The sequence below is a fragment of the Mesoplodon bidens genome (assembly GCF_964165515.1).
Source record: "Mesoplodon bidens genome assembly, chromosome: 15".
NCBI classification, from domain to species: Eukaryota; Metazoa; Chordata; class Mammalia; order Artiodactyla; family Ziphiidae; genus Mesoplodon; species Mesoplodon bidens.
Genome location: NC_138171.1, coordinates 48,783,679 through 49,321,857, shown reverse-complemented (window position 1 = coordinate 49,321,857; position 538,179 = coordinate 48,783,679). Strand labels below are relative to the sequence as shown.

Below are 538,179 nucleotides of genomic sequence, written 5' to 3'. Positions count from 1 at the left end.
AATTAGGGCACCTTAGCACCTCCTTAGCACCACCACACAGCGGGGGCAAACTATGGTTCACCACACCCCTTTGAACTTTGCCCCCTCCCCTAGCCCAGTACCACCTAGTTGTCACTCCCACCTTTTCCCACCAACATGTAGCTGAAATCCAAAATGTAGTTGCTATAGTTCAGCAGTAATTGGAGGCTGGTTTCCTTGGTCACCAGAGTCCAGTAAAATACAGTTCTCTCTGATGTTACTCACGTGGGAGTGTCCTCCAATCACTGCTTCTAGTCCAGCATTATGGAATGTCTTGTTCTTCCCCCATACCCTCATGCAATTTGATCCAGACCCATGGGCCTTTGCTCAAGATGTATTCTGTATGCCAAACACCTTTCCCTGGGCCTCTTCATTTACACAAGTGCTCCCCATCCTTAGAGTCTTACCTTAGGTGTCACCTGCTCTAGGAGGTGTCCCTTCCGCAGGCTCTCTTGGCACCTCTCAGTCATGACACTAATTTTACCATATTGGAAGTCAGCTTACAATCTGTCACTTGCCCTAAGGTATAGACTTCAACCCAACAGAGTCTCCTCTTACCCATTACTGGATAATTAGTAAGGTAGCCATTGTATAGCATATTGATTATTTGGCGGCAGTATATCTAAACAACATCTGAACTCCTTAATGAGACATATGAACCCTCTTCCAAATCTGGCCCCTTTTACCATTCCACTCCAGGCTTATTGGTCCCCAAAGGGCTCCAAAGCCATCCTATCCCAGCTTGACCAGAATAGGCTTGGAAAAGAATTCCTAGTTGGAGCAGTCAGATGGTCCTTCTTTAAGACCCACCCCAAACAACATTCTATAGTAAATCTTCCACTCTCTATACCCACCCCTTACCCCCAAACTAGGGAAACAACAAATTAGAAACAACAGTGCAGTGAGTAGTGTTGTGATCTAAATTTGGTCCATCCCTGCAACTATCTACTTAAGCTGACACCTTGGGCCAAAGGGTATGCAAATTTCATATTTTGACACCTATTATGTCAAGCTCACCTCCAGAAAGGTTTTATCCTGTCAACAATGAATGAGGTGTGCACATTACCCAAACCCTAGACAGTACTGAGTTTTTCAGTCTTTTTCACATTGGCAAATTCAATGAAAAAAATGATGGCGTATTAATGTACTTTTATCTGTAGGAGTGAAGTTGAACAACATGTTCTGGTCTTCTACCATCCAACATCTAAACAGACTTCCTTTTTGAAGAGGATACCAAATTAGGCAGAACAATTCAAACTCCATTATGAAAACTGAGCAGGGGATGGGGAGAAAGTATTTGCCTTCCCACCCCTGGAAGCTAGAGCCCAGGAAGGTCACCTAAGAAAGACCAGTCAGGTGCTCCCACCTGAACCTTGGCTCTGGATGTATAGATACAAGCTTAGTTGGAGATAATTAGTGAATCTAGTGGCTCTATATTCAGCAGAAGGTCCAGTGGTGGCAGTGCCAATGATGGAGGCAGTGAGTGTCCAGCTGGCTGCTCTAGTGGCAAGTTCTTACTGGTGTCTGCCTACCTACGTTTCTGTCCAAGCCTGTTTCTCCAGCTCTGTTTATTCTACGAGCTAACCTAATAGGCTTCCTATACATTGCTTTATTGCTGAAACTAACTAGTGTCAGTTTCCATTGTTTGCAATCAAGAAAATGACTAATAATGCCTTTTAGTTAGCAATTTGTATTTTTGCTGCTGTGATTTACCTGTACACATCATTTGCCTATTTTTTCTTTGGTGTGTTCCTTTTATAAATGTTGATCAGTAAAAGTACTTTGTATATGAGTTATTCCTTGGTCTATGCAATTTCATTTGGTTATTTACCTTTCACCATATTTGCAGTATCTTTATATCAAATAGAGAATTTAAATTATTTTATATAGTCAGATTGATCAATTTTTTTCTATAAAGATTTCTTTCTTTCTTTCTTTTTTTTAACATGCTTAGGAACTCCAAGATCATAAGAATACTCATCTGGGCTTCCCTGGTGGCGCAGTGGTTAAGAATCTGCCTGCCAATTCAGGGGACATGGGTTCGAGCCCTGGTCAGGGAAGATCGCACATACCGTGGAGCAACTAAGCCTGTGAGACACAACTACTGAGCCTGCACTCTAGAGCCCAGGAGCCACAACTACTGAGCCCACATGCCACAACTACTGAAGCCTGCGCACCTAGAGCCTGTGCTCTGCAACAAGAGAAGCCACCGCAATGAGAAGCACGTGCACCGCAGTGAAGAGTAGCCCCCGCTCGCCGCAACTAGAGAAAGCCCGCATGCAGCAACAAAGACCCAACTCAGCCAATACATAAATAAATAAATGTGTATATATATATATATATATATATATATATATATAAAAGAATACTCATCTCTGTTTTCATTTAGTGCTGTTATGGTTTCTATTTTTTTTCTTTTTCTTACTGTTAATGTTGGTTCCACCTGGAATTTATTTTTGTGAAGGAAATGAGGTAAGGATCTTGCCTTTTTCCCCACTCACGTGGCTAGCCAGTTGTCCCAGCACCTTTTTTTTTTCTAATCTAACCTTTTTCCACTGCTTCAAAATACCACTTTTTATCACATACTAAACTCCACATACATTTAGCGTTTTTAAAAATTCTCTTCTCATTGATGTGTCTTTATATTCCATGAGAATATATAGAATATATTGAAATGTTTGGTAGGGCAATACCTCCTAGTATTTTATTGGCTGTTCACTTATTCTCTCAGATGAATTTAATTATTGGGGGGATTATTTATATAGATTAAGGAAAATTGACATCATCATAATATTTATCTTCTTACCTGAGAATAAAGTATATCTTTTAAAAATTAGACAAGGGCTCTCCACGTCCCTCAGAGTACTACAGTTTCCTTCCATAGGTTTGTGTAACATTAATAAGTTTGTTCCTGTTTTTTGCTATTATGAATGGGATATTTTTGTGCCATTATATTTTCTGTTGTTTATCTCTAGGACAAAATTATTTTTGTAACCAACCACCTTGATGTACTTTAGTTGTTTCTCATAATTTTCAGTTAATTCTCTTGTGTTTTTCAGGAATTAGTATCAATGCATGAAATAGTAACCTGGCCTCTTCCTTTAAAATATTTGTACCTCATTTTTTCCTTTCTCTTGTCTAATTGCCCTTCTAGAACGCTGTTAAGTAATAGCAGTGAGAGTGGGAAAGCCTGCACTGTTCCTGACATTATGCTTCACCATTAAGCATGGTGCTTACTTTTGGTTTGAGATATATATTATTTATTGCATTAAAGTAGTATCCATTTGTTTCTACTTCAGAAAGTGTTATTATCAGAAATGGATCTTGAATCTTATCAAATGCCTCTGGGCACCAACAGAAATGAGCATATGCTTTTATATCCTTTGACCTGTATACTCATCACAAGTTCTTGGTAGCAAACAATATAAACTACTTTCAGCTAGCTTAAACAGAAAGGGAGTTTATTGGAAGGATGGATATCAAACAGCTCACAGAACTGTCAGAAGAGCTTCAGAATCAGACTTGGGAAACCAAGGAAGACAGTACATAGTTTCTTGTAAGAGCTCTTCCTTAAAAACCACTTACACATGAGTTCTCATCTTGGGGTCTGGTTCTGGGGAATTGGTCTAAAGCAAAGATGATTTAACTTAGTCCCTGCCCTCAAAGGCTGACATACCATCTAATGAATTACACTGTAACACCTGGACATTGCCATAGAAATACAAATGAAATCCTGTGACAGTACAGAGAGGAAGTTAATAACTCAATTGGGAGGAGATAGTGAACACTGCATTTAGAAAGTGTTAGTCAATCTGGGTTTTTAAGGATGAATAGGAGTGGACCGGATAGGAAATGTAGTATGGAGATGAAGTGCTATAGGCAGAGATAAAATGACCAAAAACTTACAATTACAAATAACATGTGGTTCCTATGAATTTAGGAATTCAAAATGTAGTGAGTGAAGTTGGGAAGCCGAATGGCTCTCAGAGAAATTATAATGCAAGGGTTAATTAAGGGCTAGAATAAACAAGATGCTGTTCTTGCCTCAGAGAGTGAAGCTGGGTTTGGAAGAAAGAAAATAAGTTTTCTATGCAAAGAAAGGAGTAAAGGAAATTTAAGAAGAGAAAATCACATGTGTAATGACACAGGACATGAAAAGGCTTCATATGTCAAGGAAACGCAAGTTCAGGGTAGCTATATAGACACATTCATACATTATAAGCAAAGTATGTTCCTGTCATTCATTTCCTTTTGAAAGGAAAAGTCTCAGTGTGGTGCTAGTATGTTTTGTAAACCTCTCCACCGCTTGTTAATCTCTTTCTTTCTCTCCTTTTTTAAACAAGTTCAGAGCCTTCAGCAGGCAGGAGTAATGGTGTAGTTTGTAGTTCTTACTCCACATGCTCTTTGAGGACCTTGCTACTCCCCATCAAGCCCATCAAAAGTAGAATCTATATCCCCTCCCTTTTGAAACTTGGGCAGCTTCTGTGACTGCCTTGACTAATAGAATTCAGCAAAAGTGAAACTATGTGACTCCTGAGGCCATATCATAAAAGGTATATACCTTCCATTTGTCTCTCTCTCAGAATGTTCATCCTGGGAACCCAGCCACCATGCTGTGAGGAAGCCCAAGCCACACTGAGAGGGTCACATTGAAAGGGATCAAGCCTGAAGCTCTGGGCCCTGGGCCCTGACTGAGCTCCAGTTGACAAACAGCACCAACTTGCCAGCCATGCAAGTGAGTAGTCTTGGAAGAGGGTCCCCCAGACTTCAGTCGATCCACCCCAATGATGTCCATGGAGCAAGGACAAGACTTCCCTGACAAGCCCTGCCCAGACTGCAGATTCACAGGCAAAATAAATTGTTGTGGAGTTTTAACCCATTAAGTTGTGGGTAATTTGTTATGATTGGATAACTGAACAAGTATCTAGATAGATTTTAATTATATTGTTTTGTTTCCCTCTATTCATTTTTACATTCACCCTCTATTTATAGCAACGCTGATTTTCTACTTGCTGCAATGATAGGAGGTTTTATTTTTAAATACATTTATCCCTTGAGTGTGGGCTAGACTTCATGACTTGCTTCCAAAGAACAAAGTGTGGGAAAGGGGAAATAGTAAATTTGTGATGGAGCAGACACTACCTAAACCAAGTGATGATGAAGGCTGACATCACTCATAGATAAGTCATGTTGATATCAAGTGATATCACTAACACTAACGCTTTGTGTTAGTCAGAGTTCTACAGAGAAACAGATCCAGTAGGTAGGATGTGTGTGTGTGTGTGTGTGTGTGTGTGTGAGAGAGAGAGAGAGAGAGAGAGAGAGAGAGAGAGAGAGAAAATAAATAAAAAAGATATAAATCTACAAAAGAGAGATTAAGAAAGGAGAATACAGTCAATGAAAGATTATGTAAATCAAAGTTCTATCAAAACAGAAGCCACTCTGTGTGTTTTGATTAGGAAGGGGAAATGTAAGGCTTACCCCACCAATGTAAAGCTGGGGAATGCAGGGCAGGCAAGCCACTGTCACCAGTCTCACCCTGCAGCACCAAAGCGAGAGAATCTCAGGAGCAACCTGGCAGCTCTGTACCTACCAAGAGCAGAGCCAGGTATAGGTTGAGACTAGTGAGGCAGTCACCTTCGATACAGACTTTAAGAGGATACCAAAACACTCATGTGCTAGGGGGTCTCCAGAGAAACAGAACTAACAGAGTAGATATGTATATATGTATTATAGGACTTGCCTCACATGGTTGTGAAGGCTGAGAAGTCCTGCAATCTGCTGTCTGTGAGCCAGAGAACCAGAAAGGCTGGTGGTATAATTCATTCTGACTCCGAAGACCTGAGAATGGGGCCAATGGTGTAACTCCCAGTCTGAGTCTGAAGGCCCAAGAACTAGGGTGATGATGTCCAAGGGCAGGAGAAGATGAATGGCCCAGCTCCAGCAAAAAAATCAAATTTACCCTTCCTCCGCCTTTTTGTTCTATTCAGGTCTTCAGTGGAGTGGGTGATGCCCAGCTGCACTTGTGAGGGTGGATCTTCTGCACTCAGTCTACTCATTCAAATGTTAATCTCCTCCAGAAACACCCTCACAGACACACCTAGAAATCATGTTTTACGAGCTATCTGGGCATCTCTTAGCCCAGTCAAGTTGACACTTAAAATTAACCATCACAACTCACTTATCAAAATAAAGAATATTTTAATACAATATTTTTTAAAAAGCAAACAATGCAAAAAAATCCATGGTGAAAAAAATGTCAGAATTTTAAAACAGAATTTTTTAATTAAAAAAGAATTTAATTTAAAAATTTTAAACAGAAAACAGTCTGATCGTGCATTTGCACGACACCCCCCTGCTCACCTCACCCTAATCCCAGCCCTGCTCAGTAGCTCTGGGAGAACCTATGGTCTTCCCAGCTAACAGAATTAAAAGGAGTGATTTATAGTCCTTGACTGGGAGATACTGAGAACTTCAAGTTTACTGTCTGCTCACCCATCTGCCCACAATAGCTGCCAGAGAATAACAATTTCTCTTTTATCTTCTGAATTCTTTGTGGGTACCTCTCATTAGCAAACACTAAGAAAGAGATTCTTGGAAATGTACTTCTAGGCTTCTTCCCTGTGACACAGAGGGAACTATAAAAGAGAGGTAATGCTGTCAAGTTAATAACAGGTAATCCAACAGAGAGATGTCAAGACTGTTTCAAAAGCTGGAAATCAGGTAAAGATATTACCAGAACTGAGAAATATGAATATCAAATAGTCACAGAGAGGAAGAAAACAACAAGCAAACTAAGTTGTTGAATCTCTAAAAGCTCAGTGTTATGGGTTGAGTTGTATCCTGCCCCTCCCCTCAAATTCCTATGGTGAAGTCCTAACCCCAGTACTTCAGAGTGTGACTGTATTTGGAGATAGGATCTTAAAAAAGGTAATTAAGTTCAAACGAGGTCATTAGGGGGGCCCTAGTCCAATACAGCTGATATCCTTGTAAGAAGAGGAGATTAGGACAGAGACACACACAAAGGGAAGACCATGTGAAGACACAGAGAGAAAACAGCCATCTACCAAGGAGAGAGGCCTCAGAAGAAAACAACACTGCCAACATCTTGATCTCAGACTTCCAGCATCCAGAAATGTGAGAAAATAAAAGCCTGTTGTTCAAGCCTTCCAATCTGTGGTAGTTTTTTATCCCAACCCTAGCAAACTAATATAGTCAGGAATTAGAAGCATCAGATGCAGTAAAAGATGGGGTAAAGCATGGGGCTTAAAATAGGGAGCCTGGTTGAAAGTCTATATATTTAGATGCTTAGGTACCCTCACTTATCACACACATCCAAGGCAAAGATGCTTCTAGCTCCAACATCCAACATGAAGTATATTTGACAAAGATATTAAACTAGAGAGTTTCCAACTTCGGAGTGTTTCCAAATTTAAAGCCCTGGTAAAGGACAGGCGAGAGGAGCTATTCTGAAAAGTAGGGAACCAAGTAAGAGACTACCACCTAAAGATTGCGAAACCATCCCTGACCCAACCCACTTTTGCCATTTGGTCCCAGACTGGTACAGAGGACCATCAGCAGGAAATTGGCATTCTTTTCTAGACAAAAAGGGCTCTGAAAAAGGTCTGCACACAGTGGCATTTGGGAGTCTGACACAAATGGCTGGATCCCTTCTGAACATTGAGGCCCTCTGAGTTGAAAAGTCACACCTAGTGAAGTAAGTCAGAAAGAGAAAAACAAATATTGTATATTAACGCATATATGTGGAATCTAGAAAAATGGTACAGATGAACCTATTTGCAAAGCAAAAACAGAGACACAGGTGTAGAGAACAAATGTATGGACACCGAAGGGGGAAGGGGGGGGGATGAATTGGGAGATTGAGATTGACATATATACAACACTACGTATAAAACTGTTAACTAATGAGAACCTGCTGTATAGCACAGGGAACTCTACTTAGTGCTCTGTGGTGACCTAAATGGGAAGGAAATCCAAAAACAAGGGGATATATGTATACGTTTTACTGATTCACTTCGCTGTACAGCAGAAACCAACACAACATTGTAAAGCAACTATACCCCATTTAAAAAAAAAGAAAAGTCACACCTCATATCCACAGCTTTTTTAATACTCACTGTTAAAGATAAATAGCTCAGGATCATCAGACATTTAAGTAAGACATTTTCCTTCCTTTGGAGGAAATTGAGACAAAGCAGAGAGCTAAAGAAAAGTTTTTAAAAATTGTACTTAACATGTTCAAAGAGATAAGAAAACATATTTCATCTATAAAACAATAACATGATTTTTTAAAAATAAGAATATAAATGACTTTTGGGAATTAAAGTTTTGATAGAAGAAATTTAAAATTGAACAAAAGAGTTGGAAGATAAAGTTGCAGAAATCTCCTAGAAAGTAGAACTGTAACCAAGCAAGACCCTATGGGGCCTTCCCGGGACACACCCCTCTCCCATATCCTCTACTTTAGCTCCTCTCTGAAGTACCTAGATAATAGTATCTGATGCACATTTCCAGAGTCGTTTTACAGATGCTAAAACCCCCACCAAATGGAAGATGTTAACTGCTTGATGACCATGAACACATAGCCTCCTGGAGTCTAAGGACTGATAATGTTAACCCTTGTGACACCACCCTGTTATCTCACCATCAGAGAATTGTGCACGAGCTGATCACAGACCCTGGGATGACTTTCCTTCACCTGTCCTTTAAAATGCTTGCTGAAACCCTTTGGGGAGTTTGGGGTTTGGGGGGGCATGAGCCACCCATTCTCCTTGCATGGCCCTGCAATAAACCTTTCTCTGCTCCAAACTCTGACGTTTCATTATTGTTTGACCTCACTGTGAGTTGGGCACAGAAGCTTGCATTCGGTAACAGAATTAAAAAGAAAACAGATGGGAAAGAAGAAAGAAAAGATAATGAGAAATAATTCATTGAATTTCAGTACTCAACTGACAGTAATTCTACCAAGAGAGCAGTAATTTCCAGCAGGCAATAATAGAAGAAAATGTCCAGGACTGAAGAACATGAGCATCTAGATTAAAAGTATACAGCACATTGTATTTGAAAAAGATCCCCACCAAGGCATGTAATTGGGAAATTTAGAATCCCAAGAAGAAAAATATCATAAAAACTTTCATAGTGAAAAAATAGGACACAGTCACAAAAAGAAAAAGGGAAAAAAAAGTGGAAATCAGAATCTCATCAGACTTGCAAAAGCAAAATGAGAAGCTAAACACAATGAAGTAATGCCTTCAAAATAATGAGGGATTATTTGTAATCTATAATTCTATTCCCAGACAAACTATACTTGAATCAAGTGTGAGGATGGAACAAAGGTAATGCCTTAGAAAATATACTTCCCATGACTTTTTTGTCAGGGCTATTGGAAAATATAGTCAACAAGAATGAGGGGTTAAACCATTAAGACCGACAGAAAACCCAACACAAGGAGAGGCTAAAGAAAATTCCAGAATGCTAGTGAACAACCAGTTCAGAAGGAGTAAGATTACAGAAGACTCCAGGAAAAATGTGGAAAAAAGGGAAACTTGATGTGTCTGACTACATAAAAAAAATTTTTCAAGTGAAATTTTGCAATTCTGTTGGAGAGTTTAGAAAGAGTTAGAGACAGTGACATAGAAAACTAAGCAAACAAAAACAAGAAGCCATAACTCCAAGGAAAACACAAAAGTTGACCAAGGGAGGAAATTAGTCAGAATACATGACACAGATCAGTATGGAGTAATATTTACATAAGTCAAATAACATGAAACACTGAATTAAATAAAAACCGTCCCTTAGCCATATTGAGAGGTTGGTAAGGGTACATGGTGCTATGAAGGTGCTAAATCCTTTTCTGCACTGTGGCTGTGCTAGTTGCCCAACTAATATCTATTCTCCCCTTATGATTTAACAATAGAACTCTGATTTTTGTTTTGGGCAGCAATGAACCCGGTTTAAAAATTCCATTTTTACCTCCCCTGCATCTAGGAGTAGCCAGACAGAGTTCTAGTGCCTGACATCTCTGTAGAGATTTCTTGGAAAGTTTTTCTTTCCCAGTCTAGGTGCTAACCCTTCCATCTTGTCACTTGCTTCTTCCTCCCAGGAAAGATATTCCAAACCAAGGGATGAAGAGGTCAGCTTGTGACCCTGAGATGCAAAGGACGGTGGAGTGAAAGAAAACAGGAGACTGGACCTTGACATCCTTGAGCAGCTGCATTAACTTCTAGCAGCTGGTAACACAAGCAGAAAATGAAATTAAAAATGAAATCATTTATGACAACGCCAAAACCCGTTGAATATCTGGGAATAAATCTGACAAAAACATAAGGCCTCTACACTAAAAACTATGAAATATTGCTGAAAGAAATTAGGCAAACCCAAATAAATGAAAGGATATACCATATTCATGGTTAGAAGACTCAGTATTGTAAAGACAATATTGTAATGCCAATTCTCATAAAATTGGTCTATAGATTCAATACATTCCCTGTCAAAATCACAGTAAGATTTTTGGTAGAATCTGACAAGCTAATTCTAAACTATATAAGAACATGCAAAAGACCTAGAATAACCAACATAATCTTGAAGAATGAGGACTTACACTACCAGAGATCAAGACTATATAATTAACTGATCTGTATTACTTTGTTGTTATCTGCTCTTATCATTTCCTTCCTTCTACTTTCTTTGGGTTTTATTTTGCTGTTCTTGTTCTAGCTTCTTGAGATGGTAGATTAGAGGGTCGATTTTCAAATATTCTTTAAAATTTATTTAACTTTTTATTTTGAAATAATAATACAGGACTCACAAGGAATTGCAAAACTAGTACATAAAGTTCCTTGAACCCTTCAGACAACTTCTACCTATGATGATGTCTTATATAACTGATGTGCAATATCAAACCCAGGGAACTGACATTAGTACAACATCGTTGAATGACTACAATTATTTAGTTTTCACCAGTTTCAAATGTACTCATTTGTATATGTGAGAGAATGGAATTCTGTGCAGTTTAGTCCCATGGATAGATTTATGTGACCACACTACAGTCAAGATACAGAATTGGTCTATCACCACAAAGCAACTCCCTCCTGCTACCCCTCTATATTCCCACTCACCCTCTCTTACCCTCATCCCTGTCCCTTAGCAACCATCAATCTGTCCTTCATCTCCATAGTTTTGTCAATTTGAGAAGTTATATAAATGGAATCCTCTAGAGTATGACCTTTTGAAATTAGCTATTCGCACTTTACATAATGCCCTTGCGATCCATCCATGTTGTTACATTTATCCACATTCATTCTTTTTATTGCTGAGTGGTATTCCACTGCATGAATGTATCAGTTTGTTTAACCATTCACTTACTGAAGAACTTCTGAGTTATTCCCAGTTTTTGACTATTACAAATAAAGCTGTTATGAACATTCACATAAAGATATTTGCCTGAACATAAGTTTTCATGTCTGGAGAAAATGCCCAAGGATATGATTTGATTGCTAAGTTTTATAGTAAGTGCATGTTTGGTTTTTTGTTTTGGTTTGGGTTGGGTTGGGTTGGGGTTTTTTTCGGGTTTGGTCTTATAAGGAACTGCCAAACTGTTTTCCAGAGTACCAGTTTACATTCCCACCAGCAACGTATGAGAGATCCAGTTTCTCTGCATCCTTGCCAAGAAATATTCTTTTAAAATATGTGCATTCAAGTTATAAATTTCCATCTGAGCACTGCTTTAGTTGCGTTCTCTAGACTCATTGTTTAAGCCACTGTTAATCAGGGCTTCTAATACTTGGAGCAGAATGAAATCTTAATCAGTTGTGTCCTTTACAACTCCAGAGGGTCACTATTAACATCATGGTCTAGAGTTCTGTGAAACAAAATTGAAAGCTTCTATTAGGTATCTTGAATTCAGTTAGGGGGAATAAACCTAATTTAAATAGAGTGGTCATGAAAGACTTGTTGGAAAGGTGACTTTTGGGAAAGGATCTGGAGGAGATCTTGAGCTAAGCAAAAATTAGGAAGAAGGGCATTCCAGGCAGAGGGTAGCCCAAAAACCTGGGTTGGGACTTCCCCGGTGGTCCAGTGGTTAAGACTCCACACTCCCAATGCAGGGAGGCCGGTTATGATCCCTGGTCAGGGAACTAGATCCCACATGCCACAACGAAGACCAGTGCAGCCAAATAAATAAATAAATACTTTTTTAAAAACCAAAAAACATGCCTGGGTTGTTTGAGAAAAAGCGATGAGGCCAGTGTGGAGGTGAGTAAATGATGGGCAAGTAGTAGGATATGAGGTTAGTGTGGTAACTGGTTTAATGGCACTAAATCATGTAGGGCTCCAGGAGAAACTGTATGATAGGCCATAAAGCAGGCCTCAGTAAATTTAAAAGGATTGAAATCATACATCATATGTTCTCCGACCACAACTGAGTGAAATTAGAAATCAGTAACAGAAAGAAATGTGGGAAATTCACAAATATGTGGAAATGAATCAAGATACTTCTAAATAACCAACGGTCAAACAAGAAAGCACAAGGGAAATTAGAAAATATTTTGACATGAGTGAAAATGAAGACACAACGTCGCAAAATTTATGGGATGTAGCTCAAGCAGTTCTTAGAAGGAAATTTATAGCCTTAGATACCTATATTAAAAGAGAAGAAAGATATCAAATCAATAACCTAACCTTCCACCCTAACACACAGAAAACCAAGAGCAAATTAACATGGAGGGCCATATGGGATTTGGGTTCTATAACTTCTGAGTACCTTTTGTATCCTGTTAATTTTACATGTCAGGTTGACTGGGCTAAGGGATGCCCACATAGCTGGTAAAACGTTATTTCTGAGTGCTTCTGTGAAGATTTCTGAGAGATTAGCATTTGAAACACTACTGAGTAAAGAAGATCATCCTCACTAGTGTAGGCAGGCATCATCTAATCTTTCCAAATAGAAGGAAAAGTTAGAGGAGGAGCAAATTTTCTCTCTCTCTTCTTGAGCTGGGATGTCCATCTTCTCTGCCTTTTCATTTGAGCTCTCATGCTATATTTTTACAGCCTATTTAGTGCCATTCTCTCATTTTTTTGTGCCTTTTTTTGGTGATTTTGCTGTTTAAAATGGCCCTCAATTGTAGTGCTTATGTGCTGTCCAGTGTTCCCATGCACAAGAAGGCTGTGATGTGCCTTTCAGAGAAAATATGTGCATTAGGTAAGCTTCATTAGTGAATGAGCCATAATGCCATTGGTCATTCAGTACTGATGAACCAACAGTAAGGTATTTTTAAACAGAAACACACATTCTAAAAGTTATGTATTTATCAGTTGATGAATACATTGTGACCAGAGGCTCGCAGGAAACTAACTCTCCATTTCTCCTAAGAGAAATGATTCAGTATTTGCTAATTCCGTGTTTGCGTGACTTCATAGAACATAACTACTGCAAGAGTAAATATCAGGAATCGACTGTACATTTTTAGTTCTAAAGGCAATCTGAGTGTGACATCTCTTATCTGTCATCTGTGCTGATTGAACAACCTGGCTGGAGGAGGTCACTTTCACCATTTCATCCTTCTTGCAGTATCCATCTCAAATCTGCAAGTGGCATTTTGTGGGAGAGGAACATACCATTAGAGACCTCCTGCGAAATGGGAGAACCCACAATGGCATCCATGGCTGCTGTCCATGGTGCTGATCATCTAAAGAGACCTTCCTGCAAGAGAAGAAGCATCAGAAAAATCATGAAATTCACACAAGTGAAACTTAGGATCCTGTTCCCTGTTCCCCAGTGATTAAAGACAGTAGGTTTCCAAAACTGGTTAGTGAGCACGCATGAAGAGAGAGTCTTGATCTCATCCTTGTAACATCAAGTTAACATCCACAAGAACAGAGGGACATTATTCTAGAGCCACAGGAATCCTGGAAAGAGCCATACTTGGGAACAAGCTTACTTATTACCACTGGGTTCCCACACTTAGCCAATCCTGTGCCACTGAGGCCTAAGCCCTACTATCAGTTTAACCAAACCTTTTAAACCCCTTTAGATCTCCTCTGACTCTCCAGAAGATTTAAGATTTCCTGGTATTGATATTTCTCATGACTGACTTCCTGAGTCCCTGAACCTTGATCCTCTAAAACCCAGAGTCTCTACAGACTCCATGTTACAAAAAGTTTCAAAAAGCAGAAATAAATTTTAGATAAATTGATACAACATAGAAGCCAAGAGAAAACAGTGTTTCACTGAGACAACTATCAATTGCAAGTGCCAAAGAAGGCAAAATTGGGGAAATTATGGAAATTAGCTGTTTTGCAACCAGAATTCACTTGGATTTTGCTTTAGGGGAAACGACCCTTTTCTCACTCTCAGATCATGTGTTTTGGGTAAAGGTGATTCCAAACCTAAGCATGTGATCCAAACCTAAGCCAATCAGCACATTCTTTATTTTAATCACAGCTTTCAGTTAGAGGTTAGGACATGCTTCAAGCAAGGTAATGAAGCCTGCTTAGGATCATTCAGAACTAATCGTACAATCTGTGCTGGAGCCACCAGTCCTGCTGGACTCAGTTTTGTACATTTAGGGGCTGGAGCTAATGCAGCCATCTTATGATTGCACTGGACAGAGAATGGCATGAACACTGAGAAAGTAGAGTCAAGACTTAAAGGCAGAGAAAACAAGTCCTGGTGACATCTTTTGAATCCAGGTTTATGCTAAGCTGAAACCAAACTCCTCAGTACATGAGATAATTTGTTCCATTTTAAAACCTAAACTAGTTCAGAGTTGTTTGTTTAAGATACTTGCAAAATACAGAGCTCTACTTGGATTACAAATAATACTAGAAGTGGAGTGTTTTAGATGATGCATGCTAAAATGTGGAATTGACAAAGGCCTAATGGGTTGGATATAGGGCAGTGAAAACCCTTCTGACATAGCTAGGAGGTTGAGAAGACTTTTCACATGTTGGCAAAAATGCTGGTAAATTCTCCTTAAGGGAAGGTTTTTATCAGCTGGCTTGGGAAGCATGCCCTTCCTGAACCAATGATGGCCAGAGAGAATATGTTATGATTGGTGTCGAAGCGGGGGTTCCTACCAGAATCACATGGCCATAAGGTAGGGGACGAGGATTTCCCAAAGGAAAACATAGGCTCTGTTGCCAGTAGAAAGTGGAATGGATTCCATGTAGGCAGGAGAAACAGATTCCATCAAGAACTCTCCTGTGATAGTTGTCTTGTGTGCTTTCAATAAGTCCCCATCGGGGCTTCCCTGGTGGCGCAGTGGTTGAGAGTCTGCCTGCCGATGCAGGGGACACGGGTTCGTGCCCTGGTCCGGGAAGATCCCACATGCCGCGGAGTGGCTGGGCCCGTGAGCCATGGCCTCTGAGCTTGCACGTCTGGAGCCTGTGCTCCACAACGGGAGAGGCCACAACAGTGAGAGGTCCGCGTACCGCAAAAAAAAAAAATAAATAAATAATAATAATAAGTCCCCATCATCATAGGTAATCTGTGCATGTCTCTTGAACCTTAAAAAAGTCGATTAATAAAAGAATGTTTCTTACACTAGATAATGATGCTAACCTTTGTTAGAAGCATGTGTGCCTCTTGGAGAAAAAAGTGTCCTAGAAGATGAATGTAACCAAATTTACATTTCTTTAATATTACAACAATTAATGTTATTGCTCTAAGCTAAGTCTATATGCAGAAATAGTATCCAGATCATTGGGAGCTAGGGTCAGATTAAGAAATAAGAATGATCTTCTATCATGCCACCACCTCTCATGAGCCTAGCAAGTTGTGAAAGATGGCCCTCACTGGTGTCATCTGGCATAGAAAAATGTTCCCCAGAAAGTTTGTAGATCCTGAGTCTGGGACTGGATATGGAATACATATCCTTTAAGGAGTGGAAGATGACATCACCCTCTCCAAGCAGATTGTTGGTTGGGGCTTTTTTGATTTCTAGTGAGAGAAACTGAACTCAGAATGTCTTAAGCACAATAGCAAATGTATTGGCTCACATGACTGGAAAACCCAGGAGGTATACCCAGCTTCAGGTAGTGCTGGGTCCAGAGACTCACATTTTATCATCAGGGCTGGAACACTCTCCATCTCTCAGCTCTCCTTTTCTTCCAGGTCCCATGTGATTCTCCCAACAGTTCTTAGATTACACAATTCTTACTGCTCTTAGCGCCAACGGTAAAAGAAGTTCTCCTTTTCAATCTTTCAGAAAATGTCCTGGGTGGGCCTGACTCTCATTGGATTGAATTGGGGCCCCTGCCCACTCCTGAGCAAAACACTGTGACCTGAATGATAAGATAAGCGGATTGGCTAGACCTAGAGCCAGAGATGTGATCAACCCAGCTTGAACCACAGTTCAAGTACTAGGAAAGGAGGATGACTTGGTCTCCAAAGGATATTCAGGATGTCTCCAGAATAAGAGGAAATAGGTGTTGATAACAAAAGAAAGAAAGAAAGAAAACAGATGACTGCTATACCAGTGTTTCGGGCAAGCAAATCTATAAAATTTGTGCATTTAGGGGACAGTGTAAATCTTATCTAATATTCTCTTTTCCTAAATGGCCTAGAAGTAGTACTATTAACACAAAAGGATGTGTTGGTTCACTTCATTTTAAGGTTTCTTCTTCACTCATTGCCACATTCTCTGAGAATTGCCTATCCACCCATAGTGGTGGACATGCACTGCCATGTTTAATCCTACCCTCGTGGTGCTAGCTGATTGGACCAGGCATGAAGACAACAGATCCCAAAAATCTAGCTCATCTGCATACTAGTGGCTAATCAAATTCTTCATGGCCTCCGCTGAGACTGAGAAGGAGTTTGAGAACTCAAGAAAGCCCACAAAATCCTCCTCCTGAGAGATCTAGAACGTTCCTGGTTCCCACTCTCCTGAGACCTTATTTGTGTTTCTTCAGATCCTGTTAAAAAGACTTCTGCCTGCATCCATTTAATAATTTTTTGGTTTTGCTTATGCTAATTTGAGTCTATTTCTGTTAACTGAAACCAAATGACTTTACCAAGACTAATTCCAGTCACAAGCTTCCAGTAGCATTGAGGAAGGAATAGCTGATTTTGAGTGTGATTTTAATGTTCTCTGAACTTGGCCCCTGTGGTTGCATTTCCCAGGCTCTAAGCTCTTGCTGCTAAGCCTGTCACTAGTCCCAGTAGTCCTGAAATGTTTGGGCCTTTCAAAGCTCCTGTTTGAGTGAAGTAGTACCAGTTATCAATTGCCATAGCAATGTTGCATGACTGGTACACCTGGAATCAGCTGTGGGGTAAGCATGGCAATCCTCCTGATCTTGACTGGGCCTGCCATACAAGAAAATAATATAGGAAGGCAGGTAGGAGGCATTTGGAATGATAGGAAATATTGTGATTTTATTTTATTTTTTAAAAGTCTTTATTGAATTTGTTACAATATTGCTTCTGTTTTTATGTTTTGGTTTTTTGGCCCCGAGGCATGGGGGACCTTAGCTCCCCGACCAGGGATTGAACCCGCACCCACTGCATTGGAAGGCAGATTCTTTACCACTGGACCACTAGGGAAGTCCAAACATTGTGATTTTAAATAGAGTAACCAGGGAAGTTCTAACTGATAGAAAAACAAAAGACCTGAAGGAGGCAAGGGGATAATCCATGGAATTATCTAAGTGACTGTGTGTGTGTGTGTGTGTGTGTGTGTGTGTGTGGAGAGAGAGAGAGCAGTTCAGACAGCAAACCCTGAAGCAGGAGTGTGTCGGTCTTATACAAGAAACAACATGGAGTTCAATGAGGAGGAAGCAGAATGAGCCAGAGTAAGGGTGGTAGAAGATAAGGGAAGGGTGATAACAGGGGTCAGGTCATGGAGGACCTTGTAGGTGACATGAAGGCTTTGGCTTTTACTCTGAATGAAGTCAAAAACCATTAAATGGGTTTAAACAGAAGGGTGACATGATCTGACTAATTGAACAGCATCCCTTTGGGTAGTGAATTGACAACAGGCTGTAGAGGATAGACTCAGTGAGACTAGTTAGGAGGCTATGGCAATGGTCCAGGTGAGAGAAATGAAGGATTGGAGCACAGTGGTGGCCCCAGAGGTAATGAGAAGTAGATTGTAGATATATTTCATAAATATGGACATGATGCTTCCAAACGGAAAAGAAGTTGCCTATGGTCTAATGATGACAGAGATGGTTCAGAGACAACACCACTCTGTACCAAAGACGGTTTTTACAACTTTGATCAACTATGCCTTATGCAAGCACCTTGATAGAAGGCTTGCTGTCCCATGGCCTAGGAAGTGAGGGGCTTCTCTGCATCTCAGCCATTCCAAGCAAGGACTTTTCGTCATTCTTCATGTGGGGCCTGGGAGGATGAGGGTTGGTCCCACTCACAGCAAGATTCTCATGCAGCTTTGTGGATAAGTGTGTAGGCTTTGTATTCTACAGAGAAGACTTGGATGCACATCTTGGCTCTACCACTTACTTACAAATGGTAAACTTCAGCTTTCTGAGTCTCAGTCCCGTCATCTGTAAAACTGGGGTAATAATAACTCAGTAAGCAGAAGCAGTGATGGCATAGTGGAAAAACAAAAGCCAGAACTGAATTCATGAAAGAAAACCAGACACAAAAGAGTACATACTATGTGACTCCATTTGCATGAAATTTAAGAACCAAAAAAATTAATCTATTATTGCCATAGGAAACACTGGTTGCCTATGTAGGAAGTGAGTAAAAAGGAGCTGAGGGAACTTTCTGGGGTAATGATCTATATATTGATTAGGGTGATGGTACATAGTGTATACCTTTATCAAAACTCATTGAACCTGTAAAATCTGCACATTTCACTGCATATAAATTTTAATTGGATTTTTAAAAAGAAGCCAATCCAGCCTAAAGTCATTATATCCTATGGTGATATAGAGCTGATTTTAAGTCTTATCCCTGACTTCAACTAGCTCCCATCTTGTAAAACCATTCTTATTTTTATGGCACAGGTGATATATATATATATGTATATATATATATATACATATATATATATATCACAAGTAAAATTTGTGATATATATAACACAAGAAAACACAAATAAGTAAAATTCAATTGTAAGCCTACCCCAAGAGATAACCTCTTTGTAAATATTTTGATATATATTCTATTATTCTATATATTGTTTTGTAGCCTGCCCTTTTCTCTTAACTGTTCTTTTTGTTGTACCAATTAAACTTGGTAAGTACATTGACAGAAAAAAAAAAAATACACCAGTAGAAATTTATCCCAAGGAAATAGTCAGAGATGTACATGATACTTTACAGAATAATTTCTATTCGTGAAAAATTAGAGGAAATCTTAAACTATATCAATAGATCGATTAAATAAGCTATGTGAAAGGAATACTTGGGTAAATGTAGTTATTGGCAAGGAAAGTTACACATAATATATCATGAAGTGAAAAAGCTGGCTTTATTTTACAATGAGAATCTAACTGTGCAGTGTATTGTCATTAAAACCAAGTTAAATTAAAGAACAGTATGTACATCATTATATATACATACTGGTAACTATGTTACCAGTATTTAGTGGGGTCGCAGATTATGGAAAGACGTCCATTTTCTCTTTATCTTTTGAGTTCTTAACTATGAGGATGTATTGTCAGAAAAAAAAACAGTTGAGATTTTAAAAGATGATTTTCTTTAAATTGCCCTCCCCAAATACTGAACCACTCACTTGGGCAAGTGCCCCTTGCTAACTCAAAGTGTGGTCCTTGGACCAGCAACATTGAAGCATCACCTGAGAAATCCAAATTCCAAAGCCCCATCCCACCCCTAGTGAATTAGAATCTGCACGTGAACGCGATTAGCATGTGAAAGTCTGAGCAGCTCTGAGCAAGAGCGGACCGCTTCCCCTGTCTGTGTGCTTCCCTACTCAAGGGGCCTGTGACAGGGGTGTCCCTATGGTCCCTCCCAGTTGTAATTTTCTAAGCTCATGTCTTGTTTCCAGCGTGAATGCCTATAAAAAGACAGCTGAAGAGACTAAAGGATAAGCGGCCTGCCTGAACAGCCCTGCTGCCCAGGTGGGCACTGAAGTAGCCTCAGGCTCCATCCAGGTCAGGAGGAAGCCAGGGGCAGGAGGCTGCTTGGGATTTCTTTTGATGGTGGGGGCGGGAGGGCGCCCAACTGGACCAGAATGGAAGGCGCTGGGCAGTAACAGGGCGGCAGGAGGCGCTGCGAGGTGCTTGAGGAAGGTGCCGCACAGACCCAGCTGGAATGCAGGGTGCAGGGTGGCCTCAGGGCGGCAGCAGGTGCTGCGCGATACCACCTAGAAACACAGCGCAGGATGGGCTGGGGCGCAGTGCGGCCTCAGGATGACAGGGGGCGCAGCAGAATCGTGGCCCGCTGTGGGTTGCGGCAAGTCCTCGGCCGCTGGGGAAATACACCTGGCCAGGCGGGGGCGGGGTCCGAGGGGCGGGGCTCCAGGGGGCGGGGCTCCAGGAGGCGGGGCCCAACCAACAGGAGCCTTGGACGCTGGGGCTGCGGGATGCTCTCGCTCTACGAGGAGCAGAGCAGAGCGTACCCGGATCGTGCACACGCTAGCCGCGGACCCTTCGGAACTGAGTGAGGTGAGCCCAGCCGGGTCGGGTCGCACCAGCTCGGGGGTTTCAGGCACCGGAGTGGCCTCGGGGTCCCTGGGCTTCCCGGACACTGTCCTCCCGGTCGGCGGCGGAGCGGGCATCAGCCCGGGGCTGCCTCCCGGTACCTGGGATGCTGGGACACCTTCCCAAGTCCATTCGGTCCAGCTTTCTGCTGTCTGCCTTCGCCGTGGCCCGGGACGCAGAGCTGGGGCGGGAGACGTTTCTGAGTTACTCAGAAACCGGGTCTGGGGTGTCCGGGGCCGCGCCCCGCCTCGTCTCTCCACCCAGCACCCGCTCATTCCCTTCCTGGCCTTGGTGAGACGCGTGGACCTGACCGCGATCGTTCCTTTTCCCCTCTGGAATGTTTTCTCTGTGGTGACTAGGGTTGCAGAATGTAGCAAACACTTGAAGCGGGTTGGTTGGGTTCTCTCCGGCGGCCTCAGCGCGGCTGCCCTGGGGCAGACGTGGCTCCGGTCTCTCGGCGCGGGGAGGGCAGGGGCTGCAGAGTCGCCCCCCGGGAGGAGCGCGGGTCTGGCGCCCAGAGCCCAATGCTTGGGTCCCATCACTGAGGTCTAGGGGATAGTTGAGGTCGGGAATGGGCGAGAGGGGTGCAGTAGAGAATCATGAGGGACCCCGGAACTCCAGAGAATTCTTTTAATCCTTCCTCCCGGTGTGGCATTGGACAAGTTGCCTAAACTCTGCACTTCAGTCTTCTCCTCTGTGCCTCATATAATAATAATGGGGATTAAATAAGGCAATGTGTGGAAAGAGTAGGAGGAGGAAGTCTGGGGGTAGAGTAAGGGGTCAATACATGATAGCTGCTATTATTTCTGTTGTTCGTGCTGTTGCTGTTGTTGTTACTGTTATTATTATTATTATTATTTGAGAAGCAGTTTGTAGTTAAAGACATGGTTTCAAATCCCAACTCAGCCACTTTCTAGGGTGACCTTGGGCAAGCTACTTAACCTCTCAGTGTCTCAATTTCATGTGTATAATGGGGAAAATTATGGTGCCTATCTCAGAAGATATTTGTGGAAATTAAATGAGTTAATACCTGGAAAGTGCTTAGAAGAGTGAGTGCTGGGTGTCAGCTACTAATTCTTCCACAAGGGCATCATGTTTAATCAAGCAGTATAACCTAAAGGTAGCTACAACCTTGCTTTGTTTATAAGTTGAAATATTATTTGTGTGAACATGTGTATGTTTTATGCTGTGCAAGATGGGTTCCCTTCTTTCACCTGTGGTTTCACTAACATTGGTGGCTGATCCACTGGGGTCAACGTAGTCCTGGGGAAGGGGCTGACGGGGCAGAGGGACCCCAAGAGTTATCTTCAGTGAGAAAATGGAGGGTTTGATGACAGAAGCTTCCAGAATCACAGTTTCTGTTGAACATTCACAGAGGAGAAAATCCTCCCTGGGTTGCAGTGTTGTTTGACAGGAAATTGTACCTGGATCTAGGTTTCTTAAAACAAACTCTTGCTAATTTTTGCTTTTGGATTGTAGTGAGAGAGGAGATGAGGATGGGCAATATTTTAAATGATAAAACACAGTGAATCACATTCTTCTTGCCAAGAGGCTTCTTGCATAATTTTGAGGGTCAGAGATCACAGCAAGATCATATACGTCTGTGGAGGGTTCGAGTGGTCTGGCTGTCTTTGGATGTCTCACCTTCCTCCCACACCACTCTACATCCTTGCCATCATAAACCTGAAACCCACTAACATCATTCACTTGAAAGCCTCCCACCTTTGCCCCAGCTCCCGATTTTGGATAATATCCCATGGGTTCAGGGTGGAGAAAAAGTATTTCCTCAATGCCAGAATCCTGCCTGAAGAATGTGATGGGGCAAACTATAGTCTTTGTCCCAGACCCAGGCCTTCTGGGGGGCATGGGGACTACCCTGTATATCCTACTCCAAATTCGAGTATATCCTAATTTGCCTCTGTCACCTACGGTAGGCATAGGAAACAGAGTTTCCATATTCCCCCTCCCCAGTACCAGTGCTCACCAATACTAGTGTTAGGAAGTGGCCACACTACTTACCCAGAGTTTAGAAATTAAATAGCTCAGGATTCCATCTCTTTCCACCCCCCACTTTAGTCCCACGGACTGTTAATTAACTGTCTTGGGGAGGGGGCAGCACCCAGCACAATACCAGGCCCCTCAAGATTCCAATCCAGCGCCTCCACTTACTAGCTGTGTAATTTTGCACAAGCTACTCCTCCTCTCTGAGCTCATTTTCCTCCCCTGTAATCTGGAAGTAATAATAGTATGCCTACCTTATGGCTTTGTTGAAACATGAACTGAAATATATAGAGAGATTATATATATTTGGAGAGAGATTGATTATATATATGATATATGGAGAGAGAGACTGTATGCATTTGTGAGGCTAATGAGACTATATATTATTTTAGTTCGTTTTTTAAAAGATTATTATTTCACATTGTAAAGTTTCTGTAATTCAGGTGCAGCATGTATATTGATAAACGCCGTCATTTGCTTTCCAACACTCTTCCCCAGACAAAGTTGTTATTAAATCAAAGTGTATTCTCCAAATTCTCTTAGAATCAAGGAAATATGGCATGGTGCCTGGCAAATATTAAGTGGTCAATATTTGTAGGCTATTATTATATCAGGTGCTCTAGAAACACTAAGGGCTTGACTGTAAAGAGAAGTGAAACAGAAATGAAACAGAAACACTCCACTTGCAGTAAAGCAGCTGAGAAAAGGCTGGGAAGATAATGGCTGGGCTGGGAAGGGACTGGACATGGTCTAGGGTGGCTGCCCGGAAATTCCCTTGGCAGATTTTATCTGTTAGAATCGATTTGCAAGGTGCTTGCTCTGTGCCAGACGCTGAGCTGGGCACCAGAAGGCAGGGCAAGGCAGGAATGATGCCCTAAGGAAGGCAAGCTAATGGAGACACTAAAATCAGGCCCCTCTATGCTCTAATCATGATGGAGCTTGATAAGAGGGGTGTGGAGGCTGGTTGGGATGGGGTTGCCCTGAGGGTTCCTGCTCCAAGCGCCCAGGGGGAAGGTCCTGCAAACCGTGTGGTGGTTTCACAGGTTACACCTCACCCAGCCTCCACACAGCTTGGCCTGGGGGCCACAAGAGAAGGAGGCAGCTCTCTGGCAGCTGTGGTGGCCCAAAAGCAAATATCCTGGAGCAAGGGCCAAGGCCTCAAAGCAGACTGTCCAGGCCAGAGGGAAAGAGGAAGGCAGCCTCTGAGGACATGAGGGCTGGTGTTTCCCAGTGCCCAGCCTCCTGTGGTGGCCCAAAAGCAAATATCCTGGAGCAAGGGCCAAGGCCTCAAAGCAGACTGTCCAGGCCAGAGGGAAAGAGGAAGCCAGCCTCTGAGGACATGAGGGCTGGTGTTTCCCAGTGCCCAGCCTCCGGTCTGTGCCCACTCACCTGCTTTTTTTTTTCTCTGCCCCTCCAGCTTGTCTGCCCCACCAAGTCCCATCTTCACCATGGCTGCTGGAGAGAAGATCAAAGCCAAAATCAAGGAGAATCTGCCCGTGAGGGGACCTCAGGCACCTACCATCAAGGAGTTGATGCGGTGGTACTGTCTGAACACCAACACCCACGGCTGTCGCCGCATCGTGGTGTCCCGCGGCCGCCTCCGGCGCCTGCTCTGGATCCTGTTCACGCTGACAGCCGTGGCCCTCATTTTCTGGCAGTGTGCCCTCCTCATCTCATCCTTCTACACCGTCTCTGTCTCCATCAAAGTCCACTTCCAGAAGCTGGATTTTCCTGCTGTCACCATCTGCAACATCAATCCTTACAGGTAAGAGGCAGGGACAGGGAGGGGGGTCACGCCCCCTGCAGGTGCCAATGCCCCTCCCAAAGGTGACACACTCCAGCCTGCAATCATGCTTTTTAGAAATTTGAATTCATTGCCAGTGTTGGGAAACTGCCCTCTCCCAGGTTTGAAATCTGTACCAAGGTTTCAGTCCATCAGCTACTTCTGAGGATGGGCTAGCTCAAGGAAGGCAAGAGAGGGAGGCTGCAAGAATCACTTTTGCTTGGTGGTTGGGCCTGGAATGAACTAGCATTCCTCCTACCCTGGAGATACACACACACACACACACACACACACACACAGAGTTCAGCTTAGCCATTTCCCCTGAGCTCTCCAAGCTCACACCCTCACTCTCCCCTGAATGTGAGCTGGAGGCTGACTCAGACGTGACACCTAGGTGACTTCCAGAAGCATCTCAGCTCATCTGAACGAACCCAGCCCCACTAATTGAGATCACTGAGCTCTGGGCAGGATCAGCCCTTGGTACTGCCCAATTGTCTGCTGCAGGACCTGTTCTAAATGAGTCATTGGAATCCTCAGGATTATTGAAAACTGATCTGTGAGGCACATCAGAATCTGGCAGAATTTGTCAGAGCAGGTGTGAGGGTGGGGAGAAGAGAAGAGCAGGGGAGGAAGACCATCAAAGGGAACTAACTTGTCCAGAGTCATCAATGGGTTGATGGCAAAGCTCAAAATCAAAATCAGGTCTAAACTCATCCTCCACCTCAAAGTCTGTCTTTCTTTCTTTCTCCCTTCCTTCCTTCCTTCCTCCCTCCCTCCCTTTACCTCACCCTCCCTCCTTCCCACCCCCCTCCTTTCTTCCTTTCATCCATTGTTCCATAATCTTTTACTCAGCATCTACAAATTGTCATTCGCTGTGCTAGATTCTAGGGCATGGAAGTGAATGACCCAAACACAGTCTTTGTCCTAGTGCAGCTGATGTTGTAGTAGAGGATTGAAATATTAACAAATATAATTACACTAATAAAATTAATAACAGTGACCATTTAATAGCATATATGTGTGTATATATATATATATGTATATACATACATACATACACACAGAGATACATGGATGGATGGATGGATAGATAGATAGAATAAACTCATTGACTCTTGCCAATAACCCCATTTTACAGGTGGGGAAACTGAGACACAGAAAGGCTAAATGGCTTGTCCAGGGTCACACATCCAGAACCAGAATGGGGAACTGGAGCCCAGGTAGTTTGGCTCTGGAGTTTATACGCTCAGTCACTATGCTGTGTGGCCTATGCCCCTAGCAAGGGAGAGAGAGAGTGGGGAGAGTTAAGAGGGAGGCCAGGACCATTTGGTATTGTGAAAATTAAAAGATGGTGTTGTTATTCTTCATGTAGTCAACTCCCAGATCACGCTTCTGTGTTCTTGGGGGCTTTCAAAGTAACAGTTATACCTCTTCCCTCCCAGCATTGATTCGAGGAGAACCCATGGGCAGGGGCAAGTATGCTGGGTAGAGACAGAGCCTGCCCCCTGGGGAGACTCCTGGTTAGCAGTTATTTACTTGTCTTCACTGTGGCTGGTTTATGGGAGGCACCTGACAGTCACCACTCCAGAAATGCTGGTTGGGGCAAACTCATCAACACACCCTGAGAGCAAGCAGACAGTGGTGGCAAAGGTGAAACCACAGGAAGTCACACAAGGGTCATATGGGAGCCTGCCCCATTTACTTGAGCCAGTGGTCACATTGGAGGGGGCAAATTATAAAAGGCCTGGTTTTCTTGGCCAAGGGCTCTGAGGTGATGGGCACAGGCTGACGCACATTGATGGAAAGCAGCATGGGGAAGTGCCAGCTTTCTGCCAGAGGGGTTTCCCATCCCTGACTCCCCCTTCCCACCTTGACAGGTACAGTGCCGTGCGGGACCTTCTAGCCGATTTGGAACAGGAGACCAGAGGGACCTTGAAGACCCTGTATGGCTTTTCAGAGATTATATCTCGGAAACGCCGAGAGGCAGAGTCCTGGAGTTCGGCCAGGGAGGGCACAGGGTCGAAATTCCTCAACCTGATCCCACTGCTGGCCTTCGATAAGGGTGAGACAAGCAAGGCAAGGGACTTCCGCACAGGACGGAAGCGGAAAGTCAGGGGCAGAATCATTCACAAGGCATCAGACGTCATGCATGTCCATGACTCCAAGGAGGTGGTGGGATTCCAGCTGGTAAGATGCACATCCTCCCGGTTTCGGGGAATGGGATGGGATAGTGGGTCCAGGGAGGTTTCTCCTTTGCCATTAGCCCTATAGTCCCACAGGAAGAAACACACTCAGTTAGGGTGAATCGGCTGTAAGCAACTGAAACTGATCCAGGCAATCTTAAGATAAAAATGTCTTAGAAGGTAACCAGTAGCTCATGGAGGCCTCTTAAAGGACAGAAATTAGGGAAGATCCAGGGATCCCGGTGGCAAGAAATGATGAAAAGTCATTTCAGATACTGCTACTGGATTAAATAAGCTTCAACTGTTTTCAGTCGTTTTGTTAATCCAACCATAAAGATGGATTCAGATCCCATTTGGGGACTATCTGATTGGCCAAGTTTGGGTCACCTGATGGCTCACAGAGGGTAGGACATCTTGATGGACAGTCTCAGCTGACTGTATCCAAAGGGTGGAAGGAAATTCTACCAAAGCAAAATTGGAGTGCAGATACCAGAAGGAAGAAAACAGATAATGAGCAGCAGAAACACAGTGTTCCCAGCAGCACTTGCCTTCATGGGGTGCTAAAGATTGACTTCTCATCTCTCCTTCTTGGTCCCATCTGAGGGACTCTGAAGAAGCAGCCATTCACCAAAAATGAATTCCATTGCCTTCCTGGCCAAACTCAACCATCACCCTCCTCTCTGTGCCCCAGCCACCTCTGCAAGATGAGAACTACCTCCACTTTATAGTCTTGGTTGCTGATTGTGAGACCTCATGGCTCCAGTTGCAAATCCTGGGGGAAAATGGCCCTTTCTCTAAATCACTGAGCCTTTTTGAAATCTTCCTGGGTCCTTATATAAGATAAAGTTCTCCTTGATACCAAAATCCATCCTTTGGTGTCCATCTTTTAGGAGAGTTTTCAGGCCCTGTGTGATGAGAACATCTGGAATATACCACAATTTCCCTATAAAACTCTCATTATTATGTATTTTAAATGCTGGTCCTCCCAACTACCATGTGAGGTGGGGAAAGATGGTATTTTGGTCAACATTTTGTAGGTGAAATAATGGATAGGTAATGCCTTGCCCAAGATTCTGCAGAGAGGTCGTAGCAGAGTCTGGGCTAGAATCTCGATTTCTGGACTGTTGACCCAATAAGAAATGGTGGGAGTTGGGTGGGAACTCAGTAGCCATAATCAGTCAAAGCCTGGATGTCTGGGGACCCTGAAGAAGCTGATTTTGCTTCTCGCTTGGTAGGGAGTCACGAGAGTGAGGCTCTGTGTCCTTCCTTACTCAGCCCCTTCTTGGTCCTTGAGGCTTGAGGATGATGTGTCCCAGGCCCCAGAAGTGAGAAGAAGCCCATTCTTGCCCCAGATATCCCTCCTGTTCCCCTGAGTGTTTGATCTAGAGTTTCAGTTCCTGACAGTCCTTCTGAAGGCCGCTGGTAGGGCTGATAGTTTCATCCTGGTGTCTCCTCCTATTCACAGTGTCCAAATGACACATCCAGCTGTACAGTCTACACCTTCAACTCGGGGGTTAACGCCATCCGGGAGTGGTACAAGCTGCACTACATGAACATCATGGCACGGGTGTCTCCGGAGAAGAAAATCAACATGAGCTACTCTGCTGAGGAGCTGCTGGTCACCTGCTTCTTTGATGGGGAGTCCTGTGATGCCAGGTCAGTAGGGGAAGGCTGCTCTCTCAGCTCCAAGGACCAGCGGCTCTGAGTGCTGGGCTCCTTGCATGCACCTGAAACTCAACTAGAGGTCTTGGGAGCGATAGGTGCTCTCCTCACTGACCCTGAGTTTTGGAAAATGACTTATACAGGAGCTCAGCTGTAGAGTCAGTGAGGAAGGTGGAGATGGTGTAGAGTCAAAATATCCTTAAATTCATTAAATTACTCACAGAAACAGAGTAGTTGATGGTGGACATATAACCTTGTATACTACCATCACACATACCAGTGAGAACCACTGATCTAGTACAGGAAGGAAAGAAGAAAGGGAGGAAGGAGGGAGGGAAAGAAGACGGAGGGAAGAAAGGTCTATGTACAGATGTGTGAACTTTCAGAACTTTCCACCCTTAAGATAACACTCATATTCCTGGTAGAGATTGGGCAGTCATGGGACATTCTAAAGTGTTCCTGCTTATCTAAAGGGCTTTCTTCATTCTTTTGAAATACTAAGCCTTTCTATATGTTAGTTGATATACTGACCCTTGTGAAAACTGATTGATTGGAATCGTGTCTCCCTGAAGGTTGGGTTCTAAAGTCAGTATAAGGACACATATGATGTGATTCCTTTTCTGAGGATCATTTGCTAGGAATTGGAATGGAAAAAAGTCAAGTGTTGGCTGAGAAATTCAAGAGTAGAGGAAATGGGGGGCAGATATATTGGCACAAAGAATGCCAAGTCAGGATGGAGATGGAGGTGAGAAGATTAAGAGGGAGAACAGAAAGCAGAGAGCGGTTCTACATCAACATGTGTCAATTGGACAAGGGGCCTTGTTCATCATCTATCAGAGGAAAGATGGGGGAAGTAAGTCATGCCTATCATCCATTGTCCACAAAAGAGAGCTGGCCCATTAGCACTGCCCATTTGGACTTCAGCTCAGGTGCATGAAGGGAGTTCCCAGCATGGCCCTTTTCTGACCTGTATTCTCCCCCAAATAGGAACTTCACACGTTTCCACCATCCAATGTATGGGAATTGCTACACATTCAACAATGGACAAAATGAGACTATGCTCAGCACCTCCATGGGAGGCAGTGACTATGGTAAGGAAATCTGCACCAAGGAGATCCTGGGGTGCTCTAATGGCAAGCATGCTGGCAGCAGGACAATTGGGGATGCTTTAGGCCTTCCAGAGATGCAGGCTTTCCCCACCTGGCCAGAAACTTGGGGCACAACTTTTCTTCTTGCAGTGTTTCCATCAACATCCATATCAGTTCTTTCCTTCTTCATCAGAGTCTGTTTTCCTTTTTGACATCTCCTCTTTGCTTTTGAGAGAGCAACAGGGACAACCCTGGGGTTTCTTCTCCCAGGGAAACCACTCGGGTTTAAGCTTATAACTGGAGTGAGTAATGCTGGGCAGGCAGCTTCTAGATGGACTTAAATCCAGACATGCTGAACAGGAGATTAGGGAAGGAAACACACCTTTATCTTGGTTAAGATGACAGATTCTGGAGCCAAAACCCAGCTCTGCCACTCACTGTGTGACCCTGTGCAAGTTACACCCCTTCATCTATAATGAGGGAATAATAATAGTATCGATGATACAAGGTAATTGAGAAGACAAAATATAAAAAGCACTTAGAATAAGACCTGATACACACTGTATTAGTTTGGTTGGGCTGCCATAGCAAAATATTACAGATGGGTGACTTAAACAACAGAAATTTATTTTCTCACAGTTCTGGAGATTGGAAATCCATGATCAAGTTGCTGGCAAATTCCGTTTCTGTTGAGGAGTCTCTTGCTGGCTTGCAGTTGGCCACCTTCTCTCTGTGTCCACACATGGCCTGTCTTCTGTGGAGAGAGAGAGCTTTGTTGTCTCTTCCTCTTCTTATGAGAACACTAATCCTATGGGATTAGGGCCCACCCTTATGACCTCATTTAACCTTAATTACCTGCCTAAAGTCTGAATCTCCAAATACAATCACATTGGGGATTAAGACTTCAACATATGAATAGGGTGGAGGGGGCAACCTGCGGACAGACACAAAATTCAGTCCATAACACATACTATACACACAATAAATGCTAGATGTGGTTGTCATTACTACTATTACTACCATTACTACCATTGCTGCTGCTACTACTATCACCACCAATAATTACTACCTCCAGTATTAGTTTTACTACTACTCTACTACTGTGACTTTTGTAGAGAAGGCAGGAACTCAACAGACTGGACTGGTTTCCTGTCATGGAGGAAAACCCACTTGGACTCCTCATCTTTGTTACTGTATTCTCTGTGTTCTTACCAAATCTGCAAGAAATCATAATTCAGGGCACACACATCAGTGGGAAGAAGTAGTCTGGGAACTGTTGCACAATCCTGGCTCTGCTGCATGTGGGCTGTGTGACCTTGAGCAAATCGCTTCCCCACTCTGGGCTTTGTTTCCTTTACTTACAAATAGAAGAAGTCAGAATAACTCTCAAAGTTCTCTTCTTTCAACTCATATAGGCCCTACTCTCATTTGTTTACCAAATGTTTATTGAGTGTCTTCTGTATGCCAGGCCCTCTTCCAAGTCTTAGGGACACAGTGGTGAATAAGACAGATGCCATCTCTGCTTTCAGGGAGCTTGCATTTTGTTGCAGAGAGACAGATAAATGAGTGAACAAGCACATAGATATTATCTGGTTATCAATCCTAGTGAGCGCTATGAGGAAAACGTGCAAGGGTAGAGAGAGTGGCTGGGGCTGAGATGGGGGGTTTATTTCAGATAAGGAGGTCCAGAAAGGCCTCTGGGAGGAGGGTTATTTAAAGATGGAAAATACGCATTAAGGTCCATGGAAGAGCATTTTGGGCACTAGCAAGTCCAAGGACCCCAAGAAGGAAATGGATTTGGTAGCTCCAGAAACAGAAAGAAGACCAGCGTGCTTGGAGCTTCTTGATGGAAGGGGAGAGTGGAATGAGGAGGGAGGCATCATCATCTGCCTGAGAACCACAGTCAGGTTTCTGGACTTTATGCTATGGCATCCCCATGTATGCAATGAAATGCCACTAAAGAGTTTCAGGCAAGGGAGTGACCTGATCTGATTCCTGATTTTAAAAGGTCCCTCTGGCTGCTGGGCTCAGATTAGACTGCAGGCGCAAGAAAAAAAAGAAAGAGTGGGAGCAGGGAGAGGAGTTAGGCCAGTGATCGGATTCACCACTGGTGTCTCTCCCCGAGGGTTTAAGCAGCCACAGCTCTGTGTGTCCCTTTGGGTGCCCAGCAGAACTCCCCATCTCAAAGAACCACATGGAGATTCGTGTCTTAGGCAGGGTAGTAGTTTTGCTTATACTTAGCAAATCTGCAGTAGTGACACTGTTTCTGAGCCCTATTTTGTGCTAAGCCCTGGCGACAGAGCAGTGAACAAGTCAGGCTGGAGTTTCCAGTCTCAGCCTTGTCTACCTTTCACTTGTGGGGAATGCCTGGGTCTTGGTTTTGAGACTCCCAGAGCAGTGGGAGAGGTAGGCTACGACCAGGGAATGTTCTCCTGGCTTTTGACCACAGCAGGCTGCCTTATCCTCCCAGGGCTGCAGGTCATCTTGTACATAGACGAAGAGGAGTACAACCCCTTCCTGGTGTCCTCCACTGGGGCTAAGGTGATTGTCCATCGGCAGGATGAGTACCCCTTCATCGAGGATGTGGGAACAGAGATTGAGACGGCCATGGCCACCTCCATAGGGATGCACCTGGTAAGAGAATATTCTGAATCCCGTCGGCTTCATGAGGAGGACAGATTTTGTTGAAGGATAACAACCAGTGAGGGGCAGCTTATGGAAAAGAGTGTTGGTTTCAAAAGGAAGCATGGTCTAATATTTTCCAGTGGTTACCCCAGTGGTCATTCTAGTAGTTATACTAAAGGCTGTCTTTGTATGTTTTGTATGGATGAACAAGGACAGGATGCCATTTTGGATAAGAATTTAAGGAACCTTCCTTGTTCCAGAGACAAATGTCAGCATTTATGGAACCTGTGCTGGTCAGGCACTAACTATGTATTTGTCACTAATATACATAGAGCAGATTAACACCTTTCTGGGACACCTAGAGGCCACTGGGGCATGTAAACCACTATTGGAAAGTCATTGGGCCATCAAAGGTCTATTTGGACCATCCTACTTCCATCAGTTTCACCTCATTTACCGAGAGCCTCTCCCCTCAAGTCTTTGACCTTTTCTGACCTCACTAGGTGCTGAGAACACTCATACCTGTCAACGAAAGCACATCTGGGCTGCAGACTCTAATCCCTGAGTCAGTCATGCCCAATGGAAGCAGAAGGGCAAGGCGAGGAGTGTGCTCAGACGCCCCTGGCCACGCTTGTACAGTCTCTTGTTTGCAGGCCTGGGGTCTTTTTATGCCAGTCTCTGTCTCACTCTGTCTCACTCTCTCACTCTCTGTCTCTGTCTCTTGCTCTATCTAATAGAATAACTATTAAGTACTTATTTAAGGGGAGTATATGCACAAAGTAAAAATCCCAAACAATACAAGGAGCCTACCATGCAGATGTATTTCCCTTCTATCCCTGACCTCTGGTTCCCTCCTTCCTCTGCACAGAGACGATTGCTGCTGCTTCTATGTTTCAATTTCTCCTTTTATGCAAATACAAAATACTGTTCTGCCCCATTTTTCACTTGATACTATGGCTTGGAAATAGTTCCATATGAATACACATATAGAGTCTGCCTCATTCTTCTTAAAGACCCATAATAGTCCATTGTGTGGATAAGTTATTGAAGCAATTCCCTGTTGATAGACTTGAGATTGTTTCCAGGTACAACTAAAAGCAATGGTGCAATGTGATGTGTAGTCATCGACTGCTTCCTAGAAGTATATCAATCAGTATGCATATTAGCCAAATTGTCCTCCAATAACGTTGTACCCACACGGGTATTAACCAATTTTTAATCTTTGCTAATCTGTCAAGAAAAAAATGGTATCTATTATAATTTTTGACAGTCATTCTTAGTGGCATTTTTTCACCTATTTATGGAGGAAAAAAATTTCCTTGTGGACTCTTTTGTTCATGCCTTTGTTTATATCCAACCTCAGTGTCCCAAATTAAACATATTAGCCTTCATCTCTCACAAATTTTTCCTCCAGAGCAGTCGTTTCCAAACTTGTTGATCAGTAGATTCAGATCTACTGAATCAATGTCTCTGAGAGATGAGCCCAAGGATCTGTATTTTTACCAAACTCCAGTGGTCATTTCAAGAGGCCACAGACTCAGGAACCTCAGCTTTAGAAACCTGAGTAGTTCAGAATGAAAGAAGAAAAGTGTGTCTTCCTAGGAGAAAGTAAAGCTAGGATGACACCAACGCTTTAGCACAGCCATAGATGATGGCTTCAGAGTGAGTTATAAAGTGATATAGTGGGCATTGGGGCTTGTATATTCCTCCATCATCTATTCATTCAACAAGCATTTTCTGAGCACATCCTGTGTGCTAGATGCTGGGGCTACACCAGTGCCCCAGGACTGTCGCTGTCCTTTTAGAACTGAGGGTCTAGCAGAGAGAATCAATAACAAAAAATTGCACAGGTGATTAACTCTAATCATCATAGGTGCTAAGAAGGAGAAATACAGGATGCATGAGAGCATATCACAGAGATGCCTGATTTAGGGCTTTTTAATAGGGAGAAGAGGGGAGTTCAAGGGGTGCTTTCCTGAGGAAGTGCTATTTAAGTTGAGACAGCAGAGAAGATAAACTGGCATCTGTGGCTTCAGTGCCTCACCATGTCCCATCAAAGGACAACCCTGGACAAGAGAAAACATCAGGATGGCACATCTGTGAAGCCGTGTCATTTAGTGGCTTTGTTCAATGTGGGAAATTTGTTCCAACATGAGAAGTATTGTGTACCAACTTGGGCTGTGTGAATGCTGATTGCCCAAGGAAAAATCTTGAGCCCCAACCTGCTCGAACTGTGATTTGAAAAGACTTTAAGTTACTACCTTTTTTTTTTTTTTGGCCGCACCGTGTGGCGTGCGGGATCTTAGTTCCCCAAACAGGGACCAAACCCATGCCCCCTGAATTGGGAGCATGGAGACAACCACTGGACCACCAGGGAAGTCCCTTTAGCTTACTACTTAAGGAGCCAGGTCTCTGATGCCTCTGTTCACTGGCAGATTACAAAACTCCCAGATCAGAATAGTGAACATTTTGATCCAACGTTTCTCAGGCAGTTTTATACCATGAAGAAGCACCTGGGCTTTGCAGCACATTCTTACCTTCTGCCTCTCACAGTGTCTGCACACTTAGAGCTTGGGAAAGTACAAGAACTAAGGAATTGGCCTCTGGTTTTCTTCCCTGAGCTTAGAAAAATATTCATCACACTGTTAAGCAAATGCTCTCTTTAGCGATGATGGTAAACAAAGACATGGGTCGGTTTTCTGCTACACTTAATTTGAGATATACAAAATCAAAGCCACAGAGCAGGGCCAGGAAGCTCTAGTTCTGATTTATGAGCATTTAAAACAAAACAAAACAAAAAAACTAGGGATTACTGAGAAGTCACCAGAGAGTCACTAGAATAAGTCCGAACAAACTAGACTTCCTTCCTTTCTTATTTATTTTTTATTTAGTTATTTATCTACTTTCGATAGGCATGTTAAACTGGTAGACTCAGTTTGTTAGGCAGTTGGTTAACTAATCTTCCTTCATTCACGGAGGCATGTGTGTCCAAAGCACTGGATATTCAGAGATGGATACAACAGAGCACCTACCTTCAAAGATTCACCTTTAAGAGAAGATAACATACATTTGCAACGCAGGTCCAAGCTCTGTGAGAACAGGGACCTTCTCTATCTTGCTCCCAGGCTCAGTTCTTAGAACGTAGTAGATCCTCAGTAAATATTGTTGGATAGATGGATGGATGGTTGGGAGCCAGGACAGAAGCTTTTGGTGAAGGCTTTCTAGGTGATGGATTCTTAAAGGACAATCATCAGGCAAATAGTATCAGGAAAGGCTAGTCCAGACAAAGGGCATAGCAATTACAAAGGGGTCGCAGAAAGGATTTGAAGCCATGTAGTGAGTCATTCTGAAAAACCACTTTGGCTGAAGTGCAATCAAGATACTGGAGACAGCGCAGTATTTACAGTAACACTAGAAAGAAATGATGAGGCCCTAGCTGAGGCAGTGGCTGTGGGGATGAGCAAAAGTGAATGGATGTGAGAGATATTACAAGCAACAGGGTTTGACAACTGAGGTCACTGAGGAAAGGCCTGGGGGATTTAGATTGATAGTTAGGTTCTGGCTTGGGTAGTGGGGTGGATGGAAGTGCCCGGTTCTAAATTAGGGAATACAAGAAGGGTAGGTTTGGGGGAGAAGATAACCACTTCAGTTTGGGACATACCCAAGTTGTTGTGCCTTTGGGAAATCAAGGTGAAAACGTTCTGCCCATAGACGCTGTGAACCTGGAGCTCAGGAGAAAAATCCGGGGGCCATGGCGGGGTTGAGGGGAGGGTTACCTCTAGCATAATTCTAGACTTGGAAAGAAATGCCATCACCCAAGACCTGAGACAGGATGCAAATGTTTAAGGGCTGAGCAGAAAGAAAATGGAGAAATAGAGGGACCAAAGTAGCAGCAGAAGCTGGAAAGGGTTGGTGTCAGAGAAACGAAGAGGGTTTCCAAGAAGGTATTAGCTAGGGTGCCAAAAGCAGTTGAGAGGTCAAGCAAGGTAAAGGGCAAAAGCTGTTGGGTTGGGCGACCAAGAGGTCACTGGTTCTCTGCCAGAGCAGTTTTCAGTGGAAGGAGTGGAACAGAGACCAAAGTACAATAGGTTGGATGATGAATGAGAGATGAGGAAGTGGGCAAGGGCAAATTCACCCAGGGGAGTGTGGAGCCAGGCCCCGGAGAGGGGCGAGACTTCACTGTCATTGCAAATCTTACTGTACATTTTTTTTTTAAAGATTTATTTATTTATTTTTGGCTGCATTGGGTCTTCGTTGCTGAGCGCGGCTCTCTCTAGTTGCGGCGAGCAGGGGCTACTCTTCGTTGAGGTGCACGGGCCTCTCACAGCAGTGGCTTCTCTTGTTGCAGAGCATGGGCTCTAGGTGCGTGGGCTTCAGTAGTTGTGGCACGCGGGCTCAGCAGTTGTGACTCGCAGGCCCTAGAGCGCAGGCTCAGTAGTTGTGGTGCACGGGCTTAGTTGCTCTGCGGCATGTGGGATCTTCCTGGACCAGGGTTCGAACCCGGGTCCCCTGCATTGGCAGGAGGATTCTTAACCACTGCACCACCAGGGAAATTTTTATCTTAAAGCATGCACACACACTTCTCTTCATAAGCATATGTATAACAGGGATTAAGGTTTCAGACTTTGAAGCCAGACAACTGTGGTCCAAACCCCAGCTTTGCATTTTGATTGTGTGATCTCTGTGTCTCAGTTACCTCATCTGTAAAATGGGGATGATAATAATGTTACTTCATAGTCTGGTGAGAATTCAATGAGTTGGTTCATGTGAAAATTGAAAACAGTGCTTGGCATGTATTGGGTGCTCCAAAAATATTGGCTATTACTGTACATTTTTTTAAGAAAAGAAATGTGAAGGGAAAGGAAAATATTTGAACCAAAAAGAGGGGGTAGGGAAGATTTTTCTTGTCCTCATGACACCCTTCTGAGTGAGATATTGAGTAAGATATTGATCTGTTCCATATAGTATATAGAAAGTACTAATTATTTGCCATATGTGTTGCAAATATCTTTCCCAGTGTGTGCTTTTATTTTAGTTTTCATTATGCTACTCTTTCACATGCAAAAACATCAGATGTTTACATAGTCAAAACCTTTGTTTTCTTCTTTAGTCACTATGTTTATTGAGGATTTTCCCTCCTTGAGATCAGATACTGAGCTGATTTTCCTTCCGGTTATTTTATTATTTCATTTAATAGTTTAACCCACTAGAATTTTATTTCTGCAGAATGTGAAATGCAGAATTCCTCCAAATTCTTAACAAGTAGTCCTAACTTCATATGTTGCATAATTCTTTTTTCCTCCATTGATTAGAAACGTAAAAATAACTTTTACAATTATTTATATCTATAAATTATTTTATAACATTACAAATAACTTTTATAATTTATTACAATTTACAAACAGAACAAAAGAAAAGTGAGTTAAAACACCCATAATTCCACCTAGAGCCTCCTGCTGCCACCTGGGCTTTTCCCTGGCACAGTTCATACTTTTAAAGAGGTGAGCTAAGGACTCTGTGCAGCTGCCCCCCAACCCCCGCCCAGGATTCTCAGAAGGAAGCAGATAGGACCTCATTTTGATAAATGATTCCTGCTCCCCCATACACCCACATACAACACATGTGCACACAGACGCCTAATCACACCTACACATACCTGTGCATGCTACACACATATCTATCTATCTATCTACCTATCCATCTATCCATCTAAACTTGCACACACTCTCACACACACATACATATATACCCATTCTCATTTTGGGGTCCCTAGGGGTCAGGACAGAAGCCAAAATGTTTCCCCACGCTGCCCAGATCAGCATTTCTGGTAAACTGACAGTGAAGTGGGGGAGTGAAAGGCGGCGGGGGAGAGAGAGTGAGAGCAAGCCAGGGCTCTGTCCAAGTTCATCTAGCTGTGGCTTTGAGAAGCTAAAGACCTCTCTTCCCCTCTCAAAAGGCCGTTGGCCCCATCTGCCCCAGCCCCAGGTGTTTCAGAAAGTAACCTGAATAACCCAGGAACTCTGAGTTTGATAAGCATCGTTGCAAAGTAAAGGGCCATCGAGTACTCAAAAAGCATAAAAATCACAATATGACTTCTCACATCGGTTTTCTGGAAGTGGTCCATGGCCTGGTTCTCAAAGTAGAAGGAGCCTCAGCCACCTTTGCCAGCTGCACAGGGCTTACCTGTGTGGACGGACCTTCTCCCCTAGATGCCAGGCTGTTGAACTCTCCCCACAGGCAGGTAGAGCCCTGTACCTAGTAGCTGACGCTCTAGGCTCTGTGGACATCCTGGGCCTGGGGGCTCCAAGGGACATCCGATCAGGGAGACTGCTGCTTGGAGAAGCTTAGAGGGTAGCATTGAATGGAGGTGCCCTCGAGGGAAGCCATTGCTTGGCATCTTCGTGCCCAGATCCCAGCCCAGCCCTGGCATGCACTAGAGGCTCTAAATCAGTTTGCTACCCAGCTAGTAGAGGAATGAAGTAAGTCTGTTTATTCTGTACTGACGTGGAAAGACACTCACTCTTTATTATTAGTGAGAAGAGGACATTGCAGGGCAAAGGGAACGTGTGATGTGTGTCTGGATCTCAGGATCAAGATCTGACCTGTTGGAGTGGGTACCCGGGGGAAGAGAGGAAACCAGACGGCTACTTTCCTCTCTGCTTCTTCTGTTTAAACGTTTTAAAATGAGCACTGTCTTTTGCCCCGGAGGGCAAATTAATTTGCAATTAATTGAAGGAGACTAATGGGTCAACAGATGAATTATAATACAAACAGAAAGAGATTATAGCCACTTGAGATGTCTGTAGTTTCTACCTGTGCCAAACTTCTTGATTCCTTCCCCCCACCCAATCACCTTTCTCTCTGTGCATCCACTCTTCAAAGGAAAAAGAATTTTCTTCCCTCCCATAAATCTGCCATCCATTTGCCCTTTACCCACCCCATTTCATAAAAGACAAAACAAAACTCTTTGTACACACACACACACACACCAAATCCTAGCTATGATATGGTCACAGTATATTCAGTTGTTATTCCCCCTTGGGAGACATTACCCTTTTTTTTTTTTTTTCTTAATTGGCTTGTCTGGATTGTTCCTTTGCAGTGACAAATATTAAGCTAGAACCAAACGTAGTAAGCCATAATAAAATATAATTTAATAAGGCTTTCGAACAGTGAGTTACCATGCTCTTACCTCCTCTGATCAGGGTATCATTCTGCTCTGCTGGGTATTCTTTGGTCCTCTCTAAGAAAGTCCATTTTTTCAAGTCAACTTCTGGGACCAGAAGACAAGAGGGTAGGAAATGAGTCCTTCACTGAGACAAGGACCCTGTGCAGCACAGTCATTGCTTATCTTTCTAATCCCTCCAGCCCCTCCCCGTGGGTTCTCCAGTGGCTCACTACATTCTGAAAACCAAATCCAAACCCAAATTTCTCAGCACAGCATAGGAGGCCGCCATGATTTGGCCTTGGCATCCCTCTCTGACCTCGCCTCCAGCGACGGCTCTCCCTTTTAGCACGTTCCGGCCACCCTGGCCCTCTCCCGCCTCCAGCCTTGCCGCTTTCTTTGCCTAATCCTCTTCCTACCTTTCTTGGCAAGTCCAGCTCTTTGTTGCCATTCCATGTCGAGCCAACATGTCTTTTTCTCAGAGACGTCTTCCCTAATCACTTTTGGAAAGACTGCCCCCTCCTCCCAACCCCTCTAGTCTCTCTACCCAGTTTCATTGATCACTATCAAAAAAGATCCAAAATGATTTATTTGCTTTTTGACCATCTGTCTACCCCACTAGAATGTGAGCTCCACAAGTACATGGAACTTGTCTGTTTTAATCACTGTGGATTCCATAATGCCTAGAATAGCATCAAGCTCCTAGTAGGTGCTCAATAAATATTTGTTAAATGAATGACTGGGTAGCTGCTCAGCTCCTCGAAGCTGCTAGAAATGCCCCTTGTCTGGGTCCTGGGGGAGATCAGGACTGAATGTGTGCTGTTGTGATTACAGACGGAGTCCTTCAAGCTGAGTGATCCCTACAGCCGGTGCACGGAGGACTGGAGTGACGTGCTGATCACGAACATCTACAATGCTACGTATTCCCTCCGGGTACAGACTGGAGGCAGCACCCAGCCCCGGGTTGTGGCCTGGACCCAGGGAACAAAGTTATATATAGGCTGGGGTGTGTCTGGGACTGGGAACTGTGGTTAGAATCCTGGGGTTCATCCAAGGACCTCAAGAGCAAATGATGCCAGCTGGTTCCGGTCCTCTTCAATCCATCTGTAACCAGAGCTTAATTGATTCATTGAGGTTTGCATGGAACAGAATGTACAGCTGAGATCCACTTCCTAAATGGGCCTTGGCGAGTGAGGGACAGGAGGAGGAAGCAGTCTGGGAGAGGCACTGGGTGAAGGGTGCCCTTCACCCACTGATGGCTTTGGGCAAGTTGTGTGCTCCTCAGCAGTCACCAGGGGAGTTTGGATTGGATCAGGGGCTGCTAAGTGGCAGATCCCAGGTCCCTTCCACCCTGCTCACCTGGTTTTTCTGGATGGTGTTTAAAAGTCAGGGAATTTCACAAGAAAACCCAGATTTCTAGCTTCTCTTGAAAAACAAGATCTGGGAACATTGGACCCATATTCCTACAGGATAAACAGTGGGTGGAGTGGCCTTATCAAACGAGATATGTTCTCTGGTTCCCCATGGTCTCCACCACCCGCTAGTGTATTACCTATGTCAACCCTTGAGTGAGATCACCTGTTACCCTGCCTCCTGTTCAGGCAGTCTGCCCTTTGCCTCCCACCAGGACACTAAGAGAGCCAATGAGAATCATCCCAGCAGAACGAAAGGACCAGGCGCCCTGAGTGCACTGAGTCCACTAGCTTCCACCAGAGCTGAGCTGAGGGGTGGTGGAGACAGTGAGTGAAAAGAGACCTGTAGTCAGACAATGTCTGCTTGTAGGAAATAGAAACACATTCACACTGACTTCAAGACCAGAAAAAAAAAGGGGGGGGGGGCGGTCAGCTCGTTGGAAAGATACTCTGGATAATATCTAGTGAGAGGCTACCATTTAAAAACACTTCACATCTTTCAGTTCATAGTCACAACAACTTCATGAAGTAGGCCTTGTTATACTTATTTCAAAAATGAAGAAACCAAAGCATCAGAGAGATTAAGTAACTTGCCTGAGGTCACACAGCTGGGAGGTAGCACAGCTGGTATTTGAACTCAAGCAGCCTGCCTTCCGAGCCCACACCGTTAGCTTTTATGCTATAAGCTTCATGGATATTATGGTCCCCAGGGATCCAGCCTGAAGGGCTTGGACCTGAGAATCGGAAAGTTGGGGGCTGGGTTTGTTTCTCTCTGTTTCTTAGCACCTGCTCCGAGTTTCCCACTTATATCTGGGTCAGCACTTACATGATGGAAAATGACCACGGCAGCTCTAGCTCAACCTGGCCTCCACGTCTGTTTACATTCCCAATAAATTTTCTAGCATTGTCCCTGTGGCCCTATCGGCTGTGACATGAGGGGTACATGTATGTTGTCTGCCAAGGCTGTGGAAAGCTGACCCGCTCCGACTGAGGGATGTAGGGAAGGGGTCTCTGGCATCCACGTGCAAGGAGGTTAAGGGAATTCCTGGGTCTTGTCTTTCAGATCTGCCTTCACTCGTGCTTCCAGGCAAAGATGGTGGAGAAATGTGGGTGTGCCCAGTTCAGCCAGCCTCTACCTCAGGGAGCCAACTACTGCAACTACCAGCAGCACCCCAACTGGAGTGAGTGAGACCCACCCCCACCTCACACACCCCAGGAGCGGGGTCAGCCCAGACCTGGCAATAGCTAAGGCGCTCCTGGGACCCTGCCCCATGGCCTTTGGCCTGAGGGAGATATTGATAGAGAGACACGACCAGTTTCACTCCTGTCGTGAAGCCTGGCTTGAATTCTACTTTCTGATTAAGGATCAAATGCTACACCCCAGCTTGTGCTAAAACCTTGACCACCTCTGTCAACTCCAGGAGGTAGGAACTATTCATAGTATCCTCTGACAGAACAGGTAACTGAGGCTCAGAAAGGTTAAGCAACTTGCCCAAGGTCACACAGCCAGGGAGCAACAAAGCTAGACCCAAAGCAAGGGCTGCTAACCTGCCCCCGACCCCAACTCATGTTCTTAGCTGTGGCAGTATTCTGTCTCTCAAAATCACAAGCCAGAAATTGTTTCCCGAGAACTAGTGTTTGTAGAAAGTGGAAGGTGAAATCATTAAAAGGAGACTATGGGGGCACCACTGGAAAACCCTAGGAAGGGTCCTGTGACCCCAAAGCTCATGCCACCCTGCACTCTGTCCGTCAGTGTACTGCTACTACGAACTGCACAAGGACTTTGTCCGGGGAGAGCTGGGCTGCCAGTCAGTGTGCAAGGAAGCCTGCAGGTGAGTGGACCCAAAGCAGTGGGATGAGCAGGGCTGGGCTGGGCCAGGCCACCCACCCTCACTCCATGCCCTTCTCCACGTAGCTTTAAGGAGTGGACGCTGACCACCAGTCTGGCACAGTGGCCATCTGAGGTTTCCGAGGTGAGTTCTCTGTCCGCTCTTCCCCCTGGAGCCCTCAGCCTGGAGCCTCATGTCCTGATTGTGTCCTCTGGCCTCAGGGGTGATCCACAGGGGAGGCCTGGGTCAGGGGCTGGGGCTGAGAGGGGAGGGCAGACAGGCTGGCTCTGGTCTCTCCAGGCATCCCCAGGCCACTTCTTTCTCCACCACAGAAATGGTTGCTGTCCGTTCTCACTTGGGACCAAGGCCAAATAAAGAAAAAACTCAACAAGTAAGTTGACCTCCGCCCTGCTTCCTCTGCTTCTGCCAGCCCCCATCCCAGCCTGCTCACTTGATTCCTCAGTGCCAATCTCCTTTTCATTCATTCATTCATTCATTATTTCTTTATGCAACAAATATTTACTGAGTTCTTATCATAAGCCAGGCCCTGCTCGAGGCCTGGGGCTCTCAAACTTTTTGACCATGACCCACAGTATGAAAATACTTTTTCCATTGTGTCCCATTGAATACATAACTGAAATAAAATTGTCATGAAACAGTACTCCCTTATGATGTACAAAGCATTCGGGCTGCTTCTCAAATGTTGCATACTCGGGTACCAAACCAATTGTTTACATCCATCCCGATTGGTCACAGCACAATTCTGAATGATTAGTGCCCGTATCGGTTGATAAAAATTTCGAATCTCTCTGTGGATGCAATCTGATCTTTTCTATTTCATTTTGTAAAAGGTAATGGTCATAACCCAGTAAGTTTATTTCATGGCTTCCTGATGTATCTTGACCCACTTGGAAAAATACTCCTTTGAGCCATGCAGCTTCTAATTCCACTTGAATTTTCCACATGGAAATTCACTTCCAAGGGACCTTTAGCAAAAATCAGCCAGGGCAGAGTTCAGGGACCTCAGCAGGTGGAGACAAAGATGGGAGAGGGTGGGGGGATTGCCGTGTGAACCTACATCTCTCTGGGCCACTACTGTCTCCACAGTGCCCAGCCCTGGGCCAGATCCTTCTAGGTTTGAATACCAGCTCTGCCAATCATGAGCTGTGTAGTCTTAGGCAAGTTACTTATCCGATCTGTGTCTCAGTTGCCATATCAGTAAAATGGGTATGATTAAAACATACCTGCCTCATAGGGTTGTTGTGAGAATTAAATAAGTTGACTCACATAAGGTTCTTGGAACACATAAAGTTCTTCCAGTGCTTGGCAACGCAGGAAGTGGTCAGTAAATGCTAGCTGTTATTATGGTTGTTATAATTATGACCTTATACCCAGCCTGCCTCGCTCAGTTACATCACTTGCCTGTCTCCCGTACATGTTTTAGACTGCAATCAAACAACTACAATGTCAAGGTTTAATGAAGAACACTGTTCTGTGGGAATGCAGCTGAGGGAACTTAGTCTACAGGTGGGGAAATGGTTTTTGAGTGAATGAATGAACCAGCCCCAGGCCAGAGGTGTTCTCTGTGGTGCAGAAGGAAACCCATAAACCAGGTTCTAAGACCCTGTGGAGCTCAGAGCCTGGTCTGTGCTGGGGGCTGGGCAGGAGAGAGAGAGCCATGCTGAGAGGCTGTCCATCTGGTAGAGTGCAAAGGCCTCCAACTCACCTTGGCCCTGCCTATTGGAATCTTTACAGAACAGACTTGGCCAAACTCTTGATATTCTACAAAGACCTGAACCAGAGATCCATCGTGGAGAGCCCTGCCAACAGCGTGAGTGGCTTCCTTCTGGGACCTGTCCCGGGTCTGCGAGTGTACGCATCTGCCTGGCCTTGGGGAGCAGAGTCAGATTGTGGGGATCCAGCCTGAGCTCGTAGGGCCACCAAAGGCCAACCAAGCCTCAGATAAGGCAGAGTAAGAGGGGACAGGAAGGCTGCCCCCATTTTCCCCCAAACCTGTTCGGGGCCAGGGCTAGCCAGTGACTCCCTTGGGAATTGGGGTCTTTGCATGAAGCCAACTTGGTGGGGGTCCCTCCTGATAGTCTGGCTTGGCCTCCCTTGCAGATCGAGATGCTTCTGTCCAACATCGGTGGCCAGCTGGGCCTGTGGCTGAGCTGCTCCATCGTCTGCGTCATTGAGATCATTGAGGTCTTCTTCATCGACTCCCTGTCCATCGTCGCACGCCACCAGTGGCACAAAGCCAAGGAGTGGTGGGCCCGGAGGCAGGCGTCCCCCCACCCCGAGGCTCCCCCCAGCCCTCAGGGTCAGGACAACCTGGGCCTCCATATAGACGATGACCTGCCCACTTTCACCTCTGCCTTGTGCCTACCTCCAGCCCCAGCAGCCCAGGTGCCGGGCACGCCGCCCCCCAGATACAACACCTTGCGCTTGGAGAGGGCCTTCTCCAGACAGCTCACAGGCACTGAGGTGCCAGCTGAGTCCTGAGGCAGGCTGGGGAAGAGAGACCGAGCCAGGACCACCAGCCATGGTCTGAGAACTTAGACCCTGTCTCCTGCACCCGCTCTGGGCTTCTCAGAGACATTGACTATAAGTCTACTTTGAACAAGGTGGGGCCTGGGCATGCGCAGGGGACTGTTGGACCCCACCCAGCAATGCTAGCAGCCGCCCAGGATGAGATAGTTCCTGCAGCCCAAACCCTTAGGATATCTGCTACCGAGACAGATGGGGCCGAGGAAACACGGCCGGCCTGGACAAAGGCCAGGAGTGAAGCCTGACAGAGTTCTTCGCCAGATCTTCAGAGACAAAGACTCCTCCAAAGCCCCGAGCTGTGGGTTTCAGCCACTCCCCCAGCCTGGGCTGGGACCCAAGGATGTGACCTTAGGTGTTGAGGCCTGACAATCACTGCCTGGTGCCAAAGATAGGAAGGAGGAGGCTTCAGGCCTGGAGCTGGAGCCGTTTGTGAATAAACTGCTTAGTCACTGACATTGGGGCGAGGTCTGCTCTGTGCCCTGAGGCAGGAGCTGGCCCAAAGTGCTCGGAGTGTGTGGAGGGGAAGGGTGCATTGGAGGGAGGCCTGGGGGGTGTGACAGGAGGTCCACACTCCAGGGTGGGTGTGGGACATATTCTGGGCAGCTAAGCCAATGCTCTGGGCCCTTTCCCCAAGCAGAGAAGGGCCAGGGAAAGGACATTGGTGGACACTGCTGTCCAGTGGTAGCACGAGCCATAACGGATTATCTCCTGATAACCCTCTCAGCTGCTCCCCCTCCAAGGCAGACCCCGTACCCCCACCAATGGCCTGCACCTCACCAACAAGCCAGCCACGGGGACAGCCGCCTCCTGGCGTATTCACACCTTCCAGGAAGATAATAGCTAACGTGTATTAAGCGCATAGTAGGTGCTCAACATCAGCTCAAGGGCAGTGTTCTGGCTGCCGTGCTAAGCACTCACAGAGATTAGCATAGGAGACTGCAAACGACAACACACAGGCCAAATCCTAGTTTTGCTTGTGACCTAAGAGTGAGTTGGATGGTTTTTGGTGGGGTTTTTTTTAATATTATTTTTTTTTTTTTTTTTTTTTTTTTTTTCTTTTTGCGGTATGCGGGCCTCTCACTGTTGTGGCCTCTCCCGTTGCGGAGCACAGGCTCCGGACGCGCAGGCCCAGAGGCCATGGCTCACGGGCCCAGCCGCTCCGCGGCATATGGGATCCTCCCAGACCGGGGCACGAACCCGTATCCCCTGCATCGGCAGGCGGACTCTCAACCACTGCGCCACCAGGGAGGCCCTAATATTATTAAAAATATCAAAAGAAGGACAGTTTGTGACCTGAAAATTATATGCAATTCAAATATCAGTGTCCGTAATAAACTTTTATTGGAACACTGTCACGCCCATTCGTTCACTAATTGTCTATGGCTGTGTTTGTGCTACCATAGCTGGTAGAGGTGAGTAGCTGCAACAGAAACTCTACAGCCCCCAAAATCAAAAGTATTTATTCTCTGGCCCTTTACAGAAAAAAATACCTGCCAACCCCTGGACTAGCACAGTAAGTAGGTATCCCACTGTATGGATGAAGAAACTGAGGCATAGAAATGTTGAGTTACTCGCTCAGGGTGACAACTAGGAAGTTGCAGAGCTGGGATTCTAACCCAGGCACTGTGACTCCAGGCCACGCCCCCAACCCTCTGCATTTTATCACTCCATCATTTTGCATCCAATCAGTGTCTGTGCCTTTTATGTGTGAGGCTCATGTCAGTTCGGGTGGGAAGAGGGGTAGGCTCCCCACCCACATCCGTGGGTGTGGAGAGGCCCTCATTCAGGTCTGCTTCCTGCTCAAGCAGAGGCAGAAGTCTTGGTGAAAGAGCAGGGATTGGGGGACCCTGCCTGGTCCAACCCAACCTCAGACCTGTGGCTGCCAGAGCCATCTCTGCCCCCTGCAGTGGTTCCTCTGGCCCTCACGGGTGGGGCGCTGCTAGGAGGCATGGCAGCCAGCAGGGAGACGGTCACCATGAACCCTGGCTCCCCTGAGGAGTGGGCTCAGAAGCCAGGGCTGATGCAGGCAAGCATCAGGTTGCCAAAGGCAAGAGCCTGGCTCCTGTCCATGCTGGGCTGGGGTGGCCGCAGCCAGTGCCGACAGGGAACTTGCAATGGATGCCTGCCTGGGCATTGCCCAGAGAGAGATTCCTCCTCCTCCCCAAAGCACGAGGGGTGGGGGCCAGGCCCTCAGATTCATGGAATTGACCCGCCTCAGCATGACATCACAGGCAGGAACACTTTCAGCGAGGCTCAGCTTTTGCCGGCTTTGTCAAAGCTGAGGCCAAAGGCCTCTGGAGGCAACAGTCTCCCGTATCTCCCCCAGCATACAGCGCACACCCCACGGCTCAGCCGTCTCCTTCCTGCCCAGCACCGAACCTTGTGCGCCTGTAATGCCAAATACTGCCCTCTCTCTGCCTCCACTCATCCTTCCAGGTACAGATATCACCACCTCTGTAAAGTCTTCCCATACTTTCTCTTACCCCAAGAAGTTGGAGCTTTCTCTCTTACAGAATTTCCATCCCCTAATACAATTTCTTATCCATTTATCTGTCTCATTAAACAGTGAATGCTTTGAGGGCAGGAATTGTGTCTTACCTCTCTGTCTCCAAACTGGGATAGGACTGCATACAGTGATGGTATTTTGGGAAAGTTTATGGAGCTAATCAAAACAATAACAATCGTAACAATGGCTCATATTTGATTGAGCACTTATTGTTGGCCAGGGAATCTGCTGAGCACGCCACACACATCAGTTTGTGGAATTCTCACGCGCAGGTATTCGTACAAATAAGGAAATGGAGGCACAGGGCACCATCCCTATGGGTCCCATTCTCATTGCCCCAATCACTAGTAACTGGTGGACACAGGCCTGCCCCAGGGCTCGTGCGCTTAACCACTGTGCAAACTGCCTTTCAGATGGAAGCTTTTCCCCAGAGGCCGAGTCCACGTGCCCCTGAAGAGGTCCCCTCTGGCGTTCTCTGGCTTCAGGTGTTCTTGTGCTGGGACAGAGGCGGGGGCAGGGGGGACTGCTTCATTCCCAGAGCCCTGGGTAAGTAGCCACATGGCCAGGAGTCCCTGACTCTAAGAGATAATGGCTCCACATGCAGGTTGTGGAAACGTTGGTTCTTGATACGTCCTTGTTCTTCTCAAACTGAGCTCCCAACCTCACTGCTCTTCTGATCTCCCTTCTGGGCCCCTGAGTCCCAGTCCCAAGCATTCCACAGCCCATAGAAAGTCTCCCTGATGATAGAGGTGTCTCAAACTCAACATGTCCCTGCTGAGCCTGCACCCCAAGGGGTGATATCAGATAGACCCCAACCTCTCCTGGGGCTGAAGCCTCAGGAGAGAGGTCTGGGCCAGAGAGAGGCATGAGGGGGTCAGCAAGGGTGGGTTGAGGTCACATGGAAGAAAAGAAGAAGAGAGAGTTGATGATGGGACCCTGAGACCTCTACATTTAAGACGCAGCTGGAGCACAAGATGGAGCCGAGACAAAAGGTAAAAGCTGCACAAGGCTCCATCCTCAAGAATCTCCCAGTCTCCCAGCTCTCCTCCCTCCCATCCCAACTCCAGGCTTTCCCCGGGGGATGTCTCCACGAGGAACGCCCATCACAGACGTCCCTCTGAGATGCCTCTGGCGGCCACCCCCCCATCACCTCAGTCACATTTGTCAAGTCACAGGATCTACCCTACAGTGGTGACTTTAGTTGGCCCACAAACTTAATTACAATGCCAAACTCTGATCTCTCTCTTTCTCCACTAACCCTCCAAGACCAGGTACAGATGTCACCATCTCTGTGAAGTCTGCCTTGACCCCCTCGCCTGCCCCAGCAAATTGGAGCTTTAAGTACCATTGACTGACAGAACAAGAACGCCATTCCATTCTTCAACGTGCAAAGACATCAGTTCCCAGCGTGGGGCTCATAGGTCTCTAACAGTCTCTAACGGGTGCTCAGCTCTCTTTTCTAACAAAGAGAGAGCCGCGGGCTTCCCTGGTGGCGCAGTGGTTGAGAGTCCACCTGCCGGTGCAGGGGACGCGGGTTCGTGCCCCGGTCTGGGAAGATCCCACATGCCGCGGAGCAGCTGGGCCCGTGAGCCATGGCCGTTGAGCCTGCGCGTCCGGAGCCTGTGCCCCACAATGGGGAGAGGCCACAACAGTGAGGCCCGCGTACCGCGAAAAAAAACAAAAAACAAAAACAAAGAGAGAGCTGCCTCAGAGGCCATAGATTTCTAGCTATCAAGCCAAATTTAATTGCACCACTATGTTTACACTGCCTATGTTTTCTCAGTTACTTTCTGCTTATTGTAAGCAGTAACGGTGTTTCCCTTAGTCACTGGTTGGACAGTGTTTATTCCTTTAACAGCTGTTTATTGAGCACTGCGTTAGTTTCCTGCGGATACTGTACCAAATTACCACAAAGTGAGTGGCTTAGAACCACAGAAATTTATTCCCTTACAGTTCTGGAGGCCAGAGTTGTGAAAGGAGTCTTGTGGAGCTAAAATCAAGGTGTCGGCAGGGCTGTGCTCGCTCCAGAGGCTCTAGGTGAGAATCCGTCTTCTTGCCTTTTCTGGCTTCTAAACTGCATTCCTCTTCAGGGCCAGCAGAGTAGCATCCTGCTTCAATTGTCACATTGACTTCTGCTGCAACCAAACCTCCCTCTGCCTTTTTTTTTTTTTTTTAAATAAGGATACTTGTGATTATATTTAGGGCCACCCAGAGAACCCAAGATAGTCTCCCCATCTCAAGATTCCTAACTTAATCATGTCTGCAAAGGCTCTGTGTGCCACAGAGGGTAACATTCACAGTTTCCAGGGATTAGGACGTGCACATATTGGGGGTCCATTATTCAGCCTCCCACAACTGCTTACTCGGGCCAAACACTGTTGTAGCAGCTGGGGATGCACGTGTGGGGCAAGCAGACAAAGCTCCCTGCCCTTGTGGAACTCATATCCTCCTAGGGGGAGAGACAGACACAGAAGCAATCTGCACAAGAAGTGAGTACCTTGGATAGCATGTCAGAGGGTGAGAAGTGCTATGGAAAGAAGAAAAATGTAGAGCAGGGTAGAGAGGGTCTGGGAGTCTGGGGGCAGACAGAGGGGCCAGTCTCAGTGTTATGTGGTCAGGGGAGACCTTTGTGCAAGGGTATTATCTGAACAGCTTGAGGGAGTCATTCATGCAGACGTATCTGGGAAAATAACTTTCCGGGTGGAGGGAAAAGTCAGGGATAATGAAACAGTTTCCTTTTAAAAGAAATTTATTTGCAACGGAATAGTAGTCAGCCATAAAAAGGAATGAAGCACTGATACATCTACAACACAGATGAACCTCAAAACCACTATGTTCAGTGAAAGAGGCCAGCCACAAAGGCCACGCATTGTGTGATTCCATTTCTATGAAATACTCAGTATAAGTAAATCCACGGAGGCAAAGTAGGTTAGTAGTTGCTGGGAGGAGGGGGAGGGAAGAGTGGGGAGTGACTGCTCAGTGGGTACAGGGTTCCCTTTGGGGGTAATGAAAGTTTTGGAACTGTACTGAGTGCCACTGAACTGTACACTTTACAATTTTAAGTTATGTGAATTTTACCTCAATAAAAAAAGTCAAAAAAATCATTTGAATTAAAAGAGTGAGGTGGGCTTCCCTGGTGGCGCAGTGGTTAAGAATCTACCTGCCAATGTAGGGGACACGGGTTCAAGCCCTGGCCAGGGAAGATCCCACATGCCACGGAGCAACTAAGCCCGTGCACCACAACTACTGAGCCTGCGCTCTAGAGCCCACAAGCCACAACTACTGAGCCCACGCGCCACAGCTACTGAAGTCCGCGCGCCTAGAGCCCGTGTTCCGCAACAAGAGAAGCCACCGCAATGAGAAGCCCATGCACCGCAACGAAGAGTAGCCCCCGCTTACAACTAGAGAAAGCCCGCGTGCAGCAATGAAGACCCAACGCAGCCAAAAATTAGAAAAACAAACAAATAAATTTATAAAAAATTAAAAATGAAAAATAAATAAATAAAATAAAAGAGTGAGTTGACTTAAAGAAAAATGGTAAGTGAAACTAGAAAGAAAAGCAGGATGCACTGACCACAGAAGTCAGGATGATGGAAATTTCTGGAGGGGTCGCGGGAGCGCAGGTGATCAGAGGTCTCCACGTGGAGAACTGGCTGTCAGTGATCTCCTCTTCATCGGGAGTACAAACATGGGTGTTTGCTCTCCTGTTTTTTATTTTTTATTTTTATTTTTTATTTTTTTATTATTATTATTATTATTTTTTGCGGTATGCGGGCCTCTCACTGTTGTGGCCTCTCCCATTACAGAGCACAGGCTCCGGACACGCAGGCTCAGCGGCCATGGCTCACGGGCCCAGCCCCTCCATGGCATGTGGGATCCTCCCAGACCGGGGCACGAACCCGTGTCTCCTGCATCGGCAGGCGGACTCTCAACCACTGCGCCACCAGGGAAGCCCTGCTCTCCTGTTTTTTAAAACCACATACACGTTCTATGCACACCTCTATAGTGCATGATTTTACAGAATTTTTTTAAACTCAGAAAACAAAGAGAATGATGAGTAGTCAGTAACATAGGTATTGCACGGATGTTAATAACTTCCTAAAAGCTACGCGGTGCTCCAGCAAATGCCTCCAAGGGGCAAATATCTCTGTGGCTCTGTCGCCTCCCTCCTCCCCTGAGGCAGCCCCGGAGATGGCCAGCAAGGTATCCCCCAGGGTGGGTGCCCTGGGAAGGTCCCCACCAGGCCCAGCTCTGGCCTAGGCAGCCACAGCCACCTCCCAGCAAGCCAGAACTGTTCCAGCTCCTTCCTTCCAGAGGCAGGACCAGCCCCATGCATCAGCAAGATTCCTGAGACACATGCTCTAACTGCAGGCTGAGGGCTGAAGACACCTCATTCATTGTGCCCAGCTGGAGCTGGGAGGAGCCAGGGGAGGAGGTGGAATGAGCTGACTGTTCACAGCTCCTTCCCCGCCTCCAGGAGCACTTCTGGAGCAACCTTCCCAGCCATGTCTGCTCACATCTCGGGCCAGATCTGCAGGCGTTTGTTCGACAAATTCTATTTAACAGCTCTGCTTGTTGACTAACTACATGTACTCAGGAATCTGACAGTTGTCTTTTGTTTTTTTTAAATAACATTATCAAAAATAAAAATTTGTATTTGTACAAAAGTAATAAATCTTTTGTTAGGAATCTTGTCGCAAGTACCAAAAACCTAACTCACATTGGATTAAGAAAATTTTGGCTCATATAATTGGAAATGCGTCTCTAGCTTCAGGTATGGTTGGATCCAGAAACTCGAATGATAAGATCAGAACTCTCACTTCCTGCCTTCCTCTGTGCTCTCCTTCATGTTAGCTCTATTCTCAGACACACTCCTCCCTACAGAGTGGAAGCCCCAGACATGTGTCCCATCTTTCACACCCCCAAAAGGAAGAGAGCTTCTCTCTTACAACTATTCCAAAAAACAAAATTATTTAATGGCTTTGCATTGGACATACTTGAGACTTTTTCTTGAACCAGTCGCTGCAGCCAAAGAGATGAAACACTGTGATTGTCCGGGCCTGGACTGTGTACTTCTTTCTTTCTTTATTTTTTATTCCCCACTCTGCGCAGCTCATGGGATCTCAGTTCCCCAACCAAGGATTGAACCCAGGCCATGGCAGTGTAAGCCCGGAATCCTAAACACTAGGCCACCAGGGAACTCCCTGTGTACTTATTTCTGTATTAAGGGAGCATCCTCCTCCCAGAAACTACACTGAAAGAGAGTGGGGTAAGGGGTGGTTGCTCAAGAGCCACTAGGGTGCTGCAATCACAAGAAGGAAGAATGGTTCAGCACAAGCCATAGGAACCCACTACACATGGTAGAAAATTAGAAAGTTTCAGAAAAGCACAGAGAAAATAGAGACCAGCCATTATCCCACCATAACCGTCTTTCTCCGTAGATGCTCTGGGTTACTCTTTCATGTGTGAGGGAACTCAGTCAAGCTCAGAGGATGCCCCAACCCAGCAACATGACAGTGATACAAGTAAGAACACGAGAACAAGAAGAAAAACAAAGGGTAAGCTGTGACAAAGTGAGAGAGTGGCATGGACATATATACACTACCAAACATAAGGTAGATAGCTAGTGGGAAGCAGCCGCATAGCACAGGGAGATCAGCTCGGTGCTTTGTGACCACCTAGAGGGGTGGGGTAGGGAGGGTGGGAGGGAGGGAGACGCAAGAGGGAAGAGATATGGGATCATATGTATATGTATAACTGATTCACTTTGTTATAAAGCAGAAACTAACTCACCATTGTAAAGCAATTATACTCCAATAAAGATGTCAACAAACAAACAAACAAACAACAACAACAACAACAAAAGGCAGCTTTGGCGAGACAATGAGGCTGGCTATCCACGGTTCCCTGCCAGCCTCCCACTGCCAGTCTGTCCCCAGGTCCCCACCAAGCTCAGAACAAATTTCTGCCTCCTCTGATACCTCCACTCACCCATCCATCCATCATCAATTCATTCATCCATGTATCCATCTATTCACATATCCATCCATCCAACCTATCAACCACTTATCCACTAATTATCTTTCAAGCTCTTAAGTCAGAATGGGCACCTGAGAAATCACCACGCTGGACCTCCATTTAGATGCAGCTCTGGAGCCCCTGCCCTTCATATCCTTGATGGACAGTTTATGGAGACGCACAGGCTTACAGAACACAACGGGAGCCAAGGTGATGTCTTCATCACTTTTCCCCCCGGGGCAGAGATGTTAGGAAAGAGAGGATGACTGGGGAGAAGCCACTAGCTGGTTCTCCAGATGGAAAATTGGATTTGGATTTCTGAGTCAAGGATTGAGATCTTGGAATAATGTTCCAGGCCCTCCTGAGTGATGGGTATAGCTCATGGAACAAGGGGAGACTATGGTTGCCCTGAGCCAGCTTGCTCCAGAGTTTTTACACTGAGTTCGAGAAAAAGGTAAAAGAACAGGATCAGGGCATGGAGTTAACCCATGGCCACAGGAGGGTCCAGCCCACAGTCAGGGTCAGGAGTCAGTCTGTGGTCAGGATCCAGTTAGGGCCAGGCCCAGTCCATGACTAGGTCTCTGGTCCTGCTGACCCCACTTTGTTCTCAGGCTTTTGGTGGAGGCCACTTCCTTGTCTGCAGGCATTTCTCAAGGTGGGCTCACCTTCCCCCAGACCCTCTCTGCCACTTCCATGCCCCTCCTTCCAGCCTTCTTCCTGTGAAGCTCTTGCACCTGATACACACAATCACCCACTATCATCCAGAGCCCTGTTCACATCCCCCGGGAGACTTCAGCCCCTGATGCCCTGTTTTCTTCTTGAATTTGTGCTTTTTCACTTGTGGCAGATACCCCAGCTCACACTGGCTTCTGCAAAGGGTGGGGTTGGAGACTATTTTGACTTATTTATTTATTTGGTCACGCTGCGGGGCACGTGGGATCTTAGTTCCCCAACCAGGGATCGAACCTGCACCCCCTGCATTGGGAACGTAGAGTCTTAACCACTGGACCGCCAGGGAAGTCCCTATTTTGACTCATTTAAATGAAACATGTAGATGCATCTAGCTTTGGGCGTGGATGGACGCAGCTCTTCAGTCAGTCACTGGGGCTTCATCCACCCCTCTCCCCCACTTCCCTGATCAACTTGCCACTTCTCAAGACCACTTCTTTCCATACAGTGGGAAGATGGCCTCTGACCCCCACCCCCACTATCCCAAGCCTATATTGCTTGGACAGCTCATTGATGTCAAAGAAAATGAGATCCTCCTTCCCCAGCATACATATATCAAACTCACTAACAGACTCTGACTGGTCCTGCCTGGGCCACATGCCCAGCTCTACTAATCACTGTGGCTGTAGGATGGTGCACTCCAGTTGGCCATGTCTGTGTCACATACCCACCCCTGATAAGGGTGAGTTCCATCCAAATCACACGGATCCCCAAAGAATGATGGCTGAGCAAACTAGCATAGATCGTCACCTTGAGCAAACTGAACTTGAATTGTGAATGATCCACTCAACCGGAAGACCTCACAATTCCTTGAGTTCCCTCACTCAGATAGCTTCATCTCCATTCCTCTGTAGCCACCCACTCCCAAGGCTACACCTTGGATATAAACATACCCCTCATCCCTCCACCTTTCCTACTCTGTACTCCCTCCACCCCTGCTTCTTGATCTAATCCGGTTCTCCAGACTCCCTCAGCCTTCCCTAGCCACTCAGCTCACCAGCCCTCTTCCTTGTCTTCCTTGCATCCTAGACCCCATGTTCAAACATTGCAACCACCCCTTCACCACCATCTTCATCTTCCAGCCTCAGTACCCTGGTCAGTCCAAATGGGAGGTTCTCTCTTCCTACTAGTGGGCTCTCCAGTGGGGACAGCCATAATTTTATGCCAATTGTATATATTTATGGTAACAGTGGTTACTTAGCATAACGCTTCTCAAATTTTGATGTGCATATGATTCACTTGGAGATCAAACTTAAAATGCAGAAGCTGATTTCTTAGGTGTGAAGTAAGGTGTGCTGTTCGAACCAGCTCCCAGGTGAGGCCGATGCTACCAGTCCTCAGAGCACACTTTGAGCAGCCAGACCTTAGCAATACTTCAGTGTTCCTCCTACTTCGCTCCAGGGAAGAACCACCTGGGGGCACTTGTTAAATATAAAGGTTTTCAAGTCTCTTCCCTGGTTTGGGTTGGAGGCACAAAAGAGACCCTGTGATGCTAACACATTCCAAGTGACTCTTATCTCCTGGTACACTTGGGAAATACTGCAGTCTCACGGTCATTTGGTTGTATGACGAATTTTGGCTTCCAGACCTCCTCTATCACCCACAAGCTCCACGCTTTCCCTATCACCCCCACCTTCAGCAGGTAAGCTGGCCCCTATCTCCCAGAGAAACCCACCTCCCCAGGTGGGCTGACATAAACTCTCCTGCCAATAAACTTTAGTTATATCCTCTCGTCTTTTTTCTTTTCCCTTCAGTCTTTGAGAAAGAGGCACCTCCTCCGAAGGTCCCACCTGCCTTCCTCAGCCACCTTGTTCAATTACAGCTCCCCTTCATGCTCACCTTCAGCCTCTGCCAGTCTCCTGGGCCCTCCTCTGCCTGTGAAATCTCTCCTGTCCTAAAATCCCACTCTCCTAATACCCTACCTTCCTCTTCCTTTCACGACCAAGCTTTGTGTTTGGTCATGTCTAACTACATTCTACAACGCTATCATGGTAGAAAAAGTGATATTTTTAGGTCAGTAAACTTGTTTTTAAAACATTTTAAAAGCTTTTTTATTTTGAAATTATTTTAGGTTTACAAGTGAACCACAAAAATTGTACAGAGTTCCCGTATACCCTTCCTCCAACTTCCCCTCAAGTGAACATCTTAGAGAACTGCGGCATGTTGGTCAAAACTAGGAAACTGATGTTGGCACCATACTATGACCTAAACTACAGACTTTCTGATTTCACCAGTTTTCCCACTAATGTCCAAAAAGTGTGTATTTTTAATTATACAAGGCCTACAATTAATCATTCTTTTAATAATTAGAAAATATAAATGTAAAAAGAGAAAAAATTCATGGTCACCAAAAACCACCATCCAGACACAACTACAGCTAACATTTTGTTGTTCCTCCTGCAATGCTTTACCCATATAAATCAATTTTTTTACAAAAATATGCTCACCCTGCCCTGCAATGTGCTTTTCCCACTAAACACTATATGGTAAATGTCCTTCCATGTTTAGTAATTATAACTCCATATATAATTCTTATTGTATTAAAATTTTTATTTTAACTTTTTCGTAGGCAATAGATTCACATGGTCCCAAATTCAAAAGGTAGGAAAGGGTATTTAGCAAAAATATAAATCTCCCTGCCATCCCCATTTCCTCCTCATCCAATTCCTTTCTCTCCCAAATTATTATGTACATCAAAAAAGGTCAAAGGCTGAAAGCAAATTCTGGGATGAATAAACCATTGTTTTACTCAGTCAACCCCTTATTACTGGATACTTAGGTTGTTTCCACTGCTTTACATTATAAAGGACACTTTGATTTAACAACTGTATGCCTCCTCCCTTGTCCAGCTGTCCAGTTATTTCCTTAAGATAAATTGCTAGTGGAGTGGTCAGGTCAAAGTCTTGACATTTGTGGGGAGAGGGGGCAGGGTTTTTTATTTCAAATTACTTTTTCCAAAGATTATACACCACTTCCTACACCCAGGCCCACGCAGGCTATCAGACTATACCAATCAGATGGGCCATAGTGATATTGTTTTAATCTGTATTTCTTTCGTAACCAGAAAGGTTGAGTCATGTTTATTTGGTATCTATGTGCAGATGAATTTCTTGGAAGATGTCCTCAGATGACTACCTCCACCTCTTCCCTCCCCATTGACTCCTGACAATCTGGGGTCCAACTTCATCCCTCCCCAACCAAGACGCTCCAGCAAAGCCTGGCACATAAGTAGCCATTCAAACGATCCCTTCGCATTCTCATCCTATTTAATTTCTCTCTGTCACTGAAGATTACAGACGAGTTCATCCTTTAAAAAAAAAAATGTGGTTGTTAGACTGAGTCTTTTTTTTTAATCCAACTTTGTTTATAGAATTCACAATCTTATGTATTTGAGTTTTGACAAGCATACAGTCATGTAACCACCACCACAATCATAACATAGACTATTTCCATCACTCCAAAAAGTTCCCTTGTGCCTCTTTGTAGTCAGTTCCTCCCCAGCCCCCATCCCTGGCAACCACTAATCTGCTTTTCATTACTATAGTTTTGCCTTCTCTTGAATTTTATATAAGTGGAATCATACAGTATTCGGGTTTTTGTTTCTGGATTTTTTTAAGATTCATCAGTGTTGCTGCAAGTATTAGCTCATTCCTTTTTACTCCATTGTATGGATATGCCACATTTTGTTTACCCATTCCCAAGCTGATGGACTTTTGGGGTGTTTCCAGTTTGGGACTATTTTGAATAAAGCGGTTAAGAACATTCAAGTCAAGTCTTCCTGTGAACATAAAATTTCGTATTTCTTTGGTAAATCCCTAAGAGTGGAATTCTGAGTTACTGTGTAGATGTTATGTTTAACTTTGTAAGAAAATGCCCATCTGTTTCCCAAAGTGGCTGTACCATTTCACATTCCCACCAGCAGCCTATGAAAGTTTCAACTGCTACACATCTTCGCCAACACCTTAAGGTGATTCACAGCCCCACAGTGATTGGTTCAGAGCTGGACATGTGACCCAGGCAGGACCAATCATAATGAACCCCTTGGTGAGTTGTACACTGGGAAAGGAGGATCACATTTTCTTTGATGTGAATGAGCTGTCAAAGCAACATAGGTTTGGGGTGGTGCGCTTGGTATTGCTGGTCTTTATAATTCTAGCCATATGAATAGACTTGTAGTGGTGTCTCACTGTGGTTTAAAGTGCATTCTCCTAATGACTAATGAATTTAGAATCTTTTCCACATGCTTATTTGCTACTCATATACCTTCTTTGTTTAAAATTTTTAATTAAATGAAAATTAGGGTTACACATACCCATGGTTTAAAAATAATTCAGGGACTTCCCTGGTGGTCCAGCAGTTAAGACTGCACTTCCATTGCAGGGGGAGTGGGTTCAGTCCCTGGTCGGGGAACTAAGATCCTGCATGCCGTACGGCACGTCCAAAAAAAAAAATTCAAAAAGTACAAAAGGGAAAAGTAAATCTTCACATCTCTGATAACCCTGTGAAGGTGACTGCTGAGGAAACTGAAGCACAGGTAGCTTTTCCCCCAATTACATAGCTAGACAGCGGTGGGGCTGGGAATTAAACCAAGGCAGTCTGGCTCCAAAGCCAGCCTTATCCATTTTTACATAAATGATAGCACACCCTGTTCTATTCTCCTTCTGATGTTTTTCACTTCAGATATCTTAGATATTGTTCCAAATTAGTACTTATTGATCTCCCTTGTTTGTTTTAATAACTCCATATATTCCACTGAAATGATGTCATTATTAATTTGGCAAGTCCTCTACTGATGGACGTTTAGGTTGTTTCCAACCCTTTGCTACAACAAATAATGCTGCAGTGAATATCCTTGTACAAACCTCTCCGTACCCACGCATAAGCATATCCATCCAGTGGATTCGTAGAAAAGGAATTACTAAGCCAAAAAGTGTATATCTTTACTATTTTAAAGCATCTATTTCCCCACATCCTCTCAAACACTGTGTTAAACTTTTCCATTCTTGCCAGTCTGGTAGATTTTTTTTAAAATGCTACCTCTTCATTGTTTTATTGTACATGTCTTCATTATGAGTGAGGTTGAGTATGTTTTCATGCCTTTAAAATTCAATTTCAGCTCTTTGCCGCATCTACTGCAAGAATGAAGACCATTCTCAGCAGTCAGACTGTCGACATTCCAGAAAATGTCGACAGTGCTCTGAAGGGACCCACGGTTATTGTGAAGGGCCCCAGAGGCCCCCTGCGGGAGGACTGCAATCACACCAATGTAGAACTCAGTCTCCTTGGGAAGAAAAAGCAGAGGCTCCGGGTTGACACATGGTGGGGGAATAGAAAGGAACTGGCCACTGTTCGCACTCTCTGTAGTCATGCACAGAACATGATCAAGGGTGTTAGTTACACTGGGCTTCCGTTATAAGATGAGGTCTGTGTATGCTCACTTCCCCATCAACGTTGTTATTCAGGAGAAGGGTTCTCTTGTTGAAATCCGAAATTTTGGGGGTGAAAAATACATCCGCAGGGTTCAGGTGAGGTCAGGTGTTGCTTGTCCAGTAGTATCTCAAGCCCAGAAAGATGAGTTGATTCTTGAAGGAAATGATATTGAACTTGTGTCAAATTCAGCTGCTTCGATTCAGCAAGGCACAACAGTTAAAAACAAGGATATCAGAGGGCTTCCCTGGTGGCGCAGTGGTTGAGGGTCCACCTGCCGATGCAGGGGACATGAGTTCGTGCCCTGGTCCGAGAGGATCCCACATGCCGCGGAGCGGCTGGGCCTGTGAGCCATGGCCGCTGAGCCTGTGCTCCGCAACGGGAGAGGCCACAAAAGTGAGAGGCCTGCGCACTGCAAAACAAACAAACAAACAAACAAACAAAAAAAAAAAACAAGGATATCAGAAAATTTTTGGATGGTATCTATGTTTCTGAAAAAGGAACAGTTCAGCAGGCTGATGAATAAGATCTGAGTGATCCAGTTACAGACACCACAAGAGGCCAGGCTCATGTGTGATATTTTAAAAATGAATAAAGCTCTTTTGACTTGGGGAAAAAAAATTCAATTTCATTTCCTGTGAATCAGAATCCTCCTTAAGATGTCTGGTGGTCTCACAGTTAGGCCATAGTTTTGCTCTTTTTTTTGGGGGGGGGGTTCGCAGGCCTCTCACTGTTGTGGCCTCTCCCGTTGCAGAGCACAGGCTCAGCGGCCATGGCTCACGGGCCCAGCCGCTCCGCGGCATGTGGGATCTTCCCGGACCGGGGCATGAACCCGTGTCCCCTGCATCGGCAGGCAGACTCTCAAACACTGCGCCACCAGGGAAGCCCTTGCTCTTACTTCTCTAATTTTTTTTTCCTTCTCCATCTTCTCTGCTGGCTTTCCTTCCTCCATTTTTCCTCTCCAAATGGCAATTCTCTATGGTTTTCTCCTTAGTCATCTTCTCACTCTACTTTATACCCTGGGCTGTATTGTTCTTGCCCACAGTGGACATTGTCCCCTTCTTATTTACAATTCTCATTCTCCATCTTTTTTTTTTTTTTTTGGCCACGTGGCACAGCTTGTGGGATCTAGTTCCCTGACCAGGGATCAAACTTGGGCCCTTGGCAGTGAGAGCGTGGAGTCCTAACCACTGGATTCCCAGGGAATTCCCTCATCCTCCATGTTTATATAACTTTCTGTGAGCTCCAGATCCACATTTTCAATTGCCTTCTAAACATACCTACCTCGGTACCCTTCAAACACCTCAAAAGTCTCTATATTCAAAACTGGACTTGGTCTCTTCCCTCTCCAAATCTGTTCATCTTCTCCAAATGTCAACTAATGGTGCCTCTATCTACACAGTTAGTCAGGCAAAAAGTTGGAAGTCCTTCTGCCTTCACTGTCAATCCAGCCAGCCCTAGATGCTGGGCAGGCTTAAAAAGAGAGTTGACACCTGAAACTAACACAACATTGTAAATCAACTATACTTCAATAGAAATTTTTAAAGTTAAAAAAAAAAAAAAGACAGAGTTGCTCCAATGCATTGGGTCAGAGCCATAATTTAAACATCTACATTTTGCAACACAGGACTTCATCTATGGCTCTTTGAAACCTCCTTTGGCCTACATTCTTCTCCACTTGATCTCATGATAACCCTTTTATTGCTAAATCTAGCTTTTTTGATGATATCCAAGTAACTCCTTTTATCCTCAGATTTTTTACTGTGATTAGGTGTGGTTAGTGAGTGCTGAGACTTTTCACCTTCTTGAGGTGGCCTTAGGCCTCATTTACAGATGCAGCATGTTGGGGAAGGCCCAGATGTTCTGTGCTATGTCCCAGCCAAAGGGAAGTCTGGGAAGGCACAGGTCCAAGCAGGGAGCTTTCATTTGCTATTGGCTGCTATATACATGGGGCTCTTAGAGATAGCTAAAGATATACCTCCAAACTGGGGCAAAAGTTTTGCTCCCCTTATCTCCCCCAGACATACTGCAAATTTAAAAAGCAAGCCTAGATAACAATAATTGTTAACATTGATAAAACTTTTACTATATGCCAGATACCAGCCTGATATGTCATATACATAATCTCATTCCATCCTTGCAATGGCCTACAAAATGGGTACGAGTCTTATCCCCATTTTACAGAAAAGGAAACTGAGGCTCTGAGAACTTAAATAACTTTCTTTGACTGCAAAAACCCTAGGCTTAGACATTTCACTACACTCCGGCATAGTGGTTCATTGGCGCGGAACCCTAGCCAAGGAGAAATTAGCCACAGACACAACATCGAAGGGTCTGCCCAATTCCCAGCCCCGGCTGGCTCCTTGCCTGAGCCCTGTAGAACAAATTCCTGTTGGCTGCTATCAGGTGGTTCCCAGTGCAGGCTGACCTCAAGGCACCAACCCGGTTAGGAGAGCTCAGTTCCCTCTACCCTAGGACTTATCTTGCTCCCTGGAGCTGTGACAAGGCTCCACCCACCAGTGTTCCAACATTCTTTCTGATCGCCAGCCACCATCTCAGGCCTGGTTCCTTCAAGCTGGCCATTAATTCTTTCAGTGAATATTCGCTATATAATTTGTGGCAGGCACTGAGCAGGAGACAAAAATAGTGCCTAGGGCTTCCCAAGTGGCGCAGTGGTTGAGAGTCCGCCTGCCGATGCAGGGGACACGGGTTCGTGCCCCAGTCCGGGAAGATCCCACATGCCGCGGAGTGGCTGGACCCGTGAGCCATGGCTGCTGAGCCTGCGCATCCAGAGCCTGTACTCCGCAACGGGAGAGGCAACAACAGTGAGAGGCCCGCGTACCGCAAAAAAAAAATAGTGCCTAGCACTGTGCCATACATATACTTGGCTCTCCATAAATAATTTTTTTTAATTTTTTAAAATTTTTACTGGAGTATAGTTGATTTACAATGTTGTGTTAGTTTCCATAAATGATTTTTAAATGAATGAATAGGCACTGCTCAGTGTAGAGGTAGAATTCCAGGTGTGAGTTCTATGTCAGGCAGAATATGAGCATTTCTAAGAGTACAGTATAGGGTATCTACTTGAGGGAACTTCCCAGAACACTTCCTAGAGGAAGTGGGCTTAAGCTGAAGCCTGAGGCATGGCTTGGTTAGCCAAGTGAAGGAGGATGAGGCAAGGGAGAATAAGAATAAGAGGAAAAAGTCTAGCCACAGAAGGAAAATAGGGAAGGGTGCCACTTATAGCAAGCTAGAAACATTAAGGAATTTTTGCAAGATACACTGGGCTTAAACCAGGTTGAGGTTGGGGACTGCCAAGTCTTGATTCATTCCAGGCAAGAGAAAAGTCCATTCAAGGGGGAGGTGGAAGAGACGAAAGATCCCCATGTTCCCTGCTAGCTCTGAGCACACCAGCTGGGGACAACAGTGGGGCACAGGTGCAGTGGGTGGTGGAGGGGGAGGAAAACTTTATTCTGCTGAGGGGTCCACCAGTGTCTCCCAAACCAGGAGATATGCTAGATTAAAAAGAGTCACCCCCTGGGACTTCCCTGGTGGTCCAGTGGTTAAGACTCCACGCTCCCAGTGCAGGGGGCCCAGGTTCCATCCCTGGTCAGGGAACTAGATCCTGCATGCGGCAACTAAGAGCCCACATGCAGCAACTAAAGGATCCTGTGTGCCACAACTAAAGATCCTGCACTTGGCAACAAAGATCCTGAGTGCTGCAGCTAAGACTCGGTGCAGCCCAATAAATAAATAAAATTAGAATAAATATTTTTTAAAAAAGGGTCACCCCCAAGCAAAGGTAAAATCCCCTAGTGCACCTGCTCTGAGCTGAAGCTCCCTCCCTATCTCCACAGATTGCTGACTCCTTAATAGGACAAAGTAAAGATACAGTAAATATAAACTTTTCCCTCCTCTCTTTGTCTGGACCAAAAATATTTAAACAGACTGTTTAATTCATCTTAACACCCAGTGTTGAACAAACACAGGCCCCCTTCTGTAAGGATGAGCAAATAGAGAATAATGACTGGACATATACAAAGATCTAGCATGTCAAAAGGATACTGAGATGCGGAATTAGAGCAAATGTCCCTGGATAAATCACTATTATGGCCCAAAGGGAAAAATGTAAGGGAAAAATTTGCTAATTTGTAGACTTACCAACATTAGAGGCTATTGAATTTCTAAAACAATTCTTCTTAAGAAAATAATCCTAGAACATAAATCTGTTCTAGACATGAAAATCGTATGTGTTGAGTTTTAAAAAGCCACAGAGGCAGTTAACAGAAGATTGTATGCTGCATCAGATCCAGTCAGTGAATCTGAAGAATAGATTAAAAGGTTCTAAAACTCAGAGAGAAAGGGTGGGGTGGGGGTGAGGGAAGATAAGCAGACTGGAGAAGAGATTCAAGGAATAAATGTGGATATAATTGGATCCCCAGAAGAATAGAACAAAGACAAAAGATTAAAAGGAATAACAGAAGAAATTGTCACTAAACAGAGGAAATATTTGAATTCACAAAGTAAAACAATTCCCTGATAATCTGGCAAAAATTAACATAAAAACTCCAAAATACGGATATAGCCTAGTGAAACTTTTTAAAATGTCAAACATACAGAAAAAGTCCTACAAGAACCCAGACAGAAAAACTAGGTTATGTACAAGTTAGATTGCTAGCAGATTTCTAAGATTTAGACATCACAGTAACACTAGAGAAACATGTAAGATTTTTAGTGGGAAAGACTGTGATCCATTTACATGCAAGTGAAACAAAAAAAGTCTGGCATGCAAGAGTTCAGAAAAGATACCACGCATGTACTTTTCCAAAACAAAGTTCATAAAGAATTTCTCTAGCCTAAGAAACAATTCCAAGTAAAGATCCCAGGGACAGGAATGACAAGAAATAAAAACCCTAGTAAAAGAGAGGTAAGCAATCTGGATCTAAGCATCACAGATCATTTTGATAATACCAACAATGATTCTAAGCTTTATTAATTATCTACTGCCGCTTAACAAATTACCCCAAAACTAGTGGCTTGGTATCATTTGAATCAGTAGACTGAGTAAAGGAGATTGCCATCCCCAGTGTGAGTGGGCCTCAGCTAATCTGGTGAGGGCCTGAATAGAACAAAAAGGTGGAAGAAGGGAGAATTTGCTCTCTCTGCTTGACTGAGCTGAGACATTGGTCTTCTGCTCTTGGACTGGGAAATACATCGTTGGCTCTCTGGTCCTTAGGCCTTTGGACTTGAACTAGTACCTACATTATCAGTTCTCCCTAGTTCTCAGGCCTTTGAACTCAAATGGGAACTACCTTACTGGTTTTCCTAGGTCACCAGCTTGCAGACAGCAGATGGTGGGACATCTCAGCCTCCAAAATCACATGAGCTGATTCTCATAGGAAAAAAAAAAAAAAATATATATATATATATATATATATATATATATATATTCATATATTCTGTTTCTCTGGAGAACCCTGACTAGTACAGAAACGCCATAACTACTATATTCATCAAAGTGTTGTGGTGGCAAGGAATGGAAACCCAATTCAAGCCAGTATAAGCTAAAGGGGGGAATTTATTGGTTTACATAACTGAAAGTTCCAGAGATAATCATACAGGCTTCAGGCATGTCTTGATCCAGGAGCTCAAGTGATCTCATTTGGACTGTATCTCTTTCTCTCTCTCTCTCTCACACACACTCACACAGTTCTTTAGAAAGACTTTCTCAAGACTCTCTCAATTCAGACAAAATGGGATCAAGCAGTCCAAGATTCATATCCTAAAAGCTTAGCAACTGCAGAAGAAAGAGAGATCTCTAGTACTGAAGTACTGGGGAGAATTCTAATTGGCCTAAGTTGTGTCACATATCTATCCATGAAGCAATCACCATAGCCAGGATGGTAGGGAGCTCCGATTGGCCAAGCCTATGTGTGTAATATATCACTTGTAAACTAAATGATATCAAATCATACATAAGCTAGTTTTAAAATATGTCCAAAAATTCTTTGACACTCCTTCCTTTGAAAGGTGGAGCCTAATTCTTCTTCCCTTAAATGTGGACCAAATTTAGTGACTTATTCCTAATGAATAGAATACACTAGAAGAGATGTCATGTGACTGCCAAGGCTAGATTATGAAAGACATTGCTGCTTCCACCTTGCACTCTCTTGGATTGCTTGCTCTGGAGGTAGACAGCTGCCATGCTGTAAGGATACTCAAGCAGCCCTGTGGAGAGTGCTACATGGGGAGGACCTCAGCACTCTCACAAGCAAGCAGCAGGATTTGACCGCCATATGAGTAAGTCATCTTAGAAATGAATCCTGGGGGAATCCCCTGGCAGTCCAGGGGTTAAAAGTCTGCACTTCCACAGCAGCGGGCACGGGTTCGATCCCTGGTTGGGAAACTAAGATCCCGTATCCCGCATGCCACACGGCATGGCTGAATAAAAAAAGAAAGAAAGAAAGAAAGAAAGAAAGAAATGAATTCTCCAACCCTAATCAAGTCTTCAGATGACTGTACCCCCAGCTGACATCTTAACCATTAACATCATGAGAAACCCTGAACCAGAACCGTCCAGCTAAGCCACACTTGAATTCATGACTCACACAAATTATGAAGGTAATAAGTATGTATTGTTGTTTAAAGCCAGTAAGTTAGGGAATAATTTGTTATATGACACTAGAGAGCTAGTACACATATCGTCAGGCAGCATGTGTTCACTCAGTATTACGTTTAGCTCTAGCCACATTCATACATGGAGGTAAGATTATTTATTTTAATGCTGTCACTCTGAAAAGGGAAAAGAATCTCATTGTTCTAAGTTTCATTTCCCTGATAACTAGGGACCATGCCCACTCAGACCCTCCCACTCTCTGGCCACCCTCTCCCGGGACTCAGGAAGCATACTTGGGGCCAAGTCCTCAGCAACATGACACACTGCTCGTCAGAATACTCCTGGGGACATTCATCTCCCAAGGGATTTCCCTTGAGCCTCTGTCCCCTGGGTAAATTCTGTTCTCTGTCACTGGCCTGATGAAATACCTAAGAACACCTCAGTAGGCCAGCCATTTCTAGGAAGGATACAAGCTTCAGACTGTAGTCTGGACTCACCCAGTTCCAGGCCTGGGGGCCGGCTCTACCCGCTACCTTCCCCTCAGGAAAGGTGGCAGCCTACGGTAATAGGCAGAAGCCAGCCAGGCCCTGAGCCAGGGTACAGAGTCTTCCAAAAAGCACCCAAGAATTCTGCCCTCTGGAGGGTGGCCCAATGGGACAAAGGGGAAAAGGGAGGGAGGAGACATCAACAAGCTTCCAGCGTGAGCTTCAGGCACCTGACTGAGCCCACACAGCCCTGCTTATGCCCTGAGGACCTGGCCTGTGGGAACACAGGAACCGGGTCATGGCCTAGGACTTGGCTCAGAGTTGGGCTGTTCTCACAGGCCCTGAGGACCAGCCCAGGCCTCAAGCAGAGTCTGTCTGCCCTCAGCCTGAATCACCCTCCTCTAGCTACCAGGACGGCCATTCCTCCGTGCTGAGTTGCTTTCCCCAGCTTCAGGGACACTGCCTGATGTCTGTAGGATGGCGCACTGTTTATCGGGATTCAGTCAATTGCAAAACACCATCACAATTTTCGTCATACATACATGCCACTGAACGATTATTTAACACCTACCTACTATTTTCAGTTTAAACACATTAATTGTAAATGGAAACTTTATATCCCTAACTGGCATCAGTTGTCAAAAAGAGAAGTCAACTACAGAATATAATAAAAATAAACAATGTTAGTTGGGCTTCCCTGGTGGCGCAGTGGTTGAGAGTCCACCTGCCGATGCAGGGGACACGGGTTCATGCCCCGGTCCGGGAAGATCCCACATGCCGCAGAGCGGCTGGGCCCGTGAGCCATGGCCGCTGAGCCTGCGCGTCCGGAGCCTGTGCTCCGCAACGGGAGAGGCCACAACAGTGAGAGGCTCACGTAACCCCCCCCCAAAAAAAAGAAGCTAAAGTGCTTTCCAACGTGACTGTACCAGTTTTCACTCCTACCAATAGAATATGAGAGTTCCAGTTGCTCCACATCCTCATCAGCACTTGTTAATTTCTATCTTTTATTTTAGTCATCCTGGTGGATGTAAAATGGTAACTCGTTGTGGTTCTAACGTATATTCCCTTGATGACTGATGATGGTAAGTACATTTTTAAATGTTTATAGACCATTTGGATACTCTCTTTTGTGAAGTTACTGTTTTTCTATTGCCTTTTTCTTCTCTAATGGGTTATCTGCCTTTTATATATTTTAAATGTATATTCTGCATTTATTTCCTTTTCAGCATTTTTCCCAAAAAGTGCTGTTTGCCTTTTCACTCTCTTTATGGAGTTATTTGGTGAACAAACAGAAGTTCTTAGTTTTAATATAGTCCAATTTATCTTTTGTGTGTGTGAGTGTGTGTGTGTGTGTGTGTGTGTGTGTGGTACATTTGTGTTCTGGCAGACACTTTCATTTGTCTGTAAATATTGATTCCCTATTTTTTCCTTTGAAATGTGCCTAGCTGAATAATTTGCCTTCCCAGCCTCCCTTGCAGATAGGATGGCCATATTGAGACTGTGCCCCATAGGGTTAACAGAAGCTGGTGCCTTAACAGAAATCCTTGAATGCGTCTTATAGAACAGCAGATAAGGAAACAACTTGTTAGAAACCCCTCTGTTTGTAACCTTCCTTTACTGATTAAGCCTGCTTTAGTTGTTCTTTTTTCCCCCTTTCTCTAATTGCATACCCTCCCCCCTCCAAGCTTCACGTAGCCTAGATAATATATCACCAGACTTCTTAACCACCCCTATAGATAATGCTTCTGACATATGGGTCACTAGAGTAACAGGGGCTTAAGTTGTTTTACAGAAATTTGGAGTAGGCTTCTGCCCAATTCAGGCTGGCTAAGTCTAGTGGGGACCACCGACACTAAAACTAAGCCTGCACAGAGCACCGATTACCTCACTTTTTCCCTACTTCCAATCACCTTTCCCCACACCTTACAACCACCTTGCTTCTTTATCCCATAAATATCTCAAGGCTCTTGCCTTTTGGGAGGCGGACCTGAGATTTGCTCTCCTGTCTCCTCACTTGGCTCCCTCGTGAATAAACCCTTTCTCTGCTAAAGACCTCAGTGTCTCAGGGTTTAGCTTGTTGCATGTCAGGCAAACAAACCTGGTTCAGTAACAACATGACACAGCTCTGGCCAATGAGATATAAACAGAACTCCGCTGGGAGGTGGAAAGTTCTGGAGAGTTTTTGCTTTCCTAATAAAATGAGTCAGCTGTGACTCTACCTCCCCTCCCCTCCATCTTGTGCCTGGAATGCAAATACTATGTATGGAGCTGCAGCAGCCATCTTGCAACTATGAGGGAAAGGCCAAGACAACCACAGTGACATCAGCCCAATATGAGCAGCTAAACCAAAATACATAATAAACACACAAAAACACACATACATATATTTATTTGTATATATTTTTCCTTTGCTCTTCTGGGCATTTTGTATATGATATAAATGAACCTCTATTCATTGCTTTCTGTGACTTGTAGCCAAATTGTTTCTAACTGATAACAAAACAGTCCTCCATCTCCCCCTCTCATTCTTCTCATTGCCTTTGCCAGGTTAATCTTCCTAAAATTCAGCTGTTTGCACGTCCTCCCTCTCATCAGATGCCTTCAGTGCCCTGTATCCTGGCTTTCAAGGGCCTCCAAGATCACAGCCTCCATCTTCAATGCTGTCTTCCATTCATTTCTGATTCACACACTTCACTCCCTCTGTTCCTCATTCTCCTTACTCAGTCCCCCTTTCTCTTTCTCCACCTGGGATGTTAAGGGCAACGTCAACAGAGTGCTGAGTTCCGTATCCAGTTGGGATGTTGTTCATGTGTAAAGAGAACCTAAAGACATTCTCAGATATGGAAGAACTCAAATATTAGAGCACTATTTATTCATTCTGGAAAAACTGACTTGAGGATACAATGCAGCCAACTAGAAGATGAACCAAGGTGAAAAACAAATGCATGGAGAAGGTCTAGTGTGAAAGCACTGGTGGTGAGTACTACACCCCAATGATCAAAGCACTCAATCTAGAGAGAATTAAGGTAAGGACCTCATAACTATAGGTACAAAAAATAAAGTGCAATAATTGTTATGAATATTGAAAGAAACATCCTCGTGATAATTTTTTAAATTACATTCAACTGGGACTGTCACTTACAGGGTATGTCAAACAAAATAGATAAGGATGTCTGTATCCAAAGAGTTTCTACAAATCAATGAGAAAAGTGTAAACGAATGATGCCATTCCAGAAGAAATAAGAATGACTGAAAAGTATACCAAAGATGCTCTCTTTGAGAAGATAAACAAAATTGACAAACCATTAGCCAGACTCATCAAGAAAAAAAGGGAGAAGACTCAAATCAATAGAATTAGAAATGAAAAAGGAGAAGTAACAACTGACACTGCAGAAATACAAAAGATTATGAGAGATTACTATAAGCAACTCTATTCCAATAAAATGGACAACCTGGAAGAAATGGACACATTCTTAGAAATGCACAACCTGCCAAGACTGACTCAGGAAGAAATAGAAAATATGAATAGACCAATCACAAGCACTGAAATTGAAACTGTGATTAAAAATCTTCCATCAAACAAAAGCCCAGGACCAGATGGCTTCACAGGTGAATTCTATCAAACATTTAGAGAAGAGCTAACACCTATCCTTCTCAAACTCTTCCAAAATATAGCAGAGGGAGGAACACTCCCAAACTCATTCTACGAGGCCGACATCACCTTGATACCAAAACCAGGCAAGGATGTCACAAAGAAAGAAAACTACAGGCCAATACCACTGATGAACATAGATGCAAAAATCCTCAACAAAATACTAGCAAACAGAATCCAAGAGCACATTAAAAGGATCATACACCATGATCAAGTGGGGTTTATCCCAGGAATGCAAGGATTCTTCAATATACGCAAATCAATCAATGTAATACACCATATTAACAAGTTGAAGGAGAAAAACCATATGATCATCTCAATAGATGCAGAGAAAGCTTTCGACAAAATTCAACACCCATTTATGGTAAAAACCCTGCAGAAAGTAGGTATAGAGGGATCTTTCCTCAACATAATAAAGGCCATATATGACAAACCCACAGCCAACATTGTCCTCAATGGTGAAAAACTGAAACCATTTCCACTAAGATCAGGAACAAGACAAGGCTGCCCACTCTCACCACTCTTATTCAACATAGTTTTGGAAGTTTTAGCCACAGCAATCAGAGAAGAAAAGGAAATAAAAGGAATCCAAATTGGAAAAGAAGAAGTAAAGCTGTCACTGTTTGCAGATGACATGATACTATACATAGAGAATCCTAAAGATGCTACCGAAAAACTACTAGAGCTAATCAATGAATTTGGTAAAGTAGCAGGATATAAAATTAATGTACAGAAATCTCTGGCATTCCTGTACACTAATGATGAAAAATCTGAAAATGAAATCAAGAAAACACTCCCATTTACCATCACAACAAAAAGAATAAAATATCTAGGAATAAACCTACCTAAGGAGACAAAAGACCTGTATGCAGAAAACTATAAGACACTGATGAAAGAAATTAAAGATGATACAAATAGATGGAGAGATATACCATGCTCCTGGATTGGAAGAATCAATATTGTGAAAATGACTCTACTACCCAAAGCAATCTACAGATTCAATGCAATCCCTATCAAACTACCAATGGCATTTTTCACAGAACTAGAACAAAAAATTTCAAAATTTGTTTGGAAAAACAAAAGGCCCCGAATAGCTAAAGCAATCTTGAGAACGAAAAACGGAGCTGGAGGAATCAGGCTCCCTGACTTCAGACTATACTACAAAGCTACAGTAATTAAGACAGTCTGGTACTGGCATAAAAACAGAAAGATAGATCAGTGGATCAGGATAGAAAGCCCAGAGATAAACCCACGCACATATGGCCAACTTATCTTTGATAAAGGAGGCAGGAATGTACAGTGGAGAAAGGACAGCCTCTTCAATAAGTGGTGCTGGGAAAACTGGACAGGGACATGTAAAAGTTTGAGATTAGATCATTCCCTAGCACCATACACAAAAATAAGCTCAAAATGGATTAAAGACTTAAATGTAAGGCCAGAAACTATCAAACTCTTAGAGGAAAACATAGGTAGAACACTCTATGACATAAATCACAGCAAGATCCTTTTGGACCCACCTCCTAGAGAAATGGAAATAAAAACAAAGATAAACAAATGAGACCTAATGAAACTTCAAAGCTTTTGCACAGCAAAGGAAACCATAAAGAAGACCAAAAGACAACCCTCAGAATGGGAGAAAATATTTGCAAATGAAGCAACTGACAAAGGATTAATCTCCAAAATTTATAAACAGCTCATGCAGCTCAATAGCAAAAAAACAGACAACCCAATCCAAAAATGGGCAGAAGACTTAAATAGGCATTTCTCCAAAGAAGATATACAGACTGCCAACAAACACATGAAAGAATGCTCAACATCATTAATCATTAGAGAAATGCAAATCAAAACTACAATGAGATATCATCTCACACCAGTCAGAATGGCCATCATCAAGAAATCTAGAAACAATAAATGCTGGAGAGGGTGTGGAGAAAAGGGAACACTCTTGCACTGCTGGTGGGAATGTGAATTGGTACAGCCACTATGGAGAACGGTATGGAGGTTCCTTAAAAAACTACAAATAGAACTACCATATGACCCAGCAATCCCACTACTGGGCATATACCCTGAGAAAACCATAATTCAAAAAGAGACATGTACCAAAATGTTCATTGCAGCTCTATTCACAATAACCCGGAGCTGGAAACAACCTAAGTGTCCATCATCGGATGAATGGATAAAGAAGATGTGGCACATATATACAATGGAATATTACTCAGCCATAAAAAGAAACGAAACTGAGCTATTTGTAATGAGGTAGATAGACCTAGAGTCTGTCATACAGAGTGAAGTTAGTCAGAAAGAGAAAGACAAATACCGTATGCTAACACATATATACGGAATTAAAAAAAAAAATGTCATGAAGAACCTAGGGGCAAAACGGGAATGAAGACGCAGACCTACTTGAGAATGGACTTGAGGATATGGGGAGGGGGAAGGGTGGGCTGTGACAAGGCGAAAGAGAGGCATGGACGTGTATACACTACCAAACGTCAGGTAGATAGATAGTGGGAAGCAGCCGCAGAGCACAGGGAGATCAGCTCGGTGCTTTGTGACCGCCTGGAGGGGTGGGATGGGGAGGGTGGGAGGGAGGGAGATGCATGAGGGAAGGGATGTGGGAACAGATGTATATGTATGACTGATTCACTTTGTTATAAAGCAGAAACTAATTAAAAAAAAAAAAAAAAGAAATCTAGAAACAATAAATGCTGGAGAGGGTGTGGAGAAAAGGGAACACTCTTGCACTGCTGGTGGGAATGTGAATTGGTACAGCCACTATGGAGAACGGTATGGAGGTTCCTTAAAAAACTACAAATAGAACTACCATATGACCCAGCAATCCCACTACTGGGCATATACCCTGAGAAAACCATAATTCAAAAAGAGACATGTACCAAAATGTTCATTGCAGCTCTATTCACAATAGCCCGGAGCTGGAAACAACCTAAGTGTCCATCATCGGATGAATGGATAAAGAAGATGTGGCACATATATACAATGGAATATTACTCAGCCATAAAAAGAAACGAAACTGAGCTATTTGTAATGAGGTGGATAGACCTAGAGTCTGTCATACAGAGTGAAGTTAGTCAGAAAGAGAAAGACAAATACCGTATGCTAACACATATATACGGAATTTAAAAAAAAAATGTCATGAAGAACCTAGGGGCAAAACGGGAATGAAGACGCAGACCTACTTGAGAATGGACTTGAGGATATGGGGAGGGGGAAGGGTGGGCTGTGACAAGGCGAAAGAGAGGCATGGACGTGTATACACTACCAAACGTCAGGTAGATAGATAGTGGGAAGCAGCCGCAGAGCACAGGGAGATCAGCTCGGTGCTTTGTGACCGCCTGGAGGGGTGGGATGGGGAGGGTGGGAGGGAGGGAGATGCATGAGGGAAGGGATGTGGGAACAGATGTATATGTATGACTGATTCACTTTGTTATAAAGCAGAAACTAATTAAAAAAATAAATAAATAAACTTAAAAAAAAAAAAAAAAAAAGATGCTCAACCTTACTAATGATTAAATATATGCAAGTTGAAACAAACAATAATTTTTGTTCAATTTTACCTAATCGGCTGTCCAAGAATAAAATTTGGTAATACCAGTGTTTGAGAGGATGAAAGGAACAGGCACTCTGATTGTGTATTTGTGGTTCTATAAATAGGCATAATCTTTGTGGATGGCTCCTCACGGTCTCTATTAAAATATAAAATACACGCAGTAAGAAGCTCCCCAGATACCACCAGTCCATGCCTACGAAATAAGGTTGCATTTTTAAAATGTTCATCATATGATGACTACAACCCCCAACTTTCCCGGATAACAGAAAGTGCAGGCTTCCCCACCCCCATTCTTGGCTTTTCAAGGAATGCTTAGAAGTTCCATTCCCACGTCACTTCCACCAGCTCAACTTGCTTTGAACTGCTGCCACTCAGGACTTTGCAGTTCATGTAGAACCCTCTGTTTTGTGGTCCCCATACCATTCTCATCACAGAAACTTTTTTTTGCGGTACGCGGGCCTCTCACTGTTGTGGCCTCTCCTGTTGCGGAGCACAGGCTCCGGACGCGCAGGCTCAGTGGCCATGGCTCACGGGCCCAGCCGCTCCACGGCATGTGGGATCTTCCCGGACCGGGGCACGAACCCGTGTCCCCTGCATCGGCAGGCAGACTCTCAACCACTGCGCCACCAGGGAAGCCGGCGTCATTAACCCTGACCTTAACCTCCCTTCCTGATGAGGGTGTTGAGCCAAACTTAACTGAATGCTTGAGTAAAATCAGAACCTGCCTGATGCTGCTGCTCCAAGTAACTGTTCCTGGGAACCACAAGCCCAACTGACCCCTGGGGACTTTCTACTTCCCTACAGCCCAATCCCCATTCAAGAAGATTTCCAAGCCTCTCTGCTGAATAGAAGACATTTCTTTTCCTACCATGCATAATTCTCCAAATGTTTGAATTTTTATGAGGATAACGTTTCACTTTATAATCAGAAAAACATATATACACATGATAAAACTACGTAAGAAAAAAAATCTATCCGGGAATTATAGGTGCATCCAAATAACACATATAGTCAAGATTATGGTGGCCGGAACAGGCAGTTCAGTTAAGGAACTCCCCTCCTAGAGTACACCTCGCTCCTGTCTGGGTGTGCCACACGTTACAGGCACTCAATAAATGTTTGTTGAATTAATAAATTAATGTTGACCCCCCCCCAATTACCTTATGAGATAAAGTTCAAACTCATTTGAATGGATTCCAAGTCTTCACATCCTGGCCTTAAAGTTTCATAATTTTACTCCAATCACACTGCTGTATTCACTGGGCTTTTGCCTGCTCTATCTCATCCTCACTTCAAAGTTCAGTTCTGCCTTCAAAGTCTGACCAGCCTCTGACATCTCTGTGTTCATATTCATCCCTCCTTTCTTGAGCTTTAAACTTCAGTACTCTTCATCACATTTCATTTCATGTATTCGTTCTTTTTCTACACGTGTAAACCTTGTCTCCTTAAGAAGATACATCCCAGGGCTTCCCTGGTGGCGCAGTGGTTGAGAGTCCGCCTGCCGATGCAGGGGACACGGGTTCGTGCCCCGGTCCGGGAAGATCCCACGTGCCGCGGAGCGGCTGGGCCCGTGAGCCATGGCCGCTGAGCCTGTGCGTCCGGAGCCTGTGCTCCGCAGCGGGAGAGGCCACAACAGTGAGAGGCCCTCATACCGCAAAAAAAAAAAAAAAGAAGATACATCCCAGAAGGAGGGTCCTCTCCTTCTCCTGTTTCTTCTCTGCAATTAGTGACCAATAAATAGTTGTTGATTTCTGAATTCATTATTCTTCTCCTTCTGTTCATTGAATCATCAACTCTGTCTTAGACTGGGTTCCCCAGAAGCAGATCTGAGGACCTGAGACCAGGATTTGTGAGAAAGTGACTTATTAGGAAGTGTTCCAGGAAAACGGGTAGGAGAGTCAGGGAGTAGGGTGGGGAGGGGAAGGAGGTCAAGCAAGGATGGGTTATCAAGTCAAGTCACATAGAGAGTAATGGTGGCCCAACCCCCCAGAGAGCTTTGGGGGCAGTGAAGGTCACACCTAGAGTAGTCCCATTAGGACAAAGGAATGGGAGCATTCACCCCTCCCCCACACTGTTAGCCATTGATTAGGGCTGTCCCCAAGGCACGAAAACTTTTAGGCATTTCTGGCTCTATAGCATAGGGTAGGGTGGAGCAGGGGTAGAAGCAGGTTCTGGCAGGAAGGTACCGGCTGCTGGACTGAAAATCCGCAGGAGGTTATAGTACACAAAAATGGTCAAATAATCAGCTTGTGGGTAGCTGAGCCTGCCTGCACATTCTTTAAACAGACATTTACTGAATATCTACTACACTGCAGACACTGCAGGGAAATTGTTGAGGCATAGCCTCAGCTCTAAGGGTCCAGTCCTGACGTCTTAAAGGGGCGACAGTCCCACAGGATTCAATCCTGTCCAGGTCCAGGATGAGCAGAGTGAGAGAAGAGGTAGTTGGGAGCCCAGGGAGGAGATGGACAAACTGCCCAAGTGATTTCCAGACATGACTTAGGCTCTTAAAGAATGAATAAGAGAAGAGGGAATTTCTAGCAAAAGGAACAGCCTGTACAAAGGCAGAGAAACAAAAGTACGCTTTTGTTTGGAAATGGGGAATAGTTTGTTGTGGCTGGAACACAGGGTGTGGGAGAAAGGAAGCGAGCTGAGAGCTGTAAAGAGAGCAAGTTGAGGTGGGGAATTTTTCCACCTGCTAAGGAAACCGTAAAATTTTAAGACAAGTCTGGCCTTGATTAGAGAGGTGTTTTAGGAAGAGGGCAGCCATATAAACCATATATTGGACACCAGGTGTTCTGTCAACCCAGCATCTATGATCCCGACCAGAGCATCTGTTTCTCTAGCCACAGTGATTGGTCAGGGAGAGGCTCATGGCCAAGCACATGAGTGAGTCTGGTCTGGAGCTGCACATGGGATGGAGGGAGGCCTGGGGCAGCGGGAGACCAACACACAGAAAAGAGCCAGGAGATGGAGACAGGGAGGAGGGTTTCTGAGGACATTGGCTCGGCACCTGATCCAGCAGGACGTGTGAATACCAATATTCTCTATGAATGTGAATATTAATTAATTTCCAGAAATTCCCTTTTTCTAGCCAGTTTGAATCAGGTTTTTGTCACATTAAAAGGCCACCCCCCCAAAAAAAAGAGGCCCCATATTAATACAGAATGTGTTTCAAAACTAAAACCCTGGGGCTTCCCTGGTGGCGCAGTGGTTGAGAATCTGCCTGCCAATGCAAGAGACAATGGTTCGAGCCCTGGTCCAGGAAGATCCCACGTGCTGCGGAGCAACTAAGCCTGTGTGCCACAACTTCTGAGCCAGCGTGCCTAGAGCCTGCGAGCTGCAACTACTGAAGCCCATGCGCCTAGAGCCCGTGCTCTGCAACAAGAGAAGCCACCGCTATGAGAAGCCCACGCACCTCAACGAAGAGTAGCCCCCACTCGCCACAACTAGAGAAAGCCCGCGCGCAGCAGTGAAGACCCAATGCAGCCAAAAAAAAAAGTGAAAGATGGTAAATTTCCACAATTTTTTAAATGGGTCCTAAATTGTTAACTATTGTAGATAGGAATAGGTATTTGGGAGGTCATAATACCATTATACTATTTTTGTATAGTTTGACATTTTTCATAATAAAACGTTTTTGCTTTTCTAAAAAATGGTGTTTCAAAGCAGGGAGACTTTTTTTTTTTTTTTTTTTTTTTTTGCGCTACGTGGGCCTCTCACTGTTGTGGCCTCTCCCGTTGCGGAGTACAGGCTCCGGATGCGCAGGCTCAGCGGTCATGGCTCACAGGCTCAGCCGCTCCACGGCATGTGGGATCTTCCCGGACTGGGGCACGAATCCGTGTCCCCTATATCGGCAGGCGGACTCTCAACCACTGCGCCACCAGGGAAGCACTTACTTGTACTTTAAAACATCAGTTAGACTTACATTTTTGTGTAAGAAAAATAAAAACATGAAAGTACTAGAGGAAAGTCAGGAGGGTGAGCTTACAACCTCAGAGGGAGGAAAGCCTTGCGAAACCTCAAAGGAAACCCAGACAGCATAAAGGAGGAAAAAGAGTGATGGATTTGGCGACATAAAAATTCAAACTTAGGTGTGGTAAAAAATAAAAAAAGGGTAAAAAAAATAAGTCAAACCAAACTAAAAACCATAAAGTTATTAAACGTTAAACTGTAAACTGGGAAAAATGATTTGTCACAAACCTCCCCCCACCCCACCCCACCCCAGGCCCTATCACGCAATTAAAGAAGCTACCTGGCCCTGGAGGCCTTTGAGTTTGCTTCCTGTGGTATAAGTCATCCTTTCAAGTCTTTATCTTTGCATTTCAAGCTTCCAATTTAAGAGATAGGAGAGTTCATGATAACTAGGGTTGAAAAAACCCAGATGTAGTTTATGGCTCTCAGAGATACCCTTCTGCCTGTTCATGACATTGGGCTTGTATCCAAAAAGACCAAAATGTACATAAACTCGGGCTCTCCCACTCAACCTCCCTGAGCCCCAATTTCTCCATCTGTTAGTGGGGTTAATGATGGAACCTTCCCATTAGAGGTTTTATTCTGGTGGCATGGTAAGAACTAGGGAAATGTTAGCTATTCATTATGATGGGTGACAGGTTTATGGATGGTCTGGGTGGGAGTTTATTTTCTTCTGTGTACACTTCTGTTTCCCAAGTACTAGACACTGATTAGGTGTTACTATTATAATCAAGAAGAGGTTATGTACATTTTGTCTTTTTTTTTTTTTTTTAAAGAGGTGACTCGGAGGTTTAACTAATCTCTGGAGGAGAGATCAAGGAAAACATTAGGACGCCTAGGCTAGTCCTTATTAGTCCTTAATCTTTGGGAGTGATGTTCCCTTCCCAAATTCTTATCCCAAGTGGATGCAAGGATGACTCTGACACCAGCTCTACTTGTGAGTGGCTCTACATGGTGTTAAGGACAGAGGGGCTGGAGGTTTAATACAGCACAGGGTGATCAAAGTCAGGATGCAAGAGAGTACAGAAAGTTACGGTAGATGCAAATTATGACCTGAGTAGCTAGAGGTGACCTTTGAGTGTAATCTTAAAGAGTGAGGAGGTATTCACCAAGCATTGGGGTTGAGAGTCCTGGAAGAGGGAACACATCTGAAGATGCATACAGGCACAGAAGGGCATGACAAGCTGAGGTGAAGCAAGAAGTCCAAATGATTTTTCCATGAGTAGGGAAGCCAGCAAGGCTGGAATGGTGGGCTGAGGGTTGTAAAGGTCTTGAAGGAGCTTGGAGTCATCCTACAGCCAAAGGGAGACGATTAGAGGCAGATGGGCAGAGAGATGATGAGATCAGATCCTCAGTTTAGAAAGATAACACTGAAACAGAGCAGGGATGGACTGGAGCAAAGTGACCTTTCATTCATTCAATTTCGTAAATATGTTTTGAGAGCACCAGTATTTATTTTCTATTGCTCCTGTAACAAACTATCACAAACTTAGTGGCTTAAAACGATACAGATTTATTATTGTACAGTTCTGGATGTCAGAAATTTGAAAGAGGTCACAAATGGGTCTGAAATGGCTAAAATCAAGATGTGGGTAGGGTGTGTTCTTTCTGGAGGTGTTTGAGGAGAATCCATTTCCTTGCCTTTCCAGCTTCTAGAGACCCCCCGCCACTCCTGGCCCCTTCATCTTCAAAGCCAGCATCATCAAGCTGAGTTCTTCTCTTTGATCCCCTCTCTCTCTGTCTCTCTCTCCCCCAATCAAGGACATTTGTGATCACATCATGTCCATCCAGATAATCCAGAACAATCTCCCCAACTCAAGATCAACTGATTGGTAAACTTAATTCCATCTGCAACTTTAATTCCCCTTTGCCTTGTAACGTAACATAGTCACAGGTTCTGGGGGTTGGGATGTGGACGTCTTTGGGAGGTCATTATTCTGCCAACTACACCCTCTATATATTAGGGGTGTGTTAGCTTTGGGGGATACAGACAAGGAAGGTTCCTGACCTCATGGATGTTATGTTTTACTGAAGAAAACAGACAATTTACAAATAAACAAGTAAATGGTTTTTTTCTTTAAAGACAATTTCAGAGTGTGTTACATGCTCTGTGTGAAATAAAACAGCAATATGAAACAGGATGATCAGAGAAGGCCTCTCTAGGTGACATTTAATCTGAGACCTGATGAGACGGTGCCAACTATGGGAAGATCCAGTTGGACTGTTCCCAGCAGTGGGAACAGCAGGTACAATGGTCTTGAGGCGTGAGAGGACCATTGCAATAGTTCAAGAGTAGGAGCACAGCTGGAGTGATCACTAGGAAGTAGAGTCTGTAGAACTTAGCGCCTGATGAAACATGTTATGTAAAGTTACCAGAAAAGTATGGAATGACCCTGTATTAGTTATCCAGTCTTACATAACAAATACCCCAAACCTTAGTGGCTGAGAACAACAGGATTTATTTCTCACGTTTTATGAGGGGGAATCCAGGAATCCAGGAGCAGCTTAGCTAGATGGCTCTGGCTCAGCGTCTCTCATGAAGGTTGCAGTCAAACTGCTGGCCAGGGCTGTGGTCTCTGAAGGCTCAACTGGGGCTGCAGGGGCTGCTTCTCAGCTCATTCACATGGCAGTTGGCAGGAGGCTTCAGTTCCTTGCAATGTGGTCCTCTCTGTAGGTCTGTTCGCAGCATGGCCTCCCTCAGAGCAAATAATTAGAGAAAGGGAGTGAGAGAGAGAGAAGGAGAGCTCAAAACGGAAGCCTCAGTCCTTTAAACGTGTCTCAGAAATGATGCCATATGAAATTAGCCACGTGACTGTGTTAGGTTCCTATTGCTGCTGTAACAAATTGCAACAGACTTAATGGCTTTAAACAACACAGATTTATTAGCTTACAGTTCTCGAGGTCAGAAGTCTGAAATGGGTCTTGCTGGGCTACAGTTCAAGATGCATCATGAGGACAGGGTTCCCTCCGGAGGCCCTAGGGGAGAATCCATTTTCCTGCCTTTCCCAGCTTCTAGAGGCACCTGCAACCCTTGGCTTGTGCCCCCTTCCATCTTCGAATCCAGCAGTGCCTGGCTGAGTCTTTCTAATGAAGCCATCTCTCCGGTTCTGACTCTTCTGCATTCTTCTTCCCCAGTTCAGGACACTTGTGATTACGTTGGGCTCACCCAGATAATCCAGGATAATCTCCCCATCTCTGGGTCAATTAATTAACAATGTTAATTCCATTTACAACCTTAATTTCCCCTTTTCCATGTAACCTAACATATTCACAGGTTCCAGGGATTAGGACATGGAATCTTTGGAGGCCATTATTCTGACAACCACTCAGACCCATCACGGTAAATGTGGGAGGGCAACTACCCAAGGACAGCAATACCAGGAGGCGTGGATAACTAGGGGCTTTCCACAATCCCCCCCCCACCCACCGTGGATTTCCATCTTGAGCACATTGGCCGAGGAGGAGATGAGAAACGCTGTAGCCTGGCCTCAGACACCACTGGAAATTAAAGCTCAGTTTGGTTTTCTAGTCATTTGTATGGGCAGGTCACAGTGATCTGTCCCCATCTTCTTGGTCAGCAGCTGGGCCAATGTTGCCTTCAAAGGAAGATTCTCATGGTGCCTAGAGCAGAGGTGGGGAAATTCCAGTTTTGTCAGATTACACCACCACCATCTGGTCCTCGCATTACACCTGACTTTGTAAAGCCAAGGACAACTGGGAAAGCCCTAATGTGACATTGCTCTTCCCATCCCCTCTTAATCCGCCCCCCCACCCCACACCAGAGTGGTTAAATCCACCCTTTGTTCCACACAGTGGACAAAACAAAATATGACACAGAAAGCAGGTGGGCATTTAAGGAGCATCCGATGTTTGGACAACCAAGGTGTGAGGGTTAAGGGTTCCCATTTCAAGGTGACGGACTCTGGGTGTCTGATTTCTCAACTTCATACCATCCCTGTTCTAGTTATGAGATCTGCCCTTGTGCTGAGAGCCCAAAACAATGTTTTCCATGGTTACCCTCCATTTACACTGTATCTTCCAGCTGTATTTTCAACAGGAGGTTTCTGATTATGCAATAAGCATCCTAGGGTATGAAAACAGGTCAGGCAGCAGACGAGGTCATCTTTTTTTTTTTTTTTAATTTATTTAGTGGCACTAGGTCTTAGTTATGGCAGTCAGGCTCCTTAGTTGCAGCACGTGGGCTCCTTAATTGTGGCATGCAAACTGTTAGTTGTGGCATGCATGTGAGATCTAGTTCCTTGACCTAACTCGGGATCTAACTCGGGCCCCCTGCATTAGGAACGTGGAGCCTCACCCACTGTGCCACTAGCGAAGTCCCAGGCAAGGTCATTCTCATAGTCCAACTTGTTGCAGGCAACTTCTGGGCTGTTTGGTCCATTCTGGGGCCCCAGTTATCTCCCCTCCCCAACACATAAAAAAGAGGTTTTTAAAATAAATCCAGGATTCCTGGAGTAGGGATGGCTTTGATACTCTCTTTTCAATACCCTCCGAATGATCCTACATCAATAACCAAGACCTGTTGCTTTAGTTCCCTGAACAACCCTAGAGTCTGTCTTCTCTCCACCCTCACTGTTACCACTCTCTCCCAGATGCCACCATCTGGCACCTGGACTCCAGCAAGATCTTCCAAGCTAGTGGCTCCACATCCTCTTTGCCCCTTTTCTCATCACAGGCTAAAGATCTTTTTTTTTATTCTCTCTTTTTTTAATTAAAGTACAGTTGATTTACAATGTTGTGTTAATTTCTGCTGTACAGCAAAGTGACTCAGTTATACACATATAGAGATTCTTTTTTATATTCTTTTCCATTATGGTTTGTCTCAGGATATTGAATGTAGTTCCCTGTGCTATACAGTAGGACCTTGTTGTTTATCCATCCTATATATAATAGTTTGCATCTGCTAATCCCAAACTCCCATTCCATCCCTCCCCACCCTCCTCCCCCTTGGCAACCACAAGTCTGTTCTCTATGTCTATGAGTCTGTTTCTGTTTTGTAGATAGGTTCATTTATGCCATATTTTTCCATAAATAAAGCTTTATTAGAATACAACAATGCCTATTTGCTTATGCATTGTTTGTGACTGCTTTCACACTACAATGGCAGAGTGGAGTAGTTGTGACAGATACCATATGACCCAAAACCTAAAATATTTATTATTTGGTGGTTTATAGAAAAAAGTTTGCTGACACTTTCACAGACTGTAATCTCTGTTGGAATCAACTTCATATTTGTACATAGTGGCTGTATCTGTGAGATTCAAGACCATGTCTGTCTTGTTCACCATGGTCTTTCTAGTTCTGGACACAGAATTCATAGTCAGTACTGCTGAGTTCATTGTAACCCAGATATCCTTGTATTCGCCATCTTCCATTAATCATTACATTTGTTTGAGCTCTTCTCCTAATTGATCCACTGGAGTTGCAGTCTTGTATCAGGCTGCCCTTCCCAGGTATTTCAGGGGGTCCCTGTGGAATGCTTCCATGTTCTCCATATCTGTTCTAAGGGTCTCCCCCTGGGCTCCTACTCTTAAGTTCTCTATTGGGCAGCTCTCATCACCTTAGCCCTACAGCATTTACTGGATGCCTGGAGGCGTCACAGGAATTCTGCCCCAGGGGTGGTTAGTCTCTGATTCAGAACTCCGGAACATTTTTTTCCCTTTGTGCTGAGTCTGGTTTCACTTCCTCATAGGAGGCCACGATCAGAGACCTTGCTCCCGGCACTTCAGACTGGACGTCCTAGTGCGAAATGGCTGTATCAGCACCTCAGCTCAGCAGCTCCCATTTGTGCCATATTTTAGATTCCACATATAAGTGATGTAATATGGTGTTTGTCTTTCTCTTTCTGACTTACTTCACTTAATATGATAATCTCTAGTTGCACCCATGTTGCTGTAAATAGCATTATTTCATTCTTTCTTATGGCTGAGTAATATTCTATTGTACATATGTACCACAACTTCTTTATACATTCATCTGTTGATAGACACTTAGGTTGTTTCCATGTCTTGGCTATTGTGAATAGTACTGCTATAAACATAGTGGTGCAGGTATCTTTTTGAATTACAGTTTGCCTGGATATATGCCCAGGAGTGGGATGGCTGAACTGTATAGTAATTCTATTTTTAGTTTTCTGAGGAACCTCCATAGTTTTCCACAGTGGCTGCTTACATTCCCACCAACAGTGTAGGAGGGTTCCCTTTTATCCACACCCTCTCCAGCATTTGTTATTTGTAGACTTTTTATTTTTATTTTTTTAATTTTTTGTTTATTTATTTTTGGCTGTGTTGGGTCTTTGTTTCTGTGCGTGGGCTTTCTCTAGTTGCGGCGAGCGGGGTCCACTCTTCATCGCGGTGCAAGGGCCTCTCACTGTCGCAGCCTCTCTTGCTGTGGAGCACAAGCTCCAGACGTGCAGGCTCGTGGCTCACGGGCCTAGCTGCTCCGCGGCATGTGGGATCTTCCCAGACCAGGGCTCGAACCCGTGTCCCTTGCATTGGCAGGCAGATTCTCAACCACTGCGCCACCAGGGAAGCCCCTGTAGACTTTTTAATGATGGCCATTCTGACAGGTGTCAGGTGATACCTCATTGTAGTTCTGACTTGCATTTCTCTAATAACTGGTGATGTTGAGCATCTTTTCATGTGCCTGTTGGCCATCTGTATTTCTTCTTTGGAGAAATGTCTTTTTAGGTCTTTTGCCCATTTTTTGATTGTGCTGTTTTTTGTTTGTTTGTTTGTTTGTTTGCGGTATGCAGGCCTCTCACTGTTGTGGTCTCTCCCGTTGCGGAGCACAGGCTCCGGACATGCAGGCTCAGCAGGCCCAGCCACTCCACGGCATGTGGGATCTTCCCGGACCGGGGCACAAACCCGTGTCCCCTGCAACGGCAGGCGGACTCTCAACCACTGCACCACCAGGGAAGCCCGCTGTTTGTTTTGTTGTTGTTGAGTTGCCTGAGCTGTTTGTATGTTTTGAAGATTAAGCCCTTGTTGGTCGCATCATTTGCACATATTTTCTCCCATTCCATAGGTTTCTTTTCATTTTTTTTTTGTATGGTTTCCTTTGCTGTGCAAAAGCTTGTATTAAGTTTGATTAAGTCCCATTTGTTTATTTTTGTTTTTATTTCTATTGCCTTCGGAGACTGACCTAAGAAAACACTGGTACAATTTATGTCAGAGAATATTTTGTCTGTGTTCTCTTCTATGAGTTTTATGGTGTTATGTCTTATAAGTCTTTAAGCCATTTTGAGTTTATTTTTGTGTATGGTGTGAGGGTGTGTTCTAACTTCATTGATTTACATGCAGCTGTCCAACTTTCCCAACATCACTTGCTAAAGAGACTGTCATTTTCCCATTTTATATCCTTGCCTCCTTTGTTGAAGCGGGGTGGGTGGGTGGGCGGTAAGGAGAGGCATAACGACCAGATTTGTGTTTTTAAAAGGTCTTTAATTGACTGTAGGTGTATGGGTTTATTTGGGGCTCTCTATTCTGTTCCACTGATCTATATGGAACAGAATCAATGGAAAGACCTTTGAAAACACAAATCCGGTCACTATGCCTCTCCTTATCCCCCCACCCCGCAAACATAATGCCTTTCCATTGTTCTTGATTTAAAGCCTTAAATCCTCACATGGCCTACAGGAGTCTTTGTGGCCCAGCCCCTTTCTACTTTGCTCTCGGCACTTGATTCCCAGGGGCCTTCTGTAGTGGACATTCCACCCTTCCCCTCCTCCAAACCACCTCAGGGCTCTGTTTTGCCTGAGCAGGTCCACTGGTCTCTGGAAATCCTTGCCTACCTGCCTCCCCACCCAGCTCCCCACCTCCCCCCTGCAGCAGCTGTCAGACAGTGGCTGATGAGAATCGGAGTGTAAATACCCAATATCCCTCACCTGGGTGGATGATTCTGATGTGTCTCTGGTGTGTCCGCTGTCTCCCAGTATGCCCCAGCAGGATTAAACCCATTGTCCACAGGAGTCATTGGCTTGAGCGTTGTGATGGTTAATTTTCTGTGTCCACTTGGCTAGGCGATAGTACCAGGTATTCCATCAAATACTGATCAGAATGTGGCTATGAAGGTATTTGGTAGGTGTGGTTAACATCTATAGTCAATTGACTTTAAGTAAAGGAGATTATACTCAATAATACGGATGGGCTTCAATAAGATCAAGGCCAAGATCGAAATCTTTCTCAAAGGAGAAATTCTGCCTTAAGATTGCATCAACTCCTGCCTGAGTTTCCAGTCTGCCAGGCTACTCTACAGATTTCAGACTTGCCAGCCCTCATGTTCATGTGGGTTAATTCCTTAATACAAATATCTCTATATATCTACGTATGTATGTATCCATCCATCCATCCATTTGACAATCTATCCATCCATATCTATCTCTCCATTTATCTATTTAGCCATCCATCCATATCTATCTGTCTATGTATCTATCTGTCTACCTGCCTACCTGTCTCCTACAGGTTCTATTTCTCTGGAGACCCCTCAGTGGAGCAAGACTGTCCCCTTTATTGGCTGCCTTCTCTTCCCTGTCTCATTTCCCCACTTCCCTCCTCTTCCACCTCCCAAATAAACTCCTTGCACGTGACTCCTTTTCTCAGGGCCTGCTTCCAAGGATACTCACTCTAAGAACCTTCTTCAATTTCTTGAAGATGCCATACAGGGTGACCGACTCCTCCTAGTTTGCCCAGAACTTTCCCAGCGCTAGCACTGAAAATCCAGTATCCCAGGAACCCCCCAGTCCCTGGGGAACTAGGACAGTTTACCCAAGACTGTTGCAGTTTTAAAACTGAAAATATGGTACCCAGAACCTACACTAGCCCTAACCCTAACTCAGTCTCGGGCAAGGAGGGATGGCTGGTCATCCTGCACGCAGGCTCCAGTGGTGAGGCCTCTGACGTGTTGGTCCCTCTGCCTGGAAAACGTTCCTCCACTTCTCTGGTTAATTTCTACTGATCACCCTTTCAGATCTCACCCACGTGTCATTTCCTCAAGGACACCTCCTCTGACCCCCCATCCCCACCCCAAGCCTGGGTCACATCTCCCTGTTAAAATGCTCTGAGCACCATGGACTTCTTCCTCATGGTTATAGTTTTACACTCACAGGTATAATATTAATGTCCGTCTCATACACTAGAGTATGCACTCCGGTGGAGGAAGCTTCTTCTAGGTTCTCTTATGTGATGGCCAGTCAGGTATGGCCACAAGAGGGAACACAGGAGAGGCTCAGGAAAATACAGTTTATTCTATAACAGGTCCTAGAAACAGGGCAATGTGGGGAAAGCCCAGTGTGGTCAGCAGGCAGAAAGCAGGAGTGAGGAGAATGCATGGCTATAGGATGGGTTAGTCTGAATAATTTCAGCAGGTTCTTACCTATAGGAGTGGTCCCTAGTTACCTGACTCTGGGTTGATTAAGGCCAGGGATATCGCTTCCTGTGGTATGGGGACCAGATAAAGCAAGATGTGGCTCTGGATGTGTCCTTTTGTAAATCAAAGGCTGAGTCCCTTGTTGTCTCTAATCGGCTCGCCCCAGGAAAGGCAGTCTCTCCCCAGCCAGACTCTTTCTAAGATGTCAAAACATCATAATACACAGAAAATAAAAAATATAGGCAATGAAAGCTGCATTGGAGGTAACTCTCCATTGATTCCAGGCCCCCAGTAGGCACGTCAAAGAGATTTATTGAATGAGTGGATTTCCAGGACAGTGAAGGTCTGTCCCATGTACCTTCCTTCCCTTGGTTGTTCTGTGGAGGATGTTTATGACGTGGATGGAGAAATGCAGCCAGAAGAGAAAACATAGGAAATACCTCAGCAGGCAGAAAGGAGCAAGCTCAGATACACTAAAGGAGGAATCGATGTTTTTCACTAATTTTTGTTGTTATACAGGAAATATGTTCAGATGAACAAAAGAGAGGATATTAAAATTGCCTGTAATTTAAAAACTGGTGAAATCTGAATAATGCCTGTACCTGAGTTAATAGTATTATACTAGTAGGCAAGATATTATTATGGGGGAAGCTGGGTGAAGGTTACATGGATCTCCCTATGTGAGTCTTAAACTATTTCAAAATAAAAAGTTATAATTAAAAATTTCTTATGATCCTACCACCCAAAGATAACTACTGTTAACATTTTGTCATTTTTCCTTCCGGATGCTTTTTATGCATATGTATTTGTGTTTTGTAAATTATATTTTATAATGCTGTTTCCCCCTCCCCCTACTCCTTAATCACAGTGATTCTTTTTTTTTAATTAATTAATTTATTTATTTATTTATTGGCTGCGTTGGGTCTTCCTTGCTGTGTGCGGGCTTTCTCCAGTTGCGGCGTGCCGGGGCTACTCTTCATTGTGGTGTGTGAGCTTCTCATTGTGGTGGCTTCTCTTTGTTGCGGAGCACAGGCTCTAGGCACGTGGGCTTCAGTAGTTGTGGCTCAGGGGCTCTAGAACGCAGGCTCAGTAGTTGTGGCGTGCAGGCTTAGTTGCTCTGCGGCATGTGGGATCTTCCCAGACCAGGGCTTGAACCCGTGTCCCCTGCATTGGCATGCGGATTCTTAACCACTGCGTCACCAGGGAAGTCTAATCACAGTTATTCTTAACTCTGGCTCCACATTACAATCACCAGGTAAACCTCAAAAAGATACTGGTGATTTACTTTCAGAAAGATAGAGTGAAGTCCTTTTCTCTAGTCCTCCCACTAAGTATAATTTTAAACTCTGGACATTATATATAACACCAACATCAGAAGACTGCCAGGTGGAGAGAAGAAAGCAGACAGATTAGGGACATCGGGACCAGGGGACACACAGTGTTGAGCTCCTTGGGTTTCTTTTTGTCTCATATATCCCAAACTTGAAGCTAAGGATTCTGGAACCTGAAAATGTGAACAGGCACAGACCAAAAACAGCACCAAAAGCCAGTAGAGGAACATCTTAATGTCTGTCTGTTTCTCTCTCTTTCCCACCATGCCCCTCCCTCCCCCACCCTGCTTCCAACATCACATCTTCTCCTCTAATTCTGATCCTCCAGCCTCCCTCTTATAAGGAATGACTCTTGTGATTACATTAAACCCACCCAGATAATCCAGAATAATCACCCCATGTCAAGGTCCTTAACTTAATCACATCTGCAAAATCTCTTTTGCTATGTAAGGCAACATATTCACAGGTTCTGAGAGTTAGAATATGAACATCTTTGCTGGGGAAGGGGAAGGAAGCCATTATTCAGCCTACCACACAGTACAATTGAGTAAAAGATAAGTCCCCCTCCACGACAAGTCCCAGGACTCTACTCTTACCCTACCTCCACGCTGCTCTGTTTCCAATTTCTGATGTGCTCTTCTAAAAATGTTTTTAGGGAAACTCCAATGTATCTATATCTTTTTGATTTTTTCACAAATTATTGTACACTATATACCCTGTTTCCTACCCCTACTTTTTGCTAACAACATAGCTTGGTGATTGCCCCATTGCCAGAGCCTCAGCTTGTCACCAGGAAAGTTCCAGAACTTGAGAGGAAATCCAGTCCAGCAGATGCAAATGTGACATCCAGAAAGCAGACAGCAGGCATGAGAAAATTTAGCAGTGTCAGGGATCCTGACAGGTCGGTGGAGACCAGGCTTGGGAACCGTGTCAATATAAGGAAATTGGGGTCGGGGGGGCAGTCAGCTTGAGGAACTGTGTCATCAGGTAGTCCCAGCTAGCTACTGGACTGGGTCAAGGGCAGGTCCTGAGTGTTGGGAGAGGACTGGGGAGGTGCAGGAGGGATCCCAGTCCTGGGCCAGTTACCAAAATAGGCACCCAGGAACAGAGAATCCAACAACCACAAAACGATTCCACAACTATTTATTTAGTAGTTGTGACAATCCAGGTGCTGAGCTGGATGCCCATTTATACCTAGGATGAGACAGGCATGATCCATCCCTATCCTCCCACAGCTGAAGAGGCAGGTGAGAGGCTGTTGCTATTTAATATGGTAAGTGCTCTGGTGGGAGGTAAAAAATTATATGGGAGAATGGGGTGGGGTGGGGGAGGGAAGATCAATTAATTCAAATGTATTTATCAGGGTAGGCTAACTGCTGTTTAACAGACAACCAATTCTCAGTGACTTAATACAGCAACGTTTATTTCTCCTGTTACAATCCCATGCTGGTTGGGGAGAGGGCAGGGGGACTCCACTCCATGCAGTCATTCAGGGATCCAGGATCATTCTATCTAATGGCTCCACTGCCCTCCCCCAGGGTGTCAGAGTTCTCCATGGGGTCCCCTGCATCCACCTGGTGGAGGAGGGAAATAGAGACTGTGGAGGATGACATGGGAGGTTTTCATGGTGGGTTTTAAGCCTTGAATACATGTTCCTCTTTCTTTGAGGAACTTACCACTGGTCAGAACTCAGCCACATGACTCCATCCATCTGCATGGGAGCCTGGGAAATGTAGTCCAACTGTGAGCCCAAGATGAAAAAGAACCAGAGTTTAGTGAACACATAGCAGTCTATGCTGCCCCAGACTTGGGAAAATGGGGAAAGCTTCCTGGAGGGGTGGTTTCTAAGCTGATACCTGAGGGATACATTACAAGTTACAGGATGAAGAGAGGCAGGAGAGAATGGGAAGGGCAGTACTGCAGACAAACATCAATGTAAGCAAAAATGACAGGCATGGTATGTTGAGGAGAATTAGTTCTGTTTGTCTAGAGGGCAGAAGGCAAGCTTGGTGGTGGAGCAGTCACAGGGTCCAGATCAGGCATGGTATTATAAGCTGGGTTAAGGAACTTATCCCAAGAGTAATCAAAGCCGTGGCAGGTTTAGCAATTGAGGATCACGTTTGTATTCCATAAAAGTCTCTCTGGCTTCTGCATTGGATAATAAATTGGAAGGGGACCACAGAAGATGCCGGAAGACCAACTGTCTGAGAAAAGGTGACAATCTGAACTATGGGAGGGGAAGAGAGAAGTAGACAGTTCCAGATATCAGGAAGTGGGATTTATAGATTTGTGATGGATTAGAAGTGCAACTAAGCAAAAAAAAAAAAAAAAAAATGAATCAAGGTTAGGGCTGGGTTTCTATGTTGGACAACTGAATGGCTGGGGATTCCATTTGGCAAGAACAACCTGGCTGTTTGGAGGGTTGTTTCACTTTGGACTTGTGAATTTGTAGTGCCTCAGGGCTGTTTAGAGAGAGAGATACCCTGCAGGCAATTACTATGAGTCTAGATTAAGAAAAGGATTTAGGCTGATGGTGTATTCATGAGCTCACTCCAGGGAGAGAAAGGAGAGAAGAGGACTTGCATGAAACTCTGTGAAATGCCAACATTTAAGGGGTGCACAGAAGAAGTGGAGTTCATACAGGCATCTGAGAGGAAACCACCAGGTACAAAGGGAAAAAAGAAAATGAGGACATGGCATCATGAAATGCAAGAACAGAAACTATTTCATGAAGGAGTGAGTGGTCAACAGGGTAAAACTCACAGAGAAGTAAAGAAAATTAAGGGCCGAAAACCACAGTCGAATGTTCCAGAAAGAGCCTGAGTACAAAGGGCCTGAGGTAGGAGAGAGATGGTCCTGTGTGTTGAGAGCAAGGATTCTGGCCCAAGTGGCCAGACAACACTGAGCAACAGGATGATGGCAGAGGGGAGTCAGAGAAGTGACAGGAGGCTGGAAGACGTCAGGACTTCAGCTTTGACCGTGAATGAGATGAGGGCAGGGGAGCTGGAGAGTTTTGATCAGAGAAGGGACATGATGTGACTTAGGTTTTAACCGAATCACTCTGGATTCTCTGTGGAGAAAAGATTGGAGCAGAAAGAGTGGGGACGGGGTGTATGAAGGCCAGGAATAAGGAAATGCAGTAATCCAGGTGAGAGGTGATGGTGGGGACTGGGAGGTACAGTAGAGACAGCGAGCAGTGAATCCATTCTAGAAATATTTTGGGGAATTCCCTGGCAGTCCAGTTTTGTTAGGACTCTGTGTTTCCATTGCATGGGGCACAGGCTTGGAGAACTAAGATCCTGCAAGCCAAGTTGTGTGGCATGGCCAAAAAAAAAGAAAGAAAGAAAGAAAAGAAATATTTTGAAAGTAGACAACCGGATTACTTAGTTGATTGGTTGTGGAGTGTAAGACAGAGGCATCAAGACTGTCTCCAGAATATTCTTCAGCCATAAAAGGGAATGAAGTACTGGTACATACTACAACATGCATGAACCTCAAAAACAGTTTGTTAGTGAAAAAAGCCAGACACAGGGACTTGCCTGGTGGTCCAGTGGCTAAGACTCCATGCTCCAATGCAGGGGGCCTGGGTTTCTATCCCTGGTCAGGGAACTAGATCCCACATGCCGCAACTAAGAGTTCACACGCCACAATGAAGATCCCGCGTGCCGCAACGAAGACCTCGCACAGCCAAATAAATAAATAAATGAATAAATAAATGTTAAAAAAAAAAGCCAGACACAGAAGGCCACATATTACATGATTTCATTTATACAAAATACTCAGAATAGGTAAATCCACAGAGACAAAAAGTAGATTAGTAGTTGCCAGGGGTTAGGGAAAGATGGAGAAAGGGGAGTGACTACTTAATGGGTATGGGTTTTCTTATATGTTGATAAAAATATTTTGGAATTAGATAGAAGTAGTGGTTCCTTGATATTGTGAATGAATTATATGCCACTGAATTGTTCACTCGAAAATGGTTAATTTTATGTTATGTGAATTTCACTGCAATAAAAAAAATTTTTTTTTAAATGACTCTGATGTCTTTGGTCTGAAAACTTGAAGAATGGGGTTGCCATCACTGAGATGCAGAAGACTGTAGGAGGAGCGAGGTTGGGGAGAAAATGTCAGTGTTCAGTTTTGACTGGTTATTAATTTGGAGATGCCTATTGAACAAGTGAGATTGTCAAGTAGACAGATAGATGTGTGCTTGGATTTCAGGAAAGATGCAGGAGATATTTGCGAATCTTCAGCATATAGCTCACCTTTAGACTTGGAATTGGCTACTACTAAGTTTCTATTTCCTGGAAGAAGAAGCCAGAAATAGGAATGACATGGTTACAGTAAACGATGTTATGTGTCACAGATCCAGGTTTGTGGAGTGAAATTCATACCTTCTGCATTAGAAGGGGTTATAGCTCTTTTTCTTTTTTCACATCTTTATTGGAGTATAAATGCTTTACAGTGTTGTGTTAGTTTCTGCTGTACAACAAAGTGAATCAGCTATATGTATACACATATCCGCATATCCCCTCCCTCTTTCGTCTCCCTCCCACCCTCCCTATCCCATCCCTCTAGGTTGTCACAAAGCATCGAGTTGATCTCCCTGTGCTATGCAGCAGCTTCCCACTAGCCATCCATTTTACGTTTGGTAGTGTATATATGTACATGTCACTATCTCACTTCATCCCAGCTTACCCTTCCCCCACCAACCCCCACCCCGCACCACGCCCTCAAGTCCGTTCTCTACGTCTGCGTCTTTATTCCTGCCCTGCCACTAGGTTCATCAGTACTGCTTTTAAAAATTCCATATATATGCGTTAGCATACAGTATTTGTTTTTGTCTTTCTGACTTACTTCACTCTGTATGGCTCTTTAAACCCATCCAGGCATGACTGAGCTGGAGCCAGGCAGGGCTGGGCTCTCTGGCAGGGTGGAGGAAGGCTGCAGAACTTAAAGCTCTCTTCACTGCTTCTATGCAACACCTGGAAAACAACAGCCGACTTTCTGTCTTTGCTAATGATTTGTCTGTCATGCCTACTAGCATTGTTCTCATCCTGCTGAGACTTGTCAGTTGAAAAGCCAGAAGGAATGCATCTGGTGTTAGACCAGCAAAACTTTGCCAAACTAAGGGATGTAGTATTTAGAGCAACAGTCTTCCATTGTTGGTGGTTATGGGCAATTAACAACCATTATCAACAAATAGTAGTAACAACTGATAATTAAGCCCTTCTTGTGTGCCCAGCACTCAGCTAAGACCTTTGCATTTATCATCTCTTTGTGCCTTAACACTAAGCATGCGAGGTATCATTATTATCATTACTAGCCCCAGTTTTACATGTATAAACAAGCACAGAGAAGTTAAGTAATCTGCATGAGGTCACACAGCAAGTAAATCAAGAAGCACGAGGAAAACTCAAATATGTCTGACTCTAAAGTGCTGTGCTTTGGAGGAATAAAAAAAGGAAATGTCAGCAGAAACTAACACTGCACTGTAAAGCAATTATACTCCAATAAAATGTTATAAATAAATAAATAAAGGAAATGTCAGAAGCCTCCCATTTTACCACTCTGCACTCAGCAGCTAGAGAAGGTGTGGAAGTCTGGGTCCTCCAAACCACCCTGAGCCTCCTCACCAGCCTTTAGCACAGACTGGTACATAATTGATGCCCAGAATTTGCTGAATGAGTGAATGACTGAATGAACAAGCACACAAAGAATGATTAGCATGTATCACACTGCATTGTGCCTAGTGATGAATGAACCTGTCTCTCCAGCTGGGCTGTGAGCTATCTGAGGGGAGAGACGCTTTCTTACCTGCTGTAACAATGGAGTGCAGCATATTGAGGAAGTTTACAGGGCAGGTTAAAGGCATGGGCTCCAGAGGCAGCCCACACAGGTTCACATCATGCCTCCTCTTCTATGAGAACTTGAGCAAGTTATTCAACCTCTCTGTGCTTTGATTTCCTCATCTGGAAAATGAGGAGAAGAGTAATACCTACACTTTAGAGATATTTATCAAGAGTAAATAAGTTAAGACTTTGGAAATAGTAGGTGCTCAATAAACACTAGCTGCATGTCTATGGAGCCACAGAGGAAGAAGTCCATGGCTGTCTCCTGGTGGGGGCAGGAACAGTTTGTACCATGCAGCCTGGAATAATAGGTAGCATTTTTTAACATTTAATATTAGGTTCCAGAGACTGAGCTAACCACTTTATATGCATCATTGCATTTAATTCTCACAACAATAATATGAGGGGAGTACCACTATTACCCTATTTTCCTGATAGGAAGACCGAACAAAGCTAAGGGAGATTGAGTAATTTGCCAAGAGTCACAAAGCAAGTAAACGCAGATAAAGAAAAAGAACCAGTATATGTTCCATGAGGTCACGGGCCAGGCCTGTTGTATGAGAAAAACACAAACCATTCCAGTTATTTCAAACAGAGGGAACTTCATACAAGGAATTGATTACACAAATGAGCCAACAGCTGAGAAGCCAAATAGGAGATGGTGAAGCCACCCTGGGCTGAGCGACAGCAGGAAGTTGCTGTCACTGCTGGGGCACACAGAGGGGTTGGTGTCCCTCTCTGGGGCCATCCAGGAGGAACTACAGTAACAGCAGGGGATACCCAGTGATGAGCTAAACCATGGAGGAGATGCAGCCTCTGCTGGAAAACACTCTCTGAAGTTGGGAAGAGGCCCTAGCTCCTCCCTTTATCCCACCATCCAATCTCCTGCCAGTGCCTCTTTTTGGCTCAGTTTAGCTGGAAACCAGCCAGCCAGTGAGTGGCAGTGGCTCCTGGGAAATGTAGTTTGCAGGAGAAGGTCAAGGAGTGGCTCTAAGATCACCCAAGCCAATGACCTGCATATTTGTCTCATCTGCCTTTAGAACCCCAGCATCTCACATCGTGCTTGGCACGCAGAAGCCATTCATAAATAGGAAAGATGGGAGGGAGGAGGAAGGGCAGGCAGACACCAAAGTCTGTGTTCTTAACTCAGAGGGAGCAGCTCACATGCTGCAGAAGCCAGGCGGCTTGCATAACGGCATGGCCAGAACCGGTCCTGGGGGGTGGGGAGGCTTGTGTCAAGCTTGGGTGTGCACGCCCTGTCTAAACGGGGTGGCCCTACTAAGCTGCAGCCAGTTTCTGCCAAGCGGGAATGCGAGTTCACTGTTGCCAGATCTGCTGACTTTGGGGGGAGCACTGAAAATCCTAACTTTCATGTTAAACCTACCACTTTTTAAATGTTGGGAAAGAAGTCAGATCCATCTGAGCTTGGGACATCTTGCTGGGCCAGAAAGCAGCTTAACAAAGACTAGCTGGGGCCATAGTCATGTCAAGGGGACATGGATCCAGCCTCAACAGGCTCCTATTTACTTATATTGGGTCACTTTTAAGCATCAAAAAGAAAGAATGGATGAGTGATCCTAGACTGAATCCTGAAACAGAAAAGGGACATTCATGGAAAAACTAGTAAAATCTAAATAAAGTCTGGAGTTTAGTTAATAGTAATGTACCAATGTTGGTTTCTCAGTTTTGTCAAAGGAATCAGGGAAATGTAAGGTGTTATTATTACATTGCATTATATTATAGGGAAACTGGATGTGTGAACTCTCTGTACGATCTTTGCAACTTTTCTGTAAATCTATAGCTAGTCTAAAATAAAAAGTTTTTTAAATTAGTGAATGCATTTGAATGAAACACTTAACTCTATTTTTAATAATTAATTATTTATTTATTTTGGCTGCACCAGGCCTTAGTTGAGGCACATGGGATCTTCGTTGCGGTACGTGGACTTCTTAGTTGCAGCATGCAGACTTTTAGTTGCAGCATGCATGCAGGATCTAGTTCCTCGACCAGGGATCAAACCCAGGCCCCCTGCATTGGGAGCATGGAGTCTTTAGCCAGTGGACCACCAGGGAAGTCCCTAACTCTATTTTTAAAGGTCAATGAGTTTATAATGACAAACAAACAAACAAACAAAAACAAAGAGAGAGAGAAAAAGTAGAATAGAAAGAACTAATTTGTCACCATTGGAGGCAGCTATTGCATCAAATCGTTACCCTAAAAAAGTTGTAATTAGAGGGAAATAATTTATTCTGCCCTAGTCAATGAGGGAAAGAAGCTCTTCTTTACAGAAGAATGCCAGCTCATAATGTTGAAGGAAGGACTGCATTAGATTTTGCAGCCCTGAAGGAAATAATTGACTCAGGCAATGATTAGCAATGGATGCTGAGACTACGGGGTGAAAGGTTCAAGGAAGACTGGATATTCACAAGGTGCCAAATCATCAACCCATAGAGCTGATTATAGCAGAAGAAACAACTTCACAACAGAGAGATCAGGTTGTCACCACCTAAACCCATTGATCAATCTTAGCTTTACTCTTGAGACACCCAGTCATGAGCCTTCTGGTGTCATTCAGCAGAGGATGCTCACAGCACCACCTGGGAAGAATTATTGCCAAAAATATTTAGCTAAAATCTGATCAAGCCTTTAGATCTGGCTTCTACTTTACAGGAAATTGAGGGACTAGTTAAATACATCATGAGGAAGCAATCAGAAAAAGCCAAGAAGGTAGGGTGTTGCATCAATAAGACAATGGACCTGGTTTTTTCAGTGACCTGGAAAAAAGGGAGGAGACATGAGAGGAGAGGTGGTTCTAGACTTAGAGATTCTGAGACGTGATCATATGCAATTTGAAGATCTTGACTGGGTCCTGGTTTGAAGGCATTTTGGAGGCGATTGGGGAAATGTGGATATGGAGGAATTTGATGGTACTATGGATTTGGGGTTTATTTTGCTAGATGTTATAATGGTATTGTGGCAAAGTAAAGAAGTGTCTCATTTTTTAAAAGATGCATACTGAAGTATTTAGCGATGAAATGTCATGTTGACTATAAATACTTTAAAATACTTCAGCCAAAAAAGGAAAAGGAGATGAAGCAAACATGGCAAATGTTCGCAAGTATTATATCTAGGAGATGTTTATTATATGTGATTCTCTCTACTTTTCTGTACATTTGAAATTACTCATAATAAATAACAAAAGACAAGTGGAGGTTAAACAAGCATTCATTAATTCCACAAATAGTAATATGCCAAGCACTGATCTAGGCATTGGTGCTATAGTCATTGATTTTTTTTTTTAAGTCCTCGCCTTCCTGGAATTACATCCCGTTGGAGAAAGAAGACAATCAAGGACCCAAACAAGTAAAGTGTAACGTATGTCAAGTGCCACGGAGAAAAATAGGGCAAGAAAATACGGACAAGAATATCTATATGCTATTTTATGTGGGATAATCAAGGAAGACCTCCCCTAGGGTTGACATTTAAGCAGTGACCTAAGAGAAGTGAGAAAAACAGGCCCTGGGATACCTGATAGAGGAGCAAGACAGAATGGCAAGTGCAAAGGCCCTGAGGTAGGAGCAGGCTGGGGGTATTCAAGAAGCAATAAGGAGGCTAGTGAGGGTCACATGGAAGAAAAAAGGGGAGAAGGGTAGGAGATGAGCTCAGAGAAAATAGCAAAGGGGATGGAGGGTTGCAGGTGATGGGGAAACTTACAGGCTATTTCAGCTCTTATTCTGAGATGGAAAACACTAGATTTTACTTAGATTTTCTGAAAATTATTATTATGGAAATTTCTAAACATACAAAAAGTAGAGAGAATAGTATAATGAACACACAAGTACTCACCATGCAGTTTCACCATTATCAATTCATGATCAGTCTTATTTCATTTATATCTCCCACACCACCCAAATGGATTATGTTGAAGCAAATCCCAGACATCTTATCATTTCACCTCAAAATATTTTTGTATACAAGCATACCTTGGAAATATTGCAAGGTTTGGTCCCAGATCACTGCGAATATAAAGCAAATATCACAATAAAGCGAGTCACAAATCCTTTAGTTTCTCACTGCATATAAAAGTTATGTTTATACTTTACTATAGTCTATTAAGTATGCAATAGCATTATGTATAATAAAACAAGGTACATAGCTTAATTAAAAAATACTTTATCGCTAAAAAATGCTAACCATCGTTTGAGCCTTCATCGAGTTGTAGTAGTAACATCAAAGATCACTGATCGTAGATCACCATAATAATATAATAATAATATAATAAAATATGATAATAAAGTTTGAAATATTGCAAGAATTACCAAAATATGACTCAGAGACACAAAGTGAGCATATGCTGTTGGAAAAATGGTGCCGATACACTTGCTTGATGCAGGGTTGCCACAAACCTTCAACTTATCAAAGCTGCAATATCTGCAAAGTGCAATAAAGTGAAATGCAATAAAATGAGGTCTACCTTTATATCTTTAAATACAAGGTCTCTTTTAGAAAACAACAAAACCATTGTCATACCTAAAAAGTTAACAATAACTCCAAAATACCACAAATTATTTAGTGTTTGAATGCCTCAACTGTCTTATCAATCATTTTCATAGAGTTTGTATGAATCAGCATCCAAGTAAGATTCCTGAATTATAATTGTTTAAATAGCTCTCAAGTCTCTTCTGATCTCTAGGGTTCTCCTCAATCTCTATTTGTTTCTTTCAATCTGCTGAAACTGGGTCATTTGTCCTATAGAGTTTCCCACCATCTGAAATTCACTGGTTACATCCCCATGGTGTTATTTAACAAGTTCCTCTGTTCCCTGGATTTCTTTTAAATTGGTAGTTATATAGAGAGACCTAATCAGACTAAAGGTCCTTTTTTTTCTGGCAAGAATACTTCATAGATGATTTTGGGTACTTTCATCAAGAGGTGTATACTGTTTGATTGTCCTTCATCTCACGATATAAGCAGCCATAAATAACTTTTGCCTAGGTCCACTAATTCATTGGAAGTTTCTCATTTTTTTAAACATTTATTTATTTATTTATTTATTTATTTTTGGCTACATTGGGTCTTCGTTGCTGCGCGTGGGCTTTCTCTAGTTGCAGCGAGCAGAGGCTACTTTTCGTTGTGGTGCGTGGGCTTCTCATAGTGGTGGCTTCTCTTGTTGCAGAGCACGGGCTCTAGGCGTGCAGGCTTCAGTATTTGTGGTGCACGGGCTTCAGTAGTTGTGGCTCACAGGCTCTAGAGTGCAGGCTCAGTAGCTGTGGCGCACAGGCTTAGTTGCTCCGCAGCATGTGGGATCTTCCCGGACCAGGGATTGAACCCGTGTACCCTGCATTGGCAGGTGGATTCTTAACCCCTGCGCCACCAGGGAAATCCCTCATTAGAAGTTTCAAAGGGCTGACATTTTATTTTTTCTTTCTTTAGTTAGCTGGAATATATATATGAAAACTTCCTCACATCACCTATTTGGTTACCGTGTATAGGGCAGGCAGAATACATGCTTGACTCTTTTCCTTTATTTATATGCTTTCAAAATAATGAATTACCTCTCTAGCCTATTAGTTTTCTAGTGCCACAAAACAAATGACCACATTTAGTGGCTTAAAACAACACAGATTTATTATCTCACAGTTTCTGTGGGTCAGGAATTCCAGCATGGCTTAGCTGGGTCCTCTGTTGCAGGGTCTCTCATGAGGCTACCATCAAGGTGCTGGTTGGGCTGTGGTCTCACTGGAAGGCTCAGCTGGGGAGAGATTTGATTCTGATATCACTTACGTGGCTGGGGAGGGGATTACACAAGGGAGTTAACATTAGGAGAGGAAACTTGGGGGCCATCTCAGAGTCATCCTGCCACATCCAGCATCTTCCAACGTGACTGCTAAGTTTCATTTTTTTGTTTGTTTAATATGATGTGGATTATTAAAGGATAAAAGGATTATTCTGTCAGTTGTGTGGAGACTATGTGCCAATATGAAAGGGAAGCAAGAATGAAACTGACCTGCTGTAGGCATCTCCACAGCTTCATTTTTTGTTACATCAGTACTAAGCCTTTCAATATGATCCAAACCTCATAAGTGAAGTAAAAAGGCAAGAAGCAGGCAAGGAAGAAACAGGAGATGAATCTGATCTCCAGAATGTGCAACCAGTGGAAATATGTGTGCCTCCATTTCCCCCTTGTAAAATGAGGGTAATAGTAATATCTACCTCTCTGGGCTATTGTGCGTTAGTACATATAAAATGTTTAGAGCAGTGGCGGGCACTGCAAGTGCTACATAAGTATAAGCGGTTGTTGCTGCTATTTTATGTTGTTGAAATGATTATTGTTACTTACGTGATTACACTTTAATTTTTGCTGACTTCTCTAAGGCTGCTTGGCCGGTCCTGGGCTGTGGGCCCATGCTAGTTAGAAAGGTTTTCACTTACAGTAGACTGAGCCAAATGAAAGTCTCCTATTTTCCTTCCCAGCATGAAACAGTGATTCAGGCTACGTCAGTAGCAATTAAATAGCTTCAAAAGTGAATATGACTCAGTAGAGCCACAGATATAGAGAACAAATGTATGGATACCGATTGGGAAAGGGGTGGAGTGGGAGGAATTGGGAGACTGGGATTGACACATATACACTATTAACACTATGTATAAAATAGACAACTGATGGGAACGTACTGTATAGCACAGGGAACTCTACCTAATGTACTGTGGTAAGCTAAATGGGAGGGAAGTCCAAATGGGAGGAGATATCTGTATGTTTAGGGTTGATTCATTTTGTTGTTCAGTGGAGGCTAACACAACATTGTAAAGCAACCATACTTTACAATTAATTAATAAAAATTAATTTTAAAAAAGTGAATCTGATTCATTCAACACCCAGTTGGCTGGGAGAACTTGGTCCTAAATTAAACCAAACCCCTTCTATTCTTTTTAAAGTGTAAACACTATTTATTAGGGTTTTAAAGTTTTTAATTACACAAGTGTTATATGAATAACACTTTTTTTATTTTAAAAAAGGAACACAGCTAAAGATGAGATTCTCCTTGACCCCCCGCACCTCTGCTTCCTCTCTTTCATTCTAGAGGTAACCACGGTTAACAACATGATATGTATCCTTCTAGAGCTCTGTCTCTGCATTTACATAAACTTACATGTGCTCATTAAAATGTATCCTATTATTTTATACAGTTTTTATGTAAATAATGTTATTTGGCAGGCATTATTCTGTAACTTGCTTAAATAGCTTCAAAAGTGAAGATACTCATTAAGTACTGGGTTGTCTGGGAAGACTTGGTCCTAAATTCTCTCACACCCCACACCTGATCCCCTAGAAAATTATGTCTGCTATCCCTGAAAAATATATCCAGAATCTAACTGCTTCTCACCCCCTCCACAGCTCTCACCCTGGTCCCTGCTTCAGCCATTGCCACCCTTCTTATAAAGTGAGTCTTTTCAACTTTCGGTCAGATATACCCAAATGAATTGAAAGCAGGGAGTTGAACAGATATTTGTACACCCATGTTCATTGCAACAGTATTTACAATAGCCAAAAGGCAGAAATAACGCAAATGTCCATCAGTGGATGGATGGATAAACAAATGTACACACTTACACTGGAATATTATTCAGCCTTAAAAAGGAAGGAAATTCTGTCACATGCTACAACATGAAAGAGTCTTGAGGACATGAAATAAGCCAGACTCAAGAAGGCACACACTGTATGATTTCACTTAAATGAAGTACCTAGAATAGTCAAACTCATACAGACAGAGAGTAGAATATTGAGTACCAGGGGCTGGGAGGAGAGGAGGCTGGTTAGTTATTATTCAATGGGTACAGAATTTCAGTTTGGGAAGATGAGAAAAAGTTCTGGAGATGGGTGGTGGTAATGGTTGAACAACAATGTGTATGTACTTAATGCTACTGAACTGTAAACTTTAAAATGGTTAAAATGATAAATATTGTTATGTGTATTTTATCACAATAAAAAATACATTAAAGTTTTTTTGATCAGGTTACATCACCCCAAATGCTCTAAAGGCCCTCACCTCGGTGCTTCAAGACCAAAGTCCCTACACTGGCCCACAAGGCCCTGCCCTGTGTTCTGTTTCCACACCCCATGTGAACTTTCTGAATCTCCGTCTTACTGTCTTCCTGTTCACATCCACTACAGACACACTGGCACCCTTACTGCTCTTCAAACACGACAGGCACGCTCTGCCTCAGGGCCTTTGCACTTGCTGTTCCTCTGCCTGGTACATTTTTCTCCCAGGTACCAGCAGGGCTGGCTTCCTCACCTCCTTTAGGCTTGAGGATCTTAGTTCCCCGACCAGGGATCAACTCATGCCCCCTGCAGTAGAATCACGGAGTCCTAACCACTGAACTGCCAGGGAATTCCCAAGCTGACCATACTTTTTAAAATTCAACTTTCACCCCATCCCCTTTGGCCTGCGTTCTTTTTCTCCACAGCAGTTATACCATCTAAAAGCTTCTTTGTCTTGTTTATTGTCTGTCTTCCCTGACGAGATTGTTAAAAGAGTATTCGAGTGTTTTAAAGTCACCAAGCTGCAGCCTGACCTTTCTCAAGCTTCCTGGATGCAACTGAAAACCTCAATAGCAGAGTTGCAACGTTTGTTCCCAGATCTTCCTTTTCCTCAGGTCAAAACCCCAGAAGCTGATTAAATTTTTCATCTAGGCCAGGAGAGAGAGAAAAGTGGAAAGGTATGTGCTCCAAATGACCAGGTGAGCCCTGAGCGCCAGCCTGGCTGTGCCCTGTGTGATCTGGCCTCTGTGGTTGGATTTCTGGGAACAAAGTGGAAAGTGCCAAGCTTGGCAGGGGCTGGAGGCTTTTGTGGCGACTGGCCGGGGAGCGGGGAAGACCAAGCTAAAGAGGCCTGGTGGTGCTGGGAGCAGAGGCTGCACACTCAAATGTCCGCGGGGCATCAACGTGCAGGCAGGCTGGGTGTGGGGACTCTGGGCACTGCAGGAGTGGGGAGTCACAGGTCCATTCAGCTGCCACCCAGCTCCAGGTCACTTAGACCAAGCAGGAATGGAAGCCCTGTTGTCCCCAGACCTCCTGACTGCTTATTTTCTAGAGAATCAGGAAGCTGATTTTTATGAGCTATTCTCTGACTTTTAAACATTGGTTCAAAAATTTTTTAAACACGTGATCTTACAAAACATGTTTGAAAACTGGATTTCCTCCATTCCCCCTCCCCCCCACACACCCTACTGTTTACAAATCTGCAGTTTAAAAAAATGCTTAAGAACATGGACTTTGGTAACAGAGAGACCTGGCTTTGCTGCTATTTGGGCAAAGATCCTTGACATCTGCAAGTCTGTTTCTTTATCTGTAAAATGGGAACAAAAATAGAACCTACCTCCTAAGATTGTTTGGGAGGATAGAGACTTAGCAAGGTGCCTGGCAAATAGTACCACAGTTCAGTATTAGTAGTAGTAATGGGGGGGAAGGGGAAGCCAAGGGGGACTATCCCAGGGAGAGAAAGTGGAATAACAGAAAGGACAGGCATGGTGTAAGCTGGCATGCTGCGGTCAGAGAAGAGGAACACCCAAGCTTGCTGTGGCCTGGGGGAATGAAACTGAAGATCCAGGGACCCACCTTGATCAATGGACCCAGATAAGGATTTTGCCAACAAAGCCAGAGACCCAGCACCCAGGGCCTCCAGACCTGCAGGTGGTACTGCATCTCTAAGAGGCTCTATGTCTCAGGGGGTGGCACAGGTCCCAAGCCATGGCTTCCCATTCTGTACTTAAGCACAGAATTTGTCTGATTGAGCCTAACTGCAGGACTTTACATCTGTGCTTGTTGTAGTTTATCTTCTTAGTTTGGAACCTGACATTCCAGATGTCAAGATTCTGTAACTGTCCCTCCTGACTTCCTTCTTTTGTAGTTTGGATAAAATTTTCACCAGAATCACTTAGGAGTCTTCAGTTGCAAGCAACAGACACCCCAACCCAAGACAGCTTAGCAAAAAGGAAATGTATAGCCTCATGTACCTGAAATGTCCAGGGGTAGGACAGGTATGGCTTGCTGTGGGTCAGACGATGAAACTGGGACCTAGTTCCTCTCTGTCGTCCCTCTGGATGGGATTCATTCTCATGCAGCCTCTTCCCAGATGCAGCTCCATATCTGAACAACTTGGAAGCAGGTGGGACTCCCTAAGAGTTCAAAGGGAAAGTCCCTGTGTAGAGTTTCATTGACATGGTTAACTTTGAGTTGTGTCTCATTCCCTCCTTTGAACCAATCAATATCCTAAGAGGAATACAATGTGTTATTTCTAGGCTGGGGTAGTATCAACCCTGAATGGGGTGGTGATACATGAAATAAGCATCACCAGGATCAAAATATGGAGTAGAAGTAAGGAAGGGGTGGTGACCCACTTCCTTAGGGGGAAATAAAAAGAATAGTTGCCTTATATTTTACACAATGTCTTGTTTAAATAGTGGTTATAACGGACAGCATTTAACACCCCACTGATCCCCAGGGCTGGCTTGGCTGATCTTGGATCCCTTTTCATATCTCATCATCTCCTAGAATTGCACTAACTTGATTACAGAAAGCAGGACTATTCTTCCACAATAGAATATAAATATTCAATAGAACATTTTGGGGTCACTTACCTCCCAAACCACTCACGAATCTATCCAGACGTGAATTCATCCAACTGTGCCATAACTCAGCCCACATGTCTTTGTCTAGAAAAAGGTTTTTGGTTTTGTTTTTTGTTTTTTTTTGCCAAATGATCCATAGTTCTAAACACCTGACAAAAGTCCACGTGGACTTTCTGACGTCCTTCAGCCAACTCTGAGAACACTCCTCTCCATGTTCACAACTGCTTAAAATACATACTTTAAAATATGTCAGCCTGACATCAACCAGTTCGTAGTTCCTATACACCCCCCAAACTCCAGCTCCCCCGCATTGGAAATCATGACATAAAGAAAGACATATCATTTGTACAAAGCCGCCCACAGCAACACAGTCCCAGAGGAGATGCACCCAGTGATGTTCAACAACAGGGCCTGGCCAGGGAAGCAGGGTGTGAACCAAAAGGAAAACCCTCCAAAATAACATGCATTGGGTGGAACGATATGATATTGCCATTTTTGTAGGTCAATAATAGTCTAATATCAACAATTTCAATGGTCACAATTGGATATACTAGGTTTATCAAAGCTAGTGGTTTTTATACTAATGGTTTTCAAAGTGTGGTTTACAGACTTCTGGTGGAGGGGTTGTGGGGGGGAGTGGGAGTGTGTCCCAAAGATCCTTTCAAGAAAAACATGAAGTCAAAATTATTGTCATAATAATACTAAGATGTTACTTGCCTGGTCACCATGTTGACATTTGCACTGAGGAAAGCAATGGTTGACAAAAGCAATCGTGGGTAAAATTACATGAGGCTGGATTTCCTTTATTTATTTCCACTAAACAACATAATGCAACAGACTGAATTTAGAAGCAGATATATGAATCCACCTATCTTTTTTTTAAACTGAAGTATAGTTGATTTATGATATGGTGTTAGTTTCAGGTACACAGCAAAGTGATTTGGAGATATATATAGTTTTATGTGCTCTAAAAATTTAACTTGAAATAATTCATACTGTACAAATTAATCTGCAGCAGTGAAGTGCACAGGCTCTGGATTAAGACTGACTCTGGGTTCAAATCCCGACTCTGATGCTACCTAGTTGTGTGACCTTGGGCAAGTTACTCAACCTCCTGTGCCATAGTTTCCTCATCTGTATTACCCCAGGGGATTGCTGTGAGTTTTAATATAAGTGCCTAGAAACACCATCTGCCACAGAGTAAGCACTATAAACGTGTTTGCTCTCATTGTTATTTCAAGTCTCCTGCTTTTTTCATTCATGATTTTGAAGTCTTTGAACATTCATATGCATAGGTGGAATATGTTCTTGTTCAGTGCTGTATAGTATTCGATCACATAAACATTCCATTATTTTTCTAAATACTGACAGTGATGGGGTCTTTCTGCTTGTAGAGGTTCATAAATTTATAGTGGCAAAAAGCCTCTCGGATGGCTAATTTTCTCCAGCAGGGCTCAGCCTCTGTGATAGACAGAATAACAGCCAAAGATGTCTAAGTCCTCATTCCTATAACCTGTTAATATGTTAATATGTTAAATTACAGGGCAAAGGGGAAGTAAGACTGCAGTTAGAATTAAGATTGGTGATCAGTTGACCTAGAAATGGAGAGACTATCCTGGATTATCCATCCAGGTAGAACAAATGTAATTACAAGAGTCCTTATAAGTGGAAGAGAGAAGCAGAAGAGAGAGAACCAGAGATGTGGTGTATACAAAAGACTTGGCCTGACATTGCTGGCCAAGAAATGCAGGCAGTATTTAGAAGCTGGAAAAGGCAAGGAAATAGATTCTCCCCTAGAGCCTTCAGAAGGAGGACAGTCGTACCACTTCTTGATTTTAGTGGTGTCATACTTCTGACCTCCAGAACTGTAAGATAATAAATACATTTATGTGTATTAAGCTAGTTACATTTGTGGTCGCTTGTTACAGCCACAAGGGAAAAGGAATAGTCTCTAAATGGCAAGACAAAGACAGGCTGACATTTGGGGTTTGCCATGCACATGTGAAGTGAAGATACTGAAATGATAGTCCTTGGAACTGATGAGAAGAGGGAAGGAAATGAAGATTAGAGAAGGGGGCCTGGCAGCATGCTGAGGCTGAAGCACAGGTGTAGTGGGTGTCACTGGGAGGAAGCCAAAGGTCCAAACAGATGGGGCCTTCAGGGGCTGACGAGGATCTGGGAGTGACCTTGGAGGATGTGGCTGAGGCCAAGGAAGGAGAAGGTCACTGAGAAAGCAAAGGTGAGGGTGAGGGAATGCAGAGGTAGGGTGAGGGAATGCAGAGGTCGGGTGAGGGGCAGGGAAATCAGCTGCAGAAGCCTATTCCTATGCAAACTCCTTGAAGTTCTCACCTTGCCCAGAGGACAATCTGTGCCTGCGGGGGTGTGGATGTGATGGGCGTGGTCGTACAGGTGTGCGCGATGTGTCCATGTACACCGCGGGGCAGGATGGAGTGTTGCACGGGGCACGTATGTGCTGGGGGGGCGGGGTAGGGGACTGTGGGTACAGTGGTCTGTCTGGGGAACACGAGGATGACGGGGTCTGTGCGTACATATTGGTGCCACAGGTCCGGATGTGTAGAAGGAGAATGCGGGGTGTGTGCGCGAGGGGTCCCGGTGGGTGTGCCGGGCAGACGTGGATGCGGAAGCGGGCACGAGGGAGCGTGCGCGGCAGGAGCTTGTTTCGGGGGAGAGTGAGAAAGAGGGGCGGCGAGGAGCCGGGCGGGCGCGGTGGCCCGGGCCGTCGGCGCCGCCAAGCCCCGCCCGCCGCGCTTCCGGACTTTCCCGCCCCGCCGCCCGCTCCCTCCCAGTCCCTGTCCGCGCGCTCGCGGCGCCACCTTGACAGCTGCCCAGCCGCCGCCGCCGCCGCCGCCGCCGCCACCCGCGCGCATCCCAAGCCGCCGCGGGAAGCAGGTACGACAGCGACGCCGGGCTCCGCGCCTTCCCCCGCCGCCCACCCCGCCATTTCCCACCTGAGGGCGCTCGGCGGCGGCGCCGGCGGCGCTGCGGGCACCCGGCCTCGGGCGCAGGGGGACCACCGCAGAGGATTGTGGGGAGTGGGGAAGCCCCCGGATGCGAGCCGAGGGACCGGGAGAGGGTGATGAGTGTCTGTCAGGGGCAGCAGAGAGGGCGGCAGCGTCCTCGGCCCCGAGGGCGGGCTGAGGTGTCGTTCGGGAGGGCGACAGCAGCGACACCTGAGAGTGCGGGCTAGGCGCCGGGACGCACGCCTTTTCTGGAATTAGGTCCTTCTTGGTGTCCCCATTTTACAGAGGAGAAAACTGAGGGTCAGAGGCTGGAGACGCCTCCCCGGGTTCCAGGGACAAGTTGCTGAGCCCAGATTTGAACCCAGGGAATCTGACCCCAGAGCCCACCCTAGCCTCCCCTGCCAGCCCGCCTCTGGGCAACGGGGGTTCATTCCCTGAGTTGTCCCCCTTGGGGCCACACTGGGAGGAGGCCAGATCCGGAGGCCCTGCTGTCTATCCCCCAGAGGGGCATATGTCGGAGATTTGGGGGTGCTAGGCAGGGGGTGGGGGCGGACAGCTGGGGCAGGACCTCTCCCTCCAGTGTGGAGGGAGAAACTGAGTCAGGGGGAGGTTTCCGGAGGAAGCAGCAGAGCTCCTCCATCCACAAGAGGCAGGACAGCTCCCACACCCCATCTCCACCAGGGAGTGAGGGCAGAACAGCCAAAGCGGCGGTTTGTCCCTGACAGCGGAGCCCTCAGAGAGTCCATGGGGGTCCTGTGTGAATTGTTCCCCAGGCTTAAGCCTCCCTGCGGCCTCCACGTGACATCCACCAGTGGCCCAACGTACCTGCCCACTGAACTGTGTGATGCCGTGAGGAGTACACAGATCCATTCTCCTTTGTCTGTAAAATTTCAACTCCTGACCTCCATGCCCCCGCAAAGGTAACTGCCTTCATAATTTGGTGAGTTCCTTCTAGGCCTTTCCTACACCCAGGCAGTCGTATACATGCGTACCCATAGGAGGTATGTAAACTGCAGAGTAATGTTGTGGGTGGATGTTTAATAGAAACGGTATAATCCATCCACATCATTCTGAAACTTGCCACCCCCCTCCACCCAGTTATCATTTCTTTGAAAGTTATCCAAGTTGCTGCATATAAATCTAGCTTATTTATTTTAACTGCTGCCTTGTTTTCCACCATGGATATGCCTACTGATGGGCAGTTAAGTTGTAAAAATTAGGGGACTGTTTCATATTTCAACCTCTGCTGTAAATTGACATCTCTGGGTTAAGATTTCTTTGTACTTTGTCCTAAACTAACTTCACAGGATCTGAATTTGGGGGACAAGGTCCCCTGTTCTCCACTGCACATGCATGTGCATGCACACATACACAAGGCATACACACATGCACAGGTGCACATACGCACATCTCTATGCTTCTGTCTGTGGACAAGTACAAACACTACACCCCACTATCTGCAGTTGCTGCTGAGCCCAAAGGCCTGGGGTTGAGCCAGGCCACAAGTTCTGCCTGTCCAGACCCCAGTGGGGAGAATTCCCATAAGGGACCATGTCCAGGAGTTCCCTCTAGACACTCTCAATGCCGTCCCTGCCATCTAGTAGGACACAGAAGGAGTTAGAAACCATGCCTGACAGACTGGATGTCCAGGGTCCTATCTGCGTACCACAAACTTTCCAGGTCTGGGCTGTACCGTGGGAGTGTGCTTGCCCTAGAACGTGGGCCAGAACCATCAAAAGTTTGGTGGAAGGCCTGATGACAGCTGGTTGAGGAAAAGCTAGAATCAGAGCTGTGTGCATCACAGTCCCAGCTCCACCTCTTCCTAGCTTGGGCAATAATTCCCTTCCACTCTCTGAGCCACAGTTTCGCATCTGTAACCCGGGGATGATGAAGATGGCAGCCTCCCAGAACTGTTGAGTGGATCAGTGGGATGACGGAACAAAACACTTAACTCACTGTCAGCACTTGGAAAGCAGGAAGTCTTATCTTGGACACAGGAGACCCGGAGATGGCCCCAAGGTTGGGGTGGTGCTCAGGGCCACCATTCGGGACCTCGTCCACTTCCCAAGTGCAGGTCAGAGAATCTCAGTGCTGAGTGGGACTGGGATGAGAGCTCAGCTTGTGAGAGCCACGCCCACCTCACAGTGAGGTCCAGAAGTGTCATGGCACCTACAAAAGACCTACTGTGCGCCTAGCCCTGAGCTAAGATGCAGAAACAAACTGAGATGAGGTTCCCGCAAAGCAGACCTGTGTGCAGCTTTTGTGAGGTCCACACTCCTTTTTCAATTTTAGCTGACTCCCAAGATTTTAAAAGGTGGGATATGTCACATAAAACTTGATATTTCTGGATCCTCTTGAGAAAAGAGGATCAGAAAGGCTGACAGCTCCAGCCCTAGCATTCGGCTGCCCCCTGGGATGGGGCAGGCGCCCTCCAGGGTAGCACAGTCCCCACCTGGCCCACCCCTCATTCATAAAGAGCAGCATAATATAAATGTTAATAACACAGACTCCACAGCCAGCTTCTGCATCCCAGCTCTGGCATGGATTAGTTGTATGGTCTAAAGCAAATTATTTAGCATTTTTGTGATTCGATTTCCTCATATGGAAAATAGGGATAATAAGTAGCACTTGCCTCAGAGGGCTATTTTAGGCATTAAATGAATCAACAAACCTCAGCCTCTTACAGCAGTGCCTGGTGCATGGAAAACACCAAGTGCTGATGAAGCTGGTGATTGCTGGTGGTGGTATAAGTTGCCTGGTCCCTGTAACAGTGCAATTTGTATTCCAAATTGTACTCCATATAAGATGTTATGGGAACACAAGTGAAAGAGGAAAATGTTGTCCTCTTCCTGCTTTTCCAAGGGCAGGAAGAGGACAACAGTTCAGGGAAAGTGACAAAAAGGAGGGGACTTCTAAGGTGGGTTTTGAAGGATGAATAGGAGTTTCTCTGGAGCAATAGCGTGAGGAAGGCATTTCCACACAGAGGAAACAGCCTTTCCAAAGGCCTGGGAGCATGACCAGGTGAAGCAGGTTTAGGAAGTGACAGTAGTGCAGTGTGACTTCGGGTAAAGGTAGCTCAGAGCACAGGGAGAGGGAAGATGGATCTGGAGAGACAGAAAAGGACCTGGAGATCCTGATGGGGCTTGCGGCAAGAAAGGAGATGTACATTTCTTGTGCCTTACAGATGCCCTTATAATCATCAGCCCTGTCATCCTCATAATGCCCCAAGAATCAGGTTTCTGGTCCCCACTTACTGATGAGTTAGAGGCTCAGGGATGGTAAGTCACTTGCTCAAGAGCTCACATGATGGGTCAGTGGCTGAGCTGGAATCAGACTCCAGATCTGTCTGATTCTAAAGCCCATGCCCCCTCTCTGAGCCTCAGTTTTTCCACTGTAAAGTGGAGTTAATACTAGTAAAACCTACTGTGTGGGCTTGGTGTGAGGATGAGATGAGAATGAATGCACAGCCCATAGCACAGCCCCTGGCACAGAGCAGTTGCTGTTGTTATTTTGATTGAATGAAGCCTGTGTTCTTCCAGGCCTCTCACCCTAACTCATACCACTGCCCAGCCTGAGATAGGGGTCCCCAGGGAGTGGATGTCCTGGGCCATTGGGTCTCAAGTTGTGGTCCCTGGACCAGAAGCCTCAGCATCACCTGGAGATTTTTTCAAAATGCAGATTCTCAGACCCAGTCTAGACCTACTAAGTCAGAGACTCTGGGGGTGGGCCCAGCAACCTGTAATTTAACAAGACCTCCAGGTGGCTCTCATGAAAGCTAGAATTTCAGAATCACTGGTCTGGAGGAAACCTTCAAATGAGATCCTCTTTGGCCACCTGCACCCACCTCCCTCTAGAAGAGAGGGTTGGTGGTGAGAATTCTGCCCTCGCAAAGACCAAACCTGGAGGGGATGCCCTAAGACAAAGGCACATCCCCTCCAGCATGGGAGGCTGGAAAGAACCACTTCTTTACAGATAGGAAAGTTGCCAAGGGGCCTAGTGGGGGTTTTATTCTCTAGAACTTGCTCTCCTTTCTAGTCTCACAGCCACCAGTGGGCCCACCTTGAGGGCCTGGGGCAAGATTTGACTTTCAGAGGAGTTATTTTCTAGCGCGGGATCAGGGAGCTGAGGACCTGTCCCCCTCGCAGTAAAAGCTCGCGATTAGAGTCTCTCTGTGAACAGTCTCTTCTCCCTTGGCACCTTGAGAACACGTGTCCAGGCCCAAGTCTAGGTTGGGGACAATAATATTTTGCCGAGGACCTCCAATCAAGAAGCAGGCCCACTCCACGTGTCTTCTTCAAAGCGCTGATCGGAGTGGGGAGGCAGTACAGCCTAATGGGTAGAAGAACGGGCCTTGCCTTAAAGATAGAAGTTGCTGAGTCTGGCTACATAAAAATTAATTTTTTCTGCATGACCAAAACAAACAAACAAAAATCCATAAGCCCAGGCATGCCAAACTAGTAAAAGTATTTGTCACTTTTATGACAGAGTTAATTTCATAGAGAGCTCTTATAAATGAAAGACGAATCACGTGATCCAAAAGCGGGGGCCGGGTGGGGGAAGGAATAGAGGATATGATTCTACTGTTTACATAAAAAGAAATACAATTGAATTCAAACAGATGAAAAGATGCTGAACTCTGAAAACAGAAATGCACAACAAAAACACACTGATTCTGTTTTCCACCTGCAAGTTTGCTGGGTAACACTCTGTGCTGGTGTGGCAACCGGGATTCTGACTCTGCTGGTGGGAGCACAAATTGGGGCAACCTGAGGCGGGGGTAAGAAAACTGTCAGTATTGAAGATGCTCATACCCTCTGTCTCTGCCACTTCACCTCTTGGAATTTATCCAGTGGATATCCTTGCACTGGGCACATCATGTTAGGACAAAGATAGTCTGTGTGTGAGAGCAATTGATTGGAAATGAGCTAAACATCCACCAGAGGGGAACTAAGTACTGTACATGTCAGGACAGCCATGCAAGAGAATATGATGCAGCCATTCAAAAGAAAGCAGTAGCTCGCATGAATAAATGTGAAACCATCTCCCAGGTGTATTGTTTTTTTTTTTTACATCTTTATTGGAGTATAATTGCTTAACAATGGTGTGTTAGTTTCTGCTTTATAACAAAATAAGTCAGTTATACATATACATATGTTCCCATATCCCCTCCCTCTTGCGTCTCCCCCCCACCCTCCCTATCCCACCCCAGGTGTATTGTTAAAAGAAAAATGCAAGGTATGGAACAGTGTATAGTGTTCTACCACGTGTGTGTGTGTGTGTGTGTGTGTTTTAAAAAGGGATTCAATGTTATATGTGTATATATTTGTATATGCACATTAGAATCTGGAGGACACACTAGAAGCTGGTTAACTTTGAGGAGGGAAACTGATAGATGAGGAGACTTACCTTTCATTGCATACAATTTGGTACTCATTAGATGTTTTTTCCCTCATACAGTTGTTATATTATAGTTATAAAATCTAGCCACATGTATCTTCTTTCTCCTTATTTAAAACAAGCATAAAAAAAAAAAACAAGCATAACACTAGAGATAAGGTTAACTCCCCCTTTGGCTATGACCCAAATTATATAATATGTTTTCAAATAAAAAATGAATTATGGTTTTAAGTAGGGCCTTTATCACAAAAGAACAAATATTGTATGATTCCACTTATATGAGGCGTCTAGAAGAGGCAAATTCAGAGAAAGTAGAAGAGAGGTTACCAGGGGCTGAGGGGGAGGGGTGGATGGGGAGTTAGTGTCTAATGGGTACAGAGTTCCATTCTGGTTGGGTTGATGAAATTTTTCTGAAGATGGATAAGTGGTGATGGTTGCACAACAATGTGAATGCGTAACGCCACTGAAATGTACACTTAAACATGGTTGAAATGGCGACCCTTTTGTTCATGTCTATTATGAATAAATTTTCACTGACAGCGTATTAGCAAGTTAGTTTTAAAACAATTAGCTGGGTGGGAAAAGTGAAAGTGTAATTGCTGGTAAGCCAAGGCTACTTTAATTTTGTGGAACAGATTTAACTCCTTTGATGTAAGACACAGGCAGGAAAGGCTGGGAGGGGGGCTGGTGTGGCATCTTGCAACTCCAATTATGACATTTCAATTCACAATCTTTGTAAGACAATTATGTTTCAACCTGCATCTTGACATTAAAGTATATCTTTACCAAAAAAAGGGTTAAAATGGTAAATTTTACGTTGTATATTTTGCCACAGTGAAAATATTTAGGGATGACAAAGAAACAAGTAGGGGCTTTGATATCAGATTGCTTGGGTTCTAGTCCTTGATTCCACCACTTCTTAGCTGTGTATGCTTGATCAAGTGTGTGTACTTCTTTAAAGCCCCAGTTTTCCCACCTACAAAATGGGGTTGTCAGAGAGTACCTGCAAGGAATCCTGCAAGAACTAGATGACTTTATCTATACAGAGTGCTTGCTCTGCATCTCTGGAACAACTGTAGGAGGTCAGGTTTAAGAGGATAGGGAGGCTAGAATCAGCTACTGGACCAAATATTAAGACCAGCAGATTCAGGTGGAGTGAGTTTATATACAGGGAGTTTATAAAAGAACCATCTATATTTATATATCACTTTGTATTTGCAAAAAAAAATTTTTTTAATGCATTTCCATAGTGTAAACTCACAGAATGTCGAGTCAGACAAAATTATCTTGGCTGGTGGGAATCCACCAAAGATGCAGCAATTCTAAACCTGTGGCCTCCTAACCTACAGAGATCCGAATCCTGACTCTGTCACTTATTAGCTGTGTCACCTTAGGCAAGTTACTTAACCTCTCTGTGTTTCACTTTTCTCTTCTGCAAACTGGAGGTGATAATAATTCTCACCCCATTAGGGATGTTACGAGGATCAAAGGTGTCAAGTGCTTAGGGTGTTGCCTGGCCCACAGTAAGTCCTAAGTAATTGTTAAGAAAAAAAATAAACTTGAAATAAGCCTGAAAGTCTTAGCATTTTTGTTTTTAAAAGAGGAATTTATTTTTTACACTAAGGAAACAATATCCTAGCAAAGATACAGTCAGGGGGCTGAGATGAATCTGCAGGACTTCCCTGGGATGGGTTGGGGAGGCCAAGATAAGGTAAGAGGGGGCCAGCTGATGAGGGATGAGGCGGTAAGAGGCTCCGAGGGCTTCAGGGATTTTCCCAAGAGGCCTCACAGTGATAACAGCAGAGCCCAGATTCAGCCCCAACTTTCTCCTTCTCCCCAGTGTCTTGAAGATCAGGGGCCCTTTCCATGCAGACATTTGGGACAATACAGGTAGCTTTGCTTCCTCTTGACGTGCCGGGGAACTCACTCCCAAGCTGAGGCCTGGAAGGAGGGCTAAGACCTGGGAAGCCTGGCACACCCTCCTTCAGGAGCCGCACCTGCATGCCTGTTCCTTCAAGGACCTTAAGTGGGGGCTAGATTGCAACCTCCCCAAACAAGCTGATTCCTGAAATTCCACTCTCACCTGTCTGTGTGTGGAGTTTGTTGATTTTCCTGGTTGAGAGGCACCGCCTCCCACCACCCCAGGAGGATCACCTTTGTCCTTTCTCAGCAGCTTGCACCACAGTGAGAAGGAGTTTGGCTGGTAAGCGAGAGACCTTCGGGGTCTGAGGCTGAAGGTCGGGGTGGACCGGAAGGCAGCCTTTGAAGGGCTGTTTTAGAGATTGGGGGGGGCAATGTAAAATGTTTAGACGTGTGCTTGGCACGGGCTGGGTGCTCCCAAGGGGAAGGAGGGGCGTTTACTGGGCCTGGGGGGCCTGGTTTACTGCAGACTGCCTGGGGAGACCGCTCCTGTCCTCAGAGCATTGCTGCCACGCCTTGAGTGTTGAAATCCCCCAGACGCCTAAATTGTCTTCTTTGGACAGTCAGTTGATGTAACGGTTAAGGGTTGGGAGTTAAACAGGGTGGAGTTGGAGCTTAGCTCTGTGTGACCTTGCGCGAGACACTTAACCTCTGAGCCCCAACCCTGGCCTGTGGATTGTAGACAATAGGACCTCCTGCAGGGTCGTAAGTAAGCAAGCACAGCACAGCACCTTAGCAGCTGGTAATTGACCCCCATTCACTGGCCCCACCCTTCTTACTGCTCTGATTAACTCCAGAAATGCTGTTCTAACCCTGCTTCAAGAAGGGATGCGGGTGGGGCAGTGGGAGGAGAGTCCTGGGCTGAAAAGACCGAGACACCTGCAGAATTCAGGGAAAGTTGAAAGATCAGAATCGGCCTGGGCGTGTGTGTCCCAGGAGGGGTGACACTCAAGCGCAGGGTGGACCGGCTGATTGCAGCTTGCTGGCTGGTGGAGCAGGACCCGGTCTGGGCCTCACCCTCCCTGACCCCTCTGACACCAGATGGCAGTGGGTGGCAGCCTGGCCATGGGATGACCCACCCATTGGGCAGATCTCCCTGCATAGAAGAAAGAACCTGGCAGAGCAAGGCGGGGGGAGGGGGGGCATCAGACACATTTCCCGGCCTTTGGGAATATTCAGGGAGTGTTTCCTGAAGGCTACAACACTAGTTCGCAGGGATCTAAACTTCTAGGGGCCAGATTTTGTCTATTTTGTTCATTGCTTCACTGCTGCAGCCCCAGCTCCCAGTAGACACTCAATGAATATTGGTTGAGTGAATGAATGACAGATGGCTGGATGATTGCCAGTGATGGCCTAGGCCCTGGAGATACAGGGTAGAGCAAGTCACACGCCTCAGCCCCCAGGAGACCCTGACACCCTCACCCGAGACCCCCTCTGCATCCTCACTCCCACTCTTGAACTCCCACTGTGGCCCACCAGTGGCTGGGCCTGAGGTGGGTGGAGCCGTGTACCTGTGGGATCTTAGGATCTAATTGGCTAAAAACTCCTCCCTGCAGCCAGACAGCTCCAAAACTCATCTCAGTCACTGCAGACGGTGCGGCCACTCTGTCTGGGAACCATGTTATTTTGCTTGCCTTGTGCACAGGGATGAACTGACTTCAGTTTATCTCAACACAAGATATAGTTCGTCAGAGAAATGCGGGCCCATGTGGCTTTCTCCTCTGTAATAATAATAGGCAGCATTTTAAAAGTATACACTACAGGCCGGGCACAAACGTTACATCATAGAATTTGTTCAGCGACCATAAAGGTACAGACGCTCTCCCTCACTTGACCTTTGGAGAGACTTGTGGGGTCTCATCATATTATTCCAACAGTCCAGTGAAACGGGTGATGTAATTGTCTGCATTTTGCAGATAAGAAAGCAGGCTCAGAGAGGTTAAGTAGCTTGCCCAAGGTCACACGGAGCTAGCAAATGGTGGGGCTGGGATTCGAACTCAAGCAGTCTGACCACAGAGCTCACCCTGCCTCTCCTCAGCTTCCAGATGAGTGTGGAGGAGGAATGGAAATTTTTACTCTGTGACAATGGCTCTCAAAGCCCTTGGTTTACCAGCAGCGGAGTATAAGGTTTCAGCTGTTCACCCCCCTAGGACCTACCCCGGGTCGCTGTGTGGATGAAGATCCTAATCTCCCCCAACAGAGAAGGGCAGGAGCCCAGCTTGAAAATGACTGTGATTCTTGGGGCAGCAGCCCCTTGCTGGGCACCAGATTCTCAGCCTCCAAATCTCCCTGGAGGCCTGGGTGAAGGCCACCTGGGGCCCAGGAAACCCTCCGAGGCCAGGCCTCCCTCCCAGGGACTTAGTTCCAAGGCCAAGCTGGATTTCAGAGGTTGGCAGGAAATGGAGACTTAGCAGGAAGTAGGAGGGACCAACAGAGAAAAACGTTACTCTTTTTTCCCTTTCTTGTCTCTGATTCATGCCTTTCACCTAGTGTCTGAGGAGGAACGTGTTTATTGAACACACTCCAGTGCAGTGGAATCCACTCTGGAGGTCTAGGGCACAGAGACCTCAACTGACCCAGCACTTGTAGAGTGCTAACTATAGAACAGGCATGGTGAGCAGTGTTTTACCTGAGTTACCTCATGTAGTCTGCACAGTAACTGTATCGGGTAGGTACATCATGGTCACTGCCACCACCATCATCATCATCATTATCACCACCTGCATCATTATCATCCCCATCCTCTCATCACTACTCTCATCGTCATCACCTTTATCTTCATCATCATCAGCACCTTCTCCTCCTCATCACCATCATCCCCATTATTAGCATCATCTCCTTCATCACCATCATCACCTGCAGCAACATCATAGTCACCCACATGGCTTCCCAGACCCAAGACCCAATCTGCAGATAGGGAAACAGACCTAGAGGACATGACACATTCATCCCCTAGAAAGATAAGCATTGGGCTCTAAAGTCTAAAAGACCCAAACCTGATTCCTGACTCTGGCACTGTTTAACTGTGTGACTTTGGGCAAGCAACCTAACCTCTCTGAACCTCTCCAAGCCATTGTCTGTAAAATGGGGATAAGCATAGTTCCTGCCTCATTGGGTTGTGATGAAGGTCACATGAACTGGTGCATGTAAAGTGCTGGCCCAGGGCCTGGCTCAAATCATAAAAGCAAAACAAACAGGAAAACACACAGGCGAGGACAGCAGTAGTTAAGGGGAGAGCTGGGAGCGTTTGGCTGGGAGTTCCCAGCAGCCCTGCATGGCCAGGGGCAGGTGTTGCCCAGCGTGAGAACGAACAGTACAGGGCTAGCGTGGGGCAGCTTGGGGGCAGGATTGGAGAGAACACTTGAGAGCCCTTCTTTCTTTCCAAGGAGGTAGGGTGGGGAGGGATGGGAAGGGGACCTCTCACCTGGAGCAGGGCCAAGAGTTCAGAGTTGGGAGCTGCGGTCAGTCTAGTCTGAGACAGAGCGGGGGGGCAGGATCTTTTTCCAAGTTGGATGGAGGAGGTTCCAGTAAGAGCCAGCCACTCCCTGCCCCAGACCCAAAGGGCTCCCCAAGCCTGCCAGCCTGCACCTCCACCATCCATGGTGGCGTTTCCTTCTGGGCTGCCTCCCTTTTGGATGAATTGTTTCTGAATAGCAGTTAAGGTGGGCACCCAAGGCCAATCTTGTGCCAGGCAACATGAGCACCTCACCTCCAGCCTCCAGCTGCACAGGCCCAGGGGTGCCGTTCACACCGGGTACACTGTGAATAATGCCCTCTAGGGTTGTGCAGTGCACAGTCACACGAGGCAGCTCTGCTAGCCTCCTTCTTCCTGAAGTGGGTACAGAATCTATCTTGGGTCCCCCAGGTCTGGCTGCAGCTCAAGGCAGAGAAGGTTGATTGGTGTCTGGATGCCAGTTAAGATGCAGAGGCCCAGGTTTGCTGCCCAAGGCTTGTCCTTGAGAAGGTTGTGTCTGGGCATCGTGTTGACTGGTGATAGTGATGGATTATTGAGAGGCAATATAGCAAAGTAGTTATGAGAGCAGCCTCTGGAGTCATGCAGACCTGGGTTCAATTCTGTTCTACTCCTGTCGCTCTGTGACTTTAGGAAAATCACCTGTGCCTCTGTTTCCTCATCTAAAAAATGGGTATATGATAATACACATGGGCATATACTAGTCCCCCCTCTCTCGGGGAGTGAGAAGGAAATGAGGTGATTCGGGTAAAGCTCTAAGGACAGTGCCCACCACGTAGCTAAATGGTCACTACATGTTAAGGATCAATGATATCACCAGCCAGGGAGGTGGGGTTCAGAGTAGCCCACTGGAAGGCAGCTCCCTAAAATCCTGCCAAGGTGATGAAGGATTTAGGGTCCAATCTGAAGTCTTTGGCTCAGAGCCAGACCAAGTCAATACTTGATCGGCCCTTGTCAACATAACCTTTTCATAATCAAGTGCTGCTAAGGTTTCAGAGATTGTGTAGGGGAGATTATGTGCGTAAATACTGGGAAGGACTGCAGTCCAGGCCTCCAGGCCCTCAATTCATTCCTCCAGCCCAGAGGTTGGCAAACTATGGCCCAGAGGCCAAGTTTGTGCAGTCCATGAGCTAAGAATGGCTTTTCTGTGGTTGAAAAAAAAAATCAAGAGAAAAATCATATTCTGTGACACATGTAAATTACAGGCAGCTTAAAATTCAGTGTTCATAAAGAATTATTAAAACACAGTTGTCGGGCTTCCCTGGTGGCACAGTGGTTGAGAGTCCACCTGCCGATGCAGGGGACGCGGGTTCATGCCCCGGTCCGGGAAGATCCCACATGCCGCGGAATGGCTGGGCCTGTGAGCCATGGCCGCTGAGCCTGCGCGTCCGGAGCCTGTGCTCCGCAACGGGAGAGGCCACGACAGTGAGAGACCCGCCTACCGCAAAAAAACCAAAGAAACAAAAAAAACAAAAAACAAAAAACACAGTTGTGCTGGGAATTCCCTGGTGGTCCAGTGGTTAGGACTCCATGCTTCCACTGCCAGGGGCCTGGGTTCAATCCCTGGCCGGGGAAATAAGATCCCACAAGCCGCATGGCACGGCCAAAGGAAAAGAAAAAATGATTGAGCTATGCTCAGTCATTTAATATTATCTCTGGCTGCTTTCACACTCCCATGGCTGCACTGAGTAGCTGCGACAGCTACTCAGTGTAATTGTGGTTCCATTATGCAGACGAGTTTGGGAACTTCTGTCCCAGCCCTTTTTGAGTCCCTACTGTGTGCCTCTTGCCATGCCTGGGAGGGCTGTCCCAAGCTCAGAAAGCTTACCCAGAGATGAGGCACCTTTCCTGCCCCAAGGCCTATATGCTTGTGCCCCATAGGCCTGATTTTGTGTGACCTACACAATAATTTTTTTAATGTTTATTTATTTATTTAGCTGCGTCGGGTCTTAGTTGTGGCACGCGGGATCTTTTGTTTCTGCGTGCGGGCTTCTCTCTAGTTCTGGTGCGCGGGCTCCAGGACGCGCGGGCTCAGTAGTTGCAGCATGCAGGCTCTCTAGTTGTGGCACGTGGGCTCTAGAGCCTGCGGGCTTAGTTGCCTCACGGCATTTGGAATCTTGTTTCCCAACTAGGGATCGAACCATATTGGAAGGCAGATTCTTAACCACTGGACCGCCAGGGAAGTCCCCCACACACAGTAATTTTTAAATCAGGACATTTCACTTTGGCATCTGGGTTTCCAGATTCTCTTGAAAAATTGGAAGATCTGGCCATCCTGGGCTCACATTTCCAAAGAGCAATGATCAGCTGGATCTAACCTGGCTTCATTTTTTAACATCACCTTCTTGGTCCCTGGAAGCATTTGAGTTTGAGACCCCTGACTTTATGGCAAGGAACTCTAGGCTAGCGCGTCCTAAATTTTAACATGTACACGAGTGCCGGGGGGTCTTGGTAAGTGCAGATTCTGACTCAGTAAGTGAAGTGGGGCCTGAATATTGTGTCTCTAACAAGCTCCTAGGTGATGCTGATCGCCTGGTCCTGGTACTTGAGTAGTAAGGATATAGGCCTCAAATTTAGCGTGGCCCAGAATCTCCTAGGGGGCTGTGAAAACCCAGGTTAGTTGTTCAAACCCAGAGTTTCTGATTCAGGAGGTCTGGAGTGGGGCCTGAGGAGCTGCCTTTCTAACAAGTTCCCAGGTGATGTTGCAGCAGCTGCTCTGGGGCCAGACTTTGAGAACCATTACTCTAGGCTAGGCACTGGTTGACCCATCCATTGGCCCGCACCTAGGCTGGGGGCTCTGAGGTCCCCCAGATGGCAGGATCTTTATTCCCTCTGAGGTCAGGCTCCTTGACACCCAGCTGTCGCCTAGGAAACCAGGTCTTTTTTTTTTTTTTTTTGGTTGCATTGGGTCTTTGTTGCTCCGCACGGGCTTTCTCTAGTTGCAGTAAACGGGGGCTACTCTTTGTTGTGGTGCGCGGGCTTCTCATTGCTGTGGCTTCTCTTGTTGCAGAGCACGGGCTGTAGGCACTCAGTCTCAGTAGTTGTGGCACGCGGGCTCTAGAGTACAGGCTCAGTAGTTGTGGTGCATGGGCTTAGCTGCTCCGCGGCATGTGGGATCTTCCTGGACCAGGGCTCGAACCCGTGTCCCCTTCATTGGCAGGTGGATTCTTAAGCACTGTGCCACCAGGGAAGTCCCGGAAACCAGGTCGTTATTGGCTTCTTCAGTCACTGTCTCTTTGACCCAATCCAAGCAGTTTCCTCAAGTTCATATCGACAGTTTAAAGATGGAATTGGAGCCCAGACGTGGGAGAATTTTCTGTCCATGTGTTGCACCCCTCCCCCATTACAAAGGGTTCTGATTCTTGCATCTTAGGATCAAAGACCTCCTCCAAAAAGGTCTCACGTTAGATACCACAGGGGGCCCTGCTCAAGAGGATCTGAGCCCCAGAGATGGAGTCTCAGGTGGGTCTGGGCCTGCAGCTCCAAGCCTGAAAGCCACAGGGCAGGAGGGGAGAGGCCACACCTGCAGATTCTGTGGCTGCTGCAGCCTCAGGGACGGGGCAGGGCCCTCTGGCAGGTCAGGCCGGGCCCAGCGCCATCCACCACAACTGCCTTGAGCAAGAATGACCACCTGGGCCAGGACCGGTTCCCCCGAGTCCTTGAAATTGAGAGGGCCGGCAGTGGATCTGGATGGGTGAGCTTGAGGAGATCAGAGATTACAAATTGTTTCATTCTCTTCCTGGACACTGAAGGGGGCAGGGACTCGCTGCCTCATGGGGGCTCTCTGTTGGCTCCAGAAGCCAGAAGCCCCTGCCCACTGTCTGGCTCAGGCAGGGCCTGCAAGTCCTACATGACAGGATGGCACGTGGGACCTGGCCCCGGTGGGAGGCAGGTGTACTGGGGCGGCTGGGCCAGCCCTTTACAGACCCAGCTGTCCCCTCACCCACTGGGTGACCTTGGGCAGCCAGCTGTCTTATGGAGGCAGTGGCTCCTTATAGGACTAACTTGAAAATGAAACGAGATGATGTGGACAAAGTGCCATGACAGTTCCTGGCGCACGTTAGGTGCTCCACAAACTGCAGCTGCTGTTATCAGCATAATAATAGACATTAATTATTAATTATGATGACTTAGTTACATAAATGCTCCACCACAGCCTCCCTCCCATTCTCTTGCGGCCTGGCAGACAGAACAGCGTGCTTATGCTCATAAAAGCACCTCTTTGGCAGCAACTGGATTCATTTTAATATTCAACTCAAAGTGCCTGCTGTGAGCTGGCCACAGTCCTAAGTCAGCGCCGTCCAGCATAAATGTAACACAAGCCACAAACAGGAACCACATAAGCAATGTAAAGTTTTCTAATAGCCACACTGAAAAAAAAAAGTAAAAAGAAACAGTGAAATTCATTTTAGTACTGTAATCTATTTTATGGAACCCATATATTCAAAATGTTATCACTTGAACAAGTAGTCAGTATTAAAAATTATTGATGAGATTTTTTAATGTTCAACATGTCTTTTTAAAGTTTTTAGTTGTGGTAAAACACACAGAACATAAAATTTACCATTTTAACCATTTCTAAGTGTACAGTCAGTAGTGTTAAGTACATTCACATTGTTGTACAATTCATCTCCCAAACTCTTTTCATCTTGCAAAATATTAGTATTTTCTGTCTCTCCTCTTTGTACGATTTCTCACGGAAAGGACACCTGAGTTCGATGACGCTTCCGGTGCCCAGTAGTCGCCCCATGTGGACTGTGGCTCCTGTATTGGCTGGAGCAACGAAGAGAGAGGCCCAGTCACACCGCAGGGAGGTTCAAATCCCAGTGGAGGGAGACAGGCAGCAAACGAAGAGATTAGACAGTTTCTGATGGTGTTGGCTTCTATGGAGAGAATAAACAGGGCTGTGGGGTGCTGGGGGTCAGGGTGGGCCTCTCTCAGAGGTGGCATTAGAGCTGAGGCCTCAAAGAAGAAGCAGCTCTATGAAGATCTAGGGCAATTGTCCCCAACCCTGCCTGTGCATCGGACTTTGTGCAGGAGTTAAAAACATATATATACGGATACTGTGACCTGGGGAGTCAGAGCTGCTGTGCATGAGGCTCTGGCCTGTGGGTTTTTTAAGAGCTTCCCGAGTGATCCTGATGCTGGGCCAGGAGGGCTGTGGAAGCTGCTGGGGATGGATGATTCCAAGGGAACAGCAGGTGCAAAGGAGAGGTGGCACGATCTTGGCAAATTGGAAGAGCAGAAATGAGGAAGGGTGAGAGGGTAGGAGGTAAGTCTGGAGGGGGGCAAGGGCCAGACCTCACTGCCTCTCCGGGCCATGGTAAGGAATTTGGGTTTTATTCTAAGTGTGACCAGAAGCCATTGCTGGACTCACTGCAGGAAAACTGCAAGGCCTTTTTGTCAAAAGCTTGGACACTCACTCTGTGTCTCTGCCTAAGTTTTTTTTGTTTGTTTGCTTTTTTAATTTTTAATTTTAATTAATTTATTTTTGGCTGCGTTGGGTCTTCGTTGCTGCGTGTGGGCTTACTCCAGTTGTGGCGAGCGGGGGCTACTCTTTGTTGCAGTGCGCAGGCTTGTCCTTGCAGTGGCTTCTCTTGTTGCAGAGCACGGGCCCTAGGTGTGCAGGCTTCAGTAGTTGTGGCTCGTGGGCTTTAGAGTGCAGGCTCAGTAGTTGTGGCGCAGAGGCTTAGTTGCTTCGCGGCATGTGGGATCTTCCCAGGCCAGGGCTTGAACCTGTGTCCCCTGCATTGGCAGGTGGATTCTTAACCACTGTGCCACCAGGGAAGCCCCTCTGCCTAAGTTTAAAAAAAAAAGAAATTTAAGGTGCCACTCGTTGCCTTTAATCTGGTAATGAGGAGGGACTTGCAAGGCAGGAGTGTATTTTCATGGAAGGTTATGGCATCCTTTGGTTGAGGGAAAAAAGAATAGATTCACCCCTAAGCCGAAATCATTCCTACTTGGGGGCAGGGGATAGACTTACTGACCCCATTGTCCTGACCCTGGAGTCGGGAGGAGCCCTCCAGCCTGCTCTCTCCTCACCCCCACTCACCCTCATGCCTACCAGTTCCTTTTCCCTTACAGGTTTTACTAGTCTGCTAGGGCTGCTAGAACAGCTACTACAGACTGGATGGCTTAAGCAACAAAAGTGTATTTTCTCACAGTTTTGGAGGCTGGAAGTCCAAGATCAAGGTGTTGGTTGAGCAGGTTTTGCAGAAGCCTCTCTCCTTGGTGTGCAGACAGCCGCCTTCTCACCGTGTCTTCACATGGCCTTTCCTCTGTGCATGCCCATCCCTGGTGTCTCTTTGGGTGTCCAAATGACCTCTTCTTATAAGAATGCTGGTCAGATTGGATTAGGCCACCCTATGGGCTTCATTTTTTCACTTAATCACCTCTTTAAAGACCCTGTCTCCAAATACAGCCACATTCTGAGGCACGGGATATTATAGCTTTAACATATGAATTGGGGAGGGAGGGATGCAATTCAACCCATCAACAGCTCAAAGTGGCGGGTGGATGGAGGGAAACCAGGTGCTTCCCCCCATCCCCTGCCCCCGCCTCTCCCCCCGACCCCCAGCACCTCCTCTCTACACATATAAGCAGTAGCAATAATTGGAATGTTTAGGTGAAGGGCACCTTCCGGTTAGGAAGGTTTCCAGACATAAACAATTCTTGCAACCACACCGAGGCATAGCAGCTGGATGTCAGCCCTGCCCCCCCAGCTCTGAAGTCCAGACATATTTATTGAGCAACTATCATGTGCAAAGTTCCAAGTTCAAACATTGGGGAATCTGACCAGGGCCCTCATCATCCAGTCAGATAGATTAGAAAGGGACATAAATAGCCATGATACAAGGCAGAGGGGAACAAATCAAACAGGAGCGGGTGGTCCACAGAAAATATTATGGGACTGAAGAGGAGGGAAGATGACATCCATTCAGTGAGGACTGGGAAACTTCGTGGAAGAGGTGGCATTGGAGTTGGGCCTGGGGCAAAGGCACTCCAGGAGAGAAACAGCATGAGTAAAAGCAACCTGGTGGTAATGTCCAGAGTATCCATGGGCTCCAGCGAATGGTCCATTGGACATGGTATGAGAAGCACAGAAACTGCTCCAGGCACTCATCTCTCTCTATGTGCCAGATGCTGTGCCGGGTCCTTCACATTTACAATTGACTCTTCACACCAACCCAGTGAGGGAGAGACTATTTTTCCCTCTTTTTACAGATTGGAAAGCCAGGGCACAGAGAGGGTAGGTCAATTCCACACAGTCACACAGCGAGCAAGTGACAGAGCTGGGATTCGAACCCAGCTTCTTAACCATCACCCATTTTGAAGGGAATAAAAGGAGACATGGAGGTGGGGGCCATACTATAAGGCCTTTATTCGCAGACACTGGGAGCTGTTGAAAGTTTCTGACAGGCATGGGACAGGTGACATCTGAGCCTCCGGGAAGTGCCGTCCAAAAACCAAATCATTCATTTAGTCCAAAACCAAATAATGCATTTATTGAGCTGGGAAACTCCCCTTCCAGCACCTGTCCTTTCTAAAGCAGCCTTGCAAGTAAGCATGTAAGCTTAGTGGCCACCTACATGTTGTCATCTTTCTTTCCCCTAATAATGGTAATACTAGCCAACATTTGTTCAATGCTATGCCAAGTGCTTTATATGCATTATCTCATTTTAATCCTCACTGAAAACAAACAAAACAAAACAAAACAAAAGCCCAGGGCTTCCCTGGTGGCGCAGTGGTTAAGAATCCGTCTGCCAATGCAGGGGACACGGGTTCGAGCCCTGGTCTGGGAAGATCCCACATGCCGTGGAGCAGCAGCCTGTGCGCCACAACTACTGAAGACTGCGCGCCTAGAGCCCATGCTCCGCAACACAAGAAGCCCCCGCAATGAGAAGCCCGTGCACCGCAGTGAAGAGTAGCCCCCACTCGACACAACTAGAGAAAGCCCGCGCGCAGCAACGAAGACCCAATGCAGCCAAATATAAATAAATAAATTTTTAAAAAAGCCAAGGGAGGGAGGTGCTATTGTTGGCCCCATTGACAGATAAGACAGCTGAGGCTCAGAGAGGTGATGTGATGGGTCCAAGACTCCACCCAAGTCTGCCTGACTCCAAAGCTCTCATTTTTAATGATAATAGAATAATTCATGTTTCCCAGTGAAAAACAGAGAGAGAGAGAGAGAGAGGCTAGACCTACTACGTGAGCCTCAAAATATTACCCGGTTGACCTTATTTTTCTGACTCTAGTCAGGGACACTGCATTTTATTCCCAGTGCAATAACCACCTGCCTTCTCCACTTCTACCCTCTCACCCCGCACCCCTGGCACCTTCCAAGGCTCAGCAGATACTCTCCACTGCAAGTTGCCTCCAGCCTTGGTAAGGAGAGAGTAAGGAGCAAATGAAACTGACCACATTCTTCTCTGCCAGCTGTCGACACATACCAGCCACCCTGGGCAAGTGGCCACTTGCATGGCTGGGTAGGGGCAAAGCCGTGGGCTTGTGTGCACACCATTGGCATCCCTGAATCCCAAAGTCATCTGTCCATCAGGACACGATGACTCTGCTCCTGGCACCGGGCCTAGCGGGCAAGGTGTTTTCCCATGTAATTGTGATTGTACAGGATAAAGCCTAGTGTAGCCAAGTCCTCGGCAATAAGGAAGCAAACACAGCATTAAGACTCTGTCAACAAGGTTTTGGAAGACAGGAACCATCCAAGAAATACACGTTCTGATGCCGCCACCTTTTCTGAAATCCACCTTGGGCTCACCCATCCCCAAGAGGAAAAGAAAGGTCCTCTTGCGTAAATTATGGAAAGAATTGCCGAGCTACTGGAGACCCCAGCAGATTTTCCTAGTTGATTGACTACCTCTCCCTTTGGTTTGGTTTGGGTTTTTTTTTTTAACTTTAAAAAAAACTGTAAAAGTAACAAATGTTTGGAAAATAGTTACAAATATTAGAACACAAGCTAAAGTATACATCCAATCTGAACTTCTTTGAAAAGCCCCATTTCTGCCAAATAGTAGATACTTAATCCCAACCAATCCAGCATCTTCCCTGTTCCCTTTCCCCAGAATTTCCCCTAAATTCTAGGAAGACTGCATTTAAAAAAATTCTTCTATAATTCCCATTGCCCTAACATTTTTCCTGACAATAGATTTTTCCATAACGCTATAATCTCACTTTTATCACCTAACATTCTATCATAAGCTTTTTCCATGTTGCTATTAAAAAATCATTTTCTTTTATTATTTTTATTATATAAGCAATATATGTTCATTGTAGGAATCTTCCAAAACACAGATAAACTAAAAATAATTTTTTAAAAATAATCCAAGATCCTTCACCCAAACGTAATTACTATAAACATTCTGGTTAATTTCACCCACTTTTTTTTTTCCCTGTGCACATTGCTACCTAGAAATTCATAGTTTTTTTTAAAACAAAAATAATTAACCATTCTTCCCCAATATTCCATTGTGTGCTTCTATCATAGTTTGTCTCATCCTTCTGCTCCTGTTGTACATTTATATTTTCTTGCCATGAGCATCTGTGTTCATGCAAGGAAGCCAGGCAGTGAGGGATTAATCACCACAAAGTGTGGTCACCTTTCAAACCCACCTGTGGCACTTGGTCACCAGGTGGACAAGGAAATGACAAATCAGGAGTACTCTGGCCTCATGACAAGATGGGTCCTCCAGGGTTTAGCATATTGGCCAAAGCCCAGATGCACATATGTTTCTCCTTTAAAGGCCATACAAAAAGAACATGTTTTTCTGGCAGCTGTGGCCACATCTGATGCCTTGTTCTTTGGGGTCTTCTGGCTGGGGTGGCAGGATGTGTGTCAGGCTACTCCTAGGATGGAGGCTGATATAATCCTAGACCCAGGAGCAGAGAAACCTACAGAACGGGTTTCGTAAGAACCCTGACGTGCACAGCGGCTTGGGGCCAAGGGGTCAGCATGGCAGGTTGTTTCTGAGTTGCAAGTACCAAGGTATTTTATCTAATCTGGTGAGTTTATGAGACAAAGGAAGATCTTTGCTGAATCTGTTTCCCTGTAGTGTGGCCTGTGGAGATGGTTTTTAGATGGTGAGCAAATGTCTTTCATCTCCTTAGTAATTATTTATGTTGAGGTGTATTAGAAAACATATATAATTAGTAACATCAGGACTGTGATTTTGTGGACATGCTTGCTTAGGACAAAGCTAAAGTAGGTGTTTAAGTGATAACAAGAGTGAGTCAATATAAAGAAAGATATTAAGTTGATGCAAGTATAATTGGTACCCAGATGCAGCCCAAATCATGAAGGCAGCGCTTAAGGTTGGCCCTTGTACATCAGACAGTTAGTCCCAGAGAACAGAAAGACAGCCAGCACCTTCAGCTCCAGTCTTTGACCCCCACTTTGCCACAAAAGGCCTCTGTCCTCAGAGGCAGCTTCTTGGAGCTTCTTCACCATTCCAGTATGAGTTGGATTAAGAACCCAGAAGGTGCTGGAAACAAGCAGTCAGCGCAGACGCATCATCTGAGTTCCTAAAACCTAGAAGCTGGACCGGTCCGGTCACTTTTGAACATAGAAGTCCTGTCCTGCAAGATTGTGGTAAATGCCTCTGAATTGTGGGCTCTGGTTTCATCACTCATGCCATGACTTGAGCATTTAGTTTTGAAGTGAGATTTTTAAATAGATTTGTGTATTGAGATTTTCTTTATACGTTGGATTATCATGTTGGCATGTGAAGGGATCCAAGGCATCTCCCAACTTTTTTTTTTTTTTTTGCGGTACGCGGGCCTCTCACTGCTGTGGCCTCTCCCGTTGCGGAGCACAGGCTCCGGACGCGCAGGCTCAGCGGCCATGGCTCACGGGCCCAGCCGCTCCGTGGCATGTGGGATCCTCCCGGACCGGGGCACGAACCCGTGTCCCCTGAATCGGCAGGCGGACTCTCAACCACTGCGCCACCAGGGAGGCCCCACTCTTTTTTGTTTAAAAGACGCACACATACATAAATAGGATCATCAACAATAGTTGGGGGCTTCCCTGGTGGCGCAGTGGTTGAGAGTCCGCCTGCCGATGCAGGGGACACGGGTTCGTGCCCCGGTCCGGGAGGATCCCACATGCCACGGAGCGGCTGGGCCCGTGAGCCATGGCCGCTGAGCCTGCGCGTCCGGAGCCTGTGCTCCGCAACGGGAGAGGCCACAGCAGTGGGAGGCCCGCGTACTGCAAAATAAATAAATAAATAAATAAATTTTTAAAAAAGAGTGGTTTTAGGATCTTGACTCTAAGCTCTTGGCTGGGGCTGGTAAATGTGACACTTAGGAAGTGGGTGATGGATCATCACCAGGAAAGGGGTCCCCAGGTCTGTGCCCTCAGGATGTACCAAAGCTCAAGGAAAAGTGTAGACCAAGTTTCCTCATCCTTGTGGTCATTTTCTTTTGTGATCTTTATTTCTTCCACTGTCAAAAAAATGAGCTCCCATTTTCATTGGCATATTACTACCTAAGAGTTGAATGGCGTTTGTCTGGTTGGCATCCATATTGCAAACATTTATTTAACTGTTCCATTCATTTTAAATGCTGCAGTTTTCTTTTTGTATTTGGAAAACAATAATTGTTTTTCACTTGCATAGGCCCTTGAATAAAAGCTATTAGGTGCTGATGCGCTTATATTGCTGCAAACCAGGCATTCTTCTAATCACCCTCAGAGGTAGGTGTAATATTGTCCCCAGTATTCAGATGAGGAAGTGAAGGTACAGAGACACCTTGTAGCTTGCCCAGCGTTGCACAGCACACCTGGATTCAAGCTCAAAGCTCGGCTTTAGCACGTAAGTCCTGAGCTGTTCCCCTATACAGGGAGTTGTGGGTACACCTTTATTGGATTTTTTCCTGGGGAAATTCATCCCCACATTCCAGCCAATGCATAGGAGAGTCTTCTTTTGAAAATATGGCCCAGCTGAGCCAAATGTTGCTGACTGTGGCTCCGGGAAGAAGCTGATGTTTGACAGGACCTCCCCTTCTAGCCCATAGGACGCCTTCGAGCAAATTAGAAAAAGGTGCCTCTCTGCCTGGAGCAGCCCTTGGGGGCTCACAACTGGGCACACGGAGCATGGGCTGGACTTCAGTAACTCTCCCCCATCCTCCAACCTGAACAGACCCAACCAGTATAATTCCTCCCGGTCCCCCGATGGTTAGGGAGAAAAGCAGGTATAAGCAGCCATTCCTGGGGCCTAGATGCCTCGTTTCCATCAGGGGCATCAGTCCACCATGAAGCACTGAAAAAGCGTTTCCTCCCAAATGCCTCTCTCTTTTGGATTCTGCAACCTGCTTTTTGTGTAGTCCCTGAGGGGCGAGGGTGTGTGGTGTGCTGAGCTCTGAGCAATGGGATCTCTTGTGCTCCATGGAGCTGGCTGGGGCCGGGGTCGGGGTGGAGGGTTGCGGGGAGGTCTTCAATCATGGCTTCACATCTGGAGACCAGACCAGGTTTTCTAAGAACGCTGGTGCCTGCTTCCTGCAAGGTGTGGCCAGTGTTCTTCGCCAGCTCTGAGCGCTTATCTGACGTGATGACTCATCTTCCATCCCAGGACCAGCCAGACTGGCACAGCAGGGCCGCTTTGAACAGGCAGGTGGGCAGGATGGAGCCTGACGTGGGGTTGGGGTGAAGATGACAACGGCCTCTGCCCATACGCTTTGCCCCATGCTGGCTCTGTAAGGGTCACCACTCTGTCTCTATTCCTCCTGGGCCATGTCCAGTGCCTGACGGGCTCCCTTCCTCTCCCAACACCCCAGATCACGAAGTGCATGTCCTAAGTGGCCTCTCCCGGAAAGACGGTTTCATTTTGCTTGGGGACAAAGAGAGAGTGCTAGCACCTGATTCACTACAGGATGTTCCAGGTTTTTAAAGAAGGTGCAGCGAGGGAGGTACATGGGGTGGGGTCCCCTGCCCCCCAGCTTGACACAGCAGGGCTTCAGCAGGGACCCATGCCACTTCTTTCCCCGGATAGCTTAGAGTTGGCACAGGAGGAAGGGATCCTGTATTCCAGTTCTGGGTTCTGCCTTGCCACCTGTATCGTTGTGGGTTGGCCATGGCCATGCAGAGGGATGGGATGAATCTACACCATCACAGGTGTGGGTTAAGGGCTTTATAGGGTAACCCACAAGGCCAAAGTCAGACACACAGAGATATTTTTGATCTCCCAGGTTTCCCATCATCCCGCAGACAGACACGCCAGGGCTAAGGTATGAAGAGGTGAGGGCTATGTTTCAGGGAGGGACCCTCAGCTCCATGGGTCTTCTTTCATATGGAACAAGCGTAGAAAGTGCTCTTGTCCGTGGCCAGTATACATGGTCTGTGTATTCGGGCTGCATACACAGCTGCTGATGCCAGGCAGCCTAGGATTAGGTACAGCTGTTTATAGGAATTGTCTGGGAAAGCCAGTTGCCAGCCATGGGGACTTTGGGGACCGCTAGAGACCTTGGGGATATTGGGATTTCCCTGTCAGGGAAGGACTCAGTCCCACAGGAAGCAGAACCTGGATGCCACTTCTCCAGCTGGCCATTTTGCCACAAATGACAGTCCCCAAAACTCAGGCCGAATACTCTGGTTAATTTTGGATAGTTCTCCTCCTTGCATAAAATCATAATAATAATAGCATCTATCACTTATCAAGACTACTACGTGCAGGCACTGTGCAAAGTGCTTCCCACTCATTATCTCATTAAATCCTGACAACAACCTAGAAGGAACAGCTACTATTATCCCCACTTTACAGATGAGAAAATTAAGACTCCTAAAGGCCAACCCCTTGTTGTCATGAATTGAGCCCCTCCCCACTGGAGGAAACAACAGAGCCAGACCTTAACTGGGGACTGACTCCCAGGCCCTCCCCTGTCTGACCCTGACGAGAATGTAAGTCCCTTCTGGGTCCTTAACATCGTGTGTTTGGTGGCCTGTCAAAGCCCCAGGATGTGCTCGTCTGTGCTGTGTGTGGGAATCCCTCGTTGTCCTGGGAGGGTGCTCCCTGCCCTGTAGGATCAGAGGGTGACTCCACCATCACCCCTCTGTGGAGCGAAATAGTGGGACACCTGCGGCATCCCCCATACCACCCCTGGACCCCACCCCCAAGGCATGGGGCAGTGACCCCAAAGGACATCTACACAGGGTGCGGAGTGTGGTCACTGCCTCGACACCGTAGAGGAGGAGGAGGGTGAGGACTCGGACGTGACCTCTGCAGTACAGAGCCATGCATTCTTAGCATTTCGGGGCTAGAATGAACATGAAAGCGCTTCTAAACCAGTGCTTTTTAACCTCTCACGTCATGGAAGATAGAGAATGGGCATGTTTGTATCAAGCATTAAGGTGAAGGGGCAAGATGGCTTGTGCCTGCCAGCGATGGGGGGGCGGATGCTCCTGCTGCCCCAGCCCGCGCCTGCCACCCAAAGGCCAAGGGCACCAACACCTCAGCTCACCTGAAGCACTGACTCCAGCACACCTATTGGGACTGCTCTTCCTTGCTTTGCTCCCATAGCTCTCGTGGAGAGCAGTTGGCACCCTATCTACCCTCCAGCAGCCTTTTCATTCTGGGCACTGAGGTTGTTTCTAGTTTGAGGGTATTACAGTGTTGCAGTCACCATCCTTCCTGTGCGTACCTGCACGCGTGCGCACACACACTCACGCACACACTTGCGCAAGTACCCATGCACACAGGCAGCTAGGGACACATGCCCAAGAAGTGGAACTGTTGGGTCCTGGCTGTCACATTTTAAATGCAATAAGGGGAGTTCCCTGGTCCAGTTGTTAGGACTCGGCACTTTCACTGCCAGGGGCCTGGGTTCGATCCCTGGTTAGGGAACTAAGATCCCTCAAGCTGCGCAGTGTGGCCCCCCCAAATTTTTTAATAAAAAATAAAAAGGGACTTCCCTGGTGGCGCAGTGGTTAAGACTCCGTGCTCCCAATGCAGGGGGCCCGGGTTCCATCCCTGGTCAGGGAACTAGATCCCATATGCATGCCACAAATAAGGAGCCAGCGACCTGCAGCTAAGGAGCCTGTGAGCCACAACTAAGAAGCCTGCCTGCCGCAACTAAGACCCGGCGCAACCAAATAAATAAATAAATAAAATATATTTTAAAAATAAATCAATAAATAGTAAATGCAATAGAGACTGCCAAACTACTCTCCAGTGACTGCACCAACTTAAACCCCATTGGCATGTAAAGGTGTGCTTTGTAATACCTGGTATTACAAAACGTTTTCATCTTTGCGAATCGAATGGTTGCCATGCAGATTTTTTTTTCAGTTAACTCCAATCAGCATAAATTTTAAAATTGCTTTTTTAAAATGGTTTTTTTTCTGTCTCCTGGGAGCGTGTAGGCTACACAAAGGCAGGGACTTCTTACTGAGGGATGCTGGGTGCCTAGAACAGTGCTGAGCACACAGTAGGTGCTTAGTAAATATTTCCTGACTGAATAAATGAATAGATTAAACATTGAAATGGTCCAAAATACAAAAGGTGCCAAAAGAGTAACTCATTTTTAAAAGTCTCCTTCCCTGCCTGTGCCCCCAGCACCTAGTTCCCCTTCTTGAAGGCAGCTTATGTCAGCACTTTGGTGTCTGGCCCCTTGGAGATGGGCTATGCACACACAACTAAATATCTCTATGCTGTTTTCCTTTTTTTTTAAAATGTATTTATTTGTTTATTTTTGCTGCATTGGGTCTTCACTGCTGCACGCAGGCTTTCTCTGGTTGCGGGGAGCTGGGGCTACTCTTCATTGCGGTGCGTGGGCTTCTCATTGCGGTGGCTTCTCTTGTTGTGGAGCATGGGCTCTAGGGCATGCGGGCTTCCATAGCTGTGGCACTCAGGCTCAGTAGTTGTGGCTCACAGGCTCTAGAGCGCAGGCTCAGTAGTTGTGGCACACGGGCTTAGTTGCTCCACGGCATATGGGATCTTCCCGGACTAGGGCTCGAACCCCTGCATCGGGAGGCGGATTCTTAACCACTGTGCCACCAGGGAAGCCCCCCACCCCCTTTTTTTTCCAACACAAATGCATACCAGCTTTATATATGGTTCTGCCCTTTCTTCTCTCTCACTTAATGATATACCTTGGCAGCACTCTTCATCTCTGAGCAGCTCAAATAAGACCACTGTGTCTCCTCTCCTGGAGGACTGGAGGGAGCCACTTTTTTTTTTTTTATTGAAGTATAGTTGACTTACATTATTAAATTAGGTTCAGGTGTACAGCATAGTGATTCAATATTTTTATAGACTATATACTCCATATAAAGCTATTATAAAACATTGGCTATATTCCCTGTGCTGCACATCCTTGTATCTTATACCTAGTAGTTTGTACCTTTTAATCCTCTTACCCTATTCTGCCCCTTCCCCCACCCCTCTGGGAGCCACTTTTTTAAGGTTTATCAGTCACACTGCATTTGGCTTTATGGGAGGACCCCTGGAGGCCCGGGAACCACAGCCTTGGTCAAAGGAGGTGCATATGTGCACACAGAGGAGGTAGAGCCTATTGCTACCCTTCAGACTCCCCCAGTACCCACCAGATCGGGAGCAAGAGGTCACATGTCCCATCAGGCTTGTCGGTAAGAGGTGACTGGAAGCCAAGGGACCTGGTTTCTGTTTCCAGATCTGCCTGACTCACTGTGACTGTGAGGAAGTGCCTTTGTGCTCTGGTTACCTTCTCTGTGAGATGGGCATAATTCTGGCTACCCAAACTTTCTTGAAAGGCTGACATGAAAACGCAGGAGGAAATGCTTGATAGAGATTGTGTGCTTCAAGTGGGCAGAAAACAATTAACAGAGAATATCCTCAAGGGTTATAAGGAAGATGGTTTTAAATCTTTTGAGAGGAACCCTTTATTCAATCGTGGAATTATTTTACTATGTCTTAAGAAAAAAATGGCTTAGCACATCAAACTTATTCACAGGCATAGTGTTGCTTAGGATGAGGGTGAATTTTTTTAAGCAAAAAAGACGAGTTCAGATGATGTTATATATTAAGTGAATAATGATACAAGTGCTATCGGGATTTAGCAAAAATCGTGAAGGTGGTATGCAAATGATTGATGTTTGGGAAACATTGAATTAGCAGGTATTTGGGGGGGGCAAATAACAAAATCAAACTTACAAATACTTATTTGAAAACCTATTTTAAGGATTTTTTTCTTATTTAATGCAAATATATAGGACACAGTAAATCAGGTTTTGACGAACTTTTTCTGTAAAGGGCCAGGTATAGTTAATAGTTAAGGCTTTGTGGGCCATAAACACTGCATATTCTTTTCTTTTTTCTTTACAACTCTTTGAAAACATAAAAAACATTATTAACCAGAGGGCCATACAAAAGCAGGCTGGCTTTTCAACTTTACAGACCCTTGCAGTAAATTAAGGAATTTATTGAACATAATAGCTGCTAGTGCTCCAAATACAGGTACAACAACCTGTATGGGAGCCATCTATTAATGACACATTTATTAATAACATTAATGTTCTACTTACTCCCATTTTTCAGCATTATTATGAACTCATAGATTTTTAATGTATTTAATATGTTTCAATTAACCGCATGCTTTTTTAAAATTTTTATTTTATTTATTTATTTTTTTATACAGCAGGTTCTTATTACTCATCCATTTTATGCATATTAGTGTCATGTCAATCCCAATCTTCCAGTTCATCCCCCCACCGCCCCCCCAACCCGCTTTCCCCCCTTGGTGTCCATACGTTTGTTCTCTACATCTGTGTCTCTATTTCTACCTTGCAAACCGGTTCATCTGTACCATTTTTCTAGATTCCACATATATGCGTTAATATACGATATTTGTTTTTCTCTTTCTGACTTACTTCACTCTGTAGGACAGTCTCTAGGTCCATCCACGTCTCTGCAAATGACCCAATTTCGTTCCTTTTTATGGCTGAGTAATACTCCATTGTATATGGGTATCACATCTTCTTAATCCACTCATCTGTCGATGGGCATTTAGGTTGCTTCCATGACCTGGCTATTGTAAACAGTGCTGCAATGAACATTGGCGTGCATGTGTCTTTTTGAATTATGGTTTTCTCTGCGTATATATGCCCAGGAGTGGGATTGCTGGGTCATATGGTAATTCTATCTTTAGCTTTTTAAGGAACCTCCATACTGTTCTCCCTCGTGGCTGTATCAACAGTACACGAGGGTTCCTTTTTCTCCACACCCTCTCCAGCACTTATTGTCTGTAGATTTTCTGATGATGCCCATTCTAACCGGTATGAGGTGATACCTCATTGTAGGTTTGATTTGCATTTCTCTAATAATTAGTGATGTTGAGCAGCTTTTCATGTGCCTCTTGGCCATCTGTATGTCTTCTTTGGAGAGATGTCTGTTTAGGTCTTCTGCCCATTTTTTGATTGGGTTGTTTGTTTTTTTAATACTGAGCTGTATAAGCTGTTTATATATTTTGGAGATTAATCCTTTGTCCACTGATTCATTTGCAAATATTTTCTCCCATTCTGAGGGCTGTCTTTTCATCTTGTTTATAGTTTCCTTTGCTGTGCAAAAGCTTTTAAGTTTCATAAAGTCCCATTTGTTTATTTTTGTTTTTATTTCCATTACTCTAAGAGGTGGGTCAAAAAAGATCTTGCTGTGATTTATGTCAAGGAGTGTTCTTCCTATGTTTTCCTCTAAGAATTTTATAGTGTCGGGTCTTACATTTAGGCCTTTAATCCATTTTGAGTTTATTTTTGTGTATGGTGTTAGGGAGTGTTCTAATTTCATTCTTTTACATGTAGCTGTCCAGTTTTCCCAGCACCACTTATTGAAGAGACTGTCTTTTCTCCATTGTATATCCTTGCCTCCTTTGTCATAGATTACTTGACCATAGGTGTGTGGGTTTATCTCTGGGCTTTCTATCCTATTCCATTGATCTATATTTCTGTTTTTGTGCCAGTACCATATTGTCTTGCTTACTGTAGCTTTGTAGTATAGTCTGAGGTCAGGGAGTCTGATTCCTCCAGCTCCGTTTTTCTTTCTCAAGATTGCTTTGGCTATTCGGGGTCTTTTGTGTCTCCATCAAAATCTTAAGATTTATTGTTCTAGTTCTGTAAAAAATGCCATTAGTAATTTTTTTTAAATGATGCTCAAATTGTCCCATATTTGCCAGTAAGAATCCCTTCAAGGAGTCCTTTTGACCGACCCAGTAGTCTTTGATAGCTTTCTTTGCTTTCTGGTATGGTAAGAGATTTTAGGCTCATCTTGTACATTTCCTGCACCAAAACTCATATCAGCCATTTTTCTAAGAAGCCCTGGTTCCCTTTAGTCGAGAATGGTATTTAGAGACCAAAATCTAGGTGTCTGGAATGCACACATTTGCATTTATAAGTAGAAATGATGCCCAGGATATGTCCTGGTCCCTGGGGAGATTCTGACTGCCCCCCTAAAACTCTCCTTCACCATCTCCAGCCTGACACAGTGAGCCCCATCAATGGCTCTGACCTGGCTAAGTTTTCAAGAACAAAGAGTCAGTCATGCTCTGGGGCTAACAAGGCAGAAACATGAAAGATTTTTCAGTAACCAGAGTCCAACCCATTTTCAGGTTAACCTTCAATTAACTATAAAAATCCAGCTCCCCAGAACTCTTATTCCCTGATTACCTTAGATAATTGAGGTTTTGCTGCAAAAATAAATACAGGGGATTTTAATGAAAGCATCTGACCTGTAATTTATAGGGGTCACAAAGTCAGATGTCCGCATAAGCCAAGGCAGGAATTAAAAAGTGAGTGAAGTGGGCTGAGTATAAGAAAATAGAGAATGGGGAGAATTGGGGTGAACTGGGGAGCACAGTCTCCATCTAAGGAGGGCAGCCACTAGTCATTTTGAGCAGAAACTGCCATGTGGGGACAATTATCAGATCTTTCTGATTTTTCAAAAGTTGAAGAAAATCTAGATTTTTTTAAAATGTGAACTTGCATAATTTTGAGATGGCAGTGGATTTAAGTGTTTTGTTAAAACTTTATTTAGATGTAATTTATTTACAATTAAATACATCCATTTCAAGTATAGCATTTAATGAGTTTTTACAAATGCATACATCTAATTAACCACCATCTCACTCAAGATATAGAATATTTGCATCACCTCCAGAAGGTTCCCTTATGTACCATTCCAGTCGATCCACTATTCACATCAAGCACAGGAAATCACTGGTCTGCTTTCTGTCACTATAGATTAGATATGTCTTTCCCAGGGCTTCATGTAAGTGAAGTCATACCTTATGTACTTTTTTGTGTCTAGCTTCTTTTACTCAGAATAATGGTTTTTTTAAAAAAAAATCCATCCATGTTGTATGTATCAATAGTTTGTTCCTTTTATTGCTGAATAGTATTCCATTGTATGGATATGCTACAGTTTGTTTATTTACTCACCTGTTGGTGGACACTTGCTTGTTTCCAGTTTGGGATTATTAATGAATAAGGTTGCTGTGAGTATATATGTACACACCTTTGTGTGAAAATATGTTTTCAGTTCTCTTGGATAAATAAGAGTGGACCTGAAAGGTCATATAATAAGTACCCATTTAACTTTATGAGAAACTACCAAACTGTTTTCCAAAGTGACTGTACCATTTTGCATCCCATCCAGTCCTCTAAGAGAGTTCTGATTGCCTCACATCTTTGCTAACACTAGATACTGTCAGTCCTTCTAGTGGGTGGGAAATGGTATCTCATTGTGGTTTATATTTGCATTTTCCCAGTGACTAATGATGTTAGGCGTTTTTTCATGTGCTTCTGAGCCATTCATGTATCTTCTTTTATGAAGTGTGTTTTAAAATCTTTTGCCCTTCATTGCAGGGGTTGGGTTGTTTGTCTTATTATTATCTTTTTTTTTTTTTTTTGCGGTATGCGGGCCTCTCACTGTTGTGGCCTCTCCCGTTGCATAGTGCAGGCTCCAGACGCGCAGGCTCAGCGGCCATGGCTCACAGGCCCAGCCGCTCCGCGGCATGTGGGATCTTCCCGGACTGGGGCACGAACCCGTGTCCCCTGCATCGGCAGGCAGACTCTCAACCACTGTGCCACCAGGGAAGCCCTGTTTGTCTTATTATTGAGTTGCAAGGATTGTTTATGTATTCTGCATACAAATTCTTTGTCAGTCATATTACTACAAGGACTTTCTCCCAGTGACTTGCTCTTTCATTTTCTTAACAGTGTTTTGAAGAGCAGAAGATTTAACTTTAATAAAGGACAATTTTTTTCCTTTTATTATTCATGATTTTAGTGTTCTATTTAAAAGGTCTTTTGCCTACTCTGGGATTGCACAGGTTTTTCTCTTTCACTTTCTTGTGGATGTTTTACAGTTTTAGCTCTTGTGTTTAGGTCCCTGATCCATTTCAAGTTAACTTTGGTGTCTAGTGTGAGATAGGAGTTGAGATTCCTTTTTCTTATATGGATATCCATTGTTCCAGCATGTTTTGTTGAAACGACTATCCTTTCTGCATGAATTACCTTGGCACCTTTGTAGGTCTATTTCTGGACTCTATCGTATCCCATTGATTAATATGTTCATCATCACACCAGTATTACACTGTTCTGATTATTATACTTGATAGTAAGTCTTGATATCAGATAGTATAAATCCTTCAATTTTGCTCTTCTTTTTCAAAAGTTTTTTTTCTATTTTAGTTTTTTTACTTCTCCATATAATATTTAGAATTAGCTTGTCAATTTCTACATGCTGTCTGCTGGGATTTTGATTGAGATTGAATTAACTCTAGAGATTGATTTGAGGTTAATTGACATCTTAACAACATTGAGTCTTCTGATCCAGGAATATGTTATATCTCTTCATTTATTCAGGTTTTCTTTAAATATATTTTTTTAAAACCACCAAGGGCACCAAGACAATTAAATAGGGGAAAGAATAGTCTTGGTGTTGGGACAAATGGTTATCCTCATGCAAAAGAATGAAACTGAACCCCTACCTCACACCATATACAAAAATTAATTCAAACTGGATCAAAGACCTAAATGTAAGAGCTAAAACCATAAAACTCTTAGAATAAATCATAGGAATAAATCTTTATGACCTTGAATTAGGCAATGAATTCTTAGATATGACACCAAATCATAAACAACAAAAGAAATATAGACAAGTTGAGTACCATCAAAATTAAACATTTTTGTGTTTCAAAGGGCACCATCGAGAAAATGAAAATATGACCCACAGAATGGGAGAATATTTTTGCAAACCCTATATCTGAAAAGGTACTTGTATATAGAATATATAAGTAACTCTTACAACTTAATAATAAAAAGCCAAATAACCCAATTAAAAAATAAGCAAAGGATTTGAATAGATATTTCTTGAGAGAAGATATATTGGCCATATAATGGATATAATAGCTAATAAGCACATGAAAAGATGTTTAACATCATTAGGTATCAGGAAATGCTACTGAAAACCAGAGTAAGATGCCATTTCACATCTACTATATTAATGGATAATAACAAGTGTTATAGAGAATGTGGAGAAATTGGAACCCTCATACACTGCTGGTGGAATTGTGAAATAGTTCAGCCATTTTGGAAAACAGTCTGGCTAGTTCTTTGAAAGGTTAAACATAGAATTACCATATGGTCCAGTTGGTATATGCACTCCTAGGTATATACCCAAGGAAAACATATGTCCACACAAAAACTTGTACATGATTGTTCACCGCAGTATTATTCATAATAGCCAAAAAGTAAAAACAATTCAAATGTCCATCAATTGGTGAATGAATAAATAAAAAGTGGTGTATCCATAATATGGAATATTATTTGGCAATAAAAAGGAATGAAGTAGTGATGCATGCTACAACATGGAGGAACCTTGAAAACATTATGCAAAGTGAAAAACCAGTCACAAAAGACCACATAATATATTTATGTGAAATTTATATGAAATGTCCAGAATAGGTAATCTATAGAGACAGAAAATAGATTAGTGATTGCCTGGGGTGGGGGAGGGTAGAGGAAGGAGTGAGAAGTGACTGGTAATGGGTACAGAGTTTCTTTTGGAGGAGATGAAAATGTTTTAAAATGTACTGTGGTGATGGATGAACAACCCTGTGAATATACTAAAATCCACTGAATCTACACTTTAAATGGATGAGTTATATGGTATGTGAATTCTATCTCAATAAAGCTGTTATTTACAAAAGGAAATTATATTTTTTAAAATACGATGCTACAGTGTTCATTGCAGCACTATTTACAATAGCCAGGACATGGAAGTAACCTGGGTGTCCATCGGCAGATGAATGGATAGAGAGGATGTGGCACATGTACCCAATGACTATTACTCAGCCATAAAAAGAAACAAAATTGAGTTATTTGTAGTGAGGTGTATGGACCTAGAGTCTGTCATACAGAGTGAAGTAACTCAGAAAGAGGAAAACAAATACTGTATGCTAACACATATATATGGAATCTAAAAAAAAAAAAGGTCACGAAGAACCTAGGGGCAGGACGGGAATAAAGATGCAGACTTACTAGAGAACGGACTTGAGGACACGGGGAGGGGGAAGGGTAAGCTGGGACAGATTGAGAGAGTGGCATGGACATATATACACTACCAAATGTAAAATACATAGCTAGTGGGAGGCAGCCGCATAGCACAGGGAGATCAGCTCGGTGCTTTGTGACCGCCTAGAGGGGTGGGGTAGGAAGGGTGGGAGGGAGACACAAGAGGGAGGAGACATGGGGATATATTTATATGTATAGCTGATTCACTTTGTTAAAAAGTAGAAACTAATACACCATTGTAAAGCAATTATACTCCAATAAAGGTGTTAAAAAAATCTTTTTCAAACCCTCAAAAATTTAATGAGAAAAGTGGCATTGGTTTTTATTTTCAGCAAATCTCTTTAACATCTTGTTTAATATATTGCCATATCTGTTTTGGTATTTATTGTGTTGGAAAATACTATTTTGCTTGGAGTATATGAAATAAATTCAGCTTCACACAGAAAAAAAAAAAACCAAACTGTGCTAACAACAACAAAAAACTTTTGCAAATCCAATACAGCTCATGGGTCATCCATCTGCAACCCCTCAAAGTCCATATGTGGACTCAGTCTCCACTTGGTTCCCATTACCCTTCCCCACAGGACACTGAGTCAAATCTCAGGTACAATTTATCTCTGAAAGTGAGCAGATATTTTCTCTTATAAGAAAACAGAAACGGTTGTACACAACATTTATTGTTTTTGCATTTGCTGCCAGGAATGTTCTCCACGAGTTCGGGGTCAAGTTGTAGATAGCGATCTGTGACTCTCGAAGCATGACAGTGTCCACTCTTCCTGAGTCCATACCTGGACTCAGTCTCCACTTGGCTTATTTGGGTTGGTTTAAGCTGTAAGCTGATTCAAACCTTTCTACACAAGCTGTGTATATACATTCCAAACACAGACCATCTATCACCCTGGTGGTGAAATCTGACAAGAACAACATAAAGTGGTTTATAGCATTTATTGATTTTAACTTGGCTTATTTCCCAAACTAGTTAGGAGATAAGGCAGTACTCAGCAAACTTCTGTTATTTGCCTACCATTGTCACAGTTTTTGTTGCATGTATTACTATTGTTTGTAATTAATAATTTTCTTTAAACCTATTTCTTTTTTTTTGAATTTTATTTTATTTATTTTTTATACATCAGGTTCTTATTAGGTATCTATTTTATACATATTAGTGTATATATCTCAATCCCAGTCTCCCAATTCATCCCACCACCACCACCACCTCCCCTGCCACTTTCCCCCTTTGGTGTCCATACGTTTGTTCTCTACATCTGTGTCTCTATTTCTTCCCTGCAAACCGGTTCATCTGTACTATTTTTCTAGGTTCCACATATATGCGTTAATATACGATATTTGTTTTTCTCTTTCTGACTTATTTCACTCTGTAGGACAGTCTCTAGGTCCATCCACGTCTCTGCAAATGACCCAGTTTCATTCCTTTTTATGGCTGAGTAATACTCCATTGTATGTATGTACCACATCTTCTTTATCCATTTGTCTGTCGGTGGGCATTTAGGTTGCTTCCATGACGTGGCTATTGTAAATAGTGCTGCAATGAACACTGGGGTGCATGTGTCTTTTTGAATTATGGTTTTCTCTGGGTATATGCCCAGTAGTGGGATTGCTGGGTCATATGGTAATTCTATTTTTAGTTTTTTAAGTAACCTCCATACTGTTCTCCATAGTGGCTGTATCAGTTGACATTCCCACCAACAGTGCAACAGATGCCCATTCTAACTGGTGTGAGGTGATACCTCATTGTAGTTTTGATTTGAATTTCTCTAATAATTAGTGATGTTGAACTTAGAAAGTTGAGCACAGCTTTTCATGTGCTTCTTGGCCATCTGTATGCCTTCTTTGGAGAAATGTCTGTTTAGGTCTTCTGCCCATTTTCTGATTGGGTTGTTTGTTTTTTTAATATGAGCTGCATGAGCTGTTTGCAAATATTTTCTCCCATTCTGAGGGTTGTCTTTTCGTCTTGTTTATAGTTTCCTTTGCTGTGCAAAAGCTTTTAAGTTTCATAAAGTCCCATTTGTTTATTTTTGTTTTTATTTCCATTACTCTAAGAGGTGGGTCAAAAAAGATCTTGCTGTGATTTATGTCAAGGAGTGTTCTTCCTATGTTTTCCTCTAAGAATTTTATAGTGTCGGGTCTTACATTTAGGCCTTTAATCCATTTTGAGTTTATTTTTGTGTATGGTGTTAGGGAGTGTTCTAATTTCATTCTTTTTTTTTTTTTTTTTGCTGTACGCGCACCTCTCACTGCTGTGGCCTCTCCCGTTGCGGAGCACAGGCTCCGGACACACAGGCTCCGCGGCCATGGCTCGCGGGCCCAGCCGCTCCGCGGCATGTGGGATCTTCCGGGATAGGGGCACGAACCCGTGTCCCCTGCATCGGCAGGCGGACTCTCAACCACTGCGCCACCAGGGAAGCCTTAATTTCATTCTTTTACATGTAGCTGTCCAGTTTTCCCAGCACCACTTATTGAAGAGACTGTCTTTTCTCCATTGTATATCCTTGCCTCCTTTGTCATAGATTACTTGACCATAGGTGTGTGGGTTTATCTCTGGACTTTCTATCCTGTTCCATTGATCTATGTTTCTGTTTTTGTGCCAGCACCATATTGTCTTGATTACTGTAGTTTGTAGTGTAGTCTGAAGTCAGGGAGTCTGAGTCCTCCAGCTCCGCTTTTTTTCCCTCAAGACGGCTTTGGCTATTTGGGGTCTTTTGTGTCTCCATACAAATTTAAGACTTTTTGTTCTAGTTCTGTAAAAAAAATTGCCACTGGTCATTTGATAGGGATTGCACTGAATCTGTAGATTGCTTTGGGTAGTAGAGTCATTTTCACAATATTGATTCTTCCAACCCAAGAACATGGTATATCTCTCTATCTCTTTGTGTCATCTTTGATTTCTTTCATCAGTGTCTTATAGTTTTCTGAGTACAGGTCTTTTACCTCCTTAGGTAGGTTTATTCTTAGGTATTTTATTCTTTTTATTGCAATGGTGAATGGGATTGTTTCCTTAATTTCTCATTCTGATCTTTCATTGTTAGTGTATAGGAATGCAAGAGATTTCTTTGCATTAATTTTGTATCCTGCAACTTTACCAAATTCATTGATTAGCTCCAGTGGTTTTCTGGTGGCATCTTTGGATTCTCTATGTATAGTATCATGTCATCTGCAAACAGTGACAGTTTTACTTCTTCTTTTCCAATTTATATTTCTTTTTCTTCTCTGATTGCTGTGGCTAAAACTTCCAAAACTATGTTGAATAATAGTGGTGAGAGTGGACATCCTTGTCTTGTTCCTGATCTTAGAGGAAATGCTTTCAGTTTCTCACCATTGAGAATGATGTTTGCTGTGGGTTTGTCGTATATGGCCTTTATTATGTTGAGGTAGGCTTCCTCTATGCCCACTTCCTGGAGAGTTTTTATCATAAATGGGTGTTGAATTTTGTCAAAAGCTTTTTCTGCATCTGTTGAGATGATCATATGGTTTTTATTCTTCAGTGTGTTAATATGGTATATCACATTGATTGATTTGCATATATTGAAGAATCCTTGCATCCTGGGATAAATCCCACTTGATCATGGTGTATGATCCTTTTAATATGTTGTTAGATTCTGTTTGCTAGTATTTTGTTGAGGATTTTTGCATCTATATTCATCAGTGATATTGGTCTGTAATTTTCTTTTTTTGTAGTATCTTTGTCTGGTTTTGGTATCAGGGTGATGGTGACCGCATAGAATGAGTTTGGGCGTGTTCCTTCCTCTACAATTTTTTGGAAGAGTTTGAGAAGGACGGGTGTTAGCTCTCTCTAAACGTTTGATAGAATTCACCTGTGAAGCCATCTGGTCCTGGGCTTTTGTTTGTTGGAAGATTTTTAATCACAGTTTCAGTTTCAGTGCTTGTGATTGGTCTGTTCATATTTTTTATTTCTTCCTGGTTCAGTCTTGGAAGGTTATATACCTTTCTAAAACTTTGTGCACTTCTTCCAGGTTGTCCATTTTATTGGCATAGAATTGCTTGTAGTAGCCTCTTATGATACTTTGTATTTCTGCTGTGTCCATTGTAACTTCTCCTTTTTCATTTCAACTTTTATTGATTTGACTCCTCTCCCTCTTTTTCTTGATGAGTCTGACTAAAGGTTTATCAATTTTGTTTATCTTCTTAAAGAACCAGCTTTTAGTTTTATTGATCTTTGCTATTCGTTTCTTTGTTTCTATTTCATTTATTTCTTCTCTGATCTTTATGATTTCTTTCCTTCTGCTAACTTTGGGTTTTGTTTGTTCTTCTTTCTCTGGTTCCTTTAGGTATAAGGTTAGATTATTTGAGATTTTTCTTGTTTCTTGAGGTAGGCTTGTATTGCTATAAACTTCCCTCTTAGAACTGCTTTTGCTGCATCACATAGGTTTTGGATCGTTGTGTTTTCGTTGTAAGTTGTCTCTAGGTATTTTTTGATTTCCTCTTTGATTTCTTCAGTGATCTCGGTTATTTAGTAACGTATTGTTTAGCCTCCATGTGTTTGTGTTTTTAGCGTTTTTTTCCCTGTAATTGATTTCTAATCTCATAGTGTTGTGGTCAGAAAAGATGCTTAATATGATTTCATTTTGCTTAAATTTACTAAGGCTTGATTTGTGACCCAGGATGTGATCTATCCTGGAGAATGTTCCGTGTATCCTGGAGAATGTTCCGTGTGCACTTGAGAAGAAAGTGTAATCTGCTGTTTGGGGATGGAATGTCCTATAAATATCAATTAAATCTATCTGGTCTATTGTGTCATTTAAAGCTTGTGTTTCCTTATTAATTTTCTGTCTGGATGATCTGTCCATTGGTGTAAATGAGGTGTTAAAGTCCCCCACTATTATTGTGTTACTGTCGATTTCCTCCTTTGTAGCTGTTAGCAGTTGCCTTATGTATTGAGGTGCTCCTGTGTTGGGTGCGTATATATTTATAATTATTATATCTTCTTCTTAGATTGATCCCTTGATCATTATGTAGTGTCCTTCTTTGTCTCTTGTAATAGTCTTTATTTTAAAGTCTATTTTGTCTGATATGAGAATTGCTACTCCAGCTTTCTTTTGATTTCCATTTGCATGGAATATCTTTTTCCATCCCCTCACTTTCAGTCTGTATGTGTCCCTAGGTCTGAAGTGGGTCTCTTGTAGACAGCATATATATGGGTCTTATTTTTGTATCCGTTCAGCGAGCCTGTGTCTTTTGTTTGGGGCATTTAATCCATTCACGTTTAAGCTAATTATCGATATGTATGTTCCTATTACCATTTTCTTAATTGTTATGGGTTTGTTTTCGTAGGTCCTTTCCTTCTCTTGTATTTCCCACTTAGGGAAGTTCCTTTAGCATATGTTGTAGAGCTGGTTTGGTGGTACTGAATTCTGTTAGCTTTTGCTTGTCTGTAAAGCTTTTGATTTGTCTGTCAAATCTGAATGAGATCCTTGCCGGGTAGAGTAATCCTGGTTGTAGTTTCTTCCCTTTCATCACTTTAAATATATCGTGCCACTCCCTTCTGGCTTGTAGAGTTTCTGCTGAGAAATCAGCTGTTAACCTTATGGGTGTTCCCTTGTATGTTATTTGTCATTTTTCCCTTGTTGCTTTCAATAATTTTTCTTTGTCTTTAATTTTTGTCAATTTGATTACTATGTGTCTCGGCATGTTTCTCCTTGGGTTTATCCTGCCTGGGACTCTCTGCACTTCCTGGACTTGGGTGGCTATTTCCTTTCCCATGTTAGGGAAGTTTTCAACTATAATCTCTTCAAATATTTTCTCGGGTCCTTTCTCTCTCTCTTTCTGGGACCCCTATAATATGAATGTTGTTGCATTTAGTGTTGTCCCAGAGGTCTCTTAGGCTGTCTTCATTTCTTTTCATTCTTTTTTCTTTATTCTATTCCACAGCAGTGAATTCCACCATTCTGTCTTCCAGGTCACTTATCCGTTCTTCAGCCTCAGTTATTCTGCTATTGATTCCTTCTAGTGTATTTTTCATTTTAATTATTGTATTGTTCATCTCTGTTTGTTCTATAATTCTTCTAGATGTTTTTTCTTTAATCCTTGTAGGTCTTTGTAAACATTTCTTGCATCTTCTCGATCTTTGCCTCCATTCTTTTTCCGAGGTCCTGGATCATCTTCACTATCATTATTCTGAATTCTTTTTCTGGAAGGTTGCCTATCTCCACTTCATTTAGTTGTTTTTCTGGGGTTTTATCTTGTTCCTTCATCTGGTACAGAGTCCTCTGCCTTTTCATTTTTTTAAATTTATTTTATTATTATCATTATTTTTTATTTATTTTTGGCTGCATTGGGTGTTTGTTGCTGTGCGCTGGCTTTCTCTAGTTGCGGCGAGTGGGGGCTACTCTTTGTTGCGGTGCATGGGCTTTTCACTGCGGTGGCTCCTCTTGTTGCGGAGCACGGACTCTAGGTGTGTGGGCTCAGTAGTTGCAGCTTTCAGGCTCTAGAGTGCAGGCTAAGCAGTTGTGGTGCACGGGCTTAGCTGCTCCACAGCATGTGGGATCTTTCTGGACAAGGACTCGAACCCATGTCCCCTGCATTAGCAGGCAGATTCTTAACCACTGCGCCACCAGGGAAGTCCTGCCTTTTCATTTTGTCTGTCTTTCTGTGAATGTGGTTTTCCTTCCACAGGCTGCAGAATTGTAGTTCTTCTTGCTTCTGCTGTCTGCCCTCTGGTGGATGAGGCTATCTAAGAGGCTTGTGCAAGCTTCCTGATGGGAGGGACTGGTGGTGGGTAGAGCTGGGTGTTGCTCTGGTGGGCAGAGCTCAGGAAAACTTTAATCTGCTTGTCTGCTGATGGGTGGGACTAGGTTCCCTCCCTGTTGGTTGTTTGGCCTGAGGCGACCCAGCACTGGAGCCCACCTGGCTCTTTGGTGGGCCTAATGGCAGACTCTGGGAGGGCTCATGCCAAGGAATATTTCCCAGAACTTCTGCTGCCAGTGTCCTTGTCCCCACCGTGAGCCACAACCACCCCCTGCCTCTGCAGGAGACCCTCCAACACTAGCAGGTAGGTCTGGTTCAGTCTCCTATGGGGTCACTGCTCCTTTCCCCCGGTCCTGATGCGCACACTACTTTGTGTGTGCCCTCCAAGAGTGGAGTCTCTGTTTCCCCGAGTCTTGTTGAAGTCCTGCAATCAAATCCCACCAGCCTTCAAAGTCTGATTCTCTGGGAATTCCTCCTCTCATTGCCGGACCCCCAGGTTGGGAAGCTCAGAACCTTCACTCCAGTGGGTGGACTTCCATGGTATAAGTGTCCTCCAGTTTGTGAGTCACCAATCCAGCAGTTATGGGGTTTGATTTTATTGTGATTGCGCCCCTCCTACCGTCTCATTGCGGCTTCTCCTTTGTCTTTGGATGTGGGGTATCATTTTTGGTGAGTTCCAGTGTCTTCCTGTCGATGATTGTTCAACAGTTAGCTGTGATTCCAATGCTCTCGCAAGAGGGAGTGAGCGCACGTCCTTCTACTCCGCCATCTTGAACCAATCTCAGGTCTTTTTTTTTTTTTTTAACTTAAGTGTATTTATGAACCTAAAGCAAAAGCCAGTGTCTCTTGCCATAAATAGAAGATCTCTCTTAAAAAGAAACCCAGTGAAAACAGAAGGTTGTTGTTACAGATACCATTGCCTGACAGGGCTCTGAGCGAGCCTGAGGCCTCATTGTTAAACTGGGAGATTAGAGGGGGTTAGATGGATGTTAAGGACCTAAAACTTTCTTCTTGACTGAATCAGAATGGTTAAACTAGAATGGAAGAGGGTAGATATCAGAGAGGCCCTTGGTCTGTTTCTTCCACAACTATTTATAGGAGCCTAATGTGCTCTTCACCTCTTGGGCCTTGGGGTACTGGACTATACAAGACAGATGAAGCCCCAGTTCTTTCCAAGTTTAAGGTTATGGATAAAAATATGTAGGAATGAAGTAACATATGAAGCACATTGCAGTTCCTGGATCATGGTAAACACTTAGTACTTTAATGTTGCTCTCATAGTTGTTATTATTGTAGTTATTATTACTTTATTATCCCAGAGCAGGAACTGGGTCCTCTGGGAAAGGTGGGGGTTGGGTTAGTCTATGAACATCTGTCCTACAGCCATGTTGGCCTGGACAGGCACATGGAGCTTGATTTCCATCAGAGAGCAGAGGTAGTGGTGTTAAGAGAATAAAGCCCTTAATGCTTTGGCCAGGCAGGTGAGGAATGTTACTGTGTCAGACAGTTAGGTCGGGAGTGAACATGCCTGGGTAAGTTTAAGATCTCTGTTTAGATATGAAGGTCTGGGGTTATTCATTTCGATATTCAGTGGTGTTCTAGGCGCTGTGCTGGGCTTGTCGGGAATACAGTGCTGCTACCTTCAGGAGGATTATGATCCCATGGGAGTGAGAAGCCACAGGACAAGCAACTATGACACAGAGTAGAACGAGGAGAATTTCTTTCTCTGTTGGTTGCAAATAATAGACATCCAGCTTGTATCAGCATAAGTAAGAAAGAAAACTTATTGGTTCCCATATCTGCTGAGTCCAGGAATAAAAGGCTTCAGGAATGGCTGGATCCAGGTGTTCAAACGATGTTGTCAGAACTCTGTCTCCATCTTGTGGCTCTGCTTTTCTCTGTGTTGGCTTTCTTCTCAGGCAGTCTCCCCATTTGTGATGCCAAATACCGCCAGCTTAGTAGTCTTAGCTAAAAAGGAGGTCTCTTCCTCAGTTATTCCAACATAAAATAACAGAATTGAGTCTAATGGTCCAAACTGGGGTCATGTGAGCTCCCCCCTCCCAGAGCTAGGGATGGTAGCCTGGCCACTCACACCAACTGAGACTGGGGGAGGGGTTCACCCGAGGAAACATCCAAGCAAGGGGCGAGGGTGCTGGGAAGCAGGCAACACCCTGCCCAACACAGAGCCCCCAGGGCTCATTCCAGCCAGGGAGTCAGGACAGCTTCATGAAGGAGGTGGCCTTTGGCCAGTTGGGGCTCCAGGGATAGGGCTGGGGTGCTCCGTCAGCAGGTTCTGGCTCTGTATATGGGCAGAAGGAAGGAGGAAACGTATTTCCTGAGAAGCCGTCATGTGCCAGGCTCTTTGACAACTATCTTGGTAACATCACAAGAACCCTGTCTGCTCATGCAGGTGGGAAACAGTCTCAGAGAGGTTAACCGTTCCTGGCTGACCCACAGCTAGCACCCAGCGCTCCTGGAGCCACCCTCACCCCGCTCCAGTCCTTCTCCACCGAGCAGCTAGGGCGCTCTTTTCAGACCTCAGTTGACAGCATCTTGTCTCCACAGGTTCCAACTGTCCTAGGATTGAAACCCCACTCCTTAACATGGCCCACAGGGCCCTGCGCGGCCAGCTCCGTTCACGTCCCCAGGCTCCCTCCCGATTGGCCTCTGCTCCTGCTGTCCCCTCCCCCTCCCACCACCACTCCTCTTCTGTCCTTTAACTCAACTCCTCCAAGGACTCCCAGACTTCGGGGGCCCCCTTGGTAATAACAGTAGCTGACAGGTGCCAGGCATTAATCCACACTCTACAGATTCTCATTCATTTCAGTCTTCACATCAACCCTGTGAGGTGGGGACTGTTATCCCCATTTTACAAGATGAGGAAACTGAGGCACTGAGAAAGTGAATTGCTCAAAGTCACAGAGCCGAGATTCAAAGCCAGACATTTCGCTCCAGAGTCCGCATTCTTTTTTTTTTTTTTTTTTTTTTTTTTGCGGTACGCGGGCCTCTCACTGTTGTGGCCTCTCCCGTGGCGGAGCACAGGCTCCGGACATGCAGGCTCAGTGGCCATGGCTCACGGGCCTAGCTGCTCCACGGCATACGGGATCTTCCCAGACCGGGGCACGAACCCGTGTCCCCTGCATCGGCAGGCGGACTCGCAACCACTGTGCCACCAGGGAAGCCCTCAGAGTCCGCATTCTTAACCACTGCCCTCTACTGCCTCTGGGTACTCAGGGTCCTTCCTATCACATTTTGTTACCATTTGGTTGACCTCTGTCTCAGCACTCACAGCTAGTAATAATGGTAGCTAACATATTGAGCACTTAGCCTGTGCTAGGCACTGTACTTGGCACTTTTTATGTTTCACCTAATTTCACCCTCTCGGCAATTCTATAAAAACTAGGTACAGTTGTCCCCGTTTTGCACACGGAGAACCTGAGGAGTTAAGAGTTTAAGTAACTTGTCCACTAAGCTGGAAGTTCTCAGAGGGAAGAAACCTTGTCCATTTTGCTCATCATTGAGTCCAGAGGGGCTAATTCAGTGCCTGGCATACAGTAGGCACTCAATAAGTGCTTTGGGGTTGGTTGGATGGATGGATGATAAATGGCAAGAGGGAAGGAAGGAAGGGAGGGAGGGATAGAAAGAGGGCCTTCCTGTCCCCAGTGCCCATGCTCTGGCCATGACTGGGAGATCCTGGAATGGGAGGCTGTTGTGGTATCTGAAGTGACTGTCCCGGGTGTATCTGCAGGAGCCACGATGCACATAAAGAAGTACCTGCTCAAGTGCCTGCACCGGCTGCAGAAGGGCCCCGGCTACACATACAAGGAGTTGCTGGTGTGGTACTGTGACAACACCAACACCCATGGCCCCAAACGCATCATCTGCGAGGGACCCAAGAAGAAGGCCATGTGGTTCGTGCTCACCCTGCTCTTTGCCTCCCTCGTCTGCTGGCAATGGGGTGTCTTCATCAGGACCTACCTGAGCTGGGAGGTCAGCGTCTCCCTCTCCATCGGCTTCAAGGCTATGGACTTTCCCGCCGTCACCGTCTGCAACACCAGCCCCTTCCGGTAGGTGGTCCCTGGAGCGCGGCTGGTCTCAGCGGGGCTGCATTTCTTATTTTTTTTCCCTTCCTTCCAGCTTTCCTTCCTTCTTTCCCTTTTTCCCCTTTCTCTCTTTCTCTTTCTTTCTTTGCTTTCATCCCTTTGTAGCAAGTAAGATTCAAAATTCATAAACCTCCTAGGCTTAAAAAGAACCTCAAAAAATACCTGGCAGTCCCTGCCTTCAGGCATGCCAGTGCCTATTTATTGATTCAATGTGTATTTATTGAGCACCTACTATTGCCAGGAACTGTTCTAGGCACCAGGAATACATCAGTAACTAAAACAACATGCCTGCCCTCATCACAGCCTACCAGAGAAAACAGACATTAATCTTTTTTTCCCATAAATATTGAATTCATTGTAATTGTGAGGATTAAAAAATATATATAGCAACCATACATTGAGTGCTTAAGAAACACCAGGCAGCGTGTTGAGTGTTCTTTGGGTAATTCATGTCATTCTAATCCACACAATCACCCTAGGGGTGGGCACTGCTATAGTAGCCCCAATTCATAGGTCAGGAAATGGAGGTTCAGAGAAGTGAGGGAACTTGCCCAGAGACACACAGTGAGCAACTGTAGAATTTGAATCCAGGCCTGATCTGACTCCAGAGCTGCCACTGTTTAACCACTTGATGGTAAGGCCTAGGAAGGGGACACCCAAGGACACCCAACCTAGTCAGGGTTGAGGAAAGGCAGAGGGTCAGTCAGAGAAAAATGCCCCGAGGAATGAGTAGAAGTTAGCCAGGCAGAGTGAAGAGAATGCCCCAAGTGGAGGACACAGCACATGCAAAGGTCCTGGGGTGAGACAGAGCTTGGTGCATTCAAGGACTTGACAAAAGGGCCAGCATGTCTGAGTCTCAGGGAACGTTCTTGTCCAAAAGAAGGTCCTGGAAGGGAATTCATATTTCCTGATTACATTTCCAGCTATCAGAAAGTCACTTCTTTCTAGTAATAGGGCTGCTCTTCCTTGCTTGGGTGGTCTTTGAAGCTACGTGAGAAAACTCTTAATAATTATAATAACACACCCTGCTTTATAAGCATCACCTAACTGAATCCTCCAAAAGCCCTCTAGGGTAAATATTTCAACCCCCCCCCCATTTTGTAGATGAGAAAACAGAGCCTCAGAGAGGTTAACCTACCCAAAGTCACACATATTAAGTGGCATGCCGGAATTCAAACCCAGAGCCCATGAATTCCAACACAGGATTTACCAAGCTCAACAGCAGCTGTGGACATCTAGGCTGTAATAGCAGCCCCTACCCTGCAGCCCGCCATCTACCCAATCCTCCTCTCCCTGTGTGCACAGAGGCAGCTGGTCTGATGCTCAGGGTACAGGTTGTATTGGCATCTGAGGCTGGTGTCAGCTCTAGCTGGTGTACTCCTTCATACCAGGACTTGGGCCTGTGTCCAGGGTTTAGTGCTGTCTCCTGCAGGAAGTCCTCCAGCCAGAGCTGATACACACCACCCTAGAGACCACACTCTGGGGCAAGATCTTGGATAAATTGGGTTTTGGAATGACTGGGGTGCAGGGCCTGGGGCCCCCACCCAGGGCCTGGTGGGAACACCCACTGGTGTGGACACATTTCTGCCAGACTGACTGGTCACCATTTCCAATATGGGAGCCTCAGGGGCTGAGAGAAGATCCTGGATCCCAGCCCCACAGTCCCATCTGCCTTCTCCCTCCTGAAACTGGCTCCTGTTCCCCAAATTGCTGCTGGAGAATTAGGACCTCAGGATCACAGACCTGCCCCTCCCCCAACATTCTCTATCCCTCCTGGCAGGGAGAAGTCAGAGCCCCGTGCCTACACAGCACACCTACTGGAGCCCACCAAACCCAGGTTCCAGTCTCAGCTCTGCGGCCTCATCAGTGGGATAAGCTCAGGAAATCATAGCAACTCCCAGAGTTTCTTTATCCATATGTGGGGATGATTATAGAATTGTGGCAAAGATTAAATAAAAAGATGTAGGAAGCACCTAGCGCCTGGCACATGGTAAGTGATCAATAACTGTGAGCTCTTAGGATTCTTTCCCACTAGCCTGTGAATTTCATACAGAAAAAGACCCATTCTGTCTTGTTTGCCATAATATCTTCTGTGCCTTGCACAGTACTTGGCACATAGTAGATGCTCACCAAATACTGGGTGAATGAATGAATGAGCAGGTGGGTGGAAGGATGCATGGACGCATGGGTGGGTAGATAGAGAGGTGGGTGCTTGGGGTGGAGGAGCATTCTTCTCACATGTGGTGGCAGCCATACTGGAGTAGGAGGGGATCCCAGACTACAGTCGTTCTGCTTTGAAGCTGCCTCTTGCCTCCCTGACTTGCCCTCTCTCCCACACAGGTACTCCAAAGTCAAGCATTTGCTGAAGGACCTGGATGAACTGATGGAGGCAGTCCTAGAGAGGATCCTGGGTCCTGAGCTCAGCCATGTCAACACCACCAGGGTCCTGAACCTCACCATCTGGAACCACATGCCCCTGGTCTTTATCAATGAGCAGAACCCCCATCACCCGGTGGTTCTTGACCTCTTTGAGGACAACTACAATGGCTCAGCAAGCAGCAGCCCAGCACCAGGAAGGACCTGCAGTGCCCGCGGATGCAAAGTAGCCATGAGACTAGTAAGTGGGGCCCAGGCACAGGTCAAACAATGGGTCCTAACTAGTGAGGCTGATGGGAGTTTCTTTCTTTAAATAATCTGGGTCTTGCTGGGGGAAAAACAGGCTGGAGCCAGTGCCTATTTTGTATGTTTACAGTGCTTTTTTAAAATTAGAAATAGTTGATATGTTAGTCAAGACACTTTTGGATGCCAGTGACCCAGCTCAAACTAGCTTAAGCAAAGCAGGGAATTCCTTGGTTCACAAAATGAGAAGTCCAGGGGTGTATTAAGTTGAGATGTGGCTGGATCCAGGCGTTCAGATGCTGTCATCAGGAGTCCATCTCTCTCCACCTAGGTTCATCTTTTCTCTCAGTTGACTTTGCTCTCTGGCTGGCTCTCTCCACATGGAAGACTCTGGCAATGCCAGACATACATCCCACAGGCTTAGCACTCTTCCCAGAAATGAAGCTCTTCTTTCCTAATTGCCTCAGTGAAAGTCCTGAGACTGATCATCAGGTCACATGCTCACCCCTAAACCAATCACTGTGAGCTGGAGGACAGGCTTTCATGATTGGCCAGTCCTGGGTCATATACCCTGGAGCTGAGGATGACATCAGCCTTTATCAGACCACATGGACTGAGTCAGGGGGAAGGGGTGGCTTCCTGAAGGAGGAATTAAGTCTTTTTTTTTTTTTAACATCTTTATTGGACTATAATTGCTTTACAATGGTGTGTTAGTTTCTGCTTTATAACAAAGTGAATCAGCTATACATATAAATATATCCCCATGTCTCCTCCCTCTTGTGTCTCCCTCCCACCCTTCCTACCCCACCCCACTAGGTGGTCACAAAGCACTGAGCTGATCTCCCTGTGCTATGTGGCTGCTTCCCACTAGCTATCTGTTTTACATTTGATAGTGTATATATGTCCATGCCACTCTCTCACTTCGTCCCAGCTTACCCTTCCCCCTCCCCGTGTCCTCAAGTCCATTCTCTCTGTCTGTGTCCTTATTCCTGTCCTGCCCCTAGTTTCTTCAGAACCTTTTTTTTTTTTTTTGGTTCCATATATATGTGTTCGCATACGGTATTTGCTTTTCTCTTTCTGTCTTACTTCACTCTGTATGACAGTCTCTAGACCCATCCACCTCACTACAAATAACTCAATTTCGTTTCTTTTTATGGCTGAGTAACATTCCATTGTATATATGTGCCACATCTTCTTTATCCATTCATCTGTCGATGGACACTTAGGTTGCTTCCATGTCCTGGCTATTGTAAATAGAGCTGCAGTAAACATTGTGGTACATGACTCTTTTTGAATTATGGTTTTCTCAGGGTATATGCCCCGTAGTGGGATTGCTGGGTCGTATGGTAGTTCTATTTTTAGTTTTTTAAGGAACCTCCATACTGTTCTCCATAGTGGCTGTATCAATTAACATTCCCACCAACAGTGCAGGTGGGTTCCCTTTTCTCCACACCTTCTCCAGCATTTATTGTTTGTAGATTTTTTGATGATGGCCATTCTGACCGGTGTGAGGTGATACCTCATTGTAGTTTTGATTTGCATTTCTCTAATGATTAGTGATGTTGAGCATACTTTCATGTGTTTGTTTGCAATCTGTATATCTTCTTTGGAGAAATGTCTATTTAGATCTTCTGCACATTTTTAGATTGGGTTGTTTGGTTTTTTGATATTGAGCTGCATGAGCTGCATGTAAATTTGGAGATTAATCCTTTGTCAGTTGCTTCGTTTGCAAACATTTTCTCGCATTCTGAGGGTTGTCTTTTTGTCTTGTTTATGGTTTCCTTTGCTGTGCAAAAGCTTTTAAGTTTCATTAGGTCCCATTTGTTTATTTTTGTTTTTATTTCCATTTCTCTAGGAGGTGGGTCAAAAAGGATCTTGCTGTGATTTATGTCAAGGAGTGTTCTGTCTATGTTTACCTCTAAGAGTTTTATAGTGTCTGGCCTTACATTTAGGTCTTTAATCCATTTTGAGTTTATTTTTGTGTATGATGTTAGGGAGTGTTCTAATTTCATTCTTTTACATGTAGCTGTCCAGTTTTCCCAGCACCACTTACTGAAGAGGCTGTCTTTTCTCCATTGTATATTCTTGCCTCCTTTACCAAAGATAAGGTGACCATATGTGTGTGGGTTTATCTCTGGACTTTCTCTCCTGTTCCATAGATCTATATTTCTGTTTTTGTGCCAGTACCATACTGTCTTGATTACTGTAGCTTTGTAGTATAGTATGAAGTCAGGGAACCTGATTTCTCCAGCTCCGTTTTTCTTTCTCAGGATTGCTTTGGCTATTTGGGGTCTTTTGTGTTTCCATACAAATTGTGAAATTTTTTGTTCTAGTTCTGTGAAAAATGCCATTGGTAGTTTGATAGGGATTGCACTGAATCTGTAGATTGCTTTGGGTAGTATAGTCATTTTCACAATGTTGATTCTTCCAATCCAAGAACATGGTACATCTCTCCATCTGTTTGTATCACATCTTTAATTTCTTTCATCAGTGTCTTATAGTTTTCTGCATACAGGTCTTCTGTCTCCTTAGGTAAAACATTCCTAGGTATTTTATTCTTTTTTGTTGCAATGGTAAATAGGAGTGTTTACTTAATTTCTCTTTCAGATTTTTCATCATTAGTGTATAGGAATGCAAGAGATTTCTGTGCATTAATTTTATATCCTGCCAGTTTACCAAATTCATTGATTAGCTCTAGTAGTTTTCTGGTAGCATCTTTGGGATTCTCTATGTATAGTATCATGTCATCTGCAAACAGTGACAGCTTTACTTCTTCTTTTCCGATTTGGATTCCTTTTATTTCCTTTTCTTCTCTGATTGCTGTGGCTAAAACTTCCAAAACTATGTTGAATACTAGTGGTGAGAGTGGGCAACCTTGTCTTGTTCCTGATCTTAGTGGAAATGGTTTCAGTTTTTCACTACTGAGAACAATGTTGGCTGTGGGTTTGTCATATATGACCTTTATTATGTTGAGGTAATTTCCCTCTATGCCTACTTTCTGGAAAGTTTTTATCATAAATGGGTGTTGAATTTTGTCAAAAGCTTTTTCTGCATCTATTGAGATGATCATATGGTTTTTCTCCTTCAATTTGTTAATATGGTTTATCACATTGATTGATCTGCATATATTGAAGAATTCTTGCATTCCTGGGATAAAGCCCACTTGATCATGGTGTATGATCCTTTTAATGTGCTGTTGGATTCTGTTTGCTAGTATTTTGTTGAGGATTTTTGCATCTATGTTCATCAGTGATATTGGTCTGTAGTTTTCTTTTTTGGTGACATCTTTGGTTTTGGTATCAGGGTGATGGTGGCCTTGTAGAATGAGTTTGGGAGTGTTCCTCCCTCTGCTATATTTTGGAAGAGTTTGAGAAGGATAGGTGTTAGCTCTTCTCTAAATGTTTGATAGAATTCGTCTGTGAAGCCATCTGGTCCTGGGCTTTTGTTTGTTGGAAGATTTTTAATCACAGTTTCAATTTCAGTGCTTGTGATTGGTCTGTTTATATTTTCTATTTCTCTCTGGTTCAGTCTCGGGAGGTTGTGCTTTTCTAAGAATTTGTCCATTTCTTCCAGGTTGTTCATTTTTTTGGCATATAGTTGCTTGTAGTAATCTCTCATGATCCTTTGTATTTCTGCAGTGTCAGCTGTTACTTCTCCTTTTTCATTTCTAATTCTATTGATTTGAGTCTCCTCCCTTTTTTTCTTGATGAGTCTGGCTAGTGGTTTATCAATTTTTTTCATCTTCTCAAAGAACCAGCTTTTAGTTTTATTGATCTTAGCTATTGTTTCCTTCATTTCTTTTTCATTTATTTCTGATCTTATTTTTATGATTTCTTTCCTTCTGCTAACTTTGGGGGTTTTTTGTTCTTCTTTCTCTGATTGCTTTAAGTGAAGGCTTAGGTTGTTTATTTGAGATGTTTCTTGTTTCTTGAGGTAGGATTGTATTGCTATAAACTTCCCTCTTAGAACTGCTTTTGCTGCATCCCATAGGTTTTGGGTCATTGTGTTTTCATTGTCATTTGTTTCTAGGTATTTTTTGATTTCCTCTTTGACTTCTTCAGTGATCTCTTGGTTATTTAGTAGTGTATTGTTTAGCCTCCATGTGTTTGTATTTTTCACAGATTTTTTCCTGTAATTGATATCTAGTCTCATAGCGTTGTGGTCGGAAAAGATACTTGATGTGTTTTCAATTTTCTTAAATTTACCAAGGCTTGATTTGTGACCTAAGATGTGATCTATCCTGGAGAATTTTCCATGAGCACTTGGGAAGAAAGTGTATTCTGTTGTTTTTGGATGGAATGTCCTATAAATATCAATTAAGTCCATCTTGTTTAATGTATCATTTAAAGCTTGTGTTTCCTTATTTATTTTCATTTTGGATGATCTGTCCATTGGTGAAAGTGGGGTGTTAAAGTCCCCTACTATGATTGTATTACTGTCACTTTGCCCTTTTATGGCTGTTAGCATTTGCCTTATGTATTGAGGTGCTCCTATGTTGGGTGCATAAATATTTACAACTATTATATCTTCTTCTTGGATTGATCCCTTGATCATTATGTAGTGTCCTTATTTGTCTCTTGTAATAGTCTTTATTTTAAAGTCTGTTTTGTCTGATATGAGAATTGCTACTCCAGCTTTCTTTTGATTTCCATTTGCATGGAATATCTTTTTCCATCCCCTCACTTTTAGTCTGTATGTGTATCTAGGTCTGAAATGGGTCTCTTGTAGATAGCATATATACAGGTCTTGCTTTTGTATCCATTCAGCCAGTGTGTCTTTTGGTTGTGGCATTTAATCCATTTACATTTAAGGTAGTTATCGATATGTGTGTTCCTATTACCATTTTCTTAATTGTTTTGGGTTTGTTATTGTAGGTCTTTTCCTTCTTTTGTGTTTCCTGCCTAGAGAAGTTCCTTTAGCATTTGTTGTAAAGCTGGTTTGGTGGTGCTGAATTCTCTTAGCCTAACCCTAGGATGAATGGTAAAAGCAAAGCTTTTGGGAAATATGAGGTCTTCTACCAACATTCAGTAGATGTTCTATAGGGGCTGTTTCACATGTAGATGTATTTTTTTTTTTTTTTTTTTTTGCGATAAGCAGGCTTCTCACTGTTGTGGCCTCTCCCGTTGCGGAGCACAGGCTCCGGACGCGCAGGCTCTGCGGCCATGGCTCACAGGCCCAGCTGCTCTGCGGCATGTGGGATCCTCCCGGACTGGGGCACGAACCCGTGTCCCCTGCCTCGGCAGGCAGACTCTCAACCACTGCGCCACTAGGGAAGCCCTAGATGTATTTTTTATGTATTTGTGAGGAGGAAGGTGATCTCCACGTCTTACTCCTCTGTCATCTTGAAGCTACGGCTGTTATTTTTGACAGAAGAGCATTCAAAGTCTTTGCTGATAAATAGTGCTTGTAGTAGTACAACTGAAACAGCAGAAATGCAGAACTTGTCAACGTTTAAAGTGCCAAAATCATGTTCTTATTGATCCTACTCATTAGTCTGCAGTGCTGACTTAGTTGTCTTTTGAAAGTAACCCAGCTGGTTTCATCTTTTTTGGTAAGAACATAATCTTGTTTTCTGTGAACAAAAAGATATTTCTCAGCCAACAGCGGCAGCAATGAGGAATTAAGTCTTATTATCAAAAGACAGAGGCATAAATATCGGACAGGTGAAAAACCACAGCTATGCAATACAGTCATTGCCAAAGCATAACTGGGATGCTGGGATGCCCGCAAACCAGCAGTAGGAAGAAGGTTCCCTGTCTGTGCCCTGGATCCCCTGGGAGCTCTGTAACTGCTCAGATCTCTGGGCCCCATTCTGGAGAATCTGAATGGGCAGTTCTGGGCCCAGACCCAGGAATCTGTCTTGTTAATAGGCTCCATGTTGATTCTGATGATCAGCCTTGTTCGGAGACCCAGGCTGGGGCTAGACACTCCCCAGAAGGAGGCCACTGCCTCCCGTGCCCCCGATGTGGTCAGGACTTCCACAACCCAACCCCCCCACCACTTCTCCACACAAACCAGCAAACAGCACGAGGCTCCAGAGGCCCAGTGCCCGCTCTGACCCAATGCCCTACTACTTTTTGGTGCAGTTAGGGGGCTTCCTGTGTCCATTTCCTCATCTGTAAAGCAGGTGTGGTCCTGGTGGCTGCACCAGCTCTCAGGGTCAGGCCCCACGTGTGTGTGTGAGTGCATGTTGTGTGGGTGTGTAAGTGGGCTGGGGACCTCAGTGTCTTCATGATGATGGGGCAGGGCTGCTGTGAGAATTGATGAGATAATAGAAGTAAAGCCCTGAGTTGGGAATTCCCTGGCAGTCCAGTGGTTAGGACTCTGAGCTTCCCCTGCAGGGGACCCAGGTTCCATCCGCGGTCAGGGAACTAAGATCCTGCAAGGTATGGGCGTGGCCAAAAAAAAAAAGTCCTGAGCACAGAGCCCAGGACAGAGTGAGTCCATATATATATATATAAATTTATTTATTTATTTGTTTGTTTTTGGCTGCGTTGGGTCTTTGTTGCTGCATGTGGACTTTCTTCTAGTTGCAGCGAGTGGGGGCTACTCTTCGTTGCGTTGTGCAGGCTTCTCATTGCGGTGGCTTCTCTTGTTGTGGAGCATGGGCTCTAGGTGCGCGGGCTTCAGTAGTTGTGGCACGTGGGCTCAGTAGTTGTGGCTCACAGGCTCTAGAGCTCAGGCTCAGTAGTTGTGGCGCACGGACTTAGTTGCTCCGCGGCATGTGGGATCTTCCCGGACCGGGGCTCAAACCTGTGTCCCCTGCATTGGCAGGCGGATTCTTAACCATTGCACCACCAGGGAAGTCCCAAGAGTGACTCTTAAGTAGTATCATCTCCCTGAGGTGAGATGAGGACCTCCAGGAACTGTCCTGAGGACAGCGCCCCATGCCGGCCTGGAGAGGGCTGTCTCAGAACTAAGGAGAAGCTTCTCCCTCAGGCCTCCTGGGTTCCCACCAGGAGGACCAATAGAGGCAGAGTGGCCAAGGCTGGAGGGTCAGGGCCTGGTCTGTCCTGTGTCTATAGGTGACCTGGGCTTCATGGTGGAGGGGCCTGCACCCCTCTGTAGGCTCTGGAAGGGCAGCTGGCAGCGCCCTCGCCGCCCTGGCCTTCGGGGCAGAGGCCTGGCAGCAGCCCCCACCCACAGGAACCCCTCTTGCCCCCGCAGTGCAGCCACAATGGGACCACGTGCAATTTCCGGAACTTCAGCAGCGCCACCCAGGCCGTGACGGAGTGGTACACCCTGCAGGCCACCAACATCTTCGCACAGGTTCCAAACCAGGAGCTGGTGGCCATGGGCTACCCCGCCGAGCAGCTGATCCTGGCCTGCCTCTTCGGGGCGGAACCCTGCAACTACAGGTAAGAGCCGCCGGGCCCCCTGCAGCCAGGGTCCACATCCCGGTCCACATCCCGGTCCACACCCCTGCTTGGCCACTCAGCCTGCACCACAGTTGTCTGTGCCCAGGTGTCTTTGGTTTTCTGGGGGCAGAGCCTGAGACAGGGATGCGCTGAAGGCCCCATCACGTACTGAGGGAATCGCTTTAGGAAAAGTCTGCAGGAAAGAAGACTGAGCTAAGGGAGGCTGTGGCCACAGGTGACGTCTAGGCCTGACCTGATCCACGGGGAGCGTAAACCGCACCACAGAGCTGACCTCCCTTAAGCGGAGGTCGGGGGCGGGGGCGTGGGAGCAGCCCCTTGTACATGCCCCCATCAGTTACTCACTGGCTCTGTGCCACCCCCAGGAGGGTGGGCCGGGGTCTCCTAATTTCCCAGGCAAGGTGGAGGGAGAAGGGGCGGCTGTGAGCTGTTAGCCTCCAATACCCCACAGCTGGGGATCTGTGCAGGTACCCCAGCATCTACTGCCCTCGGTTTTCTCATCCCTAAGACAGGAACAATAACCATATCCACTTCCTAGAGTTCCTGTGAAGAGTAAATGAAGTGGGGACTTCCCTGGCAGTCCAGTGGTTGAGACTTCGCACTTCCATGGCAGGGGGTGCGGCATTCGATCCCTGGTCGGGGAACTAAGATCCCACATGCTGTGTGGCCAAAAAACAAACAAACAAACAAAATTTTTACCCTTCCCCCTCCCCATATCCTCAAGTCCATTCTCTAGTAGGTCTGTGTCTTTAAGCTGTGACAAAGTGAGAGAGTGGCATTAACATATATACACTACTAAACGTAAAATAGATAGCCAGTGGGAAGCAGCCGCATGGCACAGGGAGATCAGCTCAGTGCTCTGTGACCGCCTAGAGGGATGGGATAGGGAGGGTGGGAGGGAGGGAGACGCAAGAGGGAAGAGATATGGGAACATATGTATACGTATAGCTGATTCGCTTTGTTTTAAAGCAGAAACTAACACACTATTGTAAAGCAATTATACTCCAATAAAATGTTAAAAAAATATATGAAAGGAATTCATAGTGACAAAAGTACATTATGCAGATAACTTCCCCCCCAAAAAATTTTTTTTAGGAAAAAAAAAAAAGTAAATGAAGTGGCTCATGTCAGCACTTAGGGCCTGGAAGTCTTCGCTGTAAACACCTTTTTCCCAAACAACCCCCAATGTTGAAAAGATGGCAGAATGAGGGCAGGGTCAACCCCAAAAGCCTGTGTCCCCTTAAAAATGGCCCACAGATCTCCCCCTCCTTCCCCTCCCCAGCTTCTGACCATCCAGACCCTGGGCCTGAGAGCCAAGCTCTGTCCCCGAATTGGGGCGGCCGTCAGAGGGCTGCAGGTCGGCTGGCGGGTCATGGGGGAAAGGAGGGGCTGGCTACAGGCAGAGCTGCTGAAGCCCCAGCACCCCCTCCTGGCTTCCTGGCCAGGCCTCTGGGTGAGGGGGACCACACCACCTGGGTCCCACCCCGGGCTTCAGCCAGTCCTGTTTCCCAGAGGCGCTGGCATCTTCCTGGCCTGGGGCTTCAAATTCCCACACTTAAGGCCTCTGGAGAAAGGGGTGTTTTGCTGAGTCTTGCTGCTTTGGATGAGTGACAGGCTAGTGGTTTCACCCTCCCAGGGACTGTGGCCTCAGCCCAACTCAGTCAACTCGTACACCTTCAGGGACCTCTGTTGAGAATCTGCTGACAGCTGTGGACCCTCTGTCCCCCCAAACGCACAGGCACTCAAAAGGCAGGCGTTTCATAGGCTGTGTCACGGAATCCAGGCCCACTGAGGAGGCAGCGCTGCACATTTGGTCCATTGTGAGAATCAGAAAAGGCCAGTCCTACAGGTAGAAGAGCTACGTGATGACTCCCTGCTGATGGCACACATCCTGGCTGGTTGGTTACAGGCTGGATTCCAGCCCTCTCTCTGGGCCAGGGCACTTGGTTCAGAGCACACCTGCCCAACCATTCCTGGCAGCCCTGCCTGAAGGTTGTTGGTACGCAATGGACTAGTGCTGTGCCCACAAGTTCATCTTTCACCCTCTCAGCTAAAAGAGGGAGATGTAATACTGTAATTGCAAATATATGGCCCATCTGCTCAGTCAGAATATGTCCTGAAGTGCAAGTGAGTTGGGACAGTGGGTTCAAGTAGCATCCACTGGGATCTGCTGTCAGGTTCCTGATGCCTGAAGCGTGAGCATCTCCCACTGAGCAGGATCCCAGTGCTCGAAGGTGTGCGTTCTGCACACAGCACGGCCTCTAAACTGAGCCAGCTGTTTCCAGGCCTGATCCAGGGCCAGAGGCAACCTGGGGATGACCTGCTTGTTGCCAAGATGGCGCCCTCCAAAACGAGTCGCATTTGGGTCACATGGACTGAGGGTGGTCCCCCAAAGAGAAGATGGCTGATGGGCAGGCAACACCTGGTATTGGCCACACAACTTTTGTGGTGTAGCTAGGGCTGGGGAGTAAGTCTAGTGAAGGGGTGGGTCAAGGCTCGACTCTGCAGTTAGACTGTTGGGTTCAGATCCTTGCTCTGTCTTACAAGCTGTGTGGCCTTGAACAAATTTCTTAACCTTTCTTTTTTTTAATGTATTTATTTTTGGCTGCGTTCGGTCTTTGTTGATGCACGCGGGCTTTCTCTAGTCTTTGTTGCTGTGCACGGGCTTTCTCTAGTTGTGGCGAGCGGGGGCTACTCTTCGTTGCAGTGCGTGGGCTTCTCATTGTGGTGGCTTCTCTTGTTGCGGAGCACAGGCTCCAGGCACGCGGGCTTCAGTACTTGTGGCACACAGGCTCAGTAGTTATGGCCCGCGGGCTCTAGAGCACAGGCTCAGTAGCTGTGGCACATGGGCTTAGTGGCTCCATGGCGTGTGGGATATTCCCGGACCAGGGATTGAACCCGTGTCCCCTGCATTGGCAGGTGGATTCTTAACCACTGCGCCACCAGGGAAGAAGTCCCAAATTTCTTAACCTTTATATGCCTCCAATTTCCTCCTCCGTAAAATAGATAATAACAGTGCCTACTCTACAGGGTTATTTTGAATATTCAATGAGTTAATATGCATGACAGGCTGACAGTAGTGAAGACTCAGTATTATTCTCATTAAACCCACATTTGACAAGGAACTCATTCTTCAATAATGATGCTAACGTTTATTGTGCCCTTCTGATGTGCCAAGCACTATTCTTAGCACTTTACATGTATAAAATCAGTTTGACCCTGGCAACAAGCCCTCATTTTATATGATGCAACCACTGCCCAGAGAGGTTAAGCAACATCTCTGAGGTCACACAGCTGGTGAGTGTCAGAGGTGGCAGTCTGGGCCAGGCCCACCCTGTGTCACTTCACCACCTCATCAGAAATCAAGATCATCTTTCCTCCCCACCCAGCCCTCCCAAGCCTGTTTCTTCAGCACTCGGCAGTCTGAGTGGAGGGTGTGACCCAGACACTTGGCACAGAAACCCTAGTCCACCCATCTCTGTGCTCCTGCTCACTCCCACAGACAACTGGTTACCCACCTTCCTGAATCAGCCTCAGACTCAGTGCTGAGGACACATGCCTCTCTCTGCCCTCACAGTGCTGCGCCCCAGACACTACGGCTTCCTCACTCTGTCCTGGACTCCTTCCTCTCCTGCTCGTATGTAGCAAATGCTCAAGATGCAGCAGCTGCAGTTTTAGGAACATATGAGCCATGTTTGGACCCTGACACCAAACCACCCAGATTTGAATGCCAGCTCTGTGTGTTGTTGGGCATGCTACTCAGCCTCTCTGTGCCTCAGTTTTCTCATCTGGAAAATGGGGATAGTGAAATGACCTCATAGGGCTATCATGGGGTTTAAATGAGTTAACATAGATAAAGTGCTTATGTGAAGCAATTATACTGCAATAAAGATGTTAAAAAAAAAGAGGAGACAAGAAAAAAAAGTGCTTAGAACAGTGCTGAGCATGTGTTAAGAATTATCTGAGCACTTTAAAGATAAACTTTTTATTGTGGAATAGCTTTAGATTTATAGAAAAGTTTCAGAGAGAGTACAGAGTTCCCTTGTACTCCTCATCCAGTTTTCCCCTCTCGGTAACTTCTTACATCACCATAGTAATTTATCAAAACTAAGAAACCGACATGGGCACATCATTATTAAATAAACCTAACACTTTATTCAGATTTTATCAGTTTTTCCTGGTGACCTTTTCCTGTTCAAGATTCCATCCAAGAGACCCCTGTCGGTTGCTGTCGGTTGTCATGTCTCCTTTGTCCATTCTGGCTGTGACACTTTCTCACACTTCCTTGTTCTGGATGATTGTGACAGTTTCAGAGTACTGGTTGGGTGTTTTATAGAAAGCCTTTGATTTGGGTTTACACAGATAAGATGGATTTGGGGAAAGAAGACCACAGAGGTGAGGGGGCTCCTCATCACATCATGTGTGGGGTACATGTTAGGCACTCGACACCACCCGTGATGTTGGCCTTCCTCCGTTGGTTCAGGTGCTGTGTGCTGGGCTTCTCCGCTCTAACGTAACCACTTTCCCCGCCTGTGCTCTGTATCGTGGAAGCACGTCTCTAAGTTCAGCCTGTACTCTGGGGGGTGGAGGTGATGGCAGGGGGGAGGGACTAAACTCCACTTCTCCTGGAGAGGGGAACATACACTATTTGGAATTCGTCTGTAAGGAAGATTTATGTCTTCCCCATTTGTTTATTTATTCAGTCTCTTAATTTATACCAATATGGACTCATGTATATTTGGGCTGTAATCCAATACCACACTATTTATTTTCTTACTCAAAATTTTCCATCTTTGGCCACTGAGAGCTCCTTCAGTTGGCTCCTATGTCTCTTTGACATGTTCCCATCCCTTTATTTATTTTTTAAGTACTTCCTTACTTTCTGGCACAACAAGATGCCCCAGTCCTAGAATCAGCCATTTCTCTGAGGAGCTCCAGTCCTTTTATTGGAGAATGGTATTTAGAAACCAAGATCTAGGCATCTGTAAGTGTTGTTGTTGTTGTAATTATTGCTTCAGGGATTGGCCAGCTAGTTTCTGCCCTTCCCCAAACTCTACTACACAGTACCACTGTTGCTATACTGCTTCCTGTTAGGATGCTCTGTTTCCCAGTCTTTTCTGGAGGTTTGCTGTTCTCTGTCTATACACCTTAGCCTCTGTTCCAGGGAAGGTTTTTGGAGGGAAACGCCTAGCTCTGGAGCCGGAGGAAGCCAGTGCTGGGAGCAGCCTCTCCAGGTAAAGAACATTATCAACAAGCAAATAGTTGGCAAGACTAAGAGTGCAACCCAGGACAGGAGGGGATCTGGCCGTGCCCGGAGCCACTTCCCACTCCTGAGCTGTAGATGTCCAGGACAGCTCCTTAGGCACACTGTATCCCCACACCCCTGGAGTGGGGCCTCTCCTTCCAGAGCAGGGCCTGGCTGCAGCTGGCTTGCCCTGCTCCGTTCCTTCCCTGTGGCCAGAGCCCTGATCCCGCACAGGACAGAGACTCTGTAGTGCCCGCCCAAAGCTGTTTCTTCCCTCTGGGACTTCGCGTGTGTCGTGCCCCCTGCCTGGGCTGCCCTTTCTCCTCCCCACCCGCCAGGCTCGGCTACCTCTTACTCACCCTTAAAGTCTCAGCTCAGGCCTCACCTCCTCCACGAAACCTTCCCTGACCTACTCCCTACCTGGACGCCCACTCTTCCAGGCTTATCTCTATTGATACTCTTACCACATATTATAATTTATCCAACAAATATTTACTGTCTACTGAGTGCCAGGCTCTGAGGATGGGGGGTGAATTTGTTCAGTATTTCAGTGTGCTTGGCTTCCAACCCCCACGTCAGTCCCTTTGGGTGGGCGCTGTTGTTACCCCAGTGTTACAGGTGGAGAAACGAGACATGGAGAAGTGAAGCAACTTCCCCCAAGCTCACCAGCTAGTTAGTAAGTGGCAGAGCCAGAATTCAAATTCAGGCAGGCTTGGCTCCCAGGCCTGAGCTCTTAGCCTTTAACTTCTTTCTCCCTGCAAACACACAGCTGCCCTCCCTGGGATTATGGTCTAAAGCAAGAGGCAGCTGATAAGCAAGCAGTTAAAGAAGATGAGTTCACCTTCTGATGCATGCCAGCAGGGGAATAAGCAGGTGGAAATGGTCAAGTAACTGGGAAGTGACTTTGCGTAGGGAGGTCAGGGGATGGCTCCGAGCAGATGAAACCTGAAGGCTGAGGAGAAACCAGCAATTTCTCCTCAGAAATTGCTGCTCAGAGAATATCCCAGGCCCAAGGAGCAGCGGGCCTTGAATTTGGAAACATCTTGGAGTGTCTCTGGAGTATAATGAACAAGGCGGGGAGAAAGCCCAGTAGGGCATTTGCATTTTATTCTGTGAGCAGCAAGGAGCTTCTGGAAGGTTCTAGCAGGGGCGTGCCTTGGGCTGATTCACAGCTTGAACACTCGCCCTGACCACTGTGCAGAAGGAAGACTGAGGGAGCAGGACTGGAGGCAGAGGCTCCAGCAGGAACTGGGGCAGGAGATGCCGGCGGCCAGGACCAGTCTGGGAGCCTTAGAGGTGGAGGGAGGCAGCTAGGCCAGAGACGCACTTTGGAAGGAGAGGATTGCCATGACGCTGCTCCGTGGTGTCCCCCACGCTGTGAGCTTCGAGGGTAGGACTGTCTTGCCAGCCTCAGTGTCCCCAACGCAGTGCACGCCTCAGTAAATGTTGGGTGAAGAAATGCACTTTCTTCCTGATTTCCCTTTCACCATGGAGGACACCAAAGCTCAGAGGCTGAGGAAGCAGCTCACATGTGTCAGGCAGGGTCAGCTCCCAGATTGGATTTCACTGCCTGCCGTGGACCCACCTCATTCTGCTGGCACAGACGGTGAGACAAAAGATGGAGGAAATGGTTTCCTAATCTGAACACAGGGACAAAGAGCAGCTGACCTCATGGGGTTATTTTGAGAATTAGAAATCTTCAGCACGGGCCTGCCCCGTGAAAGTCGCTCAGTAAAAGTTGTGGAACAGAAAGCTTAGAAAGTACTGCATTTCAGGTGATATTTCTGCAGTATTTAATGCACTGAGCACTATTCCTTCCTGTTTTTAAATAAAATAACAAAAACAGTATAAAAACACCCAAGGACATTTTATTTTATTTATTTATTTATTTTTGGCAGTACGTGGGCCTCTCACTGCTGTGGCCTCTCCCATTGCGGAGCACAGGCTCCGGACGCACAGGCTCAGCGGCCATGGCTCACAGGCCCAGCTGCTCCGCGGCACGTGGGATCCTCCCAGACCGGGGCACGAACCCGCGTCCCCTGCACCGGCAGGCGGACTCTCAACCACTGCACCACCAGGGAAGCCCCCTACAAGGACATTTTCAATGCTATTTCCTATGAAGACTTGAGAACATACACATAGATAGAACAGGGTGTGATGAACTCACATGGACCTACCACCCAGATCCAACAAGCGTGATTCACGTTCTGTCCTGTGCTGTTTTTAAAGCAAATCCCAGACATCATATTCTTTCATCTATATAGTGTTCAGAATGTATCTTAAAAGAGAAAGACTTTTTGTAACAGAAGCACAATACCATTATCCTACCTGAAAAAGAGATGAACAGTGATACCTCAATACCATCAACTATCCAGTCGTGTTCACACTCATCAATGTCATACTCTTTTGTTTACTTGTTTGAATCAGGATCCAATTAAAGTCCACAGGTTGTGATTGTAACCAAGTCTTTGAAGTTTGTTTTAATCTATAGGTTACCTCCCTTACCTTCTCTCACAATTTCTTTGTTGAAGAAACTGGAGTCTGGATTTTGCATATTGACTTTTTGTAGTGTCTTTGAACTTGTTCCTCTGTCTCCAGTATTTGCTATAAATGGTAGAGACAGATGCTCGATCCTGTTCAAGGCTGGGTTTTGTTGTTGTTTTGTTTATTGGCAAGGCCACTTCCTGGACAGCCTGTGCTCTTCCATCAGGACACCCAGCATTGGTCACTACTGGTGCACATTGCCCCAAATCCCCAAAATCAGGGTTGCAAAATGATGATCCTCTAATTGTATCACTCCCTCTTCAATTATTAGCTGGATGAAATCAGAACTCTTAACGGCTATTTTACAAGGACAAAAAAAAAAGTCAGATGAAGGGAGCCATAGATTAAGAGATTTAAAAGGCATATCAACCAATCACATGTCAACGTCATTTGGATCCCAATTTAAACAAATAAATTGTAAAACCAGAATTGACCTCTGTGAGACAATATAAATTGAATGTTTAATAATATTAAGGAATTTTTGTTAGTTTAGCATGGTTTTTTACGAGTTCTTGTAGAGATACATATAGAAATGTTAACAAATAAAACTATGATGTCTGAGATTTTCTTCAAAATAATATGGGAGGGAGAGTGGGGGCAGGTAGAGATGAAACATGACTGGCCGTAGGGGATTGGTTTTTTTGGAGTTTTTTGGGGTTTTTTAAATATGTTTATTTTTATTTTTGGCTGTGTTGGGTCTTCGTTGCTGCATGCGGGCTTTCTCTAGTTGCAGCGAGCTGGCTTCTCATCGTGGCGGCTTCTCTTGTTGCGGAGCATGGGCTCTAGGTGCACGGGCTTCTCATTGCGGTGGCTTCTCTTCTTGCGGAGCACGGGCTCTAGGTGCGCGGGCTTCAGTAGTTGTGGCACGTGGGCTCAGTAGTTGTGGCTCGTGGGCTCATAGAGTGCAGGCTCAGTAGTTGTGGCGCACGGGCTTAGTTGCTCTGCGGCATGTGGGCTCTTCCCGGACCAGGGCTCGAACCCGTGTCCCCTACATTGACAGGTGGATTCTTAACCACTGCGCCACCAGGGAAGTCCCGTAGGGGGTTGTTGAAGCTGGTGGTGGGCTTCATTCTCTCAACTTTTTATGTTTGAAAAGCTCCATATCAAAAAAAAATTAACCAAATTATCTGAAACTACATTATACTCTCGCTTCTTCGTGAGCATCTTTATGCAAACATTTTGTGTTGTTGCTGAATTATCTCCTTAGGAAACATTCTCATGATATAAGATAGGATCCTAGATGGGGCTCGTCACACCTCGTTGTGAAGTTCTCTCTTTCCTGGCCTCTGCTTGCACCCTCTCCTGATTCACAGCCCTCCATCTCTGTCTACTTTCCCCTTTACCTGAGCTCCCGAGGTTCCCCGACAAGCCCACCTGTCTGCATTCCGCCAGCTCCTTGCAGCAAACACTGCCTGGAGCCGCCCTCTCACTCTTATGATCTGTATCAGTTTCCTGTGGCCGCTGTAACAAATGACCACAAACTGGGTGGTTTAAAACAACGGAAATTTATTCTTTCACAGAGGAGGCTAGAAGTGGGCAGTCACGGTGTCAGCAGGACCAGGCTCTCTCCAGAGGCTGCAGGGGAGAATCCCTTCTTGCCCCTTCTAGCGTCTGGTGGGCCCAGGTGTTCCTTGACCTCTGTCTGTGTAACTCCAATCTCTGCCTCCGTCTTCAGGTGGCCTTCTCCTCTGTATCTGTGTCTCCTCTTCTGTCTCTTGAAGGACACTCGTGGTTGGATTTAGGGCCCACGTGGATAAAAGAGGCTGATCTCATCTCAAGATCCTGAATTATGTCCACAAAGACCCCTTCTCCAAATAAGATCACACTCCCAGGTCCCTGGGGTTAGGACGTGGACATCTCTCTGGGGGCCACCGTTTAAATGACCACATGACTTACAAGACCGTGTAGATGAGACAGATGAAAACATCAAATAAGCTTCTTTTTCATCACTCGTGGCTAAGCCAGAGAGCCTAGTTCCACCCTTCCTCACCCTTCTTTCCCAAGGGAGTCCAGGAATCTCCCCTCTGGTGGGTGCCTGGGTGCAGGTAAAGGGACAGAATGACCTGTTGCTCACCTCTCCCCTCCTGAGCCTCTCTGAGCAGTAATCTACCAGCTCCCCTCTGCCACGAGCCCTGGGCAGGGGAGGCATCAGCTGGGGCGGGGTGGGCCCTGCTCTCTAGCTGATGGTGTTTCTTTCAGGAACTTCACACACATCTTCCACCCTGAATATGGCAACTGTTACATCTTCAACTGGGGCATGAGGGAGAAGGCCCTCCCTTCAGCCAACCCCGGAGCTGAGTTTGGTAAGTCTTGGTTTGTCCGGGAGCCAGGGCCGTGAGGATTTAAATCCTATCACGTGGGGCTGAAAGACCAAATCACCATAGGCCATTGAGGGGCAGGACCGAGGTTAGACAGAGGCTGGCATGCGGAGGGGCAGCCTCTACCGTGTGCACGGGGGCTGGGCCAGGTGCCTTCTCAGCCGTCCCCCCACCCAAGGCTCATAAATCCCTGGGGTAGCGACTGGTGTGCCCATTTCGCTGATGAGCACAGCGGGGTAGCAGTTAGCGTAGTGGCCGAGAGCACAGGCTTCTGTGACCGGGTGGAACCCCAGCTCCACCATGTATCCCCGGGAGATGCTGAGCTGAGACTTCACTTCTCGAAGCCCTTGTTTCCCCATATCGTACAGAGCAGATCATATATATAGTATAGAACTCATCGAATCATCCTGGCCTAAGGCAGGTAGACCTCTGAGCACAGAGCAAGCAGCCTTGTCTCTAAGCCTGGCAAGTAGCAAATGCTCAATAAATGCAGATATTCTGAAAAGTGGTAAATAATTTGCCCATGCTCACATAGTTAGCCTGGGGCAGAGCCCTTAACCTCAGCCTTGTTTCTGTGCAGTTCTTGAGAGACAGAGAGCAGGTGAAGTAGTAAACAGAAGGGAGGAAGAGGAAGTGGTTGATGGCAGAGGCTGCTCATTTTGGGAGAAAGGCTGGCAGACTCAGCATGTGCACCAGGCCTTGGGGAGCAAATCCTTCCTCCCCACTCAGGTTCTGCCCTCCCCAGCCATCAAAGGGCAGGTGTCATTCAGCAACTGTCAGGGCTGCTGGTCAATAGGGGTGTGGGTGGGCTGCCCACCCTTCACCACCCCTGTGCCCCTGAAGACATTGGGTATCACAGAGGTGCTGGTCAACTCAGTCTATAGGAGAAGATGATTAAGATCAAGGAGCCTGGCTGCCTGTTTAGAAGCCCAGCAACCCTCCACTTCCTCACTGAGTGACCTATGACAACATCCCTTCTCCTCTATGATCCTCAGTTTCCTCATCTGTAAAATGGGGACGATAATTGTACCTAACTCATATGCCCCTTGAAAGCACCAGTGGGATCATGTAAATAGGGCCCTTAGCCCAGCACTCAGCATGTAGCAAGTGCTCAATAAATACTAGCCTTCTTGTCCTAACCACCTAGCCCGGTCCCATGGTGCATAAAATAATGGGTCTGGTCTCTACCTTCAAGAAGGGAACAGTGGAGTGGGGCAGGAAGACAGATAATAAAAGAAGAATCTCAAGAGTGAGAGAGGTACTTGGAAGAAAAGTTCCAGGGCTAGGAGAGCATATCGCAGAGGTCCTGAGACCCAGTCTAGGTAGTCAGGGAAGGCTTCTGAAGGAAGTGACACTTGGGCTGAGATCTGAAGGAAGAGCAAGAGTTTCTAGGTGAAAGGTGAGCTGGAGACAGCATTCCAGAGAGAAGGGGGAGCGTCACGAAGTCCTAGCAGCAGAAAGGAGCACGGCAGCAAAGGGAAGTGAGTGGAGAGAATGGGGACCTGTGTGAGTGGAGGTAGGACCGCCTGTGCTGTGGCCCTAGGCCTACCTGCCTGTGGAAGAGAGATCATGGTGGGTGGTACAGGGGGCAAAAGGAGCCCGGAGAGGAGACCATGGTGGCTTGGACTCGAATGGGGGCCTTAGAGAAGGCAAGAAGTCTGGATTTTCGTAAAGTGGAGCCAGCTTCCTGCACAGACCCTTGGCTGGAGGGGACTTGGACCAGTGGGTGGTGGGTGTCCCTTCAGCCTTGGGGAGCGAGCTCAGGCAGCCCTTGGCCCCGTCTTCCCCTCAGGCCTCAAGTTGATCCTGGACATGGGCCAAGAAGACTACGTGCCCTTCCTCACGACCACAGCCGGAGCCCGGCTGATGCTTCACGAGCAGATGTCGTACCCCTTCATCAAAGAAGAGGGCATCTTCGCCATGTCGGGGATGGAGACTTCCATCGGGGTGCTGGTGGTATGGCTGCAGCCCAAGGGCACCCCACCTGCCCAGCGCCCACCTCCCAGGGCCTGAGAGCCGGAGAGCCGGGCCTCCCCAAGCCCTGGATCTCACCATCCACTCCTGCCTCGCCTTCTGGCTGGAACCCCACCGGGTGGCCATGCTCTGGGGGATGATGAGTGCCCCCCAACCCCTGGTGCCTGCTGGGGCATCGGCCCTCCATCCCCTCTCAGCATCCCCTAGACCTGCATGCTAGATGGGAGGGAGGAACAGAGGGGGCTTCCTAGGGGTGACCAGGGGCCCCCCACAAACAACCTCTCACACAGGACAAGCTGGAGCGCAAGGGCGAGCCTTACAGCCAGTGCACCATGAACGGCTCCGACGTCCCCATCCGAAACCTCTACAGCGACTACAACACGACCTACTCCATCCAGGTGGGAAGACGGTGCAGCCTCATGACCACGTCTGCCTAGCCTGAGGCCTGAGGTCTCTGGGAAAGCTAATCCCAGCAAGGCTGACTCTGCTGGATCTTTGGGACCACAGGGTGCCCTGGGGGCTAGGGAGCCAGTCTAATCCTGTTTCTCACCAGGGCCCAGGGCTGGCCGCTTCTCCACCCTGCTTTGTAGGTGTGCCCTTGGGGTCTTGCTCTGGGGTCTCCCAAGAAGAAGCCTTGTGTATATTAAGGGTTTACATGAATTACATTATCATTTAATCCTTTCAATACCCCTACGAGGCAATAATATACTAACAATAATTACTAACTATTGTTAACGTATTATGCTATTAATAGCATTTATTATATATGCTATTTATTATAAGTATTAATATACTAATAACAGCAGGCTTATTGTGTGCCAGTCAGGCACTGTTCCACATGCTTCACATATATACATTAAATCATTTAACCCTCACAACAACCCTAAGATGTAGATACTGTTTTTTAAGAATGAGGAAATTGGGGTTTACAGACCCCAGTCCAAATGCCTCACTGATGTACCTGAAAAGTCCCTCTTTGTATCTGGCCTCAATGCCCCTTGCTGCAGCTGGGGGCTTCCCCCTTATCCTGATCTCCAAGGTCAGCCCAGGAGGCCTGGCCTCAGGCCTGGCCCCAGTGGAGAGGACACACTGAGTCTTTGCAGAAGTGACCACTTGCTGACACTTTTTCTTCCAGCCCAGTCTGCCCTGGTGGATAAGGAAACTGAGGCATAACAAGGGCCAGAGCAGAGCAGTCCCTGGCTCCATGTCTGAGAGCCCCAAGCAAGGTGTGGTCTTCCCATGTGCCTTAGTCAGGGGACTCCCCTCTCCCCCATGCCCGCCTGCCCGCCCACTCCATCCAGCTGACCCCAGGCACCCCACACTCTGACCCTCCTGTCTAGAGGGGCTTCTGCCTGCGATGGAGAGCTCAGGGAACCTTCCAAGCCTCTGGAGGGACAGATGGACAGACAAGACAGCACAGGGAGGTGGGGAGCACGGAGGAGGAGGCCAGAGGCCTCAGGCCCCAGCCCTGGAGACCTCATTCCAGAAAAACCTCGGTTCTTGCTTCGTCCAGTGCAGTCACCACTCTGGCCGGAGACCTTGGCAAAACCCCAGGCCCTGGTCAGGTGCTCAGCCTGCCCAGGCCCCGCCCTAGCCCAGCCTCAGCTGGGCCCTGGAGAGGACTCCCGCTTTCCAGGTGAGACAGTGAGGTCTGGGCGAGTGTGAGACACTTGGCCAAGTCAGGGCTCCCTTCTGACCTCACTGCCCCTGACCTCGCCCCAGACCCACTCCTCCCGCTGTGCCATTTCATCTGCCACCTCCCCCCGGCCACTTCCTCCCGCAGGGAGCCCACAGGTCTGCCGGGGAGAACAGAGGAGAGGATGCATTACTGGGAAGCAGCAGGCAGGAGAGCGGAAAGATGCTGTGGGCTCCTTGGCCAGGGTGGGAGCAGGGAGTCCTCCAGAGGCAGCACTTGGGAAACTGGGCAGCCAGAGACTTGAGGAATGGCTACTTCCGTTCGCTGAGCTCCCCATGGCAAGCCAACCTCCCCGCCTGAGCTGACGGGAGCGACAGGAGTAAACTGAGGCTGGGAGGCTAAGGGCTGGCCCCGGGACACATAGCTCATCTCTGAGTGGAATGACCTGAAAACCCAGTATGAGTAGATTCATCTCATCCAGCCTGGGGCCGGGGCGGGGGGAGGGGAGGGCTGAGTCCACTCTCCCCCTCCCCCCTCCTCAACCAGGGGACATTCTGTAGAAGGTCACTTCCTCTTCCATCCAGTCTGAGCACTCACAGCACACTTCTCGCCTTCCCTGAGTGTTTCTCTCCAGGAAGAAGGAGCACAGGGCAAGCCTGCCTGTCTTCCCTTCTGGGTCTTTCCACGTAAAGGGCTCGGAAACCTGCTGGCAGCCTTGTGACAAGAGCTATCTAAGAGTTAGCTTTTTTTTGGCCACATGCAGATCTTAGTTCGCTGACCAGGGATCAAACCCATGCCCCCTGCAGTGGAAGCGCAGGGTCCTAACCACTGGACCGCCAGGGAAGTCCCTCAGAGTCAGCTTTACTGTTGGAACAAGCCACCCCTCCCCATGTCATCCGTGGGGCCCCAACTCTGAAAGGTGGCAGGGGCCATCCTCAGAGAGCCGACGTCTGGCCCGAGTCCCTCTATGGGGGCCAGGGACAGGGGAGGACCGCCACGCCCCAACTTGGAGGAGGCTCGGCCACCGCTTCTGCACGGGAGGGGCCCCTGCCCCCGCCCCCCCCAGCCCCTGTGGCCTGGGCAGCAAGCTCTCCAGGCCCCCTTCCCCTGGGGCTGGGATGGGGACATCACCGTCAAGTCTGCATTCTCTCTGTACCTCCTCCACCCCCAGGCCTGTATTGGCTCTTGCTTCCAAGACCACATGATCCATAACTGCAGCTGTGGCCACTACCTGTACCCGCTGCCCCGCGGAGAGAAATACTGCAACAACCGGGACTTCCCAGACTGGGGTGAGTGGGGAGCCCCAGGGGACCGGCCACCCGCCAGCTGCCCCCTGAAGGCCCTGACCACAAGGGAGGTCGGAGCTCCCCGCCCTCCGTCCCCGTCCTCTCAGACCACAGCCCCTCTCGCCGCTCCCCCTACTCTTCGACTCCATTAAGTGTACACATGAAACGTATGTTCGGGAGAGAATTTGTCCTTGAGACCTGAAGCCACGGGCGGAGGAGCCCCTGCTGGGCTCACACTGAGCTGCGATCCAGGCTTGGAGTCCAAACACCGATGGATGTTGTCAGCAGCAAAGAGCATCCCACCACCTCTTTTTCTTTTAAACTTTTATTTATTTATTTTATTTTTTGGCTGCATCGGGTCTTAGTTGCGGCACGCGGGATCTTCGTTGAGGCGTGTGGGATCTTTCGTTGCAGCACGCGGGCTCTTCGTTGCGTCGCGCAGGCTTCTCTCTACCTGTAGCTTGTGGATTTTCTCTTCTCTAGTTGTGGCACGTGGGCTCCAGAACACATGGGCTCTGTAGTTTGCGGCACACGGGCTCTCTAGTTGAGGCGCACGGGCTCAGTAGCTGTGGCCCGCGGGCTTAGTTGCCCTGTGGCAGGTAGGATCTTAGTTCCCTGACCAGCGATCGAACCCGCATCCCCTGCATTGGAAGGCGGATTCTTTACCACTGGACCACCAGGGAAGCCCCCTACCACCTCTTAAAACTAACAAAATGTGTGGACAAGAGGGGAAAACTTTACCCCTTCCGGCCACCCATCCCTTCCCACATGACCCCGTCACCCCAGCCCACCGGCCAGGATCGGGTGACAAGTGGAGGGAAAGCTGCTCTGATGCTGCTGAGCTGGGGCTGGGATGTCTGGGGAGAGGATCCCCCAGGCCAGGCTGGAGTGAAATGACTGGCGACGGGGCGGGTTGGGGGTGGATGTAAGTGATTCTCCATGACCAGGGGGGTTTGGATTGAGATAACTCCCCCCACTCAACCTAACCACAGGCCTCAGGTGGCCCAGGGCCCAGGAGGGCAGAGGGCAGCCAGAGGCTCAAAGCACAAAACCCCGCTCAGAGTCTCTCTCCCCACCCCCTACCGCTCAGTCTATTGCTACTCGGCCCTGCGCATGAGCCTGGCGCAGAGGGAGACCTGCATCGACATCTGTAAGGAGTCCTGCAAGTGAGTCCTGCCTGGAGGCTCGTGTGGGCGGCGGGGCGGGCTGTGGATGGTGGGGCGGGCGGGGACAGTGACAGGCTGCCTTCTCTCTTCCAGTGACACTCAGTACAAGATGACCATCTCCATGGCCGTCTGGCCTTCTGAGTCCTCTGAGGTGAGTCAGGGGCGCGGCCAAGCTCCTGGCTGCCCATCTTTGGGCGGGAGGCAGGTCTGGGCAGAGGTCTGCAGGCCGTTTGGAACTTTACAGAGGGGTGTTCGTCCCTCCATCCCCTCCCTCCCCGCTTCCTTCCACCCATGTCCCCAAGCACTGTGCTGGGGACACGGCAGTAAGCGAGACACACAGTCCTTTGCCCTTACAGAGCGTACTTTCTACCTGGAGAGACAGACAATATACAGAAATAAGATCATTTCAAATGGCTGTGTAGGGTAGACCACATGATGAGAGGGTAACTGGGGGAAAAGGCCTGAGGGTAGTCAGGGAAGACCTCCCTAAAAAAGGTGACATTTGAGTTAAAACTGGAGGATGGGGCTGAGCCAGGCTGGGCAGGTCTGGGGCGGATCTGGGCAGAGGGAACAGCAGGTGCAAGGGCCAGAGGTGGGAAAGAGCTGGCACAGGGAGGCCGGGCCTGCGGGGGAGAGCCTAGAGACCCGAGTGCGTTCTCCCCAGAACAGCAGCCACGGCGTGCGCTGTCACCCTCCCCTTTCTCTCTGTGCCAACACATGGTCCCCCAGGGGCTTCAAGAAGATACAGGGCTGTGGTCTGCCTCCACAGGTAGCAGGGCCCATGACTGGGAGGGGATGCTGCAAGGCACCGTTGTTTTCAGCTGCCTTTTTGGGTTCCAGGACTGGATTTTCCACGTGTTGTCTCAGGAGCGGGACCAGAGCACCAATATCACCTTGAACAGGTGAGCTCAGAGTCTGGACGGGCCAGGGAAGGCAGAAAAGAGGAGGAACCAGAGCCTCAGGGGAGGGGCTTGGGCATAGAGCAGCTACTCAGACACCTTCTCACACTGGTCAGATTCAGAAGCAAGCCTAGAGGGGGAGCACTGAGAGAGAGGCCAGCCAGGGGGGGCTCAGAGCCTACCGCCTCCTAAAGGACAGCCTGTTCTTCCATCTGTCACCTGGTCATCCAGCCATCCACCCCTCAGTCCTTTCATCCTTGTACCCATCCACCCATCCACCCATCTATCCATCGTCCATCCTTCCAGTCTTCTACCCATCCACCTCTCCACTCACACATCCATCCATCCCTCCATCCCTCCATTGTCCATCCTTCCATTCTTCCACTCATTCATCCACCCATCCACCCTCCATCCATTCAACCACTTTTCCATACATTCAGCAAACATGCATTGAGCACAAGAAAGACAGAAGGTTCAGTCTATCAGGAAGTTCGAGTCTAGAGGACAGAGGTATGCGAACAGGGCTTATGATGATGGGAGTCTGCCCAGGACCCTCCCTGTGGGATCCCAGCAGGGAGGGAGGCTCCTTCTTCCTGAGAGATAAGGGAGGTCTGTATAGGGAGATGACACTTGAGCTGATCCTCCAAGGAGGAGGAGTAAATGTCCAGACAAACAAGAAGAGGCAGCAGTGTCCCGGCAGAAGCCTGGAGGTGTGAGGGCATCGCCTTTCTGAGGAGCATCTCAGGTCCCCTGACAGAGAGCCAAGGCTCAGGACTCTATGTCAAGCCTACTGTACATGGGCTGGGGGCGGGAGAGGGGAGCCCAGAGCTGATCCTCAGGACTGTCTTGGGCCCCAGGGTCCTCTGGAGAGCTGGTTCAGAAAGGGGCACACAGGATGGGTGCTGGGCAGTGCTGCCTTTTGTGGCCCCAGGGCCTAGAGGGGCCCTTCCTGGCTCTTGTTTGGACCTCACCACGGCTGGGAGTGGCACGTGAGCCAGAGGAGGGCTGGGGGGCCCTTGCTGCCGCGCGCGTGCGCGCGTGCATGTGCGTGTGCGTGTGCGCGTGTGTCGGGGAGAGGGCACCAGCTCCCTTTGCTGCCTCCTGCAGGAAGGGAGTTATCAAGCTCAACATCTACTTCCAAGAATACAACTATCGCACCATTGCGGAGTCAGCAGCAAATAACGTGAGTTTGGGGGCTCCTGGCACCTCAGCCCTGCCTACAGTCCCTCCACCTGGTACCCTGAGGGTGGGGAGGGTCCTGAGCCCAACAGAGGAATGAGGAAGGTCCCTTAAGCAGTGTCACATTACTTCCCTGGGCTGAGACGTTCACCCTTTCCCCCTTCCCGGCCAACAACCCACCTCACAGGAACCCGTGAGGCTGGGCTTGAGGCAGGAATCTGTGGCCCGACCAGCCCCCCTTCCCCGGCCGGGCCCTCAGTCCCCTGCTCCCCACAGATTGTCTGGCTGCTCTCAAATCTGGGAGGACAGTTTGGCTTCTGGATGGGGGGCTCAGTGCTGTGCCTCATCGAGTTCGGGGAGATCATCATCGACTTCTTGTGGATCACCATCATCAGGCTGGTGGCCTTCGCCAAAAGGCTGCGGCAGAGGCGGGCCCAGGCCTGCTACGACGGCCCGCCGCCCACCGTGGCTGAGCTGGTGGAGGCCCACACCAACTTTGGCTTCCAGCCTGACACGGCCACACATGGCCCCGATGCTGGGCCCCACCCCCATGAGCAGACCCCGCCCATCCCAGGCACCCCACCCCCCAACTACGACTCCTTGCGTCTGCAGCCACTGGACATCATCGAGTCTGACAACGAGGGTGATGCCATCTAGACCCTGCCCATCCCGGGCAGCCCAGGAATTCGGACCTGAGCAGTGGAGACCGTTGCTCAAGGCCACATTTTATGATGCCCTCTCCACAGGCCCGGGATGGGAGGTGGCCAAGGCCAGAGTCCAGGTCCCTCTACAGAGAGCCAGCGGCTCCTGGCCAGTCCCAGGCCGAGGGCTCCGTGAAGTAATGGTGCTGGTACGGATGTGGGAATTGTGTTCCTGCCTGCACCCTCCAACCTGACCCAATCCTTGGCCTGGGATGCCCCCAGCCAGGCTCCAAGACCCGGAGCATCCTCCCCTGGAGGTAGGCCACTTCCCTCCCAGGGCTGGTCACCGTCTGCCCCAGAGATGAACAGGCAGCATGCTTGTGACCTTGTGAATGGGTTTAGTGAGGGCAGCTTTGGTGGGTAGCAGGCATCAGAGGCCCTGCCAGGTGGCACATGTTTTGTTCTGGGAAATAAAAGTAGAAAACATGGAGTCTAGCTTTGTTCTTTGTCTGACTGGGCAGCCAGAGTGCCCTGATGCATCTCTGGGGGTGGAAGGGCATCCATAACAACTCGAGAGCAGAGACCTGGCCAAAGAAAGGTCTAAGCTGGTGATTTTTAAAGGTGCTTTCAAGTTGTCCCTGAAACAGTGGCTTTATGCCTTTTTCAGTGTCATCCAACTTATTTCTTTGGGTTGCAAGAATCAAGAGAGAGAGAAAGAGAGGTAAGATGGGAGAAATACTCAAAACTGGCTTAAGCAAAAGCATCTCCAGCAGCTCGAGTGATGTCTGTTCTCTCTGGCTTCCCAGGCAGGCTGTCCTTACTTTACAGCAGCAAAGGGCCATCTGCAACTCCAAACTCAGCTAGGAGAGCGCACCTCTTTCCCAGTTGTCACAGTAAGTTCCCAGGCAGACTCTCATTGGTCACTGAGTGGGTCACATGCCTGTCCCTGAGCCAATCATCAGTGTGCCCAACTGGCAGGCTGCTGGGATTGGTCAGACCCTGCCCATACCTGAGGCCAGTTGGCCCCCAGCAGAATCACATGGTCTGAGGGTGGTGGGGACATGGCTCTTAGGGGTGCTGGATAAAATATAGGCCACCAAGTTAAACTGGAACTTTAGATAAACAGCAAATTAATTTTTTAGTAGACATACATCCATGTACTATTGGGGGCATATTAATAAATCACTGTTTTTCTGAAATTCAATTTTAACTGAGCTTCCTGTATTTTTAATTGCTAAATATGGCAACCCTAATGGCTTCCCAAAGAGAGATAAGGGAGCTGTTACCAAAGAAGAACGTGGTCTGGCAGCTGCAGACCGTTGACCACTGCAGGGCCTTGCTGTCACCTGCTGGCCCTGGTGGTGAAGGCGCTCGCGCTTCAGACCCTGGGACCAGGGCATCCCAGCCCTGCTGGGCTAGAACACCTGGGTCCTTGGCCTGAAAGGCAAACAAGCTGTCCTCCCATTAAGTGCCCACGATGGCACCTGTGGAGGAAGGAGGTGTCACAGGCTGATGCCACTCCAGCCAAAGGCAGCGTTGCTAGGGACTGAGTGGGGCAGGCCTCGGGGAAGCCGGGTTTCTGAGCTCAGGGCCAGGTGAGTCTGTACGCTGGAGTCTCAATTCTTGGTAATTACCACACTTACTACTATGACTGGGACTTTTATCAATAGCAATGGTGGTAGTTGTCACCACACTCACTATTATTGGTTGCTTTTAAACAATGGCTATATTGTATCAAACACTTATGACATGCCAGGCACCAGGCCAAGTAGTTTAAGTCTTATTTCACTGAATTCTCATAACCACTGAGAAATATGATCATGCCATTTTACAAGTAAATAAACTGACGCTTGGAGAGGTAAAGTAAGGTGCTAGGCTAGATTGCTATTCTTGTAAGTGACAAAGGCGAGACTTCTGGTCATAAGAATACCAGTTCCTCAGAGAAGCCCAGGGCTTTCATATTTATTATCTCATCTGAGGCTCTGGGGCAGGCAGAGCAATGATTATTATCTAACTCCATTTGCCAGCCCTTTGGTCACAAGTTAATTTGAACTTGAGCTAAAAGGGGAATTCATTGGTTCTTATAATTAAAGTCCAGGGATTTCAAGCACGGCTGTATCCAAGGGTTCAGCTACAGGCTGTATTTTCTTCTGTGTTGCTATCCCTCTCAAACAGTTTCTCTCCATATGCTACTCTTCCCTCCATAGTCCCAGACTCCATTCCCTCAGTTCAGGAACCACAGCAGGAAAAAAGCTTTTCCTTCACAGTGTCCCAGCAAAAGCCTCGACAGGCTCATTTGGGTCAGCCTGGGCCACATGCTCATTCTGAACCTACCACTGTGACTGGGGACGGGAGATGCTGCCTGGCCATCCTGGGGTGTATCTACAGCGGGTAGCCCCTTACAGACTCCTGTGAGAAGTTTTGCTCAGAGACATGTTGAAGCAGAGTGGGAAGGAGCTTCTGGCCCCCAAAGCTGCTTGTAGACGGGAGACGGGGACCAGGCTGATGTGGGTATCAGTTGCCATCCCTCTCTTGGGGAGTACTGAGGGCCGGGGTGAAGATGGATGATGGCCCCATCTCCAAAAGCAGGCTCTGGGTCAGGCAGACAGGCATTCCTCTCCCCTCCGGATCTAAAGGAGATAAGGGCTGTCCTATTCCTACTCTGGGGTCCCATTAGGGCCGTTTAGGGGTGACAAATAAGTCTAGCAGGGCCAAAATTGCCCAGAAAAATAGCCTTCTGTAATTCCCGCCTCTACTCCCAAAGGGAAGGTAGGTTACAGACGCTAGAGGACTACGAAATTAGCAGCTATTGTGCACTTACTACATGCTGTTGCCCCCACTGTGTCTCAGTGGCTCTTCAAATAACCCTATGAGTTAGGTACCATTACGACCCCTGTTTTTCGGATTAGGAAATGAGGCTCGGAGAGGCGAATGACTTTCCCAAGGTCACACAGCTGGAAGGTGGCAAAGCTGGGAATCAAGACCAAGCCTGTCCTAGTGGCTCTCACCCACACTGGCACAGAGGTCACTGCAAAGAGGTTTCCACTTCAAAGCAGCTCTTTTCACCTTCCAGGTTACCAGCTCCCACTCCAAGGCAGGAGCCAGGCTCGAGCCCTGCCATGGACAGTCTGTGATCCACCACATGAGAAACCAAAATATTTTTCTTGGTGTGGATTCGCAGCTGATGCTCTTTCGGGGCCAGCCAAACTGGTTCCAAAGCTGTGGGGACAGAATGTGTGGGAATCCCTGGATGACAAACCCAGAGAGACACGGCCCTGGCAGCCCAGTGGGGCTGGTTCAGAGGCCACGTTCACGGCAGTGCCCCTCCGGAGGGCTGGCACGAGCAGGCTGAACCAGCTGGGATTATCCTTTCCGGCCAAATCCTCAGTGCAGACAGCACAGCACATGAGAAGCACCCAAATATTCACTGAGGAAAGAAAACAGCCGTCTTTCATTTCACAGTATTTATTAATTGCACTTTCAGGACAGGATCATTTAAAAAATCATCTGAAAATTCCTCCCTGATAAATAATACACCTCTAACTTACAACCTTTTTTTTTGATTATACAAACGAACCACATCTTTTTGAAACGAATTCTGCCCAATCCCAGGCGGATTTTTAGAGCAAATCCATTCTGGGGCCTTCTGTGGCCCTGGAACTCCAGCCCCGACCCTCTTATCAGCCGGGTGCGTGAGGGTCAGTAGTCCACACCCCGCATGGCGGCCACCGTGGTGGCGAGGCGACGGGGCAGGCCTTTGCTGACCTGTCTGTAATCGTCGGGTTTGGCCTTCAAGAGCATCACGATGTTCTGGAGGGTGCGGGACGGCTGCAGGCCCAGGGCGTCCATCACGTTGATCAGGTAGTCTGTGGGGTGGGCGCAGACAGACACAGCTCGACACACTCAGCACCGAGAGGACGAGCCCCAAAGGCCTCCCCGTGGTAAGGGACAAGACACTCCCCCAACCCCCAAGCGCTGGCTGCCAGGTCTGCCCTCAGCCCACAAGCCTTCACTCTGAGGGCTTTTCCAAGGGGTCAGACCTGCCTGTGAGCTCGGCCCGGACCCAGGAATTCTAATCTCATAAAGGAGTTGCCAACATCTCCCCATCCCCGCCACTCCCACTGCACACTCAGCTCTCCAGCCCAGCCAGCTGACCTCAGCCGAAGCTCTACCCTGGGGACTCCTGCATTCCCAGCCCTGCTCCCCAGCGGACCCCCCTGACGACATGGAAAACCCAAGGGGTCAGGAGACACGGGGCTTATCTAAGCAGCTCCCGAAGATTTCCCAGCAGAGCCCCTACAGGGAGGACTTGGACGGTGCAGGGGTAACGCCAGGCCTGGTGTAACACAGTTCCCACACCTCCCAGATAACCCCTTAGGGTACGAGTTAGGACAGATTACTGAGCCCACCCCCAGGCCAAGTCGGTGAGCGTTTCCAAGAGAGGGTCTGAGGCTCCTGTCCTTCTGAAAAGCAGCAGTTGCCCTCCAACCGGCAGGCAAGCTCAGGCAGCGCCGGCAGAGTGGAGGAGAAAACCGGGTTTCCGAGGTCAGGGTGACCTCAGTGACTCCATCCACCTCTCGAGTCTCTACTTCCACCTGTGGATGCAGTTCGTACCCATCAGGCAGCATGTTCGCGGGATGAAGTGGGACAAGGACCACGGACGCGCCTGACGTGACGCGGGTGGTCAGTAACTGGCTGCTCCTTCCCTTCCTCTTCCTGGGCAGCACGGCTGCCGAGCCCGAGGAAGGGTGCTCTCCAGCCCCTCCCTCTTCCTGCTCTGAGGGACCGGGAGACGCATCACCCGGCAGGTCCCTCCATGTTCTGATGACCACCCACGTTGATCTTTTCTGCCCGACTAGGCTGGAGCTCCAGGCACCGCTCTATCTTCCCTGTGTCTTCTCTCTGAGGCCCAGCTCAGGGCAGAGCCCATAGGAGGTGCCCGCTCTGCCCTGGCTGCCTGACTCACGTCCCAGCGAGCCGCTTCCTGGGAAGGGCACCACCAACCAGTCAGGCACCTGCCTGTGGCACATATTCACCCATAAAACTGTGAGTTCCCCTCGACTGTCGGCCAGGACCTGCGAAGCAGCAGCCCGTGATCTACCCAATATATCCTTGACATCTTCTGTTCAGACAGCAAGAGTGTGTTTGGTTTTGTTACATTTTAATGCTTAATTTGAGCATCTTTAAGGTGACCACGCACTGCCACAGACCTCTCCGCTCTCTATCGTGTTACCACCTGGCAACTTCCCGGCCCCTAAGCACACTCCCTCACAGCGTAAGCTCAGTGAGCACAGGAACTGTCCAAACCTCTCTTGCATCCCATCTCCTAGCATGACGGCTGGCACGTAACAGACACTCGGTCAACGCTGAGCGAGTTAGCAGATGGATGTGGACGGCAGCTTAACAGGGAGGGAGACGCGACGTGGACAAGTGAACTCTAGGGACCACCCCCAAATCTCACTCACTAGTTCCCCTGGTTCTCTCCTCGATGCTCCCGCCTATACCAACAGGGACCACCGACGAGCATGTGAACCTCTTCATCTCTTCTCTGAACCTGTGCCCAGTGAGATGACAAAAGCTGGCTGCTGCCCTGTAACGGCTGAGAGCTGACCACGAATGAGCACAGAGCTGGGAGTTGGGGCAGCTGGGTTCCAGGCCTGGCCCCATCACTCACTGCTCTGGAGCAAAGGGCCTAAGGGCCTCACTTCCATTTCTTCCTCAGCAAAACAAAAGGCTGGCTCGGGCCTGGGGTCACCCAGGGCAAAGCTCTGGCTGGGTCCCCAAGGAGCTAATCTTTAAGGCTCCCACCACCCTCTCCCTCGCCCGCTCCAAGAGCTGCCTCCAGCTAAAGAACAGGCAGGCAATGGACTGATACCAAGAGGCTAGGGAGACGCCCCGACCACCTGCCTGCAGTACCCCCAGCCTCAGAGCACCCTGCAGGCGGCATCACCTCCAGGGACCTGCGCCAGCAGGAGCAGGTGGGCACACGCCCCTGTGACCCGGGAGGCAGGCAGGTACTTGGATGGAGACCACGGGGCAACCCTGGCTGGGTGGACTCGTGATGCACGTGCTCTGTGCCCCCGCTTCCTTAACAGTGTGATGAAGGCAGGGGTGCTGAGCTCACAGGGGAGTTTTGAAGATTGCGTAAGCCAGTGGGTGCGCGAGTGCTTGGCTCAGCACCTGGCATACCTGCGCACAGTGAGAGCTTATTCAACGTCAGTTTGCATGATGATTCTGTTGATGGGCAGAGGGCAAGGCGGGGCAAGGCGGCATCACACAAGTCTGCCTCACTCATCCCAACCCATCCCAGCAAAGCGCCGCTTAATGGCTCTCAGCCTCGGCAGCTATCCGAGTCCGCGGGGACACCTGTCAAAACACTGGTGTCTAGGCTTCTATCCACGCTTATTATGTCAGAATCTCTGGGGGTGGGGCCTGGGGAGTCCACATGTTTAACAAAGCTTCACAGACAAACCCAGAGCTGAAGTTGAGAGGAGACCTGGGACGACACTCCTGGAGGGCAGGGGGCCTGACGGATGCAACAGGCCAGAGCTGACCCTCCCCCGACCCGTCCCAGGGACCCACCGATGTCGGTGGCCAGCTGCTTGGTGGAGTGCGGGGTGAGCTCAGGGATCTGGAGGATTGCGTCACAGTAGGTCTGCATCGTGGCTCTGGCGACAGAGCCCAGCCAGCTGTCGGCCATGTTGTCCAGCTCAGGCAGTTCGTCCCCTGGAAAGGAAAAGAGGATCACCAAAGAAACACAGCCTGGCCAGGAAGAACCGGCCACCGACAGCTCTTATGGGGCTCTTCGGGGTGACCAGGCCCCATGATAGGTGCCACATGCAATACGCAAAGCTACAGTCTCAATGGGCAATGCAGGAAACAGAGGACAATTACATCTAAGGTCAACTGGTATAGACTCAGTACAATGAGGATTCAGAAAAGAAAGCAATCAGGTGAGGCGGGACAACCTCAGAGGTCTCAAAGGCTGGGGGCAAACGCAGCCAGGCAGGCCAGGAGGAGTTCTGCAGACAGAGCAGAGGGAGGGGGGCCCAAACCACAGGTTGAGAGGGTGGAGAACTGGCACAGCCCAGCAGGAGACAGACGGCAGTGCTGAAGACACAGGCGGCACATCAGAACCGAGACCTGGGTTCAAGACCAAGCCTACCACTAATGAGCCGGGTGCCGCCTGACTGTTTGCTTCATTGGTAAAATAGAGATAACATCAGTCCTGGCTTTTCAGGGCTGCTGTGGGAATTACATGGGGCCCTCGGCGTGGGGCCTTCCGCACGCTTAGTGCCATGTGCACAGTAGCCATTAGTGCTAGAACGATTATTGGGGGTGGGGGGAGTATGTACAGGGAGCGGAGGGAAATGTGTTAGGGGATTGGGCTGGGTCACAGAGGGCACCCCAAGAACCACGTGCACCCCATGTAGTAGGGAGGAGGCAGTGACTGCAGGTTCCCTGCAAGGTTGTGAGAAGACGAGCCCATGTTGAGAGGGCCTGCCAGGCCAGGGCGGGGTGAAGGAGGGAGATGCAGCGGCCATCCAGGCACGAGAAGCACGAGGCTGACGCCTGAGGGCAAGGGGGATACCCCGCAGCAGAAGTGGAAAGAAGGGGAGAAATGAGAGCAACATTTCTTTCTAAGTAAGTATGGCGCCAAGCAGTGGAAAAGTAGAAGAAGATAAGCAAAATGCTACTATTACCACCACTAATGATAATAGTAACAGAGAATATGAAGTTACTGGGAAACATCAGCTGCTTAGAGGAGAGCCCAGAGGGCACGTGGGAACACGGCAACACCAGTGAGTGCAGTGGTGGGATGACGTGATCTATTTTCTTTGAAAACTGCGACCTGTTTAACACAGAGCATCTGTACAACAAATACAAGCCAGAAGGCTAAAAATCAAAACAGGATAAACACAAATGAGGACAAGGACAATAATGTGTGATCTAGCGTTTCCGCCTTGGAACTGGACTGGCTATAGTGTGGCCAGAAACGCAGCTGGGAGGGAGGCTGGTTTGGGGGATAAACCTCCTTCTCACTGACTCTGACCCAGAAAGGGCTGAACCTAACAGGACAGGGCACCAAACACCTAGATTCTCGGGTTGTCGGACAGAACTGAAAGCTGATAGAAATGGATGAGAGGGAGACATGAAAATGAGTAAGAGACTTAGGCTGGTGCCTTGGGAGACCCTCCAGGTCAGGGGAAGAGGAGCCCAGAGACACAGACACATGGACACAGCGGGTGGCGGGCAGTCGTGTGTTAACTGCATTAAGTCCCATTTGTGGAGACCCTGCTGGGTCTGGCGCTGTCCTGGGTGGCCCTGCCCTTCAGGCACCCTCTGGCCAGGCAACAAAGACAGCCCTCAATGAGGTCACTGCTGCAGCAGCTGCACATTCTGAGACCAGCAGGAGCCCACAACCAGGAGCGAGTGCCTGTGCTTACTTGGACAGACGGGCAGTTTGCCAAACGCACACGAGGAAAAAGAGCACTCTGAGCACAGAGAACAAAACTCATTTTTAAAAAGTGCCCATGATAAACAGAGCACATGTGAGATGATCCTGTTTGTGAAGAAGTGCGGGTTCGTGCAGATCCGTAGAGAAAAGCACATGGGAGAACAGTCCCTCAGATGCTACCAGTGACTGTCTCAGGGCAGTAGATTTTTAATCAAAACTTTTTTTTAATTTTGAAAATGAAGAAAAAATCCTTCTGAGTAGCTGGAATGTGAGCATGTGGGGCACAGGAGAGAGAAAGGGAGGCAATGAGGCCGCAAGCACTCCCCTGGGCAGGACTGGGAAGGGTCCCCAACGCCAGGCCATGAGGGGTTTGGATTATTGTCCTGTCGGTCCTAAGGGGCCATCAGAGGTTTTTAAGTGGGCAGGGAATCATTAGTCAGAGGGTGAGGGCAAGAACCAGAAAAAAGAAGCAAGACAGACAAAATGCAGGAAAGAAAAGAAATCTCAAGCAAAAGGGGTTTTAAAAGGCCAGGCTGGGCTCAGCAACGCTTGAGCTTTTGCACTGACTTCAGCAATGGCCTGGCCACGACAGACGGCGGCCCCTTCCTGAGCCATAGTCCCCACAGGGCTGGCTCTTCCCGAGGGCCCACCACGCAGCAGCAGCTCCTCAGAGAGACTGCACCTGCCCATCAGATGACCTGCCGGAACCAGGAGCTGGGCCCTCTGCCTGTCAGCCAGGCCAGAGAGAGGGCGGGAGCCCCCCGGGCCCAGTGCCACACCTGGGAAGCACTCTTCCCCAGTGCCCAGAATCATGACTCCACGGCAGCTCCGGCTGCCTCCACAGATCTCCCAACTCCATTGCAGCCAAACCTGGTAACTCCACCAAGGAAGAGGACCATGACACGTGGAGATTGGAGTTTTCCTGCAAATGCCTCTGCTCTAACCCACTGTGTTTGTGACCCTTGGACACATCCCTTTACAATTCCCAGAGTTCAATTTCCTCACAGGAAAAAGACTCGCAATGATTTTTAAATCTCCCTCCTACTTATCAATTATCTAAGCCAAAAAGTTCCTATTGGCTGTTTAACCATCTGCTTCATAAAACTTTCAATGTTAAAACGGGAGAAAACTAGAACTAGTGCCAACTATTATATATAGGATGGCTAAACAATAAGGTCCTGCTACTGTATAGCACAGGGAACTATATTCAATATCCTGTGATACACCATAATGGAAAAGAATATGAAAAAAATATACGTATATGTATAATGGAATCAGTTTGCTGTATACCAGAAACTAACACGACACTGCAAATCAACTATACTTCAATAAAATTTTTAAAAAAGAAAAAAAAAACTAGAACTAGAATGCTAGTTCACTGGGTAATTCTTTCCTATTTTCTGTATGCTTGAAATTTTTCATAATAAAACGTTGAATGAAAGGTAAAAACAAAAAAATTACCCGGATCAGCTTCTTGTTGTTATGTTTTCAACCACTGTTACAATGTTACTTTATGGCCGGGAGGTTTTTCCTTCTGAACATTGCTCAACCCAGAGCCCAGCACACAGAACAATTCATAAACATTTCCTAAGTAAGTGAATGAATGAATGAGTGAGCAAATGAAAACAATCACATATTCACTAAATCTCTATATATTTATTTGCAGTGGAACAATAAGACATTATGCTCTTCCTGATGTCAGGCAACAGACAATAAACTGAGCACCACATTTTCTTGCCAAAGAATCTGAACCTGAATTTAATCCTTATCAGTAAGAGATACATAATGAAGTATTTAGGGATGAAATAACATGATGCCTGGGATGTGATTTAAATACCCTAGCAAAAAATGTGAGCAGAATACATGAAACAAGAAGCCATTCTTGAAGCCAGGTGATGAGTGTCTGGGTTTCCTTGTACTATTCTCACTACTTTTGCGTGTGAGTGTGTGTACGTGAAAAGTTCTATGAAAAAAAAGTTTAAAAAAATTTTAAACTTAAAAAGTGTATTAGGGCTTCCCTGGTGGCACAGTGGTTGAGAGTCCGCCTGCCGATGCAGGGGACACGGGTTCGTGCCCCGGTCCGGGAAGATCCCACATGCCGCAGAGCGGCTGGGCCTGTGAGCCATGGCCACTGAGCCCGCGCGTCCGGAGCCTGTGCTCCGCAACGGGAGAGGCCACAACAGTGAGAGGCCCGAGTACCGCAAAAAAAAAAAAAAAAAAGTGTATTAGCCAATAGATGAAAATAAGAATCACTTGGAGCCCTTGAGTCCGAGATAGCAGCACAGGAAGACCCTGAATTCACCTCTTCCCCCAGCACACCATACCCACAACTCTTCATGAAATAACACCCACTGCGTAAGAACTGAAAACCAGCTGAACAGCTTCCTCCACAGCAAGGGAGAAGAGGGCCGCATGAAGATGGGGAGGAGAGGCAGAGATACAGCCTCACCAAACCCCCCACAGAGTAGGGCAGGATCTCATGGGCAGAGCCCCTTCCTGAGCAGCAAGAGGTCTGTCTGTGCCCCGCATCGGGCACCCCAACCCTGGGACCTGCAGCCAGACGAAGCCCCCAAAACATCTGGCTTTGAAATCAACGGAGTTTACGTGCAGGGGACCCGGGGGCCTGTGGGAATCTGAGGTACTCCTGTTGAGGAGCTCGTGCACAGACTCACCCCAGGAACCAGCACAAAGGCAGCAGTTTGAGAGGTGACTGGATTCTATGCGAAGGAGATTCAGCTGCTAATCTTAAAGCATCTGCCAGTGGGGCAGGGAGTATCTAGGGTTGACCTCGGGGACAAAGGGGCTGGAAAACGCCATTCTGAACTCTCCCTCTCCCTCGGGGCGCAGGGGGACAGGCGCAGACATGGCCTCGGGAAAGCTGAGGGTGTGCCCCGCTCCGCACTCTCCTCCCACATCACTAAAAGCACAGGTGTGCCCTGCCCCCAGCGCTCCTTCCCAACCTTGCTAACGCCAGTGGGCAAGTGCAGTCCACACACAGGGGACACCTCGAAGGCCTGGCTCTGATAACCAGAGGGGCTTGCGCTCCTGGGCACAGGACTGTAACAATCAGAAAGCCAGTTCTGGGCAGGATTATCACACCCAGGGCACTACGCAGCAGACTGAGCCACATCCCCAGTTTGCAGGTGAAAAAGGGCCATTTAATTGTCCTGGAGCTTCAACCTGAGGGATAGGCTTCAGGGCTACAGAGATGCTCTCAGGGAAGCAGGCAGGGAGGCACCATTCTTGCAGCCTCCCTTGGCCTCACCACTGCTCACTGGTACCTCCCAGCAAGGAGCTCATACACTCGTCTGAAGTCCCGATGCTTGCAACTGTTGCCCAGGAGACACCTCCAGATCTCCCAGTCTGGAGGTCAGCAGGGTCTATGATTGCAGTCCCATAGGACTGTATACATCTGCATACTTTAAAAGCTGCTGCCTGAGTATCTGGCTTCCAATCAGCCTGAATCTGGGTGCTGAGTGAGATCATTCCCTTTGGAACACTGACAGGTCTTGGTGCATCCTCAACAACTGGAGCCTATCAAGAATAAGCCAGGCTACTTAGACAATCACAGACGTTTGAGAGACAACCAAGAGCTAGGGAAAAGTTGAATGATAAGGCTCATCTTCTATACAAGGTCACTCCTTCAAGACTGGGAGAGGTGGCTCCTTTGCCTATTACATAGAAGCCAACATAGAGAGTCAAGCAAAATGAGGAAACAGAGGAATAATTTCCAAATGAAAGAATAAGACAAAACCTGAGAAAAAGGCCTGAATGAAACAGAGATAAGTAATCTACCTGATAAAGAGTTCAAACTCACGGCCTGATGTAAAGATGCTCACCCAACTTGGGCGAAGAATGGATAAGCATAATGAGAACATCGACAAAAAGGTAGAAAATATAAGAAAGTACCAAACAGAAGCTGCAGAGCTGAAGAATACAATAAGAGAACTAAAAAATACATTAGAGGGGTTCAATAGCAGACTAGATGAAGTGGAAGAACAAATCACTGACCTGGAAGACAGAGCAGTGGAACTCATTCAAACAGATCAGCAAAAAGAAAAAAGAATTTTAAAAAGTGAAGATAATTTAAGAGACCTATGGGACAACATCAAGTAGATATAACATTTGCATTATAGGGGTCCCAGAAGGAGAAGAGAGAGAGAAATGGGAAGAAAATTTATTTGAAGAAATAATGGCTAAAAACTTCCCTAACCTGGGGAAGGAAACAGACATTGAGGTCCAGGACACACAGAATTCCAAACAAGATGAACCCAAAGAGATCCACAGCAAGATACATTATAATTAAAATGTCAGAAGTTAAAGAGAGAATCTTAAAAACAGCAAGAAAAAAAACCCAACTTGTATGTGCAAGGAAACCACCATAATATTATCAGCTGATTTTTCAACAGAAACTCTGAAAGCCAGAGGGATTGGCATGTTATATTCAAAGTGGTGAAAGGAAAAAGCTTCCGACCCAGAATACTCTACCAGGCAAGGCTATCATTCAGAATTGAAAGAGAGATAGTTTTCAAGACAAGCAAAAGTTAAAGGAGTTCATCACCACTAAACCAGCCTTATAAGAAATATTAAAGGGTCTTCTTTAAGCTGAAAAGAAAAAGTACTAATAACAAGAAAACCTATGAAAATAAAAATCTCTCTGGTGAAAGATGGATATATAGTAAAGGTAGTAGATTAACCACTTATAAAGCTAGTATGAAAGTTAAAAAAGTAGTAAAATTAACTACAATAATTAGTAAAGGGATACTCAAAATAAAAAGACGTAAAATATGACATCGAAAACATTTAATGTGACGGGGGGAGTAAAAATGTAGAGTTTTTAAAATGCATTCAAATTTAAGTTGCTACCGGGCTTCCCTGGTGGCATGGTGGTTAGGAATCCACCTGTCAACGAAGGGGACACAGGTTCGAGCCCTGGTCCGGGAAGATCCCACAAGCTGCAGAGCAATTAAGCCCGTGTGCCACAGCTACTGAGCCTGCACTCTAGAGCCTGAGAGCCACAACTACTGAAGCCTGCATGCCTAAAGCCTGTGCTCCGCAATGAGAGAAGCCAACACAGTAAGAAGCCCACGCACCGCAACAAAGAGTAGCCCCTGCTCGCCGCAACTAGAGAAAGACCGCATGCAACAACGAAGACCCAACACAGCCAAAAAATAAATAAGTAAATTCAAAAAAAAAATTTAAGTTGCTACCAACTTAAATTATACTGCCATATATATATATTTGGCAGTATGTTATATATATATTTATATATATATTTAATATATATTAGTGTATATATATGCTAATATAGTATATATATTTTATATATACTAATATAGTATATTTTATATATGTTATATATATATGTGTGTGTGTGTGTGTATATATATATATATATATATATAGAGAGAGAGAGAGAGAGAGAGAGAGAGAGAGAGCGCCACTGTTATATGTGAACCTCATAGTAAGCACAAAGCAAAAACCTACAGTAGATACACAAAATATAATGAGAAAGGAATATAAACATAATACTAAAGAAATCCATCAAACCACAAGGGAAGAGAAGAAGGAACAGAGAGGAACTACAAAACAGCCAGAAAATAATGAACAAAATGGCAGTAAGTTCATACTTATTACTTTAAATGCAAATGAACTAAATTCGCCAATTAAAAGACACAGAGTGGCTGAATGGATAAAAAACAAGACTCATCTATGCTTCCTGGAAGAGACTCACTTCAGATCTAAGGACACACACAGACTGAAAGTGAAGGGATAGAAACAGATTTTCCATGCAAATGGAAATGAAAAGAAAGCCAGCTAGCTATACTTATAGCAGACAAAACAGACTTTAAAACAAAGAATGTAATAAAAGACAAAGAATGTCATTACATAATGATTAAGGGGTCAGTCCATCAAGAGGGTGTAACATAAAAAAAAAAGAGGGTGTAACATTTGTAAACATTTATGCACCCAACATAGAAGCACCTAAATATATAAAGCGAATATTAACACATCTAAAGGGAGAAATTGACAGCAATACAATAATAGTAGGGGGCTTTAATATCCCACTTACATAATTGGATAGATCATCCAGACAGAAAATCAAGAAAATATCAGCCTCAAATAACCTGTTAGACTAGATGGCCACACGTATGTGTGTGTGTGTGTGTGTGTGTGTGTGTGTGTGTGTGTATACAAAACATTCCAGCCAAAAAGCAGCAGCAGCAGAATACACACTCTTCTCAAGTGTACATGGAACATTCTCCAGGACAGATCATATGTTAGGCCCCAAAACAAGTCAATAAATTTAAGAAGACTGAAACCATATCAAGCATCTTTTCCAATTATAATGGTATGACACTAGAAATCAAGAAGAAAACTGGAAAAATCACAAATATGTGGAGATTAAACAACATGCTACTGAACAACCAATGGGTCAATGAAGAAATCATAAGGGAAATCAAAAATACCTTGAAACAAATGAAAATGGAAGTACAACCACCCCAATCTATAGAATGCAGCAAAAGCAGTTCTAAGCAGGAAGTTCAAAACAATACAGACCTACCTCAAGAAACAAGAAATTTTTCAAATAAATAATCTAACTTAACACCTAAAAGAGCTAGAAAAAAGAAGAAGAAATGAAGCCCAAAGTTAGAAGGAAGTAAATAATAAAGATGAAAATGGAAATAAATGAAATAGAGACTAAAAAAACAACAGAAAAGATCAATAAAACTAAGAGCTGGTTCTTTGAAAGGATAAACAAAATGGACAAACCTTTAACTAGACTCACCAAGAAAAAAAGAGAGAAGGCTCAAATAAATAAAAGCAGAAATGAAAAGAGGAGAATGATACCACAGAAATACAAAGGATCATAAAAGACTACTATGAACAATTATACACCAAAAAACTGGATAACATAGAAGAAATGGATAACTTCTTAGAAACATACAATCTTCTAAGACTGACTCATGAAGAAATAGAAAATCTGAATAGACCAATTACTAGAAAGGAGATTGAATCAGTAATCAAAAACCTCCCAACAAACATAAGTCCAGGACAACACAGCTTCACTGGTGATTTCTACCAAACATTCAAAGAAGATTTAATACATATCCATCTCAAACTCTTCCAAAATATTGAAGAGGGGGGAACATTTCCAAACTTAATTTATAAGAACAGCATTACTCTGATACCAAAACCAGAAAAGACACCACAAAAAAATAAAACTACAGGCCAATATCCCTGGTGAACATAGATGCAAAAATTCTCAACAAAATATCAGCAAACGAGGAAGTCCCATCAGCCTCGCACGCTACCTTCCCCTCTCTTCCTCGGTGCTGCCTACGGAGGTGGCCACCGTCTCCTACTCGGCATCATGGCTGCCCTCAGACCCCTTGTAAAGCCCAAGATCGTCAAAAAGAGGACCAAGAAGTTCATCCGGCACCAGTCAGACCGATATGTCAAAATTAAGCGGAACTGGCGGAAACCCAGAGGCACTGACAACAGGGTGCACAGGAGATTCAAGGGCCAGATCTTGATGCCCAACATCGGTTACGGGAGCAAGAAGAAAACAAAGCACATGCTGCCCAGTGGCTTCCGGAAGTTCCTGGTCCACAACGTCAAGGAGCTTGAAGTGCTGCTGATGTGCAACAAGTCTTACTGTGCTGAGATTGCGCACAACGTCTCCTCCAAGAACCGCAAAGCCATTGGGGAGAGAGCAGCCCAGTTGGCCATCAGGGTCACCAATCCCAACGCCACGCCGCACAGCGAAGAAAATGAATAGTCAGCTCATGTGCACGCTTTGTTTAATAAAACTGTAAAACAGCCATCTGGCATTTCCCCCTTGGTTTTTCTCTTCAGTTTGTTTGACAGCTTGTCACAGAGATTGCTCTTTTGCCTGTTCGTGCTCTGTGGAACCTTCTGTTTGGAAGGTGTTTGTAAAGGATACATGATCCCTCCTTCATGGGGCCCAGGCCTCAGGCGCCCAGAGCAGCCTTGGTCAGCTCCAGGTGGGCTCGGGAAGATGTGGCCCTCAGACCACGGTACGTTCTGAGACCCCTGGTTGAAGGACCTTGCATCTTGGAGCAAGTAGTCATTTTTAGCCTCACTTTATAAAGTTAGGAATTACCCTGTGTGGTTCTTGTGAAGATTGAGGACAATCAAGTTTCCTTTTCAACTACAGTCCTAGACCTTAGTCAACAGTACCTAGAATTCAGCTGTTTTATGAGGCTAAGAGGCCATTTTTCCAAGACATGGTATTAACTGGCAGCACAGGTCACATGGAACAGGGCATGTGGTACTCTATAGCACAAGATTGGATTTAAGGCCCTTAGTTCAGCAGATAAATGTCTTACAGATTGGCTCCTGTTCAAAACTCAGTCAGAAACGTTTGAGTAAATTGTTGGTCATTGTGTGACTTCTTTGAATTGATGTGGGATGCATTCTGATAGTCTTTTGACTACTGAGTAGAGGAATTGTGCGGAGAAAACAGTAACAGTTTAGGATCTGTCCTTTATTAACCTGGGATAGCAGAAAATTCTTTGGCCTGTCGCTTAATGTTTCTGTGTCCTTGGTACTAAAAACTAGAAAGGACGTGTTCACAAACCACCTGGTTACATCTCGGTGGGGGGACATGAAACGTGGTCTGTATTTTTTCATTTGTGCTTTCCTGTCTCTCAGTTTGCTACGTTAAGTGTTTTGGGACATGACATCTAATTCCCTACCCCACTCACCTGCCTCTGCAAAAATAATACACATTTCTGATTTATCACTGCCAATGAGAAATAAAGCATTTTGGATTCTAAAGTGTGAAAAATATATATATATATTAGCAAATGAAATTCAATGATACATTAAAAAGATCATACACCATGATCAAGTGGGATTTATCCCAGGGATACAATATTCACAAATCAATGCGATATACAACATTGACAAAATGAAGGATAAAAATCATAGGATCATCTCAATTGACATTTGACAAAATTTGACATTTGACAAAATTCAACATCCATTTATGATAAAAACTCTCAACAAAGTAAGGATAGAGTGAGTACCTCAACATAATAAGGGCCATATATGACAAACCCACAACTAACATCATACTCACTGATGAAAAGCTGAAAGTTTCTCCTCTAAGATCAGAAACAAGACAAGGATGCCCACTCTTGCCACTTTTATTCAACTTAGTGTTGGTAGTCCTAATCATGGTAATTAGGCGAGAAAAAGAAATAAAAGGCATCCAAATAGGAAAGGAAGAAGTAAAACCATCACTATTTGCAGATGACACGATTCTACATATAGAAAACATTAAAAGACTCCAGCAAAAAACTCTTAGAACTAATAAATGAATTCAGTAAAGTTGCAGGATATAAAATCAATATACAGAATAATGACTGGGTTTCTGTACACTAATAACAAACTATCAGAAAGGAAAATCAGCAAAGCAATCCCATTTACAATTGCATCAAAAAGAAAAAATACCCAGGGGTAAATTTAACCAAGGAAGTGAACCACCTGTATACTGAAAACTGTAAGACACGGATGGAAGAAATTTAAAAAGACACAAATAAATGAACAGATATTCCATGGTCATGGACTGGAAGAATTAATATTGTTAAAATGTCTGTACTACCCAAAGCAATCTACAGATTCAGTGCAATCCCTATCAAAATTTCAATGGCATTTTTCACAGAATTAGAACAAAAAATTATAAAATTTGTATGGAACCACAAAAGACCCTAAATAACCAAAGCAGTCTTGAGAAAGAAGGACAAAGCTGGAGATATCACACTCCCTGATTTCAAACTATATTACAAAGCTATAGTAATCAAAATGGTATGGTATTGGCATAAAAACACATAGATCAATGGAACAGATTACAGAGCCCAGAAATAAACCCACACATATATTGGTCAATTAATTTGTGACAAAGGAAGCAAAAATATACAAAGTGGACAGGACAGCCTCTTCAATAAACGGTGTTGGCAAAACTGGACAACCACATGCAAAAGAATGAAACTGGACCACTGTCTTACATCATATACAAAAATTAACTCAAAATGGATTAAAGACTTGAATGTAAAACCAAAAACCATAAAATACCTAGGCAGTAAGCTCCTTGACATTGTTCTTAGCAATATTTTTTTGGATCTGACTCCAGAGGCAATGGCAACAAAAGAAAAAATAAACAAATGAACTACATCAAACTAAAAAGCTCCTGGGGGCTTCCCTGGCGGTGCAGTGGTTAAGAATCCACCTGCCAATGCAGGGGACACGGGTTCGCGCCCTGGTCCAGGATGATCCCACATGCCGCGGAGCAACTAAGCCCATGTGCCACAACTACTGAGCCTGTGCTCTAGAGCCCATGAGCCACAACTACTGAAGCCCATGTGCCTAGAGCCTGGGCTCCACAACAAGAGAAGCCACCGCAATGAGAAGCCTGCACACTGCAACGAAGAGTAGCCCCCAGTTGCCACAACTACAGAAAGCCCACACACAGCAACGAAGACCCAACACAGCCAAAAATAAATAAATAAAGTGAATAAATATTTAAAATAAATAAATAAAAAGCTCCTGTACAGCAAAGGAAACCATCAACAGAACAAAAAGGCAACCTAGTGAATGGAAGAAGATACAGTAGTCCCCCCTTATCTGTGGTTTTGCTTTTTGAGGTTTCAGTTACCTAAAGTTAACTACAGTCCAAAAATAGTAAATGGAAAATTCCAGAAAAAACCCAATCCATATAGCAAGCTTTAAAATGCATTAAGTAGCATGATGAAATCTCACCCTGTCCCACCCTGCCCCACCCTGCCCCGCCTGGGACATGAGTCATCCCTTTGTCCAGTGTATTGTTACTGTATATACCAGCCACCCATTAGTATATGAGAAAACACAGTATATACAGGGTTCAGTACTATCCATAGTTTCAGGCATCCATTGGCAGTCTTGGAACACATCCCCTGTGGATAAGGGGGCACTACTGTATTTGCAAATCATATAATCAATAAGGGGCTAATATCCAAAATATATAAAGAACTCATACAACTCAATAACAAAAAACAACAATCTGATTAAAAAAATGGGCAGAGGAGCTGAATGGACATTTTTCCAAAGAAGACATACAGATGGCCAACAGGCACACTAAAAGATGCTCAACATCAGTAATAATCAGGGAGATGTTAAACAAAACCACTATGAAGTATCATCTCACACCTGTCAGAACGGCTACTATCAACAAGACAAGAAATAACAAGTTTTGGTTGTAGAAAGAAAGGAACCCTCATCATACACTGTCGGTGGGAATGTAAATTACTGCAGCCACTATGGAAAACAGTATGGAGGTCCCTCAAAAAATTAAAAATAGAACTACCATATGACCCAGATATTCCACTTCTAGGTATTTATCCAAAGAAAACAAAAACACTAATTCAAAAAGACATACACACCCCTATGTTCATCACAGCATTATTTACAATAGCTAAGATATGGAAAGAACCTAAGAGTCCATCAATGGATGAATGGATAAATAAGATGTGGTATATATACACAATGGAATACTATTCAGCCATAAAAAAGAGAGAAATCTTGCCAATTTCAACAACATGGATGGACCTTGAGGGTATTATGCTAAGTGAAATAAGTCAGTCAGAGAAAGACCAATACTGTATGATTTCACTTATATATGGAATCTGAAAATCAAAACAAACAAACAAATGAAACAAAACAAAACTCATAGATACAGAGAACAGATTGGTGGTTATCACAGGGGAAGAGAATTAAGGGAGGAGGCAAAAAGGGTGAAGGGGGTCAACTGTATGGTGACAGATGGTAACTAGACTTCTTGTGGGGATCACTTTGTAGTGTATACATATATCAGATTATTATGTTGCATACCTGAAACTAATATATTATATATTAATATTATATCAATAAATATATATATAGAAAAATTGAATTTAATAAACTCATCACCCTTCAATAACTATTACTAGCATTTTAGTTTACATATATTTTTAACATACAATAGAGAAATATATTCTAATTAAAAAATTTCAGACAGTACAGAAATATCATGAGTAAAAACTAACCATACTGTACATCTCTCCTGCCACTTCCCCGCCCAGAGGTGGCCACTGATATCAGTTTGGTACATGTTCTGCCAGACCTGTTTGCAATGCTTTTAGGTGCATATGTATGTACAGAAATACAGAGGGTGGGGCTCTTTCAAAACATAAATAATATTGTATGTATTATTTTGTATCTTGCTTTTAATTAACTAATTTATTTATTTTAAAAATAAATAAATAAAATAAAATATATGCATGTATATATAGTCAATTTGATAGGCTGTAAAATGATCTATCCTACTTCCATTTGCAGCTCTTTGAGGATTACTAAAGTTAAAACATTTCTTTAGGGCTTCCCTGGTGGCGCAGTGGTTGAGAGTCCACCTGCTGATGCAGGGGACACGGGTTTGTGCCCCGGTCCTGGAGGATCCCACATGCCGCAGAGCGGCTGGGCCCGTGAGCCATGGCTGCTGAGCCTGCACGTCTGGAGCCTGTGCTCCGCAACAGGAGAGGCCACAACAGTGAGAGGCCCGCATACCACAAAAAAAAAAAAAAAAAAAAAAAAAAAAAAATTTCTTTATATGTTTTAGCTTATTTGATGCCTTCATGTTGTTTACTTATTTTTCCGTGGGTGTTCATTTTTTTCTTACTGACCTGTAAGAACTTTTATAAAATGAGGATATTAACCATCATCTATCATATATGTTGCTATTTTTTTCCAGTTTATCATTTATCTTTCAATTTCCTTTACAGTTTCTTTTTTTTTTTTAATATTTATTTGTTTATTTATTTGGCTGCACCGGGTCTTAGTTGCAGCACGCGGGATCTTTAGTTGTGGCAGGTGGGATCTAGTTCCTTGACCAGGGATCAAACCTGGGCCCCCTGCACTGGGAGCGCGGAATCTTAGCCACTGGACCACCAGGGAAGTCACCTCCTTTACAGTTTCTATCTTTCATTTCAAAAAAGTCTTCCCTTCCCTATCACGAAAATTAATTAATATTCACTCATAGTTTAGCTTAGCAGGTTTCACATTTTAAATTTGAATTTTAAATAGAATTTTTTTTCAAAAATTATATAAGTACCATTAATATATATAATCCTATGAAACTTATGGAGATTTTCTTTGTATTACTTTTGCAAACAGTTTATGGAAATTTGACAACTATGCCTATTCTCTGTGGGATAAAAATCTTGACATATTGATTCAATCAAATGTGCTTATTATATGGAACAATTCCTCTTTTCTTCTCGTTAATTTTCCTTTTTGATCTGTCAAAGCCTAAACGAGAGGTACAAGATTTTCTCAGTACTAATGTGGTTTTGTCTGCCAGCTTCTTCTTTATATACTTCAGTGTTGTGTTACTGGCCACATAAGGGTACCTGACTACTACAGGTTCACTGTGGAATCCACCTGTTATTGACATAAGGAATCATTTAGTCTCATTTATTATCTTTTGATTTGATTCAACTTCTTTAATAGTGATGCAGTCATCTTGTTTTCTTTTTATTTGAATTTACATGAGATGTCTTTTAGCAACCCTTTATTTTTAACCTTTCAATGTGATTTTATTTTCAGTGCAGTACCTTCTCTTGAGCTGCTGAATCCTTTATATACCAAGTGATTTTTTTTCTGTCTATTCAGTATTACAGAGGGAGGCCTATAATGCCCAATGTTAGGGATAAGATGATTTTGGATCAGAGTATGTGGTCCCTGTTCAATCTGTCAGGCCCAGACGATGACAAAAAGGAAAAGTGCTAACGTACTGTATTTTTTTACCTTGCCAGTTTAGAGACCCATGAGCCTTGGGGAGTTGGAAGCTCGCTACAGCCAGAGGCATTTGGACAGAAGTGTTAACCTCTACACTGAAGAGTTTATTTTTGTCTTGACAAGAAAAACTCTTCTTATGAGGTGCCACTTTACTTGACAGGTGGTCCACACAGAGGGGGAGCAAAGAGAGAGAAAACACCTGGCGGGTCCCTTGCCCTGTGACCTCCCTTCTATCACCAATGAATGCCTATGACCCCAGGCCCACCTGCCACCACCTCCCAACTGACGGCACTGGGGGAGTTCCCCAGGGATGCCCTGCATACAGTGAGCCTTCCCTAATCCACTCTGTCCCGCAGAGGTCCCTCAGAGGGTGCAAAAAGAGAACCCCAATCTTTCTCAGTCACGACTGTACACTTTGACAACTATTTCAGTGCGAGTGTGGAGGACGGGTATGATGACGGTAAGATGCTACAAGGGGCATGAGATCACATCCAAGCCCGCCGCTCTCTTTCCTGCAGGTCTCTCTTACCTTGCTCAGGAGGAAACGGCAGCTTTCCAGCGTGCAAAGCCAGCTCTAGGGCTGAGTCCTCCTGAGTCACGAATGGCTCAAGGTTCAGGGGGAGGGACATGATATACTGCCCAATCTGAAACAAAAGAAAGCACTGTCAGCCCAACGTTGATACATGCGGCGGTAATTATTTCATGCAGTACATTTATGTGAAGGCAAATGGTGGACAGACAAAACTGCAAGACCTTGCAGCAGCTCCAGGTCTGATCTTTTCCAGTGTGTGGTAATACTGGTGAGGCAACATCTGAAAAAAAAGTCACCGGTAGTTTGCACATAGATCATGGATTCATCCTTCTCACTCATGGCCTCAGTTCTTTGGAATGCATTCAGTGCGAGCTCTACCTCAAGTGAGTAATGGATACTGGAGTGCTTTGTAAAATTTAAAGCACTTGTGTAAATATAAGTCATTATTACTGTTCATAGATGAAAAACCAGTAAGATGCTAATGTCAACAAGTGCATGGTCAAGTAAGAATTTCAATCCTGTCTTCTGGATTTGGATCTGGGTCTCTTCCTTCTAAGTGATTTAACCAGGCGAAGGAAGGAATTTTGTTGGGGAAAAAAGCAGTTTATAATTATAAATTAATCTGGAGGGAAAACTATATGTTTTCATAATACAAACTCTAGAAAATAAACCTTCTTGGTTGGTGAGGAATCGCAAAGGCAGGGTTACACGACATTTGGGATGAGCCCATGAGTAATTCAGGATTTGTCATGTGTTTGTCAGATATACATGACTGTCATCATGAATACATTTTAGACACCTATTTCTATTACAACTCACAATTGTTTAGTATTTTAAGGTAAGTGTATGTGTCACTTCAAAATGAGGTTGATTTTCAGGTTACGACAACGTAATATATATCTTCTTAAAAAGGTGTTGGAGCCTGTTGTTGATTTTTTTGGCTCCATACTGATTTCACACATTCATTCCAACTTAGAGTTGATACTGATTCTGCAAGCTAAAAGTCCAAGGACTATTAGAGAAAGATCTTCTCGATCTGGCCTTACATACACCTATACGGTAGCACATGTCCAGAAGTTAAGACAGACTCCCAAAATCTACCAGCCCAGAGGACTACAGGATGATTACACCTTCATCTCCAAACACTTAATGTGGCCCATCGTGCTAACAAAAAATTGTGTTTGGTCTCCCTTTAAAGCGCTATGTACATAGATGGTAAAATGATAAAAATCAGCACCTTTTCCTTTCATTTACTTAGTAAGTAAAACACTCTAGTTTGAGTGTCTTTCACTCAAACTAGACAAGTGGTCACTTATGTCACTAATAACCACAACCACTGTACATTTCAGCTTGAAATGGCAACAAATTCATCATTTTTCCCCAAGGCTGGAGGAAGGGAAGGAGGTTGACTTCTGGGGTTAGAATTTCTCCGCTGTAATTCCACTCAGCAAGCACTTCCTGAATACCTACTATGTGCAGAGACCACAGGCATATTCCTGTATTTGGTACCCCTTTCATCCGTAGCCATCACCTCTTGGCTAAATCCACAAACCCAGTTTTACTTGAAATAAAGAATCATCATTGATATGCCTTGCATCTATGTTGTTTTATTTCTTCAAAGGATTCTCTCGTATTTCATCCCCTTATAATGCTCACACAGTTCTGCGTGGGTGAGGGCATTCACCAGCAAGGCAAAGCATCGGTTAGGTGCATATTTTCAATAATCTGACATCTCAAACTTGAATTAATTGGCCTTAGACTGTGGGGATTGCTGTGGTTCCTAGAGAGATTCCACAATGCCAAGCTTTTCTTGGGAGTTCTGTCTATGTTTATTTCTTGGAAATCCATGTGGGAAGGGATGCTCAACATCACACCTGTAGATATTTGTCTGCTATTCTCCCCTATTCAATAAATACTCCTTGATATCCTGGCTGGGTAAGCGCAGTGACTCAGGAAAAATGAACAGCTCTGTGGTCAGAAGGACCTGGGTTTGAGTTCTGGCTCTACCACTGTGTGACGTTGGGCAACTTACTTAATCTGTCCGGGCCTTGGTTTCGCCATCTCTGAAATGAGAGTGATCTCATACTTACTTCAGAGGGCTGTGGCAAAGATGAAACTAATATGCGTGAGACACACATAAAGCACCAGGCATCCTGACAGAGCGACTGCTGAATGAGTGGCTTCCCTGCCCCACTCCCATCCCCCAGAGCCCTGGTGCTTCTGACAGCAAAACACGGCTGCCACCAACCAGCTCACAAAGTTGTTGTTAAGCTAAAATTCAGTCTATACTGCACACTATCTCATGGCACCAACAAGAGCCTAGCACTGCCCCTGCACACAGTACGTGCTCAGTAGATATTCATTTCCTGAGCTGAGGTCATCAGGAGATGACCTCATGAGGACGATGCCTACCTGGGGGCTGACGAGCGGCAGCCGGTGGGAAAGAGCCCTGGCCTGAAAACGCCCCCTCGCTTTCCTTACTCCTCTGTGTTTCAAATCAACTGGATAGCCTCTTGAGTTCCTTCTAAGCAACATCGTTTCTGGAATCAATTTCGATTGCAATACACATGTCTCAATTCTAAAAATAAGATTATTCTCATTGGTTGTAAAGACCAACCAACATTTTTAGTTCCATCCGTCCAGGGTATTGAATAATGCCCTGAAAATCAGAGTAAAACAACTGCCGTTTTGGACTTGCTCAGTGAAGAGACAGAGGAAAGCCATCCTCCTTGCTGCTCACCAGAGGGATCACACACACCTCCTCTAACTGTGCAATATTTACTTCTAAAATTCCTTTGCAGGGGCCTCCCTGGTGGTCCAGTGGGTAAGACTCCACGCTCCCAATGCAGGGGGCCCGGGTTCGATCCCTGGTCAGGGAACTAGATTCCGCATGCATGCTGCAACTAAGAGTTCGCATGCTGCAACTAAGGAGCCCACATGCCACAACTAAGAGCCCACATGTCACAACTAAAGATCCCGCATGCTGCAACTAAGACCCAGCGCAGCCAAAATAAATAAATATTTTTAAAAATAAAATAGGGCTTCCCTGGTGGCGCAGTGGTTGAGAGTCCGCCTGCCGATGCAGGGGACACGGGTTCGTGCCCTGGTCTGGGAAGATCCCACATGCCGCAGAGCGGCTGGGCCCGTGAGCCATGGCTGCTGAGCCTGCGCGTCTGGAGCCTGTGCTCCGCGACAGGAGAGGCCACAACAGTGAGAGGCCCACGTACCGCAAAAAATAAAAAAAAAATAAAATAAAATTCCTTCATATCTATTATAACAGTCATAACTTACACAGGTGTGGGTTCTAAAGTGAGAGCTCAAGGCAGAAATCACCTATCTCAAAATCACCCCTGAAAATTGCAGAACTCCCCCATAGTGTGAGGAAGACACAGTTGGGGTCTATCATTCCTGTACAGCATATCTTATGCTCACTGACATTTAAGAGCAATGGAGCTGGACTCACACTCTGATGCCCTCAGGCACTGGCCACACCTCATATTGAGAGGGATGGGGGAGGGGCGGGAATGTGTTAGGCTTTGGAATCAGCATGTGTTTCATCAGCTGATTTAAGGAAATCAACCGCATTTCCTTAAAGTCCTGGATATGGATGGAGACTATCCAAAAGCAAAGGTCCAGACAGAACCGATGCAGCAAGGACCACTTTACCCAGAAGGGCCAGACAAGACAAGGTCTCAGATGCTGTGATCAGCGCAGAGAAAAGTACACAGAGGCTCTTACATTGCTGATGTACTCGAGAGGAGTGAGACTGAAGGTGGGCAGGTCATCGGTCAGGGTTTCTCCAATGCCGGCGGTGTTCCAGCTCTAGGGGAGGAAGGAGAGGAAACAGTCAATGTCACAGCACCCAGGCAGCACGCGCAAGCACCACGTGCTGGAAACTGCATGAAGAACGCAGCATCACCACAGGCACTATCTTTGCTCAGAGCTGGCCTTTGGAATCATCACCACGCGGCAGACCAGGGATCTCTCTTCTTTACGGCATCACCTTGAAGCCTGCCATAGAGGAAGTAATCCTCTCTCTCTCTCTCTGCATCCTTTCAGATCCATAAAGCAGGAAATCCCACCTTCTCCACTCAACTATTCGATGGGAACTGATCCCGTCTGTGTTTACCCGCTCAAAACGTGAAAGGAAGAGTTGGATGTTCTTGTTCTGAGTTTCTCTACAGGGTGAGGGCAACCGGTTAACAGCTGCTGGCACAGGTAGCCTCACTAACTCCCGGGTCATCAGCCAGCACTCTGAAGAGACCAGGACCCCCTAAAATCCTCCACAGAGACCATACGTGAATTGGAAGCCCTGTCTGGTTGCAGGAATATCCAAACCACATTCACCAACACTGCTTTACTAAGTTAAAGGTGCTGCTTTTATTCCACTTGCTTTCTGTATCTATGTCTCAACTGATTCAGAACTCAAAGGGAAAGGGATGAGAAGGAGCCTCCAAACCCCACCAACAGCTCCTTTGTCCTCTTCAGGACCCCCTGTCTGGAGACCTGCAGCACCAACACGTCTTCTTTCATCATTCAATGGGACTATGACGTCACTGTGGGAGCCTTCCCGGCCTCCCCTACAGAGTTAGGCCAATTACCAGCACACATGTGGTTAATTGTCAGCATGGCACAGCTTTCCACAGAAATCTAGTTGCTTAATTCTTACCTGAGTCACCCTAAGGCCAGCCTGGAAAACAATGCCCTTTCTGGCTGGACTCCTGGAGTGACTCCCAAGGTCACGTGGTAGCTGCTCTCTGCAGTCACCTGATGCCCGATCTGGTTGCTTGATCCTTTAAGGAGCTTTCCGGGAATGTCATGACCGTGTCCACCCCTGGGATCCCGGCCCAGGCCAAGCCTCAGCCGTCCTCCCCACACTCTCTAGCACCAACTCGACTCTAATTTTCCTGCTCTAGACAAAGCCTTTTCTTCCCCACCCCTGCCCCTATAGTTTTCTAAACTCCTTGTTGTTTTTTAATAAATGTATTTAGTTATTTGTTTTTATTTTTGGCTGTGTTAGGTCTTTGTTGCTGTGCGCGGGCTTTCTCTAGTTGTGTTGAGCGGGGGCTACTCTTCGTTGCTGTGCGCAGGCTTCTCATTGCAGTGGCTTCTTTTGTTGCAGAGCACGGGCTCTAGGCGCATGGACTTCAGTAGTTGTGGCACGCAGGCTCAGTAGTTGTGGCTCGTGGGCTCTAGAGCACAGCCTCAGTAGTTGTGGTGCACAGGCTCAGTTGCTCCGTGGCATGTGGGATCTTCCCGGACCAGGGATTGAACCCGAATCCCCTGCATTAGCAGGTGGATTCTTAACCACTGTGCCACCAGGGAAGCCCTCCTTGCTGTTTTTTGAGAATCCTCTTTTGGTAAATCCCACCCCACGGGGAAGGAACACGCCAATCATGCACGTGCACCGAGCGCCCATGCTGTATAGCACCCTGTGCCAGGCTTTGTAGGGAGGAGACAAAGAATTGGCAATCTTGGTTCTTGCTCTCCTTGGGGAACCAAGACCCCTGACACACTCCCACCCTATACCCCCTACACGTACACACACACACACACACACACACACACACACACACACACACACAGGCTTCCACTCCAAGAGTTCTCAGTGGCAGAAGTTCTCAGTCAGGTTTTATACAATAAGAGTTCAGAGGAGCAAGAACCTAGAGTGGCTAGAGAAGGGGCCGGCCACAGGATGCATGAGGTGCAGAGAGGGAAGGCTAGAAAGAGAATGCACAGCTGTGAACACCAGGCTAAGAAAAGGGAAAATGACGGGGCTTCCCTGGTGGCACAGTGGTTAAGAATCCGCCTGCCAGTACAGGGGACACAGGTTCGAGCCCTGGTCCGGGAAGATCCCACATGCCGCTGAGCAACTATGCGCTCGTGCCACAACTCCTGAAGCCCGGGCGCCAAGAGCCTGTGCTCTGCATCAAGAGAAGCCACCGCAATGAGAAGCCCGCACACCGCAACGAAGAGTAGCCCCCACTCACCGCAACTAGAGAAAGCCTGCGTGCAGCAACAAAGACCCAACACAGCCAAAAATAAATAAATAAAATAAATAAATTTTAAAGAAAAGAAAAGGGAAAATGAAAGAGAGAGAGAGAGAGGAGAGGGAGGGAAGGAGGGAGGGAAGGAGGGAGGGAAGGAGGGAGGGAGGGAGGCAGAGAAAGAGAGAGAGATGGAAAGGTAACCTGTAGAGTTCAAAAGAGACGTAAAAGACACATCACACATCCACCAATCCCAATGTGCAGAACTAATCTGGATTCTGATTCAAACAGTTAAATCATGACATTTATAAGACAACTGGAAATTTGAACACTGATGATATTAAGGAATTATTTTTAATTATATTCTTTAAGGGTGATTATGGTATTGTGATTATTTTTAGAGTTCTTATTTTAGATAAGGGGTATATATGAAACAGAACGGCCAGGAGTTGATCACTGATGAAACAGGGTGATGAGGACACAGAGTTTATTACACTCTTCCCTCTACTCGTGCATATGTATGAAAATTTCCATAGTAAAAAGTTGTTTAAAATAGACAATCGCACTGACTGGGGGGAGCCAAGCAAGGGATCTGAATGCGGAGAGACAAAATCAGAGCGATGCTTTAGGAAGATTCATGCAGCAACTCTGAGAAGGGCTGTGGGCGGAGAGGAAGATGAAAGGCTCGAGAAACAATTCAGAGATGACGAGAACCCAAACCAGGGCAGTGGCCATGGAAACAGACAGAGACAGATTTAAAAAGAAGGAACAATACAACCTGGTGGTGAAGTCCTGGCACAGAGGGGCACAGGGACGGAACAGAGGTGGTGAGGGTCAGTGAGGCCGAGAAGGGGAGGCCAGGAGCAAGGGCTGAGTTGTGGGGAAAGAGCACATCACCAGAGTGCATCTAAAGGACCAGCACCGTGGGCTGCAGGCCCTGGGAAGGCTTCACAGAGGACGCGGGAGGAGTGAAGTCGGAAGGTGATGGGGGGAGGGCAGAGGGAAAGAAGGGCCAGAGTGGAAAAGTACTTTCGAATAAGGGCGAGACAGAGTGGACTGATGAGGGAGGGCCTGAAAAAACAGGCAGAGAGGGTGGACCTGAAGAGGGTCAATAGGGAAATGATGCAGATTATTTTTGAATTTAAAATTTCCTTCAAAGGGCCTTTTCTAACCATCTGTCACCAGGTAACGCAGGTAAACTTCAACCATCTATTTTGAAAGGGAATATAGTGTTGGTTTATATTCTTGTAATGTACAAGAGCAATACAATTTACCAGCAAACATTAAAAACAAACATTTAATGACCAGGGTTTAATTTTCAAATCCTTAAGGCCAAACTGTTCGCCTTTGTGTTGTGTGCTTTCACGCTGGCACTCTGGGAGAATTCCTCCTAATTGCCAAAGCTGCCTGTGTCCATTCCCAGCGCCCGAGCCGTTGTGGTGAGGCCTGAATGAGAAGGCGAGACCAGGCGACCAAGGACCGGGGCAGAACAATGGGCGTGGAACGCAGACGTAGAGGGGAAAGGCCAGGCGGGAAGCACGAGCTGGGCTCAGTGGAGAAGACTAAACAACTGGCAGAATGAAGGTTTCAGAACAGTCAAGACTTCAACCTCTGACAAAATAAAAATAATAAAAACAACCAAACCGGGGAGGTGGGGGAAGGAAGATGAGAGATGTGAGGAATGCTAATCCCAGCGGCTTTCAGGGCAGGCGAATCAATGTCAATATCTATCTAAAACAGAAACATGATTAACAAAAACCAACGACTCCCATTGTAGTTTTCATAATCTTTCTTTCTTAATCTTGAAGAGATCTTCTGGGAACTGATATCTTTCATGGTGAAGAAACTATTATCTCAAGTTCAACCATTCCTTTGGTTTCGTTTATCTTCTTTTTCTAGTTAAATTCAAATAACATTTATATTGTATATATTTTACGTTTTTTTGAAAAACAGCATGTGTAGCACAATTCCATTTCTTCCTATGGATCATTTCCCTACCAATGCCCGTCCAGCCTTCAACATGTGAGTGGGCAGGAAGAGATGTCTGGCTTGATGAGTTCTGGACGTTGGGACTTTGAAGGGTTTACTGCTTTTTTTCTTTGTACTTTCCTATATTGCTTGAATTTCTGAAAATGAATATATGTAATTTCTATTTTTAAAAACTGTCATTACTCTTGAGAATCACAGAAAAAAAGAAAACCACCACGTATTAAGCATCTACTCTGTGACAGGGGCTGCGCTAAATTCTATCACATACACAATCTCACTTAATCCTCACACGCCCATATGGTGAGAATTACTGTATCCCCATTTTAAAGATAAGGCGATGAGGCTCACAGAGGAGGTAACAGCCTCAGCCATGTGACCCAACAAGACCACGCATGGGCGGTGCCCGGTACAGCTCCATCGACAGCACTTCCACTAGGATGCGACAACAGGGGCCCCACACCACACCAACCCCACACACAGCCCTGCCCCAGCCAGGCCAGACGTGCAAAATCTAGTTGGAGTCGATCTCACGGCATTTCGCACAGCCGTAACCAGATCATACGGTGAATAAAGCGAGTGGCCCTTGGCTCCCGGCCTAGTATGCTTTCCAGAGGGCGGCAAAAAGCAAAGGACTTCCTTAAAGGATCTCTTGGTTAGTAAAAGCCCATAACTGGATCTTTCCCAAAAGACCATCTTTACTGTTTTGTTTTGTTTTGGCCGCGTTGGGTCTTCGTCGCTGCGTGCGGCCTTTCTCTAGTTGCGGCGAGCGAGGGCTACTCTTTGTTGCAGTGCGCGGGCTTCTCATTGCGGTGGCTTCTCTTGTTGTGGAGCATGGGCTCTAGGCACGTGGGCTTCAGTAGTTGCAGCATGCGGGCTCAGCAGTTGTGGGACGTGGGCCCTAGAGTGTGTGGGCTTCAGTAGTTGCGGCACGTGGGCTTAGCTGCTCCGTGGCATGTAGGATCTTCCCAGACCAGGGATCGAACCCATGTCCCCTACATTGGCAGAAGGATTCTTAACCACTGCACCACGAGGGAAGTCCCAAGACTATCTTTAAAATAAGCCAAATCCAGATAGACTTGAGGAGTCAGTGAGAAAAATTAATCAGGGGACTGTCTCAGAAATCTGAAAGGAAAGTCATGAGATCTGGACCCAGGGAAAGTCAGAGCCAGTAGAGAAAACAGGACTGATAGGCAATTCCTTGAAAAGGAATAAGGACAACCAGAAAAGAGAAGAGTGTGCAAGGCAAGGAAAGTGAGATGTTCTAAGAATCGCCAAATAGAAAGAGTATCAAGGATAGAAAAGAGCAGAACCCTTCAAACTCTCCTCAAAAACACCAGATCAAATCTAGTAAGGCACTCTCCTGAATAAAGTTCCAGAACCAAGTCTCCACAAATGTTTGGCACGAAAACAATTCAACCTCATCAGACAATTAGCTCCTCTGACCGGCCCCAACTTTTCCAGAGGCACATAATCTCCCTTACTTCTCCCTAAGAGGGCACAGCTAAGCTGCTGTGAAAGTTAATCAAGCAATAGTAATAATCCCAAGAAACAGTCTAAAAACACAGCATCACAGTAACTACAATTAAGATAGGACAGTCTCGCTAAGCAGTGAGTTGCAAGGGAACAGTGACTCTATAGCTGGACTTCTAGCCTAGGAGAATCAGAGGGGGCACCACCCAAAGCTCGGGGAAGGGGACATTAGGCCTAGGCTGGGGGGTGAAGGGGCACGTTTTCCAGTTGGTGGGAAACTTACATCCATCTTGGAAATGAGGAGCAGCTGTTGTTTGATGCGCAGGAAGACGGAATCGAAAGCCAGCTGGTGGGCCTGCTGGTTAAGCCGAGTCAGAGCCGCTCGAGACGCCGACAGCAGGTTGTGGTTACCTGACCCTTTTTCCTAAGACAAGAAAATGCAGAAGGCAGGTTGTTATGCCCTGAATCCAACAATTGGATTAGCATTAGCTAAGCATTTTGAAAGGCCACTGAAAGGAAAAGAGTAAGAGGGTTCTCTACTACAGTGGTTTCCAAACCTGGCTGTGCCCCAGGACCCCCTGGAGAGCACAGTGAGTTACAGATACCCAGGGTCTACCACAGAACTACTGAATCTGGATCCATTGGGGTTCTGGAGCCCAGGAAACTATTGATATATTTTTCATTCACTTTCCCAGGTGACCCCGATGCATTTAAGCTAATATAAGCTCATGGATTGGTAGTTTAGGAAAAATTAACCTGTGACTGTCCCTCAGGGATAGAGGAAGAAGGAAAAAATGATCAGAAGTGTCATGTAGAAACAAGAGTGACAGACAGAGCCCTGATTCCCAGTGAGGTCAGGTCGATTATACTCGGCTGTACACCAGAGTATGCACCACCTGTGTGAGTCCCGAGGTATTCCAAACAGCCTGAGAAAATACAGAGGTGGAAACTGTAACCTTAGTTTTGCTATTATAAATGAACTGATTCCAACAAACAGACATAAATCAGATCAGCAATAAAGATAAACAGAGTTGCTTTAACGTAATCACAGAAGCACGGATGAATGAACTTGCAGAATGGCTTCAAGAAGTGTTTGTCAAGCTCAAATGCAGCCAGTTGGTGGGTCAAGGTACAGAGGGATGGGGGAGACCCTGTGAGGGCAACGCTGAGGCCTCAGACACATCCTGAGGCACACTGTGCAGTCACCTCCAGAGCTCGTGGCCCAACAGGGTAATTTCAGATTGAATTTGGTGCTATGGGAACAGCCATACCTCCTTGGCTTATCACCAGGAGAGTGCGGTTCAACTCAGACTGGGGCTGGGGGGTGGGGGGTGGCTCTGGAAAGGAGGCCGTGGCCCTCTAAGAACCCTGAGGCCATTCCCAGGGAGCGTGTGGCTTATTCCATTTGTTGGGAGGTCCCCCGTCCCTGGACCCCAAGAGGCCCAAAGCTCAAAGTCAAGGGCCATTTTATGGTAGACAAACGAAGAGTTTAAACCAAAGGAACAGCCAGGAGGGAACACTGATTCCCACGTCGTCGTGCTGCCACACGGAAGAACCTCACTGGAGGGGCGCTCCCGGCTCCTCCCTACCTTGCTCCTCCCCTGGCTCCTGGGTTGGGGTCCACCTTCCCAGCTTCTGCCCACGCCCAGGCAGTACAGGATTCCGGTCCCCTCTCTGCCACTCAGTACGGGGGGGGCTGTGCCCGCGTGGGGGCCCGGGGCCGTCCAGCTCCGCCCACCCTGCTGATGGGCCTAACTCCGGAGAGGAGAACAGCGAGCTCCCGCGGCTGCAGATCGAGAGCCACACTCTCCAGCCTACCTTTCGTCGGTAATAAAGCTCCCTTTATCCAACTCCTCCCACAGCTGTGTTTCAATTGGTTCGACCCCGGTTTAGTTGATTAGCTTCTTAAAACCCCAACATAAACGAGACAGAGACCGTGGGAGGGCATGCCACAGCCCAGGGCCCACACACAGGGGCAGAAAGCCTGGGTTAGGGAAAGGGTGAGTGACAAGGGAAAAGTTTGCATTTGCAAGAATGCCATCAGTCAGGTCTCATACCTTGAGGGTATAGAGTATTTCCATTAAACTGCCATATTCGGCAGGGCTGTCTTTCTGAAGGTAATTATATTCTTGCCACGGGTTCCTGGCAGAGCTCTTCTTGTCTGTCAAGATGCTATCCTGAAAACCGGTCAGGCTCCGAGGGCTGTAGGACTCAGAGAGATACTTCCCAGCTGTGGACAAAATCCTGTAATGAAAGTGATGATGATTACGCCCTGAGCTATTTGTACGGAATTTTCTTCTTGGAGCATTCAGACTGCTCCTTACTAAATCCCAGGATATCCTCATGAGGCAGATTGATTTAGGGTCCATTTTATAAGGAAATGGAGACGCCCTTGATCCTTTAGGAGGGAGCTGGACCTCAGGTGCACAATAAACACCAGGTGTTTTTATCTCCTATTTAACCCTCACGCTAACAGAATATGCCATCTTCCTAATGTAATGCACAGCCTACAGGGCAGCCGTCAATTTACTACAATCTGGGAATACTGTGCACTTTCTATATATGAGCTATATTAGCTTTACTCTTTGGAATAGTCAAAGCCAGGGGAGCCATCGGCACTGCAGTCAGAGGCACGAGACACGACAGTGTCCCTGGAGAAGACTGACAGCAGCTCGCTGCACACCTCTACCCACAGGACTCACACTCTCGCACACGCTGGGCTCGTGTGGTGTTTGTGTTCACCGGCACTGTACAGTTTACTTCTGAGGTTTAGAGAGATCTAGTGAGAGAACCTGGTGCTCTCCTGAGAAAGAACAATGCCTGGAGGAGGTTCTATGGGATGATCAAGCTCTGGCGCTGCTTGGGGAGCAGGACCTCTGTCTCCAACGAGGATGACCTCCCTTGACGGATGCTGAAAATCCTCACTCTGTTTCCTCCTTAGCCCAACCTCACCATTCAGCCTATACGTTTAAATGTGTACAGAATTATACAAACCTATGTAGCCAGAAGACTAGACACTGTAGTACATCCCAACTGTGCCTAATTCCCCAACGCCTCCTTTACCATAATTTCTTATAAAAAAGATCACTTTGGACATGGCAGCCTGTAGGCACTCACTTCTTCAAAACAAATCCCATGAGCTTGTCAAGAAATGCCTGTACTTGCAAACAAATCCTGGGGACAGGACTTTCCTCAGGAACCACTGCTGACACAAGTAGAGCCACCTGCCTCCGCCACTAAGGTCAAGTTACAGTTTTCCCTGTGGGTTACGCCTACCGGTAATTTTGGTTGCGTCTCTTCTCTGTGAAACTGTGGCCTGTCCCTGCCGCTGCCTGACTTCCAAGTCTTCACTATTTCTTGTCTGGATCATAGTTGCCTTCCCTTCCACACTCCATTTAATCTGTCCTCCTAAGGGTTACTGGAATGATCTTTCCAAAAGGCAAATCTGATTTTGCCTTTTTCCCAAAGATCCTTCAGTGCTCCCCAAGATAAAATTAAAAATGCCTAGGCATGGCCCCCAGCGCCCTCCATCGCTGGAGCCCCCGTATCCTTACAAACATTCCTGCTACCGTGCCAACCGCCCCCAGCCCACACACCATGCTTCACGCCCTTGCGTGTCTTGCTCGCACGCTCCCATGATCTGAAATGCTCTCCCCTCCTTGGTGCACCTGGAAAAATCCTACTCCTTCTTCAAGGACCTGTCCCAGGGGCATCTTCTCTGCCCAATCTTTCCCCCCAGGCACTCAGTCTTCTAACTTCACCAGCCTTCACCTCTCTTTTGTGTGTGTGTGTGTGTGTGTGTGTGGTACGCGGGCCCCTCACTGCCGTGCCCTCTCCCGCTGCAGTGCACAGGCTCCGGACGCGCAGGCTCAGCAGCCATGGCTCATGGGCCCAGCTGCTCCGCAGCATGTGGGATCCTCCTGGACCGGGGCACGAACCCATGTCCCCCTCATCGGCAGGCCGACCCTCGACCACTGCGCCACCAGGGAAGCCCTCACCTCTCTTACACACCAGATGGTTAGGCTAAACCACAGACTGGTCTTCATCTCTGAATTCCCAGCACTTAGCACAGTGCCGGGCATATAGCAGGTGCTCCGTAATTATTTTTTGACAGGTGACCCTGGGTTTGGTGAGCAGGAAGTTGACAGCTGAGCTTTCGTCTCTGCCCTCCGGGAAGTCAGCTCTCTTTCTTGGGGTTACTGCAATACGTGTCTCAGTCTCAGGCTGCCAGGCAAGTGGCATCAGTCTGCCATCCAAGCTGAAGAAAAACAGTTATGTTGGGAATGTTTTGAGTATTAAAGATTATAGTTTAAGGGACTTCCCTGGTGGTGCAGTGGTTAGGAGTCCTCCTGCCAGTGCAGGGGACACGGGTTTGAGCTCTGGTCCGGGAAGATCCCACATGCCACAGAGCAACTAGGCCCGTGAGCCACAACTACTGAGCCTGCGCTCTAGAGCCTGCAAGCCGCAACTGTTGAGCCCACATGCCACAACTACTGAAGCCCGTGCCCCTAGAGCCCGTGCTCCGCAACAAGAGAAGCCACCGCAATAAGAAGCCTGCGCACGGCAATGAAGAGTAGCCCCCACTCGCCACAACTAGAGAAAGCCCGCGCGCAGCAACGAAGACCCAGTGCAGCCAAAAATTAATTAATTAATTTTTTAAAAAATTATACTTTAAAATGTCACAATACTGTGCTCTACAATAAAAACCAAATCTAATATTTTTAAATGTTGGAGTAAATATAGCTCCAACCCTAAGGAACTAATGGCATTTTTCCCTAGCCTCCTCTTCATCCAGTCACCATTAGATGACCTCATCATTAGAATCTGATTTCCCGTTATATGTATTTCCTATTATTGAGAACTAAACCATACCAAAATGAACACTTGATTTCCTCATTCATTAAGAAACATTTTCTCAGGACTTCCCTGGTGGCGCAATAGTTAAGAATCCGTCTGCTAATGCAGGGGACATGGTTCGATCCCTGGTCCAGGAAGATCCCACGTGCCACAGAGCAACTAAGCCCGTGCACCACAACTACTGAGCCTGCGCTCTAGAGCCTGCAAGCTGCAACTACTGAGCCCACATGCTGCAACTACTGAAGCTCGTGCGCCTAGAGCCCGTGCTCCACAACAAGAGAAGCCACTGCAATGAGAAGCCCACGCACCACAACAAACAGTAGCCCCCCCTCGCCGCAACTAGAGAAAGCCCGTGCGCAGCAATGAAGACCCAACGCAGCCAAAAATAAATAAAGAAAACAAAAAAAAGAAACGTTTTCTCATCATTGCAATGGGCTCTAAGCCAGGTCTTGGCGATATCAGGTGATTAAACATAGAGCTTGCCCTCAGAAGCTCAGAGATTAACAGGAGAGTCCATTATGTGCCAGTGTTATGCTACCTGCTGAGCCAGGAGAAGGCAGTGAGTATGAGCAGAGGAGGGAGGGACTAACATCCCAATTCCATCTCCTTCCTCAACTCATCTCCTTTTCTGGAAAGGCTGCTGCCCACTCCTCAGCCACAGGAACCTGGACATTTATTTTGGATTCCCCAAACCTCACTGTCCCACTGAACTGTCCCACTGAAACCTTGTCCTAGTGAAAATACTACTGTTCCAAAAATAAGTGGTGGGCACCATAAAAGTACAGAGGAACCACAGCCATCTCCCTGTATGTCACCCAAGTACAAGAGAAATCCCTCGGGTGACACCCAACTCAACCTTGCTTTACTCGCCCCACTAATCACAAAACGATCCCTGTCTGCAAACAGGTGATCTTAAAGGCCCAGTAGCCGATGTCACTCTTGTCGCTGAAGCAATCTGCAATGTTTCGAGCTACTGCCTCTGCCACCCGAGGAGAGGGGTCCTAAGTTGCAGTCTGCGTCTGCCGGTGAAACTGACAGGGAGATAAGATAAGCTTTATAGCTGGCAGTCACACACATAGGCTCCCTGATGGGAACACAGATGATGACTGTTACTCTTTTCCGTTTCCAGGCTCAGTGCTTCCAGAATGACGTCACCTCTTAAAAAGGCTCCCTTGGATACACCCAATCTGTTCTCATTTCACACCAAAGCTCGGGCCAGGCTCTCAGCCTCTCGGGGCTGCGAAATGCAGTTAGAGGGGCTCACCCTTTATCTGTCATGCCCCCATTCACCTTCTTAACCAGATCCTTCCTTACCCTTTAGAAGGTAATACTCATCTTCATTAAAAGATTAAGGCAAGTCTGTATGTTCTCATATGGAAAGACGTCTGATATATATGCAGAGAAACCCAAGTCTGAGGAAGGACACTCAGCTGTGAGGAAGGACAGTGTAGAGGTGATGCTCACACACTCGGGATGACTCAGCTGATGTCCAGGTTCAGATCACTGCCTCTCAGGTGCATCACCTCAGACACAACTCTTTCCACAGATAATTTCTTTTACTTAAAAAGTTACTACCAGTGCCAAATTCTATGCCTCAATGTCTCTTCATGTGTAAAAATGGAGGTAAGAATAGTACCTATCTCTTTGGATGCCCTGGGAGCATTAAGGAGTTAATTCAAGTAAAGCCTTTCATGGCAGAGCTCAACAAATGCGATGGGGGCAGGGGGGCTGTTAACGTTTCTTCTCAAGAATTTTTGGGGTGAGTAGATTTTCAGTTTTTAATACTTTGCACACTCGTGAACTTTTAATTTTTGATCTGGGCCCAGGCTGTAATTACCACCGTAATTAAGAAACTAATAAGCTACATGGCTTTCTTTTAGATATATAAATGTCAATTTTTCACCTTTTCTTAGGGGCCCTTCGTGAACCCAGACCTACTCACACTTCCGCCATAGGCTCCCCTCACCGTGTGTGTGTGTGTGTGTGTGTGTGTGTGTGTGTGTGTACACACACATGTGCATATAAACATGAGCATAAGTGTGTGTGGGAGTGGAGAGGGAGAAAGGGGGTGTTTACATCATTATTTATATTACTTATACACACTCCGCTGTATGCCTGTGGTGCTCTGGTTTTATTCATTCCAAGAAGTCACATGAACTCTATGCTGGGCTGTTTGGGAGTTATGAACTGCAACAGCTGCCCATTCCAACTCACCCCGGCACCCCTGGCCCTCGCAAGGCTTTCCCCATAATGAGAACCACGGTGAAAAATCTTGGGACTTGAAGGCAACCCGTGGGTTCAGAAATGAAACAAAGAGTGGTGAGGAGAAGAGAAATGACCAACTCAGAGCCCTGACCCTGCAGCCGGTCTGACGACCTTCCCCAGCAGCTCAGCCCTACCGCCCACCCAGTTTTGAGGCCTCAGCTTGCTTTTCACTTTGTAGCACTGCCAGAAATTCCCTCCTGCAGAGATGACTTTAGGACAACAAAGAATTATCCCAGAAAGAGGTGAAGGGACTGCCGCTAGGCCCTAACACCGCTGTAGGAAACAGACTTCTTCCCCTGAATTCCTGCAGAACAGAGAAAGCAGCTGCACCAAGGCAATCAGAGATTCTGCTGAAGAAGTGAGGACATCTGGGGAGCCTGAAGCCCTTGGAGGGAAAAGCAGGTCCGAATGGGGTCACTTCGGGGCAGTGTAAAAGCCCTGGCAGGTATCAGAATGGAGAGGGGGCAGGAGGACCTTTCCTAGGCCTGACCCCAGAAATCCTCCTTTGACACACACCGGCTTCCGCAGCACAGGATCCTACTGCAGAACCCAGAAGGCAGGCTGGCCGGTTTCATCCCGATTCTGTGGGCTGGCCCAGGGGACCTCGCCACCGCCTGTAACTTTCCATTCCCAATAACTGACTTGCAAACATGCAGTGGGAGCCCTGCCCACTCATAATCTGGAGACAACATGTGCTGCTTCCTCATTTAGGCTGAAACTTCCATATCTAACTAAAATTATGTGCCAAGGAGGTCAGAGCCTTGCTCCTTTTAGGTGCTCAATAAATGTTGAATGGTGACAACACTGACACCTCGTATCCTAGGTACAGAGAGTCCTCAAGCTCTGTGGCTTCAGATGGTGCTGGGCACTCTATCAAGGTCTTCCCCAGCTGAGAGCCCAGGGGCCGGCCCACAGCCCTCTCCTACCTGTTGGCTAGCTGCTGCTCCAAGTCCCCGCACTGCCGCAGGAGCTCTCCACAGGTGGCTATTATCCTAAACGAAACAAAAAGCACTTCAAGTATCTGGAATGCCGACATTTACAGGACAAACATTGTCCCATTCATAAAAATTCTAACTATTCACCACTTCTGGTGGTGTGCTGGGTTGTGGGAAAGCAGTTAACCACTTGAGGGCCCACCTGAAATGTTCCATTCATTAGTAATGCATGTAAAAGGGAAATGCTGGTCCCTTCTAATATCTTCCTGTCATGGGTCTCTCTGCTATGAATCACAATTCTATCCAACATGATCTCAAATAATTTTACATTTCCAAATATACTGAGGTTGCTTTTGGGCTTTGTCCTTAAGAAAATGGGTTGGAGGGAATTCCCTGGAGGTCCCGTGGTTAAGGCTCCACGCTTCCACTGCAGGGAGCACGGGTTCGATCCCTGGTCAGGGAACTAGGATCCCATAAGCTGCACAGCGTGGCCAAAAAAGCAAAACAAACAAAACAAAACAAACAAACAAATAAAATGGGTTGGAAATTCTTTGTATCTAAAATTTAAAAACCAAAATTCATTAATATTTGTGAGCTACCTGCTATTTGCCAGGCATAGAAGAGAAAACTGTTTTGATCTTAGAATTGTTTCTCTCTGATCACATGAAAGGCAGATGAAGATTAATCCATTTGTTTCTCAGAGATAAGCCTGAATGATCATTTCTGTATTTAATAATCCTTTAATTTTCAAGTAATTTTATGCTAGGCCTCCAACTCCAGCTACTGAGTCCTTCAACACCAAATTATAATGTCAGGACAAATCCAAGGATTAAAAACATCTTAGGTCTAGTTAACTTTTAACTTTCTCTAAAAGTGTCTATCATCACCAGGATATCTAGGCATTCCATCATAAGAAAGGTTTATGAGAAAGTGAAATATTCCACTCACGCCAGTTACAAGAGAACAACCTTGCGCATAATATTTTCTGGTGTACCAAGCTGCCACAGCTGATAAGGGATATTAGCATCTAGAACATTAAATTTCATCAAAAAAAAAAAAAGTTCAGATCAGAGCCCATGAGGAGACACTCCAAATGGTCCTGGGAGGCCCCGGGTTTACCCTGATTAAAGACAGCTTTTGGAGGGTCTGGATCTGCACTGAGACCCACATGTGCCATGGGCGCTCTGCACATACCACTTAGGCCAGGGGTCAGGCAAGAAATGTAAGTGGGGGGAGAGCAGCTTGCCTTTTCAGAACTATGTCTGCAAAGAATGGTTGTAAGGAAAAGAAATTTCTAGATCGCTTTTTATCTCAGGCTGATAGTACAGTTGTTAGACCGCATAGGAGTGGGAGAACCACAGCACAACAGAGAACATACACCTAGTCAACCGAGGCTTCAGGTCATAGCCTTGGGACGATGCAGGCCCAGTGCTTCCAGAGCTTCCGTCTTTTTTTTTTTTTTTTTTTTTTTTTTTTGGCCGCATCGTGCAGCGTTCAGAATCTTAGTTCCCCGCCCAGGGATCGAACCCATGCCCCCTGCAGTGGAAGCACGGAATCCTAACCACTGGACTGCTAGGGCATTCCCTCAGGCTGGACACATCAAGGGCCAAACTCCTCAGGCCACTGCCAATCACACTCCCACCAGACCTCAGGGCTTAGGGCAACAGAGTGTCTACCTAGTGGCCCACAGGTCACACAGGCTACGCCAGAATCTGTCTGTCAACAACGACTTGGGAGGGTCACCTCAAGCCCTTTCACGGAACTCTTACACGGCTCTTTGCAGGCCAAATAGCATTGACTTACCATTTAGTTCTGTGGCACAGATCCAGAAACAGGATCCAATTAGCTGTGCATTTTCTAAAATAAAAGCTCTAACTTATTTTACGTTTGTAGAAACTATAGGCTAAGGGGGAAAAAAAATCTCAAACCAAACATAAAAAAACTTAAGTCACCAAAGGAGATGAGTTCATAAAGAACTTTAAAAAATATTTTAAGAGCAAGAGGGGTCTTTTTGGTGTTTGTTTGGTTTGGCTTGTTTTTTTTGTTTATTGGCTTGTTTTCAGAGTCTAGAGTATTTGCTTTAAAAAAAAGGGGGGGCAGTGAAAGAGAGAAAAAAGAACGCCTTACACACACATTTATCATTTTTATATACTCTATTATGCATGTTTACCCCTACTTTACCTAATGGAATTCTGAAAAGCCGCCCAATCTTCTTGAAAAAGGGAGTTGAGAGGAATATCATCCAGCCTATACTTCTTTCGTATTGAATGGAGAGTACTGGTGAAATGAGACACATACCTATGGGGAAAGACAAAAATGACAGCGGTATCATCATAAACTCTCAGACCCAGAGTCACCTGGAATTATACAGCTTTGGACAAACTGCTAATGACCTTGAGAGCACCTTCAGAGGCTATCCTACCAAGGGTTGTCACTACTTATAAAGCTCTGACCACAAAAAGGTCTCCTCTATGTGGCAAGACTGTCTTTCTCACCTGGCAGAGCAGCTTTAAGAGATGCTCAAGATGAGGGGGGAAGGGGATGGCCACTAAGACCAAGACTCTGTGACCAACCAGGTGAGAGATGATGCTGGTTAATTACTCCCTCATCCTAACAGGGGCATTTCTTTGGAAGCTGATCCAAAGAACTGTTTCAAAACGTCATGGTCCCACTATAATACCCAACTGTCACCTAGGATACCATAGGGCAGTTCACTGATATCCAGTGTACTTCTGTAGCATTCAAATCCTTGAATTTAGATTAAACAGCCAAGCTCCATGGCAGGCAAGAGCCCGACTTTAATGGTACAGGAGCATGAAACTGGATTCACAACTGAAAACCCTCCCTCACAGACTGCTGTCTGCTCCCACCTATACCACATACTTTCCTTCACAGCACTTAACACAAGTATAATTAAATAGCTTATTTACTGTATGTGTTTAATGTTTATTGCTGTCATCAGACTAGAAGCTCTGGGAGAATAGGGACTATCCATTCGTAGGTCATAATTGTATCCCCAGGAACTAACACAGACCTGGGCATAAAGGAGACATCCAGAAATAGGTCCTGAGTCAACGACAGACCTGCACTGCAAGTACCTAGGTGTCTTTGGGCCTCAGTTTCCTCATCTTTAAAATGGACTTAATGATGACTTGTGTACTGCCCCACAGAGTTGTCATGATGATAAAATACAATGAAATGGATGAAATAGTAGACACAAAAGCTCCCTGAAAAGTATAAAATGAAAGCTGATGTGCAGTGGTATCGTTTTTATGTACAGTACTCCCTGGGTAGCCATGAGGGACTGATTTCAGGATTGCCCCCCTCCTCCCCCAAAGATACCCAAATCCATGGATGCTCAAGTTTTTTACATAAAATGGCATAATATTTGCATAGAACCTAGGTACATTTCCCCATACACTTTAAATCATCTCTAGATTACTTATAATACCTATAACACAACATAGATGTTATGTAAATAATTGTAAATACAACATAAATGCTACATAAAGAGTTGTCAGCATGCAGCAAATTAACGTTTTGCTTTTTGGTACTTTCTGGAAATTTTTTTTCTGAATATTTTTGATCCACAGTTGGTTGAACCCACAGATAAGGAACGCTGGATACAGAGGGCCAGCGGTACAGTTCTTGGAACGTGAACACATAAGTCCTTGGGAGGGTGTGGTAAGGAGGACAGGGGTGGATGGTCATGTGCTCTGGAAGCCAACAGGCTCCCTAAAACCCACGACACCTGCATACATCACAAGAAGTCTCGCCTCTCTCCCTTCCCAAGCCATGAGCTCTAGTGAGGACAGTGGACTGTGATGACTCAGGGCACGGCTCTGAAGAGTAAGTCTGTGTGGTGGAGAGAAAGGCCATTCAGAGAAGCAAGCGGAAGGAACTGCTGCAGACCACTCCACTGAGGGACAAACGCCCCTGCTGCTCCCTTCACACAAGGCCGAAAAGCTACGAAACCAAAATGCCACGGACAGCACCTTCCCTTTGCACCCAGAAAGGTGACAGCTTTCCTTGGGGGAGGGGGAGGGCCCTCAGGACACACTGACAGGGAGCTGTTGAAGAACGTTTTAATTGTGCTTTAGCTGAAGGACGTTAAACAAGAAGAACACCCCGTCCAACAAGGCGTGAGCTCCACAGAACCTCCCGACAGAGTCCCTGGAACGGTGAGCAGCCGCCGAGCACTGAGGCGGGGCCAGGGGGAGGCAGGGGGGTGACTGTTTAGCCATAGCGGGGCTCCCACGTGAGGTGTGTATCACATCACATTTTTATGGCATTTGTACCAAAACCTTCTGATTCTCTCACAATACACGTTTCCAAGTGTCTCTACCATGTAAGAGCTGCTGCATTAGGTGCTTTAATTCTATGTTTTCACTCAATATTCACAACCACCATGGAAAGGAGATATTATCACCATCAGTTTACCCAAATAAAAGATACCAAGACTCAGAAGGGCACACTAACCCACCCAAGGTCCCAGCTAGGAAGTGCCCGAGACAGGATCTGAGCCCAGGTGGCTACAACTCCAGGGCCCAGGCTCCCGTCCCAGCTGTAACACCCCTCACCCTGCAACACCCCATCAGCAGCTATATTCTACAGCTTCAGCAGGGTCCAAGTTAGGCCAATCTCCTCCTGCCCTGCCTGCGTCCTCCATCCTCCCTACCCTGCCTTCCTGAACACCATCCCCACACCCTCTCCACTCCTGAACAAGGTCCCACTTGAACCCTGGGCAAGTTAGCATCATCCTCATTTCCCTAATTTTATAAACATCAGCTGTCTTGGTAGCTTCAAAACCTTCCCTTCTAGAGCAGGTGACCTGTTTTCATCATATGTCCTTTTGTACAGTTTGAATTTTTAATATGGATTTGTATTACTTTTTTTTTTTTTTTTGGCGGTACGCGGGCCTCTCACTGCCGTGGCCTCTCCCGTTGCGGAGCACAGGCTCCGGACGCGCAAGCTCAGCGGCCATGGCTCACAGGCCCAGCCACTCTGCGGCATGTGGGATCTTCCCGGACCGGGGCATGAACCCGTGTCCCCTGCATCGGCAGGCGAACTCTCAACCACTGCGCCACCAGGGAAGCCCCTGTATTACTTTTTAAAATGAAGTAACCAACAGAAGAACTAAACGTGAAAATGTCACCAACAAGAGCTGGGAGGAGAGGGGATAAGAGACAGCACCAGCCCCGAGGAGGCTCAGTTCCTTACCTTTCAGAGTTGCGTCAAGACATAATAGTTAAAGGTGATAAACAAAAAAATCTTCTTTAAAGTCTGGAGAGAAGAATGAGAAGACTCAAAGCAAAATGTTTAAAACTTGTGACTACTGAGGACTGCCTAAGGATGCGCAGGAAAGAAGGAAGACTTTCACCTTTTTACACCTTTTCATATTTAAATATATATGTATTCCTAGAAGCATTACTTTTTTAATTTTATAATAAAATTTTTAGATCTCAAAAAAATTATTTTATCCACAAGATCCCAACTGGTGGCAGAGAGAGAAAGAGATAAATTTTATTTGATTAAACTTGTTGCTGATGTTTCTCTTCCTGGGGGACATGTCTGGGCTCACCTGGCTCCCCGCCCCTGTCTTACGCAAGCGACATGATCTCGCAGCCCTCAGTGCCTTCCTGTAAGCCACCCTGGAAGGTGCAGACCGTCCATGGCAGTGTCTAACAGTACTGGGTCCAAGGACCCTCAGAGCTCACAGGGGCATGCTCAGCATTTCTGGAATGACAAGAGCTCCCTAAACTTACGGCAGCAAAAGAGCATTCAGTTCAGTACGAGGAATTTCTTGAGACTCGTGGCAACTTCATTCTAGAACAAGATTTCTTGGAGAGCCTAAGAATGTATTTGTCTATAAGCTAAAGACTAAAGCATCTAACCTCCTGAGGGCCCTTACATCTCAATTACACAGGTCAGAGAATCCAGCCTTATATTGATTTCTTTTTCCTTTTTCTAAGTAAACTTAATTTTGGTTTCCCCTTCTTTCTTTCTTTTAACAGCTCTATTGCGATTTAATTCACATACCGCACACTTCAAAGGTTTTTAGGGTAGTCACGAAAACCAGTTGTGCAACCATCACCACAATCAACTTTAGAACAATTTTCATCATCCCAAAAAGAAACCCCATAACTTTTAGCAGTCATCCCTCATCTCCTCCAAATACTCCCCTCTCCCCAGCCCTAGGCAGCCACTCATCTGTTTTCTGTCTCTACAGATTTGCCTGTTCTGGACATTTCATATAGATGGAATCATATAACGTGTGGTCTTTTGTAACTGGCTTCTTTCACGTAGCATGATTTTATATTTTTTTTATTTTATATTTTTAATTAAAATTTAAATATAAATTAATTTACTTTTTTAAAAAATCAGAAAATAACAAATAAAGCTAAATCCCCTATGACCACCACCTCAGTCCCTCCCCATCTCCCCAAAGACAACCAGTGTTTTGAGTTTGTTGCCTAACCTTCCACATCAGGGCTCAGCAAACTTTTTCTGTTAAGATCCAGGTATTTTAGGCTTTGAGAGTCACAAGGTCTCTGTCCTAACTACTCAACTCTAACTTTATAGTGAGGATTTACAGGCCATAGGTAAGTGAATGGGCATGGTGGCGTTCTAATATAGCTTTTACAAAAACTTGTACAAAAACAGACTTGGCTCATGAGCTAGAGTTTGCTGACCTCTATGCTATAGGAATATATAATGCATTTTTAAGTGACAAAAAAAGATCTAGAACAGGAATTGGCACTCCTGGTTTTCTGTAAATAAAGTTTTAATGGAACACAGCCACATCCACTCATGTATGTGTTGTCTCTGGCTGCTTTTCTACTACTAGGGCAGTGCACTACAAAAGTCTCTGTTGACTGTAAGGCCCTCAAAGCCTAAAATATGTACCATCCGGCCCTTGGCAGAAAAAATTTGCCGAACCCTGCTACAGAAAATATACTCTATTTTTTGTATATTCTTTTCACACACTGTATGAGATTCTATATAGTATTCTGCAACCTTTTATTCACTCAGCAGTATGTTTTGAGATCTATCCATGTTGCTATGTGTAGATCTAATTAACACCTTAACTGCCACATAGGGAACTCCCCTCATGTGAACATACCATATCTTATTTGGCCATTTCCAAATGGATGGACATTCAGGTTGCTTCAAATGCTCCACCATTACAAACATGCCACAGTGTTCTTAACATCCTTAAGAACACCCCCTTGGGCTCAGGTGCAAGTGCCTCTCCCGGGTTCATGGCAGGAATACAGGACACACACATTTTTAATTGGGAGAGACATCATTCTCCAATGAGGCTGGCCCTGACCCCACTACCCCAGCCTTACTTGGCAAAGAGGGATTTCAGGGCTGTGAGCAGGCCACAGGTCCCCAGGCCGTTGGTAAATGTGATGCATCTGTCAATGGCTGCGGAAGCAAGGCCAAAGAGCTTGTTCACAGAGTGGCTCAGCTCCTGCACACAGTCAATGACTTCCCCACGCTCCTGGTCAGCAAACAGAGATAAAAAAAGCTGCCTCAGACTGAAGAACAAACAAATAGACAACATTAAGATGGGGAGAGCTCCAAACCTCCTCATTCATGGTAAAATCACTTAATAGGTGCAACAGAAATGCAGTCCCAAACGGTGACAGCTCTTTAAGAGCCTGACCTAGGGAAGAACAGTCTAAGTGGTCAGTGAGATCACAGAAATAAACTCCTGGCTAAAAAGCATGATCAAATCCTTATATTCATCTTTCTATTTTTCCTCTCTTTCCTCTTTTTCTGTGATTTAAGATGGCATCTCTCCCTCTGGCTCTCAAGCTAGGATTTGAATTCTCCATACCACACGCTCCAAAAGAATGTAGTGAAAGGAGAATGCTTCCTTCAGGGGCAAGAACATAATTGAGCGTAACAGACTTTCTAGGTACGTCCTTAGAAAACAGAAAAGCGGCGGGAGGCGGCAGGTTTTAACTACTGTAAGATCTATTCTTAAATGTCAACTCACATCATGCTAGGTGACCTTAACATTTACAATGGAAATTCCCCTCTGATGCCCACCTGGTGAACCTGGCCCTAGAGTACTGTCCATGAATACTCAGCTCCTGTGTCCATTTGCATATGCTGCCTTAAACAAAAGACTGTGATAATGACTGAATCAGGGGGATAATCAACTTACTCTCAAGAAGGTTTAAGCCTCTAAGTTTTGCTAGAGGATTTTAAATAAAAAACTGGTAGCATATCTGTGGTCTCATTTTACATTTGGATTACAAGAGCCCAGGAAGCACTGAGAACCCAGTGTCTGCGCACCAGTTTCCACTCTTTGCATGCCTAATGCCACCTCACACCTTCTCCGAGGCATCCCACCCACCCCCAACCCTAGGAGCCTGGCAAACAGAATGATTCCCGAATGGCCACTGCCGGTATTATGCCATTACCAGAGGCACTGCGCTGATCTGGAGGAGGAGGCTCTTCTCTTCCATGTCACCGTACTTCAGCTGGTAGGGTCTGTACGGACCATACACAGCATCCACCAGCTCCACGACTTTCACCAGGGTTTGCTCATCTTCAGGGAATCAGAAATTAAATGCAATAATGAACAAAGAATTGGAAATCAATTGCTGAAAAACAACAGGTGAAAGGACCTCCACTGGAACTTTTCCTATTTCATCTTAGGGGTGACTACTTTCTGTTCATCTGCTTTTACCATTCATGGAAGCTGAAGCGATCATGTCAGTAAATCTTTTGATAAATTTGAGCTTTGTGCATTATGTGCCTAAGGCACTATTAAAGATACCGATCCCCTTAATCCTACAACCCGTCATAGTCAAGAACCTCTTCAGGGCTTCCCTGGTGGCGCAGTGGTTGACAGACCACCTGCCGATGCAGGGGACACGGGTTCGTGCCCCGGTCCGGGAGGATCCCACATGCCACGGAGCAGCTGGGCCCGTGAGCCATGGCCGCTGAGCCTGCGCGTCTGGAGCCTGTGCTCCGCAACGAGAGAGGCCACTTACCGCAAAAAAAAAAAGAACCTCTTCAAATGATAATCCTCCTCAGGGTCAAGTTCAAGAACTGCTACAGAGAAAAGGCTCTGCAGAAAGAACATTTTCCATCTGGAGCCCATACACTAGGCATTCCAAAAATTCCTATATTCAACTACATAAAAATTTTAATGCGCATATTCTATGGCACAGCAATTCAACTTCTAAGAATTATCTCTTCAGTTGGAATCCAAAATCTTTTCCATAGCCTACAAGGTTCTGCATCGTTTGACCTCAGGAGGTGAAAGTGGGTGGTAGTTAAGGGTGAAGGCTCTTCTATTGAAGCTCTACTGCTTCCTAGTTAGGTGACTGTGTGCATGACTTAACTTTTCAGTGTCTGCTTCCTCAACTATAAAATGAGGTTAATAATGGCATCAATTTTTTAAGGCTTAACTGGAGATTATGTAAAATAGTACGTGTCTAGCATGTATAAGCACCTAATAAAGGCCAGCTACTTTTATTTTTACTTCTATAGACTCAGCCTCCTTCACAATTCCCCTAGCCTCTAGCCTTCCCTCGGTTCCTCAGAAGTTCCCCTCCGGCCACCTGCTACTGCTTCTGTCTGCAACGACCTTCTTCTTCCCTACCCCTCTTCATCTGGTTACCTCCTGTTCTTCCTTCAGCACTCACTAAGTTCAAGTCTGCTACTCTCAACCATCTTTATTTGCTTAAAACCATTTTGCTTTTCTCCTAGAACCATTTTGCTATTCTTCAAAGTACTCATCTCACTTGTAATTAAACACTCATTAGTGTGATTATTTGGTTATTTCCCACTGGAATATACATTGTATGAGAGCATAGCATCCTCAGCATCCATCACTCTAGAACTAGTCCATTTGTAGTTGAATAAATAAACTAAATACATTTTGACCTATCGATAATAGGGTCATGAAAAATAACTGTATGTGTTTATAACACACACACACCACATGCACATGCACACACACACACGTACACACACACACTCACACACTGCTGATGGGAACCAGAATTTTCCCTGTAGGAGAAAAGAGATGCAACTGAGAACAGCAAGAGGTAAAAATCTATTGGTGTTGCATTTGATTTGGAAGTATCAGTATAAACTGGTAATTTTAAAAACTATGCATTTCCTAGCTCTGTCCACAAAGGGCACAGGAAGTAATAATAGCCCAGCAACAATAAGCACCCCTGGTGCCAGACCTTGGTTTCTAAATACCATTTCCCATTAGAAGAAACCAAGCTCGAGAAAATGGCTGATTCCCGGTCTGAGGCAGAGAAAGTACAAAGTGTTCCTGGAACAGTTTGTGCCAAAAAACAATAAAGCACTCAAAGGCTGATAGGGACGTGTCAAAATGATACAGGAGCCAGCCTGAAGGGGCAACCACTGACCAAATTTGAAATAATTCGAGCATCAAAATGAATAATGAGGGGCTTCCCTGGTAGCGCAGTGGTTGAGAGTCTGCCTGCCGATGCAGGGGACACGGGTTCGTGCCCCGGTCTGGGAAGATCCCACGTGCCGTGGAGCGGCTGGGCCCGTGAGCCATGGCCACTGAGCCTGCGTGTCCGGAGCCTGTGCTCTGCAACGGGAGAGGCCACAGCAGTGAGAGGCCTGCATACCACAAAAAAAAAAAAAAAAAAAAAAAAATGAATAATGAAAATAATGGATCATAATACAATGAATAAAAAAAGAATCCAATGAGTTCATAGTGATATCAAAGAGAAAGAAAAATCTCCTCTTCACAAAAGTATGCCAGCAAGGGACTTCTCTGGTAGCGCAGTGGTTAAGAATCTGTCTGCCAATGTAGCGGACACAGGTTCGAGCCCTGGTCTGGGAAGATCCCACATGCAGTGGAGCAGCTAAGCCCGTGCACCACAACTACTGAAGCCCGTGCGCCTAGAGCCTGTGCTCCGCAACAAGAGAAACCATCGCAATGAGAAGTCTGCACGCCACAGTGAAGAGAAGCCTCCGCTCACCGCAACTAGAAAAAGCCCGTGCGCAGCAACGAAGACCCAACGTAGCCAAAAATAAATAAATAAATAAATTTATTTTTTAAAAAAAAGAATGCCAGCTAATACATGTAAAAGGAACGAGAGAATTAGAATACTACCATTTTATAATCAGCAATGTAAAAGTTTATTCAGACAAGGATTACCAATGGATGCTAAAGTCACTAGGTAAATATTTCTTAAGGAACAGTATATTCCTATGGGCTCAAAATATCATGCCACAGATACTTATTAATTACAAAGAGGAAAAGGTAACTTTACAATGGAGTGATCTGGCAGGTACAACTACCAAGTGATTAATCCAACCCATCAACAATAATTCGACATTGTGTCTCCTGATGTGATGCCATAGGAAGTACACATCATCACCAATGTAGTACTCTTACTAAAAATGTTTAACCTAAGTCTAATCACAAGGAAACAATTAGATAATTACAGAATATGGGACATTCTACAGGAAAACTACCCTGTATTCTTCAAAGACGTCAATGTCATGAAAGACAAAAGATGAGATGACTGTTTTAGATTAAAAGAGATTAAAGAGACAGGACAACCAAAGACAATGCATGTACACTGACTGGATTTTAATGGGAGGTAGGGAAACAGCTATAAAGACTTTTGTGGAACTGGGAAAACTTGTTTTGGATGACAATATTGAATCAATATAAAATGGGGGTCTGATAATGATAATAAAATATTCTATTAAAAACATTTAAGTACACACACACTCTTATACAAAATTTGCATGTGTATATCATCCAAAATACTGTTTCTGGACAGTTGGTTGAGCATGATCTTTTTCCTTCCTTGTATTTTCTGGTTTTTTCTATACTGAATACATATTGCTTGTTAACTATAAAGTCAACAAATTATTTAACTTTTTGACTTTCTATTGCATAACCTTTTACATATTTTGAATTATACTATGTACATTATTAATTATTAAAATGGAAAAGTGTTAAAGGCAAACCAGAAAGTTAGAAAATATATCTGCAACATACTTGATAATGAGGAAAAAAATCCTTACTATATAAGGATATTTAGGGAATATACACCAGATTTTTAACAGTGGTTATTTCTAGCAAGCTGGTTATAGGAGACTTTCATTTTGTGTTACAGATAGCTATATCATGAATTTTTATAACAATACTTTGTTGCTTTTTAGAATACATTTAATAATATATTGCTTTAAATAAATTGCTCTTATAAATTAACCAGAAATAGATTAAACCCTCAAACAGAAAAAGAAGCAAAAGAATAAGCAATTCAAGAGAAAAATATAACTTTTTATAATATAATTTTCAAACTGGCTAGTAATCAAAGACATGAAAATTAAAATAATATATCATTAACTGTCTAAGAACCTGGCAAGTGAAAAAAAAGATAGAGCCTAGCGCTGGTGAGGGCACGCGGGAATGAGCAGTCTCATTTACTACTGATGGACGTGAAAACAGGTAGAAACTTCCTAAAGAGCAAAATGTGACAAACATCTTTAAATTTTTCATTTATTAGCAATTGTAATTTTCAAACTTATCCCAAGGAATAATCAGAGTTGGGCTCCAAAATTAATGCATAAGATTGTTAATAATAGTTTTATTTATAATAGCAGGTTTAAAAATTAAAGTAAGCCATAGTTACCAAGTGGTCATTAAAAACCATGTTTTAGGAAAATATTTAATGACATAAAAAATGCTCATTATATTAATTTGAGCAAAAAAGAGAATATCAGATAATATAAACTAATATTTTGGGACTTCCCTGGTGGCGCAGTGCTTAAGACTCTGCCTGCCAATGCAGGGGACATGGGTTCAAGCCCTGGTCCGGGAAGATCCCACATGCCGTGGAGCAACTAAGCCCGCGTGTCACAACTACTGAGCCTGTGCTCTAGAGCCTGCGAGCCACAACTACTGAAGCTCGCATGCCTAGAGCCCGTGCTATGCAACAAGAAAAGCCACTGCAATGAGAAGCTCACACACTGCAACGAAGGGTAGCCCCTGCTAGCCACAACTAGAGAAAGCCCATGAGCAGCAATGAAGATCCAATGCAGTCAAAAATAAATAAATAAAATTTTTTTAAAAACTAATATTTTAAAATATGTATGTGCATATATATTTATATAGGCATATACTTATATATTTTATATTTATTTATGAAAATGTATAATTATATTTGAATTACTGGGAGGAAATAAAATGTTCCCATGGCCTTCTCTGAGTCATGAGATTATGGATCATTTTTACTCTTTTATTTTTATTTTTGTGTGTGTTTCCAAAGTATTTTTAAATTAAAAACTACGTATACTTTTTAGGGCTTCCCTGGTGGCGCAGTGACTGACAGTCCGCCTGCCAATGCAGGGGACACGGGTTCGTGCCCCGGTCCGGGAAGATCCCACATGCCGCGGAGCGGCTGGGCCCGTGAGCCGTGGCCATTGAGCCTGCGCGTCCGGAGCCTGTGCTCCGCAACGGGAGAGGCCACAACAGCGAGAGGCCCGCGTACCACAAAAAAATAAATAAATAAATTCGTATACTTTTTTGAAAACCTCAGTAGGAATCATTAAAAATCTAAACTTCCATGGCTGACTAACAAAGCATTTTCTGTATCTGATTCTTCAGAGGGTGGTTCTCTCTTCTTCAATAATGTCCATCACTAGTAGGAGAAAAGCAACCTGCTCCTTGCCCTGCCTTCATTCCACTCTGCTCCACAGGACGCTCAGCCTACATACTCTTCAGCCACTAGGACCACAGCATCCAGGTCCCTTGGAAGCCACATCCACCATGCCTCTCCCACAACCAGGGCCTGCCAGTGAGTGTGCCAAAAACACCAATGAGTCATCAGGAACTCGAACAATAAACACACTCCCAGGAATGTACGAGGTAATTACACACAAAGGTAATTAAAGAGAATAACTATTAAATAAACCAAGTCAGTGGCACACAGCAGCCAAACGGAAGAAGCAGGCCTTCCTGAAGCAATTTCCTGATTTGACGGTAGCATTCGTGATGAAGTCTGTATGACTAAAAAGTTTATGATGCTTTTAACCTAGATGGGAAACAGCTGGGGAAATGCAACACACCAGGCATTGTTTGCCCAAATGGGAAGAAGGAGTGCTTTGCTCTCATATAGCAGCTGGGGAAAGCCCAATTTCCTTATAGCCATCCTTAGTCCTAATGCAGCACCCCTGCCCTTAAAAACTTGCTGTTGTCCTATCAAAAAGCTCCTCTAATCCATTTGTTCTCTTAAACTTACTTTTTAGGTTGACTTACCCAAGGTTCTGTGATGCCTTGAAAAGAAGAGGACACTACCCTCCCCAGTGTAACTCACTGCCAACTCGTTGCCACTAATGTCTACCTGCCTCTTACATTCTAAGCCCAGAAGTGTCTATCACTTCCCCAGAGTGTGTAAAGCACCTAGGCAGCACTGGAGCTAGGCAACAATATATTAAGCAACAATTATTTCCATAATGGTAATGTTTTCATGGAAAAGGTTTTCATATCTGTTAAGAAGGAAAACACTGATCCCTTGCATTTCTGTAAAATCAGTCACCAGAAAAGAAAAACAAACCCAGGCCCCAGAAGCTTCAAAAAGAGCGAGTAAAAACAAGCCTGCGAGCTGGGAGGAAGGATGTTTACCTGCATGGGGGAGCAGGGCCATCTCCAATCCCTTGGCGAAGTGGGCGGTGGCATCGTAGAACTCCAGCAGCTTGACGAGCTCCAGCTCGGGCCCTGCCCTCTCCACACTGGAGCTGAGGCAGATGGGCAGAGAGGGCACCAGGGCCCCCAGGGTCTGAATCAGCAGCACAGTCACCACCTCGTGGGGGTTCCTGAAAACCTGCAGGGGGAGAGAGGTATCTGTGTTAGCACATTGGAGCAGACCTTCTAAAGAAGCAGACTCCTGGACTGCTCAAAGGAATCCTTCCAAGCCGGAAAGCGGTCTGGTCAAGAGCCCCAAGCTTTCCTCAGCACCCATGTGAACATGCTCAGAAAGCCAAGTAAACTAGCAAGACTTGCATCCTGTCAAGGACAATTGGCTACTTTCTGTCTATCGTTGGCCCCACCCTCCACTCGCCTCCTGCTGTGCGGCCCGGTTTCTAACAGGCCGTGGACCCTGGGTTCGGGGACCCCTGTTTTAAGTACAGATTCACTTAGTCAAATGTGAAACAAGATATAAGACTGTTCTTATGCAACACTAAGGCCAAAATTAGTGTAAGTTTAAAAATTATAAAATCAATCAATTCACATTTTTATTAGAAAATATCTTGAAATGAAGGAAAATGGAAACCAAAACTTATGGATACAGCAAAAGCAGTGCAAAGGGGAAAATTTATAGCTGTAAATGCACACATTAAAAAAGCAGAAATATCTCAAATCAATAACCTAACTGTACACATTTAGGAACTAGAAAAAGAGGAAACTAAACCCAAAGCTAGTAGAAGAAAGGATATAATAAAGATTAGAGCAGAGGTAAATGAAATAGAGAACAGAAAATCAACTTAAACAATCAACAAAATCAGAAGTTAGTTCTTTTAAAAGATTAACAAAATGGCAAACCTTTTACCTAGACTGACCAAAAAAAAAAAAAAAGATTAGATTCAAATTACTAAGATCAGGTATGAAGGTGGGGACATTTACTACCAATTTTATAGAAATAAAAGGGATTATAAGAGAATACTATGAACAGCTTGTATGCTAACAAACTGGATAACCTAGATGAATTGGACAAAAAATTCCTACAAATATTATTTACCAAAAGTGACTTCAGAAAATCTGAATAGACCTATAACTAGTAAGGAGACTGAATCAGTAATCAAAAACCTCCCAATAAAGAAAAAACGAGAACCAGATGGCTTCACTGGTAAATTCTACCAAACATTAAAAGAATTAATACCAATCCTTCTCAAACTCTTCCCAAAAAGTTGGAGAGGAGGGAGCATGTTATATTCTGAATTGTGTCTCCCCAAAATTCGTATATTGAATTCCAAATCCCCCAGTACCTCAGAATGTGACTATATATTTGGACCTAAGGCCTTTAAAGAGGCAATTAAGATAAAATGAGGTCATCTGGGTGGGCCCTAATCCAATCTGACCAGTGTCCTTATACAAGAGGAGATTAGGACACAGGCACACATAAAGGAAAGACACAGGGAAAAGACTGCCATCTGCAAGCCAAGGGAAGAAGCCTCAGAAGAAATCAACCTGGCCAACACCTTGACCTTGGGCTTCTAGCCTCCAGAATGAATTTCTATTCTTTAAACCACCTACTCCATGGTACTTTGTTATTGCAGCCCTAGCAAACTAATATAGAACACTTCCTAATTTATTCTATGATGGCATCATTAACCTGATACCAAAGCCAGGCAAATACTAAAAGAAAAGAAAAGAAAATTATAGACCAATATCTCTTATAAATACACATACAAAAATACTCAACAAAATACTAGTAAACTGAATTTAGCAGCATATTAAAAGAATTATACACCATGACTGAGACTGATCTCCAGAATGAATGGTTCAACATATCAAATTAGTCAATGTAATATACTATATTAACACAATGAAGGGGGAAAAAGCTCATTAATCTCAATTAATGCAGAAAAAGCATCTGACAAAATTCAACACCCTTTCATAATTGGAAAAAACAAAACCACTCAATAAACTAGGAATAGAAAGGAAACTCTTCAACATGATAAAGGCCATAGCAGAGAAACCCATGGCTAACATCACAATGGTGAAACACTCAAAGCTTTTCCCCTAAGACCAGGAACAAGATAAGGGTGCCTGCTTTTGCCACTTTATTCAACATAATAATGGAAGTTCTAGCCAGAAGAATTGGACAAGAAAAAGTAATAAAAGGCATCTATATTGGAAAGGAAAAAGTAACGTTATCTCTTCACAAATGATGTAATCTTTTATGTAGAAAATCCTAACAAATTGGAAAACAAACAAAAAAACCGTTAGCAGTAATAAACAAATTCAGCAAAGTTGCAAGATGGAAAATCAACAAACAAAAATCACTCACGGGCTTCCCTGGTGGCGCAGTGGTTGAGAGTCTGCCTGCCGATGCAGGGGATGCGGGTTCGTGCCCCGGTACGGGAAGATCCCACATGCCGCGGAGCGGCTGGGCCAATGAGCCATGGCCACTGAGCCTGCGCGTCCGAGGCCTGTGCTCCACAATGGGAGAGGCCACAACAGTGAGAGGCCCGCGTACCGCAAAAAAAAACAACAAAAAAACCCCACTCACATTCAGGGACTTCCCTGGTGGCACAGTGGTTAAGACTCTGCGCTCCCAATGCAGAGGGCCTGGCTTTGACCCCTAGTCAGAGAACTAGATCCCACATGCATGCCACAACTAAGAGTTTGCATGTGACAACTAAGGAGCCCAGAAGCCACAACTAAGGAGCCTGCCTGCCACAACTAAAAGACCCAGTGCAACAAAATAAATAATTTTTTAAAAATCACTTGCATTTCTATACTAGCAATTCTATCCTAACAATCTGAAAAGCAAATTAAGAAAATTATTCCATTTATAATAGCATCAAAAAGAATAAAGTATTTAGAAATAAATGTAACAAAGGAACTAAAAGACTTGTACACTGAAAACGACAAAACACTGCTGAGAGAAATTAAAGAATACACACAAAAAATGGAAAGACTTCCCATGTTCATGCACTGGAAGACTTAATATTGTTAACATGGTAATACTACCCAAAGCCATCTACATATTCAATGCAATCTCCATCAAAATCCCAAAGGTGTTTTCTGGAAAAACAGGAAAACCCATCCTAAAATTCATATGGAATTTGAGGGAACCCCAAATAGCAAAAACAATATTGAAGAAGAGGATCATTGGCTATCTCACACTTCCTAATTTCAAAACTTACTACAAAGCTATAATAGTCAAAACAGTGTGGTACTTGCATAAGGAAAGACATATAGCCCAATGGAATAGAGAGCCCAGAAACACACATACATGGTCAAATGATTTTCAACATGAATGCCAAAATCATTCAATGGGAAAAGGACAGTCTTTTCAACAAATGGTGCTCAGAAAACTGGATACTACATGCAAAAAAAAAAAAAAAGTTGGACCCTTACCTGATACCATATACAAAAATTAACTCAAAATTAATCAGACCTAAATGTTAAGAGTAAACTATAGGGCTTCCCTGGTGGCACAGTGGTTAAGAATCCGCCTGCCAATGAAGGGGACATGGATTCGAGCCCCAGTCCGGGAAGATACCACATGCCACGGAGCAACTAAGCCCGAGTGCCACAACTACTGGGCCTGCACTCTAGAGCCCACAAGCCACAACTACTGAAGCCTAGAACCCATGCTCCGCAACAAGAGAAGCCACCGCGGTGAGAAGCCCGTGCACTGCAACAAAAAGTAGCCCCCGCTCACTGCAACTAGAGAAAGCCTGTGAGCAACAATGAAGACCCAATTCAGCCAAAAATAAATAATTTTTTTTTTTTTTTTGCAGTATGCGGGCCTCTCCCGTTGCGGAGCACAGGCTCCGGACATGGAGGCTCAGCGGCCATGCCATGGCTCGCAGGCCTAGCCGCTCCACAGCATGTGGGATCTTCCCGGACCTGGGCACAAACCCACGTCCCCTGCATTGGCAGGCGGACTCTCAACCACTGCACCACCAGAGAAGCCCTAAATTAATTTTTTTTTAAAAAAGAGTAACCTATAAAATTCTTAGAAGAAAACATAGGGCAAAATCCTCATGACCTTGGATTTGGCAACAGTTGGCCCTCCATATCTACACATTCTGCATCCACAGATTCAACCAACCTCAGATCAAAAATATTCAGGAAAAAAAAAAAAAAAACCTCCAGAAAGTTCCAAAAAGCAAAACTTGAATTTGCTGCATACCAGCAACTATTTACATAGCCTTTACATTGTATTAGGTATTATAAGTAATCTAGAGATGATTTAAAGTATGCAGGAGTATGTGCATAGGTTGTATGCAAATACCATACCATTTTACATAAGGGACTTGAGCACCCATGGATCTTGGTATGGGGAGGGGGGTGGGTTCCTGGATCAATTCCCTGAGGATACAAAGAGATGACTATAGTTTCTTAAGTATGACACCAAAAGCATAGGCAATAAAAGAAAAAACAGATAAACTGGACTATATCAAAATTAAAAATTTGTTAAAGCACGTTGCAAATAGAGTGAAAAGACAACCAATGGAATGGGAGAAAATATTTGCAAATCATGTAACTGATAAGGGATTAATATCCAGAATATATAAAGAACTCCTACAACTCAACAACATAAAACCAAACACTACAATTCAAAAATGGGCAAAAAACTGTAATAGACATTTCTCCAAAGACGATAATACAAATGGCTGACGAGCACGTGAAAAGATGTTCAACATCATTAGTCATTAGGGAAATACAAATCAAAACCTCCATGAGATACCATTTCACACACACTAGAATGGCTATTTATCAAAAAAGTGGAAAATAACAAGTGTTGACAAGGATGTAGAGAAATTGGAATTCTTATGCATTGCTGATGGGAATGTAAAATGGTGCAGCTGCTATAGAAAACAGTCTGGCAGTTTCTCAAAATGTTAAACATAGGATTATGATATGATCCAGCAATTCCACTTGTAGGTATACACCCCAAAGAATTGAAAACAGGGACCCAAGGAGATATTTGTACACCCATGTTCAGAGCAGCATTACTCACAATAGCCAAAAGGTGGAAGCAGGGCTTCCCTGGTGACACAGTGGTTGGGACCCTGCCTGCCAATGCAGGGGACGCGGGTTCGTGCCCCGGTCCGGGAAGATCCCACATGCCGTGAAGCGGCTGGGCCCATGAGCCATGGCCACTGGGCCTGCGCGTCCGGAGCCTGTGCTCCGCAACGGGAGAGGCCAAGACAGTGAGAGGCCCACGTACCCCCCCCCCAAAAAAAAAAAAAAAAAAAAAAGGTGGAAGCAATTCAAGTGTTTATCAACAAATGAATGGATAGACAAAATGTAGTAAGTACATACAACAGATTATTCAGCCATAAAAAAGGAATGAAAATTCTGATACATGCTACAACATGGATGATCCCTGAAACCATTACGCTAAGTGAAATCAGCCAAACACATAAGGACAAATATCATATGGCCCTACTTATAAGAGGTATCTAGAATAGGAAAATTTATAGACACAGTAAAGGTTAAGGTTACTAGGGGATGGAAGAGGGCGAAGTGGGGAGTTATTACTTAATGAGTACACAGTTTCTGTTTAGGGTGATGAAAAAGTTCTGGAAACAGATAGCATGATAGTTAATCAACACTGTGAATGTACTTAATGCCACTTGATTGTACACTTAAAATGGCTAAAATGGTCAATTTTCTGTATATTTTACCACACACAAAAAATTAACTATCAAACCAATAAAATTCAAAATAATAGGACAGATGAAGATGTTTACTGCAACTAAACTGCCTTTTTCATCAATAATTTGATCTGACTGCTACAGCACAGATTTTTTTTTGAGTTCAGCTTGCCTATGCTTCTCTGTGGTATGTGAGGACAATTTTTACACTGCTTCTATCTCTACTCAAACTACAAACTACTAAGAAAACATCAAGTTGGCAACGGCATTAAACAGCACTCACTTGGCACTAGCACTTACATCATCTAAGCATTAAGTTTGTCTCTTTCTTTTTTCACTGCCCCCCAACAGAACAGGGGTACCAATGTGACTGTCAACAGAAAAGCACCCACTGAAATTACATGGCAGTACTTGGTTATAAGGTGGTCACATACATGACCCAAAATATGCTTATATTTTTTCTTAGATTATTACCAAAATAGAAAACAAAATTTTTAAATTCTCATAGAGAATTCACGAAACTTCAACAAACACCTGTTTAGTTTAATAAACATCACTGCTGGGGTCTGAGAGAAAGAAATAGAGGAAATGCAAATCTAACCCAACAAATACCGAAATGACCAATTTATATCCTGAGCAACAGCTTCCAGCCATCTACTGGATGCCACCATTAAGCTGAGCCACTCTCACTTGGAATTTAAAAGTGTCCTGAATTGGAATTCATTATTTTCCCACTGACCTCCCCAGGTCTGTTTCTATCAACTTCCTTATTTCTGTCAGTAGCATCTCCATTCAACCAGAATAAAAATCTCCCTTTTCACTTTCCTTTCTTTCAGTCCCTTTATCAGTTACCAGGTCCTAGCAACTGTTCATTTTTTAACTGGGTATCTTTTGCTACATTACCATCACCATCCTAGACCAAACACAGCTTCCTACCTGTCTTCAGTCTTTCCTCATCAATTCACCCTATTTACCACCACCAAATTCATTATTTTGAAATGTTATTTAGAATTTTTCTTACACTTTAAATGTTTAAATACTGCAAGATTCAACAATCAACATTTTGCCACAATTGCTTTATTTCTATTTCTCTCTAAGCCATTGGAAAGGTAATCACAGATATCATGACACATCACCCCTAACTACCTCAGTGTTTATCTCTTAAGAATAAGGCCATCCTCTTATATTACAACACTGCAAATAATCAAACGTAACCTTGATTTAATACTTTTACCTGCCACAGTCCATGTTAAAATTTCCCCAGTTGTTCTTTCAATGTCCTTGATAGTTTTTTTTTGTCATCATGCAGAACCCAATCCAGGATAATGAAATTACATTTAGTTGTCTTTTTTTTTTTTGTCTCCTTTAATCTAAACAATTTCCTGACTTTTTTTCTTTCATGACACTGACATTTTTGAAGAGTCTAGAACAGTTGTTTTGAAACGTGGTCTTTGATTTGGATTTGTCTGCATGTTTCCTCATGGTAAGACTTTTTGGCAGAGAAACTACATAGGTGATATTCTGACACCAAAAGCATTCTTAAAACAGTAACATCATCGTTCACTCTATCGCTCCAGAGGCTCACTATCTTCTAGAGAAAGCCAGATTTGTCTCGCATTCAATGTTCCCACTCCCTCCACACAAAGCTGCACCAATACAAACCCTCCTCTGTCTCCATCCAGTGTATTCCCCCCACGATCCCCCAAACATAAGAGAACCATAGAGACCTTTACATATCACCCAGTCCAACGTCCTGATTTGACAAAACAAACATTTTACTACAAGAATGGATGGGACCAAAGGAGAAAATGAAAACTATTCTTATCTAGAAAGAGAAATCCTGACTCCTCTCCTTGTATTGCGAGAAAGGACTAGGCAATGAGTACCTACTTCACTCTTAGCTCCTACTTAAGTGACCTGAGGCTGGGGTGCCGGGTGGAGGGGGGAGAATTAGACTAAACGACTCTGTACCCAAGCGTTCTAATTGGTTGGTCAGCTGAAACTATGTTTATAGCTGATAGTTTCAGCTGACCAACCAACAGGTCCCCTATGCTCAAAGGTGTCCCCTTTCCTTTAAAGTGATCTGGCAAAAGGGATGCTCTGGCCATTTGCCAAACGAGAACCAAAAGTTCGAAGACTGTAAGACCAAACTTAACAACTAGGGCCATAGAATTAACCCAAACAGCACATGGATAAACAATCTGACCTTACCCTACACTACACACAAAAAATAATTCAAGATGGGCCATAGAACTAAATGTAAAAGCTCAACAAGCTTCTATAAGAAAACACAGAAGAAGAGCTTTGCAACTTGGGGAATGGTGATGGTTTCTGAGGACAAAGAAAGCAATAACCATAAAAGAAACGATAAAATCAAGTTCATCAGAATCAACACTTCTGCTTAAGCCACAGACTGGAAGGAAATATCTACAAAATATATCTGATAAAGAACTTATATCTAGAATATGTAAAGAACTCCTATAACTCAATAATAGAAAGGCAAATTACCCAATTTTTTTAAATGGGCAGAAGACCAGAACAGATACTTCACAAAGGAAGATATACAAATGGCCAATAAGCATGTGAAAAGGTGTTCAACATCCTTAATCATCAGGGAATTGCAAATTAAAACCACAGAGAGATACTACAACACACCCACCAGAATGGCTAAGATTAAAAAGACAACACCTAGGGACTTCCCTGGTGGCGCACTGGTTAAGAATCCGTTTGCCAATGCAGGGGACATGGGTTCGAGCCCTGGTCCGGGAAGATCCCACATGCCGCGGAGCAACTAACCCTATGCACCACAACTACTGAGCCTGTGCTCTAGAGCCCTCAAGCCACAACTACTGAAGCTGAGTGCCACAACTACTGAAGCCCGTGCACCTAGAGCCTGTGCTGTGCAACAAGAGAAGTCACTGCAACGAGAAGCCCGCGCACCGCAACAAAGAGTAGCCTCTGCTCACTACAACTAGAGAAAGCCCGCACACAGCAACGAAGACCCAACGCAGCCAAACATAATAAATAAATAAAATTAAATTAAATTAAAAAAAAAAGAATCTGCCTGCCAATGCAGGGGACGTGGGTTCGAGCCCTGGTCCAGGAAGATCCCACAGGCTGTGGAACAACTAAGCCCGTGTGCCACGACTACTGAGCCTGTGCTCTAGAGCCCACGAGCCACAACTACTGAGCCCACGTGCTGCAACTACTTTAGCCTGCACGCCTACAGCCCGTGCTCTGCAACAAGAGAAGCCACCGCAGTGAGAAGCCCGCACACTGCAACGAAGAGTAGCCCCCATTCACTGCAATTAGAGAAAGCCCAAGCGCAGCAACGAAGACCCAATGCAGCCAAAAATAAATAAATAAAATAAATAAATTTACAAAAAAAAAAAAGACAACACCTGATGTGTAGCAATCAGAACTCTCACGCGCTGGTGTTGTGGGAATGTAAAAAGCTGTTATTTTGAAAAAGTGCCGATTTCTTTATTTCTTTATTTTTGGCTGCGTTGGGTCTTCAATTGCTGTGTGCGTGCTTTCTCTAGTTGCTTTGAGCAGGGGCTACTCTGCGTTGCAGTGCGCGGGCTTCTCATTGTGGTGTCTTCTCTTGTTGTGGGGCACAGGCTCTAGGCACGTGGGCTTCAGTAGTTGCGGCACGTGGGCTCAGTAGCTGTGGCTCGCGGGCTCTAGAGCGCAAGCTCAGTAGTTGTGGCGCACAGGCTTAGTTGCTCCGTGGCATGTGGGATCTTCCCGGACCAGGGCTCAAACCTGTGTCCCCTGCGTTGGCAGGCGGATTCCCAACCACTGCGCCACCAGGGAAGCCCCAAAAGTGCCGATTTCTTATAAATCTAAATATAGACCTACTCTCAGCAATTCTACTTCCACGTCTTTACCCAAGAGATATGAACATGTGGTGTCCACAAAAAACTTACAGAACAATGTTTAGAGCAGCTTTATTTATAATTGCAGCAAACTGGAAATAGCAGAAGTATCCATCAATAAAAGACCTAATAGGGCTTCCATGGTGGCACAGTGGTTAAGAATCCACCAGCCAATGCAGGGGACACAGGTTTGAGCCCTGGTCCGGGAAGATCCCACAAGCTATGGAGCAACTAAGCCCGAGCACCACAACTACTGAGCCTGTGCTCTAGAGCTCACGAGCCACAACTACTGAAGCCCGTGCTCCGCAATAAGAGAAGCCACCTCAGTGAGAAGCCCACGCACCGCAACAAAGAGTAGCCCCTGCTCGCTGCAACTAGAGAAAGCCCGCGCACAACAACAAAGACCCAATGCAGCCAAAAATAAATTAAATAAATAAAAATCTTAAAAAACTCAATAAACAAAACTGTTATATATTCATACCATGTAAGAGTGTTCAGTAATAAAAAGGAACAAGCTACTGATACGTACAACAACATGAATAAATCTCCAAAAACATGCTGAATGAAAGAAGCCTTGCCAAAAGGACATACACCATATGATTCCATTTACATGAAATTCTAAAACAGGCTAAACTAACTTATGGTGGGAAAAATCAGAACAGTGGTTGCCTTCAGGGATATTGGTACAAAGACTGACTGAGAAGGAACACAAGGGAACTTTCTAGCGTGATAGTCATGTTCCATATCCTGGTAGGGGATTAGGTTAAACAGCATTTGTCAAAACTAATTAAATGGCATATTTAAGATCATTGCATTTCATAATTTTACCTAAAAAAATCCCAGTAAACAAATACTGAACTCTAGTTAATAATACATATATTCTGAAGTGAATGATGTTTGCAACTTACTTTGAAATGAATCAAAAAGTAAGATGGGTCAATGAACAGATACACATGGATAGATGGACAGATTTGTGATAAAGCAAATATAGCAAAATGTTCATTGTAGAACACAGGAGGTGGGTACATGGGTGTTCACTGTACAATTCTTTCAAATTTTTTATATGTTGGAAACTTTCCATATTAAAATACTGGGGAAAGGGAATTCCCTGGCAGTCCAGTGGTTAAGACTCTGCACTTCCACTGCAAGGGGCCGGGGTTCAATCCCTGGTTGGGGAACTAAGATCCCACATGCTACGTGGCATGGTCAAAATATAAAAAATAAAATAAAATACTGGGGAAAAGAAATCTTTAGAGACACATTCACCCTGGCACCTTTGGTTTTCTTCTGTACTCTACTGAGCTTCAGGAGATGACAGCCACCTATCATGCTCACATTCTGAAAAGAAAATGGGCCACGGGACAAAAGTGGAAATAAGCATAAATGAACTGTTGTGGTTTTTTTTTGCAGTACGCGGGCCTCTCACTGCTGCGGCCTCTCCTGTTGCGGAGCACAGGCTCCGGACGCGCAGGCTCAGTGGCCATGGCTCACGGGCCCAGCCGCTCCGCGGCATGTGGGATCTTCCCGGACCAGGGCACGAACCCGTGTCCCCTGCATCGGGAGGCAGACTCTCAACCACTGCACCACCAGGGAAGCCCGGCATGAACTGTTTTTATCCTCAAGATATAAGCAGTAGAGGAGACAAGGACACAGAAATGCGTGCAGATGGACAGGATCACTGAAAACTGACGATTACATAAAAAACGGGAAACTTCTACAGGAGGTTGTTTTTTGTTTTGTTCGCTGGTTTTGGGGTATTTTTGGTTTTTTTTTTGTTTTTGGGGGGTTTTTTGTCTGAATGAGGTTGGTTCAAGGAGAAAGAAAAGAGGGTGGAGAAGAGAACTTCAAGCACCTTGAATGACATGACTATACAAGGGAATTCTCTCCAACTACAGTGGAGTTCATTCCAGCAAATTACTGACCAATATGCAAAGGGTGATTCACAACTAATTCTGAAAAAAATATAAGCCACACCATAAACAGGCCCAGTCAGTCATTACTCAGACATAAGACAGCTTTTTTCCCCTTCTAAAGAGAAGATCTAGTGCACCTCCTGGCATCAAGACAAGGGACCAACGTTTCATATCCTTCAAGGCTGAAAATGCCTAGAGACTTTAGGAAAGTAAATGATGGAAAGTTCGTGAAAGTAAATGAAATGAAGTTCTCTGTCTCACCTCTCCCCTAAGTCAGAGGGTGCCTTTAAAATTATACTGTTCCTCTAACTCTTGGCGTATTGTAAGAACAAGGGAAACTAACTTTAGACCGGGTAAATTTTACCCAAAGTTAAGATTAAAACAGCCTTGTTCGCTCAAGCACCACCTGACTGAGGGCCTCCTGCTTTTAGATCAGAAGATAATGGCCTCCAGGAATTCCACAGGGCTCCCCTGCTGAACAACAAGCAACACTGTCACATTAGATTCTATTTAAGATACAGATAAGAGCGATAAGAAGAGTTAGAACAGAGACCTAAAGATTGTCCTGCCCCTTTGGTGACGACAGCAGATGGGGAGGTTCTCCGAGCGGTGCTCTCTCTGGGTGGCCTGGGTGCTCTGTGGTCGAGCAGCCCGCTCCCAAGGCCATCACCCTCTCCCTCGGCACCACGGGCTTTGTTCTCGCTAGAACCCAAAAGAGCTGTTACCTGCACAGCCCACTGGATTTGCGTGTGCCAAGCACCGAGCAAGGCGTCATAGAGTCCGGTGAGCTGCCGGTCCAGGGGTAGGTCAGTCTGGCACAGCTCCTGCCAGGCTGCTAAAAGCTGGACCTGCAGAAGCAGAACAAAGGAGGCCTTACTGGGTCCGCCAAGACATGCTGCCTGCTGCAACTGCCCTGCCCTCCTACCAGGGCAAGCGACTGGCCACTGCCCACTCTCCCAGGCAATCGGGTACCCACGGATGACCATTCACTTCAAAAGAGGCAGGAAAAAAAAACTTACAGTCACCTGCTCTGACCATCATCCAGAGCTTGAATCTGTTGCCCTCCAAGTGATCCTTTCTCCTTTTTTCTTGCCCCCAAAGCATGCCAATGTACTCAGCATGCTACCATTCTTCTGAATAGACCTCAGAGGTGGGCATGAATATGTGTTTTAGCTTCGTGTCCTAACACTTAAAAGACAGATGGGCACTGGACTTGAAGGAATTAAGTTAAGTTAGCCCAGGAAGCTGTCAAAATTTTCAGTAACCTAATTTCAACAAACCTAGAAAACAGATAAAATTCTTAAGGCTTGCTGAAGGCATAATAAACCTAATCGCCCTTAAAAGACAAAAATAGGAAAAATTAAAACTCTTCTATCTGTAAAGGAAATCTAGCTATAAATACAAGTGAGGCTGAAAACTAATGACTTTTTCCAACTTGCAATTAAATGAATCCACAGGCTGGACCAAGAGCACCCTCTACTGGCTAATTGAAAGAAAAAGACCAGAGGGCATGGAGGCAAATATTTTTACCTTTGAGTAGGAAACTGGGATTCAAAACTGTGATTCTGTAGCCCAGTTCTACAAGCATTCCACAATGGTAATCACTCACAGCTTCTCACCTTGTGACACTTGTAGTAGTATGCAAGAAGTTGGGGCATCCGGTCAATTTCAGTAAAAACCTTCACAAACACTTTGGACTGATCTAAAGAAAAACAATGGAAAACATGTACATACTGTTACCAGGTTTTCTGTTGCAGCCAAGAGAAAGAATTCAGCAGGATAAATGTGGATTAGACATGAGCTTGTATTCAGAAGTTCCCACCAAGACAATGAATTAACTCATGTGTGGAGATCATAAATATGAAAAACAAGTGAAGTTAAGGATAGAACATGTGACTCAATCAGATACCACATGCCAATGTTCATTCCACAAAATGGGTTTAATTATTATTTGCAAAACAGTCCCTGAGTTTTCTCATTTCTATACCATTCAAATATATATTATTCCTTCTACCCTAAGTACTTTCCCTCACCTATCAAAATCTTAGATCCATGAGAAAATGCTCATGCTACATTGCTGACTGGGAGCAAAAAAGATATAAAACTGCATATACTCAATGTACATACTTTCCTTAAAAGATATATGTACACAAAGGGAAAAAACTGGAAGAAAATACTAACAGTCATCTCTGGGTGGTGAGTATATCATTTTACTGGTATATCATTTTCTTTTCTATATTTTTCTCCATTTTTCAAATTTTTAATAACCTATATATGTATTATTTTATAATCAGAAACAATTAAAAAATTTTTAATTCATCTCTTTCAAGGTTCTGCACATATACTAGCTCTTTCATAAAAGCTTCCTCGATTTTGTTTCATCCTTTCCTTCATCCTGGGGAGGCCTAAGGCAGTTTTCACATTCCATCTTGTAATAAAATTATTTGTGTACTTGTTTTCTCCCAGCCTCACCCTCCATCAGTGTGTAAAGTCTTTGAAGGATAGCAATCTTGGGACTTCCCTGGTGGCTCAGTGGTTAAGAATCTGCCTGCGAAAGCAGGGGAAAACAGGTTCGAGCCCTGGTCTGGGAAGATCCTACATGCCACGGAACAACTAAGCCTGTGCGCCACAACTACTGAGCCTGTGAGCCACAACTACTAAAGCCCGCGCGCCTAGAGCCCATGCTCTGCAACAAGAGAAGTCACCGCAACGAGAAGCCCGTGCACCGCAACGAAGAGTAGCCCCCGCTCGCCGCAACTAGAGAAAGCCCGCACGCAGCAATGAAGACCCAGTGCAGCCAAAATTAAATTAATTAATTTTTTTAATGACTATTGCTTTTAAAATGCTTATCATTTTCATAAGATCACTTAAATAAATGAATATCCCTGCCATATGTAAAATCAGGCTCCAAAAAGTTGCTTCACTTTATCAACTGAATTCATTGGTTGTGTAAAACGAACCAGGCATGTATATTTGAAGATTGTGGGTAATGTGTTGGGGATGTACTAATTTTTCAGATTTCCCTTTGAAAACTGTTAGTAAAGAAGCACCTTGGCCTTCTAGGAAAGATGACAGATTAAAGAGCATATTACTTTTGTGGCAGACAAAAGCCCTTCCTGATACTCACCAAAATTAACCACCCAGGGACTTCCCTGGTGGCGCAGTGGTTAAGAATCCACCTGCCAATGTAGAGGACACGGGTTCAAGCCCTGATCCAGGATGATCCCACATGCCACGGAACATTTAAGCCTGTGAGCCACAACTACTGAGCCTGAGCTCTAGAGCCCACGAGCCACAACTACTGAAGCCCACATACCTAGAGCCCATGCTCCACAACAAGAGAAGCCACTGCAATTAGAAGCCCATGCACTGCAATGAAGAGTAGCCCTTGCTCGCCGAAACTAGAGAAAGCCCGTGTGCAGCAACGAAGACCCAATGCAGCCAAAAGTAAATTAATTTTTTAAAACTATTCAAAATTAACCACCCAAAGCAAAACACAATATCATTCATCTGTGTTGAAGCCAGGAAAATGTCTGTACTACAAACTTTGGAGGGGACTTCCCTGGTGGTCCAGTGGTTAAGACTCATACTTCCAATGCAGGGGGCGTGGGTTCGATCCCTGGTTGGGGAACTAAGATCCCACATGCTGCGAGGCATGGCCAAAAAAAAAAAAAAAAAAAAAAAAGCCAAACTTCACAGAATACCAATCAGATATTCAATCATTTTGGCAGATGAGTGGGGATGCTGGGAGAACTCTGGATGTATCACGCATGGAGCAGCGTGATGGAAAGGTAAAGACTGGGAGCCAAGGGAGGACTGGGCAGGCAGGGGAAGGCCTGCTTCCATACCAGCTCAGCAGTGGGACAGCCACAGGGCTGAAAAGCGCCATTTCCCCCTTCTGAATTGGCATCCTGCCTACAGAGAGTAGAATCTGGAATCAAGCCTGATTCAGATTTGTGAATGAAAGCTGTCAAAAACAGCTAACCCCAAAACCAAAGCCCATGATCCTGACCCACAGAGCATTCTTCAAACCTGATTCCAGCACCAAGTAGCCAACTCACACAGAAGGAAAGGAAAAAACTTAAATTCGTGGAGCTGCCCGCCGCCACTCCTACTCCCCTAACCTCACATAACTAGACATACACCCAAACCACGCAGGTGAACTCCGTGGTCTGTAGCTGCCACAAATTCATGAGAAAACATGAGGAATAAAGCTGCCAGATGGTGATTTTCCAAAGGCCCAGCTCCAGTCCTAGAATCCTGCTAATGATGAGAAGAAGACTCAAATAAAGAATTGATAAATGGGGAAGATATGGAATGAAAAGGCTGGAGATGAGTCCTGAACCCATTCTCTTTGGGCAACTGAAAAGCACAACAGAGAACATAGCCTTTAAATCAAGGGCAAGAGGAAATCTCTCAACTAAGTCCAGGTCAACAAAGGAGGGGTTTCCAAGGAGATCCCATGCTAACTATTTTGCAGTAAACAGTAGGCCCAGAAAAAAGCACCCACATACAAATATGAATAAATAGAAACAAATACAAACAAAAAAATTCTAGCACGTGACCTATGCAAAAGTACCACAGGGGGTAAAAAAGAAAAGGAACGGAGCATACAGAAGGTGCATGCAGAGAGCACGTCAAGAACAACCAGAGAGAAGAGAGTACGGAAGCAGAGACTTCAACAAACACTACAGGCCAATTAGACCTAACAGACAGTACAGAACATTCCACCCAACAATGGCAGAATACACATACTCAAGTACCCATAAAACATTCTCCAGGACAGACCGTATCTCAGGCCACAAAACAAGTCTTAATAAATTTTTAAAGATTAAAATCATATAAATCATACAGTATCTTTTCCGATCATACTGGTAGAAAACTAAAAATCAACAGAAGAAAGAAAACTGGAAATTTCACAAATATGTCGAAATTGAACAACACACTCCTAAAGAAACAATGGGTCAAAGAAGATACCATAAGAGAAATTAGAAAATGACAAATGAAAACAAAAACCTAACATACCAAAACTTATGGGATGCCACAAAAGTAGCCCAAAGAGCTAATTAATAGCTGTACATACTTACATTAAAAAAGAAGAAAGAGCTCAAATCAACAACCTAAACTCTACATCTTATAGAACTAAGAAAATAAAAAACTAACTAAACCCAAAGTTAGCAAAAGGGAAGAAATAATAAAGAGCAGAGTTGAGATAAGTACAGAAACAAAACAAAAAAACAACAAAATCAAGGGCTGAAAAGATTCTTTGAAAAGATGAACAAAATTGATAAAACTTAACTTAGATTCACTAAGGAAAAGGAAGAGGACTCAAATAAATAAAATCAGAAATGAAAGAGGGGATATCACTACTAATTTTACTGAAATAAAAAGAAATATAAGAAAGTACTATGGACAATTATATGCCAACAAATTGGATAAATTAGATGAAATGAACAAATTCCTAAAAATACTCAATGTACCAAGACTGAATGATGAAGAAATAGGAACTGTGAATAGACCTAAAACTAATAATTGAATTTGTAATCAAAAACCTCTCAACAAAGAAAAGCACACCAGATGGCTTCACTGATTAATTCTACCAAACACTTAAAGAATTAATACTAATACTTCTCAACCTCTCCCAAAAAAATTGAAGAGCAGTGAACACTCTCTAATTCATTTTATGAGGGCAGCATTACCTTAATACCAAAGCCAGAAAAAGACATTACAAGAAAAGAAACCTACAGATTAATATTCCTGATGAATACTGATACAAAAATCCTCAACAAAATACTAGCAAATTGAATTCTACAGCATATTAAAAGGATTATACACCATGACCAAGTGGGATTTGCTCTGGGATGCAAGGAAGGTTCAACATATGAAAATCAATGAATGAAATACACCACATTAACAAAACAAAGGAAAAATATCCACGTGATCATCTCAACCGATGCAGAAAGGCATCTGTTAAAATTCAATACTTTTTCATGACAAAAACACTCAAAAAACTAGGAACAGAAGCAAACAACCTCAACAAAATAAAGGCCATATATGAAAAGCCCCCAGCTAACATAATACTCAATGGTGAAAGACCATTTCAAACTTTTCCTCTGAGATCAGGAAGGAGACAAGGATGCCCACTTTTGCAATTTCTATTCAACTTAGTACTGGAAGTTCTAGCCAGAATAATTGTGCAAGAAAAAGAAGTAAAAAGCATTCAAACAGGAAAGGAAGAAGGAAAAATATCTTTGTTTGCAGATGATATGATCTTATTTATAGAAAGCCCTAAAGATTCCACCCAAAAAAACCTGTTAGAACTAGTAAGTTAATGCAGCAGAATACAAAATCAACCCACCAAAACTCACTTGCATTTCTATACAGTAACAATGAACAATCTGAAAAAAAAATTAAGAAAATAATTCCATTTATAATAGCATCAAAAAGAATAAAATAGTTAGAAATAAATATAATCAAGGGGGTAAAAGACTTGTACACTGAAAGTGACAAAACACTGCTGAAAGAAATTTTAAAAGACACAAATAAATAAAAAGACATGCTATGTTCATGAATTAAAAGATTTAATATTGTTAAGATGATAATACTACCAAAGCCATCTACAGATTCAATGTAATCCCTTCCAAAATGGTGTTCAATGGTGTTCTCTGAAGAAACAGAAAAACCCATTCTAAAATTCATATGGAATTTTAAGGGACCCCCAAATAGCCAAAACAATCTTGAAAAACAAGCCAAAAAAAAGAAAAATTGGTGGATTCACAATCCATGATTTCAAGTTACTACAAAGCAACAATAATCAAAACTATGTGGTACTGGCATAAGGACAGACATATATATAGCCTAATGGAACAGAATAAAGGGCCCAGAAATAACCTTCACATACATGGTCAAATAATTTTCAACAAGGATGTCAAGACCATTCAATGGGGAAAGGACAGTCCTTTTAACAAATGTGCTCAGGAAAAAAAAATGTTGCTCAGAAAACTGGATGTCCACATGCCAAAGAAAGAAGTTGGACCCTTACCTTGTACCATATACAAAAATTAACTTATAATGGCTCAACAATCTAAATGTAAGAGCTAAAACTATAAAACTCTTAGGAAAAAAACATAAAGGAAAAGCCTCATGACCTTGGATTTAAAATTGAAATTTAGGGACTTCCCTGGTGGTCCAGTGGTAAAGAATCTGCCTTCCACTGCAGGGGACGCATGTTCGATTCCTGGTTGGGGAACTAAGATCCCAAGTGCTGCAGGGCAACTAAGCCCGTGCGCCACAACTAGACAGAAGCCTGCACGCCACAACTAGAGAGATGCCCACATGCCACAATGAAGAGCCTGCGCCACATCGAAGACCCTGTGTGCTGCAACTAAGACCAGACACAGGGCTTCCCTTGTGGCGCAGTGGTTAAGAATCTGCCTGCCATTGCAGGGGACACGGGTTTGAGCCCTTGTCTGGGAAGATCCCGGATGCTGCGGAGCAACTATGCCCACGCGCCACAACTACTGAGCCTGCGTGCCTAGAGCCCGTGCTCCGCAACAAGAGAAGCCACCGCAATGAGAAGCCTGCACACCCCAACGAACTCGCCGCAACTAGAGAAAGCCCAAGCACAGTAACGAAGACCCAACGCAGCCAAAATAGATATATAAAATTAATTAATTAATTAAAAAAAAAGACTAGACACAGCCCAAAAAATAAATTTAATTAATTAACTAATTAAAAATAAATAATAAAAAACAAAACTGAAATTTAAAAAAACTTTTCTTAAAAGAGAGAGCACTTCAAAAGATTTACCTTAGGAAAGAGGAGAAAATTTTACACTACAACTGCTTCACATTCTCAAGGAAATTACACAAGGTATACGTTTTCTTCAACAGGATCTAAGGTATCACAATGAGATATAAAGAGAGGCTGGCAGAGCTAAGAAAAAAAATTAGGAAATAAATAATGATATGATGAATTAAAAATTAATTAGAAGAAGAAAGAGCAGAACACATACTTTAGAAAATGCTATTGATCAAATGGAAGACAGACTTTTGAAAAATAACAGACTATGGAGGAGAGGAGATTGTTGGCAAAGAGCCAAAATAGACCAGCGTGAACATATTATACACTGAGGGGGGAAAGGAAGAGCTAATGAACAGATAGTTGATGTTCTCAAAAATGAAAAAGAAAATAAATGAAATAGAAGAAAAAGTCTTTTAAGAAAGAAATTTTCTGGAAATGAAGAAAAATATGAATCAGCAAATAAGATACTATGTTCCAGAAAACATTAAAAATTTTCAAAACCAAAAAATAACCTAGTAAAGTAACTAAACTACAGGGTAAAAGAAAGAATCTCATAAGCCAGAAGTCAGCAAACTATGAGCCAAGTTACCAATTGTTTTTGTAAATAAAATGTTATTGGAACACAGTGAAGCTCAATCATTTACATATGAGTTTTCGTGCCACAACTGCAGAATTAAGTATTTGTGCTACAGACCATATGCCCCACAAAGCCCCAAAATTTATTATCTGGCCCTTTACAGACAATGTTTGCCCACCCTATTTTAACTATTCAAGGAAAATAAACTACGTACAAAGAAAAAAATAGGCAGGCCAGTCTCATACTGAACATCAGAATATAGCTGGCAGAAGACAAGGAAGCAACGTCTCTAGACTTCTGAAGGAAAAATAGTATGAATCAAGAATTCCAAAAGCAGTCATTCTTTTCTACATGGAAAAGCAATAAAAACACATTCTTTACTTAAATACCAAGGATATACATATGATCCCCATTCCCTTCCTGAGGGGAAAAAAAGTCTACTTAAAAACAGAATCCTGCTAATGAAGAGAAGCCTCAAAATAAAGAATTAACAGGGAATTCCCTGGTGGTCCAGTGGTTAGGACTCCACGCTCTCACTGCCGAGGGCCTGGGTTCCACTCCTGGTCAGGGAACTAGGATCCCGCGGGCCACGCAGTGTGGCCAAAAAAAAGAAAAAAGAATTAACAGGGCTTCCCTGGTGGCGCAGTGGTTGAGAGTCCGCCTGCCAATGCAGGGGACACAGGTTCGTTCCCCGGTACAGGAAGATCCCACATGCCGCGGAGCAGCTAGGCCCGTGAGCCATGGCCGCTGAGCCTGTGCATCCGGAGCCTGTGCTCCACAACGGGAGAGGCCACAACAGTGAGAGGCCTGCGTACCGCAAAAAAAAAAAAGAATTAACAAATGTGGGATGAGAAGTCTGGAAATGAGAGTGAATCCACTTAAAAACATGATATTAAGCATAGACAACCATGGCAATTTTGGGTTATAAAACAGTTATATAAAAATAAAATATTATAAAACACAAAAATTTCATAATGTTTACATTTCAGAGAGAAAGCTACATGATAAAAAAAATTATTAATGTGATGGTATACCATGAAGAAAAATTCTAGACTATGCAATATTCTAGAATAGGGCAGGGGGAGGGTGAAGGGTGGGAGACAGGGAGGGGAGTGTAAATGCACTAATTGAGGGAATCATATATTGTTTCATTTACAAGGTTGATAAACTGAGCAAAAAATTTAGTTTATTATTTGAAGTCATAAATCACTAGTAAAACTAAAAACAAGTTATGTATCTTTCAAGTTATCCGTGAGAAAAAAACACAAAGAAAACATAGCAAAATATAGAGATCAAAAGAAACAGAAACATAAAGAAGAAAATATCAAAATAGAAACATGTAAGACTGGAAATTTCTGTTAAAAAAAAAAAGCTAAATGGGATAAAGTCACTGATTTAAAAAGAAATACCAAGATTAGATCAAAAAATACAATTCAACTATGTGCCATCTCCAACAGACAAGTCTAAAATAAAACATCTCAGGAAGTTTGAGGGTTAAGACAAAATAGGCAAAGACACAGTAAAACAAATACAAACAAAAAAGAAGGCAGAGGTCCTCATATCTATACCCAAGCTGAACTGCAGACAGAAAGCCTTCAATGGGGCCATGGCAATATTTGATTAAAATGCTATTTAAATCCTAATAGTAAGAAAGAATGAAACGGTCCCAGTTGTTTTTGTGAAGCCAACACAATCATGATACTAAAACCTAACAGAGATATTCACGTACAGGACCTCAATTTAAAAATTTTAAGTAAAATTTCAGGGGAATTCCCTGGTGGTCCAGTGGTTATGGACTGCACTTTCACTTCTTTGGGCCCAGGTTTGATCCCTGGTCAGGGAACTAAGATCCCACAAAGCCTCGCGGCATGGCCAAAAAATAAATAAATAAAATATCAGCAAATATCTAGTAGTATATTCACACACACACACGGTGAACAAGTAGGGCTTGTTCTTGAATTGTAAGAATGATGTAAAATTAGGAATGTTATTCATATGATTTGCCATATTGGTAGGTCAGAGGAAATAAAAATAACACATTCGATCTTGATAGATGCTAAAAGGTCATTTAATAAAATATGACAATTTACCTTTTTAAAATTACCTAACGGGATAGTATCAAGTACTGACTGAGACTTGTTTCTGTCTTTGGAGTTACTGAACAGCACAGGGATTACAAAACAGATGACTCGCTCCTGGGAACAGACATACACAACTCTCCAGGGCTGAGTTCCAAGGGGGCTCCACTTTGGTGTGACCTAACCACCAGGGCAAGGGAGGCCAAACCTTTGCAGGTCTTGACTATCAAGAGAACTGGAGTGGAAAGAAATCATCTTTGGAGGGAAGATAGTGTTACTGTTCAGAATGAGGAGGTTCAGCTGCTCTCACCCACACTGAAAACTCAACTATCCAGAGGGTCATTCTCCAAGGGTTCTATACTGTAGGGGTACAGGGGTGACTATATGTCCCAGCTGGCCCAGGACAGTCTTGATTTATACTTGTTGCCCCAGCTGCATTATTGAAAGCACTCCCTTTTCCTTTCAAAAGTGTCCTAGTTTAATAATAAATTGCATGGTCAAACTCAGCGTACTGAAATTTTGTAACGTTTTTATGTATGATAAGAATTTACATGTGCACATGTCTGCATATTCATATATAATTATCTAGCTATAGACTTTTCTTAATTATTCAAAGCCTAGGCTCACCCATCCTAAAACAAAATAAAACATCAATCAGAACTCTTAAGATATCCGCACTTCTCACTGCTGCATTATTTACAATAGCCAAGATATGTAACCAACTTAAGTGCCCATCAACAGGTGATTGGATAAAGGAGAAGCGATATATATAGTGGAATACTACTCAGCCATAAAATAAAGATAAAATCTTACCATTTGTGACAAGCATAGACCTTGAGAGTATTATGCTTAGTGAAATAAGTCAGATGGACAAAGACAAATAAGGTATGATTTCACTCAAATGTGGAATATAAAAAACAAACAAAATAAATGAAAAAACCAAACCAAATAAAAACAAACACTTAGATACAGAGAAGAGAATAGTGGTTACCAGAGGGGATGGGGCACCAGGAACGCGAAATTGGTAAAGGGGATCAACTGTATGGTGATGGACGGAAACTAAATTTTTGGTGGTGAGCATGCTGTAGTGTATACAGAAGTAGAAATATAATGCTGTACACATGAAACTTACATAATGTTATAAACCAATGTTACCTCAATAAAAAAATAAATTTTAAACAAACTAGAAAAACAAAGGTATCAGAACTTCTTATGATTTAATTTCACCATTGGAAATGTACCATTATATAAACAAAATCGATGCTACATCTCAGAAGCCAAGGGAAGAAAGCATTCTCAGAACAGGAGGGAGTAAAAAACATTGTTAACTATTGTTGACAATGAGAAACAGAAAAGTAGGGCTTCCCTGGTGGTGCAGTGGAGAAGAATCTGCCTGCCAGTGCAGGGGACACAGGTTCGATCCCTGGTCTGGGAAGATCCCACATGCCGCGGAGCAACTAAGCCCGTGCGCCACAACTACTGAGCGTGCACTCTATGTGACCACGAGCCACAACTACTGAGGCCTGCGTGCCACAACTACTGAAGCTTGTGCACCTAGAGCCCGTGCTCCGCAACAAGAGAAGCCACTGCAATGAGAAGCCCGTGCACCACAACGAAGAGCAGGCCCCGCTCACCACCACGAGAGAAAGCCCACGTGCAGCAACGAAGACCCAACACAGCCAAAAATAAATAAATAAAATAAAAATTAAAAAAAAAAAGATGCAGAAAAGTAATAAAGTGATATTAGGCCTTGGGGTGTGGTGATGATACAGCTGTTGGAGACCTTCAACAGAACAGGTTCAGGAGAACATTAACCCCAGAGTAGAGGGGCTTGCGTGATATATGAGCAAGAGTGCAGGAAGCAGGGCAGTGGATACAGACTACATTCTGCCAATGTAAATAGCTGTGAAGGTATTTAACCAATAGTTTTGTGGATGAAATGGAAAGGGAGTTAGATAAACTTATTTGTTGAAAAAAATCACTGGAAAATAACACAGCATCATAATGGTCTTGATCAGCGTCAAAACTCATCAAATGGTACACTTAAGTTTTGTACATTTTTCTAAATGTAAACTTTACCTCAAAAAAAGAAAGAATCATAAACCAACACTGAACTCTAGTTATTGATATGAATGCTAAAGTATTTAGGAGTGAAGTATACTGATGTCTGCAACTTACTTTGAAATGCATTAAAAAAAATAAGGTGGATGGATAGAGAGGTGAATAGGTGGGTAGATATGTGATAAAGCAAATGTGGCAAATGCTAACACTAGGATCTAGATGGTGTGTTCACTGATGGTTATTTTAACTTTTCTGTATTTTGAAAAAGTTCATATAAAATGTTGAAGAAAAGGCAACCACCATAAAGCTACAGATTGACTTCCAATCTACATAATTTAATCAACATTAAGACATTCTAAAGACTGAAGATTCGGAAAGCCTTACCTTCGTGAAGAGGTGTACAAAGAGATGATAAATGGCCAGCACTCACCTATAGACTGAGATGTGAATGCTGCTACAATCTGGGGGCTGGCCAAGGCCTCCAGCCTGTTCTTCAATGCCTCCAAGTGCACACATTTTTCTGAGTAGTCTGGTGTATCAACAAGCATCATTAGGCTATTCTGCATACCTGTGAGCTTGGCAGAAATCACAGCTATGTCCTGTAAAAAGACCAGAATAGAGGATATTTATGTTAAAACACCCCTGCTACTTCAATTAAGAATGGACAGGGCTTCCCTGGTGGCTCAGTGGTTAAGAATCTGCCTGCCAATGCAGGGGACATGGGTTCAAGCGCTGGTCCGGGAAGATCCCACAAGTCGCAGAGCAACTAAGCCCATGCGCCACAACTACTTAGCCTGCGCTCTACAGCCTGCGAGCCACAACTACTGAGCCCGAGCGCCACAACTACTGAAGCTCACGTGCCTAGAGCCCGTGTTCCCCAACAAAAGAAGCCACCGCAGTAAGAAGCCCACACACCGCAACAAAGAGTAGCCTCCGCTCGCCACAACTAGAGAAAGCCCGGGCACAGCAATGAAGACCCAACACAGCCAAAAATAATAAATAAAATTTTTTTAAAAAGGTAACAATAACTGACAGAATAATAGATTGTTGACTGAAAAAAAACGTGCGAAGCAGTATTCACAATGCGCTACCATTTGTGGGGGAAAAACAGGGCAAGGAACATATATGTGTGTGCATTTATCTGGAAGAACGGGCACAGAGCTGACAACAGGGTTTGTATTTAGAGGGAAATTAGGGGATTGGGAGGGTCAGAACTATGAGAAAGACTTATTTTTCACTGTTTATTCCTGTTTACTCAATTTTTCCCATGTGCATTTAGAACTTTTAAAAAACTTTTTAAAGTTTCTTTTTAAATAGCAAAAGAGATGATAAATAATTCATTTTGCTTTACAATTGAAAAAAAAGTTTTTCATAAGATATCATCTTACTTCATCCTTATAACCAGGTATCAAAAATATCACTATTGGGCTTCCCTGGTGGCGCAGTGGTTGAGAGTCCGCCTGCTGATGCAGGGGACACGGGTTCGTGCCCCGGTCTGGGAAGATCCCACATGCCGTGGAGCGGCTGGGCCCGTGAGCCATGGTCGCTGAGCCTGCACGTCCGGAGCCTGTGCTCCGCAACGGGAGAGGCCACAACAGTGAGAAGCCCGCGTACCACAAAAAAAAAAAAAAAAATCACTCTTTTCCACACTTTGCTATCCAAGAAGGGTAAAGTAACTTGCTATGGTCCCACGGTATGTAGGGCACCCCTGCCCAAGTCCCACACTCCTATTTACTCCATTTTCTCTGCCTTTTTAAGCTTTTCCTGAACTCACTTTTGTGACTAAAACGCTTCAGTCAAGCAGATGATACAAACTAAAGAAGGTGGAAAAACTCAGAGCAGTCTCAGATTGCCCCCAACCTATGCCTGAATATTCCCACACCTGGTTATTTACTAGCCCTTCTGATTGTGAGTGGCATAGGTAGCTCATTTGTTTCTCCAAACCTCAAGTTCCTGCTTAAAGAGATGTCACAACATCCCCTAAACAAGAAACCTACTTGAGTCTTAAATGTCTCCTCGATATCAGCACTCAGTGTGCTCCATTTGTCGGCTTCTTGAAGAGATTCTGCGGCAAGCTGCATTCGGGACTTCACCTGGTCGATTTCTACCAATACCTAGAAGAGAAATGAGGGGTCGAACACTAAAGAAGTGGCAGTTCCATTTCCTCTACCTTCCATCAGTGACTCGAAACATAAGTATCATGGCATGCTCCTGCCTTTAGGGAGCCTCTGTACCCCGTACAACACTGATTACATGGCTAAATTGTTCAGCGGTGCTAGAGAGAGATGAATAAGCTGAAAGAACCAAACAAAAGAGTAGTCTGAGTGCTTGGCAGAATTTTGAGTTAAGGTTGACCTCCCACTAGGAAACTGAACATCTTCCAAAAACAAGAGTCAACACTTAGGACAGGAGCCAAAATACCTGCATCGACTGAGATGTGTCCTGTTCAAATTTTTTAATGTCCTCCTTGACAAGAATCATTTGTTCTTTCAGAAAAGATGCCTCCTGTTTAAGGGCTTCTACATCACGGAGCACTTTGGGCATGTTCTGAAGGGCCTGGTGACTTGTTTCTGCAGCAAGAACCCAAGAACCAAAGGTGAACATCGGATCACTCACCAGTGAACAATATGAATAAATCAGACAGCAGGAAGCAAATCTTCCCTAAGGCACTACCAACCACGCAGTTTTCTGAGCCTGTGGAAAGTTGTGTGTGGGGGGGAGGCGCAGAGCTGGCCTCTGCCGGGACCCTGTCTTCCCAAGAATGATGGTGAGGCCCTGTGAATAAACTGTCAACCTGACCCAACATCAGCTGCTTCTTACTACAACTCGTTGGGTTTTTTTGTTTGTTTGTTTGTTTTGGCCACACCACGTGGCTTGTGGGATCTTAGGTCCCCAACCAGGGATTGAACCTGGACCCTGGCAGTGAAAGCACCGAGTTCTAACCTCTGGACCGCCAGGGAACTCCCAAGCAACTCCCTTTTCAAGGAAGGAGAATGGAGGAATGTGACAGTGGTAAATGCCAGCTCTGCACCAGGTGCTTTATATACATTATATCACCTAATGTCCACGGCAATCATTAGCAGCCACCTCTTACAGATAGAAAACTAAGTCTCAGAAGAGGTTAAGTAAGTTGCCCAAGATTTCAGAACTGAAACTAACGTGTGTCTGGACCCAATGTCTGCTTTCCACAGTCTTTTCAAAATGTAGTCCACAGGGCTTCCCTGGTGGAGCAGTGGTTGAGAGTCCGCCTGCCGATGCAGGGGACACGGGTTCGTGCCCCCGTCCAGGAAGATCCCACATGCCACAGAGCGGCTGGGCCCGTGAGCCATGGCCGCTGAGCCTGCACGTCCGGAGCCTGTGCTCCGCAACGGGAGAGGCCAAAACAGTGAGAGGCCCGCGTACCTCAAAAAAAAAAAAAAAAAAAAAATGCAGGTCCCCAGGCCACCTGCCAGAGATTCTTATTTAGGAATCCTGGTAGAAGATCAGGTAAAATCAAGGAACCTGCATTTTTTTAACAGGCATCCCAAGTGTAGAATAAAATCTGAAAATCCTTGCAGACCATGATGTGTTATCTGGAAACAGGAGGGTTAACAGCATAACCCTTTGGCCCTTTAAATAGCAATTCGTTGGGGAATCAACCAAAGAAGTCCAGAGCCTTCTGCTCCACCAGTGCACTGAACGGAACCTTAACATCTTGAAGACATGCTTCAGGAACCTGTTCATCCAGCTCTGCCATAAAATAACAATCTGTCTCCAGCACTGACCTTAAGTAAAGTTTTAAGAAAACAAAGGCAGAACAAAGAGTTCTTCGAGGCACAGAGACTTCACTGATTTTTTTTTTAATTTAATTTTATTTTTGGCTGCGTTGGGTCTTCGTTGCTGCACGCGGGCTTTCTCTAGTTGCGACAAGCGGGGGCTACTCTTCGTTGCGGTACGCGGGCTTCTCATTGCGGTGGCTTCTCTTGTGGAGCACGGGCTCCAGGTGCACGGGTTTCAGTAGTTGTGGCGCACGGGCTTAGTTGCTCCGCGGCATGTGGGATCTTCCCGGACCAGGGCTCGAACCCTTGTCCCCTGCATTGGCAGGCGGATTCTTAACCACTGTGCCACCAGGGAACAGTGATTTCTACAGCACTGATTTTTACAGCACTGTCATGGTCCCAGCCTGGCCCCCTGCCTACGGAACCTCAGAGTCACTCTTCAGGTCTGGCTGGTTCCCTGTAAACCTCTTCTTTCCTCTCCACAGCACGCCCACACATAAATTTAATTCTTTCTAGTATCCATTTTAAAACTATCACCTCCTGGGAATTCCCTGGCGGTCCAGTGGTTAGAACTCCACACCTCCACTGCAGAGGGCTTGGGTTCGATCCCCAGTTGGGGAACTAAGACACCATGAGCCTTGCAGTGTGGCCAAAAAAAATCAGAACGAACAAACAAACGAACTCTCACCTCCAGTGGTTGTCTCTGGGAGGGTAAGGGCCAAATCTCCCTGTGAAAGGGGACTGGGGCTCCTCCCAAAGTGATGGTAACATTCTACATCTTGATGGGGGTTTGAGTTACACTAGCCGTATACATCTGTCAAAACCCAAACTTATCAGATAAGGTCCCTGCATCTCACCTTAAATAAATTTTATCTAGTAAAAAAAAAAAGAGCCGTAAACAAGTATTGAACTCTATAATTTTTAGGGTTCCAACTGAAATGTCTAGGGGTGAAGTGTACCGATGTCTGTAACTTACTCTGAAATACTGATTTATTTCGAAATCAAAAATAAGATGGGCAAATGGATGGGGAGAGGGATGGATAGAACTGTGATAAAGCGAGAACAGCACACTGCTCACTGTAGAATCTAGGCAGTGGGTTATGATGTTTACTACAAATTCTCTCAACATTGCTGAACACTTGGCACCTCCATCCAGGTGCTCCGTTCAAGAACCTGCCATCAGTCTTGATTTTCTTCCCCTCTCATCCCTCATTCCAACCCATCAGCAAGTTCTCCCCTTTCTTCCTCCTAAAAAATACCTTAAATCTACCCATTTCTCACCATCTCTAATGCTATAACCTCAGATGAAGCCACTGTCACCTCTCTTCTGGACGACAGCCATAGTCTCCTGAATGGGGACATAAATCAAACCATCTCATTCCCCTGCTGAAAAATCCTGCAGTACCTTCCCATTACACTAATTTTAAACCAAATCCAAACTCTTTAATGTGACATTAAAATCCCTGCATGGGGACTTCCCACTGGTGGAGCAGTGGTTAAGAATCTGTGCTTCTGGGCTTCCCTGGTGGCGCAGTGGTTAAGAATCTGACTACCAATGCAGGGGACACGGGTTCAAGCCCTGGTCCGGGAAGATCCCACATGCCACGGAGCAACTAAGCCTGTACGCCACATCTACTGAGCCTGCGCTCTAGAGCCCTCAAGCCACAACTACTGAACCCGTGTGCCACAACTACTGAAGCCCACGCACCTAGAGCCCGTGCTCCGCAACAAGAGAAGCCACCACAATGAGAAGCCCGTGCACCACAACAAAGAGTAGCCCCTGCATGCCACAACTAGAGAAAGCCCGCGCACAGCAACGAAGACCGAACACAGCCAAAAATTTAAAAAATGAATAAATTAAAAGTAAATAAAAGAACTAAAAAAAAATTGAAAAAAAATCCCTGCGTTCAAAAAAAAAAAGAATTAAAAACAATTGAGAAAAAAAAAAAAAGAATCTGTACTTCCACTGCAGGGGGCGCGGGTTTGATCCCTGGTTGGGGAACTAAGAACCTACATGCTGTGTAGTGCAGCCAAAAAAAACAAAAAACAAAAACAAACCAAAGAGGAACTTCCCTGGTGGCACAGTGGTTAAGAATCCGCCTGCCAGTGCAGGGGACAGGGGTTCGAGCCCTGGTCTGGGAAGATCCCACATGCCGCAGAGCAACTAAGCCCGTGCACCACAGCTACTGAGCCTGCGCTCTAGAGCCCGCAAGCCACAACTACTGAGCCCGCGTGCCACAACTACTGAAGCCTGTGCGCCTAGAGCCCATGCTCCACGCCTAGAGCCCGTGCTCCGCAACAAGAGAAGCCACCGCAATGAGAAGCCCACACACTGCAACGAAGAGTAGCCCCTGCTCGCCACAACTAGAGAAAGCCTGCGTGCAGCAACGAGGACCCAATGCAGCCAAAAATAAATAAATAAATAAATAAATAAATTTATAAAATTAAAAAAAAAAAACCAAAGAAAACAGGGGTGGTAATGCCACCCCTGCACGCTCCCCCCCCGATATTTGGAAGTTGGTAGGAATTTTTTAGTTGTTGCTATGGTAGGATATTTAGTGGAAATGACCCAACAGTGCTTAATGTCCTGCAGTGCTTGGGAGAGTCCTGAGCAATGAAGAAGTGTCCTGGCCAAACTGTTAATAGTGCCCCCTCCCCTTGGCATGATTATCTAATTTTAAAATGACAGTAATCCTTAGAGGTAGGCATAGTTATTATTCCCACTTTATAGTTGTAGAAACTGCGGCTGAGGTCAGTAACTTGCCCAGCATCATGTTGCTAATGAATGGGGAGTCTGGATTTGAATCCAGGCAACTGGTTCCAGATCCCAGGCTGTTATCCATTATACTTTACTACCTCTCTGGTATTAAAGGGAGAGGGAACATGCAGAGGCATGTGGGTATAAAAAGGCCTAACCAGTCCAGAGAAAGGCGGGAAGTTCAAACAGAGCTTCATCAATAACATCAATATTAGTCATTAGTATTATTATTATTGAAGGATTGCACTTTCATGGGGGGAACTTCTGCTGGAGATAAGGTAGAAAAGTAGGTTAGGATCAAATTGTGAAAGGTGCTTTGCCCATCCTGAAGGTTTGGATTTCATCCCGTGGGCAGTGAGAAGCCTTCGGAGGTTTAAAGCTTTATTTTTATGGACAATGAAACAAGGTCCCAAGTCTGCAGTGAAGTTATTGCAGAGGCTCAAACAGGAGTTGTTGAGGAACTCTAATAGGAGGACTGATTTGTTCATTTATTCAGTCGGTGGATATTTATTGGGCACAAACTGTTTTCCAGGGCCTGGAGATACAATGTTGAACAATATCTATTCTTAGCTTGGAGACGTTGGCAGGAGCCAGATCATGCAGGGATTATTTATTTATTAAAAAAATTTTTTTGGCTGCATCGGGTCTTAGTTGCAGCACTGGGGTCTTCTTCGTTGAGGCGTGTGGGATATTTTGTTGCGGTGCGGGCTTCCCTCTAGTTGTGGCATATGGGTTTTCTCTCTCTACTTGTGGCGCATGGGCTCTGTAGTTTGCAGCACACAGTCTCTCTCATTGAAGTGCGCGAGTTCAGTAGTTGCAGTGTGTGGGCTTAGTTGCCCCGCAGCATGTGGGATCTTAGTTCCCCGACCAGGGATCAAGCCTGCATCCTGTGCACTGGAAGGCGGATTTTTTGTTTTTGTTTTTTTTTTAGCTGATTTGGGTCTTTGTTGCTGCACGCGGGCTTTCTCTAGTTTTGGCGAGCGGGTGCTAGTCTTCCTTGCAGTGCATGGGTTTCTCATTGTGGTGGCTTCTCTTGTTGCGGAGCACAGGCTCTAGGCACGCAGGCTCAGTAACTGTGGCTCACGGGCTCCAGAGCGCAGGCTCAGTAGTTGTGGCGCACGGGCTTAGTTGCTCTGCGGCATGTGGGATCTTCCCGGAACAGGGATTGAACCCGTGTCCCTTGCACTGGCTGGCGGACCAGGGAAGTCCCACCACCCCTGTTGAGAACCACTTAGTTAATGCACATAAAGTACTTAAAACAGTGCCTGACGTATACCAAGGACTCAGATATTTGCTATTATATTATTATTAATGTCCTCCCCATCTTGGCCCTGTGAGGTCTTCCTTCAAGGCCTAACACAGGGAAAAGCCCTTTATGATTCTCCCAGACAAGAGATAATTGCTCCCTTCATCCAGCTCTCAGCTTCCGGTTCTACTCTCAGGAAAGCCACCCTTCACTGTAATTAAACAGTTCACGTATGCTCCCCACAGGGCAGCTCTAGAAAGGTAAACTTTTCATCCCCAGCACTCATTTCTTGACAGGTGCATAGTAGATGCTCAATAATTACTAAAAGATGCGAAGTACAATAAAGAATCTGCAGTGAAATAAAGCGTCCCCCCACCTCCACCTTTTCTTAAACAGTGGACGCATCTATAAAACAAAGTTCTATTTACAGGACCATAAGCTCCCAGTGTGGGCGGTCTGAGCCTCTTTCCCACAGAGCCGAGCAGAGAGACTGGCTGCAGTATGCACTGAATAAACATACAGTGAATGAAAACCAGGTCGAGGAGTTAATGAAATGGTTCTGGTGTGTTATTTTTTATAATTCACTGTTCTGGTTAGTGAATTCGATACTTAAAAGTCTCCCGTCAGGACAGCCCATCTTCCCACTGACATAAAGATCCACTAAAACAGGGGCGGTGGGGGAGGGTTGGATTGGGAGTTTGGGATTAGCAGATGCAAACTATTATATACAGGATGGATAAACAACAAGGTCCTACTGTATAGCCCAGGGACCTATATTCAATATCCTGTGATAAACCATAATGGAAAAGAATATGAAAAAGAATGTGTATATATATATATATATATATATATATATATATATATATATATATATATATGTAACTGAATCACTTTGCTGTACAGTAGAAATTAACACAATATTGTAAATCAATTATACTTCAATAAAATAATTTTTTAAATCCATTAAAACAGTGTTTCCCAGATTTGTCATTCCTATACACCTTCTATATGTTTTTTTGCCAAATATAAGCATCAGTTGACTATTATTTAATATTCTTAAAATTCGCTCTTTTAAGTTTTAAAAGGAAACTTGAGAGCACCGCCAGAGGTGGAAAACCAAGATCCCAAGTCCGCAAGTGTTGCAGAGAGAGAGGAGTAGCGGGCTGAGACCTTCTCCTGGATATCCCCGTAAAGACTGCGGGAGAACCGGAGCAGGGCTCGCTCGCTCTCCATGGGAGGCGCCGACGTTTACTGCCCACTACGTGCAACCCCCGGGGCCCCGGGCCCGTCTGAGAGCTCCGCCCGGCCGCTCACCTTCCACGGCGTGGTTCACCTCCTGGATGAACAGCTGAAGCTTCATCACCAAGGTGGCCGCGTGGCTGTCAGCCTTCCCGGCCGCTACCTCCTTGGGGCCAGCCCTAAAGGCCGCGTTGATCCACTCCTTCACGTCGAAGTCTTCGGCAAGGAACTTGGAGAAGTCCATGGCTGCACCGCCGCACCCCAGCGTCCAGGCCTGAAGGGCTGGCTCTGGGTGTCCGCGAGGCTGCAGAAGCGAGCGGCCCTGCGAGAGCACCCGCGCGGGTCTGGGAGGCGGCGGGCCGGGATTGACGGCGCCGCCAACTAGCGTCTCCACTGCCCCTCGGTCAACTCGCTGATGTGTACGGCTGGGATTGACCCTCGCCGCGCGCCGTACTTCTTCCGGAAGTAGGTGGTTGTTACTATAGTGACTGCCTGCTTTCCGGGAAGCGCGGCGGGCTGGCGGCCAGAGGGTGCGGGCTTCCCTCTTGCTCTGCTAACTTAAGTGACTTTTGGGCACTTAAATATGTGCTTATGCTAAAGCCCTTACTTGTATGAGCGCACTTAGTACTCACAGTCCTATGAGTGCTGTTATTCTCCCCCAACTTAAAGAGGAAGAACTGAGGCAGTTAAGCAAGTGGTTCAATGTCACGTAGCTAGAAGGTAGCGCTGTGGGAGCTGAACTCAGCCAAGCCTGCTACTGGAGCCTGAGCTTTTTAAAATTTTTTTAATAAATTCATTTATTTTATTTTATTTTTGGCTGCTTTGGGTCTTCATTGCTGCTGCGCGGGCTTTCTCTAGTTGCCCGAGCGGGGGCTACTCTTCGTTGTGGCGCGTGGGCGTCTCACCACGGTGGCTTCTCCTGTTGCAGAGCGTGGGCTCTAGGCGCGCGGGCTTCAGTAGTTGTGGCTCACGGGCTGTAGAGCACAGGCTCAGTAGTTGGAGTGCACGGGCTTCCCGGACCAGGGCTTGAACCCGTGTCCCCTGCATTGGCAAGTGGCTTCTTAACCACTGGGCCACCAGGGAAGCCCATGCCTTCATTTTTGAAGAACAGTTCTGCTGGAAATAGAATTCTTTTCATATTCAGATCATTGAATATGTCATCCCACTGCCTTCTGAACTCTATTATTTCCAATAAGAAGTCAGCTGTTAAATCTATTATGAACCTATTGTATGTAATGAGTCATTTCTCTCTTACAGCTTTCAAGATTTTATCTTCGACTTTGGTTTTTAAGTTTGGCTCTAATGTGTCTATGTATGGGTTTCTTTGTGTTTATCCTACTTGAAGGTTGTTGAGTTTTATGGATGTGCAGATTAATGTTTTTCAGCAAGTTTGGGAAGGTTTTGGATATTATTTCTTCAAATAACTTTCCTGTCCCTTTCTCTCACTTGTCCTTTTGGGACTCCCATTATGTGTATGACACCTGATGGTGTCTCACAGATCTCTGCAGCTCTGTTTACTTTTCTTTTTTCTGTTTTTCAGATTGGATAATTTCTACTGACCTATCTTCAGCTTCACTGACTTTTTCTTCTGCCATCCCAAATCTTTTGTTGAGAGGCTCTAGTGAATTCCTCATTTCAATTTATGTACTTTTCAATTCCAGAATTTCAATTTCTTTTTTATACTGCCTTGCTATTGAGAATCACTATTTGCCATAGATTCCTATAATTCCTTAAACATGGTTTACTTTGGTTCTTTGAACATATTTATATTAGCTACTTTGAATGCTGATTGTTAAATCCATTGTCTGAAGACTCAGTTTCTATTTACCGCTTTTCCTCTCAGTATGGATCTTTCCTTCCTGTTTCTTTGCACATCTCAATTCTTTATTGACAACTAGATATTTTAGATAATATATTGTAGCAACTCTAGATTCTGGACTCCCCAAAGATCGTTCCTGTTTTTGTTTGCTTGTTTAGTAGCTTGCCTGAGATAAATTCATGAAATTTCTCCCCTATGGTTTGTAGCATCTGATGTCTCTATTTTTTTTTGTTTTTATTTTATTTTAAAATCTGACTTCCTTTGTCTACATAGCTTAAAGGCAGTTAATGATCAGACTACAGTTGTACCAAATTATTTGAGCTAGTAGGGCTTCTGTCCTGTCAGTGGATCTGTGTGTGGGTAAGGGAGCACATTCAAAATATCAAGTCACTTTCAAGTTGGTCCCAGCTTTTCCTTTCCACTGTGCCCCTTTGTGTTTCCTCAGCGTGTGAATGCAGCCTCAGTGTCAGCTGGGATTGTGTGGTTAGCTTGGGCTCTCTCTGGTCCTGATGTACATGTGCACATCTTCATCAAGATACATGCTTTTTCTGATGATGACCACAACATCAAACTAGTAGAACTGCTGGCCCTCCCCACTTGCCCACCACAGCAACTGTCACTTCTGCTAACATCATTTCAAAGAAGATGTCAATCCTACAGAGTTGGTGCAAGGGAGAGGCTGGATGCAGCCCCAGGGAAGAATGACAGAAACTGCAAATGTTGTTTACCCAAACCTCAGTGGCTTTTCGAGCATAAACACTTCTCAGACTGCCATCTACCTTTGATTTCTGTAGCACTGAAATGGTTATTTTTGTCAAATTTGTCTAGCTTTATAGCTAGCCTTTTTGGAGAGAGGACTTGCAAATTTCCTTACTGGGCCATGGCCAAAAGTTCTGCCTCTGAGCCCCCACTTTTTGAGACTTGCCAAAACTGAGTCACCCTTCCCTAAGTGGGCGTAATGCTTGTCCAGGTCACCCAGACTGGCTTCATGTGGAACAGTTTTGCTTCTTATCACATCTGCCCATGAGGAACTCTTATGGACAGGTTGGTAGGAATGAATGGCTTTTGGAAGTGGAAAGAGAGGACACTGAAAGATCTGGGACTGTCATACCAGCCCTAGACTCACTGCCTCTGGGTTCTTAAATGTGGTTAATACATTTCCTTGCTACCCCATGTATAGGGAGGTGTGCCGGCACATCATAACATGGTACAAACCTTAACAGCCCCTGCCAAAGGTACATAACGTTGTTGCCTAGCAGGTGAGTCTGTCCCATAAGCACTCAACAGAAAGAAACAGCTGAAAAGTAACAGGATAGGAGAAAAATGCCCAGTGATCAGAATCAGGTTGCAGCTGCATGTCTGGATCATTGGCATAAACCAGGTTTACCAGAAGAGACTGTGTCTTCCTCCTCAGAGCTAAGATGTGTGGAAGCCTCTCCATTTCTACGGGACAGATTCATAGGTCAGGGAAGAGTCCGGATTGGCTACAGCATAGGACCCATCCATCCATGTGAAGGAAGAGAGCACTAGATTCCTTACATGTTTACAGACCTTTACAGATTAAACGTGCTTCCCCTCACACTTCCATTTTAATCCTCACAGCCTTTGGAGCCAAGGCGGATATTATTTCTATTTTCCAAAAAGGGAATGAGATTCAGATGAGGCCAAGACTGGATGAGGCTATACTATGGAGAACCTTGAATGCTAGGGAAATTGGTTTTACTTTATCCAAGGAGATGATCAAAAGGTTGTGAAAAGAGAAGTAGTAGGGTCAGATTTGTACTTCAGGGAGATTTAGTAGAGTAGCAATGAAGGTTAACGATAAAGCCTTTAGCAGCATGCCTATATTTGGAAGTTTAGGGTGGGAGGAAGAACTGAGGGAAGAATCAGAAAGCCATGGGAAAAGAAAGCATCAGGAGTGTGTGGCAGACACTGCTAGATATCTCCTGATTCTGTTCTGTTCTCCCCAGCGGGTCCATAGCCTCTCAAGACAAAGACATCTCCCAGCATTCTTTAAAGTTAAGTGTGTCCAAAAAAAAATAACACATACACACTACTGGATAAAAAATAGATAATCAACAAGGACCTACTATATAGCACAGGGAACTCTACTCAATATTCTGTAACAACCAATATGGAAAAAGAATCTGAAAAAGAATGGATATATGAATATGTATAACTGAATCACTTCGCTATACACCTGAAACTAACACAACATTGTAAACCAAATATACTCCAATATAAAATTAAAATTAAATAAGTAAATGAATAAATTAAAAATTAGCTGTAAAAAAAACAAAAAAAAAGTTAAGTGTGTCCACGTGACTAAGTACTGGCCACTGCAACGTGAGCAGAACTTTTATGTGGGACTTCAAGGAGATGTTCTTAAAAGAATGGCGTGTACACTACTCTCCTTCTTTCCTGCTGGCTGGAATGTGAACGTGATGGCTAGAATTATAACTGTCATCTTGAACCATGAAGTGTTTTTAGGAATTAAGTCACTCGTGGCAGGGCAACAGATTGACGGCGTCTAGGTGCCTGACCGCGGACTGCACACCAGTCCTAGTTTCACTACCTCTGGGGTTCTTGAGAGTGTTACAGGTTGAATTGTGTCTCCCCCCGCTGACCCCTCAGAAAAGATACAAATCCTAACCCTAGTCCCTCAGAATGTGACCTTATTTGGCAATAGCATCACTGCAGATGAAACCAGTTAAGATGAGATCTTACAGAAGTAGCATGAGCCCCTAATCCAATATGATCAGTATCCTTACAAGATGGTCATGGGAGACACACACAGGAAGAACACCACATGACAATGAAGGTGGAGACTGGAGTGATGCAGCTAAAAGCCAAGGAATGCTAAAGACTGTCGCAGATCACCGGGATTCTCCTGCAGGTTTCAGACTGAGCATGGCCCTGATTTCAGACTTCTAGCCTCCAGAACTGCCAGACGATAAATTTCTGTTAAGTCACCCAGCTTTGCTCAGGAATGCCGGGAAGCTAATACAGAGATCTAAATATCTTTTAAGCCACTGTAACCTTGAGTTTTTTCCATTTCCTGCAGTTGATCCTAATCTTAACAAATATAGAGAGGATGGTCAGATTTTATCAAATGCAACCCTTTTTGCTGTCTCTGCAAATATTACGTTATGAGTATCCTTGGCAAAATTTCATTGGTTTCCATGAGAGCAGGAGAGGTTTTGAAATGAACATAGTGACGAAATGGAAGTCACCACAAGTTAAGGTAGTAAATTAAAAAAGAGAAATCTCAGATGAGGCAATTTGAGGAGAAATAATAGCACCTATATTTAAAGAGTACCTATCATGTCTGGTATTTTGGTGACCTCATTAAATCCTCACCAAAACCTATGAAGTAGATTTTTAACATTTTTACCATTTAAGAATATAAAAACCAAGGCCGAGTTGTTAAGTGACTTGCCCAAGGTGGCAAGAAAACTAGAAACTTAACCTGACCCCCAAACCCACGCTTGTTTCACTCTACCGTGCAGGGCTACCAGAAACAAGGCAGGAGGAATGGGGAGGGTTGCAGGGAAGACTCAAGCAGCCCTGGGCCCACAGGAATGGAGCCAGTGGAAGTGAGAGGCTGGAGATACATGGAAAGTATCAGCAACTTCATGTGCCAGTTTTAATACAAAGCACTTTCAGCATATAAGTGATTGATACCATCTGCTGTCAGAAGAGAGGAAAGCAGGGGCTGTTCTTTTTTATTACAAAGTTCATACTGATAATGGCATTATTGCCAAGTCATCTATAGTTACATTAAAAAAAAGCAAAGTGTGGAACAGTTCATTTGTTTAAAAATGCCTAGAATATCTCCAAGGACAGATGAGGAACAAGTAATATTGTCTCCTAGGAGGGTAACCGGTTGGTGGGAAGAATTTCCACCTTTTGTTGTTTTAGTTTTGAAAAACTAACATTGAGAATTAAAAATAATGCTTTTTCAGTTTAGAAACTTTAGAAAATTCAGATAAATTTTAAAGAAAACAAATCTGTAATTCTATGACCCAAATATAAAGTCATACATACATACAACTACCTGAGTTGTTTGGTTTTAAAACAGAACAGATTACAATAGCGTCTTATGGTAAACAGATAAATTGTTACAATATCCAATCTCCCCTTCTTCCTTAGCCAAGTGTGTGGCATTGTATGCAAATATGACAATTTCTTAGCCTTCTCTGCACCTTGGAGTGGCCATGCTACTAAATAGCCAATAAGATGTGAATGCAAATATCACATAAAATTTCCAGGAAACCTTAAGAACGTCAGCAGTTTTCCTCTATTCCTGGCTCCCCCACTCCCTTCCTGTTGCCTAAAACAGTCAGCAGTTAAAGCTTGTAACATAATGTTGAGGAGCACATCCTTGGGTGCTGACTTAGGGCCTAAGAATGTCGCTTGCCACTTCCGTAAACAAAGGATGTTGCAGCCATAAAGCCATCAACCACGGCAGCTGCCCATGGTGTACTGTGAGGGGAATCAGAATGGAAAAAAACAAGATACTGGCCCTATCGATAGTTAAGATGCACATCAAAGGAATGATTTCAGAGTCCAGGCTCTTGCATCTTTCCCATACGTAGAAAAGCACAAAAATCATTAACTTGAGATGTCTGTTTTTGTGATTAAAAGTAATTTTTTGATGTTTAAACACATGGGGGAGAGTGTTGTTTTTTCCCCAACAAAAACTCCTATATATCCTGGCTCTTCCCTTACCTTTTTGGAACAGTCCCTCAGAGCTATGAGTGGCTGTATCGCTGGCTACAATTCTCAGTTAAGTCTGCCAAATAAAATTCTCAACTTTTAAGTTGCACATTTTTTTTCAGTCGACACCACAAATGGTTTGGGACTATTTCTGGCTTTCTTTTGAATGAGAAAATAAACCTTTGTGTTTAAGCCACTGTTGTCATTTCCTTATTAAACATGATGCTGGTTGTTTGATTCTATTAGGAATAAACAACGAATGAGAGAAAATGCCTTTTCTACATCTATTGAGATGATCAAATTGTCCATTTGAACTATTAATGTGGCTGACTGCATTCCCAAAGGCTTTACAGTGTATTCTTTCAATATGCCACTAGCTTTATTTTATTTATTTTAGCCACGCCACGTGGCTTGCAGGATCTTAGTTCCCCGACCAGGGATCGAACCCGTGCCCCCTGCAGTGGAAGCGCGGAGTCTTAACCACTGGACCGCCAGGGAAGTCCTGCCACTAGCTTTTAAGTTAATATTTTACCTATGCATTCAAAAACAAGAATAGACTAAAAGGTATCTGCTTCAGATTTTGGTGACAGGGTTATGACTTTTAGAATTGCATAGTCTTGTTTATAAAATTTAACTGAATGTTTTATAGGAAGTGTTGTTGATTAGTTTCTAAGTATATTGTTATGGATTTCTGCTTTTGACTAGACTTAGGCGTAAGGTTTCCAATGTTTTGTTACCTTTCTATCCTTGACATTTACTGCATCTCAGTATTAATTTGAACCTTGCCAAAATTTAAAATATTTGCTTGATTTCATGAGGTAAACTTCAAATAGTCATAGGGACTTCCCTGGCGGTCCAGTGGTTAAGACTCCGCGCTTCCATTGCAGGGGGCGAGGGTTTGGTTCGATCCTTTGTCGGGGAACTAAGATCCCACAAGCCTCACGGCATGGCCAAAAAAGTTATGGGTAAGTCAAGTCTGTTCATGTACTGGAAGCCAGGTGGACAAGCAAACAGTAAATGAAATATGAGTCTTAGCTTAGTCCTATGAAGTACTGGAGTCACTTCACATTTATTAACTCACTTCTCAAAATAATCCTATTATGCACTTTATAGGGAAGGTAGCGGAAGAGGACAAATTACTTGTCTCAGGTCACATGGCTAGAGGTAGTACGTGAAGCTAAAGAATGGAATTACAAGTAAGGGTTGATTTAATTACTTCAGACTGTTGGGGCTTCAGAAGATCTCAAACTTTAAAAGCCTATGTATCTGGAGCCTGTAACACTGCAATATGTTTTTCAGCTTTTAAAATCATAGTATTACCTCTAGCTGTGGGATAAAGTAAGTGTTCAAGAATAAAAGTCAAAGGAGAATGTTTACACATTTTTAGATGCAAGCTTTCTCAGAATGAACATGGTATAGTTGGGAATGCATTGGGCAAGGGAACTAAAGGCCTGGAGTTTTTCCATTTCAGCTTACATTAAATGTGTGATGAGATCTCTGGACCTTGGCCCTATCTTCTCTGAGGATACTTCCTGCTTATCTACTTGACTCCGTCTCTTTCCAGATGAAAGAGGTCAGGCTGTTACTGCTTAAAAAAATATGAAACAAGCTATGGCTAGCACTCTATTGTTTTCTTCTTAGTTTAAAACAAACACACTAGTTTGTAGAATTTTGTATTTTGGGCCTGGGTAAGCATATTCTATATTAGATATATTCAAAGAATTTGTGATTTATGAGCACTGTACTAAACACTATTTGTATGAGAATATCACCTTTGTTTTCAACCTTTCATGTTTGATCTCTCAATTTACACTATTTTATTTTTAATGGGTAATATTCATGTTTTTGGTCATTATTTATCCTTTTTTCAACATTTACTATATCCACAGCTCATCGACTCTCAACGAGTGGCTCACAGATAGAGGAGAATTTTAGCCCAATCTTAAATCACCGAAGAGACAAAAGGAGTTAACGACAGGTGTAGTCAAAGATACGAGAAAACATGGCATTATCAAAACATGAAGGGACTTTCTTGTGGCTCTGGCAAAGTGTGCTCTATTCTTGACAGATGACGCCAGAAAGGTAAGGAGCATACAAAGTTACAGAAGGGCACCGAACGCCAGAGTAAACAACTTGAATTTGGCTGCATAGGCTTTTAGGGCATTAAGAAGCCATTCACAGTTTTTCAGCAGGGGTCAAGTGCCCAGGTATGTTACAGAATTCTGATGCTGGCAAGTATAATGGCTCAGAGGGGAACTGAGAGGCAGGCTACAGCACCATCCAAAAAAAAAAAAAAAAAAAAGCCAAACCAGGGCAGTGACGACGTGAATGCAGTGGAGAGGGCAAGATGTGATACTATTTAGAAACAGACTAGACGAGACAAAAGTACTGAGGGGGATGGAGACGAAGCAAGAATCAAGGACCTATGAAGGCCTGGATAGGTGCTTTCAAATAAAAGAACAGAGAGAGAATGAGAGAAGCGGCTGTGTTCCATTCTAAGCACTTGGAGGCAACAGTGGAACCTCCAGATAGATATCCATTAGATGGCTTAAAATATGGACCTGATGTCAGCAAGGAGGTGGAAGCCTGAGATAGAGGTCTACCACTCATCTAGTAGTTAACTGCCCAGAATGCTTAGAAAAGTCCTAAGGACTAAACCCTATGGAAACACATTTAAGGGACAGAGGAAAAAGAACAGTCAGAGGTAGGTCAACAAATAGGGATGACAGGATCCCGGAAGGAAGAGTTCAGGATAGGGGAAAATACTGGATCGTCAGTGCCAACGCTCCACCAGACACATTGTGGATTTGTCTCTCCCCATCAGAAGACCCACGAGGGCAGGGACCTTCTATCACTGCTGTATCTGCAGTGCCTACGACAGTGCTCGGCTCACAGTAGCTAGTCAACAACAACTCGCTGAGTGAATGAAAGATACGGGTTGGTTCTTAAGTGGTCGCTGAACTTCATAATTACAAGGCACTGATAACATAAACCAGGGCCACTTTCAGGACACCCACCTCCCTTCCCCCTTACCCTGTCCAACTCTATCTAAGCAGAGCACCACTGGGAGTCTGTCACCCAGAAGACAGAAGAATGTTCACACTCAGTGAGGCTACCTTTTAACTATGTGATAAAGGTTTTTTCATGTGTAGGTCTCATTCACCCATTTTTGACGGAAGTTCTAGGTAGGCATCGTCTTTATGATGGTCACCTCTAGGAGACTTTATGAAATAGCTAGAGCCTATAAAAGCTATATAGAATTTTTTTTTTCCCGGTATGCGGGCCTCCCACTGTTGTGGCCTCTCCCGTTGCGGAGCACAGGCTCCGGACGCACAGGCTCAGCGGCCATGGCTCACGGGCCCAGCCGCTCCGCGGCATGTGGGATCTTCCCGGACCGGGGCACGAACCCATGCCCCCTGCGTCGGCAGGCGGACTCTCAACCACTGCGCCACCAGGGAAGCCCTGATATATAGAATATTTGAACACAAAATTTTAGATTAAAATGAACCTTATGAGTTATGCCAAATGAAGAAGTCACCCCATCATTTATCTGTTTTATGAGTTTTCACATTTGCTTTAAAAGTAACATACCTTGATTTTTTACAGCTCCCATCCCCACCATAGTGCTGGCAGATTTCCAACTATATGTAGAAGGTAAAAGATCAGACTGTGGAGTACCAGATTTTGTGATACAAACAGAGCCTTGCAGTTTCTGAGGCAGAATCCTACCCAGACAGGTGAGCTGCTTGGATCTTGCCTCCTTCATCAGGCCATCTCAGCCAGGCTCAGCTCTCTTCACCCATCCATCAGGCCAAGCGAGACTTGTAAAACATGCACAGATGCCTAGCACATTGTAGGTGCTAAGTATTAACCGACTGCAGGCCTGAATTTTTCCTTCACACCATGACGGTAATAAGAATCCACCTCTCTTCCAGCTTCATTCAGATCCTCAGGGCTTCTCTTCACTGAAGCAGTTCTTCAGGTGCCACATCCTTCAGGAAGTCTTCCGTACTTCAACAGATGAATGATCCCTTCAAGCCTATTATCTCTAAATGCAACAGGCTTTGCATCTCCTACTTACTCAAAACTCCACAAAGTATATTTGCTACACGGGTATTTATTCAATGACTTTCTGTATTTAGTCATCACTTTTCATTGCTAAACTCACGTCATATCTCATTTGCATCACAGTTCTTCATCCTGGATTGTGAAGTCAACAGGCCAGGGCGAACCTGTTAGTTATGATTTACAATGACTGGCATGGTGTCACAATCACAGAGCTCTGGGTAAATGCTTGTGGTGAAAGAGGATGAGGATGGAGATGAGGGTCCTGAGGAAGGGTCCAGACAGGCTGCCCGACCCACGGAACCTGAGGCCTGAATAAGGCCTGGGATCCGCTTTCCCCTCTGCCCTGAAGGGTCCATCTATGGGCAATTCTAAGGCACAGTGGTGAAGGACATGATCGGCCCACCAAGCGCGGTCCTCTGGTCTAGTGGCAGCCCCTCGCCTAGAACACAGTGCAACAAGCATTCCATTTAGAAGATCTTCCTGAACACATGCAAGCAGCATTTGCTAATGGAAATGGAGACAAGGTCTTTCTTGGAAGAGAGTGTCCCAGAAGACACTCTGCCCCAAGACCAACCAGGTCCCTTTTAAGGTCCCTGAGAACAGCAGCCTGGGAGCAACCAAGTCTTTCAAAGGCTGACAAGGCACAGAGTGGATGAATGAAAAGATAATAATACATGGAAAACAACAACAACTTTGGCTTATAAAACCTCCAACCTGAGGCAGGGACATCAGTGTCCACCAACATGCAAAACCAGATATGATCGTAGCAGATGGTTATCAGAAATGCTTTAGCATTTCCCACACTGCCCACATCCCTGCCCCTCAGCCCCCGGGCCACACACACACACACAGACACACACACAATATCTGCAGAATAAGTCAGAGGTTGGCATCCAGAGCCTGATGTCAGGATAGAACTCTTGGCACTCTGCACTAAATCACTGTGATTAGTCCTAGTCCTATCTAGACAGCAAAAGTAACACTGGCCTAAGCCTGAATGGCCGGGTCTGTCCAGTGAGGAGTTAGGCTGCACCCAAGACTGCCAGGTCTGGAAAGTCTTTCACTTCTCCTACTTCGCTGAAAGGCTGTCCACCCTGGTTGAATGTCAGTTTATACCGTAACCGGATGGGCTCCTGAGCAAAGATAAAAGATGTTATATTAGTGGGGAGTGAACACAGAGACAGGCCCAGAGTAAAAGCCTTTACCCACCCCGTAGTCACCAAGTGACAATATATGTTATATATATGTTATATATATGTATATATATGTTATATATACATATATAACAATATATGTATGTTAACTCCACCCAAGTGAGGGCTTCAAGCAACTGTATGACAGGCATACCCTGGCCTTGACCCTCTGGGACTACAAACACAAAGGGGGGCCAGGCTTACATCCTGGGAGTCCTCCCACGCTTTTGCAGTCCTGGAGACCAGCTAAGAGGACAGACTGGCCTCACCCTTTCAGAGGATTCCATGGGATTAGGGAGAGTGTGTACCACTCCCTTGGTCCCCAGCTATGACAACCTGGTCACAGATCTTTCAATGAGCCCCAAAGGAAAACGGACTCTGGCAAGGGATATTCTACCACCATCCCAACCAACGCAAGACCTCAATATACCTCTCTCCACCTGCCCAGCTGCCTCCCCAGAGTTCAGGGGCCCCCATTTCCCTGCTACCACAGACACCAGAACATACTTTGTGTGGATTGTCAAGCAGCAGCATCTGAGAGATCACAGCTGGAGGCATCAAAGGACTGAAAGCAGGAAGCTTGGAGCTGGACGCTGGCTGTAGTTTCACTCTCATTGACTATTGGGGGGGGGAAAGAATCCAACATATAACTCATTCCTAACAAACTACAGCTTTAATGAGGGAGATCAGGCGAACAGGAGAGCTTGGCCTCCACCCCACCAATTGATGAAAGGATCCAAAAACCCTTCCACTCATACATGGAATGTATCGAAGTTGTGTGATCAAAGGTTGGCTTCTGAGAGGCAGCATGAAGAGTGAGAGCATATCTTGAGTTGAATTCTAACTCTGCCTTTTACTAGCTCTGTGATTTGGGGCAAAATATTTAACCTTTCTGAACCTCGGATTGATAATTTAATTTATAAGACAGAGGTAATAATAGCACATGCCCTACAAAATTACCATGAGTATTAGAAAACACATAGTTTATTTTTGTCTGCTTTGAATCCTTCCTTTCAGAACAGGCCCCTTGCCCATTTCTCGTGATTCTGGTATGGCTGTTAATCTGTGGGGAGCTACTTCCCTCGAGAAAAAAACATAACATGCAACTTGGCCAGAGTACCTCATACCCCTTAACACGAGTTACTGGTCCAAGGTATGCAAGTAATACCAACAAGGCCAATCCTAGCCCTTCCTTAGGTAATCAATATGCATGCCTCATGTCAGGGGAGAGTTTCCTTCTGAGATAAAAAGCGATAAGGACCATGTAACTCTGGAGCTGCTGGTAACCATTTTCCTGCTTGGTGGAGAGAGTCTATGAGAGAACAGGGTCCAGAGAGGAAAAACAAAGTCAAGAGATGGAAAGTGACAGATTCTTAAGGAACTGTTTAAGAATTTACCTGAATCCAGCCATATCTGAAGTCAGACGTTAAGGAATCCTCAGTTAAATGAGCCAACAAAATTCCCATTTTATCTTAACCTACTTTGAGTGAAGATTCTAACCCTTCCAACCTAATAGATAACATCCCAGCAAAGGACCTGGTGCTCAAAAATGATAGCCTTTATTGAAAAATTCAAAGGAGCGGGCCAGCCGCTGACTCACCTTTGGCACAGCTACTTGAAACATGATGTCCCAGACAGGCTGGGTGGCCGTGCTCATCATGGTCAACAGTAGCACCTGTACCTCTGGGTGGCCAGGGGCCCCAGTCTGGGAAAAGTGGAGCAGAATTCTGAATCCATTCCGGTCATACACGATAAGAGGAGGCAGGTTGCCTGGTAGAGAAGGACCCAACCGAAAGGATTAGCACTATTACAGACTCCCCTGAAAGAGGAGCCATGCTTGAAAGAGATGTGCACCTATCACCAAATCCTGTTGCTTCTCCAGTCAGAACAGCTCCTGGAATTAACCCTCTGCACCACCATAATCCAAGTCCTCGTTACCTCTAGTTGGACTCCTGTGACATTCCAAACGGATCTCTCCCCTCCATCCAACCATCCAGTACCAGTTTAAGAAAAACAAACATTTTTTTGAGCAAGAAATGATTACGATTAAAATAATGTATGAACACTATAGAAAATACAGGATACCATAAAGGAGAAAATAAAAAACACCCTTAATACTCCCCAGAAATAAGCACTGCTAACATCTGGGCCTATATCCTGGTTTTTCTTTTGTATGACTACATACACATAACATCTCTTATATTTAATTTTACAGAACTATAAAGACAGTAGATCTCTTCAAATGAATTAGGTCTTGGAAATACTAAAGGGATTGTTCTAGTTTAGCTCGGAAATGATTCGTAAGTTAATTTTGGGAAAAGATACATTAGACTAACCATTAAAAAAGAAGGGAGGGGGCCTCCCTGGTGGCGCAGTGGTTGAGAGTCCGCCTGCCGATGCAGGGAACGCGGGTTCGTGCCCCGGTCTGGGAGGATCCCACATGCCGCAGAGCGGCTGGGCCCGTGAGCCATGGCCGCTGAGCCTGCGCATCCGGAGCCTGTGCTCCGCAACGGGAGAGGCCACAACAGTGAGAGGCCCGTGTAACGCAAAAAAAAAAAAAAAAAAAAAAGGGAGAGTAGGGCTATGTGCATTAACAAATACTCAGATATGTACGAAATTGCAACTGAAACCAGCATGCAGAACAGACCCAAATATGAGAATTTAACATGTCAAGAGCGTATTATTTGAAAATTACTGGCTGATTCAATAAATGGCAGGCAGCTTGCTAACCAACTGGAAAAAATTTTAATGAAGATCCTTATTTCATGCCAAACATCACTTAACAAAATGCACATTATAAAAATATAGTTTAACAGTGAAACTGTCGGAGATTTAAAAGACTGAAAATACTCATGAGGTATGGAGGTGAGGTTATGGGGAAAATGGCAACCCTTCCAGGAAGGAACTTGGTAACGAAGATCAAAATTTTAAATGTCTACACCCAGCATTTCCACTTTTAAGCATATATCCTAATGCAATAATCAGGAAAGTTTCAAAAATGGATCTCCATTTTTTGCAGTGGGTGTTCACTGTAACACTGTTTATAACAGTAAACAACTGGAAACAAATTATTCTTCAGAAAGAAACTGAATAAATGAGTTACAGTACATGTTAGTGCCATAAGAATGAATTCATTTTTAAAAAATCAAGGTTTTGAAGCATAAGGGCATGAAACAATGCTATAGCTTAAAATATTAAATAAAGCAGGATATAAAACAGTATATATACTATGGTGACAATTTATTAAACATACGTACATGGATAAAACAGGAAAACACATCAAGACATTAACAGAACTTCCATTTTTGGGTGGTAACGGTAGAGATGATTTTAATTTTCTGCTCTATTCTATCTTTTCTAAAACTATATTGAATTTTGTTTTTAATTTTGTTTTTTAATAATTTCAGGTTTACAAAAAGTTACAAAAACACAAAGAATTCCCATGTACCCTTCACCCAGCTCCCTCAAATGTTAACATTATATATAACTACAGTGCAATTATCAAAACCAGGAAATTAACAATAAACATTTATTATGTTTAAATAAAAATTAATAAAGTAAGTATGCAAAGGGCCCCCACTGCTGACTTTATTTCCTCTGCCTGGTTCCAGGGCCCTCTGTAATCTGAGCTCACCACACTGAGCCACAGGAAGGCCCTGTGCCCAAGGAAGAGGCCCTGTGCCCAAGGAAGGGGCTCTGTGCCCAAGGAAGGGGCCCAGGCCCTAGATCTAAAGACCCCAGTTGTTTCCCGCTCACATACCAGTGTGCTGACCACAGGCAGTCTCACCTTACTTAGCTGGGCCTTCCGTTTCCTTTTCTTTGTAAGGGAGGTTAATAGCTACTTTTCCTGCTTTAATGAGGATCATTAGAAAGGAAGAGGATCACCAGCCAAATTCTTCCTTTCTTTCTAATTCCACCTCTTCTGAGTTTTTTCAGATCACACTGAACATTCCCTTCTTGAATTCCAAATGAAGATCATCTCCGTAAGTGGATTCAAGGCCCCTAATTAAATTCCACCTGCCAATATCCTTCAGTGTCAACTCCAGGACAGAGAAAACTAAAAAAGTATTAGCTAAGAGACGATGGGCTACCCGCCTTATTCTCTGTCCCCAGGCAATATCTCTCCCCAACTCATCCTCCCCAGTTTAAGAGCCACCCATACCAATCCAGAGTGGATAAAGCTGGGCATCTAACAGAAAGGGAAAAAAAGGGTGAAACTGTACTTACTGGGCTTAACAGACTCCAAAGGGACAAATACTTGAGCCAGAGGTGTATTCTGGGAAGACGGAGAAGAAGCCAATGGGCCAGCCTCCCAGGACCAACCTGGAGAGGACTTAGTACCTGGTGGCACTTCCTTGGGGATACTTTTCTGCGGAATATAATTCCTGCAAAGAAATAATATCAAGATTGGCAAAAACTGTAGAGAATTCCAGGAATCTGATTAGGTTTTGTGAAAAATAAGGGGAAAAAATATATATATATATGCATGTGTCTATGTGTGTATGTATATATTTTATGGGTGTATGACTTTAGACAAGTAATCCAACCCATGCCTCAGTTTTCTTACTGTACAATAGAAACAGTTTAGTATCTATCTCATAGGCTGTTACAAGAATTAAATGAGGAAGTATATGAAGATCACTGAGCGGAATGTGTGCATACAATAAGGACCCAATAAAGTAATTAATGTTGTAGTCGTCAGGCAGTCTCTGACAACAGGTAGCTCAGTCAGATGGAGTTTCCCATACGTGATCACCAGCGTGACGTAAGCTAGGAAGATGACAGCACGTTACACTGACCACTTCATTCCTACGTCATGATTTTGTCCATTTAGAATACAAATCGAAGACATTTATGGAAAACCAAACTCCAGAAGTAACCCACCAAAATTAGAAGTATGCCCATCTCCATTTCCACCCAGCTCTGTGGTCTCCACCAGGGACACAGGCTCTCAGGCTGTTTGGGGGAAGGCAAAGTGTTCCAGCCTTGCCAGAGGCAAAGGGACAGGATCTATGAAAAATGTTTATACTCATACCTAAGAGCACCTCTACTTTTATAAATCTGTACTATAGAAACACTCAAGGTTCCTCCAACCTGGAAGCTATGTAAATATCCACAAGAGGGAAATGATTAAATATATATATTATATGTATACGAATTATTATTCAACTATTAGAATGAGGCAAGTTTACATAAATTGATGAAAATGTATCCAAGATGTGTGATATAAAAAACCACAGTGGAGTACAGTTTGTAAATTATAATCTCATTTGTGTAAAAATAAGCCACATTAACACATTACTACATGTGTAGAAAAAAAGCAAAGAAGGACCATTCAACATTGTCTTTAGAGAGTTATATTTGGGACTTTCTATATTATCTATTTCTCTAGTAATCAAACTTTGCTTCAGATTACACTGAAATCAGGAAAAAAAAAAACCTATAAAGACAAAAAACATCATCATCATCTACTGCTGTTGCTCCTTAAACGGCGTTTTGGAGGTCCTGGCCAAACGTGCACTTTCCTGACTTAGGATGCGGAATAAAAGGAGCAGCACACACTGAACTCCGACAGAAAGGAAGCAGCCCTTCAGGGAGAGCAGCATCCCTGGGCCCCGCTGCCTGGCCTCGCGCAGTGAGCGAGCACTGCACCAGGAGCCACTCTTCTACGCTCCTTGCCCACAAGACTCACAGAGGTCCTGGAGACGGCTGTGGGGAGAGGAGATCCAGCAAGTTCTTTTCTGCAGAAGGGCTCTGAACACCACCACCCGGCAGTGTGCTGGTGGCAGGGTTCCTCTTTTCCTGACCGCAATTCTGACTCGCAACCTGTCAGACCAGGAATGACTAAAGTAAGGCCAGAGCATGGGTGACTATGAGCCATGGTAACATCGTGGCACAGCTCTCCTGACCCCAAAGCCCAGGCTTACTACATTTCCTGGGGCAGGTGGAGAAAGGTCAAGAGGACATGACTCCTCAGCAGACCCTTAGTAAGCAGGAGCCTGGATACAGCAGAAAAGGGTAGGGAAGAAGGAGAGCAAAACCCCTCCAGGGGTTCAAGCCAGACAGTAGAGGTGAGGAAGAGGCTTTGCACCTCTGAGTCCACAGTGCCATCAGGCTATGCTGTAGCCCTCCCCCGTCCCCCAGGCAGTGCTGCCCTCATGAAGGTAGGTTTGAGGGACTTCCCCTCTCCTCTCCGGTCCCTAGGAAGAGCTTCCTTACCTTCTTGGTAACTGGGCCATCACTGATCCCTGTAAAGAAGGAACAGAGTGAGATGCACATCAGTAGCTCTACCTGATACGAATTGGAGACTGATACCATCATCCTTTCTAGAACATTTAGAAAGCCTAGACAAAACAAATTACCCAAAGTCATTCAACTCATTCATGGCAAATCTGAAACTGAGGACGAGGAGGACCTCTCTGAACTTCCCGGTATACCTAATTCCCTCCAAAAACAGGCACACTCTCGCCAGGGGGAATGGGCTTACTCTTTCCCTGGGAATCAGGACCATTCTGTGCCTGCTGCCCCTAAACACCACCCTCACCTAAGGCTGCCAGGTCATGATGCAGTAAAGATGGCGCCACAGTCCCAGCCTGCTCGGATCCACTGTCCACCTCCAAGTCAATCAGGGGGCAGTTCTTCGTGCAGCCTGTTGGATTCTGAAAAACTAGAAAACAGACAGTTAGGAAAATAAGTCAGTCAGAATAAGAGCAAAGTCTCCACTTAAAGGCTATCAGTTTCCCTCAGGCCTCCTCCCAATCAAAAGACATCACATCACCCCATCCTTAAGCACACCTCAGATGAACCTTCCACCTCAGCTGACTGGCTTGACTTACAGCCTTGAGTGGCATATGAAATACGAGGTAACCAGAGGAACTGCCTTCCCACCCCAGTAAACACAGAATCCTCTAACAGTCCATTCAACCTGGACAGTAGCAGAGCTGACTGCTCCAGGTCAGAGGCCTGTGAGGTTCTGACCACAGTGAATCAGAATCATCTCGAGTGCTTGATAAAAATGCGGGTCCCAGCTCTAAGTAGTCTTGATTCAGAAGGTCCAAGAATCTGCATTTTAACCAGTACTCCAGATGATTCCGATTTAGCTAGCCTGGCACTAGGAACCACCTGAAGAAGGTCATATTTTTTTTGGTGTAAGCTCCCATAAGTAAGCACTCATGAGAGGTGCAATCCAAACCTGGGCACGGTATAGCCACCACTTCTGTTTACAGCCAAAGCTAGTTCCAGCCTAGCAGTCAACCTGTGATGGCACGTGGGGCAGAGGCTGGCTATATAAAACCAATTCTCAAGGGAAAGGGAAAAGAGGACATGCTCTCTCATTTCTATACCATAACCCAGAGCATTCAGGGATCCATTTCTTTCCCGGTGTTTGCAGGCTGCCCCACGGCAGAGGGTGGGAGAGGCTCTTTGCACATACCTCTGGAGACAGGTATGTCTCCCAAAGAGCTGACCACTGTGTTTCCAAAGGTGACACGGCCCTCCATCACCTGTTTGTACAGCAGAACTCCCTGGGTGAGGAGGTCATTTGCCTGGAGAACCTCCGCTGAAGAATGAGAGAAAAATCAGAATCCCCTGGTTTAGCTACCAACAATCTCAGTCTTTTTTAAGCCACTCCACAAAGCAGCTGTCACACGGCTCTATCAGGTTCAGTATATCCATGCCTCCTGCCCCCAGATCATGAGATCAGTCCCCTGGCACACCCAGTCACTCAATTCCTGAACCTCAACACTTTCTTCGCAGGATGTAGGAGGAACCAAATTTTTTCACTTTCTTTCTCTGTACTGTCCAATATGATGGCCAACACTTGAAATATGGGTCTTTCAACTGAGGAACTAAAACTTTAATTTTAATTCAAAACTGAAAGCTAGTTTGTCAATGTGCATGCAAATACTAAAAGAAATTTTTGGTACTTTATTCAGTTATTGGGAAGCGTGTAGAAAACAAGCTGGTACATGAATCTACTTTTTCACCCGTAAATTTTATAAAATCTAAGTACAGATCAAGTATTCCTGATGAAAATTTGACATCCAAATTAAAACATCCTGTAAGTATAAAATACGCAGTGGATTTCAAAAATGTCAAGAGTATCTCATGATCTGGTTTACCTGCAAGAAAGCCTCTCCTAAGAGAGAGACAGAACAGCAACAGGGCCAGGGGCTATGTAGAGCACTGCAAGAGCGACCAACTATTCATTTCCTGTCAATTTTTAAACTGGATGGAAGTTGTGAACTAACACGAGGTTGAATTCACCTGGCAAAGTGTTTTATTTGGCATGTGCAAGGTGATTAAAATTTAAATTTTGTGACCTCTGACTTCATTGCAACCAGAGGAAATAACGGTTTAGACAATAATTACATCACAAAAAACCCAGAAAACCAGATACCATGGGCCTCTTCACATCACCTGTGAAGCATTCTTGCTCCCCAGCACACGCCCTGCCATTTGAACCTGAATCTGAACAAGCCTCCTGATCCAATTTATAAGAAAGCAGGAATTTCAGAAATATCAGGAACAGAGAAACATTAAATACCGTGGGAGATGCCATCAGAAAATTGAGACCAAGAGAAACTCTGCAAGTCAAAGGACATGTTTTTCATGCATGAAGTAAAAAAGAACAGGGGCTATCCATTAAAAGGGACTTAAATATCAACCAATTACAAAGTGTGGTTTTTCTTTTTGATACTGATTTATAACAAACTTAAAAAAAAGAAAGAGGGTCAGCAAGGAATAATTAGAGGGAAAAATGCCCAGGAAAATCTGAACACTGACTGGTTACTTTGAAATGTTTGGAATTTGCTTAAAAATAGAATTGGGAGGACTTCCCCCGTGGCCCAGAGGTTAAGACTCCACACTTCCACTGCAGGGGGCACGGGATTCGGGGAACTAAGATCCTATAAAAATAAGTAAGTAAAGTAAATAAATAAATAAATAAATAAATAAAAGTAAATGCATAGACAGTCATCGAACAGACATCTAATAAGGTGCCAGACCTTATTAAAATAAAAAAAAAATAGAATTGGGGATGTAGGGAGGAGGAGGGAGGGAGAAAGCAGTACAGATAAAACAAGATCAAAAGACTGGCCATGAGTTGGTAATTATTAACAAAAGGTGAAGAGTACATGGGGATAGAATAAATCCCTTTTACGTGTTTTGAGATTTTCCATAAAATAAAATAGTTTTAAACGTTTCAATACCTGTGTACAGGATTACAGTTCTCCCCTGTGCCTTCCACTTGGTATCCCCACTTAGACTCCCCACCCAGCCTCTGAAGGCACTTTGGTGTGAAACCTTCCAAGGAGCCCCTCGCAGCTGTTTCTCAGACCTCTGAGAACGTTCAGCCTTTCCTCAAGCCTTCAATTGTAGCCGCTCTTTCTTCTATCCCCTTCACACCCAATCTACATGGTAAATTTCCACCCTTTTCTATGCTTTCAGACTTGCGGCTCATTTCTTGCTCAAACCTAGATTCCTCTGGAAATTAGAAGAATCAACTCAGGCCACGCCCTCCCCAAGCCCAACCACCATAACACCTAGGGGCCACCGTCTTGTTTCTGCATCAGCAGCACGGCAGGAAGCCCCAGGTCTGTCCTACACTCTTGGGTGCTGTCTATGCCTAAAGAATAAGACTGTATCAAGGGACTTCCCTGGTGGTGCAGTGGTTAAGAATCTGCCTGCCAATGCAGGGGACACAGGTTCAATCCCTGGTCTGGGAAGATCCCACATGCTGCGGAGCAATTAAACCCGTGCACCACCTACTATTGAGCCTGCGCTCTAGAGCCCGCAAGCCACAACTACTGAAGCCCACACGCCTAGAGCCTGTGCTCCACAACAAAAGAAGCCACCACAATGAGAAGCCTGAGCAACACAACGAAGAGTAGCCCCTGCTCGCCCCAAATGGAGAAAGCCCGCACACAGCAACAAAGACCTAACGCAGCCAAAAATAAATATAATTTTTTTTTTAATTAAAGAAAAAAAAGATCATACCGAGCGCATCGTCATCATCGGTGGTATCGCTTGCCAGCCGGAACAGGGTGGGCCGCAGCTTTTCACACCTCTCATACACGACCTACAAAACAGAGCTTGTTATATACATTCTCAGTAAGTGTGTTATAAAAAAAAAAGAAAGATCTCAAGATGTGTAAATGTGAAGAAATGGGAAATCTCTACACTGCTGTCAGAAATACAAAATGATACAAACACTCTGGAAAATAGTTTGGCAGTTTCTTAAAGAGTTAACTATACATGTAGCATATGACCTAGCAATCCCACGCCGAGGCATTTACCCAAGAGAAAGGAAAGTGTATGTTCACACAAAATCCTGTATACAACTGTTCACAGCAAGTTAATTCATAATCACCCAAAGCTGGAAACAACCCAAATATCCACCAACAGATGAATGGATATACAAATTGTGGTATATGCATACAACGGAGTACCACTCAGCAGTAAAAAGGGATAAACTACTGGGACCTCCCTGGTGGTCCAGTGGTTAAGACTCCACCCTCCCCAGCATAGCACAGGAAGATCAGCTCGGTGCTTTGTGACTACCTAGATGGGTGGGATAGGGAGAGTGGGAGAGAGATGCAAGAGGGAGGGGATATGGGGATATATGTATACATATAGCTGACTCCCTTTGTTATATAGCAGAAACTAACACACCATTGTAAAGCAATTATATTCTGATAAAAATGTTAAAAATGATAATAATAATAATGAACACTGCTTTGCAATCAAAAAAAAAGACTCCACACTCCCAAAGCAGGGGCCATGGGTTTGACCCCCAATCAGGGAACTGAGACCCCACATGCCAAGCAGTGCAGCCAAAAAAAAAAAAAAAAAAGAATGGGTCTCAGGTCTCAAATAATAACTCCAAGGGGGAGAAGAGAAGCCAGACCAAAAAAAAAAAAGTGTAATACTGTATCATTCCATTTATATAAGAGTCTAGGAAATATATACTAATCAGAACAGAAAACAAATCAGTGGTTGCCTGGGGATGGGGAGAGAGGCAGGAACAGAAGGGAAGGGAACGAGGAAGTTGGGGACGGGTGAGGGACATAAATTTTGATTGTATGATGACTTCTTGAAATACATGTGTATTCCTAGTATGTCAGTGATACTCAGTCCCACCTGAAATTTAGTTTTAAAAAGAGTACCTGCAAGGCTGCCTGGTCTGGCGGGGCCTGCCCGGGCCTGCGGTACATGCTCAGCATTTCCTGCAGCACCTTCACGTGGCTCCGTACCTCCTCCACAGCACTGACTCTCTTGGACACCTTTTCTGATTTTTCTTGTTCCTTTTGGGAGACAGAGGATGAAGTGAGGGAGCAGAAGCTCTGAAGAAAGCCTGAACAAGCGCCGGGAAAGGGGCGCTGCACTGTGGAGAGCTCAGGGAAGCCACCAAAACACAGAGTGAATGGAGTGTTCACTCAGCGGGTAGAGAAGATGCTCAAGGCCTGGAATTCCTGGGACAGACAATGCAGTTTGGGGAGCTAGGACTACTCCTTTGCACCATCAGCCTTAATCCCTCTGGAAAAGAAATTCCCAAACCTGGATTCTATCCACACCAATACCGGTCACTGGGACGGAAACTGGTGTCTGTGAAATGCTTTGAGTTCCTAGACAGAAGTACTTGAGAAACACACAGCAGTTTCTGCTTCCAGTCACCACCTCACTGCCCTTCAGGGAGCCCACAGCTGTTCCCCGGTTCACGGCTAGGCGGCCATCCCTTCTCCCAGACAACTGTGTACCCACACCCTCAAGCACACACACACATACACGCTGTCCAGCCCCTGTCAAATGCTGCTTCTGCAGAACCCCCTGGAAAATGCCCACCTCCTTGACCAAATTCTTGATCAGCCGGTTTGCAGCCTGAAGATCCTCAGGATGGTTGCTCTTCAGAAGCCTTGTCAGAAGCTGAAGAGGGAACAAGACTAGGTGAAACCAATTCCCTCTGTGTCAAACGGCCCAGACTGATAGCACCAGCAATAGCAGAATCAGCACTAATAACAGCTCGCACATTTTATACGCATTACCTTACCAAATCCTCACAACGACACAGTAACGTAAGGATTATGACCGTCCCCACAGACCACTGGTTTTTCCACGGGGTAGGGAGGTGGATGTCCCCAGGGAACCTCTGGCAAAGTCTGCAGACATTTTCGGTTGCCACAACTGGGGGTACTCCTGGCATCTAGCGGGTAGAGGGATACTGTACACACTCTATCCTACAGTGCCTAACGACCTCCAACAAGAAAGTTAACTGGCCCAAAATGTCAACAGTGCCAAGGCTGTCTTGGACCGCATACTACGATGTGAGAGACCTTGGCGATCTTGTCCACCTTATTATTCCCAGTAGGTATAGGAGTCACTCACTCTTTGTTGGATGGATGGCAGGACAGGTGGAGGTACTGAGTGCCAGAGAGTCTAAGCAGCTGACACAAGACTATCTTTCTCAGAAGTCCATGCCGCACCTCCTCCCCTGTTCCGCCCACCCTCTGCAATGGTGAAGCACCCGTAGGAGAGGAGGCCAGAGGGAAAGCCGCCCAGAACCCGGCACAGCCCTGCTCATTCTGCCCACAGTGAGCACCTAGATCCAAGGGAAGAGTACAGCTGACAGTTGCAGTTGGAAGGCAGAGGGTACCAGAGGAGACCCATCCTCGGACTGGAGTCTTCCTGGTTCTACACTCACCAGACCTTGTGAGGGACCGAGAACACTAATGACCAAAAGCACTGCCACCTTTCAGGGGCACCCTGGAGTCATCCCTGGGTCTTGGCCTAGGTTTGGACCACCTTGCTTTTCCCTTCCCTCTCCTTACTGATGTCTGAGGAGCAACAATTCTGGGAGACAGTAATGGAAGGAAAATGGGTGAGATCACGCTTACTGACATGAAAAAGATCTGAGCCAACATACAACCAATTCTTTACTGCCCACTCTCCTCCCCTGACACCACACCCTGGATATGACCGACCACCCACATTACCCACTAGGGTTATCCTTTCGTACCTTCTTTCCCTCAGGAACACTGAACAGATGAAGTGAAAGATATAAAGAACAGGACACTTATTATTTGGCCTATCCACAAAGAAAACATCCAGACCTTCAGCTACCTCTCTCTGCTCCACAGGGAACTCAAAAGCCACCTCCCCACACTCTCCCACACTTTGGTTCGGGATCAGGGGACATGGCAGGAGAGTCCCTAAAAGAAGGGATCTGTGGGGGTGGGATGAATTGGGAGATTGGAATTGAGATATATACACTAATATGTATAAAATGGACAACAAATAAGAACCTGCTGTATAAAAAGGTAAATAAAATAAAATTCAAAAATTCAAAAAAAAAAGAAGGGGTCTGGTCAGACTCCAGGTAGGCCACCAAGGTCAGGGAGAAGCTCCTTACCTTTGACTTTTCTTCATCGGCATCAAAGATGGAGCTCTTGGGCCAGGGAGAAGGTGGGGGCAAGATTTTATCCACTGGTAGTTTAGGGTCTTGCTTTATGATTCCTAAAACATGCAATTCATGAATACACGGATATAGGTACCCGTTGACTTCAGCAGGATCCAGTATAAAGCCCAGAAACTCCTGGTTCCTGATGTCCCACCAGGAAAACAGTCAACGACCTTACAGAGATACACCCAGGGTATGATCAAGGCTCTGCATCCTCCCTTGGGAGGATCCATGGAACCAGTACAAAGTTGGGGAGGTCAGAGTCAACTAAATCAGAGCAGAATCGGACCGTAAGGCTAGTGGTCAACGGGCCTTACACTATACTAATACTGATCATTTTATGCAGGTATACAACCTCCCAGAGCCCAGAAATTAGTGTAGAATCCCCAATACTCCTAAAAATGTTAAGTGAGTGCATGCGACAGGGAGAAAAACAGTCCATCCTGAATCCAGGTTCCTCCCACAGAGCCCAAGAGAAAAGGAACATGGACTCCCAGCTTCTACACAGGACACACTCTGGGGCTCACAACACGAGAGGAATAGGCTCATTCTCCAAAGGCCTCACAAAAAGAGAATGGGAAAGGCCTGATGGCCCACTGAAATCCTTCTCTCCCGACAGAAAAGCGTCACACTGCTGGGGGAAGGACACCAAACCTGTTGTCCTTAGAACAGTGGTGAAAACCTACTGCAGCTGGAAAAAAAAGAAAAGAAAAGCCTGTGCCCCTGGGGGAGGGGCAGCAACGCGTCCCGGCCCAGACCCGAGTCGGGATGGGACAGGATCACAAACAGGTCCCACCAAGACCAGGGACACATGCCTGCCTGAGACTGAGGCTTACTCACAGCAGAACCAGAACCACCACCACCAGGCTACAGGCACTGAGGAACAAGTAGTAAGGGTCTACTGTCAGGAAAGGCGATGGAATAAGACCCCCTCTGAGGTGTAGAGCAAGAGGAAGACCCAAAGCTGAGAGTAGAACAGATACTGAGAGAAACTCTCCAGCAAGTCAGCCTCCACCCTCAACACAAGCTAACACTAGAGGAATCTGGAACCTGGCATAGTGAGGGTAACTACAGCAACAACCATCTCAAACCTAGCTCAACTCCTGTCAACCGGAAGGAACGGTCTGCCCATTTCCAGGGATCAAAATTACTGCGTCAGCCTCTATTGTTTTATCTACTGGACACAAGATCTCCAGCTTTCACCCAAACTGACAAAGCGTACAAAAAAGCAAGAAGGAACAACTACCATGAAAAGGGAATGCAACATAAGTAATGGTAGTGAGACCTTGTTTCTTCAGCATCTGGTAAGCATCTCGGATCTTGATGTCTTCTGGAAACCAGACTGTCCAACTGAAGAGTATTTCAATGACTCTTCCTTTAACTTTTTCTGTGGTCCAGGAGCCTAGGTACTGAAAAAGGAAAGGGAATTACAGAGCTGGAAGGGACTTGGTGAGACAGGAGGGAAGGCGGCAGGACATAACCTTTAGAGAATGACACAGCTGTTGAGAATACGACATAAACTGGTTAGAACGGATTAGGCCCAAGATGACCTAAGATTTGACTTCCAGTAGACCTTGAGCTTCAGTATACGCTCACTGTAATACATTAGCTAAACGACACACCCACAGGTGCCATAACCGTTCAGAGGCTGACCATAAAAGGCCAGAAAGTGAGTGGTGGCCCAATTCCTGGAAATCTCTGCCCCTTCCCCAAAACAGCTGGAATAATCCTCCCACTCGTTAGCCTATGAAATCACCCAACCCATAAAAACTAACCACCCCGTATTTCAGAACTGCTCTCACCTTTTGAGACATTCTACCTTTGGAATGTATATCTCTCTAAATAAATCTGTTTTCCCACTTAGTTCTCGGGGCAGAGCCGCCTTGCCTGCGCACTTGTATCCCTCACAGGCGTCCTATATTAATAAATCTACTTCTTGCCTATCACTTTGCCTCTTGCTGAACTCCTTCTGTGCTGAGACATAATGAACCTGAGCTTCAGTAAGTCCTGACACCAGGTGATTGACTTTAATTAAAAGACAGTGGGTTTGGGACTTCCCTGGTGGCGCAGTGGTTAAGAATCCACCTGCCAATGCAGGGGACACGGGTTCGAGCCCTGGTCCGGGAAGATCCCACATGCCGCGGAGCAACTAATCCCGTGTGCCACAACTACTGAGCCTGTGCTCGGGAGCCTGCAAGCCACAATTACTGAGTCCACGTGCCACAACTACTAGTGCCCATGCTCTACGACAGGAGAAGCCACCACAATGAGAAGACCGCACACCGCAACCAAGAGTAGCCCCCGCTGGCCACAACTAGAGAAAGCTGGTGTGCAACAGCAAAGACCCAATGCAGCTGAAAATAAACTAATTAATTAATAATAATGATAAAAAAAAAAAGACAGTGGGTTTGAGTCCCAGCCCGTGGGTTCAAGTCCCAATCTGAGTTTTGGCTGGGTTCAAATCCCGTCTTAGCTGTGCAGTTTCATTAGTAGACTGCCCAGCCCACACTATCACTAAAGAGATGGCTGCTGAGGCCCAGAGAAGTGAGCTGCCCAAGGCTGGTAGAGAGTTGAGGCACAGCTAGAAGACAAATTATCTGGCACCCATTTCCAGGGCTCTTTCTGGCTTTCAAAGAATCAACCTATAAAGCCACTAAAATTAAATCCTACCATATATTGGCCTAGGTTAGAGCCACTGGGGACACTCCTTATTTGACTGTGGCAAGTCTAGAATAAAAATGTATTTGGCATGAAAATAAGGTAAAGTGAAAGGAACTGCTGAAACTCAAATGTTTTGAATCATTATAAAAGATCCTCTTAAAATTAAATAAAAGGGGGCTTCCCTGGTGGCGCAGTGGTTGAGAGTCCGCCTGCCGATGCAGGGGACACGGGTTCGTGGCCCGGTCCAGGAAGATCCCACATGCCGCGGAGCGGCTGGGCCCGTGAGCCATAGTCGCTGAGCCTGCGCGTCCAGAGCCTGTGCTCCACAACGGGAGAGGCCACAACAGTGAGAGACCCACGTACCACAAAAAATAAAAAAAATAAAAAATTAAAGGATTATGGAAATAAAAAAAAAAAAAAATATATATATATATATATATTTGACCCTTGTCCACAGTTCCTCCTGGCACAGAATTTCAAAGACCCTTGGAATTTCCTAAGTGACAGGAACGTCTTTTGTTATTTACAATGAGCCCCCATGGACCATACCTGAGTTTCTGCTAAACACTCCTGGTGGGCACTTAGTTTCAAGGGAGGGATTGACCACATGATTAGAGGGTTGGAAGTTTCAGCCCTACCCTGACCTCCCCAAGAGGAGAGGGAGGCTGGAGACTGAGTTCAATAACATGGCCAGTGGTTAAATCAACCATGCCCACATAATTCCAGATAAAAACTCCGAAACAACCAGGTCCAGAGAGCCTTCTGGTTGAACACATGGATGTGCTGGGAGGGTGGTATGCTCAGGTTCCACGGGAGAGGGCATGGAAGCACTGCAACCCCTTCACCCCCAAGATGTTGGCCTATGTATCTCTTGCATTTACATCCTTTACAGTAAAAGAATATTAGTAAGTATAGTGCTTTCCTGTGTTCTGTGAATCTTTCTAGTGAATTATGGAACCTGGCAAAGGGGGTCAGAGGAAGCTCTGAACTTGTAGCTGGTCGAGCGGAAGTGCAAGTAGCTTGGGCATCCCCGAGACTTATGACTGGTGTCTGAAGTAGGTGTAGTCTAGGTAGGACTGAGCTCTTAACCTGTAGGGTCTGTCCTAACTTTGAGTACTTATTTTCAGAAATGAATTAAACCACAGGACACCCAGTTGGTATCAGAATTGCGGGGAAGCAGCAAAGGAAGGTTCAACCAATGTTAGTTACCCGAGAATGGTGTCGCTAAGACAGTTACCAGGAGGAAAGCTACAGAAGACAAGGAAAGAAGGAAACTTAGAGCTACACCCGACATGTCTTGCTATCTCTACCAGGAAGCCTGACTCCAGCTAGGCCCCTCTGTGCTCGCCCCTCTAAGGCCACCTGTCTACAAGGCCATTTTTAAAGGGAGAATTTGAAAATGCTAACAGTCAAAGGGCGGGGATCAGCTGATGACCATGACCATCGTCCTACACCTTGGAGAGGAAAGCTTTCACCTCTCAGCTCTCACAAGCCTGGGACAGGCTGGCAGGTTCTATCCATGAGCAGGTCCACCTCTGGACCAAGAAGGGTGACAGGAGTTTGAAAGCTGGGGGGCATGCAGAACAGTGAGCAAAGCCAAGCCCAGGGTACTCACCTTTGGGGACAACACTTTGATGAGCTCGTTCAGGAAGCGGAACTTGGCCACCTCATTGTGGAACTTCTCCCCGCAGTGGTTCACACACACCTCCAGCACCTGCGCAGACACAGGACCCCCATGAGAAGGGGAAACCATTGGCTCCAGGGCTCATTTCAAACCCGGTAAGTATTTGCTGAAATCACGGCTCAAGACCGAGGACACTAAAGTTTGGGAGAAAGGGTGACACTTTTAGATTAAGAAAAAAAAGCACCTGTTTGCTCTTGTAACTGACAGGTTTGTGCCCAGGAAACAGCTCAGTGGGGTACCCTGAGGTCACCCCACCTTTTAAGGAGACCCTTTGGGCAGGTGAAACCAGTCAGAGAATCACTTCCTTCTTTCTCCTTAGAGGCAGAAATTGGACATGGAATACCCAAGAACTGTTAAACTACGGGTTACCTGCTGGCACTTGAGTGACAAATTGGGCCTGTAAATGTTTTCTTTGGTCCACAATCTTGTTCACCATTTCAAATCAGTCACCAAAATTGAAAAATTCAGAGAATTCATATATTTAAAAATCTAGATTTCCAGTTTCTCTTAAACAGGAAGTCCTAGCAACACTGGGCCCAAACTCACGGCTGACAACAGCCAGCGGGTCCTGCACTGTAGCTGCCCTCTTTAGACTGGGCATGGGCTCTCCAGTTCTTTGGTCCCCACCCAGCAGCTCATTCACTTATGTTACCAGTCTGGCCCTGTGGGACTTGACCTTGCCAGCCCTGGTCTAAAAAGGGCAAAAAGAAATAAAGCCTTCCTTTCCTTCTCGCAAAGCGGGCTCAGTACTACTCTCCAGAAACAGATCTAGGACGGGGCAATCTGGGCCCAGAACTCCCTCCAGCCTGCTTTCTCAAGGCCAGTGAAGGTGAACCCCTCAGAGCCTCTTCCCCACAGAAGGGCTAGCCTCAGGACAGGAGAGCTTAGGCTAAGGGGCAAGCCGAACTCACCGTTAAGGCATAAAGAGCTTCTTTCTCTTGTGGAGACTGGATCTTGTGGGCCAGTAGCCAAGGTGCATGGGTTGAGCTAAGGGAAAACAAAGACACCTGGACTCTGGGCGGAGAGGAGCACACCAGTCTGGCTGAGCACCCTGGTAAAGTCCCCTCTCCTCCAGGAGCTCGGGTCCCAGAGCAGAGGTGGAATGTGACTGTACGCGGCCAGGCACGAGCCCCTGAAGGCGGCTGACCCCCACCCACCCTTCTCATAGCTACACTTCCAGGGCACACCGTCGTCTCCCCAGTCAACCCGCAACTTCCAGACCTGTGAGTAACTTGGTCGTGAGCAGCACAGACCTTGTCTGTCACAGGACAACTGCTCAGTTAACACTAGAGCGGAAAATGTGATCAACCTTCTTGCTCGTTTCAAAAGGAACATTCAGCAACATGCAGATAAAACATCCGGATTACTGACTCATTTCTTAAGTTCCTATCCGGATACTTTAGAAACCAAATTCAACAAAATCTTACCCCTTTTCCCCCTGCTTTTTCTTAAGAAAGACTGCATTTAAATTATGGAGAACACACTGATCTTTCACATTGCTATGCACCCTAGGTACGTTCTATCCCTAACATTCAGAGAGCTCCTCAGGAGTAGTGTTTCATAACACTATTTAAAATTTTTTAAATAACTGCCAGTTACAAACTGACTATTTGTTTCTTAGAAAACCCCATGAATTTGCTATTTCTAGAAAAATAATGTACTCAGTAGATCATGGGGGGAGAAAAAAAGGAAACAACGATCTATGCTACGTAAAACAATCCTGCAAAACAAAGGCATGCACAGTCTGAGGTGCCCCCAAAGTCAAGCATGTGTGTGAAGTCACCTTACCCATTGGGATCAGTGTTCACTTGGTCACAGAAATTCTGAATAGCTGACCAATCCTGTTCTGACATGCTTGGGTCTGTGGCTTTATCTGTCAAGGAAATAAAAAATAAAATTAAAGTATAATAAAGAGAAACAAACACCTCTCCACACCACTAGCCCCCCAAATATGACAACAGCCAAGGACTGGGACATCACCTCTAGGGGATCAGACCCAGTGAGCAGACAGCTGAAAGGGACAGGGGCCTGCACTGATCATCAGTGTCAGGCACAGTGTCTGGCCCATGATACGGCCTCAGTGACTGTTTGCTGACTGAATGAACAACTAAACTGGTTAACAAGCTACTGTCCTGAAAGGGGCTCCATTCCCAGTGCGGGGGATGGCCTATGTACACCTTCTTCATGCCCGTGTCAGGACTCCCCCACTTCGGCCCTGCAATGAGGACGGGCTTGGGCCAGCATCTGGGCATGGACCAGAACCTGTAAGCTTCTTAGCCATGTGACAGGAAGACTAGAACATACAATGTAGCCCTGAGCGGCTCCCACCATATCCTCAAAGCAACAGGCCTAAATCTGAGCCTCCATTTACTGAAATCTCCTGACCATCCTATGTAAGAAGCTTCTCCACATGTCAGTGGCTTATCCAGTCTGACGAGAGGACCTCCTTGCCTTCACTCCTCAGAATGCTATTTCTCTCTGCTACCATACACATGCCCAAGGAACCCAGATCTAGTCAGGCTAGGGTCTCCCCCATTGGAACATTCATATTCGGATGAAATCTGAGGACACGGAGCATGAAGAGCACCAGGGCACAGCCAGGAGCAGGAGATACCTGGAGAAAGAGGGACTGTCAGAAGGCCTAATGTTGAGACCATGCTCCACGGAAGGGAGGGGCAATCCTTGACTTCCTGGAATAAGGGGTTGTGTGTATCTTTCCTGGTAATTGATGGTAGCAGCTTCTTCCTCTCCTCCCACTGCTGCTGCCTAGAATCCCCGGCCAGCAACCCAACAAGGATGCCCATTCCACATGCCCTGCCCCCAGACTGAACCAGGCCACATTCTCACAAAGGAGTTGCTGAGACTGTCTTCGTCCTGCCCTTTCATAACATTTCCCTTCCCCCCCCGTCCAGCCTGTCCTGGCCTACCTGGCTCTCCAGTGAAATATCTTAGTGGTCCTGACAGAGAAGCTTTTTCAAGTTCTGCAAATAAGTAATTCTTACGATCGCATCTCTCACACTATTCTTCTTGCCTGAACGTCCACTTCTCTCCTCTCAAAATCCTATCCATTCTTCAAGGCCACTCTGAATTTCTGTCTCCCCCCAAAAGCCTCCTCCCACTGCTCCAGCCCCTAGTAATTCTCCTCCCTTCTGATCACTTAAGACTACACAGTCATCCAGAGTTTAACTTTTCCAGACAGCAGTCACATTTATGTCATGCAGGAGTCATATGCCCCACAGCTCAACAATGAGATTCAGAGGGCAGGTGCTCAATCCCCCAACTTCCCACCCACCAACTCCATCCTAAGTGAAAAAAGACAACAAAGGAGAGCAAAGGAATTAGATGATCAATTCCCATATGCCCCTCACCTTTTTCCTCCTCAAAGCTCTTTCCCTAGGTTCCATCTCTCAAAATGCTGTTCACCTTTCGAGTCCCAATTCAAATGCCACTTCATAAAGACTTTCTTAAATCTTTCTATCTCCCACCCCCACAAAACAGAAGCCAACCCTTTCTTCTCAGAAGGCCCACATCTCACCTGCTCTTTCAGGATGGGGATCTCCAGCTCCATCCCTTATTAGTTACATGTCCTTGGGCTCTCTGAGCCTCAGTTTCCTCAACTATAAAATAAGGAAAATAGTACCCTCCTCATGGGATAGCCATGAGATTTTTAAAAGATAGTGTCTAAAGTACTCAGTAGAGCAGCAAACATTAAGTAATCAATAACAGACAGCTAATCTTATAATAGTCTCTGCCTTTTACTTCAGTATGTACACATGACTTATTACACTTAAAACTTCAAAAGTTTATTCAAAACGAAGGCAGAGGGACTTCCCTGGTGGTCCAGTGGGTAAGACTCCATGCTCCCAATGCAGGGGGCCCGGGTTTGATCTCTGGTGGGGGAACTAGATCCCGCATGCATGCCACAACTAAGAAGTCTGCATGCCGCAACTAAAGATCCCACATGCCGCAACTAACACACACCAGAGCCTAAATAAATAAATATTTTTTAAAAAGTTGGTAGCAACATATTCAGTAAATGTTAAAAAAAAAAAAAAAAACGAAGGCAGAAGCCATAGGTTTCCTATAGTGCTTAGTACAATGCCTTACCCATAGGCACAAAATAATTACTCATGAAATAAACTTAAGGCAGTGATTTCCAGAGAGTCTGATTAAGGAGATCTGACTCATCTAAGATAATTCTTTACCCTTTAAGCTTCATTAAGTTTCACTTCACTACAAGGTCAAGCTTGACACCTGAAAGGCATTCAGACCTCAACACTTGACTCTACACCCTAGTGGCAGAGAAGAGCAGGCAGGACCCCAATTCACCATGAAGAATCCAGCTCTCTCCCTCCTCCCCTACTGCCAGGTCACTAGTTTTTCCAAAGAAAGGAAGGAAAAAACCTCTATAAGGTTAAATAATGTTCTAAACCCCTAACCAAGGCAAAGCAGCAAAAAGATCCATAAAATGTAAGTTATTTTATTTGCTGTATCTTATATGATAAGGATTCCCTCAAGGTTTTTCGTAGCTCCCAAATAATAGCAATAACAGTAATAGCTGCCCTCCCACCCCGCTTTGTTTTTGCTGTGGGTCAGACATGATGCTGTTTTCCAAGCATCCTTTCCTGTAAACCTCAGAACCACTGAAGTTGGTACTATTACCTCACCACTGAAGAAACCTGCCCAGCCACAAAGCTAGAAAATGGCAAAAATTCAATCCCAGGTCTGCCTGATTCCAGGGCCCAAATGTTTCTCAGGGTTAAGTCTTCAGTTCCTTGGCAAAGGCAGGGCCTCTTCTGGGAACTAGCTTCTTTGACTTTCTTACCACTAAGTTATCAGCTCCCTAAGGCAGGAAGAAGGTCTGTCTCATTCACCTCCCCATCTCCAGCACCTAGAATAGTCATCAGCATGGATATCTACTAATGAATGAATGATTCATCTTTTACTATGCAGAGTCTGGCCAGTTGGCTGCACATATTGCTGACACCAGGAGATGGCTATTCCAGTTCTGGAATAATTGGATCTCTGAACACCTAATTCCATCTTGCCAAGCTATTTCAGTGGCTTTGAGCAGCTCTAGAGAAAATGACCCCCAGAGGACCAGTAGCTCGGTCTGATCAGCCCACAGCAACCCTCCAGGTCTGTTTGACTCCAATTTGCCCCAAAGAGTGGCTAGGAGCCAGAGAGGGCCTGGCCAGGTAAAAACAAAAAAACACTACTCTGGGACTTCCCTGGTGGCACAGTGGTTAAGACTCCACGCTCCCAATGCAGGGGGCCCAGGTTCCATCCCTGGTCAGGGAACTAGATCCCACATGCATGCCGCAGCTAAGAAGTCCGCATGCTGCAACAAAGTTCCCGCATGCTACAATGAAGATCCCGAGTGCTGCAACTAAGGAGCCCGCGAGCTGCAGATGAGACCCAGCGCAACCAAATAAAATTAATTAATTAAAAAAAAAAGGGGCTTCCCTGGTGGCGCAGTGGTTGAGAGTCCGCCTGCTGATGCAGGGGACACGGGTTCGTGCCCCAGTCCGGGAAGATCCCACATGCCGTGGAGCAGCTGGGCCCATGAGCCATGGCCGCTGAGCCTGCGCGTCTGGAGCCTGTGCTCCACAACGGGAGAGGCCACAACAGTGAGAGGCCCGCATACTGCAAAAAAAAAAAATAAATAAAACAAAATAAAATTTAAAAAAAATTAAAAAACCCTACTTTGCTTCACCTGACTATCACCGCCCCATCAAGAATGGCTATCACTGGCTTCCCTGGCAGTGCAGTGGTTAAGAATCCGCCTGCCAATGCAGGAGACACAGGTTCGAGCCTTGGTCCAGGAAGATCCCACATGCTGCGGAGCAACTAAGCCCGTGCACCACAACTACTGAAGCCCGCACACCCTAGAGCCCGTTCGCCGCAACTAGAGAAAGCCCACGTGCTGCGACGAAGACACAATGCAGCCAAAAATAAATAAATAAAATAAAATAAAATAAAAGCATTTATCTCATCCCAAATGCCTTTATCATTAAAAAGAATGGCTATCCTGGGCACCAAGGTGGTTTATTTAGCTGGCACTGGGGCAGGACAAATATAGGATTACTGCCATATATTTGCTTAATAAAAGCAACGTCTGTATGCATTTCAAGTCTGCTACAGTAGGGGTCCCCAACCTCCAGGTAGACCTTACTGGGCCTCAGCCTGTAAGGGACCAGGCCGCACAGCAGGAGGTGAGCAGCGGGCTGGAGAGCAAAGCCTTGTCTGCCACTCCCCCATCGCTGGCATTACCTCCTGAAGCATCCGCCCACCCCCAGCCCCCCTTTACTCCCCCATCCGTGGAAAAACCGTCTTCCACGAAACCAGTCCCTGGTGCCAAAAAGGCTGGGGACTGGGCTTCCCTGGTGGCGCAGTGATTGGGAGCCCGCCTGCCAATGCAGGGGACACGGGTTCGTGCCCTGGTCCGGGAAGATCCCACATGCCGCGGAGCGGCTGGGCCCGTGAGCCATGGCTGCTGAGCCTGAGCGTCCGGAGCCTGTGCTCCGCAACAGGAGAGGTCACAGCAGTGAGAGGCCCATGTACCACAAAAAAAAAAAAAAGAGGTTGGGGACCGCTGTGCTACAGGGTGAAAGGTATTAAGAAAACAGCTGAAGGGGACTTCCCTGGTGGTCCAGTGGTTAAGACTCCACACTTCCACCGCATGGGGCGTGCGTTCGATCCCTGGTTGGGGAACTAAGATCCTGCATGCCATGGAGTTCAGCACGGTGCACTTACCCCCCAAAAAATTTAAAAAAAAAAAAAAAGAAGAAGGAAAGAAAACAGCTGAGCCCTCCATCTGTGAATGAAATGATTCATCTTTTTTTGGCCATGCTGTGGGTTTGTGGGATCTTAGTTCCCCCACCAGGGATCGAACCCTGGCCACGGCAGTGAAAGCACTGAGTCCTAACCCCGGGACCATCAGGAAATTCCCGGAAATGGTTCATCTAACAGTGACTAATTCAAAAGTCAAATCATCTCACATCAGCTGCCACCCAACCACCAGGGTCATGACCCTGGCGCTAGAGCAGCCTGTGCTACTAAGGGGAGCCCTGAGGCTGTGGGGAGCACTCACCTTGAGAACACTTAGAACTCAACCCCGTAGCAGTGCTCACTGCACGGGGGAATCCTACAGGGGGTACACATCGACCCCTACACATCCAGCAATCATTCAATTAAGCACACGCTGAAAGCCCAAGCAAGACCCGCCACAGGAATGACCTACGCTTGGGCTCCAAGATAACCCTTGAGAAGCTGCGAGAGTATAAATAGAGCCACTCCCATCCCCAAAGGAGGCATAAAAGTGAGGCCAGGAGACAGGACTTTTCACCTGGGAGTAGGTCCGAGGGGAAGAAGAGAGAGATTTACTGAGCAGCCTGCCTTAGCTTTACTTAAGCTACTGCTTCCTTGGCAGCACTACCAGAGCTAGAGACCAGGAGGCCCCAGGGCTGCTGTTAATAGCACAAGACTCCCAGCAACCCGAAGTGTCCACTAACAAGGAACTGGTTAAACAGAGTATAGCACCCCATGGAATGGGGCACACGAGGCGTTTCATTAACAAGAATGGGGCAGCTCTAAATGCAGTCATGTGGGACGTGCCCAACAGAAACTAAGTGGGGGTAAGAAAAGCTGCAAAATGCCCAGAAGCTGCTACTTGTTTTTTGGGTTTTTTTTTTCATTCATGAGACGTTTATTAAAATAACATATTCGGGGAAAAAAAATCACTACAATTGTATACATCATTACTGAAAACTGTATAGCATCATACAAAAAAGGATTTTATTTTGGGAAATCGATTCCTAATTTATGGCAAGTTTTACTTTCAGAAATAAAACCACAAGACAACACAATCTAATTCAATCTTAAAGGCTGGTGTGCTGAGCAAGGAATGTTCTTATTCTTTATAGGAGCTCCTTCTTTACACTGTCAGGTACCAGGGCTCTGCCTTTTGGTGTGACTTCAGCTACCAAGTCATCAACAGTAACGTGTTCTAGTCCTTTTTCTTTAATTACCTCTTTACAGTGTGCCTTCAACTGATCCTTCCAGCCACATTCAATTAATTAGCTCTCAGCAACTCTGAGGCGTTCTCTTTCTCCAGTCTCTATTAACTTTTGGTTCACTGCTGCTCTCGTCTGCGCATCTTTGTTCATCTTGCTAACCACGCTCTTCAGCTGCCTGGACCTAGACCCTCAGTAGCTTGGGCACCTAAGCACACAGTAAGCTAGCACACCTGTTACTTGTATTTTTAAAGCATGAACTTCTGCTGAAACAGCATCCTAGGTCTGACGTTTTTCTTTTCTTTTTCGGTAACACGACATGAGTTAGTTTTCTGCCACCCCCAACTAAGAAGACTAATGATAATAACAGCTAACACTGTGTGCCAGGCACTATCCTGAGTGCTTCACATGTACTAACTCCTCTGATCCTCACAGCCCTGAGACGGACATGGTATTACATTCCGATCTCAGAGACACAGCTGCCTTGCCTGCTGAGGTAAGACCTGCCAGCGAGCTGAGCTCGGGGGTCCTCAGACCGCCCCAGAGTGACTTCCTTCTCCATCCAGTCCAGACTCACGGTGCTCTTCCTTCAACGACACTCCTGTCCTTGCCCCACCACCAGCCCCTCTACCCCTTGTCCTCCCACGTACCACCTCCACTGCGCCCCAGCGCCCCCAGAAGTCTGGTTTACACAGTTCACTTTCTCTGTCCTACGGAGGGGCGGGGGCGGGGAGGTGCAAATCGCACAACCACGAAGACTACAAGATACATTTCTGAAGTCCACTCCACACTCCAGAGCCCAAACTCAGAGGATCTCAGGCGGGGAGGGGAGAGGTGAGCCTGCCCTCTCTGCCAGGGCTCATCTAGTAATGTCTGGAGGCATTTTTGGCTCTCGAGACTGGGGAGTGGGTGTGTGCTATTGATCCAGGTTCTAGCCCTACCTGAACAACTGGAAGATCTCACAACTTTGGGACCACACTGGCTGGCCTAAAACAGCTGGCGCTTCAGGACCCCCTCCTTGAGCAGCCACGGTTCCCTTTTTCTCCCCCACCTGTGTCGGCCGCTAGCTGGCCTCTAACCCGGCCCACTTGATTTTGCAACTCCACTGCTTCCTGGTCAGCCACCTTCTGTCCCCATCATTTAACACTAAGGTAGCTCAGCAACCTTTTAGTCGCCAAATTCGAAGCTCCCCCTCCTCCTTCCTCCTCCTCCTCTATCTCTCAGCAGCAAAACCACCTACCAACCAACTGCATCCACCTGCAGCTCCCCACCGTCCAAGCTTCCCCCTCCACGCCCAGCCTGTAGCCTCCGCCTTCTGTCTCCAGGCTGCTTTTCCCACCAGCTTCTTCCATGTTGAGATTCTCCATGCTCCATCTGCAAACCTCTGCTCTTCCTAATGGGCACAGCCTCCCTGGGCAAGCTCACTGCCAATGAACTGAAGGTCCCAAGTTGACCTCCAGCTCTTTTACCCTCTCTGGAGCCAACCAACTGCCCAGAGAGGTTCTCTTTGTGCCACAAGCACCTCAAACTCCACAAGTCAACAAGTGAGACATCTGTAACCAGCCAGTTACCTGAGCCTGAAACCTGGGATCCATCCTAAATGCCTCCTGGTCTCTTGCCTCTATTCTAATGCATCACGCCTGCTGATTGTACTAGCTAATTATTTCTACTCTCCATCCCAATACCTTTGTCCTATTTCACTCCCGACACACTACCAGAAGAGCTTTTCATCTACCCTCTCTGCCTGAACTCCCCAATCCCTAACCAATTCGTCTCTTCTCAAGGCTGCAGGTGATGCTTTTAACAAGTGTACTTGATCAGAGTCCCAGGCTGAAAACGCCAACATCCCCTCCCCTACTGCATCAGGGATAAACTGAACTCCTTTCTGCAACATACAAGACCCTTGAAGATCTCACCCCAATTAGCAGTGCAGCCTCTTTAGGCTTTGCACTCCTGCAGTAATGACCTCCTTCTTCCCAGAATGCTCCACACCCTCCTGTTCCCCCAGCTTTTGCACAAGCAGTTTCCTGCACCTGAAATGCTGTCGCCTCCATTGTCCACGCAAATGCTATGTCCCCTGAGACAATCCCCAGGTAAACAAACCCATCTCCCACCGCCGCACTTTAAAGCCGGCTCCCTCCCATTCTGCAGTTAATGTAACAAAGTGCTGTTAATTGTCGGCTTGTACCACCCGCTTAAAAATGTCTTTGTGAGCAAGGACCCCGTGTTACGCATCTCAGTACTCCCAGCACCCAGCAGAGCCCAATACAAGGAGCATATGCTTTATTCTCTTGGAAGTTCGAGTCCCCACCGGTAACGTACGAACAAAAACGACTCTTACGACTACGTGAGTCTTCCAGGAGACAACACACATAAGAAACCCGGCCACAACCAACATGCACAAAAGGTGTAAAGAGCTTGTTTTGACATTAAAGTCGGCAGCCAGAGACAGCTCCTTCCCAGAGGATGGGTATGTTGCACAACTGAGGAAGTCGAAAGGTCCCCATCTGTAAAACGAGGTTAAAAACAGAAGCTGTCTCTTGGGGTCGTAATGAGGATTAACAGTGGCTGAAATGCTTTTCAGCACAGTGCTTGGCATAAAAGCAAAGCTCAATAAACCTTAGCCATTATGTTGTTAACAGTGTTTATGCACCGCGACTGGGGGAGGTTGGGAGGAGGAAAGGAAGCAGAGCGCCCAGCCTCGGGTCCGCAGCCCTGGCGGATTCCTGGGACTCCTCTCGGGGCCTCCCCGCGGCGATCCTCCCACCCGCGCCGGGCCCAGCCCCCCTCCCCGGGCGCCGGCCTCCCCGCGGCCACCTGTCCGGCCGCCGGCCTCAGAAGAAAGGCCCAGGGAGGCGGGAAGCCAGGCCTCACGTGGGGCGCTGGGCCCGCGCCGAGGGGCGGCCCTGGCTACTCACTGAGCCACAGCTCCAGCGCCGCCGCCGGCACCGGGGGCCCCTCGGCCGACTCGGCCCCCGCCGCGGCCCCGGCCCCCGCCGCCACCGCCGTCGCCGTCGCCGCCATAGGCCCAGCCCCGCAGCCGAGGCCGCGGCCGCCCCTGCCCTTCAACCGCCGGCGTCTGGCGTTTTCCTGGGCTGCCGACGCGGCAGGCGAGGGTCGGCACGTGATGGGACGGGGCCTGTGGTGCCTCGCCCACACACCAGGCCCCGCCTCCGCGCAGGCCCCGGGCCGGGGGCACCGCCTCCCCGACAGCCCTCCTCCACGCGCGGGTCGGGCTCGCGGACAGGTCTTCCAGACCCTCAACCAGGTCAAAGTTGGTCAAGCCGACCTCGCAAGGCCTGCCAGATGAGATAGAGGACGCCCCGTTAAATCTGAGTCTCAGGTAACGAATTCTTCTAGCATTTTTATTCCGGACGGTCTTTCTGGACCATCACCTCCTTCCATACTTTGCTTTATTTTCTCCGTAACACATTACACCATGAGCGTACTAGATATTTACTTACCGTGTCAAAGGGTAATCCCCCCCCCAAAAAAGTCATGGTTCTCATGCATTGTAAAATGAACGCGTGTTAAATATTTTAACTCTAATTAAACGAGAGAACCAAGCGGATGTCATAATCCGTTCAAAAGGGAAGTCAGAAAAAGGGCAAGTTTATACAAAATAAACGAATGGTGGAACGGATGTGTAGGTGGACACAAAACTAGCTCAGAATTAATTTTCATTTTAAATTTTTATTAATTATTATTATTATTATTATTATTATTATTTTGGCCTTGCCATGGGGCTTGCGGGATCTTAGTTCCCCGACCAGGGAAGCACGGAGTCTTAACCACTGGACCGCCAGAGAATTCCCCAATTTGCATGTTTATAGGCAAGAATTATTTGCGTTGCTCTCAGTTATCTACAGCTAAGAGTGTAAGACATCTCTGAGGCAGTGAAAGAAAGGATAGGAACTGGAAAGGTGTGCTCTCTAGACAATGTGTAATTTTCCTTGGAAGCACACATTCTCTATACTCAATTACCTGCTTCACCCACTAATATAAGCAGGAATTTTGTACACTTTTATGTCCCCAATACCTAGGGTAGTGCCTGGCACACCAGTGCCAGTACATATTTGTTGAATGGCCAGATGAACAGTGGAAGCAGTAAGAGGTAGCTGCAGGATTTTAGGTCCCATCCCTACCCCAAATAAACACACGGTCTAAGTTTAAAAGTACATTTGCTGTGCTATTTCAGCTCCAAAATAAGTCCGGACACACATCTCCATCTGACAGATTGCTGCCTTCTATTTGGAAATTATCTGACTGAACTCCTCCCTGTGTGCCAGGTTCTTTTACAGTTGTTACCTGTCTTAGTAAACTTGGGCTGCTATAAAAAATACCAGACTGGTTGGCCTAAACAACAGACATTTATTTCTCACTGGAGTCTGGGAAGTCCAAGATCAAGGTGCTGCTGATGGGTTCCTGGTGACAACCTGCTTCCAGGTTTGCAGAGGGCTGCTTTCTTGCTGTGTGTTCACAGGGTGGAGAGAGAGAGCGCTCTGATATCTTCCTCTTATTGGGGGACTAGTCCCATCCTGAGGGCCCCACCCTCAGTACCACATCTAAACCTAATTACCTGCCACAGCCCTACCTCAAATACCATCACATGGAGATAAGCACTTCAGCGTGTGATTTTGAATTTTAAGGGGACACATTCAGTCTGTAACATTATTCATGTTTGGGAAGTTCTGTATGAAATCAGTGAAAACAGCATTGTTTACAGCACGCCCTTCTGTGTTATCTGATTTTGGTTCCTTGGGAATTATTTTACCTCTCTGTAAACTGTAAATAACTGAAAGCAATGGAAAATTATTCTTGTCTATAGACATGCAAATGATTCTGTCCCAGGAAGACACAACCCTCTCCCCGTGGAAAAAACAGCTTTGCCTCCATTTTGCACATTCATTTCTATATTCCTGATCTATAAATGTGTCTGTTCTTTGGATTCTCCTTTGAACTGGTTGTAACATCTCACGAGGTTTTAAGTGAAATCTTTAACATGTGTTCATCTCTGAAAAGTTCTAAACATCTGGCAGCACTGGAGCTGGGTTTCCTCGTTGCAACAAATGCCTGGAGATGACTGGAGACTGCACTCTGCCAAGAACCATCCATCACCTCCTGAATATTTCTTATACCTGGCTTATGTTATTTATTTTAAGCATCTGCACTCTTTTAACATTTTGACATGTGATCAGTGGCTCTCAAACTAACATTTGTCAGAATCAACTGGAAAGCTTGTTAAAACACAGAATGCAGGGACCCACCCACACAGTTTCTGATTCAGTAGGTCTGGGGTAATGCCCAAGAATCTAATCATTCTCCCTCCAGGTGATGCTCGAGGGACCACGACTGAAAGGTTAAAGAATAAGTTGGCGTGTATTGAGGTGGATGGACCTAGAGACTGTCATACAGAGTGAAGTCAGAAAGAGAAAAACAAATACCGTATGCTAACACATATATATAGAATCTAAAAAAAACACAAAACTGGTTCTGAAGAACCTAGGGGCAGGACAGGAATAAACACACAGACGTAGAGAATGGACTTGAGGACACGGGGAGGGGGAAGGGTAAGCTGGGACGAAGTGAGAGAGTGGCATGGACATATATACACTACCAAATAGGGAGATCAGCTCAGTGATTTGTGTCCACCTAGAGGGATGGCATAGGGAGGGAGACGCAAGAAGGAGGAGATATGGGGATTTATGTACACATATAGCTGATTCACTTTGTTAAACAGCAGAAACTAACACACATTGTAAAGCAATTATACTCCAATAAAGATGTTAAAAAAAAAATAAGTGGGCTGTAAGGAAGTGGTTTGGGAGTTCAGTGTAGTGGTTGGGTGCATAGGCTTTGGTTTCAGACCAAATAATGCTGTCACCCCCACGAGGCCTTCCTAGGCCCCCTCTTGCGTGTTTGTGCAGCCCTTCCTGCCCAAGCTCCCCTCTGCTTTCTATTTCCTTTCCTATGTCATCTGTGTGGCCCGCCGTCTCTCTCTCCTTTCTGGACGATGAGCTTTCGTAAGCAGGGGAGATGTCTATCTAATTCATCGAACTTCTGGCACTTAATAGGCACAAAATAATCATTGGTGGAAACTGAATCCTCTGACCCTCCTTACCCAGCTCTAAGCACCAGATGGGAGCTAACTGTACCTCTGAGTCCTTCTTTCCCACTGCGTATCTTTTTGCCTGTTCTGTTCCCTCAGCCTGGAACATCCTGCCTCTGTTGTCTGTCAAACTACCTCAGGGTTGGGCTGCCAGATTTAGCTAGTAAAGATACAGGAAGCCCAGTTAAATCAGAATTTCAGACAAACAACAAATAATTTTTAAAAACTGAGATATAATTAACATATAATGTTGTATTAGTTTCAGGTGTACATGATTTGATATTTGTGTCTTGCAAAATGATCACCACAATATGTCTCGTTAGTATCCAACACTACCCATCATTATAAAATTTTTTTTTCTTATGAGAACTTCTAAAATCTACTCTCTTAGCAACCTTCAAATGTATAGTGCATTATTGTTAACTAGAATCACCATGCTGTACATTGCATCCCCAGGACTTACCTATTTTGTAACTCAAAGTTTGTACCTTTTGATAACATTCACCCATTTTGGCCACCCCTACACAATTATAAATAACTTTTTTAGTATAAGTATAATATTGCATGGGACACACTTATACTAAAAAATTATTCACTGAAATTAAAATTCAGTGAAAATTAAAATTCTCTGAAATTAAAAGCAGAGAACAACAGTCCAACTCCTTGTCACGCAGGCATTTCCTGACTGGCTCCCCACACCCAAGGATACCCATATCCCTGTATCCCTTTGCTTGCTCCTCCACACTTGCATTTTTGTGATTATTAGTCACCTATGAGACTGTGATCTCTTTGAGGCAGGAGCCTTATCTTTTGTTTATTTGTTTGTGTTTTATTTAGTTATTTATTTTTAATAAATTTATTTATTTTTATTTTTGGCTGCATTGGGTCTTCGTTGCTGCGCGCGGGCTTTCTCTAGTTGCGGCGAGAGGGGGCCACTCTTGGTTGCAGTGCGAGGGCTTCTCACTGCGGTGGCTTCTCCTGTGGCAGAGCGCGGGCTTCAGTAGTTGTGGCACGTGGGCTCCAGAGCGCGGGCTCAGTAGTTGTGGCGCACGGGCTTAGTTGCTCCACGGCATGTGGGATCTTCCCCGGACCAGGGCTCGAACCCGTGTCCCTCGTGTTGGCAGGCAGGTTCTTAATGACTGCACCACCAGGGAAGCCCTTATTTTTAAAAGCTTAAGGCACTGAGTGAAGGAAGGAACAAAAATCTGGGGAGTTAGCCCCCACAATGAACAAGGCTTTGTCTAATTTCTCCACACCTTCAGGCCTCACAGGGCCTGGCACAGAGTAGGTGTTTGTCAAATGGATGAATGAAGACAGGACTGAATAGACTCAGACTGAGGCAGGAGATAGATGGGCTCCAGGCTAGGCATTTACAACTGGCCTCCTGTTCACACCTCCTGGGGTGAGGAGAAGATGGGCTCCAGGGTAGACATGCATCATTACCAGCCCGCTGTTTACGTTTCCTGAAGCAAGAGACAAACGGGCTCCAGGACTTCATATTTATGAACGGACTCCTGTCTATATTTCAGAATCTGCACCTTGATATAAAAACCAGCAACAGAAATTGGGTAAATAACCAGACATTGGACATTTCTTTTTTTCTTTTTTTTTTTTTTTTGTGGTACGTGGGCCTCTCACTGTTGTGGCCTCTCCCGTTGCGGAGCACAGGCTCGGGACGCGCAGGCTCAGCGGCCATGGCTCACGGACCCAGCCGCTCCGCGGCATGTGGGATCTTCCTGCACAGGGGTACGAACCCGCATTCTCTGCATCGGCAGGCGGACTCTCAACCACTGCGCCACCAGGGAAGCCCGGACATTTCTTTTTTGAATTTTTGAATTTTATTTTTTTATACAGCAGGTTCTTATTAGTTATCCATTTAATACTTATTAGTGTAGATATGTCAGTCCCAATCTCCCAATTCATCACACCACCACCACCCCCCGTCCCCGCCACTTTCCCCCCTTGGTGTCCTTACGTTTGTTCTCTACATCTGTCAGACACTGCACATTTTTATGGCAGGGACACAGTGGGACCAAACCCTGTTAAAAGATCAAGAGTTCATACATTTCCCATCCTTGGGGCAAGGGAAACATTGCCCATGCACAGAAGGGCTCCTTGGGGGTCAAAAAGGAGGGGGCACCACCCCGTAATATGTGATACTAAGGCCGATCCATAGGCCCCTGGGCTGGAATCCATCTTGGAAAAAAGTTGTGCACACACGTTAGGGAGGGTCCTAGGGCGTCAGGTGTGGAAAAAGAAACCAGGTAATTGGCCAAAGGTAAACAAAGACCTGGAAGAACTGCTCTATATAAATGACCTAACCGCCTCTTTACTGCATGCCTTGTCATTCGGGAGGACGCCCACACCCTTTCTCTCTGGGGGCATCTCTGCCTTGCTTCTGTCTTAACAAACTGTTTCTCTGTGTGCTCTCCCACTTGTGTTGTGCTATGTCTCTAATAATAAACTTTGTACCTGTTTTTACAGCTCTTGCCTCTGTGAGAAATGCATTTTTCACTGGGGACAAGAGCCAGGGGGTGTGGTGGCTAGGATTCCTGGTTTTTATCCAGGCTACCCAGGTTCAATTCCTGGGCAGGGAGTTAAGATCTCGCTTCACGCCACCACTCACTACTGCCTCTCCGAAATCAAGACAAGAGGAGTTCTCTAGATAGAGAAGGCTGCCCCCTCCTGGGCTGGGCTGTCCTACTGCAATCAGGGTTGGGGGAGGGGTGGTAGGGGGCAGAGGGGAGGGCACTCGGGCCTGGGCTGGGACCCCAACATTTTGCCCAGATATGAAGGCTAAGTTGGAGATCCCCAGGGCGTGATAATGAGTTTAATGAGTGCCAAGCCAAGCTTCTACAGCCTTCTATATTTTAAAAAATGCATATCCTGGGGCTTCCCTGGTGGCGCAGTGGTTGAGAGTCCGCCTGCCGATGCAGGGGACACGAGTTCGTGGCCCGGTCCAGGAGGATCCCACGTGCCGCAGAGCAGCTAGGCCCATGAGCCGTGGCCGCTGAGCCCGCGCATCCGGAGCCTGTGCTCCGCAACGGGAGAGGCCGCAACAGTGAGAGGCCCGCGTACCGCAAATAAATAAATAAATAGATAAATGCATATCCTGTAATTCACTAATGAAAATAGTAACCACAAATGATGTGAAGTTCCTGAATACTGCAAAACAGTACCCTAACTAACCATAGCGACTGTGCACTTGACTGCTCACCCTGACCATCTGATCCAATCAGGTGCACGTCTGGCCTTTCACTCAACAATACTGACTGAGCACCTACCATGTGAACAGGCACCATTCTCAGCACTGGGGGTCCAGTGGTAGGCAAGACAGATGAGGTCCCTGTTCTCGTAGACTTTATAATCTGACACTAACAAATAACTGCAGAACTAATTACCTTCACAGTTATTTATGCAATCAATTCTGACTGCGTGCTATGGAAAAGAATAGGGTGCTGATGATTAATAGCAGAGAAAGGAGAGCTACTGGGGGGAGTCAGAGGCTTTCCTGAAGAGGAGATAGTGGAGCAAAGATCTGAAGGCTGGGGACTTCCCTGGTGGCGCAGTGGTTAAGAATCTGCCTGCCAATGCAGGGGACACGGGTTCGAGTCTTGGTCCGGGAAGATCCCACATGCCACAGAGCAACTAAGCCCATGTGCCACAACTACTGAGCCTGCGCTCTAGAGCCCACAAGCCATAACTACTGAGCCCACGTGCCACAATTACTGAAGCCCACGTGTCTAGAGCCCGTGCTCCGCAACAAGAGAAGCCACTGCAATGAGAAGCCCGTGTACTGCAACAAAGAGTAGCCCCTGCTCACCACAAGTAGAGAAAGCCCGCATAGCAATGAAGACCCAACGCAGCCAAAAAATTAAAAAAAAAAAATCTGAAGGCTGAGAGAGAGATGACCAGGCAAAAGGGCAGAAGGGCATATGGACAAGAGTATTCCAGACAGAATAGCGGCACAAAGGAAGGCTTACATGGCGGGAGACCAGAGAAGGGGTCTGGTGTGGCAGGAATGAGTGAAGGGAAGCAGGAAAGGTAGATGGGTTTGGGCGGGGGTGGTCAGGCTGTGAGGATGAAACACGGCTTTATCGTGTTTCCCTCTTTCATGTCTCATTTTCCTACCAGGGCTCCCCGCTCCTGGGCCAGCCCTGCTCAAATCTCTCTTCAGCAAAGCTGCCGGAATGACCTTTTAAAAAAACACAAATCTGATCTTGTCACTTCCCTACTTAAAGCATTTCAGTGGCTCCTCACCTTCCACTTCATGAAGACCCAACTCATGTCTTCGCTAATGGACCACCACTTTGTCCAGGAACCCAGGGAAGAGCGGGCCCCGCCCCCAGGTCTGGGTCTGACTGATCTATGGGGACTCCCCGGCCCACTTCCCCGAAGGGATGGGTTGAAGAATGGGGAAGTCACGAAGGGGAGGGTGCTGGAGAAAAGTTTCCTTGCTTTCAGGGAGAGAGACACAGAAAGTCACGCCCTCTCTGACAACATGAAGTGCAGAGAGGCCCGAGCCCTTTAGGCAGACAATTGTGAGCAGAGAGAACCAACCCAAGGCTGTTGCTGATGCTGGGGCCAATAGAACAAAGAGATGGAAAGACCCTAAGTCCTCACTGAGGTCACTGAACGCTTAATTAACCAACCCCACAGCCTGCCATACCCCCGAACTTCCTGCTTTGTGGGATACTAAATCTTCCTTTTCAGGCTGGTTTGAATCTGGATGTTTTGCTATTTGCATCAGATGGCACCTTGATACCCTTAACCTGGCAAAGAAGGGCTGTTTGGATTTCCCTCTGCCTGGTTTCTCAGCTACTTCTCCCACTCCCTCAACTCCTACCCTTGGCTCCACCCAACTTGGTGAAATTCTTTTTCATCTTTTTGTTTGGAATACCTTCCAACCCCCATTGATCTGGAAACTCCTACTCATCCCTCAGAACCCAGTTCAAAGGTCACTTCATCTGTAAAGTCCTCTGATATCTATGAACATGAACGCATGAACTACCCTCTCTGAGTTCTGCTCTCACCCAGGAAGTCCTCATTTTCTAAGTATTTATTATCCTGGTCCCTGGGAAGTTAGGGAATTTCATCATAAGACAAACATATTTAATCAATTAGACAATTTCTAATTTAGGTCCCACTAAACACCCCTCTATATTGAAGTATTCCATCTATCTCACTCTTCAAAGTCTTTGTCAAAAGTCAGTTTCTCACAGATAGCTGGATTTAGTGCAATTTACAGGCAATAGATCAGATAGCTAACTACAACTGCAAATCTTGCAAAAAGAGACGTGATTCCCCAGAAAGCGAAACTGGGAAACTGCTGGAATCTGGTAGAGTTAGATCAGCTGATAATTGCCACGTCTGAAGAAACTGATCTGACTGATGAAGGCCTCAAACATTTTTTTCCTCATGAGAGCTTTACCTGACTCCCTACTATGTGTCAGACAATGTGTCAGGTGCTATGGTTACAACCAAGAATAAGAAAAACTTATTGCCTGTCTCAATCTTATCTTCTTTAGAGTAAGACAGACAATAAAAATGTACAAATACACTATGTAATTTCATATAGTAATAAGCATTATGAGGAAAAAAGCTAGGATAAAGGCAATATGAATGAGATTCCAAAGTTGCCTACAGAAAAATAGTAATTTTCTGGCAAGGGTATACTCTAAACTCCATGGAAAGAGAATATGCTCAGGGCGAAGAACGGCCCTCTCCATCACTAGAGTGGGTATCCTGCAGCCATGATTGCTTACATGACTCTCTCCCACTGGCCACAGTTGACTGGACCAGGGGTAGACAGCTGACCCAAGCTAGGCCAATCAGATTCTTTCCTGGGATTTTGGACATGGAATACTAGTTATTGAATTGGCAGTGTAGTAGAGGGGAGATGATTCAGCTTTAGGGCTGGGGCAGTTGTTCAACAGCTGCAGAGATAAGAGAAAGCCAGCCTGCAGAAGAAAGATGAGAGGAGCAGACACCCAGACAGAGACGAAGGTTAGAAACTGCAGTTTCAGAGGGATAAAGGTGAGTGTGTTGGGTCCTAATAGGTTTTTGGGTACAGATTCCAGTCTCTTGTAAGGCCCAGCTGGGAGTCCTGCCCTTGGGATCTGTGGGTCCTAAATCTTCAGTAAATTACTTTCATGGTTTAAGTTAGCCTGAGCATGTTTCTATGTGTTGCAACCAAGATCCGCATCTCTAAGGATGAAAATACTGGTGATGAAGATGATGGTAACTGATAACATTTGTTGAGTGGCAGGCACTGTTCTAAGAACTTTACATATGTCATCTATTTTGATTCTTACAATTTGTTGAGACAGATACAACTGTTATCCCCATTTTAACAGATGAGGAAACTGAGCTACAGAAGTCACACAATAAGTGGCAGAACCAGTTTTTGAGTCTAGACAGTTGGCCTCTATGGCCTTCACTTCACTATACTCTGAAAAAACACTGGGGGACGGACTTGAGGTTATTTAAACTGTGCATTCCTTCTGATCCTGAGCAAAACCCCAGAGCAGAGGATACATGCTGCTTCTCAGACAACTCACTCCAACCGAGGAAGTGGCCACAGCTTTATTGACTCAGCAATTTGATCACTCATTTTGTTAAAACAGTCAGATTCCCTAACCAAGAGCTAGAGTTTCTTGTAGCATACTTAATGTCTTAGAATCGGAGGCTCTGATGTCACTCAGAGTGACAAGAGTTGAGGTTGGACTCTGGGTTGTCGTAAGCCTCATACTAAAACCTCAGAAGAGCTGATCAACTTTTCTGAGCCTCAGTCTCCCTATCTAAAACACAGAAACAACAACTATAATAATAATGCCTGTCTCATGGGGTTATGAAAGTTTAAAGAGATGATGAACTAAAGTGTTTACCAGCATAATTTTTTTAAAAAATATTTATTTATTTTGGTTGCGCCGGGTCTTAGTTGCAGCATACAGACTCTCAGTTGCGGCATGAACGCAGGATCTAGTTCCCCGACCAGGGGTCAAACCCAGGGCCCCTGCATTGGGAGTGTGGAGTGTTAGCCACTGCACCACCAGGGAAGTCCCCTACAAGCATAATTTGAAACCCAGAAGTGGTTGAGGCTCATGTGAACACACAATAAATTGCAAGCATTATTATTCTGTGTCCCTTTTGGCACAACACCTGTTGTTTCTGCCATTGCCCCTTCTTCTGGAAAAAGCACCCTACTTCTCCTTGGGAACTTTTCCTCCATTGGATATATTCCTGGCTGAGGAATGGTAACATGACCTCAGTTAGCCCAACCAGACACTCTCTTCTTAGAATCTGAATCTTTAGCTGAATCATCCAAAACTGAAGGGGAAATAATACAGAGAAACCACAACAAAAAATAGTTAAGAGTTCATGTGTTCCCACTGAAGAACACAGACAAGACTGGCCATGAGCTCCTGCTGCCTGCATGCTCAGAGCTTCCCTGGCTCCTGACTTTTCCAAGACCTGGTTCTTTGGCTTTCCCATAGATTCTATGACTTTCTCACAAATTTAAACTCCCATAAACTTAAAGTCTCCAATAAACCTAAGTTAGGCAGAACTGGTTTCCACTGCTTGCCATCAAAGAACTTTATCTGACGTACTTTTCAAGCAAGGATTAGGTCTCTGTGAAACTCAGCAAGTCCTTTAATCCCCTTTCCCTATTCCCCTGGACAAGGACAGTGTATTAGCAATCTCTTGCTGGGTAACAAATTATCCCAGAGCTAAGTGGCTTTAAACAATAAATATGTATTATCTCATAACTGTGTGTCTAAAATTCAGGAGCAACTTTGCTTAGTGGTTCTGGCTCAGGATCTTTCAAGAAGGCTGCAGTCAGCACTATTTACAGTAGCCAGGACATGGAAGTAACCTAAATGTCCATCAACAGAGGAATGGCTAAAGAAGATGTGGTACATATATACAATGGAATATTACTCAGCCATAAAACGGAACGAAATTGTGCCATTTGCAGAGACGTGGATGTTCCTAGAGACTTTCATACAGAGTGAAGTAAGTCAGAAAGAGAAAAACAAATATTGTATATTAACACATATGTGGAATCTAGAAAAATGCTATAGATGAACTTATTTGCAAAGCAGAGACAGAGATATAGAGAACAAACATATAGATACTAAGGGGGAAGAGGGGGTGAGATGGATTGGGAGATTGGGATTGACACATATACGCTACGTATGTATAAAACAGATAACTAACGAGAACCTACTGTATAGTACAGGGAACTCTACTCAATGCTCTGTGGTGACCTAAATGGGAAGGAAATCCAAGGAAGAGGGGAATATATGTATACGTGTGGCTGATTCACTTTGCTGTACAGCAGAAACAAACACAACATTGTAAAGCAACTATACTCCAATTAAAAAAAAAAAAAAAAAAAAGAACGCTGCAGTCAAATATCAGCCAGCATTGCAGTCATCTGAAGGCTTGACTGGGGCTGGAAGACTGACTTCCAAGATGGCCCATTCATACTGATGTTGTCAAAAGGCCTCCCATCCTTGTCTGTCTGTCTTCACAGTGTGGAAGCTGGCTTCCCACAGAGTAAGGGATCCAAGAGAACAACATGGAAGCCATGACACACCACACAGAAGTCAGCCCTATTCAGTGTGAATGCCAGGAGGCAGCGATGACTGGGGGCTACAAAGGGGAAGCCCAGAAGCCGTGTAGGCGTCTTTGTAGCCAGCCACCATCCTCCTTTCACTTCAGCTATTCCTATTCACCCCAAGAAGAACATCTCATTTCAGAAACCCACAGACAGTGATTTACAAATGATGGGTGGAAGAAGGAGGCGAATATGAAGAAAAAGATGCAAAACAGGCAGCGTAGAGGTCTCTAGTCCAAGGACCAGGTCTGGAGAACTGGAAAAGAGGAAGTGACAACCGTTAGGGAAGGGAGATACAGGCTGCCCCAAGCCCAAGGACAAAGAGCAGTATAAAACGTTAAGTGTTCCCCCTGGGCATATGTGTGGGTTCTTTCCTATATATAAGCCCCAAAGAAAGTCTAACAAGCCAGTTCAGCCCAGCTTGTCAGTCATTGCTCCAAACTCAAACTGGGGGCTTCCCTGGTGGCGCAGTCATTGAGAATTCACCTGCCAATGCAGGGGACATGGGTTTCAGCCCTGGTCCAGGAAGATCCCACATGCCATGGAGCAACTAAGCCTGCGTGCCACAACTACTGAGCCCACAAGCCACAACTACTGAGCCCACGTGCCACAACTACTGAAGCCCATGTGCCTAGAGCCCGTGCTCCACAAGAGAAGCCACTGCGATGAGAAGCCTGTACACCACAACGAAGAGTAGCCCCCGCTCGCCGCAACCAGAGAAAGCCTGTGCGCAGCAACCAAGACCCAACACAGCCCAAAATAAATAAATTTATTAAAAAATAGAACAAAACGCAAAACCAAAGTCAAACTGGGCCCGAGAACTGGGACCCAGGAGTCCAGGCTGCTGCCAAGCTGTTATGCATGGGCTGAGTTGTGTTCCCCTCAAAACTCCCATGTGAAGCCCTAACCTCTCCGTACCTCAGAATGTGACCAAATTTGCAGACAGGGCCTTTAAAGAAATGAGTAAGTTCAAACTGGGCCGTGAGGGTGGGCCTTAACCCAATCTGACTGGTGTCCTCTTAAGAGGGCCTTTGGACAGAGATACCGAGGGCACACACAGAGGGAAGGCCAAGTGAGGAGACAGCAAAAAGGCAGCCGTCTGCAAACCAAGGAGCAAGGCCTCAGGAGAAACGAAACCTGCCAACACCTTGATCTTGGACTGCTGGCCTCCACAACTGTGAGAAAATCATTTTCTGTTATTTAAGCCACCATTCTGTGATATTTTTTCATGGCAGCCCGAGCAGACTAAAACATGAGCTGTGACTGTTCAGTGAGCCAGCTCCTAACCTCTGCTGTGTACTATGGTGTCAGAACCATACGTGAGGCCTTCCTTTCCAGCGTCAGGGAGGTGACGGGGGCTGGGTGACCCTGGCCAACTGATAAGGATGGGCCTGGCGTGGAGCCATAAATGCACCTGTGCACCCAGAGGCTCTGTGTCCATTCTTGGTTCCTTCCACAAGCTTCCGATGGGCCCCAAGCCTCCTGCTCCTCCCCTCTGAGGGCAGGTCCCACGAGTACAGTTCCTGTGGCCACCTCTGCTGTCCTGCACACCTTCTCTCTAGCTGGAAAGCACCTTCTGTATTCGTTCCCGCACTTCCTTTGGTCCCAAGGACAACATCATCTCAGCTACAGGAGGTCCTTGCTAAGAACAAAAAGAGAAAACATTGCCTTAAGATGCCTGAGGAATGAACACCCAGCCTTGGTCTGCAGAAGTTACACCCTAGGCCAACCCCAGCACTGCTGCCTGCATCCCAAGGAGCAGAGTTTGCATTTTATGGGCTTTAATTTCTAAGGATGGGTCCCAGAAGCCTGCTCTTGCTGGGTTGGTATGTCCAACAGCCCCAGTCAACTGCCAGCTCCATGAAGGCAGGGAGCACATGTGTTTCACTCACTACCGTATCCACTGTACCTAGCGTGGTGCTTACACATGGTAGGTACTCAGGAAGTACTGTCTGTTGAATGACTGAATGAAGGGGGTGGTCACGTTTCATTCCTCTTTGCAGCCCCCAGACTGAGCTTAGTGCTGCCAGTGAATGTTAGCTGAGTGGATAAATGAGGGCTCCAGGGCACAGTCCCACCACCCGCCTCACCAGCTGTCCACTGAGGGCCACTCGGAGGAGCTTCATCACGTTACTGTGTTTGGTGCCTTCCAGACCTTCTGACAGCTTCTTCAGTTCTCCGTTCAGCATGTCCTGAGTTAAACTCATACCGGGTCCTTCTAAAAGCCTAGAAGAGGGCCAGTCTGTAAGGGGCCAGCATGGGCCAGTGGCAAGTGGGTGGAAGGGAGGACTTCAGAAGATCATCCATCAGCTACAATATACATCAACAGCACAACCAATGTTCAAGCCTGCCTTGGGGGTGGGGGGATATCTACTACCCCCATCCCCATCCTAGCTGGGGAAGAAACACCAACCAAGAGACTACAAACACAGAGAATCCAAGCAAGTGGGCATAAGATAGGGAAACTAAGAGGACACCATAAGAGGATTTACTGATTACTACCTGTGTCATGTAATCTTCATGCCTCAGTTTTCTCACCTGTAAAGTGGGAATAATAATAGTGTCTGCACCTCACAGGGCTATGGTGGGGCTAAGTTAAAACTTGTAAAGCACTAAGTACATTGCCTGAACAGATGGTAAGTACTTGAAAGTATGGGCTCTTATATTTCACTAAAAAGTTAAATATTAGCTAATATTTATTACATCCAAGAGCTCAGAGACATTGCAAGAGGATCTAAAAAGAAACTTAGGGTTGGGTTACACATAGGATGGAAGAATGAAGCCCTCTGGGAAATGATCTGAAACACAGCTTCAAGACTTCTGGGGGATGTAGCAGAGAAGAGCAGAAAGAAGGAAATCAGGAGACCCCAGCTCCAGTAATGTCCCTGCCGCCAACTTGCTACAACCATTCTTTACCCACAAATGAAACACTTAAGGAACTACAACAGGCCAGCAACCATTCCCCACTTTCCTGGCAGTCCAGCTGAGACCCTCTCCCCAAAGCATGTTTGAGCTCAAGAGAAAGTCCCCAATTAGTCAGAGCAGGACTTGCAAAAACTTCATCCCAGCCCTGATTCTGAGTTAGAGCAAGAGACGGGAGCAGGGAAGGGGGAGTCATTCCACACGGAAGAGGGACCGAGGCTGGAGATCTTCACTAGTGCAGACGATCCTCGACGCCACCTCTGACACCACCTGCTCCCGAAAGGGCCCAGACACTCCATTCCCCACATCGGCTCAGTGTGGAAGGCTACCGGCTCAGGGACTGGGTTCATGAGGAATTGGAACAAAGAGCCTTTTAATGCAGATTTCCTTACTCACTCCAGCACTTGAGCAATTCAGTTTCAATTTGAGAAACATAATCATTCGTATTGCATCTTAAAACCGGACCACATGATTGCTGCTATTTATGAAATGGAGAAGAGGAAATACTGAAAATATAAAATGTAATGTGGTTAGCAGCAACATGGATGGACCTAGGGATTATCATACGAAGTGAAGTAAGTCAGAAAGAGACAAATACCGTATGATATCACTTACATGTGGAATCTAAAATATGACACAAAGGAACATATCTACGAACCAGAAACAGACTCACAGACATAGAGAACAGACCTGTGCTTGCCAAGGGTGGGCGGGGTGGGGGGAGGGAAGGGTTGGGAGTTTAGGACTAGCAGATGCAAACCATTATATATAAAATGGATAAACAACAAGGTCCTACCACAGAGCACAGGAAACTATAGTCAATATCCTGTGATAAACCATAATGGAAAAGACTATGGAAAAGAATATGTATAACTGAATCACTTTGCTATATAGCAGAAATTAGCACATTGTAAATCAACTATACTTCAAAAAAAACCAAAAATGTAATGTGGGGAAAAAACAAACACACTCCTCAATGTCACTGTGGGGAAGCAGGCTGCCAAGGAGCTGGTGAAAGAGTGACAGGCCCCAGGCAGCCAACACTGGCAGCCAGGACATGTTAGAGCTGGTCCAGGCCTTGGCATGGGCACAGAGGGACTTCCAGAGATCCGGCAGCTTCTAAATATTTGGGCGTCAGCTTTCCTGCCTTCAGTGGGAGCCCCAGAGGGTTTCTAAAATCTAATCCCATGGCAGGGGTGGGGAGGTAAGACATTAGCCCAGTGAACTAGAACTAACAGCCTCATGTGGAATGTCCTAAATTAAGGGAGTATTATTATTAATAATACCTCTTGGGAATTTATCCTGGAGATTTACTTGTAAGGGTGCTTAATGATGTCTATTCAAGGTTACTCACTGTGATTGTTTGTAACCACAAAATTGGGAAGCATTCCAAATGTCCATCAATAGGAGATGAATTATATAAATCATGGTAAAGTGGTATAAAAAGGGAATAGCTGTAGCTGAGAAAAGAATGAGGATGCTCTTCTAAGCCCTGGACAGATCTAAACATAAACTGTTAAGGGAAAAGCAAACAGACAAACAAGCAAAAAAACACATAAAGACACTTAGGGAAATACAGCCATTATTTTGTAAACTTTAAATGAAGTATAATCTATAAAAATACTGAATCACTATGTTGTACATTTGAAACTAACATAATATTATAAATCAACTATACTTCACTAAAAAAATAAAAATAAAACAAAAATCCCACCCAAAGACAACAGTGTTATTGTATCGTACTTTTTTTTTTTTTTTTTTTTTTGGCCACACTGCTCGGCTTGCAGGATCTTAGTTGCCCATCAGGGACTGAACCCAGGCCCTTGGCAGTGAAAGCACTGAGTCCTAACCACTGGACCACCAGAGAATTCCCTGTATTGTACCTTTTGTGTAAAAAAGCTGAAAAATAAGGATTATTCAGATATAATTATGAATAGCAGTAACATCCAGAGAGGGTTCTGGAATGGGGCAGACAGGGGACAAGGATTAAAAATGGGACTCCTGATATATACCTTTTAAAATAATTTCTAGGTTTTAAACCTAGAGGTTCAAGAGGTTTGAATGTATTAATAACAATTAAGTTTTAAATTGGAAGAATGGAGTTGTATACACATTTCCTTGAATACACAGACATTTCACAAAGGAAACTGCTGTTTGGGACTGCCTTTCTGTTGGGGGCTGAGTAGGAGGGAAGACTTGTGATGACTGCTTGTTATCAGGGGCTGTCCAAGTACTTTACACCAAGGATAAACAATAGAGAATATGATTGGACATACGGTCTCTCGCCCCAGCCAGCTTGAGTCTCAATTCCTGCTCCTTCGATTTACTAGCTGTATTATTTTAGACAAGTTACTTAACCTCTTTGTGCCTTGATTTCCTCACCTGTTAAAATGGGGCTAACAATAGTAGTTCCTTTATTAGGTCGCTCTGAATTCAAGTGTATACACACACACATAGCATGCACACATATCCGTGTACACATCTAACGTATATGATATATAACACAGCACTTTGTAGGCACATGTGTAAGCAAACCCACACGAGTGTTTGCTATTATTATCTAATTTAATCTTTTTTTTTTTTTTTTTTTTTTTTTGCGGTACGCGGGCCTCTCACTGTTGTGGCCTCTCCCGTTGCGGAGCACAGGCTCTGGATGCACAGGCTCAGCGGCCATAGCTCACGGGCCCAGCCGCTCCGCGGCATGTGGGATCTTCCCGGACCGGGGCTCGAACCCGTGTCCCCTGCATCGGCAGGCGGACTCTCAACCACTGCACCACCAGGGAAGCCCTAATTTAATCTTTATAACTCTCTCCACAGGCCCTAACTCTCCCTGTGGAACTACCCGGCTCCATCCTCAGCCCATGTGCTTTGGCTGGGCGGGGGGGGGGGCACTCAGGGTCCCACGTATGACCTAACCTAAGCCGGTCAGCACATCGCATTCTCCAGGCCTCAGTGACTAGTTCGGAGACAGAAAAACCAGGCCAATCAGGCCCCATCAGAGTGAATCTCAGGACACAGCTGGAGCCGGAGGCTAAGGTTTTGCTGTCTTACCACCACAGTGGAGACTGTGAGAGAGGCTGCTTTTGACCCCCGGTATCCTTTCTCCCTCTCATGTGTACTGACACAATTTTCAGATGGGCACCTGGCCCCCAAGGTAAAAACTACATTTTCCAGACTCCCTTGTAGCTTGGAGTGGCCGTAAGACAGGCGTTCGGGCCAGCGGGATGCGGGTGGAAACAAGTGTGTCACTTTTAAGTCAAGTCCCTAAGTGGGAGGAGTATCCCGTCCCCCTCTCCCTTTCCTCCTTCCTCCTCTGGCTGAATTGTGAGCCACCACGGACCATGGGGACAAGAGCAAAACCCAGGGATGACAGGACCCTGGAGATGTGGAGAAAGCTCTTCAGCCCAAACTGCCTGCTCTGGATGCAGGTAAGGGAGAAAGGCGCTTGTCTTGTCTGGCAGGGCATCCCATACTCCATCTACCCGATACAGAACCCCTGCAGAAGGAGTAGCGGGTGTGGAGGAGTGTGGGGGAGAAAGTCAAAGGGACAGAGGGAGAAATTAGGTCTTGGTGCCATATTTTTGGCCCCTGCTTTAAGCTGGACCTCAAGTTGGCCCTTCTCCTAGCCTCTGCAATTACATACACCAATCATTCCCCCCCTTGCTTAAGTCCGTTTTGGTTGCACTTTGTGCCCTCGTAATTTGGAGAGTTCTGCTACTGTTAAAATAAGATCTAGTATCATCTCCACCCTATAGGTGAGGAAATGGAAGCTCAAGGACGTGCAGTCACTTGGACAGATCGAAGTCCCCTGGGCAGGTGAACTAACTGGGCCAGCGAGGGGTGGGGCGGGAACGGAACCCAGGTGGGTCCGATCCCAGTGCCAGACCACCGCCTCTTCCCGGGAGAGCCCGGGCTCCTCAGGGTCAGCCCTTCCGCCAAGAGAGCCGTGAGGATCGTCTCACCGAGAACCTCTCGCTAGCTCTGGGGTTGTACTGCACGCCTGACAGCCGAGCCCTGGAGTGAAGGGGGCCCTGGTGGGGAGAGAGGGAAGGGAGGTGCAGAACCCTGAACTCAGCCTGCGGACACTCACCCCAGCACACGCTTGGCAATGATGTCCACCTTCTCCGAGACGGCGCCCAGCTGCGCTCGACCCACAGCAGGGCGAGTCCACAGGTAGGAGTACGCTGGGGAGATCAAATCCTGCAGGCGGCAAATGTGGCCCTGGGGGAAGAGGCGGTCACTGAACGCACTGGGATGGGGCTCTGACGCAGCGGGAGGGGGAGGAGTGGGGTGCCACCCGCTCCCTGGGCCCTCCCGAGCTCCCGACACCACACCTGTCTCAGCAGGATGATCCTCTCCACATAGGCTGCGTCCAGCACATGCCTGTCTTGCAGCTGGCTCCCGAATGCCTCCTCCACGAGAGCCTGCAGCTTCCCCACCAGCTGGCGTCTCTGGGTCTCATCGCTCACCAGCCGGCAGAGGTGCAGCCTGCCAGGGAAGCCAAGGGACCGTCCTGCCACGGGCATCTCCAGCCCAGACAACCCTCTTCCCCAGGGGAGTGGGTGGGGTTTGAAGAATGACACCTTCCAGCTGGAGCAGAGAGGAGGGTGCCAAAGCTCTGCCCGTCCCTCTGCTCCCCAGGGCCTCCCACCTGGCCCGCCGCCCTCCTCTGAGCTACCTGCCTGGCCTCGAAAGGCACCTGAGTTTACAAAGCAGAACCCGGGGGTGCCTGCCTCCTCGCAGAGTTCGAAGCGTGGGGCTCTGGAGCAAAAGGGCAGACGTCGAGAATATGGATTTCTAGGATTCAAAGCCACGTCCAGACGGCAGAGTTCTCTGAATTCACGGCTCACAGTTAAAAAGCTCAAGTTTTCCTGTCAGGTCAAATTTTCCCCTTTTCAGAATTCTTCTAACTGCCTTGTTCCCTCCTTCAGAAGCAGCAAAGCCTCTAAGACTCCAAGCCTCAAACCAGGCCCTGCCAGTCCTGTCTCTGGGCTGCCCTCACCCTGTCCCCAGCAGGACTGGAGGGACCCAAGAAAGCGAGCAGTGAGGGGCTGAGGGCCATTCCGTAGGTGCTTGGCCCCCTGTCCCTGACATAGAAGAAAGGCAGGCAGCAAGAGACTGGTGATCATCTCATGGGCTCTGAGATTGCACAGGCCTGTGGGTGAAGCCAGCTTTGCCAGAGGTCTGCAGCAACTTACACAACCATTTGGAGCTCAGGGTGCTCGTCTGTTACTGTGGGAACAACGGGGCCTCCCTTACAGGGCGCTGGGCAAACGAGGAGCTGTCTGTAAAGCACTGAGCACAAGGCCTGCGTTACTGCCACACCCGGCAGTTGGAGACGGGCAGGGAGTCTGAACAGAGGGTGGAAGGATGAGACCGTCTGGGAAGCAATCTGGAGCACTCACTGGCCCCAAAACATCACTTTCTAAAACGAATGAAGAGAAATCACACGCAACTGGTACTGAAACTGTTCCTAGGATCTCCTTAGTAGTTAGATGAGACAGTGGGAAGAAAGAAATCAGGCTTGAGATAGTCCCTGGCCTGGGACATAGCGAGTGCTAGATAAATGTTAGTTACTATCACTATCTCCACCACACCACTAGTACTGCCATGACAACTACTATCTTTACGACTGTCACTGAAATAATCATAGCAGTGGCTTGATTACAGAAACAACTAAAGAGAACAGCTTCGGCTGCACAAAAACTGAGGGCATCTATCCCAAGCAAAAGCCCACCGCTGTCTCCCTCTGGCTCCCCCTCATGCTTTGCGGAGGACTGAATAGGTCACAAAGTATCTCCCCTGTTCTGACTCCATTTCTCCCAGGGATATAGCTTTCTCCATGATAAGAAAGGTAGAGAACAGGCTGCATTCAATGTGCACGCTGTTTGCTCCTGAATGCCCCACTCAAGAGATGCCCACTCACAGTGGTTAAGAATCTGCCTGCCAACGCAGGGGACAGGAGTTGGATCCCTGTCAATCCCTGTTCGATCCCGGGAAGATCCCACATGCCGTGGAGCAACTAAGCCTGTGCGCCACAACTACTGAGCCTGTGCTCTAGAGCCCATGAGCCGCAACTACTGAGCCTGTGTGCCACAACTACTGAAGCCCATGCACCTAGAGCCCGTGCCCCACAACGAGAAGCCACCGCAACGAGAAGTCCACGCACCGCAACGAAGACCCAACGCAGCCAAAAATAAATAAATAAAAATAAAATTAAAAAAAAAAAAGATGCCCACCATTACTGTGAACTTGAACTTGGGATGGTTATTCAACTTCCTGACATCTTGCTCTCCTCATATGCACAATAGGGCAAAATCATACAACTGACCTTAGGTCTGATACGGGAAGTACATGAAGTAACATCCTTGACACACCCGCAGTCGATGTGAATCCCCTGGGCTCATGCCATAAGGCACCGAGAAGAGCCTGCCCCCAAACCAAGGCTCAAGAGAAGGCATCAAAGAGTCCCTGGCCCCTAAGTACGGACCTGTCTTCTGGCTTTCCGTCCAATGCCCTTAGCCTGAGACGTGGCAACAGTGATCCGAACTGTAACTGTGGCTGGAGGTTTCGCAGGGAAGAACTACTTGAAATGTAAAACAGACGCCATGAGACAGCACTCAGTTACTGTGTTGGCTGGGTTGGGGAGGGGCTGAACAGGAATAATGGTGACTACAAAAACCGTACCTGCCATTTTACTCAGCACTTTCTATGTGCAAAATAGTTTGAGGCTTAATTTAACTGAACAATCGCCTAAGGTGAGTTCTGTTATTAGCCCCATTTTAGAGAAGAGAAAACAGAGGCTTGAGGAGGTTAGGTGACTTACCTGTGGTCACATGGCACTAGACACCTGAGCCCATAGTCAAAATCAAGTGTGTGTGACTCCAGAGCCTGCTAGACCTTCCACCGTGGGGACCCAGCATCAGTCGGTGAGCCCTTTTCTCCTGGGGGTGCTCCAGATTTCCCGCTCACCTGTTGAATTCTGGGAGCTTCTCCAGGTCCAGCAGGGCCGAGTGGCAGGTGACCCGGGTCAGGTCAAACTGTGTGATCAGCTCTGGCAAGGTCCTGCCCATCCGGTTCTCTGCAAGTGAGGCAGGCCGAGCTGCTCAGCACCCGCCCCCCCACCCGGCCATTCCACTGTCAATCACAAGGGAGGCTGCCCGAACAGATTCGACTTCTAGTTATTTTATGTATCAAGGGCCCGAGTGAGCTTTCATTTGCAGAAAGGGTTCTGTCACTAAAGAAAAAAAAGCTTGAAAACAATCCGGCTAAGTCAACCCTCACTGCCCTCAAAGACACGAGCTGCAAGAAGAGCCTGCTCACTGCCTGGCTGCGCCCCAGGGATCCTGACTCGACTGGTTTTGGATGGGGTCTGAGCAGGACTGTATTTTACAAGCTTCCTGGTGGATTCCAAGGTGCAGCCAGAGTGAGAAGAGCTGAGCCACGAGCTGCTTCTCACGAGCAGTGGCCCCATCCCACGCAGTCAGTGGGCATCCTGGTTAGGCTTGAGCCTCTGCCACGGCCCTCACTAGCTGTGTGACTTCGGCAAGTTACTCAATCTCTCTGAGCCTTGCAAGCTTCTAACAAACACTGGGGATAATAAATACCCCTCAAGGATATTTTAAGGCTTAAATGAGATACGGGCAGAAAAAGCAGGAAGCAGACTCTGGCCACATGTTCAGAAATCGTTCCCCCTCCAAAAGGTCATCCTATTTTGTGCACCATCAAGATGTGGGCCCTAAGTCTTTGGTCAGCTTGGAATAAACTAGGGTCATAGTAATACCAGTAATACTTTCAGAGTACCTACTTGTACTGCTATTAATAATGTAATTACAATAATCACAGGATCTGTAATTTCTGTGCTATTCTGTGGCAGATACTGTGCTGGTGCCTCACAGTTAGGAGCTCAGTGAACCCTAACTTAACCCTGTGAGGTGGACACCTAGCCCATTCTACAGATGAGGCAACCGAGGCTCACAGATCATTACATCCTTGAGGGCAGGGATTACATCTACCTTGTTCACCATTGTAGCCCCAAGCACGTAACACGTTGTCTGGCTCAATAAACACTTGTCAAATAAGAGAAGGAACTTGTGTAAGATCACATGGCCAGTGGGCGGCACAGCTGGGACTGAAGGCCAGGCGGCCTGACCCAAGGCCCCGGCTCTTCACTGCTATGGTCCCACCAGGACCTCTTGGGGAGTGGGTACCTGCAAACCCTGAGCCGCAGTTGGTGATGATATCGAGCAAGGCATCCGGCAGGAAGCCGGCGGCAGCAAAATGCTCCAGGAAGATGTCCCCTTGCCTCTTGGACAGCTTGCTGCCATCCCTGTTGAGGAGCAGGGGCAGGTGGGCAAAGTGCGGGGGCTGCCAGCCCAGGGCCTGGTAGAGGAGTAGATGCTTGGAGGTGGAGACCAGCCACTCGGAGCCCCGCAGCACGTGGCTGATGCCCATGTGGTGGTCGTCCACCACACAGGCCAGGTGGTAGGTGGGGAAGCCGTCGCTCTTCAGGATGACTGGGTCCCCCTCCACACTGGCCACCTCATGCCGATTCCAGCCATACACCAAGTCCTGGAAGGCTGGTGCCTCCCCCTCCAGGTGGAAGCGGATGGCAGGCTTGGGGTCTTTGGCCAGCTTCTGGGCCACCTGCGCCTCGCTCAGGCTCCGGCACCGATTGTCATACCTGTTGGGAAGCAGAGCAGCACAGTAACTAAGAGTTGCTAAGAGTACTGGTGGCGGGCGTGAGCCCTACCTTTGCCTCTGATAACTGTATGACCCTGGGCAAGCCATTTACCTCTTACAGCTGTCTCCTCAGTCTTGAATGGGGATAATAAGGTTATTGCGTGGGAGAACTAAGTGAGATAACATAGCACAGCAGTCACAAGCCTGTTTCCCTTCTTCCTTACTAATGAGGAAACGTCAAGTGTCACCCAAGGGGGTGAATCATGACTGGTTTTGACAAGCATGCAATCTCATTCCCCTAAAGCATTGACCCATCACTGAGATTCAAAAAAAAGCATGCTTGTGAGGTAGCGGAGGATGAAGGTTCTGGGAGAGATTTCCTCTCTAAGTGAGAGGAGGGCGAGCCACACGGTGGCTGCAGCCACTTGTAACTGATGGGGGAGGGGGCGGCAAGGGAGGCAGCAACAGGCCACAATACAGTCCCGCCTCCTCAAAGCTGCTGGCTTCATCCTGGAGTCACCCACCTGCAGACTTCTGCAGGAGGAGAAGATGAATGTCTATGTGGTTTATGCTTTGGCTACTCAAAGTGTGGTCTGTGGACCTCCAGCGTCAGCCTCACCTGGGAGCTTGTCAGAAATGCAGCATCTCAGGACCTGCTGGACCCACCCTGGACCTGCTAAATCAGAAGCTGCCTGTTAACTAGACCCTCAGGTGATTCTTCCGCACATTAAAGTTGAGAAGCTCTGGTCTGTTCCTCTTTAACAGAGTATTTGTCACTTGCTCCCAAAAGCGTCCTAAATGATACACAAATGTAACACTTGTAAGTACTATCCTTGACACTGAGCTAAATGTTCCATCGTAAATGGCTGTATGGGACTTCCCTGGTGGCGCAGTGGTTAAGAATCCGCCTGCCAATGCAGGGGACACGGGTTCGAGCCCCGGTCTGGAAAGATCCCACATGCTGTGGAGCAACTAAGCCCGTGCGCCACAACTACTGAGCCTGCGCTCTAAAGCCTGCGAGGCACAACTACTGAGCCCGTGTGCTGCAACTACTGGAGCCCACGCGCCTAGAGCCCGTGCTCCGCAACTAGAGAAGCCACTGCAATGAGAAGCCCGTGCACTGCAATGAAGAGTAGCCCCCGCTCGCCACAACTAGAGAAAGCCCGCACGCAGCAAAGAAGACCCAATGCAGCCAAAAATAAATAAATTTATAAAAATAAATAAATGTATAAGATAAATAAATAAATGGCTGTATGGATCCAGGATAGGGTATGATCGTAATTTTAAAACATTATCTTCTGTCAATGGGCAAGTAGACCATTTATGATTAAAAAAGCAATGCTGCAGCGGATGGCGCGACCTTGTATGAACATCCAAGCCCTTGTCCAAATAGTTCACTGAAACTGGAACTTGAATGTTATGATGCTGATGGGAGTACAAGCTAGTAGAGGGCCACTAGACAGTACCTATCAAAGCTATAAATTGACCTGCAATTCCAACTCTAGGGAGGTGATCCAACAAACACATTGCACATGTGCCAAATGATGTACGTCAACATTATTCATCACCACTCCCTTTTTTTAGTAACAAAAGATTAGAGACAACATAAATGTTCATTAGGAAAGAACTGATCAGGTGAGTGATGATACAGCCCTGTGATGGAATACTATGCAAGCAGAGGAAAATTTACGGACTCATACAGACCGATCCTCAAGACAGTAAGTGGGATCTGTAAACTGCATGACACGTATCTCGTGGGCTACCATTAGAGTGGGGAGGAAGAGAACCAATATGCGTTCCTCAGTGTATGCACTGCGTGTCTCTGGAGGAGAGATAAGAAAGTTCTAAAACCAATTGTCTCTGGAGAGGGAATCGGGGAGCGAGAGCTAGGGCTGGGAGAGATCTTTGCACATACATCTTTCTGGACGTGAGGCAAATTTTACTGATTCAAAATAAGAAATAATTTAAATGACTTTACATGCCTGAGGCCCAATGTGGCAGGCAGAGCTGACACGGCCCCAGTGATCCCCGCCTCATGGTGTTTTTCCCGTGTCCTCCCGGCCCTTGAGCGTGGGCTGGACCTAGTGACTTCCTTCTGATGCACAGAGCACGACACAGCCGTGAGATGTCACTTCCCCGATTAGGTTATGCAGAAGCTGCAGCTTCCACCTTCCTTGCTCTCCCCTGCCTTCTCCCTGGCTCGCCCTGAGGAAAGCCAGCTGCCAAGCTGTGAGCTGCCCTGTGGAGAGGCCCACATGGCCAGGAACAGATGCCTCCAGGCAACAGCCTCGGAGAGGGATGGAGGCAGATCCTTTGAGAGTCCAGCCTCGAGGTAACTGCAAGCCTGGCCAAGACCTTGATGCAGCTTTGAGAGCAACCCTAAGACAAAGGAGCCAGCTAAGCTGTGCCCAAACCTGACCCACAGAAACCCTGAGATAAGCCAGTTGGGGATAATCTGTTACACAGCAAGAGCTAACGAACACATCCACCCCTGGGGAGGCACCCGTGACAGGCTGGGGCTCTCACCGGGGTGTCTGGCGGTTCCTTAGGGCCTCCCTCTTCAGGAGTTCCAGCCGCTGGGGTGAGCAGAAACATGGGTACGCAGCGCCGCTCTTCAGCAGAGCTTCGGTGGCCTGGGCGTAGAGCGCAAGTCGCTGAGACTGGAGGTAGGGCCCTGCAGGACCTCCCCGGCGGGGGCTCTCGTCAGGGGGGATGCCTACAACACAGGAAGAGAATAATCACCAAACGGTAGTAACTACGATGCACGAGACACTGGTTCCCAGGCACTGTTGTAAGCACTTTACACATACAGCAAAGCTTCTAACCCTCCTGACAATCCATGAGGCTGTTACTCTTATGATTTCCCTTTTCCAGATGAAGAGTTAAAGCACAGAGAGGTTAACGCTCAAGGTCATGTGGCTGGTGGATAAGGAGTTGGATGGAGGTGCACTGGTTCCACGGTCCATGCCCTTACAGGCACGTCCTCTCCCTCCATCCTTGCCCCGGGGAGGGAGAAGCCAGCAGGCCTGGAACAGCAGACTTGGGAGAAGCGTGGTTCAGGGACAGCCCATTCAGCCTGGCTGGGCTCCTGGCCCTGCCCGACTGGCTGTCACGAGGGATAGTGCCATGCACCTTCCAGGCTGCTTTTATGTTTTGTGATCGCTGTTAAAGCTCAAAACCACCCCACCCAGTAGGGGCCGTTATTACCCCCATTCAGTAAGGAGGACATGGGGGCATAGAGGGGCTGTGTTACGTCACCTGGCCAAGGACCAAAGCCAGGCTAGCTGGCCCCAAGTCCGCACTCTTAACCACTTGGTGGACTGCCTCTTGCATTTCTTAGCCTTTCTAAGCCTCGGTTTCCTTCTCTGAAAAGTGGAGCTGAGAGTCTACTGTGCAGAGTGACCGAGACGTAAACGCACCAGTGCTTACGCAGTGCTTAGTGCAATGGCTTCATGTAGAACAGCTGCAACATATGCTGTTAGATTAAATGTGACCTATTATAAGTGAAACTGCCAACCCCAGGTCTGGTTTCCTCAGGTCAGAAAGGATAGATTTAACTTATAAACGCTTCCGGGAGAGGCAGGGTGGACACAGAAGAGCTGGATGATGGCGTTTCTGCCCTGAAATGGCTTTCAAACGAATTAGGAAGATGAGGACAGGGCTAACCCTGCACACCCGACATCACACAAACTGGAGGCTGAGGGGCCTGGGTTCAAATGCACTGGCCAGCTCTGACGCCAGCTCTGAGGCCAGGCAAGACGCCTGTCAGAGCCTCCATTTCCTCCTTTACGAAAAAAGGAAACAAACATTTACTTTCTCCCGAGGGTCATCACGAGGCTGGAACAGGATGGCCTACGGGAAGGGTTCGGCGCCTTGCCTGGCACGTCTCAGTGCTCAGTAGGTCCTGGCGGTGACCACCGTTGGTACTGTTGGTATTGGTATTTCTTCATTTGTCAGAGAAGGGGGGGGTGGGTTAGGTGCATCTGGGGTTCCCTTCCTGATCTACCCTTAACGTGTCCAGCATTTGGAATGCTCCAGGGTTTAAGAGAGACTCCACTAGGAAAACTGAAAACAGATTCACATAAAAAATAGTATGTAAACGTTCACGGCAGTTTTACTCATCATAACCAAAAAGTAGAAACAATCCAAATGCCCAATCACTGACGAATGGATAAGTAAAAAGTGGTATTTCCATACAATGAATATTGTTTGGTCATAAACGGGAAAGAAGAACCGATTCGTGCTACAACATACACGAACCTTATGCTAAGTGTAAGCCAGACATAAAATGAAATGTCCCAAATAGGCAAACCACAGAGACAGGAAGTAGGTTAGTGATTGCCAGGGGCAGGAGGGAAGGAGGAATAGGGAGTGCCTGGTGCAGGGTTTCGTCTTGGGGTGATGGAAATGTTCTGGAATTAGAGAGTGGTGGTGGATATACAACTCAGTGAATATACTAAAGACCACTTTGAAATGGTAAATGTCACCCTATGTAAATTACATACCGAGGCCCAAAGCGAGAAGCTCCAGAACTCAGCCACCTGGGGTGTGGATCCCTGCCCTCTGCCTCACCAGAAGGCTCACACCGTTGTGCCGAGCTGGGGGCTCCATGGGGCAGGACGCACCAGGCAGTCTTGCTCATCACGGTACCCTCGTGCCTAGCACGGTGTAGCAGGTGCTCCACGCCATGTGGCCAATCATGGGCTCCTGCCAACCTCCCTGTCCTCACGTCTCCAGGTCCTCTGCTTACCTCACCGTGCTTGGGCCACACTGGCTTCCTGGCTGCTCCTCAAATACACCCAGCGCTAAGCTTCTACAGGGCCTTTGCATCTGCTATTCCCACTGCTTTGAGCATTCTCCCCCTAGGTAACCAGAGGGCCGGCCCCTCACTTTGTGCAACTCTCTGCTCTACTGTTCCCTCCCTGGGGAAGCCCCCCCCATCTCCAAGACCTGCTCCTTGCTGGTTTCCTCCCCTGCTACCCTTCCCTCCACATCACTTATCATCACTTAATATTGTAGTAAGAATGAATTCACCTGTTATTTATCTGTCTTCCCCTACTTACTGAGTGCAGGGTCTTGGTTCCATGCTTGAACACTACCACTACCTGGACCACAGTAAGTGACGTTGGTGCATGAATTCTTTTTTTTTTTTTGCGGTACACGGGCCTCTCACTGTCGTGGCCTCTCCCGTTGCAGAGCACAGGCTCCGGATGCGCAGGCTCAGTGGCCATGGCTCACGGGCCTAGCCGCTCCGCGGCATGTGGGATCTTCCCGGACCGGGGCACGAACCCGTGTCCCCTGCATCGGCAGGCGGACTCTCAACCGCTGTGCCACCAGGGAAGCCCTGCATGAATTCTTTTATTCAACTAATCTCAACTGAGTTTCTGCTACAACCTTCTACAGTAGAGGACAGAAATGAAATCAGTTTTTGTCCTTCAGGAACCCAGAATTTAGTTAATGATTTACCTGAGACTAGAATACACATGTCAAGACAGACTTGGTGTTTTTGGCATTTTCCCTTGGCGAGCTTAAATAGTCATACCTGTTCCGACAGGAAGGCAGCTACTGACCTGGGCAACACACATACACTCCTCCTCGTCCTCCCTGAGCTGAGCTGGCCTCAGGGTTAAACTTCCCTTAAAGAGACTGACTTAAGAAGCTGCACGTGTTTTGTTTGGCTCATACAATGTGGTTTAAAAAAAAAAAAAATCTGAGCTCAGATTTAACAATGGGAAGTAGTCATCAAAAAAAAACAAAACAAAACAAAACCCCGCAGGGCTTCCCTGGTGGCGCAGTGGTTGAGAGTCCGCCTGCCGATGCAGGGGATGTGGGTTCGTGCCCCGGTCCGGGAAGATCCCACATGCCGCGGAGCGGCTGGGCCCATGAGCCATGGCCACTGAGCCTGCGCATCCAGAGCCTGTGCTCCACAACGGGAGAGGCCACAACGGTGAGAGGCCCACGTACCGCAAAAAAAAAAAAACAAAAACCAAACCCCGGAGTTCGGGCTCCTCCTGGAAATCAGAAGATTTGACAAGCTGGGCCAGGATTCCCACATCAACAGGGCTGGCACTTTCTCGGGCTTACCACACCCCTGGAGACTCCCGCTCCATCTTCCACTTGGCCTGTGTTTCCTGCCTGCTCCCAGTAGGAAGTGAGATTCTGAGATAAAAACAAGAATCTCAAAACAACCTTGGAGCTTTTTATTCCACCCCCCCGCCACCCCCCCGCCGGGAACTTCAGCATCTTTCCAGGTGGAACCTGCCACCCCAGGCAGCACAAATGTACTCATTCCCCCAGGGACTCCCTCCAGGGACTCCGTGTTCTCCACCCTGGGCCATGTGAGAAAGCCTTCAGGCTCCTTTTCCTGCTCCCTGCTCCCTCCTTGAAGAAGGGGCCTCTCGCTGCCAGCCTCACCTGCCCACTCCAGCATGTCCTCTATATTCTCCGCCGCCCCAGGCACAAGGCGGGTCTGATCCGTGTCCTCCAGCCTCAGGATGAAGCTCCCTCCATGCTTCTTGGCAAAGATGTAGTTGTACAAGGCAGTGCGGAGGCCGCCCAGGTGCAAGAAGCCTGGCGGAAGAAGAGAACAGCTCAGACAAGATGGGGAAGACAAGGGGCAAGTAAGTTCTGTTTGTGACACAAGGTCTCAGGGAACATCAAAGTCTAAGAAATGGCGCTACCCTGTCCCATCTCCCCGTCAGGCACCCAGGCAGGCAGGTTGCCACAGAAGAGGACTGGGCTGGTTGACTCATTTACCCTCATCCTGGAAGTGGAAGAACACTGAAGTTTTGGAGCATGTCATTGGGTAAAATGGCTCCAAATCTCCCCAACTGCACCCATCATTCTACTCTGACATTTGCCTTAAGCCAAATTTCACCCAAAGGAGAAGCAGACAGTTATTCAGTGAAGCTACATCACACGCGCATCTAACTTATGCAAATTCAGTGAAGTCCTTGGGCAAAAAAAAAAAATTAATTACTAATTAAAAGTACTGAAAAAAAAAAGTACTGTAAAATTACATTTTGCCCATACTCTCTATGCACTGTACGTGACTATCCACATCATACATTTTAAATTTTGTCTACCTGACACTTTAAGTGCTGGCTTTAGATACTAACCAAAAGTAATATTTGATGCCACTGTATTTCTCTTCACCCAAGTTTAAATTCTTGATATTTTACTTTTTCATCATTCCTGACTGAAAAGTTAAAGTGAACAGTTTTCCCAGGGCTGTCATTTCCCCCCTTACCCTTCCTTCTTTGGGCCAGGCTACGGCCCTGTCTCCACAATGAGCTTGTCTGCATCTCCAAGTACAGGAGGCAGCACGGGATAGGAAATGCTTCTCTGGAGTCAGGTAGACTCCAGCTCAACACTGATTATGTATGTGACCTTCAGCTAGTTACAAGGCCACCACAAAACCAGAGGTCCCCAAGATAGAGGACAGGGGTCCAATAGTTGAAAGCAAGACCTTTTAGATCAAATAGACCTTGATTCAAATTCTGCTACCCCTTGGGCACTCTACTTGACTTTTGTGTGCATCAACTTCTTAATTTGTTAGAGAGATTAACAACAAAAAATAGAAACCTTCCTTGCAAGGTTGCTGTGAGGCATAAATGCTGACCAGAGTACCCTATTTATTTTAGTTATTATAATGATCTAACATTCTTCTACCTGTAGTCAACAGCCTTTCCAACATGGGCTTTTCCCACAGATCAGCAAGGAAAGGAGAATTAAAATCATCATAATGGAGCCTTCTGCTTATTAAGTGCTTTCCATGAGTATCAGTCCTTACCCAGTGCCTCAGCTGCATTAGCTCAAACCATGAGGCAGGTACTATTACCAGCCCTGTTTGACAGATGGTAAAACTCAGAGGTTCAGAGAGGTTAAATGATTTTCTCAAGCCACACAGATAGGAAGTGGCAAGGCCAGAAATTTGGGCCCAGACAATTCCAGGCCTTGGCACCCAAACCAGAGCTTGTCTGCAAACTGTTGGCAGTTCCCAACCAAGTTGACAGCTATTTGACAGAATAACTTTATATCTGTTGAATTCAATAAAAAGAAAGTCTCATATTTTGTATGCATTTACTAGTTTCCTTTTTCTACTAATTTCTTTATATTGATTTTATTAAAGTATTGGTCCATAATTGACTGGAAATCAGAAACCAGTCCTTTCACCAGGGGTGGTTTGAGAAGCATGCTCTACACGATACTGCCTGCCGAGAAAGACCCCTGTCACTCTGTGTAGCTGAGATCTTGCCACAAAGGTAGCTTTGTGACCCTGGAGTTCAGAATGAGAGGCATGCTTGGTGTGAAGAGGGCAAGCAGGTTGCCTTGGTGAGAAAAGAATTTGGGGAACTGGTGCGGAGGCCCTGACAAGATCGCCGCTAGGGTATACACAATGGGCCCCTGGCTAACTCCCTGGTTTGCTAGGCTCCAACACTAATCACAGGGCCTTTGTATCTCCAATTTCCTCTGCCCAGAAGATTCCTTCTATAGATTTCACATACCTAGCTCCTTCTTGTTATCTGGTTCTCAGCTCTTATGTCACCTCCTCAGCAAGGCATCCTTGAGCATCCTACCCAACCCCCAGTCCCCTACCCTGCTTCATTTTCCGCATGACACACGTGACTGTTTAAAACTAGTTATTTTTATATGTGTTTGTTGCAGCCACTACCGTGTAGGCTTCTTGGGAGCGGGGGCCCTACTTTCTCCATGTCCACTGTACCCCAGCGCCTAAAACATTTTGTACTCAATACACATTTACTATATACACAAAAGAAAAAAGGGGCCCAAAGAAATGGTACAGTACAATAAACACGAAATTCCTGGCAATGCGGAAAATTTCCGCTCGTAAACCCATTTCTGCCTCTGTATAATGAGGCCGCACTGCCCGCCCAGTCTGACTCCACCGGAAGGGATTCGCTCGGAACGTTCGGGGGGCGGGCAAGAGACGGTGGGCCTCGGCCTGCAGCGTCACGTCCGCCAAGGTTACCTGTGGGGCTGGGGGCGAACCGCACTCGCACCGCAGCCCCGGCATGAGTGCCCAGGCTGGCCTCGCGCCGTCCCAGGGGGTCGCGACCCAAGGCCGCCGGGGGCCTCCGGGGATGCACCAACGTCTTCAGGAGCACAGCCATGTGGAGTGGAACCCTACACGTGGGCTTCTCCGTGCATCACTTCCGGGGACTCCTCTCAGCAAATCCGTTTCCGCCACAGCAGACGCAACCCCGCCCCTTAAAGGCGCAGGCCTCCTAGCCTACAAGCCCACGCCCCCTTGCACGACTGCGGTCCCACTCGGCCTCTAGGCGGCAGAGTCCAGCGAGCGGGCGATTTCCCGGGCCCGCCCCCCGGGTTCTTGAAAGCTAAAGCGTGGCAGGGGCCGGGCCGGGGAAGCGGAGGAGGCGGGTCTCCATAGAAACCTCCACCTGTTTCCGGCCAGGCTGTGCGCGATTAGGGGCTGTTACCGGGGCCAATCTCAGTCAGCTCGCCTTTTCCCGGCGGCCTCTGCGGGAGCGGTGGGTGTTGTACACAATCATCATGGCGGCGGCCGGAGCCCCGGATGGTGAGTGTGGAGGGGGTGGCGGGCGCCCGGGTCGGGCCGAGGTGAAGCGGGCGCCCCTGGGGGATGCGGCCTGGCGCGGCGGGGGGAGCAGCCTGGCTCGGGAGCGGCGGTCCGGCGGCGCCCGGGCAGAATCCGGTCCCAGGCCCAGCCCGCGGCGAGCGCCCACCCCCTAACCCCCTTGCAGGCATGGAGGAACCTGGCATGGACACGGAGGCCGAGACCGTGGCGACCGAGGGGCCCGCGGGGCCCCTCAACTGCTTGGAGGCCGAAGCCGCGGCGGGGGCGGCGGCCGAGGACTCCTGCGCCGCGCGAGGCAGTCTGCAGCCTGCCCCGGCCCAGCCCCCTGGAGACCTCGCGGCCCAGGCCTCGGTCAGCAACGGCGAGGACGCGGGCGGCGGCGCGGACAGGGAGCTGGTGGACCTGAAGATCATCTGGAACAAGACTAAGCACGACGTGAAGTTTCCCCTGGATAGCACAGGCTCCGAGCTAAAACAGAAGATTCACTCGATTACAGGTAATCCCCGTGGCTCTGACAGCCTTTCCCACTTCACCTGCCTAGTGTTGACGCTGTGCTAGGCACCGCGCTGGCCACTTTCTTTGCATCAGCGTTTTCAGTGCTCACAACAGTCCTCCCAAGTAAGTCGTAATGTGCCCATTATTCAGGTGGGGAAAATGAGACCTGAAGTCAGAGCTAGTCAGTGGCTGAGCTGGGATTCAAGCCCATTTTTGACTCTTCGGCCCAAGTTTCTAACTCGTGCTTCTAACATCTCTAATAAAATCACCTAAGGCGCTTGTGAAATTTACAGCTCCTAGGCCCTTCCCCCTGGAGATTTTGATTCAGTGGGTCTGGAATGTGGCCAGGAATTATTTTTAGCAAATGTCTCAGGTACTTCTAATAAGGGAAGTTTAGGAAACACTGTTTTTGGCTCTCATGCTGGCCCCTTCACAGATGCTCGTATTACTTAGTTTTTTCTTATTTACAGCAGTTTGCCATCTGAAATGATTTTCTTTTTACATTTTCTGCACGTACCCTGTAAGCGCCATAAAAACAGAAACGGTATTGGTTTCTATCCCTAAGGTTTGTGGACTCTCACTTAATATTTGAGTCACAAGATGGTTGAGGAACAACTTGGAATGAATAATAGCTGATATTTATTGATCAGTTATTAAATACCAGGTGCTGCACTAAATGCTCCGTACTTATTATATCTTAGTACGTAAAACAAGTTCATACAGAAGGAACTATTGTCATTACTCTTATGAAGTTCTGGAGGCTCAGAGGGGTTGTGAATTGCCTGAGTGCACAAAAGTAATTGGTGATAGAGCAGTATTCACTTTCGGGTCTGTTGTGCAAGAATGTTTTTCGTTTCTTCCTTTCACTGTCCTCTACCTTTTCCCAAGGTCTCCCGCCTGCCATGCAGAAAGTCATGTATAAGGGACTTGTCCCTGAGGATAAGACGTTGAGAGAAATAAAAGTCACCAGTGGAGCCAAGATCATGGTGGTTGGCTCCACGATAAATGACGTTTTAGCGGTAAACACACCCAAAGATGCTGCCCAGCAGGACGCAAAGGCCGAAGAGAACAAGAAGGAGCCTCTCTGCAGGCAGAAAGTGAGTCTGTCGTGTGATTGTTGGTCCTGGGAAGTGTGAGGCTTTGTCCTCTCAAGCCTAGGCTGGTTGTATCCTTTCTAGAATAAGCTCCTTTTTGGACAGGGCCCATGATGGAAATTTATGGCAGCAGTTGGGTGCGGCTGGCTGTTGAGTGGAGGTGACAACTACCTGAGATTTGCATCTTTGTCTCATCTGGCGGGTCAGTGTGTCTCAAGTCTATCTACTTTAGGATAAGGCCTTTGTAAAGGCAGGCTTTAGACCAGGTATTGAAATGAAGCAGATGTGGGTTTCTCTCCTATTTAGCGCCAGAGAAAAATGCCACTGTTGGAATTAATCCTCCATTTTATACAAGTGCTTACATTTGTTTTTTGGCTTGTGGCTTCCCTCACGTCAACAAGCCCTTTTCTGGATAGGCATGGAAATCAATAGCTTTCAGAGGTTCCTCTAAAACTGACTGTTTCAGGAAGCCAAATGAAGCTGACTAGGAAGATAACTATGCTGATTTTCTTTTTTCCCTCTTCCTGGTCTGTGAAATGGGGGCCTGAATTTTTACATGCTTTGTTGGTCATTTTGGATGGAAGAGATCCAGCCTGTTTTGTGCTCATTGTAGCCATTCAGATTCTTTTTTGTAATTGGGAAAAGTAAGAGTGTTTCACTGTGGAAGGAACTGATTGGAAGAACCATGACTTGTGATCTTATCACCCAGCAAACCCCACTTGTAGTTATGGAGTCTCCTGGCCACTCTTAATGTGTTCCAGGAAAATAGATATTCTCAACTTAACCTGTATCCTGAGGAGAGTAAACCAACCTTGACCAACATCAGTTTCAGTGACCTTAGGCACCAAGGCACATAGCCAACAGTGTGAGAAGGACACAATTTTGTGTTACAGGTCCGTAATGCCTTTATATGTGCTTCCAGAACCCCAAAAGAGTCTGAAAACCCAAGTGCTTCTATAAATTTGGCAGCAAAACCTGATCAGAATTAGTGTGAATAGTCAGGTTTTGCTCTAGAAATGTTAACATATTTGGTAACAAGGTGCTATCCTAGACTGCACAAAGAATATTATGTAGTGTATTTTAAAACTGTATTACGAAAAAGAAAACTGTATTACGTTTATAAAATCCTTAAAAGTTTTAGACTTTATGAAGTACAAAACATTTGTCCTTAGGGTTTCAGATAAAGGGTTGTAAACCTATGTTAACATCTAAAATGTGTTTATTTGGATACTTTTGCCTCTAAATATGGGATGATAATGTCTTGTAACTAAATGAGTACATTTCCATTTTCATATCTTCCTCTGCCACAATGTATGAAATTGTCAAATAGGAACATGTCATACATGAATGAGCCTTCCCACTGGTTACACCCTTGGAGCATAACATGCCTCTTAAATACAGGTTTTGAGTTACTAATGGTAGCTTAACAGGCTTTAGAAGTGTTCTCCACAGTGAAGGGAAAATTCTTCAAAAGGTACTTGTGAGCTATGAGTCCAGTTAGGCTTCTAATCCACGCAGCTTTGTTTCATTGTTGCTGGTTATGAGGCATAACGTGACCTACTGAGAGGGACCCGTTCTCCTGGCTTTTCATCAGCTTGCTCAAGAATCTAGGGCTGGGCCTCCCTGGTGGCGCAGTGGTTGAGAGTCCGCCTGCCGATGCAGGGGATACGGGTTCGTGCCCCGGTCTGGGAGGATCCCATATGCCGCGGAGCGGCTGGGCCCGTGAGCCATGGCCTCTGGGCCTGCGCGTCCGGAGCCTGTGCTCCGCAACGGGAGAGGCCACAACAGTGAGAGGCCCGCATACCGCAAAAAGAAAAAAAAAAAAAAAAAAAAGAATCTAGGGCTGATATGTAGAGTGACCTTTTGGTAGTAGTCTGGCAGTGTTAAGTTTATTCCTGCCAGAGGGTTTCCACCATGCTGGTGTGGGTTTAAGCTGGCTCTTGGCCACCTGGTCCTTAAATTCGATTAAATGTTTACCCTCTACCCACTTGTTACCCTACAGTTCTAGCTTGACCAGACAGCGACTGTACCTGTAAAGCCACAGATGGAGAGGAAACAAGACTCAGGCATTTGGGCCAGACAAAAACAGTTTTAGGGGGCCATGAGCCTAATTAGAACCCTTAATGAGCTGCTTCAGACTCCTGAGGTGGGAGTGGGGTTAGAGACTTCTCAATGTCAGGCTATAGAGTAATCAGCATTTCTCTTTGGAAATGTGGCTCCTGAGCTTTCTGTTTAGCTGGGGTTGAGGGTGGGGTTATGGGGAAGATTTCTGCAATGGACTGAGTCTTCATTTGTTAAAGGAGTGCCCCTTCTAGGCAGCTAAGCTGATTATCAGCATCCTTATAGGTTTCTTTGGGAGTTTAAGTTGACAGAAACGGCTGTCCTGTTTTGTACATGCCAGGAGAGCAAGCACCCTTTGTGGCTGTCTTATGTTGATGTTTAATTCTTTCAGTGGTGATTTCGGGGGAGGGGGAGAAGAAAGTAGTTTATTTGAATTAGCAATCTGGAAATCCTGATTGCTCTAGAGCTTTGATGTCTAATGTGGTAGCCACATGTGGCTGATTAAAATTCAGTAATATTAAGAATTCAGTTTCCTTACTCAGGCTAGCCACATTTCAAGTGCTTAGTAGCCACAAGTGACTCATGGCTACTGTTTTGGACGGCATAGATATAGAATATTTCCATCACGGAAATTTCTGCTGGACAGCACTGCTCTGTAGTGTCAAAGGACCCATATCTGTAGTCACAAAAAGCTTTTGAACCAAAACATTAAGGCTTTCTTCATTCTCTGTTTCAAAGAGGTAATAATAGACTAAAGTGCAGTCAGCTGTTTCATTTAATTATCTCTTCTGACTTATAGCAACACAGGAAAGTGTTGGATAAAGGAAAACCTGAAGATGTGATGCCATCTGTTAAGGGTGCCCAGGTAAGCCAAACTCCTTTGTGAGCATTCTAAAAGGGAACCAGGCTCACCTTCTGACTTCCTGAGGTTCCTGCAATCAGGTCCTCAACTCTTGTCCTGTCTTCTTTTCCTGTCTCGCCTTGTTTCTGGTTCCTCCCTCTCTTACCATGCTCTTGTGTCTCCAGGAGCGCCTGCCAGCTGTACCCTTATCTGGCATGTACAATAAGTCCGGGGGAAAAGTGAGACTTACCTTTAAGCTAGAACAAGACCAGCTGTGGATCGGCACTAAAGGTACGGACTGCTCTCACCTCTTCCTGGCTCACTGCCTCTCGTACCCTGCAGGGCGTGGCCTTGGGTGCAATTCCGCTCCTCATTCTGAAATCCTTCTCCACTGTGCTTTGTGTGCTCCTGGCTTTCAGTTTTGCTTTTTGATGCTCGCCTTCTATTTGGACCCTCTTCCCTCATTCTTTTTAGTGTGATCTCAGGGCCAGTCCATCAAACAGTGACTCTTCAGTTGCAGCCAAAACCAGAGGTTCCAAACATGTGGCCTGAGGGCCAGGTCTAGTCCACAGACAAGGGTTTTATGAGTTTACACACAATCTGTGAAAATCAGGAGGTTTCACTGGATCTGATTTTTTTTTTTTTTTTTTTTGTGCTTCTCTTGAAAAGAAGCAAAAGATCTAGCCATTCTGGACCTGCATTTTCACATGGCAACGATCAGCCGGAGTCGAGCAGTGGTTTCAGGTGGTCCATGCTGTAGTCCTCACTGTTTCATTTATCTTTTATTGTAGCCAGCTTTATTAATGTATGTCACCTGCCTGGCTCCTGTAGGTCAGAGTTTGCCCCTGTATTAGGGACCTGCCTGTCCTTCCCTGCCTGGTTGCCCTCTGCTTCCCCCCACCTACCCTGCCTGTGCCTGTGAATCAGGCTTGCTTTTTGCTGGGAAGTGTCTCTGACTGTACTCCCTCTCCCTTCCCCCAGATGGTTCAAAGTCTTGTCAGTTACATTCCAGAATTATCTGTGTCCCTTTCTTTGCCACTCTATTGCGCCAGTTAGCTCCTAGCATCTCAAAACTTGGTCTGTTAAAGCAAATTAACCTATATCCCTGCTCCATCCAGGATCTCTTTTGTCCTGCCCATGTTCTGTACTGGTTTTTCCTCACTGGTTCCTGTGCTCAAAAACCTTGCTCTCTTTAAGGCCAAGTTCAAATGCCTAAACATAGTGTCCCGTATTCTCAACGATGGGGCCCAGTTTAAGTTTCTGACCTCACTTCCTGCCCCACTTGCATTGTTGTGCCCTACGTACTTCAACTGCATCACTCCCTGAGCTTCCCACCGTGCTTTGCACAGCTCACGTCTTTGCTTATGCTGTGCCCTTACCCAGAATGCCTATTTCCCATTCCTGTTAACAAAGTCTTCCGGGGTCCTACCTAAATGTGCTCTCCTAATGAAGCCTTCCCTGATATCTCCCCCACCCTCCAAATGAATTGCTGCCCCTTCTGTTCATAGAGAGCCCCGTTACATCCTCAGAGCACTCATTACTCTCTGACTTGTCTGTCCCCCTGTTAGATTCCTGGAGGGAACCGAACATGCCTAATTCACCTGTTTCTGGCCAGCACTGTAGGTATTCAGTGTTCGAGGTAAATGGTAAAGAGAAGTATAGGGGATCTCATCATCTAAGGTTACTTGGTTTCAGGGACAGGCTATTTAGTATGATTCTGCTTAAAATGGGACCAAAGTTTTATGGAAAATAATTGGAGTAGGGGTGATGGGGAGTGAGATTTTAATCATGTGAAATATGAAAATGTTTCTTGTTTTCAATCCTATCCTGATTCTTAAAATGAACAAAGACTGAAATGGCCAAAATGCTTGAGTTTTCTAACAAGTTTATGATTCCTTGCTATAGTCTTCATTTCACTTTCGACTCTAACTGCATGGGCAAAGCAAGTTGTGCATAATATTTAAGGGCTTTCCCAGCATTTCCAGGGGCCTTTGAACCCTTTAGCAGGCCGTTCTCCTCTGCAGAGCCTGTCACATCATCAGTTTTTTCTTAATTGTGAGCTACCCTGTCTCTGTCAGGTCGTCACTTATTCATGACCTTGCAGGTGATTTTGCTTAGTTCTCCACCATTGCATTGACTTGCTGAGAGCCTGCCTCTTCCTAGGCTTGCACTTTCACTCGGCAGCCTAATGGGAGGCAGGGGCTAAGGATGCTGGCCCAGAGGGTGGGTGCATACAGGGGAGCTGGACGAGGACTAAGTGTGTAAGTGTTCGTTGGTTCCTCAGGGAATGTTTTCAGGTTATGAAGTTGTATAGGAAACAACATCGTAACTGCAGGAGCTAAAGAGAATCTCCCACACGTGAGTTAGAGGTTTCATTTCAGCTTGTAGGAGCAGCTGCCTTTCTGCTTTGGCACAAAGGCAGAGCTCTAGAAGAATCTTGATGTATCAGGGCTTCAGAGCTGTTGAGAGCCACATTACTCACTAGCCTTGTTAAAGAGCCTGGCCGTGAACATTCATGTCTTCAAGGGTTGACCAAGGCCGGGCTTTCCATTCCCACCCAGACAGCTGTGTCAGTGTACCTCAGGCTTTCTTCTCACTTGGGAGCCCAGGACTCTTGTCACCTGGGTGTCCTCAGCACTGTCCGAGGAGGACAGCTTGTTCTGGGAGTTGGCTGCCAGCCACTGGCTTCATCTTTCTGCTGACGTGACCATCCCAGCTGCTAGTTGGCCTCTTTTTCGATGGGATGCTTTACCGAGTGGCACTCAAGGGCTCCTGCGGTAGCGTGTGTAGAAGGCAGTACTGACAGCCTCAGGCCCAGTAGAGGGAGAAGAATGAGCTCCAGGCAGGAACTGGGACCTCTGACCATGTGGAGCCGCCTCGGGGGAACATGTGCCCTGCTTGTAGGGAACTCGAGTCTCTAATCTAGCTGATTGCTGTCACTCAGGAATGTGGGCCCAGGATTGTTGAATCTTCTGTGTTTTCAAGAGAAGCCAGAAGTCCATATTTTTGCGTGAAATCTCTGGACAATTCAAAATGGCTGGTGTTTTAAAAAGTTTCCATCTTAAAGATAAGTGCTGGTCAGGTCCTACCTGTGGGTCACTGTTTTAGAGCCACTGAAAGTCAAAATCTGAATGAACATCTTCAAGTCCCATCTCCTCATCCCCATTTTTCAGAGACCAAGGCCCACAGGATGGAAATAACATGTCTCGAGTCACCAACTAGACAACAAGTCAGGGCTCTAAGTTCCTGGTTTGTTTTGTCAACTTCTCCGTTTTCCAGATTTTGCTTTCTGCAAAGCCTGTAATGAGTTTTCCAGCTTGGTTTCTCCATGTGCTGAGAACTCCTCCCTGAGGTGTCTGCTGCTTCTGGGCGGTGGCTTTGTCGTGCAGGTGCCCCCGCCTCTCCTGCCACCAGCCCTGTCCTGCTGCCCTCGGCTCCTCACCTCCAGTCTCATCTCACTCCAGGCATCCCTCGCTGCCTCCTCTTTCTTACCTGCCATCCTTAAACTTGCTGCAAAACGTCTTCTGACCCCGTGTGATAAGTGGCATTTAGAGTGTTAATCATAAGAGGTTATGAATGCTCTCAGAGAACTTCTTCAAGTGTGTGTATTTGGAGGGGTGGGGGACCAAGGGAGGGAACGGGGCGGGGGAGGGTGAGTGAGCAGGATCAAGGGATAGAAACTGGTCTTAAAGCCCCAAGCATCCCCCTTCCTGTACAAGTCACAGGGGCATGCAGTTGCCTCTTTTGGGTCCCCTTGACTATCCCAGGTGCCGAAGACCTCAGCCAGGGCTGGGCTTGGCAGTAAGGGTGCAGAGGAATTTCTTGGGTGTTTATTAATCATCAGACGTTATGGAGTAACACCAGGCAAGCTATACCTCTGCTCTCAGAAACCTTTAATATACCTCTGTCAAGTCCAGTTCCCCATTTGCTCCTGAGAAGTCCCCAGCTCCCAAGCAGGGCTGGAGGTGCACTGACCAGAAGATCTCTCCCGTTGTCCCTAGAGGGTGGGGAAAGATTCCCCCGGCCACCAGCCCTGAGGAGGGACTACTGAGTCACGGGAGTAGAGTGGGGAGCCTTTAATAATCACTGTAATCCCTCTTAACTTAGAGCGGACTGAGAAATTGCCCATGGGTTCCATTAAAAATGTGGTCAGTGAACCTATCGAAGGACACGAAGACTACCACATGATGGTAAGTAGCCGGCGTGGCCCGGCCCTCACTAGACTCCTGCTTCTGCTCCTCCAACAGGGAATGGATTTTTCACTGAGGAGAACACTCAGTGTTGAGAAGACGCGCAGGTTTAAGACCCTCGTGTTGTCTTCCCATTCTTAGAACTTAATCCGTGACCTATTCCTCGCTCTGTTTATTTTGCAAACCGCACCCCGCCCCCAGCAGTTTAAAGGGGATACACTTTATCTCTGTTGCATCTCTCGTATCTGTAATGTTTTGTTTTTAGACCAGGAAAATAAATATAAAGAGGAGGTTAATGGCTTGTGGGTCTTCATTTTAAGTTTTGTCTTGCGTATGAAACAAAACCTCCCACTCGCCTTGGCGTCTGTGAGGGCACCAGGCTGCCCCTTTCTGCAGTGATGTTGCTTATCCCAGGGGGCAGCCCTCGAGTGGCCGAGGACCCTGTGGGGAGGGTGGAGTCTGTGACCTGGTCAAGCATGGAGTTGTGCTGTAAAGAGAGCGGCTGCTCTTTCCCAGACAGCATGTCTGGAGGCCTTTCCCAGGTCTGCAGAACAGAGCAGGAGTTCCGTGGCGAGACTCCCTGAGCAGCTTAGGCAGACACCTTCTGTCTTCCCAGCACTGTTGAAGGGACTGCTTTAAAAATGAAGTTCAGCCACCTTGCTCCGAAGTTGCTGTGCCAGGGACCTGAGCTGAGCGGTGATAGGGTGCGGGCGGGGCTGCCTCCCTTGCTTGCTGAGGAGGCGACAGTGATGTAGCCACGGCGGCGGCGGCCAGCCCAGGGAGGAGCAGGAGTTAGCGGTCTGAGCTGCGGGTTGGCCTCCAGGGTTCACGGCGCAGGGAGGTGTTGGGAGGTCCGGGAACAGGGAATCTCGAGGCATGGCAGTTTCTTCTGGGCAGATGACAGGTCCCCTGGCTCTAGGAGGTCGGCCAGTCGTGTCCCCTCTGCTGCCCTGTCGGGGTCTGTCAGCTCAGGGGCTGCGTCAGGCCATGGCTGCCACGCAGCCTTGGGTGCACAGCTCATGGGTGTCCTCCGGGCAGTGGTGATGACGGCACGGGCTCCTTTCAGGCCTTCGGGCGGCCCTTCCGCCACTAGTCTCTGTAGTCTTTAAAGGACTGCAGGTGATTTGTTTTGCCTGCTTAGTGATTTTTTCTGTTTTAAAAGTTGGATTTTAATATTTTCAACTGGGCCCCTTCACTCCCTTTCGAAACATCTGTCTCACCAGTTTGACCCGGTAGGGTTTGCAGTCCCAGTTTTCAGACAGCCTGGGAAGAAGGATTTCAAACAAGTAGAGTGGACCATTTTGGACATCTTTTAAGGAGGTAGTGTGGACGGCTAATGCCTTTGTATTTAGTTTAAATGCTGATTTCTCTCTGAAGTCATTGCTGGCAGAGGTGGGTTCTAATTGCCCCCTTTCTTTTCTAAACGCCATTAAGTAGCACATTGGCCTTTGTCTTAATGAAACTGTTTATTTCCCTCTTTGCAGATGCCATTTCACTAGCTAGATTCACAGGTCACCTTAGAAAAGGGGGGAATGTCACCTTAGAGAAATGTTAAAAAGCACAGAAAAGGACCGAGAGTACTATAACAAACCCATATATCCATCACCAAGAAATGACTATTGTAAATATTTTGTAACTTGTTTTCAATCTTGCTTTAAATAAAAGAAAATATATCAACAGTGAATATGTCCCCATTGTCTTCCCCTCCCCGTATTGCCATTATCATGATTTATCATGTGGATCCTTCCCATCTCTCTGTGCGTTTATTTTCACGTATATCCATGACCAAGATACAGTATTGTTTTGTGTTTTTTCAGTTTTCATAAATGGTATCATGGTATGTATCGTTCTGCAACTTGCTTTTTTTGGTTCGACATTACGATCTGTCTGTATTAACTCTAGATCCAGTTCATACCTTTTAAAAGTAAATCCAGTATTCATACGAGTAGGTCACTTTTAATTTTGCGTTCCCTTACTGATGGATATGTAGGTTGTTTCCAGGTTTTTATCATTTCTGACAGTGCTGCTTTGAACACTCATGTCTGTTTCCTCCTGCATGTGTGACAGTTTTCCTAGGGCAGTGGTTCTCAAACTGGTCTCTGGATCAGCAGTATTATATCACCTGGGAACTTGTTAGACATGCAGATCCTCAGGCCCTGCCCCACCTCTCCAGAACCAGGAGCTTTAGGGGCGGGAGCCCACCAGTCTGTTCTGACAAGCCCCCAGCTGGCTCTGCTGCCTGCGCGAGTTTGGGAACCACCGCTTTCGGATCGGCTATGCTTAACTCTCCCACCTTTTTCTGTTTTCTTTCTCCGTTTACTTTTGGCAGGAGAATGCTCCCATGTGCACAGTTCTCCCCCTTCCCTTTTTAATGGATTCGCTTCTCAGCCCTCCCCGTGTTTGTTGTGCTGCCTGCTCAGTCTCCCGACCTCTGAAGTACCGCTTGGTTTTCCTTTTTCCCTTCCAGGCGTTTCAGTTGGGCCCCACGGAAGCCTCTTACTACTGGGTGTACTGGGTTCCAACTCAATATGTGGATGCAATCAAAGACACTGTGCTGGGGAAATGGCAGTATTTTTGAAAGCACTTTCACCTCTGGCCCAGGAGACTGACCCAAAGTGAAGGACATTGCTGGGAGAGGCCTGCAGCATCCCTGGATTTCAGAGTTCTGGAACTTTGTTCAAAAAAAATCTATATCCAATCTAAGGTGATGTGGTGACTGAAGCCAGAGGTGATGTACTTTCACCATTAGCTTAATTTTAACTTAAAATCACCGGTTCCCTTTCCTGCAGTCAGCTTCATACCATTTTTAACAGTCAATATGGTGGAAATCAATAAATCTGAATTCTGAACATGTTGTGTGGAATACTCTTAAGTGTGTTTGAGAGTAGATCTGCCATTTTGTTTAGAAAGCAATGATCGAAAGCTTTCTGGTTTCTTTCTGTTTTTTTTTTAAGTGATTTCACCTGAAATATTTTCATGACTCTGGTTGCAAACATTTGGACTGCGTTGTGATGAGTTGGGGTGGGTTTTTCCCTCTCTTATATGAAATTGTATGCAGAATGTGGGGTTAGTAAGCCATATTTCTCTGTCCATTGATTCAGAATGAATTCTTTCCCTTTTTATTTTCCCACTTCCTAGATTGGAATTTATGTTTTAAAAACCCAAAGATGTCAGTTCCTCCTTTTGTACCTCATCACCACTTCCTTCCCTGGCTTCCCTCCTGCCACGCTGCTGCTCGTGAGCACTAGGCGGGAGAGGGAGAGCTGCGGGTCTGGTCGGGGTCGCTCACACTGGCCGTGGTGATTGTTGAGCAGCAGAGTGTGTCGCAGTGACTCCTGTCTGAACGTCTTGCCCTTTGGGCCCCGATCTCTGGGGAGATCCGCTGCTGCTTTGACGGTTGTCTGCAGCCCTCACTGATTCGGCTTTGAGGCCCAGCCTGGCACAGCTGTGCCTGGGTATGCCGACAAAGACCTCTTTGAGAGGAGCCAGGTGGAAGCCAGTTATACAGCCCTACAGCCACAGACCCAGATCCTTCTTTCCTTAGAAGTTTCGAGAAATTCTTCAGCAGTCCAATGATTCTTTCAATTACGCATCTCCATTGGGTCCTTCTGCTCATGCGTTATGTTCAAGTGTCCTTCATCCCAGGTTCAGAGATGCTGCCTTTCTCAAGAAGAAGACATCTGACCTAGTGGGTTGGCCGATGTATTTAAACATCGAAAATAGGATAAGTGGCTTTCGTGATTAGCTCTCCCCCTTCTGGTTTTAGCCCTTATGTTCTTTGTCCACGTGAAGTTCTGTTGTCTCCCGATGGCTTGGTTGACTCTGGAACGAGGGACGGTCTCTTGGTGAATGATACCCTTTGTGCTGTTCGCTGTTGCTCTGCTGCTGTCTTTGCAATTCTCGTCTCACTGGTGCAGGCCCTCATAGTAAGGTTTGGCGAGAGATGTTCCAAACTTCACATTTTGGATTCTAGACTGTTACCCCTCATTCTGTGAAATGTATTAGCATGTGTTCGCCTAAGATGACTATTCCTTGTGAGCCAGTTCATGGTGATATTCTGCGCCCTTCCCTTCTAAGCTGTAGTTCAGGAATCCAGCCCATCCCGACAGACTCTTGCTTTTCGTGGTGTAGTCAATGCCAAGTTATGCATCTGGGCAGGAAAACCTACTGTCGCTTTTTTGGGGGGCATAAGTATGTATGGGAAGTGTGTAGTGTTCAGGAAACTGCCTGGTTTTCATCCTTGAGAAAGGAGCAGTGACTGTAGCTTTTCTGTCCTTGTTGGCCCGCAGCTCCTGGAGAAAAGAGTGCTTCTTTGCTAATTGTTGAAGCCTCCCTCTGCAGTTGACAGGCCTACAGAGGAAACGGTCACGTAGCAAGAAAAGCGTCACCTCAGTTTGAATACTGCCCTTTCTGTTGGCTGGCGTCCCTGTCCCGGAGGCTTGTGCCACATGCCTGCTTTTGGTCCCTTGAAGCAGGCGTCTCCGTCCCCAGCCTGGCCGCGTGGGGCTGCTCTCTGAGGCCCTTCCTGCCGGGTCTCCTTACTTGCCCCACTCGTGCGGCTGCCCCTGCCACCTGACGCCCTTCCCTCCCGGCGACAGCGTGTGTCCCGTCCGTCTCCCTGCTCCCCGAGGGCCAAACCGCCTCTCGCTCAGGCTGATGTCATCTCAAGACAGGACCAAAGCCTGTGTGAGCCTTTTTATTTTAAGTAAAATGGTGCTTTTTTCCTTACTTGGAGATATATAAATAATGTAAATGACATCTTTTCGTATGGACCTGTCTTGAGTGTTGCTTTACAGAGCTCACTAAATCTGCTGGAACCATCTTGGGCTCTGGCTCCCGACTCCGTGGAGACCTTGCTGGAAGCCCCGGAGAGCCGAGGGGGCGGCACCAGGAGCCGCTGGGAGGAGTGTTGGGTGTAGAGCCGTGCCTGGGTCCCAGCAGTACTCACTAGCTTGTCACTCGGCCCCGTGAGTGGTCGCTTCATCATCATCTTACGGGCCAGAATGTACTGACTAAACCTGTGTTAGCAAACTGAGACTCTTTACCCTTCAGTAGCCTCACGGTGTTCATTTTTCCCTCAGGATGCTTTCTGGGCAGAGCCCTGGCTGTGATCCCCTCGCCGCGGCCCGGGGCGTGCGTGCAGGGCAGCGTGGCCGCTGCTTTCTCTCAGGGGGGTCATGCCGGCGGTCCCCCTGCAGGGCTCGCTCGCTCGCTCGCAGGCAGCCTGCCTTTCCTTCCCTCCCTGAGGCGACTTGGCAGGATAGTGACAAGCTGGTTCCTGCGCGGCCTGGCCCCTCAGCTGTTCAGGTCAGTCCGGTCAGAAAATGTAGAAAGACAGTCCCGACACGTGCTGGAACTCTGGTATTAAGTATTTTAATTGATGACGGACCTTTAGCAAGTAGCATTAGTTCTTTTTAAATGAAGTTGAACTGAACTAAGGATGCACTTTCTCCGGAGTTGCTGCTTTAGATTACAAGGGCCAAGGAAACTCACTTTGCCACGTCTCTGAAAAGTTGCCGTATTTCAGCCGGAAGGGGCTGCCTTTCTTCTTACTCTCACTCTAACCACGTGCCTGGAGGAGCGGTCCTGGGCTCCGCACCTGGCCTGCCCTCTTTGCCGGGGGCAGGGAAGGGTGTGGGATGGACCCCGGGTGCCAAGGGCCACGCAAGGGCGGCTTGCTTTCCACCGCATCCTCTGAGGGACGCCTCTTTCTCTCCTTGCCTCTGCTCATGCCTGTTGTCTTGGGAAAAGATGGTCCCTTTGTCTTACGGCTTTGTGAAAAAGTCATCTCCAGTTAGGACTGGCCCCTGTTTCCTTCTTAGAGGGGCCTGGTGGCCTTTCTGAAGTTACAGGCGGTCAGGAGCCCTCCAAAGCGCGCAACATCTGGCAAATTTACCTGCCAGGCTGGGTGGTTCTACTGCTTTCTGAATTTCTAAGAATCTCTTTCTTTCTTAACCAGTTCTGCAGAATTATTTGACAATATATATAAGTACCATGTTTTCCTTGTGGTGTACGCTCTGTTCTGATTTTTGTTTTTAATCAAATGCCTGTTTGGGAGGAGATGAACGTATTTACTCTTATTAGATTTGCGCTGCTGGATTTTTTTTTTTTAAGTGTAACCTTGACTAGCTGTCTTATTGTTTATCCTGTAAGATTAGTCTATCAATTAAAGTTTGATAATTAATTGCGTCTCCTTTTCCTTCCAATTCTTCATGCGCCTAATCTGTACTGGGGATTGACCAACATTTGGAACTGAGCCCCAAGCCATTTTTGGCCAGCTGTGGTGTACCATGTAACCGTCTTACTTATTTGGGGTATAAGTATATCCAAGTTTGTTCCTGCTGAAAATAGTTGATAAAGGGGTTTGATTTGCTTTACGCTGTGTTAGTCAAACTACCACCTCGGCAGCCAGCCACGTCCCTGTTAGGGCTGTTCTCCTTGGCCCGGCCCCCAGGTGTTGCGGGGGAAGCTGCCTCCCAGCCCTTACACCTCCCGCCTAGCGCCTCGTGTGACTTCACTCTTCGAGGACGTGTTTGGTGAAACACTGAGATGGAGCTGCAGCTCTAGTCTCAAGCTACAAAGACCCAGGAGGAGAGAGGGAGATCTGTTACCAAAAATGGGACAAAAGCAGAATCCTTGGCACAAAGAGTGACTGTAGTTTGTCAGAACTGGTTTTGACCCAGCACCACTCCCGCTGGAACCCTCTCTTCTCTTCCCCCTGCGTTGTAAATGTTCCTGAAGGCTCTGGTCTCACTGCCCCTTCCTGGCTCTTTTCCACTTTTCCAATACCTCATAATCCTGACACAACACTGTTAGATTCTTAAGCCTCTGACTGTTATATGGGAGGGAGGGACGGGTGGGGCTGTGCTATATTCGGTTCGTTGCCTGCTGCCCACCTAGGGAATCTTCGGTCTGCACAGAGGGTGCTTCTGGACTCTATCCCAGTTCTGAACTGTTACTGCAGGCACCTTAAAACGAATAGGATAAAAAAAAAAAAAACGAATAGGATGATTGACCCTCCTAAGATGGAGAATGAGATAAACTCCAGTCTGAATTTCTTACCATATTTGGGGGGGCAGATCTCGTGGCATTTTCTCAACTGTGGGTAGCTAACAGAACACTTTCTACAACAGGACCCCACAGAACAGACTGTCACTAGGGCAGGAGGCAAGGACTTCTTCCTGCTTCTGCCCGAGCGGTCTGTCTAGCTCATGCCAGTTGTAGGAAGTTGACGTGCTTTCCACCCTGGAGGCCTGTGCCAACACCACCCGGCTGCTTCCAGCTGGGATTAACCTCTGGCTTTTCCAGTTCATCAAGGCTATTTTTGTTCTGAAGCCTTGTTAGCCTGTCTTATTCTACTGATAGAACCTTTCCTACTCTTCGCCGCATTTTATAACTCCTAGCTTTCAAGTTTCTTCTGTTTTTATCACTTTCCTCCATATCTAATTTCAATCCCTTGCTGTCTTCCCTTTTTTGTTTTGGAAATTTTCAAACCTACAGAAAGTTGAAAAATGCTAGTGACCACCTCATGCTTTCACCTGGGTTCATCAGTTGTTAAAATATTAACTCCATTTGCTTTCTCTCACATACTTTATTTTGCTGAAGCATTTGACAGGCATGCAGACATCATGACACTTCACCTGTGGATATTTAAGCAGCATCTCTGAAGACTAAGGCCATTGTTATACCTAAGTATGACACGGTTACCTCACCTAAGAAAACTAACATCAATTCAGCAATATCATCTAATATACAGATGATATGATATGAGTAATATCATCTAATATATCTTCTAGAACTGTCCTTTCCAATCAGTAATCCTTATGTTTTTGAGTCCTTCTCCCAAGTCTTGTATTTTTTTTTAAATACCCTTTTAACTTTTCTGTTGTTGCTAGTCCTGGCTTTTCTCTCTCACTTTAGAGTAATCTCCTCCCATATGTCTTTAATCTTAATTTCACAGTGACCCCTACTCTCTTTTGCTTCCCGTCGTGAGTCTTGTACTGTTTGTTACTGCAGCTTCTGGAGCTGGGGTTCAGGAGGAGGTTGCCAGGGAACTCGCGCCCCCGCTGGGTAGGGTCCCCTCGTCCTCTGATCACTCTAGCTTCCCTCCCACATCGAAGTATGAGATGTAAGGACTCCAGGGGTCCGTGACTGAGGACTCTTGGTCGTTGGTGACAAACCCAATTCACATGAATTACGCAAGAGGATTTGGCTCATGTAACCAGAAAATCCGGAGTGTCAGACCTAGGCCTATGCAGGCGCTTCAGTCTCATCAGGCGCCAGACCCTCCACCTCCTGGCTCTGCTTTGTTCTCTCTTGACTTAGCTTCTACCAGACTTGCAACCCCAGGGGAAGGAGAATTCCAGAGTAGAAATACCACACAGGGCTCTTATTGGCTTGTTACTCTGCCCTCCACAAACACACAAACATAATAACCTTAGTGTCCGAGACGTGTTAGTTGACTTCCATTCATTGTGAGTCTGGGGCTTTCAGGTGAATACTGCAGACTGTAGAAAACAGCAGCTGTGGCAGACCACCCAGCAGGGATTGGACCTCTTGCTATGTGCCAGGTAAATCACTTGGAAAGGACCTTCTTTAGGGCTCCAGCCTTGGTGAAGAGTGGGTTCCTCTTCTGTACCCTCTCTCCACAGGGGACTTGCTCTTAAATACTCTGCCTGCAAGTCCCGTAACATCAGCTCCTTCACTGAGTCTGTCCGTTGGCAGGCAGTGGGTCAGATTACGCACACGCGTTACATCATCACCACTCCACCACGTCCCTCTTGTCAGCCCCACTTCACCCATCGGAGGAAACTTAGGCTTAGAGAAGTGACTTAGCCAAGGTCATATGCCTGTCAGTGACCAGGGCTGTGATTCAGAACCCAGATTTACCTGGTGCCGGAGTCTGTGCAGATGCTCGTGGTATTGTTGAGAACTTAGGAAAGATCTTGGCTACTTGTTTTGCTTTCATCGTTTTTCTTCTTTTCTCTCCCCAGTTTAACGTCTTAAGGTCACTAACTTGTGTTTGTGATTTGTTTTTTAAACTTTGACCCTTGACATTTATTGCTTGGCTACCATTTAAAAAACTAAGTAATACATGCACTTGATAGAGAAATTTCAAGGGGTAGGTCTCACACAGTTCTCCTAGCTTCCCCAGCCCAGCTCTTCTGAAGGAAGTAGAATTCACTTTAGGCTTAAGCACTAAGAGGCCGTCTCGTGAGCAGAGGGTCAGTCATTCCCACGTAAATCCCTTATCAGAGGGAGAGGGGATCCGCAGCGGGAACTTCGCAGTAGGAGGGAGCAGGCCCAGGCGAAGCATCTCGCAAACACTCTGACTCCAGCCCGGCGTTTTTCTTGAGATCTGACTCATTGTCTGTCACCTGCTTGGGTATCCCACAAATAAATCCATCGTCCCAAACTGAAATTATATCCCTCTTTTTTTTTTTTTTTTCAACTTTTTGGCTGTGCCACGTGGCATGCAGGATCTTAGTTCCCCGACCAGGGAATCAAACCCACTCCCCTGCAGTGAAAGCATGGAGTCTTAACCACTGGACCACCAGGGAAGTCCCTGTCTCCCTCTTCAATCTGACCCTCCTCTGTTCCCTGTTTCAGACAGCAACTCACCCAGCACCAGTAGCCCAAGCCACAAGCTTGAGAGATACCCTAGACTTAACTTCCTCCATCATCTGACCAAGTACTGCTATTTTTATCCCCAGAATATTTTTGCAGTCCATCTCTCTTTATCCCATCCTCCAAATCTGCGTCTTTCTCTTCGGTTCTTCTAGTAACCAGTAAACTCATCCCCTTCAGTCCACCCTTGGCCGCCAACCGTTGAGCTCAAGTATAGCTGACTGTGTCTTCCCTGCGGAAAATCCTGCACCCACTGCCAACAAGTTCCTTACCAGACAGTAGGGCCCTCCCTCGTGACCTGATCCCGGCCACAGCCTGAACCACAGGTCACCCCACCCATGAGTTCACGCTCCAGCCATATCCCTGCCTGAACAAATGACATCTGTGCACACGGGGCGCTTCCATGTCTCCTGCCCTTGCCACGGGGCTGACCCTGGCAGAGCCTTAGAAACTCTGCTCGGGCTTCACTGCCCAGGAACGCCCTTCCCAAGCCTCACTCCGCAGCTTCTGCTGAACTACTCTCAGTTTTCACAGATTTTTAATACTTCTGTTTTTTGTTTATTACACAAAACATGGTATTTATAATTTAGAAAATACTGATTAGTGAAAATAAGCCAATGTTATTTCTACCACGTGGTGGTAATCTTTAACATTTTGGTATGTGTTTTATGGAAATGGAATCATGCTGTTGATAGTCTCTTTTCACTTAAAACGCCAGTCTTTCATTGTGTAAAATTATTTCTGTTTAACCAATCCCATATCGTTGGATATCCAGTTGTATGTCATCAGTATACTCTTTGTTACATGTATCATGTTGAATTTTCTCTTTATTTTGACAGATTTCAAACAGGATAGTTGACAGTAGTACAGTGAACGCCCATATACGTGCATATACCTGTCAGCTAGTCACCATTTGTTAACAGTTTTGCTACTGGTTTTTTTTTTTTTTTCCTGAACCATTTGAAAGTCAGCTGCAGACATCATGATGCTTCAAGATGTATTCAGTATGCATCTCCTGAGAATGAGGTTAGTTTACTACATAATACTGATTATATCTAAGAAATTTAACACTTGTCTTATATCACCTATGTAGAGTCCAATTGTCCTCAAAATGTCTTGTAAGTTTTTTTTCCCCAAACCTTTCAAGCTTCACATTTCCCATGAAGTTGATGTGTCTCTGGTCTCCTTTAATTTAGTTACCCTGTCCTTTTTGTCCCATATCATTGTTTTTTTTTTTAAAGTCCCACCTTCTGGATTTGTTTCCTCATGATCAGTTTTATCAGCACCAGAGGTGACATGTCCTCAGTTCATCACGTCAGGTATTGGTGATGCTGAATGTGAAGCATCATGTGGATTTTAACTGTCTCCCTTATTAGATGGTGAGCTACCTGAGAGCAGAGACGGTCTTTATCCTTGTGTACCGAGGCCCTGCCTCGGGGAGTGCGCTGCACACGGTGAGCACATCGTTGTTTCACTGGGTACGTGAGTGCACTGGCTGCTTGGGAGACACAGAAGAGCGACAGGGCCACACACAGGTCATGACAGGCCTCCCAGCCACCCTCTCACAAAGGGCCCTGCATACAGCAGACACACTGATCCTCGACAATTAAAAACTGCACACAATCCCATTTATTCTAATTCACGCACTTTGGAATGCTACATTTGGCCAGTTTGCTGCCTATGTATAGTGGCACACAGGTCTCTCAGAGAACTTTGCAGCAAGTTTTCAGACCAGAAAGGCCTCTGCTGTTGTTTGAACACCCAGATCTTTAATAGCATCATCAACGAGTAATGTGTGTGATTCAGTGAGCTTTTTTTCCTCATTCTGGCTCCTTCGGGACTTAGATCAGCTACAGAATGATGTGAATGGGCCGTTTCACTGCACGTGTATGGTTAAGAGGTTAGCAAGCAGTCACTTCAGTGGCAGTACTGCTAGACTTCATGATCTGAGGCAGCAGTAAACACAGACGCAATTTTTGGTAAAATGTGCAGCTGCCATGGAGGTTAAAAAAATAGCGAGAAGGACATTTACCCCAGATGTTAAATTATGGTACATTCCCAGCAAAAGAGTCTCTTGCAGCCTGTTTGGTTGCCTGTTGGACCTCTAGTGCCTAATAAGCACTCAAACTATTTGCTGAATAAATGCAGTTGTGAAAAAGAATGAGGCAGTGCCTTACGCTTCAATTTGGTGGTTTTCCAAGAATACCTTGTTACGTATCAATATTTTTTAAAAATGCAGTGTAACAATGAATGTTCCCTATTACTGAAAAAGGCCGGAAATATGGCTGCCTGACCTTGTCTATAGTAATTCTAGAGTGACACAGAAGGAGCTGGCAACACTGGGTACCTCCAGGAAGGAGAAGGTGGAAGTGTGGCCTGAACCCCAGACCAGACTGCAGAATCTTGCCATGTCATCCCTCAGCCATGAAGCCTCTCTGCCGGCTGAGGGTCACTCAGCCAGTCCCTCCACCTCTGTAACGCTACTTCCCACTTAACTACAAGACCTCAGTCTCCTCCCTCCTACAAACTAGAAGTTTGGGGAAAAGTAGAGAAGTATTTTATGATAGGTCTCTCAAGTTAAATCTCATCAACAGGGGCCTCCCTGGTGGCACAGTGGTTAAGAATCTGCCTGCTCATGCAGGGGACATGGGTTCGAGCCCTGGTCCGGGAAGATCCCACATGCCGTGGAGCAACTAAGCCCATGAGCCACAGCTGAAGCCCGCGCGCCTACAGCCCATGCTTCGCCACCAGAGAAGCCACTGCAGTGAGAAGCCTGTGCACCTCAACAAAGAGTAGCCCCCGCTCACCGCAACTAGAGAAAGCCCGTGCGCAGCAACGAAGACCCAATGCAGCCAAAAATAAATTAAAAAAAAAATTAAAAAAAAAAATCTCATCAACAGCTAGGCAATTGCCTACATTAATGCCAAAGACCTAACGCACTGCTAGGAATAAAAGGAGCACAAGTTAATACTTACTGATATATGACAAACAGACACAATGTCAAAGTAATCTTCTAGGAGGAACGAGAACCTTTTATCCTCCAAAATTACTAAATTCCATTAATTCAGAAATGGATCCTTAGGACAGGGATGAAAAATTAGTCCCACACGCTGGTGTCAGCTGATACATGGAATAATCAGTAAACTAATGGAGGCACAAATATATTTGAGGCATTTCTGAGGCAACATGTTTTTTATCACTAATTCATTCCTCATGCTGAAGGTGATGGGAGAGCAACTTGTTTCAAGTACCCTGCTGGAAAAGTCATATTTTTGACATGCATGAATACCAATGACAAATCAGACAAATCTCTAAAAATGCTAAGCAATGTCAATATAAAGAAAGCACTTTAGAGACGTAATTAAAAAACTGAAGACAGAAAAATGTTGGTTTTATAGATTTATTTTCAACAGGCAAAAACACTTAAGACAATTTAAGTACAAGTCTAAACAGGATTACTCTGTCAAAGTCAGCAATGATGCAGAGATGCGTTCTCACTTCCAGACACTCGCCAGCATCTTCTGAGTCTTCTCTCAGTGAAGAAAAGGGGTCTGGCAAAAGACAAGTTCAGTGTTTCTCTCTGGTGCTACTGACTTTCAGTGATAATCTCTGAGGTGCTAATTCCAGGGTAACTAAAGTTATAGACTCTAATAAAATGTTTTATTTTAAAAGTGTGATCACTTGATTATTCTACAGCCTAAAGAACAATAGCCAGTATTTATCACGAGGCTTCTTTACATCAAGCATTGTATTAAGTGATTTACACACACTATTCAATTTTACCTTCACAGAAGCCCCAGGTAGGTCCTATCATTATCCCCATTTTACATATGAGGAAACTGAGGGCTTACAGAGGCTACACAGCCTGCCCAAGACCACAGGCTTACAGAATGTTGCAGAGCTGAGAATAAACTCGGGTGTCTGACGCTAGAGTCCATCTTCTTACCCACGAGGCCTCTCCTGCCTAATTAAGAGCCAGGCCATCTCAGCTTCCTGGACAGTTACCCCTGGGTGGGTAACTGAGGGAGGCAGAGGTCTCTGCTTCTGGGTTGCCTTGCTCAGTTTTTTGTACAAGGCTGCTTTTGCGAGGAGGGCTGACAATCAGAGAGTCCCGTCCAGGAGTGAGCTGCTGTCAACACCTCTGGAGGAGAAACATGGTAACTAGGGCTGGCCTCCTCGGAGTGGCAGATAACCAGAAGGCGCCTGCATTTTATAACCAGTGAAAAGCTGTCAAGCACTTCCATGTTTCCATTTCTTCCCAAGTCTGTCTTTATTGAAGAACCACAGAGAGATTAATTCTATGGGAGAACATAATTCCATAAATCAAATTATTTACCTGATATTTTATTCATATACATCCTTCTTATCTGCAATGTAATCTACAATTTCTTGTGGGCACATTAACTTCTCCGCATCTATATCAGGAATTTCAAACCCTGAAAGTAAAATGTGCAACAATGCATGAGTGTAGGAAATGCCAGTCCTTTAGAACTGAAAGTAGCTAACACTTCAGCAATACCCAGAAGTACATCAAAAATTTCCAGCAACCCTGAATCCCATTTAAGTTGTGAGCCTGTTAATAAGTCTCCAGGCAACATATTTTTTAGATATAATTCACATATTAGAAAATTTCCCCATTTAAAGTGCAAAATTCAATGGTTTTTAGTATATGCACAAGGTTGTGCACCATCACCATCATCTAATCCTAGAACTTTTTCATTACCCCCAAAAGAAACCCTGTAGCCCTAATCGATGCCATCCCTCTAGTTAGCATACTCTCTGAGGAACTGTAATTAAGTTCTGCTCTGTAGGAAGGCACAGAAGTCCCTTGGCTTCCACTCAGGCAATTCACCCCCAAAATGAGCCATGGAACCTTGTAAAGGTCTCATATGCACAACTAACCGTCCCAGACAAGGGTAAGTTGGAGTGTGCGTGGGAGGCACTGCGGAAAACCAAAGCGTGCGTGCGTGTACGAGTCTGTGCACGCACACGCCCTATCCTTGGCACACCCAGCACTTCTCTAGACATTTAGGCCTAGCTCATCGGGGAGGTGGGGAGGAGGGAGACGGTGCACCGAGGTGTCAGCAGCTTCTCCGCAGGTGAGGCTATGCCCTCATCTTGGAGACCCACCTCAAGAATCTCCGTGCCACACTCCCCCAGGCCTCTTCCGGTCGCTCAGCCCTTGGTATTACACCGGGCACTCTGCGGACCTGCAGTAAGTGCTCTCCAAGTAAGTGCACTGTCCCCAATAATCACTTCCCCCGACAGTAAGCAGGAGTGGGGGAGGGGTGGGCACGACTGTTGCAAACCCCAATCAATCAGGCTCCCAGCATTCCTCTGCCTTTAATCCACCGAAATCAAGAGCCATGACAGGCAGGTCCAAGACAGCCCGTGTGTGTTACCAAATTCGTCTTCCATGGCCATGATAATCTCCACTTGGTCCAAACTGTCTAAGCCCAGGTCTTTCATAAAATGGGAATTTACTGAGAGCTGCAAGAAAAGAAACACCAAATGCAAAATTCAGTCTGTGAGAGCGTTTGTTTCTCAAGATAACTGAATGGTGAAATATCAGTCATTATACAGAAGATTTTTTAATATAAAGAGGCCATATTTTAAACATAAAGAGCCATAACTAACATTATACATTTAACGTGTGCCAACCCACACTTGGTGTGCTTTATATGTTAACTTACTCTACCTTATTTTGAAATGGTTAGCAATATATATAAAGCTAATGATGAATTCACTTTATATATTTTATGATGATCTCTGATCACTGTTCTGAATGACATCTGAAGACTCTGATTTTTCTTGCCTTACTGACCACTAAGACCCCGCACCTTAGAAGTGACATTCTGCTCCCTCAGGAATAGCACACAGTGTCTATTAGCACCCTGTCTTTAATTTAGACCTCAAGATCACCAGGAAGAATTCTTCAAAAACCGCATCAAAAACAAACTACCCTACCCACACCACAGATTCTGTTGTTAAAGAAGGAATGTTTTAAGGTAGCACTGTGAGAAAAACTCCAAGAAGAGTTAAGTTAAAAAAGCAAGGTGCACAACAGTATTTACAGTGTACTACCAGTTGTGTTTTTTTTAAAAGGTTGGGAGATATAGATCACACAGTACATATAATATACATACATGTATTTGTGTGTGTGTGTGTGTGTATGTATATATATATATATATATATGCCCTTCCATATGCACTGAGAATCTCTGGAAAAATACTCAAGAAGTCAGGTCAACAGGAGAACTGGGTGCCTGGGGTGACTTTTCACTGAATGTCCTTTAAACCCTTTGGATTTTGTACCATGTGACTAAATACTCATTTAAAGAAAAAACATTTAAACCACATCAATTACCTTTTCTGGGTCAATCTTGTCATAGAGTTTCAAGACGTAAAGAACACGGTCCTTGATGCCGTCTAATGTCAAAGGGGGTGCGTCACTATACTGGCGGCACAGAGATGTAACTCCACCTGGAACCTAGACCAAGGGAGGAGGGAAGCACTGCTGTTGAGCCTGAAATGCCTCTAAGTAAAGGCACTGGCCTACAGACGTCTTTCACAAAGCTTTCATGGGGTTAGCAAACCCACCTCATCTGACTGTAACTGTGGCCATTAGGACACACGGAGGTCTCATGCTGGGTAGTGTCAGAAGCCCTAGCAGTTCAAGAGCATAAAAATGGATCTCCTTTCCCCTCAGAGCCAGGACTGGCCCCCCTTTTTCCTCTGTTCAGCCGTCAGGCTTTGGACATTGGTTCCGCTCAGTAACATTGCCACTAAAATCATCTAGGGCCCGCAGAAGAGGCTAAGGCTTCCCATGGCATCTCAAGCAGCACACTGCCGCTGTAAGGCACTACCACCTTTAATACCCAAGTCAAAATAACTCACGCCAAGAGCTGTTAGGGTGAACTGAAAGGCAGCTCACACTGAGAACCATACACTGGAAGGGTCTAATTTGGCCCCAGCAGTAATTACACTGACTTTGGCCAAGACAAATGAAGCCAGTACCAACCCAAAGAAGAGGATGATGGAGCCTGACAGGCATACACTCCAATCTATCTTCCTTCCAAGTGGGCTTGCCTTGCTGCCACCAACTAAATAATGAGCCATTCTGATCTTTGCCATGATGCAGTAGTATCTCACATCTCTCTGATATTAGGCTACTTCGTATTCAACTAGGTGTTAGGGTCCTGACTGGATCCCTTCACCAAATGTGGAAGGGCTCCAAGTCACAGATCAGTGGACTTAAGGCCGTGGGAGGTACAGTGCACAAGAGGAGAAAATGAGACAGCCATCTGGCAGTTCTCACTGCAGAAGTCCCTAATCTGAACTGGTTTGTACTCCTTCTAAAGTTGATTTTAAGTCTGCAGTTCGGAGTTCTTAGGGCATAGAAACCCACAGAAAGTGGGTTTGCCTGTTGGGGTTAAGGTCCTCCAGAGTCACAAAGGTCTATGAAAAATCATAATAAAAAACACTGCCAGGGGCTTCCCTGGTGGCGCAGTGGTTGAGAGTCCGCCTGCCGATGCAGGAGACACAGGTTCGTGCCCCGGTCCGGGAAGATCCCACATGCTGCGGAGCGGCTGGGCCCGTGAGCCATGGTCGCTGAGCCTGCGCGTCCGGAGCCTGTGCTCCGCAACGGGAGAGGCCACAACAGTGAGAGGCCCGTGTACTGAAGGAAAAAAAAACAACAAACCAATGACTAGAAGAGGCTTTCAAGCCACAAATAAAAGAAGCAGAAAGGACTAAAGAGAAAGGGGGAGAAGACATGAGTTAATATTCGTAGTGACAGAAAAGAAATCTGAGGTGGAAAGATCTAACAGAGGCCTCGTCTGTGTGCATAGCAAGAAGTGGTATGAGGTGAAATTATTGCTGGGAGAGGGTGAGAGGCAGGGGAGGCTGATGTGCACAGCACCCAAGGGAAAGGAAGAAGCTGGTGAGGGCGTGCTTGTACGCAGCGACCCAAGCCGCCCACTAGGTGTCAGCAAGGACCCCAGAAGCACTGGCAAGTGCCTACAGGGGCCAGGTGGGTACCTTGTGATTAAATGAGATCAAAGGGGACTCCACCTGGAGACCACATGCCAGTCTAAAAGGGTGGCTGCAGTGGGCTCAGCAGGAGGCAGGAAGGTGTAGCGGATGCGAACTCAGACTCCAGAATGACAAAAGTACCCTGGCACTAGCTCTTTGTTACTAGCTGTTTGGCCTTGGGCAAGTTATTTAACGTTTCTATGCCTGTTTCCTTATCTGTAAAATGGGCATAAACAACAGTACCCAAGTTCACAGGACTGTTGTGAGGCATCAATGAGATCATGCAACATAAAGGGCTTAGAACACTGCCTGGCACATACCTAGGAAGTGCTATTTAGGGCTATCTAGTAGGATCAGGATGACAACGACCTGCCAGTTTGAGAGTCTGGCAGTAGTGTAGCCCCGAAGTACTCGATCTGACTCCTTCCCTCTTGATGCCCACTGCCCCGCTCTGGGCTCTTTATTGATGTCCTATCATTATGTCAGGCCATAGTACCACCCTAAGCACTTTACATATGTCATCTCCTTTAGAGCTAATAATAACCCCATTTTACAGATGAGGAAACTGAGAAAGAAAGGTTAGGTATCTTGCCCCAGGTTTCCCCGAATGGCCTCCTGGAGGGTCTTATTGCCTCCCTTCTACTGGATCTCAGCCATTAAAAAAAAAAACAAAAACAAAAAAAAGATATAGAATGGACAAGCACTTCTGAAAAATGTCCCCAACAGCCAACATTGCTTCTGGTGTTAATTATTCTTCCCCAAGACCTACACTTAACAATCACATGCGACAAAATCACCTCCCACAGACATCAGAGAAGGCACTGTCTGCAGGGAAGAATGACTACCCTGTGGACTAGTAGAAGTAAACCCGACTGTTAACGTCCATCTTACCTCCAACGGGGTCCATCTCTAAGGGAAACTCAGAGGAACCTAGATGGCTTTAAAGACCATCTCTGCAAACTACCCCCTGGACAGCTCTGCCCAGATAGCACAGACATCTCAATCTCAGTTTGGAAATAAATCCCTTACCTGTTGCCAAAACACCTGCTCGCAGACCTCTATTCCTTCTCTACCACCTGGGGCTCTAGCCAGAAACCTCAGAGCCAACCTCCACTCTTCCCATTCCTTCACCATCATGTTTACTGGGTCACCCAGCCCAGCTGATTGGGGGGAAAGCTCTCAAACATTCCTTCAACAAATTGCATTTAATCTTTACCCCCTGTGACCTAGACAGAGAACATCCACATTCTTCAGTGCGGTATACAGCGCCCTTCAATATATCTGTCTTCCAGCCTCAACTCGGGTCTCTCCCTTCCACAGGCACCTGAGGGTCAACCCTAAGTAAGTGCCAGGCTCTTCCTGGCCTCTGCACATGCCATTACATCCTGCCCCAACTGCTTGAGAAACTGCTGCCTTCAAGACCATGCTGACTGGGGGTTTTAATTAAGCCCCTCTTCTTGCTTCTGCACTGTACACACACCTGTCCTCACATGTGGCAATGTCTTGCCTTTACCTACTACCTGCTTGTCTCAGCAGCCTTTGAGCTTTACCTTATGTGCCAAGCACTTTGTGGTGCGCTGGATCCACAAAGATAAATAAGACATAACCTCTATGCTCAGAGAAGCCTATGGTCTAATGGAGAAGACCAGTACAAACAGAACATATCAACTGTAATAAAAATGTGGTAAGGGTATTTGTAGGCTGCTTCAGTAACAAAAGTTGTCAGTCAGTCCTTGAGAGGCCAGGAAGGTAGAGACACCAGACTTGCATAGCAAGGAAAAGGATGGGGACAGATTTTTCAAAGAGGGAAGGACAGGCCAAGAAAAGGAAACGAGGCATGAAAGTGTAATGTGTAGGAAGAAATCAGTTCATGTTGCTGGAGATTAAAGGACAAGGTGGGACACCGATATGGGCTCTGAGGCTGAAGAGGCAGGGCCTGGGGCTGCAGAGCCTTGAGTAAGACAAAATAGGTTTGTCTTACTGGGGAATGCATGATGTGGGGAAAATGAATGCATGATCGCAGCCCCAAGTCCAACACCATCATGCATGTCAGTCTGGTTCCAGTACCAGCAACAGTTGAGCTTTCCCTGCACAAGTGCTTCATCTTCATCTGGGTGCTGGGCCCCACAGAACTCTCTGGAAATTCTCTGTGCTCTGGCTGCCAGACACTTTAGATTTGGGGTTCTGGGTCAAGTATAAGACTTCAAGGCCCCATTTTAGGCCACTATCCTTTTTTTCGTACCTTCTATTTTATACTGTTATATTTCTAGACCCAGGAAAGCTGCCTTAGCTCCTTTTTGGGGGGGAATCAGTTAGTATATAAATGAATAACTAGTTGCTCTGGGGTGAGCATAATGGATGGATTTGAGGAGGGAAAACCTGACAGAACGGAATAGGTAGAAGGAGTGAAGGTTCCGATGAGATGAATAAGGGCTGGAGAGGGGGGTCTGGGGTGACTGGCATACAGGCAGTAACAGAACATGAAGAGTCAGGCCAGGGAGTGTGTGGTAAGAGATCTCTGGACCTCACCAACATTTAAGGATTTGGTAGAAAATTCCCAACTAGGTACAAAAAGAGATGAACCAAGAGAAAATAGTGTCAGAACGGCCTAGGGAAGACAGCACAGCAGGGAATAAGCTGGCATGGTTAACATATAGCTGCCAAGTGTCCAATGAAGACATGAACTGATGTCTTTCTTTTGTATCCATCTCTGTATCCCTCAACAATGGACCAAGTATTTACTCTCCACGTCAAGCCGCAAAGGATATAAGGTGGCTAAATGGGAGCACTCAGTCAAAACCACTTTGTAAATACAAAGAAAATGGTTTCTCTGCTGTAAATGTAAACCAAGCAGAGGCAGTGGAACATGAACATCTCCGCACCCTGCTATTCAAGGCATGGTCCAAGGACCAGCAGCAGCAGGATCTTCTGGTAGCCCTGTGGAAATGAAGACTCTCAGGCCTCTTTCCAGAATCTGTATTTTAACACAGGTGATCAGTATGCACAGTCAAGTTTGAACAGCAGTGCTCTAAGAATAAGGAACATCACTTTGCCTCTTAGCCTAACACCGAAGTCGGTCTCAGGAACAAAACAGCAACTATACACACTGCTCTTTTAACTCAACTTCAAGGTGACACTTTTAACCTTTTGATTCATCGATAAGACGATGGCCCCTGAATGAATCCACTACACTGTCAGTAAATCTTGACACTGGCTGCATAAAAGAATCACTGGCAACTTTCAAAAACCGATGACCAAGCCCCACCTCTAGAGATTCTAACTGATTTGGCCAGGGCATCCTTAGTTTTTATTCTCTTATCTTAGTCAAGACTGAAACCACAATTACATGAAGTCTTGGAGTTTGAAAAGGGAATTCTCAACTTAACCGTGGGAGTCTATCCTACTTTAATACAACAGTTCTTAATCTTGAGGCGCTTCAGAATCACCTGGGGAACTTAAAAAACATGTCAGTGCCTCATCCCAGAGGAGTAAATCAGATGGGGAGGTGGGGAGCCCACAGGGGATTTATTTTTCTTTTTCTCTTTCAAGCTACCCAGGTGACTTGAATGTGCAGCCAGGGTTGAGAATCACTGACCTAAGGAGAGTTTCAGTCTCAAAAAGGTTTCACCAGATAAAAAAAAAAAACAAAACTAGATACTACTTGTTTCCTATCCTTCCAAGAGACCCAGAAACAGGCAAAAGGTGCCACAGGGAGAAATCCAGGGAGAGAACTGCTGTGAAGAAGGCTGTAGGCCAGGGTGTCTTCCTCTCTGTACCCTGTCATTATTTTTTTCCTAGAAAGCTATCACGGTATTTATCATTATCACTACGATTAACGGCAACCAGTATTGTGAGAGCTTACCAAGCACCGCCCTCGGTACTTTACCTGTATGATCTCCTCTAAACCTCGCTGAAACACAAGGCAGAAACTAGTATCCCATTTTTACGGTTCAGACTGAGGCTTAGCGAGGTTACAAGGCTTTTCCAAAGTTCCGGGGTCAGCTTTCGAACCCAAGGGTGTTTGACTGGAAGGTCTGTGCTGTTGCCCGTAATCACTAGGTCACCCGGGTCCCGGCAGGGATCAACCAAGCACCGTTAGGCAGTGGGACGGAGAGCAAGCAGGGGTCCCCGGGTCACCCCCGCCAACAGCAGCCACAGTAGCTGCGGCCCCGCTGCCTGGCCCGTCCCCACCACCCCGAGCGGGCCCGACGCCTGACCCCAGCCAAGCCCCCCCAAAGTCACCGCGAATCACCTGCGTGAGCACCGAGGCCAGATGCGGAGCCCCAGGCCTCGCCCTGGCCCCCGCGGGGAACAGAGGAGTGCAGAGTGACCGGGCCGCCGCCAGCGTGGGGAGCCGGGGCAGCGGCGCGAAGGCGGCGGGCAGTCGACGGACACAGGCGCAAAGGACACGAGCCGCCATGCCTACGCCGACCCAGGAGGCACTGCGCGGCGCCCTCCGGTCCGGTATCCTCTTGAGCTCCGCACAGGCGACGCATAGAGAGGCACTGTTGCGAACCGCCCGCGGTAGCGGCCCCTGGCGGCTCCTGACTGCACTGCGCCCTCAGGGCGCGCGCTGTCCTGCCCTCCAGGTCCGGAGGCGAATGGCTGCTAGAGCCAGAGCTGAAAGGGCGAAGATGTTGTCTTTCCCTAAACACTAATCACTGACGCAAGAAAGGAACTTATTTTTGTTTATTCTCTGAAAGTTCTGAAATACATTTATTTAAAGGCTTTGATGCTGGGAATTCCCTGGCGGTCCAGTGGTTAGGGTTCCGCGCTCTCACTGCCGAGGGCCCGGGTTCGATCCCTTGTCGGTAAATTAAATCCCATAAGCCGCGGGACACGGCCAAAAGAAAGGAAAGTTTTGATGCCGCGATTCTTCCATAGAAGAATTAAAATTAATTTAAATTAAACTTATTAAAAATTAAATTTAATAGGTCAAAACTATTAAAATTATTTTTTAAATTATTTAATAGGTCAAAACTCAGTATAAAATAAGAATGTGAAAATATGAGTTGATGTAAATATATAACTAAGACTAATAAATGTGGGAATTACAATAAAAGCAATATACATATTTTAAAACTTGACAATATAAATAATATAGCTCATAAAAATGGGTAAGTGGGAGAAAGTTTAAGCATGCTAATTCATTCATATTTCTCGGCAGTGAAATCCAAACATATAGAACAATGGCTCCAAACTCTGAATACTGCCTGGATGAACAATTCAACAATGCCTTCAGTTTTACTTCAGTTTCTTTTTACTTTTGTTAAATTCAGGTAAAATAAAAGGTAGTGCCTTTAATTTAAAATAGAATGCATACTATGATCCTACTGTTGTAATTTCTATTTATGTATTCATTAAAATACCCAGAATCTGTTATGTACTAGTTGTTGAGGCTACAGCGGTGAGCAAGCCAGACTGGCAGTCTATTTTCAGATTTTACATTCTAGTGGGAAAATGTACAATAAACAAACAAACAAAAATACAACCCCTTACCCCCCCACGAAAAAAAAACCCTCCAGGAAGTAGTGATAAGTACAATGATGGACAATAAAACAGGGAAGGGGATAATGAGAGCTATGGGAGGCATGTCATTTTAGCTAGGGTGGTCTCTGAAGGCCTCTCTTTGGAGGTGATACTTGAGCCAAGACTTTCATCAATCAGGGGGATGGAAAAGAAACCCCCTGGAATCGCCCTGCTGTTGGTGATGCCAACCAGAGTCTCTGTGGCCGTGCTAGCAGTCCACCCCAGGCTTCTGCTGCAGCCTGATTTAATCACCACCACTTCACTGCTTATTAAGCAATTGGAAGAGCAATTTTATCACCTCTTTGGAATGGTCAGTGAATAAATGGCCAAGCTCCACTTCAAGTAGCAGCCTTCCATTTCTGCAGAAAACTGGTGCCAAAAATCTGACTGGAGTCCAAGGACTAGGGCCGATAAGATCTGCTTAAGTCACCAGTGACACAACAGCCTCTGATTACACCTTCCCGGCCATGCTCTGTGGCAGACCCATGGGCCAGATCTATGATGATCTCAGAAGGAGCACTCGGGAAGAGCTTGATAGCCTACCCAGTCCATGTTTGGAACCCTCTCTTCTCATAACGTCTCTGTATTTCTGGATAACATTGAATTCTTTTGGTCAAACATAATAAATCACCTCTTTTAAAATGACATATTTTGGGAGAGCTACTTTTCCCTTCAGCAAGCACATAAAGAGAAAATGTCAGCCTAGATGGTCTGTAGGGGAAAAGGTTCATTGTGAAGACTGAGATCCGGTCCTTAGCAGCTGGGGAAGATTTAAGAGAGAGCACTGGTGCTTTTCAGTAGCACTCCCATCAAAGGATGTGTAAGCATAAACTGTGTCAGCTTCTTGCACACATCACCCCACCAGCCCACCAGTCATCCCTCCCTCCTCCCAGCGCATCTGCACTCCTGTCACATCCCTTCCTGGTCCCCCTGGGACCTTGTACCACCAGTTCTCTCTTCTCCCCTACATCTTCAACCTCTCCTTTGTTTCGGGCTCTTTCCCTTGAGCCCATAAACATGCCGAAGTTTCTCCTAGTCTAAAAACAAGGCCAGAGACCTCCTCCATTAGCCTTTGATGTATCTTTAATCTCACCATTCCTCCTTCCTTTCATAGTCAACCTTCTTGAAGGAATAATCTACTCTTTCGGTCTTTAATTCCTCACTTCCTATTCACTTGTTTAAAATTAATTTTTATTGGAGTATAGTTGGTTTACAATGTTGTATTAGTTTCTGCTGTACAGCAAAGTGAATCAGTTATACATATACATATATCCACTCCTTTTTAGATTCTTTTCCAAAATAGGTCATTACAAGGTATTGCGTAGAGTTCCCTGTGCTATACAGTAGGTCCCCATTAGTTATCTATTTTGTATATAGCAGTGTGTATAGGTCAATCCTAATCTCCCAGTTGATCCCTCCCCACATCCTTTCCCCCTTGGTAACAGTAAGTTTGTTTTCTACATCTATGACTCTATTTCTGTTTTGTAAGTAAGTTAATTTGTCCTATTCACCCTTTAATCCACTGAAATCTAGATTTACTTGACCTCCCACCCCCAGCACTAAAACTTTTCATAAACCTCACCACTGCATCTTAATTTAAGTCCAATAGACACAACTTCCCTGGCCATTCCTTTCCTGCCTTCTTCATGGCTCTATTTCCTCTGTTCATCATTTAAACATTGATTCTGGGGGTCTGTCCTTGACCCGTTCTTGACTTTAAACATACAAGTCTTCAGAATTGATTCACTCCAGAGGTTTTAATTGCCACCTGCCTCCAGCCTGGCCTCTTCTCTGAGCCTCACAGTCCTAGATCCAATTGCCTATTGCCAGATGATCTATAAGCACTCAGATCAGTTCTTTCCCCCTTGTGTGTTCCTTATTTCAATTGCTGACACCATCACCCCAGTAAGACAGAAACTGAAGACTCCTTCACCTGTTGCCTAATCATGCATTCACTTAGTCCTCCTGCTTGTTTCTTTTCCCCCCTAAATCTCTCTCTGATTCAGCTATTTCATTCCCACTGCCCCTGCCACAGGTCAGGCCCTTCTGGGCGTCTCCCTGCCTCTACTCTTGGCCTCCATAAATCCATTATTCACTGTGGCTACAGTGGGACCTTATCGCCTCACTGCTCAAACCCTTCAACAGCCCCTTCACCTGCAGCATAAAGTCCAGGCTTGTGAACACGCCTCACAAGCTCCCTGGCTACCTTTCTAGCTTCCTGAGTCCATTCCCCATGGCATAATCATCTGGTAACACTGAGTTGTTTGTAGTTCACACCATACTGTCCTTGCTGCCTGGAATATCCTTCGCTTCTGCTCTGACCTACTCACCTTGCAAGACTCAGCTAAGTTGTCATTCTTCATGAAGCTTTTCTTAAACCCCCTGTGTTGTGTTTGCCCATTTGAGCTTCCATAGATGAACTCTGAACACACCCTTTCACTTTAAAACACAGTATTTAAATTAAATCACTAACCTGTGCACTTCTGAGGGGTGGGAGCCTCACAGCAATCATTTTCACACCTACTATGTCAAGTACATACTCAGTGTTTGTTCTAGTGTTACTAACTTAGATCTACTCAGTTTTCTTACCTCTTAAAATCAAGATAACATGTTACCCAGGGTTCCTGCGTAAATTAAATCTTTGTGAAAATCCATCTATTATCTATGATGTGCTTGCAAAGTATGAACTCATTTGAGGTTAGAGACAGTGAGAAAAGAATTAGTATAGGAGAGAAAATTAAATCTTTCATTCAAATGTATTAAAGGGTAGTAATGAAGTTAGCAAAACCCACTACAGTAACAGCATAAAAAGGTATCTTTAAAAGAGAAGTAATGGTGCAAATAGTTACCTTATATAGATCATGAATACATACTCTTAATATACTCAAGAAAGTTAGGCAAATAAATACTTGTAGATTGGGATGAAGTTTCCAATGATACCACCAGATTAGGACTTTAAAAATTGCCGTCTCTCAAACCACTTAGGCAAAGGTGAAGATGATGTACTCAGTACAGCTGTGTTGTTGACTCTAAGTGACTCTTGGGAAAATGCAGGCACTGGTATCAAGGGTGCACGTGAGAATGAAAAAGCACAACAGCGTTTCTAAATTAGCGTTTAAATAGGTAGATATGTGAAAATAAAGTATTGTACGTAGCATAAAAAGTAATTGCGTATTAGTATACTGAGTTAACTGAAATTTACTTTTACTATGCAAGCATCATGGACTAAATATTCTAGTTGTAAAATAATTAGTTCTTGTTTCTGAAAATGACCTTTATAGGACAGGAAAAAATATGCTAAACAGGATGTATCAAAATAAATATTTATTAACATTTGAAGCTTTATGTAGGTACACCTTTAAAAGCAAATGTGCAAATGTGAGGAATTACAAAAATCAACCTAAAATCCGTTTCCCCAAATAAGTATAAATGAACATTCAAGATTAGTAGGGCCCCTACCAACAGAGTAAAAAGTCTGTCTGAATGAATACAGGTAATTATTTTAAATGACTTTCAAATAGTCTCCTTTATAGTAACAATTCCAAAAAGTACTAAGAGGCTAAAAATATCCAGAACACGGTGTTTCAACCTTACCCTAGCTTAGTAGTAGCGGTACACAAATATATTTCCATCTTTTTGTCCAGCCAGCAAATGAGAATCTGCACCTGACCATTTAACAAAAGACCAGTTCTGGTCAGAGATAGGTGGAAGGAGAGCAGTGCAATGACCTAGGAGTAAGTCCCAAGTGGCAATGGTTCCAGAAGTTAATACTGCTGCTGCAAAATGATCTTTCACGTCACCTTCCAGGAACCTAACAGCAAACAGAGAAAAGACAATTCAGATCACATATCAAAAAAACAGACAGACAGAAAAAAAACAGGCCCAAACCACGCTCTCAGGAAGAACAAAATTACCTGGAAATAGGAATGCCTGTGTTTGCAATCCAGGACTGCTGGCTATAATCACTAGAGACCCTGCCTGTCTCTCTGATGCACCTCTGTATCCCCTGCACACCAGCTCACAGGGGCCTGCCGCCCACTCCTCAAACCAGCTGAGCTTCGTCTCACCTAATTGTCTCCGCTCTTGCTCTTCCCTCTCCTTGGCAGCTCTAACCTCAGAGCTTAGCCTGGCTGGGTTTTGGTCATCATTCAGGCCTGTCACCTCCGTAGAAAGGTCATCCCTACTCAGAGGTCTGAGAGCGCACACACACATACACTCTGCCCCCTCTCTATCGCAGCACCTCTGTTTATCTTCACAGCACTCCTCACTATGGGAGATTCGCCTATTTCCGTGTTTGGTCCCACAAAAATGTAAACATCATAAAACAAATCTGGTTGTCTTTTTAAGACAGGGCTCTGCAGTCAGCTACTGGGGTTTGAATTCTAACAAAGAGATGTGCAACCCCGGCAAGTCATTTAACTTCATCAGTAAAACAGAGATGTCATGATATGAGTACCTACTTCATAGGACTGTTGTGAAGTTTAATGAAACAGTTGATATAAAAAGCTTAGCACAGTACCTAACACATAGGAAGTGCTTAATAAAAATGAATGATTATTCCTTACTGCCACATCACCAGCACCTTGCACAGAGCCTGGTACACAGTCAGCCCTCAGTGAATATTGTGAGTGAAATGAATGATGTATTTTATCTCTGGCTCGCACCCAACTTTGTATAGCTGATTCCTAGCCCTTCTTTTGAAAATCCATCAAGTTTTCCTTGACAGTCTCTCCCCAGCCCTCCACTGCCAACTAAGGTGCCTTTCCATCCTTTGTGCTCCCCAAAAGTGCAAGCCTCATGGCATTGTGTGCCCTGAAGAGCAGTCACTAGTTGTTTCTTTTTTGAAGGGAAAAAGGTTTATTGCAAAAGCCAAGCAAGGAGAACAGGTGGCTTGTGCTCAAAAACTCGAGCTCACTAGGTTTCTCTTCTAACTCCCATGAGATTAGAAACAGTAGTGCTTCCTACAGGATTGGCACCAAATAGGCTTTCAAGATTTACTAAACAAATGGGTTTGAAAAGTGACAAAGGAAATGCTTGACCAGGTAGTTATCTGTATCCTCAATTTCTAGGCCAATGACTATGGTTCTCTCTTTATATCCAAGAAAACAAGCGTTATGCAAGCATATATTGAAGATGAGAGTTCTGAGGTTCTTGTTGAGCTAAGAGTGTATGCAGAAATGCCACAGCTGGCTAAGTACATAGGGAAAGAGACTTTTAGACATGCCATCATCTTGCAAGCTTTCCACAAGATCCAAAGAAACATAGAAATATACATTGTAACTATCAAGGTTCCTTACCCTTGTGAGTTACTAAAGCTAAACTTTGTGATCCTGATTTACCAGGTCTATTTTCAAACATTAATAAAGGCAGTCTTCATAAATGATACCTTCAGATGTTGCTTGGTTCGCCTAATATAAGCACTACTTCAGAGCTTCACATAGCTCAGAAAACTGTTGGGATGACAATAACTGTGGCATTGGTAAATAGATCTTCTCATCAGTCAACAGATAAATATTTATCAAAAGATAAATATCAACTGCCTCCATGATGGAGGTTCAGTCAAGATTTCAAAGTAAAGATATCTTTGTACATTTAAAACTTCCTTAATTTAGGTTTCATGAAAAGAACATAAATTATAGTACGTTTTTTGTAGAGAATATTAATTACTTTGTATTTGAAATGTTTTGGGTATGGGAAAAAACAGGGCTTGAAAACACATAAAATACCTATCCAGTGCCATACTAGTGGGGATCATAGGATGTAGGGAATCTGAGGTTTGACTCAGATCTACTCAACTTCATACTTCATCCCACTTCTTTTTTTTTTTTTTTTTCCTTTGCGGTACGCAGGCCTCTCACTGTTGTGGCCTCTCCCGTTGCGGAGCACAGGCTCCAGATGCACAGGCTCAGCGGCCATGGCTCACGGGCCTAGCCGCTCCGCGGCATGTGGGATCTTCCCGGACCGGGGCACGAACCTGTGTCCCCTGCATCGGCAGGCGGACTCTCAACCACTGCGCCACCAGGGAGGTCCCCCCCATCCCACTTCTTAACATTCTTTACCATGATCTGTAGTATTTCATGTTTCCATTCATGTCAGTGACACAAAAATATCTGGTTTCTGTATTTGCACAAATGCTTCTTAAAATGTCATACTCATTAAATGGCAATAACACACTTGCCTTCCAGCCTGCCCTTGAGGAAGGCAGTAGAGCATCACACCCACACTCAGGGTCGTCTTTGGGTTAATCACAATCAGCTGAAACACAGGGCTTCCCAACAACTTGCTCTCTTTGGCACAAGGGTGACTCAGAACAACGAACAGGAGCCCCTGATTTAGGAGAAAAATTAATAACCAAGTAAATCATCAAGAGTATGTGGGGAAAAAAGCACTGGCAGAGACAAAACTAAAGAATTACAGGAACGGTCAACAGGCTCTTAAATTTCCAGGATTTAATCCCTGGCTCACTCTTTTCCAGGCAGAACTGTTGAGGGTACCACTGAGCTGGACTTCTGGCTCCTCCAGCAGAGGGCTCCCCATGACTTTACAGCCAGTCTTTGCAGGCATGACTAGCTGACTTACCAGCTTCCTCCACTTTACAGCCTACTAACACCTCATGCCATCTCTTTGGGAAAATGCTGGCATAAGAAAAAAGGGCATATAAACACATGGAGGGAGTCCTCAGACTAGAAATGTTCATCTGTAAGTTGGTTTTTGAAAATTCAGAACACATTTTCTCATAAAAACAATCTTTTAAGTGGTGACTGCATTTTCAGGCCAGTTTGCAATAGCCTATTTATTTATAGAGTAAAAATGACCAAAAAAAGACACCATCACCTATAGTTGTTTCTGTGGGAAAATGTGTTACAGACCTCTCCTGGCTTTAAAATTACATATTCTAATAATAACATTATCGTGTGTGAAAATATATGTCACACATACATGTATATATACATATATATGTATGTTGTATGTTGAAAGTAGTTATTTTGGGGGGTAAAATAGGGAAAATTAATTATAGGGCCATCTTAAGATTAATAACATTCATTTCTAATTCATCCATTTCTATCAATAGAATGACTGAATTCTTATAATGAGAATGAATTACCTTTATAATTAAAAAACAACCAAGAGTCAAAAAATGTTACATGCTATACACTTAACTAGGGGTTGGCAAACCGCGGCCTATAGGTCAAATCTGGCTCAATGCCTATCTTTGCATGGCTCATGAGCTAAGAATGGTTTCTGCATTTTGAAATGGTTGGAAAAAAGAGGAAGAACATTTTGTGCCACATGAAGATTATATGAAATCCAAGTCTCAAAGTTTTATTGTCCAAAAAGTTTTATTGGAACATAGCCACACGATTTGTTTACGTATTACCTCTGCTGACTTGGGGCTGCAGTGGCAGAGCAGAGTAGCTGCAACAGAGACCATGTGGCCTGCAAAGCTGAAAGTGTTTACCATCTGGGCACTTTACAGAAAACGTTTGCTGATTCCTGTACTGAACTATTAACTATTATTTCTGGAGGTTGGCTTCATGGAGAAATTTTACTTCCTATCTTATACATTTCTGTGTTAAATGTTTTAATATCAAATAGGTATTAATGTTGTAATAACAAAAACGTAAAATTATTTAAATGCCTAGTAGGTACATTTAACCATTCTAGAAATAAATTCAACCCTCTTATTTTAAGATGAAAAAAGTTAGCCTCTGGGCTTCCCCGGTGGCACAGTGGTTGAGAGTCCACCTGCCGATGCAGGGGACATGGGTTTGTGCCCTGGTCTGGGAAGATCCCACATGCCGCGGAGCAGCTAGGCCTGTGAGCCATGGCCGCTGAGCCTGCGTGTCCGGAGCCTGTGCTCCGCAACGGGAGAGGACACAACAGTGAGAGGCCCACATACCGCAAAAAAAAAAAAAAGTTAGCCCCAAGATAATGTGATAGATTATCTAAGATCACACAACATTTTCTTTGTGGCATATGGGATCTTAGTTCCCTGACCAGGGACTGAACTCATGCCCCCTGCAGTGGAAGCGTGGGTTGGTTGGTTGTAAGTTGGGGGCCTCTAGGGAAGTCCCTAAGATCACACAACTTTTGAGTTCATTTCCACAGATGCTGCTAGGCTAGGGAAAGATGCATCCTTTGTGTTCAGAGCTTCTGGGTGCTGATGCTCACAGAGCTGCCACTGCGACTGGGCCGGTCAGTCTCCACACAGCGCTGAGCTGGCTGCTTCTGCCTCTGCTCGTGGCTCAACAGTGGATACTCAGGCAGTTATCCCTGACTCCTGGACAAATACCTTCACCCTGTTCAGATGTTAACACTGGACTGTAAGCCAAGTCCATTAACGCAATGGCTAAGAAGCTGTGTTGGGTTCTATATGAGAATCCTAAAGCCTCAGAGAAAAACATGTCTAGGACCATTTAATCATCCTTCCTAAGGACATTCATTCACATCATAAATCATTTATGGCAATGTGGTTGGGAGCCGAGTCTGATAATAGGCATACTATTTCTAGGTACAAATTCACAGCTGGAAATCAAGGTTTGCCCTTAAGTCATACAGCCAGAAATTTTACCCAGTCATAGTGTGCCATCACTCATTTTCACTGATAAATTTTAAGAAAGAACAAACACTGCTATCCAATTTTGAAAAAAAATAGGCACCAGGAAGGGTCAGGTAATTACTACTTACTAAGTTATTGCTCTCACTCAGGGAGGCCAACAGTAACACACAAAGTGGTCCCAGCAGATCATTACTTACCATTTCAGAATAAGCTTTGTGACAGACTGAAGCTTGGTAGGAGTCACCAATGTGCATCTTTTTCAGGAGTTGACCAGTTTTTAAATTCCTTGGACACCAAAAATAAATAAGTTGTAACATTCTTCCAGCAAATTGGTTTTCACATAATGTTCTCTTATTTATCACAGAATCCTTTAGGAGGTGACCAAGGGAAAAACTAAGGCACACAGCACCTTAGTTTTGTTTAGCCACCAATTTAGCTAAAAATAAAACTATAGTTTAACTTTGCCAACAGTATAATTCAATAGTTTAGCTTTAGATCGAATCTGCTATGCCACGAGGGATAAATCTTTTCACATTCCATGAGAAAAGTTTTTCATTATCTCATTTTACTTGTATTGAAATTAGGCACATGGCATAGCTCTATTATTATGATTTTATCACTCTTCTTGTTATGCCTGTATTTTCCATGGAAGACAATGGTCAGGAAACCAAATTTGGTTAAGGGAGAGACTACACCTAAAACAGACTTATGTCTCTATAATATAGGTTTATACTAGAGCTAGACCAAGATAGTGGAGAGAAAAGATAATGTGGCTAGTCCAAGATAATGGAGAGAAAATGGACTGAGATGGGATAAAAAATGGAAAAAGGAAGACAAGAGAGGGTGAATACAAAGAAGAAAAAAATAGAGTTTGTTGGAACCACTCCTTAGCTTTATTGAGGATTTGTGACACTGATTAACTGTTACCATGTTACTCTACTGGTGAGAAACTTTCAATTGGCTCCCCATTAGCCACAAGATAAAGTCCGAATTCTTTTTCATGGTACTGATAACCCTCGTGAATCCAGCGCTGCAATACTATATTACTCAATGCTCCCTTACTTGAAAGCTTCTCATTGTCTGGACAAAATATCGTGCATATTCCTGGCTCTATATCCTTGTTCAAGCTATCCCTTCCAACGCGCTCCCCATTACTGACTAATTCTCATCCCTGTTATTGACAATGCCCATCTATTCCTTAAGGCCTAGATTATGTCCCATCCCCTCCCAGCTATATGAGCTCAATTTAGACTCCATCACTCCTCCCGGTCTGCCCCAGTCCACAGAAATCTCCTCTCCTCCAATTCCCTATAGTACTATCCATAGGCCTCATTTTTTATTTAATATATACTGTAATAGGGTATAATATATTCATTCAACAAATACTTCTGAAGTTTCTACGCACGAGGTACTGTGTATAAAAACTGAAGAAAGAAAACTAAATTATCATGTACTTATGCAAGGTTTTCCTCATATGAAGAACACCAGAATGGTTTATCCCTTACTGAGGTTAGTACAAGTTCTGTATTTAGTAATTGCGCTTTCCCCAAATCCCAAAGCACTTTGTTTAAATCTCTATCACTTTGACCTTATGTAAATTGTAAAGGAATTATATACTTTGAATTGCAAAGCAATCTTATTTCCCTACTAGATTTTAGGGGCCTTGGGACCAAAATTCATATCTGATTCATATCTGCATCTCTCACAGAGAATGGTACATAAGTAGAGACTCAAATACCTAGTAAATAATTGAAAGATGGGTGCTCTGTTAATATAGCTTGATCAAGATTAAATATTTAGACCTTCAGCAATAGTTTCAAAAAGGACCACTGAACCTTGATTGTAACATGAATCACTTTAGACATCTAACAAATCAGGAGGGCAATAGGGAAGGTGAACAACTACTATACGTAAATGTGAAGTTATACAGAGCCCAAAAGGTAAATGATAGCTTTTGACAGACATCTATGAGTAACTACTCTAAGCAAGGAGCTAAGACAGACACTGAGAATAGATATAAGATACAGTACCTATCTTCAAGGACTTTCATAATACAAGGTAGTACATGCTAAGTTAAAATTAAGGGCAATATGAACTCAGAGAGGAAAACATCAATGAGGGTTGAGGTGCTACAACAGAACTTAAGGCAACTTAAGGCAAACTTAAACTGATACTTACAGGTTAAGTATAGAGGTCCCTTCCTAGCCTCAAATTCCATTGTGATCCCTTATCTATGAAATGCCAAAGGCTGTTATTATTAGAAGGGGGGAACTGAAGGATGGAATGAAAAAAGGGAGTGAAGGAATAGGGAACAGGTGGAGAGGAATTTTTGTGAAGCATAAGGGAAATGAAAGCTGCAAAAAGCAAAATGGGCCCCCACTGAAGGTTTTATTTTTGGCGGCGGGAGGTAGGAGGACTGGGAGGATGAGTATTTATAAAGTAATAGTATAAAAGATGATCTGGGGGCTCCCCTGGTGGCGCAGTGGTTGAGAGTCCGCCTGCCGATGCAGGGGACACAGGTTCGTGCCCCGGTCCGGGAAGATCCCACATGCCGCGGAGCGGCCGGGCCCGTGAGCCTTGGCTGCTGAGCCTGTGTGTCCGGAGCCTGTGCTCCGCAACCAGAGAGGCCACAGCAGTGAGAGGCCCACGTACCGCAAAAAAAAAAAAAAAAAAAAAAGATGATCTGGAGGTTGAATGTTGATTGATGGCAAGGAGACCAATTACTAGATTATATTAATAGTATAGGAGCCAAACAATGAAAGTCCAGACTACAGAAATAGCAAAAAGAATAGAAAAGACAAGTTTTATTAAGAACACTGTTCTCAAACAAGACCTATGTGTGGAAACCCTGAGGAAAGTGCCTAAAGTGGAAACCTGCTCCTCGAAGACAGCAGGACATCTGAAAACAAAGTCTTCTGGCAGATTAGGTCATGGTCAAATTCCAGAGGCTCCCTGGTGGGGAGGGGACAAAGTTTCTCTCAGGGGTCACACTTTCCTAGTTTATTCCTAGAGGGTTAGGACTGGAAAATGCAGAACAGGCAGGTAGCAGTGACACTAACATCTTAACTTTCTTTCACCAAGACCCATTCTGGCCCTAAGGGAATAGTTAATGGAGAAGCCTTCTGAGAAAAAAAAAAAAATCAACCTATTCTCCTACTACAAATTAACCTTACAAGCACCTGTGGCGGGGTGTGGTTCTCTCCCATGGTCAGGAAAGAGAGGTGGCTGGGGACTCTTCGACTTCAGTTTCCCTACCACAAATGTGTTAATTTGAATCCTGAAATCATGTTTTATACATCTAGTAATTTTGGATAGTATTCTAGACATTATGAATGACACATCACATAAACTGCATTCTGTTAGGTTCCTCTGAAGAATATCGACTTTTTTGCCCTTAGTAAACAGTGAAATTGGCTAAACTCAAATTCCAAATGCCGAAAACTCGGTTCAGTTCTTTTTGCTTTACCTGGGCTGCTTCAAGTCTGTCCTGCATACATGCAGTTTAAAGGTCAGCCAGATATTTAGGTAGAGAATATAGCCAGAGTTTAGGGCTCCTTCTCTGGCTCTCTACTTTTTGGGATTTTTCTTCCTTGCTTTCTAGCTGCTGTAGTTACCTTGATCTCTATCCTTCGGTCCTTTAAGCCAGCAGGACAGAACATTTTCTATCAGGCTCTTAATAACTGAGTGTGCAGACTGGGGCCTGCCCGTTGAACAGGAAACTCGCCCAGTGACATTTCCTTCTTCTAAGTATTGAACTTCCTCCAGCATATTTCTTATTTTCTTGCTCTCTAGTGCTTTCAGATAGTTGATTTTTATATTTTGTGCAGAGTTCATTGGTATTTTAAGTAGGAGAATTAGTCTGAGAAAGCTACTCAGACATTAACTGGAAGCAATACTTTTTTTTTTTTTTTTTTTTGTATTTTGGCCGTGCGGCGAGGCATGTGGGATAACTCCCCGACCAGGGATCAAACCCGGGTCTCTGCAGTGAAAGCGCCAAATCCTAATCACTAGGCCGCCAGGGAACTCCCAGCAGTAGATTTTTGTCAACAAAAAGAAATTTCATTTATTTTACAATTGTCTGCTTGGACTGTCTGAATTAATCTTGTTAAGACAAGTATATAGCATTTGATAGTAAACAAACAAAAACACAATCATATTTACAGAATTTCTTATTTAATCTTAATAACCCTGTGAAATTAGAGGTAAATCCTTATATTACAGATGAGGAAACTGAGGCCCTCGAGGGAAAGCTTACCAAATAACAATGTTGTTCATTATAGTGGTACCAAGCAGAGCTTCCTGCATCCCTTGAACCTCAGCAAAAGTTAGTATAGTCTCTTCAGGGTGCATCAAAAACTGTTTTTCTTTGCTTCTGCATTAAAAACAGTATTAAAAATCAGCACTTTCTACCAAAGCAGTTTCTAAGCAGCCCTTCTACATATTATTGAACTATGCATAATAAACACTAACCTAATGCCAGAAAAAAATCTCAGCCAGAAAACACATGTATTCTAAACTTTCTACAATGAACATTTATTACTTTCATATTACCTACCTGGATATATCGCAAGCACCTCAAATTCATCATATCCAAAATTAAACTCACCAGCTCTCTCTTTAAACCTTGTGTTTCTTTCTGCACTGCTATCTCAACTAGCCATTCCACCACCCACCCAAGTGAGCAACCCAGAAACATGGACTTTATCCTTGTGTCCTTCCTCTCTATTTACTCAATCACCAAGTCCTAATGACTTTATCATCTCATCTCTCTCAAATCCATCTGTTTCTCCCCATCTCCACTAATGCTTTCCTAATTTAAGCAAACAATTATTTATCTCTTGCTTATTTTACTGCAACAGGTCATGGATTAAATAAAACAAACAAGGTCCATGCCCTCCGTTATTAGGAAAGACAGATAAATAATCACAATAGGGCTTCCCTGGTGGCGCAGTGGTTAAGAATCCGTCTGCCAATGCAGGGGACACGGGTTCGAGCTCTGGTCCGGGAAGATTCCACATGCCTCGGAGCAACTAAACCCGTGTGCCACAACTACTGAGCCTGCGCTCTAGAGATTGCGAGCCACAACTACTGAGCCTGTGAGCCAATTACTGAAGCCCGTGCGCCTAGAGCCCATGCTCTGCAACAAGAGAAGCCACCGCAATGAGAAGCCCGCGCAACCGCAACGAAGGGTAGCCCCCGCTCGCCGCCACTACAGAAAGCCCACGCACAGCAAAGAAGACCCAACACAGCTAAAAATAAATAAATAAAATAAATAAATTTTTAAAAAATCACTGGGCTTCCCTGGTGGCGCAGTGGTTGAGAGTCCGCCTGCCGATGCAGGGGACACGGGTTTGTGCCCCGGTCTGGGAGGATCCCACGTGCCGCGGAGCGGCTGGGCCCGTGAGCCATGGCTGTTGAGCCTGCGCGTCCGGAGCCTGTGCTCCGCAACGGGAGAGGCCACAACAGTGAGAGGCCCGCATACCACAAAAAAAAAAAAAAAAAAAAAAAAAATCACGAAGTGTAACGAGTGTATAACAGACATAGAGGATGATGCTGTGAGTTCCATTTTTAGCATGTTGAATTTGAGGTATCCATGCGATGTCTAATAAGTAGGCATGCAGGTCTAGAGGCTGAGAAAGAGCTCAGAGTTAGAAATATGTTTGCAAGTAGCCAGCATCCAGATGGTACCTGAAGCAATGGAAACCGAGTTTGTGAAACCAGAAAAGGGTATAGGATCTTGAGGTATTTGTAATACTTAAAGGACACACAGAGATGTCAAGGGAGACTGAAGAACAAACTACACTTGCTGAGCCTCTCTGCTCCACTGCCTTCTTCCCTGCCATGTCTGGCTCCAACCCCCTGAACTGCTTCTATGTTATAGCCCAGTATTGAGGCAGAACCTGCTATACTACACATACAGCAGAGAAAACAAGATGCTACTGATTCAGCTCTCTCTGAAACCCTATGATATAATCATTCTTGATCTAATAGTTAAAATCAACCAATGCTTTTCTTACCCTCCATCTTCTGCAAACGTCATGATTTCTACTTGTTGATCACAAAGGGTCCCACTGCTACTGACTAGCCTCCTCTTTGTCAGGCCAAGCACAGCTTTTATATTTCCAGAACTCAGGAGCACTTGCTTTTCACTTTTACCATCAGGAGAACAAAGTAGTGCCCTAAACCAAATATAAGGAAAAATGCGGAGATGTCAGGAGTAAGTCTTTAATATTAAAGAACTAGGTTCAAACTTTAAAAGGAAACTTCAGTTAGGGATGTCATTGATGGTTTTGTTTGTTTGTTTTTTAACAAATCTCTCTTTAGACTAAATTTAGATTCTTTCGAAACTCAAGACTAAGTTATAACTTGTGCTCAAAACAGCCTGAGAAAGATCAAGGGAAAGAAAAAAATACTCCTTGAGAATTACATACCTGATTTCTCTGATTTCCAAATTTCCCAAAGCCACACACACAAGATTACAAACATCAGGCACTAGAACTATCTGTAATACTGGGACCTAAATAAAACAAAGCAGCCAAAAATTATATTTGGTTGTTTCATCTTTAATTAATCTAAATTTTCCAAAATTTGTCACATTCCTTTCTAGTGTCATTATATCAGGATAGTTTCCAACATTTGAACAAATGTGAAAACGTTCAGCAAACACCCTTTTTATAAGCTTAAATCCAAATAAGCTATGTGCATAATAGTGTTTACTGTGGCATTTATTTAACACAATCTATGCTCTAGCAATGGGAGAATAATTAAATAAATTCTGGCATGTGGATGAATGGAACAATATGTAGCCATTTAAAGTAAGTTTATTCACTGAACAAATATTTATTGAGCAACACTCTGCAGAGTACAGTGCTAGAAGCTGGGGGTACGTTGGAGAACAAGAATGAAATTTGCCAAGACAGTAGTAAATCTTAAGCATTCTCACCAAGAAAAAAAAAAGGAAACTGTGAGGTGATAGGTGTGTCGATTAACTTGATTATGGGAATGCTTTCACAGTGTGTATGTATATCAAATCATCACATGTGTACATCACAAATCTACACTTTAAATATATTACAATTTTATTTGTCAACTATACCTCAGTAAAGCTGGAGAAATAAAATTCAAAATAAACAAATAAGTAAGTATGAAGAATATGTAGAAACCAGGAAACATGTTTATACGGTAAGAAAAGGCAGGCTTAAAAATTTTAGGCACACTAAGATTGCAACCATGTAAGATATGTACAAAGGTAGACAAGGACAGAAGAAAGTATATACAGAAAAAAAGCAGAAATAACATTTTGGTGAGAGGTAAGGAACAGAGGTATCAGCAAGTTTAGAAGTCAGAACAGATATGAAATTCCAAGCTCCTCCAGCAGGTCTAGTGTAAAAATCCATCTCTGGATAAACATATGATAAAGCAAATAAAGCACAGTGTTAATTGTAGAGACTAGATGCTGAGTATATGGGTGCCCCCTGCACCACTTTTCTGTATGCTTGAATATTTTCATAATAAAATGTTGGGTAAAAACCGCATCTCTCTGCTCTGTCTTGCATAGTCATAGATCCCATATTTTTGGTAAGCTGCACATCTATATTACCATGCAAACGATTGGAAAGATCTCTTTCAGCTATAATATTCTGACTTACCTCTGCGAAGTGCCAGGAATAAATTTTTTCCCACTGCCAAGTATCCAGAGGTTTCCAAAGGGAAACTACATATTCACAAGCAGTTATGATACACCGCTCTTTGAAACCAGCTATTTCCCACCACATGGCACTCACATCCACAGAACAGGAACCTGAAGGATTCTGACACAGAATGGCAACAACAGTTATGTTAAAGGGATCCTTGGGGGCTGTTTAATAAAAAGAATAAATATGAAAAGTAATGGATTACAAGGATTAGATGAAATACCAACTAAATGTAATTAAAATTTTATGCAGGTCAAAAGAAAGAGCTTTGTGGGTCTTGCGTAACTACAACAGTTGTCCATACACACTTACAATGATAGATTTAAAAACATGCAGCTCCAGACTGGAAAAGATTCAGATTTAACCACAAAAAAATAGACCATAAGAACTAACTAGAACATTAGTTCCATAAGAACCTTTGGAAATTAAACATTCTGATGAAGCACCCATGGGTTGAAGAGGGAATAAAACTGAAACAACATATTATTTCTAAATGAACATGCAGAATGTGGTGGCCAAAGCAGTATGCCCCAACCCCCCGAAACAAAAAAAACCCCAAAAACCTATAATTATAAAGGTATATATATATATATATTTTTTTTTAATAAAGTAAGCAAGCAACTCAAGAAGTTAGTAGAACAGTGAAATAAGCACAATGATAAACAGAAGGAAGGAATTACTAAGGATAAAAACAGAAAAAAAATGAAATAGGAAATCAAAAAACTCAATTAACAATCAACACAACCAAAAACCAGCTTTTTTGGAAGACCTATAGAATGGACAAACCTCTTAAGTCTGATATAGGAAAAAAAATACTTTTATATGGAAATGGTGAGTGAGAAGAGAGAGGTTTAACTGCATATACACAGACCAAAAAGCTATATGAATAATAAATAACTTTTTACGTACAAATTTGAAAATATGAAAGAAATGGTTGATTCCTTTAAGAAACTAAGTTATTAAAACTGACTCATGAATAGCTTTGAAACAACATAGGTATCATTATGTGTCTTTTATAGAAAAGGAATCTGGGGCTCAGAGGCTAAATGATTTGTCCGTCACACAGCCAGTGATCCGCAGAAATAGTTTATGTGGATTTAAAGCTCTTTCTTCTACACCAGTTGTTCTCCACTAGAGGCAATTTTGCAACCCTCCCCTGGGGGACAGTTAGTAATATCTGGAGACACTGTTGGTCATCAGTACTGGGAAGGGGGTGTTACTGGTAGAGACCAGGGTTGTTGCTAAATACCATACAATGCACAGGCCAGTCCCCTACAAGAAAGAATTATCCAGCCCCAAATGTCAACAGTACTGAGATTGAAAAACCCCGCTCTACACCATCCTACTTCAAGTATAAAAAGTTAACCAGAACAGGGGTCTAATCCACTTCTCAGGATTTACCAAAATATCATTAACAGAATATTATAATTTATATTTCTCAGAACCATATATAACACATAGCATATGAAAATTAACCATTCACTATGTCATAACCTAGAACTGCTATCCATTTTCTTACAAATCACCATAAGTGATTCTTCTGGAAATACTACATCATTTGGGTAGGAGAGTCATAAATGACCCCCCTCTCTCTCTGTCAAAATACCTGATTTAAAATTTAGACACGGAGAGTTAAGTTGTTCTTGGCAATAGCTTGACATATAAACTTCTTCTTCAGATCTCAAAATATATTCACAGGTAAATATTGCGGAAAACAAAGAATTTAAATGTTTTTCTGAATCTATTCTATCAAGTTTTTCTAATGATCAAATTCTTCTGCATTTTCCTATCAATTCATCACATTTTTCACATGTAAGACACAAGACATATTATAAGTTAACAGTCTTCCAACCTTTAACTTTGAAACCAATTGTAGGGTGCCTGGGTTTAAGCTATCACCAGAAGGAACGTCTGCTATTTCAGTCTGTGGAAACAAAAGTCACATAATTAATTTATACTTTATGTATGATATCTGCCTGCATCACTCACTCATCAAACTATTTCCTATGTTTTATTTTCTATGGTAACAGCGGCAAAGTTCCAAATGCAACAGCTTCATTGATAACAGAGAATAGGATCCCTTATATTTAAAAAAATATATTTTTTAATGAATCCTAATTTCCCCAGAATGAACTTAATGTTGATAGTGAAGCCATATCACAGAAACATGTTAAAACATTCTTAAACACTGAGGAACTGATGTGTAAGGTGGTCACGCTGTCCATATTCACTAAGATACTTCATTTCTTCGGAGAAAATTTCACAAAGGAAGCAGTCTGTACCTGTTCAGTGGAATGCTTCCGTGATTCCTGGCACGTGTTTCCACGGAGCTGATTTTCTTTGTAGGTTGATGACTCGGTGGGTAGAGGTGTTGCTTGGGGACCAGAGTCACAGTCACGGGAAGGCTGTCCTTCCCTTCCTGCCACATGCAGGCTGCTATCTAATTTTGGTGGGCTGCTCCGAAATTGTTTATGGTCACTAGCAAGGCTGACTGTGGCTTTTAAGTGAGAAAGCTGGGCTGTAGAGCAAGCTTGTCCAACAGCCTCTGCAGACACCTTTTCTCCATGGGCCTGGGAGCCAAAAGCTGGAGTAGAGCCTAAGACGGGGAAAGCGGGTGAGCACAGGTCTGCTGTCGGTCTGTCATTATCATGAGATGCAACAGTATTTACAGGAGTGAAAAGTAAAATGGATGAAGAAAGGCCCTTCGCCTGAGGCTGGCTTTTTTGGCTTGGCATTTTAGGATGTGCCTTTCCTGGCAGGATGATCAGCTCCTCTTTCCCATCCTCCTTTTCTACAGTGATTTGTTTAGGGGTCGGTTCCTCCACAGCAACACAATTTCCCCCTTTAAGATGTCCCTCTCCATATATTTTTGATCCAAAAGGCTCCATCAGCTTTTCTGAGCAAGACTTCAGTTTTTCAAGCTTAAGAGGCCCAAAGTCTTCATCAGGTAACTGAAAGTCTGTGATTTTGAGAAAAGGCGACAGATGCTTTAAGTTTAGCATTTCACTCTTACGAACTGGAGAACTGAAAGCATCATCATCCAAAGGTAAATACACGTAACAACTGTAGGAAAGGGGGTCGTCTTTGTGACAATGACCTTCCGTCTCTAAAACAGAAAGCAACAGAACAGATACCCAACAAGGGATATTCATTCCCAATGAAGAGTGAGATTCTAAACTCCAGTATAGGGCAGAGGTCATTACTTTTCCCACCCATGACTCTGAAATCTCAGGGACCAGTTCAAAAATCAGCCATAGGTTAGTGGTTCCCTAGCAGCTCCTCCTGCAGGAGCAAGATCAAGGTGGTGCTGACAGCACTAGCTAGAAGGGAGATGGGGGTGGAGTCCCAGCTCTGCCACTGACTTGCTGTGTTACCTTGGGCAAGTCAATTCACTGCATTTTCTTTGTCCCTCCTACGGGAACTGGACTAAGAATCTCTAAAGTCCTCTCTGATCCAGAACTATGATTCCAACAGGCTACCAGAGTACAGTCTACAAAATGCTGGCCCTTCTCACTGAAGAAAACTTAGTCCCCTTTTCAAGCAAAGAGTAATTGACCAGACTTAGAGCGACCGGAATTCTGTATCACTCAAAGTGTAGCTGCGTCCAACACCTAATAAACAGATAAGAAAGCTGTGGTTCGTGTATACAATTGGATATTATCCAGCCATAAACTGATGCAAGCTACAATGTGGGTAGTATATCTCAAAAACTAGCTAAGTAAAAGCAGCCAGACACAAAACACCACATATTGTATAATTTCATTAATATCAGATACCCCAAATAAGTAAGTCCACAGAGATAGAATAGATTGGTGGTTGCCAGGGACTGACAAGAGGAAATGGGAAGACACTTAATGGGTATGGGGTTTCCCTTTAGGGTGATGAAAGTGTTTTGGAACTAGATAGGGGTCATGGTGACACAACACTGAGAATGTACTAAACGTCACTGAATTGTTCACTTTATTTAAAAAGGTTATTAACTTTATGTTATGTGGCGGTCACCACAAGAAAAAATTTTTAATGTACCTGCAGGTTACTGAAATCACAGCAGATTATTTCAAAGTATACAAAAGAACATTTCAAGTTTATTATCAGATTGCCCTACATTCCCATTCCTTTGTTTTCTTTCTGGCCTAAAAAATGATGATAAAAAAGTCATGATTATTATTTTTAAATTAATGAATTGTAGCTCATACACCAAAGCCTGCATCCAGTGGTATAGAGCAGCTGGCTGCCTGTTGTGTAAATAAAATTTTATTGAGACGATCACATTTACATATTGTCTATTGTTACTTTCACACTATACTCATGTAGCTGTGATGGAGCACAAAGACTATACTTCATATCTGGCCCTTTACAGAAAGTTGCTGAGCTCTCACACAGAACTGGAGTGAATGATCTAGATTTTGTGCTCAGCTTATCAGATATAACTCCTGAGTAAATGAATAAAGAAGTTTAAATTATAACATGTCACTTGATATCCTTCAAAATCTGTGTCCTACAAAACTCAGAGAGACTGTATTAGATATTTTACTCCCAAAAGTGGCTCAGAACAATTGCATTTTGCTAGACAAACATCCCTAAGAGTTCGTCAGTGGACTCTTACTCTGACACAGATTTAATTTTATTTCAAAAACATTTCCTATATTAGTTACTTCTCCCCATGGATAAAAGATTGTATGGTACCTGAATAAGCACTAACTTTAGGTAAATATCCAATATATTTTCTAAGTGTCAACTTTTTCAACCATATTTGTGAACTCTGGCACCATCCAGCTAGGGTTTAATTCTGACTCTGTCATTTTAAAGATAGATACTTTCATCTCCTTGCCTTAGTTTCCTCATCTGTAAAGTGAGGATAAAAACAGATTCTACCTCATGTACAGTTGGTGTGATGATTCAGTGAGTGTAACATTTAGAAAGTGCCAGGCACATAGTGTTAGCTACCACCACCATCAACCACAACTCAATTTACCTTTACTTCTCTTCTTACCATGAATAATTGCTTTTTCATTCTGATCTTTGTGCAAGGCAACTTCTTCCTTGGACCTATTAACACCTGATGTGCCCGAAGTTGGCAAAAGTAGTTCATGGTGATCTAACAGAGGGGTGCAGACTGACTTTCTTCTTCCTTTGCGTTTTCTACCAGATGGCTGGGTAACCGCCTTCCTAGGAAAGTCATCTCTAGTGGGGCCAGCAGGAGAGTTGACTTCAGTTAACGAGAGAAGTTTCTGAGGACTTTTTGAACTTGGTTGTTCTGCGTACGTGTCCGACATCTTAATTTCACTTTGGTTAGTTTCTTCATTGGAAACGTTTAACTTTTTAGCAGATTCCTTATTTTTATTTTTAAACCCCTTTTTTCCAACACCCAAATGACTTTGTATTACAGCCTCCAGTGCTACTTTCCTTTGGCAATTTGACATGCGTCGTGTTGTTCTAACATAATATTCTGCAGGAAATAGAAGGCCTTCAAGCACTGTGCAAGAATGTGTTTGATTTTCTGTAGAAACAGGAGAAATTACTTCTAGGCTAAGGCTCTTAGACTGACTTAGAACTTCTTTTTCCAGAAGACTTTCATTTCTACCACCAAGAGCATCATTGGGAGATTTAAAAGACATCTCTGTGTGATTTTGTTCTTTTAAGTTTTGGTTTTCATTTGCCACTAAGTTATCGTAGGTGAGTTCATTTATAAAACATGAATTATTTACCTTCAAGTTAGGACTTCTAGGAGGCTGGCCACGTGCACTTATACTTTTGTTTACCCCTGGGTTATCTGTAAAGACAGTCATTTTTTCGTTTTGTGTCTCTAAGTTTACAGGCGAAGCAGGGCTAATGTTTTTTAAACTGTGAGTAGTAAGTTCACAGTTACTTTTAGGAGGCTCATGCCCGAGGTGCTGACCACTACTGCTGACTGATGGAGCATGTAAAGGAAGAGTAGTCACCCTGGGGAAATTATTTCCTCTTAAGAGTGCATCAACATCTCTCTGGGGTTTGGCGTTTGACAGAATTAATACACTCCCTACGTTAGTTCCTGTAACTGGGGCTGGAGAATCGGGAATGCCAGACTCAGGACTTGACAGGTAAGTTCTTATCTCAGTTACAGGTGTCTTAGGATTTTCTCTATTGATTTCTTCCTGTTCCTTTAGTCTTTTTCCAGAGAGTATGAGCGAATCAATGTCAAAGAAAGACTCTCTCTCCTGTGAAATAAATGTTCTCTCCTGTTTCTTTCTTCTCCCTAGCAGCTTACTCTGCCTTTTCTTACCATCAGGGCCACTGACACTGTAGGGAAAATGTTCTTGGATGTCATTTGATCTTTGTATGCGTGATTCTTCTGCTGGGACTTGTCCAGGGCTAAAGGACTCAGGCTCAAGGTCAAGTGTGATAGGTGTCTTTTCTCCAGTTTCTTTATCGATGTGGGTGTTGATTTGTAATGTGTCACAAGGAGATACTTTATTTTTAGGTTCTGAGGAGAAAAAATTATATAGTTAATATTTTCCTTTTAAAATGACATAAAAACTACCCCATATTTATTTTTAAATATTACATATAAATACTACCAAACATTTATTTAAAAGAGAGTCAATGGTATTTCGTTCAGACAGATCAAAGTTCAAGTTTTTCATGATCTGATGAACTATAATAATATTAAGTAAATGTAACAAAAACGGAATTGTGCTGGAAAAATGATTTTTAAACTAAAAGATTATCTATTCTTTTTTTTTTTTTTTTTTTTTTTTGCGGTACGCGGGCCTCTCACTGTTGTGGCCTCTCCCATCACGGAGCACAGGCTCCAGACGTGCAGGCTCAGTGGCCATGGCTCATGAGCCCAGCCGCTCCACGGCATGTGGGATCTTCCCGGACCGGGGCACGAACACGTGTCCCCTGCATCGGCAGGCAGACTCTCAACCACTGCGCCACCAGGGAAGCCCGAAAACATGATCTATTCTTTATTGCAATCATCTTTTCTCTTAGTTTTGTCTTCCAGCTTCATTGAAGTACAACTGACAAATAAATATTGTACATACTTAATGTGATGTTTTAGTATATGTATATATTGTGAAATGTTGCTACAATCAAGCTAACATATCCATCATTTCACACAGTTACAATTTTTTGTGTGTCATGAGAACACTTAAGGTCAGCTCTCTTAGCAAATTTCAAGTATACAATACAGTATTATTCCTTTTTTCTTTTTTTTGGGCCGCACAGCACGCAGGATCCTAGTTCCCCGACCAGTGATCAAACCTGTACCCGCTGCAGTGGAAGCGTGGAGTCTTAACCACTGGACTGCCAGGGGAGTCCCTACAATACAGTATTATTAACTATTGTCACCATGCTGTATGTTAGATCTCCAGAACTTATTTATTCTGTATAACTGCAACTCTGTACCCTTTGACCTACATCTCCCCATTTCCCCCATATCTCACCTCATTTTTTACTTCGTGTCTTTTTTTTGGCTCAAGTAATGTTCATACCACTTTTCTTATTTTTTTTTGGCCGCACCACGCGGCATCTGGGATCTCAGTTCCCTGACCAGGGATTGAACCTGTGCCCCCTGCAGTGGAAGCATGGAGTCTTAACCACTGGACTGCCAGCGAAGTCCCTACAATACAGTATTATTAACTATTGTCACCATGCTGTACAGAGAAGTCCCTCATACCACTTTTCTACTTCATTAGCCTCCAATTTTATGATTATAAATTACCTGACTTCTAACATAAGAAATGATTATTGTTTTTTATTAAAATATTCCCAGCCAGACTTTTTTCTTTGTGCATATATAATTTTAAAAAATCATCTTTCCGGGCTTCCCTGGTGGCGCAGTGGTTGAGAGTCCGCCTGCCAATGCAGGGGACACGGGTTCGTGCCCCGATCTGGGAAGATCCCACGTGCCGCGGAGCGGCTGGGCCCGTGGGCCGTGGCCTCTGAGCCTGCGCGTCCGGAGCCTGTGCTCCGCAACGGGAGAGGCCACGGCAGTGAGAGGCCCGTGTACCGCAAAAAAAAAAAAAAAAAAAAAAAAATCACCTTTCCAATATTTAAGCAATAAATATAATTGCTAAAAGTTAAGAGAGGAAAAGAGCAACTAAATATGCACTCTAACTGAAATAGTTTATTGCTCACAGAATGGGAGAAAATATTTACAAATAATGTATCTGATAAGGGTCTAATAGCTAGAATATATGAAGAACGCTTACAACTCACCAATAAAAAGACAAATACCTAATTAAAATATCGGCAAGGACTTGAATAGATATTTCTCTGAAGAAGATATACAAATGGTCAACAAGCACACAAAAAGATGTTCAACATCATTAGTCACTAGGAAATGCAAATCAAAACCACAATTAGATACCACTTCATATCTACCAGAATGGTTATAATTTTAAAAATAGAAAATTACAAGTATTAGCAAGGATGTGGAGAGACTGGAGCCCTTGTGCATTGCGGTGGGAATGTAAAATGGTACAGCCACTGTAGAAAACAGTTTGGCAATTCCTCAAAAAAGTTAAACATAGAATTATTGTATGACCTAGAAATTCCACACCTAGGTACATACCTGAAAGAACTGAAAATATATGTCCACATAAACACTTGTACATGAATGTTCATAGCAGCATAATGACCAAAATTCATAATAGCCAAAAAGTAGCAATAACCCACATGTCCATTAACTGACAAATGGATATACAAATTATGGTACATCTATACTATGGAATATTATTCAGCTGCAAAAAGGAATGAAGTACTGATGCATGCTTAGATAAATGTATAGATGGATGGATGACAGTTGAAAACTTTATGATAAGTGAAAGACAGTCACAAAACGCCACATATTGTATGGTTCCATTTATATGCAGTGTCCAGGATAGGAAAATCCACAGGGACAAAAAGCAGGTTAATAGTTGCCCAGGGGTTAAGGGTAGGATGGGCACAGGGTTTCTTCTAGGGGTGGTGAAAATGTTCTGTAATTAGATAGTGACTAGATTATACAATTTTTTGAATATACAAAGAACCACTGAATTGTACACTTTAAAGAGTCTACTGCCACTCCTTACCTTCTGACTGTGAGAAAAAGAACCACAGCCAAATTTACCTGGGAAATGAAAAATAAAGCAAGTATAAGTGAATGGGCTAGCTTTACCTGTGTGGGTTAGCTGCGTTGAAACTTCCTGCTGGAGCAAGGAATCTTGTCCTTCTACTGTTCTCTTAATGGAATTCTTAAACTTCTCAGCTCTCTGGGCACGCTAGAGAAAACAAAAGCAACTCACAAAGCAATTTTACAAAAAAAAAATAGGGGGCTTCCCTGGTGGCGCAGTGGTTGAGAGTCCGCCTGCCGATGCAGGGGACACGGGTTTGTGCCCCGGGCCGGGAAGATCCCACATGCCGCGGAGCGGCTGGGCCCGTGAGCCATGGCCGCTGAGCCTGCGCGTCTGGAGCCTGTGCTCCACAACAGGAGAGGCCACAACAGTGAGAGGCCCGCGTACCGCAAAAAAAAAAAAAAGAGAAAGAAATTTTGGTTAAAAGCTTTATTAAACGAAGAGCTGTTTTTATATTCTTTGTACCACAACACCAATTTGAGAGAATAAGATTCACTTACCTGAAGGCGGGCCAGCGTCTTGCTGTATTCCCTTTTCAAGAATGCTAATTTTTCCTTCAACTGGAAGAAGAAAAACATCAAACAAAACTGAGCAGGTGGAAAGGAGGCATCAGAGAGAAGGGATGCGGTGCCTATCAAACACAAGCATGCAGCGCCCAGCAGGCCCCTCATCTAGAGGCAGTGGAGGAAACAGCACTGACTCATTCTACTTTCAGTTCTCACACAACATCAAGCTCTATATAATATCTCAGCATCTCTGCATAAGTTGTTCCTATCACCTGGCGCATTTCCTCCCCAACTCACTTTGCTAATTCCTACTGATTGTTCAAGCCTCAGCTTAGATTTTTATTTCCCTGGGGTAAACTTCTAGGCCCTCCTCCAAATCCAAGTTAGGCATTCCACCTCTCCTCTGTGCTTGCTTTATCACAGTACTTATTACACATATTGTCTGTTTATTTCTCTGTTTCCTCCCATCTCACTGTGAGATCCTTGAAGGTAGCAGGGGCTGTCATCCTCAGACAGTCATTCGACTAATGAATCAGTCATTGGTCCAGGTAGCTCCAGCACCTAGAACAATAACTGATACCCACCGTGTGTCAGTTATAGTTCCAGGGGCTAGGTATACAGAGTGGTCAAGACCCCTGCTCCCAGGCAGCTTACACATAGTGAGGGGTACAGATAATAAACAAGGAAACAAATAAACAGGTAAGATGATTTCACATGGTAATCAATACCTAGACAAACAGGGTGATGTGAGTGTCTGGGCTACAGGAGAATGGACTACTTTAGAGACAGTGGTGAGGAAGGCATTTCTGAGGACTACCATTTGAGCCCAGACCTGAAGGAGGAAAGAGCTAGCTTTGGGAAGATCACAGGGAAAGCAATTTGTCCAAGGTCACACAATTCATAAACGGCATGATTCACACCCATGCAGTCTGTGCTCTTAACCTCCATGCTAGACTGCTTCTCACAGCTTCCTACTTATCACCATTCTTATCAACGTCTGGGAATTAGCTTGTTGACTTGTAAATGACCTCTGTCACCCCCCACTGCAAGGCAGAATGGGATAAGAGGACTGATGAGTTATTGTGAATGAAGAGTTTCAGCACGATGCTTGGAAGAGCCAGCCCAAGATGCATTCAAGTTAACATTCGCCGGCCCACGTATAAGGTGTCATGTATAAGGATATTCAGAGCAGCACTATTGTAGAAAGAAAAGCTGCAAACAACCTAAAAGGCTCTCAACAGAGTAATATGTAAAGAAAAGGCGGCACTTCCACGCTGCAGGATACTATAAAAAACTTTTAAAAATAAGGTAGGTAAACATGGACTAATGTGGATGTTAAACACGGAGAAGGAAAACGGAAGTTGCAGAACCATCCGGATCATACCATTTACGAACATTCACCTTTCCAAAAAAACGTATTGCTTTTTGGTGGTTAAAGAACACAACCGCACCCCTCCACACCCCCACCGCCCGTTCAACACGCGCACGCGCGCGCACACACACACAGGTGCACAAAAAGGTGTGAAATCCAGATTGTTAAGAGATTTACTTAAGGGGGTGGGGTGGGAGAAGCCAAGATTGAGAGTGTGCAAGGTGGGCTGGGGAGGGTGTCAAAGCGGACTTTAGCTTTATCTACAGTTTTACATTTTGTACTTTTGCATTTCTGCTGTAAAGAAATTTCGTTCTTCAAACGCCACCACAGGAGCACAGGGCTCTCCCACACTTTCACTTCCTGTGCCCCCTCAGTCCAGGGAAGTGGGTGAGAAGTCACTGCCGCCCTCTGATAGTGGCGTAAATAAAGACAGGCCTCAAATCCTGGGAAAGGGATCAAAGTTCTGAGTCAACCCTTCCCGCATCCCCGGCACCTTTTCCTTCTCCTCACAGCTGAGGGGCTTCCCAGGAGGCTCTTCCATCTGGCCGGCGGCCAACAAAAAGAGCATCCGTCGCTGGCCCCGGGCCTGCGGATACGAGAAGCCCGGCTGGCCCTAGGCCCCGAGGCTCCCGGGGAAGGTACGGGGTGCCCGGGATCCAGTCGGCCCACGGTCAGCCGGCCCACGCGGGCTGGGCGCGCCAATCACCCCTACCAATTACATCCGCCACTCGGCCTGCGCACGCGCAGCCAGAGACCGCAGAGCAATGGAGCGAGGCTACCTAGCGGAGAGCCGAGCTATGGATGAGACCGCAGACCGCCCAGAGCGGAAGTGGAGGAGCAGCCGGAAGTAGTCGGAGTCTCAGGCGGAGAGACAGGCGGACAGGCTTTGACAGGAGTCGGAGTTGTGCAGAGGCGTTGGTGGTCATGGAGTTGGGCGAGCTTCTCTACAACAAGTCCGAGTACATCGAGACGGTGCGCGTGTCCAGACATCTGCCCTCCCCTCTCCAAGCCTGCATCCCCTGAGGCCGCCGTCTCCATCCTATCCCTGCCCCACCCCAGTTCCCTTTGGCGTTTAGTCCGAGATTACACAGTGAGAGTTCATGTATGGTCTAGCTTTCTTATGTATTCCTTGCATGGCCAGTTTAGGCTTTTAAAAATTTATTCCTGATTTCCTCGTAGAGATAAAACGCCTTCCAGAAAGCAGGACAAGTCTCATCCATCCTGATAATTACAGCTCTGGGCTTCAGGCCTTAAAAAAAAATTTTTTTAAACTAATGTGTCATAATTTATTACTACGTGCTAAAGACTGTTAGGTTCTTTTTGTTGTTGTTGTTAGGTTCTTTATAGTCAATACAAACTGTATGTAGATGTGTGTAAATTGCTCGAAACCGGGTTAGTGCTCAGTCAGCATTACTCTTTATTTTTTCATTGAATTCTCACAACTCTATGCTATTGGTAAAGTCATTATCCTGTTTTTAGGGCTGTAAAACCGAAGTATAGAAATGAGAGACGAATTTGTGTCTCTGCTGCCGCTAGGCTATAGACGTACCACATCCAATTTCTGGGTCTGTTCCTTGAATCCCTAAGTTCCTAATTCATCCTTGCTTTTTTGATATCCTGACTCATTCCATTGCAGACGACACCCCATTGCAAGTCCTTTTCTCTCCAGTATGAGCTTTCTTGGTGGAAACCTGTAGCCCAGAACCCACTCAGTTTGCTCACCTCTGTTTTCTGCTGTTTCCTTTCAGGCATCTGGGAACAAAGTTAGTCGCCAATCTGTACTGTGTGGAAGTCAGAACATCGTTCTCAACGGCAAGGTAAGGGACACAGCCAGCTCCGGGATGCATATTTCTGCTTTCTTTCCACTGATTATCACATTAGCAGGGCAGATGAAATGTCTCCCATTTATTGCTATATATGCTAAAATTCTCTCTCTTTTTTAATTTTCCAAGTTGGATTTATTGAATACAAAAAAGATGCCATAAAAAGAGGCAACAGAAAGCCTTTTTCCTGTTATTCCAGGCACAAAATACAATGACACCGAGCACTGAAATTATTAGACAGTATTGTAGTGTGTCCTGTATTACTGGACACAAAACATAAATAGACAGCACAGTATTTTAGTGTAGAAACTAAAGTGATACTGATATAATTATCTGTTTACTAATTAATGATTCATTATTAACTGAAACTTAAAATTAATTTGAGAATTGGGAAAGTAACTAAAGTCTGAAATGCATTTGAAAAATGGAATGTGAAAGGCTCAGAATCTTGTAGTCTGAATAAACTGAAATAGCACAGAGATGAGCATAAACCTGGGATAATATTAGAACACTTCAGAACCAGAGAAAATATCAAGATATATTTGAGCTTGACAAACACTGAAGTCCATAGTTTCTTCCTGCCATTAGGAACACTCAATTTTCCTTGAAATATTAAATCTGCAACTTCTAGAGGTAAAATAATCTCACCGTAATCCAAAGATCACAGATGTTTTCAGTAGAGACACAATTACTGTGTCTGTTAACCCATCATACCATGAGATTTAATGGAAAAGAAATATAGTTTGGTAGTTAGATGTAATTAGTAATTATAGATACACTGTTTCAGTACAAAATTAGAAAATTCAGTTAACTCCATCTGACTCATTAGCAAATATGTGGAGTTTTTTTTGAAATCCTTCAGCTAATTCCAAAACATTTTCTGTGATTTTGTAGGGAAGATTTGTGTGTGTGTGTGTGTGTGTGTGTGTATTTATGACAAAATTCGCCATTTTAAGCACTTCTAAGTATACAGTTCATTGACATTAATTATATTCACAGTGTTGTTCAATCATCACCACTATATCTATTTCTAAAACATTTTCATCACTCAAACGGAAACTCTGAACCCATTAAGGAATAACTCTCATCCCCTTTCCTCCCAGACCCTGGTAACCTCAATCTACTTTCTGTCTCTATGAATGTGCCTATTCTAGATATGTCAGTTAAGCACAATCATTCAAGATTTGTCCTTTGGGCTGGCTTATTGCACTTAGCATAATGTTTTCAAGGCTCATCCACACGTATCAGAATTTTATTCCTTTTCATGACTGAATAATATTCCACTGTATATATGTACATTTTGTTTATTTATTCATCTGTTGATGGACACTTGGATTGCTTCTACCTTTCCACTATTGTGAGTATTGCTGCAATGAACATTGGCATACAAGGATATATTTGAGCTCTGTTTTCAGTTATTTATTACATACCTAGGGGTGGGGGTGTCTGGGTCATATGGCAGTTCTATTTTTTAGCTTTGCGGAGAACTGCCAAATTGCACCATTTTACGTTCCCACCACAATGCAAGAGAGTACCAATTTCTCATGAACACTTGTTATTTTCTGTTTTTTTGTTTTTTGGATGTGTATATGAAAGGTATTCAGTATTTCATTGTGTGTTTTTTTCTTAATTAGTTACTTTATTTATTTTATTTTTGGCTCTGTTGGGTCTTTGTTGCTGCGCGCGGGCTTTCTCTAGTTGTGGCGAGCGGGGGCTACTCTTCATTGCGGTGCACGGGCTTCTCATTGTGGTGGCCTCTCGTTGTGGAGCATGGGCTGTAGGTGTGTGGGCTTCAGTAGTTGTGGCACGTGGGCTCAGTAGTTGTGGCTCATGGGCTCTAGAGCTCAGGTTCAGTAGTTGTGGTGCACTGGCTTAGTTCCTCCGCAGCATGTGGGATCTTCCCGGACCAGGGCTCAAACCTGTGTCCCCTGCATTGGCAGGCGGATTCTTAACCACTGTGCCACCAGGGAAGCCCCTCATTTTTTTTTTTTAATTAATGTTTTATTGGAGTATCGTTGATCTACAACGTTGTGTTAGTTTCTGCTGTACAGCAAAGTGAATCAGCCATCCATATACATATATCCACTCTCTGCTAGACTCCATTCCCATATAGGTCATCACAGAGCACTGAATAGAGTTCCCTGTGCTATACAGTAGGTTCTTATTAGTTATCTTTTATATATAGTAGTGTTATTTGCATTTCCCTAATGTCTAATGATGATGAACATCTTTTATCTTATTGGCCATTTGCATATCTTTGGAGAAATATCTATTCAGTCCTTTGACCATTTTAAAATCTTGTTGTCTCTTTGTTGTTGAATTTTAGGAGTTCTTTATATTCTGGGTATTAAATCCTTATCAGATTTATGATTGCAAATATTTTCTACCATTCTGTAGATTGTCTTTTTACTTTCTTGATAATGTTCTTTGATACACAAGAGTTTTTATTTTTTTTTTTTTTTTTTTTTTTTTTTTTTTTTTTTTTTTTTTTTTTTTTTTTTTTTTTTGCGGTATGCGGGCCTCTCACTGTTGTGGCCTCTCCCGTTGCGGAGCACAGGCTCCGGATGCGCAGGCCCAGCGGCCATGGCTCACGGGCCCAGCCGCTCCGCGGCATATGGGATCCTCCCAGACCGGGGCACGAACCCGTATCCCCTGCATCGGCAGGCGGACTCTCAACCACTGCGCCACCAGGGAGGCCCAAGAGTTTTTATTTTATTTATTTTTTTTGTGCAGTACGGGGGCCTCTCACTGTCGTGGACTCTCCCATTGCAGAGCACAGGCTCTGGACGTGCAGGCTCAGCGGCCATGGCTCACGGGCCCAGCCGCTCCGTGGCATGTGGGATCTTCCTGGACCGGGGCACGAACCCGTGTCCCCTGCATTGGCAGGCAGACTCTCAACCACTGCGCCACCAGGGAAGCCCAAGAATTTTTAATTTTGATGAAGTCCAGTTTATCTATTTTTTCTTTTGTTGCTTAAATTTTTGATGTCGTATATCTAAGAATCCTTGCCAAACCCAAGATCATGAAGATGTACTCCTATGTTTTCTTCTAAGAGTTTTATGGTTTTAGCACTTGTATTTAAATGGTCGTTGATCCATTTTGAGTTAATTTTTGCATATGATGTGAGGTTGGGGTCCTAATTAATTAATTTTGGGAGGGGTGGAAATCTACTTGTACCAGCACCACTTGTTGAAGAGATTGTTCTTTCCCCATTGAATGGTCTTGTCATCCTTATAGAAAATCATCTGGCCACAGATGTATGGGTTACTTTCTGGACTCTCAGTTCTATTCCATAGTTGATACATCTGTCCTTATGCTAGTTCTACACTATTTTGCTTACTGTGTAGACTTGTAGTAAATTTTATAATCAGGAAATATGAGTCTTCCAACTTCTTCTTTCTCAAGATTGATTTGGTTATTCGGGGCCCTCTGTTTCTGTTTCTTTTTTTTTTTTTTTTTTTTTTTTTTTTTGTGGTACGCGGGCCTCTCACTGCTGTGGACTCCCCCGTTGCGGAGCACAGGCTCCGGACGCACAGGCTCAGCAGCCATGGCTCACGGGCCCAGGCGCTCCGCGGCATGTGGGATCCTCCCAGTCCGGGGCACGAACCCGTGTCCCCTGCATCGACAGGTGGACTCTCAACCACTGCGCCACCAGGGAAGCCCTCTGTTTCTTTATTGAAAGGCGTTTTATTTGGCAATATTTGGTGCACACAAAAGACTGATATGCGATATATATGTTATGAAGCATAAAAATTAAATCAACACCATGAACCCACCACCCAACTGAAGAACTGGAACATAATCAATGCATAATAATACAGTACAGCCTGAAGTTCCTCTCCCATTTCTTTCTTCTACCTCCTTCTAAGAGGATACCACTATTCTGAACTTTTTGTCATAAATTCTTTATTTTTCAAAACAAAATTTTTACCACATACGTGTGTATTTCTAAATAATATATATTGTTTAGCTTTACTTGGTTTTCTGTGACTTACTATTTTTACCCTCAGTTATTGTAATAATGACAATAGAAAACATATATTACATTTAGTAAGTAACATTGTTCTCAGCTTAGTTTTTAAGATTCATTGTGGTTTATGCATTTTCACTGCTGTGTACAATTCGGTTTATTCCCTCTCTTATGGGTGGATAGTTATTTTGTTTCCAGCTTTTTGTTATTACGAACAATCCATTTTTGTTTCCAGTCCCTGTCCCTTTCAGAACTTTGACATTTCTGTTTTCCTGAGCTCTTCCATCGGGTGTCACAGTGCCTGCAGGAAGAGACAGGGATCAGATGAGCAAAGAGGACTGGGTGTAAACCAGAATGGTGGGGCCTAGTGAATTGGAGAATATAGGACCTAGCTAAGCTCGGGCTGATTGTTGCCATTTGGGAGTGCAGACCTGTACTTGCAGAGCTTCTGTTCTTCTCAAAAGAAACTGGAAATCTGGATTTTTTAAAAATGTAAAGTGTCCTAGTATTCACATAATAGCATCTAATTTAAATGATAAAAATGGCTGCAGAGGCCAGAGAAAACCATTTCTAGGTACAGCCCTCAGACCCCCAACTTGCCACCTCTGCCTTGTCCTTGTTGAGTTCGGTGAAGTCTGCTTTAATACTGTTTTTCTCCCTGAAAGGTCTTTTTAGGCACCTCCTTTCATTTTAACACCCTGTTGTCTCTATTTTTAATCTGACTTCTCTTCTTTAGCTCCATTCTTTATGAGATAGGAAACCAGGGTTTGAATACCGCTTGCTAAGTTTCTTTGACCATCTGTGATATCGTTTCCTTCTTATGTTTTTTGTGTGTTTGCTTCCTCAGTGGGAATGTAATTTAGGCTGACTGAGGGACTTATATGGATTTTCTTTATTTCTAGATTAAGATGTTATCTTTACTTAAAACACAATAAAACAATAACAGCCATTACCAAATACTCAGCACTCTTGGTATTCTGTTTCCTTCCAAAAGAAAAATAAGTCATTTTCTCTGATTGTAGATGGAAACACAAGCTGAAAAACAATGATTGAAGTAAATTAAGGATCTCAGATGAAAGAATTATGTACTAGAAATAGACATCTCTCTAAGCTTGAAGAAGATAGCTTTTAAAAACCAAGAGAGGAATTCCCTGGCATTCCAGTAGTTAGGACTCGGCACTTTCACTGCCGGGGCCTGGGTTCAATCCCTGGTCAGGGATCTAAGATCCCGCAAGCTGAATGGCACAGCCAAAAAAACAAAAACAAAACAAAACAAACCAAGAGGACCTGTAATACTTTACAATCAGCAGCAGATGTGAAAATTTCTTTTTACCGATAGAGGTTTTATAGACTGAACATATGTGGGTCAGATTGGTAAACTCTTCCAGGTGTGAGCCCATTTCTTTTTTAGTATCTTCTCAGAGCCTCATGTTCTGGCTAGTGATTTATCTAAATTCACCTATATTTGAGGTGTTCCCATCTACTTCTCTAGACTGACATTCTGTCTTGGGCCCCAGGCCTTTATTTACAACTGCCTGTTGGTCATCCCACAGATTCCACAAACTCAGAATTTCAAAACTGAATTTATCATCTAATCCCCAGAATTGCTCACCCTGTCCTAGATTCTTTTTCTCTTACCCAACATCTAAACAATGACCGAGTCATATAAAATCTCTTCTTTTTTTTTTCTTTTTAAATATTTTATAATGGAACATTAAAAAAAATCACTTTTAGGACTTCCCCGGTGGCGCAGTGGTTAAGAATCCACCTACCAGTGCAGGGGACACGGGTTCGAGCCCTGGTCCGGGAAGATCCCACAGGCTGTGGAGCAACTAAGCCCGTGTGCCACAACTACTGAGCCTGCACTTCTAGAGCCCGCGAGCCACAACTACTGAAGCCCATGTGCCTAGACCCGAGCCCGTGCTCCGCAACAGGAGAAGCCACCGCAATGAGAAGCCCACGCACTGCAACGAAGAGTAGCCCCCGCTCACCGCAACTAGAGAAAAGCCCACACACAGCAACAAAGACCCAACGCAGCCAAAAACAAAATAAATAAATTTATTTTTTTTAAATCATTTTTATTTAGGTATATTACATACAATAAAGTGTACCCATTTTAAATATGCAGTTTGAAAAGGTTTGGCTGATGTGGACATCTATGCAACTAGTACCACAGTCAAGATATAAAATATTTCCATCACCCTAGTTTCCTTGTGTCCCTCTGCAGTCAAGCCTTCTTCTAGCTTTGCCCAGGTAACCTATATAAAACTAATAGAGGTTAGTTTTGCATTTTCTCAAGTTTCCTGTAATTGGAATCATGTACTTTTTTTGGGGGGGGGTCAGCTTTCCCTCAGCATAATGTTTTTGGATTTATCCATGTTGTTGGATATATTCATGGATTAGTAGTTCATTACTTTTTATAGATGAGCAGTATTGTTATGGAACTCTTAGGACACATTTAAGAGTAGAGAGAACAGGGCTTCTCTGGTGGCACAGTGGTTGAGAGTCCGCCTGCCAATGCAGGGGACACGGGTTCGTGCCCCGGTCCGGGAAGATCCCACATGCCGCGGAGCGGCTAGGCCCGTGAGCCATGGCTGCTGAACCTGTGCGTCCGGAGTCTGTGCTCTGCAACAGGAGAAGCCACGACAGTGAGAGGCCCACGTACCGCAAAAAAAAAAAAAAAAAAAAAAGTAGAGAGAACATATAATGAGTCCCTATATACTCATTCACCAGCTTCTACAATTAGCAATATTCTGGCATTCTTGCTTCATCTCTATACTCACCTGCCAAGTTCAAACCAATTTTGGAGTGGAATATTTTAAAGCAAATTGCAAGCATAATATTATTTCACCCATAAATATTTCAATGTATATCACTAATATTTAAAGGCTTTAAAAAATGTATAGCGGACCGTTATTATAATATATTTTTTTAAAAACCAGTTATTCCCTAATATCATCTAATCTAATCCTCAGTCCATGTTCAGTCTCTCAATTATCTTTTTTTTTTTTTGGCTGCATTGGGTCTTCATTGCTGTGCCTGGGCTTTCTCTAGTTGCGGCGAGTGGGGGCTACTCTTCATTGTGGTGCGTGGGCTTCTCTTTGCGGTGGCTTCTCTTGTTGCGGAGCACAGACTCTAAGCGTGTGGGCTTCAGTGGTTGCAGCACGCAGGCTCAGTAGTTGCAGCACACGAGCCCTAGAGTGCGCGGGCTTCAGTAGTTGCAGCATGCAGGCTCTAGGGCGTGCGGGCTTCAGTAGTTGCGGCACATGGGCTCAGTAGTTGTGGCACACAGGCTCTAGAGCGCAGGCTCAGTAGTTGTGATGCACGGGCTTAGTTGCTCCACGGCATGTGGAATGTTCCTGGACCAGGGATTGAACCATGTCCTCTGCATTGGCAGACGGATTCTTACCACTGCATCACAAGGGAAGTCCCTCCATTATCTTAAGATGTCTTTTTACAGTTGGCTTGTTCAAATCAGGATCCAAACAAGGTCAGGTACACATTACTGTTTGGTTGATGTGTCTCTTAAGTCTCTTTGAATCTGTAACAGTTCTCATTCCCTGCCTCGTTTTTCTCCGCATGCCATTTATATGTTGGGGAAACTGGCTCACTGTCCTGCAGTATTTTCAAATTTCTGAATTTAGCTGATTCTGTTTACACAGTGTTGCTTAATGTGATCTCTGTCCCCCTCTCCTTCCTCTAACTTGGTAGCTGGATCTAAAGGATTGCTCAGATTCCTCTGCCTCTGATTTATTTCTCTTTTCCTGATGTACCGCTTTTGCCTTAGGTAAGGCCCACCATCTCATTTCACCTTGATCCATCTGAAGGGTCACTTCCCCTCCAGTCTTGCCTGCCTCCATTCAGGCTCCAGACTGCTTCCAGAGTAATATTTCTAAAATGAAGCTTCGCTTGTGTTAATCCTCTGCTTAGAAACTTTCATTGATTCCTTATACCTGCTAGGGAAAAACATCTGAACTTCTGTACTCAGCACAGGTAATTCTTCATGATCTGGTCCCTTGCTTACTTTCCCAGCCGCAACCCCAGCCACGTGCACTTTTTTTTTTTTAAACCTCATTTATTCAGCAGACATTTCAAGAATGCCTACTCTTTACCAAGTATGGGGCATTAGTTCCCCCCAGTTTCTGGGTTGTGTTATTCAGCCCCTCCTGGCAACCTCTGGGGAAGCCAGATATCACACCCTGCAGTGTAGCACATAATCTGGGTCCAGAAATTGCGAGAGGAAGCAGAACCTCTGTGGGTCCACCTCTGGAGCATGAAGTTGGAGATAGTAGTGTTAGGAGATTAGACAAAGGTGAGAACAGCCAGGACTCTCACTGAGCAAGCAGCCAAGGCTTGGGGGCAGGTGGAACCGAGTGCATCTGAGGAGATGCACAGACCAGGTCTACCACAGGTATTCTCAATAAATGTTTGTCCATCCATTGAGTCCTATTCATGGGATAATAAGGGCAAAGCTTGTGAGGTACTGGGAACATCTTGAACTGCAATCAGTATTATGAGGGCAATTCTCTTTACCTTAAAAGTTATCCCTTTTGACAGAACAGGTGATTCAGTAGAGTATAGCATAACTCTCAAACTGTCTGGTTTCCTACTCTTTTTCATTATGTTTTAGGCTATGTTAGTAGCTTTTTAAAATATGCTTTGTTTTATAGACCATTGTGATGAATGACTGTATTATTCGAGGGGATCTGGCAAATGTAAGAGTTGGACGTCATTGTGTTGTGAAAAGTCGGAGTGTCATAAGGCCACCATTCAAGAAATTCAGCAAAGGGTATGTAATTTAATGACCTGATTCAGCCTTGGGCAAGATGCTGCTACTGGTGGTACTATCCATGGGTTGAGTTGTGGGGGAAGGAGCAGGTCTACGGTATCGTTTGGGACACTAAGTAAGAATTCACCATAATGAACACAACTCTGGTGTTGGTTGTCTTCGTCTAGTTGGTGGTTAGTTGCCAGAAACAATCCACTTAAGCCGGCAAAAGCAAAGGGGGTTCTGATTAAACAGCCATAGGCATATTTGATGGAATTTAAGGGTAGAAAAATGGGTCAGGCTTCACAAGGGACTAGAACCTGGAACTGGACAGCTAGCCAGAATCAAGACCACTATTCTGTCTGGCTACTGCTCTGTTACCAAGGTTATATGTTTCTTAACTGTTCTTCTCTCTGCACTTCTGCTTCCCTCTTTTTTCTTTCAGCTATATCTTCCGGCTTTTCTCATGGAGCCAACCTTGCTGCCTCAGCCCGTTTTTTTACATCACTTCTCCATTTAGGCTTCCAGTGGATACCAACCAGAGATTTTAGGTCCTATTAACAAAATGTTGGGAGAGAGAATCTAATTGGCTCAGTTTGAGTTAAGTGCCCACCCTCAGACTAAAAACAGCTTTGACCCAGAGAGCAGGGTCAAGTCAGGCCCACTGATCTCTCAGTGGGCATAAGGATTGTCTAAGAAAGGGCATGGACAGGGCAGGAAAACCGACCGCTATGCTTGATATGATGGTATTCTCTTTGCCTCTCTCTCCCTTTGCCCTCCTGGTTCCTACCTATGGCACCGTCTGCTTTTCATCCAAGAATTCAACAAGCATTGATTGAGTGCTTTCCTTATGCCAGTCACTAGGTTATAAGCTGAGCATATAAAGATGGATCAAACAGGGTCTCAAAACCTAGTGTTAGAAGTAAAACAAACTAGTGAATGTAACAAAAAAGAAACAGACTCACAGATATACCGAACTAGTGGTTACCAGTGGGAAGGAGGAGGGGCAAGACAGGGGTAGGGGATTAAGAGGTACAAACTACTACATATAAAATAAATAAGCTACAAGGATATGTCTTATAGCATAGGGAATAATAGCTAATATTTTATAATAACTATAAGTGGAGTATAACATTTAAAAATTGTGAATCACTATGTTGTACACCTGAAACGTATATATTGGAAATCAACTATACCTCAATTAAAAAAGCAACAACAGGGCTTTCCTGGTGGCGCAGTGGTTGAGAGTCCGCCTGCCGATGCAGGGAACATGATGGGTTCATGCCCCAGTCTGGGAAGATCCCACATGCCGCGGAGTAGCTGGGCCCGTGAGCCATGACCGCTGAGCCTGCGTGTCCGGAGCCTGTGCTCCGCAACGGGAGAGGCCACAACAGTGAGAGGCCTGCGTACCGCAAAAAAATAAAAAACAAAAAACAAAAAAACCCCAACAACCTAGTGATAGAAATAATTACATAAACAGAAAGCTACTATAGAATGTGATGCTGTAACATGATAGCCACTATAGAATGGAATACTCCTGTCACTGGGGCATGAACATGGTTAGGGAGGAACAGAGAAGAGGGCAGCTAACTCAGACTACCATACCTGGGTGTGTATCATGCAGGAATCGTCCTGCATTTCCCATAGTGATGTTGGGCTCTAGGCTTTCATTATGTACAGGAATTGGAGCAGGGAGTCATTGTAAATCATATGAAATTTAAATGAAAGCATTTGCTCATTAGCTCAGAAGGCTATTTTTTCTTTTTTTTTTTTTTTTGTCTGTGCTGTGCGGCATGTGGGATCTTTTTTTTTTTTTTTTTTTTTTCCGGTACGCGGGCCTCTCACTGTTGTGGCCTCTCCTGTTGCGGAGCACAGACTCCGGACGCGCAGGCTCAGCGGCCATGGCCCACGGGCCCAGCCGCTCCGCGGCATGTAGGATCTTCCCAGACCGGGGCACAAACTCGCGTCCCCTGCATCGGCACGCGGACTCTCAACCACTGCGCCACCAGGGAAGCCCGGCATGTGGGATCTTAATTCCCTGACCAGGGATCGAACCTGGGCCCCCTTCAGTGGAAGCGCAGAGTCTTAACCACTGGACCACCAGGGAAGTCCCTCAGAAGACTGTTGAGGGGAGGGGACTTCCCTGGTGGTCCAGTGGGTTAAGATTCTGTGCTCCCAATGCAGGGGGCCCGGGTTTGATCCCTGGTCAGGGAACTAGATCCTGCATGCATGCTGCACCTGAGAAGTCCGCATGCTGCACCTAAGAAGTCCACATGCCGCAACTAATGATCTCATGTGCTGCAACTAAGACCCGGCGCAGCCAAAAAATTAATAAATATTTTTTAAAATTAAAGAAAAGGACTATTGAGTGGAAATCAGAAAACCCTGTGACGCCCTTTCATGGTTTCATACAGTGACTGATGCTCTGCTAGAGTTGTTGACTCCACCTCCTGATAAAGGCATTATTGGGCTGGATATGGTCCAGGAAGAGGACTGAGAATGAATAAGAAGTTGATTGGTGAATGGAGGGAAGTGTAAATTAGAATAGTCCATATAAGAAATATGGAAATACGGAAGTGTAAATAGCAACACATGAATAGAGGGTGAATGTCGATTTCCTCCCCTGTATATCTCAGCACCAGGATCAGATAATAGTATAAGGTTTGGAGTTTTTCATTTAAACTTAAGGAGTTGATAGTACTGTTGTAGACTATGGTAAGATCGAGGAACCCGTTGCCACACAAGGAGTCCAGACCAAAAATGCAAATGAATTAAGGAAGATTTAAATAAAATATAGGTCTGTGGAGGACAGGTATCATCTCTGACAAAATATTCCTGACAAAATAGAACACAGGACTGGGAAGAGCCAGTGAGCATCCAGCTGCTTTATATTCGTTCTAGTCCAAATATTTTACATCCCAAGGTACCGAAATTTCTTGTAAATGTGATCACAGACCACTGTCAATGACATTTGAGGAGTCCTGGAGAATGGGACTGATGTCACAAGTCTGGAGATAGCCGACTGACTCCTTAAGTCCTGGCTTAAATGTCACTTTCAGTTAAGCTTTTACTTAACCTCCAGTCTGAGTAAAGTCTTTTAGTTATATGCTCTCATAATGTGTTGTTTTTCCTCTGTAGCACTTATCACAGTTGTAACTAATTATTTATTTAATCTCTCTTTTCTTCTCTTGTTGATAAGCTCCGTGGGCATGATTGCATCCCTTTTGCTCACCATTGTATTCCCCAGTTCCTAGCATAGAGTCTGGCATATAGTAGACTCTCAATAAAACCAGTCAATATATACAATTTTAGCATGTTGGGAATTATATCCCATGAACCTCACATCAGTCCCCTGAAAGATTATAGAGCAGATTAATGAAAATGTGATCTGTGGGCATTTTCAAAGGAGACAGGAATGAGCAAAACATTCATTTGTTTTTATTTGGTGCCAGATTTTTCAGCTTTGAAGGTTTTGCTCTTACTGTTTTGCTATTTCCTTTCACATTTCCTTGGTCTGATATTTCTGATTTCAAGTTAGTAGTCACATGCATTTTCTTCAACATTATAGAATTCCTTAGCCTGAGGATTCTTTCCTTGCTAGGAACAGTCTTACTAAGAAAAGACGATGGAGTTGGGATTACGATCTTTAGTTCTATAAACCTTGACCAAAAGTACATCACCTTGACCTTTCTTTGTTCATCTTCTTTTTCTTCTATAGCGTTGCATTTTTTCCTCTACATATTGGGGACCATGTCTTTATTGAGGAAGATTGTGTGGTCAACGCAGCTCAGATTGGCTCTTATGTTCACGTTGGCAAGAACTGTGTGATTGTGAGTATGGTGACTTGGCTGGCTGAGCAGCCTCACTCTCTCTCTAGCTCGCATCCCTCACATCAGTGGGTTTCTGCTGCTGTCATCAAGCAGGATAGAAGTCCTTTCTGGTCTACTGGTCTGTCAGAACTATTACTGAATTTGGCGTTTTTCCTAGGCATTAATAATCATGGCTAACCTTTATGGAACCTCTTCCATATGACGTTAAATTCTTACCTTTGATTATTTCATTTAATCCTCACAACCATCCAAGGGTACTAGGTACTGTTATTATCCCTGTTGTCAGGTGAGGAGACTGAAGACCTTCGATATTAGGGGATTTGACAAGGCTAGTAAATTGTAGTGCCGGGATTTGAACCCTAGTGGTATGAATAGCCATGCCGCTATGTGGCCTACCTGTTGCTTCACCTCAAGAATCTTACAGTCTGGTGGGGGTGAGGGGATCTTGAAGGGGACATCAAAATTGGCTCCTAGACCAGAGGAGGATGAGTGTTTCAGGGAAGAGATTGGCATGTGTAAGGGTCAGAGTCACCAACGGGCATGACGTTAAGGGAGCTGCACATAGTTCAGGGTGCTGGGTGTGCCAGGTGCGAGGGGGCCCCTCCCTCAGCAGAACCTGTAGGACCCTGGTCCACAGGTGCCTCGATATCAGTTTGTTTAACCCAACCAGGGCTTTCCAAGGCTGAATTTCTTGGTATTTCATAGATGAAGAGGTTGATTTCAGTTAGGATTTCTGAGACCATCCTGAGTAAGAATGTTAATGATCAGAGCCAAACTGCCTAAATTTTCAGGGAAAATGTTTCCTACATTTTATGTTTGTCCTTCAGATTCTGGGAAAAGCCAAGACCCCTTTCATGCATTTAAATGGCCACTCCCCTTAATTTAGAGTCAGTTCTCTGCTCTGGATAAGACCAGGACCCTAAAGTATCAGAAAACCTGCAGAAGCCATGCAGTCACATTCCAGGAGCCATGAGGGCACAGCAAAGGTGGACAGTGCAATGGAGAACCCCACTGCTGAGAAAAACATTCCAGCCTGACTTGTTACTCAGAGTTAAGGGAAGTCGTTGTTTTGCCAAATATTCTTCTCCAGGGGAGTTCCTTAGTATGTATTAGAGACAGAACATCTGTGGTTCGGGCTGACGTTGAGAAAAGGGAGAAGAAATCCCTCTCCCCTCACTCTGACTGTTTGACCAAAGCTGGCTTTCCAAGCCACAGCTGGGTTTTTCTGATATTCTCCTCAGCAATGTGAAGACATCATCATAGTAGCCTTGTCCTTTAGCCCCAGAGCCAAATGTCTGAACGGTTAAAATCCAAATGCTATTCCCACAGCTTAGGGAATTCTAGTCCTATTGTTAGGTGCTCTGCTTTTTGTATCACTTTTCAAAACATCAATTCATGGTATTGTCATTGTTCAGTATTGACAGTACTTATTTGCTGAGACTTTAAAAATTCCCGAGTAATCTCAGGAGAATGATCCTTTGAGAATCTCAGAGCTAGCAGGAACTCATTTAGAGTCCAACTGTCCTCATGACACACGGATCCTTCCTGTAGCATCTCATGTGGTAGTCTAACTTATGCTTGGATATGTGAAGGTGTGGGTGTTAATCAGAATTGCCCAAATGTCTGCAGGAAAAGCCTAACAGGCAATATTAATAGGCACTGTTACCATGCCATGAGTTTTACTTTTGTCTCTAGTCTTGACAGCATCCCTACGGGCTTGGTTTCATATCCTATTTCACAGGAATTAAGTAACTTGCTAAATAACTTGCATAAGGAGATATGGGTAGCTATAATACTAGCAACATGTAGTTCTTAACTCCTTCTTGGAAAGTTCTCCAGGAAAGAATAAAGAAGTAGTTTCAGCTTTTTATCTCCTCAGCTATTGCCAAGCCGTTCATGCCTAAGAAGTACCTGCATTTTTTATTCTGCTGCCATGTAATTGATCAGTTTACCCAGAATTCTCTGAAACCCAATTGAGCACAGTTCTCTGAGTGGGCAGAATGGCCAACTCTAGAAAGCAGGTGCCCTCAGGCTGTGTGGTGGCTGGTAGTATACGGTGAGAAGGTTCATTTCCACTGTCCCTCTCTTCCAGGGCCCTGTGTCTGCAGGTCCCTGTCTGTGAATGTGTCCTGCCATACGCAGCACATTGTCTCCTTTTACTCAGTGCCCCATGTGCTTAGTCTGAGTTATTAGGAGCTTAGGCGTCATAGGACGTCTTTGAGTTAATTTGGGAGTCACCAGGGGAGCTGGCCGTCTGCCAGATTTTTGATGTTGCCAATAATAGGTAATTCATGGAAGAAAACTTTCCAAGGAGAAATGAGCTGCAGTCATAACTTGCTTCTGACCTAAAGATGTTGCCCAACTTGGCTGTTATCCACCCAACTGGAGACAACTTAGTTAGCCACTGAAGAAATTCAGACCTTAGAGGTATAAGCTTTTTGAAAAATTCATTTGGCAATCTACCCAGGAGTTCCTGGACATACATAAGAGTTAGGTATTTAATACTGGGGGGAAATTTGAACACAACCAAATCAAAGTATCTTTCATATTCTTTGGTAAAATCTAAGGTCTAGATGGGTTAGCATTATCCTGGTATTTGTTAGGTGTTCCACATCCTCAGCCACCTGGGGATGTTTTATCAGATCATCTGACCAGAACACAAGTAAACTTATAGACCCGGATGATGTAAATGCAATCTTTCATTTACTCAGCAAATTGTCTGAGACATAACTTTAACCGTATACAGAAGCCTCTCCTTTCCCTTAAGCTGAAAGAGATGCAGCTCCCAGACCTTATTTCTTGCCCCCAAATGCCATGGGTGATGGCAGAATTGAAAATTGATGACAGTGGATAAAGTCAAACATTATGTCCAGCCTAAACCTTCTAATAAGTACCACTTACCCATGGGAGAACAAATGAACTAATAACTTCATATCCAGAAGAATCTGCCAAGACTTTTCCAGTTGGAATTGGCAAAAGAACAAACAGACCTTACATTAGTAGGTTCAAAACGAATGTACTGGCTAATATGAACCAAGGGTACAGAAGTAGATCCTAGTTTCATACATAAGTGACTCTGGGGGTTCAGTTGATGTCATGAGAATTAATCCCCTTCCCTTTTTTGTTTTCCTCTGGGAGGCTCTCAGTCAGGTCCTTTCCTCATGGAAACCAGTGGCTGGTCCAGGATTCTGTCCTGTCCTCTAGAATCCCCATTGTAAAGAGCTTCTTTTCCCAGTAGTTAGTTCCAGCAGAAGCCCTGACGTTGAGATTCATCATCGGCTCATACGCCGATTCCCTAAACCAGTGGCTGTGGCCAGGCTTGGGGTTCATAGTTTGGGATGGGAGGTGAAGCACATGGACTGAAATGGGGATGGGGCAGTATCCAAGGAAAATATAGCTTCTGTTACCAGCAGAAGGGGAAGTGGATGTTGGACAAGCAAAACAACAGATATCCACTAAATTATAAAAAAAAGGAAGAAAGAAAAGTAAACGGAATTCTTGAAGATTGAATTTCATGTAGTATGAAATGCCTAAGGTAACTTGAACTGTCCCTAGTGTATGACCCCCACCTCAAATTTGTACACACTCACATTTTTACCTCCTGCTTGTCACGTACCACCTGCAGTAGGGAATAGTAGCCAAGCCTCTTGTTACTGTCCATGACTTGTATGATATCATGAATGGAGAAAATACAAATATATTCCACACAGAAGACAAGACAACTTTTACTCCCATTTCCTGGTCTATTTCCTATTAACAAGATTTTAATTTCAGGGGCGCCGGTGTGTGTTGAAAGACTGTTGCAAAATTCTCGACAACACAGTATTACCCCCAGAAACTGTGGTCCCACCATTCACCGTCTTCTCAGGCTGCCCAGGTAACCTTGGGTGTTGATTATTAAAACTCAAGTTTATTTTCTTTCACAAAAGTAATGCATGCGATTTCTATCTCTAACAGTATGTTGATCTAGCTAACTTAAACATTCTCCTGGTACAGAGTACTCAGAAATACTACCTAAAATATAACTAGATAAATCTGTCACCAGCACAGGAAAAGTATGAGGAAGCATGTCTCTCTTGGCCTGGGCTCTGGGTGGAAAAATAAAAAGTATGTCCAAAGAATTCTATGGCCTTACCTTCACATTGGTTGCGGTTTGAACTTGTACTTCCCGCCCTGCCCAGGAATGCCCTAACTGAAAAGTTACCATAAAACATGCTCTAAGACCAGTGAGAGCTCTAGGACACCTGAGAGAAGCAAATACATTATCTCTTGACCTTTGCCCGTATGCAAAGCCCTCATGAGCTCAGAGTTCCAAATTATAAACATGTGACGAGACAAAAGCAATCCATGCTCATCCTAGAGAGCTTGGAAAACACCGAAAAGCAAGAAGAAGAAAACCTCACATTCTCCAACCTCCACCTCAGGACAGTCTCGTCTCTTCTACATGTTGTTTTACGCAATGGAAATCACGTAACGCATGCAAAGGCACATCACAGATTCACAGATGGAAGATGATATGAAGAGAGAGATTTGACAATATATGATCTCTAACCACTGGGTGGTTTATTTGTTATTCCAATTTTTAAAAATCTCATTACTTAGATCACTCAATACAAATTTCAAAGATGTACAGAATCATCCACTAGGATTCTTTGGGGAGGAAATGGGCCATTCTGCTCTTTCATGCACCTCTGTTTGCAAAGGAGGAAGAGACTTTTATTTAGTAATTCTCCCCGTAATGAGTTCCCACTGTGAGAAAGTTTAATAGTTCTTAGCAAGTGCTAGATCAGCACAGTCTTGGCGATTGTTTTAGGAATTGTGAGACAAGCATCTGAGCTGAGATGAGAAGTGTATTGCTGACGAAATATCTTAATCTCTTTTAACTTATTCGAGGCCCTTAGAACCAATTTATGGTCTTTGAGCACTGATGGCATATGGCAGGGAAGCACTACTAGATATTTGAAATCCAGATAAACACTGTGTGTGGAGGTTCTGCCTGGGACCTTAGAGTTCATTGTATAGGTGAGGAAACTGAGGCCTAGAGAGGTTGAGTTGTACGACGTATCGGAGCTAGTTGGGGGGAAAGCTTTGACAAGCACTAAAGACTCCTTATTTATTTATTTATTTAAAAAATTTTCTTTTCTTTTTTGGCCCCTCAGCTTTTGGGATCTCGGTTCCCCATCCAGGGATTGAACCCAGGCCACGGCAGTGAAAGCACTGAGTCCTAACCACTAGACCACCAGGGAACTCCCAGAACTCCTTATTTAGAGTCCAGTACTTTTTGCACTGATAGGGTACTTCCCAGGTTTATTTTATGTGATTTCACAAACAAATGCTAACCATCTAGATACTGCCGTTGGCAATCTCCCCCTTTAATGAAGAGGCATAGGGTTGCAGGAAAACTAGCATATTTTTGGAAGGCTCCACAGCATGAAACTGAGTCAAAATGAAAGGCAAACTGTACAGAAAGGATCTGGGTTAGGGACCAAAAACTCACATGTCCACAGGAGCCCGGCAGATCATGTAAATGATTGAAGCAATAGCCTATCATAGCTGTTTAAGAATACAGACATGATATCATGAGAACTTCTGGTGTTTCATGAGGAGCTCAAAATCTGAATTTTTATGGTATTTCTGAATTTTTAATTGTTGAGTACTAATTTTTTTTAGGAGATTAAATACTGTACAGACTAAACATATATTTGGAAATCTAACATGGGCTGCTAGTTTGTAAAAGGTGCCTGTGAGAATTGTGTATCTTTTAAGACCATTTTTTCTATCCTATTTTCTCTTTGTATATATACAAGAGCATATGTGTGTGTTTTTATATGCATATGAGTGTATAGGTATGTGTGTTTATATATATATTTGTGTGTATAATGTGAAACTGTTTTTACATATATAAACAGAATCATACTCTGTGCTGTTAGGAAACTTGCTTCCTTAACAGTATATCTTGGGCATCTTTTCTTGTCAGTATGGTGAGATTCACCTCATGCCTTTTAATGGTTTCATGGTTTTCATTGCATAAATGTCCCACAGTATAACTAATCATCCTCTGGCATAATGGATCAAAAGAAGTTGCACCTGGTTTTTCATGATTAGAAACTTTGCTGCATTGGTGCTTTTGTACATATATTGTGCAATTGGGCAAGATTATCTGTAGAATAAATTCTTAAAAGTTGGATTATCAGGTCACAGAGCATGAACTTTTAAAAGTTTTGCTAGATATTCCTAAATTGCTCTTCAAACGGTTGTATGAGTTTACACGTCCACCCAGAGTGTGTGAGAGTGCCTCTTTCCTAGAAATTCTTGGATTAGGATTAGGATTCCCACATCTTTTGTCTTTCTATAGGGTGTTTTTGTTCTACTTCCATCTGTGATTTGAATATAACTAGCATGTTCAGGCCTTGGATTCAGTTTCATTGTATGAATAGCAGGGCAGTTTCTTCCCTCAAGAGCTCTCACCTTGGCTTGCCCAGCAGGCGTCACCCCAGAATCCAGGGGATGGACAAATCCTTGCCTGGAACAACGTCTGATGTAGTCAGATTTGCCTTAACTCTTCAGGTTATGCCATGATGTACTAACCTCTTTTACCTGTAATATATTTCTCTCTTTTTTTAAAATTTTTTTTTTTTTTTTTTACTTTTTTATTTTTGACTGCATTGGGTCTTCATGGCTGTGTGCGGGCTTTCTCTAGCTGCGGCGAGTGGTGGCCACTCTTCGTTGCGGTGCGCAGGCTTCTCATTGCGGTGGCTTCTCTTGTGGAGCACAGGCTCTAGGCATGTGGGCTTCGGCAGTTGTGGCTCGTGGGTTCAGTAGTTGTGGCTCGCGGGTTCAGTAGTTGTGGCTCGCGGGCTCTAGAGCACAGGCTCAGCAGTTGTGGTGCACGGGCTTAGTTGCTCCGCGGCATGTGGGATCTTCCCAGACCAGGGCTTGAACCCGTGTCCCTGCATTGGCAGGCGGATTCTTAACCACTGTGCCACCAGGGAAGTCCCTGGGATATATTTCTGCACTTTGGGAAAGTATTAGTTGTTTCTCTCTCACACACACATATTCACATCATCTTGGAGATATGGTCAGTGGAAATATTCTGTTAGCACCAGATGGAAAACCTAGTATTTAGACATTCATGACTAAAGAAAGGAGACTTCTAGAGGTTTCAGCAGAAGTCAGGGCTGCATGTGGGCCTCCTCCGGCTCCTCGTGGTTGACCAGGTCTTTCTTTCCTCAGGACTCTTCTCAGGGGAGCTCCCAGAATGTACCCAGGAGCTGATGATTGACGTCACGAAGAGCTACTACCAGAAGTTTTTGCCCTTGACACAGGTCTAACGTCTCTGCCTTGTGTCTTGAATTCGCTTGAGCTCTAAGATGAACTTGGGGACAAAGTGAGCCAGTCAGCATCTACAAAGAGCTCTTGTGTCTTTGACACCTCCTACCCTCTTTCTTCCTTTCTTTCTTTTTTTTTTTTTTTTTGGTTTAATTCTTTAGAGTTTCTCAATCCTCCCAGGCTCTAAGCTCTTAAGACTTAATAACAGAACATCTAGAGGAGTCTCCAAATGCTGTGCTTAAACCGTATCTATTAACAGTCACTCCGTACCATTATGTGTGGAACATGGACTCATCTGTTTCCAGCACTGCCACCCCTTGGTCCTGTGGGTGGCTGGATGGAGCAGGGCATTCTGTCCCAGTGGAGAGGTTGTGATGCTCTTGTGCTGCCCATGGCCATGAGCTACCACAGTGAGCTCTGCTCACAGGGATCACTCAGCTTCCCTGTTGCTCACACATTTGACCAGTTGCCACAGCTGCTCATAATCTGGAAAAAAAAGTGTTTTGCGACTTTTCAGAGCCCAGATTCCTATTGGCTACTAAAACTTGAAGGGAGGGTAGTTAGTATTTCTCTTCTTTCCAGAGTGACCTGAACTGTCATTTTAATTCAGGATGACTAATAAAAGACTTTCTAGCATCTATTCTAGGGCCTTGGCTTTCACTAAAAGGGGGGCCCTTAGTGTCCAGATTTTATTTTTGCACGGTCCCAGGTTTGAGTCTCCCACGTGGGTGGACTAGTCTGGCAGCCACTCCTTGCCTCATCGTGTTTGGGGACAGCAGTATATGCCTTATTTCACTGGAGATGTAGCATTTGTGACACTTGCTCCCTGGCCTAAAACCATTCAACTCACCCTTTCTTTGCCTCACAGTTCAGACCAAAATATCTGTACTTGGGCCCAATCTCATATGTACATGGGGGTCTCTTAAAATCATTCTGGGGGCACAGAGCCCCAAGGAGTAAACGAAGTTGCCAGGGCCGTTCTTATCTTCTGGGTAATAGCACAACCCTTCCTGTTCTGCTCTGGCCTCTTGGTTTAGTAGGAAGATATAGGAGTGAAGACCTGAGAAGGCTGGCCTTGCTTGAAGCTCTGATGCTGCTGTGAATGGGGTAGGACAGTTTAGCCTTGAAGGTTAGGATCTAGCAGCAGCTGTCTTGACTTAATATCTGGTTATGGGGTTTGCAAAAAGAGCTGTATGTAGTCATCTCTGCTAGTTCAATGTAAAACTGCTTTCTGGCTTGTCATTTTTTATGTTTGTACATTAAAAGATTGACACGTGAAACAAGTCATTTGAAGGTGATCACTATCCACCTCCAGCGATGGCACCCTCTCTTGGGCACTTCAGTGTGTGCCTGGTGCCCTTCTGCGGGCTTTATATTCACTTGCCTACCTAGGGCTCACACCAACCCTGTAAGCTGGACGTTATCCCCACTTTACTGATGAGGAAAAAATTCAAAGATATTAGATAACTTGTTCCAATCTTCGTGGTGAAGAAGTGGCTGACCCAGAAGTCACATACATGTGTGCATGTCTGCCTGGCTCTGCAGCCCACACTCTTCAGGTCTGCCCTGGTACGATGGGACAGTCTGCTGTGTCCTGATACCAGCAGTCTGTGATGGTTGCAGCTTTTTGGGGAGCCATATCCCCCAGCTCCCTTCCCCTTCTGTGCCACCAAAAAGGTGTATCTTGTAGTTGGCAGAGTTTAGATGTGCCCTAGGCTAACCTCTTGCTTCCTAGAGAAATCTTCCAGGGCGTGTCTGACAGATTCCCTTCCAGCCTGTGTTTGAATACCTGCAAAAGGAAGCTTGCCACTTTATACGACTGTTCGTTTTCTTTTTTAATTTATTTATTTATTGAGATATAACTGACATATAAGCTTTTGACTGTCCATTTTGTTGGTGAACAACCAAAATTAAGAGAAAGTGGGGTGTTTTTTTCTGAGTCTTTTAAAAATCTTTGAGTAATTTGAGTACATGATTCGAAAAATCCAGTCCAGTTAGTAAAGAAGGGTCCTACAATGAAGTAGATTTTCCCAACCCAGAATCCAGTCCCACGTTCTACTTCCCAGGGGCAACTACTCAGAACAGTTTTCGATCTGTCCTACCAGTGGTTAGTCTGTGCTTGGCACGAGCAGATATACACATACACACCGACCTCTGTATTCATACAGATGCGAGCACATGCTAGATGTGCTGTCCTGCACCTTGCTGCTTTTACTTAACAGTACCTTAGAGATTGTTCCATTTGACACAGACAGGTGATAAAAATAACAACTGTTAACATTTATGGTGTTTACCATGTACCAGGTACTCTTCTGAGTTCTTTACCTTTGTTAGTTCCTTTAATCCTCACAATAACCGTGAGGTAGGTCCAGTTTTCCTCCCCAAGGAACAGAGGTAAAGTAAATTGCCCACACTAATACAGCTAAGGTGATGGTGAATCCAGGCATTCTGGCCCTAGAGACCATACTTTTAATCATTATGCAGGAATCCCTCCATGTTCTAATACCTTTCATTGCCCAAATTGGATCATTTGGCCAGCCCAAAGCATTTTCAGGCAGGCAAGGAAAAGAGGGTTGGGAATGGGTACTGTTGACCCATCCGGCAATGCCTGCCACAGGCAGGAAACCTAATGCTCCCTCTGAGAAGACTGTCTCCTTGCTATGGTCCCTGTTGTCTTGCAGCTACAATTGTGATCTGACTAGTTAAATGGGAGACAGTTTCTTGGGAGAATTATCCTTGGCTTGCAGCCATTAAATTGCATCGTACAGTTTTGTACCACGTGGTTGGCACTCTATAAAGGAACACAGAAACTAGATTAGACAAAAATCCAATTAGAATGCTTGTTGCAAGTGGCAGAAATCCAGCTTGAACCAATTTAAGCAAAAACGGGGGCTTTATTGGCTTACACAACAAATCACGGAAAAGACTAGCTTGAGAAGCACTGTAATGTGAACCTTGGGCAAGTTACTTAATCTGTCTGTGCCCTCCCATCGTGAGCTGTACAGTAGGAATGACAGTAGCGCCCCATGGAGTTGGAATGGATTAAACGAGGCACCACATGTAAACCTTGTGGGCAGTTCCTGGCACTTAGAAGCACCCCATAAGTGATAACTTACCATTGCAGGGACAACTATATCCAAGGATTTAGACCCCATCAGGGCTCTTTGCTTTTATGTCTTTTTCACCTTCACATTAGTAGAGGTATAGATTGGGCTGCGAACCATCAAAATACAGAAGATTATTTGAATCCGAAAGAGAAGGTTATTTGTCACTCACCTAACAGTGCAGCAATAGGCAGGTGGTCCAGGGAAGGTAGGAGGCTGGGCTCCACAATGTCATCAGGCACCCAGATTTCTACTGTCTTGTCACGTGGCCACATTTAGCTGCAAGAGAGGCTGTAAATTTAGTGTCTAGCTGAGCAGCCAAAACTCTGAGGAAAGAGGTTCTGGTAGTAGAAGGAGAAGGAGAGAGTGGACATGGGGAGACAGCAAGCCGACTCCCCCAGGCCTGTGTGTAGGCTTCCTTTTCTGCTGCTGCAAGTGGGCTTTCTCCATGCATCAGGGCACGTGGCAGCTGACAGCTCCAGATTTGCATCCTCCCAGCTTGGTGACCCTGAAAGAAAGGTTTCTTCCCTCCAGTTCTAATTTGGAAAATTCCAGAGAAAGGTTCTTACTGGTTTGTCGGGAGCCCACTGTGGCCAAGAGTATGTGGCCCTATGATTAACCTGATCTGGGTCATGACCTTTCTTCCATCCCTGCATTGTAGAAAAACAGCAGAGCCCATTTCCAAAACAAGGTGCTGGGAAGACAAAAACAATGGCTACTACGAATAGCCAAGGAGTCTATAATTATGGACTGATACTGTTTGAAAGTGTGTTGACAGTTGTGTGTATCCTAGGAAAAGCCAGCTGGACTCTGTCTCCATGGTGGCTCTCACCCCAGGGACAATCTGTCACCAGGCAATTACTTTATAACCCCAGAGAAGAGAGTCACTTTGTCCTCAGAATACTCCCAGAAGAGTGGGGATGGAAGAGACCTTGGTTGGGACTCTTTCCAGTTGGCTTAGGGCAGAGGGGATTATTGGCTCATGTAGCTGATAAGGCCAAGTCTAGAGCTGCCTTTGTGCTGGATCCCAGCGCTCACGATAGCGTCATCAGGGACCTGTCTCTCTTCAGCTCTTGACTCTGCTTTCCTCTGAGTTGGCTTCATTCTCAAGCCTTCACAATGTGATGCTGCAGCTCCAGTTATTGGTAGAAAGAGCTCCCCTTCTCTGACAGAACCCCTGGACCTGGCTCTCACTGGTCCAGATTGGAGGTATCCAGCCTCAAGTAACCACTGTGGCCAGGAAGATGGAATACACTGATCGGCTGGGCCTGGGGCACATACCCACATGGACTGAGAGTTGGTGCCTGGTGGCTGTGGTGGGGGTGATTTTACCAGAAGAGGAGATGAATGGGTGCCAGGCAGTAAAAATCATCAGGTGTCTAGTTCAGACCTTTTCCCCTTCTCCAGATGTCGTCTTTGCCCAGCCTTATCCCCTGCCCAATCTCACTACTCTTGGTCTTAGGGAGTACCTCCTGAGGGGTACCTGGGCCTAGATTGGGGACACAGAGAGGGTGTTGCTTAGCCAAAGTGGAGTGTTCAATAAAGAGCCATTTGGAGGATGCTCCTCTGCCTGGAACTGCTTCCTCATGGGCCCCAAAGCACCTTATGGAAGGGCCCTTGTCAAGGTCTCGGTAGAATTCTAGTTACGTGCCTGTGCTCTTGTCTGAGCGCGTGCTATCTGTGAGCTCCTGAGGAGGCAGGCGTGAGCCTGTGTGTATCCGGCACATACTTCATGGTTGATTACCTGGATGTGAGTCCCCCTACCCTGGTACCTACCCTGCCCCAGATAAGTCTCACATTGCAGGATCCTGGATGCAGGGAACAGGTTGAACAATTGACTTGTGAGCCTCCTGTTGACCGATTCTGTTTCACGAGGCTGCACGGGGCCCTTGTGGTTGGTTGGGATCTGTGGTGGCTTCTGAATTAGTCACTTCTGCATGAGCCAGTTCACTTAGAGCCGAGGCCACAGCGCCTTTCGTAGTCACTCTGGCCCGTCTGGGTGATGACAGACTTGAAATGAATCAGACAAACATTCCTCCTATTAACACATCCTTGGAAGTTTCTCAGCTATAACGCAGCGATCTTGGTGGCTAGGGAAGCCTCCCTTGGTGTCTTGGTCTGGCTGGTGTGAGCCCACAGTGTGTCCAGAACATGGAGCTCCAGCCACGTTCTGACCCACCCTCAGCCATTTGCCAGGACAGATTGCATCTAACAAAACTGGGTGGTCACATCTAGGTGGCTGATATCCTAGAGGTAGCTGCTGTGGAGCTGCAAGACCCTTGAAGTGGCATTGGCAATATTGGAGCAATGTGTTCAGAGGCCTGGTTATTTCAGAACAGGTGTCAGCAAAACGTCCTGCCAGCTTGGACCGGTTCCCATAAGTCCATGATCACTGAAACACTTCTAGAGCCCCAGTGATGGGGCTGTGTTTTTGTAGAATGTATACTTGCTGCCCCTTGGGGCTAGGAGGGGGGCGCCCTGACCACAGGCTACATCACTCATTTATTCATTTAACAAATACTTACTGAGCCACTACTGAGTGTCAGGCACTGCCCTAGTGGAGAATGAGACGGAGCCAGTCCCTGCCCATAGGGATCTTACAGCTTAGCCCAGGAAACAAAACAGAGTTCTCCGGTGGAGGCCTGAGGGGCCCTTCTTGAGGGTCACCATAGTGGTGAAGAGTGTGGGTGCTGGGGGCAGCAGATCAAATCCCACCCTGCTTTGGGCAAGTTATCTCACCTCAGATTTCTCATCCTTCAAATGGGGAAGATGTGTAGGGGTCATTATGATGCTTAAATGCATTCGTACATGTGACGCATGAGTACAGGCTCAGGGTAAGCACTCAATAAATGGTAGTTACAACTACTATTATTAGGAATGATACACCTTATAGTATACTGGGTGTACTATACTATTAGGTATACCTTATACTATTGATATTATTAGAAAGTGAAACTTTATTGTATAAGGTGCAGCATTCCTATATATATATATTTTTTTAATTAAAAGTGAAATTAAGACCATCTTTCCCTTTATAATCAGTTCACCAGAAAGAGAAGTTGGGGAACAGAATTGACCCTTCCTTGCTTTGCATCTATGGGGTGCCAGGCACTTATTAGAAAACATTTACTCCTCCCAACTGTCAAAAAAGTAGGGATTTTTACAACCCATTATACAGACAAGGGAGCTGATCTTCAGAGAGGTTAAGTAAATTTGCCCAGTGTCACACAGCTAATAAATGGCTGAGCTGGAATCAAAGCCAAGTCTTTTTTTTTTTTTTTTTTTTTTTTTGCGGTACGCGGGCCTCTCACTGTTGTGGCCTCTCCCATTGCGGAGCACAGGCTCCGGACGCACAGGCTCAGCGGCCATGGCTCACAGGCCTAGGCGCTCCGTGGCATGTGGGATCTTCCCGGACCAGGGCACGAACCCGTGTCCCCTGCATCGGTAGGCAGACTCTCAACCACTGCACCACCAGGGAAGCCCCAAAGCCAAGTCTTATCTGACTGCAAAGTCCATGCTTTATGCCGCAAAGCACTTGGCCCTGAGAACTGCACTTTCTGCTCTCTCGTGTTAGTCCTTTGCTTTCCTGAAGTTTTTGCTGGCGGGTTGGCCACACCTGCTTTCATTATGCACTCTGACTTGGACCCTGAAGTGAGAAGAGCTAGCACAGGACATCCTGCGTCCCCGAGGAGACTAAATAGCTTGTTCTGTATCTCCAAGGCCATTGGGCATCAGGCACATGGTTCATGCATATGAAAATCATTCAAGAAAGAGACACAGGAATGGAGTCCACGCCTCTGGCTTTCAAACCTTAGGTCTGAAGCCCGTGGGTTTTCTTGGCCCTGCCAACCTGTCTCTTCAGCTTCATTCATCTCAGCCTTTGCTGTCTGCTGGGTGCACTGATTTTTGATGGAAGTAGCAAGAGCCTGAGGTAGCAGTATGGCCAGAGGAGAGGGGAGAACAAGGAAATATGAGAGACCCAGGAACTGGAAGTCCTGTTGAAGACTCTTTTTTTTTTTTTTATGTTGAAGACTCTTGAGCTCCCTGGGAATAGGTACAAGTTCTTTTTATTTCAGTAGTAATAATAATAATAATAACAACAACAACAACAACAGCCATGTGCTTGGTACTGTTTGAAGTACTGTCCTCATAGAATCTCTTCACAAAAACCCTAGGAGATAAGCATGTCATCTCCTAGTTGGAATCCTAGGAGATGAGCACAGTAATTATCCCCATTTTATAGACCTGGACATTGAGGCACAGAGAGGTTAAGTCACTTGCCTGAAGTCACACAGCCTTTGAACCCAGGGTTTCTTAAGTTCGTGAGTTTAACCAACACATCGTATTTGCTTTTTGGTAGGAGTGAGTGAGCAAGTGAGCGAGTGAACCAAATGAGTCTGGGATTTGGTTCTTGCCAGAACAAGCCCCTGTGAGGCAGTGTGCAGACAGGTGTGCTTTGGAGTCAGCAGAGTTGGGTTGTAATTCAAGCTCTGCTATCTCCTGGCTACATGACCTTGGGCAAGTAACCTAATGTAGAAGTGCTCATTTCCTCATCTTCAAATGGGAGTAGTAATCCTGTTCTTCCAGAGTCTTTGTATGGCTTAAATGAGATCATCTCTGTAAAGCTCTTAGCACCCCCCCCACCCCCCCACCCCACCCCCACCCCCCGTGCCTGGCATATAGTAAGTCCACAGGGCTCACTGTTAGTATTATTATTACTGGTGCCGTGCAAATAGATTGTATTAACATGGCACACTTGCAGCTATATAAAATTGAAAGTCCATGTTGACAAAGACTAGAAGGGAATATGAAAACAGCTGTTAAAGGATGAAAGGGAATTAAAGTTTCTTCAATGTTTCATCATTTTTTTAGTAAATGTTCCTAAATGGAATAAATAAAACATACATGCAGTGGGTACTCAACAGGCCTTTGAATATATGAATGAAAAACACTCTAACTTTAAAAATTTTTTTAATTTTGTTTGGCTGTGCTGCACGGCTTGCGGGACCCTAGTTCCCTGACCAGGGGGCGAACCCGCATCCTCAGCAGTGAAAGTGCAGTCCCAACCACTGGACCACCAGGGAATTCCCTAACTTTTTTTTAATTGGTTGAATCCATTCCTTAAAAATCATACCTTATGATAGTGGATACCCTTGAGGGGTTGTAATTGAAAGGGGGCCTGTGCAGAAAAGAGTTAACACTGCAGGCCTGTAATGATAACCCTATAAATGCTGAATTTCCTACTAGGGGTTTGTGTAAATTTGCAATGAGAGAAAAAGGGAAGTTTTTTAAAAATGGCTTTGTATTTTGTGGTTCTTGTATCTGGATATATGAATTGATTTAAAATGTTACATGCTTACAGTTTCATAAGTGCTAGAGGAACCATCTCAAACATGCAAAAATGAAGAAGGTATCGGAGGGGTACAGCTTCCTTGCTTTTACCATCAAGGGGTGGGTTGGAATTTAAATTCTTTGGGTATTAGAACTAGAACAAGTCTCTGTACCTGATGATTTTTGCTATGATTTGTGTCTGTTGGAGCCTCTGGAAAGAGGGTGACAACATGAAAAGAGAGGCAGTCTATGGATGGAAATACACATTTGGATTTTGAAAAAGCAGTTAAATTGCTAATAAGCCGTGTTGAAATCAAATATTTGACCCTTAGAGCCTGTTGGCTGTCCAGTTTGATGTGCATGTTTTTGAGTGGGTCAGTTTGGACTCTGAGACTGACAGGATAAAAAGGAAGCCTTGCTTGTCACTTGGACTTGGACTGTGGCTGTTCGGCACTGCAGCATGCCTTTGCTGCTCCTGAAGAAAAGCACCTGGCTTCATTGGAATCCCAAATTCACTGATCCTAATTGCTAGGACCTGACTCTAAGCTGAAACCTGACCCTGGCTGTCATGCACTGTTTCAGCCGCAGCAGGAGGTGTGCTGAACTGAAAGCAGACCCAGGCTCCGTGAACAGGACTCAGACCCTGGGACCACTGGAGATTTAGGACCCCTTCTGTGGAGCTCTAAACGATGAAAATATACATTGTGGATGCTGGCTGCACCAACTGGGTCACATACAAATGCCCACAGGAAAGGGCCTGTTCTCTGCTGGGACCATCTAAAATCAAGCTGCTGATCAGCTCTTTACGTCTAATGCAGAGGCTAATTGCATCCTAACTTGTGATCCCTACCAAAACCTGCAAGTTGGAGGAGGGCACGTCACAGGGACTTCGACCCCTCTGCCTGCTTTTGACAGATCAGACTCTGGGTCTTCTCTGGGAGGCAGCTCACTGCTGTTGATTTGTGTGTTTGGCGTTCTGGATTAGCTGCAACTTACTACAATGGGCTGATAGCCTTACTCTACCTCCTCACATTTCCCTCTGTACACACACCTTAGTAAGGTAGATTGATTATTCAGGTGTATCTGTCTCTGGAAAGGGATTGATCTTTTCTAGGCTGTCTCTGGATAAAAGGGGTGGGAGGTTATATAAACCCACTTTGAAATTTTTTAAATTCAGGATTTCACCCTCTGTTAGTTTGCTAGGGCTGCCATAACAAAGTAGCACACACTGGATGGCTTAAACAATAGAAATGTATTTTCTCTGAGTTCTAGAGGCTAGACGTCCAAGAGCAGGAGTTGGCATGTTTCTCCTAAGGCCTCTCTCCTTGGCTTGCAGCTGGCAGCCTTTTCACTGTCTTCACACGGTTGCCCCTCTGTGAGTGTCTGTGTCTTAATCTCTTCTTATAAGAACACCAGTCATATTGGATTAGGGCCCACCCAGATGACCTCATTTTACTTTAATCACCTCTTTAAAGGCCATATCTCCAAATACAGTCACATTCTATACTGGACGTTAGGGTTTCAACATATAAATTTGGGGAAAACACAATTCAGCCCATAACATATCCTGATCAATTCCTGAATATCTTTCTGGTTAAACTGTATTAAAATATTTATCTGCAAAAATATTCTGTACCTCTTGCATACAGCCCTCTGGATGAAAGGCCTGGATGAGAATAAGAGATGATTGAAAAAATGTAAAGTTAGGATTGCTGATCTGCGGGGCATGCTGATTTTGTAACAATGAGAAAAAACAGAAACCTGGCAGCTAGGGAGCTTTGGGGAAGTGGAGGGGGTGGGCATTTATGATCTTTGTTTCTCAGAAACAAAGGAAAATGAAAGCTCCCAGTGCTGCCTTTCCATGAACAAAAGGCATAACTGAGATCCATATTGCAGGTTGGTCTCACCCTTTTGTATGGGGTCCTACTGATAATAATTTTGCTCTAAAGTGGACTTGGCCCTTAAGGGCCAAGGAGGTGGACTGTGCAGAAGAGAGCTAATCAAGCAGGCCTGAGACGGCTCTCCTTACAAAGGCCTGCTTGCAAGGTCGGCCCTGGCTGGCATCTGGGTTCTTGGATTTCAGGAGGGTTCTCACCATTCCCTAAATGATAAGAGCTGCTCACAGGGCCTAAACTGTGCAAACAATGTGGTTGATGCTGCATACCTGCTTTCCTTCCAGGAATGTGGAATTTTGGTGTGTGCTAGGCAGAGGGTGCCTACGTGACCTAGAAAAGCCCTGGGCGTTGAGTCTCTAATGAGCTTCCCTGGTAGATAACCTTTCACACATGTTGTCACAGTCATTGCTGGAGGAATTAAGTGTGTCCTGTGTGACTCCATTGGAAAAAGACTTTGGAAAACTTGTGCCTGGTTTCCCCTGGATCTTGCGCTATACACATTTTCCCTTTGCTGATTTTGCTTCATAGCCTTTTGCTGTAATAAATCATAGCCATCTGTGAGTAGGACTATATGCTGAGTCCTGTGGATCTTCTAGTGAATCATCGAACTGGGGTGGGTAGTCTTGGGGTACCCCAACACAGGGCACAAGGGGGACTTCTGGCGTGTTGGTCGTGTTCTCTTTCTCAATCTGGGTGCTGTTTACATGGGGTGTGTTCAGTTTGTGAAAATTCACTGAGCTGTCCCATTAAGATATGTATAGGGACTTCCCTGGTGGTCCAGTGGTTAAGACTCCACACTTCCAATGCAGGGGGCCTGGGTTTGATCCCTGGCCAGGAACTAGATCCCGCATGCCACAACTGAGAGCCGACATGCCGCAACTAAAGTCCCTGCATGCCACGACTAAAGATCCCTCTTGCCGCAACTAAAGAGATCCTGCATGCTGCAGTGAAGATCCCTCGTGCTGCAACTAAGACCTGGTGCAGCCAAATAAATAAATAAATAAATATTTTTAAAAACACATTAAAGAAAAGATAGTATACTTTTTTGGTACATAGATTCAACTTTATAAAAAGATAAAAGAGAATATTACACACCACAGGGTTAAAAAAATAATAATTTTATTTATTTATTTTTTTGGCAGCACTGCAGAGCATGCGCAACTTTCCCAACCAGGGATCAAACCCACATGCTCCCTGTAGTGGGAGCGCAGAGTCTTAACCACTGGACCACAGGGAAGTCCAATAACTTAGTTTTAAAAAACAACTTGCTTTTATTTAGAAAACATTTTAATCACTCCTTTTTACCAGGCATTGTGCTGAGAGCTTAGGACATGGGGTAGGAAAGAGGTCTTCATTGCCTCTCAGTTTATTGGGAGTCAGATAAAGACATACTTGTAATATGGTTGACTTTTGCTGAGTCCTAGCAAAGATATCATTGGACGCTACTGGGCTGCTAACCTGGTTAATTCTCAGGGTTACCATTCCAGTATCTATGGAAGCCAGACAGACAAATGGGCAAAGGGGGGTAATAGGGAACTGTGACAAACTGGGAAGGTAAGTAGGCATAGAGTTGCCACAGCTAATGGTTTTTCTTAAGGAAAAGCCACAAATCTGAATTTTTATGTGAGCTCTCTTGATTTTTAAGTCCTGTAAATGAATCCAAATTTTAAAAAGTGGGAGGCCAAACAAAACACCTCTGCAGGCCAAATTTGGCCTTGGCCTACCAGTTTGCCAGGGATTCTGCCAACCAACCATCCTTCCCCTCTTACCAAACAATTGAGGGTCCACTGTTGTAGGCACTGGGAAATAGAGCAGTGAGCCAGCCAGACAACTTTCTTGCAGAATGGCCTGGGGGCAGGGGTGGGGTAGGGTGGTGTCTGGTACTGTGCTCTTCAAACTTCAGTATGTGTGGGAATCACTGGGTAGATTCTGAATTGGGAGGTCTGCGTTGAGGCCTGAATCTTGGCCTTTCTAACAAGCTCCCAGGTGATGGTGATGCTAGTGGTCCCTGCTGTTATTTGAAGGAGGGGAGTAGGGAATTTGTCTTGAAGGTGCACTTGCCTGGCAAGCATCCTCTTTTTACTTAGGTTTTAGTTTATTGGGGTGACTTGGAAGAGAGTTGATGACCTCGGAGGTGGGTACTCGGGCTCTGCCAGCTATCTCTTGGCGCTGTCAGGTCTCTGTTCTCAGAGTTTATAATCTAGAAGGTGGCGTGAGGGGTGGAGGAAGGTGCTATGAAAAGCTTCCTGGAGGAGGTGCTTGTGAACTGCAGGAGCTCCCCCGGCCGCCAGGAAAGGGAGAAACCTTGAACTCCCCCCGTCCTGGCGCTGGGTCTCGGCGTCCCCGCACCGGGTTTGGTTTCCCAGGCATCCCACGTGTCTTCGGTCCGCGAGTCCCTGTCAATCAAGCTTCTCCCCCAGGGGCTGGGTACGGGTTTAAAGGCGGCTGCAGTGCAGAGCGCTCCCAGAGTGCCGTGCGGCGGGCGGGTTTGGATTTTAAATCCCCGCGGCCAATCAGTAGCGCGTAGGGTTTTGTAACGTTCCCGGCGCCGCGTTTGAATTCGAGGAGGAGCAGAGCCCTGCCAAGCCTCTGCCCAGACCTTGCTAGGTCTGCTGAGCAACTCCGGGAACATGAGTGCGGCGGCAACTGCAGGGAAGCTGGCGCGGGCACCAGCCGATCCAGGGAAAGTCGGGGTCCCTGGAGCTGCAGCTCCCGGGGCCCCGGCGGCGAAAGAGATCCCGGAGGTCCTAGTGGACCCGCGCAGCCGGCGGCGCTATCTGCGGGGCCGCTTTCTGGGAAAGGGCGGCTTTGCCAAGTGCTTCGAGATCTCGGACGCGGACACTAAGGAGGTGTTTGCGGGCAAGATCGTGCCTAAGTCGCTGTTGCTCAAACCGCACCAGAAGGAGAAGATGTCCATGGAGATATCCATTCACCGCAGCCTCGCTCACCAGCACGTCGTCGGCTTCCACGGCTTTTTCGAGGACAACGACTTTGTGTTCGTGGTGTTGGAGCTCTGCCGCCGAAGGGTGAGTGTCGCTGCTGGGGGACTGGAGCTGCCTGGGGACCGGGGTTGGGGCGCCCGCACCCGGAGCTGCTGGGGAAGGAGCGCCCCGGGGCTCGGAGGTGCTGGGAACCTCGAGCTGCGGATGGAGAAGGTCTCGGGGAAAGAGGTGCTTGGCACTTGGGGCCTCTAGGAGAGGGGGTGCCGGTTAAGTGGAGCCTGGGTCAGGTTGCCTCTAGGGAAGGCGGCTCCCGGACGCTGGGAGTTGGGCTGAGTGGGGGAGGTGCGGGTCGCGGGAGAACCCTGCTAATGGACGCCAGGGCTTCCGGAGTTGCTAGGTAAGGGGTGCTGTGGACCCGGACCTTCCGGAGTGGGGCTGGGTCAGGCAGAAGGTAGTTGGAGCCAGACTTAATAGCTTCGGGGAGGAGAGGGGTCAGGAAAGGGATCTGCTGCGAAGAGGTCCGGGGCAGGGATACAGGGGACTCTGAGCTTCCGGAGTGTGCTGAGACAGGGGTCCCAGGTAAGGGACTTGGGAGGGAGCTGGTGGGAGAGGGGGTGCTAGGAACGGTTGTGGCCTGGCTTAGGGGAGAGTCTACATCGTAGTTGTCCTGGAGAAGGAATGGGCGGTAGGGTCCTGGGCTGCCTTCACCTAATGACACCGCCTCCCTGCCTTGGGCCTAAGTACCCACTCCCCACTCCTCCTTCCCTCCTCCGTCCAGTCTCTCCTGGAGCTGCACAAGCGGAGGAAAGCACTCACCGAGCCCGAGGCCCGCTACTATCTGCGGCAGATCGTCCTCGGCTGCCAGTACCTGCATCGAAACCGCGTTATTCACAGAGATCTCAAGCTGGGCAACCTCTTCCTGAACGAGGATCTGGAGGTGAAAATAGGTGAGGAGCTGGGCCTGCAGGGACACTACGCTAAATGGGAATGAGGAGGAGCTGGGAGAGAGGGAGGGAAAGAGGAAGTCGGAAGGAGACGAGGGAGGAAGAGCATGGTAGGAAGTCTGGGCTGTTGATTGCCTCTAGAAGCCTCTCTTTAGTACAGAAACTTAGAACAAAGAGCCAAAAGCCAGTGTCTTGCCTGCAGATGCAGTTTTGGGTGTGTGTGCTCTCCTATACAGTATTATTTAAAAAAAAAAAAAGGATTTGAATTTGTTTTCACTTTTTTAAATCGGGAGGCTTGATTTTGAATTCGGGGCTCCTTTTAAACAGTTGGCTGCTCCAGCAGTACAGGGGCAGCTCTTTGCTGGACTGAAAAGCAGCTGTTCCCTTTACTGCCCTCTGCTTGGCCACAGTCCCCACCCTTTCCTATCACTTCCTCACAAACTTGCCAGGTAGCCATCTTGACATTTACCTGCTTAATCCCTGAAGGCATGTGACTTTTGCTATCCCTACCTATCCCTACCCTTTTAGAAGCAAAGCCCTCCTTTCTAAGGGAGGGGGTGAGGAGGGTCTCTGGGAGGCCCCTCCCTGGGGCCAGCATGGTAGGAGGATTCCTGGGCAAGCCTTGCTGCACACAAGAACTAGAGGCTTGAGGGATCAAACGACCCTGGTTCTTGATGGTTACACCTGAACCAGCTGTCCGCATTGACGGATGACAGAGGCTAGCATCTGAGTCCCCCCCTCTTCCTCCCTCTGTCCCAGGGGATTTTGGACTGGCAACCAAAGTCGAGTATGACGGGGAACGGAAGAAGACCCTGTGCGGGACTCCTAATTACATAGCTCCAGAGGTGCTGAGCAAGAAAGGGCACAGTTTCGAGGTGGACGTGTGGTCCATTGGGTGTATCATGTAAGTTGGGAGTTGTCTCAGGACCCACCCAGCCTCAGCAGAGGCCTTTTTGGATGTCTCACCTGGCAGACCTTATCCTGTAGACCTTCCTGCCTTTGGAAAGGCTGCTCCAGAGGACAGACTGATCCAAAAGGAAGCCTCCTTTCCATATCTTTTCTTCTCACTGGTGTATCCTTTAGGATTCCTGCAGCCTGGGCCATGGGTCTGGGGAATGGGGGAGGGAAGGTCTCCACAAACTTGCTCTAGTCCCTTGCTGTTCAAAGTATGGCAGACCAGCATCATCATCACCTAGGAACTTGTTAGAAACACAGAATCTCAGGACCCAGGCTGACTGGATCAGAATCTGGATTTTAAGACCCTTGAGCTTTTCTACGCACGATAAAGTATTAGCACCACTGATCTAGGAAGCAGCAGTGGGTGGGAGGAGTTAGGCCAGGAGTTATAGCTGGCAGGAGGAGGTCCTGTGGTCTGTCTGGATCAAGGCCATCAGAGGTGGGTGGGTGGTAGGCAGAGAGTTGGGCCTGTTCAGGTGTCACCCCTTTCATGGTCGCCCTGGGTACTGGAGAGTTAGAAATGAGTTGTCGCAATGGCTTTCCTACTTCTTTACAGTGGAACTTTTTCAAATGAAAACTTGGCAGCCTTAAGTACAGAGCTATTAACCGTGGAGCTGCCTCTGTAGGAGCAGGTAGCCCACTTGCTTTGACCTGTTTTGTGTTGGCTGGCAGTCTCTGGAGCCCTGCTGTAGTGCAGGCTATAGCAGAAGAGTCACTGGCCCATGAGAACTGTGTCTCATCACCTGTATTCTACTGAGGACTCCTCCCTGCCAGTGTCCTGCCTCCTGGGGCTGTTCAGTGGACTTGCGGACTGTCCTCCGGGACCCCAGAGTCATAGTGAATGTCCAGAAGGTGTCTGACTTCCTTTCTGGCCCTGAGAGGATTCCTCTGGCATCTGGGTTTTGGTTAGGAGCCTTGAGCCATATCCCTCCTTGTGCTTACAGGTACACCTTGTTAGTGGGCAAACCACCTTTTGAGACCTCTTGCCTAAAAGAGACCTACCTCCGGATCAAGAAGAATGAGTACAGTATTCCCAAGGTGACTAAAAACACTTTAAATCTACATTTATTTTATTTAATTTCTCCCCCCCCCACAAAGCTATTTACTGAGCCCAGCCATATCCTGGGGACAGAGGTGGGTCAGTCCTACCCCTAGGGTAGCCATAAGAGCTTTAGAGGGTCCTTGTCTGAAATAGCATACAAAACCTGACGTATGTGCACAAAAGCATTTTTTCTTGGGGAAGAGAGTTTGTAGGTTCTCAAAGTTTGGGCAGATAAACCAAAAGATGTGTAAAAGAAAGAGCATAAAGGAAGTAGAAGGCAGACAGAGATGTGCTGCTTAAGCCTTGGAAGTGGACTGTCTTGATTCAGATGGGCTCTGCCACATAGCAGCCAGATCACAATAGACAAATGGCCTGAATCTTCTGAGCTGCAGTTTCCCATCTATAAAATGGAGTCCTTACCCCCAGAGCACCTTGCATACAGTAAGCGCTCACAGAATTGCGAACCGCTGTGCTTCGCAACCACCAGCATGAGTGCATTGAGAGGGATAGCCTGCAGCAGCCTGGCATATGGCTGCTTTCCAGTTTGGTGTCTGTGCCTTGTGTGAAGCCATGAGCCCTGTCTCCATAAGGACAGATGGACTGAATCTGTCACAAAGGGTCACTTATTGGACAGAGCAGAGTGGTTCCGAGTGTGGATGTTGCAGCTGACTATGCCCCCGTGTGGGTGCTGGCTCTACCATTCACTAGGGGTGTGTTCTTAGGCACTTAACCTCTCTGTGCCTCAGTTTCCCCATCTGCAAAAGAGGGATGGTGATAGAGATCTTCACCCCCTGGGTGTTTCTGTGAGGGTTAACTGAGTTAATATATATGAAGTGCTTAGAATATTTTGCTGGCACATAGTAAGTGCATAGTTGATGCTAGAATATTAGTGTGCATTTGACCTGCACTGGGTTTGGATCTCCTCACCAGGGCAGCAAGCTTGGTGCTGTGTCCCCATTTTATAGATGAATTTACAAAGGCTCAGAAAGTTGGGTTAGTTGTCACAGCCAGTATTAAGGGACAGAACTGGGACTTAAACCAGGTTATTATGACTTGGAAGCCTGCGTTCTCAAGTGCTGCTCTAGTGGTGAGCAACTTGAATTATGCAAGAGCAAATTTTGGGAAAAAGTGACCCCAAGAGGAAGGAGAAATTGTCATTCTCACAACTTAGGTTGACACTTATCAACTCAGTAAAGCTGCTAGTGGAAACTTGGCATGTTTATAGCTGCTGAACATGGCATATTTGAGGCCGGGGCTGGGGCTGCAGCTTCTTTGCGGCAGTGCTGCATTCGGGTCCCCCACCACATCCTACTTACGTCTCTCCCTCTCTGCTCCAGCACATCAACCCCGTGGCCGCCTCCCTCATCCAGAAGATGCTTCAGACAGATCCCACTGCCCGTCCAACCATTCAGGAGCTGCTCGATGACGAGTTTTTCACTTCTGGCTATATCCCTGCCCGCCTCCCCATCACCTGCCTCACCATTCCGCCCAGGTTTTCAATTGCTCCCAGTAGCCTGGACCCCAGCAGCCGGAAGCCTCTCACCGTCCTCAATAAAGGTAAACCAGGGGCTTCCCTGGTGACGCAGTGGTTGAGAGTCCGCCTGCCGTTGCAGGGGACACAGGTTCGTGCCCCGGTCCGGGAAGATCCCACATGCCGCGGAGCGGCTGGGCTCGTGAGCCATGGCCGCTGAGCCTGCGTGTCCGGAGCCTGTGCTCCGCAACGGGAGAGGCCACAACAGTGAGGGGCCTGCGTACCGCAAAAAAAAAATAATAATAAAGGTAAACCGGGGTCTGGGTAGACAGCAGACCCCAAGAGATCCTAGGCCTCAGGTGTGTGAATGGATGGCCCCCATAGCTCAGGTGTGCGGTAGGACAGGCCCCAGTCCTTGAATATGTGGTCCCCATCCTCATGTGGCAAAATGCCCTTCCCCACAGCCCTGTCCGGAAAGACAGACCTTACCATGGCGGAATCAGACCCGTCATGCCCCAAAAGAAGAGAGTGGCTGAACGCCATGCCTGAAAAATTCGTATTTAAAAAAAAAATTGCTGGGCTTCCCTGGTGGCACAGTGGTTGAGAGTCCGCCTGCCGATGCAGGGGACACGGGTTCATGCCCCGGTCCGGGAAGATCCCACATGCTGTGGAGCGGCTGGGCTCGTGAGCCATGGCCGCTGAGCCTGCACGTCCGGAGCCTGTGCTCCGCAACGGGAGAGGCCACAACAGTGAGAGGCCTGCGTACCGCAAAAAAAAAAAAAAAAAAAAAAAAAAAAATTGCTAATATCACCTTGCATGGTTCTTTGGGAAAAAATGTTGAAATTTTTCAGGTGTACACATAGAGCACAATGCAGTAGACCCCACATCCCCACCAGACTCAACATTTATCAAGATTTGTCATGTTTGCTCCATCACTCCTTTTTTGTTCCTTTGAAGTATTTTTGAAGTTAATCCCAGATATCTTGTCATTTTACCCCATAAACTTCAGTATGCATCTCTTTAAAAGGATGGACATTTTCTTACAAAACCACATCCCATTGTTTGGGTTGTCATTGTTTCTAGATCTCTTCAGAGAACAGAATTAGGAAATACATAATTGGGAAGGGGGCGGGGACCTTGAATTTATGCTGCTGTTTCTGATTCACACTTTTTGAACATTTTATTTTGATATTTTTCAAATTATGAGAAGTGAAAATAGACAAAAACTTCCTGTATCTTGTTCCCCCTTTTCTCCACCAATTAACATTTTTCTACATTTACTTTATCTCTCTCACTATATATATCTAAATTTCTTTCCCCAAACCATCTGATAGTAAGTTGTGCACATTCTGGCCTTTACTACTTAATACTTCAGTGTATATTTTCTAAAAACAATTCTTTTACATAACCACAGCATAGGACACAGTTATGAAGTTCAGGAAATTTAACATTGATGAAACTTCTCTTACAGCAATCTTTTTCTTCACTGTGAAGTTACTACTTTAATTTTCTTTTGGTAATTTATAAGTATCTGATTTAAATATAACATCGCATTTTTACTTCTTTAATTTTATACTTGTATTTTTTTCCCTTACACTGAAAACCCTTTTTCTTTACATTATATACATGAATTTTCAACATCTATAACGTATGTTATGAAATGATGTTTATTTTCTTGCAGTTCTGTTTGTCTTTGGCATATATTTCACTTAAAGAAAGGTGCCACTTGAAATACTTTATTTCTCTTTGTGGATATAGCACCAATCTAATATATGAGTTCATTTGTTTCAGTTGTAATACTGCTATTTTAAGGATTACTTTTTTCTTTTGGCTTTAATTTTTGATATTTTCACTGGTTATATTACTGTTTCCTTTGATTGGTGATCACTTGGTTAAGGTGGTACCTCCAGTGCGGAGTTACTGGTTTTCCTTTTGTGATTAATTAATACCTTGTGAGGAGTTACTTTGAAAGGATTCTATTCCTTCTCACACTTTAGCCTACTGATTTTAGCATCCATGGTGGATCTTGCCTGCAGCAGTTATTACTGTGGTATTCCAATGGTGACTTTTCTCCTTCTCCTGTTCCCTCTACAGCCAGTAACGGGAGTTCTCCTGCGAGGAAGAGCTGTCACTTCTGGCCCATTTATTTATTTGGTTATTTGCGTCGGTATATGGACTCATGGATATTTAGCCTTGGAGTTATAATGTAATATTGTTATTTTAAGGATTGCTCTTCTTTCGGTTTTCATTTTTGAGCACAAAGCATTCTTCAAAACTTAGCCAAAATTAGGGTGAAATTTTTGGGGAATACATAAATCCCCATTTATTCATCATCTGTTTTCAGTAATTACCAACATTTGCCCATACTTGTTTTTATCTTTTCCACCTTCTTCCCCTTTTTTTGGCTAGAGGTTTCCTGTTTGTTTGTTCGTTGTGTATGTTTGTTTTTTTTGGCTACGCCGTGTGGCTTGCAGGATCTTACTTCCCCAACCAGGGATTGAACCCGGGCCCCAGCAGTGAAAGCACCGAGTCCTAACCACTGGACCTCCAGGGATCTCCCTTGCTCGAGTTTTTAAAACAAGTCCCAAATACGTTATTGTTCCACACTTAAGTCCTTATCACAGCGTAGATTTTTTCAATTGAAAATTCATATCTTTAAATATCTTAAGAATTTCATATTACACAAGGAGAACTAGCACATGTTGGTGGGGAAAGAAACATTTAAGCCTAAAGACAATAAAAATCATCCATGCTTCTACCACCCAAATATAACTGATGTTAAAATTTCAGTGTGTATCTGTCTTTTCAGATTTCAGTCACATGTAAGTACATAAAGCAAATTTTAGGGTGGAAAAAATCTCTTACGTTTCATTAAATGCCTGCTTAATCCATCTTGGTGATGGGTTGTGATTTACGGCACTCTTCCATTTTCCTGGATGCAAAAGATGCTTTTAATTCTTGGATTGAAGCCAGGCAGCTCCAAGCTGCTCGTGCCTTCTAGCTGTCTCCCTGAGTGACCACAGGTGCCCTGCAGGGCCCAGCATTGGGTTAGAGGTCTGAGCATCTGAAGCTCTATAGCTGTGTGTGGGCATGAGCATTCCTACAGGGCTTGGCCTGGCCCTGGAGGTACCAATGAGTGAGTACCAGGTGCTGTCACGTGAGCAGGGCAGCTGCTGCTCTAATAACCTGGCACCTACCCAAAGCAGTGGCAGTGCAAAGAGCTTTTCTCTGGGGGCAGTACCAGCTGTGGCCGGGGATCCCGGGCCCTCCCAACCTGCAGCCTTTGGGCCCAGCTAATGACTATGTTTCATCTCCTTCCAGGCATGGAGAACCCCATGCCCGAGCGTCCCCAGGAAAAAGAGGAGCCAGTGGTGCGGGAGGCCAGCGAGGCGGTCGACTGCCACCTCGGCGACATGCTGCAGCAGCTGCACAGCGTCAACGCCTCCAAGCCCTCAGAGCGGGGGCTGGTGAGGCAAGGTGGGCACTGCGGGCCGGGGCGTCTGGAGAGGGGAGGGAAGTCAGCCCCGGAGTGCCGGTGGTTTGTCCAGGCCCCCAGCTCCGTAATACCTTTACTTCCCCTATTTCCTGTACATTACAGTGCAAACAAGTTAGCCTACTGGCCCAGGCCCTCCATGGTCAGGCCCCTTCCTTTTTCTGACTCATCTGTTCTGTCACCACAAGTGCCCCACCTTCCAGCACCTCCATGTGCCGCCCGTATACATTGGCACACACTGTCTCCTCTGCTCAGAGAATCCCTCTGTAGCCTTCAAGACAGTGGAAATAAGAGACCCAGATGTGCTCCAGCCTCGGGGCCTTTGCTCTCCTGGCACGCACTTCCTCCAGATCCCTGCAAGGCTCACACTCCCTGCCTTCACGTGTCTGCGCCAGAGTCACCTCCATGATTATCTCCCTGCCCCCACTCCTCTAACTTGCCTTGTTTCTCCACAACACTTCTCATCTAACATATTCTAAAGTTTCCGTGTTTGTTTATTGTATTTAAAAGAAGGGATCGTGGGCTTCCCTGGTGGCGCAGTGGTTGGGGGTCCGCCTGCCGATGCAGGGGATGCGGGTTCGTGCCCCGGTCTGGGAGGATCCCACGTGCCACGGAGCGGCTGGGCCCGTGAGCCGTGGCCGCTGGGCCTGCGCGTCCGGAGCCTGTGCTCTGCGGCGGGAGAGGCCACAGCGGTGAGAGGCCTGCGTATCGCAAAAAAAAAAAAAAAAAGGGATCGTCTCATGCACAGAACATAACATTTTCACGTATCTGGGATTGTGTATCTTCTCACAATTTTTTAATCATTTAAAACTCACTGATTTGCGCCATGATAGAAGTAACTTACATATTCTGTGAACATTTATTTTGATTGGTCTCTATCCCTAGAGCCAGAATGCAAGCTCAGGGAGGGCTGGGTTTTGTCATTGCTCGCTGCCTGTAACGGTATCTGGCGCACAGCGGGCCTTTGATAAATGGGTCAGCTGAATGCATGAGTGGACTCGGCGCTCTGCACTGTAACTTTCTGCTTCAGTGCTGCCTGTCTAAGCTTGTTGCTGGCAGAGGGCTCCAGGCCTCTTGACCAAGCTCCCTGGTGTGGGCCGCCTGAGTGGACCAGAGAGGAAGAGGCTGGTGCTGATCGATCATCTTGTCTGTTTCTGTCCTAGAGGAGGCTGAGGATCCCGCCTGCATCCCCATCTTCTGGGTCAGCAAGTGGGTGGACTATTCGGACAAGTATGGCCTTGGTAGGTTTCTCCCAGCTGTGGCGGTGGCTCAGGTGCTGCCTAGCAACGCTTCGAGTTGTTACAGGCTCTTGCCTTTCTTGGCTCCCACATCCTCTTCTCTCGACACTCTCCCGTCTCCATCCCAGGCTTCCTAGTCCCAGCCCCTAACGGCCCCCTGCCCCCCATCGCCCCTTTCTGAGGCCTCCCTCCACCTACCGCTAGGGTACCAGCTGTGTGACAACAGCGTGGGAGTGCTCTTCAACGACTCAACACGCCTCATCCTCTACAACGACGGCGACAGCCTGCAGTACATCGAGCGTGATGGCACGGAGTCCTACCTCACCGTGAGTTCGCATCCCAACTCCCTGATAAAGAAGGTGAGTGCTGGCTGGCCCGCGTGGGCCGCTGTTGGCTGGGAGTGAGGGCTTTGCCAGGGGGACAGGCTCTAACTCCGGACGCCCTCCCTCACTTTCCAACCAGATCACCCTCCTCAAGTATTTCCGAAACTACATGAGCGAACACTTGCTGAAGGCGGGTGCCAACATCACGCCCCGGGAAGGCGACGAGCTAGCCCGGCTACCCTACCTGCGTACCTGGTTTCGCACCCGCAGCGCCATCATTCTGCACCTCAGTAATGGCTGCGTGCAGATCAACTTCTTCCAGGTGAGCCGTGGCCCTGGAGGGTTGGGGCCGGGTATCTGTGCCTCTCAGCGGCCCACGGTGTTGGGTGGGGAGTGGGAGGCACAGTACCTGTCCTTGGCAGCGTCAGCAGAAGGGAGTGAAATGCCCCCCACCCCTCCATCAGCTGGGATATCTTCCCTCTACTCCCACCAAGACACACAGGCAGCTGGGAGCTTCAATCACCAGTAACCCCCTGTCTGTCCACCCGCTCCCCTCCTGCCCTCACAGGACCACACCAAACTCATCCTGTGCCCCCTGATGGCTGCCGTGACCTACATCGACGAGAAGCGGGACTTCCGCACGTACCGCCTGAGCCTCCTGGAGGAGTACGGCTGCTCCAAGGAGCTGGCCAGCCGGCTGCGCTATGCTCGCACCATGGTGGACAAGCTGCTGAGTTCACGCTCGGCCACCAACCGCCTCAAGGCCTCCTCGTAGCCCCCCGACCCCTCTGGACTGGCACCCTCCTACCCCCCACCAGCACCTCGGTCCGCGCTGGTTAGATCCCGTGGTGCTATTTTATGGGGTGTCCCCCAGCCCTGGGGGCTGGGGCGGAAGCTCCATCATCCCTGCAGGTGGGGCTGCTGTGTAAGTTATTTTTGTACATGTCCCGGTGTGGGTTCTGAGGCCACTTCCCCTTCCCTCTCAACCCCACCATATGAATTGTACAGAATATTGCTATTGAATTCGAGACTGTCTTTTCCTTGCCTTTATATTACATTAAACATATATGAATCTTCCTTTTTCTTCTTGTGTTCCCCGAGGGGTGCCTGGCACCCGGGTTCCAGCCACACTGTTGCTCTGGTGTCCCTGGCGGCCCAGCCTCTGCTGGTCTTTTCAACGCCAGGCCAGGTCAGCTCCCAGCGGTCCCCGGGCTCAGCGCCTGGGCCCCTGAGGCTGGCGGATAGTAGGGCAGGAAGAGGCTCTCAGAGGCGCAGCTCCTCAGGGCGTGGTACGTGTGGAGCAGCAGCCGTGGGAAGCGGTTTGTGAAGTACTGGACGAAGTTGTCAGGGACAGGGCCCAGCGCCTGCCGTACCTCGGCCGGGAGCTCCCTGTAGTGATGCTTCTGGAGGGGGCGGAGCAGAGACCCGGGCTTAGCTGGACCAGGCCTCCCCACCATCCAGGCCCCTCCCAAGCCCTGGAACACACCTTGTTTCTCACAGCACGGAGCAGGTCTCGCACCGACGTCCCCTTATACGACCGGAACCTCTTCAGATCTGTGGACAGGGAGGTCGTTGGCACAGCCGTCCCTGCTGGGCTCCCCTCGGCCTCCCGGGCCACCCGAGTCTGGCCTCTACCTGTGTGCAGCGGCACTGAGATGTGCTTGTGCCAGTCACTCCGGACCACCTCGGTGCCACCTGCCTCCAGCGCCATCACCAGCGGCCCCTGCTCAGGCTCCTTCTCCAGCCAGTCGCTGGCGTCCTAGGACCCACAGAGCTCCTGAGCCTCCTGAGCGGGCTCGGAGGCCACAGGCCAGGAGTGTCCTATGGCTGGGGCAGTGCCGCAGCGGAAGCTGCTCGGGTTAGGGTAAGTATTGCCTCCTATGGAGTGTGGCTTCTCTGTGCTGTGCGGGGTCTAATCCAACCGGTGACAGAGGTGCTGTCGTCCCCATTTTACAGATGAGCAAACAGGCTCAAGAGGCTCAAGGTCACACAAGTGGAATGGGCTGTCTGGGCACGGGTATAGCAGGAGAGACGACTAGGGCTGAAAGGAATGGGGTCTAGCCTCACACGAGGGGCAGCTGGGCTGGGGAAGCTGTGCTGAGGAGACCGTGCAGTGCCAAGATGGCAGCGTTCGGGAGTCTGGGCTCTGCCTTGATTGAGATAAGGATTTGGGCTGCCTGGAACAGGTAGACGAGTCTCTTTTCCCCCAGCCAATCTGGCTTCCCCTTTCTTGTTGCTCAGGACCCAAACTTGGGACTTTCTGGGGCTGCTCCCCAGGTTTCCTCCTGACCTGGAAGAACTGGAGCTGCTTGGCTCTGCTCCAAAAGAAGGGGTGGGCCAGCACCTGGTGAGCAGAGGGACGAGCCTGGGGCAGGGGGCTCAGCATGGCCTCCACCAGGTTCCAGGCAACGACCTTGTCTGTAGGGGCAAGAGGGAGAGATGGCTTCAGGCCCACGCAGGTTCTGCCCTGCTTCCCTCCTCTGCCAGCCCAGGTCCCCCTCACCGTGGGCCTCTTCCTCCAGGTGAGCCAGGCAGGGAGAGCCTGCAAGGATGTTTGCCTGGCGATAAAGACTCTCTCCGAAGGGGTGGCTGCCACCGGAAAGCACGTAGTAGAACACGCAGCCTGCAGAGAAGATGTCCACTGCGCTGGTCTGGGGGCCAGAGGGACAAGCATGAGGAGGAAGTCTCTGCTCCAGGAAGTCTGCCGGGTTACGTTCTCCCCTGGGCTGATACGGCAGCTGGGGATCTGGCTCAGACTAGGACACAAGGACGCTTCCCAAGAGGCATCCTCTTGGCCCTAGATCCCCTCCCCTCTGCACTGTTGAAAGGGACCCACGGTTTTCATCCAGAATCTTTGCCTCTACTGAGTCTCTAGTTGAGGTGTCCAAGTGTCAGTCCTCCAGGTCTGGTGGGCAACACAACCAAGTGAAGCTGGGCACGCATGAGGCGATCAGGCAGCAGTGAGGACTGTATGATCTGGTGCTGGCCCTGTCCACACATGGCCACTGGCACTTAGCTCCAGCTGGTTGCCTCCAGGGGAGTTTCTCGGTGGCAGAGCTTTGATTTTCCAAGAGAATCCAGAAATCTAGGCTTTTATGTGGAATTTCCCAGAAGTTAAAATATTGGCTGCTAATTTAAAAAATCAAAACCTGTACAGGCTCCTAACAGTGCTTTAGCCCTTGGGCCTCCAGGTTGCCAATCCTAGCTTCCTCTAAACTTCAGGGGTGGGGTGGCTTTGCCTGGTGACTGTCCTTGCGTGTTACTCTCATCCAAGCCTGTGACTTTCCCCTACACACCAACTCAAAAATCTATAATCCTGGGGTCTCCAACTCAAGAGTCTCTGGGGGTCAGACACTGCTCTGTGCTCCAGTTATATCAGCTCATGTGATGCTCCCCCAAACCCTCCACATCGGGGTGCCTCTCCACGCTGGCTACACGTTACAGTCACTGGGGGTCAGTTACTGGGTGTGGGGCCCGGGCACCTGAATTTTCTTCAAGTTCCCCAGTGATTCTGCAGCACAGTAGAGATGAAAACTATTTTCTAGTTCAGAGTTTCTCAACCTCAGTACTACTGACATTTTGGACCAGATAATTCTTCATCCTGGGGGACTGTCCTGTGCGTTGTAGCATGTTTCGCAAGCATCCCTGGCCGCTGCGCATTAGACGGCAGTAACAAGCCTCCCTTCCCCTGCCAAGTGTGACATCCAAAAATGTCTCCAGACATTGCCCAAAGGTGGCAAAAATCACCCCTGGTTGAGAACCACTGCCCTAGGTAAGAAGGGAGGAATTATCCCCACTTTACAGATGAAGAAACAGGCTTGGAGGAGTGACTGAAGGTCACACAGCGGGTGATCTGGAGGCCGGACAGGAGAGGCGCTGGGCAGGGAAGGATTCCTGCAGCCTGGGGCGGCGGGAGGACTCACGGGGCTGTCTGGGGGCAGGAGCTGCAGGAGCTCGGGCGCCATCCAGCCTTCTGTACCGGGGACGCCCGAACGGAGGCTGAAGCTGCAGCGGCCAGCGGGCAGCTTCTTGCAGAGGCCAAAGTCTGAGAGGACCACCCTGCCTCGGCCCTGGCTGTCGGGCCCCGTAATGAGGACGTTGCCAGGCTTCAGGTCCCGGTGCACTGTGAGAGCGGAGCAGAGTTGAGAGCTGAGGGGGGAGTCGGGAGCTTGGATGGAGGGCGGGAGGGGCCGGTACCTATGTGTAAGGAATGCAGGTGGGCCAGGCCCGCCATCAGCTGCTGCAGCGCCATCCCGGGCTCCAGGCCCCAGCCGTCCGTCTCCAGGTGTTCCACGTACTGGGGAGCGGCGAGGGGCAGAGCGTCACCCCGCGGCCCAGGACCCCGCCCCCCGCCCATCCCTGAGCACAAGCCTCACCTCCCGTAGCGAGGCCCGGCAGAGCTCCAGGGCGATGTAGTGGAACTGCGGTCCCCGCTCGGTGCAGAAGTAGCGGAGCACGTTGGGGTGCCTGTCAGACTCCTGCAGCAGCTGCACCTCCCGCCGGACCAGGCCGAAGCACTCACGGAGGAGCCGCTTGACGGCCACGGCGCGCCCCTCGAACTGTCCCCTGGGAGGTGGCGAGCGGAGGCCCGGAGGGCAGACGAAGGCAAAGGTTAGGAACTGTGCCCACCTCGGGGGTTCTCGGAAAGAATGGCTCTCCAAGGGACAGTGGCCATCCCCAGCCTGGCTCCTCCTGGCTGCGGCTCACCGGAAAACGAAAGTCCCGCCTGCCCCGCGGCCCAGCACGTCCTTGGGATTGAAGGAAATCTTCCCCACCACGGTGAGCTGCTCGGCTGAGGGGAGGGGAGAGGGGGGTCTCAGGGAGCCTCTGCCCACGACCACCACCCTGCCCAGTCCCGGCTCCCCCACCTCGGCCCTTCTCCGGCCTCCCCCTTGCACGCCCCGCCTGGTGCCAGACTGCTTGGGTCCAGTGTCTTGTGCTGCCACTCAGTCCGTGTGAACTTGGGCGAGTGACTTAACCGCGGTGCCCTGGTCCTCTCATCTGTAAAGTGGGACCTATGTAAGGATCCTGCACAATATTATCGTGAGGATTAATGGAAGAAGGGGTGGGGGAGAGGTTCACTCTACTGTCCTCTTTTATCCTTCTCCCTGTTTTGGCATCTTCTGCCCAGGTTTCTTTCCTTTACCCACCTCCACCAGTTATAATAAACCCTTTCTTTTTTTTTTTTTTTTTTTGCGGTATGCGGGCCTCTCACTGTTGCGGCCTCTCCCGTTGTGGAGCACAGGCTCCGGACGCGCAGGCTCAGCGGCCATGGCTCACGGGCCCAGCCGCTCCGCGGCATGTGGGATCTTCCCGGACCGGGGCACGAACCTGTGTCCCCTGCATCGGCAGGCGGACTCTCAACCACTGCACCACCAGGGAAGCCCAATAATAAACCCTTTTAACTGAGGAATTTGCTTCAAACAGGAAGGTGAGTTTTGGCAGCCGTAAGCATGAGGAGGGTGAATGCTGTTGCAGAAAAGACTGTCCTGGAAGAGGGCGAGGCGGGGTCAGTGGGCGTTTGGATGTTGAGCTGTCCCAGAGTTAGTTCTAGGGCAGCAGGGATTCCCAGAAGGCCTTGGTTTCCTGTTAAGAAGGATGGGGTTGGACTGTTACTGCTCTTCCTTTTGGGTTGCTTGCGAGAGACCCCTCACAATGCACCAGGCTGCACCTTGCTCAGATCCAAGGGGCCCCATGCTCGCAGCTAAGTGTTATCTGGCGCCCCTAGAGTTACATGCCCCTCCGTGGCCCTGAGAACACTCTCCTTAGGAAGAGCTGCCAGCTTCAGTCTCTCTAATCAGCTCTAGGAAAAGCAAATGAAAATCAGCATCAGGGATCAGTGAGAAAAGTATTAAGCTGTCCCTCAGCACTGCTCTGGATTATTTGCTTAAACAGTCACTCTCATCTCCTGACGAGATGCAAGCAGTAACCGAAATTTGTATACCCTGGACGCTCAGGTGTGTGAGCCCAGGGCCTTGCTGGAAGCACATCGCCCACAAGTAAGATGGGCCTGTCTCTCCGGCAGCTCAGGAAGCAGGGACAGAGCTGCGGGAAAGCCTGTTTGAACCAGCCGTGTTCAGCTGGCTCCAGGTGAGGGTCCCTGAGCACTTCCGACCCCTCTTCTGTACCACTTGCTTCGTTCTGCTGCGTTTCCTGTCTCTTACATGTCTGCCTTCCCTGCTCTGGATGCCCTTGGTATGAGGTGAAGACTTGCTACGTGCTTTCTGGGTTAGATTCAGAACTAACTCTAGATTCAGGAGCACCCTCAATGCTGGGATGGAGGCCAGACTTCTGGCCTTGAATGCAGAAATAATGAGCCGGGGGTTTTCCCTGGTGGTGCAGTGGTTAAGAATCCGCCTGCCAATGCAGGGGACACAGGTTCGAGCCCTGGTCTGGGAAGATCCCACATGCCGCGGAGCAACTAAGCCTGTGCGCCTCAACTACTGAAGCCCGCGCACCTAGAGCCCATGCTCCACAACAAGAGAGGCCACCGAAATAAGAAGCCCGAGAAGCCCGTGCACCGCAACGAAGAGTAGCCCCCACTCGCCGCAACTAGAGAAAGTACGGGCGCAGCAGCCAAAAATAAATAAATTAAAAAAAATAATAATAATGAGCCGGGAGGCTCAGTCTGCACAAACATATTCACCATTTGCTCAGCCTTCTATATCATGATAATGGAGAAGCAGCAAATGCAGGAGAGAAGTTCTAAAGTAATCAAATGTTGTCACATGATGGGGAAGCAGTGTACAGTCAGAATTCCCTCTGAAAACCTCAGGAACATGTGATGTATGGTGTTGCTTCTTTTACTCGGGTTGGGAAACCATTAAAGTGGTCACCTATTTTCATGCATATTGCCAAAATGCAAACAGAGGTAACATCCCAGAGTTGACCTGCTTTTGAGTTCCTGAGCTGCTACTTACTGGCTTTGTGAGTCTGGGGTGGGGTGCCATGAACCTTTCATTTTCTGTTCCATAAAATCAGCGTCATGATAGTATCCACCTCACAAAAATGTTGTGAATATCATACGAGTTCATGCATGCACAGCATTTAGAAAAGTGCCCGGTACACAGTAAGCGCTATATAAATGTTAGCTCTCAGTGTTAACTCTGGTTCAGGCTTGATTGCGCCCACTTGCCGCTGAATGTACCATGTAGCTGGTGGTCCTGGAGGACACCCAACCAAGCACGTGTAGATGGATTTGTGGAGGTTAAATGAGAGTGGGACAGGACTCCACTGTAGATTTTGTGAACCATAAAAAGGTACCGAGGAACGTTCCTCTCCCCGCAACAAGAGGAGAAGCAAGATTTCCAAGGTCAGAGTTCCTGACATAGATGTCCTAAGAATAAGAATAGGCTGCCACACAGTGCCAGTGTGGTGGGGGCTCTTTTGGAGAGTGGTTCTCGAAGCTTTTCTGCCATCTGCCACATTCGTTTATTTGACTCTCCCTGCACTAAAGATTTTTGATACACTGGACTCCATATTGTTGCCTATTGGATGGGCAAGTCCCAGCCTATTAACTCTGCCTGTTCCTCACACCTGCTCGGCACATATTCACTCCGTATATATTTATTCAGTTGAGAAGGGCTGTTTAAGAACCTGCAGTGGCCACTGTCAGTCACTGCCTCAACAGATATTCCCTGAGCCATGCTCTGGGTCGAGATTGCAGCAGTGAGCAAGGCAGGCTGAGCCCAAGAACCTGTTCTCCAGTTTGCCACAGTCCCATCACGCCCTATTCTCTCTCCTATGTGGCTGCTTCACTTGTTTACTTTATCCACCTGCCCTACCCATGAGCATGAGATTGCAACCTTCCTTTCAGCTTCCGGAATGTGTACCCTGCTTCCTCTCATCTCTGAACCTTCGCCTGTGCTACTGGTGCCACCTGGACTGCTGCTGCCCCCTCCTCCCTGTTCACCTGGGTAATTCCTTCTTATCCTTGGGATCACAGCTTAGACTTGCCTTTCAGGACAATTCCCATGTCCCCATGTCTGAGCTACATGCCCCTCCTTTGTGTTCCTCTAGCTCCCTGTATCCTCCCCAACCCCATCACGGCATTTATCACAGAGCCTAGTGACAGCCTGTCCTTTCCTGGCTTTGCCTAGAGGTCATGAAAACACCAAAGTAAAGTTTATGAAAACTTTAAACGAAGAAAGTGAAAGAAATAGAAAATTCCAGAGGGAATCCAGTATTATAGAGAGATTGTTACCACTGAGTTTTGTAACAAAGGTACCAAGCTCTAGCTGGGATTCTTGTCCTGAAGCACTGATATCACTTTGATTATTTTCTTATAGTGAGTAAAGAAGTTTAAGTGTTTTATATATCAAGAATGAGCCAGGGCTGGGATTCAACATACTTTCTTCTCCTCCTCTGAGGATTATTGGTATCTACGGACTCACAAGGGGACTGAGACGTCTGGGGAAAGAATTCCATCCTGTCAATGACTGGGACCGTGGACCGGGGTCATGAGGGACACCTGAAGGATGATGGCAGGAGGAACAGCAAGGTCATTTGACGAGAACCACCTGGGACAAGGTGGAGTCTGGGTCATCTGGGGAAAGACTTGGCTTGAGTCAGAAGGTCCAAGGAGATGAGTGTTTCAGGGTGCAGTGGGGTATTACTTGGACCCACCCAGAACCAGTGAAGTGACTGGAACTGCAACTCTCAGGGCTCAGGCAACTCGGCAGTGGGGGACTTTCTACAAGAGCTGAGCCCTGAGGAAGAGAGCTGCTTCCCTCTCAGCACAGGGAGGTGAACGCAAGGGGGAACTTTGGGAGCAGCACGGGAGCATCACGCCAAGCATGGGGCGGACTTCACGCTGAGTTAAGGGCACAGCAGAGTGGCTCCAAGGCTCCAAGGCAGTGGTTTGAGCAGTTCGACAGGAGGGTCCAGCAGCAGTTCACACAAAGGACCGAGGCCAGCCCAGCCCGGAACCAAAGAAACAAGAGAGAAGTAGCCTGGACTGACCACTAAAAGCATGTGGAAGTTCCCCTGGGGCATCCTACAGATTCCAGAGGAAGCTTGAAAGGGCTTGTTTATAGGATGAAATTGAGAAAAGAGAAGAGAAATATTTAAAAAATTAAAAGCCCTAAAGAGAAAAGGAACCAAATGGTACCTAGGTGATTTATTGTTACCAAATATGATGTTATTTTAACACAAATATTAATAACATCACATAGTCTGATTTAATAGTAATGATGATGTAACCTCTCATAATGAAGTGATGTCATGGGGTGGGTGTTATTATTCCCATTTGACAGATAAGGGAACTGAAGCTCAGAGGAATTAAGCAATTCATCAAAGTTAACAGTTCGTAGAGTTAGATCTATACCCAGTTCTATCTGCATCCAGGGTCCTTAAACATACCCAGTTCTATCTGCATCCAGGGTCCTTGAACATAACGACAACAGTAAAAATGATGGCAAACATTTTTAGAAGGCTCAACTACATAGCAGGCACAATTTGAAGTTCTCTCCTATTAACTCATTTAAGCTTGGCTACCCCACTACAGTGGCTTCTAATATACCGACTTTGAAGCTAAACCTGCCCCTCCCTTTTCTGTCCCTGACTTTGTCCTTTCCTGTTCATGTCAGCTCACCTTCAGGGTCTTCGAGTGGCTGGTCTTGCTCTGGGGGGTTTTGAAACCTCTTCCGGCTCCGTGGGGTGGCCCCGGAGGGCTGGGACTGAGCATCCCATGAGATGTGAGAAGGGCCTGCAGGTGCCAGGGGAGCCTGCTGCCACCGCTTCTCTGCCAGCTGCTGTTGCTGCTGCTGAAACATGGGGGCCTAAGAGGGCCCAGCCTTGGCCAGCCCCTGACCCATGATGGGCCCAGAAGCTGTGCCTGAGATGGCCTGTTCCTGGAGCATTGGCATAAACAGCACAGTGTCAAGGGCTCTGGGAGCTGCTAAGAGGACAGCAGGGGTCAGAATTGGATCTGGGTGAGGGAGAAAGTTGCCAAGTGGTCTTGGAGAGGAGGAGCTAGGAGTTCCCCCTAGGAAGACCGTAAGATGGACCTGAGGCCAGGGATGATGGGCTTACCTGCCTCATCAGGAAGAGAATCCATCCTCCCAGGAGGAGAGCAGTGAGGCTGGCTGCCAGCAGGTCTTGGGGTCCCAGTCCTAGATACAGGTCTGGGGTTTTCTCTTCAGGATGCAGCTCCAGGTTTGAAGGTTCCTCCCGGCTCAGGCTCAGGAGCTGGGGACAAAGAACCTTTCACTCTTAGCAGCCCCTCCCACTGTGGAACCCCTAACGCTTCTTTATGACCCAGTATAGAGCTGGGCTTAGCTGAAGGGGTGATGAGTGAGTGGTGGGAAACCTGGCCCTCTCCATGGTGCTGAAACACCATGGTGCCCCAGTAGACTGGACTTTCAGACCTAGCTGAGGACCAGCAATCTCCTGGGGTATCACTAAAAATTCAGATACTCTTGGGGCACCACCAAAAAATTCAGATATCCACCTCCAGAGATTCTGAATTCAGCGGGGGTTGGAATGGGCTCCTAGGTGATTCTGATAAGCAACCAGATTTGAGAATTATGTCTCCGGGTCATGCCTGTTCCTTCTAAACTTGAACTATTAGCAACTCTTGTCCAGTTCTCTCCCAGGAGGACATGCTTTTATAGGTTTTCCATTTTCATTTTCTCACTTGATAAATATTTTGTAAACTTTAAACTGAAGAAGAATAAAGAGAACTGTGACCCATGTTTCACAATTTAGATAGCCAATATCTTTTTAACACTTCTAACACTCTTCTGGCAATAACGACAAATGAAAGTTTTCCTTCCGAGAAATTGTGAGGTCAGTCGACCCATCCCTGAATGTTATTCCTAGAAGCCTGAGGAAAAGGTCCAAGGGCTGCCCACCCCTGCCGCATCTCCCCCCATGCCCTCTGCCCCTCTAGCACTGACCTCCAAGAAGAGAGCTGGGGCCTGGATGCCCCCTGAGGGTCTGGTCCCAGAAGTCCCACTCCCTGGGGTGGGATGGAATCTCAGCATGGTGGTGTGCAGGACTGGGGGTGGCTCATGGTGTCCTAAGGGGCAGGGAAAATGTCAGTGGGTTGGAGGTGATCTCAGCCTTCCAGCTCATAAACTGAGCTCACAGGTCCTTTATCTACTCTAAATTTGGGTAGAGGGGGTCTCACCAATGAGAAGCCACTGGCTAGGGAGGGCCGTACTGCCTGAGGGGTATCTGACAGCAGTGCTAGGTGAGCCCTCTCGCTCTCCTGAGACTTGGAGTGTCACCTCATCTGTGGTGGGGCCATCCGTGGGGGCCAGGGTCAGTCCACGAGGCTATGGCAGAAGATGGAGAGTCAGGAGTGGTGGGGGGAGACTTCTCTCCTGCTCCATCCCCTCTTTCCAGCCCCTCAGAGACCACTTCTCACCACTAGGGCCACCCCTGTGTGAACCAGTGCTTTAGACACATAGAAGCCAGCTTCATCCTTCCCCACATACAGCGTCATCCTAGTGGGGGAGAGGAAAAGGGGAGAAGAATGAGTGATGGTGGTGGGTAGTTTCAGTCACCATAGTACCCGTGTCCTTGTGTTATCCCCGCCCACACTGACTCTGGGCTGGGCCAAGTGACTTGCTTTGGCCAGTGAGACAATAGCAGATGTGACACAAACAGTTGAGAAATGCTTGTGCACTGGAGTTTGCCCTCTCATGGGGTTCTTTGGAACCCCGGGACCACCAAGGAAGGAAACCCAGGCTAGTCTGCGGGTCATGCGAGACCTCATTTGACATCCCGTAGGCTAAATAGTCCACCAACTACGAGAGAGCTGAGTGAAGCTATTCTAGATTGTCCAGGCCCAGCCAAGCCACCATCTGGTTTCTCAGACCAGAAAACCACCCAGCTGACCCACAGAATCTTGAAAAATAATGAATGTTTGTTTTGAAGCTCTAAATTTTGGGGCTGATTTGTTATATAGCAAAAGCTAACTGATACAAACTCTATAGTCATTGTTTCTAAATCTATTTCTAGCCCAGACCTCTTCCATGAGCTCAATCTTCTAAATCTGAACTCATCTCCTCATTCCTTAGCTGCTCCTCGCCCTTCTTCCCCCACTTCCTCCTCACCCCCACCACTTCCTCCTCCAGTGCTCCCTACCTTTGAAAATGACCGCACTCACGCGCCTCTAGAAACCTGAGCATAATGGTTGACTCCTTGCTCTAATCACCAAAATCGTACTGGTTTTTCCTCTTAATATCTGTTACCCTCCACTTATTTCCATCTCTAGCGTTTCTGCCCTGGTCCAAATTGTCTTCATCTCTTGTCTGAACTTATGCAATATTCTGTGATCACTTCCTCCCCACAACTCTAAGATACTCTTCACACTGCAGCCAGTTATCTTTCTGAAATGAAAATATGATCAAATTACTTCTTTGCCTAAAACCCTCTAGTGGCTTCTCCTTAGCCTTGTCCCAAACCCTTTAAATGATCCTACAAGATCCCTGTATAACAGCCTCAGACCTTATTCTCTGCTCAGAGCCATGCTCCAGCCTTATTTATTTTGTTAATTTAATCTGTTCCCTGGGTCCCATGATCTCTCTCTCTCTCTCTCTCTCTCTTGTTTCCTCTTCATCCTTTAGGTTTCAACTTATAGGTCCCTTCCTCTAGGAAGCTTTCTATGATTGCCTTCTGCCCCCAGTCTTGATTTCGGTGCCCTTCCTATACATTCCCATGACACCCTATATTTCTCTTATCTCATCCTTTATCATATCATATTATGATTACGTCTTTACATATGTGTCTCCCCCACTAGACTCTGAGATTTCTGTAGGTAGGAACACTGGCTGTATTACTGTACTCCCAGAACCTAGCAAGCAATTGCTACATAGCAAGTGCTCAATTAATATTTGTGGGATGAACTGAAAGAACGGATAATCCCCAATTTTCCCAGTCTGTCTCCCAGCTCTGCAAGATGGGGACACTAATGTATTTGGTGTTGCAAGGAAGGGTCATATTTAAAGTTTTTAACAATCAGTAAACACATAGTACCTACCAAGCAGAACAGGTGCCAGCTGTAGCACTGGGGTGGAGACATGGAGGCCCCTCCTAGGCCAGACTTTACCCTATCAGTTGCTGAACAGTGGGGCCATCCAGGGGGTCCTGGGAGCACATGAAGGGTGGTGCAGGGCACTGGTTATTTACCAAACTGCTTAAAATATTTTGACCCCTGGTTCAGCTGCACTGGCGTGTCATGGTCGGACATCACACCTGCCCATTGGACCTGGGCTACAATACCTGCAGAAGCTCCTCCCCAGTCCCCAGGCGTGGGCACTTACAGCAGCTGGGTGTCTAAGGCAGAGAAGTGAGTGGCGGTGTCCTGGGGGCCTGAGGCGGGCAGTTGGATGTGGCCCCAGCGGAGGGCAAGGTAGTGCAGGGTGTCCCGAGCCAGTGTGAGATGGGGCAGCTGGCGCAGGCTGTCCTGGTGCCATGTGTAGACGCCCACCACAGGTACGCCTAAGTCCTGGGTCCACAGCACCGCCCCGCTTCCTGGGTCCACCGTTAGCAGCAGGCCCATCCCACAGGATGCCAGGTAGCTCGTGTCTGCCAAGAAAGATGGCTGCGGAGATGTGGTCAGGGAGCCCTGACCTGAGGCACCTCGGAGCATCTTGAGGTGGGGAAGCTGCTCTGAGGGTGGGCCATCAGGAGGGCCACTCAGGTACATGGAGGTCAGGTGAGATCACCTGGAGGGTAATCAGGACATAGGAAGTTCACTGGGTCACTTTGATCAGAGTCAACTGGCAGCTGTATAAGACGTAGGGGGTCAGTCATGGTCATCCAAAGGCGACTCAGGTGTGTGAATCAGTCCTTGTCACTTAGGATGTGGGGTAATCAGTCACGGTCTGGCTGCTGGTCAATCAGGGTGGTCTGGAGACATGTGGGTAACGTGGAAGTCATTTAGAATGCGAAGCGTGTCAGCCAGGGGCCCTGTGGGTGTCACCTGTGATGTGTCAAGGTCACCTGCATGAGTTCTCATGTGGAATGGTGGAGTCAGGGTCTGAGGGGTGGCTTAGGGCACTTTTGGGGTCACTCAGGCATTTGGGAAGGAGAGTTATTTGTTTTTTGTTTTTGTTTTTTCTTTTTTGGGGTACGCAGGCCTCTCACTGTTGTGGCCTCCCCCGTTGTGGAGCACAGGCTCCGGATGCGCAGGCTCAGCGGCCATGGCTCACAGGCCCAGCTGCTCCGCGGCATGTGGGATCTTCCCGGACGGGGGCACGAACCCGTGTCCCCTGCATCGGCAGGCGGACTCTCAACCACTGCGCCACCAGGGAAGCCCGGGAAGGAGAGTTATTATTTTTTTTTAAAAACACAACATGGGGCTTCCCTGGTGGCGCAGTGGTTGAGGGTCCGCCTGCCGATGCAGGGGACACGGGTTCGTGCCCCTGTCCCGGAGGATCCCGCATGCCGCGCAGCGGCTGGGCCCACGAGCCATGGCCGTGGGGCCTGTGTGTCCGGAGCCTGTGCTCCGCAGCGGGAGAGGCCGCAGCAGTGAGAGGCCCGCGTACAGCAAAAAAAAAAAAAAAAAAAAAAAAAAAAAAAACACAACATGATTATATTTTAATACACAACCAAAATACAAACCACCATAGTAAATTGATGGCAATAAAATATGGCGTTTCATTTGCATTGCATGACAAATGGTTAGCATCCTTAGTCATAAATGAGTTCTTAGAAGCCAGTAACAAAGACACTGATATACCAAGGGAAATGACACACACACACAAAAAAGAAGAAGATGAAATAACCCAAGGGACTAGAAGGGTTAAGCATATATGATGACTGAGCTGAACAATAACAGAAGAAAAGCAATTTCTTTGTAACATCATATTACCAAAGATTAAAAATCTAACATTTGTACAGTTTTAGGAAACACAGGGAAGGACAGTTATAATATCAAGGGGGTGGTGAGTCTGGGGGAGGTCACTTAGGGTCATCTGTCAGGGGTCGTTCAACATTGGGGGACTGCTCAGGGTATGCAGGGGTTGTTTGGGGTCACTCAGGAGGTGGGGAGCACACAGGGTGACCTGGCTGGGCTCATTGGGAGTGCAGAGGAATTAGGATGTTAATAGCTGCTCAGGGTACGGGAGGGTCAGGCTGGGTGTCGAGAGGGGTCACTTAGGGCTGTCTGTCAAGGGTGTGTCATTCAGTACGTGGGGTCCCTCAGGAGTTCAGGTGGGTCAGAATGTGGTGGGGCTTGGTCGTGGATACCACTCAGGGTTCCCTGAGTTGGGGACCTTGCTCCAAGGTGGAGCCAGAGAAGGGAGGCACTCACATTTCCCAGGTGAGCCATCCACGGGGGCTGCTGAGTAGCGGCGGTAGGTGGTGTTCCAGCGCAGGGCTGGGGCCCTGGGGTCATGCATGGTGACCGTGTACTCTGGGGACACCCAGAAGCCGGGTTACCAGGAGCGCCCACGTGGTTCTCCTCCACTCCCACCCGGGGGACATCATCTCATGGGGGCGGGGGCTTCCCGAGCACCCAGCCTGGAGGCCAGAGTCTGCAAGCAGCATCAGGATAGTAGAAACCAGCTCTGTTTTGGTCACTGCTGTGTCCCCCGCTCCTTGTTCAGTGCTCAGGGAAGTGTTTGTTGACTGACAGAGTGATTGACTGGCCTGGACCCAGCCTGGATAACAATTGCCAGGCCTGGGCAGAGCAAAATGGGGGCTGCCCAGAGCTCGGGGAGCAGCTGGGGCCTGACTCACGTGTCCGGCCAATGTAGAGGCGGGGGGTAGAGGGTCGCTCTGTGGTCAGGGTCATCTGTGTCTTCCCTGATTCAGGGTCCACCACAAACCAGGCATCCTGCTTCCGGCCTGTGGAGGTGGGAAATGTGCTCGCTCTCAAGATGGCCTGGAGAGGGTGTGCAGCCTCTCCGTGCTGTGCCTAGCTGGCCCGTCCTGACCTAGGTCCAGTCCCTGCTGGACCAGGACCCCAGGCTGGAGAGATGCTTACCTGTATAGAAGACGCCGTCAGAGCTGCGACAGGGGGAGGCATGAACCAGCTCGGGGATGGTGAACGGCAGTCTCTGGGGAGTGGAAAGAGCAGAGAAGCACATACAACTTATTCATTAGGTACAATTATTATCATATCCATTCCCAGAGGGGCTAAGTAATGTGGCTAATATCACACAGCTGGTAAGTAGCAGAGCCAGGCCTTGAGCGTAGCCAGTTAGTTTCCAGAAGCCTCACACTGAACCACTCTGCTACACAACCTCTTAAGGAGCTGCAGAAAATCCCACTCCAGTGCCAAGATGCCACCTGATCACATGATCCTGGCCTGACCACCTCAAAAACACTTGATGAGACTTGAAAACTTCAGTGGCCATGACAACCTTGGAGAGGCTGGGGAACTGTTCCACCCAAGAGACATGAGGACCAAATGCAAGGGGTGATCTTGGTTTGGGTTCTGGACTGGAAACAATAAAGCACACCGTTAGGAACTTGAAAAAATTAATCTGGATTGTGGATTAGATAACACTATTGTATCAATGTTAAATCTTCTGATTTTGATAATTTACACTCAGGCTATGTAGAAGAAAATCCTTGTTTTAGGAATACACAATGACGCTTTAGGAGTAAAGGAGCATAATGTCTGCAACTCATTCTCAAATAGTTTGGAAAAAGAAATTTTATATACACATGTGTAATATTATCCATCTATTAAGAGAGAATGATAAAGTGAAAGTGATGTTAAAAACTGATGCATCTGGGTAAAGGGAATGAACAATTGCTCTGAATTATCTTTGCATTTTTTTCTTACATTTGAAATTATATCAAAGTGAAAAAAATCCCCAAACTCCACATACAGAGCTCTTGCCAGACAGCACCCCAGGCACAAGCCAGTACTGAGGGAAAGAGAGTCGGGGCTTCCCGGGGGCTCAGTCAGGACAGACAACAAAAGAAGTCCATACAACCTATAGTTGGTACGGTTAATGCATGACAGGGGAGCACATGAAGTTGAGGGTACCTGATGCAGATGTGGGGGACTGAAGATGGACTGATGGAAGAAGTTCAGTTGTATTCATTCATTTAACAACCGTTTAATGAGCACCTATTACTAGCCAGGTGCTGGGAGTCTGTTGTAACCAAGACTGACCAAGTGCCCTTCTGCACAGAGTTACATTTCTGGTGTGTGTGTGTGTGATAATAAACAAACAAAAACACATAAACCCTAATACCATAATGCCAGGTAGTGGTAAATATTATTAAAACAAACTCAGAGAACCAGGATAGACACTGATTTGAGATGTTATTTCACATAGCCCAGCTAGGGAGTAAGAACCCAAGCCAAGGGAGGAGGGAGCCACAGGGTCATGTGGAGGGAGAGTGCTCTGGGCAGAGGGAGAGAATGCTGAGGCCAACGGCAGGGCCACCTACCAACGGGCATGTTTAAGGAACAGCAAGGAGGCCAGTGCACCGGGAGTGGGGATGCAGAGTGGCCGAAAGTGAGGTCAGCTGGAGGCAAGACCACGGATTGGGAAGGAGTTTGGCTGTTAAGTTGGGCCTTGAGGGGTGAGTAGGAGACAGCCAGGGGAAGGGGAGCACTTCTCACAAATATTCTGCTGCTTCTTCTGGGCTCCTGGTGGATTATATTTCTTTTCCTGCTTAAAGTGGGCACAGCCATGAGACTTGCTCTAGCCAGAGGGAGGGAGCAGAAGAGACCAGGTCCACGTGGATACTCCAAGAGCCAGGGTGCGCTTCACCTCGTTCTCCTTTTCTGCTTTGGTGACTGAGAAGCCTCGGTTGAGATGGAGTGTCTAACCGCTTGGGTCTCCAGTAGACCACAGTGTACAGAGCCCCCGGGGGACCAACGTTGGTCATATGCTGTCAGCAGGAAGCAAGCTCTGTGGAGCCACGGAGATTTGTGTGCTGTTGTTGCAGCGTGCTGCGGCTCATCCTGACTGAGTTGGGGAAGTAGAGGCAGAATGGAAGAGGGTTCCAGACTCTTGGGGACAAGCTGGGTGAAGCCCCAGAGCTGGCACATTCAATAAATTGATCTGTGTGTGTGCCGGTGTGTGCATGCATGGGTGCCTGTAGGTGAGCGAAGAGACTGCACAAGTGAGCTGGCCCTGATGTGCTTTGTCAGAGCGACTGGACTTTATCCCCGATGCAGGGAGAGTGATGTGACTCACAACCACACCTGTCCATAAGACCCAGTGATGACCCCCAGAGCTGGATGGGACTGGAGGTCCACTCTCCACCTGGCCCTCCCCATGGGAGACATACTTGTTTAGATTCCATCAGTGGGCGCCCTGTGCTCTGGCTTCCAGTCGGGGGCTGGGGTACCGGGAGGGGCAGAATCAGGGCGAGTGTTCCTGGGTCTCCTCTCCACAGAGTCGTCGAGGGCTGGCTGTGTCCCTCCCCCAAAGGCCTCAGCTCCTTCCAGGTGGCCCTCTCCTCCAGCCCCCTCTGGATCATTCCCCTCCTCTGAGCTTAGGGCTGATAAATGGCACCCCACGGTATGGGCCATAGGACACAGCACCCTGCCCTGCGGTTTCCTACCTCGGCCCACACCTTTGTAAGGAATCCCGTTAATAAAACCGCCTCAAACTCTCCCGTTGTAGTGTGCCACCTGTTTGCTGGGACCTTGCCTGCTTACATACTATTTCTTACCAATTCGGTTTCCTAAATCACATGCGTAAGAGCATCCTGGTAGGCATCCCATGGCACAGTCAGAATTCTGACACTACCTGACTCTGCGCTTGGCCACGTGACCAGCTTTGGCTGATGAGACTTTAGTGAATGCGATGCAGTCGGCCCTCCCTATCCGCTGGCTCTGAACCGACAGATTCAGTCAAATGCAGATTGAAAATATTTGGGAAAAAAAAGTTCCAGAAAGTTTCAAAGAGCAAAACTTGTATTTGCCGCACACTTGGCAACTACTTACATACCATTTGCATTGTATTAGATATTATAAGTAATCTAGAGATGGTTTAAAGTATTTGGGAGGGGGACTTCCCTGGCGGTCCAGTGGGTGAGACTCCGCGTTGCCAATGCAGGGGGCCTGGGTTCGATCTCTGGTCGGGGAACTAGATCCCGCATGCATGCCGCAGCTAAAAAGATCCCACATGCTGCAACTAAATAAAGATCCCATATGCTACAACTAAGACCAGGCACAGCCAAAATAAATAAATAAATATTTAAAAAATAAAGTATATGGGAGGATGCGTGTAGGTTATATGCAAATACTATGCCATTCTATATAAGGGACTTGAGCATCCTTGGATTTTGGTGGTGGGGGACGATTGACCTGTGGATACCAAGGGACGACTGTATAAGCAAAGCTTGAAAAATGTTTATGCACTGGCCTCACCCTCTCTTGCTGCTTCTGGTTCCTTTGTTGATACCATGTGAACAAGCCCAGGCTTGCCTGTTAAAAGATGAGAGACCCCTGGCCCAGTTGCCCCCATCAAAAGCCAGCCAACTACCAACAGTTTTCAGAAAGAGACCCAGCTGACCGGCAGCGGACCACAGATGCTTGGGCAAACTCAGTCAAGGCCACCCAGCTGAGTCCAGCCTAAATTGTCATCTCACAAAATTATGAGTTAAATAAATTGTATTTTAAGTTTGAGTTTTGGGGCAATTTGTTATTTAGCACAAGCTAACTGATACATAGGTTTCCCCTTAAAACCCTCAGAGTCCCCTGGAGAACCCCCCGTGATGCCCTCAGAGGCCTGACAGTCATCCAGTCAGCCTGCTCTGCAGACACAGCCAGAGTCACCCTACCACCCCCTTTCAACAGATCCCTCCAGACAGCCTTCCCCCAGTGCTCTCAGACTTAACCCTCTGCAGGACACTTGGATTCTGACCATACAGCCCCCCACCCTTTCAGTGCTCTGGCTAACAGAAGCCCTGACCCTCACCCATCCCAAGCACTGTAGGAAACACACCATTAATCCCTGTTGTTTCTGCGTCCCCAAGATGTACAGGCTGCCATCAGCTGGGTCTGAGAGAAAGGCTGTCCTGTGGGGCAGAGAGGAACGGGGGAAGGTTGGGTGCACGCCCCCTGGTTCCAAGAGGGCCCCCCCACAACTTCCCCGCCAGTAGGAGCCTACCCTCGAAGGAGGCACCACAGAGCTCCAGACCCAAATCTTTTCCCTTACTTCCAGCCCACCCACCCCTCCAGGCAACTATGGCCTCCCGAGCTCTCAGTTGCCCGCTCCTTGGGGTCCACTTACTCTGTGACGTACATTGGCCCCTGGATGATGGGATCTGTAGGGACAGGGACATGAGCATGAGTAGACTCCCCGTTGAAAGGCATACCTCACATTGGTGCTTACTATGTGCCAGACACCAAGCCAAGCATTTGTCACGAGTGTAATGTAATCCTCCCAAGAACTCTGTGAGGTAGGGTTGTTACCCTTGGCCCCATTTTACAGGTGAGGACGTTGAGGCTCAGAGAGGTGAAGTGACTTTCCCAAAGTCACACAGCTGGTAAGTGGTAAAGCTGCCTGCAGACACCTGCTTATTGGATTCTAGACCCCATGTTCTCATTGCCCACGCCAAGGTGACCTCCCCCCAATGAGAGATCCAAGGAGGGAGGAGTGACTGCCCTTGCTTACCGTCTTTCAGCGTCCACTTCAAGTCCCCTGTCTGCTTGATCAGTGCGTGGAGACTTCCATCCAGGGTGGACACGAACAGGAGGTTCTCTGGCGTGAAGGTCTGAACCTGCAGTGGAAACAAAGTCACCTCTTCTGAGAGGCCTGGGACCGCCCTAGTGCTTGCTCCAGGCAGGGCTGGCTGGGACTCCCCTTCCCCTAGAGGGAAACAGAGAAGGAAGGAAGGAGGCTTGGGGAAGCTGCTGGCTCCACCCACTGACCTCCACGACCCTAGAGAGGGGTTACGGTGGGAGCCGGGGCGCCTGGCTCCTTTACAAAAGGACTTCAGTGACCCTTACAGCCTCCCTAAGAGATTGGTGCTATTATTCTCACCATTGCACAGGTGAAGGAGACTAAGGCTCAGGAAGGTTAGATAATTTAGCCTCCAGCCACACAGATAAATGGCAGAACCGGGACTTGAACCACCATCTCTCTGGTTCCAGTGCCTGGTCCCTTTCTCCTTTGCCTCCCCCAACCCATTCCGTCTCCCCAAACCGGCCCAGCTGCTTTTGGTGCCAGGCTCCAGCGGGCCCCCTGGACCAAGTTGGGGGTGGCCAAGGGAGGGAGGGCTGGTGCTGCCCTGCGTCTGGCCCCTGCTGGGCTAACTCACCTGCTCCAGCCCTTCCTTGAGCAAACAGGGTGGGGCTGAGCTCCTAGCAGGAACCCTAACATCCGGGTGGCCTAGCCGCACCCCTGCAAAGGCCACATCCTGCTCCAGGACCCTCAGGCTTGGGGCCAAGCCAATGGTTTCGGAGTCAGGAAGCTGCCTTCTGGCCCTCTCTTCTCCCGGCCTGTTTTGTGATCTGCAGCGTGGCAGGAGGGAGAGCGACCTGGAGAAGAAGCTGCAGACTGATTGCCCACTGCTGAGTTTTGTTTGACCATCATCGGTTTTAAAATTTCGTTTATAATTAGCTACCAATTTTTTAAAAATTGGAAAGATTTCACTTAAAAAAATCAAGATTTCTCATTTTTCTCATTTCTAGTTTTTTTCTTATTTTTTCTGGAAACACCCGATCTGGCCACACTGTGCTCATATTCCTACTTGGCAACCATTGGGTGGGTCCTGAGCTGGAAGTGGGCACGGGGTGGCATGAGCAGTTGCTTCTATGATCCCAATAACTGTTCCGGGGGCTCCAGGCTGGACACGTGGATTCTAGTCCTGGCTTTGCCTTCTCACTGCCATTTCTATAAGATTGGACTTTTCCGCTCCCGGCAGGGCTGCACCAGATACCCATACCTCCGGCTTATTTATCCCAGAGGTTGTGAATCAGGGCTCCAGTCACGGGTAAGGTGGGGGAGCGTTGTGATCCGCCTGAATTTGTCTGTAGAGCTGGGTGTATGGGCGCATTTCTCGACAGAGGACCTTCAAGTGGATCCTAAGTTCCAAGGAAGCCGGGGTTCCAGAAGTTTTAGGAGGCCTGGCAGGAAAGCGAGGGTCCCCTCCCTCCACCCCCACCCCCATGCTGCAGGACGCGCGGGGTGTTGGGTCTACCTGCGCTCTTCCGCGCGGGCAAGTCTCTCCAGCTCGTGGGGCAACCGGCAACTCTCCAAAGCTAGGAATTTTTCTCAGGCCAGGGGCCGAGTTGGGGCGACCCGGACCCGGGGGAGGGAGAGGCGCCTGCTGTGGTCCCGCCGCGCCCCAGCCGTCTGCGCCCCCGGCCCCGACCTTGGAGGCTCCGCGTCCGCCCGCTTCTCACCTGTGGCCCGAGCGTCCCGAGCAGCGCCGCGAGCTGCAGCAGGAACGGGGACCAAGGGCCGGACTCCCGGGCCGCGCTCGCCATAGCCCGCATAGACGGCGTCCACACAGCTGGCCTGGTCCCCGGGGCCTCCAGGGGACCGCACAGCTCCCGCCCGGCAGGAAGAGACTCCGCCCCGGGCTGGGCCAGTTGGGCGCGCAGGGGCCGGGGCGCAACCTCAGCCCGTAATTCTGCTCTTTCCCCCGCCCTTCCCATCGCACTCACACCTGCACCCCTCGGTCACCCCGCAAGGGATGGCTCTGAGCTTTCCTGGAAAAGGGATTTTACCAACGGCGGCCCTTATGGAGAATGTACCACCTGCCAAGTATTGCACCAAGTGCTTTACATCCATCATTAACTCATTTAATCTTCACAGCATTTCCCATGTAACAGCTGGGGCTCAGAACTGGGATTCAGATTCAGATGTCTGACCTCAGAGCTTGTGCTCTTTGTTACTATACCAGTAGCCTCTACTGAGAAATGATAAATGACAGATTAATTGGTTGGGTCAGTTATACATTCAATAAATGTTTATCTATTATCCCAGACTGGGAAGCAGGAGAGACAAGGTCTCTGTTTTCATAGAACTTGCAGATTCCTAAGCGTTAGATATCAAATGCACACATGAAAGGCTGCCTGGCTATGGCAGTTACAGTCCTAGCTGCAGGCAGACTTGGTTCAGGGATGGCCTGCAGGGGTCCAGCTGGTTTTCAAGTTTTGACTCATTCATTTCTCCTTCATTGTGTAAAAATCCCTGCTGATTTGAGGGTCGTGCAGCCTGGCTCTGCCACCATCTCCCACTCCTCCTCTTTGTCATCCTTGACCCTCTGGTCACACCGCCCACAGTCAATGAAGACTTTGCTGGCTGGCCCAGAGCTTTCATCCCCACCCCCAATTCTGCTGTCATCACTGGTGTCTTCAGTGTCACCTGCTCCTGCACGCTGACCCTGACCCGCACTGTAATCAGCTCATGGTCACCCAGGCTTGCCCAAGTAACTCCAAGTAAATCTTGCCTGCTGGCATCTGCATTCCCCAGCTGCTGGGCAGGGGGGAGCGCTAGGGGCTCACGGGTGCCTGCTTCTCTACAGAATTGCCCTTGGCCACTGGAGCAGCCCAGTGCCCCCTGCCCATGACTGACGGACATGAGGTACAAAAGACTGGCCCTTTTGCCTCAAGGTGGAACCAACTCTGTGGTGCAATTTGTGCTCGAGAGGTCCCTGTGAGATGAGGCTGAAGCCGGTCTCCAGCTGAGACCCCTCCTTCCTTGGCTCTTCCATCCTGCTTCCCTCACTCCTCTTCTCTTAAAGGGTTCTTTCCAACATGTCACTTGAGCAAGAATCCCTGTCTCAGGCTCTGTTTTCAAGAACCTGTCAAACCTAAGGCATCCTCTAACCACATTGTCATCAAATGTAGCCTTGGAAAGCCTGACTCCCTCATGGCACAGAAACCTCTTTTAGAAATATGTACATCATGAAGTCTTTGGTTCACTTGGTTACTCCTTCACGCTTAGCTCATCCAATGCCCTCAAACCTAACTTCATAACAAAAGTGGTTGCTTGCCACTCTAGAAACCAACCCAAGCTACTGAACACATGAATGAGGCCTTCTTTATGCTTTATATTTTTTGCACTGTACACTTGTTTCGGAATGTGCATTGTGTTTGTTAATTATGCTTGGATTCACAGGAATTTCTCATGTGATAAATTTGATTTGCATAGACTACAAACTACAAGTGAACTGGTTTAGATAATTTGTGTGTGTGTGATGATATAAATAATACCCGTTTTAGAAACTTTGCAAAATTCAAAAAATATATATAAAATATATATAAATAAGAAAAGAACACTCATTCATTGTTCCACCTCTTGGAAACACAGCATCTCTGTTAACATTCTGTTGTATTTCCCCCGGTGTTGGTTTTTTCCTGTGCCTATACGTCTGGTGGGTACTGTGTTGAAATATTAGCAATGTGTTCCCTTCCAGAGCTTCTTTTTCCCCTGACAGCCCTTCTCCTATTTGAGTGAGGCTGCTCTGAATTTACTGCCTCAGAGAAGGGATGAGGAAGCAGAGAGAAAAAGAAGCTTCTTCTACCTTTTGAGTATTTGTATAACTCTTGGCATGAACCTAAACTTAAGAGAATGAATAATGAGAGTAGAACAGATTCCCTAGACATGGAGAGGATAAGGAGTAGAAAGGAGAGAGAAGATGCAGCAGGTCTCTGAGAAAGGGGGACCACTCTGCAGTCCCCTCACCCAAGGACGGGACCCCATGTGAACATGTGGGATCCAAGGGCCAGGGGATCCGTGTCTCACTTCTGGGTGGAGATGCTGCGTGCTATGTTTGGGTAGAGAGGGGGTGCTAGGGAGGTTTCCACTGCTTAGTGTGATATGGCGGGGGGGGGGGAGGTTTTCTACATGCCCGAGGGAGGGAGAGAGGGAGAGGGAGACAGAGAGACAGAGAGAGAGACAGAGAGAGAGAGAGAGAAAGGCTCTACAAAAAGAAAAAGGGACAATGCAGTAGAGACCAGTAAGGACAAGAGATAGGACACAATGAGACCATGGGCATCTCAGGGGATGGCGGCTGGGACAGATCATGACAAGGACTCGGTGCCCTCTTGCTTCCTGGCACTACGTAAACTCTATGGAATTTAAACCCACCCTGGAGAAAAGCTGGGAGAAGCCAGATGGGAATGAATTTCTTCCACCTGGCACAAGGGAGCTTAAAATAAGAAGTTAAATTGGGTTATAAAGATAAAAAGTTACATTTATTCACCACACCTCGGTTTGTGCTCTGCTTCTGGACACATACATAAACCAATAACTTTTCTCCATTCTAGCAAAAGAATGGAAAAAACAGAAATGGTAATGGGAAAAATATTCCAATCATGATAGATAGCAATAAAAAGAAAGTCCTTAGGAATAAATTTAACTAGAAAGACACAGGACCTATATGAAAACTATAAAGTCTTATGAAGGCTGTAAAACAAAATGTGAATAAATAAAAAGATATGACTGTGTGGGAACACTTAATGTGATTAAAATATTAGTTCTCTCTAAATTAAATTGTAAGTATAATGAAATTCTATTATTGCTATAATACTAAATCTACTCCATGGTCTTTAAAACTTGGTTAAAATTGGGACTTCCCTGGTGGTGCAGCTGTTAAGAATCTGTCTGCCAATGCAGGGGACACGGGTTCGAGCCCTGGTCCAGGAAGATCCCACATGCCGCGGAGCAAATAAGCCCGTGTGCCGCAACTACTGAGCCTACACTCTAGAGCCCACGTGCCACTACTACTGAAGCCCATGTGCCCTAGAGCCCGTGAGCTACAACTACTGAAGCCTGTGTGCTACAACTACTGAAGCCTGCGTGCCTAGAGCCCATGCTCCGCAGCAAGAGAAGCCACCGCAATGAGAAGCCCGTGCACCGCAACGAAGAGTAGCCCCCGATCGCCGCAACTAGAGAAAGCCCACGCGCAGCAACGAAGACCCAACGCAGCCATAAATAAATAAATGTATGGAAAAAAATACTTGGCTAAAATAAAGTTCATATATAAGAATAATGCCTGACAATAGCCAAGAAAAGTGTGAAAATTAAGAATAATGAGAAGGGGGCTTGTCTTACAGGGTATCAGAACATACTGTAAAAACTACAATATCAATATAATTTCAGCACAGGAGTTGACAAATAGAAAAATATGTCAGTGGGATCAAATAGAGAATCCAGAAATAAATATCCACACATTTGAGAATTTAATAAATTATAAAGATAATATTTTAATTCATTGGAAAATTCAATAAATGCCATGGCATAATTATCCATCAAGAAGAAAGTAAATCTTTCTCACTCATTTTTTAAAAATAGATTTCATTTTTTAGAGCAGTTTTAGGTTCATAGAAAAATTGAATGGAAGGTCCAGAGATTTCCCATATACTTCTTGCCCTTAAAATTGCAGAGCTGGCTCCATTATTTACATCCCCCACTAGAAGACTTTGTTACAAGCGATGAACCTACGGTGACACATCATTATCACCCAAAGTCCACAGTTTAGGGTTCACGCTTGGGTTGTACATTCTCTTGGACAAATGTACAGTGACGGGTATACATCGTTATAGTGTAATACACCAGCGTATTTTTTTTAATTTTTATTTATTTATTATTTATGGCTGTGTTGGGTCTTCGTTTCTGTGCGAGGGCTTTCTCTAGTTGTGGCAAGCGGGGGCCACTCTTCATCGCGGTGCGCGGGCCTTTCACTATCACGGCCTCTCTTGTTGCGGAGCACAGGCTCCAGATGCACAGGCTCAGTAATTGTGGCTTATGGGCCCAGTTGCTCCGCAGCACGTGGGATCTTCCCAGACCAGGGCTCGAACCCGTGTCCCCTGCATTGGCAGGCAGACTCTCAACCACTGCACCACCAGGGAAGCCCCACCACCGTATTTTCATTGCCCTAAAAATGCTCTGTGCTCTGCCTGTTCATCCCTCTCTCCCCCTCAATCTCTGGCAACCACTGATCTTTTTACTGTTGCCATAGTTTTGCCTTTTCCAGAATGTCATGTAGTTGGAATCATACAGTATGTAACCTTTTCATAATGACTTTTTTCACTTAGTAATATGCGTTTAAGTTTCCTTAAGTCTTCTCATGGTTTGATAGGTCATTTCTTTTTAGTGCTGGATAACATTCCTTTGTCTACATGTACCACAGTTTATTTGTCCATTCACCCGGTGAAGGACAAGTTGCTTCCAAGTCTTGGCAATTATGAATAAAGCTGCTATAAACATCTGTTTGCAGGGGCTTGCCTGGTGGCACAGTGGTTGGGAGTCTGCCTGCCGATGCAGGGGACACGGGTTCGTGCCCCGGTCCAGGAGGATCCTGCATGCCGCAGAGAGGCTGGGCCCGTGGGCCATGGCCGCTCGGCCTGCACGTCCGGAGCCTGTGCTCCACAACGGGAGAGGCCACAACAGTGAGAGGCCCGCATACCGCAAAAAAAAAAAAAAAAAAAATCTGTTTGCAGATTTTCAAGTGGATCTTGTCAACTTTCTATTGAAATATATCATAGAGAAAAGTGAACAAATCATGTCATACAGTGAACACATTTGTTTAACCTGTACATAGATCAAGAAACAGAATATGACCAGCAACCCCACAAGGTCCCTTATACCCCATTCTAAGAGCAAACTCTACCCTGACTTCTAACACCATAAATTAATTTTGCTTATTTTTGATATTTATATAAATAGAATCAGACCATATATTCTCTTCTGTGTCTGGTTTCTTTTTCAATAATATTTTTGTGAGATTGTCCATGTCATCAAGTGTAGTTGTAGTTCACTCTCATTGCTGTATTGCATTGTATGAATATACCACAATTTATCCATCCTAGTGTTGATGGGAATTAGGGTTTTTTTCCCCTACCAGTTTTTGGATATTATGGAGTGCTATGAATATTCTTGCACATGTCTTTTGGTGAACATATCTATGCATTTCTGTTGTGTATATACTTAGGAGCAGAACTTCTAGGTCATAAGATATGTATATGTTCATCTTCCGTAGATTTTTCCAAACAATTTTCCAGAGTGGTTGTAGCAGCTTACATTTGGTGGTGGTGGTGGGTAGTTTCTTTTGTGATACAGAAAATATAGAAGCTGTAAAAGAAAAAAGAAAAAAATGTATACTTAAAATATATTAAAAAATTAAAAAACCTTAGAAGGGCAAAATATACCATAAACAAACATCAGAAGTATTGGCAACACAGAATATAAAGATTAACATCTATAATAACAAACTTCTCCTATAAATTGACAAGAAAAAGACAAACAACCAAAAAATATACAAAGGCTATGAATAGGCTCTTACATAAGATGAACTCCTAACGTGTGAAAATGTGCTCAAAAACACTACCAGTCAGAGAAAGGCAAAAATAAGATTTTTAAAAAGTAACAAGTATATTGCTTTATGTCCATAAATTTGCAAAAATTAAAAAGAAGGCTACGGTAATGACAGAATGTTGGTAATTGCTGAAGCTGAGCTGTGAGTATTTGGGGGCTCATTATACTATTCTGTTTGGTTTCAAGATGTTTGAAAATGTCCATGATAAAAAGAAAATCCTCAAACAAACAAAAATAAGAAGGCAAAGCCCACTGCTACCAGGGATTTGGGGAAGAGCATACTCTCATATGGGGTTGGCAGAAATGTAAACTGTTACAGACTTTTTTGGATGCAATCTGGAAACATTTGTTTAAAATAAAAATTGCATAATCCCTTTGACCTGAAAAACCCGTTCTCAGGATCTTTCCCATAAAAATAAAAGATCTTTATATAAAATTATTTTACAAATATATTTTAAAAGGTTTATACTGGTAGAGATGTAAGAGTGCTTATTGGAACATTGTTCTTAGTACAAACCAGTAGAAACAAAGCAAGTAGCCTTCAACTGAGGTATAGCTGACCTAGTTACAGAACATTTGTACTTTGGAGTATTATGCATCCACTAAAAATAATAGAGTATATTTATTAACTCAGAAAGATTTTTAAGAATAGCAAGATGCAGAAAGATCATTATAGGAACCTATTTTTGTAAAACCGTGTGTATGTATTATATGTAAATTATTTTATATGAATATGGATAAAAATACAGAATGCAATATATTAGTTTGTTAACAAGGATTTGTGGTATGCTAGAGATGGTATGTTATACTAAGAAAGGGGTAAAACCAGCAAAAAAGAAAAAAATTAAAGCTGCTTGAAGAATATCACTATGTATCTACCCCATTTACGTAAGGGTAGATGTATATATGTGCAGTGTGTGTATGCATTAATGTGCATTTAAGTCCTTGCCCAAATGAAATAGCTGTTTATATATTATGCAGAGCAATTTTAATCCCCATGTTTCCACACTTTGTCAGTTTTGTGCATAACGCAGCACTAGAATGCCTTCACAAACAAAATAGGAGTCTCCTTTTCATCTTGATGATGAAAATACTACTTTTGAAAAAATATATGACCCTCTCCTTGCTTCACATATAGGATCTTACCTACTCTGTCAACTAACTAGCAAGGAAGGTTTTGTTCCCATTCTACAGATGAGCAAACTAAGTTTCAGAGAGGTTAAGTAAAATCTGCCCAAGTTCACAAAGCTACTGAGTGAAGAAGCAGTGATTCAAACCCAGCTTTGTCCCCGAGTCTCCGAACTTGAACTCTCTTATACTTCCTTTCCCCTGTTCTTCTCTCGACATGTTTTTCTATGGATTCATCTGGTCTAGATAAAGGAGCCACCAAGTCATATGGGCCTGTGATGACCCGGGCAGAAGCAATCCTCGTTGTTCATTTGCCCGCTGGGTCACTGGCAGACCCCATTAGGGTTTGAGGCTAAAGCCCCAGTTGGGACTCCTCTGCCAGAACTTGGTCCCTACATCTCCCCCGGGAAACTTGTGGCTCCACAACTCCTCCGGGGACTCACCCACACTCAGATTTAGCGCTCAGTTATTTCTCTACTTCCTCCCACCCTGGGTTGTGAGTAACCAACGGCCCCCTAGACGGAGAGAGGTGAGTAAGCGCCCAAGACTGGCTATGGGAGCAGCGTTCCAAGCCCTGTAGGAGGAGCGTTCTGTCTGTGCCTCACGAGAGGCCTCTAGTGGTAATACTTCAAACTGCAGGCTTACTATTCCATAGGTGTAATCTACTATGCAGGCAAACCGGTTCAGCTGTTGGAAGTCAGGGTGTAGGTTATCCACCGAGGGTTCTGAGGGAAGGAGGCCCGTGAGCGCGAGGACGCACGAGGGAGTCGTCTGGGGATCTGGTGATGTTGTGTTTTTCCTTCTTACGGGTGCTGGTTGCATACTTCTTTGTGTGTATTTCATTGATGTGCTGGAGTCAGTTCATGAGAGCCGACTGTTACATTTTCTGGAATTTTGAGAGCTGTCAGTTAATCACAACCATTGTAAAAAAAATTAAATTAGGGCTTCCCTGGTGACGCAGTGGTTGAGAGTCCGCCTGCCGATGCAGGGGACGCAGGTTCGTGCCCCAGTCCGGGAGGATCCCACATACCGCGGAGCGGCTGGGCCCGTGAGCCATGGCCGCTGAGCCTGCACGTCCGGAGCCTGTGCTCCACAACGGGAGAGGCCACAACAGTGAGAGGCCCACGTACCGCAAAAAAAAAAAAAAAAAAAAAAATTAAATTATATAAACTTACAGTTAAATATATTTTATTTAAGACAAACGTAATAAATACTCAAAACTCATCACTTCCTAATTGTTTTACTGTTCTCTCTGCCCTTGAGATCATCTACATCTACGGTATCTGTATGGTGGAACTACCACATATGGTTGCTACCAGCATCGAAGCATCCCAACTCCATGCTCAGCGACATCACTTTAGCAACTTGTAATCAGCCACATCAGGGGTATTTACACCACGGAAATAAGCAGATGCTACAAACCAGGCTTGATTTATTGTGAGTTTGTTTGTTTTTTTTTTTTCGGTACGCGGGCCTCTCACTGCTGTGGCCTCTCCCGTTGCGGAGCACAGGCTCCAGACGCGCAGGCTCAGCGGCCATGGCTCACGGGCCCAGCCGCTCCGCGGCACGTGGGATCCTCCCGGACCCATGTCCCCTGCATCGGCAGGCAGACTCTCAACCACTGCGCCACCAGGGAAGCCCTGATTTATTGTTTTGTTGATTGCCTAGACTTAAGAAAGTGAGAAAGAAAATGTTCATAAAGCACATTAAGTTTGAAAGCGTTCTGTGTCTGTGAATGGCATAAAAGAAATCAAGGAAATATTCTTCTTCCTATTTGGAATGTATTATCTGATTCAGCCAAGAAATCGCTCACATCACTGAAGAATAAGTGGAGTTTTGATTTCTCTTCTGGGACTTGTTTATAGTGCAGAATCTGGAAACGTGTTAGAATGACAAATTCTTGGCCTTGGCCCCAGACCTATTGTGTCAGAAATTCTGTGGGTGAAGCCCAGCAACTTGTGTTCTAGCAAACCCTCCAGATGATTCTGAGGCACACTAGGGTTCGAGAACCACTGGTCTAAGTGTGTAAGATGTCACTTGCTCAGAGAGCAGATACATCCCACAGATAGTAGACTTATCTCTCCACGTTACCCCCAGAATAAGAGGGGATTAACCACTTGATGAGGGATTTCTCCCAGGAATTTTAAGATCAAGGGTGTGGAAATTAGGACAATTGGCATCTTGGCAAAGCTAAGAAAACAAGAAAGCTTTTCCTCTCTCTTCTTTCTTCTATCTTCTTTGCCTACACACTTTCCCTTTGGTTGGTGATAGCAACATGAGTTGAGATGTTCGGATCAGGGATCTTGCTGTGGGGTTGGAAAATGCTACTTTAGGAAAGAGTCAATGATTTGATTTTAAGCTGCTGCTGTAGTCATTTCTGGTTCTAATATTTGCTTGTATTTTCTAAATTTTGGGGTGTAATGCTGGTCCTGAGATATCCTTCTGGATCCTATTGACTTCTAGAATTTTGGAAAAGTGAGACAGGTGAGACGCTGGTTGAAATAAATAACCTGATTGTGGAGGTGCTGATGGACCAGCATGATCCAAGCCAGCTCCTGAAGAGGAAAACAACTGATCCGAATGAGTCCTTCCAGCCCATCAAGACAGGGACTGGGAGGAATGAGAAGGAAAAGATAGAGAACAACAACGACAATGGTAAAGATACTGAGAGTCTGACGTGTGCCAGGCCACCAAACAAGGATATTACATAGTTATTGACTATATTCCCCACACTGTACATTGCATACCCAGGACTCATTTATTTTGCAACTGGAATTTTGTATCTCTTAATCTCCCTCACCTATTTCTTCCCCCCTCACCCCGGTCCTCTCTTGCATCCACCTGTAAGAATGATTTTTATAGTTACCTTTTCTTGCCCCCTTGCCTGACAAGAGACTTGGTTTTAAGTTTTTGAGTTACCCTGAGAAAGGAGGAAGGTGGCTGGCCTCGAGTGGAGCCCAAGAACCCTCTCCACCCCTGTCCTCCCGGTGGAAGGGTTTTGAAGTTCAGACTTTGACCAGATTATTTCACTTTTGTTTCTTCTCATTCATGGCTTTGTATGGTTCCTCTTTTATCTCCCTTGAGCCTGGTGTGGTAGAGAGACCTGGAGCTGCTTCCTGCTGTGTGTGTGTGTGTGTGTGCATGTGTGTGTGTGTATGCATGGATATGTGTGTGGTGTGTATGTGTATGTATATGTGTAAGTGTGTATGTGTGTGTGTGTGTGGTTTAGAAAAGTTTGGCTCTAGATAGATTTTTAAAAAATTTTTATTGAAGTATAGTTACTTTACAGTGTTGTTTCTGCTGTACAGCAAAGTGAATCAGCCATACGTATACATATAGCCACTGTTTTTTAGATTTTCTTCCCATTTAGATCACCATAGATCATTGAGTAGGGGGTCCCTGTACTAAACAGTAGGTTCTCATTAGTTATCTATTTTATACTAGGTAGCTCTTTGATAAAAATCTTTTGCCCCTGGATTCATCTTTCCTCATCTTTTTTTTTTTTTTTTTTTTTTTTTTGCGGTACGCAGGCCTCTCACTGTCGTGGCCTCTCCCATTGCAGAGCACAGACTCCGGACGCACAGGCTCAGCGGCCATGGCCCACGGGCCCAGCTGCTCTACGGCATGTGGGATCTTCCCGGACCGGGGCATGAACTCGTGTCCCCTGCATCAGCAGGCGGACTCTCAACCACTGCGCCACCAGGGAAGCCCTTTCCTCATCTTTAAAATCATGGGAACTAGTCTAGAGGAGGTTAAGGATGGCTACAAAACCTATGTACAGCAGGGGGCAGTAGAGTGTAGTGATTAAAAGTGTGGGCTTTGCTGAGGTAGTTGGGTTTGACTTTGGCTTCAGCCAGTCGTTCCCATGCATCTGTGATCATACACCTCTCTAAATGAGAAAACATTTTTTAACTTTTTATTTTATATTGCAGTATAGTTGATTAACAATGTTGTGTTAGTTTCAGGTGTACAGCAAAGTGATTCAGTTATACATATACATGTATCTATTCTTTTTCAAATTCTTCTCTCATTTAGGTTGCTACAAAATATTGAGCAGAGTTCCCTGTGCTATACAGCAGGTCCTTGTTGGTTATCCATTTTAAATACAGTGTGTACATGTCAATGAGAAAGTTTTTGAATATGAGCCCTCAAATAAGGGTAAAATTACTGATAAATTATATATGTAATTCCTGTCCTTATATTATAGACGTATGCACTATAAAATATAACAAAGTTGAAATTAAAAATGGAGAAAAATGGTGAAAACAACTTTTAAAAACTCTTCATTAAGGTGTAATTGATTATAAACTGCACATATTAAAAGCGCACAATTTTATGTTTTGACATCTGTATACACCCATGAAATCATCACCAATCAAGATAGCAAACAGAGCCATCACACCCCAGAATTGCCTCGTGTCCCTTTGTAATGCTCCTTCCCTCCCTCCCTGCTCCCTGACCCCCTGATCTGCTTTCTGTCACTATAGATTAGTTTGCAGTTTGTGGAGTTTAGTATAAATGGCATTATACAGCATTTACTTTTTTGGGGGGAGTCTGGCCTCTTTTACGCAGCATAATTATTTTGTTTCAATATAATTAAGGATGAAATACACTTTTTTTTTGTTTGTTTATTTTTTGGGTTTTTTTTTTGCAGTACGCAGGCCTCTCACTGTTGTGGCCTCTCCCGTTGTGGAGCACAGGCTCCGGACGCACAGGCTCAGCGGCCATGGCTCAAGGGCCCAGCCACTCCGCAGCACGTGGGATCTTCCCAGACTGGGGCACGAACCCGTGTCCCCTGCATCGGCAGGCGGACTCTCAACTACTGCGCCACCAGGGAAGCCCGAAATACACTTTTAAAATAATATTTTGGGGCTTCCCTGGTGGCGCAGTGGTTGAGAATCTGCCTGCTAATACAGGGGACACGGGTTAGAGCCCTGGTCTGGGAGGATCCCACATGCCGCGGAGCAACTAGGTCCGTGAACCAGAACTACTGAGCCTGCGCGTCTGGAGCCTGTGCTCTGCAACATGAGAGGGCGCGATAGTGAGAGGCCCGCGCACTGCGATGAAGAGTGGCCCCCTCTTGCCACAACTAGAGAAAGCCCTCGCAAAGAAACGAAGACCCAACACAGCAAAAATAAATAAATTAACTTCTACCTCCAACATCTTCTTAAAAAAAAAATTTTTTTTTGTTTATTTCCTAGTATGAAATATTTTGTTCTCAGATTGTAGAGGTTTGTCTTCATGTTCTGGATGCTAGATTTTTTTCCCCTTTTACATTGAATTAAAACAATTTTTAAGTTAAATTTTTGAATAGGGAATACATTCTAACCAGATAAAAAGGTAAAGTTAAAAGTCCCCCTTCAACGGCTAGCACCCTTCAACCTAAATTGCACTGTGTCCTCCCACCTTCCAAGTCACCACTTTGATTAGTTTCTTAGGTGTCTTCAAGATTTACTTATGCAAATATGAATAAATATGTGCATATATATTTTTGTATTCTCCCAGCTTTTTACAGAAAAGATAGCATGTTTATTCACAGTGATACACACTGTTCTGCAAGTCGCTTTTTTAACTTGATCTATCTTGGCAATCTTTCTATATCTATTTGTTGGAAGTTTTTTTTTTTTACAGTCTCATTGTGTTTCATGGTTCTGTAATTTATTACATGATGGATACTTGGGTGGTTTATAGGTTTGTTTGTTTTTGCTGGGAAAAACAATGCTACATCAAATAACCTTGTGTACACCCCATTTTATAAGTGTGCAAATGTATTTGTAAGGTGAATTTTTAGATGCTGGATTGCTGGGCCAGGAGTGTACAATTTATAACTTTGATAGAGAGCGCCTGCATGACCTTCACAGAGGTTACGCCAGTCAACACACCCACTTGCGGTGGAGGATTGTGCCTTTTTCCCTGTAGTTTCACCAACAGTGTCTATCCAACTTTTGGATTTTTTTCCAATCTCAAAAATGAAAAATGGTATCTCAGGTTAGTTTTAATTTGCATTTATCTTCATGAGACTCTAGCTGAATTGGATGCTTAGTTTTTAAATGTCTTGCTAATTGTGATGGTTTCATGACATTATTACCTAACATCTCAAGGCATGAAACATGCCAAGTGCCTAGATTTGTGGTTTTCCTTGACTCAGCTTCTGATTTAATGGCCTAAGGTTGGGTCCCCAGCATCTGGCATTTTAAAAAATACCACATGGTTCTAATGTGCAGCCAGACTTGCCCATTTGCTTTGCTGGTGTTTTTATTTTTTGTTGTTGTTTTGTAGGAGCATGTGATGAAACCTTGGCCAATGAGATGTACGGTGAAGTCTGTTGAGGGAGGCTTCTGGAACAGATCCCTTTCTGTTAGGAAGAACCCCTGTTTTCCATGCATCTTTCCCTGTGTGTGCATAAACATCTCAGGAAGAGTCACATGAAAGAGGGGCCACAGTAGTTACCTCTAGAGATGAGGACTGGGAGATGGGAACTTTCAGAAGCCTCACTGTCATCCAGGAATGCCAGCAACCAAGGCTTGGGCATTGTCCCAAGATGCCTCCAGCTCTTGGGGTGCCTGAAGAGTGTGGGGTTCAGTGGAGAGATGGGGCGAATGGCCTCAGCCTGGACTCTGGGCCACACTTCACTGCTGGGCCCGACACAACCTGAGCTCAGAGGTGCACGAAACTCTCCACCCACGGGGGACACTGCTTCCTGAGTCTGCCTACAACCATGGGATCCAGTGAGGAAAAGACATCACTCACCCTCTCCATTCCCTCCTGGTCCCTCCTCCCTGCTCAATCTCACTTCTCTGTTCTGTAAGGCTCTGCATTAGGCCAGGTTCCTAGAAGCAGAACCGGAGACAGGGACTCTTATTCAGCTGATTTACTGAGCGTGAGGGAAGCAGGGTAGGGCAGAGAATACAAACGGAGGCAAGGATGTGATCTCAGCTGAAGGCCAGCTTCTTTCTGATCCCACAGAGAAGCTCTGGAGCACAAATTCACTGCAGAGCAAATCCCTCCTGGGGGCAAAGGGGCTGCTCTGTGTGCCACTGGCCGAGCTCGGTCCTGGAGTGTATGTGTGTATGTGTGTGTAACCTCTCATCAAGGGCGGTTCTTTTTTTTTTTTCTTTTTTTTTTTTGCGGTACGCAGGCCTCTCACTCTTGTGGCCTCTCCCGTTGCGGAGCACAGGCTCTGGAAGCGCAGGCTCAGCGGCCATGGCTCACGGGCCCAGCCGCTCCACGGCATGTGGGATCCTCCCAGTCCGGGGCACGAACCCGTGTCCCCTGCATCGGCAGGCGGACTCTCAACCACTGCGCCACCAGGGAAGCCCCGTGGGGCGGCTCATTTTTGACCGAGGGAAGTTTTCCAGAAAGGGGGCGCTTCATGAGTTACCAGCCAATACTCTTGGCAGCTGGGGGTTGGGTACACTGGCAGGGAAAGGGGACCTGGACAGGGGATCCAGAGGAGACACTGTGGTTCCCCCTTCATGGATGCAGAAAGACAGATAGGAAGATAGGGTGTGTGTGGTGAGAGAGAGAGAGAGAGACAGAGAGAGAGAGATACACTGTCATAAGCTAGACAAAAATTCTTTTATATTATCACTTGCAAAGGACTTAGCCTGCCCCTTGAATCCTTTCACAACCTAAGAGGCAGAGGGAAAGGACATTCTCGTAAAAAAACAGCTTTCTTGAGGTGTAATTCACACATCATTTAATTCATCCATGTGGAGTATACTATTCAATGGTCTCTAGTGTATCCACAGAGGAGTGCAACCATCACCACAATCGGTTTTAGAACTTTTAGCCATCCCAACAAGAAGCCCTGTGCCCTTATCAGTCACTCTCCACCTCCCCTGGACACCCACACCCCATCCCCAGACAACCACAAATCTATTTCTGTCTCTATGGATTTGCCTGTTTTGAATATTTCATACAAATGGAATCATATAACACGTGGTCTTTTGTGTCTAGCGTCTTTCACTTAGCATAATGTTTGCAAGGTTCATCCGTGCTGTAGCATGTATTGGGTACTTCATTTCTTTTTATTGCTGAATAATATTCCATTGTGTGGATATACCATATTTTATTTATTCATCAGTTGTTTCCACCTTTTGGTTTGGGGTGAACATACATTTTCATTTCTCTTCTATGTACCTAGGAGAGGGATTCCTGGGTCAACCAGTCATTTTTGCACTGTTCTTGTGAGGGCTTCTGCTGTTAAGTTCTGGACAGCTGTCCAGAACTGTCCTACTTCATGACTTTTTGCAAACCTGATTCCTTTTTTTTTTTAATTTCATTTATTTATTTACTTATTTATTTATTTATTTGCAGTACATGGGCCTCTCACTGTTGTGGCCTCTCCCGTTGCAGAGCACAGGCTCCGGACACGCAGGCTCAGAGGCCATGGCTCACGGGCCCAGCCGCTCCGCGGCATGTGGGATCTTCCCGGACCGGGGCACCAACAGGTGTCCCCTGCATCGGCAGGCAGACTCTCAACCACTGCGCCACCAGGGAAGCCCCATTTATTTATTTTTGTCTGCGTTGGGTCTTCATTGCTGCGTGCGGGCTTTCTCTAGTTGTGGTGAGCAGGGGCTACTATTCGTTGCAGTGCACGTGTTTCTCATTGCAGCGACTTCTCTTGTTGTGGAGCACAGGCTCTAGGCACGTGGGCTTCAGTAGCTGTGGCACGCAGGCTCAAGAGTTGTGGCGCATGGGCTTAGTTGCTCTGCGGCAGGTGGGATCTTCCCGGACCAGGGCTCAAACTTGTGTCCTCTGCATTGGCAGGCAGATTCTTAACCACTGCACCACCAGGGAAGCCCCCCTCATTCTCCATCTTAAACCCTACCATGATATCCCCTCACACTTAAAATAAAACTTGTGACCTAAAAGACTCTGCAAGACCCTGTAAGACATGACTCTTGACTACTTGAGGTTCATGACCTGTATCCTTGCCATCTTGACCACATCAAAGGTACAAAGTCTCTTGTTTTAATGCATACTTTTATTATTTTTTTCTTTCTTTTTTTTTCTAGAGACAATATGTACTTTTAAACTTTGTGAGGTTGGGCATCTTCTTATGCTATTTACCATTTCTATTTCACATCTTATCCCATTTTTTCTAGTGAGAGGTGTGGGGTTTTTTGGTTTTCCTTTTTGTTGTCTTGTCATTTTCCTTTTGATTTTTAAGATATCTTTGTATTCTAAGGAAATTATCTTTGGTCTTTCATATAGACTGAATATTTCCCCAGCTAGTCTTTTTGACTTTGAGATCTCTATCTCTCTATGTATCGCCATAAAGAGATTTTAATTTTCACACAGTCAAATAAGCCAATCTTTTCTCTATGCTTTCTGTGCTTTGTTTCATGTTTAAAAAGGCCTTCAAGTTCAAGACTATAACAACATTTAAGATTTCTTCTAGTATTGTATAGTTTCACTTTGCATTTAAACGTTTATTCTATCTGGTATTAATTTTGGTATGTGAAGGTAGGGGTACAGCTTTATTTTTTCCTCCAAAAGACAGATGTCCCAAATGACATTTACTGAGTAATTCACATTTCCTCCATTGAGTTGAAATGTCACTTTTATCACATGTCAAATTCCCACATGTATTTGGGTCTGTTTCTGACTTTCTTGTCTGTTTCTTTTCTGTCTATTCCTGCCCTATTACCTCATAGCTCATTGTAACTTTATAATACATTTAAAAATCTGTTAGAATTAGTTTGCCCTCATTACTTTTTACTTTCCAGAGTTTTTCAGGCTATTCTTGGCTTTTGTCTTTAAACAGCTTTACTGAGATATAATTCACATAGCATATAATTCACTGTCTAAAGTGTACAATTCAAGAGATAAATATATTCACATATACGCGTAACCATCACCACAAGTTTAGAATGTTTTCATCACCTCAAAAATAAACTTTGTACCCTTTATCTATAACTCCCTTTCCCACTGGCTCCCCTAGTCTTAAGCAACCACTAATTTACTTTCTGTCTCTACAGATTTCCTATTCTTGACATTTCATGTTATAATGGAATAACATTATATGTGGTCTTTTGTGACTGGTTTATTTTACTTTACAAAGTTCATCCATATTGTGGCATGTATTAGCACTTCATTCCTCTTTATGGCTGAATATTATTCCATTATAATGGATATATCACATTTTATTGACTCATTAATCAGTGGACATTTGGATTCTTTCCACATAGTAGCTATTGTGAATAATGCTGCTATCAACATTCATGCACAAGTTTTTGTTTTAACACCTGTTTTCAATTCTTTTGGGTATATACCTAGCAGTGGAATTGCTCATATGGTAATTCTGTTTAACTTGCTGAGAAATCTCCAAACTGTTTTCCGTAGCAGCTGCACCATTTTACATTTCTAGTAGCAATGTATGAGGGTTCCAATTTCTCCACATCATGGCCAAAACTTGTTATTTTCCATTGTTTTGTTTTGTTTTAAATTCTAGCCAGTCTAGTGGGCGTGAAATTAAATCTTATTGTCGTTTTATTTGTATTTCCCTAATGACTAATGATATTGAGCATCTTTTTATGTGCTTTTGGCCATCTGTGTATCTTTGGAGAAATGTCAATTTAAGACTTTTTTGGCTCACTTAAAAATTGGGTTATTTGGAAACCCCAAATTTTAGCTGGGCACATGGTCGCCCAGTACTACAGAAGTGCCCATCCTCCTCTGCAGCTAGGCTGGTTATGTGACTAAGCTCTCCCTCCAGAATGGAATGGGAAGCAATTTGCATGACTTCTAGGATACTTCCTAGGAGGGAGAGGCAGGCTCTTTTCCCTGCTTCACCCTCTGTCCTGCTGGTGAGAATGTGAGCTCTGAGGCTGGAGGTCCATCCTGGCCTGCGTCCATCCTGGATGAGAGCAACGTCCCTGGGATGATAGAGCATCAAGGGAGAGGAGCTTCCTGGAGCAGCCCTGCCAGGCCAGCCCTGGACTGTCTGCCTCCAGACCCAAACATGAGAGAGATGCCAACTTCTACTAGCGATTCTTATGTGGAGGCTCTTTGTTACAGCAGCTGAACCTTATAGTAACCAGAACAGCTGTCTTGGAGGGGACTTTTCTGTGTGATTCCCTTGGGTCGGGTTGCTCCAAGAACCACAGCTGTCTGAAATTCTCAGCTCCCTCTTCCACGTGGTGACAGCCAAGCTCAGCTCCAGCCCACTCTCCTTTCCAGGTGTGTCTTTGGAAATCTAATGTGTGAAGATCATTGCTCCCAAAACAAGTCTGGAGCTAATATCTTCCAGGGGCATCGTCTTATTCTTTCCTCCCACACTTGTGCACCCATCCCCACTCTCTCCCAAAGAGGCAGCCTGTTTTGAAATATGTTTTCCCTGTGGATATCTGTAGATTCTAATTAAATAACTCAGGAAACAGGCCACCTTGTGTGTGGTGTAACTTGACTCTTGCTAGAAAGATGAGTTTGGAATGTGTAAGTTCCCTGTTAAGCTGACAAATTTAAAAGCTTAATTTGAAAAACTAACCAAATTCCCCTTGCAGTATGAGGGCAGAAAGGGGGGCTTGGTCAAGCCTCCTTGTCCTGAGCTCTCAGTAGGAGGACACAGATATTTGGACTTTCCAGGTATCTGGCCTTGTTCTATAATTTCTTATATGCCCTCCACCCTTAAGGAACCTGCAATTTTATGGGGAAAAGGAGCTCTAACATATATTAAAATATTAAACTCATTGAGAACATTGTAAAAACAAGGAGCTGTCTTTTTGTTATTGAGTTGTAAGTGTTCTATATTTTCCCAACTATTCTTGCATCTGCATTTTTCCAGTTGAACCTCAGTATTGCTTCATCAAGAATGGCTAGCAACTTTTATGCAGCTTAAAAGCAAATGACAAACGTTTAGCCTGAATCCTATTCAACAGATTCTTCAGAAGAAATTCTCCCCAAAACATTTCCCCTTTAAGTGCCCTGAAAAGATGTGGCCATGTAAATTGTGAAGTTGATTTAAACACTACTTGTATGCATGAAGCAGGAATCAATTCTAGCACAGTGTTTTCCTGTAAGCTTGTGATGGCATGTGGATTGGGGTTGTAAATTGCTCTCTGGCCTGATTTACTTTAGTGCAGCACTGACTCAGAGATTAAGGCTGGACGAGCTCTTTCCAAGATCAGCAGCCCAAGCTGGACTGAAATGATTATTGCAGCCTCCCAGGGACTCTTACCCCATCCTGGGTTCAGAACCTAACCCGTCCTACACTCCCAGGGCGGCGCGGGAGTGATTGCTTGGCTTCATTAGGGAGCAGTGTAGTTTCCCGCATGCTTTAGTCCTTGTGGGGCATCTGAAAGGGAATCAAGCATTCTTTATGACAGTTGCCTAATCCCTGGGGTACCTGAAAAGAGAAGCATGCACTTCTTAGATCAATATTTTCAAGGCTTATCTGATGTGAGACTCTGCCTGGGGCTAGAGGCTTGATTGTTTCTCCAGTTTCTCTCTCTCCAAGGCGGGTATGAACTTGAACCCTTGTAATGAACAGCTTGCCTTTTTTCCCCTTGGGAAATTTGTGTATATATGTGATTATGATGGGGGAAGAGAGGGTAATGATACATGCAAAGCTGGACACCTGTGGTGCTTGTTCCTTTACAACTGAGTTTCTCAACTTTTAAAAAATTATCACCCCCCACTTAAGGAGCATTATTAGACTTTTTTTTTCCCTTAACCACCCCTCTCCCATGAAATCTTTTTTTTTTTTTTTTTTTTTTTTTGGCTGTGTTGGGTCATCGTTGCTGGGCGCGGGCTTTCTCTAGTTGCGGCGAGCGGGGGCTACTCTTTGCATAGCGGTGCACGGGCTTCTCATTGCGGTGGTTTCTCTTGTTGGGGAGCACAGGCTCTAGGCGCACGGGCTTCAGTAGTTGTGGCGCATGGGCTCAGTAGTTGTGGCTCGTGGGCTCTAGAGCGCAGGTTCAGTAGTTGTGGCACACGGGCTTAGTTGCTCCGTGGAATGTGAGATCTTCCCGGACCAGGGCTCGAACCCGTGTCCCCTGCATTGGCAGGCGTATTCTTAACCACTGCGCCACCAGGGAAGTCCCTCCCATGAAATTTTAATACTACAGATATATAAATATATCTATTTATGTGTTATACGTGTGTCTGTGTTTCATACATAAAAAGAAGATTTTTGCCCCTTGGGGGTGATGTGGCCCCCATGGAGGATACATGCTTTATAACAGTTCACAGCTATTTCAAGCGATGGCAGCCTCCACCACAGAAAAGTGGGAAGATGGCAGTGTAGCAAGCACCTGAGTTAATGCACTTAAAAGGCATAGCAAAATGCAGGGCCCATGGTGAGTGCTCAAAAAAATGAGCGCCCTTGCTGTCGTTATTATTATTATGTTAAGGTTGGTGACAGTGAGGTTTGTAACGTTCCCTCAGGCTGCATGTGGATTCCCCTGGTGCTTGAGGGCTGGTCGGAGGGCTTAGTCAGTCCCTTAGCTGGAGCTTCTACCAGAGCCCAGTAGGGTTCGTAAGGGAGCAGCCGGGCTGGCTGGGGACTATAGCAGGAGGACCCCTCAGGATGCCCCCTCTACACATGGCAGCTGTTCCCAGCTGCCCCCAAGCGGCGCCAGGCAGGACTGCGGGCCTCGTGGTGTCAGATCTGATTTTTCAGAAGCCAGGAATTTGGGATTTGGGGTTAAATATCCAGATTTTTAAGCATTGACTCAATTAAACAACAACAAGGCTATGTGAACCAAACAAAAGAGATGAAACCAAGATACGCTGACTTGTCCAGAGTGAGAAGCATAGCTGGGATTCCAATCCAAGTCGTTCAAACCCGGCGCTCCTTCTACTTAAACCAGCCCTTGCTCTCCGCCTCCCAACCCTCCTCGCTTCAGCCCCGTTTGGGATTCTTTCAAGGCCTCTGTCTCCAGGCCCTCCTGCCTGGGGAGGGGGCCCCAGGCTGGGGCCATCCCGAATTGGGACGAATACGTCTAGCTCCCCTGCCCACCCGTCACCCACTTCCCAGAAGGACTTGGATTCTGTCTCCAGATGAAGAAGGGCGGACCTCGAGCCTTGCTCGGCGGCACCCGGGAGGCCCAGGGCCGGGAGGGAGGGCTGGGCCGGGCGGGAGGAGGCGGGTCGGTGCCGGGGCGAGCGTGGGAACGGGGACTCGCGGCCGGCGGACCCGGCCCAGCCCAGCCCCTCCCCTCCCCTCCCCTCCCTGCCCGACCTCAGAGTCTCGGGATGCAACCGCGCGTTCTTCGCTCCCGCCCCGCTGACCCCGCCACCGGGGCACGGTTTTCTATTCGCCCGGGTCGCGGGTGGGAGGCGAGGAACGGCGGGGTTCAGGAGCCTGGCTCCCCGCCAGGGCTGTGGCCTTCGGCCCAGGGGCCACCACGCGGCCGCGCCTGCGAGGCGGGCAGGGAGGACGCCGGCCCCGGCGCAGCTCGGCCATGGGCTCCCGCAGCTCCCACGCCGCCAGGATCCCCGACGTGGACAGCATCCAGCGGGAGACCGGCTGTGAGTGCGGCGCATAGCGCCCGGGGACCCGGTGGGGTTCCGGGGGGCTCCGGGGGAGGGTCCCGGGGCCGGGAGAACCTAGAAGATCCTAGCGGCCGGGCTCGCGGGCGGAGGGCGCGTTCACCCAGGGGTCCCGGCTCCGGGCTTTCGGGCACCCAGCTAGCCTCCAGCCGGGGTCGAGGCAGACTGCAGGACCGGAGGCGGATGGAGGGGGTGGCTTTGGTCTCTTTTGGTCTCCCGGATCTCCCGGGTCCCACTCCGCCCGCTCGGCCCCGGGGCCCGGGTGGAGCCTCCCTCCAGCCAGCCCCCCGCCCCCCGCTCAACCCCCGCGGCCGCCCTGGGCATGGAGCGCATCCCGGGGTTCGGCCGCGTCCCCAGAGTCCTCGGGGAGTCACCGTCCGCCTCCGCTCCCGCAGTCTCGCAGGCCAGTCTGCTCCGCCTCTACTACCGGTTCCGAGCGCTTGACAGTAATGAGAAGGGCTACCTCAGGTGAGCCGGAGCTGGTCTTCTGACCTCTCACCTCTGCCTCTCTTGACCCCATCCCCTCCTTGACCATGTTCCGTCTTTGCCCCACCCCCCTTAAACTTTGACTTTCCAGCCGCGTGGATCTGCAGCAGATCGGGGCGCTGGCCGTGAACCCCCTGGGAGACCGCATTGTAGACAGCTTCTTCCCTGACGGGTGAGCCTCGCCGCGGGTAGGGAGGTGGGGGTGAGAGCTTGGGGGGGAAGGTTAGCGACTGAGGCAGAGGCAGGGCCACAGCGACCACCGCGCCTGCACCATTGCCTGCCTCCCCCCACCCCCCAGGAGTCTGCAACTGGACTTCCCAGCCTTTGTCAGAGTCCTGGCTCACTTTCGACCTGTAGATGATGAGGACCACGGAAACCGGGACCCCAGGGAACCCGAGCCCCTCAACAGCAGAATGAACAAACTTCGCTGTGAGTCTGTGCCCCCTACCCGAGTGGGACCTCAGATTGACCACACCCGTTGAGAAGGCCCAGGCACCTTCCACTCCCTGTGTGGACCCATTGGTGTCCCCCGCACCCCACTCCTCCAAGGTGAACTTTGGAGGGAAGAGAGCCAGGGAAGACCCACCTTCCTTTTCCCCCTCCACTCTCTTCCCAGTTGCATTCCAGCTCTACGACCTGGATCGAGATGGAAAGATCTCCAGGCATGAGATGCTGCAGGTTGGAAGAACCCAAGGGAAGGGGGGCGTGGTAGAACGGAATGGCTGTGGGCGATGGAGGGATGATTGGTGGGTGGGAGATGCAGATGACTGGGGTGCTGGGTGGGGAATGGGAGTGGGTGGGGTTGGAGTGTGGGTTAGTTGGGAGATGGGATGGGGAACATTTGGGTATGAGGTTGGAAATATATCAGTAGCTCTCAACTGGGGGTGATTTTGCCCCCTGAATGACACTGGCAATATCTAGAGACCTTTTTGGTTGATGGGGTGGTGCTCCTGGGACCTAGTGGGTAGAGGTCAGGAACGCTGCTAAACATTTTACAATACCCAGGGTGGCCCCCCTCCCCCCCCAAAAGGAGTTATCTGGCCCCAAATGTCAATAGTGCTGAGACTGAGAAACTCTGGGATAGATGTGATGAGGTGGGGGATGGATTTGGGACTAGTTGGAGGATGAGATGGGGGATGGGGTGGAGGATAGGCGGAGACTGGGTTCTAAGGTTGGGCTTGAGTAATGAGCTTGGGCACATTACTGAGGTGAGAGTGGGATAGTGAATGACAGATGGGGGGGTTGGATGGAGAAGCAATGGGGGAATTATTGGGGGCTGTGGTGGGAAGTGACTGGAATCGGGGGAAAATGAATGAGGGATGGATTACAAAATTGGTACTAACATTTGGGGTGATGCGGGCTAGGTTTGGGGGATGGTGTTAGTAGTCCCTGCGCCTCCTCCTTATGGCTGTCTCTGTCTCTTCCTCCACCACCCAGGTACTCCGGCTGATGCTTGGGGTACAGGTGACAGAAGAGCAGCTGGAGAGCATTGCCGACCGCACAGTGCAGGAAGCCGACGAAGATGGGGATGGCGCTGTGTCCTTCCTGGAGTTCGCCAAGGTCAGGATGCCCTCAGGCCTGGGAAGTTGAGACCAGGAGTCCCTAGGACAGGTGGACATGGGAAATGAAGTTGGAAGGAGGAGGGCAGAAAGAGAGGGGGTCCCCCAGGGAATCATGGGGCCTGGGGGATGGGAGAGGAGGTTGGAAGCATAGAGGTTTGGAATTCAAGCCTCTTGACTACCACCCATCTCCCCGCAGTCCTTAGAGAAGATGAACATCGAGCAGAAAATGAGCATCCGGATCCTGAAGTGACCCCCTTTGTACCATGAGTAGCTTACATGGACCAGTTCTGCTTGGGATTCCTCCTCATGGAGGCCCAGCCCCAGTGAACTGTATTCTTACTTGTACACTGAGCTCTAACTAGGACCAAAGAGAAAAGTTTGGAGGGGTGTTTACCAACTCATTTGATCTCAGATCTGTGAATCAGCCAGAAAATTTTTGGTTGCAAGTGACTGAAAACCCAAATCAAGGGGATTTCAGGTAAAAAAAATTTTATGGGTTCATATATTGAAAAAGTGTGGAAGTATCCAGAAAACTGGGAAAGTCTGCAAGTGTCTCAGGCACAGCTGAATCCAAGGACCAAAATGATGCTATCAGGACTCAGTTATTTTCCGTCTCTCATCTCAGCTTTCTTTTGTGTTGTATTCGTTCTCAGGTGGGCTCTTTCCTTGTAGTGGAGGATGGCCACCAGCAGCTCCAGGCTTCCATCCTACTAGCCTATTAATGCAGAGGGAAGAGATTTTCTTGTTCAATAATTCCAAGCAAAGAGTCTCATTAGCCCCCCTGGAACCTTGTCATTTCTCCAGGGGAATGGAACTTTCTATTTGGCCAGGACTGTCATGTGCTAAATGCCAGAGCCAGGAAATAAGGCCCGAGGAGGACTCAAGATGGGGTAAGGGATGGTTGCTTAAAAGAAAATGCAGGGTTATTATCAGAAGGGGAAATGATGCTGGTCAGGCAAAACAAGAGATATCCATTAGCATTAGGTTGACCAAATGAAGGGATCCTTGAAGTCTGGCTTCTTAAATGGGTTTTCACTGATGAAGGTGGGTAGTGGGGGAAGAGGTGATGTAAAAATAATAGACAAGACATACCTTCCTAGAGTATGAAATAATTAAAAGGTTTGGAGAGTACTTCCATTTTGTTTCATAGTAAGATGTTCAAGCATTGGCATATCACAGAAGAGAGTGTAAAAGTCACATAAAATCATGAGATTCTATGTCTGTAGCAAAGCACTCTGGCTATACGTAAAGGAGATGCTGTCGGTACCCCACTCATATCCCTTCCCAGGCCTGTGCTGGAGTTGTCTTGTATCAGCACTTTGATACAAGACACATTGGGAGCCAATTGTGCGTCTATCTTCCTAAGTCTGCTTTCAGTGATGTCAGACTTGGTAGCTTGAAATTGCTGCAGTGGGAATATTTACACCGTAGACATTGGCAGATGCAATAGTCCAGCACTTTTCTGCTTAGGAGAGCCTGTTTTTAAACATTTATCAGCACATCAGCTGCTCGGCATTCACCATTACTGTATATGTCAATGACTTTTCCCCCAGCTTTATTGAGATATAATTGGTATACAAAAAATTGCACATAATTAATGTATGCAATTTGGTGAGTTTGGACATGTGCATATACTTGTATTACCATTACCATGATTAAGGTAATAAACATATCCATCATCTCCAAAAATTTCCTGTTTCCCTTTGTTTTTTAGGTTTATTTTAACATGTGTAGTAGGAACGTGTAACATGAGACCTAACATGCTTAACGTATGTTTAAGTGCACAGTATTACTGTTGACTAGGCACTCTGTCGTATGGCAGATCTCTGGAACTTACTCATCTTGTATAACTGTAACTTTTACCCATTGAACAACAGATTCTCATATCCCCTTCCCCCCACCCCCTGGGAATCACCATTCCATTGACTACTTCTGCACACTTGACTATTTTATTTTATTTTAAATAATTAATTAATTTATTTTTTGTGGTACACAGGCCTCTCACTGTTGTGGCCTCTCCCGTTGTGGAGCACAGGCTCCGGACGCGCAGGCTCAGCAGCCATGGCTCACGGGCCCAGCCGCTCCGCGGCATGTGGGATCTTCCCTGATCGGGGCACGAACCCGTGTCCCCTGCATCGGCAGGCGGACTCTCAACCACTGCGCCACCAGGGAAGCCCACATTTGACTATTTTAGATGCCTCATATAAGAGGAATCATGCAGCACTTGTCTTTCTGTGACTAATTTCATGCAACATAATGTCTCCCAGGTCCATCCATGTTGTCACAAAGGGTAGGATTTCCTTCTTTTTAAAGACTGAATAATATTCCATTGTATGCGTATACCACACTTTCTTTATCTACTCATCTGTTGATGGATGGGTTGATTATTGTGAATAAGGCTGCAAAGAACATGGGAGTGCAGGTATCTCGTCAAATAGTGATTTCATTTCCTTTGGACATACACCCAGAAGTGGGACTGCTGGATCATATGGTAGTTCTATTTTTTGTGTGTGTGTGTGTGGTACGCGGGCCTCTCACTGCCGTGGCCTCTCCTGTCGCAGAGCACAGGCTCCAGACGCGCAGGCCCAGCGGCCACGGCCCACGGGCCCAGCCGCTCCGCGGCATGCGGGACCCTCCCGGACGGGGGCACGAACCCACGTTCCCTGCATCAGCAGGCGGACTCTCAACCACTGTGCCACCAGGGAAGCCCGGTAGTTCTATTTTTAATTTTTTGAGCAACCTCAACGGCTTCTTCCTGCAAGCATGGGTGACACTGCCCAAGGGCTTTGCCTGCCGTAGGCATGTGCTCAGACTTTGTGAGGAGCAGGTGGAAGTGCCAGGGAGTCAACGTCCATGGAAGCAGCTCTCAACCAATGACAGATGGAAATTGGAGGATAAATACCTGCTTCCTCACCCCTCAGGTGGGACCACAGGGGCATGTTCTCTTCATTCTCAGAAATCTCCAGCAGGTTTGAGCCCCAGCTGCCTACGGTATTAACCTGCTTGGTATGGCACCCTGTTTGGCTCCTTTTCCCCTGTCAGTGCTTCTTGCATCACCTCACATATAAACAGCTAGCTGTCAAAGCGTTGTCTCAGGATGCTCTGGAGATACTCAACCTGAGCATGTGCTAGACCTTCCAGAACACAAGCTCACAGTCCTCTGTGGTTGCAGGTACTCAGTGGGACACCCAGAGGGAGCACCGTGTTAGGTGACTGTACAGCTCCTGGCGTTTTCCGAGTCCAGGGAGTTTGAGGCCATGTAAAGACGATGCACCTTTGGGGCTCTAGGAACGTGAAGTTGTCTGGGGTGGCACATTAGCCCCACTTCAACTTTTGCACTTTGATCATATGATTCTGACAGGTGAGGCTCACAGTTGAGGGGAGGGGGCAAGGAGGATATTTGATTGCTTACGAAATTTTGAGTTTTTGTCAGGATTTTTACATAAGCAAAGACTTTTTTTTTTTTTTTTTTTTTTTTTTCTTTTTGCGGTATGCGGGCCTCTCACTGTTGTGGCCTCTCCCGTTGCGGAGCACAGGCTCCGGATGCGCAGGCCCAGCGGCCATGGCTCACGGGCCCAGCCGCTCCGCGGCATATGGGATCCTCCCAGACCGGGGCACGAACCCGTATCCCCTGCATCGGCAGGCGGACTCTCAACCACTGCGCCACCAGGGAGGCCCAGCAAAGACTTTTTGATTGAGAGATGTTTGTTTAGTTTTGGGCTCCAAGTAAAGGAGGGGGGAAGGTGTAAATCTCACTGAGTAGCTATGTTTTCCAGGCACCTTGGAGGAAGATTTGTGTACAGAGAGAAATAGAGGAGAGGGAGAGGGAGAGAGGGAATGAATCTTTATCCGTAGTCTTTTCCCCATTACAGTGTTTCTCAAATTTTCCTGACAGTAAATATCATCTGATTAAAAAGTTCAGACGCTTTGGCCCCATTTGAGAGCTCCTGAGTCTCCAGGGAAATCTATATTTTTAATACGTGATTCTGATGTTAGAGGTCCAAAGACTTAAACTTTTAGAAACGCTGACCTAAAGCTTCTGGCCAGGACTTCCCTGTTGGTGCAGTGGATAAGACTCTGCGCTCCCAATGCAGGGGGCCTGGGTTCGAGCCCTGGTCAGGGAACTAGATCTCACATGCATGCCGCAACTAAGAGTTCACATGCCACAACTAAGGAGCTGGCGAGCCACAACTAAGACCAGGTGCAACCAAATAAATAAATAAATAATTTTAAAAAAAAGCTTCCAGCCAGGCTCCCGGTGACAGCTACCAGTGAGCTGTTCTTCAACCACCACAAGGCACCGGGCATAACACTGGCCCATAGCCTCTGGGTCCACACCTGCTCTGTGCCAGTGAGTAGTGCTCCTGACCGAATAAGGGTCCCTGGAGGGCCTGGGGCATCCCCCAGCCTCTACTTGCTATTCTGGTGGGTGAGGGAGCAAACTGCCCCCACTTTTTCTCAGCATGAAGTCTTCAGGATCTCACCAAGCTTAGGAGGTTGGAGACCTTTGTCAGGCAGGAGGGCGGGGCACCCGTCTGGCTGCTGTGGTATAAACTGTCTGAAACTCATCCTCTTGATATCGACCCTGACAGAGTTGCCTATGGATTTGTTCTGGGGGTGGGGGGCTCTGATGACACCGGTGGGGAGCCCTGTGCTGTCATTAGCAGTTGCCAAATGCAGTGATTTGTCTACCACCCTCGTCATTGTTGCCATATGGTCTCTACGAGCTGTGCCATTATTTACTTATTATTTGTCTATGAATTGACTTGTTTAAAAATTTATGTATTTGAGCTTATAAAGGAACTGAATATCACTCCTGTAAATTAGAAACTGCCGTAAACAAAATACATAGAAAGAAACAAACAAATGTCAAAAAGAGAGATTAGCAAGTGTTAAAGAGTTGTAAAAGACAAACCTGGGGCTCCCCTGGTGGAGCAGTGGTTGAGAGTCCGCCTGCCGATGCAGGGGACGCAGGTTCGTGCCCCAGTCCGGGAAGATCCCACATGCTGCGGAGTGGCTGGGCCCATGAGCCATGGCCGCTGAGCCTGCACTTCCGGAGCCTGTGCTTCGCAACGGGAGAGGCCACAGGGGTGAGAGGCCCGCGTACCGCAAAAAAAAAAAGACAAACCTGCCTGAAACACAGCTCCTCTGTGGTGATCTACAGGATGGAGAAAGAATCGCCTTTTCATTGTGTGATTTGGGGTTATTTAGAACTGTGGGGTTACCTCTGAAAATCATCTTGGGTACATGAGCACTGTGTTTCCTACACTTTGGGATCCACTGGCTGGGGGAACTGGAAGGCAGTAGTCCTGGGTCCAGGGACCATTTTGGAGGCAGCCATCAGTGGGCTGGGCATCCTGCTTCTCGGACTGGCTGCCGGTCAGCTTGGGTTTGGTAAAGGTTGAGCACTGAAATGGAGTCCACTCACCAGGTCAGGTCCAGGGACAAGTAGCAAGGCGTTACAACAGACGATTTATTACAGAGCTGGAAATGTTAAGAGCAACAGCCCTTTGCTGACATTTGTGTCCACACCTGGTAAGACTGTGAGCTTGGAAACGGGGCCTGTGAACTTGCCTACCTGCTGGGCTCAGAAGGCAAGAGTCATCAAGGGAGGAGCTGAAGGCCTGGTGCTTGGGATCCACTTGAGAGGCGATTCCCAGAGAGGTGTGGGACAGGCACTGGCACAACCCCCACTTGTTCCACCAGGGCTGCTGCAAAGGTCTTTCGCTGACCTGGGGTTTTCTGGAAGAACCCATCTACATATCCTGAAAATAAGATGGGAATTCCAGAAGCCCCTTTCCTTGCCAAGGTGACTGAACCTGAGACAGCGTGTGTAGGAGCCCTGGGGAGTAGCACTTAAGTAGTAATGTTGTATAAACCTAATTATGGCTAATCAGGAAAATAATTAAGAATTCTGAACTTGACTCTCAAATACAATAGAAGGAAGCTATGAGTTGTCCTCTGCCCTGCCCAGCCCACACCAATAAAACTCTTCTTGATGTTTATGAGGCATTACATAGACTTGATTCTTGGTTATAGAGCTACCCTGAGAATCAGTGTGGTTCAATAAAAATAAGTTGAGTTTTGGAGTTCTATTAAGCCTGAGATTGAACCTGGACCCTTTTAATTACTCACTGAATGCCCTTGGGTAAGGAACTTTACCCTTCAATGCGTCAGCCTCCAACATCCATGAAAGAGACAGATAACAGCAGTACCTCGTAGAGTTATTATGTCTTGTCCTTCCCCTATGTCACCCCGCCCTCCAACCTGCTTTACTTCAGCTGAGGCCCCTTGGCCCTATCTGTAAACCAGGACTCTGGTCTGTATCAGTCAGGAATCTTTCCGTTGTAACCAGCTTATGAAAGAATAAGACTTTGTTGGTTCATATAACTGAACGGAAAGTCCAGAGGTAGACTTGGCAAAGGACAGTCCCAAAGGCTCATTGATGTCATCAGAAATCCGTCTTTTCTCTCTGCACTCTGCTTTTCTCTGTGTTGGTTTCATTCCCCAGCAACAATTCCAATGAAAAGGGAGCCTCTTTTTCCCAATAGCTTTGCCAAAAGACACAGAAATGAACCTCAGCTTAAAGAAGTAAACCTCGCTATAGCTGGGTGGATGTACCACTCTGATTGGCCAGGCTGGTCACATGCTCACCCCAGGAGCTGGAGATTGCAATCTCACTTGTACCAAACACTGCGTCAAATGTGTGTGTGTGTGTGTGTGTGTGTGTGTGTGTGTGGTATCGATTCCTTAAAAGACAGAATGCTGTTGCCAGAAGAAAAAGGTTGCAGGCTGGTTCTGGGAAGGCAAAATCAGCAGATAACTGTACACTAGTTAAGTGTTTTGTTTTGTTTTTTGTTTTTGGCTACAAATAACAGAATTACCAACTAACAGTGGCTTACATGATTGAGACAATTGTCTCACATTATAAGATGTTTTTGGTGGTAGGCAGTCCTAGAGATGTTGAGTGGCTCAACAATTTTATTAAAGATCTAAGATCTTGTTAATCCTCCATTCCTCAGCATATTGGCTTTTAATTCTCAGGTTTGTTGACTCATGGTTACAAGATGGCTGCTGTGGCTCTAGCCAACACACCCTCACAGGAATAGTGTCTAGAACAGGTGGGTGACCAGGGCAGCTAAAGGTAACTCCTTTCGTGTCTGTCTATTTTGATCACTGAGGAAAATATTTCTCAAAACTATATCCCACTCATAGATTGCCCTTTACTTGTCATTGGTCAGAACAAGAACACCTCTAGCTGTAAGGGAGGCTGGGAAAATGAATATCTGACATCTTCAGACTTCATCATGGGAAATGGGCTTTCCCAATAATGATGAAAGGGGAGAGAAATAACAGCTGTGTAGTATGTTATTCTAAGTGTGACTGTGATAGTGGACAACACCTAAATCTTGATGGCTTAAGACAGCAAGAGTTTATTCCTTGCTTACACTGTATGTTGTTAGCTGTGGGTCAGCTGCCCTCTGCTCCACATGCCTTCATGCTGCAGGACCCAGGCTGAAGGAGCAGCCTCTGTCAGGGACATGCCGCATGGCAGAGGGACAGCAAAAGAGCTGCAGGAAACGTGGCTAAGTTTCTGTGCAGACCTGACATATGTCTTGTCTACTTGGATACCATTGGCCAAAGCAAGTCACAGTCTAACTTGAAGTCAACAGAGCAGGAAAGTCTACTCCCATAGGGAGTCATGATGTTCTATCATATGATGTTCTGTTGCTGCGTAGCAAATCACCTGAAAACTTAGCTTAAAACAACCACCATTTTATTATACCTGATGATTTTGTGGTTCAGGGATTCGGGCAGGGCTCGCTGGGCAATGCTTCTGCAGCACGTGCTGTTGACTGAGTCCACTCTGGTATTCAGCTGGCACACGGGCTGGTCTGGAGGGTCCAACTGGCTTTACTTACAGGTGTGGCACCTTGGTAGGGATGCTTTGAAGTCTGGGCTCTCTGGCATGGCAATGTGAAGGTTGTGGACTTCCTCCATGGCAGCTCAGGGCTTGAGAGACAGTGTCCTAAGAGACAGGAAGTGGAAAAGCCCAGGCCGGGAAACTGGCCCAACATCACTTCTGCCATAATGTATCAGGACAAACCAGTCACAGAGCCCACAAGAGGAGGGGAGACAGATTCTCTCTCTGGAGGGGAGGAGTATTAAAGAATTTATGGCCGTCTTTTACTTGCCACACGTGGATATAGGAACAGATGCATAACCTTACAGGGAAGACAAGTAGACATTTAAAAAAAATAAATTTTAAGATGGGTCTTACCTTACCAGTTAGCATTTATCATGAAATAAAAATTATCAAAACATTGTTATGTTAAATAGTTAATATTTATCATGAAGCCGAAATAATTAAAACAAAGTTGTTAAGTACTTAACACAGGTGATGCTTAATATATTTGTGTATGCTTAACTATATGTTAGTTAATATTTATTATGAAACCAAAATAATTAAAACAGTTGGGCTATTGCTACAGAAAGATCAATGGGACAAAAAAAGAAAGGACAGCTATACACCCACACCCACACACACACAGTTTATACAGTATGATAAAACATTATATATTTATATATTAGACCCCCCCAAATCAGATCACAGAATAAAACATCATGGTTAAAAAAAGGATATAATTGAATATTAATGTAATCTTGAGTGGCCAAGGCTTTTCTAAGAATAATCACCAAGGAAACTATTAATAGTATTAAATATATAAAAAATTCTGTATATCCAAAAAAACATGAAAAAAGTTAAAGACAAAGGGCAAACAGAAGGATCATTTACGTTATACATATCAGACAAGGGGTCAAAATCTTTTACATATAAATAGCTCTTTCAAATCCTTTAAAAAGGATGAATATCATATAGGCAAGGATATGAACAAGAAATTTTTTTAAAGAAATACAAATGTCCAAAGTCATATAAAAATGTTCAGCCTCAGTGTTCATTAAATTCTAATTAAAACCCTGATTCTTCTGAGGATCACTCTGGTTTTATAAATCAAAAGCCTCAAAACTGGCCCTATGCTTTGACCCAGAACTCTCATTCCTGGGAATTAATCCTAAGTAAATACGTATGGATGTGCAAAAAGATTGACCTGCTAGATCATTCACCTAAGTATTGTTTATAACAACGTGAAAAACCGGAGTCAATTAACTGTGTGATTGTGGGCGGGGCAGCCTCTGGGGTGTCCCTTCAAGAATGAACTTGTCTTTTGATCTTGTTTATGGTTTCCTTTGCTGTGCAAAAGCTTTGAAGTTTCATTAGGTCGCATTTGTTTATTTTTGTTTTTATTTCCATTTCTCTAGGAGGTGGGTCAAAAAGGATCTTGCTGTGATTTATGTCATAGAGTGTTCTGCCTATGTTTTCCTCTAAGAGTTTGATAGTGTCTGGCCTTACATTTAGGCCTTTAATCCACTTTGAGCTTATTTTTGTGTATGGTGTTAGGGAGTGATCTAATCTCATACTTTCACATGTACCTGTCCAGTTTTCCCAGCACCACTTATTGAAGAGGCTGGGGAAGGGTAAGCTGTGACAAAGCGAGAGTGGCATGGACATATATACACTACCAAACGTAAAATAGATAGCTAGTGGGAAGCAGCCACATAGCACAGGGAGATCAGCTCGGTGCTTTGTGACCACCTAGAGGGGTGGGATAGGGAGGGTGGGAGGGAGACGCAAGAGGGAAGAGATATGGGAACATATGTATATGTATAACTGATTCACTTTGTTATAAAGCAGAAACAAACACACCATTGTAAAGCAATTATACTCCAATAAAGATGTAAAAAAAATGCAAAAAAAAAAAGAATGAACTTGTCCTTCACTGCAAGGAGTGCTGGAGCTGGCAGATTCCACCTTTGATCTGTTCAGGATCCGCCGTACTCTCACGCAGAGGCCACGTTCTTCTGAGGCAGCCCTGGCTGAGGACTGAGCAAGGTGCAAGAGCCTAGCGAGTTTTGCTCATCCACGGGACTCCTCTAGCAGGAAACTGTGCTCCAGAGCTCCCTGCTGACTTGGCTGAACCTGTGCCAAGTCTGCATTGCGATCTGAGGCTCTCTCTAGCCAATCCTGCTTCTTCACTGTTTTATCTTCCCAGGTGTTACTCCCAACTGCACTCCTAAGTCCGTCTCAGTGTCTGCTTCCCAGAGAATCCGATGAACAGAGACAGGATTCAATTAGAGTTTGGTCAGAGAAGCAGAACTACTAAGGGTGAAAGGGACTAAGGAACTTAGTATAGAGATTAGACCCTGCACATCTGCGGGAACAGGTCTTCAGTGGTCCAGTAGTCAGTATGTAAGGGGGTGGCTTTTCTGAATTCTGGTGTTGGGCCTGATGTCAACAGTTGGGAAGGAAAAATATACATGAAGTCGGCGAATGCAAAGATGAACAGGAGCCGGTGAGGACAGAGTGGAACCTGTTACCACCTGCAGCCTTGACGATGTGGGTAACGGGCAGGCACCCATCACATGCATCTCCCAGGATTTGGAGAAGCCAAAGGAGACCCAGAGTTGCTGGAGGAGCCGCAGGCCTGGCTGCTGCCCCACATGGACAAGGTGAAACAGCAGATCAGTCGCAACGTGTGTGAGTGGCAACATGCCATACGCTGAACTTCAGAGCGTAAAGACATCTCCTTCACTTCTGCCTACCCAATCCTGCATACATTTTTCTCATGGCCAACTGTAACCCAGACTATAGGGAAGGGAACTCTTGGAAATGTAGTTCCAGCTTAGCTAAACTGAAGAAGAATGAAACCACTATAATGGGACTGGTTAAAAATAATACCTATTCATAAAATGAGGTGGTATTTATCTATTTAAAATGGTGCTATAGGGAATTCCCTGGGGGTCCAGTGGTTAGGACTCCGCGCTTGCACTGCAGGGGACACAGGTTCAATCCCTGGTCAGGGAACTAAGATCCTGCAAGCCGCACAGCACAGCCAATAAATAAATAAATAAGCAAACAAACAAACAAACAAATAAATAAAATTTTTAAATGATGCTATAGATGAATATTTACTGTCATTAAAAGACAACAATATATACATTATAACCCCATTTGTAAAAATGTGTATAAACATATAAAGACAAGTGTTCTAAGACGTTAAACATTTTAAAACAAAAACAAAAGTCTAATTGGGTCACTCCTCTCCTTTAAACTCTTAAACAGTTTTCCACAACTTAAAATGTCTAGTATTTTGGTAGTTGTCCAGGCCCTCTGTGATATGCATTACCTCTGTAGTCTTTTTAGCTTCATCTATTTTTCCTGCATGCCTATTATTCCATGTTCTAGGAGTGCTAAACATTTGAGGTTCTTACTCAGTGGCACCATGTGGTTTCTCACTGATTCTGGCTTTCCTCTTTCCTTGGACTGTGTTTTCCCCCACTCTTAGTTCCTATTTACTATTCAAGACCTTTTCTGGTAGTGCTTTGTTGAGCCATTTGCAACTCAGTAGTTCCCAAAACTGTCTGAACATCAAAATAAATTCCCTGGGAAACTTTAAAAAATATAGTTACTTGGGCTTCATCATAGACCTACTACAATAAAAGTTGCAGAGGTAAGGCCAGGAATTTTGTATATATTTTTTGGAAATAGATTTGTCTTCAAGTGACAGAGACTCCAAATAATAATGGCTCAAAGAAAATAGACATTTACCTCTCTCTTGCATTAAAGTCAAAGATTACATGACAGCTCTGCTCTGGATGTCTGTTAGGAGGCCAGACTCCTTCCACATTGCTGCTCTGCCATTCCTAGAAAGCTACTCTCCTCTACATGGTCCAAGCTGGCACACCACTGTGTCTTCTGCATTCCAGCCAATGGGAAGAGAGGAAAGGTGAAGAGGGAGGGCACACACCTTCCGCTGCAGTGCACTACTTGGAAGTTGCATGCGCTGCTTCCCCTCACATCCATTGGCCAGAGCTTAGTCTACTTAGATGCAAGAGTGGCTGGGAAATGTACTCTTTATTTGGGATGCTCAAATCCATAGCTAAAAGTTCTATTTTTTAGAAGAAGGGGAGAATGGTAGTGTCTACTTCAGTGTTTTTTAAAACCTCAACTTCCCAGGAGATCACTTCTGATGGTCATCGGGGCTTGGAATTACTGGAAGCGTCTTAGAGCTATCCCAGCCACTGCATTTATCATATCACTCCAGAATTATCTCTTTTTGATGGCCTTCACCTAAGAATGTGGCCTCCTTAAGAGCAGGGACAGTATCTATATTTCTGAGGCTGACAGTTGTCTGGCATAGTAGATGCTCAATAGACTTTTGTCAAAGGAACTGAATGGTGAGTTCACATATCCTATGGGCATAATATAGAGTTTGCGGTTTCTTTTTCAGTGATTACCAAAGTTTTCTAATGGTTACATCACTCTAAACTATATCATTTGAATTGTTATATTTTTACTAAATTGTAGCTATAAAGACATAATTATAATAAGGGCTACTTAATGAGCTAAACCTTTCACAAGCATTACCTCATTTATTATTTATTTATTTTAAATTTTATTTATTTATTTATTTAGGCTGCGTTGGGTCTTTGTTGCTGTGCACGGGCTTTCTCTAATTGTGGCAAGCAGGGGCTACTCTTCGTTGCGGTGTGTGGGCTTCTCACTGCAGTGGCTTCTCTTGTGGAGCATGGGTTCTAGGCACGCAGGCTTCAGGAGTTGTGGTACGCAGGCTCAGTAGTTGTGGCTCATGGGCTCTAGAGCGCAGGCTCAGTAGTTGTGGCACTCGGGCTTAGTTGCTCCATGGCACATGGGATCTTCCCAGACCAGGGCTCGAACCCGTGTCCCCTCCATTGGCAGGTAGTTTCCCAACCACTGTGCCACCAGGGAAGTCCCAAGCATTACCTCATTTAATTCTTACAATAAACCTGGAGTTAGGTATTTTTTTAATTAAACCCACATTTAATTATGTATGAATGTGAAGTAATCTCAAGGTCATGGAGCTACTAAGTGGTGAAGTCCATGGTGCTTACTCTTAATCATTAAGCTATTCTGTCTGTTGAGAAATTGCTGGTTTCCAATCACATAAGTGTTTCTTTTAATTAAACACTCTTCCTGATATTCCTTCAATTTTATATATGAATTCTCATAATTATACTTCAGTGAATACTAAGTTGATATTCAAGAGGTCTGCTTGTCGCTTCCCAGCACAACTGTAATTCACAAAATTATTAAATTTAATATTCGGATCATCCACTTCTCATTGAAACCCCTACCAATCTCTTTCCTAACTCTGAGCAAAATTTTCAGACTCAGTTTTGAGTGAATGATTACTTAATTAATTACTAATATTCATTAACATTCTGGCTTGCCAGGCACTGAGCTGAAAGCAGGTGTTATAGGGATTAGCAAAACAAACAGTTCCACTGTCATGGAGCTCATATTCTAGAGAGGGAGGCAGACAATACAACCAAACATATATTAAAGAGTTAAGTTCAGATAGGGGTCCGGTCTGTAAAGAAAGTAAACCGGGGTGATTCTATAGGCAGCAATTGAGGGTGGGGTACGGCTAGTTCAGATAAGGTGGTAAGTGAAGGCCTCTCTAAGGAGGTGATGCTCGAGGTGGGACCTCAAGGCTGAGAGCAAGTGTCCCATGGAAAGATTAGGAGGAAGAGCACTCCAGCCAGAGGGTAAAGCAAGTGCGAAGGTCCTGAGGCAGGAACAGAAAACGTTTAGAAGTGAAGACAGAGAGTTAAGGGATGCATTGGAAAGAGGGGCAGGGACCATAGTATATAGGTCAGTATAACGAGCTTGGATTTTATTCCAAGAGAAATGGGAAGCCAGTTGGAGAGTTTTAAGTGGGATTATAACATGATCTGTTTTATTTATTTATTTGTTTGTTTGTTTATTTATTTATTATTTTTTTGCAGTACACGGGCCTCTCACTGTTGTGGCCTCTCCCGTTGCAGAGCACAGGCTCTGGACATGCAGGCTCAGCCGCCATGGCTCACGAGCCCAGCCCCTCTGCGGCATGTGGGATCTTCCCAGACAGGGGCACAAACCCATGTCCCCTGCATCGGCAGGTGAACTCTCAACCACTGCACCACCAGGGAAGCCCACATGATCTGTTTTAAATTTTAAAGAAGTCACTTTGGTTGCTGTGTGGAAAATAAATAAGGGGGCAGAATGGAAGCAGGGTTTGGCAGTTCCTCCATAACTTGAACATGGAATTGCCACATGGCCCTGTAATTCCGCTTCTAGGTGTATATGCAAAAGAACTGAAAACATGTTCAAACAAAAACTTGTACTCAGGGACCTCCCTGGTGGCACAGTGGTTAAGAAACTGCCTGCCAATGCAGGAGACACTGGTTCAATCCCTGGTCTGGGAAGATCCCACATGCCGCGGAGCAACTAAGCCCGTGCACCACAACTACTGAGCCTGTGCTCTTGAGCCCATGAGCCACAACTACTGAGCCCGCGTGACACAACTACTGAAGCCCGTGCACCTAGAGCCCGTGCTCCACAACAAAAGCCACTGCAGTGAGAAGCCCGTGCACTTCAACGAAGAGTAGCCCCTGCTCGTTGCAACTAGAGAAAGTCCGTGGGCATCAATGAAGACCAAATGCAGCCAAAAATAAATTAATTAAAAAACAAAACAAAACAAAACAAAACAACGACTTGTACTCAAATGTTCCTAGCAGCATTATTCACAATAGCCAAAAAGTAGAAGCAACCCAAATGTCTACCAAAAAATGAATATACAAAATGTGATATTTCCACATATCAGCCATAAAAGGAAGTGAAGTACTAACACATGCTACCACATGGATGAATCCTGAAAACATTATGCTAAGTGAAAGAAGCCATACAGAAAAGGCCACATATTGTATAATTCAATTTATATGAAAAGTCCAGAGTAGGTAAATCCATAGAGACAGAAAGCAGATTTGTGTCTGGGGACAGGAAGAATGGATTTTGACTGCTTGATGGGTATGAGGTTTCCACTGGGGTGATGAAAAAAGTTCTGAAAATAGATGGTGGTGAAGTTTGCACAACATTGTGAAAGCATCTAATGCCACTGAATTGTAAACCTTAAAATGGTACATTTTATGTTATTAGTATTTAATCATCATAATAAAAGAATTACCCAAGGATTTATTTAAAATGCAGCTTCTTGGGGGCTTTTCTTTCTTTTTTAAAAAATTAATTTTTATTGGAGTCGAGTTGCTGGGGGCTTTTCTTTAGAAATCATGATTCTTCAGGTCTGGGGAATCCTAGGTACCTGCCACTGAAAAAAAAAAAAAAAAAAGAGTGGAAGCAGGAAGACCAGACAGGAAGAGGGGGACTTGGACTAGGATGGTGACAGTGGCGGTTAGATTTAGAAAGGTATGGGACATATCCTGGAGGGGGTGTCAACAAAACATGTTCATGGTTGGAATGTAAGGTAAAAGAAGGATCAAAGATGGTTCGCAGGCTTTTGACTTGAGCATCTGGTTAGAGAATGGTTCCCTTTACAGAGCAGGGAGACTCTACAGGAGCAATACATTTGGGAAGATTAAGACTTTTGTGCCTGCTTAAGCAAAGTTATACCTTTTCTTGGAGAAGGTGCCAATGCAGAGGTTGCTAGATGCCTACTGTAGCCTGTCCATTCCCTCTTTCTTTAAAAATAAAAAGATGATTTTATTTGGAGTGGCAAAGTGCCCAGCTAAAGGTCAACATTTCTTTGGTTCCTTTGCAGTTAAGGATGGCCAATGAGCTGTAAACAGGTCTTTAAATCTCTTTAATGGACAATGATTTAGCTGCGAGGGACAACCCTCTTTTCCCTTCCTCTTCTTCTACCCAATTACAACATGAGCTCCATAGCCATAACGTGAACATGGACAACCTTGACCCTGAGGTTTGAAGTTATATACAAAGAATCAGAGAAGGAGCCTGAATCCCAAATAACTTTGTGGAGCCGCCATGCCAGTTCTAGCCTTTTACAACAGAGAATAAACCCTAAAATTGTTAAATCCACAGTAACTTGATCTCTGTTACTAGTAGCTGAATGCAATTCCTATCTGATACTGTGCCAATTCTAGAAAAATATATTTCCCTATAATTTCCAAAGTTTCCGTCTTAATTCCCATCCTCCTCCAAGCAGTATACCAAAGAAGTCTCCTAGAAATAGTTTATTCATAGTATGTCAATGAAGTGCATTAAAAAATATTTTTCTGAATATGCTTTTGGCCTGATTTTTCCTAACCAACATGTGTTAGCAATATAAAGCAAGCATTTGTATTTTTAATGTGTCATTTTTGTGCAATCTCCTAAATTTTGATGTTTTAAGCATCATGCCTTCGACATTAGCCAAGGGCGATAAATTGAAGAGGTTGTTGCAGTTCTCTGGGTGCCAAGTATTATACTGGTTTCTGTTCCACTGTTGAGAACATAAATCCTTCAGTGCAGATGGAAACATTGTAGAGTTCTCTAGAAATATTCCTTATACCCATAATGGAGAGTCTGGTAGAGATTGGACATTGAGTTATAATTTTTTTTGAAGCTCTAAAAATGGCCATTTAAAAAATCACAAGCAATACATATTGATACTTTTATGGAGAACACCAAAGAAACTGTTAATAATGGTTATTTCTGAGCAGTGGGAATAGAGGTCTGGGGAGGGAGGGGGAGATTTTTACTTTCTAGATTACCCCTTAAAAAAAATTTTTTTTTATAGAATAAGTAAACAACAAGGTTCTACAGTATAGCACAGGAAACTATCTTCAGTATCTTGTCATAAACTGTAAGGGAAAAGAATATGAAAAAGGGAGTTCTCTGGTGGCCTAGTGGTTAGGATTCCGGGCTTTCACAGCCATGGCCCGGGTTCAATCCCTGGTCGGGTAACTGAGATCCCACAAGCTGTGCGGTGCAATCCATAAATAAATTAATTAATTAAAAAAAGAATATGAAAAAGAATATATACATGGGGCTTCCTTGGTGGTGCAGTGGTTAAGAATCTGCCTGCCAATGCAGGCAACATGGGTTCGAGCCCTGGTCCAGGAAGATCCCACATGCCGTGGAGCAAATAAGCCCGTGTGCCACAACTACTGAGCCTGAACTCTAGAGCCCGTGAGCCACAACTACTGAAGCCGGAGTGCCTAGAGCCCGTGCTCTGCAACTATAGAAGCTACCACAGTGAAGAAGCCCAGGCACCGCAATGAAGAGTGGCCCCCCCCCACCACAACTAGAGAAAAGCCGCACACAGCAACAAAGACCCAATGCAGCCAAAAATAAATAAATTAAAATAAATTAATTTTACACAAAAGAATATATACATGTATAACTGAATCACTTTGCTGTACACCAGAAACTAACACAACATTGTAAATCACCTATAGTTTAAAAAAAAGAATAAAAAAATTTTTTTAACATATAGGTTTCATAATGAGTGGTTAAGAGAGACAGTTCCAGAGCCCACACTGTGAGGGTTCAAATCCCATTTCACCACCTACTGACTCAGTGTCCCTGGGAAAGTTGACTTATCTGTCAAACACATATATAGCAATTAATATGTGCCGGGCACTATCCTGAGAATTTTAAAATTTAAAAGACTCATTTAAGTCTCAGAATAACCCCATGGGATAGGAACAATTATTATCCCCACTTCATGGATGGGGAAACCAAGGGACATGAACACACCCAAAGATACATAGCTAGTAAAAACGGTTGGGGCAGGATTCCTCACAAACATTCTGGCACCAGAGCCTTTGCTTGTCAGGATGATGCTGTGCTGCCATGCTGAAGTGCTGAATCTGTCTGTGCCTCATTTCTCTTAAAAATGAGAATAATAAAATAACAGCAATGACATCAGCAACAATAATAATACCTACCTCATGGGATTGTTATAAAGAGTAAATTAACTAGTTAATGCAAAGAGGTTAGAATGGTGCCTGAGACGTGTAAGCACTGAATAAATGGTAGACATCATCATTATGACTTTGATAAAGTGAAAAAGCCAAGTACAAGCAGTTTTTGCCATTTAGGGTAGAGACCTGAGTTTGGGCTTGGGGTAGACAGTTCCTTTTTTCTTGGGAGGACCATCTGGGTGAGCTCGTTGAATTTTGGCAGGTACGAGGCAAGGACAAATCTAGCGTTTGTAGGGCACACTCTTGCTCCCTTTCCGAGGCTGGGAGGGTAGGAGTTCCTGGCCTGGTGGGAAGGGTAAGCCAGCTCCTGGCGGGTGGCTTTTGCATCTTAGTTTGGGCATGTGCCTCTCAGAGAAGCTGAGTTGGGTGGTGTGTCTCATGATTTGAAGGGTCCGAAGAGGCCATGTTGGGGCCCAGCAGAGGGTGACATAGTATCCTGAAGGTCACAGACTGCAGAGACCTCAGTGTGGTAACTAGGATGGGAGATGGGATATGAAAGCCCAGTATGCACCAAGTTCAAGGTAGAAACTGGTGGTCTCCTCCCTCACCCACCCAATCCCAGTTTAAAGAGGCATATTCCTTAAATCCTTTGGCCATTTCTTCTCTGATTTACCTCCATATTTATTAATCTATGTCTATGCTGCTGTTTCTTATCTTTTCAATTCTAGACATTACTGCTACGATCTGTTTCTACCCCCAGAACAGCTCTGACACCACACATGGGCTCCCTCGACTGCCCCCCGTACACACCAACCAATTCCCTGATACCAGCTAGTTGTCCTGCAATTCAATCAACTCTGACATCCTCTACCTGGAGTTAGCGTCCGATCCCACAAATTAAGGGCTCAGTCCTACAAGACTGTCCCCTCTTCAGATACAAGTCAGAAGTCTCAGGCCTCCTATACTTCTGACCAACGCTATAAGTCAGGGGTTCCCACAACCCCCTCCTTGCGTTCTATAATCTTCTAGAATAGCTCACAGAACTAAGGAAAAGTTTTACTTACTAGTTTCAATTTACTGTGAAGGATACAACTCAGGAACACACAAATGGAAGAGATGCACAGGGCAAGGCATGGGGCCAGGGAGGCAAAGGGCAGCAAAGCTCCAGGCACGTCACCCTCCCAGCACCTCGATGTGTTCACCAACCCAGAGTTGTTCTCCAAACCCCAATGCTTAGGGTTTTTATGGAGGTTCCATTATGTAGGCATGATTGATTAAATCACTGGCCATTGGTGATCAATTCAATCCCCAGCTCCTCTCCCTTCCCTAGAGGTCAGGGGAAATTCCAACACTTTAATCCCATAGTTGGTTCCTCCAGCAACCAGCCCCCATCTGGAAGCCATTTACGGGCCCACTGAGTCACCTTATTTGCATAAACTCAAGTCTAGTTAAAGGAGTTAATTATGAATAATAGGAGATTCTTCCTTTATCCCATTACTCAGGAAATTCCAAAGGTTTTAGGAGCTCTGTGCCAGGAACTGGAGACAATGACTAACTGTATATTTCTTATTATATTACCATGTCACAACATTACTTCCTGACTTCCTAATATCAAGGATTTAACTCTTTTACACACTCCCCACCCATTTCCATTCCCATCTTTAACCTCATCGTAGCACAAGGTTTGGTTAAATCAATATTTAAGGCTTACACTATTATGACAATATAAATGCCATATTAGCTGAACCATGTCGTACATTATGCTTCCCTTTCCTTCTTGTGTAAGTTTTTGTTTTCCCTGGAATGAATAATTCCTTTATTTTACTTTATTAGTTTTCAACATGCTCATCACCAGTTCTGTCTACACCAACAGCTTCTCAGGAATATCTTCACCTTCAAGCACAGCAGGTAATGTATCACCCATCCTCCGGTCTCCCAAGACCTCTGCAGTTGACTGTATTTTCCAAAGCTGGCCACAGCAATACTTCCTCTCCCATATGCTCTTCCAGAATCTTGTCATTCCACATCGAAGACAGAGTCTATCTGCCTTCCCTTGAACCTGGGCTGGACTCTGTGATTGCTTTGACAAATAGATTGTGGTGGAAGCGACAGTGTGTGATTTTTGAGACCAGGACATAAAAAGACAGCTTGTTTTCTGTCTGGCTGTCTCGCTTAAGCCTCTCACTCTTAGAACCCAGTCACTGCTGACAGAAAGCCCAAACTAGCCCAGAAGTACAGAGCACATAGTGAGGACTGAGGTCCCCAGCTGACAGCCAGCATCAACCACCAGACATATAAATAAACAACCACTCAGATGATTGCAGCCCTCAGCCTTTGAGTCTTCCAGCTGAGGCCCTAGACATTGGGTAGCAGGGACAAGCCATTCCCTCTGTTTTCTGTCTGAATTCCTGATCCACAAAATCCATGAGCATAATAAGTGGATGTTTTTCACCACTGAGGTTTGTTACACCTACACAGTAACTGGAACACCCCTGTGGTTGCCAGCCTCCAAGACGGCCCCAGGGATCCCCATCTCCTGGTACTCAAACCTAGTGTGGTCTTCTTCCGCATTATACAAGGGTTGGCCTCTGGTGACTGATAGAATACTGCAGAAGTGATTGTATGTTAGTTCCAAGATTAGCATATAAGAGACATTTCGGCTTCTGTCCTGGGCTTTGTCCCCTTCTCCGTTGGATCAAACTACACTGGGGGAAGCCAGCTCCCATGTGGTGAGCAGCCCTGTGGAGAGGCCCACAGGACAAGTAACTCGGGGCCCTTGCCAGCAGCCATGGGGATGGGCAGATCCCTCAGCTCTTGTGAAGCCTTTGGCTGACTGCAGCCTTGGCTGGATTACAACCCCATGAAAGACCCTGAACCAGAAGCAGATTTTTGACCCTTAGTAACTGTATGAGATAATAAATGTTTGTTGTTTTAAGCTGCTAACTCTTGGGGTTATATGTTACACAGCAGTGGTTAACTAATACAACCTCCCAGCTGGGAGGCTCCCTGTCTTCTTGTTTCATTCTGAACAGACTCTCCCTATGCCTGCTGCACACTGGATTTCCTTTCACCCTCATCCTAGGAATTCTCTTTCCTTTTTCCTAGACCTCTCTTTTCCTCTTTATAGTTTTAATTTCTCATTTTGGTAGAGGACACTATCTAGTAGCATCCTAAGAACAAGTGCATTAGGGGAAAATATATTGAGAGCTTACATTATGGATAACATCCTTATTCTGCCACTATATTTGATTGTACTATATCAGGGTGTAGAATTTTAGGTTGAAAATATTTTTTCACTCAAAAATTTGAATGCATTGCTTCATTTTTCTCCTAGCTTTCTGCGCTGCTATTGAAGAGTGTGAATCTTTGTATGTGGCTGGTTTTGGTTTTCCCTTTCTGAAAACTTTCAGGAAGCATTGTAGGTGGTGGTCAAGCAGGCAGATTCTAGGACCAGACTATCTGGTTTCAAATCTTAGTTCCAACAATTATTGGCTGGGAAATTCTTTTACTCTCTCTGTGCCTCTGTAAAGTGGGGATAATAGTACCTACCTCACAGAGATGTTGTGATGCTGCTCTACACTCACTGATGTAGCTCCTTCTCAGATGGGTAAGTGTCGTAGACAATTTCTGGGGGAGGATTAGAATGGGGTTGGCAAGCTTTAACTGTAAATGAACAGATGATAAATATTTTTGGCATTGTGGGCTATATGGTTTCTAACAACTATTCAACTCTGCCATTATGGTGTGAAAGCCGCCACAGACAAACATTAACGTATGAGCACGGTTCTGCTCCAGTAAAACTTTATTTACACAGTGGCAGACAGCTTTGGCCCACTGACCATAGGTTGCTGATCCCCGTGGACAAGACACTATCCTCTCCCTTTTGTGCTCATTCTCTTAGAACCCCTCTCAGAGGTCTAGTGACGGCCCCTGGTGGAAGCATCTCAGACTAGAAAGTCTGAGTACCTCTCTCCAATATAGGTCCCACAATCCAATTATATAAAAAGCAGGGTTGTGTATTACAATGTTAATGAAATAACCCGAGTGAAACTTTTGTGATGATGGGAGCCAATTACCAATTATGTTATACGTGAATTTGCATCATTGTGGGCCATGCAGTCACAGTTTCACTCTTCTTAAACCAATGGAGAAAATGCTTCTTTATGTATATATATTTTTCATTTTATATAGGAGTATAGTTGATTTACAATGTTGTGTTAGTTTAAGGTATACAGTAAAGTGATTTAGTTATACATACATCAATTTCTTTATATTATTTTAATATCAATAAAACAACAATGCTATGGCACTTTTAATCATTAATCCTAGGTCAGGTGACATGCTGGGAATGAGAAGATGAAAGTCACTACCGCATCCTCAAGGAACCGAGTAAGCAAGCAATTCAGAGAGTGTCAGCTGTGCCACAGTAAACTCCTTTTTTGCCAATCAAGTTAGCGAAGACTAAAAAACAAAACAAAAGATACAATCAGTGCTTGTTGGGATGTGATGAAAAGGGCACTTTGCTGATTTCTGATGTCCGGAGAATTGGAACGCAGTGTGGCTAAATTTTTTTCTTTTTAAAAACAAAACAAAAGATACAATCAGTGCTTGTTGGGATGTGATGAAAAGGGCACTTTGCTGATTTCTGATGTCCGGAGAATTGGAACACAGTGTGGCTAAATTTTTTTTTTTTTTGCGGTACGCGGGCCTCTCACTGTTGTGGCCTCTCCTGTTGCAGAGCACAGGCTCCGGACGTGCAGGCTCAGCGACCATGGCTCACGGGCCCAGCCGCTCTGCGGCATGGAGGATCTTCCCGGACCGGGGCACGAATCCGTGTCCCCTGCATCAGCAGGGGGATTCTTAACCACTGCACCACCAGGGAAGCCCAGACTAAATTAACCTTCTGTTGTTACCTCCATCCCGCCTCTGTTCTCTGCTCTGGGTTCTTTCTTGCCTTGGGGGTGGGGGTGGGTGGGTAGAGAGCAGTTTCCTCCTCATTTCCAGTTGCCTCTGGGGGAAGGCTGCCCTCAAAGTGAGCTGCCATCAGACATACGTCCTGAGCCCCCAGGGACTAATGAGAACCCAAATATCATCACCCTCTTCCTTTGTCTTCATTTCCTGCCCATCTTTACAAGATCATTGATGGCTGGGGGAGCCTGCTAAAAACACCTAACCAGGAATTGCTCCTGCTGTTGTATTTCCAGCAGGGGGCAGACCACACCACCTGTACAGTTCCTGGACCAGGTCACCTCTCACCTCAGTCCTGACCTGTCGAATCCCCAATCTGCCATCAACAACCCCCAGTTGGTTTTCTTTCCTCTTCTGTTGGCAGGTGCTACCGGTCCCTTCTTCCAACATCATTAGGCTAGTATTAGTTAACATGTAGCTATTTTCTTTTCTTCATTTAAAATTTAAAATGCATGAACGTTCCTTGTAAAAATTAAAATAATTGAGAAGCATAGAAAGTAAAAAAGTGAGAGTCCTTCCTTCACTGGACTCATCCTGGTCCCCAAAGTTAACCACGGGGAGTAGTTTTGTGTTCCTCCTTCCAGAACTATTTTTCAGAATGTAATTTAGACTCATGGAGTTTTAGGACAGATGTGCACAATTTATAGAAAATAGTGGATGAAGGTGAGGCAGGAGGTAGATGGGCTCCAGGTTAGACATTTACAGGCAGCCTCCTGTTTACACTTCCAGATAGAAATGACAACAGGAACAGGGTAAATAGCTGGACTTTGCCTCCGGTGGACACTTTACGATAACAATAATGGCAGGGGCAGAGAGGAGATGAGCCCTGCCCAGATAAGAGATAAAGAGATCACATATCCCATTCTTGAGGTCAAGGAGACCTTCCCGACTACACATGCGCAGAAAGGCTCCTTGGGGGTCAAAAAGGGAGGGGGTGTCACCCCATAGTAGGTGATGTCAACCTACCCATAGGCCTCTTCCCTAGAATCCATCTTGGCTAAGAGATGCACACACACATAGGGGAGGACCCTGAGTTAAACCAAACAGGGACTCAGAGCCAGGCAAAGCAAGATGATTGGCCAGAGGAAACCCAGAAGAAATGCCCCATAAAAGTGATTCAAACTACCACGAGGGCATGATTCTCTCCTGAACCCGCCTGTGTGTGTCTATTCACACACACTCTTTTTCCTCCAAATAAATACTTTACTGGTTTCACTACTTTCCATCTCTTTGTGGAAATTCATTTCTACAAAGCCGACGGGCTAGGGCCTTGTCACTGGCAAATGGCCCTTGTGGTCTTGTGGCTAGGATTCAGGGTTCTCACTGCCGTGGCCTGACTTCAGTCTCTGGCCGGGAAACCAAAATCCAGCTTAAAGCCGCCGCAGGCCAAGGCCACCGGAGATCAAAGGGAATCACAGCCCTGGGAACTGGGCTGACTCCACCTGTCTTCTAGGAGTTGCAGCATTTGAACCTGACTCCACGTTTCGAAACTTGTCTTCTCCTGGGCTTCCTGACCACCACACCTTGGCTGTTCTTTCTCATTTCCTCTGAGGTCTTCTCTCCTCTGCCCTCCCCTAAAGTCTGGTGTTCTTCTGGGCTCTGTTCTCCTCTCTTTAGGTTGATGGGGCACAGAGCATATACTCTGTTCTTCAGACCTGCAAACACACACCCACTGTTGAAATATGTGCTGAGGTAAATCTGAGTGGGGACCAAGTGTGGCTGGCAGTCCAACTTAGGATGTACAAGCAAGTTCTAGCCTTGTTCCAAGTGGGGTCCATAACCACACAGAAGATTGCTACTATTATTGCTACTGCTGCTGTTACTGAACCAAACTTGGGCCCGCTCGCCCACTGGCAACAAAGCCAATCTACTGACACCCAGCTGTGTGAAGGAAAGTGCAGTGTTTATTGCAGGGTGCCATACAAGGAGTCTGAGACAGCTAGTGCTCAGAAAGCTCAAACTCTCCGATGGGTTTCAGCAAGGCAATTTTTTTTTTTTTTTTTTTGCGGTACGCGGGCCTCTCACTGTTGTGGCCTCTCCCATTGCGGAGCACAGCCTCCGGACGTGCAGGCTCAGCGGCCATGGCTCATGGGCCCAGCTGTTCCGCGGCATGTGGGATCTTCCCTGACCGGGGCACGAACCCGTGTCCCCTGCATTGGCAGGCGGACTCTCAACCACTGCGCCACCAGGGAAGCCTGCAAGGCATTTTTGAAGGCCAGGTGAGGGAGGGGCATCTCAGGGTATGTAATCAGCTCATACACAATTCTCTGATTGGTTGATGGTGAGGTAACAGGGCGGTGTCACAGGGGTTAACATTATCAATCGTTAGGTGCCAGTAGGTCTGGGGGCTACAGTGCACATGGTCATCAAGTAGTTAATGTCTTCCATTTGGCGGGGGTTTTAGCATCTGTAAAACAGCTCAGGAAGTGTGTATCAGATACTTTTATCTAGATACTTCAGAGAGGAATTAAAGCAAAGGGTACGGGGGAGGGGTCTGTCTCGGGAAGATCCTATAGGGTCCTGCTCGATTACCCTGCTGCTACTACTACTGGCATTTTGGTTGGCTGAATAGGAGCTCAGACCTTATGGTAGAAATAAACTCCTTCCACTCCCATCACCACCATGACCAATATCCCTTTGCATCCATTGATGGTCATGGGAGCTATTACTGTATAACCTACTGTATAACTGGCTTAGTAGGAAGGAGGTATTAGGATCCTGGATCTGAGTCCATGAGGCAAGGCAGGAACAATGGGAGTGAGGAAAGGATGACCTGGCATCTGTATCTGCTGGACTCCGTGGAATAAGTTTGAACCTCTGTCATTAGAATTGTAAAGAACATGTGCTATAGAATTGTTTTTCAAAATCTTTTTTTAGGGGGTGGGTGGGGTATATAAAACACATATAGAAAAATTCATAAAATGTAAGTGGACAGCATGAGGAATTGCTATATAACAAACACCCATATAAGTAACCACCACCCAGATCAAGAACTAGAACAACCAGCCCCCAAGAGCCCGCACATATTTCTTTACTTTTGAAACCTTTTCCTCCCCACCCCCAAAAGGAAACAATGTTACTGAGTTTTTGGTAATCAGCCCCTTGCTTTTCTTCATTATTTTATCACCTTAGAATGCATCCCTGAATCATGCCATTTGATTTTGCTTGTTTTTGAACTTTATGTAGATTTATTGAAAATACTTTTTTGTGAGTGTTTTCTTTCACTTAACTTCATATTTGTGAAATGCATGCAAGCTCTTGTATGGAGCGTTTGTGCATTCTCAATGTTCCTTGGCTTTCCATCCATTGTGTGAATTAACAACACTTTTTTTTTTTTTTTTTTTTGCGTTACGCGGGCCTCTCACTGTTGTGGCCTCTCCCGTTGCAGAGCACAGGCTCCGGATGCACAGGCTCAGCGGCCATGGCTCACGGGTCCAGCCGCTCTGCGGCATGTGGGATCTTCCCGGACCGGGGCACGAGCCCGTGTCCCTTGTATCGGCAGGCAGACTCTCAACCACTGCGCCACCAGGGAAGCCCCACTTTTTTTTTTTTTTTAAGCTCATTTTACTGTTGAGGGACAATCAGGTTGTTTCCAATGTTTGCCTTTTCAAAGATGCTGTCTGCGGAACTGTTTTTTCTGAGAGCCTTTGCTACTGTTGGGGAAACAAGCAGTTGCAATGATGTAGCAATGGGAAGGGGCCAGTTCTGTGCAGAATCTACCCTGTGTGGAGTTCCGAGACCTCTTTGCTTTGTGAGCATTGGGAGGTGGCACCTCAGTGACAGCACAGACATTCTCACAAGGGATACTGTCAGTTAGTCCTTCCTTTATGTGGCTTCCTGCATCTCAGTCTGAAACAGAGAGAGAAAGAACTTGGCAACTTTTGTGTTTTCAGACTGCAGTGGGAAACTGGTGTGTGATTGCAGGTGAGGTTGCTCCTTGGACACAGGAATGAGGTGCAGGCAGGAGGCTCAGAGGTACTGTAGTTTGGGTATAAGTGTAAATGTGCCAGAGAACCAGGTCTGGTCCTGGTTCTGGTCAATTGGCTAAATAAAGCAGACTTTCTTTCCTTGCCCCCTCTGTTTCAGTGAAGATCACCTCCAAGAAGCTCTCAGTATCCTGGCTTCAGAGATCAAATGATGTGATGAATACTGATTGAATACTTATTATGTGTCAGGCACTGGTTGAAGCACTTTTTATGTATATGTATTTAAGGCTCAAACATCACTCTGGGTGAGAAAATGTGTATCAGTCAGCTTCTGCTGTGTAACAAAACTTCCCCAAAGATAGTGTCTTAAAATAAGAAACACTTATTATTTCTCACAGTTCTACAGGTTTGCTGGGAGTTTATTTTGACTTGGGCTGGCTTGGCTGTAGCTGGATAGTCTAGGATGTTCTCACTCACATTATCTGGCAGTTGGCCTGACATTAGCTGGGGTGACAGCCACATGCCTCTCATCAACCAGCCCATGCTTGTTCACATGGTGGTGAAAATGTTCTCAACAGCAAGAGAGAGTAAGCCCTAGTGTGCAAGCACAACTCCAGCTTCTTCTTGCATCACATTTGCTGGTGTCGCATTTGTCAAAGCAAGGCACACGGCTAAAATTAGACTATGGAAGTGACCTACTCAAGGTATGGTAAACAATCCACTACAGACTCTTATCACCCCCATTTTACTGATGAGGAAACTGATGCTCAGAGAAGTTAAGTAACTAGCTCCAGGTCACACAGCCGCTATTGGGTAGAGCTCAGCCTCAAATCCAGGTCTATCTGGTGGCTAAGTCTGTGCCTTAAGCCCTATCTATATTGCCTTCTTCCTCAGACCTGAGCCCTTGTGTCCCAGTGCACCAGCTCTGGAGAGGAGAGATGAACTCACTTAACCAGCCTCCCCCAAGGGGCCACTCAATTGTAGAGCCTGGCAGTTGCCTATATCACCAGCCAGGCTTAGCAGCCTCTGCAGCTCTGAAGAAAAAAAAAAATCCTCATGAACCTGATTAATAGTTCAGCTATTGCACTGGATTCTGTGCACTTGGATTAGTACTGGGAGGTCACATTCCATAGAATGTAGGAAATGGATGGAAAGAATAAAAGATGGCAGCAGAAGTGGGCCATTATGCTGCACATAAATGTATTAAATGCTCAATGGGCAGCCATTAAACACCCACTGTGTCTGAGCTAGATCCTGATTGCTCAGGAGAAGTTCAGGCAGGGGAACAGTTATTCTCTGAAGCACTGTTTTCAATGTGTGTTAAGGTAACGTGTTGACATGATGCTGTTAAAGAGTCTCCAAATGAAGTCACTTATGCTAAGCCCCGTATCACCAAACCAAGACTTAATTACAGGTTCAGCTCTCCCAGAAATGGAATCTTAAACCAGTCAATCAGAAATTGCCTGGTCAGAATGTAAAATAGTTGGCTGGTGGGAAGCAGCAGCATAGCACAGGGAGACCGGCTCGGTACTTTGCGATGACCTAGAGGGGTGGGATAAAGAGGATGGGAGGGAAGCTCAAGAGGGAGTGGATATGGGGACATGTGTATGCATATGACTGATTCGCTTTGTTGTGCAACAGAAACTAACACAGCATTGTGAAGCAATTATACTCAGATAAAGATCTATTAAAAAAAAAAAAGAAATTGCGTGGTCAACGTTAGTTAGGTAACCTGCCTGATAGATCCCTGCCATCCCCTGTAAGGAAATGACCTTGCAATAACCAATCCACTTTTTGCCTAGTACAACTTCCTTGTTCCTTCTCCCTTCTGCTCACAAAATCTCATGCCTTGTATAGTTCTTCCGAGCTCTTCTCTGTCTGCTAGATTGGATACTGCTTGATTCATGATTTATTGGGTTGAATTTTGTTTTTTAACAATGGATATCAAGACTAAGATGAAAGACTCTTAGACTTGGAAACTACAAGATAGTAAGACCTTGAGATTCAAGAGAGGTGGGAAAAGCAGGGCATCTTTTCATAATACTGCTAGTGCAGACAGCCTCTTATTAGGTTGTTAGAACCTGTACCAACTTCTAACCAGATCTGAGACCACCATCTCCTTTTAAATTTAAGGTCTACTCCAAAAGGACATTTTTTGATGACTCTGGGAAAATGGAGTGAGCACGCAAATTTGGGGTAAGGATTGAAGGAATAAAATCTCCAAACCCCAGTTTAGATTTGCAATCAAGCTGAAACTCTTCAGTCCCCAGGCTTGCCTTTAAAAGAACAAAAAAGTTATTTGTAAGCAACAGAGACCTAGATTTGCATTTGAATGTGATGCCAATCAATGCTTATTAGCGGGAATACAATGCGCACCATTAGCAGGAAGGTAGCTTTGGCAATTGCTCATTGGTTTCCTAGATTCAAGTAAGTATTCTAACGGATGATCCGGATGCTCGCGTGTCTGATGAGATCCAACGGCATCAATGATTTCCCACTTTTCTCCCCAGGGCAAGGCAACGTTCTGCAGGAATAACTGTATTCTCCTTTCCCTCCTTTCTCACTCACACATGCCTCCAGGCTCCTCTGTGCTCCCAGGGCCATAGGATGTCAAAACTTGGAAAGACTGTAGGCATTTCTTGGTCAGGACATTGCTTACGAGGAAATTGTAGTCCCAAGAGGGTAGGAACAAACTGGTCATCTGAGAAGTCAGGAAAGAATCTGTTTATTACACATACTCCCTTTCTTCTTTGAAAGGAAGGACACTGGATGGGTTGAAGGCAGAATGGAAACACACAATGGGGCCACCACTTTGCAGAAGATCCCTGGATGAGACTTGCAAAGGAGAGCAGATGTCTCTGCCTGAAGGACTGGAGAATTGGGGCCAGGCACAACTTTTGGCTGGAAGAAATGTAAGCAGCTTTTGGCAGGAAAGAGTTCTCTGCAGGAGGCCCCCTTGTCCTGTCACTAACCTGAAACCAGGCACCCCCATGCTCTACTCATCCCTGGCCCTAGCACACCTTTCACATTTTTTTTTTTTTTTTTGCGGTACGCGGGCCTCTCACTGTTGTGGCCCCTCCCATTGCGGAGCACAGGCTCCGGACGCGCAGGCCCAGCAGCCATGGCTCACGGGCCCAGCTGCCCTGCGGCATGTGGGATCTTCCCGGACCGGGGCACGAACCCATGTCCCCTGCATCGGCAGGCAGACTCTCAACCACTGTGCCACCAGGGAAGCCCACCTTTCATATCTTTTGACCACACACTACCTTGCCCAATCTGTTGGTTCTTTCCGTATATCAAAGAAGTAGAAATGAAGAATAAGTAATTAAGCGATGACCAGAACTCTTCCCTAGCTCCCCCTTCAGTAATCTTGGGAACAAACTGTGGGAACAAGATAGCATCTAAAAAAAATTGTTGCAGGAAGGGGGACCCCTTCCAGGGCCCGAGAGTGGGCTCTCGTCTAACACTCGGTAATGAACTGTCCGAGTATCCACACGTGCTGACAAAGCTAGAGACTTGATTGGGAAGGGGCCTCCGGGTGGAGAACAGCAGGTAAGGGGACCCAGGAGAACTGCTCTGCCACGTGGCAGGTAGTCTCGGGTTTTATGGTGATGGGGTTAGTTTCCGGGGTGGTCTCTGGCCAATCATTCTGACTCAGGGTCCTCCCTGGTGCCATGCGCATCGCTCAGCCAAGATGGATTCCAGGGAGAAGGAGTCTGGGAGGTTGGCAGGACATATAGACTGGCATCTCCTCTTTCCTTTTGACCTTTCCCCAATTCTTACAGTTCTGGTAGCTTGTTAGTTCCACGTTCCTTACCAGGACCTCCTGTTGTAAGATAACACAAGCAAGTGGTTACTATCAGGCCTCACCAGGGTAGGCGGTTCCAGTCAGTGGTTCTCCTAACAAAATCACAAGAAGTTGACAAACCCGCACACAGTGGGGGATGGCGATGATTCTGACCCCCATCTCCATGGTTTACTGAGATTACCTCCCTTTTTCCTTTTAAAAGCTTTAAAGGCTGAGCAGAATCCATGGAGATGGTTTTGGGGAACACTAAGTCCACCATCTCCCCAGACTACTGGCATTCTGATTAAAAGTAACTCTCCTTTCCACCAACTTTCCTCTCTCTCTCTGACTCTCTGATTTTTGAGCGGTGAGCACCTGGACCTGATTGGGTAACAGAAATGTGCTGAGAGATTAACCAGGTCACAGGGGCTCACTGTAAAGGGAAACTTCTTAGGCCTAGCTCTGCTCTGGGCGTTAAGGGAGCCCCTAGGACAACAGCTGGCACGTAGGAGCTAAACAGTGCTGTGGTTGCAAGCCCAAGTGTTAGAATTACACGGACTTACGTTCAAGTTCCAGCCTTTCCACCAGTCTCCTAGGGTGATTCTTGGGCACATTAATGTTTGAGAACTGCTGAGCTGGCCTGTCCTGTTCTGATCATTCATGCTGGACCCTAGGAGATTGTATTTGAGGAGGGAGGAGGATGAATCCCAAGGTGAAGCCCACTCCTGTGAGCAGAGTATAATGAAAATTTAGTTTTTCCTAGAAAAGAAGCATTTCCTCTTCCTCTTTTGTAATAGAACTTCCTGTTTTTGTTTTTTATTTTCAGCTACCATCTGTCCTCCATGTGATCTTGTTCTTCAGGGGAAGTGGTCTCTGCTCCCAGGAAGTGGCATAATGGGTCTAAACAAACCATATTTTCGTATCCCCTTTGTTTAATGATGGGCTTAGGCATGCAGACATGAGGTGATTCTGGCCAATGAGACACGAGTGCTAGGCTTCTGGCAGAGGTTTTCCTTGTTGATTGAGAGGACACAAAGAGGGAAGAAACAGTCCCTCTACTGACTCTGGATACTGTTGTGAGAAAGTACCACCTGGAGCTTGGGCAGCCACCTTGTGGTCATGAGGAGGCTGCTAGGTCAAGGGTGGCAGAACAGAACAGCAGAAGGAAGCTGGGATTTACTGATATAACAGAGCTGCTGAATCAACCAACTCTGAAGCCATCATTTTATTACGTGAGATAATAACACTTCCTCAAAATCTAAAGACAGATGCATTGGTATGTTCTGTTTCTTGCGGCTGAAAGTTTCTCTAAAAAGAGAGATGGAGATGTACACTCTGGAGGCCTGAGAAAGGAAACACTGATGAAGGGAAGAACCTGAGGCCAGAACAGCAAGTCTAAGAACTAGATTGTATCTCTAAGGAGAGTGGTGAGGAGTAGCCTGACCTTTACCACAGCCTAGTGGCTAAAATCGAGGACTCTAGAATGAGTGCCTGAGTTCAAAGTCCAAGTCCATCACTTAACTAACTATGTCACCTTGGGCAAGTTACTTAACCTCAGTTTTCTCATCTATAAAACAGGATCATAATAGTACTATATAATATGATTTGAGGTTAAATTAGTAACCTGAAGTACCAGGCAGTACCTAGCCCATGGTAAGTACTATGTAAGTATTAACTATGAGGTGAGTAATATTTAGCAATCAGTTTTCCTTTACATGTTGTAATTCCCCTTTGTAAAAAAAATAAACTCTTTATTTTGAGATAATTATAGGTTTATATGCAGTTGTAAGTAAAAATACAGAGAGATCCCATATACCATGTACCCTATTTCTTCCAGTGGTAACATTTTGCAACACTCTTGTCCAAAATCACAATCAGAATCTTGACATAACTACAGTGAGGATACAGAATATTCCCATCCCAGCAAGGATTTCTCTTGTGCCATTTTATACCCACACCCACTTTCTCCTACCTTCACCCCCTCCTTAATCCCTAGCAACCACTAATCTGTTCTCCATTTCTTTGATTTTGTCATTTTAAGAATGTTATATAAATGGAATCATATAGGATGTAACCTTTTGGGTTTGGCTTTTTTTTTGCACTCAGCATAGTTCTCTGGAGATTTATACTGGTTGTTGTGTGTATCAATAGTTTGCTCCTTTTTACTGCTGAATGGTATTCCATGGTGTAGATATTCCATGGTTTGTTTAGCCATTTATCCAGTGAAGGACATTTGGGTTGTTTCCAGTTTGGGGCTATCATGAATAAAGCTGCTGTAAATGTTCATGGAGAGATGTTTGTATGAACATAAATTTTCATTTCTCTGGGATGAATGCCCAAGACCACAATTGCTGGGGTCGTATAACAGTTGCATTTTTAGTTTTTTAAAGAAATTGACAAATTGTTTTCCAGAATGGCTGTAACATTTTACATTCTCACTAGTGATGTAGGTTTCTTTGCATCCTTGCCAACATTTGGTATTGTCATTATTTTTTATTTTAGTTATTTTGATAGGTGTGAGGTGATATCTTACCATGGTTTTGGTTGGCATTTCTCTCTTTCCATGTGCTTATTTGCCATCTGTATCTCCTCTTCAGTAAAATGTCTCTTCATATCTTTTGCCCATTTTCTAACTGGATTGTTTGTAGGTTTAGTTGTTGTTGTTGTTGAGTTTTGAGAGTTCTTTATGTATTTTAGATACTAATCTTTTGTTGGATATGTGTTTGCAAATATTTTCTCAGTCTATAGTCTGTCTTTATATCCTCTTGACAAGATCTTAAGATCTTACTCAAATATTTCAGAGGAAGATGAGGAGACAGGAGGACACTGGAGCTCAGGTGTTGGATAATAAGCATTTAATAAATGATATGTTTTTATAATAATGAATGTGAGCTAGGAATGCAGGGTGGAAAGGGAGAGTGGAGTGAAAGAAGGCATTTAAGTCCCCCTGCCCTGGCCCTCATGACCCAGAATTGGGAATTATCCCTAGTGAAAGCTCCCATATGAGAGGGTTAAGGAAAACTACCCCTGGGAGAACCATCTCCTGGCAGCAGCCAAGAAGATGGGAAAAGGTAGCAGGGGGCTGAGGCAGGACCTAAACTCTGCAGGATTAGAAACCCCCAAGAGAAGAGCCGGCTGTTCCCCTCGCCACTCAACAATAAGGACATTTACGATCTCAAATAAGAAGAATTATGGAAGTAGACAGCTCTGGGTCTGATCAGAGAAGACAGACCATCGGGACTATCAGGTTGCTTGGCCAGTTGCCGAGTGTTAAGGTGGAAAATTGAACATGGGAACATGGACTCTGTTTCTCGTATTCACTCAATACAGGTGTTCCCAGGTCAAAGAAAGACAGGAGATACTGGAACATTTGGAAAGGGAAACTTAAAAGTTTAAAAAGGGCTTGTGGAACTAGAGGGAAGAAGAAAATGTCAGGAAGGATATAGCAACTTGAGAGATCATCATTGCAAATTTGAAAATGTAGCTTTGAAGCCAAATCCAGCCTCTGTAGCCTGACACTGAATTAAATCTTGGAGACAGAGTTTTGGGTGAAGTAGAAAAGAATAGCTTTATTGCTTTGCCAGGTAAAGGGGGCCACGGCAGGCTAGTGCCCTCAAAACTGTGTGTCCTGACCTGGAGGGGCTAGTGAAGAGATTTATAGTAGTGGTTCAAAGACGGTGTTGTCAGCTTGTGGACATTCTTCTGATTGGTTGGACAGTTAACTTCTCCCACCTGGTGGTGGTTTCGATATCTGCAAAACAACTCAAGGATACTGTTGTGTGTATCCCCCCCCCTTTTTTTTAAAGCTGCACCATGAGCCATGTGGGATCTTAGTTTCCCGACCAGGGTTCAAACTCGTGCCCCCTGAATTGGGAACCCGGAGTCTTAACCACTGGACTGCCAGGGAAGTCCATGTGTATCCCTTGATGGGGACCCAGGACCTTGCCCCAAGGCTGCACTATTGTTTCTTTTGACTGTTCCTACCTTGTCTTACATCCCTCCTTCCCTAATTAACAACTGCTTGAACCTGCCTGCTGGAACTCATGGAGGCTTGAATGAAGCCTATTTCCTGTAATCAAAGAAATGGGGGACACAGAAAGGCTTTTGTGCCCAGGAGTTCCACAGGGTCCTGCTCGGTATCAGCTTCTCAGTGCTGATGTTGGAGCTGGTTCTCTCTCTCTCTGGAAAATGAGGATTTCTGTAAAGTGGGGAGGGTGATCATTTGCCTGGATATGAAATCCTTCTAAAGGGGAAATAATATCACTTAAATTTCATTTAATCTCTCAGTCTCTTTTTACTTCCAATGATTTTATTCCCCTTGTTGTAAAAATAGGGCATGTTCCTTAAAAAAAAAAAAAAAAAGGAAACTATTAACAAGATGACAAAAAAAAAGGAAAGATTAAAAAAAATACTCATAATCCTGCTACACTGGTAAAGCTACTCTTGTATATTGGTTACGTGATTTTACATTATTTTGTTTAAATGCTACAAAGTTTGAAATTTGTATCTTGCTTTTTATTTTTCCCTTTCCATTATGTTGTGAATAGTTTTCCTTGTTATTATGGACTTCTGGTCGATGTAATTTTTTTTTTTTTTTTTTTTTTTTTTTGCTGTACGCGGGCCCCTCACTACTGTGGCCTCTCCCGTTGCGGAGCACAGGCTCTGGACGCGCAGGCTCAACGGCCATGGCTCACAGGCCCAGCCGCTCCGTGGCATGTGGGATCCTCCCAGACCGGGGCAGGAACCCGCGTCCCCTGCATCGGCAGGCGGACTCCCAACCACTGTGCCACCATGGAAGCCCTGGTCAATGTAATTTTTTTTTTTTTTTTTTTTTGCGGTACGCGGGCCTCTCACTGTTGGGGCCTCTCCCGTTGTGGAGCACAGGCTCCGGACGCGCAGGCTCAGCGGCCATGGCTCACGGGCCCAGCCGCTCCGCGGCATGTGGGATCTTCCCAGACCGGGGCACGAACCCGTGTCCCCTACATTGGCAGGCAGACTCTCAACCACTGCACCACCAGGGAAGCCCGTGGTCAATGTAATTTTTAATGCTGCTTAATAATAAATCAAGTAGCTGAACAGTAATTTCTTGAATAAATCTTCGCCATTAGTTGGACAATTTAGCTTGTTTCCAGTTTTTATCTATTAAATGAATGTTTTGGTGAAAACTGCAATGAGAATACCCACAGTCAGTCACCATTCAGCGAGCACTTACCGGGCCAAATGGTTTACAATCCACATTTATTTGATCCTCACAACAACACAACCAGGCAGAAGCCACTGTGGTTTATTCCACTTTTTTATTATTAAATTATAAAAACAAAATAAAGCAAGTCAAGCAGAACTAAAGGGACCTAATGGGAAGGTTCAACCCCTCCTCCCCTTGCCCTCCAAGCTCACCAATCCCCCTCCCCAGAGATAACACTGCTGTGTTTCTTATGCATCCTTCTAGAAATTTTCTGTTCACATCCAAACACACAAATCATGGCATATGTTTTACTCTGAAACTTCCTATTTGTCTGAGCGAACTATCTCAAATGTCTTTCTATGTTTAGATATATTGATCTACAAGACAGCCACAGTTATTCTTACTTTACACTTGGAGAAATTGAGGCCTAGGAGGTGAAGAAACAAGCTTTTATGGGTTGAACTGTGTAATCCCCCCAAAATATGGTGAAGTCCTACCCCAGGACCTCAGAATGTGACCTCATTTGGAAGTAGGGTCATTGCTAATGTGATTAGTTAAGATGAGGCCATACAGGAGTAGGGAGAGCACAATCCAACATGACTGGTATCCTTATAAAAAGGGGACATGTGGACACAGGCATTTGCAGAAGGAAAACTAAATGCAGAGACACAGGAAGGCCACCATGTGAAGATGGAGAATTGCGGTGATGCACCTACAAGCTGAGGAACACAGAAGAAACTGGAAAATCATTAGAAAGTAGGAAGAAGCCGGACTGCCCTAACGGTCCAGTGGTTAAGACTCTGCACTTCCACTGCAGGGTGCACGGGTTCAATATTTGGTCTGGGGACTAAGATCCCACACGCCACGTGGCCAAAAAAAAAAAATAAATTAGGAAGAAGCAAATAAGGATTTCTACAGACTTTATGATTTCAAACTTCTAGCCTGGAGAACTGTGAGACAACGCATTTATGTATGTACGTATTTTCATAAAGCCATCAGTTTGTTACAGCAGCCCTAGGAAACGAATACACAGCTCAAAGCTTCAAAACTAGCATGTAGCGGGGCTGGAATCTGAACTCAGGTAGGTGTGACACCAAGGCTAACAGCATGTTTTGGTTTTTTGAGCACACACTTATATGGTACTTAGCCAGTGCCAGGCTCTGTTCTAAGCATTTCACATGGATTTCCCTGCAGTAGTCATCTTCCAACCCCAATGTGGTTCAGTCATTCCCTCCCTGAGGTTATCTGGCGGCTTCCATCAGGGGACAGGCCAGCACCTTTGTGTTCAGAAAGGAAAAGAACACAGAAGTCAGGTTCCTCTGCCCAGATTGCTTATAAACTCAGTCCACCAAAGCAAGGTTTGCATCAAAAGAAGGGGAGTGATTGGCCAAGAAGAGTGTGTGCAAAAAAACTTGGGGATTCTCTGGCGGGGGAGAGAACAAGGCCCCTGGGGGCATGGGCAGTCTGGTCTCTAGGTAGTTCTGTCAAGGGATATAGGGGTCATATTATCTATTTTTCCTCCAAAAAGATCCTGAGTCCATTCTCACTCAGCAACATTCTGATGCATAGACAGGTTAATGTTTGTGTGATAGGCGCCAGGTCTGGGGATTGTGGTGCAACAGATCCCCTTTCTCTGCAACTGTCTTGGCAGCCATGTCTATACCACACCACCCTAACACCCCTGGACCCATGTGGAGCTGGAGGAATTCGGCACATTCCTGCTGCTGCTCTGGCTCAGAAGCTGTCCTGGCTGTTGACCCTGCTGAACCCTGGTTGTTCAGCCCTTCCTTGGATTCTGTAGAACACCCTGGTATCCAGCCAGCACCCATTTCTTGTTGTAAGCCCCCACTCCTTTTAAAGCTCTAGTCAGAGCTAGTTTCTATATTTGCAAAAGCACAAAAGCAAAAACCTGAATTCATATGAATTAGGATGGCTTCTGTGGATTGCAAAAATAAAGGATTAAATGTATTATTTAAAATCATAAAGGCAAGAAAAAGATAAAAATAATAAAGTCGCAAGAACAACGAAGCACCTAGAAAAGAACCTACTGTGTTTAGATTCTTAATACATATTTCTTGACTAACTGTAGGAATTCACTAAAAATACTATCATACAAAAACCGGGAAAGCAGGAAAGGAGAATGAAGCTGAGCTAAATTTCACTTCTTTCTTAGCAACGGAGATAACGTAGCTTCAAGTTGGTAATTTAAGACATACAGGTATAATCATATTATTTAGAATTATAGTGTTAAAACAAGAAAATGTTATTTCAGGAGTGGGAGAGTGTTTGTTTTTCAGCATCTTTCTAAGATGTATTCTCAACCTTCTTTCTGTTTTGCAGAGGGACACAAGTCTGTTTGCAAAAGGTCCAGGCTGGGGGCAAGTGGCACTGAAATCCAGGACGCGCCCAGTCCCCCGTCACTAGACGCATCTTCCCAGAAGGGGGCGCCATTTTCTAACTTGCGCAGAGGCACTTACCGGCTGGCGTCTACCTTGTCTTTGCCAGTTCGACAGAGGAAAATGGTATCTCATTATTGTTTTAATTTGCATTCCCTTAATTGTGTGTGAGAGCGAATGTTTTCTCCTATGTTTATAAGCCATTTGTATTTCCTTGTCTGTGAATTGCCTTTTCATGTCCTTCACCCTAATGGAAATCCTTTCTCCTCCGTGCAGTACTTTCTTTTTCTTATCTATCACACTATTAGCTTCTTCCTCTAGTTTATTTTTGGCACGCTCGAGCTGCTCTAAGTTCTCCTTTCCTCTTCCTCATGCTCCCCTACTGCCCTCTTCCTCTTGTTTGAATGTGTACATGCCTCCCAGCACTCATGCTTTGTTTTCTGCCCCTGAGAGGTGAATCAGACACAACTATGATAGGAGCGACCTTCTATCGGTGTAAAACATAAACTCACCATCTTTGTCTTCTCCAGTTCCTTTTATTCCTGAAAACTTTCCTCTCCCTTCTAGATCTTCTGCAAACCCTCTACACTCTCCTATGGGCTTGGATTTTTGGAGCAAAGCCAAGAAATCTTGGCGGTGTTCTGCTTTTTGGACCTGCCACGAACCTCCTCTGGGCCAAGGACTTTCAAAGCTGGCTTTCTGCCTGCTTGGGTGCAGGAAAGACAGTGGGGAGAGGGAAAGTGTAGAAAAATCTGTAAATGAAAGCAAAATATCATTCCACCATGTTGTTATAAACAGAAACAGTTCTGCAAGAACCTGAACTCAATACTTGTTAGTGGATAACTTAGGGGACGGGATCGTCTTTCTTTGTAGAAAAAATTTTTTTTTAACTAGGCTTATGGGAGCTTTATTTTCTTTTCCTCCTCTCCGGCATTACCAACCTCTTAGTAGTTTTCATTGAAATATTTTATAGAAAAAAATAAGGGCTTCCCTGGTGGCACAGTGGTTGAGAGTCCGCCTGCCGATGCAGGGGATGCGGGTTCGTGCCCCGGTCCGGGAGGATCCCACATGCCGCTGAGCGGCTGGGCCCGTGAGCCATGGCCGCTGAGCCTGTGCGTCCGGAGCCCATGTTCCGCAACGGGAGAGGCCACAACAGTGAGAGGCCCGCGTACCACAAAAAAAAAATAAAATCAAATCAAAAATAATAATAATAAAATGGTAACATTCAAGGAGTAACAAAGTGTATATAATGAAAATGAAGTTTCTCTTTTATCTGAATCCTTGGGAGCAATTACTATTATCACTTTCTTTTTTTTCTTTTTTTTTTTTTTATTAATTAGCTATCAGACATGCCTCTCCAAATGTTTTCCCCACATTTTATGGCTATGTACTCGTCTTTTTTATACATTTATTTATTTATATTTTTTATTTTTGGCTGCGTTGGGTCTTTGTTGCTGCGCGTGGGATTTCTTTAGCTGCGGTGAGCTGGGGCTACTCTTCGTTGCGGTGCACAGGCTTCTCATTGCGGTGGCTTCTCTTGTTGAGGAGCATGGGCTCTAGGCACGCAGGCTTCAGTAGTTGTGGCACGTGGGCTCTAGAGCACAGGCTCGGCAGCTGTGGCACACGGGCTTAGCCGCTCCGTGGCATGTGGGATCTTCCCAGACCAGGGCTTGAACCCGTCTCCCCTGCATTGGCAGGCGGATTCCCAACCACTGCGCCACCAGGGAAGTCCCTATTATCACTTTCTTATGTAAGTTTTCAGACTTGTTCTGTGTATAGTCGGTCTGTCTGTCTGTATCTCTCTGTCTCTGTCTCTGATCTCTTTCTCTGTCTCTCTCTCATCCTTGACTCTTTTTCCACTAGTGGGTGTATCACATACAGACTTTCATGCCCCCACCAGAATATCTTGGAATTTGTTTAGTATCAGAGCCCATAAAAATCCACCTCATTAAAAAATGGCTTTGTAGTATCCTTATATGGGAGTTCTGTAATATAACATTAATTGGGAAAGATTATTTCCCGTTTTTTGCTACTACAAGCAAGGACCGAAAAAATAACCTTGAGCAAACATCTTAGATATGAGAGTATGTCTAGGATAAATTCCTCAAACTAGAGTTCCTGGGTCAAAGGTTTCCCCCACATTTAAAATTTTTGATAGTTATCTAATAATTTCCTTTCAGAGAAGTTGTACCAACATGTGCTCACACCAACAATGTGTGAAAGTGTCTGTGTTTATACTTCCTTTTATTTTTTTTAAATTAGTTAATTAATTAATTAAATTTTGGCTGCATTGGGTCTTTGTTGCTGCACGCGGGCTTTCTCTAGTTGCAGCGAGCGAGGGCTACTCTTCGTTGCAATGTGCGGACTTCTCATTGCAGTGGCTTCTCTTGTTGCAGAGCACAGCCTCTAGGCGCACGGGCTTCAGTAGTTGTGGCTTGTGGGCTCTAGAGTGCATGCTCAGTAGTTGTGGTGCACGGGCTTAGTTGCTCCGCGGCATGTGGGATCTTCCCGGACCAGGGCTCGAACCTGTGTCCTCTGCATTGGCAGGCGGAGTCTTAACCACTACGCCACCAGGGAAGCCCCTCAATTCATTTTACATTCAGTTTTTCTCACTTGCATCTGAAAGAGTCAGAACTACTACTGAGATATCAGACAATTAAGAAAAAATGAGGCTTGGAGAGGAAGCTAGATCAAGAGAATTGGGAAATGCTCACAATGGTAGATTAGAATAAAGAGGAGGAGAGAGCACCCAATGAAGGAGTGTGTCTACGAAAAGAGCCCTCCAGTGAGGATAGATTTTTTTTTTTTTTTTTGGCGGTACGCGGGCCTCTCACTGTTGTGGCCTCTCCTGTTGCAGAGCATAGGCTCCAGATGCGCAGGCTCAGCGGCCATGGCTCACGGGCCCAGCCGCTCCGCGGCATGTGGGATCTTCCTGGACCGGGGCACGAACCCGTGTCCCCTGCATCGGCAGGCGGACTCTCAACCACTGCGCCACCAGGGAAGCCCGAGGATAGATTTTAGACGACGTGTCTGAAAGGTGGAAAGAAGGACATGCTACCAACGATAGGGATGAGGCTGGGCGTGAATTGCTAACAGGAGATTCTAAAGCAGTCTCAGCTGAAGCTATGAAAAGCCAAGGACCACGAGGAGACCTCCATGGTTATGTCACAGCATGAAGAATGACAAGGGAGGGGAAGGCCCCCTGGTGCTGTTGTGTGGATGGAAGAAAGGGAAAGACCCACACTGCTCTGGCGCATCATGGAAGTCTAGTTGAAGATTCATGGTGTTAGGAAGTATTTGTTGAGCAAAGTCCCCCAGGAGCTGGGCATGAGTTCCAGAGCCTGGGGAGGAATTGGCATGGAACAGGATGGACAAGGAGAGATGCTTCTTTGGAATCTTCTGTGCTGCTATCAGGACTGGATTGAGATATTTGGTCATGTCACTATCCCCATATATAATAAAACCTGCAGCACTAAACCATAAAAATGCCTAGGACACATTTTTGTTCTCCCTCACATCCTCTTAGTTTCACTTTTTTACTCCAGCCAGCACTGTGGCACCTAGTTGTGCCCAGTTGCAAACAGAGAGCATCTCACTTTAGTGATACTGTACCTGTCACTCTCTATCCCAGGGCTTTTCTGCCACCTCCAGATGGTGCAAATGTAAGGACCTGCACAACTATTCTGACTCAGTCACACACCTGGATGTGCAAGGGGCTGACCAGCCACGGAGCAACCCTTGACAAATGAAGGACGGGAGCCATGGATGTATCACTCCCCTCTTGAGTCCCATGTTCTGAAGAGCATCCCCTATGGCTCCTGCAAGGGACCTCTGCAGGACTGAGCCCTAGCTGCCCATGGTGGTAACCAGCTGAATAGCTTATGCCTAGGTGGCTCTCACTCCTCTGATTCACTTTTCTTCATCCTCCACCTCTTTGGAATCACTTTCCAAGTTAAACCCCTCTTTCAGGCTCTGCTCTTTTGAGAAACGGAGGCTGAAACAATAGTGTTGGAGAAGGTCATGGAGAGGACGTGTGTGGCGGTTGACCCGGGCAGCAGGAGACTCCTCACCCCCATCCCATCCTTGGAATGTGAGCGTTCGGCCCACTGTTCCCACAGTGAGAGCTGTTCCAAGGACGCAGCCTTGAGAGAGCAGTGTGTTGTCAACACATTCTGGGCTAGATATGTGACTGAACCCTGCTAAGGCCTCTACATAAACTTTTCAGATTCTAGCAGGTGGGTGCAGAGATCTACTCATCTTGCAGTAGCCTAAGACAAGCCTCATATGTAAGTTTGTTTGCGTATTACCCTGGCCACCTACCAATCTGGAGTGGCTGCCTCTTCCGTCTCTCCTTGCCCTCCGTTTATGGGCATCAATTTACAAAACAATAAGTAGATGTAAGGAATTCCACCAAAGTTTTAGTTCTTCCGTGACTACCTTAATGTTCCAGAATCACTGATGCTGCTATTCACCAAGGTGCTTCAAGAAGGCAGGAAAAAAGATAGGCCCAGGAACGATTATAAACAGGGCAGGGAGAAAGCAGAGTGAGGTTGAGGCCTAGTAAGAGATATGCAGACAGGATGGAGGGAAGTGGGCACACAGGCCAACCGTGAGTGTGGCAGAGTTAGGACACATTACGAGGAGAATAACATTAGAAATAAAGCAGGAAAAATTCCCCATCCTTCACAGAACAGACCATGTTTGGAGCACCGTGTCTCACTTCTGGGCCCTCTACTTTGATAAAGGCAATGGAACTACAGCATGTTTAGACAAAAGGTCAACTAGATATTCAGGGACTTGTTACTATAATGCAGAAGGAAGTAGGAAGGTTTTACCTGTAGAACTGCTAGGAGAGAGGGAGGGGTATGAGAGCTGTTTTCCAATGTGTGAAGGGTTGTCATATGGCAGAGGCAATAGATTTATTCTCGGAGTGAAGAATATTATATGGAAGTTGGAGGGAGCCGGATTTAGCTCAACACAAGGAGAAACTCTTAAATCTGGAGCCTGCCTTCTGTCTTCCAGAGGATCTAGATGGCTGGGGTTCCCATGCATGGCATGGTTTCCAAACTAAGAAGAAGCAAAGGCAATGACATCAAAAGGTCTTAACTTGGACTTCCCTGGTGGTGCAGTGGTTAGGAGTCTGCCTGCTGATGCAGGGGACACGGGTTCGATTCCTGGTCTAGGAAGATCCCACATGCCACGGAGCAACTGAGCCTGTGCACCACAACTACTGAGCCTGCGGTCTAGAAGCCCGTGAACCACGACTACTGAGCCCGTGTGCCACAGCTACTGAAGCCCGCGTGCCTAGAGCCCATGCTCCACGACAAGAGAAGCCACCGCAATGAGAAGCCCGTGCACCGCAACGAAGAGTAGTCCCCGCTCGCTGCAACTAGAGAAAGCCCGCGTGCAGCAACGAAGACCCAACACAGCCAAAAATAAATAAATTAAAAAAAAAACTTAACTTGTCTCATTCCCTCCTTCCTTCCATTCATTCCATCAAATTGCTGAGCACCTCTAATGTACAGGAAGTTCTTCCTTACAGAGAATTGAAAATCTCTTGGCAACTCACATCTTTTGTTCCTAGGCTCTTCTAGGAAAGAAGATAAAAGTGGAAAGAAAATAAAAGTGGAAAGAAATAAAAGTCTCCAGTGTTGCTTTCTTCTGCCAGAGTCCTTGAAGTGTGGCTCGTGAAACTGAGCATGTCTGTGATAACTATCTCCACATCATGGCAGCAAGAGTCAATTGCCTTAGTGCATCATTCAGGATACTTTCATTGTAAACAATGTAAACGGACTCTGGCTAACCTTAGAAAAAAAATTATTAGATTTTTAAATAGCTGCAGGTAAACTAAAGGTCAGTCTTTGAGGCCAGGAATCAGGGAGGTTCTAAGTATCTAGGTAGTCAGAATACATGTACCTATATGTGTACTTATCTATCTATCATACATCTATCTATCTATCTATCTATCTATCTATCATCTATCTAGCATCTATCGCCTGCACTCATAACGAGCATGTTGTAGAATCTTCTCCACAAGAAGCCAGCTCTACACTTTGCCTTAATTGAAACCTGGCTCTCTAAGGAGGTAATTTCTTCTTTCCCTCTCCATTACCACTGTGAGCAATTTTAGTGTCCTTACAGATCACTTTCCCAACACTTTGGATGACTGTTCTGTGATCTTCTCAACTAACGATCTTCTCTACTCTCTCGTGGCCACACCAGGACTTGGGCATCAGCCAGAATGGCTCTATTTGAAAAATGTTAAAAGGGACACTTCCACCTACTGATCATAACTTCCCATCTTCCCACCTCTTCCACACCTTCATTTCCACTTAACCTATTTTTCAATCTCATCAATGCCACTGGTCCCTCAACCTCTTCTGGCTTCACTTTTCTCCCCAGCTGCAAGACTGTGGTCAGTCCAATGAACACCTCTCAGGCCAATAATCCCAATTCTTCCACACCTCTACCTTTCTGGCCATCCATTTTCTCAGTTCTTATTCTCAGGCTTTTCAGTATGACTGGAGAGGAATCATAGCATCATACTCTCTGGCTTCATGAAAAATTCTTAGTTTCCATCTGTTGTGGTTAATTTTATGTGCCCACTTGGCTGGGCTACAGGGTGCCCAGATATTTGGTCAAACATTATTATGGATGTGTCTGTGAAGATGTGTTTGGATGAGATTCACATTTGAATCAGTAGACTGAGTAAAGCAGATTGCCCTCCCCTATTGTGTGGGTCTTGTCAAATCAGTTGAAGCCCTGAATAGAGCAAAAAGCCTGATTCTCACCCGAATAAGAGGGAACTCCTCCTGCCTGATGGACTTTGAGCTGAGACATTGGATTTTCCCCGCCTTCAGACTTTAACTGAAACATTGGCTCTCTCTGGGTGTAGTCTGCCAGCCTTTGGACTGGAACTTACATCACCAGCTCTCCTGGTTCTCAGGCCTTCAGATTCTGAATGGAGCTACACCAT

General features: G+C 45.6%; 13 protein-coding genes and 2 pseudogenes across 39 annotated transcripts; 8 read left to right on the top strand and 7 right to left on the bottom strand.

The window, feature by feature from the left end:
* Nucleotides 1–20,567: 20,567 nt before the first annotated feature.
* SCNN1G (sodium channel epithelial 1 subunit gamma) lies at nucleotides 20,568–46,296 on the top strand. Of its 2 annotated transcripts, XM_081256865.1 has the most exons (14): nucleotides 20,568–20,633; nucleotides 24,088–24,435; nucleotides 26,331–26,640; nucleotides 28,102–28,292; nucleotides 29,286–29,389; nucleotides 31,857–32,020; nucleotides 40,011–40,109; nucleotides 41,652–41,769; nucleotides 42,342–42,420; nucleotides 42,504–42,561; nucleotides 42,750–42,808; nucleotides 44,173–44,248; nucleotides 44,539–45,975; nucleotides 46,210–46,296. In XM_081256865.1, the coding sequence occupies exons 2-13, from the start codon at nucleotides 24,119–24,121 to the stop codon at nucleotides 44,917–44,919; spliced, it is 1,956 nt and encodes a 651-aa protein (XP_081112991.1). In that variant the 5' UTR covers nucleotides 20,568–20,633; nucleotides 24,088–24,118; the 3' UTR covers nucleotides 44,920–45,975; nucleotides 46,210–46,296. The 2 variants fall into 2 exon arrangements, with proteins under 2 accessions (XP_081112991.1, XP_081112992.1); XM_081256866.1 differs by lacking the exon at nucleotides 20,568–20,633 and having other exon boundaries at nucleotides 23,987–24,435.
* Nucleotides 46,297–59,336: 13,040 nt separating this feature from the next.
* Nucleotides 59,337–59,910, top strand: LOC308629043 (large ribosomal subunit protein uL6-like; annotated as a pseudogene). The gene has a single exon. The product of its transcript is annotated as a large ribosomal subunit protein uL6-like (transcript).
* Nucleotides 59,911–107,800: 47,890 nt separating this feature from the next.
* Nucleotides 107,801–188,723, top strand: SCNN1B (sodium channel epithelial 1 subunit beta). Of its 6 annotated transcripts, XR_014017656.1 has the most exons (16): nucleotides 107,814–108,049; nucleotides 152,926–153,244; nucleotides 155,621–155,897; nucleotides 163,067–163,257; nucleotides 173,264–173,367; nucleotides 175,175–175,338; nucleotides 175,647–175,754; nucleotides 178,164–178,281; nucleotides 179,369–179,444; nucleotides 179,538–179,595; nucleotides 180,285–180,346; nucleotides 181,451–181,526; nucleotides 181,799–182,480; nucleotides 182,831–182,884; nucleotides 182,970–183,056; nucleotides 187,023–188,723. XR_014017656.1 is itself a non-coding variant. In XM_081257000.1 (13 exons), exons 2-13 carry the CDS (start codon nucleotides 152,934–152,936, stop codon nucleotides 182,177–182,179), a joined length of 1,926 nt encoding a protein of 641 aa, XP_081113126.1. In that variant the 5' UTR covers nucleotides 107,814–108,049; nucleotides 152,926–152,933; the 3' UTR covers nucleotides 182,180–182,653. The 6 variants fall into 6 exon arrangements, 4 of the variants coding, with proteins under 4 accessions (XP_081113129.1, XP_081113126.1, XP_081113128.1 ...); XR_014017657.1 differs by lacking the exon at nucleotides 187,023–188,723 and having other exon boundaries at nucleotides 182,970–183,361; XM_081257000.1 differs by lacking the exons at nucleotides 182,831–182,884; nucleotides 182,970–183,056; nucleotides 187,023–188,723 and having other exon boundaries at nucleotides 181,799–182,653.
* On the bottom strand, nucleotides 185,613–270,604 carry COG7 (component of oligomeric golgi complex 7). The gene is made up of 17 exons (XM_081256999.1): nucleotides 270,249–270,604; nucleotides 263,594–263,742; nucleotides 263,170–263,286; nucleotides 261,603–261,771; nucleotides 250,273–250,355; nucleotides 249,379–249,501; nucleotides 237,149–237,347; nucleotides 230,931–231,058; nucleotides 229,845–229,999; nucleotides 224,674–224,790; nucleotides 222,484–222,549; nucleotides 216,493–216,679; nucleotides 214,719–214,859; nucleotides 208,728–208,811; nucleotides 204,987–205,101; nucleotides 188,746–188,889; nucleotides 185,613–186,029 (listed from the first exon to the last, which is right to left on the bottom strand). Exons 1-17 carry the CDS (start codon nucleotides 270,415–270,417, stop codon nucleotides 185,863–185,865), a joined length of 2,313 nt encoding a protein of 770 aa, XP_081113125.1. The 5' UTR covers nucleotides 270,418–270,604; the 3' UTR covers nucleotides 185,613–185,862.
* Nucleotides 197,979–198,426, top strand: LOC308629070 (large ribosomal subunit protein eL32-like). The gene has a single exon (XM_081256513.1). It carries the CDS (start codon nucleotides 197,997–197,999, stop codon nucleotides 198,402–198,404), a length of 408 nt encoding a protein of 135 aa, XP_081112639.1. The 5' UTR covers nucleotides 197,979–197,996; the 3' UTR covers nucleotides 198,405–198,426.
* A 7,041-nt stretch (nucleotides 270,605–277,645) lies between the features above and the next one.
* GGA2 (golgi associated, gamma adaptin ear containing, ARF binding protein 2) lies at nucleotides 277,646–310,894 on the bottom strand. 3 transcript variants are annotated; one of them, XM_081255253.1, is made up of 18 exons: nucleotides 310,704–310,894; nucleotides 301,559–301,643; nucleotides 300,682–300,757; nucleotides 299,702–299,800; nucleotides 296,711–296,834; nucleotides 295,378–295,481; nucleotides 293,814–293,894; nucleotides 293,138–293,275; nucleotides 291,969–292,050; nucleotides 289,405–289,530; nucleotides 288,517–288,639; nucleotides 288,192–288,220; nucleotides 287,665–287,798; nucleotides 286,200–286,357; nucleotides 283,573–283,742; nucleotides 282,480–282,590; nucleotides 281,767–281,912; nucleotides 277,646–281,218 (listed from the first exon to the last, which is right to left on the bottom strand). In XM_081255253.1, exons 1-17 carry the CDS (start codon nucleotides 310,807–310,809, stop codon nucleotides 281,802–281,804), a joined length of 1,857 nt encoding a protein of 618 aa, XP_081111379.1. In that variant the 5' UTR covers nucleotides 310,810–310,894; the 3' UTR covers nucleotides 277,646–281,218; nucleotides 281,767–281,801. The 3 variants fall into 3 exon arrangements, with proteins under 3 accessions (XP_081111379.1, XP_081111378.1, XP_081111380.1); XM_081255252.1 differs by having other exon boundaries at nucleotides 277,646–281,912; XM_081255254.1 differs by lacking the exon at nucleotides 310,704–310,894 and adding an exon at nucleotides 310,603–310,621 and having other exon boundaries at nucleotides 277,646–281,912.
* LOC308628865 (transcription and mRNA export factor ENY2-like) lies at nucleotides 307,534–308,046 on the bottom strand (annotated as a pseudogene). Its single transcript has one exon. The product of its transcript is annotated as a transcription and mRNA export factor ENY2-like (transcript).
* Nucleotides 310,895–314,165: 3,271 nt separating the features above from the next.
* Nucleotides 314,166–343,288, bottom strand: EARS2 (glutamyl-tRNA synthetase 2, mitochondrial). 4 transcript variants are annotated; one of them, XR_014017699.1, is made up of 10 exons: nucleotides 343,114–343,288; nucleotides 340,536–340,691; nucleotides 336,648–336,837; nucleotides 333,650–334,122; nucleotides 332,412–332,520; nucleotides 329,774–329,927; nucleotides 329,530–329,660; nucleotides 324,608–324,743; nucleotides 323,932–324,159; nucleotides 315,453–322,773 (listed from the first exon to the last, which is right to left on the bottom strand). XR_014017699.1 is itself a non-coding variant. In XM_081257829.1 (9 exons), exons 1-9 carry the CDS (start codon nucleotides 343,253–343,255, stop codon nucleotides 324,076–324,078), a joined length of 1,575 nt encoding a protein of 524 aa, XP_081113955.1. In that variant the 5' UTR covers nucleotides 343,256–343,288; the 3' UTR covers nucleotides 323,270–324,075. The 4 variants fall into 4 exon arrangements, 3 of the variants coding, with proteins under 3 accessions (XP_081113957.1, XP_081113955.1, XP_081113956.1); XM_081257829.1 differs by lacking the exon at nucleotides 315,453–322,773 and having other exon boundaries at nucleotides 323,270–324,159; XM_081257831.1 differs by lacking the exons at nucleotides 315,453–322,773; nucleotides 323,932–324,159; nucleotides 324,608–324,743 and adding an exon at nucleotides 314,166–315,432.
* Nucleotides 343,289–343,573: 285 nt separating this feature from the next.
* UBFD1 (ubiquitin family domain containing 1) lies at nucleotides 343,574–356,477 on the top strand. 3 transcript variants are annotated; one of them, XM_081256335.1, is made up of 7 exons: nucleotides 343,575–343,680; nucleotides 343,865–344,194; nucleotides 345,082–345,290; nucleotides 348,148–348,213; nucleotides 348,375–348,480; nucleotides 352,297–352,379; nucleotides 354,847–356,477. In XM_081256335.1, the coding sequence occupies exons 1-7, from the start codon at nucleotides 343,656–343,658 to the stop codon at nucleotides 354,955–354,957; spliced, it is 930 nt and encodes a 309-aa protein (XP_081112461.1). In that variant the 5' UTR covers nucleotides 343,575–343,655; the 3' UTR covers nucleotides 354,958–356,477. The 3 variants fall into 3 exon arrangements, with proteins under 3 accessions (XP_081112462.1, XP_081112461.1, XP_081112463.1); XM_081256336.1 differs by lacking the exons at nucleotides 352,297–352,379; nucleotides 354,847–356,477 and adding an exon at nucleotides 349,758–351,761 and having other exon boundaries at nucleotides 343,574–343,680; XM_081256337.1 differs by lacking the exon at nucleotides 352,297–352,379.
* An 8,915-nt stretch (nucleotides 356,478–365,392) lies between these two features.
* NDUFAB1 (NADH:ubiquinone oxidoreductase subunit AB1) lies at nucleotides 365,393–374,520 on the bottom strand. Its single transcript, XM_081257827.1, has 5 exons — nucleotides 374,293–374,520; nucleotides 368,374–368,496; nucleotides 367,409–367,496; nucleotides 366,343–366,442; nucleotides 365,393–365,557 (listed from the first exon to the last, which is right to left on the bottom strand). The coding sequence occupies exons 1-4, from the start codon at nucleotides 374,458–374,460 to the stop codon at nucleotides 366,351–366,353; spliced, it is 471 nt and encodes a 156-aa protein (XP_081113953.1). The 5' UTR covers nucleotides 374,461–374,520; the 3' UTR covers nucleotides 365,393–365,557; nucleotides 366,343–366,350.
* Nucleotides 374,521–378,900: 4,380 nt separating this feature from the next.
* On the bottom strand, nucleotides 378,901–403,502 carry PALB2 (partner and localizer of BRCA2). 5 transcript variants are annotated; one of them, XM_081256330.1, is made up of 13 exons: nucleotides 403,293–403,502; nucleotides 401,422–401,481; nucleotides 400,966–401,068; nucleotides 396,817–398,286; nucleotides 394,106–394,929; nucleotides 393,676–393,747; nucleotides 391,779–391,940; nucleotides 390,561–390,646; nucleotides 390,147–390,308; nucleotides 388,385–388,501; nucleotides 384,327–384,414; nucleotides 381,748–381,896; nucleotides 378,901–379,380 (listed from the first exon to the last, which is right to left on the bottom strand). In XM_081256330.1, exons 1-13 carry the CDS (start codon nucleotides 403,365–403,367, stop codon nucleotides 379,170–379,172), a joined length of 3,579 nt encoding a protein of 1,192 aa, XP_081112456.1. In that variant the 5' UTR covers nucleotides 403,368–403,502; the 3' UTR covers nucleotides 378,901–379,169. The 5 variants fall into 5 exon arrangements, with proteins under 5 accessions (XP_081112456.1, XP_081112457.1, XP_081112458.1 ...); XM_081256331.1 differs by having other exon boundaries at nucleotides 394,106–394,782; XM_081256332.1 differs by having other exon boundaries at nucleotides 398,086–398,286.
* Nucleotides 403,503–403,593: 91 nt separating this feature from the next.
* On the top strand, nucleotides 403,594–425,159 carry DCTN5 (dynactin subunit 5; the record flags this gene model as incomplete). 2 transcript variants are annotated; one of them, XM_081256338.1, is made up of 6 exons in its annotated part: nucleotides 403,611–403,771; nucleotides 404,548–404,616; nucleotides 413,263–413,381; nucleotides 417,079–417,190; nucleotides 420,965–421,067; nucleotides 424,424–425,159. In XM_081256338.1, exons 1-6 carry the CDS (start codon nucleotides 403,724–403,726, stop codon nucleotides 424,519–424,521), a joined length of 549 nt encoding a protein of 182 aa, XP_081112464.1. In that variant the 5' UTR covers nucleotides 403,611–403,723. The 2 variants fall into 2 exon arrangements, with proteins under 2 accessions (XP_081112465.1, XP_081112464.1); XM_081256339.1 differs by lacking the exons at nucleotides 413,263–413,381; nucleotides 417,079–417,190; nucleotides 420,965–421,067; nucleotides 424,424–425,159 and adding an exon at nucleotides 408,844–408,960 and having other exon boundaries at nucleotides 403,594–403,771.
* Nucleotides 425,160–437,378: 12,219 nt separating this feature from the next.
* PLK1 (polo like kinase 1) lies at nucleotides 437,379–448,336 on the top strand. The gene is made up of 10 exons (XM_081257972.1): nucleotides 437,379–437,875; nucleotides 438,570–438,738; nucleotides 439,495–439,639; nucleotides 440,637–440,730; nucleotides 442,072–442,291; nucleotides 445,527–445,682; nucleotides 446,862–446,939; nucleotides 447,141–447,295; nucleotides 447,399–447,581; nucleotides 447,828–448,336. Exons 1-10 carry the CDS (start codon nucleotides 437,480–437,482, stop codon nucleotides 448,032–448,034), a joined length of 1,803 nt encoding a protein of 600 aa, XP_081114098.1. The 5' UTR covers nucleotides 437,379–437,479; the 3' UTR covers nucleotides 448,035–448,336.
* A 92-nt stretch (nucleotides 448,337–448,428) lies between these two features.
* Nucleotides 448,429–469,640, bottom strand: ERN2 (endoplasmic reticulum to nucleus signaling 2; the record flags this gene model as incomplete). Of its 7 annotated transcripts, none has more annotated exons than XM_081257971.1 (22): nucleotides 448,429–448,662; nucleotides 448,746–448,813; nucleotides 448,895–449,018; nucleotides 449,550–449,677; nucleotides 449,763–449,910; nucleotides 451,183–451,382; nucleotides 451,457–451,556; nucleotides 451,636–451,825; nucleotides 451,967–452,051; nucleotides 456,852–457,011; nucleotides 457,292–457,447; nucleotides 458,158–458,279; nucleotides 458,391–458,538; nucleotides 458,631–458,709; nucleotides 460,531–460,795; nucleotides 462,525–462,626; nucleotides 462,953–463,060; nucleotides 463,200–463,272; nucleotides 467,137–467,209; nucleotides 467,425–467,458; nucleotides 467,809–467,914; nucleotides 469,542–469,640. In XM_081257971.1, the coding sequence occupies 22 exons, from the start codon at nucleotides 469,632–469,634 to the stop codon at nucleotides 448,450–448,452; spliced, it is 2,775 nt and encodes a 924-aa protein (XP_081114097.1). In that variant the 3' UTR covers nucleotides 448,429–448,449. The 7 variants fall into 7 exon arrangements, with proteins under 7 accessions (XP_081114097.1, XP_081114091.1, XP_081114092.1 ...); XM_081257965.1 differs by having other exon boundaries at nucleotides 456,852–457,038; nucleotides 469,542–469,625; XM_081257966.1 differs by having other exon boundaries at nucleotides 456,852–457,026; nucleotides 469,542–469,625.
* Nucleotides 469,641–490,904: 21,264 nt separating this feature from the next.
* CHP2 (calcineurin like EF-hand protein 2) lies at nucleotides 490,905–494,813 on the top strand. Its single transcript, XM_081255519.1, has 7 exons — nucleotides 490,905–491,070; nucleotides 491,487–491,559; nucleotides 491,669–491,749; nucleotides 491,876–492,006; nucleotides 492,194–492,255; nucleotides 493,015–493,137; nucleotides 493,336–494,813. Exons 1-7 carry the CDS (start codon nucleotides 491,004–491,006, stop codon nucleotides 493,387–493,389), a joined length of 591 nt encoding a protein of 196 aa, XP_081111645.1. The 5' UTR covers nucleotides 490,905–491,003; the 3' UTR covers nucleotides 493,390–494,813.
* Nucleotides 494,814–538,179: the final 43,366 nt, after the last annotated feature.

Coding starts and splice junctions, on each gene's coding strand:
- SCNN1B (XM_081257001.1), top strand. CDS start 124,157: ATGAGGAAGGGTGAGAGGGTAGGAG. Junction 124,182..152,925: donor GAAGGGTGAGAGGGTAGGAG/GTAAGTCTGGAG, acceptor GTGTATCTGCAG/GAGCCACGATGCACATAAAG. Junction 178,282..179,368: donor CCGGGACTTCCCAGACTGGG/GTGAGTGGGGAG, acceptor CCTACCGCTCAG/TCTATTGCTACTCGGCCCTG.
- PALB2 (XM_081256329.1), bottom strand. CDS start 401,592: ATGAGGGGCCTGCTGGGCGCTGCATGCTTGTGTTTGATAGGCACCGCA. Junction 393,748..394,105: donor GGAAGCATTCCACTGAACAG/GTACAGACTGCT, acceptor TTGTTTCCACAG/ACTGAAATAGCAGACGTTCC. Junction 384,415..388,384: donor ATGAACAACATTGTTATTTG/GTAAGCTTTCCC, acceptor TTGGTGTCCAAG/GAATTTAAAAACTGGTCAAC.
- PLK1 (XM_081257972.1), top strand. CDS start 437,480: ATGAGTGCGGCGGCAACTGCAGGGAAGCTGGCGCGGGCACCAGCCGAT. Junction 438,739..439,494: donor GGATCTGGAGGTGAAAATAG/GTGAGGAGCTGG, acceptor CCTCTGTCCCAG/GGGATTTTGGACTGGCAACC. Junction 447,296..447,398: donor CCAACTCCCTGATAAAGAAG/GTGAGTGCTGGC, acceptor CTTTCCAACCAG/ATCACCCTCCTCAAGTATTT.
- NDUFAB1 (XM_081257827.1), bottom strand. CDS start 374,460: ATGGCGGCTCGTGTCCTTTGCGCCTGTGTCCGTCGACTGCCCGCCGCC. Junction 367,497..368,373: donor ACAAGATTGACCCAGAAAAG/GTAATTGATGTG, acceptor CTTTTCTTGCAG/CTCTCAGTAAATTCCCATTT. Junction 366,443..367,408: donor GGCCATGGAAGACGAATTTG/GTAACACACACG, acceptor TTTTACTTTCAG/GGTTTGAAATTCCTGATATA.
- UBFD1 (XM_081256335.1), top strand. CDS start 343,656: ATGGCGGCGGCCGGAGCCCCGGATG. Junction 344,195..345,081: donor GAAGATTCACTCGATTACAG/GTAATCCCCGTG, acceptor CCTTTTCCCAAG/GTCTCCCGCCTGCCATGCAG. Junction 348,214..348,374: donor CATCTGTTAAGGGTGCCCAG/GTAAGCCAAACT, acceptor TTGTGTCTCCAG/GAGCGCCTGCCAGCTGTACC.
- SCNN1G (XM_081256865.1), top strand. CDS start 24,119: ATGGCTGCTGGAGAGAAGATCAAAGCCAAAATCAAGGAGAATCTGCCC. Junction 24,436..26,330: donor TGCAACATCAATCCTTACAG/GTAAGAGGCAGG, acceptor CCACCTTGACAG/GTACAGTGCCGTGCGGGACC. Junction 44,249..44,538: donor TGGAGAGCCCTGCCAACAGC/GTGAGTGGCTTC, acceptor CCTCCCTTGCAG/ATCGAGATGCTTCTGTCCAA.
- COG7 (XM_081256999.1), bottom strand. CDS start 270,417: ATGGACTTCTCCAAGTTCCTTGCCGAAGACTTCGACGTGAAGGAGTGG. Junction 261,772..263,169: donor AGGAGACATTTAAGACTCAA/GTAGGTTTCTTG, acceptor GTCTTTTTACAG/GACATAGCTGTGATTTCTGC. Junction 205,102..208,727: donor CTCTCGAGTACATCAGCAAT/GTAAGAGCCTCT, acceptor CTTTTGTTTCAG/ATTGGGCAGTATATCATGTC.
- EARS2 (XM_081257829.1), bottom strand. CDS start 343,255: ATGGCTGTGCTCCTGAAGACGTTGGTGCATCCCCGGAGGCCCCCGGCG. Junction 329,928..332,411: donor AAGCTCCCAGAATTCAACAG/GTGAGCGGGAAA, acceptor CTTCCCTGGCAG/GCTGCACCTCTGCCGGCTGG. Junction 329,661..329,773: donor GGATCATCCTGCTGAGACAG/GTGTGGTGTCGG, acceptor CTCTTCCCCCAG/GGCCACATTTGCCGCCTGCA.
- CHP2 (XM_081255519.1), top strand. CDS start 491,004: ATGGGCTCCCGCAGCTCCCACGCCGCCAGGATCCCCGACGTGGACAGC. Junction 492,256..493,014: donor CCAGGCATGAGATGCTGCAG/GTTGGAAGAACC, acceptor TCCACCACCCAG/GTACTCCGGCTGATGCTTGG. Junction 493,138..493,335: donor CCTTCCTGGAGTTCGCCAAG/GTCAGGATGCCC, acceptor ATCTCCCCGCAG/TCCTTAGAGAAGATGAACAT.
- GGA2 (XM_081255252.1), bottom strand. CDS start 310,809: ATGGCGGCGACGGCGACGGCGGTGGCGGCGGGGGCCGGGGCCGCGGCG. Junction 300,758..301,558: donor GTGAACACTGATCCCAATGG/GTAAGGTGACTT, acceptor GTTTTCCCTTAG/CTCAACCCATGCACCTTGGC. Junction 288,221..288,516: donor TCATGACCTGGCAGCCTTAG/GTGAGGGTGGTG, acceptor CCTTCTTTACAG/GGATCAGTGATGGCCCAGTT.
- LOC308629070 (XM_081256513.1), top strand. CDS start 197,997: ATGGCTGCCCTCAGACCCCTTGTAAAGCCCAAGATCGTCAAAAAGAGG.